Genomic DNA, 515820 nt, shown 5'->3' on the forward strand with positions numbered 1-515820 from the left:
CCAAAGGGGACCCGTCACCGTTGGCACCTGCAGAGGGCCCGGGACGGCCACCTCTGTCCGGTAGCGAGTCCAGCCAGTCACTCACGGCCACAGGAGAGTCAAAGAAGGCAGTCCGATCCTCATGTTCCACTCGGAGTTTGGCAGGGTAGAGCATAGAGTACTTTAGGCCCAGCTCCCGAAGACGACGTTTCACACCCTGGAATCCCATCCGCTGTTTCTGGACAAGTTGAGTAAAGTCCGGATAAAAGTTAATGGATGAGTTCTCATGTCGAACCGGGCCATGGACACGTGAGGCCTGCAGAATCGCATCCCGGTCTCTGTAGTAAAACAGTTTGGCCACGATAGGCCTCGGGGGGGCCCCCGGCCGTGGCCGCCCGCCCGGAACTCGATGAGCCCGCTCAACTGCAAAGAATTTACTCAAGCCCGCAGGGGTCAGCTGTTGGAGGATGAGTTCCTCGACCAGGAGGTCAACCGGGCGGTCGTCGGAGGACTCCGGTACGCCGATGACACGGATGTTGTTGCGTCGGGCCCGTCCCTCGAAGTCTTCCAGCCGCCGGGCCATCTGATCATTGACCACCTTGATGTCACCAAGCGCGGCCTGCAGGCCCGACACATCCGCACCAAGGGTGGAGGTCCGCGCATCGAGAGTTTGAACCCTCTCGTTTGTTTTGGAGAGATCCGCCCGTATTAAGGTGACATCAATCGCCACCGTATCGATCTTGCGGGCCAGGGCCTCGTCTTGCGTGGCGATGGTCTCCCTGATGCCATCAATGGCGCCCATGATATCCTGTAGGGAAAGTTCCGAAGAGACGGATGTGCCCCCACCGGCGGCGTCTGAGGGGGGACCGGCCGTTCCAGGGGAGCCTCTGCCCTGTGTGTAGCGGTCCATGTTGTTGGTCTGGACCGATCCCCCACGGAGGGAGGCCTTAGTCTTACGCCCCTCGGGGCCCCCCTTGCCCCCCATGTGGTCACAGACTCCGAGGGGGACCGCCGATCAAAAGTAGCTGAGGTACAGGCCCTGGAAACCAGCGCCTCACCCGAGGCAACAATATGGCGGTGCGGGGGGACCCAAGGCGATAGGCACTCTAGAGGCAGGCGGAGACAAAGCCTTGTGCAGAGGTCGAGGAAACACCCCGCCACCTCAAGCGCTCCACCGGCCAGCCCCCCGAGGTCTGAAAGTGAAACCGAAAGTAGTCGAGCGGCCCCTGGCACCGAGCCGCAGCCGCTGTTGTTCAATTGCGACACGGCTCCACGATTCACCTTCGCCCCGGGCACCTCCGTCGGGTGGGTCCCAAAAGGTCAAACAACGATAACTCAGGATTCCCAGGTCCGATTAAAGTTCTGAAAAGAGATACGTGCTCAGCCGGTCGTCATCTCCCAGATTCCATAAACCACGTCAGGATATTGTCAGGATAAATTCCGAGGAGCAGCGAGGGTCCGGGGAGCCCTGTGCTCACGCGACCATCTTGGATGCGCGCTAGGCTCCTCCTCCCGGTCCTAGGATGCTTGATTCCGGTCCAGGGAAGACATGGCTTGGCAATTCGGGCTGGACTGTTCCCATGAGGCACAGGGTCAAGACTGATTTGCATATGGCCATGTCTAAACTGGGGTGGCGTAGTGGGCAAAAGAACGATGGATTTAACCCAGATCTCTTGACTGGGGGAGAATGTCTGCATTGTCAGCATTCCGTCCATCATTTGTTTGTTGTAACGCTTTTCGCCCTAAGTGGGATGGGTATTCCCAGACGTGGGACCCGTGCTCACTACGCCACTGGAGTCAAGCTATCCTGGCTGATGACGGCTGATAGCCAGAAACCGGTCCTAGGATGCTTGATTCCGGTCCAGGGAAGACATGGCTTGGCAGTTCGGGCTGGACTGTTCCCATGAGGCACAGGGTCAAGACTGATTTGCATATGGCCATGTCTAAACTGGGGTGGCATAGTGGGCAAAAGAACGATGGATTTAACCCAGATCTCTTGACTGGGGGAGAATGTCTGCACTGTCAGCATTCCGTCCATCATTTGTTTGTTGTAACACATTAATTAGGAGGCACATCTATCCATAAAATACACAATCCTAGACGCCAAATGAAACATCATTGGATGACTAGAATTGTTAGATTAATGTTTCATGAAAAAGAGGCCTCCATGCTCTTAAATCTGCCTCTATGCATAAGATTTTATACAAGTTAAAAACTCAATGTCCCACAATGCACCATGCATCCTGTAACCTGATAGGACAGATACACATCTCTGAAACAGAAGACACCGTGGGATACATTATACCATCTCAATGCTTAGATTAATAACATAAGCAACCCTCATACTAAGAGGAGATGAGAGAGAAATTAATGAGGACTCTCTCAGAACTATTCTTTCTCAGTTCTGATCACGCACTACGCTCAATATTGAGTTAGAAGGAGAGCTGTGCCCGGAGCATAGCGAAGGGGCAAAGATACCAGAATAAACGCAATACAGTATGTGAGTAGTCTGTAGATTTAAGATGAAAAATTAAGATATTTTACAAACGTGGCATGTAAAAAAAACACGGGTTAGACCCGATCAAGTGATATCACATCACACAAGGAGGAACACCTCTGTCAGGTGAGTTTATAACCTGATCAGAGACAAATTCAACATGCAGGGAGACAGTGAAGAGCAGGCACGTACCCTTCACGAAGTAAGGTTATTTCTTGTTCATGCAATTCCTAAAACAGCATGGAAGCGCTCTGATAGTACACGCAGTCTAAAATCGTGATGAACAAACTTGCAAAAACGACCTCAAATATGTAAGTTTTCATTTCCTAGTATTTGACTACAGGGATGGTCTACCCCTGAAATTCCCTATGATGTCGGTAAAATAACTAGACATGTAGGTAGTAGATGTGTTATAGATATGTGTTGGTGTTTGTTGGTGTGCACCTAGGTCTTTTTGTCTGTTTATCTTGTTATGTGCAAAAGGAACACTGATCCAGCTCTTTATTAAGCATGAAAATAATTCAGACGTAGATGATCACATGAGATGGGGTGCATGCAAATACAATATCACCCTGTTTTTGATGCAACCATTTTCTCTTTTCAGCTATATCCATATAAGGAAAAGGTCCTTCGAGTATGGTCTGTATGATATCGTGCATGCTTTCTACAAAATTAACTCCATAAGCAAAAGGCTGTTATTTGATATCATGCAGGGTAACATAAGGTCCTGAAGAAAGCCAAATGACCCTTTGGGGCAATACAATGACTGAAGCATGTTGACATAAATCGACACCTGGGAACATTATATCCGAAGAACGTCGCAATATTTTTTAACCTAGCCCTTAATTCTATATTATTAAAGACTCACGAATAGGATTTAGAGGTTATTTTAAATTGCTTACACCCCCTGCCTTCACTTATATCTACCACTCTAAGAACTCCGCTTACAAATGCGTTGAGTCCACCCATACACACTCAGTGTTTGGGTGAGGGTCCAATAATGAAGCATGCCACAGGTGGTACCTGTGGTTGAGGACCCTAAAAATATGTATACATAAATATATTTATATATATAGACACAGAAAGTATATGTCCTAAGTACATATTTTGTGTGGTGTCTGTGTGAGTGTGCTGACGTGATGAAGCCTCATGTCAGGGTAGGTCGCAAGACTTGCACGTCTTGGACCGTTGAGCAATGGAAGTCACAACCTAGTTGTTGTCATCTTTTTTCTTTCTTTGACATGAGATGTGGGGAATCTTCTGTTTTGACCCATCACAGCACTTCTCTGAATTCTATGGTATACCTTTGTGTATCTGTGTGGGTATTGGAGAATTTTAAATACACAAAAGGAGGGGAAACCAAAAGTATATATGATGCATGTGTGCAGTGTATCTGAGATTGGTTAGACAAGAAACCCAGGCAAATTGGTGCTTACCTCACATTTTCAGTATTGTATGGTTGTTAGTTACTTTTTGTAACAATATTACTGATACCCAGTCACACAACAGCTAGAGCATGGATTCCACCGGCTTCCTATGAATAAGGGGTTCCCCATCATCTCAGGTCTCTGCATTCAAGGAACTGACGAAAAAAAACGAACGTTTAAGCATGCATCACCTTAACACAGAACTCCCATCACAGGACTCCAACACAATGCCTTTCATCACAACTACAGTCATACGCAGCATCCCCAGACAATCACTTCACTTTCTAAAGTACACAGAATAACTAACTCTCACACCTTTTCCATCTTCCACAAGCAATACAAACATCTCCAAAGAATAACGCACTGCACGAAACACTCACAAGTGCAGCCCAGTACTCCAACATGCCACACACTCAGTCACATTAACTTGCCAACCCAACGTAAACAAGTGCCAGGCCAAAGAAGGTACTCAATCTGCACCCCGTAAATTATATGCCAGCTGCAAAATGCACCACAAAAAATTGGGAAGTCCAATGAAAACACAGTGATAACAGCCTCTGGTAGTAGCATAGTGAAAAAGTATTGGCACAGAACAATAATCAAACAATAGAGCTGCCCAGGGAGGCCCCCTTCGAGTTTCGTTACGCCAGTGGTGCCAGCCAAGCCATTCTTATAGCTTTAGGGGCCTTGAATAGTATGAATTGTCACACTTATAGGAGTGTGATGGTTAGTAGTTGTGTTGGTACGGTCTTTGGCAGTGCTGGCAAGGGAAATGGATGGTCCTCCTGACGACGGCCTGGCTCCTATTGTTTAACAAATGTACTACTGCCAGACCCTCTTCTTCTGGTGCGGACTCATTCCAGAGACAAAAACCCCATTTACGTGCTGCTGCACATTTTTGCAAGCCTTCTGTCCATCGCCTTGACCACAGCAATAGCAAGAAACAAGGGGACGCGCGTCTGCTGAACTTTCTACTGCTTGGGCTGACACCTCACCTTTCACTGAGATCCCGCTGCCGTGAGGGGAACGGCATTTTGGTGTGAAGGCTCCCAGCTCCCGCCGTGAGGAAAACGGCTCCTGGGGGCGAAGGGACTCCATCCCCCATAACTCCAGGCATGGCGCCTTCCAACAGCGTCATCAGAGGGCGCCGGAGGGCCTCTTAAGCAGCACTACCCAACGCAGCGCGGGACGCGCGTCTGCTGAACTTTCTACCGCTTGGGCTGACACCTCACCTTTCACTGAGATCCCGCTGCCGTGAGGGGAACAGCATTTTGGTGTGAAGGCTCCCAGCTCCCGCCGTGAGGAAAACGGCACCTGGGGGCGAAGGGACTCCATCCCCCATAACTCCCGGCATGGCGCCTTCCAACAGCGTCATCAGAGGGCGCCGGAGGGCCTCTTAAGCAGCACTACCCAACGCAGCGCGGGACGCGCGTCTGCTGAACTTTCTACCGCTTGGGCTGACACCTCACCTTTCACTGAGATCCCGCTGCCGTGAGGGGAACGACATTTTGCTGTGAAGGCTCCCAGCTCCCGCCGTGAGGAAAACGGCTCCTGGGGGCGAAGGGACTCCATCCCCCATAACTCCCGGCGTGCAGCCCAGTACTCCAACATGCCACACACCCAGTCACATTAACTTGCCAACCCAACGTAAACAAGTGCCAGGCCAAAGAAGGTACTCAATCTGCACCCCGTAAATTATATGCCAGCTGCAAAATGCACCACGAAAAATTGGGAAGTCCAATGAAAACACAGTGATAACAGCCTCTGGTAGTAGCATAGTGAAAAAGTATTGGCACAGAACAATAATCAAACAATAGAGCTGCCCAGCAAGCCAACCATTGACACCAGATCACATCAGCGGGTAAAGAAGTACTCACTTACAACACACTGCCATTCAGACAAATCACTAACCGACTATTACATACACACTGAATAAAACACACCACAAACTAATCAAAAATGTACTCTGCCTGCTGTACCACAAACCAGTCAAATCTTCCCATTTATACAAAATTATGTCTCTGTTGCTATCCCCCACCACATTCAGGTGAACCTTGTGGCTATCACCCATAATAGCACAGAGAACTATACATCCCCACATTACCACTACATGGGGTACTCCCTTTTGCAACTTCCCACAACATAGTACTTCTCTTTTTCCACATCACACCCATGGAATACTCTGCCATGCAACTTCTTACAACATGAGTTCTACACTTCCCCAACTTCACATACCAAGGGGCCCCAAAACCACTAGCAAAAGGATACTGCTCTTTCCCCAGTTCACACCAACACATACACAAGTGTACTACACTCATCTCTCGCAACGGGTTACTACTCTTACCCACAGCCGCAACACATGGACATGCGCAACCAGAAGATAGCTACATGATAACTACACTCCTTTCACCAAACTGCTAACTAGACTTCATATGGAGACAAAAGTAAGTGCTTACACAGTACTGGCAAAACAATCTACAGTAACACAACATAATATAATTTAGCTTTCCCAACCTGCCTTGCCAGACTAAGCATTCAGGACACTACAACCATTAACACAGACCACAATTCCCAAACAACAGAAGTCAACTAACACAGAAATATACTAATCCAACACATGCATTACCAATAAAATGCCTTTGGTATATGTCAATATGTAAGAATCACCAATCAAATTGTTCCCAAACCCAATGGCCCTTAAAGTTAGTGGGAAAAATACACATTTCTTAATAGAAGCCCACAGAATAATACAAACACGATGAATATGAATACTAAATAACCCTGCTGATTAATTCACTGAATATCATATTTTAACATTGCAATTGGATGCCTTCAAATGTATCCACTTCTTATTACTTCAGGACACAGTATATCATCGAACAGCACAGTCTAATCCCATCATCCTTGGAGATAGTGTAACTTCTCTTTCTAAATTAACTAGGATGCCATAGGTAGTGTTTCTGCAATATCTTCAGATCTGTCTCCATCAAAAGTCAGCTTACTACTCTCTTTCTTGATGTCAAAGCCTACATAGCCAGCCTCTCCACTCTGACACCCAGGTTGGAATCCAATAAGTTGGTGAGACTCACTCACATGCAAGTTACGCTGCTTTGACCACAACTACCAGGCCAGTGCTTAATTTGAGTCCGTGGTTTCCAGTATTCCACGCAGACACCGGCGCTTGAGACAGTCTGCCACATGGTGGCGTTGTCTGCCAAATTTGGGTATTAGCATAACCACTGATATTTATTCATTTGATATACATGAACAATCACTAATACGAGCCAGCCAGGGGCGTAACACAGGCACGGGGGGGGGGCTGAGCTCCAGGGGGCCCCCTCAGCACAGCACTCTGGCTCCTGATTGAGCCCGGAGGGGGCCACTGCACGTGCCTTGCAGGGAGGCCCCCTTCGAGTTTCGTTACGCCAGTGGCGCCAGCCAAGCCATTCTTATAGCTTTAGGGGCCTTGAATAGTATGAATTGTCACACTTATAGGAGTGTGATGGTTAGTAGTTGTGTTGGTACTGTCTTTGGCAGTGCTGGCAGGGGAAATGGATGGTCCTCCTGACGAGGGCCTGGCTCCTATTGTTTTACAAATGTACTACTGCCAGTCCCTCTTCTTCTGGCGCGGACTCATTCCAGAGACAAAAACCCCATTTACGTGCTGCTGCACATTTTTGCAAGCCTTCTGTCCATCGCCTTGACCACAGCAATAGCAAGAAACAAGTCATCTACTCTGGTCGCCTTCCGCAGGGTCCCATAATACATGCATACATGCTGAATGCCTTTACTCAGCCCTCTTAGAGTCTGTGTGCTGTTCTCCTCAGGCTCGGTTAGGCCTCCTGCACTTACTAAGGTTCTTCACACAGCAAATATTCCTCTAGAGATCCAGGTAGAGCTTGTGCTTCTCAAGAAAGCAGTGACTGGGCTTGTGAGTGACGTACGAGTATGACACTTGAATTCAAATGCACCTATGTACAACCACTGCAGTACACTAACACCAACTGGGCACATAGGGCACTCTAAAGGACTAACCTGTGCCATACTCACCTTACTTTTGAAATCACACTCCACACTCACCAATGCTTCTCATTATGTGGCTGTCACTGTTGAGTGTATAACTGCTTGAAGCTCCATGTATCACTTTAGAGAGTTATGTTTACTGTAAAGTAGACTTCCCAGTCTAAAAACACTTTCTCCACAGTTCTTTCTCTATAACACTGTCTCCATAACATTGCCCTTAAGCTTAGGACCATATACATCTCAGTTTATAACTCCCCCCAGCTGGCTCCTTGACCTTTCCATCCAATGCCCGCCCTCCTCAGAGGGCTCCTCCTACCCAGTGGTTTGAGCTGTAACCATGTGCTGGTGCATTTGAGAGAGGGGGACCCAAATTAGTCCTCAATGGTCATAGGGCCACTTCCCTTCTCACGACAGCCACAAATGATGCCAAACTGTCACCAGAATCTTGCTGCATCTTCACTCTGGTCCTTAACAACTCATCGCCAGATTGTTGTAGTTAGAGGTCAGGGACCTCATACAAGAGTCTGGAGCGACTCATGTAGAAGGTAAGTTCTTTATTTCATGTTAGGCCGTTAGGGTACATCAACTGCAGGTGGGTAGTGTCAGTGGCGGGCGGGTATTTGAGAGGTGAAGCAGCACACAAGGAAGAGAGCTAGATAGCACATACAATCTCATGGAGTGCTGAATGAAAAAAAAAACAGTTTGCTAAAAGTGAGTAGTGGAAGGATACAAGTCAGGCAATCAAAAGGGTTGTAAAGACACTAAGCTTTAGGAGAGGGACAAACACGAGAAAAGGAAGCCAAGACATTGAAAAAGAAGCAAACAAATTAGATTGACAATAAATTCAACCAATGGTAAGCAATGGGCTGGCTGTAAACCTACTGCAAGGTCACTATAGGTCTTTCGCAACTAAACAGCTTCCACTGCTGGAGAGAATTAACATAAAAATGCCTCCATTGACTTTAATGGGGTCACCCGCTTTTCAAACCTGTAAACCCTCTTAAAGGTATTTAATCCCCATTCCCCTCAAGGAGGGGGGGCCACCCTCTTCAATGCCTGACTTTACCCAGATTTGTGAGTCAAGAGGTTGATAAGTAAGAGAAAAAGGTCCTAATTGGGCACTTCATTTGTCCTTAACATTACAACTGACTTATTTCTCAACAATACGTGCAAGAACCTTTGCTATAATACAAGTCAGTGATGAAGACCATATTATATTTAACACATCAACTTCATGATCCATGTGTCCCTATTTCCTTAGAATATTTCATTTACCCAGATGTTTCTATATTTTAGTTTTTCATACAACATGAGACTTGTATAGCACACACTGCAAACTGGGGTAGCTCTAGGTGTCTGAGTTCATGGTGTGAATAGATCTTCATGATGGGTTAATACTAAGAGCTTTGCATTAGAGGCTAAAAGTAGTGTGAGTTTCTCAAGGTGTTTGTCACAGTGTCTTAAAGGTGTACATGTGCCTCCAATTGGACCTCTATGAACAGCCTTCACTGCAAGTTCACATACATGCCATTTGTAATTACGATTCTGTGGGGAGATGTGTGAAGGGAATGCACAGCTGTCAAAATATAGACAACTTCAAAGGAAAAGAAAATGCAGAGATAGAGTGTGTCCGTGTGTATGCTTGTTTGTATGTGTGAGTGAGTGAAAGAGAGAAAGTGAGAGGGGATTCACTTTAAAAAGTATTTGCAGGATGAGACAGTGAAAAGGCATCAAAAGAGAGAAAGGAGAAAAAGTAAGAAGAATATGAAGGCACTTCAGAAAGAGGTGTGTGGAGAAAAAGGTCATAAACGACTAATTCAGAGAGAGAGAAGGAGAGTTTGCAGGCAAAGGTGATCCGAAGGGAATAATTGAAGTTCTTACTCATTTATTTGATAGTGAATAAAAACAAGCACTGGCAAAGTCAATCGGTTTCACTTTTGAGACCTACTGGCTCTGCCCGTGCATTTGGCAATGCTGTACAGCATAGGTAAAAAAGCAATGTTTGTGGATGCTCTCCAGCATGGCCAAAGGAAAAACAAGCATTGGCAATGCTAATAGATTTTGCTTTAAAGGATTGTTGTATAGTGACAAGGGCAAAACCAGTCCTGCATTGCGTGTGTTACGATTTAGGGCGGAGATGGCATGGGAGCTCGGGCTCGATGGTTCCTATTGGAGCAGGGTAACAACTGATTTGCATATAGCCGAGTCCAAACTGAGGTGGCATGGTGTCCAAAATAATGATGGACTGGGATGCGGCCTGAGTAATTTCCAGTGGCTGAAATAAAATTCAAGAATTGCATCCATCATTTTTTTATACTTAAGTATTGTCGCCCTAAGTGGGACAGGTATGCCCAGATGTGAGACCCATGCATTCTGTGTCACTGGAACCAACCTATAACCAGTTGATGAGCCCATAACAAAGGCAAACCAGTACAAGTTTGCTTGTGTTCCGTTTCAGGGAAGATCTGGCTTGGAAATTCGGTCCGGATTGTTACTATTGGAGCAGAGCCAAGACTGACTTGCATATAGCTGGGTTCAAACTGAAGTGGTATGGTGGGCAAAATAACAGTGGACTGGAATGCAGCCCGAGTAATTTCCAGTGGCTGAGATTAATTCAAGCATTCTATCTATACGTTTGTACACTTTAGTATGTCACCCTAAATGGCACGGGTATGCCCAGACGTGGGTTCCGTGCACACTGTGTCACCAGAACCAAGCTATATCCACCTGATGAGCCCATAACAAGGGCGAAATTGGTCCTCAATTGCTTGTGTTCCATTTCAGGGATGACCTGGCTTGGCAGGTTGGGCTGGACTATTCCTATTGATGCAGGGTCAAGACAGATTTGTATATTGCCGGGTCCAAACTGAAGTTGCATGGTGTGCAAAATAACGATGGCCTGGAATGCAGCCGCAAGTAATTTAAAGTTGCTGAGATTAATTCAAGCATTGCACCCGTCACTTTTGTATACTTTAGTATGTCGGCCTAAGTGGGACGGGTATGCCCAGACGTAGGTCCTGTTCAAACTGCATCACTGGAACCAAGCTATATCCGACTGATAAGCCCATAACAAAGGCAAAACCAGTCTGGATTGCTTGTGTTCTCATTCATGGAAAATCTAGCTTAGCAGTTATGGCTGGATTGTTCCTTTTGGAGCAGGGTCAAGACTGATTTGCATATAGCTCGGTCCAAACAGAGGAGGCATGTTGTGCAAAATAACTATGGACTGAGATGTGTCCTGAACAATTTCCAGGGGCTGAGATTTATTCAAACATTCCATATATCACTTTTGTATACTTTAGTATGTTGCCCTAAGTAGGACAGGTATGCCTAGACGTGGGTCCTGTGCACACTGTGTCACTGGATGCATGCTATATCTGGCTGATGAGCCCATAACAAGTGCGAAACCAGTCCTGGACTACTTGTGCGCCGGTTCAGGTAGGATATGGTTTGGCAGTTCGGGCTGGACTGTTCCTACTGGCGCAGGGTCAAGACTGATTTGCTTATAGCTTGGTCCAAACTAAGGTGGCATGTTGTGCAAAATAACTATGGACCGGGATGCGGCCCAAGTAATTTCCATTGACTGCGATTAATTCTAGCATTCCATCCATACTTTTGTACACTTAGTATGTTGCCCTAAGTGGGACGGGTATGCCCAGACTTGGACCCCATGCACACTGTGTCACTGGAACCAAGCTATATCCAGCTGATGAGACCATAACTAGGGTGAAATTGGCCCTCGATTACTTGTGTTCCATATCAGAGAGGATCTGGCTTAGCAGGTCGGGCTAGACTGTTCCTATTGAAGAAAGGGTCAAGACTGATTTGCATATAGTTGTGTCCAAACTGAGGAGGTATTGTGTGCAAAATAACGACGGACTGGGATGCGGCTTGAGCAATTTCCAAGGGTTGAGATTAATTCTAGCATTCCATCCATCACTTTTGTATACTTTAGTATAGTAAAGTGAAGCATTGCAAGTAAATAGCTTGGAAACAGATATGTATTTGTGTGGAAGCAAAGAACTTTGGAATAATATTGGTGTAGGTTAAAAGATCAGGTGACAGTTGAACTATCACGCTTGACCTAAATATCTATGTAGGTGAATGACTGCCCTCCTCCCCTCTGTGCTGCTGCCAGTGAGAAACAACATAAATGATCTGGAAATCTGTGACACTCAATAGCATTTCAATGACATGTATCCATGCCCCTGAAAGTTCAAACGTAGGCAGCTGGATAAATAACAAAATAATCACAGTAGTGAGGAGGTCAAGCACTTTTTTTGTGGAAGCACACAACATCTCCCCAATCACAACATGTACTCCAGGCTTCCAACATGGGGGCAGAGCCAAAGCCCCTCTCTAGTGTTGCTCACATAATTGTCTGGCGTCTTTTGCCCTGTCAATTCAGACCATAAAAAGGAGCAATGACTTGGCCACCTCTTGTAGCAGGGCTATTATGAAGGCATGCGCATGCATGATGATATATGCTTAGCGGATATGAAATGACAGGGGCAATTTTTTTGTTCATTAATCCAAAAATAAGCATAAATATTACATTGCAGTAATGCAAAAGCACTTTTTTAAGTCTGAGGGGCCAACATCACTTTGCTGCTTGGCCCTTTTAAAAAAGTAAAATATATCTATATTTTTAAAAGAACTGGGTAGGGGGAAATGGAAGAGTGGGTCAGGGAAATAAAAAAAAATAATGCCAGGTTGGGGAAGGAGGAGAAAGCCAGGTAAAGACCACCACTGGAGGCTGGGGATTGGAAGAAGAAGCACACGAGGGAGAGCACAACACTGGGATGGGGAAGAAGCGCACGAGAGAGAGCAAACAGCACACCAAGGAGAGAGCAACAAGGAGCATTCTGTGTTACCCTTTTTCAGAACCCTATTTAGAGGGCCAGAGGGCAGGCAGGGGTTACAGGGCCCAACCGTGGTAGTTGAGACCTGTTATTCCTGATGTCCTGGGGCACGATCTACTATGGATCCTGCTCAACTGGGCGAAGACCACTTTGGCACTTGCCTCTCAGTGGTAGCTGTGGTCAAGCAGCCAATGCTCCATCGGGGGAGATGTAGATTCAGGTTAGTGAACACGACTCATAACTCAAAGTGCAAACAGTACAAACAATAAATAAATATCGAGTAAAATACTTACTTTTTAAAAGAAAAAGTAATCTTTTATTTCTAACTCCACACATGCAAAGTAATACCACATTCACAAGCAATAACACACTCCCCTTGAGGTCGGGGCTGTAGTAGTTGTCATCAAATAAATCCCTGTCCCACCCTCTTTTGTTTAACATATGCAAGGTTATTCCCCATTCAACACTGGCTGCACCCAGGGAATGCTCACTATTAGTCCGTACCCAAAAGTTTTCCTTCGACTTTTCAGAATTTTAGTCAAAAGTGTCTTTGGTGCTGCAGAACCATTAGCAGCGAGTTCCCTGGTGCCCAAATGGGAGTCTTGTGCAGTGCAGCGAGTGCCGTCAACACGCACCTGCAAGTCTTGCTCAATTCAGAGAAGTCTTGCTGCTTGCGGCCACGTGGCAGTACTGGCCGGTGCAAGCTCGTTCTCTCCTGAGTGGCACTGCTGGAGGTCTCTCAGTTGTCAGACCAGCTCCCAGCTCACAAAGATGCCATATATGGACTTTTACTCTATGCGGGGGGAGGAATCCTTTCACCTGCTCCCAAATGGCCGCAGCAAGGGTGTGACGTCATCCACAGCATCTCAGGCAATCATCAGTGGCGAGTCAGGGACAGTTCCCTCACAGCGCGGGTCCAACTCACCAATCGTATGCTAAGTCTATCCTTTTGGCGGTAGTCGCAGTCCTTTGGCAATGTTGGTACCAGCAGCCGCTTCTGGCATGCATGGTTGCCACAGTGTGTGGTAATATGGGCACAGGCTCTTCCAGCACAATTGGCTCGGCCCAGACAATCACAAATCTTGGCACTCCTCAGAGTAGTAAGTTTACCATCGGCCCCCTCTGGCCTATGGAGTCACCACAGCACAGCAGTACGGGCTTAGAAAGACCCACACAGCCCTCAACACTTGGCTTAGTCTACAACGGCCCTTTTCTTGCATATAGGGGTCACTGAAAACAATCCTGCATACTGCCTGACTGGTGCACTGCCGAATCCTCGCCCATCACACAGGGAGTCCTCCCAGCAGGGCTCCCCACTGGACCTTGCTCCCTCCAATGCTTTCCTCTTCAACACTGGTGTTGGCAAGCAGACAGGTGTTGGTGCTACAGGGCAGGTGATCTTGATTTCCTAGGGTGATGTCTGCTCACTCAGCAGGGAGACTAGCAGGCCTTTGACCCAGTCCTGGTCACAGGCAGAGGTCTTATAGAGCTTTCCCCATTTGTCACACAGCCTGGCTGGATGCTTAGCATATGAGAAATTTTTGGGGACTCAACCTATCTTCTTAACGTCCTCTTCCATTCACCAAATGTGATTTAGGGTCTGAATCGTTGAAGTTTTATGTTGGGGGGTTCTGCTTCTATTGAAGTGGACAATTCTCCTTTTCTTCTCTCCTCATGAAAGATGTCTGTCACAGCAGGCAAGACTCCAAAGCTGATTGTCCCACAACATAATTTATGGGAGTGACCAGAGATCACACCTGTATGTCAGGCACAGTGAGATGTGCATCAAAAGGTTAATCCCAATCCCCCAGCCCTACTCTTTATGATTTTCTTATTAGCCCAACTCCCTTCCTGAAATGTGTTCAGGCCCCTTCCTTGTGATCAATCACTGAACAAAAACACAGTCTTTTGAAGTGTAAAGGGAGTCTCTACCTTTTCCCTCCAATGTGTGTCCCACCCAGCCCACAGGAATGCAGCAATAAATAAATCTGTCTGGGGGAATCCTCTCCTCCTAATGTCTTCACTGGGAAGGCCTGGGTTACCCAAAATGGAATCCTGCGTCTTCCATTTGAAGAATCACTGCAGGAACACTTACTCAGTGCACGTTCACAGCACAATTTCAGTCCTGCACTTTTAGTTCTATGCATTGTAGCCTTACCTGTACACATACATTCAGTACATACATTCAGACTGCGTACTCTTTTATGCACTGAAGCTTGTCTATCTTTAATCAGGGTGTGTTATTTACAAACACACACAGTCAGCGCACACACTCACCATGTGCGCAGTGTAAAACACTTCACCCTTTAAGTATTGTACTTCACAAAGGTACACTTACACAAGGACCACTGAAATTATGCGGCAGGAGAGGGCCAATTTATGCGGCAGGGTTGAGTAAATTATGCAGCAAGAAAAGGCAAATTATGCGCCATAATGCAGCATAATTTGTAGCAGTATTACTTCACTATTTCAATATTTTTAAACTTGGTAACACTGTCTGGGCATTGGTTTCACTTCATTAGTACCAGTTTAACACCCATATATAGCAAATAGCAACAGAAAGTTGACCAGTCCAGCTTTGCAAAGGGCCTTCCACTGAGCAGCGGCAACATGTGTTGCTGTTCTTTTTGTAATTTTTTAACTGTTTGAGCTAGAAACAATTTTTTTTAAATCTGAATATTATGTGGCTGATAATGGATCATGTGGCAAATGTGGCAAATCCATTATTATGCGAAAATCGCCACAGCCGCATAATTCTAGTGGCCCTGACTTACAGACAGCACATGCTCTCATTGTGCTCCCAGTTCACAGCGCAAAATCTTCTATGTCATGTATTCCTCACAGGCATACATACACCCAGAACATGCACAAACCACACATGCACTGCACAGTAGTGCTCTATCCCTGTACTGTACCCTTCCCAGGCACACATACAATCAGGGCAGATTTACTACTCCTGCGCTGTGCAACACTCTACATCTACCTGATGTAGACCAAGGGTGAGTTGAGCACACAGCAGGGGAACTTTTAAAAGGTAAGTGAGCCTGTAGGCATCACTCCATTGACACAGAATAAAAATGTCCTTTTCACTACTACTGATCATAGCACTGTATGCTGCCACCACCGCGCTCGTGCTGCGTAACTCCTGTTGAAGGCGGTAGCTTTCCACCACTATGAGGGTAGCACTTTGGGCACCCCTTTCAGTCCCACAAGACCACAAACCGCAAGACACGCCCATGCCATGGTGAACACGGAAGATCCGTTTATGCCTTTGACAAAAACATCGGCATTAGGGATCCGCTCATTTGTATAGTTGGGCACTCACGGCAGGGGTACATGTCTTTACCATGTAGAGGACTTTTAGTCTCAAAACCCTTGTTTGGCCATGCCTCTTTTAGAACGCCTCATTCTTTTCCTCCAATTTAAAGCACTGGATAGGGTTATCTATGGAGTTTTGGTTTCCTGTTATTGAAATACCTTGCACTATTATTGGTAATACCACTACTACTGCTAGTGCTACTACTACTACTAATAATAATAATAATAATAATAATAATAATAATAATAAATATTATAATAATTGCACTAAACCAGATTTCTATTATAATGAATCGTAGAGCAACTTTACATTTTTTAAATTTAAAATCTGTTTTTAGAAATAATCGGGCTATTCACAAAGGTAACTTACACTTATGAATAATTTACACGTGTAGTTTACTCTTACACTTTAAAATAACTTTACTACTTTTGGCTATACAGAAAATCTGAGTGTAAAATGACTCACAAGTGTAGACTTTACATGTATACACCCCTTGAGACAGGGGGTGAAGTCAAATGTATGAGGGTAAGTTACTATTACCAAAAAGAACCAGTAGTAAGGCCAGCACCACACATAGACAACCACTGAACTGCAACACCCTCCCTTAGAAAATATTAGAGGTAGGGGCTTAAAATAAAACCCCATATGAAATACTGTTAAATTAAAATAAATTATTTATGGTTTAAATCTTTTTATTGAAGTAAATGCCAAGCAATGTATATTAGCAGATAAGCAGTGCAACCAAGTGGGCTCTGGTGCAGGTGGATGGCATATAAAAATTACAAAATAAACGCTTCAGAGAAATGAGAGCAAAAATACAGCCCCCCACCCTAACCCAGAAGTAGAGCGAAAGGAAAAAGAAGGGAATAAGATAGCGCTCTCCCCCGCTCCATACTGCCCCCCCCCCCCAGCCCATCCCTTCCCATCTATGAGTATGCAGGAAACTAGCCTGAGTGACTAATCCGTGAGAGTATTCAACTGTGCCAATGGCAGTAGGCGTAAGTAACTCGGGCATGTTAATTCCCTAAAGTCCTGTGCCAGGAGAGCTAGGAAAGGTTGCCATAATTCTCTAAAGCCTGAGCCTTTGCCAGCCATAGTGAGTGAGATCTATTCCATGCTTAAAATATGCCACAGGCGGTAAAACCACCCGCTGATGTGTTGGGATACGCGTAGATTTCCAATGTGCGAGAATGTTTTGCGTAGGTGAGCCCAGCGCAAGCGCTATTTGTTTCCCCCTCATGGATTTCAGAGGAGAAGTGAGCGGGTCAGGAACCCCCAGAAGCACATACTCCGGAAGCCGAGGCAGTTCTGTGTCTAAATATTTGCCAATGTCGTCCAGGACCTGAGTCCAATAGGATGTCAAGTGTTCAAATTCCCATAGTAGATGGACAAGTGTACCCACCTTCCCACACCCTCGCCAGCAGTCCGGGCTATATGCGCTGTCAAAGTGGTGCATGCGCTCAGGGGTGTAATACCAATAATACACTAGTTTAGTAAAAGTTTCAGTAAGACCTATGTGAGTCGCAGTGTGTCACGCCCTATAGCAGATCCCCTCCCATTCCTTGCTAGTGAGATTGTGACCCAGGTCCCTTTCCCATCTGGCCTGCCCTGCATGGAAGGCATGAGTGTAGCGGGATAGAAGCATTCCATACAGATCTGAAATTAACTTCTTGTCTGAGGAACGGGTGATCAGCCATCTCTCATATTGGGTAAGAAGTCTATGGGCCTGTGATTTATTGTCCGGGTGGGAGGCCCAGTGTCGCAGCTGTAGGTAATGCAAGCGCTCTGATTCACGGAGACCATAATCAGTACGTAGCTGTGCGAAAGGCACGACCCCGTCAGCGTCGTAGAGAGTACCGAGCGCGCGGCAACCAGTTGTTCTCCAGTGAGGGAAGGAGGTCTCACCCATCCCAGGCCCAAAGTCAGAGTTACCAAAAAGAGGAGTGAGCGGGGAAGGAAAAATCATCAGCCCATGTCGTCTGTTCGTCTGATCCCAGATCAACATTGTAGCGTGGGTCACTTGAGAGGCATAGAGGTTGGGGGGGGACGCTGGGCCTTCCGAAGGAAAGAGATCTTCATCAAAGAAGTGCCCGCTATCGCGCGAGCTTGGAAAAGCCAGTGCTTCTCCGACTCGGCCCGGCTCCACTCAACTAGGTGTCGTAGCTGTGCAGCTTTGTAGTAAAGCGCAAGATCAGGGATCCCTACACCCCCTTCATCTGGAAGGAGGAAACTGACCAGCCGCTTCATCCTCGGTTTGCGACTATGCCAAATGAACTGGGAGAGTTTTGACTGCACCCGGTGGAGCCAACCGGTGGGAGGTTGTAGAGGAAGCGTTTGAAAAAAGATAGAGGAGTTTGGGAAGGATCGTTATCTTCACTGCGGCAATACGACCCAGACAAGAGATAGGATAGTGTTTCCATCGCCGCAGGTCCGCACAAATGTGGGAGTTTAAGATGCTGTAGTTAACTGTCCTCATAGTCTGTAGTGTGGGGGCTAGCTGGATTCCCAAATAAGGGACCGTGTCAGAGGACCACTGCACGGAATGACGCACCTGTAGTTCCGCCAGCAACCGAGGTGGTAAGGAGAGGTTAAGAGCCGTGGATTTGGTGATATTGACTTTGAACCCAGACGCCCTCCCGAAGGAGTCCAGCTCCTCTAGAAAGGTGCCCAGGGCTATGGCAGGGTCCGCCAGGGTGACTAAGACGTCATCTGCGTATAAGCTGATGGTGTGAGTATCACTGCCAAAAGCGAATATCCGAGATTTGCGGGTGCTCATGAACTCTTTGCGCCAGGGGCTCCATGTATAAGGCAAAGAGCTGGGGCGACAGATGGCACCCTTGTCAAGTGCCTCTGTGGATGCAAAAGGGAGTCGATGCATATCCATTCACCCGTACTGCGGCCGCAGGACCACGATAGCAGTTGAGGATATGGGTCCTCATCTTTTCCCCTAGGCCAAAACGGATCAACACTTGCTCCAAATAAGGCCTGTGCACACGATCGAACCCCTTTTCGGCATCAACGGTTAGGAGCATGTAGTCTCCCGGAATGCGAGAAGCTTTTTCGATGAGATGGAGCACTCGCTTCGTGTTATCACTGGTCTGTCGTCGGGGTATAAATCCCACCTGGACAGGGTCGATTAACCCAGGCATATAGGGAGCCAGGCGAGCCGCAAGAATACTAGTATAGAGCTTCAGGTCAAGGTTTAAAAGAGAGCTAGGCCTATATGCCGTGCAGTGCTTCTTATCCTTGCCGGGCTTGTGAATGACCACTATAGCCGCCTCAAGCATGGAGGAAGGGATCGCCCCCGAAGAAGCAAGGGAATTAAAGAGGCGAGTGAGGAGAGGGGTAAGCATGTGGTAAAACTGCTATAAGAACGCGGCCGTGGAGCCATCTGGACCAGGAGATTTAGCCAATTTTAAGCGCGAGATGGCCGAGACCACTTCTTCCGGACGGATCTCCCTCTCTACATGGTTGACTTGCGCTTGGGATAAGCTGGGAAGAGTAACCTGGTCCAAGTACGCAACTATGTCCGACGACTCTAGACGTTGTGCATCGTACAGTTGTGCATTAAAGTCACGGAACATCTCTGCTATATCAGAGTCTTCCGTGTGTGCGGCCTGCATGATCTGTGATCTCCTGAACCACATCACGCAGCCGGGTTTCTCTCAGCATGTGCGCAAGTGACCGACCGCATTTGTCACCGCCGGTATAAAAGGAGTGGGGCAGATATAGTGCAGCGTATTTCAGCTTTATCACGATCTATGGCAGCCAACTGTAACCTAACTGTCTTCAATTAACGCCAGATGTGCGGCGCTCCAGTTTGTTGGTGTATCTGTTCTAGCTTGCGTACTCTCTGGGTGAGGTCTTCCCTCTTTTGTTTACGTTCCGCGTTATCAGCAGAGGAGAGAGCTATAATCGCTTGTCGAACTACAGCCTTTAAGGCTTCCCCTCTAGTGGAGATAGACGTGTCAACGTTGTCGTTATAGGACAGATAGTCAGTCATCGAGCACATGTTGAATCTGGGCGACGGAGTCTGCGCGGAGTAAGAGGGTATCTCGGAAGCGCCAACGTCGAGTAGGGAGCCGGACGGGGGGGGGAAGTTAGGGTGATCACTACAGGAGCATGGTCCGATAAGGCAGCAACTAAAATGTCGGTGGAGGTTGTTATGTCCTTGACCGTCTTGGTGCCTATGAAGTAGTCCAACCTAGCATAAGTCTTGTGAGCGCTAGAGTAATAAGAGCATTCCCTGGAGTGTGGGTGGAGGTCGCTCCATAAATCCATCAAGCCTAGGTCTCCCAATCTGGCAAGTCCAGCAAGGGAAAGGGTGCCCACTTGGCTAAAGCGTTGCACTGACCTATCTAGCTCATTATTGAAAACGAGGTTGTGGTCCCCCTCCGCAGGAGTAGCCTGAGTCTGTGTCTCTGCTGCCTCCATCGCGGTTGTGTGTCGCTAGGCCCTCAGTCTTGTGTGTCACTACTGTCGTCCTCTTCCGGTATGTCAATCCCCAGTACCCTGCTGGCCTCTGTTAAAGAGCAAAGTTGGTAAAGCTTGCCGTCGTAGCGAAATACAAGACAAAATGGGTAGCCCCAGGAGTACGCAATGTTGCATTGGCATAAGTCAGCAGTGATGGGGCGAAATGTCTTACGTTTTTGAAGTGTGAGGGCAGCAAGATATTGGTAGAAAACAGGAGTCTGATCCCGAAACATGATAGGATGCTGTGTCCTAGCCTTCTGAAGAATATCCTCCTTGGTGCGGATGTTGTGAACACAGACCAGGATATCTGCCGGCAGAGCATTGTCGGCCCGAGGGGACCTACACGATGTGCCCTGTCAATCCTGAGTTCGGAGTCAAGGGGATTTCCCAGGATGTGATTGAACAGTTCACACACGAAAGTAAAGATATCACCAGCTTCTGCGTTGGTCCTCACTTCCTGGATCCGTACATTATGGCGTCTAGAGCGGTTCTGCAAGTCCTCCAAGTGGGTCCGAAGGTCCACCTGCTGGTCGTGTATGCGGAGTAGTTCCTGCTGTAAGAAGGAGACCTCATTGTCTCGCATGTCACTTTTGTCCTCCAAAGCTACTACACGCTCCTCAACACTATCGAGGTCTTTTCGGACGTCTTTAAGCTCCGCGGTGAGGTCTTGTTTCACTGCGTGTAGATCATCACGGAGGGCCGAAAATAGGGACTCTAGAAAGGCCTGCGTGACTGGTTCCTCACATGGAGGGACTTGCTCTTTTTTCCCCGTGTGGTAGACATAGTTCTGCCCAGACAGTGTGGAGGCATAGAAAATGACGGAAGCCGAATGCCACCGCGCTGCCCCTCACTAGCGCCTGGGAAAGGTGTTGAGTTTTCTTTGAAGTGTCTACTTGGAGGAGCAGCACCAATCAAGAAAAGGACGCTGGGCAGGTAGATTTGGCAAAGCTACAAAATCGAGGCCGCGGCTCTGCCTCCGACTATAGGCCCCGCTGTCTCTGGGGCGCAGCGCGTCGTCACCCTCTCCTCTCCTCAGCTCCTGGGAGCGTCCCAGGAAGGACGGGGGCCGTTAACTCTCCGCAGGCAGCCCCGCACAGGATCTCGGCCCGATGGAAGCTTTAGACAGCTTGGAGGGAGAGACGAGAGGACACGTCTCACCTCGCCGCCATCTTGGTCACGCCCCCAAAATATATTTAAAATAGTTAAGAATAATTAAAGGATAAAGTACCCCTGCCATATATTATAAGAATATTGCAATTCGCCGAGTAGTTACATAACCATATAGAGGAACGAGGCAGCATTCCTTTGAAATGAAATGAAATGAAAAGAACATTTGTAAAGCGCGGTAGCTACCCTGAGGCATCCTAGTGCTGCAGACAAACGCGGGCAGGGAGGCTGATTAGGGTCTATACAGGTTTGTTAAAGAGCAGAGTTTTTAGAAGTTTACGGAAGAGTAGTAGGTTGGGCTCTGCCAGCAGGTGGAGGGGGAGAGAGTTCCATGATTTAGCAGAGTTATAGGCAAAGGAGCGGCCACCACACCTAGCTCTTTTGATCTTAGGGACTAGGGCGAGGAAGGAAGATGCTGATCAAAGCTGTCTATTAGGTTGGTAGGGGGTGATCAGCGATTGGGTGATGGCCGGGCCCGTCTTCCAGAAGGCCCTATGAACAATGCACAGGGCCTTGAATTGAATTCTTTCCCTGACCGGGAGCCAGTGCAGGCTCTTTAATCCTAGATTAATTGAGTGCCGACGGGGAATCTGAAGGAGTGTGCGGGCTGCACAAATTTGAATAATCTGGAGTTTGCAGGTGGTGGATTGAGGGGCCCCTAGATAGAGGGCGTTCCCATAGTCCAGGCGTGATAGAATGAGGCCCTGGACCATGATTTGTCTTGCCTGAAATGGGAGCAGGGGAAGGATTTTCCGTAGTAGCCTGAGTAAGCCATAGCAGGTGGCTGAGAGCTTGGCTGCTTGATGGTTAAAATTGAGGGAGTTATCCAGCCAAATGCCCAAGCTTTTAATTGCGTTTTTTGGAGCTTGGGCGGAGCCGAGGCAAATGGGCCAAAGTGAATTCGTATTGAACGAGGGAGTGTTTACTAAGAGCATGAGCTCGGTTTTATCCCCGTTCAATTTTAGACAGGAAAGTGTCATCCAGTTGGCCACCTCCTCCAAACAGCTACTCAGGTTGTTTGGGCAGATGTTCGGCTGGTTGAGGGCCACCACTAGCTGAGTGTCATCGGCATAGGTGATGATTTTTATGCCGAAGGGACGGACAATCTCAGCTAGGGGGCTCATATATACGTTGAATAGTGTGGGGCTCAGGGAGGAGCCCTGAGGTACACCACAACTGAGCGGCATAATGGGGGAGGCAATATCGCCCTCGAAGACCTGGAAGGAGCGATCTGCTAACAAAAGATCTAAACCAGGTGATGGCGTTTCCTGACACTCCTAGGTTGATAAGTCAGTGTATCAGTATGTCATGGTTTACAGTGTCAAATGCGGCACTTAAGTCGAGGAGGATAATTGCCGTGGTGCCTCCTTGGCCAAAGATCTTCCTGGCCTCCTCGGTTACTGTGAGGAGGGCGGTTTCGGTTCCATGCAGGGGACGGAATCCAGTCTGGGAGAGATCAAGTAGATGATTACTCTCCAGGAACTCTACCATCACCGAGTTGACATATTTCTCCAGGATCTTACTCAGCCATAGTAGCAGGGAGATTGGCCGGTAATTGCTGGGATTGTCTTGGTCGGACTTTTTTAGGAGAGCCTTGACCTTAGCACGCTTCCGGTGGGGGGGGGGGGGGACGGGGACAATGCAGGAGGAGATGGAAGCATTGAGCAGGTCGAGGGTGGTAGGAAGAATGTTTCCTGTGACTGGCAGAAGGGCACGTGGGGGTGCCGGGTCGAGGGGGTAGCCAGATTTCACCTGGTGCATATGGATTCTAATGTGGTGTGATTGAGAGGGGGGAGGGTATCCAGGGTGGCTGAGGGTCGAGGCCCTGCACTTATAAGATTAACAAGGATTGGATCAAGCTGGGTGGGGGAAAAAGAAGTGTATATTGTTTGTATTTTCTGGAGAAAGAAATCTGCCAGATTGTTACAACAGGTTTGGCGGTTTCTGGGGAAGTTTGAGGAGAGTTTTGGCAATTCAATAGATTTCTTTGGGGGAGAAAGCAGCTGCCTTAATTTATTCTTCATAAGAGGCTGATTTAGAGGCTTTAATTTCGTCTTTATAGGTTTTTATTGCCTCCCTGTATGCGATTTTGCTGGTAGGGGAATATTCAAGCCGCCATTTTCTCTCTAGCTTTTTACAGTATCGTTTAAGTTCCCGTAATTTGGGGGAATACCGGAGGGAAGGTGTGGTGCTGCGCTTTGTTTGAGAGCATTTCATGGGAAGCAATGAGTCTAAGGAGTTATGGATCCAGCTATTATATTGCTCATTAGCTAAGATGGGATTGGGGTTACTGGGTGGTCTTGAGGCTCCAAGGGCCGGCATCCAGCGTTCCAGGGGAAGTTTAGACCAGTTCCGTTCCCTACGAATGATCGTATTAGTGGGAAAGTGGGGAACTGGGGAACGGGGGAACCCAGGAGAGAGGGATCAAAAAGTGATCCGACCAAGGGAGCGGGGAGGGAGTTCCCGTTGTAAGATCTGCACAGTTCCTAAAGACGGGGTCAAGTAAGTGGCCTTTGGTGTGAGTGGGTTTGAACAATAATTGTTTGAGTTGTAGTGCAGATAGACTCATGGTCATTTCTTTGGCGGTGTGGTCGGAGGTATAATCCAGGTGAATATTAAGATCCCCTAATAATGAAAAGTTAGATGGCATAGATGCCAGATCCGCTATGATAGGGGGAAGGGCATCAAGAAATTGTCCAAGGGCCCCGGGTGGGCGATAGATGAGTAGCCCAGAGAAGGTACTTGTGGGGAGAAATCAATGGCGAAGGAAAGACTTTCACAATCTGTACCGAGTTGGGAAAACTACGACATTTATAACAGTCCTTAAGAATAAGGTTATACGGTTTTATAAGGTTATGGAACTCTGAGGTGACTTGCAGTATCCTTATGATGTACGCAAGGGGGTACTTTATCCCATATAATACATGGTCACACCATTACCTTATTATTATTTATTTAGCAATTTATAGAGCGCCTGGTGACCCGGAGGCATCCCCGCGCTATGAAATCAGTGGAGATCTGAGGGGAGGGGGAGGGATACTATTTGGGAAAAAGGAAAGTTTTCAATCTTTCCCAAACCACTTAAAACAATGGTGAGTGGCTCTTTAATATCAAACAGTGAGCATGTTTGCAAACATGAAGAATAAAAATAAAACTTCTAGTGCAAAATTAAACACATCAAAACCCTGCTAGATATTTGATGCAAACAGATATCAGAAACAGTTCAATACAAGTCCGTTTTAAAAAAAAAAAGGCTGTAAGGAATGCAAAAAATAAACATATTCGCTCTGCTTGTCATTTTAAGCTATTCAAATAGAGCAGAAGTTAGATAAGCAACATTCTGTTTTCATTGCCTTAAACAGCTACTTCAATTATGCTCCATGACCTGACCCGCCTTTCAACTTGGCTGCTGGCTCTGGCAGCAGGCATTGTGATGTCAGAACTCAACTTTAATAACATATATTAGTCAAGTTCTGATTTCTTTTCTTTATAATCGTTGACTAGGTGCGTCACAAATTGCTGATTATAAAGAAATTAGAGACTGCCATTTATACAGAGATTACAGAATCCCATGTATTATAAATAAATAAATTATTCAATTATAAAATATGTTAACAATCATTTCGAATTAAAAAATATCGTAAGTGTTTTATTAAAATATAATAAAATTACTTTTAATTAATTCTATACATCAATTTTAATATTGACTAAATATTAATAAAAGAATTTACATTTTTATGTTAGGTTTGAACCTATATTTTAAGTTCAGAAAAATATTTTGTATCTAATTTAATATATAAAAGTTATTTAAAGATTTTACTTAAAATAATAGTGCAAAAAATATTTTTACTAACTTTTTCCAATTTTAATAAACTTTTTTACTTTCCCCTATTGTTACAACACAGAAATCTCCGCCCCTACTGGGGCTCTCCCTATCGTGAAGTATACAGTAAAGTAAAAAAATAGGGCCATTTTTATGAGAGGTTTGCATCACATTTGCACCACGCAAAGTGGTACATGCGTGACTCAAGCCTCTAAGTAAGATTTATGCAATGACACAAAGCCACCTTTAATAGCTTTGACTGCCTTCATAACTCTTTAGTGATTAAATGAAGCACAAATCACTGCTTCGCCTTACTCTGCACACGGGAGGCGTTGTGGTGGGTGTTCCAACGCAAATCCCATGGGTTCTGATGCACTCCCAGATTTACCAAACCTGGGAATGAACCACAAAGATACGTCTCCCCAGGTGAGGCATAACAAGAAGTAATAACTTTATTTCTCCTCTTCTTTCCCCTTTCTAGGTGTGCTGCATTCTGTAGCACACATAGATAGAGTAAAATGCCTCTATCAATTGTTTTTGTGCAGGAAAGTGCCCATTCCTGCACAAAAACAATCCCGTCTACAACACAGCCCCCCCTTCACCATGGTTCAACGGTGCCTGTGTTGGCACTCGGCTGCCGAAATAAAGCCAGTGCAGGGGGAAAGGACAGAACAACGCTGTATCACAGCGCATTTCTGCCCTTTCCCAGGAACACAGAGCAGCGCAGCAAGATGACTTGCTGCCCTGCCCTGTTACCACTATTTCCATAAATATGCCCCTTAGTTTAACTCGAACATGCATTTAGAAGAACCTGAGATTGTGATCTAGAAAACAAATTAGTTTATTCCAATTGCATTTGGGTAGAAGTTTCAGGCAGGAGAAGGCTAAAATAACATCAATATTAACATAAAAAAACAGCAGCATCCTGTATAATTCGGGAGTGTTGCCATTTATGGCCCACCAAATGTCTAGTGTGATACCTAATTGTCAGGCTTAGGCAACCAATAACCTGTAGGTCAGAATATTGCTGCAGGAACAACATGGAACTCACCAGTCTCCTTCACTGACAGTGCCAAACACACTGAAGACCGTGCTCTGTACTGATGGGGAAAGTGGTCGGAAAGAAGGATTGGGATATGAGAGAAGGCCCACAAGGGGCATTGTCAGGTTGTAGTCACATGGGTCACTGTTTCAAATAAAGACTCTCTAGGGTGTTCTGCAGTCTCTCACAAATGACACCTCTATTACATTTAACAGAGCACAGGACTGCTAATGCTCTTTGCTCTTACATCAATTGCAATAGCCTACAGGCTTTAATTGGATTGCATATGAATAGTAGCATTTTACAGAAAAGCCTTTTCTCCTGGTACTACCCTGGCAGACAGCTAAGGTCCACCAATACCAGGTTGATGTTGGTACCAAGGATTTGAACCTCGAGCTGGGGAGGTCGAAGCATAGGCCATGGCACGGCTAAACTATAGAACAAGCTCTTGGCAAATATGAGAGCTGCCAAATCTCTTGCCTCTTTTAGAAAAGACCTGAAAACCTTGTTATTTTTAAATTAATTTATTTCCCCTCCTTTTCTACAAGGCTTACATTCAGGTTCAGCGCCAAGACACCTCCGGGTATTTGTGCGCTTTCAAAGTTATATTAACATAACATAACAAGCTTAAAAAATACATAAGAATCACCCTAGCGAGTGGTGCATTATAATAAACCCTCAACACATCAATTGCACAGTACCTTTATTATGTAAAGGCCAGAGAAAAGCCACGAGGTGGTCCTGGCTTGATGTCCTACACAGCTGTTAAAGATCCGTAACTCAAGGAACCAAACTGTAACAAACGATTTGTAAATAATTCTATGAAGGTCCAAGACATTTGTCTCATCACAACTCAAAAAGCGAGGCAGTGTTTGACTATATAGATACAAAGGTCAGTTCAAGAATCCAACAGTAGTTTCTTAATCCAAACAAATAAATCTAACTCTCTCAATCTAATCACTAATCTGCGGCCTCTGTAATAGAGTTGGAAGCAGTCGAAGAGTTCCAAGCATGCAAGGCAATTCTTTGAAGAGTTTCAAGGATGCTAGGAGATTCTATGAAGTGATACTGCAGGAGAAGCGAGAAGGAGAAAACTGAGAAGATGCAGTTTGCATCTGACTTAAAGAGTTTATCAGATGGAGAGCAAGAAACACAGGTGAAGAGCAGACCCCCACAGAAGAGCACAGATGGGGACCACAGCCCAAGCAGAGGCTTCCTCTCATTAACAGAGGAAAGCCAAGCACCTGAACATGTCCTTGGTTTGGCACATGGTCGTGGTTTATGGGGTGCCTGCACATGGACAGGATAGACTTGGCTGCTGCTTGAGGAGAGGATCATATCTGGACTGCAGACATGTGGCAGCCCCAAACCTGGGCAGCATGAATCCTATAGTGCCAGCGTAGATGACATCCTGAGTGGCAATGCTCTGAGCATGTGGTGTAATGGGTGGCCAATAATGTCAAGGACCAGACGTGGGTGGCAGTTGTGAGTTCTATATTGAGAACATTTTGTTGTCATTCATCCACTGATTAACCAACAAGGAGTATTACCAGAGTGTGAATTGGGTATGACTGGGGCTTACTAAGGGGACCGGTCAACTTCCTAAACCAAAATATGAAGCTGGACCACAAATTTTCATAGCAAAGTGGTTCAAAGTTATGTGACACTTTCAGGTACTTTTGGTTTCTAAGCAAACAGTACCAGGCATGCTTGCCATTTTGAGCTCGTACTTAATGTTAATTAGGAAACTGCAAGCCACCTCTGACTTAAATAGTCTCTTAGTTAAAAATCCAGAAAAAGCTTAAAGTATCACAAGTGACATAGAACAACATGGCAGCCATACATTAATATGGCTTTCACACAAGTGGCTATTATTAAATGCAACCAGCAAGTACCAGGTTAAAAACCAGCAAAAACATCCAAGTCACAAATAAAGTATTTTTGTATTTCTGGTGGAAAATACATCCACCCTGAGAATATAACCTTTTTTAGGCACAGATATTTGACAAAACTCAAGGACTGTGAGATAAGGTCAATGTATGTTGTCTGACAATAGTGGTTCTGGGGGGGTCCTGCTTGAAGCATGTTTTCATTCAAAACAGTTGAAGAGGAAGTGCCCAAGTGGCTTCACTTTAAGTCCATGCGATGCATCTGAGAGATGGCTTGGCACAGACTGTAGGATTGGTAAGAAATCCTTTCACCACCCACCACTAAGAAAAGGTTTACCCAGCTTAAATGCTCGTCTCCCATCACATCTGAATTTCTTGGCTTAAAAACTGCAATCTACCATACATACTGTGCACAAACCTCCTCCCCTTCCTCACGTTGACAACTGCATGAAATATACACAACCCACATCACTAAACTCCAGAAAACACATCCCAGCACGTCGCCTGGAGTGCTGAACAAAGCCTCACAAATAGCACCTATAAAAAATGTTGGGGAACATAGTTATGAACATTATATATTCAAAGGATAGACTCCATAGGAAAAGGCAATATAACTACTGAAATACATAGGAAAAAGCATGACATGATCCCATAGTCAACAAGTCAATAGATTCAAAGATGGTGGTAGACAGTATAATCTTACAAATGTTTTAATGCCACTCGTAGGTTAATATCTACTCAGCCCACCAGCCAAATGTATCAGGTGAGCTGTTTTCCCTTGAAGAAACAAGACCCACACACATCAATCATAAAAAACCAACATCACATAATTTACCATATCACAATATCCTATAGCAGTAGAGAAAGAGGATGATGTACAAAATTTCTGAATTCATATTTCAAGGTCATTTGCCCATCTGTCATCAGACCATGCCCAGATGCAGAGATGTTGGAGAGAGTTTGATAACAGCTGTAGGGCTTTTTCTTTGTTCAGTAGGCTGTAATTCTATTTTCGATTAATTGTTTCCATTGTCTACCAGCTTAACTGTAGGTTTCAGACTTTCTAGAAGGGTAGAAATGCTGAGCGTGATCTTGTTGGGACAAGAATGTTCCTGGCATTATATACAGGTGGCTGCACCTTCCTTTAGTGACCCAAATAAATATGATTCTGGTATTCAGATTTTTACTGGCTCCGTTATCACAATTGTTTAGTGTGTGCACTGAGACTTAGGACTGTCTGTGGCAATGGCAATTTCCAGGCACTGCTCTGTGACCTGGAGGGGAGCACCAAGCATGCTGTCTTTTAATGACACAGGACTACTGTCCGTGTGTTGGGCTGTTGGCATGAAGTGGTAGTGGCCGCTTATTGATTTTTGTGAATTGTCTTAACAAAACCTTCTTCTGTGTCAGAAAGAAGTGTGGCCTTCTAGCCTTACTTGATTATAGTTCCACTATAGTGTAGCCCCTGCACCCTTTGGGTGACCTCCAGTGCGTGTCTAGTGCATGTTTACATGGGGTATGTGTGCATATACATGACAGTAAGACAGTGTACAATGTGGATATGTTTTCTAGGACCAGTAGAGTTCATTCTGCATGGCCTCTGGTTTAGCATGGCACAGGATGGCGGACAGATACAGCTTCCACCAGACTGTGGAAGCTTTTTCTTGCATTCCTGAAGTCCTAGAATGAAAACCCAGACACTGAAGTGAGGGAGGATGAAGCCAGGTTAACCTCAAACTTTCTATGAGTATTTTCAGCAAGGGACTCCTGATTAGTTTCATGAACATAGCCATTTGTTAAAAAATGGGGGAGAGGGGATGTCAGCAGATTCTGTTGTTAAAAGTGAGGGCAGGTTCTGCCAATAAGTCTGTCTCCAATTGCTGCTTCAGGAAGGTTGTAGATAGCCAGGTGTAGAGTATTCACCCTTCAGCGTGTCCACATTTTGGATGTTCTTGCTTGGAACCACCATCATCACTGCCAGCTGTGAGGGTCATCACCTTGCACAAAAGCTGTGTCTGCACCACAGGCAGAAAATTAGATTTGAAAGGGGACCACCAAAAACCTGTTCCAGGACCTTATCACTAAGCCACATCCCCTATCTGGGAAATTAGCATAAAAGTGGGGTCCAAACCACCCCACTTTGTTTCATTTCTATGTTCTTATTGAATTAGGAAGGGAGCGCTCCACAGAGTACTTGAAGAGCTGCTGTGAGAGCAAGACTAGTGTCTGCATGAAAGCCAGTCTCCCAGTTGTGGGGGGGCATTACCTGAATTCTGAAACTGCTGCAGAAGCTTTGGCTTTACCTAGCACATAGAAGCCTGCCTGCCTACTCAGAGAAAGAAGGAGAGTACTGGGCCCTAGAGGAGCATAGACTGTCCAGGAGGGAAGTCTGCCGGGATGAGGAGGTCACAGCAGATATCAACGCCCATTACCTGCTAAGGGCACGCAGCCTAGAGGCCACTCCTGAGCAGTCCCGCCTGTCAAGCCGACACTTCAAGTGGTGTGCTAGACACCAAGAGAGTGAAAGACATGAAGAGGAAAACAGGACTGCTGCCACAGACAGAGACATCACCGAAGGCATCAACCAGTATAGGATAACATGCATACCAACCAGAGCCCGCCAGGCCGAGTCATTTACCATGTAAGTAACAGTGAGGCACAGCCTCCAGAGCCTAAGATACTATATACCAGAGGAAAGCCAAATCACAATTTGGATTTATCCTTATCAATAAGACTTTTACGGACTAAAGAACTATATGAACTGATCCAACAGTTGCTCAGGAGCAACCACTTGGTGAACCTTGCACGTGGGCTTGATTTTGCCTAAACCCCACTTACAGAAAGCACCACCCTAGAGACGGCGAAGAGTGTAGAAGGCACTGAGGGGAGTGTGCAGCATTTCATTATATGCCAGTGGGTGAGATCATTTAACTTTAAGGCTGAAAAGTATCCATCTAATTGTGTAGTATTTCATACTACTGTTATATTAAAAGTACTTTTGTTTCCAAATAGGCAAGCACTAGGCTAGACAGTAATTTATTTGGACTGTTGGTGATCATTGAGTTCTGAGTCTCTGCCTCCCACACTTACTACTTAAGAAGCTTTTAACTGCTGGTCCTCGCTCCCATGAGAGTCAAATTGAGAAAGGGTGTACTTGGCCTCGGTTTACAGAGCCATAGTAGGACGGATACAAGGACACCAGATATAAATTATCTTAACCAACATAGGGTGGATAGTAGAGCTATCCACCCTAAGCCCGCACCCTATGTGGGCTGAGAGATCTGAATTCCTGGTACATCACATGTCACAGTAACAAGGTTGTTCTTCATACTAGGTTACTTTCCATGGTCTGGTGCTATGACACATTACGTTGTATTTTTTGCAACATGATGCATATCACCTAACATCAATTGTTGTGCAGGTTCCTTTCCCACAGAGACAGGTATATGCAAGTTTCTTTCAATTTAAACACTAGCTGCTGGAACTGTTCTAATCACCATCTTCCTTAAATGGTTTAAGAAACTGTTTTCTTAAATCCAGGAACAAAGGGTAGAGAAATAACATATGCCCTCCATTTCGACGCTCTATTTTATCTATTTTTCTCTCCCACCCACTCATCCTTCCATTGCTGCCCCTACTCCCATAAACCTCAGCCTCTATTGAGAATGCCTACATATGAGTGGAAACATATTTTCCACAATGTATGACTTTACAGAAAGCCAACAGCCAAGGAGAAGGATGTGGCCTAACTGCTAGAGCGGTCGACCTCGAAGTGGGGGAACCAGGTTGAAGTCTCGCTGGGATGCTCAACATCCTGTGATTCTGGGCAAATCACTTAGTCTCGCCATGCCTAGCAAAACAAGCATTTGCAATGCAATAGGTCTCGCATTTACGCCAGTTTGAGCTATTGATATTACAAATAACAATGCCTTTTATTTTTGTTTTTAAAACTAATAAAAGGCATTGTCATGTACAATGCCAATAGCTTAAACTCGCGTAAATGCGAGACCTATTGCATTGTAAATGCTTGGTTTTTTTTTTGGTAGGCCCGGGGAGATTAAGTGATTTGCCAAGAATCACAGGATGTGGACGCGACCCCGAGGCTCGAACCTTGGTTTCCAGCTCTAGCCGTCAGACCACATCCTCTCTCAAGCTTTCTTCTTTTGACTCACACCCGACATCTTCTTTGCTCTGTACAAGTTTTTGCAAAGGTGATTATGAAAAAAGGGACAAAAATCCAGTCATGCTGGCACAAATTCACTGCTTTCCCAAGTTACACCCAATTTGCAGCGATAAACAGATGTACGCATTAGAAAGTATTATCATCAAGGAAATGTAACTAAACAAACAATGTTTTTGTTGATTTGCATGTGCAAAGCAATCTTGAGCATACAATGCATTTGCCAACTTTGCAAGGTGCAGAACAGAGCATAAGGGCTGACTCTGAGAGGGAACCATGGCAACATGGGCATTACCTGCAGATATAGCACCATTGAAAACCACGCCCTTTGGTGCTGGAGCCAATAACATGTGGGCTAAACCCGTGTCCAGCAAAAACATTCTTAAGGCCGTAGCAGATGGGATGCAGAGAAGCATTTCAATGGATCGCCCAAGCTCACATGAGCCGCTGGCGTTGTTTTACCTGTGTCTGTGTACTGGCCTCTAGCAGCCCATGTCACACTTCTTTTCCTGCTGGAGGGACCTGCTTCAGCGCTTCCAATTTGTGCTATTAAACGCAGGAAGAAACAAAGCGTCTGTAAATATTATACAAACTTTTGATGATTTTGCAAAATATGTGCTAGAGGTTAATGGTGGAACCAGAATATCCCAGGCTTGACCAAATGACCAAACCTCGGAGGTCCAAGTTAATCCATTTAACCTCTATCTGCCTCAGATCAACACCTTCAAAAATGGAGTAGCTATCCACCCTATTTTTTTTAGTACCAAACAGAAACTGGTCACTTACACCTCAATTTTTTTTCAATGTACATTTTCATTTGCAAAACTGTATTTTTCAATTTTTGGTGCAGGATAGTGTGTCTGTGCAAAGAATATTTTCAGAACGACCATTGTATCCAAGTCCATCGCATGGCGATATATGAAAATTTTGACGTTACACCCCTCACTGAAAGTCTGCCACAGTCACTAGCAAGACCTTGCTGTGCTCTAGTTTATACACTGACTTGAACTGATGCGGCATGCCCCGTACCCGCCATGTTGTCAAATGAATATACTAAATTCAGCATTTACCTAAAGACAGTTCGGTACTTGGTGCAAAGATTTACAGAGGAGCTACAGAGCATGCAACATTCGGCAGACACATTGCCAACCTGCCTGCTCTTTCTGCCTATGAATAGTTGACTGTTTGTCATGCAACACAACACACCCAAACTAGGCCTAAACCTAACGCGGGATAGACGAGGCCATAAAGATGTTTTAAGGCATGGGCAAAGTGGACAGTTGGCCAAGACCCCCACCATCCAAGAGACCCATGGGCAAGGGAACGTGTTCTTTACCTTATTTCTGTCCTTTTATCAATCTCAGCCTTTAAAGTAGAATTCAATGTTGTTCGGCCTCATGGGGCTTGAATTAGCAGAAAATGCGTGATAAAATTAAAAGTTGGTCTGAACAAGGACCCCCCCCCCCAAATTTCCCCGGGTCCCCAAAATCCATAAGATAACACTGGATGCGATTTACCATCAGCGCAGGAGCAGGAGCTGAAATCCCAACAGAGCCGACTAAGCCTTTTATCTTCGAGGGCGATAAAATGCGTGCACTGGGGTGAGCAATGCAAGGTCATCAATTTTAAGTATGAAGAATCAGTCGGGTTTTCGGGCATGATATGTGAAGAAAAAAAACCAAATCAACTCCATGTTGGCGCAGGAAAAGTATGCGTCCGCCCCACCCAGACAGGCTGCCTGGGCCATAAACAATAGACAACAGCTCGCTGGATAGGCTAGGCCCTGCCCTACACAATAGACAGAGCACAGCTGGCGCTGTAGGCGTGAGGGAAGAATAGGGCAGGCCTGCCATGCTTATGCAGTGCGTGCATTTTACATATACTTTGGAAAGGTCAGACCTTCCGGAGAGGGAGTGGGGACATGGCTGTCCCATGCTACTCCCTGAACCTCTCCTGCAACCAAGACTCGCCGAATGCAAAAAATAGAAAAAAAACATGGTTTTGTGCATTTCTCAGACAGGGCAAACAGAACAAGCAGCATGTGCTGCCCGCCCCTCGCGCACACCTGCTCCTGCCACAGCCTTGCGCATGCGCCGCTGCCATGTTTACGCCAGGCAGAGATGCGTGACAAAAAAAAAGTGCGATCTGGCGGACGAAAACTGTAGTTAGTGGTCACTGCTTCCGGACTACACAGAAGTCAGTTTGTCATCAACAGCCATTAAAAAGCCAGCTAACAGGAGCTTTGCCAACATTCACCAAATGGCAAGCGGCAGGAGAAACTACCGGCTGCTTGTCAACACATACAGATTACTTGATCCCTCGTAGAGGCAGCGCATGCGCTGCCTATGCAAGTCCTAAAATGAATGTGTCCATCTGTAAGGCAACTGGTGGTGTTCATTTAAAGCACTCTGATACTTTCGGGTCTAGTTCGCGCTATTTAAAACTGCCCCTCAAGAAAAGTGCTTCCACAGCTGGAGAGGCCCATGTACAGGCTAGCAGCAATGTTGAGTGTGCAAAATGTGATTGTTTCAGTCATATTTTAACCAACAGCCTGCTAAACAACCCAGGTTCAAAAATGCACACATCATGATGGTGAGGATTACCTGACAAGCATCAGCTGTCACTATTCAAAGGAGAACATGGAAGGGCCAATAAGGTTGTGATGGTACAGGAAACAAATGACCCTGAACAGGAATAGCAAAATGTGAGAGAGGTAATCAGAGAGTCAACCACTTCTGGCGTTCCTATCAGTACTCACACTCATAGCGGTAGCACGGTGGAGTGGAGTCCAAAAACAGGACCAAATCCACTTTGCTGCCATGGTTATCCCAGAATCTGACTCAATGGATGCAAAAGATCATGATGCCCTTGGCCCATACATGGTGATCAGGAGCCCCCTATGAACAAGGAAAGGAATATCTACTCTTCTACGGACTACTCAAAGGTGGCAGGTTTTAGGGCCAGCTCCAAGTACTGACAACTCCTCAGATTCATTGCGGATTGATGCAAACCCTGACCACAACACTGTCAGAGGCATCAGATGATCTAGTAGGGGTGGAGCAACACATCCCAAAACCTCCTTACTGGGCTGCTTCCTTGATGCTCCCATCTGACAAGTTTATCAGAGGCTGACAGTAACAACATCTAATTCTGGGTACTGACTGGGTGTGGCAGCTTTAGAGACAGGACAAGCAGCCTAAGCCATAGTCTTGAGGCTTGGAATTAATAGCTGAGTGACCAGATGCCAAAAAAGGTGTTGCTGCGACCACCATCACAAAAAATAAACACTGAGCATAATAAAGTTGGAGTCCACTCACTGGCATCCGGTAAAATTTGAAACGAGTTGGGTATAAATGCTGTGTGGAACTGAACCAAGCACACAACGCTTGTGAGCCAAAAATCTTCCAATGTTGGTGTAGGAGCTTCAGTTTACATATTGCATAGACATTGGCAAAACAGCTATAGGTTTTACAGGAAATAATAAGTCTCTCATAAAATAGTCCAGTACTACATGACTTGCAAAGCAGGCACAATCATCTACAGTGATTTGTGTGTGTGGGGGGGGGGGTGAGGAGGGGGAAGGTGGGCTCTGTACAAATATGATTCTTTTCAAAGACTAGCAGACGCTCACTGATGTGATATATACAGTGGTCGAAGTGGGGAAAAAATAGTAGGTGAACTTTGGGCAGAGAATCAGAGGGCAGGAATAACCAGAGTTTTGCGTCAGTGGGCGGAGTCACAGGGGTGGCCCTGAAAGAGCAAAACATACACCAATTTTGAGTATTTGTTTGGCATTTCTCTGACCAGTTACAGCTTACTGCGTCTTTTAATTCAACCAATGGATACAAATGCTTATTTAAGGTTTAATTTGAGTTATTGACATTAAAATACATTCAGAAAGTGGGATAGGTTCCCGATCACAGAATGTCCCAAATACGCTTAAAAGTGGAATCACAAGCCATTTGTCTCTGAGCCATGGAGTTTCCATCATCATCACTTCTTCCTTTTTCCACAAGAGCAGTTCAAACATGAATGGCAAAATATCCTAATTTGCAAAAGTTTTCCACATAATTATGGCTCTGCCATATTAGCCACATAATACATCATCTGCTGCATAATCTGACGATTTTAACTAATAAATTGTTTGCAGCTCAAACGGATCAAAAGTTACTAAAAAATGTGACTTGTATTGCTGCGAAGTGGATGGCCCTTTGCAAAGGTTGAATGGTCACCTTTCTCACTGCTGCATTTCTATATTAAACTGGTACTAGTAAGGCCAAATCTTTGCAGAGACTGTTAGTATGAGTAAAAATGTCAAAATAATAAAGTATCATAAAATATACCGCAATACTCTGCAGCCTTTTTTATACGGCATAATTTAGTCAACACTGAGGCATAACTTTGTCCCCCATTGCTGCATAATTCCGATGGCCTCAAAGCAGGTAGAACATGTAAAAGTGCGTGTGCATGAAGCAGAGAGACCTTGAATTTTGCAAACTTAGCTTGGCGTATGTGCAAGTCCTGCATTGCAGATCCCTGGTGAGTGACACTACTACTGCTGAAACAAGGCCAATGGAGGTACCAAAGGGTGAGGCGGACCGGCCTCAATGGTCCTGTGACCTCAGTGACAGAGTCACTGCTGCTCTGGGGTGTGCTACTTCGTAGGCCTTCCCCCAAGACTGGAGGTGAACTTCAGTATGGATTGTGGTAGACAGGCTTTCAAGGTTAACCCACACTTGCCACCACTAGGGACTAGGACTCACCTGCTGGTGCTAAGACTCCAGGGCTTCTTAGGCCTAGCAAAGCCTTTTCAGGTCTAGCATGGGAATGTGATGTCTCAGGAGAGTGGTCTGATGGACTGGTCATGAAGGCTGAACCTGGTTCCCCAGTTCCAAATTCGGCAGCTCTGGCCATAGTGCAACATCCTCTCCCCCTCTGAACAACATACTGCCCCACTGAGAGAAACTCACACTGCCTTTAGCTCAGCTACAACCCAGTCATGCCTGTTATAAAAACCTGGATGTGACTGAATTCAAATTATGCACTAGACAAGAGTAATATGCTGCCTGAAAAAAAAAGTAGCAACATCCTGAAAGAAGTAAATACTTATGGGCAATTTAAAATTAGGTAAAGTATGTGAAATGTAAGCAGGAGAACAAACAACATGGTTACCTTAAAGCTTTTACTTTCATTCAGAAATCAGTGAGTGCTTTAGCCTGAAAAGTTAAGGGCATGGCTACAGGGCCCAGAGGCAGGGCTTTAAGTGGGCTGGGTCTCACCAGTGCTCAGCACCGGCAGTTTTTTAAAAGAGGCCGTGAAACGGGTCTCTATCGGGCTCCGTTTTATGCCCTGGCACAGGCGGTACGTATTTTTTTTGGCTGCAGTGACAGATGGCACATCGATGTGCACGTGCTAGCACTGCTCACTTCTCAATGGTAAAGAAGTTACGGCATCATGTCAGGTGAGCGTTCTAGGGGAACGGAAATACTTTAAAGAGAGTCACTTTCTCTCTGGATTTCCCTTCTCTTTTTGAAACGCAGGAGCAGCAATATTGTCGTGGTGTCACCAGGGCTTTAAGTGGAAGCATTTTCAATATTATATGCTAACCATATTTGCTGCCTATTTATCTTATGCAACTAATATCCATTGACAAAGCCAATAGTCCTGACTTGTTGTAGGTATGATGTTACTTGCTGTATCATATATCTGGATGCATTGACAGAAACAGCAAAATACAAGTCGGGCGGCACACAATACTAAGCACAGATTTTTAGCTTGCATGTTTATAAGCCACGCCCCTTTTAATTACATAGGCCACGCCCCTTTGAGAGACCTCCCCCCGGTTTTTTCATCCCACTTAAAGCCCTGCCCAGGAGGGACTCGTTTCAATGTCCATTCCTTATATCCTTACAAAATGTGAGCAATATGGTTTAAAACGACCACTTCTGTGAACACAGAGGCGCGGTACACATTTTGTTTTCCAATCTACCCATCAACCAGGCATTGCTGTACCTCCAAGAATGGTGCACTTCCCCACCTGGGGAAAACAATGTTGTTCTGGCCACTTTGTGAGAACTCTGTCTTGCTTTATTTAGTTATTTTTCATAGATTAAACCTTTTATTTCTTTTCGTCCCGAGGCTGCACTTCATAATAGAAGGACATTTCAAGTAAAAGTGTTTTTCTGTTTTTGGATCCATTTCACAGGGGAACAAATAGACGAAAGTAGAGGAAGAAGAGGGTAAGAAGAGTTTCTAGAAGTCATGGTTTTTAGCAAGTGAGGAGGAGCAAGACAGAAATAGAGGGAATAGTAGGAAGAAAGAGAGCAGGGGCAGATGCCAGCAGCAGAGCAGGAGAAGTGGACACTGTGCTTGTCTTCTCTGGTCAAGAAGCAAAAGACAGAGTCCCTTTCCTTCTCTGCGACCCCCCCCCCACCAGGTCTTCGTACGTCCACGAGCGCCGAGCCTGCTGTCCTGGGATGCATTCTTAAAAATAGAAAGTAGGGGAATGGATTCCACTAAACTAAGGGGGCACGCCGTGCCCTGCCGATCCCGCCCACTTCGACCACTGGATATATATCTTTTCTAGATTGGAATGATTTTTTCGTATTATTCCTGATCAAGAGTTTCACAGTTCTTGGTACTTCTTCATACCTGAGCTGTATATAAAAGCAACAGAAATAGAGAAAATACTCCCTGTGGTCTTCACAAATCTCCAGGTCTTCCATCTTTAACATGTCAGGTCCTGCAGGGCAGGAAGATTCCCACATTGTTTCTTGTGAAGGGGATCCCTCTCCTGAAGTCAGAGGGAAGCTGCTTATGCGCACGCCACCAGGGTTTCCTGCATCGCTTCATTGATGCCCTTGTTCCATCTCTTTATGTACCTGCCTGGTGAGCTCTGTCCTACCCCTGGGGACCTGTTGCAGGAGCTGCTGCTCTGCCTGCAGTCAGAACAATAGAATTTATTTTGAGGTAGTCACAAAAACGATTTTTATCTGAGCAGGCATTAGCCACCAAGCATCTGACTGTCCAACATTGTTCTAGAGACCTGGAACAAGAGCATGGAGGTAACCTGTGTCAAGAACCCAAGGGTCAGAGCTAATTTCTGATAGTCTTTGTGCTCAGTCACCAGTAATGCTAATGCCTCTCATAAAAGAGGCCAGAATCACCATCACTACTAGTCTCTTCGGTCACCATTAGCATCATTAGCTGCACCATAAGGGCCGTTATGTCCTACTAGCCAGTCACTATCAGAGCCATTGTGCCCTGCAAAGATACTCCCAAATACCATCAGGACCATGTGCTTAGGACCAGTAGTTCCAGTCTATAACTAGGGCTATTTTAGATCAAAGGAGCATAATGCCATTATAGGGGATGTCATTACAATAACTTTGAACATGGCCCATCCCTATCTGCAATACAAGACACAGGACTACTGGTGTCAGGGTTATTCAATGAAATTGTCAACAAACTGAATTTGAACAATTAAGTCTCAAGCAGTAGAACTTGTTTAACCTCAAAAGAGACCATGTTATGTAAGACTTAAGATAAGAGAAACACGTGTGTAATTACATGTAGAACTGTGCGCTGTGAAGGGAAAAACTAATATTTTCCTGACATGTATAAATAACGGTATTGACAGTTAATTAAACCCATTCCAGTTAATCTGTACGATAAAAAATAACTAGAACAAAGTGGTACAATCTTAAGATTCATTCACTCTACTTTAACTGTAGATAGCAGTCAATATCATTTCGCAAAGCAGTTTAACTGAGGGAAAATAAAAAAATATTTATTTGGTCAGCAACAATGGCTGGGAACAAGTAATGTTGATTTAAAGAAAAGAAAAAAGAAGAGAGACCATCACTCCCAAGTACAATATTCAAAAATACGTTGTGGACACATAGACAGTAACAAAGTGCATTGTGTTCCAAGTGAAAGTGAAACACCTTTTTTCAGTTCAAATACCTTTATTGTTATTTAAAAAAGATAATACGTTCATCATACATTGCAACAGGGCCGGCTTTAGCGCTGGTGGTGCCCTGTGCGACAATGTTTGTTGGCGCCCCCCCAATGACCACCTCCACCACGGATTCTCTCACTACCACCCTTTAACAGTGACCAAGTCTCCATAACCGCTCTCTCTCAGATGCATTGAACTAGTTATATAGCTCCCCTCATATCATTGTAGGGTGTCACTTTGCATCACACACACACATTACACAGAGACAATCAATCATACGTGTGTTAATCAGTGTATAGGAAATGTTACATAAGCCAAAGGACTAAAAGTGTAGGAGTCACGTCATCCATACTGGTAGGCAGTATAGTTCAAGAGTGCTTGGTGTGGAGAAGCACAAACTTAGAGTCCAAAAAGAAACAGCATAGTTGGGAGTTTTCTTTAATAATAAGAATCGATTTCTAGCCAAATGAACCCTTTTGCAGTATTAATCAATGTTCTAATAATGAATACTTTGCAGTGTATATGCAGTTATATGATGAAAGTTAATAGCTCACTGTTCTATATTAGGACTTTAAGTTATAAATTGCAAGTAACAAAAGGATGTCTCTTTTAAAAGCAGTAACCTCCAGATCTGCTCACATTATATGCACTCTGTAATCTACTTGGTACACGTTCTTTGCAGGAGGCATAATAACCCTCTGCACTAACTTCACATAAGTCAACACCTCAGCTATACAAAACGCTAATCTCTCTCAAGGAAGATAATTAATCACAGGAGTTATCTTGACATTTTTGTGAGGCTTGATAATTGCCGGAGGAAAGGAACGCTGCAGCAGTTGCTTCAAAAACATAATAAACTTGCAAACACGGCGCCCCCAGGAAGCCAGCACCCGGTGCGGTGGCACCGGTCGCACCACCCTAAAGCCGGCCCTACATTGCAATACAACATAGCATTATGAAATAAACGTTAAATTACGCTCAAAGAGATACAGAAATAAAAACAGATTTCATATCAAGAATTAATGAACTGTAAAAAGTGAAACACCTTAAGCCAAAAGATCAACAACCAAGTACACCTAATGAAAACAAAGTGTTTTCTGTAGAAACCAAACAACCATAATTATGGGACTTTTTGGATACAATATTCCAAAGCCTGCTCCTGCGTTAGGTTTATTAGGTTTGTTTGTATGCGCTGTGTCAACCACCTTCCGACCCTGTATTAGATGCAGGGTCTCATCAGGACAAGCCAACAAAGGGGCCTCATTTGCATGTAGCTGTGTCTACTAATCAATGAAAATCCCCAGTGAGAAAAGGACCGTAAGTGACACCAAATATCTTGAAAATAAACAGGGTGAAGGGCTTCGAGGCTGAGCTTCTAGACTATCCCCTGCTATACTTCCGGGATTGGAAAATGTATTCCTATGTTCAGGCCACCACAAGTGCAGATATTACATTTTAGTTACCCATGATGGAGGTATGGCATGATAAACCTGGATGTGAGTAGACTCAAATCTCCAATTTGTTAAAATGCTATGCAATTTCTTCTTAAACATAAGGTAATAATCAAGATGGGAGATAATGTTTAAGTTCTTCAAAATGTTCTTAAAGCCATCGTATGTAACGTGTTTTTAGGTCTCGCCTAGCGAAAGCAGCGCATGCGCTGCTCTCGCTATTGCAAGTACCTTTTGGAATTGATTCTGGCAAGGCCTTGCATGCACGCGTCTGCATGGACAAACATGGCTGCTCTTGCCATTTGTCCATAGCAAACAGCATGCGTGTGTCCGTAGTCCATAGGGACTGTGGGCAGCCTGACGCCATTTTGCATTTTGGTGTCCTAGCAACGAAAATGCTGTTTCCTGTACGGCGTGGAAGGTATCCTAGCAACGAAAATGGTTGTTATTTATTTATTCTTAACCGGCACGTTTCTTAAAAATGCCGCTTACACTGAGTTTGTATTTATTTTGTTGAAACGCGCGCTGTGTAACTTGGTGCGCATTTTTGTTGTTAAAAAGGTTGCTTTCAGTACGCAGCTTGCCGGGGTTTGATGACTTTGAAAGTATGCAGCTTGCCGGGGTTTGATGACTTTGAAAGTACGCAGCTTGCCAGGGTTTGAAGAGTTTGGAAGTACACAGCTTGCCGCATTTTGGTGTTATAGCAATGGAAACGCTGTTTCCTGTACGGAGCTTGTCGTAGTTTGATGACTTTGTATTTATTTTGTTGAAACGCGCGCCGTGTAACTTGGCATTGGCATACTACTCACTCTCTACTACTCTCTACTACTCACTCTCTACTCTCTACTTTCTACTACTGTCTCTCTGCTATTCACTGTCTACTACTCTCTACTATATACTCACTCTCTACTACTCTACTCTCTACTACTCACTCTCTATTACTCTCTACTACTCACTCTCTACTACTCACTCTCTACTCTACTACTCTCTACTACTCACTCTCTACTACTCACTCTCTACTACTCTCTACTCACTACTACTCACTCTCTACTACTCGCTACTACTCACTCTCTACTGCTCACTCTACTACTCACTCTATACTACTCACTCTCTATTACTCTCTTCTACTCACTCTCTACTACTCTCTACTACTCACTCACTACTACTCACTCTCTACTACTCACTGTCTACTACTCTCTACTACTCTCTACTCGCTACTCACTCTCTACTACTCACACTCTACTACTCTCTACTACTCACTCTCTACTACTCTCTACTCACTCTCTACTACTCACTCTACTACTCACTCTCTACTACTTTCTGCTCTCTACTACTTTCTACTATCTACTCACTCTCTACTAATCTTCTCTCTACTCCCTACTACTCACTCTCTACTACTCTCTACTACTCACTCTCTACTACTCATTCTACTATTCTCTAATACTCACTTTCTACATTCTACTCACTCTCTACTACTCACTCTCTACTACTTGCTACTACTCACTCTAATGCTCCCTCTACTACTTTCTACTACTCACTCTCTACTACTCTCTACTGTTGCAGGGATTCTGCTCATGCACAGAACTATGCGCAGGAAACCAGGACCTCAGTGAATTGCGGTGTACCAAAAACTCACCTCAGTACCCAGAACCCCTATCCGACTAGCATCTGTGTCTCATTCGCTCTCCGTATCATCTCGAAGCTACCAATGATTAGACAACCCAGAACATGCGACTTAGAGTACTCTCAGGAATGGTGGGAATCAGAAATACCTGTTTGTTATTATTCTCATATCAGTCCACAACAAGAGTAATCAGAGACACAGTAAAGTTTAAAATGTTTATTTTATAAACTACGTGTCCTAAGATGCAGTACTTTGGCTAACATAAGCAGACAACTGATTAAGAATAAAACCATCAGCATTGTTACAATACCATATAAAAGGAAGGGAGAAATCATGTTACAAATGATAGTGGACTACAACCACCCTCCCTTCACTAGTAAGCTAGTATTAGTAAACTAATAGAAGGTCTCTAGGTTTGAATGGGGAACCCCATACCGTAAATATCATCTTAGGTGAATCACATCACAGGATCAGCTATGCTCTGTGTCTGGAAAAAGTCTTCTCCAAAGTGCGTATCTCATGCATGCAAACTGCAATATTAAAGGCGCTCGAATTTCAGATATTTGCAGCTGTGTGCGTGTTATGGCTAGAACGTGGGCCGATCAACCTGAATTCAAAAGCATACATTGTTTGTTGGCCCTGACTGTGTCTGCACACAATGTTCAGACCAAGGTCGCGGTGCACATCTAGGGATGTGAACAACAGACCGTTCCCATGTGAAGAAAAGGCAAGCAAGCAGTTTTCATATAATAACATCTATCTGCAGTGTCGTGTGCAAAAGCAGCAAAAGTGGCAAGATGGCGTTTTAACTTCTAAGACGCTTATGCTAACATAGCAATGTGTGTACCTGGACCTCCGTCTCCACTACACCCCCCCCTTGATCGGACCACAAACAAATAGGGATACAATTTAGGAACGCAGAGTTCAAGTTCGACAGTGACAGAACCAAGTGCATGTATTGTAAATCCATATAAATGGTAGTGAAAGTTCGAAAAATCAGCGTAAAAATGAAAAAAATAAAAAACATGTGACGTAATATCTCGCAAAGGCTCAGCACAGCCTAAATAGCGAGTCAAAAAAAAGAAAGAGAAAAAAAAAAACTCACGAAGTGTAGTTTAAATAACGGAAGTGGGTCGACTTCCAAGTTAATCCATCAACGTGTAAGCACAATAAGTAGCGACAGCCTCCAAGAGAAAGTCATTATAAAGTTCGGTAAAAGTGTCCACCATCCAGTCTAACAAAGTAAATGAACATACATGTTCCTCGATAACTGGAGCCTCTAGCACAATCAGAGGGCAACTTGCGTGTTACTCAATGTAACTTCTCGCCAAGAAGTCATACGCTGCCGTATAGATGTCCCAATTCCCTAGGACTCCATGTGCCGCTCCACAGGCCATAATCCTGATACCAGAACAGTCCAACTCATGAGCCTGATCAATAGCTCTCAATCTGGAGGCCGCTTCAATTTGCGATAATTTCCAAACTACGTTATAAATAGCATATACCCATCTTTTGGACTTGCCACCCACAGGACCCTTAAGAAAATCATTCAAATCTATTTTGTCATGCAATTTTGATAAATGAAGTTTAACAGATGCCAAGGTGGAATGTTGCAGCCAGTTCTGACATAACTTCCCTACAGAATAGGTAGTAACCGAATGGGAAGATTCAAAGTGTGGGTCCACTCTAACCTGTGTATATCCAGGGTATAGACCCAGAAAACGATGTTGACAGGAATCCAAGCTCTTCTGCCATATCAACCATCCTTCACGATTTAAATTGCAAATGTTGAAGGATGTGTTAGTAATATATGACTGCAACGCCTCAAGGGACAGATCTGTGTGATTATCCCATCTTGGGTAAGCACCCAGATCAGGAATAGAGGGGGAATTAATCTTTTTAGAAGTAGCCAATCCAAAGCAGGTAGTTTGAAAAATGGTAGAATTCAAAAATAACAATCCATGTTGCAGGGATTCTGCTCATGCACAGAACTATGCGCAGGAAACCAGGACCTCAGTGAATTGTACGCCATACAGAACGCAGGAGATTCCTATTTCGGCTTGGCAGCATCGTATTTGGTTTAATGGCACCCTCCCCCACACGGTTACACCAGTTCGTTTGGGCCCTTTGTCCATTCCAGGGGCCACTTGCACGGTACTGGCCGGATTTACACCTCAACCTCGTTATTTGAATGCTACCATGGATGAGTTACGTGTCCTCCATACAGCCTTGATTACAGTACATCGGGCTTTAGTGCAAAACATTTCACACAATGTGCAGGTAGGGGCTCCTGTTCTTGCGGGGCAACCAGCTGGCCCGGTCGGGATTGTCATTAGTCCCGTCATGGTTAATTCGGTAATGGGCTAGCGCCCCCAGAATAAGGACGATTTGCCTTATTGATTGGCTTGCTGAGAAATTTGACCAGCTGGAGGCAGTATTTCCGCACTCTACTCCTGTGGAGAAACACAGGATACTCACCATTAGTTTGCAGAAAGACTTAGTCCCAGAAGTGGCCGATTGTGATAACTGGGGTAAAGTTTTTGCAGCAGTCTACTCGAAGTGCTTCGGCACCCCATCTATTGCCGTGCTTCCCTCCGTCATCAAACGTGTGCAAGATCAACACGGTCCGGAGGCAGCGGTCGAGTTGGGAATGAGACTTGTCGGTGTTTTGGACGTAGTTGCCTCTCTCATCCTTGGTAACCTCAAGGGAGATGCGGTACACTTTCAAGTGGCGAATGGTTTAGCCCTCGTAGACGACGTTGATAAACCCCGAGAGTTGCCTAAAATTATTGCGGAGGCTTATAGAACTATAGGCCGCAGTAGTTTGGGGATTAAGCCTAATATTATCATTGCAGATGTGCAACAGCGAACTAAGGCAGGTTCGTCTGTCAAAGACGATCATCCAGCTTTTCCTAAACAAAATTGCCGGAGTAAGAAACAAGGAAAGCAGCAACAGAAACAGGGATCTCGCCCTGCGTCACCGGTACAGGCGAATAGTGAACGCACATATGATTTGCGCGATCGCACTAGAATAAGGTCACCTGATAGATTTCAGGTTACTGAACAACGTTCTCCTCGTTCTTCACAGGACACATCGGCCTCGCAGTCCGGTGGCGGAGAACGTGGCAAGGGTCGGGGTGCCCAACAAGGACGTGAGCAACCCCGTCAGCCTGACGGTAAAGGCAAGCAGGACGAGTTTGCAAGTCAACGTCCCCCGTTTCAAAGGAAGAAGGTTGCTGAACGGGGGGCGGAGCTTGGCTGCCTGAGCCCGATGCTCCGGCTCGCAGCACGTAAATCCGTCACTTATCCTGCCCTTTGCTGCCTGACACCGATGCTACCGCGGAACTCCAGGCGCCGGAAAGGCGGCACTACCCTGACAGCTTGTCCCGGACCCGTGAAGTGAAGCCTTGGCAGAGAAACCCTGACGGGAAAGTCGCGTTGTGCTGGGCCTCGGGACCACGGCTGTTGCGTGGGCGGCGGCCGGCAGGCATCGGTCTGCGTGCGGCCTGTGGCAGTGGGAGGAGCCGGACCGCGGAGCCGACCTCGCGACTCAGGCTTGTGACGCTGACCCTGGGAGTGCGATGAGCGAGGTGAGAGGTGGCAATTCTTCTCCCTCGGTGATGGCAGCCTGAAAAGACAAGTAGCGGCCAGCGCCCTAGGGGATTCTTTGGAACGGCGCCCAGGGGGCTGATGCAGGCGGTGGTGCCGAGGCGGGGACTGCAGCGGTGAGCGCTGGGGGCGCAATCACGAGGAGTAGGCGCCTGAGGAGACCCGAGGCGACCCTGAGGCAAGCACACCGTGCCCAGCTGGTATTGCAGTACCGATGGCCTGGGCAGATAGCAGCATGGCCCCAAAGAGAGTGTGATAGCGGAGGCTGTTGGCACGACTGTTGCGGGCGGTGGAGCGGCCGCGCCGAGGCACTTGGCTGGACGGAGGCGGCTCTGGAGGGCTGAGGTGGACGAAGCTGGCTGGCAGCGGAGAGGGAGTCGCTACTGGGGTTCGTGCGGAGGCGGATCGGATGCCCCACAGGTCGAGGGAATTGGCATTGGCCCCGGCAGTAGGAGAGAGCCTGAGGCACGGTGCGCGCGCCTGCGCGCGCAGGCCTGCGGAGCTTGCACTGGACTCGCCCTACAGTTAGAAAATTGGTGTGGCGATTGAGGAGCTGCGAAGGACGCCTGAGCTAGGGGCCGCCCGCGGCGACCTGGGATAGCTGCAAATTGTGCAGTGAGGCGCGCATACCTTCACTGGCGCGCTTGGGGGCGCCACTTGACTAACACTGGGCGGCAGGACGGTGTACAGCACTCAGGCATCCAACAACATGGGCAAGACGGATAAGTCGCAGCCAAAATTGTCGTTCGAGCAAAAGCGTGCTAAGTCGCAGACGCCGTCGGGTGAAGATGCGGGCGGAGCCGCGGCCCCGCTGACGGAGGGCCAGGATTTACGGGGTCTGCTGCTGTCCATGGAGAGGGGTCTGCAGTCTGGCATTACTTCCCTTGGCGCTAAGATCGACGCGCTCTCCTACAGAATGGATCGCATGAGGGAGCGGCTCGACAAACACGCGGAGAGGCTTGACCAGACAGAACAACGCCTGGTGGAGGTCAAGGAGGCGCAGTCTCGCTGGACTCGGATCACAAGCAGCTGGGGTGACTCGTGCAGGTGCTGCAGGATAAGACCGAAGACCTTGAGGCGCGTGCGCGGCGCTGCAACCTGCGCATCACGGGCCTTCCGGAGTCGACTGCGACGGGACGGATGGAGTGTTTTGTTGAGACGATGTTGATTGCGCTTCTTGGACGGGAGGGGTTCTCGGAAGTCTTTGTGGTGGAGAGGGCGCACAGATCGCTTGGGACGAGGCCCCCTCCAGGCGTGCCGCCGAGACCAATTATAGCGAAACTCTTGAACTATCGCGACAGAGATGCCGCCCTGAGACTGGCGCGAGAGAAACAGACACTGGTGTACGAAGGGTCGAACATCTCCCTCTATCCGGACTTTACTGAAAAAGTGCAGGAGGCGCGGCGACAGTTCGTCCCTGCTAAAAAGCAGCCCCTGGACCTGGGGCTGGACTATGCGATGTTGTACCCGGTCAAGCTCCGAGTTAACCGTCAAGGGAAGTCGCACATTTTCACGGACCCAAAGGCACTGTACGGAGCGTTGAAGGACTGGCAGAAGGAGCGCCGGGGCAGTCCGGAGAAGCGACAGCGGAGCGAGGAGACGGAGAGTACGCTGGAGCAGCAGGACTGACCCGGATTAACTGGCAAGCATTGTTTTTCACTTCTTGGCCCTATGACATGACTGTAGAGTGAGCCCAAAGAGGGGTTACGTGGGGTGCGGGGAATGATTTGTGGAGTCGAGAGGACAGTCTGAGGTGCAACAGTGACGTGGTCTGCATGATTTCCCCAGGTCTCTACTTGATCAGTAACCAAATGTGATGCAATGCTTTTGCGGCCCCTGCCATGTGCGAACTATTTGCTGCGCTGGCGGTCTGAAAGAAGGGAGCGACAGCGGTAGGCGCTGGAGTGCGATGCAGGCGATGTCGACAGGAGAGTGACGAGTGTAGTTGGTTGGGATGGCAGGGCTGTGATGGGTTTGCTGCGGGGGGAAGCCGGGCGGGCGGTTATAGCAATAGTTTCCACAGATTACGGATTGAGCGATCTCCGCCTGCGAGTGCAATCCACCCGTCGCTTGGGGGTTCAGTTGTTTTGGGTTGGGAGCTGGGGGGGGGGGTAAGCTCCTGATGGGGCGCGGCACGGCCAAGTTGGGGGGTCTGCTGTGGGAGGTGGGGGGGGAAGGGGTTGTTTTTTGTGGTTATTTTGTTCAAGGGGTCTAACTGTCCACTTGCTTTGCATGGGTCTCGTCCAAGTAACTGTAGCTCACGACTTACATATGTTGACAACAATTGCCACTGCTGGGATGGATATGGCTAGCAATACCACAAATCATAGGGGGCACACCTCCCTGAGAGTGATGACCTGGAATGTTAGTGGTCTCAACGACCACCGAAAGATGCGAAAGGTGTTGCACTACCTAACTCGGCATAATGTTGATATTGCTTTCCTTCAAGAGACGCACCTTCCCTGCGGTAGTCAGATGTTGCGTGTGAGGGGTTTGGTGGGCAATGCGCATGCTGCCGGCTTCACCACGCACGCCAGAGGGGTGATAACTTGGTTTAACCCTAAGCTGGGTGGCAAGGCACAACTACTCCATGCGGATGGTGGGGGCCGGTTTGCACTGTCACGATTTCAAGGGAAGGGACTGGATTTAATACTGGTTAACGTGTACGGCCCTAACTACGATTGTCCTGAGTTCTACTCGGAGCTTGCAAAAAGAGTCAAGAATCATGGCTCTGCCTCCATGATGTGGGGAGGGGATTTTAACATGGTGATGAATCCAGGTCTGGACAGATCCGGTGGCCCGCTCCACCCGCAGTCTGCTGCGGCAAAGACGATCAGTAGGGAGATGCTTTGTATAGGCCTTACAGATGTGTGGAAGACTCTCAACCCTGCAGATGGGGGATTCACGCACTACTCTTCCTACCATAACCTACACACTCGGATAGACTATTGGCTGGTGTCCACACGACTAATGGCGCAGGTTCGCGCGTGCCAGGTGCTACCGCGCACCCTATCGGATCACTCTCCCCTATTGTTCACGCTGGCCACGCCTAGTACGACCATGCCACCTTTTGGGTGGCGGGTCCCCCAGTATTCCCTTCTAGATCCCGTGTTTAAATATGAGCTGGCTGAGGAGATCACCTCGTTCTTTGAAATTAATATAGGTTCGGTGGATAGCTTTCAAACGGTGTGGGAAACATTTAAAGTCTATATCAGAGGGGTGGCAATCGCTAAGCACTCTGGGGTGCTGCGTTCTATACGGCAGCGGTTAACATTGTTGGAGGGCAGGTTGCAGGAAGTGGAGACTGCACAGCAGTTGGATTCAACGGATGCTATTGCAGAACAGCTGAAGGCGCTGCTTGCAGAATACCATGAAGCGGCCGACTCGGAATTGCTGCATTTGGGGAAGTATGCCACTGCCAGAGTTTATGGGGAAGGGGACAGGCCTAGTTCAGTGCTTGCTAATATATTAAGAGCACGTAGATGCAAGGCAACGGTCACCAAAGTTCGATCGGCGGAAGGGGTGTTGTTGACTGTCGAGGCGGACATCGCCGCACGCTTTCAGTCATATTATGCTAACCTGTATGCATCTAAACAGGCTAATATGGACGATAATATACAGGACTATTTGGATCATATCCAGATGCCCTTCCTCCCAAATGAGCACAGGGAATTTCTGGCTCTACCTATTGAGCGGGATGAAATCCTTGAGGCATTAGCCGGTATGAAGGCAAATAGTGCCCCTGGTGCGGACGGCCTTACGGTGGCCTTTTACCGCTCCTTTATTGATTTATTGCTACCGCATCTCTCTGCGCTGTTTGACGACCTATGCGTTACTGGCCATATGCCCCCCTCCATGAGGGAGGCGATACTTGTGGCTATCCCCAAACCTGGCAAGGACTTGGAGGAGTGCAGTTCGTATCGGCCGCTATCTTTGCTGAACGTAGACACTAAGCTATTTGCGAAGGTGTTGGCCATGCGACTTGCGTTACTCACTCCGGAGCTGGTTGCGCCGGAGCAGGCAGGATTTTTGCCTGGCAGGAACCTCACGTACAATCTGAGGACGGTGTTCGGCGTGCTGCAGCACATTAGACAAGATTCGAGGGCCCTTGCAGTTTTTCTCGATATGGAGAAAGCCTTTGATTCGGTTGAATGGCCCTTTATGCGACAAGTCCTGACCAAGATGGGATTGGGGCCGGTCTTTCTGCAAATGATTGGGGTGCTTTATACGGGCCTTACTGCAAGGATTAAACTGGGGGATCTGATCACGGACGCTATTCCGATTTCTAGGGGGACGCGTCAGGGCGGCCCCCTCTCCCCCATACTATACGCGTTGGTAGCGGAGCCGCTGGCGCGGGCCCTGCGTGAGTATCATAGCTTTAGAGGCGTTAGCTTTCCGTCGTATCGTATAGTTGTTTCCACGTATGCAGACGACACCTTGCTCTATGTTAGGGAGCCGGAGGGTAACTTAGCGCCAGTGCTGCGTGAGGTTGTGCAGGTCGGGGCGCTGTCTGGGTTGAAGGTCAACTGGAACAAATCCATTGCGTTTCCGTTGACGTCGTCCACTACCCCGTTTGAAATGGAGTATCCACTGCAGTGGTCAGACGATTCGGTCAGATACCTTGGGATACAGCTGCACCGTGATTCTGATGTAGTTTTTACTGAGAACTACGGGAGGGCCATTAACAAATTGGAGGAAGACGTGGAGACATGGATCGGCCTGCCCCTGTCACTCATGGGCCGGATATCCATCGCTAAAATGGTAGTGCTGCCTCGATTTTTATTTTTGTTCTCCAATATCCCAATGGTTCTGCCGCGCACCTTCTTTGCCAGGTTGAATAGGTCTCTGTTACGGTTGGCTTGGGCAGGGAAGCAAGCCCGAGTGCGCTGGAGCGTCATGACACTGCCATACCATATGGGGGGCCTTGGAGCGCCTGATATGGAGCTATATTATAGGATCGCACAGGGGGCACAGGCGCACGCCTGGATACACGGTGAAGACACGATTCCATACCTAAAACTCGAAAGGTTGTTTGCAGCGCCACTCCCGTTGCCCGTGGTCCTGTTTGAGCCGGCCAGTCGCAGGACTGGAATCTTAGATTCGTTAAATGCCACCCGGCGTGCTTGGCACTGGTTACTTGAGCAGACTGCGGCAGCATTGTTATATTCTCCGGCCATGCCCATTGAGTGGACGATTTGGCTGCCCCCTTGCGGAGACGGAAGCGTTGTGAGGTTCCTGCGGGGATTGGGCATACACTTGATGGGTGACTTATTTAAGGATGGTGTCGCCAAAACGTGGGACGACGTGGCGTCAACATCGGAGAATTACACCCCGCTACAGAGATTTCAATTCCATAGGGTCAGAGGCGTGTGGCGACAGCACTTGGGCGAGGATATGGCCGAACCGCTGAGGTTCGGGAATTATCGTATTTACTCAAGCACAAAAGCCCTCGCGGGTTGATGTCCAAGCTATACTGCATAGCTATGTCACAGAGATCCCAAAAATATACTAAAGCTCGTTTGGCCTGGCAAAGGGACCTGGACACAGTGATAGACGATGTCATGTGGGTTTATTGCTGTACTGGTATACGGCGGATATCACTGCATGGCAAGCATAGACTTATACATTTCAAATTCATTCATAGAGCATATTATGCGCCAGAAAGGCTGCATAGATATGGCTTGCGTGAGGGGTCAACCTGTGAGCGGTGCGCACACCCGGTGGCAGACTTTATGCCCCTGGCATGGTACTGCCCCGGCGTGGGCACGTTCTGGGAGGCAATATTTCGCCAGGTCGGAGAGTTAGCTAATTTGGAACTAAGTCTGGATCCAGCGGTGGCGCTATTGGGACACTCGAGGGGGCTCCCTAAGGCGGCGCGTAGACTGGTAGACATGGGCATGCTGATTGCCAAGCGCAGGGTAGCCATGTGTTGGATGCGGGGCCCTTTGCCCACTCTGGCGCAGTGGAAGCGTGACGTGCTCTACTGCTGTACGCAGTCGGAGACGTATAGCGAATTGCTCCCCCGTGAAGCAGGCCAAAGAACTTTTGGGGACTGTATGCTGAATACCTCAAGAGGGGTGGGGCGGGGGAGACGTCCAGGGCTGGGGATGAGGAAGCATCGTCCCTGGGTGCGGAGGATACTGGGGCGAACTGAGTCAGGTCCTACTGCGGCTGGCGGGGCTCCGACCATTGTCGCAGTCGGGGGGGCGCGTGTACCAAGCTACACTTCGAGAACTAGTAGACACGTAGGCCGTCTGGCACGTCCAACTAGGCGCGTGCGGGTTAGCCACGGGGGGCATGTTAGGGAGCGCAACAAGCACAGGCATTGTCCATGTATGGGAGGCCCTGGGAGCGACTGATGGGACTTTTCGACGGGAGTGGGTGGGGGGGAGGGGGGGATTTGTGGTTAAGTTTTTTGTGGGATTTAAGTCTTTAAAAAGTAAATAAATAATAAATAAAACTGTGCTGTCCCCAAATGGAATCAGGCTATGTTGGAATGACGAGATGGGCTATACATCTAAATAGAGTTGCTAACTTATCGCATGTGAAGACAGTGATGCCCGACCCCCGGGATGTGGGATAAGCTGTAATATGGAATGTACATAAGAATAGATACCGCCGGCCTCCGGGTTGTAGGCGAGCGACGATGTATGCCTGTGCTACTGTTCATCACGATATAAATAAATAAATAAATAAAATTTAAAAAAAATTAAAAAAGAAGGTTGCTGAACTAACAGCGAGGTATGCCACAGATAGTGAGAACGCAGCTTCGGAACCTGAAATGGGCACTAACGCTGCTGGACAGCGCAGCGGTGGTTACAGTAGTGCGGCAAGCACTGCGTCCATATCTGGAGGCGACAGCAACTGACACGTTCATTACTGTAGAAACTGCGGATACTAGAGTGGCTCCCCCTGACACACTATATGACATCGTCCTTTTAATTGAGGCTGACATACAACGTACAATACAAGGGATTTTTGGGGATATTCTGACCTCTACATATGACATTCTATTGGCAGAGGCGGACTGGCCCACAGCTTTCGTTTTGGCTGCTCCTAGAGGGGAGGAGGCAATCCTCCCATCTTTCGTGCACACTGTGTCAAAGGATCATGCTCAGACATTTGCTGAAGAGTGGGCCCAGGTGCTTGCTCCAGCTTTGTACCGTACTCAGGTTGGGTGGGATAGGTTGTCGCCAAGCCATGAGATTCCTTTACGGTCTCTGCCCCAGCCGCAACCCCAATATCCCATGCGCCGCGAGGCTAGATTTCACGTCGCAGAAATCCTTGAACAATTGGAATATCAAGGTGTTATTGAAACCTGTGTGTCACCGATGAATAATCCTCTATTTACTGTTACTAAATCTGATGGGTCGTACCGCCTAGTTTTGGATTACCGGCATTTAAACTCTCATTGTTGGACTTGTGCTGTACAGAATACCCACAGTTCTGCCCTTGTTGATAGTCTCGTGCAAAAAAGGTTTAAGACCACACTTGACATATCTAATGGCTTTTTCAGCCATAATCTGTCCTCTATTAGTAGTCAGTGGACAGCCTTTACTTCAGGCGGCAAACAAAAACAGTTTAAGAGATTAGCCATGGGCTATAAAAACAGCCCTGGCGACTTTGCAGCACGTGTAGTCTCTCTGTTAGAGAGCATTGACCCTGATGCGTACTCATATGTTGATGATATCTATCTCACAGATGACGAATTATGGCCGCATCTGTGTCGCGCTGACCGCATCATTGTTATGTTTGCGGACTTCGGTTATAAATTCAACTTTGCGAAGTCTCACATTGCAGACTATACAGTGTTGTTTTTGGGCTACGAGCTCAATAATGAATGTCGAGGATTAGCACCTCACTTCCTGGAGAAGTGTGCATGTTTGCGTGCTCCGACAACGCTGAAGAAACTACAATCTCTGCTGGGTTTTCTACATTTCGGGCGTACTTACATTCCCGATTATGTCCAGCGTATCAAGCCTCTATATGCCTGGGTACAACCTAATTTTTCCAAATCGAGCTGGCCGCCAGAGCACTCAGCTATCTTGCAATCTTTGCAGGCTGACCTTCTTGCTTCGAAATACTTACTGATACGTGATAACCACACTAACCTGGTAATAAGAATTGTGCCTGGCACAGTAGGTTTCACGTACTTGACGTTCAATGAGGGCGATACAGTCCCCATTACTTAGAAATCACACCTGTACACTGCGGCTGAAATGCGCTTTTCCACGGTCGAAAAAGTTTTGACTGCGTTGCAGATGGCGATTCTTAAAGAGAGAGCGCTGTCACAAGGGAAATGCATGTTGGTTGTCCCACCGTATCCTGCTTTTGAGGCAGTGACGAAAGCCAGTGTACCCAATTCTAAAGCTTTGCATCCCCGTTGGATACAATGGGCCACTTCCTTGACATCACCGGATGTCACATACATCTTTGATGCCTCATTGCAGCCTCAGGAGTACTTGCAGTATGAATTCGTTCATCCAGCTCGTCTGTCTTTGCGCCCACTTGAGGATTACCATTGTGTCATATACACAGACGGTTCTGCGCAACCGGCTACGGAATCAAAGCATGCTTATTCAACGGCCTGCGCAATTGTGGCTGGTACTTTCGTGAATGGTGAATTAAAGTCTAATGTCGTGCGTACGCAGTCATTGGGTGATTGTACCGCGCAGTTGGCGGAGCTACGTGCTCTTGTGCTGGAGTTTGCTGATCCACGGGTTACAACTCTTATAGTGAGTGACTCGTTTTACTATGTTCAGTCTTTTAATGACAATTTATTCTTTTGGTCTCAAAATGAATATCGTGATTCCAAGGGTAGCACAATTAAGCATAAAATGCTTTGGGTTTGAGTGGCAGAACTTAAACAGAATCTGCCTCTCGTGAATGTGTTTCACACTCTTGGGCACCAGCGAGTTGGTGTCCACGCTGTCGGGAACAGCTTAGCTGACGAAGCAGCGAAAACTGCAGTGGCAACATATCTAGTAGCAGCAGTTACAAGATCCAAAAGTAAGATTGATGATGACATCTTGGCAGCTATTGCTGCAACAGAAAAGGGAAGTAATTACCCTAGAGGTTTCCCTTCTCGGTATTCTTATCATTTAAGTCCTGATAAAGATCCCTATGTGAGAATTAACTAAGTTGGTGACAGGTTGATTCCCAACGCGGACTGCAGACTTTCCTAGATAACAGCGGCTCACGAAGGTATGGCCTCTGCCCATGCCAGCATTTCAGCGACTGTTACTCTTTTACAACAACGTTACTGGTGGCGCGGATTGTATAAACAAACTCGTGCTTATGTTCTTAATTGTGACATTTGCCAGCAGATTAAACCTTCGACTGCTACGCGCCCACCACAAACGCAGTTGTACATATCTAATAAACCACTTGGGTGTGTTTATTTAGATCCCTGTGGTCCTTTCTCCTCTGATACTGCGTATAAGTACATCTTAGTTACAGTAGATTTGTGCACACGTTTTCTTTGGGTATGGCCACAAAGGAGTGCTGATGCTCGAACTGTCATCAGGGAATTGCGTGTCTTTGTGGGAATCTTTGCATGTGGAACCCTTCATTCTGACCAAGGTCCTGCGTTCGCCTCTAAGGCTTACAAAGAAGCCATGAGATCTTTGGGAGTCCAAGTCAAATTTTCGTCTCCATAATTCGCTAGGACCTGCGTGGGAGTATAGGAGTGAAATGTACTATCGTCCCCATCCACCCTGTGGCGTAGCTAGGGGGGGGGCGGTGGGGGCGGTCTGCCCCAGGCGGCACTATTTTGGGGGCGGGCAAAGGCATTCAGATAAGGCTCGGCTTGCTTTCGTGGACGTTCGGGGACGGGGAGAGAAGGAATAGGACTCGGGCAATGTCCTCTTCTTTTTTGTGCTGGCAGCTGTCCCCCCATCTTCCTATTATCCCTCTCTTTCTATCTTGCTCCTCACTCACTGAAAACCGTAACTTGAAGAAACGGGTCACAGCCACTCTTTCCTTCTTTCATTTAGTTGCTTCCCTGTGAAATGGATCCAAAAAAGAAAAACACTCTTGCGGGAAATGCCCTTTTTCTGACATTTTTCTATTCCAAAGTGCAGCGGGATGGAGAGAAATAGGTGGTTTTAAATATGAAAAATAAATACATAACTAAATAAAGCAAGACAGAGTGGTTGCAAAGTGGCCAGATTGGTTTTATTCACATCCAAACACATCAGCCTCCCTTTACAGACTTTGCAGTGAAGCGCTACTTTTGTTTTCTTGTATTTCTTTGAACAGCATTGTTGTCCCCAGGTGGGGAAGTGCACCATTCCTGGATGTACTGCAATACCTGGTTGATGGATGGATTGGAAAACAAAATGTGTACCATGGACAAAATGTGTACCATGGCTCTGTTTATGGAAGTGGTCTTTTTAAACCATACTGCTTACGTTTATTAAGGATATAAGCAATGGACATCGAAACGGATATGACACTATGGCCAGAGCTGTCAAATTTGGAACTGGGGAACCGGGTTCAGCCTTCATGACCAGTCCACCAAACCACTCTACTGAGGGAACATATTCCCATGCTAGACCTTAGAAGGCCCCACTAGACCTTAGAAGGCTTGATGTCTTAGCACAAGCAGGTGTAGCCTAGTGGTGTCAATTGTGAGTTAACCTTGAAGGCCTGTCCACCACAATCCATACTGAAGTTCATCTTCAGTCTTGCGGGCAGGCCTACGAAGCAGCACACCCTAGAGCAACAGTGATCCAGTTACTGTGACTCTGTCACTGAGGTCACATGAACCTTGAGCAGGTTAGGGCGGTGCGAACGGTGTGACCACACTGGATACCTATTTCGGGTGGGTGCGTAGGGTTTGCAAGTATATTATGGTTTAAAAAAAACTTGCTGCCTCCTTCCTGGCCTCCAGCGATTTTCAGAAACAATAAAAATGTCATGATAACTTTAGTGATTAATGTTCTTCCTAGAGAGAGATCCGAGCTTTCTCTAGTGGAAGGGTTGACTTCTGGAAAGGTAGCACAGAGGGTTAATGTGCCTGCTGCAAAGAACATGTACCATGCAGATCACAAAGTGCACTGCTTTAATGGGGGACCATGATGAATGGTCATTTAATGTCAGCTGCAGATGATGGATCCATGAACAGTGTCATGTATGTGCATGTTTGCATTGTGCTGAGGGGATTACCAGGTAATTGTTCACGCAGCTCTCTGATGGATGTCACATATGCTTTTTCTGAGTCCCCAGATAGATCATGCAGTCTGTGTGTTCTCTTTTGTACTGCCAGTCACTGCCAGTCACCGGTGTATTCAACTGTGTAGCCTTGGACCGTGTCATGTATGTGCATGTAACTTGCATGATTGAGGTAACTATTAGCAGCGATACTACGTGTCTCTCGGTCCTCTTTCAAGTGCTTGCCGTCCTTTTTCCCCAGCAACCCCCCCCCGCCCCTCCCCCAGGGGCCGCAATCTGAGGGATAGCCCCGCCCCGGGCGTCAAAAGCTCTAGCTACGCCTCTGCATTCACCGCCGGCATAGTTACCCAAGAGTAAAACAACTCGTAGGGATATGACGCATCGGCACTCACCACAAAAATAACAGCCATCCCATCGTCCGGCACCCCGAACTGCGTCAAATGACACCAGAGAGGTGCGCAGCTATGCGCCGCAATAGCGACTGCAGCCATAAGGACACAGAAAAGAAAAACAATCTATTATAACAGTAGCACAACGGTTCAAAATAGAGAAAACCTTTTTAATTGACAAGCTTGATTGAACCTATAGAGTAACTATCAGGTAGGTCAAAACCGTCACTCCCGTTATACGGAAACAAGAGTGAGGGCATTGTGGACTAATATAAGCACTACTAAGGCGTCTCAAATCATAAGACCAAACGTTAGGTGCGCCATGTTGCAGGGATTCTGCTCATGCACAGAACTATGCCCAGGAAACCAGGACCTCAGTAAATTGCGGTGTACCAAAAACTCACCTCAGTACCCAGAACCCCTATCCGACTAGCATCAGTGTCTCATTCGCTCTCCGAATCATCTCGAAGCTACCAATGATTAGACAACCCAGAACATGCGACTTAGAGTACTCTCAGGAATGGTGGGAATCAGAAATATGTTCGTTATTATTCTCATATCAGTCCACAACAAGAGTAATCAGGGACACAGTAACGTTTAAAATGATTATTTTATAAACTACGTGTCCTAAGATGCAGTACTTTGGCTAACATGAGCAGACAAATGATTAAGAATAAAACCATCAGCATTGTTACAATACCATATAAAATGAAGGGAGAAATCATGTTACAAATGATAGTGGAATACAACCACCCTCCGTTCACTAGTAAGCTAGTATTAGTAAACTAATAGAAGGTCTCTAGGTTTAAATGGGGAACCCCATACCGTAAATATCAGCTTAGGTGAATCACATCACATGATCAGCTTTGCTCTGTGTCTGGAAAAAGTCTTCTCCAAAGTGCGTATCTCATGCATGCAAACTGCAATATTAAAGGGGCTCGAATTTCAGATATTTGCAGCTGTGTGCGTGTTATGGCTAGAGCGTGGGCCGATCAACCTGAATTCAAAAGCATACATTGTTTGTTGGCCCTGACTGTGTCTGCACACAATGTTCAGACCAAGGTCGCGGCGCACATCTAGGGATGTGAACAACAGACCGTTCCCATGTGAAGAAAAGGCAAGCAAGCAGTTTTCATATAATAACATCTATCTGGAGTGTCGTGTGCAAAAGCAGCAAAAGTGGCAAGATGGCGTTTTAACTTCTAAGATGCTTATGCTAACATAGCAATGTGTGTACCTGGACCTCCGTCTCCAGTACACTACTCTCTACTCACTCTCTACTACTCACTCTCTACTACACTCTACTCACTCTCGACTACTCAGGCTCTACTACTCTCTACTACTCACTCTCTACTACTCACTCTCTACTACTCTCTACTCACTCTTTACTACTCACCCTCTACTCACTTTCTACTACTCAATCTCTACTACTCACTTTCTACTACTCACTCTCTACTACTCTCTACTCTCTACTTGCTCTCTACTACTTTCTACTACTCACTCTCTACTACTCGCTCTCTACTACTCGCTCTGCTACTCTGTACTACTCTGTACTACTCTCTACTACTCACTCTCTACTACTCACTCTACTACTCTCTACCATTCTACTTTCTACTCTCTACTACTCACTCTCTAATACTCTCTACTACTCACTCTATACTACTCTCTACTACTCACTGTCTACTACTCACTCACTACTACTCTCTACTACTCTCTACTCTCTACTCACTCTCTACTATTCTCTACTCACTCTCTACTACTCTACTCTCTACTACTCACTCTCTACTACTCACTCTCTACTATTCACTCTCTACTACTCTCTACTACTCACTCTCTACTACTCACTCTCCTACTCTCTACTACTCACACTCTGCTACTCACTCTCACTCTCTACTACTCACTCTCTGCTACTCAGTCTCTACCTCTCTCTCTCTCTACTACTCTCTACTCTCTACCTCTACCTCTCTACCTCTACCACTCTACCTCTACCTCTCTAACTCTCTACCTTTCTACCTCTCTCTACCTCTACATCTTTCTACCTATCTGTGCAATGCACAACATGCCTATGCGGCCGGTGCTGCTTACAGCACTGCCCGCCGCAATGTTAAAGTCCAGAATGCGCCCGCCAGTGTGGCGGGCGCATCCTAATTTGCCTTGCAGGACCGCCGTACCTCTGGCGGTCGGTCCCGTTTTCCGTTACGGTGGCGGGCGGACAAAGTTCGCCCGCCATCGTAATGGGACCCTAAGTGTTCTTCTTGCCACTGTGCTTCTGTTGGCTTATACTCTGAAAGAAATTAGTTGTGTGTTTTAGGAATTGCAACCGTTGTCGCACAAGCCATTGCAGCAGCTGTGCCATCTGCGTTCTGCATCTTTTAAAATTCGGGACATCATAGCTGCGCTACATGTCTCCAGTTTCGCGAGTCTCGTTGGGCACCCACTTGGTAAGCTATCACCTGAGTACGTGGACCGCATATGCTACGACACCACACTGTGTGACCTTACGTGGGTGCCATCTTGGATTGGGTTCATCTGCAAGAAGAATCGGAGCACAATCTATGTGTTTATTGAGGAGTGCTCATGGGAGAGGGGTCATATTTGTAAAAGTCTAGTTCCACTGTCGCAAAGGAACATTACTTTCATGAACAGTTAGGATATAGCGTTTTGGTCCATTATAATTACTTGGGTCACAGTGAACTACAGGTGAGAACGTTCTGAATCTGCAGTGCTGTTGATATTTTTGCAACACTCTATTCTTCAATATGCATCTGCCTACATTTAAATGAAGAAGGGCAGACAGTGAACTGGGCCTAAGGGTGAAGAGTGGACACTTACGATTCCATTATAAGTACACAGAATTTTAGTATCAGGCCACCGGATGTTTTCTGACCTTCTTGTGCAGAACCTTTGTCAAAATGGGTGGAATGGGAAAAATACTTTGTGAATTACATTGCTGCTGAGGACGAAGCCGGAAAGATATCGGAAGATCCGATGAAGTGGATCTTACTGCACTCATTGGGTACCCAAGGGTTAAAAGTGTACAATCATATGTCTAAGGCACCAGTTGTGGGTGATATTAATGTATTTGATCCTGCATTTCTGGATCTTGATGCCTATTTTGCACCTAAGGTGTGCATTGGCATTGCAAGAGACAATTTTTTTCAACGTAAGCAAAGCAAGGGGTAACAGTGGATAAGTATGTAGCAGATTTAAAGAAATTGACCATTGATTGTAAGTTTGGCACATTACCAGATTACCTAAATAGAGATCAAGTAGTCATGCATGCCACCAAACCTGCTATACAGGAACATTTATAGGTGAATAGTAATTTGGCCTTAGAGAAAGTGTTAGCAATTGTTCTTAAGGCTGAAATTCCTGGGAGATGGTTGTCACCTTAAAGGGTTCAGAGAGAGAAGGGAAATCTGTGAATACAATTTGTTATACTAGCACTGTTGATCGAACCAATAACCCCATTAAATCTAAAGTGAAGTTGAGGGGCAAGGAAAAGAGCAAATGCCATTGGTGTGATAGGAAGGAGCATTGGCCTACAGCAAGAACTGTCCAGCTCTTAAGCAGAAGTGCAGGAATTGAGACACAGTCGGACAATATGCAAGTGTGGGTAGGAAAAAGAAAAGTCAGGTCGAATGTATTTGTGAAGAAACTAAACATTCATAGGAAGTTAAGTCTGAGGATGAAATATTACGATCTACCAGTGTCATGAGCGTCCACAATAAATTAATTTTGAATGTAAATGACATATCCTGTAATGGTAAACCAGAGTGCTGGATGACAGTTGGAGGGGTTTCTCTCAAACTGCTCGCTGATTCTGGTTCACCGTACACTATAGTAAATGAAAATGCGTGGAAAAAGAAGTTTGTAAACAAAATTGATTATCAATTAATGGAGCCAGATTTACAACCTGAGGGGTACAGTGGGGAAAAAATGTACATCCTGGGTTTTAGATGGTGATGTTTAAATGCAACAATAGGTTAACATGAGGTAAATTATACGTAGTGAAAAAAGGGCTGTCTGTACCTAGTTGATTTGATCAAAGAAATCTGCATATTGACCTAAACCCTGATAGCAAGGAGCAAGTTTTAATTATTGATCAAGAGGTGACTGCAGGGAATTCTATGTTTTTATAGTTGCTGAAAGTTTTGGCAAAACATTGAGTAATTTTTTGGTTTTGAGCATAAAATTATTTGATGATATTTGCCCAAAAGTATACAAAGTAAGGAACATTTGTATAGAAAGTTGGCAAAATTGATTGCCACTGATGTAATTGAACCTACAGGGGCATCTGAATGGATTTCCCTAGTTGTGGTGGTGAAACGAGGAAAGTAGGATCTACTTCTATGGTTACCCCCACTTTTTGCCTGGTGTTAAGCTTTATTATGACTAGTCTGACTGAGATCCTGCTAATCAGGAACCCAGTCTATCTGCTTTCTCCCTAGATTGTTGTGTTGAGTACTTAGGTACACTCCAGATTGGATACTGGGGTACCCTTATCAGTCCCTTGTATATAGTACTAAGGTACCCAGGGCATAGGTACCTCAGAGGTCTCCTATGGGCTGGAGCATGCATTATGCCACCCATGGGAGACCATGCAAAATGGAACTACAGTCCTGCTATTGCAGCCTTTGTAAGTTGGTGCATGCACCACTCACTGAATATATAGGTTTACTATATCTAAGGGTCACTGCACTTAAAACCTAAAAGTCACCCCTATTTCAGGCCTTTGCAATCCTAAAGGCAGGGTGCTTGGTTCTAAGTGAGAGGGTGCTCCTGCATGAGCAGGACACCCCTGCAACCTATGGAGTCCATTCTACCAGGTTGTCTGTGAAGCAGCCATATAATATATAGGGAGGCTGCACGTAATTACGCGATGACCATCTCGAAAATGGCTCCAACGAATCCTATCATGTTTGGTATCAAACATGTTGGAATCATTTATTTATTTATTTAATGTGATTTTATATAGCGTGCACATTACCCGAAAGTGTTCCCGGTACCAATCTTCCAGACCCGGACAGCACAAAATGGTTGCTGCTGACCAGAGACATATTTCTGCCCTCCTGCTACTGAGCCAAGCTTGAGCAGAGGAAGGTAGAACAATAGGCATTCTTTCACAGGGAGGTGTGGCCACCTCCCAGACAGGATTTAGTGTATTGGGACCGGCTGGGCGCGCTAACCAGCGCCAGAAAGTCTGCATGAGGGGCACACTTGGTGTCCCATGCATAGTCCACTTAAAACCAGTTCTGGCCGCTCTGGCAAGTAAAGTGGACAAAGGACATGGGAGTAACCTCCCCCCTGTCCAGATCCTCCCCTGTGAGGGTCCCCTGAATCTTCCTAACCCTTTCCCTAGGGTACTTAACGGCTTACCTGGGTGTAGGTCCCTAGATTCATCATGGGATAAGATTCGGATCAGACACCACTGCACTTCTACCGTCTGGGCACTCTGGACTTCGCTGGACTTCATTTGGGCCTGACTTCGTCTCCCTTCCAGTCTGCTGCATTGTCTGTGCTTGTGCATCATACAGGAACCTTCCAAGGCCTGTAAAGCATCAAAGACACCGGAAGTAATCTCCTTGGAGTGATGGGTCACTCCCCTGCATTTGCAGCCACTGCAACTAAGTCGACCGGTCTGCAGATCCTGAGATCCTCCAGGCTCCGTGGACTATGTAACACAGGTGGTGGTTTTCCACAGCACCCGAGGCCTGCTCTACCCTCTCACCAAGTTTGAGGCCAGTATCCCTTGTGGGGGTTGAAATAACCGAACCCCTGTGTAGCGCGTCCAACTTGCAGTTGCAAAGGCTTGTTGGCTTCTTTGCAAGAAGATCTTTGGGCTCCAAGTAGCCTCAACCTCGAGCACCTCAAGTAACCAGAGTCTTCAGCCACGCCGCATCGCGTGCATCGTGGCCTGCATCTTTTGGTGAGCTGCTTGAGCTCCTCTCGCGAGTCCAGCGCCTCTGGTCTGTGGGTCCACTTGTGGGTCCACTTGTTTGTTTTGGGCTCACCTGATTGCTAGGGGCCTGCCCTGACTCCCCTACCTTTGGTGAGTCCCTGGACCTTGCTGGGCCCGACGTTGCTCCTTTTTTGATTCCTGCGTGGCTTGCCTTTGCCGAGGCTTGTTGGTGCTCCCGTGGGACACCGACCCCTCAACACTCGACATCCTTCGTGGGACAGCCCGTGCATGGCTTCTGGTATTCTCCAGTGTCGCCTGGTCCTCACAGTTGCAGAGTCAAGGTCATCGTCATTCTCCCTGAAGCACCCGACATCGGAGGGCATTCGTCTCCCAAGTCTCCTTGTCACTCCTGAATGGCATAGACTCTGTCCCCTCTGCTTTCAGGTACTCCTCTTCAAGAATCCACATTTGGATTCCCACAGACATTTCTCCTCTTCCAGCAGCAGCACTTTCCTGCAGTCCTCCATTGGGTTTGACTGCGGTTTCCGACACCAATTCACACAAATCCACCAGGATTCCCTGCTGTAAGTAACATGGGCACTAGAGTATCCACGGGTGGGGTGGCTTTCCAACCTTCTGTCTTAGACGAGGTTTCTTCAGAGTCCACTGGGAGGGGTCCTTAAGCTTTAAAAATCCAACCGCGACTTGCACATAGAGTTGTATAGAGCAGGTGGTTGTGTTTCCACACTGCACACGCTTTCCGTGGGGTCCCTATCTACTCACCTTGGGTGGTTCCTTGGGGTCCCAGCACTTCTACGTCCTCTCAACATTGTCTTGACTCAAGTTGTGGTCCTTATACCACTTTCTTAGAATATTGTTTGGTCCCCCCTGTGTATTTTGTGCTATTTGCTGTTTCTTTGCTAAAGAATGGTTTGCATTGGGTTGATCTCCGTGTTGTAGATATTGGAACGTAGTAGAGAGTATTATATATTAAATACATATTTTTATAAATACTGGGTGTGGTTCTTTTTCACTTAATCTATACTATAAGATTGCATTTTGGTAAAGAAAGCTGCTTTACACTTCTTCTGGACTAAGCCTGAAGGCTGCTCTCCACAGCTACTACTTGGAGAGCTTTCTAAGGTTATTTAAGACATCTTAAGTCACCATAAGGGTTGTCTGGACTAGTGCAAGGTGCCCACTTACATTAGTGGACATCATATACCAGGCCAGCACCTCACAACGAGGTAATGGGAACATTTTATTTGTGTGGATTTACGTAATTTAAATAATATTATTGTTTTTTTCGTTTGATCTATTTATTAAAGATTTCCTTGTTTGTAAACAGGAATATAACACGATACAGCATCATATAAAATACCGTTCAGAGTCAATAGGTAGATATCAAGTCCAGATAATATATCAGCAGTATGACGGCATGGTTTCAAAGTGAGCGTATATATACTCAATAATAACTTTTTTGTACATCCTAACAATTATGATATCTGCTCCCTCCGCCAAAAGTACTGTACAATCACATTATGGTGTAGCATGACTTCTATTATGCAACATACAACAAATTATATAATTATGTTTCTTATGGCTTCACTCCGCCATATCACATGAATCTGTTTATGGAGTCAAACATATTTATGAGAACACCAAACGTGGGAAAACTATCGGGAAAGGGGGTAGGAAGGATAGCGAGAGCCACAAAGAGGGAGGAAGGTAAACACAGATCTCTAATGTCACAACAGTATCCAGTCGAGCACCCTAAGGGTGGAACGATAGACCACTAAAAGAGGCGACCACCCAGCAAAGGGGACAGGGGTCTCAGTCCACACAGCAATTTGCAACTCAGGACATGGGTCTACCCCAGTCGAACACATTAGTCAGCATGAATGGGAACATCCAGTGAATCATCCGGCACCAGCAATTCCTGTCACGCACACAGCATAGCATTCCATTCAGCAGAGATGGGGAATTTACGTAAAACCAACATATCCTCTCGTACCAGGGAAACTGCTTCAGCCTTCACCCAGTTCAGCATGGAGAGAAGCCAAGCTTTTCTTGGTGGGGGTTCCTCCGACTTCAATCGATTGGCCACAATAAAGCCCAGGTCCAGAAAACGGGTGGCTGCTGTGTGTTTTTTGTCCCTAGGAAACACACAAATGATGCTCATCTCCCTATCCATGCAGATGGCTAATGCCCCTAGCACCTTCTCCCAATAAGTCTGTAGAGCAAGGCAGAACCAGAGTATATGTAACATATCTGCATTCGCCAGCTTGCAGCACGGGCATCAAGCATCCTGCCTATGAACATACCGATTGATTTTGTCTGGAGAAAGATAAGCCCTGTGGACAATATAAAATTGGATTAACCTAAAACAGGCATTTCTGGGGACCAGCTTGGGGCTTCCGAGTACCATGGACCATTCCTTCTCCGGGTAGGGCCTCCTCCGATCACCTCCCACTTAACTCGCAATGGCGTTAAGTCTACTAGGGTATGTTCCCTAATCGATTCCGTGAACCACTTCGCCAAGTGACAGCCTGTGCCCAGAATGTGCATGTATTGCACTAAGAGATGCGTCGGGGGTTCTTGCATTATGTCTCCCCACCAGCGTCTCATTGAGGCCGACAAGGAGGCATGGTTCATAAATTGGCCTGGGACCGCCATCCTCGTTCATGATATCGAGGAACGGCTGCAATGCTCCCTCTTTGTACAAGTCTCCTAAGGTGGATATATCAGCATCCGCCCAGAAAGTAAAGTACATACTCTGAATGCATCCTCCCACGGTCGGCAAACCTAAAATAGGCACACCAGGCATGCATGGTATGACGTGATTGGTAAGACGAAGGGCCCTACAGAAACATTACCGCGCTATCCATACCAGCAAAGGAAGAGGTTCATTCGATTTTTTACCAGGATGGAATAGGTAAAGGATCGTGTCTAGAGAGAACGGGGGTCATGCTCTGCCGAGTCCGATAAGTGTAGTTCCTCCACCCATTTCGCCACCCATAGGATTTGGGACGCCAAGAAATAGTGCTCCAGGTTGGGCATAGCCAGCCCCCTCTTCGAGCGAGGGAGGTATAATTTCATCAGTGCCAACCGGCATCGCGAATTATTCCAGATGAAATTCCAAACAGTCCTCGCCAGAGAGCGGAAGAAGGACACGGGTAGGTAGAGCAGTAAATTAGCAAAATAATAAAGAAGGCGTGGCAGCATGATCATTTTGATTACCTCCGCCCTACCTATAACCGAAAGATTAACCGTCCTCCAAAATTCAATCTGAGACTTAAGTGCTGTAACCGCCTATGTGATATTACCATCCATAAGATCTTGAGTGTTATGGTAGATGCGGATACCCAGGTATCTGAACGCCACCAGTTTCCATTGCACTACCATCCCGTCCACTCTCCAACCCGGATCATCCATACTAGGGTTAAAGGGTAGAGACAAGATTTGCCCCAGTGCACCCCTAGCCCAGTCAGGGTGGCAAAACATTTCAACGTGGTGGGGATGATTTTTGGAATCGCCAGAACATCCTGCACGTTCAACAAAATGTCGTCTGTCGGAGGGAGGAGGGTAGTGACGGAGGTAGATGGTGTTGGACGATTCATTCTGACATGCTTGTTATGTTTCTGTGTTGAAAATGCAAATAAAAATATATTTTTTTTAAATTAAAAAAAAAAAAATATGTCGTCTGCGTAAAGTGAAATAGCATGTATGCCATCCCCGAGACATATCCCCCAGTCCAGCGCCGAGATGCGTACTGCCATCGCTAAAGGTTCAATCACCAGGACGAAGATCAAGGAGGAGGGAGGACCCCTGACGAGTCAGTCCCTCGTTCTATCAAGAAAGGTTCAGAAAAAGAGGCCCCAACCGCAACCGAACCGTGGGAGCCCCGTACATCAGCCTTATAAGGCTTAGAATGTAAGGCCCAAAACCGGATCGATAAAGCACAGCGACCATGAAGGACCACTCGACCGTGTTGAAGGCCTTCTCCAGGTCCAGCACAACACAACCGGCCGTTGGCTAGACCGATGAAGCACAGTGCATTACCCTGAACAGTCTCTGTATATTAAGCGATGTACTGCGAGCGGCAAAAACCCATTCTGGTCTTGGTGAACCAGTTGGGGGATTAGCGGCATCAGTCTATTTGCCAGGACCCCAGCCAAAATCTTGTAGTCTCCATTTAGGAGCGCCAAGGGAAGTGGGGTCCCTACCTGGTTTGGGGAGCGTGATCAACATTGCGTCCGTCTTCGAGGCAAGGAGGGCCAGAGAATCAAGCGCCTCCATTTATACCTTGAGCAACTGAGGGCAGAGGGGGTCTGCCTATGCTTTAGAAAATTTGTGAGGAAGGCCGACGGGGCGGGGATCCTTTCCAGAAGGCAAAGCCCTCATAGTACCCCGAACTTCATCAAGTGTAAGCGGGGCATCTAATTCCGTCCGTTCCTCTAGCGACGGGACTGGGAACGGGAGTCCCTCTAAGAACTGCTGAATCGCCTCCTCCGAGGCCTGTGGACCTGCCTTATACAGCTGTTTGAAATGTGCAGACAGCTCATCATTTATTTCTAGATGTGTGAACCGAAGCTCTCCACCCGAAGAACAAAGAGCCATAATTAGCCCACCCAGCCAGGCAAGGAGAGGCCCGAGTGATCTGCTTTAGCGTGCACTGATGCGGAGTGCACTGCAAAATGAAGGCAACGCTGTTATTCAAGGAGCTCCGCATTTTTCTTTTGCACCTCCACCAGGTTGGGTAATCCCCCAGCATCCCCCACTGCCCTAGATCCCAGCAGCAGCATGCGTCTTTCCACCTCATGCAGGTCCGAAAGCTACCTGTTGTCACAACCTACAGCCCATCCCCGAAACACTTCCTTCTCAGGGTGACCTTCATAGCCACCCACTCCACTTGCGCAGCGGAGGCAGTCCCCGTATTAAGTGGAAAGTATTCCCCTATCGCCTCACCAATCGTCTCCCGGAACATCGAGTCTTCCAACATGGCCGGTGGTAGCCGCCATGTAGGGACTCCCAGAATCCCACCCTCCCAGGCCACCACAAAACAGTGAGGATTGTGGTCGGCCCCCAATACTCTGATTTCGAAACATATGGCAGGAGGCAGGGGGACCCAAAGAACCTATCAAGCCTGACGTGAAGGTTATGAGGTGCTAAAAAAAAGGAATATACCTTCTCCCCCGGGTGATGATGTCTCCACACGTCAACCAAACCCCAGCCCTGTGCCCATCTATTCCGCACTGCCGAATTAGTCGTGGCGACCATGGTCTTGAGAGGAGGAATGGATCTGTTGGCCCCCACATCTAAGATGCTGCTAAAATCCCTGCCCAACAAGCAAGGAATCTCACACCACTTTCCCAAAGCAAGAGACAACTGGTTGGAACTGGCCCTGGTCCATATTCGGTGTATTTACACTTCCCAGAAGTACAAGAAGTCCATCCAATTTACCCTTCACCAACACATATCAGCCCTCCTTATCCGTAAGAACCTCATCAAAAGCAAAGGGTGTCCCAGGGCATACCCAGATAAGGGTCCCTCTAGCAAACAAGGAATAATCCGTGGCATATATTTTACCTCTCCACCTATGCTGCAATTGGGTAGTCTCTAGTGCATTTAAGTGTGTCTCCTGCAGCAGCGCTATGTGCACATTGTGGCGCTTTAAATAGGAATACACTGTATATCTAAGGGAAGGCATGCAGACACCCTGAACATTCCAAGTAAGTATCACGTGACCCATGGCAGAACTAAGGGAAGTGCACAGCAGTGAACAGTAGTTCCCCTGTCCCGGAATCCAATGTGTGGCAGTCTGATATACTCAGCAATAGTTTCATTATCGCCCCTCCCGACTCCCGCAGCAAAAAGGAAATAGGAAATATCAACTAGGGAAGAAAAAAACAATATAAGGACAATCCCCAGAACATCGGGGAGTCGTCCAAACACAAAAGATAGCAATCTAGCCGCCGGTCCTACTCGCGCGAAAGGTTGGGGAAATCAGGGGGTTGTGCAACCATGCAGGGTACACTCTCAAGGTCCCCATAAAGACAGCTGACAATGCATTGCCATAGAGCAAATCCCATATTCAAGCACAGCAACACCCCCAGAACACACCAGGCAAATCCCACCCTGATTCATGATAACACACAGACCCCAGGAAAATAAGAAAGTCCCCACAGTAAAGCAAACAACAGCACCCAGTGAGGTAATCTCAGTATAGTCAGTGTGGCGGGGTAGGAGTGATAGGTCGGAGGCCAGGTCTCGGTAGATAAGGTTTTCTTTTTTTAAACACATGCTTATGGCGACTTGACAGTCTCTCTGCGGCAAACTTAGCCGGATCCGTGATGCCGGGTGGTTCGTCGCGCTGTCTTCGGGCCCGGTTTTCTGCTTAGGGTCAGGTCAGGCTTCTCCGTGCGTCAGCCATCGATAGGGCATGTAGGAATGAAGAAAACACAGGGTCAGGACGGCGACCGATGGCTAGTATACAGTCCAGGGACCGGGGAGTGAAAGGATCACCACGCTCCTGTGCACTTTTAGTAGCCCACACAACACACACAAAAATAAAGAAGGAGTCGTAGGAGGGAGGGTAGTGAAAAGTGACCAGTGCGCGGGTGAGGATCCAAAATCAGGTCATGAGACGGTATGGGGTTTCAGGGTTTGTTCCGCTTTACGCAGTCGGGCGTCCCCGCCTCCCAACCCACCCCGAGACTTTCTCTCATACCTGTAGAAGCCACGCTCCTCCAGGAGCGTGGCTCGGCAATGCGTGGGGACGTTGGCCTCCTGGCTCAGCCTGGGTGTCCGCTGGTACCGACCCTCCGGCTCGTCTCCGTCCTCCATCTTCTCCTGTTCTCTCCGTCACTGCAACCGCTATCACTCTCCCGTCTTCCGTCTCTCCTCCGGTGTCGATGCACACCAGCTTCCGGGTTTCCTGGGCCTTTAGCAGCTGATTCCCGCTGACGTCAGCTGGGGGCAGGGCTTCTTCGTACTGTAAGTCCCAGTTAAAGGCACCGGCCTCTTCTTCTTGAACTGTCACAAGCGGTGTCTTTTCCCAGTTCCACTCATCCTGCTGAGAAGGGAAAAGAGGGAATGTTGGGGGTATAGCGGTCCACCAGTCCCTGTCGGGGTTACTTTGTGGGGCCGGTGAGTCCACCCGGTCACAGTCAGTTTCATACAATACCAATCTCCGTTTGGCATGTAACGTCCGGCATTCTCATGGATGCTTTATCAGATGAGTCCACGAGCGAGTGAGAAGCCCCCCTCTCCCGATCAGTGATAGGAAGTGTCTACTATGTCCTCTGGCGTCGCTGCTTCTGCGATCTGCTCTGCGATGCGGACCACATCCTGCCGCTCCTTACGGATCTGGGCCGGGCACTGCCGCCGACCCCGGGAACTGCCGTCTGGACCACCGTGTCAGCGTTTCTCTGCCACCAACTTCCCCAATCCATGTCGTAGTAGTGCCCGCAGGCCTCGGGCCAGAATACAGACCCAATGTCTCCAGCCAGTCCCAAACATCCTGAGGCATGTGAAAGAATCTGGACTTCTCATCCGAAATGACACTGAGCCTGGCCGGGAACATCAACGAGTAGGAAAGATTGAGCTGCCAGAGCTGATGCTTCACCAGTAAGAAAGACCCCCGCTGACGCTGAACCTTCATATTATAGTCCGAAAAGAACAACACCTTGGCATTTTCATAGTGGATATCGTCCAATTCCCGGAGGATCGCATCTCGATCTCTAAAATGCAGGAGCTTGAAGATGAGTGGACACGCTCTATCACCAGGGGCCGGCTTCCTGCCTGGAATGTGATGTGCCCGTTCTATGGTGAAGAATGGGGAGAATACATCAGTAGGCAAGATGGTTTTAAGCCAGGTTTCCAGGCAGTTGACCGCATCCTGGCCCTCTGCACCTTCCGGCATCCCAATCAATCGGACATTGTTCCGCCATGAGCGGCCCTCTACATCTTCAATGAGGTCCTCAAGATACCGAATCCAGACTTTGTGGGCGTTCTGTTGTTTATCTTGGAACTCCGTGGCTGGTTTCAGTTCAGCAATCTTCTGCTCTACGGCAATTACCCGGTCTTTCATATTCCGATGGTCCGCATGTAGCAAGTTGAGGTCCAGGACCACCTGTTCAGTTTAACTTCCATGGATGCACTAGAGCGCTCTATGGCCTGTAATATGGCAACTAGGCGATCGTCGGGAGCCGTCCGCTCCCCCACCGATTGTGGTGGGTCTGCGTTGCTGGCCCCTGCCGCTTGTAAGGAGGCCCTTGACCCGGCTCCTCTAGTATGCCCCATTGTCTCGTGCACACTCCGACACGTCCGCTGTATCAGCAAAGTTTCTCACTGGGTCACTTCGCATAGTCACCCGGCCCAACACCTGTCCGCACCTTTGCAAGTCGTAAGTGACTGCCACTCGCCGGTTCCCTGCCACTCGTCCCCTCAATCGGTGCCAGGGGGTTCTTCTGCAGTCGCTCTGCTATCACCAGGGCACTAGGGTCCCACACCGCTCTACCGTGTAGCAGTATATCATCACTGTTCCTTTGCACCAAGTATTCTTGGCCAAATGCGACACACACGTGCTCCCACTGTTATCACTCTTCCTCACAGTGCCACCGCTCCTGAACGTGGCTGTCAGCACAATTATCTGAAATGTGACCTGCTTATGCCCCTCAACAAGCACCTGCTGTGCGGGTACAGGCCGCTGACTCCACTAGGCAATTAGCATGGGGTCCCTCCGTCTCATAATATCAGTGCAGGCCTACCTGACATTCTCACCACTACCTCCACCTCCGGTCAGCCGCTGGGATCATCTTGCCATCTCTATGGGGCTCTCACGGGGGATTTCCTTCTCTAATGCAGCATCCGACTGCCTGCACGATAAACATCGTTTAGGACGAAAACTTTTCCCTGCAGGGAATTACAACGCGGTCGTTACAAGGACCGCGTTGTAACCACGCATATCATTACTCCGCGAGTCGGAACAATGACTTGCGGAGGGGGCAGAAGGTGTTAGATTTAAAATCCAACACCTTCCCTACTGTTGCACATACTGGAGTTGGAATAGTAAATTATACTATTTCAACATCCAGCACCCCCCTCCGCAAGTCGTTGTTACGACTTGCAGGGTAATGGTATGAGTGGTTATAACGCGGTCGTTGTAACGACCGCGTTGTAATTCCCTGTGGGGAAAAAGCATGTGTTAAAAAGCAGTATATTCACCTGCATTCATCCTCACATCTCCGTCAGCGACAATCGGGAAGCAACGCGCCTCCTAGCAACAAGGCCGCAGCCTAAGTGCGCACTTCTATTTGGTCACATCCAAGACGGGCTTCTCACTTGCCTTCTTGTCCCTGGAACCAACTCGTTAATATGCCGTCCCCGTTTCGCCCTCCTGTGGGAGTGTGGCGTGGTTACGTTTCTCAGTCCGGAGGGCAAGGCTCCGGTCCAGCAGCTTATCCAGCCGAATGTGGCCACGCCCCTTCCGTCGCTTCCCAATGTTCCACTGAATACCAGAGAGGCCCCGGGTCCCTACGGCCAGTCCATCAGGGGCACCGTGTACCTCGGCGCCGTCACTTCTCCGCAGCTCCTTTCCATGGGGGCACATTGCATATTGCTGCCCAGATCCGGAAAAGCGAGGCCCAGTCAACAGCGCCCCGTCCGGCCACTCATGGCCGAGATGCTTTCGCTGTACACCAGCGCCGCGCAATGTCGCGACAGCCCGACCTTCGGACTCCGCGACATCTTCCACTGGCTCCCAGGGGTGTCCCTAGGGCGTTACTCACTCTTCCGTCACTCCAGATATTGGCAGTGCAGGAGAATTGTTGCGGATTGAGAGGACATACGACGGAGCACCTTTAAAACGCATCTGCCATGCTGCCCCTGCTGGCCACGCACCCTTAAATATTATTATTGTTATTGAGAGATCTCTTTTGCCAAAAATCAATGCGATTGTAACATGCTTGAAGGGATTGAATTGGTTCTCAACCAGAGACTTGTCATCCGTTTATCAGCAGCTTTTATTAGCGTCTGAATCCAGAAAACTGATGGCATTAATTACACATACTCCTGCTGAGTAAAAGTACCACATCATAGAGAAGGGGGGCTTATCTTGTGTTTGAGCTTTTGTCCATTTTAGAGCTTTTGTAGGGGGAAGCCACTTACTATTCTGTTTGATCACAAACCACTGGTTAATTGTTTAACCACTGAAGGTACAGTTAATGCGTCTGCAAGAAATGCCAGGTTATCAATGAGAATGCAAGATTTTATTTACAATATTGTGTATGTACCTGGGAAAGATAACATGGTTGCTGATTTCTTGTCCAGAATGCCTATGCAATTAGAGGAATGTGAAGATGATCTGTGGAATGACTATCAGATTGCTTTGGTACATGATGGTTATCCATATGCTGTTAAAAAAACGGAGTGTGAGATAGAATACAGGAAGAATGTTGTTTTGCTAAATGTCTCGAAGTTCATCTATGACAATTGGCCAAAGAAATGGTTGATGGATGTAACAGTTAGGCCTTTTTGGGAGGTCAGAACAGAATTGACTTTGGAAAATGGCACGATGTGGCGAGGTAACAGGATTATTCCTCCCAGTGGGTTACAAGAAATGATTGTGAAATTATGTCATGAAGGCAATTTTGGCATTTTTGGAACAAAATCAGTGGTCAAGAAATTGTTTTGGTGGCCACGTGTATATTTAGCTGTGGAGAGGCATGAGAGATTGTATGTGTTGTTCCAGGGCTGATAAGTCTCTCCGCACATTCCTTGGAATATGTTGCTGTGGACATTATGAGGCCTGCGGGCACATTGGAGACATACATTATTGCCCTTATGGGTTTCTTTTCAAGGTAGCCCCCTGTGGAAGTAGTTGAGAAGCCACTGATTCAGATTTGTGTTTTTTATATCAGGTTTATGTATATGAAGGAATTAGGCCTTTAGAGTAGGGCTGAAACATGTTGGATCAGGGGCATAACACAGGCCCCCGTATCCCATGCAGTGCGGGGGGCCCCCAAGCTCCAGGGGGCCCCCTCAGCACTGCACTTCAGTCGGGGAGCTCCTGATAAGAGCCCAGAGAAGGCCCCTCCACATACCTTGCAAGAGAGCCCCCTCAATTATCGTTACACCACTGAGGGTCATAGGACCAGTGTATCCTAATCACCCTTGCTATTTTTAGTTTTAATATCCCGACAACTCAGCGAATAAAGGGATACCCTGGAACACTCGAGGGATTTTTCATCTATAGTTACTCTTCTTCTAAGAGCTCCCTGGAAGATAGTTGAGCCCACTCTGACCTTTAGGAGTCAGGTGAAACAGATGATGAAGCATGACACTAGTAGAGTATGTGAGGGTTATTTAAAGAAAAGGAAGTCTTTCCTTTCCTGTGCCCAGTGATTTGGCGTCTAGCTAGGGAGAGCACTCCCCATCACGCTACATTTTTGTGACTTGAGGTGAGATACTTGTGAGTTCTGTGGGAGAACATATTACCCCTCTCTTTCCTGAAAGGTGAAAGGACCTCTCCACCCTCCGTGTCTGGGTAATGGTTCATCACCCCTCCCAGCTCCTGGTTTGTAACAGTATTTTGATAAGAAACAAACTACCTAGCCTGTACATATTAGAGTTGGTGATTGACTTTGTATAAATAAGCCTGGGAAGGGAACCAAATCAGAATCCAATTTAATGAACCAGAAGTGATGGGAGAGGTATTGCATAATGCTGTTTGTCTAAGTAATGGCAGGGTGTGGAACCTTAAATGTGCTGCTGTGGGGTCCAGTGATGTATGGAGAATGCTCCTTGGGGTTTGCAGGATGGTGTTTTTGGTTTGTTGTTTAATGATGTAGTGGAACCCTGGCTGTGTGGGGCAGAGGCAGGTTATGAAGTGGAAGAATCAATTCCTGAGATTGTTTCTGAGGGTGTTATCTCAGAATTGAGTGGTTCTGTCCCTAAAACCAGTGGGACTTCTGTTGAGTCCAGTGCTGTTTGTGGACGTTCTGATATTGAATCGGGTATGATGTTGGATGATGGGGTGAAGGATCTAGTGGTGGATGAGTCTAAAGACAACACAAATAAATTGACTAGTGGTAAGAGGGGCAGGAAACCTCTAAAGGGGTTTGAAGACTACGTATATGGTAAAGGTATATAGGCCATGTTCTTTTTATATCTAATGAATATGTATTCTGTGTATATTAAGTTTTATTTTGTTAAATGTGTTACTCATTGTTATGGAGTTGTTAATTGGTATATAAGAAGGGAGATGTGCTGTGTGCTTAGAGAGTCTGAAGGACTTGTCTTTGTCATTCTATTCTGGTACCTCCAGTGAGGCTGTTTACATTCTGGGTGATGGGCAGAAGGTGTTTGGCTGAGGAGCTAGAAAGATCTAAGGGCTGTATCTGCTGTGACCCGTAATCTCCAGACAATAAAGTGCTGCATCTTTTCTGTGAGCATTGTGGATTACTACAATATAGTCAGGATTTTCTAAGTTATTTATATAAGAGAAATGCATGCAGGAATATCAGATGTAGCTTTCTATAGCAGTAATTGCAATAATAACCATGTATATAGCACTTTTTAATAAGTTGTATCTTTAGGCAAAAGAAACTTTTTTAGGAACCTAAAATAACAAAAGATTGAGAAAAACTGATAAGGTTCTAAACTCATGCCTTCCAGTTTGCATATAGATCCTTTTTTTTTTATAAATGTTTTATTGAGCAGAGCATTAGGTTCATGAAATACATAGTATACTTAAAATCATTATTAAAACCAGTTTATACAAAAACCGAAACGACAGCTTCTCAATACATAATGAAAAAAAGCTATAGCTGTTGCAGCTAGTCATATACTCATTCACAAATTAGCAATGTGCAAATTTATCTTGTAAAAAGCAGCAGTAATTAAGAAAGTTACTAATGCATCTAGAGTGCAATACCAATAAAGTGCTAGTGCCTTCTTATCACATAAAGCCATCAAACTACAACATCTTATTAAAAAAAGATTATGGCAGTAACGGCTAATAACATCGTTGACCAATAATACAGAATACAGAATACATCATTCTATAAAGTACGACAACCAAAAAAGTGCTGGTGCTTCTAAAGTGCCATGAAAAAAGTGCTAGTGCCTAATAATGAGAGCTGCTGCATCAATTTACCAACAGGAGTGTTAAGATCCCTCTTTGGACTTTTCTAATTCATTAAAAAACCCGTCTAGCATAGGCTTTTTTCGAATTTTCGGGTCCTTTTCAATTTATTGAACCATTTCAAATGAAGGGGAGCTTCACTAGATTTCTAATTTTGCAGAATTAGTGAACGAGCTACCGTACAAGAAATAAATACAAAGGCTTTTTCGGCCTCGGATAGCATCGTTCCATCTCTGCAAAGTCTGCAAAGTCCAAACAAAGCAGCTTCGGCCTCGAGCAAAACACTCTTTCCGATTGCTTGCTCGATTTCAGAAAAAACTGCCTCCCAAAAAGGCCTCAGCCCTGGACATACATAAAAAGTATGGTGCCATCCACCTTCCCCATCTATCTGGCAGCGAAAGCACTTGTTCTCTACTCCCGGGAATCTTTTTTTTAAGGCGGCCGGAGTTAAATAAGAAAGCCATCGTGATAGGAAGGCCATCCTTTTGAAATTTGCGGCATGCAGTGATTTACTTCCTAGATAACAGATGGCCTCCCACTCCTTTAAAGCCAGCCTACATCCTGTCTCCTGAGCTATTTTATCCAAGTGGCTCTCTATCACGGGAACTTGACCCTTTTTATGTAGCAGCCTATACCAGTTTCCCACACCTTTAACAGTAGCCCCGTAAAGGGCTACCACAAGTTGGTTAGGGGCATCCAAAATGCCACTGGTATTTTTTAACAGATGAACAACTCGTAAATATTCAAAGAAGGCCGGTTTCCGGTGGCTCTCCGCCCTTGCCATTACTTCTTGCCAGGAAATCAGCCTATTTTGAATTATAAAATGTCTTAGCTCGGATAATCTGCAGCCTTCCCAGATGTTAATATGCCTTAATTGCAGCTGGAGACCGAGACTAGTACATTCTCTCAGTTTTAGATACTGGAGACCCGAAGAGCCCGTCTTTTTAAAAAAGGACTGAAGTCTAAAAAAATTATCTTTTAAAGTCTTGTATCGTGTTTTTTGGGGGAGTTTGGAAGTTTTTAAAAACACTTGAGTTTGTGAACCAATTTCTTGCGTAATTTTATCTATAAAAAAGCTGTCTCTGGTACATTTGGTACATCCCATCAAGCCGGATGCTAAGTCTAAAAAAGCGGCCTCATAGTATGTTCTCAAATGCGGCAACGCTAAACCCCCTTGTACTATAGGTAATTGCACCACAGTCAATTTGACCGTTGGAACTTTCTTGCCCCAAACAAATTCTCTAAGTAGGGTTTCAATTTCCCTAAAATAGGACTGATTTATCTTGATCGGGACATTAGTAAACAGAAAAATAAGCAACGGAAGTATGGACATTTTGATCAAGGAAACTGTACCCTCTATTGATTGAGGGAGTAATATCCATTGTTCCAAAAGCTTCTTAATCTTGTCCTTCATTCTTAAATAGTTCAATTCAAATAGCTGTTGGTACTGGCTAGATACAAATATCCCGAGATATCTTATAGACTTAGTTGCTTGTATCTTCAAGCAAGATGGAAAAGAATTCAAATCTGCGTTAAGGGCATTTATTTTATACCCGCCTATTTGTTCAAAATTCAAAAATTCCCTTAAAACTGTTTCAAGATTCTCTTTATCGGGAGTCAGTTATAAAATAATGTCATCTGCAAAAAGTTTCAACTTGGCCATGCCAGGGATCGGTGGTTGAATAGCAGCATTATTTCGTATTTTAATTACCAAAGGCTCTATAAAAAAGGTAAAAAGCAATGGTGAAAGCGGGCAGCCCTGCCTGGTTCCGCGGTTTATTTTTATGGTTCCTGCACGGCTTGAATTTATTACTACCAGAGCCGTGGCCCCCTGGTAGATATTACGTAGCATATTAACTACCTGGGCAGGAAAACCAAACCGGCCAAGGGTAACAAACAGGGTTCTCCAGTTCACGAGGTCGAAAGCTTTCTCCGCATCGACTATTACGATACTTGCCGGAATAAAATTTATGATAAAATAATCCAAGGCATGTATTAAAAAACTGGGTATTGGCCGTCATTGATCTACCTGCTATGAAGCCAGTCTGATCTCTATGGATTGTCTCTTGGGGGCGGCAAGTAAAAAACGCTCTGCCCATACTTTCATCAGAATTTTATAGTCTGAATTCAAAAGACTGATGGGCCTATATGAATTCACGTCTACTGGGTTTTTATCTTTTTTAACAAAGGAAACAATTATCGCTTCTTTAAAATATGCTGGAACAACACCACCCTTTTTAACAAAGTTAAATAAATGTTTTAGGGGGTAATGAATTCTTTTAAAAAGGCTTTATAAAACTCGATAGGGAAGCCATCCTACCCACAAGCTTTTGCCCCAGCTGTTTTTTTTTTTTATATACAACGTTTTATTGAGTTTAAAGGAGCACTCCTGTAGCAGTACACAGCTGGTTCGCCTACAACCTCAGGGGCCGGCAGCTACCACATTCAATTAACAAAGGGCGAAGGCCCAACCGATCAAGAATATATGCCACGACCCAGGTATAGCTGCAATTACAGGTCTACCATGCTCAAGGTCCCTCGGCCCCAAATCTCCCCACCCAGTGACATCCCCAGGGTATACCAGCGGAGACGGACAATCGCAGGGTTGCCGTAGGCCAGCAGCAGGCTCAAAGAATGGCTACATCCCCCGTTGTAGGACCGGCTTGTTGCAGGATATCGGGAGTGGAAACCCCTTTGTGCCTCCTATGCCTGACGTATAGTTACTGTAGTTGCGCCGCCACCCCCGCCCCCTGAAGAGAAGCAACGTCCAAACAAGCCATCCCCGGGCGGGAGTCCCACCCTTCCCACCTCTCTTCCAGCCGCTCATGGTCACACATCCAGCATGCAGCGGCGGGGGGCCTAGGGTGATGGGAGCACAGTGTCTTTCACCAGGGGCCTATCCGGTAAGGGGTGGCTTAACCGCTATTAGGCGAGTCACGCCTGTAAGAAGCCGTCCATAAGGCATTTCAGATGTGACAGCGATAGAGAGGTGCGCGAGGCCCCCGGGGCCATCCATGAGACCAAGAGTGCCCACAATACAGTCAACTAACCGGGGGAAAACTGAGACAAAATGGGGAAATAGGGAGGATACCGGGGGGGGGCGTCCCAGGCGTGGGGAAAGCCAAAAGCGTCCGCTACATTACCACTAAACGGTGGGTACCGCGGCGTCCTGGCGCAGCAGAGACGGAGTCTCCTCGCCAGTGGGCTGAGGAGCAGTGGCCGGCTCTCCCTGCCCACCACCCGACAACCCCCAATGACCTCCCGGATCCGCCAGGCATACAACATCGTCAAAGAACCTCAGGGCCCGTAGCCGTGGCGGCTGCATTCGGGCATGTTCCAACCGCCCCAGATGGTCCACCATGGGCGTCCAGAGTTTCCTAAATTGAGTATCTCGGAACTGGAGATGGGCCGTGAGCAGCTCCATCGCCACCACATGCCACAAGCGAGTAAACCATACGTTTATGGAGGGCGTCTCCGCCTTCTTCCAATATAGTGCCACCGTCTGCTTGGCGGCGCATAGCATGTGGAGGCTAAGGTGCCGGTCATGCCCCGTCATGGCTCTCGCAGTCTCTGGCCGGAGGCCCAGGACCGCAACCAGCGGATCTGCAGGCAGGGGGTACCCCAAGACCCGTTTGATATGGCTGAGGATCTCTTTCCAGAAAGTAGCTATAAGGGGGCAGGTCCACCAGATGTGAATAAAATCTCCCGGCGCCTGAGCACAGCGCCAGCAAAGGGAAGACGTCTTAGGGAACATCTTCTGAAGCCGAACCGGGGTGTAATACCATTGAGTCATCACCTTATAGGCTGACTCCTGCTGCGGAGTGCTGCGCAGAATTTTAGGGATGTCTCTCCACAGCCTCGCCCATTGAGAAGGGGTGACACCCGAGCCAGAGACGGACTGCCACTTCGATTGGTATAAATGCGGAGCTGGTCGCTGCGCGCGTTGCAATACCCTGTAAATACATGAGATCAGTCCCTTGTATGTGCCGAATGTGCGCGCTAGCTGTTGGAACGGTGTGAAAGGACATACGGCTGCCTGTGCCAGGGAGGAGCCCTGGATCCAGTGGCGAAGCTGGATGTATTGAAATTTGTCATTCTCCGAGATCCCAAATTCATGCTTGCATTGCGCAAAGGATTTAAAACTACCCCCCGTGAAGAGGTTCCCTATCGTTCTGCAGCCAGTCTCCGTCCAATTGGCAAAAAAGGGTGGACGACAGGCTGGTGGAAACTGCTGATTGTGCGCGATGGGGGTGTGGGGGGATGGAAAAGAAGTGAGTCCCCTACGAACCGCCACCTTGTCCCAGATCTCCAGGACTGTTCTGGTGGGGACAGCCATATATGCGCTGCGATGTCGCGCCCCTCGAGGCAGCCAGGCATGATCCCACAGAGGGCGGCAGGTGACAGCCCGATCCATGTGGAACCACACTTTTTCACTCTCCCACGCCCCCCATTCCAAGACAAATCGGAAATGGGACGCCCAATAGTAATCAAGTAGATTCGGGCACGCTGGGCCACCCCTGTCCCGGGGGAGCATCAAGATTGTGTTGGAAAAGCGCGGTTTCTTCCCACCCCAGATGAACGCCACTAGCTCCCGTTGGAGCCCCTGGATCTGGTGTTCCGAATCGGTGTCGGCAGCGTTTGGAAGAGGTACAGGATCTTTGGCAAGATAGACATTTTCACCGTGTTGAGTCTGCCGAGCCAAGAGAGTGGCAAGGCTCTCCACGCGCGCAGGTCCGTCTGAACTGCGTCCAGGTGGCCAGGCCAATTGGCCTGCCCACCTGGACGCAGGCCAATTGGCCTGCGTCCAGGTGGCCAGGTCCGGAGTCAGGTTGAGGCCGAGGTAGCGCACCGAGTGGGTCGCCCACTGATAGGGGGTGGAGGTCCGAAGCGCCAGCAGATCCCCATCCGGGATCGTGATATTGAGGGCCCATGATTTCGCATGGTTGATTTTGAGCCCGGACGCCTGTTCAAAGTCCTGGAGCAGCAAGTGGATCGCCGGCAGGGAGCGCAGCGGGTCCGATAGGGTAAGAAGGAGGTGGTCCGCGAAGAGGGCGTTCTTATCCTCCTCCCCCCGGAGGGAGATACCCCGTACGTCGGGGGACCGGCGTACCATGATGGCGAGGGGCTCCACCACAAGAGCGAACAGTAGGGGGGACAGGGGGCAGCCCTGTCGGGTACCTCTACAGATGGAGAAGGCCTGCGTGAGCTGACCGTTTACGCGCACCCGAGCTACCGGCGAAAGATAGGGAGCCATAATGCGCGCCACCATCTTCGGGCCCAGACCCACCCTCTGGAGCACCGCGCGGAGGAACAGCCAGTCCACCCGGTCGAACGCTTTCTTGGCGTCAAGCGAGAGCAGGCACGCCGGTATCCCCCAATGTTTGGCTTTCCCGATGATGTGCGCTATTCGGCGTACGTTATCCGCCCCTTGACGGTGCTGGATGAAACCCACCTGGTCCGGCTCGACAAGATTGGGCATGTGGATACTAAGCCGTTTAGCCAAGAGTTTAGTATACAACTTAAGATCTGTGTTTAGCAACGCGATGGGCCGATAAGAGGAGCAAAGGGTATGATCCTTCCCGGGTTTCGGGATGAGAGCTATTTCTGCCATTGCCATATCAGTCGACGGGCCAGTCAACTCGTCGAACGAGTTAAAGAGACGCAGAAGATATGGTTGCAGTTGTGGCCAGAAGGTGCGGTAAAAGGAGACCGGCAGCCCATCTGGACCAGGCGCCTTCCCCAGCGGAAGATCACGCAGAGCGCCCGCTATTTCCTCCGAAGTGATGGGAACCTCAAGAAGTCCCGACTGGCGCTCACTTAATGGTTCCCAGGCACAGGCCTCCATGGTAGAGGCTATCAATTCCGGCGCGGGGGGGTCAGCGGCATAGAGAGTTGCGTAGAAGTCGTGGAACAACTGGAGCTTAGTCGACTCCGAGGTGGCCCAGGATCCGTCCGCCCGTTGCAGCTTCGCGATGTGGGCCTTGGCCGCCCATGTGCGCAGGCGTCGTGCAAGCACGGCACCCACCTTGTCGCCCCCTGTATAGTACCGCTGCTTAAGCGCCAGTAAGGCCCGCTCCGCCTTGTTCGTTCTGTGGGCTCGAAGCTGGCCTCGAAGGATAGCCAACCTGCGTTTGTGTGCCATCAATGGACATTCGTGGTCCATTCTCTCGATCAATTTGACCTCCCGGTCGAGTTTGTGCTCGTAGAGGCGAGCCTCCCGTGCTCTCGCGGCCGCGATAGCAGTGAGGGTACCCCGGATAGTAGCCTTGAAGGCGTCCCACAAGAGGGGGAGGGGGGTCCCCGGGAGATCATTTGACGCAAAGTAGGCTAAAATAGCTGCCTGTATTTCCTCCTTGTCCACCGGGTCAGCTGTTGTTTTAATGGCTGCCGAGATCTCGGCGGTTTCCACTTCCGAGCCCAGTTCTCTGATCCGATTATCTGACATTTTGGGAACATTCATATTTATGAAATACTCCTGGGTCGTCTCCTCCTCCACTAAATATTCAGTAGAGTAAAGCTGGCAAAAGTGGTCAACAAAAATCTGGGGAATATCGCCGCCATTAACTATTTCTTGACCAGTCCGGGGGTCTAAGACTTTAGATATTATAGCTGATTCTTGTTTTTTTCTTATAGAATTTGCCAATTAACTGGCTTTTTTCATAGACCCTTTGTTGAAATATTTGTGAGTTACAAACCTCTTCTAAAATGAAAAAATCCCTCAACGCTGTTCTTACCTGCTCATATTGATTTGGGAGAAGCTGAAGTTGAAGAGCGTATTCCTGATCCACCTCAGCTTGCAATTTAGCTATCTTAGCCCTCCGGGTATTGGACTGGGTGTCCGTAAAGGCTATTATCTGCCCACAGGCTGCTACCTTAAACCCCCCCACACTGAGAAGGGGGCTGCCGTATTTTCATTGATCTGAAAATATTCCAAGAGCCACTCTCTAAACCTTTTTACCCAGTCCTCATCTTGCAAAAGGAGACGATTCAGCTGCCACCTGGGCCGCTTCCTACTTCCTCCCCGAGCATCATTTCTACCCCAACATAAGCATGATCTGAAAAAGGGTTACATCCAATGCCATCCTCTTGAATCTGGGGGGATCTGGAGGTAAGAAAGAAATCAATTCGAGACGCTGTCCGAAAACGGTGCGAATAGCAGGTATAGAATTCCTTGTCTGGATTGATTTCCTGCCACGGATCCAACAGTTGGTATTCTTGTCTAATGGCTCCCACTAACTTTTTTGTATTAGGTTTTAGTTGTTTTTTGTTTTTGTTCGAAGTGTCTCTCCTTATGTCCTGTATAAAGTTAAAATCCCCTCCAAATATCACCTGCCCGGGTGATCCTATCAATAAATCATTGATTTGGACCAGGGGTACAATATCATCCGAAACAGGGCCATAGTAATTTATAAAAGTCAACATTTCCCCCTGTAACCTAGTTACCACCCAAATCCATGTCCCATGTGTATCCCTATGCACTTGTAAAAATTCCCAGGGAAGTTTACTCGAGAAATAGATTGCTACTCCTCTCAACGCAAGGCCTGAAGACGCAAAAAAAACTTTTGAAAAAACCTTGGGTATAAATAGTTTAGGAGAATTAGATTTCAAATGTGTCTCCTGAAAAAACAGTACTTGGGGATTTAGTGATGTTAGCCATCTAATAAGAGCGCCATACTTTTTTTCATTTAGCATTCCGTTTGCATTGACTGATAGAATCTTACATTTACTGGTTTCTATGATTGACTCTAACTTGTGTGTTTTCTGTACCTTCTGCTCGTACTCTTTTTTCTGCTGTAAACCCTACCTCATGCCCTCCCTTCCCACCCCCAAAAAAAAAAAGACCCACCCCTCGAAATGTGGAGGAACCCCTACCAACCACGCTGACTACATTTCGCCCCTCCCATCTAACCTCATGGGTGTCATGAGATTACACCCTAAGTGACCCCGCTGACCCCGAGACCCCCAGCAATACCTTAAAACCAATCCAAAGGCTAGCTAGCCCAACTTATACTAAAGGAGAGGAAGCCCTTTTCGTTGCCATATGGTAAATCTAAATGTATAACAATATTTAAGCGCTAGACCCTAACGAAATCTCTTTTAATAATGCCTGGGCTTCTTCTAAATCAGAAAACATAAAAAAACTTCCATTTAACTAAAACTCTCAATTTCGACTGCTGAGCAATTGAGGCTTCAGCACCGTGGGCTTTAAACAGATGGCGAATATTAACAAATTATTTTCTTCTACGAGCAGCAGCGGCAGTCATGTCAGAAAATATACGACACTTAGTAGTCTCATTTACAAAAAACTGCCTCAGCTGGATCGCTCTTGTCAAGGTTCTCTCCTTGATACGAAAGTCTGCGAAATTCAACTAGATTGTTCTTGGTATCGTGGAATTGGGAAAAGGGTGTGCTGGGACTCGATGAGCTCTTGTAATGGTGAGGTCGCCCTCAAACTCAGGAAGAACATTCTGTTTAATAAATGAGTTGACCCATTGGAGGGGTTGGGAGCCTTCGATACCTTCGGGAACCCCAACAACCCGGAGGTTAGACCTCTCAGAATGGTTTTCAAGCTCCTCCAATTTGTTCTCCAGGTAGATTTTCCTTTTCGCCGCCTCTTTTGCCTCTCCCATAACCATATTCATTTGGTCTTCCAACACAGAAATTCTGGCTTCCGCCTCCTTAAGTCTGATGGGAAAACCTGTCATCGCTTCTTCGATTTTCACCAGTCTCTGATGCAAAGCGGCGATTTCCAATTGCTGCGTTTTTTTCATTTCACGGACCTCTTCCAAGATTAGATTCAGCATGTCTCTAATATCTAGCTGATAGACACCCATAGTCTCCATATTTTGGCTGGAATTACTTTGCAGATCATCAGTACCAATACTCGTACTTCCCGCCTAAGGATCTACCTGAGTCAATGCAGATTCTGGCAATACTTGCCCTTGGGATGCCAGTTGAACTTTTGAGATTGCAACTGGAGTTTCAGTTGTGGTGACATCAAGTTCAGAGAAGTATCAATCATGGTCCTTCTGTCCTTATCTGTTGCATCTTGAGCCTGGGATCGATTTAGCCTGGACATAGTCTTTTCCACTGAGCTAAAGGATGTTAGAGGAGTTGGGGGCACCAGCAAGTCTTGTGCTTGGGCTTGGGTTTGATCTTGCTGTGGCAACTGGACTCCCAAATGATCAGTTTTATAATTTTGTTGAATTACTCCCTGGTCTTTAGGAGCCAGTTCTGCTAGTACTACTGGAGAGACTGATCCCGGCCCCAGCGATAAGGCTTTAGATGCTCTTGAAGCTGAACTTGGGGTTAAGGAGGAGGGTTGTGGAGGTTGTGGGGTGTTTTTCTTTATAAACAATGGAAATTCCTTCACCTCTTTTAAACCTTTCTTCAGGCCATCTAGTGCTGGGCTGCCCTGTTGAGACCTGGTCGATACAGCAGCAACTTCTATCACCTCCGGTGTGACGTTCGCCTGGTCAACTACTAATTCCCCCCGCTCCTCACGTTGTGGAAAGACGGTGGTGGGGGGCATCTCCTCCTCCGAGCTCTCGAGGGTGCTATCAAGACCAGGGGAGCTAGAGTTATTTTCCTTATCCTTATTGGCCCTGAGTGCGGCTTTTTTTGCCAGAGCTAGGCGTGTTTTTGCCTTGAGGCGGGCAGCAGCATCTGCTTTGTTAGATTTACTAGCAGCATTCACATCCTTCTGAGGTTTACCCATTTTTATCCCCTTCTTGTTCTCTGTATCTCAATACGTCTTCTTTTTATTGATTTTATCTTCCCCCTCTTTTTTTTTCCTTTTGCGCCTTTCCGTGTTTTCTTTCAACGCAATCCAGCTCTATTGTTTCACTTAGCTTTACTTAGGCCTCACTTAATCCCGGATTTGCCCTCAAAATCTTCCGTACCTGGATTATTTCACTTTTTCACCTTTCAGTTTCCGATTCACGTGGGCCGCACTGCCGCAGTCTTTTTCCAACTCGTCACTGCACTCCGGCCGCCTCCCATGGGCCGAGCCACCAGCACAGCAATGAACGCTGGAGAAAACAAGCCTCGTTCAATGCCCCCACAGAGTCGTGACACAGGGCCGGCCGCGCCGGACCAGCTGGGTATGCAAAATCCACTCCACCGTTCCGAGACTGTCGTCTCGAATCGAACAGGTGTTTCCCGTTCAGTTCCTCAAGCGCAGTGGTCGACGTGGGCGGGATCGGCAGGGCACGGCGTGCCCCTACTTCTTTAATTTTAAGGATTCCGTTCCCCTACTTTTTTATTCTGAAAATGCGTCCCAGGACGCAAGAATTCGCCACCACCTATAAATAAAGCTTGGCGTTCCTGGCGTTCGTGACGGGCGGACGGCAGAGAAGTAACAGGACTCTGTCTTTTCCTTCTTGCCCATAGAAGAAAAAGACTGTCCACTTCTGCTCTGCCGCTTCAGCTGCCCCCCCCCCTTTCCTTCTTCCCTCTCTTTCTGTCTAGCAGTTCTTCTCTTACTGAAAACCATGACTTCAAGACGGGGTTCTCACTCTCTTTCCTCTCCTTTCTTTTATTTGCTCCCCTATGAAATGGATCCAAAAAAGAAAAACACTTTTGCTGGAAATGTCGTATTTTTCCGACATTTTAATTCCAAAGTGTAGCATCAGTAATAAAAGGTTAAAAATATGAAAAATAACTAAATAAAGTAAGATAGAGTGGGAGCAAAGTGGCCAGATTGATTTTCTTCACCACCAAACATATTAGCGCCACTTTTACAGTGTGCCAGTGAAGCGCTATTTTTGTTTTCTTGTCTTTGTTTTCCCTGGGCTTGCAACTAGTGCACCAAACCGGGAGGTTCTACAATGTGTGGATTGGAAAACAAAATGTGTACTGCGGCTCTGCGTCCATGGATGTGGTCTTTTTACCATGCTGCTTATGTTTTGTAAGGATATAAGCAATGGACATTGAAATGGGTCCATTCAGGGCCCTTTAACTTTTCAGGCAAAAGCACTCACTGATTTCTAAATAGTGAGTGTAAAAGCGTTAAGGTAACCATGTTGTTCCTGCTTACATTTCACATGGTTTGCTAAATTTTGCATTCCCTATGAGTGTTTGCTTTTTCCATGATGTTGTTACTTTTTTTTGTAGGCCGCATATTGCTCTCGTCTAGTACGTAATTTAAATTGAGCCACATCCAGGTGTTTATAGCCGGCAACAATTGGGTTGTAGTTCAAGGCAGTGTGAGTTTTCCTCAGTGGGGCAGTATGGTGTTCAGTGGGGGAGAGGATGTGGCACTATGGCCAGAGCTGCTGAATTTGGAACTGGGGAACCAGGTTCACCTTAATAACCAGTCCACCAGACCACTCTCCTGAGAGAGCACAATCCCATGCTAGACCTTAGAAGAATTCGCAAGACCTTAGAAGCCCTGGTGTCTTAGCACCAGCAGGTGGACCCTAGCATGACAAGTGTAGGTTAACCTTCAAGGCTTGTCCACCACAATCCATACTGAGTTCACCTCCAGTATTGCGGACAGGCCTATGCAGCAGCACACTTTAGAGCAACAGTGACTCTGTCACTGAGGTCACAGGACCCTTGAGAAGGGCCAGCTCTAGGGCGGTGCAACCGGTGTGACCGCACCGGGTGCTGACTTTGGGTGGAGGCATTATGTTTGCTAGTATATTATGGTTTTTAAAGCACTTGCTGCCTCCTTCTTGGCCTCCAGCATTTTTCGGCAACAATAAAAATGTCATGATGACTTTGGTGATTAATGTTCTTCCTAGAATTTTGTTTAGCGGAAGTTTTGACTCATGGAAAGGTAGCTCAGAGGGTCAATGTGCCTGCTGCAAAGAACATGTACAATGCAGATCACAAAGTGCACATAATGTAAATAGGTCAGTGGGCTACTGCTTTTGTCAGAGAGATCCTTTTGTTACTTGCAGTTTATACGTTAAAATCCTAACATAGAACAGTGAGCTATTAACTGTCAGCTAAGAGCTGCATACAAACTGCAAGGTATAAATTAGAGCGTTATGTTCCCCCCCCCCCAGTCTTTGATTATCCTAATGTTGCAAAAAGTGTTCTTTTGGAAAGAAATCAATTCTGATTATTAAAGAGAACCCCCCCAACCATGGTATTACATTTTGAATTCTGAGTTTGTTTCTCCAGACCAATCACTATTAAACTATACGGCCTACTAGTATGGTTGTCATGTGACTCCTACACCTTGTAGTCCTTAGAATTATGTAACATTTTCTATCCAGTGATTTGCACACATATTGATTGTCTCTGTGTAATATGTGTGATGCAACGTACTCTGACACCCTACAATGGTATGAGTGGTGCTGTAAATCAAATTAAATGCATCTGAGAGAGAATGTGGTTATGGAGACTTGAGGGGCACTGTTAAATGGTGGTAGTGAGGGAATCCATGGCAGAGGTAGTCATTGGGGGGCACTAACTAACATTAATGCACAGGGCACCACCAGTGCTAAGGCCGACCCTGCCCTTGAGGCCAGTCTGCCTCACCCGTAGGTACCTCCATTGGCCTTGTTTCAGCACTAGTATCTGCAACTCACCAGGGATTGGCAAGGCAGAATTTGCACGCACACCAAACTATGTTTGCAAACTTCAGTCTCTGCTTCATTCACAAGCACTTTTAACATGTGCTGCCTGCTGTGGGGCCACTGGAATCAATTATGCAGCATAGGAGGACAAAATTATGCTGCAGTGTTGACTAAATTATGATTTAAAAAAAGACAGCATCGTAATGCAGTATATTTTCATATATTTTATTATTTTGACATTTGTACACATGCTAACAGTCCCTGGAAAGATTTTGCCTTATTAGTACCAGTGGAATGTACAAATGCAGCAGTGAGAAAGATGATCAGTCAACTTTTGCAAGGTGCCCTCCACTTCGCGTCAACACAAGTTACTTTTTTCATTAACTTTTGCTACGCTTGAGCTACAAACAATTTATTAGTTTAAATGGTCAGATCATGCAGCAGAACTTGCATTATGAGGAAAATACGGCAGAGCCATAATTATATAGGGAACATTTGCAAACTAGGATATTTAGCCATACATGTTTGAACTGCTGTTGTGGAAAAAGGGAGAAGTGCTGAAGGCAGAAACTACATGGCTCAGAGACAAATGGCTTGTGCTTCCACATTTTACCTTATTTGGGACATTCAGTGATTAGATGCATATCCCATTTTGTGAATGTATTTTAATGTCAATACCTCATTATAACCTTAAATATTCATGTGTATCCATTGGTTGATTTAACTGGGCAGTGAAATGCCAAACAAATACTAAAAATTGGGATGTTTGTGCATTCTGGCCACGCCTCTGGCTTGGCCCAGTGATCCAATCCTTGGGTTTTTGCCGCCCTCTGATTCTCCGCCCACAGTTCCCCTACTTTTTTTCCCCACTTCGACCACTGCTCAAGCGGTAGCGTCCAGTCCCCGGATCGACGGCACTCCTCACAGCTTCTCGAAAATCGCCAACATCACTAAGACGCTAGCACACCAAATCCACCACCCAGGTATGTGGCGCTATTACTGAGGGTGGGGCCGCGGGTCACCTGTGGCTACACGGAAGCGTGGTTCTACGTAGTCATCCCCCGAACTCAATGCAATTAGGCAACTGTTGAAAAGAGAGCTCCGCATATAGATCCTTGATGCCAGTTCATAACTCACTAAACGTACTAAGCTATATCACAAGGAATATAACTTTTGGTCCGCAGGCAACAAATTGATCTCTGCAACAAAAGCATTAACCTACTCAGCTATCTAAATAAAATACAAATCTATGTTGCACATGATACTTTCCAGCAAGCGTGTAAGCCTATTATCGTATTTTTTTAAATTATACCTGTGATAAGACCAGTGCTTTAAATGGGCCGGTATTCACTTGTACTGAGCTCTTCCGAATTTTTGGGCTGTCAGTACCGGCACTTCTCTGTAGACCGGGAGAGTACCGGTACCCTGATCGAGGGCAGGCTCAGGTTAGGCATCTCCTCCAGCTCAGGGCAGGGCTTCCGAGCAGCTTGCAGGTAAATGAGCTGTGAAGTAGCCGCCCTTTTGCAGAGCTGCTGCTGAAGATTAGCAGAGCCCATTTCAGTGTTCCCAAACTGCAGAGGTTTGAGTGGGGTCTTGTCACACTGTGATTAACAGGGCAGGGTCTCTACACAGACCCTGCTCTGTCAATCTGGTGTGCAGCGATAAAAGTGCTTTAGTGCCCCTGCGCCCACCCCTCCCTCAGGTGTGTGAAATGAGTTGGGGCCTCCAGTCACTAATCCAGTCCCATTTCTGGTATGGCACTGGCCGTAGTTAAGTGAGTGGCAGCGCATGACAGTCCCCCCCACCTTCTGCAAAGTCGTTTTTTTTTTCTTTACATGTTTTTGTTCAGCACAGGAGCTGATTCCCTGTGTGTGCCCCTCCAACACTAATCACTGCATTTACATAACAGCGACTGCCATGGGTAATGGGTTCATGGTGTGAAGTTAGCCCTGCCCTTAGGGTAATGAATAGCAGGGAACCTGCAGCACTCCAGGAATGGGCTCTCAGGACAACTAGTGATGTATTTGGTTTGGGGAAAGACAAGGTGAACATAGAAGGAAGTGGCACGGAGGAATGCAAAGAAGTGAGGTGACAGGCGTTGCCACGTTTTCATATAAAAATAGCAGATATTTTTTGAGTTCTGAAATCATGGCTTAGAAATGGTATTTTATCAAACATTTGTGTAAAGTCAAAACTCATAATATATAATGAAATATAGCAGAGCAAAGTAGTGGCCAGGTAGCAAACTTGGGGGATGAGTACAGCATGGAGGGGAGAACTGGAGGCAAATAGGAAAAAAAACGTGAGAAAATATGAGACTTGTGGAAAGAGTAAGGCAGAAGTGGGAGTAAGAGACAGAAATAGCGAGAGAAGGTTGGAGGCTGGGTATTAATGAAAGGCAAGTGGAGCAGACATGTGGATGTAAAAACACGGAACCAGCAAGAGACAGGAAGAGCCTGGTCGTAGGGAAAAGGGCAGTGGCAGTGCTGGACTGTTCCCATGAGGCACAGGGTCAGACTGATTTGCATATGGCCATGTCTGAACTGGGGTGGTGGAGTGAGCTAAAGAATGATGATGGATTAAACCCAGATCAGTTTACTGGGGGTGAGTGTTTGATTTGCTCAAACGCTCCGTCCATCGTCCCCTTTGGTATCGCAGTGCTTTAAATGGGCCAGCAATCACAGGTACTGACTACCGGCACTTCTTATTTTTATCACTATAAGTACTGCACTTCTCTACTGTGAGGAGAGTACCGGTACTCATGAAAGGTAGGCGGATTGGATGCAAGTGCTGGTGAGCACTAGGCTGAAAGCGTTGGAACCTATCTGACAGCCTAGTGAAGGCCCACTGTATTCCTGAGCTGCGGCTGAACTATTCAGGGTGGGCTTTTTTGCATGATGTCCCTTGTTCCCCACCACATTGTGTTTGACAGTGGAGGCCCCATTTAGGCCCTGTGCTGTTAATCACATTCACACAATTATGTGGATTTGTGCAAACCGGTATGGAGGCAGCAGGCTGATAGCAGCTATTAAAAAAGCCATGGGAGGTAAGGAGTTAAAATGGCTTTAATCCCACCTGAGACTTTGTGTGAGTGTTTGCATATGGCTGTGTGCCTGCTTGTGTGTGCCTGTGATGGAGCTTAGATTTCACCTATAAAATGTATGCATTATTATATGACAAAAAGCTACAGACATGAGTTTTATAATGGCACGCAGATTGTGGAAAAGCAGATTGAAAACATAGGGCTTCAGTTTGGAGGTGCTTTTATGTGAAAACATGCTTAATTAGTTGAACAGCCATGCTTATATGTGATTAATCCATATGTAATCTCACTATAGAATGCACATTAATTTAGAAAATGTATTTGTACTTTTAAAATGGCATCATGTATTTTTGCAAGAGTAGAAATGTGCTGAATTGTGTTTCAAAGTGTAGAAAACCACGTGATTTTAGTTTGCTTTAGTGGACTAAACTGAAACAGTTTGGAATGTGCTACTTTTTCCCTAGCAACTTTCAATAAACGGGCTCTGATAAAAAAACAACCTTCCTACCGCTTCCTCCGACCTTCAAAATGTTGCATATTTTTGTAGCCTGTTTATACGTGGAGAGAAGAACACACTTTTTTTTCATAAATCACAAGACTGAAATTTGAACAGGAACAAGCCCGATTAATGACGTATCCAGTCAGCCCATGGGGAGATGACATGTCTTGAAGTTCTGATTGGACCAGCTATTAGGACTGAGCACGTGAACTTTTACTTGAAATATGGCTTACAAGTGGGAGGAGTGCTCCTTTTTGCCTTGCTTTTTGCCTCTCTCCAGGCCCAGTTTCTGTGCTGGTGTCAGGATGTCAGCAGACCAAAAAAGAATATGTACAGCCCACTAACCTCTGCGTAGCAGCCAGCAGGGACGATGTCGTGAAGAATAGAATTCCTTCGCCCCCGAAGACCTTCACCCCAAAGTGTAATGATTTTACAGCTCTGAGGGAACGCGCCCGGGGGACAAGGAACAGCACCTTGGTCTTTAGGGTCTCAGGGCAGGGGGTCTGGTCGGGGAGGCACTGCAACTGCCTGAAAGAACAAGAGGAGACTCACCATTAGTGGAAGGGGAAGGTACCTTTTCTTCTCTATTTCCCTCTTGACAGTCACGTACCTGAACAGGAGAACCCTTCCGCGCACCTGTTTCCCAGACACTGTCTCGAGGCACCTGTGTATGTCGTCTCTGTTTAAGTCACAGGGACCGGCAATAGTTCGCCCCAACTTCCCCAAATGTTTAGGAAGCCGGCTGAAGGTGCTGAACTCGGGAAGATAAACAATAGGGCAGAGCAGTGTAACTCTGCGGGGAGGTGCTCTGAACTCGGGGATAATATCCGGGTCTGGGGAGGTCTGCGGAAGACTCGGGATTCCCAATTGTACTCACGTCTCCACAGGAACAGTAGGGATTTCCGGGAATGAAGGAAATCGGAGGCTCCGGGGGAAAACGGGAGCCCTCCGCTCTTTTGAAGTCCTCACGGAAGAACGGGAGCAGAAACGAGACTGGAAAATCGGAGGTCCCAGTTGGATCCCTCCCCTCTTTTGAAGTCCTCTCGGGATGTCGGGAACAGAACAAGACTGGAAAATCGGAGGTCCCAGTTGGAATCCCTCCGCTCTTTTGAAGTCCTCACGGGATTACGGGAACAGGTATCTGATGTTCGCTTCCTTACTCCGTCCTATGCGGGAAAGAAAGCGTCCGCTTGAAGCCAGGGTCCGGAACGGATTGTCAAGCGCCGTTCCTAGGTCCCGGAAGTGTTTTTATGTGTTTCCGACGCCGCAGAGTCCTGCCCCCTCGGAGACGGCTCTGCCTCTGGGAATTGTAGTCTTTTCGTCTTTGTGGCGACGGAACGGGAGGAATCGACCTTCGCATCTTCGTCTTCCGCTTAGTGAGTACAGGAGCATGACAGAACCCCCTCTTAAGGAACGTCGTCTCGGCGGTCGTCCTGGTTTACCTGGATGGGCTTCGTGGAACTTCTCAACGAGATCAGGGCAATTGAGGTTCTGTACCGGTTCCCAGGTTCTATCCTCCACCCCATACCCTTTCCAGTCTACCAAGTACTGAATCCTACCCCTTATTAGTCTTGAGTCCAGGATTTCCTTCACCTCGTATTCCTCTTGACCTTCGATTGCAATCGGGGGGGTCGTTCTGGCAATCGAATGTGAGTAGAGCATGGTTGGAGCAAGGATACGTGAAATACTGGGTGTATTCTCCATGACGGGGGTAAGGATAGTTTCATGGCTACAGGGTTGATTACTTCCACTATGGTATAGGGACCTATGTACTTTGGTTTGAATTTGTTGGCCCCTTTTAAATGTAAGTTCTTTGTAGCCAGCCAAACCCTGTCCCCCACCTGATATTCGGGTTCTTTTGTTCTTTTGCGATCGGCAAATCTCTTTTGAGCTTCCTGTGCCGTCTTCAGGTGTTGTTTCGCTTCTTGTAACACGGTGCGCAGATGTGTGTGATGTTCTTGGATGCTAGGGACTGGTGTTTGGATCGGCCAATCGAAGGAGAGCATGTTGGGGTGGTATCCGTACAAACAGAAGAACGGAGAACATCCCAATGTAGAATGCTCTGAGTTATTGTACGCAAACTCGGCCGTCCAGAGAAGGGTCGTCCAGCTGGTTGCACTCTGAAGGGAAAAACAACGAAGGTATTGTTCCACTGTCTGATTGAGGCGTTCGGTTTTTCCATCAGATTGAGGATGGAAACTGGTAGAGAGCCTGGCATCGATATCCAGGACTTTGCATAGCTCTCTCCAAAACCTAGAGGTGAATTGGGATCCTCTGTCTGTAATTAGAACGTTGGGTATCCCATGAAGTCGCACGACATGCTGAAGGAAAACAAAGGCCAATTCAGAGGAAGTAGGGAGCCCTTTCAAGGGTATGAAGTGCCCCATTTTTGTTAAATGGTCCACCACCACCAGCACTACCGTGTATCCATTGCAGGGGGGCATTTCCACGATAAAATCCATTGAGACTGTGTGCCATGGCCTGGGAGGGATCGGTAAAGGGTGTAGAAGTCCCACTGGTTTCAGGTGTGTCGCTTTTCCTTGGGCACATATTGAACACCCACTAACGTATTCTTTGGTATCTTTCTTTACCGTCGGCCACCAGAAGGAGCGTTCTATATTGGCAACGGTTTTTGAGGTTCCCATGTGTCCTCCTAACGCTGTCTCGTGGGCCCAGGCCATGACCTGTTTCTGTAGATCGGTCGTGGGTACGTATAGTACGTGCGAGTGGTACCATAAATCGTCAGTTATGACTCTGTGTTCGGGTTCTTCCTGAATCCAACCCCGTGCATCCATGGCTGCCAGGGCCGTTTTAACTTCCTCGAGAAAGTTCTGGGAGGTTAGTACTGCTAGGGAGGAGTCCGCTATGGTACCTTCCGCTAGGATCAAGGGTGGTTCCTGCGTTTCCAGGTCCCCCTGTCTCTCAAGGTCTTCAAAACGAGAGAGCGCATCTGCTTTCCCGTTTTGGGAGCCAGGTCTATACTTGATAACAAAATCATAATCAGCAAAAAATAAGGTCCAGCGAAGCTGGCGGGGTGTAAGAGCTCTCGCTGTCTTCAGAAACAACAGATTTCGATGATCAGTGTATATCTCGATGGTATGCTGGGCCCCCAAAAGATAATGGCGCCATTCTTCACAAGCCCGTTTGATGGCGAGTAATTCTTTATCGGATATAGAATAATTTAGTTCACTGGCTGTCAGTCTTTTGGAGAAATAGGCCACTGGGTGTAACTGTCCTGTTTGAGGGTGTCGCTGGGATAACACCCCTCCTAGGGCGTACTGGGACGCGTCTGTTTCTACCACAAATGGGAGAGAAGAATCAGGATGTCGCAGGATGGGGGCCTGAGTAAATCTGGCCTTCAAGTCCCGAAATGATTTTTCGGCCTCCACTCCCCACACAAATGGGGCATGTTTTCTGAGCAGTTGTGTTATGGGTTGGATCACCTTGGAGAAATCTTTAATAAAACGCCTGTAATAATTCGCGAACCCCAGGAAACTTTGGACTGCTTTGACATGCTGAGGAGTTTTCCAGCGGGTGATCGCCTCAACCTTAGTGTCATTCATCTGAAAACCCTCCGCATTAATCACATAGCCGAGGAAGGCGACTTCAGGGACATGGAACAAACATTTTTCCAGCTTGGCGTATAGGGAATGTTGTTTAAGTCTTTCCAAGACGGCTGTTACATGTTTTATGTGTTCAGCTAAACAGGGAGAGTAGATGAGGATGTCATCTATGTACACCACGCAACAGACCTCCAGAAGACCTCTCAACACCTCGTCCATGAAATATTGAAATGCTGCTGGGGCGTTACAGAGTCCAAACGGCATCACTCGGTACTCAAACAGCCCGAATTTCGTTCTGAAGGCGGTCTTCCACTCGTCTCCACTCTTGACCCTGACGAGATGGTATGCCCCCCTCAAGTCTAATTTAGTGAACACGCGGGCCCCTTTCAGTTGGTCCAAGAGAACAGGAATCAGAGGGAGAGGGTATCGGTTTTTTATTGTGACTCGATTTAACGCGCGGTAGTCAATGCAAGTCCGCAATTCGGCACAATCCTTCTTAGGAATGAAGAAAAGAGGGGACGAGGCTGGTGAGGAAGAGTGTGAGATGAATCCAGAAGCCAGGTTTTCTTCTAAATACTTCTTTAGGTAGAGCGTTTCTGGCTCAGTCAAGGCGTAAACACGACTGCACGGAATGTCGGCTCCGGGGATCAAGTCAATCCTGCAATCGTGGGTCCGGTGCGGAGGCAGTTGTGTGGCCTTCTGTTTGTTGAAGAGAGACTGATATTGCTGATAGGCCTCGGGTAGCCTGCTGGTTTTTTCTGGGGGTGATGGGCTACAAGCGAGGGCCACCAATACTGCGAGGGACGTGGTGTTGGTCTCTGGTTCCGTATTCTCTTCGGTGCAATGTACCCTGCAATATTGGGAATTTAGAGAGACCGTGCGATCGGCCCAGCTAATCTTGGGGTCGTGCAGCGTAAGCCACGGTATACCTAGTATGAGCCGAAACTGGGGGGCATCAATGAGATCAAAAGAAATGCGTTCATAATGTTCCTTCCCGAGTTTCATCAGTAGGCGAGGTGTATGGCTTATGACAGGTCCGGATGTCAATTCGGAACCATCCACCGCTCTCACGTTATCAGGGATCTTCTTACGTTCACTTGGTACTCCAAGGTTTTTTGCATAGGTTTGGTCCATGTAGTTTCCTGTTGCCCCGGAGTCAATTAAGGCCTCTACTTTCACGGGTTTTGACCCTATAATCCACAGGGAAACTCCTACATACAGATGTGCTACTGCAGGTTGGAGGGTGTTTGCTATGAGGGATGAGATCGGTAACTGTAAAGAACCCGACCCAGAGATCTCTGGCTGGTTCGGGTTTGCTAGTTTTCCGATGGCGCTGGGATGTCCAGGGAAGCAACGGACCTTGGGGAGCTGCTTCGTTCGGGTAGTTGAGCTCGTGCGCGGCATTCACGGATAAAGTGTCCTCCTTTGCCGCAATACAAACAGAGCTTCAACTTTCTCCGTTTGTCTCTCTCTTCGGTCGTTAAGGGACCTCTGATTCCCCCTATTTGCATCGGTTCGGGTCCGTCGGTTCCTTTGGGGCGTTCTTCCAAGGTGTTTCTAGGGCGTGGAACGAAGGGACGCATCTCCCCGCGACTCCGATCCCCTTTTCTCTCCAGTAGTCGGTGATCTAATTGGACTGTTAGATCTATTAGTTCTTCGCACGTAGACGGCAATTGAACCACCTGTGCCAAAACGTCTTTTAATTCTCCTCTTAACCCCTGGTAAAAAAGGGAGATTCGTTTCTCTGGTGGCCAATCGTTTCAACCACTAACCTGTTAAACGAGGTAATGTATGTCAAGAGGTCCTGTGTTCCCTGTCTCAGGGTAAGGAGTTCGCGGTCCAGGGACATCATATGGGATTTTCTGTCGAATAGTTTCCTGAGCTCCACACAAAAATCCCCAAAATGATGTAAGACTGGGTCGTTTCTTTCCATTAGGGGTATCGTCCAACTTGCCGCGTTTCCTCCCATGTAGGACATCATGAAGGCGGTTTTGGCCGAGTCCTCTTGAAAGACTGTCGGTTTGCATAAGAAGTGCAGTCGGCACTGATTGAGGAATGTTTCGAACTTTTTTGGTTCTCCATAGAAGCGTTCTGGTGGCGCTAAGGGTATACTGAGCGTTTGGATCACATGGATTGCTGGAGCATTTTCGGAGGTTGATGGGGGACTAGGGGAGGCTGCGAAGCCACCCCCTCGGGAATCACCTACGGAAGGGGATCGGTTCGACTGAGAAGGGGGTGGTAAGGTTGCCTCCCTGATGTAGGAACTTGGACCCCTACGGGATAATCCAGCGACTTCCCTACGTAAGGAATTCACTTCCTTACGTACTTCTTGATTTTCCAACCGTGAAGTTTGCACCTCTTGTTGGAGAGCGGTTAGAGTATCCAACAACGAGGACATCACGACATTGGCGTCCATCGTCCGGGCTGGGCGTCTTTCTTGGGCTTGACAATCTGTCAGGATGTCAGCAGACCAAAAAAGAATATGTACAGCCCACTAACCTCTGCGTAGCAGCCAGCAGGGACGATGTCGTGAAGAATAGAATTCCTTCGCCCCCGAAGACCTTCACCCCAAAGTGTAATGATTTTACAGCTCTGAGGGAACGCGCCCGGGGGACAAGGAACAGCACCTTGGTCTTTAGGGTCTCAGGGCAGGGGGTCTGGTCGGTGAGGCACTGCAACTGCCTGAAAGAACAAGAGGAGACTCACCATTAGTGGAAGGGGAAGGTACCTTTTCTTCTCTATTTCCCTCTTGACAGTCACGTACCTGAACAGGAGAACCCTTCCGCGCACCTGTTTCCCAGACACTGTCTCGAGGCACCTGTGTATGTCGTCTCTGTTTAAGTCACAGGGACCGGCAATAGTTCGCCCCAACTTCCCCAAATGTTTAGGAAGCCGGCTGAAGGTGCTGAACTCGGGAAGATAAACAATAGGGCAGAGCAGTGTAACTCTGCGGGGAGGTGCTCTGAACTCGGGGATAATATCCGGGTCTGGGGAGGTCTGCGGAAGACTCGGGATTCCCAATTGTACTCACGTCTCCACAGGAACAGTAGGGATTTCCGGGAATGAAGGAAATCGGAGGCTCCGGGGGAAAACGGGAGCCCTCCGCTCTTTTGAAGTCCTCACGGAAGAACGGGAGCAGAAACGAGACTGGAAAATCGGAGGTCCCAGTTGGATCCCTCCGCTCTTTTGAAGTCCTCTCGGGATGTCGGGAACAGAACAAGACTGGAAAATCGGAGGTCCCAGTTGGAATCCCTCCGCTCTTTTGAAGTCCTCACGGGATTACGGGAACAGGTATCTGATGTTCGCTTCCTTACTCCGTCCTATGCGGGAAAGAAAGCGTCCGCTTGAAGCCAGGGTCCGGAACGGATTGTCAAGCGCCGTTCCTAGGTCCCGGAAGTGTTTTTATGTGTTTCCGACGCCGCAGAGTCCTGCCCCCTCGGAGACGGCTCTGCCTCTGGGAATTGTAGTCTTTTCGTCTTTGTGGCGACGGAACGGGAGGAATCGACCTTCGCATCTTCGTCTTCCGCTTAGTGAGTACAGGAGCATGACAGCTGGACACTGAGGTTCTGTAATTCTCGAGACTGACTCCATTTTATATTGTGCCACCATTTTGTGTTGCCCTCACGTAGGCCTGTGAAGGTAGCCTGGCGAACAAAGTGGCCTGGCCTTCTTAGTCCATGTATACATTAACTAGGTTTCTTTCTGACTCTGGAATGAACTGTAAGAAACTGACCTCTTCACCTGAAACTGACCTTGCAAAGCCAATTTTCCTGATCGATCTTTGTCTGAGATTGCAAATCAATGTTCAGGACATCGTTAACTTTTAGCTTCCTTGCACATGCCTCATCTTGTTCATCATCTGTTACTGTTTCTTTTTTATGTTTCTTCATTACATGGGTTATGCTTTCAATTATAGGTTTGTCCGGCTTTTGGAGATTGAATTTGGGACATTCCTAATGATTAACTTTTGGGTTGGGATACTGTACATGTAATCATGCAGTGCCATCTAAATCAGATTAACCTTTGTGAACTATGTAATTATAATGTTTTGCCCATATCCTGCTAAAACCCCAAAGGCTACTCACCTGCTGACCCTCCAGATTTTCCATTTGTTTAGGAATGTCATTGGTACAACTCCCTTACATGCCTGGGGCAGGATAAAGAGTATATAAGACGTGAAGTAAGACCATTCTATGGACTACCTCATTCAGTTGCTACGGCTTCTGTGTGACGTAGTCACACTCATTTGAGTTTAATAAAAATGTTCTTTTATATTTCAGCTTCTGTGCCAAATTCTTTATTATTGGTTTGAATGGACTAAGTATCAGTGAGACCCCTGAGAAGGAAATTTTAATTTTTCAACACAGAGACAGGGAGGGGCTGCATTCTGTGGGGCAGGCGCGCAACACCCATTGGGCTCACCGGGCTTCAGCCCCCCCCCGTCGTGTGTGACAGCCCGGCCGAGACAGCCTCGCGGGCTGGCGTCCGTCTAATTGCAGCCGCACCAGAGTACTTCACGGGTCTTTAAAAGACCATTTACTCGTTAATGAGGCTTTTGTTGTGTCTTCACCCCTTCTTACAGCCATTCTGCCTATGGCTGGAAGTCTTAGCCCCCCCCCCGAAATATTTATCAGCCCCCCCCGAAATTTGGCTCTAGTTGCCTGCCTGCTGTGGGGGCTATGGTGCAGCTTGAGACAGAGACACAGACTAGCACAGCGAAGCAGAGGCAGAGGGAAAGAGCTGAAAGGAACAGAACAGATTTAGATTTTAGGTGCTAAACTGCATTTATTTCTCTTTATGGGATATTTTAGCCATTATTAATTATTGATTAACCTTGTAAAACTTACTCTTTTTCTTAGAAACTCTTTAAGAGTTTTGACTGACAATTTGCGCCACATTTCCCTTCCTATATGTGATGCTTATATGCAGACTGTAATATGTTCTGTATTAATGCTATTTTTCCTATTTTTCAATTCTGTAACCTGATTGATATTTGACTAATGAATAAAGAGTCAGAGAACCTTAACTTTTGACTTAAATAAAACCCTTTAAAATAACTCACCACTCTCATTATTGCCTCTAATATTGTTTGCATTTAATTTTTATATATATGTAAAGTCTTCTGTTTGGTGAAACACGGTCATCAAAAGATACATCATTTTTCACCCTTTTCAGCGGTAAACCATAGGTGATGTGGTTTTGAATAGGGAAATTACCAGGTAATTACCGCTGGATCACCTGTTCTTCTGTGAGAGAAAGAGGGAGAGAATCAGGACACACTCAGGAGATTTTTTAAGGGGACTGTGTGGAATGTTTTTGTGTACATGTGTGCTTGTTTCTTTCTGTGTGTGTGCACGCTTGAGAATTTATAGTATTGTGCCAAACAACAACAAATAACAGGATGGCATTAAGAAGCAGCAAATATTACAAAACAAGGAAATGTGAACATATCATTGTTTGGCTTTCATTTTGTGAAATGAGTTAATCTGTTTTGTTGACAAACACATTTCTCATGTGTTTTGATATGTGCTGCAACTGGTACAGAAGTCATTATGTATGATCATATCTTCCTGTAGCCCCGCCCCCTTGCCACACCTCTAGCTCATTTTAATGAGTACCTGCACTTATTTGTTCCCATTTAAAGCACTGGATAAGACTGCACACTGATCTAAACAGCAAGTGAATTAACCACTAGAGTTATCTTACCTCTATTTAACTCAAAACTTGCTGTGAGCACAAAGATCTCTGCAGCAAGTTCCTTACCCTTATTATATATTTTAAAATGCAGCCTGTTTGTGACCAAGTAAGCCAGAACAGATGTGTTATCATATTTGTCCTTGATGTCAATTTCTTTGGGGAGCAGATCTTAAAAACATAGATGTACAAGTGGACTGTGAGAATCCTCTCTTTTTTTGTAGTCCAAATTACATTAGATTGCAATTGTAAATTTTATTTATATCGCATTAAACAATGTCTATTTTTAAGGGATGGGGATATTAAGTGGTTTGCATAGTATAACAGGATGTTCAACCGACGCCGAGACCAGTTTCCCCAGTTCCAAAGTCCGCAGCTCTGTCCGTCAGGCTAAAACTCTTGCCTTTCCTACTGACACACGTAATGCCCAATGTATAGGATCCCGGTGTATTTTTTAAAATATATTTCAAAGCAACGGTGAAAGATACAATGCGAATCAATATTCGGGCTCGAATTTCAGTGCACCTGCTTCTGTCATCGCTAGCCAGAGAAGGCAGAAGCGCACTGCAGAACAACTATACTTCAATTTTCACAGCCATTGTGACATCTGTACAGTGAGCATCTTCCGTTACCTGAGCAACCGCCATCGTTAACGCCTCATTCTATCCCGGTTCACCTAATGGCCGGTCCCTGCATAGCCTATAACCAATAGTCGCCAATAGCATGCCTGCCTTAGATACCTGCACCTTTGCTTCGAGCTAATAATCTGTGAATTCATTGGTCTTCAGCGATTTACGCGCCAATCACGCCCCGGTCCCTCCGATGAAGCGCTAGATGCTGTTTGTTTGTCTTCTGGGTCTATTCGCCCCTCCGGCAATTTTAGACCAATGGGATTCAAGGAGTCACCCGGAGCTGCTTCCGGGAGGAGGAATCTATACCTGTACGTTTTGAAATAGAGGAAGGACTGATGCCTGTGCATTGAAAGAGTTTTTGCCAGTGTGCTAATCCTGTTATCAGCCCGGGAGAGGCGGGGAAAGATCTCCGTATAATGAAGCAGGTACAGGTGAGGAAATGTAGCATCTGCCTAGTTGGAAAGGGTCTGTCTAACCCAAGGGTGTCTCATGATCTCTCTGTCTTAAACGCAGACTCCAGTGGATGACACCGAAGACGTGTCGCTTGACTTCGGTAATGAAGAAGAGCTGGCTCTAAGGAAAGCGCGGATTAGGTATTTATTGTCGCGACACGCCTCTCCCAGTCTTGTTAAATCCAGTGGCGTAGCTTGGCCAGTGTGATCTGGGGAGTGGGAGCTTCAGCTTTCCCAACAATCGGGCTGGGACATCTTAATAAAACACATTATATGAAAAGCAGGACATTGGGGGGCGCTTAAGAGTCAGTGGGAAAAGGGGGGGGGGGGGGTGCGGATTGTTAGGGGTACTTTAAACGCAATATTTTTCTAACTAATCAATCACATTTTAAGGCCATTAAAATATATTTGAGTGTGTGTGTTTTTGTTTGTTCGGGCCCTTAAAAAGCCCAGGTGAAATCCGACAGATACTTTACATTATCCGACGGAAAGCACCCGTACCCAACTATTTACTACAGAATACATTTTTTGAGGAGGATGTAAACCCCCCATCCCCCTCTGCCACCCCCCCCCCTTCGCACCTGGTTACATCTTTATACGTACACCACCTTCTCATCCTCTTGACATTGATTGATCACCCCCTGATCATACTTAAATCACCAACTGAAGGAGCATGGAATAACAAGCGATCTGCCACATGCAATTAGCCGATCGGGGACTCCGTCACTGTAGGTCCTGTCCTGACTAGCTACGTACTATGACTGCTTCTTGCCACCTCACGTTGACAATCCGAAATGGGATGATAGTAATAAAGTCCACACCAGCAGATCTCCCCCCCCCCCCCCACCACCCTCCAGCCTTTGCCTGTTCAGGACCATAAACTTTAAACAAAATATCTCAGATTGAACAACCTAGTGGAATAACTGGCCAAGTGGACTGTGACCAGGGACACTGGAAGTATGCAGCAGAGGAGGTCCAAAAGCGGCTGAGTTGACTAAATTGCGCGTCAACAAAAGCAAATTATGCTACATAATGCACCAAATTTTGTAAAAGTATTGCTTTGTAATTTTTACACTTGCTAACTCTGTCCCGGCATAGGTTCCACCTCATTTGTGCCGGTTAAACATCCAAATATATCAATAAGCAACAGAAAGGTGACCAGTATATTTTTGCCATGGGCCTTCCAATGGCCTGTTTACTTACCAGTAATATTCATTACACTGAGTCCCAGTGTGTTATTGTGGTATTTACATTTGTAGATTCTCTGGACTGGATATTAATGAGATTCGCTGTTTATGTAATATTTCTGTTCTGTATAATGTCTTCGCCTATTTCTTTCATGCATTCACCCTTCACATATAAACCCCAAATTCTGCCCATGTGTTCCTTTGGTAGCCAAGATTCAAATTCATTTACCTCCTGGCAGTTCTCGCTTCGCTGTTTTTGGTGTGGGCTCCGTAATAAAGATGTTGTTGAAAATGTGAGGTTTTTATTACTACACCTAGTCTTCCTCGTCACAGTCCTAAGTTTCTCATCCCTCCTCCCACCATCTTGGTTTTGCACAGGGACTGCACTTCAAGTGTGCTAAACAGGAAATGTGAGTGCATTGAGGTGTCTTTATTTCCGGTGTAAGGGATGGGACTAGGGTTAGGCAACATATGGATGTTACTTTTTTTGCATTCTGTTTATCATTTACTAGGCTAGGAGAAAAAAAACTGTAGCCAGGGAAGGGCTCTCACTTGTATGATTAGGACGAGGGAGACTAGTACCCCAAGTATTGAAGATTAGCTGTAAGTAAGAGGGCCATGAATGGAGGCTAACCTGTAATGCAGCTTTAGTGTGTTGAGAACTGTTAAAACCATCAAGCAATTGTGTTGCGTTAATTCCTTAACATTACAGGCAAACAAACCGGGACAGGAAATCCCTTAAACTTGGTTAATGTTATTTAAATTTGAGTGTTACTGAAATAATGAGTTTTGTATTTATCTGTTAACATACGCTTCTGTTGCAACTTTTATGTGTTTTGTTTTCTCAGGCACCCGTTGGCTACCTTTTTCCACCTGTTTTTCCGAGTCAGCGCTATTGTTACATACTTGTGCTGTGACTGGTTCAGCAAAAGCTTTGTTGCCTGTTTTGTCACCATTCTTCTTCTTCTGTCCCTTGACTTTTGGTCTGTCAAGGTAAGACTATGTTCTTAGAAGTTAGTTAAGTTTGTTCTTGAACTACTTAAGCTTTCATTTCATAAAAGTCTTAAGTTTATTTTACAAATTGTTTACAAAAATGCAGTACTACAAATTTTTAGAGGTCACTTTCACAGCAGTGCTAGCGGGCGGTTTTGCAAAATACATTTTACTAAGTAGAGCAATATCATAAAGGGCCGAAGGAATTATTCTCAATGCTGATGGGTTTGTTTCTACCTAGAATGGTACTTATCGAGTGCTTAATACAGCCAACACCTAAATTATGTCAAACATCCTAATTACTTTTAACCACTGCACTATTTGTCTGAGTTGTTTAATGTAGACAGACTTGCATGCCAACAAGGAGTGCTACATCTTGGTACCTCTTGTTCTAAGAAATGTTGCCTATAGGTAGGATTTATTTAGTAAAATAAATGCAGTGCCCCATAGTTTTTTGTGTGAGCCAGCCACCGGCTTTGCTAAATAGGCTACATAGTTTTGACTTCTTCATCTTCATCATCTCCATCTCCATCTCCTTCTTCTCCATCTTCTTCTCCTTCTCCATCTTCTTCTCCTTCTCCATCTTCTTCTCCATCTCCATCTTCTTCTCCATCTCCATCTTCTTCTCCATCTCCATCTTCATCTTCATCTTCTCCATCTTCATCTCCTTCTCCTCCATCTTCATCTCCTTCTTCTCCATCTTCATCTCCTTCTTCTCCATCTTCTTCTTCTCCATCTTCTTCTTCTCCATCTTCTTCTTTTTCTCCATCTTCTTCTTTTTCTCCATCTTCTTCTTTTTCTCCATCTTCTTCTTTTTCTCCATCTTCTTCTTCTTCTCCATCTTCTTCATCTCCATCTCCATCTTCTTCTTCTTCTCCATCTTCTTCTTCTCCATCTTACACTTCCTACCTCTTTATCTAAATCCTGCAACTTCTTTTCGTCTGTGCTTTCTCGCCCTGCCACTCTTTTCCCTTCTTTCTCTTCCTCCTTTCTTCTCACTTTTCTGCCTTTCTCTCTCTTGTTCTGCGTCTAAGCCTGATGATGAAAAATAATCTCCAGAACCCCAAAATAAGTGCTGTGCCCACCACGTGCAATGGTTGCACAAATTGGGAGTCGTTCTGTTGTTACCGTACCACTAGACTGTCTAAATAGACTAGTGGTCCTTCTCGACAGACTTAAAATAGAAATAATAAAAAGGTGCTGATCATAATCATTGAGTGAAAAGTTAGGTATCATCCCAATTTAGTATTTTTCCAATGATCTTTAGAAAACAGATTTGCCGCCTAAACATCGAATTATCTAGGTTTCCTTTCCAGAATAAAAAGCAACACAAATGTACTACAATATTTTGAATTTAGTTTCCAAGACGTCTTCGTAACACATGTACACCAATGCCCTGCTCACCCAAGTTAAAATGGATACCAAGTGCCTAATTGCCGTGCTTAAGGAAGCAGAAAGATAAACATTGAACAAATGTGACAAAGGAGGAACCTGCAAACCTGAGATACATAGTCATGGATTATCTGCTGGTGGATTAAGAAGGCATGAGGTGGAATCGAAGCCTGTGATGCGTTGATATTTGGCACATTAACATGTAACAGCACCAGGTTGCGGGCTTCTCAGCAACATTTTGATCCTCTGTATTTATTCTTTTACAAATTGAGCACTGCATAACACTTTCTTTAGGTCTGACTATAGACGGATGTAGCCTTGTATCAGAATTCTTGTAATCATTAAAAAAAGCAGAATAGAAAGAAGTACTTTGGATCCGCCCCTATGTTGATTTTACTGTTTACGGCAGATCACCATTTGATTGAATGGCAGGCAGTTAATTTGCCTAGATAGTAGTGCTTTCTTTCCAGTGCATGGATGGTGAAGTGCTCATACACTGCAATGGAGATGGCAAGCTCCATTCAGCCAATGCTTTGAAGTGTCACATACATCTTAGGTCAAGACAAGGTACAGCATACATAGTGTCGACAATCATTGGGAAGAAACAAAGCGTTGCACAAGTAGGTCCTGGTCACAGTGAGTCACTAGCCATGGCAGTTCACCATGCACTAAGGACCAACTACGCACTTGTCAAGTTATCTAAAAGTCTTATATCCACTGTGACTGTAAAATATGATGTAAACACTTTTCAAAGAAGCCCACACTCGTGGATTCATGTACAGATGTATATTTTTTTATAATGAGAGCCACGGAGCAGCACCCTGGCATTTACAATCCGCCTCCTACTGCCACCTACAGAGCCCCCTCCATATTCTACATACAGAAGATGTAAAATGGAATAACGCTAATCTCCGAATAGATTTTCCTTTTGTGGACACCAACCATTAAGGTGATGGCAGTTTGCATGAATTAACACGTTAAAGCCAGAACGTGGCTAAAATGTGGATTCTTCTTAGTTAATTAAACTACTTCCCATCCACCAATCAAAACAATGGAAAAGCTAAATAAACCCTGTGTTTTGTTTACTCCCCTCCCCCGCTTTTGCTGAACTGGTTCCGTGTGTGGAATGGAATATCTGATGTTTGTCGATTGTACTAGTCATTCAAGCTTCCATTCTGCGAGCGATTTCTATTCTAAAAGTAAAAACAGCCCAACATTCTATTCTCAGTGGGAAAGGGAGATGACCTAAAAATCTTGTTAAAACATATGGCTGTTATTTAGCCTGAAAATATTTCGAACCATGTATTATTCAATGTGCGCAACTTCTGAAATGTCTTTATAAAATGCAGCTGCAGCCGTCCTAGTGCATATCTAGTTTGTTCAGTCTCTTTCTCCCAAGGAAGACAAACATTAAAAACTACCTCCTAGCTCTTATGTTTTATCACAATGAAAGACAAGGACATTTCCTCCTCACAGCTTGGTATTTGAATCGAATGTTGTAGTTTTATTAAAGTATTTTTGGAAGTGTGGCTGTGTGGGTCCTACATGGGTGCGGAGTATCAGATGACTTTGTGCTGTGATCAGTTGGTTGAGATTATCAATAAAAACCTAAACAAACTCTCATAAAATGTTAACCGATCTCTCACACTTACCCTGCTACATTTCAAATAGCAAATTAACCAAGAAGGAAGCCATAAAACTACCAACATACAATTTATTACAATGCTTTTGACGCCCTTCTAAATAGTTGTTGATTCGCTGTTCTTATTTTTATTAGAAGTGACTTGGAACATAAAGAGATCAGTTTTTATTAGTTGGGATCAGAAAAGGGTACTGCGTTTACCCGAGGTTATCTCTAGCTTGGATGTGCACAGATCATGCCCTGAGAGTGTACAGATAGGGTGTCTGGCCATTAAGTAACTACTGTACTTGAAATGTCTATATTAATGCCTCTACAAGCCACCTAGAGGTTGGTATCTCTGGGGTGCATTGCTTCCAGTAACAGCTTTGTGTTTTCTGGCAAAGAACATGCTTTCGTATCCCAAGGCCTTTGACTGCAACGTGACTAAAGTAATCTTTTTGGGTGAGCAGTCAAAAAAAAAAAAAAAAAAAGTCAAAGCATTCCTTAAAACTAGTTCTCAATCGTTTCTAGGCAGAATATTCTCACGTGCCACCCATACCATGCCCCTAGTTCCAGTCCCATAGCATACCGCCATTGTTCCTCTCATTCCCTCTGTAGTGCTGACTTTTTTTTGGAGTTTATTCAGAGGGTGCTTTCCTGGTGGCTCAGATCCAGGTATGTAGTCTCACAGACTGGCTATGCGTATCTTGACACCCAGACATGTCAGTGTTGCACATCCATCATATCTACCGATGGGCCGGCACTGTGATCTGTTAAATACGGTATGTTTATTAGAGATATCGAATGAAGCAGAAACTTTATTGTTCGATTTTAATTAAAATCTTTACAATAAAAAACACTCTTAAGAATGTTATAAAAGGAGAATCGGTAATACTTTGATGGTGCAAATGTATATAAAGCCAGAGGTCCCAGATTTGAGTTTTCCTAATGGCATGCATTTTCTGTAAACAGTATGTGCCAAGAGGCATGGAATAACTGTTAGAGATATCTTGGAAAATAAAATCTCAATTTTCATGATCAGAAAAGTTTGGTATCCACTGTTGTTGCACTATAATCAACATATTTGGATTGACCCCTTAAATTGCTGGAACCGTCTGCTCCTCTTTGGAGCTAGGAAACTTGCGCCTTCACATTGGGTGAACTAAAAGGCTCAAGGATCACCGTTATCAAGACCTAGTTGATAGCATCCTACCTTAGGCACCCTGCAGGAGAAACATCTCGGAACATTTAATTATAAGTGTAAAACGATAGAAGATAAACAGGGAAAATCGCTCCCCACCTGCTATACGTAAGGAATTTGGTTGCATAAGCAATATTTTATCACCTTTTGTGGGCTCCTCTATAAGTACCTGAACAGTGCCTGTAGCCGCACCTCCGAATGAAAATTCAAAATGAGTCTCTTAGGTGCCATTATATCTTATGATGCATGTGATCTTGACCAGAGGTACTATTGCCCCCAGAATGCTTCAAACATCTTCTTGTCTTTGGGTTGTGTCAAAGGTAATTTCTTTGTTTCCAGCTTTTTGAACGTTTTCAGAGTTTTTTACGCTCTTACAGAAAAGATGTGGCAGAAGCCTCATAGAGGTCATTTCCTCTGCCTTGAGCTAATTTCATATATAATTTCAGTCATGGCAGACCACGCAGAGTTAAACAGGAAGAGCTTTCACACAAACAGGCAATCTCCCCATGGGATGCAGGTAGAAGGCCTGATCTACACAACTATAGATTGTTTGCCACCAATCATGGCATTGCTTGGCAGTAGGAATGGTAATCCCCCATAATAAAAGTTCCACCACTTTGGGTGCACCTCTGCTGCCCAACAGACTCTGGAACTCTTTTGGTCAACAGGAAGAAATGTGAAACACATGACAGGACTCGGAACATCATTCTACTGCCAAGCAGACCAAATTCTTTGATCAGAATAATGTATCGAAGAGCAGTATGGCACCAAGCAGGCCCTCTTAAATGCTGTGCTCGGGCTGTTCACAAAACTTTTGGCACTACTGTGGACCCCATGGCTTACTACTTTTGTGGCAAGATTTGCAAAGGAGTCCATACCCCCAAAGTCGGTTCAGGAATTTGGATAAGGGTAGTTGCTATTTCAAATATAATTTTCGGAGAGAGACCCGAGGGGCCGATGGAACTTTTATTAAGTCCTAATATATTTGTGTTAGAAAACTAGCAGAAGTACAGGTTTTTATTCCAGACTGAATGCTGAATGGAAACTTTTGTTTAATAACATGATTCATGCCCCACAACTCAGAGTAGATTGCACCTAAAACATGTAGATGGAGGTTCGAGATTTGCTTTCTACAGTCCCTCGATTACAGCTTGCTCCCAAGGAACTGTGCAACTTTTCTTTTCCATTTTCTGCTGTTTGCTGCTGGCGAGAAAGGGGAAGCAAGAGAAGAAGAGTTTAGCAATCAATAAGTAGTATCGCATACTCGCTGGATAATGGAATGAGGAGCAGGATGGCATTTGGCGACCACAACCATGCTGGATGTTTTCAATCTGAAAAGTATGTCCCGTACGTGGGGAAACTCTAAAGGAGGCTTTTTCGAAGCTGAGCTAAGATACACCCACCGGTGCAGACCACAGATTCTTGAAGCCTAGAAGGACTACATGTTTTAACATACCCCACAGAAGGAATGCCTGCAGGGAGAAGCCTTGTTTTAAGGAGGGGCATCCAGATATCTATCATCATGAAAGACTACCTCCAACCACTCGGCCTTGAAAACTAGCCCAAAACCCCCACCAGCCATGAAAATTATCCCCAAACCCACCCCAGCCCACAAAACGACCCTGACCCCCGACCCGCCCACAAAACTACTCCTGAACCCCCGCCCACAAAACTACGCGACCCAGCCCACAAAACTATCCTGACCCCCCCCCCCCCCAGCCCACAAAATAACCCCAGCCCCCCCAAAAAACCTGCACAGCCCCACTTACCTTCCCGTGGATCTCTTCCTGCAAGGTCTTCTAGCTTCTGTCGCCAGCAGCTAGATTTCGCATTGCCTTAAACATGCATATGCGTGGTTAAGGCAACGTGGTTTAGCTTGCTGAGTCGGAACACTTGTGATTAAGACCACGCTGTTCTGACTGTTTCTCATTTTCAAGCATTGGAACCATCCTTCCATATTTTGTCAGATAAGTGTAATTTTATGCAAGTAAGCAATCTTAGTGCTATGCAAGAAAATAAAGAAGGTAAATTCACTGTGCCACTGGATTCAAGCTATCCTGGCTGTTGAGGAATGAAACCCTGTAACCATTCCTAGGATGCTTGTTTCCGGTCCAGGGAGGACCTGGCTTGGCAGTTCGGGCAGGACTGTTCCCATGAAGCGCAGGGTCAAGACTGATTTGCATATGGCCAGGTCTAAACTGGAGTGGCATGGTGAGCAAAAGAATGATGGATTTAACCCAGATCTCTTGACTGGGGGTGAATGTTTTGATTTGTTCTGCTTTCCGTCCATGAATTGTGTGTGTCTTGATGCCCCAACAGGGGGCATGGACTGAAATTAAAGTGATTTAGCACAGATAAGATGAGAACATTTGGAAGACTACCAGTGGCACAAAAACAGACACATGCAACATTTGCTTACTAAGGTTCTACCTTTCTGATCTGGAAGGATACCTGCAGCAAGGCCATAGGAAAGTAACCACACTAATCACTCAGAGAAAATCCCCAATTCCTGTAGAAAAACCTCAGAATTGCCACAATAATGCCAACATGCCTTACTAGACTGCTTATGGTTCCAGGATCCTATGTATTTACACATGCATTGAAAGGATTGAAGGACACACCCAAGACACATTAAACACCCCCAAGACACATTAAACACCCCCAAACGACCCCAAGGGAACCTATTACTGATGCACCTTCCAGCCTTCAAAATATACTGGGTTTTTAGTCGTGATTATAAACATACTTTTGCACACATGCAGGCATAAACCAACATCCATCCAAACACATATATCTACTCGGAGACATAAATACACACATTCACATTGGGAAACATTCAACAAGGTACTTGCACACATGGGCAAGAAACACCGATCCAGTCAGATAACACACAGCTCACAAGTGGATAAATGGGTTCAAGTGTATGTGTCTGTGAATGGACCGCTCGGTGGGTATGGGCGGAAACATAGATGATCATGGTTGTGCCCATGGATTGTATATCCTGTATGTACATACAAGAGTTAGTGTACAGGTGAATGAATGGGAATTAGTGGATGGATGGAAGGGTGTTGGTTGGTTGATTGACAGATTAATGCATAGGTTGGTTCAATTGATATACAGCATGTGTTTGTGGATAGATTAATGCATGGATGTGAGGCTGGATGGATAGAATAAAAGGTTGTGTAGAGACTGATACATGAATGAATGGGGTGGGTGGACGGAGTGATGTGTGATTGTATGGATGGACTGATTCATGGTTGCATTTGTGCAAGTTAGATTGACATATGAAAGTGCATATGGAAGAATTAATAAGTGTGGCTGTATGGGCGGATGAATGGTTGTTGAAGGATGGATGCTGTTAGACTGATGAGGGCTTGAGAGTGGACGAAAGAGTTAGTGAGTGATTGGATAAACAGATGCATGGCCACTCTGAGCCTCAGAAGTCCCATACTCCAAGCTCCCCATCGGTCAATGTCTTTTATAGCATGACTACTCGCACGTAAGGGTCTCGAGGCGATGTACCATCTGTCCTGTCCGCAGATCTATGAGCTCAAGAATTAAATACTGCACTAAAAACTATCTGAATGTCAGATATGCAGTCAAGGGTTAGCATACGGCCTGGCAGCGAAGTCAGCACAGTGTTCCAGCTGGGATTTTCTCTTTTAGACCATCACCTTTTCACTGCTGATAATCTCCCATATTGGAGGCTCAAGGTCTATACCTTTGTTTAGTCATGTGGCCCTCTTAGAGCAGGCCATGCTGCATTTTCGGCAGCTGACGACGCTAATCTGTTGGCAAAATCTGATGGACTCTTAGGACCACCTGGTGGTGCTGCCAACTTTTATGATGGGGCTCTAGCATGGGCTTCTGTTGCTGTGACTGGGCCCGACTGAGCAACTGATGTCTACTGACCACTTCTTGCACAGCAGCAAGAGTAAGGCTGTTTAAGAGTGTGAGTGATCCCAGGCAGTTCAAGTGCATCTGGGGGTTTCTATCATACACACCCAGAATCAATACTTAGCACTTTTAAGATAGTGAGAGAAATACATTCGGATGAAAGTAACAGGGAAGCTCTTGGCGTAAATGAAGAACATTAGAATGGAAAAACACAAATAGTAGGGAGTGTTTGCAAGCGGCGATGATGAGGAATTGGGTGAAATAGGTGAGACGTGCCGGGAAGCAATAGGAAAGCCCTTCATCCACCTATCCCCACGCCTCTGACCTGCTGTCCACCTTGATGTAAGAAGCATGAAGGCATGCTGAGTCTGGGTCATAAGTGAGGGATTAAAGACTTGGTCGAAAAAGAAAGACTGCACCATACTTAACTTGTGAATATAGGAGCTATCGTCTATAAAATAAAACCAAATCCACGACTGTTGTGAGAAAACCTAATTTATTGAAGAGCAACAGCAATAACCCAATATCTTTGAAGCAAAATCCTGCATATCATGGTTTTCGTATCCCTCAATCAATGAGCAATTACTTGAAAAATAAGATTGCAGCCACCCTTAACACCAAGAGCTCCTCAAGACTTGGAAGGGTTTTGCTAGCCGTACCTCAGACCAGAGAATTCACAATGGTCCTTCATGCACATTTCATGTGTACCTAGCCTTTTTATGCATAAGGAGGCATCATAATTGGGACGGCTGAGTCACATTCATTGAGCCAAACAACAAAGTGATCGACAAAATGCTTGAAGTAATCTTGGCTACCACAGATCACTTGGGCCACTTCTCTGTCCATCATTTTTTGCCCACTGTGCCACTCTAGACAGAGAACAGCTATATGGGAATCAGTCTTGACCCTAAACCAACTGAAACAGCCCAGTCGCAAAGCTTGTTTGTTGCAAAAACCACATGCCAGTCACCAGCTAAAGAAGATTAGATGATAGCCGCGCCCCCCTCCCGCCAACACTGTCCTGAAGTTAATCATTCCTGACATCACTAATTGAAAGAGAATTATGCATTATGTCTATCCTTTCTCAAGTCATTACACAATGCAGGTCTGTGGACACTGGCCAATAATACCACAGCCTTCTTATGAACCTTTCCTCTAAATTATTACCAAGTCAAACTGGGGGAGCTTTTTCAGGAGTCCCAGGAAAATCAGGTTACTGGGCTCAGATTGTGTCAATCGGAGCAATTTACCACTCGTTTCCCGGGGATTCATCCTACTATTGTGTTGAACACTAAATACACCCCTTTACAACTTGACTATCAGGGTAGCGAAGTTGAGCAGGCTTACTTAGGGAAATGTTGTAGGGTTAGGAGGCTCAGAACATATAAAGTCAACAACGTAATGTCCAACTCTCGCTTGTTCTTTGAAAAAGAAGTATTTTACTCATAAGGCACACAACATAGTATTGTACATAATATCTCAGAAGCAGCAAATTGTCCTTGGTGGGCATAATACCTTTTCAAAGAATATTGAGGAAACCACATCCTAGCGTACTCTTTTTACAATATTGAATGATCAGTCACGGGGGGCCACCGTTGCAGGGGTTTCGTATCTGCAGTGTTTCTGGGTAATGCTGACCATGTTGAGGACTGGTGCATTCTAATATGCGTTTGGTATTGGTGGAGATCAACGCTCTCTACCCTGGATTGTCCTGTTTTTGCACTGTGCCTTCTGTTGCAGGACAGCGCGTCTTCATTTGGTTTGCACCACATGTTCCACCTAGTGCAAGACCTTTGCTCTGGCCCTGTTGTCTGGTGAACAGGCAATATCCATGGTGTTTGTGCTAGGTAGGCGGAGGAAGGGTCAGCACCACTCAAGGAAGATATATCAGAGTCACTGTGCTCGGGGCATAGGTTCCTCCTTGGGCCCAAATATAAAAGCATCATTGAGTCCTTGCTCTTAGAGTAAACCCCTCAGTGAATTTTGTTCTTCTCTGACACTCTTGGTTCTCTTATTTGTTTGTGAAACTGTTAATAGCAGTCCTATCTTTCTTAGTGCTCCCTGGCTTTTTGAAGCTCAGTTCTGCAAAGGAACTCACTGTACATGAATTAATCTGTACCTCGGTTAACGGGTAAACAGCTCCGCTCACATTGTGGGGGTCAGTCTAGGATCCCTTAGCCTCAACCATGCACAGCAGTGAAGTTCCTTCCCTGATGGGTGTCTTTGGCTCGTCCAGCCTTTGCTCCTTCACAGCCCTCTCCTTGTGTACAGTGTCTTCCTTGTGCAGGTGCACCTCCTCTGAGCAGTCTGTCATCTCTCTCCCCACACCAGTGTACTGTTAGCCTCTTGTGACAGTTTTAGTCAAAGAAGACCAAGAGAGTTGGTGGTAAATACTGCATTCCTGGACCCAGACACTTTCATGGTCTTCGCTAAGGTGGAAATCCCAGGTGCTGAATGAGAAATCGTGGCAGTTTGTCCCATCTTTATACTACAATTTTAGATGGTAGTTGTGTATTCCAACAATCAGCACTGAGGTTGGTTGTGAGGAGTTCTGCTCTTTGCGCGTATTCACTCTGAAAAGATATTTGCCGCAAGGCACTAACAGGAAAGTGGGGTACAGCTAGCGGTATCCAGCAGGAGGAACCCAAAACAAGGGTACAGAAACCAGAGGGTATGGCCCACGTATCTACCTGTAAATCTGGTTTATCGAGGGAGGGAGTAATCTTTCCAGTGACTAGTGTGCCAGGAAAGGACAGGTAAAAACTTCCAAGCTCTAAAAGGGCCTCTTATCCTTTACACTGACTCTTCATAAACCAGCACTGGAATGACCTGGAGGTGCCCTGCGATTCACAAATACTGCCTGGGCCTTCCCTAACCCTCTACGGTACCACTCTTATACAAAATTGATTCCACCATGGCTATGGTGACCTGTATGAGGCACAATCCACACAGTTCCTCTGCACAGGCAAACATGTGACATCCATGCCCTACATTGATGGGCGGAGGACCCGGTTGTAGTGGACTGGCAGACAGATTTATAATTTTGGGAAAAGCCAGTAGACAAACCTCCATGGCAATGACAGTTGAAAAGGTCCTTCTTGCCAATATAAATGGTATTGCAGCTGGAAATGGACCACAGAGCCCTCATCGGATCTCAATCTGTGTCACAGGAATGCCTCCCATGAACATGCATCACTGTAGTGTGTTCTGAGGTGGGAGTAGTGTACATCTTGCTATGATGAACTTGAGGCATAGGCACACACTCACTAGTGTCATGTATGGGAGCTTTCTCCATCCCAACCCAAACTTTCTCACTTATCAATGAGTAATATTAGAAAATAATATCATTGATATTACAGGCCATAGGCTTCATATGGCCTATTTTACTTTACAGTAATATTTTTTTATTATCTATGGACTCCTATATTACATGTAATAATACATGTCGTCGAATATGTTTCAGGCTCATACTAAGATGCACATACTGCTATCCAGAAAAGTACATTGAACCTGTTAAACATAGAAAAGCTGCTTTAGATGAATGTCACGTAACTCAAACAATTCATTACAAAAAACAAATCACAGCTCAGGAGAGACATAGTAACATACTTTCATATTATCAATCTCTGCTATTTTAAGGTGCAAGCATACTTTGTCGGGTGATGTAAAAGAATAGACCCTTACCTAAATGTCTTACAATATTTTTATATTACAGGATACTTGTTAATTCATGCCCCCAATCTTTAAATCGGGGAGTTCAGCTACCACACCACAGGGGGAGTAATAGTAAGCCAAGCCCTAATCATTGCAAAAAAATAACACACTTGATTCTGGCTTATTATTATCTGCTCAAGGATAATACAGCTCTTCAATCGGAGCCAGTTGTACCTCAGTGTGCTCCCAACAAACATTAAATTATGAACTAACAAACACATGAACCATGTCACTTTTACATCGAGGATGTTAAGCATCTCAATCATTGAAAAATGGTTCAGGATCTTTGGATTGCATTATATATTGCAAATCGTTCTATATGGTAATTTTAAAAAGCGGCCCTAACCTTCTTATGCATGTATCACAATAATTGAATAGTAGACTGTAAGGTTTTTGAATATCTGTATGAGAGATGTGTATACCATTCATCAATGATTCTCTCCAAATTGTGACGGATGGCAAATGTTAAATTGCATCCAGGCAAAACCTCAAGAGTCAGAAAATCTATACTAGAAGATCAATATAAAGAAATAGTAATATTGTTAGTAGGGAGCTGCTTAATAAGTGACAAAAGCCCTCAGTTATGACCTTAGTGATTGCTAAATTGGATATCCCAGTTGTAAATATGTGTGAATCCAGGAACCTTGCTTAACATTTTTTTTCCTACCAAAGTAGATCTAATAATTCCACATATATTGGAGGACAGCCTAGTGATGCATGTTATTAAAGTGTTGTACTCTCCAGATGGGTTATAATTAATTTATTATTTTAGTACTTTGAAAATCTAACCTCAAATGTTCTTGCTATAGTTCTAAAACCACCCTTGACATAGTTGTGGTGTTTTCTGCATATAGAGGTTCCTCATGCCTCTAAGTGCTAGACAAGTGTACGCTAAGGGCTTCATTTTGATGTCGGTTTGGAGGCTTTCCGGATGACCTCTTCGGTTTCACTTTCGACCCCCGTATTACAATGACGGAGGTTGGGAGTGAAACCGGCCAGTCATTCTGGCTGTCTGCAGTCGCAATCGGCACATAATCCCTTAAGGACGGTGTTTCCGCTGCCAGGATTAAGATGTCTGTTTCCCACAGGCTTTTCATGTCGGACTTTCTGACATGAAAAGCCTGTTGAAAAGCGACTTTGGGGGCCCCTACCAGGGCCTCCCTTCTTCCTGAGGCCTCCGGTTGGGGGCCGAGGGGGCACCTATGGTGCCCCCTGTAAATCCCTGCATCGTGTGGCAGGCACTGTGAGGTGCCTGTCATACCGTGCAGGGAGTTACACAAACTCCCCATTTCTCTATGGGAGCCTAGCTCCCATAAAGTGGGAGTTTGCGCCGCACCATGTGCGATCGCATTGTAATTTGGTGGTCTGAACCGCCGATCTACGGTTGGTCGATTCCAACACCAAAACAGTGTTGACATCGTAATAAGGCCCTAAGTCTCAAATCATACCTTCAGGCGACACGAAAGTTAACCATTTTTCCACACATTATGCATCTTTCCAGCATAAGAATTAGTCTGACAAATTGTCATCTCAATTGGAGTTTGAAAATATTTTATATAGGCTTCTATCAAACGTCCTATAAATACACTAACATTGATGTCATTTACTCCACTGAAATTCTGACTGAAACACTTTTCTCTTTAGAACATCACTGGAAGACTCCTGGTCGGTTTACGCTGGTGGAACCAGATTGACGAGGATGGAAAAAGCCATTGGGTATTTGAAGCTAAAAAGGTACTTGTAATGAGCTGTTTAATGGCGTTTGTGTACTTGGAGGCCACCAAACATTCTGTTCCAACATTACCAACTTTACAGCTACTGGGTTTAATTTTGAGCATTTCATGCAGGGGTCCTGATTTGTTAATCAAAACTTGTGTAATTGTGCTTTCCCTGTACCTCAGTAGGGAGAAATTGTCTGTTAGTGCACATTTCAGAGTTACAAAAACAATATTTTTGCATGAGGGGTTCCCTCGGCCCCCCCCCACACACATTTTAATTTTTTTTAATGTTATTGAGTTTAGGCCTGAGAAAAGCAGCAACACCCGAGTAGTACACCATCATTAGGATAATTAATTTCCAGGAATCAATATCTCTTACAATCTTAGGCAAATTGACCCAACCACTTCCCCCAAACCCGCCCATGTTTGTGCAGGCAGCCCCTGGCCTTGTAGACCACATGCTCTTGTTGTGCACGCCAATCCACACCTCGCCTCTATCTCAATATGGTTGGGGGAGTAGGGAACATCCATTGAGCAGCAGTGTCTCGTTTCGCAACTAGGAGGGCCGTACCCAGAAATGACCTTTCAGCCCTTGCTCCCCCAGAGGGTTTCACTTTTGATCGGAGCAAAGAGATTACGAGCAAATGGTATACGGACAACTAGATAACGTTCGGTAGATGTTAAAACATTACAAGCGTTAAGGTAAGTTTCTAGCATGAACATTTTGTATTTAAATACATTAATAATAAACACAATTTTCCATTTAAAGTATCTGATTTTATACTTCATTAAAACCACCCACAAACGCTATATCTGCATACAGTTGCTACATAAAGGTGAGTGGGACATGATGGGGGGTTACTATTAATTTAGTTTGAGAGGGAGAGCAGCAGAATGATTTTGTGCTCCCCAAAGAAGGAAACCAGGCTTTAAAGCACTTAATTTGGTATACCTTGTACATAGCCATCCATGCAGAGAGTAGCATTGCTATTGGAGGTTTTTACAATCATCCTGCTAGGGATTTTGGAGCTTCATGTTGTGAGCCAGAAAGAAGTGTTCAAAGTGTTCTGCAGTTGCTGGGGGAAAATGGACCCGGCTTGCAGATTTTCAAAACACACAAAAGGCATTGTCCTTTACAATACCAATATCTCAAAAGTCTCGCAAATGCAAGACCTATTGCATTGCAAATACTTGTTTGTTAAAGGAGGCAGAGTAGCAATTTGACTGGTTCAGGATGAATAGTGGAGGTGCAGGCAATCTGCAGTATTTAGAGGGATAGGGTTATTCAGGTAATGTTGAGTTAGACAGGTGATAGCATGAGAGAGTTCTGAAGAAGGTTGAGGAAGAAACGGTGTTAAAGAAAGGATGGGAAGTGGGAGAGGATGGCACGAGGAAGAGAGAAAATGTGAGCATACTCTATATCTTTTGTCACAGTCATTGCGGCAATGAGTAGGAGTCAGAGAAGTGGGTAGGAACTCATTACTGATTTTCTTGAGATTTGTAGTTAGAATTGAGGTAATGACTGAGGAGTACGGGCCCTGCACTGTCTCATACTTATTTATACATGAACCTTACAATGCCTTTTGTGTCACAACTCAGCACTGAAATAAAGAACAGTTGCTTATGTACTGTAAAACTACGGCATGATGGTGGGCAGGGAGGCATTGAGGAGGCAGAGGGCAGCAGCGGACAAGAAAGAGCAGCCAAACTGGCCTCTGCCTGTGTTTTTCAGTCGAACTAAAATACTTTCCACCTGTAAAGCACTTGCAAACCACTGCTGCACTGCATTTGTCAAGATGTGCTGAGCTCCGAATCAGGTCCACATTTAAACATGTATCATAAATTGTACAGAAATGTACACCTTCTAACCCAACCTGTTTTTTTTTTTGTCCGCTATAGGTACAGATAGCAAGACTTTAGGCTGTTTCATCTGCCTTAAGACATACATCTATGCAAAAAGCTTAGTCTTTTATCTGTCTCTTGCTTCTGTGATGTCCTTTTATTTGTTTCTCACCTTCAAATCTTTTTTTGTTCAAGCAATGACTTTTGCGACTTAACTGTGACGTTACATGTTGAGCATTAACGGTTGTCATTTGCTTGGCTGCTAAATTATTTCAGTTTGGGTTCTTAAGCATCTTGTTTCCATTTGCAGCTAAAGTCCTGGATGAGAGGCTTTTCAGAGTTATCCTATAAGAGTCTAAATGTAGCTGTTAAAGACTGGCTAATTGTGTCAGTCTGTGTGCTCTTCATTAGAAGTGATTTAATAGGTGAACCAGAAAAAAGGACTCCATTATTGTCCACTGTATGACTATAAAATTCTCATACCCAAGTGCATCAAAGGACAGTGAATAAATAAGGTACTTGAGAAGACAAAGCCAGCTGTCTTTCGAAACTTTCACTCTGCGGTGGAGGCCCAACTTAGTGACACATTTTTTTAAACTGATATTTCAGGGCCTCTGATGTCGAATCCATCCTCCTTTTCACGGCTTTCTGACAGCCATCTAGTGGAAAAACGTGTTATGAATGTAATTTGCAACTTAATTATTGCAGCTTAAATCAAAATACAAAATTGACAATACGGTTTTGACTTTATCCTCATTACAAAATAGTAATATCTTGTGGTATTGTTTCAAATAGCCTCCCCAAAGTTTTGTGCCCCATACAAGATATTGTGTCAATATTTAGATGTGTAACATTTTCACAGACTAGCTACTTGCAAGTGTATGTGTGAATCTTTCTTCATTAGCACAACTGTAATTGGTGACAATTTTAACAGATAAGCAGGTACTTTAGTTCCTGTGATTCCTGTATATCCGATTTTATGACTGTACTGTGTATTAAGTACAACACATTTGCTTTCCAGGCATCCTCGACTGTTTCATCTTCGACGGAGACTGAAGCTCGCATCTTTTGGTTGTCTCTGATCATTTGTCCGATGATCTGGACGGTCTTTCTATTCAGTACCCTCTTCTCTTTAAAACTAAAGTGGCTGGTAAGGCATCAAGTGAAAGAAAAGATTGAGTTTAATAACCAGTCTAATTTTTTTATTTATTTAAATATCATTCAAAATTAACTGTTGGCCCTGATATTTGACTATTATTGTATGTGTAGTTTAAGCTTTTAGTCTAATTTTATGGAATATTATCTCAAAGGGTGAAAGTAAATAAACCACTCATTCCCTTCCCTTCTCTTTTTTTCATATGGCATATTCAGGACATTATCCTTGTTTAACATAAATACAACAAGCATTTGCAATGCAATAGGTCTCGCATTTATAAGAGTTTGAGCTATTGGCATTGTAAAATTACAATGCGTTTTATTTATGTTTTGGTTTTAAAACAAATAAAAGGCATTGCCATTTACAATGTCAGTAGCATAAACTCGCATAAAAGCAGTGTGCGGCGTGCAGCAGTGTGCGGCGTGCAGCAGTGTGCGGCGTGCAGCAGTGTGCGGCGTGCAGCAGTGTTTCGTGTAGCAGTGTGATTCGTTGCAAGCGGGTGCTTCGGCTCTCTCTGTAAAGTCCACCATACACAGGCATCTACGGGCCAAGAGGCAGTGGCAGTGCTTAGATTCGTACTATAACGGGGGCGCCAAAGTGGCACTGAATGCTCAAAGTGCCCGGCTACTAATATGGCTCTCCCATCCCCTCTCCCTAGCGCCTGCAGAATTTTGCTGCCCTGTACCAGCACGCAGCGTTGCCTTCCAGTGCAAAAAACTTTGCTTAGACAACTTCTAAAACTTTTCCAACTTTGCATGTGTGCTGTACAGTGGAGCACACATGCAAAGTGAGAATGGAAAGAAGAAATGAAAACATTTCTGTTTAACACGTTTTTCCAAAGGAGTAATATTTGTACACACATCTTTGTCTCACATTTTTGGTAAATAGTGTTTTGCCTAAAAAAGGATGGGTGAGTGCATAGGCACGCCCATATAATGCCCACTTGATGCTATCTTGGTCCCTTTTCCAGAAAGTAAATAATAAAAAAAAAACAATCTGTGCTGGTTGCCTCACTTTTATGATACAAACCCAGCGCAAAATGGAGGTAAATCACCCCCTAAGCCATTCTGACAGGCTGGAGTCAAGAAATGAAAACATGCAAAACACTGGTGTACCCTAAGATGGGGTCGGATCAAAAGACCACTTCATAATAGTACTGGCTCTAGAAATCATTTGGGAGACTCGATTTCAAACATACAGCGTTTCAAATCTTCTTTGAAATAACTGCAATGAAAAGTGTTTTCTCCCTCTCAGTGGGATGGACAGTCTATCGAGGCGGCGCGAGACAGACTGTAGATCCAGGCGAAGCAGGAAGCCAGGACAGAGACAAGCAGGGAGAGCAGAATTAACGTAACCCAGGACGCCCTTCGTATGTGACACAGCACACAGGAAGGAAGACGCGCACGTTTGTTCTGCTCATAAAATGGATCATGAGCTCAACCGGGAAAAAACCTACTTTATGAAAAATGTATCAGTGCGAAAATGAGAGGACTCGGGGAGCCTACAAATGCTGCTGGAGACTAACAATGTCTACTGTAGGGCAACAGTTAAATGCAGATTAACGTAGGTTCTGGGCCGCATTACAGTACAGATGCGGCGCAGGCCACAGTGTGCAGGGTCTGTATTGCGCTCAGAGTGGCTCAGGCGCAGTGTGCGTTGCGCCCAGTATATGTGACAGTACAGATGCGGCGCAGGCCAGAGTGTGCAGGGTCTGTATTGCGCTCAGAGTGGCTCAGGCGCAGTGTGCGTTGCGCCCAGTATAGGTGACAGTACAGATGCGGCGCAGGCCACTGTGACTCAAGTAAGTGTTGCGCTTAATGAAGTATAGATTGGCTGCGTAAATATTGTCAGTAGTGTGCATTAGGCTCTGTGTCCCTACTGCCAGTTTTAAACTATGAAGTGCGTCCTTTGTGAGCACGGGTCGTGCAGGAGTAACAGCCACTTTCCGTGCAGTAGTGTTCCTGTTCTCGGAAGTAATGACAGCAGATGTAAACAATAGTGCATACATCATGCAGCAGCTGTGTGTGATTTGGGGCTTATCGTGTTCAGTTTGAACGCTGCACACCGCCCATAGTTAGGATGCAGGGACGGCTGCGGAAGAGCAGTAGGTGTGAGTAAGATAAAGAGGTCCGAGGTCGAGGCACATGTCAACAGCGCCCCCTAGCAGGTGTCCGAAGGTCGCAGGCCTGGCATTCTGGCAGCACCACCCTGCAATCTGCTACTTGCAAACTGCCGTTCCTGGTGTCAATGGAGACCGGCTGAACACCTCACACGAGGCACGGTACAGCGCGGAAGCAACGATGGAAGTAGACCCGGGGTGGAGGGGGGACTATGGCCAGGATAAAAGGTCGTGCTCCACTGTGTGGACCCGCGTGCCTTCATCCAAAGCGCTGGGGCTCAATGTCCGTGTTGATCCAGTCAAGATGGAGCCACACACGAACACACAGAAAAACGCCACAGAGTCTCGCAGGACATGAAATTGTTGGTTAATACTTTTGATGTGTTATTAATACGTGCAGAATCGGAACCAACATGGATTCCATCGTGTCCCCGACAAACCTTCTTGGAAAACAAGCGCGCACTGAAGCTGACGAAGAGGGAGTGGGAGGGGGGAGTGGGGGCGGGCACGCAGGCTGCCAAATGGTGCGCTGAAAGTGATCGCGATCGCGATCACATCACGGCGAAAGTGAAAGCAAACGAGGGGTTTCAGGCCTCCAAATGGTGCGCGCGCCCGGACGGCTCACATGCACTGTACTTGGAGGCCTGAAAAGCCACTGTTTGCACTTCCAAAACTCGCTTACTATAAGTCTCGCCAGAGCAGCGCTAAAGCGCTGTCTCAGGCGAGACCTAAAAAGCCACAAGTACATACAGAACTGATAACAGAAATAATTTATCTCAACAGACAAATCAGCGGTGTTTCTGTCAAACTATTATGGTGTCTTGCCGAGCAATAGTTGTTTGAAGAAAAGGCTGGTGTATCCGTGGGAAAAGACAAATTGTATAATGGGTATTCGGTATACCACGTATGAACCTGAAATTCAGCCATTCTTTTTTTGTAGTACGTTAAAAAAAAAAAAAAAGTGTCCTGCCCTTAAATGTTTTTTTATTTATTTTAACATACTGTGTAAGGTATAACAAGAACTCCAGCTGAGTTGGATATGAGCAGTTGGTACCGAAGTGCAGAGAAATTCCCGGGCATCTGCAAACTCTAACGCGGACAACACTTTGGGAGTGGAAAAATTAAGAAAAAGGCAACAGATGTGGGAGGTCAAACAATAAGTAATAACTTGGATCTTAAGAACTACCACCTTCTGTGAAACATATCTTGATATTATTCACTAACGAATAAAAGGTGAAGTACAGGAAAGACGTGTTCATACGACCACCAATTGATTCATTATTAAGGGAAATGGAAAGAGACAAATTCATTAAATACCTAAAAGAAAAGAGAACCAGAAAGAGACTATCTACTATGTGCCTTATTCGTGCTGAGACTGGAAAACAGAAGCCACAAGGCAGCTGCTGTTGGCTTTCAAACTGTGAATGAACATTTGTCTCTTCACACACTGAATTTGTCTAGTGTGGTTTGGAGAAAGTGCAATCCTAAACCAACCTTGTCCCTTGAAAGAAGGGAAAACATGCGTTGGATGCCTGATTCTGGTGAAATTAGATCCATTCCATAATGAACAACATTTAAGATTCCGATGTGCTGGGTCAAAAATTTACTAAATTTTACATTTATTACAAAAAAAGAATGCTTACCGGTATGCATTAGGACACATTCTTGACAGAAGGTTTATTTATGAATGCAGTATTCATTTTGGAGCCTAAGATGGCAATCCGACATAATAATACTTAAGATATGTAGCAGCTAAATGTTATGAATGCACAGCAGCCCACTATCAACACGAGTAGACGTACAGCATGCATATATTGATGAAGCTTGCACCATACAATTCTTGAATAGTGACGGTACCAATCTAATCTTGATGAACTTTATTGCTGCAATTGTATTGTTTGCCAAGAGGCTTGATATGGACTTTCTGCTAAGAGTATTTTTTCTTTAACATCCAATTCAAGTGTTGCTTCTAATGTGGGCTCGGGGAAGTGATTTCTAAGTGCATCTTTTTACCTCATTTCTTGTATTTTATCTAGGCCCTTGTTATAGCCGGAATTTCTCTTCAAACTGCCAACCTATATGGATACATCCACTGTAAAGTAGGAGGGCAAAAACATATAGGCAAAATGGCATCCAGGTTTTTGTCACAGCAGCTGTTTCAGAGGGTAAGTGTTTGCAAAATGGATATAGATGTCAACTGTTCCCAAATGTTAAGTAGAGCTACTATAAATGTATTTTCTCAAAATGTTGTAGTCGGAATACCGATTTGATTTAGTAGAGATACTTGAAAAAGTACTATAAAATGGTATTTGTTTGCTGCATGATGCCACAAAACCTGAAACGTCTCAAGACAGTGTTAGTGCGAGCCTGTGTTCTATTTCCTTCCATTCAATGATGCCAAGGTTACAGTTATAACTAATCATAGTGGTATACTGATGTTGCCTACAGTTGAACTGAAAGTGTCAATATAGAAGTAAGTATTTAAACAGGATTGGGGAGAGAAAGGAATTTGGAGTGGGAAGACAAATGGAACTTTATATATTTTATACTTACTTTGATGTGGGGGGGAACGGCAGGAAATTAGATTGGACATTTGGGGGCGGGGGAAGGGGGTAAAAGGAATAAGAATTTACCTCAGCAACTCTTGCATTAATGACCATTCAGACCACATTTTCTTTTTACTAGTAAAATGTCCATCACCAGAATTGAGAGGATCGAAAATACTTAACAAAAATATCTCCGGACCCAGAGAGAATGAATGGTCTTTCTATACACCAAGGTCCTGCTCTCCCTAAGCCCCCTTTTAATGATTTGATTCTGGTTCCTTGTATTGGGCCACATGTTACATTCATCATACTGATGGATACTTCTAACCACAGACTCCTCCCGTTGTGACTTTTCCCCAGGCATCAGACGGGATCCAGAAACTTTAAGGCAGTTCTCCTGCACACCAGTAGGTGGCGTTGTGTGATTCTACACCGATGTTGTACCATTCCAGTCCAATTAGTTCCTTTTCTTTTGCGCCTTCAGACCCAGATCCAGGCTTGTCTTTGGTCTTCAAGACCACAAAGTTCGGCAGAATTTACCAGTGTGCAAGACAGTTACCTTTTAAGGTGACATGGTTCAAACTGTGTAGGGACTGTGACAAACAGATGTTTCTTTGGTATCACGGATTGGAGCACACTAGGTCCTGTGATGCTGCACCCAGTGGAACCTGAAGGCCATAATAAACAGTGAGGGCAAACTTTAATGCACCAGGCACAATAAGACTCAATTTCACAAGTCACATTTGAAAGAAAGGTCCAATTCCCACTCCAGAAGTCTTTCTTGTGGCATATCTTTGTCGTGGTGGAAGTCTTCCAGTAAGTCCAAGAAAAAACATAAGTCTATGCGGCACTCCAGAGTGTGTGTGAGGGTGTCAGCATGTCTCTTGGTCTCGCTCCGGATCTCCTTCTGAGATGATTCAGAGTCTAATACTAGTACATACTGAATTTCTCGGCCTGTCTGTGACGTCACAGCAAGTAGAGGCATTTAGAGAGGCCATGTTGTGCACTTTTCAGCACCCTGTAGCACGTCTTTATCCACCAAGTAGCAGCAGCAGCCTCCAGTAGGACTTTTGCCAGCAGATCCATTCTCTGCTCTACCTGTGCCCCTTTAACTTCTTTCGGGTTGAGCCCCAGCTTTGGTGCTGACTTCAGTTCTGGCACAATCTGCACTGTTCCATTTCGTATCGATGTAGATGCTGTAGAATTTACGGCCCATTGTGCTATCTGACTCTGTGACAAACCCACCACAACCAAGGCTGCACCCGGACCTGACTGGAAAATAGGCAATCCCTCCCATTCTGAAATTTTACCCTTACCAGGCAGTAGGGCCCGAACTTTACACAATCTTTTTGGCAGTGACTCAGATAATTCTGAAGAAGGGGCTGGTTATATCCCATAATATGATGAGGATAACTGGTATGAATAATTCCAAAATGCCAGTGGTCTGGATACTTCTCCAGATACTGTCTTTGTGTCACCCCAGGTCCTGCTACTGAGGAAAGCGCCTTCTTCACAGTCAATATACTAGGGGCACCAGATGTTTTAGACCTACAGCTACCTACCAAACAGGTGAACACTGATGTTTTGACTGACTTACTTCAACCTGGCCAGGCCCCTATTAAAGCTCAATTGCTGTTTAATGACTGCCATACAGACACCCCTCATGGGCACTGGGGCGAAACCATTTCCAGGCCTATCTGTTCACAAGCAGGTTGCTCTTCGCCATCGATCTGCACCAGATGAGCTGGACTTTGTCACACAATATCTGACGTCAGAGAGTTTAGTGGTACAGGTGTCCATTTGCAAAGTAAAACCCATTTCCTTCCCACCACTTCACCTCATGAGTTGAAATGGAGAGAGACTTTTGTCAAGCGGATTTTCTCCCTCCACGAGCCTTGCTCTGTGGTCAGTAAATCCCATCGGTTTTCTTTACCTTTACTCCCATGTTCTTTGAGACATGGTGGCACAAGTTTTACTGGCTGTTCCAAACGATCTTAAGCGTCCCTAACCCAAACTATCCAGGATGATCGTGTTCTAGGTAAATTCATAATAGGTTTCGACTTTGGCACAGCTGACTGCTTGGACCATGCAGGGGGCACGAGAATGGCACTTCGATGTCACGCTTGGAAGAGAACTATGGACTTCTCTGGGGATGTCCAAGCATTGGAGGCCAAAATGCAAGTAATCCCACCCCTTCCTTCTTTCGTTCTTCCTTAAAAGCAATTGGTATGGGGTACCTCGGGGCTCCTCCTCGAGTCCAACATTATTTTATGTCTACCTCAGGACATTTACCCTCCTGTTAAGATCCCATAGCATAAAGTTTAACTACCCAGATGACACTCAACTGATTCTCACAATGGATCATACGTTCTAATCTATGGCCTCATTCCACAGCTGCATTAATGACATCTCTTTGTGCAAACTCCCTGAAATTTTAAGCCAACAAAATTAACGATATAGGCTGTTTTTACAGGAAAGCCTATGCACATACTGCCAACGGATTTCTGGCCTCCTGAGGGTAGCTCTGTTTTGGTTGTGGCTTTTGTTTAGAATTTTGGATTGTATATGCACAGTGATATCTTACTTACAAGTTACTTCAACTGACTCTCCTTTAGTTGCTTTCATTAATGTGGATATCTGGTTAAAATCTTACATCGGCTACGCTCTCTAATGGGGCAGAGTGTCACCTTGATTAGACTTGACAATAGTAATGCACTGTTTTTGGGGGCTGCTATGTAACTTATTAAACCTCTTAACCATATTCAGTCAGCCGCAGAAATGTTAGCTTGCTCTCCTTCAAGCAGTTCTTCTACCACATCTGCTCTGGACTCTTCATTTTCTTCCCACGCCAAAGCAAATCCAATTTTAATCTCTGTATGGTTCACAGATCTTTCCACCAAGTCAGACCAGACATACTTCAGGACAACTGCAAAATTACTTCCCTCAAACAGTGCTGAGCTCCGCTAAAGCCAACCTCTTGAAGGTTCCCAAGTTTTACAAAGTTCGAGCAGGCGGCTGAAGTTTCTCATTTCAAGAGTCTCAACGGGGATATAGCTTGCCTCCCACTCTTCGAGACATTCTGTAACTCTAAGCTTTCAGGAAAGCTCTCAAAACGTGTCTCTACACTACTTAGTCCCCCTGCATTTTTTCCTTACTCTTTTTTTCCAGTCAGGATAGTCTGCCTCGAGATGCAGTTTTGGGTAACAGTTTGCCCTCTATATAATAATATCCCTGATGGACACGCTGTTTGACAGCTCTCACCCCTTTGACAGCTCTCACCTCTTTGACAAAAAAAAAAATCAGACTCTCCCCTGGAAAGGCTTTAATAGTAGAGCTCAGAAAAAACAAGGACCTCCTGAACAATGGATAGTTCAATTCCTAGGACAGGGACTTGAATAGTAATGACAAACTCCTAGGCAATATCAATAAAGTAAACAAATTACACAATATCTACGACAATAAGCAGACCAAGGAAGACGGAAAAACTATGTTCAAATTTTAATAATTTCTTCTCATATTATTTAAACAAATTATATTTATACAAAACATCTAAAAAATGAAACAATATTAACACATTACATTTAATCTATGTATAAATAAAAAGTGGTAATATCTTTATTAACTCGACGTGCGTTTCGGCGTATACAACGCCTTCTTCAGGAAAGCCACACAATTGTCTAAAAAAGAAAAAACATACTCAGATTTCATCAGTGGTTGTCCATATCTTGTTATGTATTCTCATGAATAACATCTATTTAAACAATACATACTTTTTTTTTTTTTTTTTAATGATCATAAAAAGCACAATATGTATCAATAGCAACAATCTATATACATAATCTGACGGTCTTCCTAGGTATCACACATTACGATTTTATATTTATTTACGGTGCTATATCTGAGTGCTCAAAAATGAAGTTTAATGAAAGAGGTCTATTAAATAGTAAAGGCCTGTAACATTATATAATCCAGTAACAATAAGATAGAAAATAAGTAGCCAATCACTCACAGATCCCGTTTCAAGGTGATGAGTTCCTAGTGATTAAAACTTGCAACTCCATAGTTGGTGGATGTCTTTAATTCTAATAAATGGCTGAAAAGAAAGTATGTATCACCATTATTATAGACCTGTATGATAGGGTCTAATCCGTTATGAACATGGTAGCTGCTGTTTGTATAAGCTATTTATATGATTTCATTTTGGAAAAGAAATCTAACGAGATTTATGCTCGTAAGATATGCAATTAAAACTAATAAATCAACGTTAATAATTCAATAAGATCACAAAGAAATAAGAACTGTACTCTATTCAGTAACAGTGCTAATGCCAACCTCTTGAAGGTTCCCAAGTTTTACAAAGTTCGAGCAGGCAGCTGAAATTTCTCATTTCAAGAGTCTCAATGGGGATATAGCTTGCCTCCCACTCTTCAAGACCTTCTGTAACTCTAAGCTTTCAGGAAAGCTCTCAAAACGTGTCTCTACACTACTTAGTCCCCCTGCATTTTTTCCTTACTCTTTTTTCCAGTCAGGATAGTCTGCCTCGAGATGCATTTTTGGGCAACAGTTTGCCCTCTATATAATAATATACCTGATGGACACGCTGTTTGACAGCTCTCACCTCTTTGACAAAAAAAAAATCAGACTCTCCCCTGGAAATTTTTTAAGAGTAGAGCTACAGCACATTCATTTGGTCTTTCTGCTTCTACCAGACAATTTCTCCATCTCCGTGGCCATGGTTGGGGTTTTTAGTTTTGCCAGTGCCACACCCCTCTACCAGACCAACAGAATTTTAATCCCTTTCTTGACCGAGGCTGCAGTTCTCAGATACATAGCCCAGGACAGCAGAGACAACATGCAGCTTATTTTCACACCCCTCCATCTGCAGCTGCAAAAGTGCTTTGGTGTGTCTTTGTCGGCAGCATGATTCGATATTTCCTCGAGGGGTGACAGGCGATTACTTCAGATAAGTGGGTCCTTTCAATTGTCCATTGGGGCTATGCCCTCCCATTTCTTTTGAGCCCTCTGTAACTTCATCACTATCAGGCAGGCTGACTGGGTACCATTTATCATTGTGCAGCGTGAAATACAGGCCCTTTTGGATTAAGGGGCCCGAGAGAGTTCCAGCCTCAGGAATAGAAATTGGGTGCTATTCCTGCTACCTCCTTTTTTCGAAGGGCAGAAGCCTTCATTCTGATGAAGATCTTCACCCTCGCAATGCATTTCTGCGGAAGGACAATTTCATGTTGTCCACACTTGCCCAGGTCCTATCTGGCCTAGATCCCAGAGACTGAAAGGTGATGTTGAATCGTCAGGATGCTTATTTCCAGATGTCGTATCTCAGGCCCACAGATACCACCTGTGGGGTCACAGTCTGCCAGAAGCATTTTCAGTTCCCAGTACTCCCTTTTGCCCTTACCTGTGCCCCTCGGGTGTTCATGAAAGTGAAGGCGGTGGTCACAACATACTTTTGGAGGTCAGGGGTACCAATCTTTCCCCTACCATGTTGACTGGCGGTTGAAGGTGGGCTCGCCTCAAGCTGTCGTCAACCACCTCCATCCAACAGTGAAGCTAACCTTGTTGGAGTTTACTGTAAACATGCCAAAGCCACACCTGACTCTTTCAGACGCTCCAGTTTATTGGCACCATTCTGGCTATCGTATGGCTGCATTTCCCCCTACCCCACCACCACTAGAGTGGAGAGCCATGAACATTCAATTTCCCATCCAGATATTTCAGCCTCAGTCCTGGATATCATGGTGGATGATTCTGAGACCACCAGACTTGTTCTCCTCCTGCATCCTGCTGGCCAAACATACCAGGTTGCAGACGCAGGCTTTGCAGTAGGACCTCAAGTTCCAGTAGACACCTTATGAGGGGTGTTAGACCTGTCAGCCCTTTGGGTGGTCCCTCCTCATCATTATTTCTTTTGTCCCACTTCTGCCTCAAACCCTATTATAATTTTTCCTTTTTGGGAACCACCAGACTTTTTAGTGTTGATGCAGGGTCAGGTAGCCATTTTCCCTACCCCTGGAACTTCTGTCTGAGGGTCTGAGACACAAAATGGTGGCCACCCATTGTCACCTGTGACATCACCAGAACCTCCTGGAACATTCTAGAACCCTGTGACAGTGGGAGGCAGTTTAGAAGGTTGGGAGGCCATCTCAGAGTGGCAGTTGGCAACTGACTGGAGAAGAGAGGACAGAGATAGAAGGAGGTCGGAGTAAGGCAGCAGAGGTGGAAACCAGTGCTTGGAGTGGGGTCCAGAAACCCACCCTTGATGCTAGTCTCTACTGACCAAGCCCAGCCTAAAGCCCTGTGTGGGACCAAGACCAGAAGAACCATCTTAAGGATCTGAACATTTGGAACAGGCCTTAAAGAAGAAGAACAGCAAGCTCCTGACCTGTTCAGTGGTGTCCTCCTGACGTCGAGAAGCGTGGAGACCTGGGGCCTGAGGTAGAGAAGCGGCGCTGACAGAAAGCAGACGTCGTACCCGGAGCAGTCAGAGGTCGAGTGAGGGCGCCGACGGAGGTCGTGGAGAGTCACCGGAGGTCGAGTCGGGAGTCAGCCGAGGTCGAGTGAGGGCGCCGACGGAGGTCATGGAGAGGCGCCAGAGGTCGAGTCGGGAGTCACCTGAGGTCGAGGTGAGGCGTCGACGGGGGAGTGAAGTCCGCCCACCGGAGTCGCCGGAAACTGAGGTGAAGCGCGTCGGAGGTCGGGAGTGGAGATCGCACTCCGGAGACACCCGGAAGCGGGGAGACCGTGACCCTGCAACGCCGGAAGGCGACATCGAGTCGAGACCGCCCAGCGACATCGAGTCGAGACCGCCCAGCGACATCGAGTCGAGACCGCCCAGCGACATCGAGTCGAGACCGCCCAGCGACATCGAACCGGAGCCGCCTCACGCCGTCGACACGGTGCCGAGCGGAGCGATCATCGTGAAAAGGGCAGTAAGTGGTAGAGGGGGCATCTGAGGCCCCGTGGAGCCCTAAAGACCATTCTAGGGGCTAGTGGGGTGTTAGAACCAGCCTGGGAGTGTCAGGGGTGAACTGAGACTGGTGCAGTGACATCTGTGAAGGGCTGTGTAGTTTGGAGGGCCAGATTTTTAGATTACCCTTGTTCTGCCTTAGCTTCAGTCCCACCCTTGACCAATCTAGGTGGGACACCCCCATGCCATCCAAATGACCACAAGCTGTGTATGGGCAAAGTGACCTCAAGAAAGTGATCTGATCTGTAATTGTCATTGATTGCTTTACCTTATTTATTGAAGGTGCTTTATTTATTGTCTTCCACTAATTTATTCTTGCACTGTATTTATTGTCTGACTGTATTTATTTGCCATCCGTATTTATTGTATCTCTATTTATTCTTTGCTTATTTATGACCTGAACCTATTTATTGAAATCCCGAAGTAGTATTATTTATTTGACCTGCTCTTTTGAAGAAAAATCCTATTGTTTTGTATTTATGATGTGAAGCCTGCAACTAAGAGATAATAAGATAAAGACATATATATTTTCATCTGGTCTTCCATCATTTTTACGGTGTAGTGTCGTTTTTGGAACGGATGAACGCATGGTTATTGTGAGGGTGTGACGTATGCTTAACACGGTGCCTGACCCCCAACCGCTCGAGCCAAGCTACCACTGTGCTGGGAACCTGGTGACTGCTAACCCGGTTTCCCGATTTCCAACATAAAATTGGTGTTCAGTGGTGGGATAGAGCTGTGCTTGCGTCTACTCGACAATAACTTTGGGTAGTCCATAGGCATACACCGGGAGTTTTCTCCAAGCGGACTTCCTAATTTTGAGTTTTGTTTTTTCCAAATTTACTTCTGGTGGTGGGAGGAGGTATTACAAAAGGTACCCCCCTGCATAGCTTCTGCAAGCAACTGTCTTCTATCCTGAGTGGGCAAAATGGAGTTTGTGCTGGAGGATGTGGAAACTTACACTGTGGCCCAACTCAGAGAGTTTTGTCAGCGAGAGGGGGTGTTTTGTCCCCAAGGTGCAAAGAAGGGTGAGCTCCAGACCAGCTTGAGGGCTTGGGGGGAGGCACGACGAGAAAGTAAGGGTGAGAAGGAGGACAGGGATGGAGAGCCTGTCAGCGAGGGGGCTGGTTTGTACCAACCTGAGGTGGGGAACCTAGTAGCGGGGCCCAGAACACTTTCAAGGAAGGGCAGCAGTGTCTCTAGTGGCGGCTTATCAGAAGCAGACTTAACTGACCGGAGGGAGAAAAGACGGCTCACATGGGAGTTGGCGAAGCTGGAGAAAGAAAAGGAGGAACGGAGGATGGCTCACGAGTTGAGGCTCCGGGAGATAGATCTCCAGATCCTACGGGTCGGGGCACACACTGTTCCTAATGGTGGCAGCAAAGAGAGAGAAATCACCAGGGAACCCAAACCCTATCTGCCAAAAGACATAGTAGCCAGCTATAGTGCGGGAGATGATATCGCCAAGTGGCTAGCGGCCTATGAGGTCTCTTTAAGAGCCCTTGGGGTTCCAGAGAAGTATTGGGGAGGGGGATTGTATAAATACATGCCTCCAGCTGGCAGGGATACATTATTGGCCCTAGAGCAGGATGAGCAGACCCACTACCCCACCATGAAAGTGGCGCTCGTGAGGAAGTTTGGACTAACACCCGAGAAGTACAGACAGAAGTTCCGGGGTAGTCACAAACTGGGCACACAGAATTGGGTGGATTTCCTGGACTATGCAAAGAAGGCATTAGAGGGTTGGATACAGGGCAGCGAGGTGAGGGACTACGAGGGGTTGTTTGATTTGATGTTGAAGGAACACCTGCTCGAAAAATGTTTCCCTGACCTGCGTCAACACCTGGTGGATAGCAAGCTGACCAATCCCCGGAAGCTTGCTGAGGAGGCGGACATTTGGGCTAGTACCCGGGTGTCCACAAGGGGGACTGGAGGGGACTCTCAAAAGACCGGACAGGGCGCCCCCCAGAAGAAAGAGGGAGGGGAAAAGAAAACTGAGTTCTCTAAAGGCCCCCAAAATAGTTTCCAAGGGAAGGGAACGGGATTCACCCCTAGGGCTAACCCACCCAGAAACCCTAATCCTGGCCAGAGTCAGCAGCCAAGGGTTGTCCATTGCTTCGAGTGCGGTGGTGTCGGACACTATAAGGGAGATGTGAAGTGCCCGAAAAGATCACCCCCTCCCATCGGAGGAAAGGCCCCCGGAGTAGCTAGTGTAGTGCTCGGGGAGGAGATGCCTTTAGATAAGGGAAGGGAGTGGGCGGGTGTCACTTTAGTGTCCCTGGGAGAACGGGAGATGGTTCCTAAGATCCAGGTGCCCGCAAATACCACAAAGTATGGGCAGTGGGTCACCATCAACGGCCAAAGAGGGGAAGCTCTGAGAGACACAGGAGCCAGTATGACTATGGTACGTAGCCAACTGGTGTCTCCAGAGCAGGTGATTCCCCATGTACTCCACCCTGCCGCGATGGCTGACGGCAGAATGGGCCACTATCCGATGGCCGAGGTTCCATTTGAATGGGAAGGGGTTGCAGGGTCGCTTCGAGTTGCCGTAAGCCCTGCCGTGCCAGTCGATTGTCTGCTGGGGAATGACATGGAGCATAATGCTTGGAAGGAGGTGGAATACCGGACTCATACTGAGATGCTGGGTACACCTGACTGGGCCTGTGTCAGCACAGGGTCTGCGACTACCCGGAGGGGGAGTTCGTTCAGGCGGGAGCCTGGAACAAAGGCACCGCCGGTTGCCAACCAAGGGAAGAACCGAGGGCAGGAGGAGCCTGCCTCGGCATCCGCGCCCCGTGTGACGGATAGGCCACCGGAGGTGGTGGACCAGGAGTCCGCGGAGGGGAATGTTACCGAACTGGAGAACCTACCCATCCCGGCCGAGTGGCACGTGGAGGGAGGGCCGACCAGGGAGGAATTCTGCAAGGGCCAGAAGGAGTGTCCTACCCTTGAGGGACTGAGACGACAGGCCGAAGCCCAGGCAGCAGGGAACGTTGAGGGGAACTACCACATTTACTGGGAGGATGGCCTCCTCTACAGTGAACCCAAGGCACCCATGCACGGATCGTCACGGACCTTGGTTGTCCCTCAACGTTATCGAGCCTTTCTCCTGGAATTGGCTCATGAGATCCCCTTGGCAGGACACCTGGGGCAAGACAAGACCTTTGCCCGGCTTGTCCCACACTTTTATTGGCCTCAAATGAAAGTGTCATCCGACACCTACTGCCGGACGTGCGTGTCTTGTCAAGCCAGTGGGAAAACAGGGGTGAAGCTGAAAGCTCCCCTTGAACCACTTCCTGTCGTTAGCACCCCCTTTGAAAGGGTGGGCATCGACATTGTGGGTCCGTTAGATCCGCCTACTACAGCTGGTCACAGGTTTATCCTGGTTCTGGTGGATCATGCCACACGGTACCCAGAGGCTATACCTCTGAGGACCATTACTGCACCTGTTGTGGCTAGGGCCCTGATGGGAATCTTTACCCGAGTGGGTTTTCCCAAGGAAGTTGTGTCTGACAGGGGGACCAACTTCATGTCAGCATACATGCGGGCCATGTGGAAGGAGTGTGGAGTGACGTACCGGTTCACCACTCCTTACCACCCCCAGACCAATGGTCTGGTGAAGAGGTTCAATAAAACCTTGAAAGGCATGATCAGAAGTCTGCCTGAAAGCCTGCGGAGGAAATGGGACGTCCTCCTACCCTGTCTATTGTTTTCTTACAGGGAAGTGCCACAGAAGGGAGTGGGCTTCAGCCCCTTCGAGCTTTTGTATGGGCACCCTGTGCGTGGACCTCTCAGCCTGGTGAGAGACGGATGGGAAAGAACTCCCAGAAAGCTTCCCCAGGACGTGGTGAGCTACATGCTGGCCTTCCGGAGCCAAATGGCTAAGTTGTGGAAGCAAGCTTCCGACAACTTGGAAGCCAGCCAAGCAGTGATGAAGGCGTGGTATGACAACAATGCTCACCCGGTGGAATTGGAGCCTGGCCAGAAGGTGTGGGTGATCGAACCAGGAGAGCTTAGCGCCCTCCAGGATCGCTGGTCAGGACCCTTTGAGGTGTTGGAGAAGAAGGGTAAGGCTACCTACTTGGTGGATCTGAAGACCCCTCGCCAGCCCCTACGGGTGCTGCATGCCAACCGCCTCCAACCCCACCATGAGAGGCCCGAAGTCATCTTGCTGATGGTGACTGACGGAGCAGAGGACGTGGAAAGCGAGCCTCTCCCCGACCTATTTGCGTCTCAAGAGAAGGATGGGTTGGTGGAGGGAGTGATTCTCTCCCCGTCCCTAACTCCTGAACAGCAGGAGGACTGCCGCCAGGTCCTGGGGCAGTACTCTTCGTTGTTCTCCCTTGTTCCGGGTAGGACTCACCTGTGCGTCCATGATGTGGACACAGGAAACAGCCCACCTGTGAAGTCAAAGATCTACCGGATGACAGACAAGGTGAAGACCAGCATTCACAGTGAAGTCACTAAGATGCTGGAGCTAGGAGTGATTGAACCTTCCAGCAGCCCCTGGTCCAGTCCGGTGGTATTAGTACCAAAAGCTGTACCACCGGGTGCCCAACCGGAACTGAGGTTCTGTGTGGACTACCGGGGACTGAACTCAGTAACCAAGACTGATGCTCATCCGATTCCGAGGGCGGATGAATTAATTGACCGGATGGGAGCTGCCCAATATCTGAGTACCTTTGACCTTACTTCCGGGTACTGGCAGATCTCTCTGACTGATGGAGCTAAGGAAAGGTCAGCCTTCTCCACGCCCAAGGGCCACTACCAGTTCTGCGTGATGCCCTTTGGGCTCAAGAACGCACCTGCCACGTTTCAGCATCTGGTGAACCAGATCCTCACTGGAATGGAGAGTTTCTCTGCTGCTTATCTGGACGAAATTGCCGTCTTCAGTAACAGCTGGGAGGATCACTTGCGTCACCTGCAAACTGTTCTCCAGGCCCTGAAGCAAGCTGGTTTAACGATCAAGGCCAGTAAATGCCAGATCGGGCAGGGGTCGGTAGTGTACCTTGGACACTTGGTGGGTAGGGGAGCGGTGCAACCCCTCCAGGCGAAAATCGAGGCTATCATGGCCTGGGAACCCCCCAAGACTCAGACTGAGGTCCGAGCTTTTCTGGGCCTCACCGGATATTACCGCCGCTTCGTGAAGGGGTATGGTACCATTGTGGCCCCCCCTCACGGAGCTTACGTCCAAGAAGCAACCTCGACGGGTAGTCTGGACGGAGGCTTGTCAGCAGGCCTTTGTGAAATTGAAGCAAGCCATGTGCGAGGCCCCGGTCTTAAGGGCCCCAGACTTTTCCAAGGAGTTCATTGTCCAGACGGATGCATCGGAACATGGCATTGGGGCAGTGTTATCGCAACTCAATGAAGAGGGTCTGGATCAACCCGTGGTCTTCCTATCCCGGAGACTACTTCCCAGGGAACAGAAGTGGAGTGCAATAGAGCGTGAAGCCTTTGCAGTGGTATGGGCTCTGAAGAAGTTGCGGCCATACCTGTTTGGCTCGCACTTCCTAGTTCAGACCGACCACAGACCCCTTCGGTGGCTGATGCAGATGAAGGGGGAGAATCCCAAGTTGCTAAGGTGGTCTATCTCCCTACAGGGAATGGACTTTCAGGTGGAACATCGGCCTGGAGTGGACCACGCCAATGCAGACGGTCTCTCAAGGTATTTCCGCCTTAGTGATGAGAACTCCCAAGGGGTTGGGTAGCTCTCCCCACTTTCAGCTGGGGGGGACGCGTGTTAGACCTGTCAGCCCTTTGGGTGGTCCCTCCTCATCATTATTTCTTTTGTCCCACTTCTGCCTCAAACCCTATTATAATTTTTCCTTTTTGGGAACCACCAGACTTTTTAGTGTTGATGCAGGGTCAGGGAGCCATTTTCCCTACCCCTGGAACTTCTGTCTGAGGGCCTGAGACACAAAATGGTGGCCACCCATTGTCACCTGTGACATCACCAGAACCTCCTGGAACATTCTAGAACCCTGTGACAGTGGGAGGCAGTTTAGAATGTTGGGAGGCCATCTCAGAGTGGCAGTTGGCAACTGACTGGAGAAGAGAGAGGACAGAGATAGAAGGAGGTCGGAGTAAGGCAGCAGAGGTGGAAACCAGTGCTTGGAGTGGGGTCCAGAAACCCACCCTTGATGCTAGTCTCTACTGACCAAGCCCAGCCTAAAGCCCTGTGTGGGACCAAGACCAGAAGAACCATCTTAAGGATCTGAACATTTGGAACAGGCCTTAAAGAAGAACAGCAAGCTCCTGACCTGTTCAGTGGTGTCCTCCTGAAGTCCTGACGTCGAGAAGCCTGGAGACCTGGGGCCTGAGGTAGAGAAGCGGCGCTGACAGATAGCAGACGTCGTACCCGGAGCCGTCAGAGGTCGAGTGAGGGCGCCGACGGAGGTCGTGGAGAGTCACCGGAGGTCGAGTCGGGAGTCACCCGAGGTCGAGTGAGGGCGCCGACGGAGGTCGTGGAGAGGCGCCGGAGGTCGAGTCGGGAGTCACCTGAGGTCGAGGTGAGGCGTCGACGGGGGAGTGAATTCCGCCCACCGGAGTCGCCGGAAACTGAGGTGAAGCGTGTCGGAGGTCGGGAGTGGAGATCTCACTCCGGAGACACCCGGAAGCGGGGAGACCGTTACCCTGCAACGCCGGAAGGCGACATCGAGTCGAGACCGCCCAGCGACATCGAGTCGAGGCCGCCCAGCGACATCGAACCGGAGCCGCCTCACGGCGTCGACACGGCGCCGAGCGGAGCCGATCATCGTGAAAAGGGCAGAAAGTGGTAGAGGGGGCATCTGAGGCACCGTGGAGCCCTAAAGACCATTCTAGGGGCTAGTGGGGTGTTAGAACCAGCCTGGGAGTGTCAGGGGTGAACTGAGACTGGTGCAGTGACATCTGTGAAGGGCTGTGTAGTTTGGAGGGCCAGATTTTTAGATTACCCTTGTTCTGCCTTAGCTTCAGTCCCAGCCTTGACCAATCTAGGTGGGACACCCCCATGCCATCCAAATGACCACAAGCTGTGTATGGGCAAAGTGACCTCAAGAAAGTGATCTGATCTGTAATTGTCATTGATTGCTTTACCTTATTTATCGAAGGTGCTTTATTTATTGTCTTCCACTAATTTATTCTTGCACTGTATTTATTGTCTGACTGTATGTATTTGCAATCCGTATTTATTGTATCTCTATTTATTCCTTGCTTATTTATGACCTGAACCTATTTATTGAAATCCCGAAGTAGTATTATTTATTTGACCTGCTCTTTTGAAGAAAAATCCTATTGTTTTGTATTTATGATGTGAAGCCTGCAACTAAGAGAAAATAAGATAAAGACATATATATTTTCATCTGGTCTTCCATCATTTTTACGGTGTAGTGTCGTTTTTGAAACGGATGAACGCATGGTTATTGTGAGGGTGTGACGTACGCTTAACACGGTGCCTGACCCCCAACCGCTCGAGCCAAGCTACCACTGTGCTGGGAACCTGGTGACTGCTAACCCGGTTGCCCGATTTCCAACAAGGGGAATCTGTCAGATTGCATCCAGGTTGCAGAGGAGACTGCAAGAAACCTACAGTGGCATCTACTGGACCTCACTTGGGTCAGTGGCACCCCCCCGTTCTTACCTCACCTAGAGCTGGCAGTGATCATGGATGCATCACTATTGGGTTAGGGAGGCTATCTGGAGAGTTGAAGATCAGAGTCCTCTGATATCCGTCAGAGACTGAACTCTGCCTCAAAATGTTGTAATTGAGAGCTATTTGCTTTCCGTGGAAGCCTTCCTGTCCACTGGGTCACGTGTCAGGAGGTTTTGCTCTTCCGGAAGTGGATGGACTGCCAAGGAATTTCTCTGGTGGTATACCACCTGGCGGAATCACTATAGACCAGGGTGGACTAACTCGGCCCGGCGCTTAGTAGATTATAAATGACCTAGAGTTGGCACACAGCGTTTTCCTGCAGTGATGAGAACTAATTACCACAGTTGAGAATGCGCATTTCGAAGAGTTTTGCGTATTGGAGTTTCCAAGGCAGCACTCTCTCAGATGCCTTCAAAGTAGAGCGGAGTGATGTGAGTGGCACTGGATTGGGCCAGGAGAGTCTGGTAACCAGATCTGGGCACGAGCGAGCATCTGTACCCCCGATCAAGCTGCCGCTTCGGGAGGATATTCTGTTGCAACATCATGGCTGGGGTTTGCACGCTGGACTGCACCATTGGAGATTAAGCTGTGGCAGTTGACCTCCTTTAACCTTCCTCCTGAGGTTGCTGATACCATTTTGGCAGTGAGGCATCCCTCCACTAAATTGTTGTACGCCAGTCATTGGGATAAATTTGTGCAGCTCCCAACACTTTGACCAACTACATGTCAAGTTGCCCAAAGTTTTGATGTTTGTTTTGTCCTTGGCCCAGCAAGGACATACCTTTGGCCCCTTTAAGGGCGATTTCTAGGGACTTTTGGCTTTTTAGCAGTTGCCTAATCAGCTTTCTTTATTTGTCACCTGATTACATTTCTGAGAGTTTTTCAAAACTTGTTTCCACCTAAACCCTTTGTGATACCACAGTGGGACTCCAACTTAGTTCTCACTTTTTTTTTGTGCCCCCCTCTTGAGCTACTGCACAGATGTCCATTGAAAATTTTAACGCTGAAGATGGTCTTGGTCATCACCATAACATCGCTAGATAAGTGAGCAAGCTGCGGGATCTTTCTATCGACACACCTCATACAATGTTCTTTCCGGATAAGTTAGTGTTGCGTCCCTGAGCTCAATGTTCCCTCTAATTTTTTTGTTTGGCGAGCGGCAATGCAATGTGTTGTTGCACACTATTCTGAGTTGTGTGCGAACTTACCATGAGCTATTATGCCAGCGAGCCTGCTACCTCTTGGGTGATCAGGTGAAAAAACAGTTTACATTTCTTTACGCAAACTAAATGGTAAATTATATTTTTTAATGTTAATTTTCAAACTGTACTGTATAAAGGCAAATAGGGAGTGGTGATATTTCAGAGAGGGTGTGGTGCAGCTCATGCAATAATCCAATCTTGCCAGTCCAACAGAAGATTCAAGGAGGAGCTTTGGTCAATTTTAGCACGCTCCATTCCTAATTCACTACAGCTTGTCCCCAGACCAGGCTTTTGTCTGCCGACACCCGCAGAGTGCAGGTTCGGCATCTCATGCTCTCCTCTGAATAACCCTCTACACAGTCTACCAACCGAGTACTGTGGGCAGCACCTCCAGGTTCCAAACTCAACCCGAGATGTTATGCTTAATATGCAAAACAATTTTTGATTATTTATTTATATATATATATATACATATATATATACATACACAGACCCCCCCCCCCCCCCCCCCCACGTGATTCTGGGCAAATCACATAGGGGCCGATTACAGTGACGACGGCGGTCCCACTGTCATTGGAACCATGTAATCCGCCCGCCATATTACCATAGCAGGAGGATTGTCGGTGGTCAGAAAGACTGACCGCCACATATTCGACGGGCTCCTTGACCGTGCCGGTGCATTGACGGGTTATCCAATCCCTACAATAGTGGCGGTGCCGGACGGGCACCACCGTAGGGATTATGATGTCCCTTTCCGTCCGCCTTATCATGGCGGGTAACCCGCAATGAAAAGGCGGACGTAAAGGGACTTTGGGGGCCCATAGCAGGCCCCTTTCCCCCTTATCCTAAGCTGTGGGTTGATGGGAGCACCTATGGTACCCCCTACATATCCCCTGCCCCATGTGGCAGGTACCGCAGTAATGCAAAAGATAGGCATTGTGACCAACACGGTGGCGGTCGCATTGTAATGCCTCAGTCGGGACAGCTGACCGCCTGTATGGCGGTCCTGTTTAAGATAGGGTGGCGGGCGGACGAAAGTCTGCCCACCATCCTAATCGGCCCCGTAATCTCCGCATGCCTATTAACAATGAATGGTGACCTTGTGTAATGTAAGTGGTGCACAGGTAAATCGCTCCAATACCTTCGTGTTTCTTCCTGCTATATAAAAACTGCTGTAACGTGCACAAGGGGATAAAGGGAAATCAATTAGGTACCCATTTACTGCTTGATTTGTACAAAGGGACATCAGCAAAACAGAATTAATCGTGGCTTCCCCGCTTAAACTGTGTGATCTTGGGCAAATATTTTATTTTAGCATAACTCTTTAGAAAGCACTTCAAATATGTGAGTTCAAATGAGTTGTACAAACACCTATGTTTGATTTAATAGACTACAGTATTGCTTTATAATAACTTGGGGACACATACAGGGTTTACATGAAAATGTTTTGCCTCTTTGTTCACTCATGGTTCATGTTTAAAGTACGTGTCAATGCAGTGCTATAATGTGATGTATTAATGTCAAAGTTTCCACATGTTAAGGAAATAAACTTTTTGAGTTTTGTAAAGATGTTATCCATATGTACGTGATGTTTGGTGTAGAGTTTACCTGTTAAATATTTTCAGGTCTTGGCTCTTGCACGGGCTCTCCCCGTTAATTTGTTATCTTACCGACCTGTACAAACCTTTGGGTTTTAATGACACATCTCATTTAAATAACAAATAAAAAAAAGATGTAAATGGAAATCTCACTTTAGCGTGCAGTGAAATGGAAAGAAACTGGCAATTTTTGACAGAACTCTGTGCATACAACAAGGAATCTTCTGGCTGCCTTTTCCACAAATAGCATTAATCTAAATGTTTTGTACAGGTGGGAAGCTTATAAATTAACGGGGAGAGCCCGTGCCTGAGCTAATCCCTGAACATATTTAAAAGCATCCATTTGCATCTGTGAATGGGTGATGTCTATCGTGTTTGGCGGCGTTTATCTGTGTTCTGATCTGTTGGCAATAAAAGTTAAATGCTGCTAAACACGATGGAGATTACCCCATACACAGATGCAAATGATTGCTCGTCAGGTTAAATTAGCCAGTTTGTTTTCGTTTCTCCTCTGCCGGATTTCTCCACTGAGACCTTAAAGGTCTCTCCTTTCAAATGTGCGCTACAGTGTGCCCCCTGTGCGGAGATTGATTGCTGTGTGCGCAGCCGCACAGGCGCGCACCTTGGAGGGAACAATGCCTGAGCTTCAATTCTACTAAAAGTGGTCACTTCAAATCATTCTAGGCAGGCTATTACCCATCCAGCATTCTTTGCTTCACCTCATCCCTCTTAGGAGAAAGAGACACTCCATTGAAAGGAGTCTAAAAGGGCACTAAGCGTTTATATTGACCATACCAATAAACAGCGGGTGGACGATCAGCTGTTAGTAAGGTTTGCCGAAGCAAAGAAGGGCACAGCAGTGCAGCAACAGACAATCTCTCAATTGTTCTCGGCATAAAGATCTGCTATGTACTGGCTAAAAGATGTCCCCAGAAGACTTGCGTATAGCAAACAGCAATGTCTCAACAGGTATTAATAGAGTAGAATTTTACTTTTGAAAAAGCATGCATATAAAAATTGCAAAAAGGAAGGAGTCCTCTGTATATATTGACATTCATGTTTGTCTTTTTCCTGCGCAGTTTTACCGGTGTATATAGTATTTCACTTGCGCTGTTCACTTTATTCTTCACAAGTACTAATGTGCACAAGTCTGTAGAGATTACATGTACATTTAATGTAACTGAGTGCCGCCATTTTGTCCTTTTTTATTTATGCTATTCCTACTTATAAACAGACTAGTTCTTGCATTTAACTGCTATAACTACTTTTGTCTCCGTCTCCTTCCTTTTTGCAACTTTTATGTGTATGCTTTATTGAAACTAAAATTGCCCTTTATTAATACCTGTTAAGACATTGTTGTTTGCGATCTACCCAGGTCTCAACTGGGTTTATGGGTCCCTTGGAGTTTGTTTCTAAATACCCAGAAGACTTGCAAGCACTGTCCTCTGTCATACCGAGCACGCAGTGTCCTATGTGAAGCGTGTGCGCATAGCACATCCCCCCCGTTAGCATTCACGCCGCCGCTTTTAGAATGCGAGTGGTGTGAAAAACTGTCATTTCCTGGTTGCGGGATACTGTGGTAACACTGGAAGAGGAGAACACAAGGGAGCGGCGGGTAAGTGTACTTCTTATGGCAGCCTGTGCACGCATTCAGCAGAAAGTGGCTCCTGCACTTGCTGTATTTCTTTCCTTAATAGAGCGCGACTGCGGGCTGATTGTGGGCCTTTGTGAAAATATTTGTTCATTGCAGCACATGACGGTGCTGCAATTAACAGAAATACTTTCACAAAGGCCCACAATTAGTCCGCGACTGCGCTCTATTAAGGAAAGAAATACACCAAGTCCAAAAGCACGACGTGTAAAGCACACGTCGTGCTTTTGGACTTACTGCATTTCTTATAGGTAACACTTAGGTGCCGATCCGGGAAAAAAAAAATTACGTACGACTCGTATCCGTATATTTTCACATACGAATCGTAAAAGTACCTTACAAACAGCGAAGTACGATTCGTACGTGAAAAATACGTACGAATAGCGTCGGGAAAAGGGTACGAGAGGGAGCCGGAAAATTTCATGTCCGAATAGCGTTTGGAAAAGTGTACGATAGGGAGCCGGAAATGTTTACGTGTAAATCGTAAAACACAAGTCCGAGCGCGCAAGTACGATCCGTACCGCCCGTCCGAATACCCAACCGCATGTAAAAGGCCCCGTACAGAGCGAACGCTGCAGCACACATGTACACGGGTAAACCTGTGCCCAGAGACGAGTCATACAGCCCCCCTCACCCCGCATATGTCAGCACCGTACCCCCCCTCTGCACCGTACCCCAGCCCCACACCTGCACGCACTGTACCCCAACACCATAGCCCAGCCCCGCACCCACCGTACCCCAACACCGTAGCACAGCCCCGCACCTGTACGCACCGTACCCCAACACCGTAGCACAGCCCCGCACCCGTACGCACCGTACACCAACACTGTAGCACAGACCCGTACGCACCGTACCCCAACACTGTAGCACAGCCCCGCACCTGTACTCACCGGACCCCAACACCGTAGCACAGCCACGCACCCGTACGCACCGTACCCCAACACCGTAGCACAGCCCCGCACTCGTGCACCTGTACGCACCATACCCCAACACCGTAGCACATCCCCGCACCTGTACGCACCGTACCCCAACACCGTAGCACAGCACCCACACCCAGCATCGCGTATGTACGGACCTTACCTACGCGAAAAATACTCGTACAGAACCAGGACACTGTAAAACAGCACAAGGAGGGTCAATTAGACTCGCACAACACCACAAAACACGTCTACATGACAAAATACATCTCTGGGACTGACCTGGCATATCTAAACAGGCAAACAGAGGCCCTAAACCACAACCACCTCTTATAACACACCCACCACAAATTGAAACTCAGCCACACCCACAAAAGGACCAATAAAAAGGGTCCACACACACAACCCATGAGCCTCTGCAACAGACCCACTGATGACAGACCCCACAGACAAACAACTGCACCTTACTTACACCTCAACTACACCTTAACTCACACACCTTCACACAACCTCCTTCACAAACACCCCCTCTTCACATTCACACACACACCGTCACATTCACACCCACACACCCACAACCATCCACAACCATCCACACCCACCCACACCATGCCCACAGACAAGAATCCAAAGTTCACAACGGCGGAGTTGGAGCTCCTTGTCAACGAAGTCATCAGAGTCGAGCCACAGCTGTTTGGAACATTGGTCAGACAGACCAGCATAGCCCAAAAAACAAGCCTGTAGCAGAGGATCATCGATAAGGTGAATGCAGTTGCGCCCATCCGAAGGACCAAGCATGAATGCCAACCCAGGTGGTACGATCTGCGCAGGGCAGTCAAGAGGAAAATGAACGAGGAATACGCCCAGAGTAACATCACTGGAGGTGGGCTGCCCCACAGACCCGTACATTACCATCCCTGGGAGGAGAAGGTGATGGCCACGCTTCCGCCGGTGGGAGTACACGGAGTCGAAGGAGTCGCAGAGCCTGGTGAGTACACAAACAACTCACGTAACATGGGGGGGGGAATGGCATCCACACCACAAAGACACCAAATGCACGCAACTTACCCCAAGCCCTCACCACACACAACCACACTAAAAAACCACGCACATGCCACTAACGTCTCCATGCCCCATTCACAAATAAAGGCAATGCCATGTCCCAGGCCACACCAACCACAAACCCAAGACTGGATGTCCGGGATGCTGGGAGGGTGGGGCTCACACAACACATTGTGCAACTCAGAAGCAGACGCCAATGCCCACAGCCCATATGGCCTAGGTACATACCCATGCACCATGCCCAGGGACTGGCAAAGTACTGACAAGGTAGCTGACACTTGGCCCTGCTGTAGGCAGCACAAGGCCCTCCTGTGACCATTCTACACTCAAACAACAACTCCACAAGCTCACATACCTAGCACAGGAACTCACACACACTGTCATGTCAGCATGCACCATGAGGGGACAGACGCATCACCTGGGAGACCCAATGACAAATCACACTACACCCAACAGCAGGCCCGGTCACCCCCCCCCCCCCTCACACAAGCACACACCCCCGGGGCAGGCAACGGATTTACCCACTCTCACAAAGGGCATGTGACACAACAAGACCAATCCATAGCCAAATGAGCATCCGAGCCAAAAATCTACTGGTCAAACACTCAGGAGCACATACCAATCTGTCCCCCGCAACATACCCATCCCCAGGTGTACATTGAGAGGAATGCTAGGCACATCCAACCACCTGGAGGAACTGTGACTACTTGAATATGTATGAAACATGGATGTGGCATGAAACGGCATTAACATTGTCTCTCTCTCACACACAGGGCAACGTCATTGCCCTTCCCCCAACAATGGGGGGGGAACCATCCCAGGCTCAGCGTGAAGACGATCCCACCGGCAGCGACGACTCCCACCACTCTGTGGATGACCCCGACCAACCTGGCCCCTCTGGTGCCCAAGCCCCTGCAGCACCTGCGTCAGGTACATCTGTGCCAACCACCACCCCCATTCCTGCCACATCCCAGGAGACACCCAGGAGCCCTGCTCGCACTGAACAACACAGCCAGTCTGACCAGGAGGGACAAGGTTCTCCGGGCACCCAGGAGGAGGCAGACGACCAAGCTAATGCCATCCCTCAGGGGTCCCGTAGACCTGATGTGCCCACAACGGCAGGCCAGGCTCGTGTGGGCAGGGGTGGTGGGAGTGGAGGCCGGCGGAGGCGAGAACCTGACCAGCCAGCTGAGGGAACCGGTATGGCACACATACGCCACATCCTGGACACATACCGGCGTGACACCAGGGGCATCAGCCAGGTAGTGTCGAGCCACACAGACATCAAGGGGACCCTCGATGAGATAAAGAACCTGCAGGCCGAGCAACATGCCGGTCAACAACCACACCAAGGCCGGATGGAGGCAAGACTGGCTGAGCTCCTGGCGGTGCAAACGGACATGAGCCGTTCACTCCGTCGGATCGCCGACAACTTGGGCAACCCTCCCTGTGCCACCAGGCGAAGACCACCACCAGCCACAGGGAGGGAGGTGGAGGAGGATTCGTCCGACGGAGCATCACAGACATCGTCAAGGCCTGCATCTGAGGGTCCCACGAGGAAGGTGGGTCGTCCACGGAAAAGACCGTGAGAGTCAGCGGACCATCCACATCTCCCAGGTCACCTGGACCTCTGGCGCAACAGCAGCACCTCACCCAATGACATTCTCTGCCACATGGACTTGCTGGTCACAGTCTGACCAATGATGACCAACACTGTGGTCTGGACTCTGACTCCAACTGACAAGGATGCCATCTCTCCCTGTGAACTTTGGATTCTATGCACCTGTTGGAGCACCTTAGTACATCTACCAAAAGACTTACCCCACTAAAAATAAATCTTTTTTTCTTGTCATGAGATGTTCCTGTCATTTGGCATTAGTCCACAACATATGTGTGTGTAAATGTCTAACTATGCCTGAGTGTTGAACTAACTCCACCCATCCATACCCTGGGATCTGAGTCTGGTACAGGACACACATGGGTCACAAGTTATCATTCAATGCAGACATGGAGCACAATACTGCCTGTGATGGCCTCAAGCTGCTGAGGGGGTGCTAGGGAAACTGTGCGGACACACCTATTTGGAAGAGTAACATTAAGGCGTAGAGGTCATGCCTCATTTGGAGATTCCCGGGGAGGGAGTCCCAGGTATGTGTCCCCAGGTGGGAGAAGTATGTCCTGCATGCTGGAGTACTCTGGATCTGAAGAATGGTGGCCAGGTCAAGGTTGGATGCACGGAGATGGCACTACGGGGTCTTGGATGACAGTGGTACAAGGTTGGTTTTGGGTCAGGGTTGTGGCCTGCCTCCTGAGTGTGGGTGGGGAGTCTGAAGGTCATCCTGCAGCACACAGTGATCCATTGCAGCTGTCTCTGCTGGACGGTGATGTGGCTGGGCCGCGGGATGTTGCAGCTGCGGTGTGCAGATGCAGCCTGGATGTGGACAAGTGTCCCTGGAGTTTGGATGTGGCTGCTCCGTAGAGGGCAGGGCAGTATTTGACACAGATGTTGTCGTGGACCTGGGGGATGGTCCGTCTTTCCTTGGAGTGGATCTATCTGGGGGATCATGTGCATAATGCAGAGGGTGTTGCAGTGTGAGGTACAGATGCTGGTGATTACCATGGCAAATGTGAGCAAACCATCCATGATGCACAACATCTTGTGTGCGTGGACACTGGCTGCCTGTGCGGGGCTTCTTCGGGTGGGACACAAGCAGTTGACCCAGCTGTAAGGGGACAATCCTCAGATGTTGACCTCAGTCCTGTACAAGTCCAACCTCAGGTGGCTGCTGTTTGGCCATTCATCTATGGATCCCATGCAATCTTGAATTTTGGAACTGGAAATGTCTGCGTCCTTGGTGAGGAGCGCCTGGCTGTCAATGGCATACGAGTTGATGATGAGGTTGTGTGTGCATGTGATGGTGGAGAGGGGGGTCCTGGACACATTGTAGATTGACACGTTGATAGATGATACCTGTGCCATGTGCCTCATGACGACCGCATACTACATGCAGAAGCCTTGAGTCCCACTCCCATGGCCTTGCCGGGGTACAGAGCCGGTGGGGAGTAGGAGGGACATGACCTGGTGGGTGTGACAGGGCCTGGAAGGCGTTGCAGCGCTGTGTAGGCAGTCGGAGTTGCACACTCATCATGCAAAGGTGTTGTGTGTGCGCTCAGTGCATGCCTGAGAGCAGGCGGGAGATGTGTGGATGGACCTTGCTTGGAGGGTGGCTGCAACATCAGACTGTAGTGTGATGTGGGTCATGCAAGGACCTGAGTGTCGTGCAATGTGCACGTTGCATGTGCAGACGGTCCAGCCTTTGGTACCGCGTGGCCGCAACTGTGGCACAGACAAGCTGATGACAGCCAAATGAATGTGTTGAGGAAGGGAGGAGCATCTTTGATGTGTGTGTTGCCAAATCTGGAAACTACGTGTGCCCTTGCTGCAGTGGCTGCAACAGCAGGCGGCATGTCCTGGGAACTATGCCACAATATCCACACAAAGACTAGGATGTCAGAAAGGACTACTGCAACAGGTGTATGTCAAGGAAGGAGTTACCGGTTTACAATGGCACACCCAGAGACAAAGGATGCACAATCACCAAAGATGACTGACACTGGATCATGAAACTGAAGGCCGAGCTGCGCACAGGAAACACACCCCAGAAGGTGTTGACGGCCCGTTGGGGGGACCAACATGCCAAAACACATACACAGCCATGGACATTATGCACAATAGAGAATCAAATACATGAATAACAGCATGCAGGTTGCTAATCTACACATAGACTCATATGCACAATCCTTGACAACCATGCCATAGATGCAGCATGCACAGTGGCAAGAGACCTGCATTGACAGAGATGAGGCACCTTGGAGGCTGAGGAACACCTTTATTACTCAGGCTCACACCTATGCAAAATCATCAACATTAACAGACTCTCAGGTCTATTGGATTAACATGTGAGACCTACACTGGACACCCCCTTTGCACCACAGATGCTGTAAATCCATTGGAGTGGCACACAAGTGAAGGGGGTGAGCCAAACATCCCCTGCTGCACACGGAGAGGCTGCAATTCCCCATTGAGCCTCTTATGGGTATGTCCCGCAATATGTCCACCCGTAGCCTCCTGTATGTTTCCGTGGGAAGTTGTACACACATTGATGCCTTCATCAAAATCCACAATCCCATTACAGATGACTGTCACGAAGTGTGACTATCAATTCATGTGAGTCATGCTACATGTCGTGCTCCATGTTGAGTCCACATGTATGCATAGTAACAAAACCTGCACAGGAGCAGTGCCCACACATTCCAAACTACCACACCCAAAATGCCTTGATTCATTCCTTACCCAAAGGAGACTTTTCACCATGTCCGTGCATGTAAAGCTGATTCAGCACACGTTGCAATACTCCTAAGGAATAGCAGGAGCACAACGATGCCACGAGAAGACAGCATGCGCAACCACCTGGGGATGAGAGACACACAAGAAGTCAGGAAAAACATAGTCATCCGCATGCATGGTCATGTACTCTACATGACTAAGGTTGACACCATTCTATTTGTCAAATGAGTGTGTCAGCTGAAATGTGTGGAATGACATCAGCACTCGAGTGACACATCAGCACACACCTCAAAGTCACTCCGCATACAGTCAGCTGGACACACACATTGCAACACATGCCACACAAGGCTCCAAGCGTGCACACTCAGACACAGGGACTCACCATTATGAGAAGAAGTTGCGTATAAGCTGACTCCGGATGTCGTCCTCCTCCTCCTCACTAGCCACGTGACCAAGGCCGTCTTCCTCCACGGGTGGATGTTCCTGCTCATCGGGATCAAGGATAAGTGGCACAGCTTTCTCCACTGCCATGTTGTGCAGCATGCAGCACACGAGGAAGATTTTGCAGACCTTCACTGGTGCATATGGGAGGGACCCGCCTGTTTTGTGGAAGCAACGGAAGCGGCTCTTCAGGAAGCCAAACGTCCTCTCAATCACTCGCCTGGTCTGCCCATGGGCGTTGTTGTAACGGTGATCTGCAGCTGTTCTGGGGTTGCAGAGAGGCGTCACCAGCCATGGTATGTTGGGATAGCCAGAGTCCCCTACATGGAAACATCATGTAAAGAAGTGGGTCAGGAGATGCCATCACATACTAAGACACCGCTAAATACTGGACAAACAGAGTCCACCCACCAGCAAGACATGCTCGTTCGTTGTGCAGCTGCAGCATCATTTCTGGCACCCTGCTATGCCTCATGATGTAGGCATTGTGTGGTGACCCTGGAAAACTTGCACAGACATGGGAAATCAGCATGTTAGCAAGACACACCACAAGGGCATTAATGGAGTGATAATGTTTTCTGTTGCGATAGGCTACCTCCTGTGCCTGTGGTGCTACCAAAGCCACATGTGTCCCATCAATGGACCCAATTACATGGGGCATCCCTCCCAGGGCATAGAACTCTCCCTTGATACCTGTCAACTGCTCAGGAGTTGGAAAATGGATGAATTCATCCAGGTGCTCCAACATGGCTTCTAAAACATCATGCAGGACACGGCTGAACATGGTCTGGGACATGCCACCCACATCAGCTACGGTGAACTGAAACGTACCGGTGGCAAAGAAATGTAGGGCTGCCATCACCTTCATCTTGGGGGTCAGCGCAGTCGGATAACTGTGTCGCGGTTGGAGGTGTGGTGCCAGCCTGTTTGTCAGGTCCTCAATTAACTGTTGGGGGAATCTGTAGCGGCGTATGCAGTCACGTTCCCTCATGGCACCCAAGTCTGGCATTGGTCGGGGAGTGGCGGTCCCCTGCAGAAATTTGGAAGGAATAACGAAGATTGAGTACATTACTACACCAATGTCAATGCACTGAGCACATGTTCAACAGCTAATACACATGATACATACAACTGTGCAATACAACCTGCACACGTAGGCCAGCAAGGTGATACTCCTACCAAGAGCCAGCTACCAACGTGGGTTTGCAAGGTCTACATGACATGCCATGAAAGTAGCTGTGGGCCAGTGTGAGTGAATAGCCAGACAAATTATAAGAGTGACATACATCCACATATGTGCATTTGAAGGATGTCATCTCATACAGACAGCTGCCGGCAAGCTAGACGCACAGGTCACATGTCATGGAAAAAAGGACTGACCACACACCTTGCCATGAAGGGGTACATGTCAAAAATGATCACACAGACATTGAGACTACGCAGATTTGTCCTAAGCTTGCAAGTCCCTGTTCGATGCATACAGACACACGTTACGTGTTATTCCACATGTGTCCTGGTGTGCGTAATAGTGTGACCTGGGCATCTACACACAGACACATGTTGGATGCAGCTACAGCAGATGCCGTTGACAGAACACAACAGCAAGATCATGGGAACACATGACACACACATGACATAGTCACATCGTGGCACGCTGGTAGTGAGATGTCAATCAATCAATCAATCATTGTCAGGTGTCATAATCCGTGTACCTGGCATCAGGGGACAGTTGTGGGTGTTGGTGACTGTGCCATGCCAGTGATGCAGTGCTTGACAAGTTAGAACTACATGCACACATGTAAAAGGTGTGAAGGGGAAGTGCGCCACATTGTGCCCCATCACACATCATGTGTACACAGGTCATCACACAACTATTGGGTTAAAACATGAGGAGACATCTGCCACATCACTGCCTGACACACCTTGGCCCTACACATGAAGGACTGCACTGACAATGACTTGATGTCCATCCTTGTGCGAGTCAGACACCTCCATTCCTTTCCTGTGCGCCTCCTATCACCAGTGTAAGCTGTGAAACGCACCTTACACACGCTCTGAGGGCGTGTGTACGGTCGTATAACTATATGGGGTTTGGGTAGGAGTACGCGTGTGTGTGCGGACTGTACACACGTACGTGTAGACACTGATCCTATCCCTATGGGAGTGTAGTTGTAGGAGTACGCCATAAAGATACGGGCCGTACCCGTGTCTGTATGGCCCGTAGCACTATAGTAGGGTTGCTGTACGCATACGCCATAGTACTACGGGCCGTACCCGCGTGTGTATGGCCCGTAGCACTATGACGTACTCCTACAGCAACACTACCATAGTGCTACGGGCCGGACAAACGCGGGTACGGCCCGTAGCACTATGGTAGGGTTGCCGTAGGCGTACGCCATAGTACTACGGGCCGTACTCAAGCGGGTACGGGCCATATCACTAGAGTAGTGGTGACCTAGGGGTACGTGTGAAACGCACCATAACTGTGTGGGGATTTGAAATTTACAATGGGGACACATAAGGGACAAGTATTAGGGCCTACATGCATGCTGGCTGTCATGGATACCCAGTTTAAAGATCAAATTTTTCCATCATGTGGCCTGGAAAAAGCAGTTGGCCACATTATACATTGTTGCAAAGTGGATGTTGACTTGACATGATGCTGCAAATTTGAAAACCTGCTCATGCTGTCACTGGTGTATGTTTAAAGGGATTGGAGGAAACGTAGGATGCAAATGAGTCTGACCAATCACTCTGTACTTCTGTTAATGAAATAGCCCAGCAAGGCAGATATAAGTCAGCCAGAACCCATGAGAGGGCACTTGCCTGCACAACCTTTGATTCGACTACACTGCTGCTGCTTGTGATTCCTCTGGCACCATGTCGCTGACTGTGGAGAGGGCCCAGCCATTCACACAGGAAGAGAATGAGGCGTTGCTGGACGTCATCCTCCCACAGTTCCCCAGCCTGTATGGTAGACCAGGGGTGCAGGTGAGTGCTGACTCCGCTACCTTTGACTGTGCCCCTTCTTTTTGTGACTGGCACTTCTGGCATTGTTTCCAGGTGTGACGGACATGAAATGTTGTATAGAGTGGTTCATGTGTGCACCCCTCACTTGCATTGTGCTTACTGTGACTATCACTGCATCCTGCATGGCACATTCAGCATAGCTAATACTCTTGGCCCTCCTTGTTCTATAGTCCTGAGGTGATTCAGTGTTCCCCCGTGTGACAGGTGACTGTACCCACAGATGTGTGTGAGTTGAGTGGAGCTGTGGTGAGTGTCCAAATGAACTGGACATTGATGTGTGTGAATGTTCCTTGTCATGTGGGTGAGGGTCTATGTGGAGTGTTGCACCACAGCTGCATGGAGGAGGCAACAGCTCTACCCATCTGATGTGAGAAGTGATCCGTGCTGTGTGTCTGACTTGCTGGGCTAACCCCACGCCTGTGACACCCCCCAGGCAAGTGGCACATGTGCAGAGTGAGGTTTGTATCGGCTGTTGCCACTGGCAGGTGAATGATCTGTGCCTGTGTGTGTCTGTAGTCTGCTGATGTTGGGTCAGTGGCCTGGGGCATGTGACTGCTTGGAGGTGCTGGCCATCAGCTTCGTGTTGCTTGTGATGTACAGTGTGTGCCATGATCAGGGAGTGTGTCGCACCCCTCATGCCACCTGTGTACTTCCAATGCCATGTAGTGCATTGGGCCTTACACAGAGGCCAAAGTCCCTATGACCAAGGTGCGGTTATTTTGCTGCATACTATGCCCTGTTCAACAAATCAAAGATGTTCTAATGTGTGTCTCAGTGACATGGAGCAGGTGTAGTGATCTATTCTCACTTTGGCATCCTCACAGGTGAGGGGGAAGATATGGACGCGGGCCGTCAGGGCCGTGATCTCTGTGGAAGGTCGCAGTCGGCGCCTGGCACTGGTGAGGAAACGCTGGCAGGACATCCGGTGCTGGACCAGGAGGCGCCTGACCCACCAAATGAAGTGTGTCCTGGCGGTGGTCTTCCCTGACATGGATAGGCGGCTACAGGCGAAGCAGCAGCAGCAAGGGGGTAGGTACATGTGTGTTTGTTGTGTGTCACCAGCTTTGGGAAGTGCTCAGTCGCATGGATACACTGCCAGGGTTAATATGTGCATTGCATTTTCTGTTCCCCCAAAGTCATCCGCTACTGTTCTTCCTCCTTTCCCCTCCTTGACATGTGTTCCCTGGTCTGTGTGTAATCACTATTGCACATGGTCATCTAGGCTGGCAGTTAATCCAAGTGCACATTGCTGTCTGCATCATGTGGGGGTGGGCTCGGAGACATGTGTTGTTACCTTGCCTGTGCCCTGTCCTGTTCAGTCATTTGGGGGTCCATATCAGTTGGCACTGGTGCTGAGTCTCAACATAGGAGTGTGAGTTTTCAAATGAACAGACTTGCAGCATGCATGACCGATGTTGTGGCCTCAGACATGATGTGCATGAGTGGGAGATATGCATAGTGCCGGGACGGTAGCTCATGTTACAGTCAGATAATTCCAGGACCATGGAGCAGTGTGCCCACTACAGTACCCTAAGACACCCTTGCCTCGGTATCATGTGTGTCATCCAACACTGTGCCCATTCTCGATGTGTTCAGCATAGTTTTGCCTCTGTGGCATTGTTCCCTGGCCTCATTTGTATTTATCTGAAGTGTGCTACATGTGCCCATTGTACAGGCTGACCCCATTTTGCTTGTGCATCCTCACACTGGCCAGTGCCTGTGTGTCTATGTACAACAATCTGTTGAGGTTTTTTGTCACAAATATGTGTTGACAGCCTCACGAGGTGATGTGGAGTACATTTAGGATTTCCTGATTCACTTTTTAGTAAACCCAGATTTAGAGGTGTAACTTCTTGAACTGTCTCAATCACATTGTCTCAGGTATGGGGTGTTTGTGCGGGCAAGGACTACATGTCCATACCTTATGTCTCCTTGCCAGGTCTGACCAGTGTGTGATGATTGTCTGGACAGGCACTCAACATGCAGTGACCCAGGCATGTTGTGCAGGGTGTCATGTTTGTGCTTTGCAGCATGTGTCACAAGTTAAAAAACATGTTTCCTGCTCATCCATTATTGGCACGGGTGTGTGCTCCAGATGCTATGTGGTTTGGTCTGTGTGTGCTGACATCTGTGTGGACATTCTTCGTTCACATCAGGGTGTCTCCTCAGTGCAGGTGCTCCTTATTCCAACACAATTTCAGGGCCATTTGCTAATGCATTGTCCTGTGTCTGGACATGTGTGCCAATCCACATGACAGGTAGTGTGTCAGATGTGTTGCCAACTGTGATTATGGTACGGATGGCCATGTGACAGGTGGCATGTTTTAAGTTGTTATTCAAATAGTCATGTGCCCTGGCACTCACTACACTTGTCAACATGTCCCAATAGTTTATATGCTTCACTTTGATTTTTGTGAAGGACAATGATGTGCCTGCATGACAGATGTCTCCCAAGGGAGTGCACAAGTACCACTTTTACACTTTTGTGGAACACGCTGGCACAATTAGAACATGGGCACATTTCTGTCCAAATTTTGTTTAGGAATTATACATATCCATGTTCCCACAGTGTGTTAGCATTTGCGTTAGTCCTTGGTTGTTGCTGATGCCAACTTACCGGTGTCAAGTCATCCCGACCACCGTGGTGCCATGTATATGTACTTCCTGATACCACATTTCTTCTTACCATTGGCTTCTTGGCATTAGGCGGGCAGCTCATACAATGACTGTGTAAATGTAGTTTTGAGTGCACCTCCTTGTGTGACTTCTGATATTCATGCACATGTGTTCTGTTCCACAAGTGGGACATTCACACATTCCAAATATGTCAATTGTGTAAAGTTTTGTGCTTCCCAATGGATCAGATAGTATTACTCTTTCTTTTCTACAGTACTCACAGGTCTATGAGTGTGGGGACCCCTTCAGCATTGGCGTCTGTTATTTGGCATTAGGTGCACCAATACTATTTCGTTCACAGTGACCATGAGGTGGCATGCCGTCATGGTCTGCCTGTGCTCCACTGTTCACAGACACTAGCTTCTCTGTATAATTGGATCTCCAGTTATTTGCTGTGGTGTCCTGATTTTCATTATTTCAGGGGGCATGTTGGGTGAACCAACTGGGGAGTGCAGGGCTTATATATGTGCTGGGTATTCTAGATGTTCCTCATGATGTGCACTGTGACCTATTTAGTTTGGACTCGTGTGTCAGATGTACACAGGTGACTGATTATTTCCTGTCTCTTCACCTTGCCCACAGCATCATCGGGGGACACCGAGGGAAACACCTGCACGGACGTGGAGGAGGGATCCAGCACCAGTGCCACCACTCCTGGCGAGTCGGCAGCATCAAGTGGCACGGAGAGCGAGGGGAGTGCGGTGGAGGACCTGGGTAGTACCACCACCGACTACGACGCAGACTGGTCTGAGGCTGAACTCCCTGAGGGGGCGGAGGCTGCTCCAACAGCTGGCAGCAGCACTACAACTGTCACCGCCCCCTCCATTCCCATCACCGCCCTCCCAGTTGCACCGGTCCCTTCTGTCCGTGTAGGGCAACAACGTGTCTCCTTCATGCCAGGCACCGCAACCCCTGCCCCTGTCTCCCCTGCTGCCCTCACTGCCGAGTCTGTGGACATTCAGCGGCAGTTGCAGGTTGGGCAGACATCAATCCTGACTGTCCTCCATGGCCACACCAGACTGCTGACACAGATGGTGTCGTACATGGAGGGCATGTCATCAGCGATGTCTGACCAACAGATGTTGCTGAGGTCCATGGACTCGTCACTGACGGCAGCAGTGAGTGTCCTGCAGCGCTTGCTCCCCCCACCTACCCCTGCGCCATCCACAATTCCCACTCCCATTCCTGTCCCAAGCACACACACACCTTCCCAGGCAGGCACCACACCACACCCCACCAGACACAGGCAGAACACCAACAGGGAAGGGCAAGCGCACACCTCCAGTCACGCACACTCGGGGGGGGGGGGGGGGGGGGGAAAGAAGAAGGCACACCCACTGGGTCTAGGGCACACAGGCAGACACGCAGCCACAGTGGGAGTCCACATGCCTCACTCCCAAGTCCCGCCAATGTCACTCCCCTCGGCTCCCCTGCCCCACAGTCTGAGAAGGAGACCTACTTGGCTGTGCTGGGCCTCAGCCCCACTGTTTCACCTGCGCGCAAACGGGCAAGGCTCTCCACGGGTAGGGGAGTTGAGTCCCCCCCCCTCTGTCCACCACCTCCCCCAGTAGCGCTGCAACCCATCCCTCCGACCCCCCCCCCCCCCTCCTTGGGGCCTGTGGTTCCTTCGGGTGTGGGGGACACGCTGGAAGACCTTGCGGGCGTGTGCAGCGCAATACTGACCTCCAGCTTTGGCGCTGCCCCACCCCCTGTGGAGTCGTCCGTCCCTGCACCCCCAACACCTGCCCTACCCCCTCCTGTCCCTGCGGTGCCTGGTCCTTCCCCACATGATGCCCCCACCCCAGTCGATCAACCAGAGGTATCAAATGTGCAGGCAAGCTAGGGGAGACGCGTGGCCATGTGAAATGTGTGTATTGTGCTGCATCCGCCAGGGGTGGGTATGCATGTGTCATTTGTCATTGCACCCACATGTGGTGTGTCATGCAGTGGGGGAATGACAGCCATCCTCATGGGAGTGGGACACTACTGTCAGTGATGTGTTGATATGGCACTATTAACATAGTCGCACATTAGGGATGCGTTCATGGACCCATGGAGTTGTGGTCATCTGAGGATGATGCACCCACCCCTCATATGTCTGGGCACTGCTGGGAGGCCTCTGCACCCACCCCTCATATGTCTGGGCACTGCTGGGAGTGATATGCACCCACCCCTCATATGTCTGGGCACTGCTGGGAGGCCTCTGCACCCACCCCTCATATGTCTGGGCACTGCTGGGAAGGGAGGCCTCTGCACCCACCCCTCATATGTCTGGGCACTGCTGGGAGTCCTCTGCACCCACCCCTCATATGTCTGGGCACTACTGGGAGTCCTCTGCACCCACCCCTCATATGTCTGGGCACTGCTGGGAGTGATATGCACCCACCCCTCATATGTCTGGACACTGCTGGGAGGCCTCTGCACCCACCCCTCATATGTCTGGGCACTGCTGGGAGTGATATGCACCCACCCCTCATATGTCTGGGCACTGCCGGGAGTCCTCTGCACCCACCCCTCATATGTCTGGGCACTGCCGGGAGTGATATGCACCCACCCCTCATATGTCTGGGCACTGCTGGGAGTGATATGCACCCACCCCTCATATGTCTGGGCACTGCTGGGAGTCCTCTGCACCCACCCCTCATATGTCTGGGAATTGCTGGGAGGTCTCTGCACACACCCCTCATATGTCTGGGCACTGCTGGGAGTGATATGCACCCACCCCTCATATGTCTGGGCACTGCTGGGAGGCCTCTGCACCCACCCCTCATATGTCTAGGCACTGCTGGGAGTCCTGGGCACCCACCCCTCATATGTCTGGGCACTGCTGGGAGTGATATGCACCCACCCCTCATATGTCTGGGCACTGCTGGGAGGCCTCTGCATCCACCCCTCATATGTCTGGGCACTGCTGGGAGTCCTGGGCACCCACCCCTCATATGTCTGGGCACTGCTGGGAGTGATATGCACCCACCCCTCATATGTCTGGGCACTGCTGGGAGTGATATGCACCCACCCCTCATATGTCTGGGCACTGCTGGGAGGCCTCTGCACCCTCCCCCATGTCTCTGTCCACTGCTGGGAGTCTTGGGCACCCTCCCCCCATGTCTCTGTCCACTGCTGGGAGTCCTCTGCAGCCAGCCACCCACCCTCCCACCCGCCCCCTTGGTGCAGTACACTGCTGTCCTGTGCATACACACACACCATTATACTGCTTATATGCTGCACCAGGCCCTATGCCATAATTCGTGGCATGTGTACTCCTTGTGTCCATTCTGTACTGGTGCCGTAGGGGTACGGGTGGGACGGACCCTAACCCCGCATTCATGGGGTGTACGGGCCGTACCCACGCTCTGAGGGCATGGGTACGGCGCATACCCCTCCATCACCACTCCAATGGTGGTACGGGCCGTACCCACGCTCTGAGGGCGTGGGTACGGTGCGTACCCCTCCAATGGTGGTACGGGCCATACCCACGCTGTGGGGGCGTGGGTACGGCCCGTACCACCATTGTGGTGATGGAGGTGTACGCGCCGTACCCACGCTCTGAGGGCGTGGGTACGGCGCGTACCCCTCCATCACCACAACAATGGCGATACAGGCCGTACCCACGCCCCCACAGCGTGGGTACGGCTTGTACACCTCCATCACCACAACAATGATGGTACGGGCCGTACCCACGCCCCCACAGCGTGGGTACGGCTACGGGCCGTACCCATGCTGTGGGGGCATGGGTACGGCCCGTACCACCATTGTTGTGGTGATGGAGGTGTACACGCCATACCCACGCTCTGAGGGCGTGGGTACGGCGCGTACCCCTCCATCACCACTCCAATGGTGGTACGGGCTGTATCTACGCCCCCACAGCGTGGGTACGGTCCATACCACCATTGTCGTGGTGAGGGGTACGCGTCCACGTCCACTTCCGTTGTGACGGTAGGTAGGGAGTGGTGGACACGCCCCCGAAGTGACCAGAGCCAGGAGGTCATGTATGTACAGGACATATTTACAATTTAACTTGGGTGGGGGTTAGGTCCCCTGTCTCCCCCCCCCCCCCCCCCCCCCTTTGCCCCTGGGTGTTGTTCTGACCTTCTGCGGCGTCTGTGTCGGTTTCTGTGCACCAGGTCATTGGCTAGGAGGGCCGGGATGACACGTAGGATGGGGTCCATGGCTTTCCGTCGCGTACCGGTGCTCCTTGTTCGCTTCGTCTATTTCCCGGCAGTTTTTGGCTGCCGTAAAAAATGTTCCGTGCGGAGTGACGTAGGCACGAATCGTACTTGCTGGTCCGTAAAACGCTGCCTGACTCCGTCTGGACGTCACGTACGCGATGTCCCGGATCGGAATTGTGGGTATTTTTTCGCCGCACGTACTTTTGTACGAATCGTACAGAAATGGTATTTCTGTACGATTCGTACTTGCGGCTTTGTAAGGTGGATTTCCCGGGTACGAGTTGTACGGGGAATACGCTCCGTACGACCATTCGTACCCGGGTTTTCCAGGATCGGAATCTGCACCCAAATGTAAGAAATCTCTGCTTAGTGTGCCACCTGGCTGGTATTTTGGTGATTCTTTCTGTCTCTGCATCCCTATATATAATTAACAAGTAACATACCACCTGCATCAAGTCTAAAAGCACGACTTGTACTTTACACGTCATGCTTTTGGACTTGCTGCATATATTTTCTTAATAGAGCACGGCCGCGGGGCTGATTATGGACCTTTGTGAAAGTATTCCTGTTAATCGCAACACTGTCATGCGCTGCAATGAACATAAATATTTTCGCAAACGTCCACAATCAGCCCCGCATTCGCGCTCCATTAAGAAAGGAAGTCTTAAAGCATGTTAGGACTTGATGTATTTCTTTTAATTAACATGTAAGTTATAAATCTCGGCTGGTATTTTGCTGCTTATTTCTGTCTCTGCATCCAGAAATATAGTACAAGTAACACTACACCTACAGCGAGCCAGGACTATTGGCTTTATCAATGTTTTAGTTGCATAAGATAAATAAGCAACAACAATGGCATCTTTGTATAAAATAGTTAAAATGCTTCAGTTCTGAAATTATGAGACCGAGGAAGAACTCTAACGAGTCCCTTTAAAGATGCATCAAAGGCAGTGAAGGGTGGTACTGCTGCCAAGTGTAGATTTTTTTTTTCCTCACTCTGAGGGTGAGGGCAATCATAGAGAGCCCGAAAGGGACCGGTCTCAGCACCTGCTTTTTAGAACTGCCGTTGCTGAGCACCGGCAGTACCCGGCCCACTTAAAGCCCTGCCTAAAATGTTGGTTGTACTGGAAATTATCTGTTGTACGGGCCTATAAAGGCATGGAAGGGAGGGTCTGAATCATGAACCCAGCTGGTAATTTCCTTCCTAGAACATGCTATTCCGAGTTGTCGCAGCTAGAATGGGCAAAAATATGCAGATTTTCCAGGTGCATTCCTGTAAGTTTTTCCAGATTCCAGCTACCCAGAGCTCACTGTTAGCAAGAGGGATCTATGTGTGGAAACACTGATGGTGACACCAGGGATGCTGCTCTACCTTACGCGTGATCAAAGTCTTCATGTGCAAGAGACAGTATCTTTATTGCACAGAGTTATATGTAAAGCCATCTCTCCAAATTTAAAGTAGAGTTTAGGAGCTTATTCAGATTTCTTTTTTCTCCAGAAAGCTTCAGATCCGATTCAGTTCCTTTTAGATTGAGTAATTGTGGCCAGTAGTTTCCTTTTGTATATTTGCATTTTCACTGTTCAGAACATGAATACTGTGTCTGCCATATTGAAGGATGATGCTTATGTCGTGGGAAAACATTTTTGAAAAATGACATTTGGGGGCCGATTCCGATCCTGGAAAAACACTGTACAAATCGTGGTATGGAGCGTTTTCCCCATACAACTCGTACTTGTAAGGATTACCCTACAACCTAGGAAGTACGATCCGTACAAACAGACGCTCTCCATACAAATTGTAAAAAAGACCATACAACTCGTATATACAAGCGATTCCGATTCGGATTGCCCTGTACGCGACGTTCACATGTATTCCCGGCAGCAGTTTACAACCCGTCAAGTACGATTCGTACAAACGGCACTCCAAACGGCTCTTTTTTTACAGGAGCCAAAAAGTGCCGGGAAAACATTGTACGCCCCAAAAACAGTACGAGACGGACCTCCCATGTACGCGTCATACACCCCATGAATACAGGGGTACGGTGCGTATGTACGGTGCGTACCGATGACACGGAAAGTGGGGTATGGTGCGTATATATGCGCTGAAGGGGTTCTGGTCGTGTACGCACCGTACAAGCCCCATACCCCAAAATCGCTTGTGTATGCACTGTACCCCAAAAGTGCGTATGTACGGTGCGGACCCCAAAATCGCGTATGTACGGTGCGTACATGCGCGATGTTGTGGTACGCTCCATACACACGCCTCGCATGTGGGGGGACCCCTGTACGCCTCATACCCCTATACGACCCATACCCCGGTACGAGTCGAACCCCCAGAACGAGTCATACCATGGTACGAGGTGTATAGGGGTTCGCTTCATAGCCCAGTACGAGTCGTGCCCCGTATACAGGCCATTTTCCATACAAATCGCATGCTGACAACCCGGTACGAATCGTACTTGACGGGTTGTACAGCCTTTTTACAAATTGTATGGTCTTTTTTACAAGTCCGTGTCGTACAGCTTTTCCCGATATGATTTGTAAGGATCGGGCCGATCTGTATGTATTTTTCCCGTACGAATCGTACTACACGGGTTGGAAGGGACTTGTACGATTTGTATGGAAAAAAATCCGGATCCGATTTGTATGTAAAATAAAAGTCCAGGATCAGAATCGGCCCCTTAGTGTCAGTGCAATTCGCTAAGTGTAATCCAAGCATAACATTTTTTACTGTAGCCCCGGGTTTCAAGATCTATATCACAAACAGTTTTATTTCTTCTTGTAATGTTTGTGATCTCATCTTGTTGTTAATTTGAATTCTTAGCCCATTTAAATTTACTCTGGTACTTTTCTCTAAATATACAAAAAAAAAAAAATTCACATGTGCAATTGAATGATAAGCACAGCATATTAATATTGTGTACAGAATGTTTTGGTGGTAAGACAAAATTCCTGTGGTGATTTTTATTAAGCTGGCTTCACTATTTTCATTTAGGTAAACTTTACAATTTCCTCACTTGCAATAGGAGCGCGGCTGTGAGGCAGATTGTGTGCGTTTGTGAGAGTATTCATGTTAATTGCAGCGCATGACTGGCACTGTGATTAAAATGTATACTTTCAAAAAGGCACACAATCTGCCCCGCAGCCGTGCTCCTATTAGCAAAAGGAATGCAGCGAGTCCAGAACCACAGCAGGGGCCCTGGGCGAAATGAATTTTGGGGGCCCTGTTCGGAACAGCTTTGATTTTATCATCCAGTTTCAGCTCTTTCATGCCCTCTTTTGTCAAATTCGAAATGTGTGTACTTCTGATATACATCATATTTTTTTTGCACGCCACTTGCTGCATCATGTCCATGTGGGATCTTTAGAAGGTTTGTGTGCGGTGCAGTCCTCCTTTTGAATTTCCTAGTTCACCCAACTCGATTACCTGCGCAGTTTGACTACCGGGGAAAAGCTGCATCACAGAAGGTGTAATACACAATGCAGATTTATAGACCACTTTAGCATAATGGATGCTACTAATGCAGCACAGGGGCGCATGCCGCTTTGGCTTAAACTGGAATCCCAGGTAACTATTTGGTCGCTTTTCCTCTGGAACAGCCACATACATTGTTGGTGTCTCTCAGATCCTTTGCTAGATCTTGTCTTCAATTACAGGTTTGCAGTCTGTAAGGTATTTGATTTGAATGGTCAAGCATGGGTACCCACAAAGACCAGGTAATTCTGATTACGATCCTGGTTGGATGTGAGAGTTGCTGGGTAAATAGATTCACAATCTGCACCCCTTTATTTATTTTTGGTAGCAGGTTGGTGAGCCCGTACTACGGATACAACTGCACAGGCAGACGTGAGCACAGGCAGAACAAACAGGTAATTGTTTGGTAGAGTTAAACTGTGGTGCATTACAAGATGCATTGTAGTATAACAACATATCTAACCCAAGTTTTCTTCTGTTGCAGATTTTGCAGACAGTACCACACCCATACTTGAAGGGGCATACTTTATCACAAGCACAATAGGTAATTGTTTTAGTAGAGTTCCCTTTTGGGTTACATGGTATATTGCTATATCGCAATGTGAGTAACTATCTTTACTTCTATTGCAGGCTGTACGGACAGTGCTACATATAAGTTTGGAAGGGAAAGGCAGAGATCAGAAAAATCCAGGTAATTGCACTCTATGTTTTGCTGGCAATGCCTCACTACTGTGGGACAGATCATATAAATGATCATAGGCACCAACTTTAGCCTTGTTCCTTTTATTTTGCAGGCTAAAACCGGTTAGCACAAATATGTTCAATAGCAAAGCTGTAACTTCTGCAGAGTGCGGTGCTTCACCACAAAGGAAAATGTGTTGTATTCAAGGAAGAGGAGATGGAAGAAATTGTGGAGGATCAGACGCAGAAATCCCGTAGCAAGGTCTGCGTGCAACTCTGGGAACTATTTCAATACAGTCCAGAGGTGGGTTTGATTTGCAAAGCATGTCCCGAAGCCAAGATTGTTGGGCACTTTTCTACAGGAAAGAAATTGGATGATGGCTGTAAACTGGATTACATGAAACACTATATAATTAGCAAAGTTCACGAGTCTGCTTGAAGTGCTGCTGCCAGGTTTGGTCATTTTTATGTGGGCAATGCTGACAGAAACTGGCACTGACAAACCAAACAGAATGGAATTAGATGAATGACAAAGATCCCTGCTTGAGGAGATAAAGATTTATCAACAACGTGTTGCTGGCAGTCAGGATGAATACTTCAATGTTGTTGGTCCAAGACACCCATGACCACTTAGCTTTGTATTTGAAGATACCAGACAGTTAGAGGAGCAAGAACTATGCCTTTGAGTTCCTTATGGCCATCAATAGTGTGATACACTGCGAAGCTATGGCAGAACTTCGCAACGCTCTGTATCACACATTGATAATGGATGGGAGCACAGATGCTCATCCTGTACTTCAAGTTCTGACCTGTAACATTAACAGAGCACAACACACTGTTTGGGGGCATAGTAAAGCTGAGTAGTTGTAATGCTGAGGCGATCACTACTGCTGTGAAAGAATTCTACGCTGCCAAGGAACTGGACCTTATGAAAATGGTCATGTTGACATCCGATGGTGCGTCTGTGATGCTGGGCAAGAATAATGGTGTTGCTAGTCGCCTTAAACAATCTTTTCCTCATCTAGTTGAGCAGCATTGTGTGTCTCATCGGGCAGAATTGGGAGTTGATGATGCCTGGAAGAGGGTTCAGATGATTAAAGAGATGAAGACATTATTGAGGACTGTCTATACTGTGCTCTCCAGATCTCCTGCAAGGATGTCCAAGCTTGATGAAATCGTGTTGATCACTGAATGTTAAATGGTCTCCTTTCGACCATTTAACCATACGGCTTTCAGGGCATTTTGCAGTTGATGCACTCATTCGAAATTACAAGGCTGTTTAAGTACTTTGAGCATGAGAACGTTGAGGAGAATGAGCCAGTTGCTAAATATTGTTACAAAAAGCTATCTGACTTAAACTACCATATTTCCCTTGCACTACTTAATGACATTCTGGGTGAATTTGCATCTTTGTGCAAACTATTCCAAAAAAGATATTTGACTACTGTTGAAGCTGTATAGTATGCACGAGCATAGATTGGCGATATTAAGTAACAGTACTTGGGGGGGACACTGTCTTTTGTAGCAGCACAGTCAGTAAGAGATCTGATGGTCTTGTACAAGGAAGGACAAGAGTTTAACAGTGGGCCTACTGTTTTCTTTTGTTTCCCTTCTTTGTGAGCCGATGCAAAAAAGATTCTGTGAAGACTAACTGAAAGAATGGGCAAGTTTTGAATTCTTGGCAATAGCAACAGATTCACATTTTGATTATGGGACAAAGAACGTACAAAGACTTGTTGAAAAGTATAAAAATGTCTTGGTCCTGGGTGATTATAAAACACTGGAAGATGTTGTTCGACAATACAGAGAATATACATGTGTGGTGACAGAACATGTAAAGGGTGAGTTTATTTACCACCTTCAAATACTGGTGAATTTCACTGTATACAATGCTGCTCAGTATAGTGTGGTGTCTCAGCTTTTTGATGTTTGTGCAAAGGTTTCAAGCATCTACTGCAGATTGTGGACAAGGATTCGGCCTCATGAATACTATAAGTAAATTGAGAAATACATTAGAGGAGAAGCATTTGGATATGCTGATGACAAAAGCCTACCTCCTGAATAGGAAAGCTGACCTTATCAACACTGGAAAAATGGCAAGAATTGACGTGAGAAGCAACCATGTCACCTATGTAATGAACTGCCCTCTCCCACTGTCCATGTTTGCCTGGATGTCACACATTTCACACACGGGATAGCCCGATATGACTCAGTAGCTTGCACATCAAATTGTGAATATGTTATGTAATTGTGTAACTTATTGTGTATATGTGATCTTGTATAGGCTCCCAACATTTCCCCGCCCTATGAACAGTGCTCCAGTTGGGAATCTTTAGTAAAATTTGATGTTACCACGTTGGAGTCTTTTGTGTTTTTCTAAATCCAAAGTGTACTTGGATGTGTAACCAATTCACAGTCCTTGATCGTGCAAGACTTTTTGGTCTGAGCCAGTTCACCGACCACCACCTTGGGAGGTACTGTATCTATTAACAAGGTGAGGAATCTGTTAGAATTATCCATCATAATGCACAAGTTACTTACTTTTTCTGTATGGAATCATTCTGGTGTACACTCTTATCGAACCACAAATTTCTCACTGACCCTCTCACCTCTTTGTGCTGTGAACTAGACTTTTTTTTTCTTTCTTCATTTAAAGCATTTCCAATCCAGAGATCTGCTAACTGGTCATGCCATCTGCTGACCGGCTCTGCATCTGAGGGGCAGACAGCCTGAGCAAACAACCGTTTCAAAAGCACATGGATGGTGCTTATATGCTATTCTGCTCATCACTATCCGAGTGGAAAAGAAGTTAGTGCGATACCGTACAACACCACCTACCGGCCTACAGGTGTTTTGCTCTAAAAATTGTTACCGAAAGGTAAGTAACTTGTTCATTTAGGCCACAGAGCAGGGAATATATGTAGGTAGTACTGCATTGAAAAAGGGGCCAGCTTAAGTAAACCTGCACAGGATCCTGCACAAACTTGTATCTGGAATCCCAACCCAGTGCTCATATTGTCAGTTCAAGACAATTGGTGACCAAACTCATGGATAAATCTAAGTATCACATTATGTCACAGCCCAATAAGAACCCCTCTCTACACCTTACACCACAGGAAAAACTCTTCTGGGTTTAATTTCTCACAGAATGATTCCCTTAACTGGGCAGGTTGCCACAGAGCCAGCACACCAGTGGCCGCAATGCCTTCCAGGATAGATTTCCCCCCCTGCAGAGCTCTTTTCTAGGAGTTAGAACTCTTCTAAAGCAGTGACTATAGTAATCGCAGAGGCTGCAGGGTTCTATATTTGTTCTAGTCCCCAACATTGCTGGGGGCCATAGCTATTCATACATGAGTTGATGCGTGTGTGTTAGATCGCATGCTGCTTTATCAGGATGAGCCTTTCCTCAGTTGTTGGTCCACACTCTTTGGGGTTGTGTTGCCAACCTCATTTAGGAGTTTGGCAAATTATACCTGCAGGGGTAAAAAGCTCTGCCACTGCATGTGGGTACAGATAAAAATCTGGTTGTTTACAGATATTGTCCCTCCAGCCTTGCCAGATTGCTGCATGGACAATCTACTAGCTGGGCTGGTACGTTGAAGCTCTGAGCTGGCCCCTCACTGCGCAAACGCTAGTTCAGTGCATCTAGCCTCGTCCATGATGGCCAACAAGCACCATCTTGTAATGTCCTCTGCAGAGTGCTTCTGGTCTTCTTCTGTTGCCATATAGGAATCCTTCAACTGATTGGAACATTTATGATGCACTGCATGAGCTTTCCTTATCTGTGTGACGGCCTCAATGCCACGTGCTTCTGCCTTTTTCCTAACTGGTGAAGCTGATACTTGAATGGCTGAAACACACTTCCTTCTCATCGCTTATCCAACTCTGTGTGCCCCCCCCCCCCAACACACAAATCTACTTTTAAGTGGCTATTCTTGTGCTATTTGCCCCCCCCCCATAAATATGTATGTAGAAAAACATTAACGTCTGCTTAAATGGCACTGCTCCTTTCAGAAACAGATAAACACTCCTTATGGAGAGGAATGCAAGCATGCTATTCTCTAATAGATTCACTTTGCTTTGATATTTTTTGTGCACGCTATTCAGGGAAATCTGAACAATGGGCACTGAAAGTAAAAAATAAATAAATATATATATATACACACACCCATCAATTTTGCATGTTTTAGTTTGATTCATCCATTCCTCCTTTTTATTCCGGTAGAGTTAGTTTCCCAAAAATTTTATAGAAGTTGTTTGCCACCTGTGCCAGCAAAATGTTTGAAAGTCCGTTTACACATGTTTTATGAGACTCGGACATACCAATTAAAGTTGAACTGGCTCCTAATGTGACATCAGTGTGATGGGCTGGAGAGAGACACAAGTGATTCTGCATCTCCCACAGCAAAAAAAGAAAAAAAAAAAAGGTCCTTGCACCGGAGGATCCTTCTCAGCGCTCCCTGGTGTCAGCCAATGGCCGACTGATCCACTGGGGAGGATGTGTATGAGTAGGCCATTGGCCAACTCACGCACTTAAGGGGTAATTGGCATTCTTAGCAGAAGCATGTTGGTAGTTTCAAGGGGCAAGTTCTTTTGGGCTTGGTGGTTGGGGGATGATTGTCCCTGTCACCATTAAATAACCAGTCTCTTATAAAAAGCCCCAGCCTGAGACTCTCCTGGTTCTCCTCATGTTGATGTCTATCGCACCCCATTATTGTGATAGGAAAAGGACAACACCAGGTCAGATTATTTTTAAGTGTAACTTTAAAGTTTTTATTTACAGAATATTACCTCACATCCAGACTGGTACAGTTTAACAAGTTACTAGAGACTCTATCTAGATGCAGATTCCTTCCATTAGAATTATCCCAATCATTGGACTGGATCCGTAAATCTTTCATGAGCAGTACCCCTGCGTGCTGGTAGGTGTATCATTTGGTTCTGCGTAGCATCATCCATGCCGGAAGTGATGTGTGCGGAGCCTATATAGGCACCACTCCAGCATGCAGAAGTCAGTTTCGTTTTGCGACTTTACATGTCAGGAATGCAGAGCCACGAAGAACACTGAACACTTGTTTGTGAAACTAGGGCTCTGAAAATGGGAACAACCCTGTACCTAAAAATCAGTTCACAGGGAGGATGGGTAGGTTGGTAAGGAATCTACAGCTAGAAACTCTACCAGAAGGTAAGTGACTTGTTCATCTGATAAGACACCTAGCCTCAAATTCCTTACCTTAAAATAGATACCCAAGCAATACATCCCGGAGGTGGGTCTGCGACCCAGATTTAAACAACAGTCCTGCAGGACCAACTAGGCAAAGTGCCCATCCTGACGGACTGTCCAGGCAGTAGTGCTTGGTGAACATGTGCAACAAAGCCCATGTTGCAGCCTGACAGATGTTTAGGTTTGGAACTCTTTCTACTAAAGCAGTAGTTGCAGCCTTTACTCTGGTGGTACGAGCAGGCCAGGGATTGCTTCTTGACCAATGCATAGCAGATCTTACTGCAGAGTACAATCCATCTGGAGATAGTTTGTTTCTGCACGGCCTTCCTTTTCTTTCTTCACTGTAGAATGACAACGCTCTTTTTGGGACAAGCCTGTGGAGTCTTTTCTGTTCCTTAGAGGGATGAGGCGGAATGTAAAAGGTAGGCACTGTGATGGACTGACCTATGTGCAATGGGGTAGGTTGGGGTGACTACCAGTAGGAAGAATGTTCAAGTCTGAAGGACCTGTTTAGGTAAAAAGAAATGTACGGAGGCTGAGATGACGGTGCCTGCGTTTCACAGACCCTCTGGTCTGATGTAATTGCTAGGCCTGGGCGGTAAATTCCGTTCTGCTCGCGGAATTTGGGTAATTTCGCGTTCCGTGGAAAACATGAAATTGCTCAAAATTCTGCATTCCGCGGCTTCGCGGAATTTTTTGCCTGTTCGCGTTTTCAAAATGCAGGTTCGCGAGTTATTTCCCCCCCCCCGAGCACGCAAACAGCGATCGCGCACAGGAAAAAGGCATCGCGAACAAACAATTCCGTGTTTGTGGAATTTCTGCATGTTCATGGAGATTTTTTACCGTTTCGTGGAGCTTTGCGTAGCGGGACTACGCAATTTCTGCCCACCCCTAGTAATTGCCACCTGAAAGGCCGTCTTGATGGTGAGGAGAATAATAGGGCAGTTATAAAGCGGCTCAAGTGGAGTGCACATTAGAAAACTAAGACAATGAGGTCCCCCCCCCCCCCCCCTCCCTTCTGCGTCAGGAGATCTTCCCAAAGGGGCAGCCTTATCAAAGGGGACTGATGGACATTCTCAACAGCTTGGATACTAGACTCTCAGGGCCCAGTCCGGAGCCACAAGAATGACTTGGGCCTGGTCGTTCCTGACCTTGAGAATTCAGAGCAGGAGTGGTATTGGCAGAAAGGCAGCTGGAGCTCCACTTGAGACAAAAAGCATCACCAAGTGAGAGCCTCCTTGCAAACTCCAGCGCACAGAACTGCTGGCATTGTGTGCTGCCAATGGTGGCGAACCGACCTAACCAAGGCTCTCCCCACTGCTGAAAGAGACCTTGCACCACCTCCAGTGGAGACGCCACTTGTGTACCACTAGGTACCTTCTGGTGAGTTCATCCGGTCTGGCGTTCAGAAAGCCGGCCCGGTGTTGAACCACCAGGGAAATGCCCTGACGTTCCAGCCATTTCCAGAGATGCAAGGCCTCTTCCCGCCCACAGTACCACATGGCGGTGGTGTTGTCCATTAACACCTGCCCTAGCCTTCCCTTGATGGAGTATAAAAAGGCTTTCAATGTCAACTGGATTGCTCAGAGATCCAACAGGCTGATGTGGAGTCCGGATTCTGCCGGACATCAGAGTCCTCTGATCTCCACCTATCACAGATGGCCGCTGCAGCTCAGCAGTGACGCATCTTTTACTGCTGTCAGATCTGGCTGGGGAAGGGAGAAAGGTCTGTCAGTAACCCAGTCGCAGTGAAGGGAGAAAGGTCTCTCTGTAACCCAGTCGCTGTGAACGTAGAAAGGTCTGTTCGTAACCCAGTCGTGGTTTGTCAGCCACCACTACAGTTCTTCTGCAGTGCCCTCCGAGATCTGGACGATGTCAGATAGATTTGCCTGATGCTCCGCCCACTGGAACTTCAGGTCCCACTGCAGCACCCACATTTGCCATTGGGCATGCATCACAAGCAGGAGGCCGTGTGGCCCAGCAGCCTTCGAGTGAGTCTCACCGAAATCCATGATAAGAGGCTGAAACATCAGTATCATAGCCCGAATATCTTAGACTTGCTGCTCGGGACAATAGGCCTGAAATTGCACTGTGTCCAGAAGGGCTCCGATGAAAGGGAGTGTCTGAGAAGGAATCGGGTGTGACTTTGGCACGTTGACAAGTGAACACCAGTGAGGGCAGGAGGTCTGCCGCATTCTGGAGATGGGAGATGAAAGCCTGGGGCAAGCCCACCTTCAACAGCCCTTTCTTGGGATAGGGGAAATCTGTAACCTCTGATCTCCGCAGATGAGCTGCAACTACCGCCATCGACTTGCTGAACACCAGAGGGGCGCTGGTAAGGCCAAAAGGGAGCATGGCAAATTAAAAGTTCTTGTGGCCAACTGATGAACCGCAGGTATTATCTTTGGACAGGAATGTGGAAGTATGCGTTCTGCAGGTCCAATGCTACCACCTAGTCTACCTAGTCCATGGAAGACAGGACTTAAGCGAGCGTGAGCATTTTGAATTTCTCCTTTTTCAGGACGAAATTCAGAGGGTGCAAATCTACTATAGGACAAAGGACTCAGTCTACTTTGGGCCCCAGAAAGTAGCCGGAAAACAACTACAACCTACTTCTGATGCCAGCACCACCTCAATGGCTCTCTTGGCCAACAGACTGCACTTCCTGGCGGAGTAACAAAATGTGGCGGTCTCAGTCAGCCAGTTGCAAGTAGGTGGCATGGGTGGAGGGGTAATCACAATGGGGAGGGAATAGCCCCTTTGGACATTCTGAAGAACCCAGCGCCCAGATGTTCTCATTCTCCAGTGGTGCAGGTGATGGTGAATCCTGCCTCGTACTGGGTGCCCATGATGGTTGGAGGGCAAATTAAAGAGGCTTGGAGGCTGCGGCGGCAAACTGACCCATGAGGCCTGTGGGTGCCACGTCCTTTGCCATGCAGGCTGAAGTCTGATGGCTGTGGTGGTTTGGAAGTTGGAGACACGGCTGGAAGCTCCTTCCATGGTCACGAAAGGAGCAGACAGTGGTTGGCAAGGGGCCATGGAAAGGTCCAAGGACCGAGCCATAGCCCTGCAGTCCTTGAAGCGTTGTGTCCACCTTGTCTCTGAAGAGATGGGAGCCAGAGGTCATGTCCATGAGTGAGAGCTGGACATCCCCGTAAAAGCCAGTCGTGGCACCGTAACGCCATCAACGATGAAACGGCTCTGCCTAGCGAGTAAGTCGTATCCAGCCCACTTTGCTGGGTCTCTCCCTTCAGCAATAGTTTGAGAAAGTATGGCTCGGGCCTCCTCTGAGAACATAGGAAGCACCTGCGCAACAGTCCAACAGCGAGTGAGAGAACTGGTCCAAAAGGCACGTGGTGCTCACTAACCACATTATCAGGCTGGTGGAAGAGAATATTTTTTTCCACAAGGAATCCAGCCTCTTGGTTTCCCTGTCCGTGGGAGCGTTAGAGAATGTCCCAGGATTTAATTTGGAAGTGGATGCTTGGACCACTAGGCTGGGGTGTGTTGTAAGGTATCTCGGGTCACAGGAGCTCCTGTGCAGGGCTTGGACCAGGTCCCCAGTAGGACATACGGGAGGGCTTTGTTAACCACGAGAATCAGTTCTTATGTAGTGACTCCCACCTGAAGCACCTCAGCCTAGACATTAGCATTGACAGCCACAGTGGGTAGCTGAAGATCTAGGACCTCAGCCGCCCTCCTCACCACCATAGCAAATAAGGCTCTCTCCTCCATAGCCACGGTAAGAGGAGAAACAAACCCAGTATCGGGGGGGGGGGGGGGTATCCAGTCCACTGGCATCTGCCAGACCTCACACCAGGTGTCCTCTGTGACATCTAGGGGCTGGCATTCATCAGGGTCCACGAGGCCTCTCCCAATCATCCTCAAATCCTAGCCCAAAGGAATAGGGCACAGGCTCCAGTTTCGGTGGTCTGCCCCCACACGGCACCAGAGCTGGAGAATGCTTATCCAGATCTATATAGGAGTCGAGGATGAATATAGGGGCAGTGCCAGAGATGTTGGCAGTGGAGCCACTGCATGGAAAGGCAGGGGTGACTCGTCCGGTGCCACTCTGGATCCATCCAAGGGGCCTGACTGGTGTAGGGGGCAAACCTGCTGGCGGAAGACCAGTAGGGGCTCCTCCCAAGAACGCAGGTCCCAAAAGGTGCTTCAGTGAGGACGCGTCTCCCAAATGAGGTGCATGGCCTCATAGAATTCACTAAGTTGAGCAGGGTCGCTCTGGCTTCTGGAAACTTGGGGAGGCATGGAGAAGACCCAGGTGTAGGGCTCAACTACGGAGCCAGGCCACCAATGCTCCCTCATCAGGTGACTTCGACAGATGGGGCAAAGTTGAAGACCTCTTCAACTTCACACTCCTCTTCTGTTTGTGGGACTTACCAGAGCATCTGGACAACTTTTATGATGATTACTTGAAGTGGCTCCGCGACTGGGCTCAAGACCGTCACTGCTTCGCACATCAAGCAGCTTGAGGGGTTGCTCTCTCAAGGCCTTGGGGTGCATGGCACGTCAATCACAGCAGGTCTTGGCAACATGGTTACGCTCTAGCACCAGAGACACGGTGTTGGTCCGTAACTGATGTTTGCTGGTGACAGGTGCCACAGGGTTTGAAACCAGCCATCCTTGTGGCTATTCCTGCCACACCAGGAGACAGTTTAAAAAAAGGAGTCGACAAAAGTAAAAAAACAAAAAAAAAAAGCAAAAAAGTCTGGATGTACCTCTTCTCAGTCTGCCAAAAAAATAAAAACTGACAGCACACTGGGGTGCTGCCTATATAGGCACCTCACAGGTCACTTCCGGTGCAGACAATGCCACCCAACGACATGCGGGGTACTGCTCACGAAATATCCAGATCAGTCTGACGCATGGGGATAATTCTAAGGTAAGGAATCTGCAGCTAGAAATCTATCAGATTAGTCTCCAAAAGTATTTTTTCTCTGTAGTCCTTTAGAGTTAGGGGTCCTTCAGCTTTTGAATATGTGGTCCTTGGTATGGGTGACATTGGTACACTGGGAATTCAGATTCAGAAGGCCATTCCCCCTGTGTAGACTGGCACATCAACATCCTCCCTGTCTGTCCTGCAGCTTCACCTAGTACCAGGGTACCCCTAGCGAGTCTTTCTCCCCAGGTGGTCCCACATGCCTGTGTAGAGAGGTGTGCAAACAAAATATTGAATAAAAACATTTGTGGACAAAATACTGTCAAGATTATCTAAGACAAAAATATTTTGAAGGTAAGTTTCTACAGGCAAGCAAAGTTTTACTATATATAACTCCACATATATGTACCATGAATATATATATATCTTCTAAGTACAAATGTGGAGTTTAGAATAGTAAATCTATCCTTACCTCTTTGCACTTACCTTCTCAATATTTTGGTCCTCAATATTTTTGACAGGATATTCGGTTCACATGATATGTGTGTTTCTGATATTCTGTCAGTAATCCGAGAGTCAAGAGCACATCAGCATCCTTCCTGAAGTTCTAAGGACATTGTGAAAAAAGTACGGACTGGTTACATGATGTGCCCAGGGTGAACCCTGTAAGTATGGTCTTCATACCTCTTCCTGTTCTGTGTCTGTGGTAGGGCAAAAGGCTTTTTTTTGCCTCCCTCCACCCACATATCCTGGTAGCTTGGAGCTGGCTCAGGACGTTGCAAAATATTATTTATTTCTAGGTACCCTCTGTAAACTTGTGACAATGTTGATCTTACCCATAGCGTTTCCTTAATGGAATATGCTACTTACCAGTATGCATCTGTTCTTGGCATGTAGAGCTGCAGATCTACACACTTGTGCATAGATCGCCATCTGGTGTTGGGCCCGGATGTTTGCAGTTGTTTTTCCTCTTGGAAAGTCTTTGGAAGTCACAAGGTCGGTGACGACTCCTTTGGATCGTATTGCGCATGGGCTTCGGCTCCATCCTCAGATTGTTTTTCGCCAGCAGGGAAAGATGGAGCGTAGTGATAACAGGAAAGATGCCCATGTGTGTTGTATCTAAATAAGATAAACTGGAACAGATAAAGGTAGCCGGGGAGGCGGGTGGGCGTGTGTAGATCTGCAGCTCTACATGCCAATAACCGATGCATACTGGTAAGTAGCATATTCCGTTCGAGGCATATGAGCTGCAGATTACACACTTGTGCATAGATTATATAGCAGTACCCACCCTTAGCGGCGACCACCCGTATCTGTTGCAGTGGTTTGAAATAATGTTTTGAGTACAGCCTGGCTCACATTAGCTTGTTGCTTAGTTTGCACATCTACACAATAGTGTTTAGTGAAAGTGTGTGGTGTTGACCATGTAGCTGCTCTGCAGACATCATCTAATGGGATGTTCCCTAAAAAAGCCATTGAAGCCCCTATTTTGCGTGTAGAGTGGGCTTTAGGGGGAACGGATAGCGTTCGTTTTGCTTTGTGGTAGCAAATCTGAATGCATTTGACAATCCACCTAGCTATTCCCGACTTGGAGATGGGGTTGCCCTTGTGTGGTGGAGAGAAAGAGACAAACAGCTGTTTGGTCTTGCGGAAAGGTTGTGTTCTCTGTATGTAGCAGAGTAAGGCTCTTTTGACATCTAGTGTGTGAAGAGCTCTTTCTGCAACGGTTTGTGGTTGCGAGAAGAAAGCTGGTAGTTCTACCACTTGGTTTATGTGAAAGGGAGAAATTACTTTAGGGAGGAATTTTGGGTTGGTATGGAGAACAACCTTGTTATGGTGCATTTGCAGAAAAGGTTCTTGAATGGTAAGTGCTTGTATCTCACTGACCCTTCTGAGGGCAGTGATGGCTACAAGAAAAGCGGTTTTCCATGTTAAGAATTGGAGTTCACATTTGTGCAGAGGTTCGAAGGGAGGCCCCATTAGTCTGGTGAGAACAATGTTTAGGTTCCACACAGGTGAGGGTGGCAGTCTGGGTGGAATTATCCTTTTAAGGCCTTCCATGAAGGCTTTAATGGCAGGTACTCTAAAAAGTGATAGATGTTGCCTGTTTTGCAGATAAGCTGCTATGGCTGTAAGGTGCAGTCTAATAGGCGTATAGGCTAGATTTGCAGGTGTAGTAAATAGCCTATGATGTGTTGAATGGACACATCTAGGGGATTGATGGTATTGTTGTGACAGTAGAAAACAAAACGTTTCCACTTGGCGGCGTAGCACGCTCTAGTGGTGGGTTGCCTAGCTTCTTTGATGACGTTCAAACAGTCAGAGGGAAGATTGAGGTAACCGAATTCTAGGATTTCAGGAGCCAGATCGCTAGGTTGAGCTGAGCTGGGTCCGGGTGTCTGATCTCTCCATGGTTCTGGGTTAAGAGGTGTGGAGAGAGGTGTGACTTTGGGTGTGGTACTACAGATAATTCCAGCAGTGTGGTGTACCATGGTTGTCTGGCACAAGTTGGAGCTACTAGTATGAGAGTGAGGGAGTGTTGTAGTTTGCGCACCACTAATGGAATGAGTGGGAGAGGAGAAAAAGCGTACGCAAATTTGCCTGACCAGTTCATCCATATCTCATTGCCTTTGGACAATGGGTGTGGATATCTGGCAGCAAAGCTTGGGCATTTGACGTTTTCGTGGGTGGCGAAGAGGTCTATCTGTGGATGCCCCCACAGTTGAAAGTACGGGTGAAGAACTTGTGGATGTAGTTCCCACTCGTGGATCTGTTGTGTCTGTCTGCTGAGTAGATTGGCCATAGTGGTTTGCACTCCTGGGACATGTTGGGCCAAGAGAAAGATTTTCTGGGGTATGGCCCATCTCCATATACTCTGTGCTAGCTGTGAGAGCTGTGGAGAGTGTGTGCTGCCTTGTTTTTGTATGTAGTACATGGCTGTCATGTCTGTGCGGACTAGGACTGCCTTGCCTGAAATCTGTGCTTGGAAGGTTTTCAAGGCTAAGACTATCGCTAGTAACTCCAAATGGTTGATGTGGAGTAACTTTTGTTGAGGTGTCCATCTGCCCTGCATGGTGTGATGTAACGGGTAAGCTCCCCAGCCGGAGAGCGATGCGTCCGTTGTCAGTATTATCTGAGGAACCGGGTCCAGGAACGGTCGCCCCTTGGAAAGGTCTTTGGTGGTCCACCACTGCAGAGAGCGATGGGTACGACTGTCTACCAACACCAGATCTGTTAATTGATCTTGGGCCTGGTTCCATTGGCGCGCTAAGCACTCTTGGAGAGGACGCTTCTGGAGTCTTGCGTGAGGTACTATGAATATGCAAGAGGCCATCATCCCGATTAGTTGCATAAACACTCGAGCTGGCAGGGAGTGTTGTGCTGTAAATTTTGCGCGTAGAGCCTGAATGCTTGTGATCCTGGCCGGACTGGGGTAGGCTAGCGCTTTTGAGGTGTCTATGGTGGCACCGAGGTATTGTTTTACGTGGGACGGTTGCAGATGGGACTTTGCGTGGTTTACCGTGAAGCCCAGGTGGTGAAGTAGCTGGATAGTAGCATGCGTGTGTTGTACACACTGGTTGTATGAGCTGGCTTTTATTAGCCAGTCGTCTAGGTATGGGAAGACATGGATGTGTTGTCTCCTGAGGTGTGCTGACACGACTGCTAGGCACTTGGTGAATACCCGTGGTGCTGTTGTGACTCTGAATGGGAGTACTTTGAATTGGTAGTGTTGGTTGTCCACTACGAATCGGAGAAACTTCCTGTGAGCGTGGTGTACAGGAATGTGGAAGTAAGCGTCTTTTAGGTCTAAAGTGGTCAGGAAGTCGTTTTGGGAGAGCAGGGGAAGTACCTGCTGAAGTGTTACCATGTGAAAATGGTCTGAGTGTATGTATGTGTTTAGGGGCCGGAGGTCTAGGATGGGCCGTAGAGTCTCGTCCCTTTTTGGTATGAGAAAATAGAGGGTGTAAACCCCCAGATTTCGTTGGTTGGTAGGAACGTGTTCTATCGCCCCTTTTTGTAGAAGGGAGATTACCTCCTGCTTTAGTAATGCTAGATGTTCCTGTGACATTGGGCGTTGTCTGGGTGGAATGTTTGCGGGGTAGACATTAGCTCTAGGCGGTAGCCTGACCAAATTATTTGTGTCACCCATTTGTCTGAGGTGATGGTAGCCCAGACATGAAGGACATTTTGGAGTCTGCCCCCGACCGGAGTGGGATGGTCTGGGGGGAATGGAGGGAAGTCATTGGGTAGGTGTGGAGGCAGAGCGGGCACTGTTTATTTTGCCTCTGCCTTTATTATTGTTGCCGCTGTAGCCGCCTCTTTGGTAACCCCTTGTGAAGGTGGATTGGGTAGGAGCTTTGTATGACGTGGAAGCGGTATCAGAGGAGTAGCCTCTGGATGTGCTCCGAAAGGAGGAACGGCGAAAGGAACGCCTGGGAGGGTGTGATTGTAAGGCTCCCATAGATTTCGCCGTGTTGTCTTTTTTTCATTTTTTCTAGCGCCTCATCCACTTTTGGGCCGAACAGATGTTCCTGGTCAAAGGGATGGTTCAGGATGGAAGCTTGCACTTCTGGTTTAAATCCTGAGCTCCTGAGCCAGGCATGGCGACGGAGGAGGACGCTAGTATTGATGGCCCTGGAGGCGGTGTCCGCTGCATCTAGGGCACAACGGATGGAGGTATTAGTGATGGTTTTGCCCTCCTGAATTAACTCGTTTGCCCTGTTTTTGTATTTGTCAGGGAGGTGTTGCATTATGGCTTCTAGCTCGTCATAATGGGCCCTGTCATATCTAGCCAGTAACGCTTGTGTATTGGCGATACGCCATATGTTGGCAGCTTGTGATGCAGTGTGCTTGCCGGATGCGTCCAAGAGTTTTGACTCTTTGTCAGGTGGTGGTTCTTCGCCTGACGCCTGGGAGTTGGCCCTCTTCCGTGCTGTGGACACTACCAGGGAATCTAACGGTGCTAGCCCTCTGATGTAGGAGGGATCTGTAGGGGCGGCTTTGTATTTTTTGTCAATGCGCGGGTTAATGACCCTGGCTCTGACTGGGTCTTTAAAGACCTCTGGCGCATGTTTTACAACTCATTTGATTATGGAGCTGGCCCTATGCGTGGTGTCGAAAGTATCTAGGAGGAAATCCTCCTCCATGGGGTCGGTATGGAGATCTACCCCGTGATAGTGTGCAGCCCTTTGGAGTAAATGGTTGAACCCCAATGAGTCTTCCGGTGGGGATTGTCTTGATGGATAGAGCTCATCTTGTGGGACGTTAGGGATGTTATAGTCGTCCCATGGGTCTGGGGTGCCTGTGGGAGTGGGGTCCCCTGTAGGTAAATCATGGGGCACGTCCCCCATGTCATCATATGTGTCATCATGATCATCATCATCATCCGGAGGGGGTGTTGGGGAATGATGATGAGGAGGGGGTGGAGAAGGAGAAGGTGGAGGGGGTTGACGAGGTGGGGAAGGCATTCTGAAAGGTGAGGTAGCAGAGTCCTTCCTCTTTGGAGGTGGAGCTGGGGCAGGTTTTTCCAGCTGTCTCTTTTTGATGCTGAGCATCAAATGTCCGGTTTTGGGATCCTTGGTCAATGTCTTTTGTAAGGGATCCGGTGTAAAGAGTTCTTCTGAAGGTGGTTTATCCATCGGCGCCGAAGACGTCGGGCCGTTGGTTTTCTGCTTTAGTGTCCTGTTTGGAAGCATGCGGCTTGGAAAGGGCTTTTTGTTTGGTTGGTGCCGAGATAGGTTTCGGCTTCGAGATCTCGGTGCCGGTGGCCTTGTGTGCTTTTGTCGGTTCCGGGGATGGAGTCGGTACCGAAGAGGTGGAACTGGGTTTCGGCACCGAGTGTTTCGGTATGGGGCTCGGTGCCGAAGAGGAGGCCATTTTCTTTTTTGGTGTCGGTGCGGAGGAGTGTTTGTCGGCACAGACGGTAGGCTGGCTCGAGCCCGAGCCGCTGGAAGGCTTAATCGGCTTCTTTACCGTTCCCGAAGGTGCGGTGTGGGAAGCAGTGTCTTTGGTCTTACCTAGGCCCGGAGGCGAAGGCGTGACCGAAGACTTTTTCGGTGCCGGTGGGGGGGGGGGGGGGAAATTGGTACTCACGACCCTCTGTGCCGGAGTCATGTCCTCGGCTTCGGAGGCGCTGACGAGGCCCTCGTCGGTGTGGTGTTCTTCTGGAGCATCGACGCCCTCTCCGAAGATGTCATCTGGAATTGCAGTCGACGAGTGCGCCATGGTCCTTCTTGCTCTTCGGTCTCGAATAGTTTTCTTGGACGGAAGGACTTGCACGCCGGACAGTCTTGAGCCTTGTGTTCAGGGGAGAGGCAGCGATTACATACTTCGTGGAGATCGGTGTTGGGGAATTTGGACCCACATCGAGGGCACTTCTTGAAGGGAGTCCTTTCCATGAGCCAGGACCGGAGCTTGGGTAGGCCCGAAGGCCGGCGTCGACGACTGGAATCGAAGGTCTTGATCGATGAGAGCTGCGTCGAGTGTGGAGATCGCAAGCGAAACAATACCGCAAATTGGGGTGAGGATTGCGCGTCGATTGAACTGGAAACCTGTTCGGAACCGGAGCGCGAAGATCACATCCGACCCCGATGGCGGAAAAAACAATCTGAGGATGGAGCCGAAGCCCATGCGCAATACGATCCAAAGGAGGAGTCACCGACCTCGTGACTTCCAAAGACTTTCCAAGAGGAAAAACATCTGCAAACATCCGGGCCCAACACCAGATGGTGATCTATGCACAAGTGTGTAATCTGCAGCCCATATGCCTCGAACATGGTATTATTCATCTTAAACCTTGAGTGTTTCTTCTGAATGTTAGTCTAGAGTCAAGAAGTTGATGCTGTAATGGGCCTGGCATCGCAAATTCAGCAGCTGCAGCAAGATAAAGCACGTAGTGTAGCACCTAGTTATTTGAAAGCTAATGCTGAACCAGGGCAAGGCTGTTTAGAATATAAACAATGGCCTATGGAATGAGCACGATGATTTTCTGGATTTCAGTCCCACACCTGCCGGTAACGAAGTTTCATGCCAGTCACCTTGTGATCACATGACAATCTTCTCCAATTTGTTGCAGATATCTGCTGAAGGTTTCAGATTACCTTTTACCTCTCATGAACAACAAGGATATGGTCACCTTGGTATGAGGAACTGTGAAACCTTCCATGCTCTTTCTCTTGGGCCAAACTCCTCTGGCTTTCCTAGTCCCCCAGATAGAGGGCAGAGGAAACTATTTAACTGAAGGAGATGGGCAAGCGACTTGCCTTCATAAGTTTTCCAGCGATAAGCCTTAGGCAAGAAATAAAAGTGATACACTGTATCTAAGGATGGATGTAAGAAAGTGGATTATTATGGGATGTGGTTGGGCGACCTCACCCTGTAAAAAGGTCACAATCTCTATCAGGTCCAATCTGAAAGAAACACGTTAGTTAGATTCCTCACCTTAGAATATCCCCAGGCGTCAGACTGGATCCAGAAGATTTTTTCGTCAGCAATACCCCTTGCGCGTCGCTAGGCGTCGTCTGCGGCTCCGCGTCCGTCATCGGCGTCGTGCGCCGGGATGACGTCGTCTGAGTACTTAGACGCCGCCCTCGCGCGCTGACGTCAGTTCTTCTTTTTTCCGCGCCAGTAAGCGCAGATCCGGGAGAGCTACCCCTTTTAGTCTTTTTTTACTAAGTTTTTTGATCCCTTTTTGATCTTGTCTCGACTCCGGTGCCGGTAGGATGCTTGGTTTCAAAGCCTGTACTGACTGTAACCGCTTGATGTCGGTTACGGATCATCACCGCCGGTGCCTTTACTGTTTGGGCCTCGACCACGACGCGGAGTCGTGTTCGGACTGCAAGGCCCTGACCTCGAAGGCTAGACGGGAGCGGTCCCGTAAGCTCCTCGAGATTCGCCACTCGGCTCCACGCCCCTCTCGATCCCGGTCCAGGAGAAGGTCCAAGGATCGGTCGCGGAGCCGCAGCCGACGTCATCATTGCTCGTCTGGCTCCAAGTCTTCGGGTAAGTCGAAGCACTCCAAGAAGTCCAAGAGGCGACACCGCTCTTCGGACTCCCCTCGCCGGTCGCGCGACTCGGCCGAGGGTCCGGGTGGTTCCACCCCCGCGGCTCCAGCAGAGTCGCAGGCGCCGCGCCAGTCCCCATACCCGCCGGTCCCTGGGACTAACGCGACGCCGGCGGAAGTCAGTGCCTTCCTCTCTGCCATGAGGAGCCTGGCTCCGCCGTCGACGCCCGCTGGCGCACCTTCGGGCCCCGCAGACCCGACTGGGCAACCTTGCATGCCGGCGGCTCCGACCCCGGCACCGTCGCCGCAGGTTCCCGAGGGACTTACCCCCGAGTCCCCGTCGACGCCGGTCGACCTCGTCACGCCTCCTCCGCCGGCGTCGACACCGGTTCCACCCCCGACGTCTGCTCCGCTCGGCGTCGAGCCCCAGTTCAGCCCCGCTCCGGATCCGGCGGCGTCGATGGACGCCGCGTACGGCGCCGTTAGAGACACATTATGTCTACCGTCCGGCTCCGATCCTTCCTCCTGTTTACCAGGAATCGGATGACGGGGGCGAATGGGAGGGGTCCGAGGATCCTATGGCCGATCAGGCTCAGCTGTCACAGGACTGGGCAGATCAACTGGGGTAGGCCAGTGGTCTGGATACCTCACCAGACACTGGATTCATCTCTCCTCCGACTGTGTCTTCGGAGGAGGGTGCTGCTTTCTCTGTGGTGCTGCGCAAGGCGGCCGCAGCCCTTGGGCTCGAGCTGCCTGCCGTGGCTGTGAGGACTAACGTCCTCACCGAGGTGCTTCAGTCTGCAGCAAGCTCCACTGAGCCTCTGCTGCAATTCAATGAGGCCCTCATTGACGTTCTGCAGGGCACCTGGTCCAAGCCCTCCACAGTTTCTCCTGTGGACAGGAACGTTGCCAGGCGCCACCGCCCTGCTCCGGGCGACCCCAGTTTTCTATCCCAACACCCCACCCCGAGAGCCTGGTTATCCAGGCTTCTACCTCCCAATCCTCCTTCCTGACCGCCCCGCCGGACCGGGATTCCAAGAGACTGGAACAGTTTGCCAAAAAGCTGTTCTCCTTCCTTAGTTTGGGTCTGCGGTCTTTAAACACCGCTTGTCTTTTGGACCGTTATTCCCACTCTCTGTGGGATACGGTGGAGGACGTGCTGCCCCTGTGCTCGGAGGAGGCCCGAACACGACTTACCCAGGCTCTGGGTGATGGGAGGGATGCAGCACGACATGCAATCCGATGTGGGCTTGACACAACGGACTCGCTGGGTAGGGCGATTTCTACCACGGTGGCGCTTAGACGTCACGCCTGGCTGCGGTCCACGTCTTTTTCGGGGGATGTCCAGAGCACTCTCATGGACATGCCCTTTGATGGCACTCGCGTTTTTGGTGAGAAAGCGGACAGTGCGCTGAATCGCTTTAAGGACTCCCGGGCTACGGCCAAGTCCTTGGGCCTCTCTGCCCCGCGATCGCAAACTTCCGCTTTTCGCCCCTTTCGTGGCCAAGGAAGGGGCGCATCCTCACGTCCGCCTAGCCACCAGCCGCAGACCCAACCTGCGCACGGTCGCGGACGTGGTTTCCGCCAAGGTGGTTCTGGAGGCCGACGCGGTCAGCCCACATCCACCCCGGCAGCATCCGCCTCCAAGTCCGAGCTTTCCGGCCCATTCCTCGCCAGTGGGCGGCAGAGTTCGCCATCACCTGCTCCACTGGCGTACCATCACTTCGGACAGGTGGGTGCTACAAATCGTCCGAAGGGGCTACACTCTCCCCTTCGAGACGACCCCTCCAGCCATGCCACCGCAGCACCACCGTATCTCGGAGGATCATTTGAATCTTCTGCGAGAGGAAGTTTCGGCCCTCTTGGCCAAAGAGGCCGTCGAGCGCGTTCCGAGCCCAGAAGTAGGTCGTGGTTGTTATTCCCACTACTTTCTGGTCCCCAAGAAGGGCAAAGGGGGCCTACGCCCTATCTTGGACCTCAGGAACGTCCATGCCTTCCTCCGGAAGGAACGGTTCAAGATGTTGACTTTGGCTCAGGTTCTAGCTGCCCTCGACCCTGGAGACTGGATGGTAGCGTTGGACTTGCAGGACGCATATTTCCACATCCCCGGCCTGCCGGCCCACCGGCGTTACCTGCGGTTCACGGTGGGCCAGGAGCATTTTCAATTCACCGTGCTCCCCTTCGGCCTCACCAGTGCCCCTTGGGTGTTCACGAAAGTGATGGCGGTGGTCGCAGCTCATCTGCGCAGATTAGGGGTTCCAGTCTTCCCCTATCTCGACGACTGGTTGTTGAAGGCGGGCTCGCCCCAGGCAGTCGTCTCCCACCTCCAGACTACGGCGGATCTCCTGCATTTGCTGGGGTTTTCCATCAACGTGCCGAAGTCACACCTGAGTCCCTCTCAGAAGCGCCTCTTCATCGGAGCGGTTCTCGATTCGGCGCAGTTCCGGGTCTATCCGCCGGAACAGCGGGTCCGGGATATTCAGGCCCTGATTCCCATCTTTCGGCCTCTATCCTGGGTTTCGGTCAGGCTTGTGTTGCGACTTCTGGGGCTGATGGCCTCCTGCATCCTACTAGTGCATCACGCCAGGCGGCGCATGCGGGCTCTGCAGTGGGACCTGAAATTTCAGTGGGCCCAGCATCACGGAAACTTGTCCGATCATGTCTTGATCTCGGAGGGCACTGCACAGCAGTTGCAGTGGTGGCTCACGGACCGCTCTCCCTTCCCCAACCGGAGCATGTCGTAGTGACAGATGCGTCCCTCCTGGGATGGGGTGGCCATATGGGGGAGGCGGAGATCAGAGGTCTCTGGTCTCCGGCGGAGTCTCGTCTCCACATCAACCTGTTGGAGTTGAGAGCGATCCAACTTGCACTGAAAGCCTTCCTTCTTTCTGTCAGGGGAAGTGTCGTGCAGGTGTTCACGGACAACACCACCGCCATGTGGTATTGCAACAAACAGGGCGGGGTGGGTTCGTTGACCCTTAGTCAGGAGGCTCTGCGCCTCTGGACATGGCTGGAACACCAGGGCATCACCCTAGTGGTTCAACACCTGGCGGGCTCTCTGAACGCCAGAGCAGACGAACTCAGCCGCCGGTGCATGATGGATCACGAATGGTGTCTGAACTCCGAAGTGGCACAAGGTCTCTTTCAGCAGTGGGGAGAGCCTTGGTTAGATCTATTCGCCACCGAAGAGAACGCGCAATGTCAGCAGTTCTGCGCGTTGGAATTTCCAAGGCGGCACTCGCTCGGCGACGCTTTTCGTCACGAGTGGAGTTGGGGTCTGTTGTACGCCTTTCCGCCTATACCACTTCTGCCCAGAGTGCTGAAGAAGATCAGGCGCGACCGGGCCCAAGTCATCTTGGTGGCTCCGGACTGGGCACGAAGGTACTGGTATCCCGAGCTACTCAGTATGTTGACCGATCCCCCGATACGTCTGCCCCTTCGGGAGGATCTTCTGTCGCAGCAGCAGGGGACGGTCCTCCACCCGAACCTGTCCAGCCTCCACCTCCATGCGTGGAGATTGAGCGGCGGCAGTTGATGCCATTTGACTTGCCTCCTGAAGTCTGTGATATCATTCTGGCAGCCAGGCGTCCCTCCACAAAGACGGTATACGCCTGCCGGTGGAACAAATTTGTGGCATGGATCCCCTTTCCGCCCCTCTTTCTGAGGTTCTCCTCTTTCTTCTTTCCTTGGCCCAGCAGGGCTCTGCCTTGGGCACCTTGAAAGGTTATCTTGCTGCCATCTCTGCCTTCTTAAGGCTTCCTGATCAGCCTTCTCTTTTCAAGTCCCCGGTAGTTACACGCTTTCAAAAAGGCATTACTCACACGTTCCCTCCTGTCCCTTTTGTAATGCCTCAGTGGGACTTGAATCTTGTTCTCACATTTCTAATGTGCGCTCCCTTTGAGCCTCTTCATAATTGTCCTCTTCGTCTGCTGACGCTTAAGACTGCTTTTCTGGTAGCCATCACCTCGGCTAGACAGGTGAGTGAGCTCCAGGCTTTATTATCAAAGCCTCCTTTTCTATCTGTTCATCCGGACAAGGTTGTCCTTCGGCCTCGTCCCTCCTTTCTTCCGAAAGTGGTGACCCCCTTTCATCTTGGGCAATCTGTCACCTTGCCCACCTTCTTTCCGCCTCCGCATCCTTCCAAAGAGGAAGAGAGGCTCCACCGTCTGGACCCAAAACGTGCGCTCTCCTTTTATCTGGACCGCACAAAGCAGTTCCGGGTGGACGACCGACTCTTCATTGGATACGTGGGTGCTAAGAAGGGGAAAGCTGTGCACAAACGGACCATCTCTCGGTGGGTCGTTTTGTGCATCAAAATTTGTTATTCCTAGGCAAAAAAGGACCCTCCTGTTGGGCTGCGCGTCCATTCTACTCAGGCCACAGCGGCTACTACTGCTTTGGGACGGGGTGTCCCTTTGCAGGACATCTGTCAGGCGGCTACGTGGGCTTCGCTCCACACGTTTGCCAGGCATTATTGCCTTGACAGCCAAGTCCGGAGGGATGGCTTCTTTGGCCGTTCTGTCCTCCAGGACTTTCTGGTGTGATCTTGGTTCGTAGACCCACCACCGGGGTTGGTATTGCTTGGGTATCTATTCTAAGTTGAGGAATCTAACTAACGTGTTTCTTTCAGATGAACAAGTTACTTACCTTCGGTAACGATGTATCTGTAAGAAACATTAGTTAGTTAGATTCCTCACCGACCCACCCATCCTCCCCGTTCTGCGAACTGACATCTAGTGTTAAGGTTATCCTTTTCAGGCCCCTAGATTTTATTTTTGGCACCAGTGTCGGTCTCTTGCATGGCTCTGCGTTCCTGGCGCGGAAAGCTATGTACAAGAACTGACGTCAGCGCGCGAGGGCGGCGTCTAAGTACTCCGACGACGTCATCCCAGCGCACGACGCCGACGACGGACGCGGAGCCGCAGACAACGCCTAGCGACGCGCAAGGGGTATTGCTGACGAAAAAATCTTCCGGATCCAGTCTGACGCCTGGGGATATTCTAAGGTGAGGAATCTAACTAACTAATGTTTCTTACAGATACATCGTTACCGAAGGTAAGTAACTTGTTCTTTAGGTCTCTAACAAATCCTTTAGCTCTGTTTGGGTAGCTTTGGCACAGAGAAGTCCAGCATTGTCAAAGAAATGGGTATAACGTAATTAGAAGTACCAAAACAATACGCAAGTAAGAAACAGCGCAATAAAAATCCAACACGTTTCTAAAAACAGTGTATTTTTATTATCTTGGAGTAGATGCTAAATGAAAAAAAATTATCAGAGGAAACTGGAGCTGTGATTTTCTAAAGGTTAGTACCAATTCTCTCTTTGAATGTCCCAACGGGTTGGGAGCCAGTCACAGGGACTACTTAGGTTCTGGGAGACAAATACCTGTTGGGTTTAGCAGTCTTAGAGTCTTCACAGCAGATTTCATCGGGATCACGTTACAGCCAAGAAGTTGTCCTGATGCGGAGGTTGCAGGATGTTGAGAAGATGCCTTGGTTACTGGAGTTGTGGAAGAGATGATGTGAGTCACCCGGGGGTCCCCAAACCTCAGGGTCATCTCTGGCCTTAGGACTCTTATCTCCTACAATTACCCTGTGAAGTCCAGTTTAGGTCTAGTTGCCACTAGTCTCCAGTTACAGCTGTCGTTCACAGGTTAAGTCTCTATCTTGCAGGGGCAACCAGGGTCTACTTAGATGATGCCATGGGTCCCACAGACTAGGGAATACCTTGGGCAGGTTGGGACTGTCGCTCAGGAGGCCCTTCGGCGTGTAGTGGCAGGCAGATGATCCTGTGCTCACAAGTGCAGGATTCCTTCGGCTTTTGTATCCCTGATGCTGAAATGGGGGCTAGCAACCTCCCCCTTGGAATAACTTTTTGTGGCATATCACAAGTAGATCCTTTGTTCCGAAAGTGGCCACTGCAGGGACAGTCCTTTTGACAAGTCCATCAGGTGCAGCCGAGTCTGTGGTGCAGCCTCTCTTTGCTAAATCTGGGGAGCAGCAGGACACTCTTCTGTCAGGCTCGAGTCCAAGGCCTGATCTTTTTCCAGCTCGCGGCATAACCATGGATACTAATGAAGAACATTCCCATTGAGTTTTCTGTTGCAAGCCGTTTTTAAGCTGTAAAATAATGAACGTGATGTGTGTAGAAGTTTGTTTGGTATGTAATGACTGTATGTGAGGTTAGTACAAATGTGATAATGGTATGGGGACAAATTTAAGATTATATTGTATGTATTTATTGCCCTATTATGTTACATTTGTATACTCAATAGAACTATATCAATGTTGCATTACTTATGATTTGTATTGTACATATGGACACAGGAAAAAAAAAGTATGGTGTTTTATTACCATTAAAAAAATGAAATTGAAAAAAAGATGATTGAAAAAAATGACAAGAGAAAATAATAAACAAAACCTCTAGCGATGTATTTTTGCAGATTCTCTTTGATATTTAAAAACAAACGGATAGCCCAACAGAGCTTAATATAGCCAGAGTATAGTTAGTGTTGGTCGAGTAGGAGGTGTATGCACATATATACCAGGCCTGAGTGAGATCCTTTGTGGGACACATGACATCACCCTGCCACTGAAAATTAAAAATGATGGGGCTGCCCCAGGGCATTTGAAGGTTATGTGTTGCAGATGGCGACGGACCCGGAGGGTAGGGAATGAGTAGTTGGAAGCATCTCACATGTGGACATAGCATGCCCCAGGCTTGTGATGGGGATTTTTGGGGGCTTGATCAACTCCAACTCTATGCCAAGTACTGAGAAGGGCAAAAAGAACAATTGATATACAGAATGCAGAATAATGTCATACATTCACCTCAGTACAGAGATCGGTGCCTAAATACATCGTGTTTTTGCTCCCCATGCTATTCCAGTTTGAACCCAGCCATATGCAAATCAGGCTTGACCCAGTACTGATAATGGACAAGATCAGTGAGACTAGATCTAGATGCTTACAGTACCACGCTATCTTGCATAAGTGCTGCCTAAACCCAGGGATGGCCTAGGAACGGCCTCCACAGCACACAATTGAGGAGGTGTTGGTCAGGATGGCCCAGGGTGTGACTCCTAGCAAGGAGCCCGTGCAGGGGGAGGCCGAACCCCTATCAAATCTAGACATTAAAAACCTGATTCTGGAGGGCAACAAGGCCATTACTGACAAAGTGGCAATTACAGATGAGCTACAAATAGATGAAGAGCAAGTGAAAGACTTGTGCGACAGGGCTGATGGAACAGACGGGCTCATACCAGACAACTGACAGATCAGGAGAGACGCTTAAAGATGCAGGGGGCCAAATTGGCAGACCTGGAAGACCGGTTACAACGCAATAATGTGCGAATATCAGGGTTGGCGAAAGGGGCAGAGACTGCTGTCCTACTGCAGTTGGAGGGTGAGTGCAAGTGGACAGGGGCCACAGAACTGTGCGGAAGACCAAAGTCTGGCGCACCACCAAGAATGCTTATTGCTAGGATGCTGAGATATAAGGACACAATGGGACTACTGACGTCAGCAAGGCAATGAGGAATATAATGGTAACACGATTTCCTTCTACCCGGACTATGGCGGGGCAACCCAAAAGAAATGCAAGACGTTCAGGGAGGTAAGAAAGCAGCTTAGAGATCGAGGACTGGCTTATGGTCATGGACTAATGTCTCCAGCGCATCTGCGAGTGCATTTGCAATGGAAGAGACACATCTACGATAATGCAGAGAACGCTATAAGTTTGTTGAGAGTAACTGAGCGGCCAAAATGAGAAGGATGCACTTATATGGACACAGGTTTAGAGTCTAATGGGAGGGGTACACTGAATGTGTGCGAAAACCGAGGGGGGTGGTGGTGGTGAATATCAGATGATTGAGCATTATTCTTAAATCAGATCTGGTATGAGAGTTATCTAGGTACACAAAAGTTTCTCCATTATGTGAGTGGATACTAATGGCGTAGTTCCCGGGTCGTCCCCTAAGTGGGGGCTGCAGGGGGAGCACACTATGTGGGAGAAGTTTGATTTTAATTTAGAGGGGGTTGGTTTGACACCATATGTGTTGATTTTGGAGGCCAGGTTGGGGTGGGCCACAAGGGTGAGGGGGAGAGGCAGCGGTACCGTTTTTGGTTTCAAGGGGAGGAGCTTGCACTATCGGAAATTATGCACTTCGACAGAACGGACAGGTCATAGAACCAAAGCAGCGCGCACCTTACACACATGGAGGGTGTAGTGTTATCGTGGAACGTTGAGGGGATACAGAATCCTATCAAGCAACAGAGAATATGGTCATATGTAAGAAAGCAAAAGACATGTATAGTAAGTCTGCAGGAAATGCATCTTTTACTGTAGGAACATGAGAAGATATGGGCCAAATTGGGGGAGGTATACTGTGGTATGCCAGTTTTACTTCCTAAACGCACGGGTGTTATTATGGGTGTATACCAGTGTAGACTGAATAAAAAGCTGCTGATGGCCGCTATATAGGTGTTCTGAGGGAAATATGTGGTAAACCCACGGTTCTGCTGAACACCTATGCACCGAACATAGATACCACAGATTCTTTCAAAGGGGTGATGAGCCTATTCACACCATATGTGCACTATGACATTATATGGATGGGAGACTGTAATTGTGTGTTAGATAGAAACCTGGATAGCTCAAGGCCCACTGCTAGGCAGATCTTCTAGGGAACTGCTGGAGGGCATGGACACCTTAAATTTACTGGAACTATGGAGGGTTACTCCTTTTATTCCCTACCGCATGGGATTTTTTTTCTGGAATAGATCACATGCTTGTACACCCAGAGCTGGTTGCAGACTTCAGGATGGTCCGGTATTTGGCCTGCACCTTGTCGGAACATGCTCCACTAGCGGCGGAACTACAGGGATAGGCTTATGTAGCACCAATACCACAGTGGTGCTTCCAAACCCGGGCACTGCATAATCAACGGTTTAGGGAGTGTAGGAAATTGGGTTTTTGTTGCAGCCCCCCCCCCATACTTTATTTGCCCCCTTTTTAGCTACTGGATGCTGGTTTTTCAACTGACAGTGCACTGAGTCCTGCTAACCAGAATGGGTTTGGGTTGCTGGCAGATGCCTCCTCGACTATGGTGGTCTAGCAGGTGCTATCTGTAAGGCCTGGGTGGGGTTCCCACAGGAACCAGAAAGGCAAATCTTGAACCAGGCACTACCGGACAAGGGGGAAGAGGGCAAACTCATTACACAGTTATACTCGCTGTTGATCCTGCGTACGGCTGCCCGCATGCATTGTTGAAGCTACACTGGGAGAGATGTGGGTGAGGAATTTGAGGAGTTCGAATGGGTATCCATCTTGGACACCTGTAGAAAGGTAACGTGTAATGCGCAATTTAAATTGATCCATTATAAGTGTGTCCATTGAGACTATATAATGCCGCGATGGATGCACAGTATTGACCCCTCCAAGCCGTAACAATGTACCAAGTACATGGTAGCAGTGGGGACTTGTATACATATGTGGTGGTCATGCCAAGGAATGGAGGATTTTTGGAGGGAGGTGTTCGAAGCACGGGGTCAATTCATCAGAATGGCATTGCAGCCAACCATCTGGCACTATTTACTGGGCCTGGTGACCTGCACCAAAGAAACTAAACCTTCAAAGTAAGTCCTGGAAGTGGGATTAGCGGCGGCAAAGAAATGTATAGCATTTAAGTGGATGACTAACTGGCTGCCCACCTGGAAACAATGGCTGATGGAATTTGTAAGATGGGTAAGGGCTGAGTGTGGAGTACGACACAGGTTGGTATATAGTGGGACAGGCTACGGGGGTAGAATGGAATCGGGTGTGATAGAGGTTCATTTACAGCATGAGATGTAGGAATTTGCAGCAGAGCAGGACCTGGCAACTGCAGAAGGGTAACCAAATTAAGTGATGGGGTGCAAAGTACTTACTTGCAGATTTTAAGTGTCCCACATACCGTTCTGATACGGCTTACAAATTGATGGTGAAATGTAATTGCTGAAGCATACTCCTCTACTGTTGGGGGGAGGAGGGGGGAGGGGGAAGTTGTAATGTTGCATTACTACTGAAATCACAAAGAAAAAAAAGAAAGACTAAAGTATTATGGACATTTTGCTGAAAGTTTTTAAAGGACCAACAATCGGCAGCAAACACTTCAGTTAGAGTAAATGAGGCTACCTACTTAGTCTTACGCTGAACGCTGCCATTACTTAAGAGATCCTCCCCGTTTTGCCTATAGATTACATGATAAACTATAACACAGCCTACGAATCGCTTGCTACACCCTCACAAGCTTGGGGCCATGCTTCCGGAGAAGTGGCAATTTACATCAAGAACAACTTGACAATCCAGGTATCCCTAGTATGCAAGGGAAATGGTGATTACATACTCCTCAAAACAAGGCTCCAATATTCCGATACATTAAGCCAGGAGCAGCGGAAAATGATCTTAGTCTGTAGCTACCTTCACCCATTTAAGGCCAAAACTTTAAACAGAATGCTGCCAATAATCAGCGATTTACATGCTGAACACCCGGACGATCTACGGCTAATCATGGGTGATTTCAAGACTTAAACTCCTCCGTGGTAGCTTTGGATGACTCAACCTGGTCTATTCCAGAAATAAGCTGCCAGTACCAACGAAAGGACAACCATGGACTCTCAATAGTCAGCCTATTGTAACCAACTGGGGCTCAGAGTCTTAAATGGAAGATCATCCTCAGACTCACCAGCAGCTTATACTCACTTCTCCCACTCCAAACTGGCAACTGTAGACTATATTTGGCTCTCGATTGCGCATTTTCATGCAGCACAAGATTTTGCTGTAATTCCCTCATTGGCAAGTGACCATGCCATCATCTCCTGAAATATTCTATGATCGCAATGCCATTGCCCAAAAATCAAATTGATCGGCGAGGAGGCCAATCTGGAAAATATGGTGGTCGACTCAACATAAAGAAAAAATGGAAGGAGAAGTAGAATTAATCCTGTCCAGAGCAACTGAGGGAAATGGTAATCTAATCCCGACAATATCTTGGGAACAACTTCGGGAGAGTTTAGGGATAAACTCATAGGGACGAAGAGAAATTTGTGCCCATCACACTTAAAAGATGACCGTCTCAAAAAACAAACAGTTAATATCGACTATTAAACATAAATTAAACTATACCATGCAAAATATAACCAATGAATTAGCCCAGGAAAAGGTGGCAGCAATTCGTCAGAGCCACAGGAAAGCAAGATTCTCTCTTCGAAGAATGGCTGAAGAACTTAACTGGATCAAAGCTCATGAAATAATAAAGTCTCATCAGAAGAGATTCTGGAAGTGGATGAATAATTGCTTCAAATCAAATCTGCAACCCACTGTCACAAATACCTCAGCCCAAGCGTGGGAAAATCACATATACGCTCTCTATGTGGACTCGCACAGTGATGACAGCACAAGTGACAAATCGGCTACCTCCACCAACATACCACCTCGCTTTAAGCCACCGCACTTACCAAGCGATCAGAAGGAAATAACAGCAGATATGGTCATGCACATTATAAACAAAATGTGCCCAGGTGGGGCACCAGGCCCAAACGGCATACCTCCAATGGTATATAAGGGAACAGTCTCTAAATGGGCAACCATTATGGCACCACTATTCACGGAGTATAGATCAGGAAGGCACATTCCCGAGTCATGGACGGGTTCTCTTTTAGTCCCAATATACTAAAAAGGGACGCAATTGAACCCAGAAAACTATCGCATGATCGCCCTCTTAGATGTCGATGGGAAATGCTACGCTAACCTGCTCCTAAAAGAACTGACAGCTTGGGCTGAAGCACAAAATCTGATCCCGTTTACGCTAACTGGCTTCCAAAAGAGCTCTAGCTTCGAAGATAACGATCTGTGCGTCCTACTTAATAGAAACAACTCTGGATAAGAAAGGGAAGGCACTCTATCTAGCTTATATCGATTTTCAAACAGCCTTCGATAGTGTGGACCGTTCAAGATTGTGGACGAAACTAAAAAACTGGGGCATTAACAACTCACTATTAAATGCGCTAGTGGCTCTATACTCTGAAACCTGGGTCAAAATCAGAGTGTCCGCCAACTGGTCAACAACCAAAAAGATACAAACTAACAAGGGCCTAAAGCAAGGTTGTATACTGACCCCAATGGTTTTTAATCTGTATTTAGCCGACCTTCCTGATTTCCAGGCACAGATTCTGCTAGATCAAACTCCAATTCTAGCCTCCGAAAAATCCATAGAACCCTACAGCTCATTCCACTATTATCAGTTTTAATCCTTTTAAATGTAAATGGCTAAAAAAAAAAAAAAATGGACGCTTTTGCACTTTATTCTGTATCTCAATATTTGCGATTGCAATGATTATAATTAATTGTGCAATACAATTCTATTCTAACATTTTATGATCAAGATGGAACGAATAGTTGCTTGGTTCTATAAACCCAATGTGTATGTCTTCTGGGCATAATAAACGTAACATTTCATTTTTGCTGCTTTAGTGCACTTCAATCATTGACTTTTCAAAAAATGCTTGAGAGACATTTTTTTTACAAAAAATATAATTCGTACCCTGAAGCAGCTCTTTTATAACGTTAGGCAGTCTAGATTTTTGTAGCTGACTCTGCCTACTTTGGTCACAAATTGAATATTACATTTTTATGGTCTGTGCTTACTAGGCTAATCAAAGATTTGTTTCTTTATGTATGTCACTAAAACGATTATTAACTTTCATTAAGTACCTTCTTATAGTCCAGTTGAGTCATTTACCTTTTTTTCTTACCTGTACTGTTGGAAAAATGTTAACTGTTATACTGATTGCTTATCTTACTATCCTGTAGCCTTCTAGGTAATGGAAAGAACGGTATTCCCAGGAAATGTGCTGTAATTCAAGCAATCAGAGGGGTGGGGGGTCTTGAGAAAACACCATACACCTCCACAGTAAATAATGAATTTTGGATTTGAAAGATGCATTTTAGTATGCTCACAACAAGCAATTGAAATCTGCTGCAAATTAGCACGTTTAACAGTATAAATCGTTGTTGACGTAATGAACAGAAACCAACCCTTGTTGTTAAATAAATTATGTTTTTTACTTCACAGACCCTGTAGACCACAGAGAAAACCAATACCAAAAGAAGACCACCAATGCTGTCCGGACTACTTCAAATTATTTATTTCTCAGTCCCAACGAAGCATGGATGTTCAACACACAGCAATTTGTCTCCAAAGTAAAACTCCATAGCAAGAATATTGTTTAACAGCTATAAAACGGCATGGTTCTTGGACATGGCAGTGCCTTATGTTTATGTTGTTTACATTTATGTTCTTTGCGTTTTGGAAATCAACATTCCATATACTTGGTTTTTAATTATTTATTGCCTAGATTTTTTTAAATAAAAATTATTTATTATGAACAGTTAATGTGAGTGCTTATTTAAACACTAAGTGAGCTTAAGGCTAACAGTACCACAGATTTGAGAAGTCAGTTTGAAATAATTTTAATAACTGTATAGAAAAAAGAATCCTTTATATCAACAGCTATTCTTAAAGATAAAATTATACATCTTCCAAGTACCCCTTTATGTTCTCATGTAACACTTCCTTGATACTTTGGATCAATCAAAACAGCAGCACCATGATTTTTTGAAAATCTGCATAGATAAGAAATTGAACAACTGTAAACAATTAGGTTCCCTATTTTTCGTTAGGGATGTTAAAAGACATTAACATAGGAAATGTTTTATTTGGCTATCGACTTAGGTTATCTGAGGAGTTTTGGCAATGGTTTGCCACTCCAGTCTTTCTGGCTTAAGGTTCCCATTTTACACCATAAGCCATTTGCATCAAGTTAATAGGTGGAAAGTCTTACACGCAAAGATTCACAAGTCTGCGCGGCATTCTTGTACTATGATACTGTTCAAATTATTCCGCATTGCAAGACTTTAAAAATGGAAGCAATGACTGGTTACTGTTTCTGGTGATTCTCCCGAAGTAGCATGTCACAATGTTCTTGAATTCCTGTGAAGTGAAAAGCATTATAATTAGACAAAATATCGATCTAACCAAAACACATTATTGGTTCAAGATGTAACCTGGTCTTGTGCTTTTACCACCTTTTTCTTTTCTCCTTTACAAAACATACTGCGTCTTGTAGTGTTTAAACTGCCAATACAAGAAAGAAGCATCTACTAGTTACATTTGGCGTGGTCACTGATGTACTTGAACTGCTAATATTGTTAAAATATTTCCAAAAGCTAATTACTTTGGGTGGGCCCGTCATATACCATAGGTACATAATACTGTTGCAGGCATCTTGTCAGTTTGTTTTCTGCGGCTGTGGCCAGGTTGAAGGTGTCAAATGTTGACCACAATCAGATGCAGCAAACAGCCATTGTTTCACAATCTGAAGTCTAATCTTTTGGTACTAGCAAGATTGAGTGCTTAAGGAATATGCTACTTACCAGTATGCACCTGTTCTTGGCATGTAGAGCTGCAGAGCCACACACTAAGGATAAGATCGCCATCTGGTGTTGGGCTCGGATGATTGCAGGTTGTTGTTGTCTTCGGAAGAAGTCTTTGGTCACGAGATAGGTGACTCCTCCTCTGGACAACAGTGCGCATGGGCATCCACTCCATCCTCAGATTGTTTTTCGCCAGGATGGGAAATGATGGAGTGTATAAGAAGTAAAGAGAAAGGATGTCCATGTGTAGTGTCTAATTAAGACAATGCTGGAACAGATACAGGTCCCGGGGAGGCAGGTGGGCGTGTGTGGCTCTGCAGCTCTACATGCCAAGAACAGATGCATACTGGTAAGTAGCATATTCCGTTCGAGGCATATGAGCTGCAGATCATACACTAAGGATAGATTATATAGCAGTGTCTCCCCTAGCGGTGGTCACCTGTATCAGTTGCAGCAGTTTGGAATAGAGTTTTTAGGACAGCCTGGCCTACTGAAGCTTGTTGTTTGGATTGCACATCGACACAGTAGTGCTTAGTGAAGGTGTGTGTAGTAGACCATGTGGCTGCTTTGCAAATGTGTTCTAAAGGGATGTTTCCCAAGAATGCCATAGAAGCCCCTATTTTACGCGTGGAGTGCGCCCTAGGGGGAACTGTAAGAGTACGTTTAGCTTTCTGGTAACATATTTGTATGCATTCAACTATCCACCTGGCTATACCCGATTTGGAAATGGGGTTGCCCTTATGTGGTGGTGTGAAAGCAACAAACAGTTGCTTGGTTTTTCGAAAAGTTTTGGTCCTGTCGATGTAATAAAGCAAGGCTCTTTTAACATCTAAGGTATGAAGGGCCCTCTCGGCTACTGAGTCTGGATTAGGGAAGAAAACTGGCAGTTCAACTGACTGGTTTAGATGGAAAGGGGAGATAACTTTAGGGAGGAATTTCGGGTTTGTCCGAAGAACCACTTTGTTACGATGTAGTTGTAGAAAGGGTTCTTCAAGAGATAAGGCTTGTATTTCACTTACTCTTCGCAGAGATGTGATAGCGATAAGGAAAGCCACCTTCCATGTTAGGAACTGCAGTTCGCATTTGTGCATTGGTTCGAATGGGGGACCCATGAGCCTTGTTAGAACAATATTAAGGTTCCACACTGGTGAGGGTGGTAATCTTGGAGGAATAATTCTTTAAGACCTTCCATAAATGCTTTAATGGCTGGTATTTTAAAGAGGGACAGGTGTTGCCTATTTTGCAAGTAGGCGGCTAATGCTGCTAGGTGTAGACGTATAGAAGAATACGCTAAATTGCATCTTTGCAAGTGGAGCAAGTAGCAAATTATGTTTTGGATGGACGCATCCAATGGACGTATGTCATTGTTTGTGCAGTAAATGGCAAATCTTTTCCATTTGGCTGCATAACACGCCCTAGTAGTAGGTCTTCTGGCTTCTTTAATGATATTCATACAGTCTGGAGGGAGGTTGAGGTATCCGAACTCTAAGACCTCAGGAGCCAGATCGCCAAGTTCAGAGTTTGTGGATCTGGGTGTCTGATTTCTCCATGGTTCTGGGTTAATAGGGCCGGGGAGAGACGCAATTTTTGATGTGGAGATAGTTCCAGAAGTGTGGGGAACCAGGGTTGGCGTGCCCAAGTGGGAGCTACTAGGATGAGCGTCAGCGACTGTTTTTTTAGTTTGCGTACTACAAATGGAATGGGCGGGAGAGGCGGAAAAGCGTACGCAAATCTGCCGGACCAGTTCATCCATATCGCATTGCCCTTTGATTGCGGGTGTGGAAACCTGGCGGCGAAGGTTGGGCATTTTGCGTTTTCTTGTGTGGCGAACAGGTCTATGTCTGGTTTTCCCCACTTTTGGAAGAATGGGAGTAGGACTTTGGGGTGTAGTTCCCATTCGTGTATTTGCTGTGTGTGTCGACTTAGGAGGTCGGCCACCTGGTTCTGAACCCCTGGGAGGTGTTCTGCTAACAGGTAGATGTTCTGGGGAATTGCCCATCTCCAGATTTGTTGTGCAAGTTGGGACAGTTGTAGAGAATGTGTCCCCCCTTGCTTCTGTATGTAATACATTGTGGTCATGTTGTCCGTGCGGATGAGGACAGTTTTGTTTTTTAGGTGTACTTGGAAGGACTTCAGTGCTAGAAATACTGCTAGAAGCTCTAGGTGATTGATGTGGAGCTGTTGCTGTTGAGTGGTCCACCTGCCCTGAGTGGTGTGTTGAAGGAGGTCGGCTCCCCATCCCGTAAGCGATGCGTCGGTCGTCAGCACAATCTGTGGAAGAGGCTCTAAGAACGGCCGCCCTTTGGACAGGTTGATGGTGTTCCACCACTTCAGTGAACGAAGTGAGCGGCTGTCCACCCACACCAAATCGGTAAGTTGTCCGTGGGACTGGTTCCACTGTTGTGCTAGACATTCCTGTAGGGGACGCATTTGAAGGCGTGCATGGGGTACTATGGAGATGCATGATGCCATCATGCCTAAGAGTTGCATAAACACTCTTGCTGGTAGAGGGTGTTGTGTTTGGAATTTTTTGATGAGATTTTGTATGTTGGCTAGCCTGGCTGTGCTGGGGAAAGCTATGGCCTTGGATGTATCTATGGTGGCTCCTATGTACTGGTGTACGTGGGAGGGTTGGAGTTGAGATTTGGGATAGTTGATTGTAAATCCTAGGTTGTGTAGGGTTTGAATAGTGCGGTGAGTGTGGAGAACGCATTGTTTGAGAGTATTGGCTTTTATGAGCCAATCGTCCAGATAGGGGAAGACATGGATCTGTAGTCTTCTGAGATGCGCTGCCACTACTGCTAGGCATTTTGTGAATACCCTGGGTGCGGTTGTGACTCCGAATGGGAGAACCGTAAACTGATAGTGCTGACCGTCTACCACGAATCGTACGTACTTCCTGTGTGCAGGATGCATAGGGATGTGAAAATATGCGTCCTTTAGGTCCAATGTGGCAAGGAAGTCACCTTGTTGGAGTAATGGAAGGACCTGCTGGAGAGTGATCATGTGGAAGTGGTCTGATTGTATATACTGGTTTAGTAGTCGGAGGTCCAGTATGGGTCTTAAGGTTTTGTCCTTCTTGGGGATGAGGAAGTACAGAGAATATACTCCTGTGCCCTGATGTTGGAGTGGAACTGGTTCTATTGCGTGTTTTTGAAGCAAAGACTGAATTTCCTGTTTGAGGAGTGTGAGGTGGTGAGACGACATGGGACGATGTTTGGGTGGTATGTTTGGGGGGGGTTTATAAGTTCGAGGCAGTAGCCAAACTGGATAATTTGTCTTACCCACCAGTCTGTCGTGATGGAATTCCAGATAGGTAGGAACTGTTGAAGTCTTCCCCCGACCGGAGTGGAATGGTCTGGGGGGAGTGGTGGTAAGTCACTGTTTAGTGGCTGTAGAGGTGCGGGTGTTGTTTTTGCCCCGCCCTCGGCCTTTGATATTGTTTCCCCTGTAACCTCCTCTAAAATATCCTCTGTTAGGGGATGTTTGACCTGACGTTTTGAATGTGGAAGTGGTGTCTGTTCCCACATTTTTGAAGGCCCCTCTATAAAAGGAGCAACGAAAGGAGCCTCTAGTTTGAGTAGACTGTAATGCTCCCATTGATTTGGCAGTCTCATTATCTTTCTTCATTTTCTCTAATGCAGTGTCTACTGCGGGTCCGAATAGTTGCTCCTGATTAAAGGGTTGAGCAAGAATTGTGGTTTGAACTTCCGGCTTAAAGCCGGAAATGCAGAGCCATGCGTGTCGTCTAAGTAGCACGCTTGTATTTACCGTTCTAGAGGCGGTGTCCGCTGCGTCTAATGCGCATTTTATGGAGGCATTTGATATTAGTTTACCTTCTTGGATAAGGTCATTTGCCTGTGATTTGTATTGATCAGGCAGGTGTTGCAAGAGGTCCTCCAGTTGGTCGTAATGAGCCCTATCATAGCGAGCCAATAGGGCTTGTGTATTGGCAATACGCCAGTGGTTTGCAGCTTGTGCGGCAACTCTTTTGCCGGAAGCTTCTAAGAGTTTAGACTCTTTGTCTGGGGGCGGTGTGTCTCCGGTTGTTTGGGAGTTCGTCCGCTTTCTGGCATTTGACAGGACCAAAGAGTCTAAGGGGAGCTGCGCTTTGATGTACGCAGGATCCTGTGGTGCCGGTCTGTATTTTTTTTCTATCCGGGGGTTGAGAACCCTGGCCCTAACAGGGTCTTTAAAAACCTCAGTTGCATGCTTTATCACTCCCTTAATCATGGGTAGTATGTGAACGCTTTTTTGCGACTGCTCGAAGGTGTCGAGGAGAAAATCTTCCTTTTGTGTGTCTGTGTGCATGGTGACGCCATGGAACAGTGCAGCCCTGTTTATAAGCTGACCAAACCCCAGATGGTCATCAGGCGGTGATGGTTTTGAGGGGTATGGAGTGGGATCAGGCATGTCAGGCAAAGGGTAAGACCAGTCGTCTATGGGTGCTGTGTCCGGGAGTGTAAAGGGATCATTAGGATCAGCGGGATCATTCGGGAAATCCGGGTCTCCCCCTCCCCCTAAATCATCATCATCCTGTGGAGATGGTGTGCGAAAAGGAGATGGTATAGGAGAAGGCGGTGGGGGGGATGGGATAGGAGGTAAGACAGGAGAGGAAGGACGAATGGGTGAGGTGGCACAGTCCTTCTTCTTTGGAGGAGCTGGAGGAGGTGGTGTGTCCAGTTTCCTTTTTTTATAAGGTACTGCTGTGACATGTCCTGTATTAGGGTTGATGTAAATCCTTTTTTGCTTTGGATCTGGTCGAAAAAGTTCCTCGGTGTCCGAAGGTGGCTTTGGCGCCGACTTTTTCGGTTCCGATCTTGTTTTTGGATCGGCAGGTTCTTTGTGGACCTTTCTTGGCACGGAGGATGTTTTAGGTGCCGAAGAATGTTTCGGGTCCCACTGTCTTTTCGGTGCGGAGGAATCTTTCGGTGCCGAAGCACCTTTCGGCGCCGACGAACCTTTCGGTGCCGGTGGGGACCTCGGTGCCGAAGAACGTTTCGGTGCCGGTGGAGAAGTCGGTGCCGAGTGACGTTTCGGTGCCGATGGAGATTTCGGCCTCGGAGCCTGCTTCGGTGCCGAAGGTGTTGTAGGCACAATAATATGAGGTTTGCTCGATCCCGAGCCACCTGCAGGCTTAGATGTCTTCGGAGCCGGGCCCGGGGGCGGGGCTTCTGAAGATGATTTTGGATCACGACTGGGCCCAGCTGGCAGAGTCTTGACCAATGGTGGGTTTTGGGTAGGGGAGTTGGTACTCACGGACTGCCCCGGATCAGAATAGTCAGCCTCGGACACGATCTGGAGGTCTTCTGAATCGTCGTCCGGGACATCCTGTGCAAAGATGTCTACGGGTTCCGGTACCGGTTTTGCCATGATATGGCGTCGAGCTCTTCGGTCCCGTATCGTCTTCTTCGACCGGAATGCGGCACGGGCTGGACAGCTCGATTCGTTGTGGTCTGGTGAGAGGCACAAATTACAGACCTCATGGTGATCACTGTGGGGGAACTTTGCTCCGCATTGGGGGCATTTTTTAAAGGGTGTCCTTTCCATCAGCCGCGTTCGGAGTCGGTCCGATGGGATTTCGACGTCGAGTTATACGTTTTTAGAGTTGCTGTGATTGCTATAAAGTTTTCTGCTGGAGCGGAAAAAAGGTCATCCGAACCCAATGGCGGAAAAAAACAATCTGAGGATGGAGTGGATGCCCATGCGCACTGTTGTCCAGAGGAGGAGTCACCTATCTCATGACCAAAGACTTCTTCCGAAGACAACAACAACCTGCAATCATCCGAGCCCAACACCAGATGGCGATCTTATCCTTAGTGTGTGATCTGCAGCTTATATGCCTCGAACAGGGGCTTTTCTAGCCTACATGGAGCAAAGTGCAGTTTGAGCAAAAGCAGATGGGTCTCATCTTAGAGAAAGCAACCTTGGACTGTGCGTTACCTGTCTTCATTGGTGCAGGATGTAGCATATAGGCCATGTCTTTTACAAATCAAAATACAAATACTTCAGACTTTCATAATGTAACAGAGGTCCTATCAAATGTTCCCAGAAATCCAGGAGTCGTGAGTTTTTATGATTGATCAAGACACCATTTAAAGTGGCCGGAACTTGGAATCAAAAAGGCAAAACAGACAACCCACCAAAATAGGATCAATGTTAATTGTTCAAAATCATCTTTGAACTAATTAACCCAAAACATCCTAAAAAAAGACCCTTGTGCCATGAAACCGTATTGAAAAAACTGACTATTGGTCTTAAATGTAAAAATAATTAGTGGACCCAAGCTAAAAACCTTGAACAGTTTCCTCGACGACCAGCAGCTGCCTCCAATAAGACCCCTCACAGTAGTCTGCTTTTTTGTTAATTCTGGATCTCCACTGCTGAAAACGACAAACACAATGAAATCGTACAACTGGCTGGTAGAGTCACTCCATAATCATACTTTATGGAATCGCTAATGACGCCCAAGAACAATTACAAAGAGTTCTTGGCTTCAACTGGAAAGGGCTCAGCCTCCAAACTCTTAAAGATGCAATTATCCCTCCTAAAAATACCGTGCTGGGTCACAGTGGGTTTCAGAGACTGTATCAATCGCTGGGACTGAAAGCCTCTGAAACCCACTGTAACCCAGTACAATCCTAAAGATGTAACCAGGCACTTTCATGGGTACACGGAACATAACCTACTTGGCAACATGGCTCTGGCTTAAATACAAGAGCCTCCATCTCCGTTGACAGTAACCACCTAAAGCATTGACAACGCTAAATCTTGCTCTTGCCCAGGACAGGCTAGACATTAACATTTTGCTCAAAAAGCTGATAATACACTAGATTTTCAGGCAATGTTATGCCAATTAGCCACACTTCCATTAACAGAAACACATTGTGTGCTGCCAAACCCTCAAAGACAACTGTGCCATTTGGGGTACACCAGATACTCTGCATCTCACCCTTACCCTTTCAACATAAGACCTGTAGATGAGTTACTCAAGCAACACCCCATGCAATTCAGTGTGTACACATCGCTTTACGATCCACCTCAAACTAAAGTGTCTGGGAAACAATGTACATATTGGATCCACGGTGTAATGAACAAAGGTTACTTCAAGTTTATGATTCAAGGGGGTAGGTACTGATACCGCTCCGCCGACCTCACACTCTCCACCGTCCCTCGCATCCGAAGAACAACCACCGCCGGGAGATCCTTCTCCCACCTCGCCGCCAAGACCTGGAACACCCTCCCACTGAGCCTACGACAGACCCAAGACCTGCTTACCTTCAGGAGGCTACTCAAGACCTGGCTGTTTGACCAGTAGCGCCCCCTCCCCCCAGCGCCTTGAGACCCTCGCGGGTATGTAGTGCGCTCTACAAATGATTGATTGAATGAAAACCGTGGTGCCACCCAACTAGCCTGCAAATAATGGGGCGAAATAGCCCCCTCTCTGAGGTTTATCTTTTTCTCCGCCAATGAAATCAACCCTTGCATGGATCTTAGCCACACTTCCATTAACAGAAACACATTGTGTGCTGCCAAACCCTCAAAGATAACTGTGCCATTTGGGGTACACCAGATACTCTGCATCTCACCCTTACTTTTCAACATAAGACCTGTAGATGAGTTACTCAAGCAACACCCAATGCAATTCAGTGTGTACACATAGCTTTACGATCCACCTCAAACTAAAGTGTCTGGGAAACAATGTACATATTGGATCCACTGTGTAATGAACAAAGGTTACTTCAAGTTTATGATTCAAGGGGGTAGGTACTGATACCGCTCTGCCGACCTCGCACTCGCCACCGTCCCTCGCATCCGAAGAACAACCACCGGCAGGAGATCCTTCTCCCACCTCGCCGCCAAGACCTGGAACACCCTCCCACTGAGCCTATGACAGACCCAAGACCTGCTGACCTTCAGGAGGCTACTCAAGACCTGGCTGTTTGACCAGTAGCGCCCCCTCCCCCCAGCGCCTTGAGACCCTCGCGGGTATGTAGGCGCTCTACAAATGATTGATTGATTGAATGAAAAACGTGGTGCCACCCAACTAGCCTGCAAATAATGGGGCGACAATAGCCCCCTCCCTGAGGTTTATCTTTTACTCCAATGAAATCAACCCTTGGATGGATCTTACCAGGTCTCTGATCTTGGCATGCTTGGACTACCCAAGCATAATGCAGCCACATCTCTGCGAAAAACTCATTGGAGGACTACAAATCCAGACAGCCATGCTTTACCTCAATATGAAGAAAAAAGAACATGCACGGCACACTTTAGATCACTCCATGGGCGCAAAAAAGACTTCAGAATAGATCATACTGTAAAGTATACTGTAAAGTAAATCCAGGGGCTCCAAAAAGACTTCAGAATCATATGTAACTTACTTTGCACAGTGAATAAGGCATCCAGTCGTAAAGGTTCAGACTTCATACAAAAAGTGACATTCTGCACCTCCACTCCCTAAAGGCATCACCAACAATTGTAGGTCTTTTAGCTTTATAACCTTTCAATTAAAGTTCAAGTGGAAATAATGTTCCCTGCCTAAAATAAAAAGAGGTTCAGTGCTGGGATCGCCTGAAGGAAAATCCTTCAAGCAATCTCTTAATCATATTGACTGTCTTGTCCCTCTCTCCAAACGTTACTACATATGAGCAATACCCCTTGTGTTACATACGTAGTCCACTAATATCTGTACCCCACCTTTAAAATCCACACACACACCCACATATATTATATATTATGATCCTGTCCTGTAGCGACAGTGAGACTCCATGTTTAGTGCTACACAAAACAAAAAATAATTAGGCCTGTATCTTTGACTGGCTCCAACTATGGGTTCCAGGGTCTCTCCTTGGTGACTGTGCCACACCAAATGCTGGCTGAGATAGTGGTGCCTCAAAGATTCCAGCCCAACATAATATATTTGATCTATTAAGGCCTCTGAGCTTGGAACTGCTGATAAACAAGAGCTTTAACATCCTAGGAACACACACACATTCATTTAACCTCTTCAGTGCCCCGCCCTTTCCACGCCCTGTGCCGGGCGTTGAATTAGCGGGCGGGGTTCATGACCAGATAGTCTCGTCATGGGCACAGCGCAACCGCGCTCCATGACGAGACTATCTCGTCATGGGCACTGAAGGGGTTAAAGGAAAAGAATTGAGCCATGTACCCACCCTTGCTAAGCGAGTTGATCTAGTCAATAACCTTCCTAAAATGCTTCCCAGACTAAGTTTCCACTGGTAGTCAACCTCAAGCTGTCACTTAAGGTCAAGTCACTACCTACAATCCCTACAAAATCTACCAGCAGGCATAGCTGCCTCACATCATTGTCCCTTCAAGGAAAAAACTCATAATTCACTGTCATTATCGCCATTTCAGAGCGAGGCCTGACTGATCTTCGTGTGCACACAGAGACTTGCAACTTCTCCTTGTGCCATAAAATTTCCAAATACACATCTATTCCTCCTAGATTTGGTTTTGTACCTGAAACCAGCAGAGCCTCCAAAAAGAGGCCTTGTAGCTCTGCTTGATAACCCCAATGCCTCTGGATTGAAAAGATCTATAAATATTCTGCATTTTTTGGTTTTAAGTCAGTCATTCTAAAATTCTTTATTGAGTCCAGCAGAAAGTGTATCGAGAGCTATTGGCATTGTTAATAAGCTAATGAAACCAAAAACTATTTGGTTGGTCTCTGGGGGATTGTAAAACCTGGGTTTGTACCCAAAACCCTTTACCATGCAAAAGAAGACAGATGTTTACACCACATGTGGATTACATAGTTTCCACATTCTTGATGAACAGTATTTCCTGATGGTTTTCCTGTCCTTGAAAAAACCTCTTTGTCGAGACAGACTGATGACAACTTTCAAATTCCTATTTCAGGAAGCCACTGATAGTACTCCACATTGTCAAAAGACTACATCAGAATTGTTTTATTCTTGTTTCACAATTTCAGTACGTTATTCCATATAAAATTATTATGACTTAACAGACTACGGCTAAGCACATATGATTCTCATATTAGTTATCTATCTCAAGAAAGTGACTTCTTTGTAGAATCTCCATCTTTCTACAATTTCTACACTCGCAGCTCTAGACTCTCGAACATGTCCGAGGGCAGTATAGTAGTCATGCAGGCTGCTAGGAAGGATAAATTACTTACCTGTAATCCTAGTTCTCTTCCAGGGGTATCCTCATCCAAGTCATAAGCACTGAATATTACCGCCCATACACGGGGACCCCGGAGTACATAAAAAAAGAATACAAATATAGCTCTATATAGATATATACATATATATAATATTTTTCCATAAGCCAATGCAGCCTTCAAGAAAGGCGAGGCTAACCAATGCTTCTTTAATCTGCTTTTGTCTCTTAAAGCTGTAGAAATGCACATATATGAAAGAAAGAACACAGAAGACAAAGAGGAAAGAGACACTTGAGCTCTCTTTAATGAACTGTAGAAAAACAGCAATGTAACATTGCAGGCATTGTTAGCCTAAAGGCTGCATTGGGACCATAACAGCATAGAAAATGAAAGCAGATGAAAAGAACAAAACTGGCACCGTGCCTTTAAGGCAGCCATGACCCCCAGCTTCCCATCATGCTTCAGGGGTGACAGGTCAGTTGTTCTTAGCAGAGACCCGAAGGTCAGCGTACAAAGAAACAAACTAAAGACTAGTCATTTGACTGGGGAGGTGGGTGGATTGCTTATTACATTGACGAGGATACCCCTGGGAAAGAGCTAGGATTAAAGGTAAGTAACGTATCCTTTCTTCCAGGGGATCCTAGTCAATAGTCATAAGCACTGAATCGAAAAGCAAGACCATCCTCTACCCCTGCGGGCAAATGATTTAGAATCGAGATCTGCTGGACACAGCATTGGAATACATTTCTCAAAGAGGCTTGGCCTACTTGAGTGTCTGCTCTCATATCTGAATCGAGACAATAGTGCCTTGTGAATATATGTACCGACTTCCAAGTGGCTGCTTTGCAGATCTCAGAAATTGGTACATTGTGTAGTAAAGCCACAGTAGCTGCCTTCCCCCTTGTGAAATGAGCCTTGGGAGTAGATACAAGGAGCTTGTTTGACAACTGGTAAGCCAGCTTGATACAGGACACTATCCATCTGTAGATGGAGCGTTTAGAGGCTGAGAAACCTGTTCTGATGGAACCACAATTTACAAATAAGCGAACAGACTTTCTAAAAGCCTTAGACTTGTCTAGATAGAACTTAAAGACTCTTTTTTAGATCTATAGAGTGGAGAGACCTTTCAGCGGGTGTGGTGGGGCTGGGAAAGAAAGTGGGTAGTGAAATGGATTGATTAATGTGAAAGTCGGGTGGGTGCTCATCACTAAACTGTTGTTGAGGAAGACTGTGTATGGTTCTTTAGAGGAGAGAGCCTGAATCTCGCTCACCCTATGAGCAGAAGTGATTGCCACCAAGGCAGCCTTCCATTTGAGCTGTTGCAGGGCCACTTTGTGAACCGGTTCATAGGGGGGACCCATGAGTTTGGAGAGAATCAAATTGAGTTCCCAGGGAGGAGGAGAGTGGATCGGGGGCAAAACTTTCTGTATCCCTTGTAAAAAATCCTCAACCACCTGAAGATGGAAGAAAGATGGTTGGAAAAGAGACTTTCTGTATGCCGAAATGGCCGCAAGATGCACGTTTATGGAAGCAAACTGCAAACCTGATTTGGCGAAGTGTAGGAGATATGGTAGGATTACCGCCTTTTGCCCTTGAGTCGGTTGGAAACCCTTTTGCACTCACCCCATATAGAATCTCTTCCATTTAAATGCATAAGTCCGCCTCATGGAAGGCTTTCTTGATTCCTTTAAAATATTCATGCAATCCTGGGGAAGTCCTAGATGGCCATACTGAAGGACCTCAGAAGCCATGCAGCCAAGTTCAGGGTGGGAAGGTTGGGATGATGGATTCTCCCATTCAGTTTGGAAAGGAGATCCGGCCTGCACAGCAGCCTCCTGTGTGGATGTTCCAAGAGGTGCAGAAGGTCCGGGTACCACTACTGCAGTGGCCAGTCGGGTGTGATCAGATCATCCTCGCTCTGGAGTGGTAGAGTTTGATTATGACCCTCGGGATGAGAGGAAGAAGCGGAAAAACTTACAAAAAGTCCCTGACCAATCAATCAAAAGGGCATTTCCTTTTCTCCCTGGTCAGAAGTATCTTCACATGAAGTCTTGGCATTTTTTTATTGGTGTTGTCCACGAAGTGATAGATTGTTGGATAACCCCATTACCGGAAGATGTCTGCCAACACCTTGTCGTGCAGAACCCAGTCTTGCGGATCTTCAAAGTGACGTCTTTAGGGAATCTGCTTGAACGTTTTGATCTCCTGGCAGATGGACTACTGTAATTGACAATTGTCTGGCCAGAAGCCAATGCCAGATCGCTTGAGCCTACAAGGATAGAGGGCGAGACCGGGTCCCTCCCTGCTTGTTTAGATAGTACATTGTGGTTGTGTTGTACATCTGGATTAAAATGGAGTTGGCTGGATGGAGGGGTAGAAGGCATTGAGGGCTAGATGCACGACTCATAGCTCCAGCATATTGGTGAGATATGCCTGCTCTTTGGTCGACCATAGACCTTGAGTTTGAAGAGGACCCATGTGGGCTCTCCACCCTGGAGGGAAGCATCCATGATCAGTGATTGCGTTAGAGGGGTCTGATGGAAAGGAACTCCCACCAAGAGATTTTTCAGACAAGTCCACCCTGGGATGGAGGATTTCGCCACCAGAGAAAGGAGGATCTTGTCCCATCGAGCCGTTCGCTGATCCCATTTGTCCTTCAGATCCTGTTGCAAAGGTAGCATCCTCAGTCTGGCATTGGGAACTAGGAAGATGCAAGATGCCATCGAACCTAGGAGTGAGGCAACTTGCCAGACCCATGCCAGGTATGGAGAAATGAACAGTACCTGGTGGCGTAGCGCAGCTGCTACTACTGCCATGCATTTTGTAAACACTTGAGGGGCCGATTTCAATTAGAAAGGGAGAACTTTGTACTGGTAGCGTTTGGTCCCTACCATGAAGCGCAGAAATTTCCAGTGGCATAAGGTGACTGGTGCATGGAAATAAGCATCCTGAAGATCTATCGAGCACATCCAGTCTTCTTGCTGGAGGTGAGGATATATTTGATGGAGAGCCAGCATGCAAACATTTTCTTTTCGGATGGACTTGTTTTAGACTGCGAAGGTCTAGTATTGGTCTGAACTCTGCTTTGTGACATTTCTTTCAGTCCAGAAAGTTATCTTGTATAAACTCCTTTCCCTTGTTGAGAGGGGGGAACTTCCTCTATGGCAGATTATTGTAAGAGAGTGGCTACCTCTTGCTGAAGAAGTTGCATCTGGTGGCACGTGGTTTTTAGTGGAGGAATCACCTGAGGTGGGTAGCAAAACCTCAGAGAGTACCCATTCTGAAACGTACTTAGTACCCATTGATCTCTTGTGATGCTGCACCACTCTTGTATGTGATAGTGATACTCTCCCCCTCCCCCCCCCCCCCCCCCCACAACCACTACTGGAGTGGGTAACTGCGACGGGGGAAGTGGTAGCTCATTGTTTTGTTGGAGTCTTCGCGAAGGCAGAAGACTGGCGTGGGGTGCCTCTACCACGGGAGGCACTATACCCTTGGTAGTGTGGTCTGGTCTGATGTTGTTGCCTCTGAGACCATTGAGGGGTTTGAACCCTCTGATAAAATGGTCTACGGTCGTATGGCCTGTATCTGTGGTTGAACTCCTTTCTCTTTAAAAGGCCTACCGCCTTTAGAGTATCAGGTTCTGTCTTCATCCTGGCCATTTCATCATCCGTGTGTGTGCCAAAGAGAGAGCTTCTGAGAAAAGGGTAGGTTAAGAATATGCTGTCGGGTTTCCGGCTTCAGTGCAGTGAGCCGTAGCCAGGATGATAGTCTAGCACATATGCCATGCGCATAAGAATGGGCAGCCAGAGATGCCCCATCTGCTGCAGCACTGATCATCAGGTTCACTACCAAACCCCCTTCCTGGAGAACTTCCTCGAAGTCTTGGCAATCCTCTTTGGGCAACTTGTCTTTAAAGCGTTCCAAATAATCCCACAGGGCCCCATCATAGCAACACAACAGAGCTGAAGCGCTGGAAACATTAAAATATGAAGCTGCAGTGCCCCACAGTCCTGGGCTCTGCTCTCTTTGTTCGGAGGCACAGTTGAAAAGGAAGCCACTGCATGAGTCTTTTTTGCAGCTGCAATGATTACAGAATCTTTCCTCAGGAACAGACGGTCTTGCACTTCTTCAAGATCCTCGCTGGGGCTGTCTTGAGAGATGCTGGAGTGAGGAAGGTGTCTATGACTGGTTGTAGAAGTCCAGATACCAAAGGTAGTAATGGTCTTGCTGCTGACCTTTGGTGCAAAGACTCGAAAATGACAGACGATGATGTTTGAGGAATGGGCATATCAATGTATCAATGTTCGGGTTATGCTCTCCTCCAGCCAGCACCTTGTGAAAAGATTCTTGAAGGAGGACTGTCTATTAATCTGGGAAAATAGTCCCTTTTTGAAGAATGTGTGAAGAATGAGGACCATGGAGGTGATCTATGTCTTTTGCGTTGGCTACGTGCAGGAGACTGCCTACGTGGTGATTGAGTTGCTGCCTGGTCATGTCGTCGACCTCTGAGAGAAGCAGTAGGAGAAAGGTCCACAGTCTGCACCAAGAGAGCCAGAGGTGATTGTGCAGAGGACTAGAGTAGTCCAAAGGTTGTTGCACTTGCACTGTGGAAAATTTCTGCCAGTGATGCACTGGTAAGAGCCATCTGGCAGACCGGTGCACAGAAGGTGCTCTGTCCTCCTCTCTCTTGCTGTGCAGGAAGATCCGCCGTTTGCGGTGTCCCTTTCGGTGTCTGCCGCTCACAGGACTGCTCGACGTTGATAAAGGCACCTGAGGCGATCTCAACTGACCATCCCTTCGACGCTGAATGGTTAGACTGTGAACGCCTTTCTTATAGTGATCAGTGTGTTAACGTCGAGAGATTTAAATGCCTCGACATCGCACACCTGAGACATCTTGAGTTCGAAGCAAGTGCTGGGAAGACACTGATGTCGTTTGAATTCTAAACGTCGGGAGAGGTGTCGCCAACGGGAGACTGGAGTCTTGACGCAAGATGAGTCTTAGTCTTCGACATGGAGCGAGGGCCTGTCTACGCAGACTTTAGCCTCGACATTGTACAGGAAGACGACGACGGAGAGTGCCTTCTGGATCTTGAATGTCGTCGAAAGGACGTCAATGTAGCCCGAGGCATCGATGCTGACCGTCGCCGGGTTGACGGTACCGGAGGACTTCGTCTCAACGTTGAACGCCTTAGAGATGGCGCCAATGGAGACAGACTCCTCGAAGTTGACAGTCAGCGATTTGACGACAACGGAGGGGGCTGATCTGACGCCGGTGTATGCCGTCGATGGACAGACATTGGCGTACCTGCTGCTTTTTCCTTCGTAGTCTTTCACGACGAGCGGTGTTCCAATACCTTAAACGGCTGCCGCGTCAACAGGGAAACTCGCAAAGTCGTTTTCTTCTCAGTTGGAGGCATTTTTGACACCGAAGGAGAACAGATAGGGATCTTACTTCTTGAAGTCGATCTGGTTCTCCTCTTCTTATGCCTGAATGGAGATCTTCCTCTGGAAGAAGTAGATTTCTACTTTTCAGAGAGGCCATAAAGACGAATCCTTTTTCTCTCCTTGAGAGTACGCCTAAAAAGATTTTTGCAGTGTTGGCAGGTCTCACGACAATGTGTCTCAGGGAGACAGAGAATGCACACAGTGTGTGAATCTGTTTTAGCCTTCTTTAGGCCACGGGAGGGGCAAAAATAAAAAAGCGAAGGCATAATTTGACAGTAAAAGGACAAAAATTCTGTCTGAAAAAGGTAGTTTCGAACAGATGAGACGTTGAATGAGAGGACACTATTTTTTTAGGAACCTTTCTGACAAAAAGGCCAAAAACACACTGAAAACGCCAGGATCCTGACTGAAGGATACGGAAAGAAAAATTGACCCAACTGTCACTCCTGAGGCATGATGGGAAGCTGGGCATCATGGCTGCCTTAAAGGCATGGTGCTTGTTTTGTTCTTTTCATTTGCTTTAATTTTCTATTCTGTTACAGTCCCAATGCAGCCTATGGGCTAACAATGCCTGCTATGTTACATTGCTGTTTTTCTACAGTTCATTAAAGAGAGCTCAAGTGTCTCTTTCCTCTTTGTCTTCTGTATTTTTTCTGTCATATATGTGCATTCTAAAGCTTTGAGAGACAAAAGCAGATTAAATAAGAATTGGTTAGCCTTGCCTTCTTGAAGGCTGCATTGGCTTAAGGAAAACATTTTTTTTTTTTAATATACTCCGGGGTCCCGCGCATGGGCCGGAATATTCAGTGCTCATGACTATTGATAAGGATCCCCAGGAAGACAATTACAGCAAATTGTTACCTCTAACAAAGGTAGCCTTTTCACCAAGACAGTGACTATTCCAAGATAATTTATGCAGACTGATTGAGCTGAATTCTGCACAATCAGTTCTCTGTGGCGCATCCCCTTCTGGTGACTTCAGCAGGGTGATTCACCTCACAATAACTGCAAGTGTTCTCTTTGGCATGAGGAATTTCACCCTCCCCAACCTGTTCGCCTGCAACCTTGACAGTTACCATTTCATCCACCATAGGGTATGTCTAATCCTACCCGTGAGGCTGCAGGTTCATAAGAATAGCTCGGTACTGCATGCCGAGAGACCATTCTGGGTCACAGTTGCATATTAAACTAGCTTCCTTCTTACGGTTAAGTGTTAAGTTGAGTATTCAACCAGAGAGGAATTCACCAGTGGTGAGGATTTCATGGTGAATTTATTTTCTGCATACTATGCACAGATTATTTGGTGCTAGGTAGGACCTAAATAAACATTCCTGGGAAAATATTGATGTTGCCCCATGATGCCTATGTGGGTACCTGGTGTGTCATACAGATTTTTACGCACAAAGTCAAATTGTAATCTTGCAATTGAAATGTTGGTTAAACTCGATTTAATCCACAGCATCAACTAACATTAAACAATTTTTTGTAATAATTAAGAAAATACTACTTCAGCATGCAGAGTAAGGGATGTTTAATTGTTGTCTGGAGTAATATGCCATATGCTGTAATAGAAAGTGCAGTATTTAAGAACCATCTCTTCATTCTCAGACATTTCTCAGACTAGCATCGATCAGGAAATCAATTTCCCGACCTTTTCCCTTAGACCTGTAGAGCAGAAGAGGCTAAGGTGATAGTGTCTTTAAAAGTGACTCACAGGATTTGTTTCTTTGTTTAAACATGTTTTCTTTTTCAAATATTTTTTATTGGTTTACAAGTTTAAACACTGCAGATACTATCCAATATAGTCACATCAGTAATAGTGATAAGTACACTATTAGTAACTTTTCTCATTGTGCATGGATCTAACAAAACACAAGTTACCAGTTTACACAAAGAAAAAGAAAACAATTACAATAATAAAAACTTTACAGGTGCGATGGCGCACTTGTCCATAGAGAAACATTATCCACTTATAAAGATCTATATAAAAGCATAGATGAATGGCAAAAGGACCCTACCCTAAGGGTTTGTTCTTAGGGTTGGTACAAATCTATATACCAGTTTGTGAAAGGTTATGACAATGTGACAGCTCATTCACTTTAAGCAGATGACAGTTTTTTCCATTGGTGGAATGTCCATAGAGGACTTCATGGAGGCACGTTATCAAGTTTATTGTTCCTGGAGCGGACTAATACCAATTTGTCCCATTGTCGGGCTACAGGATACTTCCTCTCATGCCATTTTTCTTCCCTGCATTGTCCTGTACTTTTAATACAAGTGTATCACAGCGCTGCACCATAAGACCAGTAAGGATAAATTACTTACCTGTAATCCTAGTTCTCTTCCAGGGGTAACCTCATCACAGTCATAAGCACATGAATATTGATGTGAACTTGATGCAAAAATTTAACGTGGATTATTCTCAGATTACTATTCGATGTCAAGCGACCCGTCAGTGAGCAAATCTGCTCCAACTCCCTTTCAGTGATCTGAGGAGTAATCATTTTATTCCAGCGCTCTAAGCTCCTATCTGATCCATGAACTGTTTCCCCCTGCACCGCCTTGTATAACTAAAGTGATCAGCTTCTTCCTGGTAGGAGCTACTATCAATAATTGTAGCGCCTTAAGTGTGGCCGGCTCATCCGGAAAAGTAGTGTAATGATACCTTATGGCACGCCTCAGTCTATAACAGGTGTACAAGAATAGTGGGGAGGGATTTTGGATATAATTTAGATCGTCACCTGTGATGTATTTTCCCCCAGGGTAAAGATCACACATGTGTGATGCCGACTTCTTTTAGAGCGGTGCTAGGACCACCCTCCTGCACTACAGATAATGCCGCGTGTCCAGCGAGAGGCAGTGCTGGCGCATACAGCGGGACTTTGTGTGTCCGTCTACCAGGCTGCGACAGAGGTATCAATTGTGTTGACCTCAGTCCTAGGCGTTTGCCTGGGTGAGTGTGTGATCATGCTCCTCAACAATACAGGATGGGCATCTCCATCTTCTACAGCCACATGCGGGACAAAGTCGTGTGACTTAAACCAATAGTATGCATACTGGGCCTGCGCGGATAAGTAGTATACATAGAAGTCTGGAGCAGCGAACCCTCCTTTTTCATAAGTTAGCGTTAACGTGAGCCAGCTAATTCTAGGCTGCTTATTTCCCCAGACAAGCCTCAACAACTGGGTTTGTACTGTTTTAAAAAAATGTTTTGTCAATGGGATTGGGATGTTGGAAAAGAAATACAGAAACTTAGGAAGTATGACCATTTTTATTACCGCTATTCGATCAGCAAGCGACAACGGCAGTCGGGACCATCAGTCCACTTGCTGTACTAGGGTGTTATATGCCTTACCATAGTACTGCTTAATCACCACCTCAGGATCCCGGTGTACCCATACCCCTAGGTATTTGACCGGGTCGACAGACCATACCAGTGGGTATTCTACCTGGGGTGGGGCCGTGGCAAGTGTCAGAGGAATGATGACAGATTTCCCCCAGTTTATTTGAAGCCCTGAGAATAAACCAAACTTAATATATTCCCGTATAATCTGGGATAAATTAAGCTGGGGATCGCGGACAAAGAGGACCATATCGTCCGCATACATAGAGATCTCAACCAGCCTATGATTAAAATTGAGGGCAGCGGCCCTATGCCCTTGCCGAATCTTGCACGCTAAAGGTTCCAGAACAAGGGCGAAGAGAAGGGGGGACAGCCTTGTCTGGTACCACGTTCTATATTGAAAGGCTCCGAAGTGAGACCACCCACCCAAATTCTCGCCGAGGTGTCAGTATAGAGGACCTTTATCCAGCGTGTCAAAATATAAGGGAATCACATTCTATGTAAGATGTGCATCATATAACTCCACTCTAAAGAGTCAAATGCTTTTGCAGTATCCAACATAGCTGCAACAGCCGACAAGTCAGGGTTGAAAACATGGAACATGGCAAATATAGTGCGCAGGTTGTGGGAAGTGGAGCACTCTGGAATGAACCCCGATTGATCCGGCAGCACTAGAAGTGGCATTAAGGGTTGTATCTTGGTGGCCAGAATCTTTGCTAAAATGTTTGCGTCCAAGTTGATCAGTGACAGTGGACGATAGGAGTCACAGCGCGTGGGAGATTTATCTTTCTTAAGGAGGGTAATTATTAGGGCCTGATGCAAGGAGGGAGGGAGAGTCCCTGACTCATGAGCTTCTGCATACATCTCTAGTAAGTGTGGTATAAGGAGATCCGCATAAGCCTTATAAAATTCCGCCGTCAGGCCATCAGGCCCAGGCGCTTTACTATTAGGGAGAGACAGAATAGCTTCTCTAACGTCGGCTTCATCAATGGGTTGACTCGGGTACTCTCTGTGGGCGTCAGAGCCATGTACAGGCTGTGTCTTCTAGATATTAATTCATTGCTGCATCCTCCATCCCGCCGCGCGTGGTATATACAGCTGAATAAAATTGTTGAAATTGCTCCACTATGGCATGTGGGGTGTAGTGTGTCGTGCCATTAGAGTCAATGATGTGGTCAATTTGGGGGGTTGTCGGTCCTGGAGCGCAGTTTTTCAGCCAGGTTCCTTCCCGGCCTGCCCCCCTCCCCATAGGCCCGGGCCACATGACGCTTAGAGAGATATTTCACTTCTGTGTCTGCTAAAGCCCTATATTCTTTTAGCTGCTCATGGATTTGCGCCAATACGTCCGTGGCTGGAGCTCGCAAGTATTGCTTCTCGAGCGCCTCCAGCTCTCGCTCTATCCTGGACAATCGGCCACAAATATCTTTAAGGATCCCCGCTGAGGTACCTATGCATACCCCCCGTATTGTCACCTTAAGAGCTTCCCATAGGGTCGCCTGACTTTCCACTGAGCCTACATTTAATTCAAAATATTGTTCAATTGCTGTCTTAATAGTCTCATGGTAGATCGGGTCAAGCAGCGCTTCTGCCCTAAATCTCCACGTGAATGGATGGTGAGGATTAGTGGGAATGGAAATACCAAGTACAACAGGGTTATGGTCAGATAATGTGCGCGGGAGCGTGTAAACTTCCTCTGCCCACCCATTGGCCTCACCATTCAGCAGCCAGTAGTCTAACCGGGACCAACTGTTGAACGCAAGAGTGATGTGTGTGCCCTCTAGTACCCCCTCATTACGCAGCCGCCAAGCGTCTATCAGTCCCATTTCCGACATAGCGTCCCTTATACACTGTGCAACCTTGAGTGTGCGTGCACCCGATGGGTTAGATTTGTCCACTTGTGGATTGAGTTGAGTATTTAGATCCCCTCCCCAGATGATCGCAGACTCGGGCCAGGTGCGCAAAGCATTAAACATACGTTAAAAAGGCAACGTGTCATCCACTACAGGACCATACATATTTACCACTGTCACTAACGCAGTCCCCAACTTGCCCTGCACCATGGCCCAACGGCCCTCTGTGTCTACACAGGTGTGTATAGGCTGGAATGGCACTCCTCTTTTAATAAGGATAAGAACCCCCCTTGAATAAGTAGAATATGATGAGGCCAAACGGTAGGTCGCCCATCGACCCGCCACCTTACCCTCCGTTTGTTTGCTCAAATGGGTCTCCTGCAGGAGGGCAATCTGCACAGCATGTCTATCCAACTGTGGCAGCACTTGCCTAATCTTCTTAGATGTACTGAAACCACGGACATTCCAGGTTATGCATTTATACTGTTCCCCTCTCATTTATAGAAATAAGCAAACCAACTGATATAGTATTTACAAAAAGCCTGCACATATAGCTGAATAGATCATAGGTATTATTACAGTTCCAATCATAGTACCTCGAACATAGAAACAAAAAACTCCCAGTCCCACCCGCCCACTTCAGCAACCCCAATTTGCCAAAGACATACCCCTCATAACATAACCATCCCAACAAAACCCACACAATGCGACATGTCAAGTGGGGATCACCCATTGGGGGACGTAGCAGCGAGGTCCACTCCCAGATCTAGTAGGAGGGGGCCGCTGATGATCCGTTATGCTCTGCTACCCATAGCAATTCTACTAGCCACGTGATATCTGGGCGTGCTGCAGGACACCGGGTTCAATATGCCATAACTACGGCTATACTCTATGAGGCATAACCCTGCAGCGAGAAAGAAAGGTAAAACAAGAATAGAGAGCACAGCAAGCCTTTGATCTTCCAAGCAGAGAGCATCACACCATCTAACAGTGATATGTGACCTATCATGGGTATGATACTGGGCCAGAGATCTGGAAATACCCCATCACGTATAAACTGTGTGAGAGCTACGTAAACTGATTATAGTAACTGAAACGACCAGAACTACTCTAAGCGACATCATAATAGACGTAAATGCAGATATGTTAGATACATCTACAGAGCTCAGGCATCTCTTACTACTCAGTCATCAATGTCCGATGTGTGAGCTGGAGAGCTCCGCTGCCGGCGCAGGGGTCTGGCATGCTCCATTGCCTGTTTAGGATTTGTGAAGATCTTAGCGTCATCCTTCTCACCGATTCTCAGTCGCGCCGGATAAAGCATAGAATATGGGACACGCTCTTGCATGAGCAGTTTCTTCACGGTCTGAAATTCCTTCTGGGCCGCCTGCACTGCGGTTGTAAAGTCTGGGTAGAATGATAACACACTGCCCAGATGATTTATTGTCCCCTTTTGATGCGCGACACGCAGCACTGTATCTCGGTCTCTGAAATTTAGCAGCCTGCCGATGATTGGTCTCGGGGGGGGAGCCAGGTGGAGGGCGCGCCGCCAGGGATCTATGAGCTCGCTCCACAGCAAACATGGCCGAGAAGTGTTCAGTGCCACAGCTGTCCTGTAGTAGCTGCTCAACGTAGTCCTCCAAGCGCCCCACATTGGTGGATTCCGGAAGGCCTAAAATGCGCACGTTGTTGCGCCGAGACCACGCTTCCATGTCCTCATTTTTCGCCTGTATAATCGCTAGGAGTTTCGTGATGTCAGACGCTTTCGCAGCAACCTGTTGTAGTCCATCTTCATTATCGAAGATACGCTGTTCGGCTTCACCAATTCGCGCTGCGTGTTTATCCAGTTTTGTAGAAAAATAATCCATCCTGCCGTTAAGGGCTTCAATTTTGCCTTCTATGGCCTGTAGACTGGCCTGAACAACAGTCAGCGATTTTTCAAGTGGCGTGGAGGTCTGGGACGATGCGTCTAGCTCGGAGTGCGAGGCCGCGTTTTGCGATGACTTGCCGCCTTTGTGCAGTTCGAACGTGAGCCGTGGCTTAGTTTTTTCCGGCTTGCCCATGACCGTCACCTCAACTGGGGGCACCACTTTGATGTAATAGAGCGCCGAGAGCGGCGTGCCGAAACGTACGCAACCTGAGCGCAATCCAGAAGATTGTCGTTTTTCCGTGTAGGGATCAGGCCACGTCATGCTCCCGCTATGCGCCGCAATGTCTCGCTCCTCAGGGGAGCGGCGTTGTCCGTGTGCAGCAATAAGGTAGAAATTGTGTTTGTGGCGGGGGGGGGGGCCCTGAGGTTACAGCGACTGGGGAAGAGCCTACCTTGTTGGGCACAGCACCCGCAATACCGAAGATCAAAAGTACTCTACGCCAATGTCAATCCCAGTGGTGATTAGACCTACAGTCTCTTGTGCAAGTGTTCCAGTTCCTATAATGGCCGGGGGGGGTGCAATCAAGTGGCCATGCTGAGTGAGGCACTTCAATAACTCACAGTTTATATGCATTGCGTACTACAGCCCCAATATGACGCAACATGCACCACTACGCATTTACCGCCTGCAATTGGTAGTCTATGGGTCCAGAGGGCTCGTGGTGACTCCTCCACTGTATGGCACACCTGAACTGGGGCACCCGCGCACTCTGGGCACAGCCCCGTAAAATCCAGAGGGTGCCGCCCAGGGGCCACCGCCGCTATTGTCCTCCCCCGAGGATGGGCTCCGTGAATAATATGCTGATCCGGCCTATTTACGGCCTACCTCCAAGGTCGAATCCGGCCACTCACGTGATGCGGTATCCCAGCTGCGCTGCGCGGCCTCCTCTTGCGCTCACTGTACCAGCCAGAGCGGGCTCTCCCACCTCGGCAAGAACATACCTCGGTCCGTCGCCGCAGAGCAGTGCCCCGCACGCTGTTCTCCAGGCTCTCTCCGACGCTCCAGACGATCCGTAGGGTGCAGCGAGGGCACACGGGAATCGCCTCCCCCGGTCTCACGCAGCCGCCATCACCACAGGACAGGAGTGTGTCGCCAGCATCTCAGCACTTCGTGGGCGGCTACATCGACGGCGAGAGCAGCAACAGAACGCCCTTAGTGTCCGCAGCGCTCCCACACGGGGTATTTCTGCAGTTGGCTCGGTAGAGGCAGGATTAGCAAAGGATTTTAGTTGGCGGCCGGCAGAGCAACACTACTGTGCAGCCGTCTTACTGAACGCCAGGCAATGCCCCCCTGCCTTACTGATGGTTGATGTGCTTGAAGGATGATGTTGCATTTGTTTCTCATTGATAACAGTCTCTCCTCCGAAGGAAACACTTTTCCGAGGTCAGAGTCCAGGGTGGTGCCCAGATAGTGGAGCGATTGAGTGTGCAGATGAACTGCTTTTTCCACGTTCACATGAAGGCCTAGGCGTTGAAGGAGATCCAGGCAGATGTAAAGGTGCTCTTGCACCATGTGAGGAGATGATCCCTTCAACAGCCAGTCGTCCAGGTATGGATACACGAACAGGCCTTGGCGATGTAATGCTGCCGCCATTACTGTCATACATTTCGTGAATACCCTTGGAGCAGATTTTAGGCCGAAGGGTAAGACCTTGAACTGGTAATGCTTCGTGCCTACCATGAACCGCAGGAACTTGCGATGCCATGGTGTAATTGGAATGTGAAAGTACGCATCTTGGAGATACACTGAACACATACAATCTCCTTTCCTCAGATGTGGAAATATTTGATGGAGCGCCGACATTCAAAACTTCTCCTTTCTGATGAACCTGTTCAGAGAACGTAGATCAAGAATCGGTCTGAACTTATTTGGTTGGTCTTTTTTCGGAACAAGGAAGTATCTGGAGTAAACTCCCTTTCCTCTCTGTGCAGGAGGGTCCTCTTCTATGGCTAGTTTCTTGAGAAGGGTCGACACTTCCTGACGCAGCAGTTCTAGGTGTAAATGACGCGACTTTACCGGAGGAATGTCTTTTGGGGGCACGCAAAAACGTAGTGCGTACCCATTGCTCAGTATATTCAGCACCCACTGGTCTTTGGTGATGTTGCGCCACTCTTGTATGCAATTTGAAATACTTCCTCCCACTGGAGTGTGCAACGGTGCTAGAGGAAGCAGAAAATCATTGCTTCCCTTGAGTTTTTGCTGCAGAAGAGCACTGTTGTTGATGTCCTCCTCTTCCTCTCGAGGAACGACGGCCTTGAAACTGGGACTTGTTTGGTTTGTTTTGCGACCATTGAGGGGTTTGAACCCTCTGTTGGTAATTTTTACGATTGTAGGGCCTGTAGCGTTGTTTGAACTCCTTTTCTTCTCCAGGCCCACAGCCTTTAATGTGTCCAACTCGGCCTTCATTCTGGCCATTTCATCGGTGTGTGATCCAAACAGTGAGTTTACGGAAAACGGAAGATCCAAAATGTGTTGCTGTGCTTCCGGTTTCAACGCGGTCAGGCGCAACCAGGAAGCTCTCCGTGCACATATACCATGTGCATACGAGTGAGCAGCCAAAGACGCCCCATCCGCTGCTGTGCTGATTACTTGGTTGGCCACCAGCGCCCCTTCTTGGAGAAGTTCTGTTGATCCTCCTGCGGGAGTTTGTCTTTAAAACGCTCGAGCGAATCCCATAAGGACCTATCATAACGGCCCAGCAGGGCAGCAGCACTAGACACCTTAAGAGAAGACGCTGCAGAACCACAGGCCTTTCTACCCCAAGAATCCTGGGCTCTACTTTCTTTATGTGGAGGAGCAGAGGAGGAAAAAGCCACTGCATGTGTCTTCTTTCCTGCTGTGATGATGACAGAATCCGGTGGTAGATCCGATTTCAGAAAAAGAGGATCTGATGCAGCAGGCTTATATTTTTTCAGGATCCGAGCCGGAGCCGCTTTAGCCGATGATGGAGTGAGGAAGATATCCATTACTGGCTCAATGATACCAGGAGCCAGAGGAAGCAAAGGCCTAGCCGCAGATCTCTGATGGAGAGTTTCGAAAATGATGGAAGTGGTGGTCTGATGCGCTGACATGGCTATGCCTAGCTTTTGTGCTCCTCTAGCGAGAACATCGTGAAAGGTATTAACATCATCGATGGGTGACACTCTAGAAGGTGGGCTATCCGTAAGGGTAGGTGAGTAGTCCCTTTTGGATGAGCGTGTCGAAGACTAGGACCAAGATGGCGTTCTTCGTCTCTTGTGATGACCCTGAGTCGATCTGCGCTCAGGAGGTCTGCCTGTGTTCTCTGGTCCCAGTAGTGGGGGACCTGTCCACTTCCTGCACTAGACGTTGTAACGGGGATTGTGCAGTGGACTGGAATAGTCTGTAGGCCGCTGGGCATTACCAGAGGGTTCTTTCTGCCAATGATGGAGAGGTTTTAGCCATCTGAGCGAAAGGTGAATTGAAGGAGAGCGCTGTCTCCTTGGAGAGACTCTTGGAGGTGTTCTTGGAGGCTCAGGTGAATGAGCAGAAGAGCTGCGTGACGTCACAATCGTCTGAGGTGAGCTCCTAATAGAATGAGAGGACTCTCTGCAACTTCTGGAGCGTGATCGGCGACTCGATGAACGATGTGACGTTGTAACGCCCTGAACGTCTCAGGATCGTTTAACAGGCACGATAATGAGGACGCAACCACTTGTGAAGGGTTAGTTATTTAATGAAGGCAAAAATAATACAAAGAATAAACAAAAGTTATAGTCACTGGAATCCTCCAGGCTAAGTACGTTACCAGCCCACAGCACGGATGGTCCTAACCGTCCTCTGCATATACGCCGATCCCGGCGTATGCCAACAGAGGGCAGAAATGAAATGGCCGACAATGCCAATCGGTAGGCTGTGAGGGGCACGAAGAGTGTTGGGGAGAATTGAGGAGTCAGGGAAACACCCAGCCGGGGTCTCTACCTGAAGGGAGCAGCCGCTCAACCTCTTCCTCAGACTGCACCGGGACGCGGAGTCACCTCCTGGTGATGCGTCACCGATACCCCAATCAAAAGCAAGAAGACTGAACCGAGAGCAGCCGCTCGATCGATCCTGTGGACTTCCGAGTCTGTAACGCGGCAAACACCTCCTGGTGTGCGTTACAGCTGGCAGTCCCTGTATCTCTGGTCGGGCTGGGAGTTACGACTCCAACCAGCAAAAGCGCCACTGCGCTTTGACTCAGCCGAGTCAAAAAGCGAAGCTCAATGGTTGACCGGTAGAGCTTCCGGGTCCTTCACAGGTGACGATGGGGCAAGACACGGCCCAGGGAGTAACGACTCGACCTACCTCCGTTCTTGCCTTACTGGAGCACCACTCCGGAACACTGCTCTTCACGAAGCAGGTACGTCGGTGTAAACACAATTTCCGACAGCGTTGTACCTCCCGGTTCCTCCCTTTATAGGGCGTGTTTTCCTTGAGTTATGTAACAGCTCTCCTGTTTCCATAAGGGCGTGTATTCCTTGAGTTATGTAACAGCTCTCCTGTTTACATAAGGGCGTGTATTCCTTGAGTTATGTAACAGCTCTCCTGTTTACATAAGGGCGTGTTTTCCTTGAGTTATGTAACAGCTCTCCTGTTTACATAAGGGCGTGTTTTCCTTGAGTTATGTAACAGCTCTCCTGTTTACATAACCTCTCAACCGCTAAGCATCCTGGGAGATTGAGTCCGTTTTCGCTGGTTACCGTTTTCCTCCCCTCGCATGACAGGAATACTTGACAGACGTCGATGGAGAGTGCCTCGGCGTTGACCGGCTATGCGTCACCATCACTAGCGAATCGCTAGAGCGTGATCTTCTCCTCGACGTCAACCTCTCCGTGTGCTTCGACGTTGTATGATGTGACGTCAAACACCTGGAGCCAACAGACTTCGCCTTCGACGTTGAGTGTGCAGGAGACCCCAACGAAGTACGGATCGACGGAGAAATCCTTCTCAACGTCGTGTCTTGATGCCTTTCAGGTCTCTCTCTCGACGCTGATCATCTACTGGAAGCCAGCGGATTTGAAATCGGGGCACTTCTCGCCGTTGATGGAGACCGCCGTCTCGACGTCGAACGACGCCTGGTGTATTTCACTCTGGGTCTCGATGACGAGTCTTTCTTAGTCGTCGGTGAAGATCGAGCCCTCGACGTTGAACGCCGCTTGGACGACCATGGAGGCGATGAGTGCCTTGCCTCTGGTGACAAGGCGCGTCTCGACGTTGACCGCCGTCTAGTTGACGGCAACGGAGACGCCTGCTTCGATGCCTATCATGTCTCGATGTTGAACGCCAACTTGACGGCGACGACAGAGATCTATCTCTCAACGTTGGGCGAGCCCGCACCAACGGAGAGCAACTCCTCGACGCCGATCGTCGCCGGGTTGACGACAACGGAGGATCCGTCATACCTGTAGTCTTCGTCGACAACCGGTGTTCTCTCAACGGCGAGCCCGCCGTCGATGGTCTTCTCGTCTACGTTTTCGTTGCTGATGAAGGTATTTGTGGCACCAAGGCCGATGCCGATGGAGAGCAGACTGGAACCTTACTTCTAGATGGAGTGGTGGCTCTCTCTTTCCTCTTCATCAGAGACCTGCCTCTTGAAGGTGCTTTCCCCTTCTCAGCCAGCCCATAGAGGCAAATCCTCTCCCTGTCCTTCAGAGTTCTTTCGGACAGCGACTGGCAATGCTGACAGGTCTTGGGAGCATGATCAGAAGGAAGGCAGAGAATACAGACAGGATGAGAGTCTGTTTTAGCCTTCTTGCCACAGAAAGGGCAAGAGTCAAAAAGAGAGGGCATTTTTGACTGGATAATAATGCTCAACTCTCTCAAAAATAGTAGCGAAGTACTTCAACAACAAAAAGACGTCGAAGTAAAATGTTTTTGTGAAAAAAAGAGAAGTAATTTCTGACAGAAATCAGAAAAAACCAAGAGCTGAAGTTACCAGGGTCCTGACAGAAGGAGCCGGAAAGAACAACTGACCTGTCACCTCTGAGGCATGATTAGAAGCTAGGGGTCATGGCTGCCTTAAAGGTACGGTGCAGGTTTATTCTGTGTGTTTCTGTGGGTTAGCTTTTCTGCTTTCTACACTGATGTTTCTGCAATGCAGCCTATGTGCTGGCAATGTTTTTTCATTCCTCTTTGCAGGATTATGATTTCTGCTGTGTATTAAAGCAGTTTTCAAATGTTTCTTTCTCCCTGCTTTATTAAAATTGTATTTATATGCAAGGGAAATTTTTACAACATTGCTCAGAGTTGTGCGGTATATGGAACGCTGCATTGTGTGTTTATTGTATATATATCTATCTCTCTCAAAGCTCCAAGGTTCCCACCTGTGAAGACGCACTCTAACATCCACTGCAGCAACCTTCTTGAGGTAAAAGCCGGATAGGCGAGCGGATCCAGTTTACAGCATGCCTGTCGATTCACGCCGGACGCGTTTCGTGCTCATTGCACTCTTCAGAGGCGCGGCAGTCATTTTGGCATAGAGGCCACACCTCCCATTTTGAAATATGAGCCCTCCAATGGGCGACTCGAATGAGTCTGCTTTGGTTTGTGGGTCTAGTGGTGAGTGCCTCAGTTATGTGCCGCTGTCTGAGACATTGGAGGGCTCATATTTCAAAGTGGGAGGTGTGGCCTCTATGCCAAAATGACTGTCGCGCCTCTGAAGAGTGCAATGAGCACGAAACGCATCAGGCGTGAATCGACAGGCATGCTGTAAACTGGATCCGCTCGCCGATCCGGATTTCACCTCATGAAGGTTGCTGCAGTGGATGTCAGAATGCGTATCTACAGGTGGGAACCTTGGAGCTTTGATGTACACGCGGCCTCCCAGCCGCGGGAGATGCACCACCCGAAAATTTGGGGCCACGGAGCTCTGTATCACAGAGTCTCAATGTGGACGCATCCATGGAGGATTGACAATCCGGATGTGCAAGTGGAGTCCCATTGGTGGGCTTGAAATGTCTCAGACAGCGGCACATAACTGAGGCACACACCACTAGACCCACAAACCAACGCAGACTCATTCGAGTCGCCCATTGGAGGGCTCATATTTCAAAGTGTGAGGTGTGGCCTTGTCGCCTAGGGCTGTACTCCCCCCCGAGTATAATAAGTATACCACCAGACGATTTAGCTGTTGTGAGGCTTTATTTAGAGTTCGTGGACAATGTCTTGGTTTCTTTCTCTCCTCCTCGTCCTGCGGGGCAATAGCGACGATGTCCTCTCCGAGTCCGGGGTCTTTGTCGGGTGGAAGGCCTCCGAGGGACATGCAAGGAAGGGAATACCAAATATTAGTGGACTGTTCCTGTCCGATCAAGTATTGAGGGGGGAAGGGCAGTAAGGGGTCACCGGGGGTCCGTCACCAACAACACACGTGGGACAAGAGGACTCTGTGAGTGAGTGGGAGGTCTGCCTGATGCAGAGAAAACCAAAAACGAGACCTCCAGAAATACCCGTGACCTCCCCACAAAGAAAAAAACAAGCTATCTCCCTCCCGTGTGGATAGTAAGCCCAGGACCCGGCCCGTACCTTTCCTAGCCACGCTCCTCCAGGCGCGTGGCGGGGCGAGACGCCGTGAATTTGGCCTCCTGGCTCTGCAGCTCTCTCGTCTCCTCTCACTCCGACCTCCGAATCACGTCCTCCGCTCTCCTCGTTGCTCTCCGTCTCCTTCGCTCCGCACTCTCTGTCTCCGACCTCTCCTCCTCGGGCTTTCGCGCCGTCGTTCGTCCCGACTTCCGTCTTACGGGGTTCGAGGGTCTCCGATTGGTCCGCCGTCGTTGACGTCACAGGAGGCGTCCCTCTTGTCGCGGCGAGCCAGTCCGCGTTAAAGGGACCGCCGGCACCCTGTATAGAAGGTGGAAAGGGCCCGTCAGCGAGGGGGTTCTCGTAACCCGGGTCTTCTCCTGAGACTCGGCGACAGGCCTCTATGCCAAAATGACTGTCGCGCCTCTGAAGAGTGCAATGAGCACGAAACGCGTCAGGCGTGAATCGACAGGCATGCTGTAAACTGGATCCGCTCGCCGATACGGCTTTTACCTCATGAAGGTTGCTGCAGTGGATGTCAGAGTGTGTTTCCACAGGTGGGAACCTTGGAGCTTTGAGATATATATGTTCCAACTTTGCTCAGCAAATTGAGGCCACTTCAGGTAAAAGAACATCTTTTATTCCAAAGAAACAGGCAGCTTCCGATCCCGTTTTGGAAACCCTCTGTCTGACGCGTTTCAGAGTCTCTAACTCTTTCCTCAGAGGCCATCAGAGCATTCAGTAATTTCATTTGTAACAACACAAAGATTTACTTTCCATGGGCCTCCGGTGTGCCTCATTATTCATTAACATTTCCAAAGCACGCTGGTCCTTGTAGTTGATTTCAGCATAATATCGCCCTCCAGTGGGCCCGTTTGCTCCGATATTATTCAGGGTTTAATTTCTAGCCCTCCATTGAGCCCTTGAATCAGACTGTCTGTTTAAATTGGGTACCTGCTGTGCCATTCGCAGAGAGAGGTTTCCCCCTGCGTGGTTCCTCCTGTTATTTCAGACGGTGCGATCCCTCTGTGGCCTGGTTATTTATATATATATATATATATATATATATATATATATATATATATATATATATATATATATAGAGCTACATATATGGTTTCCACATATATGTTTTATATGTTGCCGGAGTCCCACGCATGGGCGGGAATATTCATGTGCTTATGACTATTGATGAGGATCCCCTGGAAGAGAACAGGGTCTTTCATGATAAAGTTATGCCTCTTCTCGCCTAGAGCAAGGCCTGGTCTAGGAATTTCAATACAGCCTTATGTGTTTTTGAGCACTTAAATAATCCTAATACCCATCCCCCAATGCTAAAAATATCCAAATGGGTTGTACCATTTTAGAGCCCTACATTGACTCCTGCCAAAATGTTTAATTTCAGGACACTCCCATATCATATCTATGAATCTATGAGCTTGCGTATCATGACATTTTGGACAGAGGTTCATTGGTACATCTCACTGATCTTACACGAGGTTAAGTAGGCCCTCTGTACAAAATTCAAGTGTACATATTTAAATGTGGTGCTTCAGGACACTTTTGTGTGGTACGGTAGGGCTTGTTGCCATTCTCTCTCATTAAAGTCCCTCGATCAGTTTTCCACTTGACTTTAAGGGCCCTCAGGAATGCGCCAGTGTATTTTCGTGATGACCTATAGAGCCAACTGATTAGTTTCTAGCTGTTACCCATAGTGTGGAGGGTTTGTATCAGTGCATTATTTTGAGGTTCACCGATTTGATCCCCCAGTGTCTATCCATGGCCTTATTCAGTTTCCTGTGTGCCAAGAATTACACTCTACGGAGGTTGTATTCCTCCACCAGCATCTCGAATCTAGCCTATCTGAATATTTCTCCTATTGCTGTGATTTTTGCTTCTCAATGGAGTAGATCTCTAGCGATCAAACATTGTGTTAGTGTGGGAATAAAAATGGCATCAACGATGAACAAGGTATTATGTTCTGGGAGATGCATATACTTCTCCTCCAGCAACCCTGGCCATAAGTACTAGGCGGGTAGTCTGCTGGGAGCTTGTGGGTGTAAGATGAAGATTTAGTTCTGTAACTGTCCTGAATTTAGGGCAGTGCCATGTGGGTTTGTCACTAGCCGCCCCTCTAGCAATCGGGTAGCCCATTGTAATTGGGCTGCCAAGGAGAAGAGCTCAAAGTCTGAGGCCCCCTGCTCTTCTCTTTCTATTAGGAATTTTTCTTTTGCCAGGAACCAAAATTTCTGTCAAGCTCCATAAGCTATCTCCTAGGAGTATGTTCAAATCCTGACAAAATGTTTTAGGTATTACCATATGGAGATTGGCTAAGTAGTAAAGATGGTGTGGTATCATTACTATTTTCTTCAATGCTATTCTTCCTATAACTGTCAGGCAATATTTTCTAAAATGCTCCTTAAGAGCTCAGGGCTATTACAGCTTTTTTGAAGTACCTGTCTATTATATTGGTTTCTGAATGATAACTCTTAAGCTCAGATAGCAGAAGGTGATCTGTTCCCATTTTATGTCCTTTCTGCCCAGAGCCACCACCTGAGGTGGCAGGTCAGGTAACCAACAAGATTTTGTCCAATTAACAGCCAACAGAGGTGCTTCTTTAAACCCCTTTGGTGCTTGGACCAGAGGGACAAAATCCACTCTGACATTTGTGATGAGTAAAAAAAAATATGTCTACCTAAAGTGACAAAGTACGAATAGTATTTGCTAATGGGATACCCCATTTTTGCCCCTCTCTCTTGAATGTAGCTGCGAATGTATCCAGAACCAAAGAGAAAGAGGGCACAATGGTTTGCCCATTTGCCTGTCTTTCACCTCCTGGTACAATGATGAAATGTGATGCCCAGTTCAAACCCTAGCTGTACGTCTCGCATAAAGCAATCTGATCCATTGTATCATTTTAGCCCCCAATGAAAAAAACTTTCTAGGACTTTACACATATACTGCCGGTTGAATGTATCAAAGAGTTTTTCTAACTCAGGGGCAAAACTAGCAGAAAATGGCCATTGTTGAGGAGCAGACTCCAACACCTCAAATAATCTTCAAAGGTTTTAGCAATTGCAGCGCCCTGGAATGAATCCATTCTGGTCAACTTTGGTAGCCCTGGGAGCAATACCTTAGCAAGTATCTTACTCCGGATCTTAAAGTCTGTATTTAGTATAGATAAGGGCCTGTACGATGCGTTATGGCAGGTAGATGTCTAGCCTCAAACACTTCTGCGTAGAACAAGAACAAATTTCGACTAGTTGGGCCACATATGTTGTATAAATTTTAACAAAGTTCCACCTGCCCAGTTCAGCCTCTCCATTCAGAAATGTGCTCGGGGATCACCTGAGGCAGGTTTACCTCTTGTAGAAAATGTTTTTCAGCTCAATGTTGCCCCTCATGTTTGTGTATATCTGTCAAGTGTACTCATGGAAGGCCATATTAATGTCCCTCGTTAATAAAGTGTTGAGGTTATCTGTTATGGGAGAACTAAACAGTTAAGGCTTAATTAGCCTTCAGTAATTTGCCCATCCTGTCACCCTTAGCATGTGTGTTGGCCAAATAAGTGTAACATTCCATACAGCTCAGTATCTCCAGCAAAGATGCATGCTTTTTTTTGGCTTGCCTTAATAGTTCAACATGCTTCAGGATGCTAAATGTTTTGGTACTAGGTTTAATAAGCATCTTATAATGTCTGTATTTCCCGTTCTATCATTTAACAAGCATCTACTGTCACATGGAGTGACCCCCCAATTACCACACTGAACGCTGCACATTCCACTAACGATGAGGAAACAGTTCCATTATTTTTAGGTCTCGCCTGAGCCAGCGCATGCTGTGCTCTGGCGAGACATTTAGTAAGTGGGCTTTTAAAAGTCCGACCACATGCTTTTGGTGGCCTCAAGCTTGCGGTTACGCGCACGAGCACGCGCACAGCCGCCATCTGGCTTACCTCGCGGCACCCTTACAGCGCGCCTTGCTCCGCCGCTCCGCCACCACAGAGCGCGTCCCCAGATTGAACTGTTCTGCTTGTGCAGACTGGCCAGGGTGCTTGCCCCGTATCTTTTAATTCCCTCTCGTGTCTATGAACTATGAGTCTGGCAGCCTAGTACAGCGTGCGTTAGTTGCCCTTAACAGGTCTTTCCACTTTATTAGATTTTACAGCCTGGTGCCTGTAATCCTCATTCCTTGCCATCACACTGGACCTGAGCAGATCTGCCATGGTGTTTTGTATGCCTGGGACGTGTTGTGCCAGGAGAAAGATTTTTTGTGGAATCGCCCATCTCCATATGCTCTGTGCTAAGCGGGAGAGCTGTGGAGAGTGTGTCCCCCCCTGTTTTTGAATATAATACATTGCAGTCATATTTTCTGTGCGAATTAGGACTGCCTTGGCTGAAATTTGTTTCTGAAACGATTTCAGGGCTAGAAAGATCGCCAACAACTCCAGATGATTGATGTGGAGTAACCTCTGTTGTGGCGTCCATACACCTTGCACTGTGAGGTGTAATAGGTGCGCTCCCCAGCCGGAGAGCGATGCGTCCATTGTGAGAATCACCTGAGGAACCGGGTCCAGGAACGGTCGCCCTTTGGAAAGGTTTGTGGTGTTCCACCACTGCAGAGAGCGATGGGTGCGACCGTCCACCAACAAGGTGTGCGGTGTTGACCATGTGGCTGCTTTGCAGATGTCATCTAAGGGTATGTTCCCTAGAAACGCCATAGAAGCCCCTATCTTTCTTGTAGAGTGGGCTTTAGGTGGAACAGATAATGTTCTTTTTGCTTTTTGATAGCAAATTTGTATGCACTTTACAATCCACCTAGCTATCCCTGATTTAGAGATGGGGTTGCCCTTATTCGGTGGAGAGAAGGAGACAAACAACTGTTTAGTCTTTCTGAAAGGTTGCGTTCTTTGTATGTAGTACAGTAAAGCCTTTTTAACATCAAGTGTATGTAGAGCCCTTTCCGCAACAGATTGAGGTTGCGAGAAAAAAAACGGTAATTCCACCGATTGATTAAGATGGAAAGGGGAAATGACCTTGGGCAAAAATTTGGGATTTGTGCGAAGTATCACCTTGCTGTGATGTATCTGTAAAAAGGGTTCTTGTATAGTGAACGCTTGTATCTCACTAACCCTTCTAAGGGAAGTGATAGCTACGAGGAAGGCTGTTTTCCAAGTGAGGAACTGTAGCTCACATTTATGCATTGGTTCGAAAGGCGGGCCCATTAGCCTTGTAAGAACTACGTTTAGATTCCATACAGGGGAAGGTGGTGCCCTGGGTGGAATTACTCTTTTAAGGCCTTCCATAAAGGCTTTAATAGCAGGCACTCTGAACAGTGATAAATGCTGTCTGTTTTGCAGGTAAGCAGCAATTGCTGCTAGGTGTAGACATATGGATGAATATGCCAGGTTACACCTGTGAAGATGGAGCAGATAGCATATGATGTGCTGTATGGATGCATCTAAGGGGTCGATTGTATTGTTACGGCAGTAAACAACAAATCTCTTCCACTTTGCGGCATAGCATGCTCGAGTGGTAGGACGTCTGGCTTCCCTGATAATGTTTATGCAATCAGGGGGAAGGTTAAGGTATCCAAATTCTAAGATTTCAGGAGCCAGATCGCAAGGTTGAGCTGAGCTGGGTCCAGGTGCCTGATTTCTCCATGGTTCTGGGTTAGGAGGCATGGGGACAGGTGCAGCTTTTGGTGTGGTACCACTGAGAGCTGTAGTAGTGTGGTGTACCACGGCTGCCTGGCCCATGTTGGAGCTACCAGAATGAGTCTGAGGGAGTGCTGTTGTAGCTTCCTTACCACTAATGGAATTAGTGGGAGAGGTGGAAAGGCGTATGCAAATTTGCCTGACCAGTTCATCCATATCGCATTGCCTTTGGAGAATGGGTGTGGGTATCTGGCGGCGAAGCTTGGGCATTTTTTGTTTTCGTGGGTGGCGAAGAGGTCTATCCGAGGATGCCCCCACTTGTGGAAGAATGGGTGAAGAACTTGTGGATGCAGTTCCCATTCGTGCATTTGCTGCGTTTGTCTGCTGAGCAGATCTGCCATGGTGTTTTGTATGCCTGGGACGTGTTGTGCCAGGAGAAAGATTTTTTGTGGAATCGCCCATCTCCATATGCTCTGTGCTAAGCGGGAGAGCTGTGGAGAGTGTGTCCCCCCCTGTTTTTGAATATAATACATTGCAGTCATATTTTCTGTGCGAATTAGGACTGCCTTGGCTGAAATTTGTTTCTGAAACGATTTCAGGGCTAGAAAGATCGCCAACAACTCCAGATGATTGATGTGGAGTAACCTCTGTTGTGGCGTCCATACACCTTGCACTGTGAGGTGTAATAGGTGCGCTCCCCAGCCGGAGAGCGATGCGTCCGTTGTGAGAATCACCTGAGGAACCGGGTCCAGGAACGGTCGCCCTTTGGAAAGGTTTGTGGTGTTCCACCACTGCAGAGAGCGATGGGTGCGACCGTCCACCAACACCAGATCCGTCAGCTGTCCCTGGGCCTGGTTCCACTGGCGTGCTAGGCACTCTTGGAGTGGACGCATGTGAAGTCTTGCATGAGGCACTATGAAAATGCAAGACGCCATCATCCCTATTAGTTTCATGAACACTCTTGCTGGGAGAGAGTGCTGAAGAAGGAACTTTTGGCGCAGGGCTTGCATGCTTGCGATCCTGGCTGAGTTGGGATAGGCTATAGCTTTTGAGGTGTCTATAGTGGCACCGAGGTATTGCTTTGTGTGAGAGGGTATCAAGTGGGACTTTTGGTGATTCACCGTAAAGCCTAGCTGGTGGAGTAGTTGTATGGTAGTGTTTGTATTTTGTACACACTGGTGGTAGGACGTGGCTTTTATGAGCCAGTCGTCCAGGTAGGGGAAGATGTGAATGTTTTGTCTTCGGAGGTATGCTGCCACTACTGCCAGGCATTTGGTAAACACCCGTGGTGCGGTTGTGACCCCGAAGGGGAGAACCTTGAACTGATAATGTTGGTTGTCCACCACAAATCGGAGGTACTTTCTGTGAGCCGGGTGTATTGGGATATGAAAGTATGCGTCTTTCAAATCCAGTGTAGTGAGAAAGTCGCCCTGACGGAGGAGTGGGAGAACTTGCTGAAGAGTTACCATATGAAAATGGTCTGAATGGATGTATGCATTTAGAGGCCGGAGGTCTAGAATGGGCCATAGGGTCTCGTCTTTCTTCGGTATGAGAAAGTACAGAGAGTAGACCCCTAGATTTTGCTGATCGACGGGTACCTGCTCTATCGCGTGTTTTTGCAGGAGGGAGAGTACCTCTTGTTTCAGAAGTGTGGTATGTTCTTGTGACATCGCACGGTGTCTGGGTGGAATATTTGGGGGGGTAGAAGTTAGTTCGAGACAGTACCCTGACCGAATAATTTGGGTTACCCATTTGTCTGATGTTATGGCTTCCCAGGTGTGAAGGAAGTCCTGTAGTCTGCCCCCGACCGGAGTGGAATGGTCTGGGGGGAGCGGGGGAAAGTCATTGTGTGGGCGGTGTGGTAGAACGGGCGGTGTGGTAGAACGGGCGGTGTTGGTTTTGCCCCTGCCTTTATTATTGTTCCCTCGATATCCACCTCTTTGGTAGCCCTTTGAGAAGGTATTTTGAGGAGGGGACTTGTAGGAAGTGGAGGCGTTATCGGAAGAGTAACCTCTGCCAGAGCCTCGAAAGGAGGAACGGCGAAAGGAGCGTCTAGGGGTTTGTGATTGCAGGGCTCCCATAGACTTCGCCGTATCTGTATCCTTCTTCATTTTTTCCAGGGCTTCGTCTACTTTTGAGCCAAATAAGTGCTGTTGGTCAAAAGGGTGGTTTAATATAGATGCTTGGACCTCTGGTTTAAAGCCTGAAATTCTGAGCCAGGCGTGACGGCGAAGCAGGACACTGGTGTTTATAGCCCTGGACGCCGTGTCTGCTGCGTCAAGTGCACATTTGATAGAGGTGTTGGTAATAATCTTCCCCTCTTGTATTAGCTAATGAGCCTTATTCTTATATTTGTCCGGGAGATGCTGCATGAGAGCCTCCAGCTCATCATAGTGCACTCTATCGTACCTTGCCAGCAGCGCCTGTGTGTTGGCGATGCGCCACATATTGGCAGCTTGCGAGGCAGTGCGTTTGCCTGACGCATCTAAAAGCTTGGACTCCTTATCAGGTGGTGGAGCCTCACCAGATGACTGAGAGTTGGAGCGCTTCCTAGCTGTGGAGACCACTAGTGAGTCTAGGGGCGCAGGTCCTTTAATATAGACAGGATCCGTGGGGGCTGCCTTGTACTTCTTTTCTATTCTGGGGTTTAAGACCCTAGCTCTAACGGGGTCTTTGAAAACCTCTGTGGCATGCTTGGTCACCCCTTTAAGCATGGGTAATATAGCGGTGGATTTATCTGCTATGTCAAATGTGTCAAGTAGGAAGTCTTCCTCAACTGGATCACTGTGTAATTCCACCCCATGGTAATGTGCCGCCAGTTGTAAGAGGTGGTGGAACCCCAGGGAGTCCTCTGGTGGAGACGGCCTGGATGGATAGAGATCATCCTGAGGCACATCTGGGACATCGGGATTGTGATAATCCTCCCATGGGTCAGGTGTTCCCGGAGGAGTGGGGTCCTGCGGGGCATCTGTGGGATCATAGAATGGATCTCCGTGGTCATCAGGGTCTGGAGACGGGGTTGGAGACCGATGAGGCAAGGGTGGAGAAGGTGGGGGAGGAGATGGAGGAGGTGGAGGAGGTGGAGGAGGTGGAGGAGGAGGAGGTGGAGGTGGTGGGGAGGGTACTCTGAACGGGGATGTGGCAGAGTCCTTCCGTTTTAGTGGTGGAGGAGGAGTTGGTTTGTCCAAAAGTCTTTGCTTGACAGACAAAATTAAATGTCCAGTCCTTGGATCCTTTGATAAAGTCTTTTGAAGAGGATCCGGTGCGAAAAGCTCCTCCGGCACCGATTCGTCCATCGGTGCCGACGTTTTCGGAACCGAAGGCTTCGTCGGTTTATCCGCGCCATGCTTTCTCTGGATGTCCGATTTTTTGGTCGGCGCCGAGGCATGCTTCGACACGGAAGCGTCGGTGCCGAGGGATTTGTGTTTGGTCGGCACCGAGAGGCCAGGTTTCGACACCGATGGCTTCGGAACGGAACTTGTTTTCTTCGGCGCCGAAGAATGTTTGTCGGTGCCGCTAGGAGGCTGGCTCGAGCTCGAGCCGCCAGGAGACTTGTGATGCTTTGTCACCGGGCCCGAAGGTGGGGTGATGGAAGCAGTATGCTTGGCTTTCCCTAGGCCAGGAGGCGAAGGGGTAAACGGAGTCTCTTTCGGTATGGGCGCGGGAGGGGGTAGAGTGCTCACGACCCTCTGCGCCGGTGTGATCTCCTCCACGTCGGAGTCGTCGGCCTCGGAAGCGCTGACGATATCTTCCTCCTGCTCGGTGTGCTGCTGTCCCGAAGCTCCGGTGTCTTCTCCGAAGATGTCAGGTGGAGCCGAGGTCGATGAGTGCGCCATGGTGCGTCGAGCTCGTCGATCCCGAATAGTCTTTTTCGATCGAAAAGACTTGCAGGCGGGGCAGTCTCGAGCCTCATGTTCGGGAGAGAGGCAGAGGTTGCACACCTGATGGAGGTCGGTGTGGGGAAATTTAGACCCACATTTCGGGCAGTTCTTGAAAGGAGTCCTTTCCATCGGCCGAGACCGGAATAGAGATAGGCCCGAAGGCCGCCGCCGATGTCTGGAATCGAGGAATTGGCGAAGAGAGAGATGAAGAAGTCGATTCCGTCTAAAAAATCTCGATGGACGAGGATTTTTCGTCGAAGGTCGAACTGGAAAGGTTCGAAGCCGGAGCACGAAGTATTACATCCGAGCCCGATGGCGGAAATAAACAATCTGAGGATGGAGCCGAAGCCCATGCGCAGTACGGACCGAAGGAGGAGTCACCGAACTCGTGACTTCCAAAGACTGTCCAAGAAGAAAAACAAACTGCAAACATCCGGGCCCAACACCAGATGGCGATCTATGCAAAAGTGTATAATCTGCAGCTCATATGCCTCGAACATATGTCCACCTAAAGTGACAAAGTACGAATAGTATTTGCTAATGGGATACCCCATTTTTGCCCCTCTCTCTTGAATGTAGCTGCGAATGTATCCACAACCAAAAAGAAAGAGGGCACAATGGTTTGCCCATTTGCCTGTCTTTCACCTCCTGGTACAATGATGAAATGTGATGCCCAGTTCGAACCCTAGCTGTACGTCTCGCATAAAGCAATCTGATCCATTGTATAATTTTAGCCCCCAATGAAAAAAACTTTCTAAGACTTTAAACATATACTGCCGGTTGAATGTATCAAAGAGTTTTTCTAACTCAGGGGCAAAACTAGCAGAAAATGGCCATTGTTGAGGAGCAGACTCCAACACCTCAAATAATCTTCAAAGGTTTTAGCAATTGCAGCGCCCTGGAATGAATCCATTCTGGTCAACTTTGGTAGCCCTGGGAGCAATACCTTAGCAAGTATCTTACTCCGGATCTTATAGTCTGTATTTAGTATAGATAAGGGCCTGTACGATGCGTTATGGCAGGTAGATGTCTAGCCTCAAACACTTCTGCGTAGAACAAGAACAAATTTCGACTAGTTGGGCCACATATGTTGTATAAATTTTAACAAAGTTCCACCTGCTCAGTTCAGCCTCTCCATTCAGAAATGTGCTCAGGGATCACCTGAGGCAGGTTTACCTCTTGTAGAAAATGTTTTTCAGCTCAATGTTGCCCCTCATGTTTGTGTAAATCTGTCAAGTGTACTCCTGGAAGGCCATATTAATGTCCCTCGTTAATAAAGTGTTGAGGTTATCTGTTATGGGAGAACTAAACAGTTAAGGCTTAATTAGCCTACAGTAATTTGCCCATCCTGTCACCCTTAGCATGTGTGTTGGCCAAATAAGTGCAACATTCCATACAGCTCAGTATCTCCAGCAAAGATGCATGCTTTTTTTTGGCTTGCCTTAATAGTTCAACATGCTTCAGGATGCTAAATGTTTTGGTACTAGGTTTAATAAGCATCTTATAATGTCTGTTTTTCTCGTTCTATCATTTAACAAGCATCTACTGTCACATGGATTAAGTGACCCCCCAATTACCACACTGAACGCTGCACATTCCACTAACGATGAGGAAACAGTTCCATTATTTTTAAGTCTCGCCTGAGCCAGCGCATGCGGTGCTCTGGCGAGACATTTAGTAAGTGGGCTTTTAAAAGTCCGACCACACGCTTTTGGTGGCCTCAAGCTTGCGGTTACGCACGCGAGCACGCGCACAGCCGCCATCTGGCTTACCTCGCGGCACCCTTACAGCGCGCCTTGCTCCGCCCCTCCGCCACCACAGAGCGCGCCCCCAGGTTGAACTGTTCTGCTCGTGCAGACTGGCCAGGGTGCTTGCCCCGTATCTTTTAATTCCCTCTCGTGTCTATGAACTATGAGTCTGGCAGCCTAGTACAGCGTGCGTTAGTTGCCCTTAACAGGTCCTTCCACTTTATTAGATTTTACAGCCTGGTGCCTGTAATCCTCATTCCTTGCCATCACACTGGACCTGACAGTGTTTTGTAATCATGAACCTCTACCCATGACTGACCATTCACACCGGGCTTGTCTGTTGTATGAACAGTCCGTTTAATTGCTTTTTGCTCGTCACATTGTATCACCAGCTTGCAAGTGTGTCATCTTCCAATGACAGCGCCCCCAGACGGCATCTGTCAGCCTGACTTATTAAGCCATGACCCCTTACATTTTCAGTCCGTTCACACTATATGTGAGCGGCCAGTAGTCTATGCATGATTTCTGCTATGTATCTTTCTTAGTACTATACCTGTCCAGCATATGCATACCAGCATGAACACTCCCAGTGGCCGTGCTTCAGAGTGAATCTGACAACACAGCCACTCACAGCAATTGTGCCTATGTGAAAGATCGAATATGCTACTTACCAGTATGCATCTGTTCTTGGCATGTAGGGCTGCTGACATTCATATCTGTGCATAGATCGCCGCCTAGTGTTGGGTCCGGATGATTGCATATTGTTGTCCTGGAAGAGTCTTCGAAGTATCACGAGAAAGGTGGCTCCTCCCCTGGACTACAGTGCGCATGGGCATCCCCTCCATCCTTAGATTGTTTTTCGCCATTGTGGCATAAATGGAGTGTAATATAGTGAATGATGACCATGCTAACTAGTAATTACTGAATGCTACAGCTGCTACAGGCGCCGGGGAGGAGGGTGGGCGATATGAATGTCAGCAGCCCTACATGCCAAGAACAGATGCATACTGGTAAGTAGCATATTCGGTTCGAGGCATGTGGGCTGCTGAATTCATATCTGTGCATAGATTATATAGCAGTCCCTCCATTTAGCGGCGGCTGTCCGTGCCAGCTGCAGCAGTCTGAAAAAGAGTTTTGAGAACAGCCTGTGCTACAGCTGCCTGCTGTCTTAAGTGTATATCTACACAGTAGTGTTTTGTAAATGTATGTATAGTGGACCATGTGGCTGCTCTACATATCTCCTGTAAAGGAATATTCCCTAGGAAAGTCATGGAGGCCCCTAACTTTCGTGTGGAGTGGGCTCTTGGAGGAATCGTTAGTGTGCGCTTAGCTTTTTCATAGCAAATCTGTATACACTTAACGATCCACCTAGCTATTCCTGCTTCGGAAATGGGGTTGCCTTTGTGCTGTGGAGAAAAGGCAACAAACAGTTATTTGTCTTCCTGAAAGTCTGTGTTCTGTTAATATAGTACATGAGAGCTCTCTTGACATCAAGTGTGTGGAGCATTCTCTCTGCTACATTCTCATGATTAGGATAAAACACCGGTAGTTCTATTGATTGGTTCATATGGAACTGCGATATCACCTTGGGCATGAATGTAGGGTTGGTGCGTAGTACGACCCTGTTTGCATGAACCTGTATAAATGGCTCTTGAATGGTTAGTGCCTGGAGTTCACTAACTCTTCTTAGTGAAGTAATGGCTACTAGGAAAGCTACTTTCCAGGTTAGAAATTGAATCTCACAGGAGTGTAGAGGTTTAAAAGGTGGTCCCATGAATCTGGTGAGGACCACATTTAGGTTCCAGACTGGTGAAGGTGGGTGTGTAGGAGGAATCACTCGTTTGAGTCCCTCCAAGAAGGCTTTGATGGCAGGCACTCTGAACAGTGAGAGGTGCTGCCTGTTCTGAAGGTAAGCTGCCAGTGCGGTTAAATGTATACGGATGGAATTGTATGCTAGATTGCATCTGTATAAGTGTAATAGATAACAGATAATGTTCTGAGTTGATGCATCCAGCGGATTGATGTCATTATTTTTACAATCATCACTTCCACTTTAATGGAAGCCATTACTCACTTAGCACTTAGAAAGTCCAGACTTCTAGTGCTAGGTGATCTCAATGCTCATTTTGAAGATCCACTAGACAATGCTGCCTCTGAGATTCAAACGGAGCTTCTTTCGGTTCAACTTGAAATGAAAAACAAGGAACCGTCTCATCAATTAGGTCACCTATTGGATCCTATCTTTGGGAACTGGCAGGGAGTTCACACCTTAGAGTCTATACCCATACCTTGGTCGGATCACTACATTATCCCGATCACGATTCAACTGGACAGAACTGAGCATTTCCAACACCAATCTCTGCGGTATAAACGCAGAAAATGGAAGAGCTTTTCTATAGAATCTTTTATTAAAATTACTCAGGAGGAGGGCCCTCCTAAAGGGGAAGACTGTGAAGCAGCTAACAATAATCTAAATAATATCGTAATCAAGGCCCTCGATATCACTGCCCCCAGTCGTATCATGACTAATGCCAGGAGACTAAAAAAAGCTGCTCCCTGGTTTAGCCAAGAACTGCAGACCTGAAAACAACCTGCAAAAAACTTGAGAGAGCTTGGCGCCAGAATTTCTGCGCAGAAACTAAAATAAAGTATAAAAACTCTCAAAGAGTGTACTACAAATCTGTACGTTTGGCTAAGGCAGAGCACTATCATTCCCGTATCATGGAAGCAGGCAATTCCTCGAAGGAATTATTTCAGATTTACAAAGAAATATCTGTAGTAGATACTAACTCCTCCATTCAAAATGATTCTGTGGAATCATGTAATGAAGTTGCACAGTACTTCTCAGGTAAAATCATCAAAATATATACAAGCTTCGCCAATTATGTAGAGTCGGCTTCTGACTTCACAGAAAATGACAGTCTTATTAAGACTCTAAAGTGCCTCAAATCTTTTGAAGTTCCCTCGTACGAAGTCCTGTCTAAACTGTGTAACAAAATCAAATCGGGCTCTCCCCGAGACCCGGCGCCTCCGAAAATTTTAGCTGAAGCCTTCCCTGCTCTAGAACCTCAATATAGACATCTACTTCAGATCTCATTCTCCACAGCTTGCCTGCCGGCGGACTGGAAACAGGCAGTTGTACTACCAATCAAGAAAAAGCCGAATGTCAGCCAAGACATTATGGACAACCTTCGGCCAATTTCCCTGCTACCTTACTTAGCTAAGCTAGCCGAGAAAATTGCCAACATCCAACTCATGGAACATCTTGAAGAACACGATGTTTTCCATAAATCCCAGTCGGGTTTCAGATCCAACTTCTCAACGGAAACGGCTCTCCTCAGGGCCACTGAAACCCTACGCAAGGGAGCAGACGAGGGCAAGACCATGGCCCTCATCATGCTCGACCTCAGTGCCGCGTTTGACACTGTAGCACACTCCATCTTGCTACAGTGTCTAAACAAAGCTGGAGTAACCAACAGGGCATTGGGATGGCTGAAAGCCTTTCTGATCGATAGAAGCTTCCAAGTCCAAAGAGGGACTTCCCTCTCAGACAGTGTGCGGCTTGAACAGGGGGTGCCTCAGGGCTCGGCCCTGAGTCCCACCCTGTTTAATCTATACATGGCCCCCCTGGCAGAGGTGGTGCAATCGTTCGGCGTGGAGCTTGTCTCTTACGCCGACGATACGCAACTTCTAATATCTTTGACGCAAGCCCTATCCACGGAAGCCGCTAACTTTAACAACTGTATGAGCAGGCTGGCATCTTGGATGACAGAGCACTGTTTAAAACTGAACGGAACCAAAACAGAGGTCATCATCATTGGAGGTAATGAGACCAATTGGACTAAAGAATGGTGGCCCACCTGTTTGGGTCCTTTGCCCCCTCCCAGCCGGGAGGCGAAGAATTTAGGAGTCTGGGTTGACAATAAGCTATCTTTTGATAGCCATATAAAGAGAACTGTAGGCAAGTGCTTCGGAGTGATGAAGACTCTCAACCGTACCCTTGACTTGCTGCCTCTCAACTCCAGACGGACTATGACGCAGGCACTAATAACTTCCCGGATTGATTACGGGAATGTTTTACTCTTAGGCACTTCAGAGAAAAATATAAAGAAATTACAGGTCATACAAAATTCGTCAGCACGCCTAGTATTAAGACTGCCCCGCAGAGCCCCTTCACGACCCTCTCTGGCAACTCTCCATTGGCTGCCTGTCAAGAAGAGGATCATTTTTAAAGCTCTGCTATGGTGTCACAAGATCCTCCATAACAAGGCACCTGCCTATATGTCGGATCTGGCTTCGCCATATGAACCCAACAGAACCCTTAGATCCAAAGGTACAGGTCTGCTCAGAATTGCCCGTCCTAAAAAGGCCAGAATGGGAGGCAGATCCTTCCGCACAGTAGCAGCGAAGCACTGGAACCTCCTGCCCATGGACATCAGGTTAGAGGTGAATGAGACCTCTTTTAGGAAGAAATTGAAAACTTGCCTCTTTAATCCGTGATAGGTTCTCTTTTTCCACATAATTCACTCTCTCCACAGCGCGGGGACACGCCGGGAGGCGTCACCAGGCGCTTTACAAGCTCCTTTAAACTAAACTTAAACTAAACTAAACAATAAATGACAAATCTTTTCCACTTAGCCGCATAGCATGCTCTGGTCGTGGGTCTCCTTGCCTCCATGATGATATTCATACATTCTGGAGGCAAGTTTAGGTAGCCAAATTCTAAGATCTCAGGAGCCAGATCGCCAGGTTTAGCTGCTGCGGATCTGGGTGCTGAATCTCGCCATGGCTCTGCGTTAGAAGCCTGGGTGTTAGCCGCAGTCTTTGATGCGGTACCACGGAGAGGTCTAGAAACGTGGTGTACCATGGCTGGCGTGCCCACGTTGGAGCAACCAGGATGAGCGTCATCGAGTGTTGCGTCAGTTTGCGTGCCACTAGCGGTATTAATGGTGCTGGGGGAAAAGCGTACGCAAATCTGCCTGACCAGTTCATCCATATCGCATTGCCCTGCGACTGTGGATGTGGGAACCTGGCGGCAAAGCTTTGGCATTTTGCGTTTTCCCTTGTGGCGAATAGGTTTATCTCTGGATGACCCCACTGCTGGAAGTACGGTTGGAGTACTGATGGATGTATCTCCCATTCGTGCATCTGGTGACTGTGTCTGCTGAGCAGATCCGCCATTTGGTTGTCCTTGCCCGGGAGGTGTTCCGCCATGAGGAAGATGTTTCTCTGAATGGCCCACTTCCACATGCTCTGAGCCAGATGAGACAACTGTGGAGAGTGTGTTCCTCCCTGCTTCTGTATGTAGTACATGGCAGTCATGTTGTCCGTCCGGATCAACACGACTTTGTTGCACAAGTGTACTTTGAATGCCTTCATTGCTAGGAAGATTGCCATCAGTTCCAGTAGGTTGATGTGCATCCCCTTCTGCTGTGTTGTCCATAGTCCCTGCACTGTGTAATTGAGTACATGAGCTCCCCATCCCTGGAGAGACGCGTCCGCCGTCAGTATTATTTGTGGTACAGGCTCTTGGAACGGTCGGCCCTTGGCAAGGTTTTGTGGATTCCACCAATGCAGAGAGTTGTATGCCCGACCGCTGACCAACACTAGGTCTTTCAACTGTCCTTGAGCCTGATTCCACTGACGTGCTAAGCACTCCTGAAGCGGGCGCATATGTAATCTTGCGTGCGGGACTATGAAGATGTAGGAAGCCATCATGCCTATCAACTGCATAAACACTCGTGCCGGTAGTGAGTGTTGAGGTCTGAATTTTTTATTAGCAACTGCATGCTGTTGATCCTCATGGAATTTGGCTGTGCCTTGGTTGCCAGAGTGTCTATGGTCGTGCCTAGGTACTGCTGTACGTGGGCGGGTTGAAGGTGGGACTTTGGATAATTTAGTGAGAATCCCAGGCTATGAAGAAGGTGAATGGTGTGGGATATGTGGTTGGCACACTGCTGGGCTGACTTTGCCTGGATAAGCCAGTCGTCCAGATAAGGATAGACATGTATGTGCAGTCTCCTTAAGTGTGCCGCCACTGTTGCCAGTCACTTGGTGAACACCCTTGGTGCCGTTGTTACTCAGAAAGGGAGGACTTTGAACTAGTAATGTTGATCTTGAATAGTGAACCTGAGATACTTTCTGTGTGATGGGTGTATGGGTATATGGAAATACGCATCTTTGAGATCTAGTGTTGCGAGAAAGTCTCCCTGACTGAGGAACGGCAGCACCTGTTGCAGGGTGAGCATGTGAAAATGCTCTGATAGAATCAGGTCTTAAATCCTCTGAGAGACCCGTCCTTTTTGGGGATCAGAAAATACAGTGAGTACACCCCTGATCCTTGGTCTTGTACAGGCACAAGTTCTATGGCTCCTTTGTGGAGCATACTGAGCACTTCCTGGTGCAATAAGTGCAAGTGCTCTGCGGACATAGGACGGTGTCGTGGTGGTATGTTTGGTGGAGTGGATGTTAGCTCCAGACAATAACCGTACTGGACAATTTCTCTCACCCACCTGTCGGTAGTGATGGATTTCCAGACCGGCAGGAACCGTTGGAGTCTCCCCCGACAGGTGTTATGTGGTCGGGGGGCAGTGACAAGGCGTCACTGTTTGTTGGTGGCGGAGGACCTGGAGCTGTTGTTTCCTCGGCCTCTGCCCTTGACGTTGTTTCCACGGTATCCACCTCTGTTATTCTTATTATAGGTGGTCTGTGTACCTTGTTTAGTGTAATGCGACTGTTGGGAGTTCTGGCCTCTAGATGGTCCTCTGTTGGTAGAGCGACGAAAGGACCCACTCCTAAACTGCTGTGATTGCAGAGCGCCCATAGAATTTGCAGTCTCTATATCTTTTTTGATTTTTTCTAGGGTGGTGTCAACTTCGGGGCCAAAGAGGGAGTGAGGGTTGACAGGTTGATTGAGTATAGTTGTCTGTATCTCTGGTTTGAATCCTGAGATTCTCAACCAAGCATGCCTTCTTAACATGACGCTGGTGTTAATAGCCCTAGCTGCAGTGTCAGCTGCGTCAAGAGAGCACTTAATGGAAGCGTTGCTTATGAGCTTCCCTTCTGTAATTAGTGACTCTGCTCCTTCCTTATACTTATCTGGGAGGTGCTGTAGCAGTGTCTCCAGGGTATCATAATGCGCCCTGTCATACCTAGCCAGAAGTGCCTGAGTGTTGGCAATTCTCCATATGTTAGCTGCCTGTGCAGCAACTCTCTTTCCTGATGTTTCCAAGACCTTAGACTCCTTGTCAGGGGGAGGAGCATCACCCGTTGTCTGTGAGTTGGCACTCTTCCGAGCATTGGAAACCACCAACGAGTCCAAAGGCAGCTGGCCTCTTATGTAGGTAGGGTCCACCGGAGCTGGCCTATATTTTTTCTCAATCCTAGGGTTTAGTACTCTCGCCCTTGTGGTCTCCTTAAAAATGTCATTAGCCTGTTTTAGGACACCCTTCAGCATGGGCAGAGTCTTAACAGATCTTTCTGAGGTAGAGAAGGTATCCATCAGAAAGTCCTCCTCGATAGGATCAGTGTGGAGCTGTACATCATGGTTCTCAGCTGCTCTCTCAATTAATGCATTGAAGGCAGCAGTATCCTCAGTTGGAGATGTCTTCACCGCATATGCTTGTGTGTCTGGAGCAGTATGTGGGTCCCCTGTACCAGTATTGTCCACCCAAGGTTGGTTTTGGTCTTCAGGGTCAGTGGTCAATGGATAAGTGCCCTCATCATCACCAGCATCCCCTGCATCCACATCAGACTGTGTGGGTGAGAATGACTGAGGCTCCTGGCTATAACATTGAATATGTTCCACAAGAACTGGTGATGTGGTTCTCCTTTTCTTTAATGGAATTTTGTATGGCTCCATAAATTTCTCAGGCACTATCTTTCTTTTATGTATTGAAAGTTGACCAGTCCCTGCATAGATAAACTGCCTCGGCTCCTCATCTTCTTGAGGTACTTCAACAGCTGTTTGTCCCATTGATACCCCTTTTGGCGCTTCGACAGTTTTCTTCGTGTCGATACCTTTCTTCGGTTCGGGACCCTTCTTTGCGTCGAACATCTTCGGTCGTACCGCCGGTGGTAATACGAACTTGATGTGCGTCGACGCGGTCTGAACCGTGCTGCCCGTTCTCGGCTGCGGGGCTGTTTTCGTGCTGAGCAGCGAAGCCCTGTCTTGGATGCGTAATAACGACTCCGACACCATCTTCTTTAAGAAGGGAGATGGTGTTGTCGACTCGACATGGTCCTTTGAGACCTTCTTTGTAGTGGCATGGAGCCCCGTACCAGACGTCGGTTTCTCGACACGAGGACTGGGAGGGGTCGGCTCTTGAGGGTCGCCCTCTTTTTCTGTATCGACGATCCTCAGCGCCGATTGTATCGGGTCGACCACCTTGACCTTGGTCTTAGGTGCTGTCTTTTGTGTCTTCAGCTCCGACGGCTTCGAGGCCTTGTTGCCGATTAGAGACATTTTCTCTTTCGGTTTCGATTTCGGTGCCTTCAGTTTCGATTTATCTTGATCGAATGATGGCGCTTTCGATACCGATGGCTCTTTAGGACAGTTCGAAGCCGGGCCTTTAGGCGGGGCTGTGGAACGAGAGGAAAGATCTTGGGTAAGGCCGTGTGGCAATCCCTCGACCTGAGCCTTATCGAGTGCCTCTTCGGGCCCTGTACCGACATTTGGGCCTAGCTCATCTTCCGAGCCATCTTCCTCGGCCCCAAGGGCCTCTTCGTCGTCTCCTACCTTGTCGATGACATCATCTTCCTCTTCATCTACTAGACGCTCGTCTTCGGCATCATAGTCGGATTCACGCTCCGAAGCCGGATCCGATATTCCCTCCTCAACTTTAAGGTCCACGACCTCTTCATCTTCGGTCCCGAAGATGTTGTCCGGGTTTGGCGCCGCTTTCTGCGCCTCGAGCCGAGCTGCTCGACGAATGCAAAGAGTTTTCTTCGATCGGAACCTGGAACACGCCATACAGGTGGCTTCGTCGTGTGTTGGAGAGAGGCACTTGTTGCACACTGGGTGCACGTCGAAGCGAGCATACTTAGCGTTGCAAAGAGGGCAACGCTTAAAGGGGTTATTCGATTTCTTTGGACTATTTGATTCCATCGTCGATCTCGATCGGGCCTCTGGTGTCGAAGGGCAAACGGCTAACTTTGATGCTCTTCTTGAGAACTAACTCGACAAAAGTACTTGCCGCCGAACTAAAACAATACCGACGAGTTTAAAGGCCTTTTGGCCTAATAAAAATGAAGTTTTTCCTAAATACTCAAAGATCTAAGATTAGGACATCCGAACCCAATGGCGGAAAAAAACAATCTAAGGATGGAGGGGATGCCCATGCGCACTGTAGTCCAGGGGAGGAGCCACCTATCTCGTGATACTTCGAAGACTCTTCCAGGACAACAATATGCAATCATCCGGACCCAACACTAGGCGGCGATCTATGCACAGATATGAATTCAGCAGCCCACATACCTCGAACACAGAGGTGAGTGCTTCTAAAGCATAGCCCCTCACAATGACTGTTCCAGCGCGCTTGGCTAGTCGTGCATGTCAGCATAATCTCTACCAATGAATGTGCCTTTGCCCCAGATCTGGCAGCCTAAGCATGACCCCCCCCGCACCTCCATGCGTGTGCTGCAAACACGACCTGATTGGTTGGTGCTGGAAAGCCTGGATCCCCATACAAGTCCTTCCATGTTGATCTGTACTCTTTTCAACACGTTGCCTATAAACTATAGCAGACCCCCCCTATCTATTCCCTGGCCTGGACCAGACACCATGGGTTTCTATCACATACCTTTTTGTCTTGCTTTCTCCTTCACCTTGCCTGATTCCGTGGTGCCTTAAAATGGACCTTCGCACACCTGTCCCATCATGCTGCACCTGCTAGCCTTGCGCCTGTAAGCATCAACCAGTTTCTGCTTTCCTCATCTCTTTGCATTTACAGTCAAGGGCTTAGAGACGTGAGTCTTCTCCCTGTTTGACCATTCACCCTTTCTTCTGCGATCCTGGTTTATAGCCATCCAGTGGCCCTGGCTGCTTGACCCTCCCAAAGACGACGTCCCCTCCTCTGTGAATGCAGAAAAAACGCAGGCCGTGTTTTGCCTCAGACATCCATTAGACCGGGTTAATTTCACCACAGACTTTGACAGGTAATAATGTCTATCATTTGAAGACAGAATTATGCATCCATAGTCTAATGAAACAGGCACTTAGACCGCCCTTCACGATTCATGAATTCTGTGCCAATGTATGGACCTTTGTTTCCAGTCCGAGGTAGTAAGGTGTGCTCTTTATTAATATCTGTGCCGCTTGCACGTCCTATTTTTTTTAAATCTGTGTTTCTCTTTAAAAACAAAAATACATCAAACTCCCGATTACCTGGCCTCATCCCGTGGTGTGTGCTTCTGCACACCCCTGCATTTATTTTTACACACCCCTCCCCGTGGCCAGGGATCAGACCATCACTGCTGCATCATTCTTTTCTTCAGGGGACCTCTCGGCCACCACCTCCCTGCCTATTGTACTGTTAACAGTCATCATCCACTGCGCCTCGGTGCAGACATGAAGGAGCGGAGGACTCCATCATCACCAGCTCACACATCATTTCTTGAGCCGCCCCGCCCCGCCCCCTCCACATGAACCCATTCATCACCTGCGCCCATATCGCTCTGTGTCAAAATCTTTGGTGCTGCAGAGCTTTGAAAAGTGCAGCTTTTCTGCAACCTGTTGAGCTTCACCGATTTTGGGTGATAACAGGCGCTTCACCTCTCCCGCAGACCGGCCTTGAGTTTGGGCTCATATTTCAAAGTGGGAGGTGTGGCCTCTATGCCAAAATGACTGTCGAGCCTCTGAAGAGTGCAATGAGCACGAAACGCGTCAGGCGTGAATCGACAGGCATGCTGTAAACTGGATCCGCTCGCCGATCCGGCTTTCACCTCATGAAGGTTGCTGCAGTGGATGTCAGAATGCGTATCTACAGGTGGGAACCTTGGAGCTATGATGTACACGCGGCCTCCCAGCCGCGGGAGATGCACCACCCGAAAATTTGGAGCCACGGAGCTCTGTATCACGGAGTCTCAATGTGGAGGCATCCATGGAGGATTGACAAGCCGGATGTGCAAGTGGAGTCCCATTGGTGGGCTTGAAATGTCTCAGACAGCGGCACATAACTGAGGCACACACCACTAGACCCACAAACCAACGCAGACTCATTCGAGTCGCCCATTGGAGGGCTCATATTTCAAAGTGTGAGGTGTGGCCTCTATGCCAAAATGACTGTCGCGCCTCTGAAGAGTGCAATGAGCTCGCCGATCCGGCTTTTACCTCATGAAGGTTGCTGCAGTGGATGTCAGAGTGCGTTTCCACAGGTGGGAACCTTGGAGCTTTGAGATATATATATATATATATACATACATATATATATATATATATATATACATACATATATATATATGTTCCAACTCTGCTCAGCAAATTGAGGCCACACACCACTTCAGGTAAAAGAACATCTTTTATTCCAAAGAAACAGGCAGCTTCCGATCCCGTTTTGGAAACCCTCTGCCTGACGCGTTTCAGAGTCTCTAACTCTTTCCTCAGAGGCCATCAGAGCATTCACTAAGTTCATTTGTAACAACACAAAGATTTACTTTCCATGGGCCTCCGGTGTGCCTCATTATTCATTAACATTTCCAAAGCACGCTGGTCTTTGTAGTTGATTTTAGCATAATATCGCCCTCCAGTGGGCCCGTTTGCTCCGATATTATTCAGGGTTTAATTTCTAGCCCTCCATTGAGCCCCTGAATCAGACTGTCTGTTTAAATTAGGTACCTGCTGTGCCATTCGCAGAGAGAGGTTTCCCCCTGCGTGGTTCCTCCTGTTATTTCAGACGGTTCGATCCCTCTGTGGCCTGAATATATGGATATATATATATATATATATATAGAGCTACATATATGGTTTCCACATATATGTTTTATATGTTGCCGGAGTCTCACGCATGGGCGGGAATATTCATATGCTTATGACTATTGATGAGGATCCACTGGAAGAGAAGGAATATGCTACTTACCAGTATGCATCTGTTCTTGGCATGTAGAGCTGCAGATCTATACACTGTGCATAGATCGCCATCTGGTGTTGGGCCCGGATGTTTGCAGTTTGTTCTTCCTCTTGGAAAGTCTTTGGAAGTCACGAGTTCGGTGACTCCTCCTCTGGTTGGTATTGCGCATGGGCTTCGGCTCCATCCTCAGATTGTTTTTCGCCAGCAGGGAAAGATGGAGCGTAGTGATAACAGTAAAGAAACCCATGTGTATTGTATCTAAATAGGATAAGTCTGGAACGGATACAGATAGCCGGGGAGGCGGGTGGGCGTGTATAGATCTGCAGCTCTACATGCCAAGAACAGATGCATACTGGTAAGTAGCTTATTCCGTTCGAGGCATATGAGCTGCAGATTATACACTGTGCATAGATTACATAGCAGTACGCAACCCTAGCGGCGACCACCGGTATCCGTTGCAGTTGTTTGAAACAGTGTTTTTAGTACAGCTTGGCCCACACTAGCTTGTTGCTTGGTTTGCACATCTACACAGTAATGTTTTGTGAAGGTGTGCGGTGTTGACCATGTGGCTGCCTTGCAGATGTCATCTAGTGGTATGTTCCCTAGGAAAGCCATAGAAGCCCCTATCTTCCACTGTCTGATGAGTAGCCTCTACCCGTGCCCCGAAAGGAAGAGCGGCGAAAGGAGCGTCTGGGAGTCTGTGTTTGTAGGGCTCCCATAGATTTCGCCGTGTCTGTATCCTTCTTCATTTTTTCCAGGGCTTCATCTACTTTAGGGCCAAATAGATGATCTTGGTCGAACGGGTGATTTAGTATAGAGGCTTGAACCTCTGGTTTAAACCCTGAAACCCTGAGCCAGGCATGGCGACGGAAAAGGACACTGGTGTTTATGGCCCTGGAGGCCGTATCTGCCGCATCTAGGGCACATCGTATTGAGGTATTGGTTATTGTTTTCCCCTCCTGAATAAGTTCATTAGCCCTAGTCTTGTACTTTTCAGGGAGATGGTGCATGATGGATTCTAGCTCATCATAGTGCGCCCTGTCGTACCGGGCCAAGAGTGCTTGCGTATTGGCAATACGCCATATATTGGCCGCTTGTGACGCAGTGCGCTTCCCTGACGCATCTAGGAGCTTGCACTCTTTGTCGGGCGGGGGCGCTTCGCCTGACGCCTGAGAATTTGAGCACTTCCTGGCTGTAGATACCACTAGGGAATCCAATGGTGCAGGGCCCTTAATGTAAGAAGGGTCTGTAGGGGCGGGTTTGTACTTCTTTTCTATTCGAGGGTTGAGGACCCTGGCCCTGACTGGGTCTTTGAAAACCTCAGGGGCATGTTTAATTACGCCCTTTAACATAGGCAGAATGGCAGTGGACCTATGTGTATCATCGAAGGTGTCTAGGAGGAAGTCCTCCTCCACTGGGTCGGTGTGTAGCTCCACCCCGTGGTAGTGTTCTGCCCGTTGTAACAAGTGGTGAAAACCCAAGGAATCTTCAGGAGGGGATGGCCTAGATGGGTAAAGGTCATCCTGTGGGACATCTGGGATGTCCGGATTGTTATAATCATCCCATGGGTCTGGGGATCCAGTAGGAGTGGGATCTTGTGGCACATCTGCTGGATCATAGTAAGGGTCCCCCAAATCGTCTGGGACAGGGGACAAGGTGGGGGAACGATGAGGGGGTGGAGGTGGAGAGGGTGGAGGTGGTAAAGGGGGTGGGGAGGGCACCCTGAAAGGAGAGGTAGCAATGTCCTTTCTCTTTGGAGGTGGAGGTTGAGCTGGCTTGTCCAAGTGTCTCTTTTTCGAAGACAATGTCAAGTGTCCAGTCTTTGGATCTTTGGTGAGAGTTTTTTGCAAAGGATCCGGTGTGAAAAGCTCCTGTGACACTGGATGTTCGGCCGGCGCCGAAGGTTTCGGTGCAGACGGATTTTTAGGTTTATCGAAGCCGTGCTTCCTTGGAACCTCCGTTTTCTTGGTCGGTGCCGAAGAAGTTCTCTGCACGGGAGTGTCGGTGCCGAGGGTCTTGTGATGTTTTGTCGGCAACTGAGTGGCAGGTTTCGACCCCGAAGGCTTCGGTGTCGGATTCGGTGTGGAGGTGGAGGCCGATTTTTCTTCGGTGCCGAAGGGTGTTTCTCGGCACCGGTGGTCGGCTGGCTCGAGCCCGAGCTGCCGGAAGGCTTACTAGGCTTCTTTACCGGGCCCGAAGGTGAGGTGTGAGAAGCAGTGTCCTTGGTCTTGCCTAGGCCCGGAGGCGAAGGTGTGACCGAAGCCTTTTTCGGTATCGGCGTGGGAGGGGGAATTGTACTCACGACATGCTGCGCCAGAGTGATGTCCTCCACATCTGAGTCGTCGGCCTCGGAAGCGCTGACGAGGTCGTCGTCCTCCTGTTCGATGTCCTGCTGTCCTGGAGCTTCGACGTCGTCCCCGAAGATGTCAACTGGAGCGGAGATCGAGGAGTGCGCCATGTTGCGTCTAGCCCGTTGATCTCGAATGGTCTTTTTTGAGCGAAAAGACTTGCAGGCGGGACAGTCTCGGGCCTCGTGTTCTGGGGAGAGGCAGAGGTTGCACAACTCATGGAGATCGGTGTGGGGAAACTTGGACCCACATCGAGGGCACTTCTTGAAGGAAGTTCTTTCCATCAGCCGAGACCGGAGCCGGAATAGGCCCGAAGGCCGCCGTCGACCACCGGAATCGAAGAAGTGCCGAAAAGAAGATGAATAAGATGATTTACGTCTGTGAAGAAACTCGATGAGCGAGGATTTGTGCGTCGATCGGTGAACTGGGAAGTTCGGAACCGGAGCGCGAAGTTTTACATCCGAGCCCGATGGCGGAAAAAAACAATCTGAGGATGGAGCCGAAGCCCATGCGCAATACCAACCAGAGGAGGAGTCACCGAACTCGTGACTTCCAAAGACTTTCCAAGAGGAAAAACAAATCGCAAACATCCGGGCCCAACACCAGATGGCGATCTATGCACAGTGTATAATCTGCAGCTCATATGCCTCGAACCAGGGTCTTTCATGATAAAGTTATGCCTCTTCTCGCCTAGAGCAAGGCCTGGTCTAGGAATTTCAATACAGCCTTATGTGTTTTTGAGCGTTAAATAATCCTAATACGCATCCCCCAATGCTAAAAATATCCAAATGGGTTGTACCATTTTAGAGCCCTACATTGACTCCTGCCAAAATGTTTAATTTCAGGACACTCCCATATCATATCTATGAGCTTGCGTATCATGACATTTTGGACAGAGGTTCATTGGTACATCTCACTGATCTTACACGAGGTTAAGTAGGCCCTCTGTACAAAATTCAAGTGTACATATTTAAATGTGGTGCTTCAGGACACTTTTGTGTGGTGCGGTAGGGCTTGTTGCCATTCTCTCTCATTAAAGTCCCTCGATCAGTTTTCCACTTGACTTTAAGGGCCCTCAGGAATGCGCCAGTGTATTTTCGTGATGACCTATAGAGCCAACTGATTAGTTTCTAGCTGTTACCCATAGTGTGGAGTGCATTATTTTGAGGTTCACCGATTTGATCCCCCAGTGTCTATCCATGGCCTTATTCAGTTTCCTGTGTGCCAAGAATTACACTCTACGGAGGTTGTATTCCTCCACCAGCATCTCGAATCTAGCCTATCTGAATATTTCTCCTATTGCTGTGATTTTTGCTTCTCAATGGAGTAGATCTCTAGCGATCAAACATTGTGTTAGTGTGGGGATGAAAATGGCATCAACAATGAACAAGGTATTATGTTCTGGGAGATGCATATACTTCTCCTCCAGCAACCCTGGCCATAAGTACTAGGCGGGTAGTCTGCTGGGAGCTTGTGGGTGTAAGATGAAGATTTAGTTCTGTAACTGTCCTGAATTTAGGGAAGTGCCATGTGGGTTTGTCACTAGCCGCCCCTCTAGCAATCAGGTAGCCCATTGTAATTGGGCTGCCAAGGAGAAGAGCTCAAAGTCTGAGGCCCCCTGCTCTTCTCTTTCTATTAGGAATTTTTCTTTTGCCAGGAACCAACATTTCTGTCAAGCTCCATAAGCTATCTCCTAGGAGTATGTTCAAATCCTGACAAAATGTTTTAGGTATTACCATATGGAGATTGGCAAAGTAGTAAAGATGGTGTGGTATCATCACTATTTTCTTCAATGCTATTCTTCCTATAACTGTCAGGCAATATTTTCTAAAATGCTCCTTAAGAGCTCAGGGCTATTACAGCTTTTTTGAAGTACCTGTCTATTATATTGGTTTCTGAATGATAACTCTTAAGCTCAGATAGCCGAAGGTGATCTGTTCCCATTTTATGTCCTTTCTGCCCAGAGCCACCACCTGAGGTGGCAGGTCAGGTAACTAGCAAGATTTTGTCCAATTAACAGCCAACAGAGGTGCTTCTTTAAACCCCTTTGGTGCTTGGACCAGAAAGAAAAAATCCACTCTGACATTTGTGATGAGTAAAAAAAAATATGTCTACCTAAAGTGACAAAGTATGAATAGTATTTGCTAATGGGATACCCCATTTTTGCCCCTCTCTCTTGAATGTAGCTGCGAATGTATCCACAACCAAAGAGAAAGAGGGCACAATGGTTTGCCCATTTGCCTGTCTTTCACCTCCTGGTACAATGATGAAATGTGATGCCCAGTTCGAACCCTAGCTGTACGTCTCGCATAAAGCAATCTGATCCATTGTATCATTTTAGCCCCCAATGAAAAAAACTTTCTAGGACTTTACACATATACTGCCGGTTGAATGTATCAAAGAGTTTTTCTAACTCAGGGGCAAAACTAGCAGAAAATGGCCATTGTTGAGAAGCAGACTCCAACACCTCAAATAATCTTCAAAGGTTTTAGCAATTGCAGCGCCCTGGAATGAATCCATTCTGGTCAACTTTGGTAGCCCTGGGAGCAATACCTTAGCAAGTATCTTACTCCGGATCTTATAGTCTGTATTTAGTATAGATAAGGGCCTGTACGATGCGTTATGGCACGTAGATGTCTAGCCTCAAACACTTCTGCGTAGAACAAGAACAAATTTCGACTAGTTGGGCCACATACGTTGTATAAATTTTAACAAAGCTCCACCTGCTCAGTTCAGCCTCTCCATTCAGAAATGTGCTCAGGGATCACCTGAGGCAGGTTTACTTCTTGTAGAAAATGTTTTTCAGCTCAATGTTGCCCCTCATGTTTGTGTAAATCTGTCAAGTGTACTCATGGAAGGCCATATTAATGTCCCTCGTTAATAAAGTGTTGAGGTTATCTGTTATGGAAGAACTAAACAGTTAAGGCTTAATTAGCCTTCAGTAGTTTGCCCATCCTGTCACCCTTAGCATGTGTGTTGGCCAAATAAGTGTAACATTCCATACAGCTCAGTATCTCCAGCAAAGATGCATGCTTTTTTTTGGCTTGCCTTAATAGTTCAACATGCTTCAGGATGCTAAATGTTTTGGTACTAGGTTTAATAAGCATCTTATAATGTCTGTTTTTCTCGTTCTATCATTTAACAAGCATCTACTGTCACATGGATTAAGTGACCCCCCCAATTACCACACTGAACGCTGCACATTCCACTAACGATGAGGAAACAGTTCCATTATTTTTAGGTCTCGCCTGAGCCAGCGCATGCTGTGCTCTGGCGAGACATTTAGTAAGTGGGCTTTTAAAAGTCCGACCACACGCTTTTGGTGGCCTCAAGCTTGCGGATACGCGCGTGAGCACGCGCACAGCCGCCATCTGGCTTACCTCGCGGCACCCTTACAGCGCGCCTTGCTCCGCCCCTCCGCCACCACAGAGCGCGTCCCCAGGTTGAACTGTTCTGTTCGTGCAGACTGGCCAGGGTGCTTGCCCCGTATCTTTTAATTCCCTCTCGTGTCTATGAACTATGAGTCTGGCAGCCTAGTACAGCGTGCGTTAGTTGCCCTTAACAGGTCCTTCCACTTTATTAGATTTTACAGCCTGGTGCCTGTAATCCTCATTCCTTGCCATCACACTGGACCTGACAGTGTTTTGTAATCATGACCTCTACCCATGACTGACCATTCACACCGGGCTTGTCTGTTGCACGAACAGTCAGTTTGATTGCTTTTTTGCTCGTCACATTGTATCACCAGCTTGCAAGTGTGTCATCTTCCAATGACAGCGCCCCCAGACGGCATCTGTCAGCCTGACTTATTAAGCCATGACCCCTTACATTTTCAGTCCGTTCACACTATATGTGAGCGGCCAGTAGTCTATGCATGATTTCTGCTATGTATCTTTCTTAGCACTATACCTGTCCAGCATATGCATACCAGCATGAACACTCACAGTGGCCGTGCTTCAGAGTGAATCTAACAACACAGCCACTCACAGCAATTGTGCCTTTGTGAAAGATACAGAGGTCAGTGCTTCTAAAGCATAGCCCCTCACAATGACTGTTCCAGCGCGCTTGGCTAGTCGTGCATGTCAGCATAATCTCTACCAATGAATGTGCCTTTGCCCCAGATCTGGCAGCCTAAGCATGGCCCCCCCCCGCACCTCCATGCGTGTGCTGCAAACACAACCTGATTGGTTGGTGCTGGAAAGCCTGGATCCCCATACAAGTCCTTCCATGTTGATCTGTACTCTTTTCAACACGTTGCCTATAAACTATAGCAGACCCCCCCTATCTATTCCCTGGCCTGGACCAGACACCATGGGTTTCTATCGCATACCTTTTTGTCTTGCTTTCTCCTTCACCTTGCCTGATTCCATGGTGCCTTAAAATGGACCTTCGCACACCTGTCCCATCATGCTGCACCTGCTAGCCTTGCGCCTGTAAGCATCAACCAGTTTCTGCTTTCCTCATCTCTTTGCATTTACAGTCAAGGGCTTAGAGACGTGAGTCTTCTCCCTGTTTGACCATTCACCCTTTCTTCTGCGATCCTGGTTTATAGCCATCTAGTGGCCCTGGCTGCTTGACCCTCCCAAAGACGACATCCCCTCCTCTGTGAATGCAGAAAAAACGCAGGCCGTGTTTTGCCTCAGACATCCATTAGACCGGGTTAATTTCACCACAGACTTTGACAGGTAGTAATGTCTATCATCTGGAGACAGAATTATGCATCCATAGTCTAATGAAACAGGCACTTAGACCGCCCTTCACGATTCATGAATTCTGTGCCAATGTATGGACCTTTGTTTCCAGTCCGAGGTAGTAAGGTGTGCTCTTTATTAATATCTGTGCCGCTTGCACGTCCTATTTTATTTTTATCTGTGTTTCTCTTTAAAAACAAAAATACATCAAACTCCCGATTACCTGGCCTCATCCCGTGGTGTGTGCTTCTGCACACCCCTGCATTTATTTTTACACACCCCTCCCCGTGGCCAGAGATCAGACCATCACTGCTGCATCATTCTTTTCTTCAGGGGTCCTCTCAGCCACCACCTCCCTGCCTATTGTACTGTTAACAGTCAGCATCCACTGCGCCTCGGTGCAGACATGAAGGAGCGGAGGACTACATCATCACCAGCTCACACATCATTTCTTGAGCCGCCCCGCCCCCTCCACATGAACCCATTCATCACCTGCGCCCATATCGCTCTGTGTCGAAATCTTTGGTGCTGCAGAGCTTTGAAAAGTGCAGCTTTTTCTGCAACATGTTCGCATTGAGCTTCACCGATTTTGGGTGATAAGAGGCGCTTCACCTCTCCCGCAGACAGGCCTTGAGTTTGCGTTTTTAATTATTGATTTTGATAATAGAGGTAACCACTACGACCAGAATGCTAATAGAAACATTTGGTCAAGTTTCACAGGGAGTGTGCCCTCAACCCGTTTTTCTGTTTTCTGATGATGTTTATCGACTGTGTGGCAACTTTTTACCAGTTGTTTTAACTGTATTCCTGGTAAAACAGAATACCCTTTGTACGATTTCGCTTTTTTTCAACAAAAGCTGTTTGAAAACATGTACCCTATGAATCTATTGTTTTTTTCTTCTAAAACATGGCCTTCTGCAGTCAAGTAGTTGCAGTGTCATTATGCAGACGCTACTGACTTTTTAGGACTTTTCTATTTGAGGACGTTTATTTGTTGAAACAGAAAGATCAACCCACGTGAAAATACTGTCTGTACATTCAGCTTTTGTGAATATTAGGGGATATTTTTTTTTAATGCTTGGATGGGTGTACCTGAATGGGTGTAGTCTAGTCCTACAAACTGTACCTTGGCCATGATCCTAAGCTAACTGCCTTCTGGTTTAATTGGATTCTAATAATGTACAGCCCACTTAATGTTTTTCTCATGCTTGAAAGCATGTGATCTTAAACTGAGCTTGTGATGCTGTTTGAACTAAGTCACTGTTGTTGGTGAGATGTTGCCACGCACTGCAGCCTGGGTTTTATGTAGTCCTGTTGAAAGAGAATGCAGAAAGAGTTTAGTGAAATCTCTCTCATTTGTTTGTGCTTTTTGAGTGTATACGTCCACTATTTTTAGATTCAGACGTAAAGCAGTGCACTGCCTTGGCTTTTGAGCATGGAGACTGACTGTAGTAGGTGGTCGGGCCACTTGCAATATAATATCTTCCATATTTTGGAAAGCTCAGTACTTGTTAAAGTCCAGTCAACTTGCTGCCTGTCACCTGTTGTCTTTTCATAAGCCCTGAGAGAGATTTGTTTTTAATCACAAAATCACTGTTGGTGTTTGTTTTCTGAGATGTGTGCTATGTTACTTGTCTGTATGAGTTGCCAGGCACATGTTTTAATCGCTTGCCATTTATGGTGCAGCCTGAACTTGTCAATGAATGTTGCACTTCATTTGGCCCTTGATAGTAGGGATGTAATTCTCCAGCCCCCCATTTCACTTCCACTGTACAAGAGCTTCACACAGAACTGCTGAATTGTGAATGCTAATGGGATGTTCAGCCAAAGCTCCTGACACTAGCTTTTCACATATCTTAGGGTTGACACAGGGGACAGCTCTTGTCCATCCCTAGGCTTTCCTTTAAGAAATTATCACATGAATTATTTTAGTTGGCTTTAGCACTGCTTTATAGGCCCTGCTTCAATACCTGCCGATGCCGAGGCCCAAAGGTACCACAGCATCACTCAGTACCACCACAGCATTACTATGTGCTACCACAGCATCACTTAGCGCCACCACATCAGCACTCAGCGCCACCATATCAGCACTCAGCGCCACCACATCAGCACTCAGCGCCACCACATCAGCACTCAGCGCCACCACATCAGCACTCAGCGCCACCACATCAGCACTCAGCGCCACCACATCAGCACTCAGCGCCACCACATCAGCACTCAGCGCCACCACATCAGCACTCAGCGCCACCACATCAGCACTCAGCACCACCACAACATCACTCAACACCACCACAGCATCACTCTGCACCACCATAGCTTCACTCTGCGACACCACATCATCACTCAGGGACAACACTGCATCACTCAGCACCACCACAGAATCACTCAGCGTCAGCACAGAATCACTCAGCGTCAGCACAGCATCACTCAGCACCACCACATCATCACTCTGCACCACCACAGCATCAGTCAGCACCACCACAATATCAGTCAGCACCACCACATCATCAGTCAGCACCACCACATCATCAGTCAGCACCACCACATCATCAGTCAGGGCCACCACAGCATCACTCAGGGCCACCACAGCATCACTCAGGAACACCACAGCATCACTATGCGCTACCACAGCATCACTCTGCAGCGCCACATCATCAATCAGCATCACCACAGCATCAGTCAGTGCCACCACAGCATCAGTCAGCGTCACCACAGCATCACTCAGGGCCACCACAGCATCACTCAGGGCCACCACAGCATCACTCAGGGCCACCACAGCATCACTCAGGGCCACCACAGCATCACTCAGGGCCACCACAGCATCACACAGGGCCACCATAGCATCACTCAGGGCCACCACAGCATCACTCAACGCCACCGCTGCATAACTCAGGGCCAGCACAGCATCACTCAACGACACCACAGCATAACTCAGTGCTTCTTACACTTTTTAATTACAACTTTTCAGCATGCTGCACAGCAGACACACTTCTCTACAGCACAGGTTAGAAACATTGGTAAAGTCAATAGCTCTACCTAAACACTTGTAAGGCCCCCCAATGCATAGCCAATAGGTCTCGCCTTTGGGACATTATAAGTGTTTAGTTATCCAGCACAATATCCTTCATTAAACAACATCAAGTGTTGCATGGCTAGTCACTTATAAGGTCCCAAAAGTGAGACCTATTGGCTATGCCAATGCTTGTTGTTTCAAGTATTTCACTATGGCTTTGCTCAGTGTATACATGAATGTGGGATCCTAGGGCACCGTGTTCTGTAGCTTCCATGTAGATAAGGACAATAGTATGTTGTGGCAGTGGATTTCGACGTCTAAAGAATTATGATTGGACATGTTTTTCCCACACAAGCCATTTGGTTCAATGGGTTTTCCAAAGGGATACCACATAGAATTCACTGTAACTTCGTAGGGCAATCATGTGGAACCAAGTAAAATAATTATTTCCTTACTCCCATATTTCTATCTCCCCAGGATTTCCATTAGCACCCAACGTGTCACAACCACTGCCCAAAAAACGTTCGCAATTTGAACCACTATCAATGGTGAAAGGGGCTGATGTGAGCAATCAAGTATATTGTTGAATACTCAAATTGAAATTACCACCCTTAAGGGGGGTGGGGGGGGCGGACTAAGGCGGATAGTTTCTGCAAAAGGGTAGCTAGTAAAAACAGCTAGTCAGTATAAGGGTGTAGATGCTGCCTGTCAGAACAGAGATACCATCCAATTATGTAGATACACGAGAGAGGGGCCCAAGAAGGTTTAAAGACCAGCGAGGGTGATCTCTCCAGAATAATCACTAAACACAAAAAAGTCCTCGGGTCTGGAAAGGGAATAAAAACAGGGACGGAGGCTGACTACACAGGAGGCATCCCTTTAAATTACTGTTTCCCTCACCCACCAAAGGTGGCATGCTTCATCACTGGGAATCCTACACGCACCATGAACCTAGTCATGGTGCGGGCTACAACCCCCTCGCTGTGAGGGAAGAACTCAAGGATGTTTTATTTGTCAGAGGGGGTAATGCTAAGACCCAATGTGAGCTAGCTCGGTGTAGTGAAGGATGCAGTGCTAATAGTGAGGTGGATTTAAACTTGCTACAGTGTTTACCGCATTGTTTATTCTGACTGCCCTGTGCTAGGATTAAAACAGCAAAAGAAACAAGGTGTACGATGAGAACCATTAGACCGAATCGTACTGATTTAGATCGACATGTTTCAGCCTATGACCAAAAAGTGTACCGGCTTTCTTCAGGATCTAGTGTCGGCTACTGCTATGCAAGTGTTATCTAAAAAAAACTGAACAAAAGTGTTGATAACCATAACTAAGATGGTGGTAAGTTAAGTAAGATACTAGACCAGTGATCCAGGGTTAACCAGATAGTTGGATGCACCGATGGTGCATGCAAAAGTCAGGTTCAGTACCCCAACTGTCCTTAGCAATAATGCTTAAGGTGCAAGCGCATCTTCAACCACTCCGTAGGCTGGAACATGGCTACTCGCTGCCAGGGGGACAGGATAGTTTGTTCACAGTTTTTTTTGCCTGTACTTCACACTGATGAGCTCAGTATATGGAATGTTTTTCTTTGAGTTCTGTACCCTGCCTGTCCCGGTCACACTAGATCCACCTGGTGAAGTATGTGTGTAGCTAAGAAACAAATGAAAGAACTGGCTGGGTATATCAGGTGCACTATAACCCTTAGTTCAGAAAGTATTAAATTAGGTTGGTCAGTAAGAAAATGAGTCCATCTGGTGTTTCAGGAGGAGAAGAAGCCAGCCGTCCCTCTCAATAAGGACAGAGTCTAAAACTTATGAGACAATTTTCTCCAGGCACACAGGAATGCAGGCTGAGTTTGCGGTTTCAGTAGTCCTTTATTACAATATCATTGTTATTGCCCATATGCCAACACGTGTTTCGTCTACAACTGTTTGGGTCACAGCAGACTTTTTCAGGGCAATGTATTAGATCTGTCAAAGTCAATAAGCATTGAATCCAGTTGCGGATTAACAGTATTAAAATATACGATCTTAGGTCCAGTATCTAATATCTTAAATCATGGTACGGGATATTTTACCTCCTGCAAGTGAGTCGACAATCAGAGGTGGTCCGCAGGGTACGTAGACAAAACACGTGTTGGCATACGGGCAGTAACAAAGATATTGGAATAAAGGACTACTGAAACCGCGACCTCAGCCTGCATTTGTGTGTGCCTGGAGAAAATTGTCTAATATGTGTGTAGCTAAGTCAGCACTGATCTCTTTATAAGCAGGATGAGGTTAAGTAGTAATTAATGTGTGAAATTCTGGATTATAGCCCTGTACAATTAGAGTAAGTCTTCTACAATTTCTGAAATTACTATGGGGAGATTTACAGTTTCAATGGTACCAGTATACAATGACATTTCTCCATCGGAGGTCACAATGTCACTGTCTTCAGCTGAAGTTGTTTTATCAGGACCTTGCAGGGATGCAGCTTGTGCTATTGCTGTTCTCCTATGCTTGTGATGAGGGACAGCTGCGAGGTGTAAGATGCTGCTGGCAAGTCAGAGGAGTCCTCTTTTTGTCACGCCATGGAGCCTGCGGTTGTTCATGGAGGGTCTTCCTCTGTGGTGCCACACTGTGATACCCAGTCCCATGCTTTCTATTGTTTGGAGAAAAAGAATGACCATTGACCGGCCATTATTTTAGGTTTTGCAAAGAACAGGAGTGTGTTTTCAAGCACAAGTCTCCCACTTTGCGTTTCACTTCCATGAAGAGCTCATCGATGATGTATTGCCAGCATGTAGTCTCGAAAAAATCCTTACTTTGCTTCCTTCCATTTTGTAGTGCCCTTTTTGGCTACCGGCTTCTAGAATTATGTCTCTATTAGGATTGTTTTGTATTTTTGCCACTATTGGCATCGGAGGAAAGCCTGGGTACAACCATCTCACTGGACTCTAAAGGCCCTTTCAACAGTGAAGAGGGATGATAGGCCTTGTGTGACTACTTCTGCTTAACAGCCACTCTTATACAAACAGCACTGTACTGCAGCTCTCAACATCTTCAGGTATGCCAATGATTAGGACATTGCTGCAGCGAGTTTCCCCCTTCAAAGTTTTCTGCCATAATGACCAGGAATATGGACGGTATGTTAGCTCTTGGACTTGTTTCTTTAGTTTTAATGTCTAGGGATGGTGCTCCTGAAGAGTTGTCTCATTATGTTGTACTCTCTCTGCAAGGCTGTGCTGGTCTTCCCTTAGCAGCCACAGGTCTATAGATACCCAGGCCACCTAAATCGCCAGTGCATTGCTTGTCTCTGCTATAGCTGCTAGGATTGTATCGAGCTTATCTGGTGTTGAGGTTTCAGGTCTCGTCTGGGCCTCTGGGCCTGTCTGGGAGGGTGGTTACACCAATGCCAGCCCCATCCATCTTCGTCTCTTCACCTTGCAGGAGTTTCCTGCGGACATACACATTGGGGTTCCACATGGTTGCCTTTTGAGTGGGGGTTTTGGTAATCAGAGAAAGCTCAAGGGCACTACACCGCCACTGCATTTACCTTGACAAATCTGGTGTTATTCAGAGTAATCTTGCAGAAAGCCTGTTGAAACGTTAGGGGCCAATGAGTCATGCAGCCTTGTTTCAGTTAGAAACCATACATCAGGTTTAAAGGAATGAATAATATTGAGTACACCGAGTTGATGTGTTGATAAAGATCGAACATTAATTAAATATCAATTTAGAAGGATCCTGCATGTGTGGAGGAGGTCCAAAGTTATGTTATGTTATGTTAATTGGGATTTGTTGAGCGCCGGCAGGTCTCTAAGCGCTAAAGACCTTAGAAAAGAAGCCAGTTGATGAGGAAATGGAGAAGCAGAGAGGATTACATAGACAGTGAGAAAATGAAACCTGGTAGCAAGATTGAGGAAATCGGGCAGATGATGCATGCTTACCTTTAGTATTGGCACACAGCTCGCTAGAGGTATAGATGATAGGGGTGGCTGTCTGAGAGGTGTAGGGAACAAGTTCCCTGGCTCTGGGTGCCCCAGATGGGATTTGCTTGGCATGCTGAAGCACCCACTGTGTGGATTCCCAGGCAAATGAGCCACCATCAGGGTAAGGAGCGGGTGGTTTGGTTGTGTGAGGTGCGCTAGATCACAAATGATACAGGTGCAAGGGATGGTTTAGGGGGACCAACTTATGTAACTGGAGCCCAGCCACTTCCGTTATAGCCTCTAAGCTCCCATAGCAGCTATCAGTAATGGGGAAAGACAATTGGTAGGAAAAAAAGTAATTTCTGGAGAAAAAAAACTGTACTTTGACAATATATTTGGTATTTCAGGAGAACTTATTGTAAGAATAAGTAACGTGTCAATTTTCATGCAGGCAAATATTTACAGGTTCAAAGAATTGTTGAGCACAACCAATATTCATTGACGCCAGGTCTTCCAAAGGTCCACTAACAAGGATGTTGCTTTCTCCTTTTAAAAATGTGGACACATGGCTTATTAATCTTACATCAGCTGATTTAGTAGACAAGAACAAACAGCCTCACCTGTTTCATAATTAACATAACTCATGGGTTGACCTTAAATTGTCCCATATAAAAGCAGACCCAACTTGTTTGTTAATTAACATTACTAAGACATTTGCTTTAAATTGTCTAATCACCAAGTGAAGTGGTTCCACCTGCTGACTTTTTTTTTACATTACTAAGGAGTTTGCTTTAAAGTCTCATCAACAAGCAGCCCCACTTAATAATCTTTACTCGACTAAGTGGTTCACTTTTTAAATTGTCGAACTGCCAAGCAACCCCACCTGTTTAATATTTTACATTACTTAGGGGTTTGCTTTAAAGTTTCTAATCTATAAGAAGCCCCACTTGGTTAATAATTTAGACTACAACGGAGTAGTGTTAAATTGTCCAGGGTGCCATATTATTTGTAACACATTTTGCACTCACTCTGGATTATATTCCTGTACGCTGTGGTTGAAGGAGAATCGGGGACTTCAGACAAAAACGATGTTCCGTTGTCACAACTTTTTCCTTTATCAAACATATCAAAAGGTTGTAATTAAAAACAAAGTACAGATTTCAGTGGCAAATATATGAATTTAATATAACTAGTGTTGTATTTTTAGAAACGGCTTGCATCATTGGTAATTATACAATCACAACATATTTAGATAAAATCCCATGATATGGAATGTAGCGTGCGAAAGAAACAAAGGCAACAAGACACAGTACATCAAGTTTTTTACTACCATCTGCTTTGGTTCAATCATCATAAATGACAAAAACTGTGTACTGTGTTTATAACATGTTATTTCCCATGATTTAAACATTTTACAATAATATAATTGAGAGAATTGCATCTGAAAACTATGTCATTAGGCAGACTCACCAGGAGCATGACAAAACAAAATAGCACCAAAATCACAGGTCAAGTACCTTCAGAAAGTTACACAACCAATGTGTTCCGCACTACCCTGGTACCAGAGGTGTGATTCTGAAGTAGGGCAAAACTGTCAATGCTTTACTGTGTCTAATGACAGTTAAGAATAAAGCCGCATGTATGGTGACTCTTAGTCCTAGTCCGTATACTCTTTCTCATTATCAACAGGTATTTCCGGTGGCTGCCAGCAATTCGAGGATGGGAGCTGGCGGACCACACAAGCTCACCTATCTACATACACACTTACTCACATCCATACATTCACACATACACCCACCATTCACAAGCACATACATAAACCCATTCAACAGCATGCGCACACAAAAATTCATACACATACATTCATTACAGATGCAAGCACACACCAAACATTAAAAAAACACAACTTCCCAACTGCAGCGGTGATCCCAGGAGGGAAGCTTCTGAGATTCCTGGAGGGTTGGAACTGCTGGCTCCTCTCATTTGCTGACCCTGAGTCAGCAAAAGAGAGGAGGTAGCAGTACCTTTCTGGGCACAGAGTGGGATGGGGTCAGTGAGAATTGCAAAGCCCAACCAACCCTGTGACGAGGCATCACTGATTGACAGTCGGGCCTTAATACTGAAGCACCCAGGTCTGAGTCTATCAGTGACGCTCCCCCTGTTCACGATGAGTACCTCACAGCGTTTTGCAGGGTTGAGGAGGTCATGCCCACAGGGCTGTGACATCTTCTGCCCAGAAAAGTTTAGCTCCCGCAGATATGCGCCTACCCATTTAGGGCATGTATAACGCCCGGCTACCTTACCTAAACATAAAGAGTGTCTGTCACGCTAACCTTTGCTCAGCCTGATTAACAACCTTTGTGTTTGCAAGATGATGGGGGGAGGTGGGGCCCTTAAGGACAGGCCGCTGCTGGGTATTTATGTCATATGAGGAAGGCTAATGTGCCACATATGACGCAACATGCATTCATGGCACCAATACACAAAGCTCTGAGTTAACAATATTCAAAGCAGTTTTGTTACCACTAGGTGGGAAATGATAATCACACTGTGGATGAGACCTAGGTGTGTCATTTTTTGGTTGTTTTGTCCTACAGATTTAATGACCAAATACAATTGTTTTCGTTCAGAAAACTGGTGTTATAGTAAATTGATTTGAGAAAATACAGCGCCCAAAATACTAGACACTGATCCCAAGAGCTTTTTGAGTGGTCCTCAAAAATCCCTCTTGGTGTCTCTTACTGTGTAAAAATGTTTACTGAGTTGCACTTAACTAACACTGAACAACTGAAAATGACGTCAGTAAAATTAGCGCTAGCAATCTGTAAATGCGCCATTGTCAGTGAGTATACCTGTTGTTACCCCTAACCCCCATCCAACCAAAACAGCACATTTACAAGTAACATTGGGGCAGTTAGGGGCAAGTCTTGTATTTCATAACAGATATAAGAAGTTATTTTTAAATTTGATTTACGTCTGGTCAGAATAGGAATTTAAGGTTATCAAGACCTTTATGTACCTGTCATTCAAATGAATGCTAAGTATTGCCAAGGGTAGCAACCCAATACATAAATCCTTTGTGGACAAAAGCCAGTTTCTCCTCAATATTCATCAAAAGGACCTCCCAGTTTAGAGGGAAAATGGCTGCCTTTCCATGAAGTGAACATGTTAGTCTCTCCATGATAAAACCTGGCACAGCCATGCCAGATTATTTGGGTGTCCTTTTATTTACAGTGTCAACAGTGAATTGCTCTACTGTAAGCACGTGTGTAAAGATACATATGTCAGCACTATAGATACCAACCAGAATGGGACCCCACCCACCCTCTCAATGGAAGGGAACATGTCTTGGATCTCCATTGATCAGTTAGCTCAATACCTCCCAAATTGTGCTCAATACTTTTTCTAATATAGGTGGAGTTTGAACAAGCGCGCCAACATGTAGCGCATCCGCTCTCTTAGGACCCTCTAAGAGATCAGAGACTGTTAAGTACATGCTATGAAGTTTGGTCAGGTATGGGGACTAGTCTATCATACATGCCTGTTTTGCATACAGATGGATTTTTTCAGCAAATCCCAATTATTTAATCCGTTCAGTTGATGGTATCAACAACATTGCTTTCCCATCTATCCGCACAGCTCCTGCTTTTTCGGTTCCTCCACACCCTATACAGCTGAATTATATGACTTTTGTATTTTGTGTAAGTCGCAATTATGCTTTCAAAGGGGTCGAGGTCTTTTGCAGTCACTGCCTTGTTAGTTGGATGCCCTGCCCAAGCCCAACAGTCATAGTTGAAAACTGTTGTATCTACTCTTCAATAACAAGGTAAGTCTCTGTGGGGTCTTGAGGCAAATGCCTGTATCTTAGGTGCGCAGATTTATTCTGAGCAGCACTGGGACCATTCTTTAAGATTCTAATTTTTGCAGCGTGATTTCCTTCTCCCACACAGCCCTCCCCGCATAGCTTGTAGTGCTTTTAAGTATGAGTCTGGGGCATTAATCAATACTCATTGGCGTAATGCAAACACTCACAGCTTCGATTCTGCTATGGTAACACAATCCCCCTCCATTTGTTGAGTGTTTACTTAATTCTCTTCATAGAGGTGCATTAAGCTGAATGTAGAGTTTATAGTACTATATCTAACATTAGTACATGCCCACTGAAAGAGGGCTATCCCGGATTTGCCAAATTTATTTTAAATCCAGGCACCTTTTCTTTTTATATTCTTTGAGTTTTGTACATATGATAGATTAAACAGGTTCGACTATTGTGAATATATTTGGTAAACAAGGCTATTGCATGCTGTTCCCCTATGAAATAAATGCTTCTGATGTCTTTATTGGATTTTATTTTGTGTCCTAATAACATCAATTAGAGCAAACAGTAATGTTTACGAGAGACACCTGTGTTGGTGGCCATCTATAGGAAGACGAATGTCGTTTGCAGTCCGTTCTAGATTTTGGGACTTCTAAGTTAGATAAAATATTTTTTGTTTGCATTAACTCTTAACATGGTCAGTCTTGGCCAATATGTCCAGGTCATGCGAGCAAATGGTTTCTCTGCATCCTGTGAAAGTAAAACTGCACATTTCTTAATGTTTGTTTTGAGGGAGTTACTCAACATTTATTGAAATTATGTTGTCTCCCTTTGAAGGGACATGATTGGTCGGGCACCCAACAGCAAGTAGAGAAGAGTCTTTAGTCTTTCAGCCAAAATATACAAGTATATATTCAAAAGAAAATGATCTGTGTGATGGGTGTGTAAGAGTAACAATTGGAATAATTATTCCATGTTTAGGCATTATGGTTAGGCCTGACTCTTCAAACCGTTTATAGCATTTCACGGTTGGTCTGTCTAGGCCTGGGGCCTTGCTTATTTAAATGTTATAAGGCTAATATTACTCTTACTTTTCAAATTGGTCTGTTTATATTTCCCTTCATGTTGGGGGTCTATTTTTAGAAGGGAGATGATCTTAATTCTCTGTTGTGTTCTCCATCATCCTTCTACTTGTCACGTAGGTCCTGGTAAACACTGTGCAACTTCTTTCACCTTGCTGTTTTTCCACACGGGCGGTCACCTTTCTGTGCTCATTTCTGATAAATTAAAGCTTTGGCTGCCTTTCTTTAGTGTAACTGTTTTTCTGTTTTACCAATCTCCTGCCAAAGCACTGCTTCATATTACACAAGTCCTTCACCACTCTGTCTGTATTTAAAATATTCAACGGACTCTTCAATTCAATTATGCTATATGTGGCCCAGGTTCTTTCCCTTTTGTACTTTTCTACTGCTTCTTTAAGTTGCTTTCCTAGATTACCCAGACCCACCCAAAACTGTATCCAATATCTACGCTCCAAGATGATGCAATCATTTCTAATTATTGCCTGTAAAGCATCCTTAGTGTGTTGTGGCTGATTCTCCATTAACCGTCAGTTGAAAGTAAGCCTACATATTTTCTTTTACTTCCTCTGCAAGTATCCTTTACCTAATCAGGATATTAATGATTCACTTTTCTAAACCACAGCAGGCAAGATTAGTCATCATTGGGCCATAATCTAATACAGTTATGAATCCCAAATCAGTTTTAAAGTATTACCCCTGTAGATCTCAAATATCCACATGCTATCTATTCTGTACAAATTACATGTGGAAATAAGTGCAAACTTCCTCACTGATGTTTTTTTAGTGATCCCACATTGGTAGAACTTCAGTCTCCTGAACCCTTCTTCATCCTCAATCCCAGATACAGTGGTCAGTCACCCTAGCCCTTGGGCTCTTCTGCCTCCCTCCCAACCTAGATTAACTGGGATGAGAAAATCTTTGCAGCCCAGAAGCTGTATAATGCAGGCTAGAACCCTAGATGTAACCTACTACCCACAGTACTGTAGGTGGACATCATAACTGTCTCTATCCTACTTCCAAAATATATATTGGCACCGCTACCCTTTCAGACGTCTTTCTGGCTCTTCTCTATCCTAAACCACCAGGACTTGTCTGCTCATGCTGCCAGCATCCTAATGTGGCGCTCTCAATTTCTTTATCCAAAGCCTCCCTACTGATCAGCCATACTCCGGGTTCTAGGTGATATCTGATGCCAATAGAGCCAGACTTAGCCACTGAGTTATAATTTTTGTCAGCGCAATTCATTAGCTTGGAGTGATGACCAAATCTATATTATTTTTACATTATTGTTATCCAGGCTCCTCGTGTAGTACACAATTAACTTCTACTGACCTAAAAGAACTGGAACTTCTTCCGTCTCCTGCTTACTTCACATTCTAATTTTAACAAAAACGACAGATGAACCATCTTCCAAAACACAACTTTGTTTTCATACAAGCACAAGATGAAAGTTTGATAATTCTTGTTCCTACTTTTGCAATGATGAAGAGATGGCGAAAGGAAGACTGCAACGGCCAAATTCTTCAGATTGTACTTAAGAAAGGATCAAGAAACCCATAACATATGTGTGTCAGTGTGTGTATATAAACGTGTATCTGTATAATGGTGTAGTGTTTCTTTAACAATACTACATGACATGATATCCATGACAGCATATCATGATTGCATCAGTTTACCAAGTCAAGTCAAATTAACTTTATTTGGCACACAGCCATAAAAGTTTCAACAATCAAGCAATACAAATTTAAAATACACATTTTTTCTTAAAAAATATTAATTAGAAATATTAATAAGATAAAAGTTCCTTTATAAGCTAAAACCATACTTTATGCATAGATGTAATAATGGATGTAAAATTTGAACCAATTTGAGATAAAAACAAGGAATACAGATCATTTCAACTCCTTTATTGCACTTCATAGTGTTTCCTAATGCCCGTTGCTTTTCTAATAAAATTTAAAACAGCGGTGCAAATAACAGGATTGGTAAGTGACTGCAGATATCTGTACCCCTCAATATGTGTACATGGGCGAATACTCAATAGTAGGGGTAACAAAAATCTACTCCGTGGCTAATTATAAAGTGCACAAAAAAGCGTAAAGTGCAAGGTGCTCTGAGAAGTTCTATTGTCGCATGGGCAGGCAATAAGGTTGTCCGTCCACCCAAATTGTTTGGGGAACGTTACCAAAAAGTGCAGAGTGCGAAGGCGAAATCTTGTTTAAAAAAAACGCATCCGGCTATTCGTTGTAAAGGATAGGTAATATTGCTGTTTGGGCATGAAAGGGCAACTAGGGCTGGGTGTTTCCAATTGTAAATGACGCAAATTTGCCCAGACCCTATACTCCTCTTTAATTATTCCCTTTGCCTTTAACGGGATACCCGACGGAGTGTCAAAGTACTCACCCAACCTAATCTCGGATAACCTATCCCTCACAAACCGAAGCCAGGGGATCTTCACAGACTTATCCAAATTAATACAGTCTTTGATGATCTCCCTGGAAAACTGTAACTCTTCTGAGACACAGATTTTGGCCCACAAGAGAAAAGGGGCAGCAGCGATACGATCTTCTATGTATTCCATCCCCACTTCTCGATGAGAAAATGAGGTGGCAGGGGCTGCTAGGAATCATCAACAAGCATTTTATCAACTTATTCTCCACTAATTGTAGCGGGCGACTTCTTTGATAGCCCCATACACCCGCCCCATACGATGTGACTGACAAGCATTTTGCATTGAATAGGGTACCCAGATCAGGCACTGGCTTGTGGCCTAGCTTACAGGCGAACCTAAAGAGCCCCTCAACTACTCTACTTGTCTGCTGTGCCCTAGCCATAACCAGGGAATCCCATTTCAAGTCCTTGCTAAACATGTTCTCCAAGTATGCAAACTGATCCACCCTTTCAATGGACTTACCCCTGACATTAAAATTTCTGGTTTTAACCTTTTTTGGGCAGCATACCATCATGTAAGACTTTGAGAAATCAACCCTCAAGTCTAGCGCCGCCATAAAATTAGTAAAGGAATCCAGGGAGGTTTGGATGCTATTGGCTGTCAAGGCCATGAGTACAGTATCGTCTGCATACGAGAGCAGCGGAACTGGCTGACCATTAATGCGGGGAACATCGATTTTCTTGCCTAGTAAAATTTTTTCCAGACCATTTGTGTAAATAAAAAACAGAAAAGGAGCTAAAATGCACCCCTGCCGAACTCCTTAGGTTGAGGCAATGGGCTTTGTCCTTTCCCCGTGTGATCCAAATCTTATGGAAACAGATGTATTAGTGTGTAACCTTTTTAGGAGCAGGATTAGTGCACTCTCAAACCCCATTTCTGTCATTAGTGCCCCCAGTTTCCCCTTGTCCACAGTATCAAATGCACAGGACAAGTCCATGAAGGCAAGGAGTATAGAACCACTCTTTGCCCTCATGTACTTGCCCATGATCAAAGACAAATTTAGGCACTGCTCTGTTGTTCCCAATCCCCTCCGGAAGCCATACTGTGTCTTTGAAATGATCCCACTACTAGATGCCCATGACTCTATTCGGGCAAGGATTACCCTACCCAATACTTTGGTGGTAGAGTCAATAAGGGAAATGGGCCTATAGCAGGCAGGGTCATTTCTATTCCCTTTCTTAAACCCGTGTTTAAGAAAGGGTTTGTGTGAGGACTATAGCCCCTTTCCAGGATGCTGGAATTGTACCAATTAAAAACGTGTGTTAGAAGGGGTGCCAAAAGATTTATGTTTAACTTAAAAAGATCTAGTGGAACTCCATCTGGGCCTAGAGCTTTACTGCAAATTCCCTTTACAATTGCCTCCTCCACCTCTGACACCGTAAGTGAAGCCTAAGCTCAACTGCCTGCGCCATATCGGCCGGGGACTCCTCAGTAGACATTGGCAGCCCCCCACCATTTGGGTTAAAGATAGGTGCAAAATGTAGTTCCCAAGTATCTCCCAGGATTAGTGACTCCATTTTACCCACTTACTCAGTGAATTGAGTTTGGTTGATGATTGCCCAGAAGCGTTTGCTATCTCTAAGAGCACTAGCTCTCTCCAGGTCATCCCAAGCTTTTCGCCTCAGCTCCTCTTTTCTTTTACGGATGGTGGTTTTATATAGGCGTTGTGCGTATTTTATTTGTTCTCTGTTACGGGGGTGAATCTGGAGGGCGGTTTTTAAGATCTTAAGGGCTCTGGAACATTCCGTATTAAACCAGCAGCTCTCACGATGCTGCTAGGGCCTAGCTGGGCATGTTAATCTGTTTGCTACGTCAGTGCAGTGCTGTTCAAAGTTTTGCATGATCGTAGATGAGGAAGAATCCTGCTATAAACAATCCATGATCAGGTCGAAATTAGATTTAACTATTTCCTCCTCAAAAAGTATTGGATTTATTTTTCCCCAATTTAATCGAACACATTTATTGCGATTATAATCAGTCGAGCTACTATTCCCCCCCCTGTAGTTCTAGCTATTACTTTAAGTGAAGCAATTCGTGGGTTGTTATGTCCGCATGAAAATCGCACACCAGAGAGGAGCACTCCCTGGAAATAAACAAAGTCGATAGAACTTTCCCTACCCCCACCAACAATGGTAGGGAACTTGACTGAGAAACTGTTAGTCAGGCTGTCCAAGTTATTCTCAATAATTATAGTATTCAGTGCCTCTCCCTGCAGGGTATGAATAAAATGCGCCAAAGGTTGATCATCTGTGTACAAGAGGCCACAAACTATTGTATTCACAGGCTGTACAGTTAAAATACCCCACCCATAAAGGTTGCCACTTCCCAGAAACGTTAGTGATTTCCATTTGCAAAGCTTCTATAACATGGCAGTTCTTTGGGTCGAAAATATTATAGTACCCGTTCACAAGAAGGACTCTCACCTGGAGCATGTTAACAATCATAATCAATTGAAACCATTGACAGGATCCTACACAAAAAACTGTTATGGAACAAAATCTGACTGAGATTAAGGTTACCAACCCTCCCTTTGCCCTCCCAGACGACGATGCTATGGCAGGCACATCAAAGGCCTGATAGCCATCCATCTCTATACTTTCTTTGGCCCATGTCTCCTGTAAACAGATTACATCGAAACCCCTGATGTATTCCAGCCAAACCTCACCTGTTAGTTTCGAGCAAATACCAGCTATATTCCAGGAGATTACTTTAACTGGGGGTATAGGGTGGGCCAAATCAGTGTCCGGTGGTATAACTCGTGACACCAGCGGACTGGGCACAGGTGTTTCAGGTAACCCATCCCTTAGACACCTATTTACAAGGCTTGTATTTGCATCCACCATAAAGAATGTCGGGTTAAGCGTGCTCTCCTTTTCCGAGGGACCAGCGGAAGTTATAATATGGTCTTTGTGATGTTTTATGTTGCCCTATACCTCATTGGTCTCACCTCTCCCTACATCCCCGTGTAGGTGGCTTTTTATGTCATTATCTATATACCCACCAGATTGTATATTTAGTCAATCAATCTTGGTTAGGTCAGAGCGTGCCTCAAACCTATTAGGGTGAAAGGAAGAGGGGCACGTAGGGGCATCAATGATGTGTCTAGGCTGATTTGGCTGTATGCTGGGGGGTAAAATCTGGCTGGGGGTAAAAGAAACCCAAGGGTCGTTCCTTTTATCTGTTTGGTGGGTGAGTCTTTCAACTGATTTAGTGCATCATAGACACACTTTGCGTCGCTAAAGTTAAGCATCAGTTTATCATTTTAGAAGTTATGGGGACAATGCCCATGATGTTAATGTAATTTACAGAACTCATGAATTGTGTAGCAAAGCTTTAAAAAGTTTTGAGCCAATTTATTCCATTCTGTGCTCCAACACCGATGAAAACAATTAATGTCAATTTCACCATTGAGCCAGAAAATTGTGAAAGCTCCTAAAATACTGAGCCGAGTGAACGAGCGGCGAGGCTGTGGCTGCACAGCTGCGGTCCATGGTGCTAAAGCAGAGTTACAGAGTGCGGGACTGGATTCCGGTTTCTTCCATGGCCTGCTCCCAGCTGTCCTCGGCTGCCCTCGCTGCCACCTACCATATCTGGGCGGTTCATGACCGCCCCCACTGCCGCCTAGCCGTGCCTGTTTATCGAAGGTCCTCAGTTGTGTCGGGAGGACTGGAGGCCAGGGGAGAGACAGACAAGTCTCAGGGCCAACGTGAGAGGACTGCTGGAGTCACGCTGGAGGAGAACCTGTGGAGGTAACCCTTTGTTTACCCACTGCCTCCGCGTTCGGCTCTTTTGACTTCTGTTCCCTGTTCTCCAGTTTACTAACTGCACCCTGCAGCCTATTCCTTGTTTTTTTTTTTTGGGCCTGGGAAACCTGGCGGTGGCCCCAGGACGCTGCAGGGAATACTACTATAATCACAAGCACCAGTGGGGGGTTGAATTTAGTTGTGCAGCTGGCAGGCAAGGGTTGTCTGTTTCACGGAAGCGGCTCAACTAGGACTGGGTGCGGCTTGTGTGATCAGGCGAGTCCCCCCCAATCCTTGTTTGGGACTATACTAGGTGAGTACCAGGGACATTGGGCTCAACACAAATACATACATACTGATGCCAAGAGAGTGGTGTAGAGCCGTGGGAGCCTTGAGCCATGGAAACACCATCCAGTGGTTCGTCCCAAAAAGATATCCATCTGTGAAGCAGTGAGGCAGAAAATCATGGAGGAGTGCCCTATTGTGACTGCCGCGATTCCACAACGGGCTTCTGAGCCCCAACCTCACCTTCAGCTCCTGCATTAAGTATCAGGCACCCTCCCGACGCATTTTCTCCTGCTGCTTTCTCCTGCAGCGTGGGATTCCACAACAGGCTTCCTAGCCCCAACATCACCTTCAGCACCTGCATCAGGCACTGAGGGGGCATTTACGGGCTGTCCGAGGCCCTTGGCATCTTGACTCCCGCTGGGGTGGGACACGATCTTCCGGAAGGCCTTGCGGCGGCGTGGGATGTGACGACACCCTCCCGGCGCCTTTTCCTCGGCTGCTCTCTCCCGCAGCGCCCGGGCCATGGGCGTGCCCGTCCGCGCCCATCAGAGCCAGGAAGAGGCATGGCTGGGCCACCCCCCTAACCTTTGTGCCTTGAGGATTTTCTGTTGAAAAGGACAACTTTGTGCGCTGTCTCGCAAAGCCCTTCATTGAAGGACAGGTGAAAGACAATGGGTAAGAGAAAGCAAACTTTGTCTGGGTCAGGTGGAGGGGCTGCTGTAACGACTCTTGACACATTTCTGGTCAGGGCGGCAAATGTCTTGTCGAATGAAATCGCCTTGATGGAAAAGAGACTTTCATTGGATTTAATTAGTCTTCCACAGAGCCCTGCATCCCTTAGCAGTACCTTGCCAACAGACGAACAAAGCGAGATTGCGCCTATTCTGTCAGTAGCTACTGATTCATCATGGGGACTGGGGTGGTAACCAAGTGGATGGTACTTTTATGTGGGAACCCCCAGTGAAAAAGAAAAGAGGCGGGGGGAAAAAAGCCACACAGGCCCCAAAAAAGCAGGTGGAACAAGTCGTCCTGAGTCAGACTTTGATTAAACTTTCCCCCCAAAAATCAAAGACATGCTACAGTCACATCTAGCCCCTATTATCTCACGGCTGGAAAAGATGGAAGCCTTGCAGTCAAATGAGCGTCACTCCTGCCTGTTAACTAGTAGCCAGGGGAGAGAGCTTGTGGGGATAAAGGAAGTGCAGGACACACTCAGCAGGGTAGATTAGGACCTGCAGTTCCCTCAACCAGCAATGGTCCGCTAGTCAGTAGTGGCCTGCAATTGCACACAGGGGGAATTTACAGTCAGACCCAGAGCATACCAAGCAACCCTTTGTTGTACAGGCCCACAAGGGAGTCTGAGATCCTCAAAAATTAACAGGGATGAGGGGGATGGTATAGGTGTAGCCTCGCAAAGACCATTAGCCGCAAACCTAACAGACCTCCGGGCAATCCAGGGGACTGATTTACAGGGTTTGAAATCCTCTAACCTCCCTCTACAATTAGAAGAGAGAACTGATTTTTAAGTTTACCCCCCGAGTCAGCACCTTTAGTGGCTGTTTTGGCGATGTGCCACCAGTTAAGCGGGGCTCTAAAGAGAAAACAACAGATCTGGTACATTAAGTGACCCATTGGTTGGACATATCATTGGTAAATGGGTGTCTTATAACCCAACATGTCATCATGGCCAGAAGAGTGGGATGGGTAGGGCAAGTCCTAAAAAAAGATCGGTGGGGTGATTGTACCGTAGTTAATTTGACACACCCGTCGCACACAAGAGCTATTATCTATAGTCAGCTCAGGCAAGGTTCAAATACAGGAACTCAGGTCATCCTGCTCTACTTTTTTTAATCCCGACGGGGTCCACTACCAAAGATACTGGGGTAATGCTTCTAGTCTGACTCAGGGAAAGTTGTTACAAGGCCCAAAAATGTGCCCTAATATGAATAAGACCATTTCCCTTGTAAATAGATTTGCCCCACTGAGGGACCTAGATAGTACTGACTGACTATTAGCCCCAAGTGATGTTAAGGCTAACACAGGGTGCCCTCTGTCATCTAGCGTGTCAAATGAGACTCGGCCAAATCCTGTTCCTGCAGAGATAGTTTCCTCTATTTGTAAATTCATGACCTGGAACATAGCAGGTATGAGGGCGAAAAAGGATGATGGGCAGTGGTTAGAAATAATAAAAGCTGACCATATTGTCTCACTGCAAGAAACCTGGAATACGTCAGATTCTTTTGTTTTGGATGGCTTTGCGTCTTTTTCTAAGGCTGCATCTCCTTCCGCGACAGGACGAGCAAAGGGAGGTCAGCTTATTTTAATATCGCTTAAATTGTCCTGTACTATTAGGAGCTTGTTTAGCCCATCCCCACATCTGCTAGCAGTTGAACTAGCTTTCCCCAAGAATCCCACTGTGGTGGTCATTAATTTTTGTAACTCCTTCTGCAGGAATGACGATAGTGAGCACATAGCTGCACTTGAAAAATATTCTAGAGCACGTTGAACAGGATAGACGTACCCATTGTGAACTTATTATAATGGGGGACTTTAATGTACATTGTTGCTCTTCTAACTGTATACTGGGCAGGGGGGCACTGGATAGTTTGGCTCCCTTGGTTAATTTTGTACATTGGCCAAAGTGTTGTACTAGAGAGTCTATTTAAAGCCAATAATTTAAATTGTTTAGAACACAGGAACAAATCAGAGCTGGTACCTTCCTTTTCAGGGAGGGGGTGCTGTACATCTATAGATTATATTGTGGAATCTGCTTCTTTGCTTCTAAATATAATGAAAGTGAGCTCATCGTGGACCGGTTCCGGTGACCATAACTAAATTAGGGACTGATGGTATTCTGGGGAGATGAGCCAAAGATCCTCGCAAATAGTGAATTTTACCCAACGGATCAGGCTCGTAAAGTTAGGTGGGGGAAGATCATCCCGGAGGATTTTTTTAAACCAGTTGTATTCAGAGGGAAAAGAAAACATCAACAAGTGCCTTGATACTCACACTGAGCCCGATGCGGTAATAGAAGCATTTGATAAGGTGTCAAAGCAGATTGCAAAAAATCTTACTGGGCAAGGAAGATCAGGAGCCATCAAGGGGGAAACATGGTTTAATGCAGATTGCTCTAAAACCCATAAAGTGCTTATAGTTGCATTAAAAAATAAACAAAGGGATCAAGAATTGTTCAAAGCTTGTAGGAAAGCGTATAATTTGGCTTTAAAATCAAGGAAAGATAACTTACAGGAACAGGCTTAGGAGGATCTAAATCAGGTCAGTGTCCTGTTAAATAGCTCAACGTTTTGGAAGATTGTGAATAGCCCCTTTTTAAAGAATAGCAATCTGTTGAGAATAAAGTGTTATTCCCGCCGACAGATGGTTCAGCCATTTTGAGCAGATTTACACTGAGTAGGTTTTAGTATAAACTGACACACCCTGGGAACCCAGCACTAAGTGGCTCTCGTTATGTTTTAGGGTCGACGAAGTCCAGAAAGCAATTGTGGCCGACTCAGCCCCGGGGCCCGATGGGGTACCTGCGGATCTTTATAAGTCGAACCCTGGGACATGGGCAAAGATCCTAACGAGGGTTTTCAATGCTGTTACAAGGGCTGGCCCACCTTACTCTTGGTCCACAGCGATGATTTTACCTATTCACAAAAAGGGTGCCAGGGACGATCCTGCATGCTACCGTCCGATCTCGCTATTAGACTCGGCAGCCAAAATTATGGGAAAGGTAATTGTAGACCGCCTAAGCGATTGGTTAGAAGCAAGCAACGTGTAGTCGGACTTGCAATTTGGTTTTAGAAAAGGCATGGGAACTGTGGACCAATGCATGAATTTACTGATGATCAGCAAATACACTCTTGCCAAAAAAGTTCATATGTTTATGGCATTCATGGACTTAACGTCCGCTTTTGATAGAGTAAACAGGTCCAAACTATGGCCTTTACTGTTAAAAATAAGCATGGATGCTGACTTGGTGGCTTTCCTGCATTGGTCTCGACTTAATTAACTGCCATTGCTAGATATAATGGAAATGGCTCCCTAACAAAATCATGGAAGGTCAAGAGGGGAGTGAGGCAGGGATGTATTTTGGCTCCGGTTTTATTCACATTCGATATTAATAACCTGGGGGCTGTACTATCCAACACCAGCAAGGATACTCCTAGAATAGGCCCTAAATTAATCCCTGCCCTCTTATATGCTGATGATGCAGTTTTACGTGCCAGGACACCAATAGGGCTGAAACGTCTTGTAAATACTTTTATTGATTTTATGGTTGCACTTGACCTTTCTATCAATTTTTCAAAATCCCATATAATGTCATCTGGTAATATAAAGCGTGAGAAGCAATCACTTCTATGTAATGGCGTGTATTTGACTAATGTTGAAACCTTTACATACTTGGGTGCTCTATTTAACGAAAAGGGGTCTTGAGTGGCCCAGCGAACACTCAGAAAAATACCCTAGCAAGAGCAGCAGGAGCAACATTGGATTTTGTCAGGAAACTAGGGAGCACACCCCTAATACCATTATTGAAGGTTTACAATGAAAATTTGCGTCCCTATGACAACGTATGGTAAGTGAGGTCTGCGGCTACAAGGAGGTTAATGATTTGCAAGGGGCCGAAAATAAATATCTACAGAAACTTCTAGCTGTCCCTCCGAGTACCACTACCTTTATGGTGCACAAAGAATTAAAAAAGAACAAATGATGGACAGAATGCAGAACAACGTCATACATTCACCCCAGTACAGAGATCTGGGCCTAAATCCATCATTTGTTTTGTTCACCATCCATTCCAGTTTGGACCCCGCCATATGCAAATCAGTTTTGACCTTGCGCCCAATGGGAACAGTCCAGCCCGAACTGCCAGGCTAAGTCCTCCCTGGACTGAAAACAAGCATCCTAGGGCTGGTTTCGGGCTTTCAGCCCACATATGCCAGGATAGCTTGACTCCAGTGGCATGGTGAGCCCGGGACTCACATCTGGGCATACCTGTCCCACTGGGAGTGACATGCAAAAAGAACAAATCATGGACAGAATGCAGAACAATGTCATACATTCACCCCAGTACAGAGATCTAGGCCTAAATCCATCGTTCTTTTGCTCACCATGCCATTCCAGTTTGGACCCAGACATATGCAAATCAATCTTGACGCTCTGCCCAGTCGGAACAGTCCAGCCCGAACTGTCATGCCAGGTCCTCCCTGGACTGGAAACAAGCATCCTAGGACCGGTTTCGGGCTTTCAGCCCTCATCAGGGCGGGACCCACGTCTGGGCATAGGAAGTGAGCTAAAGAATGATGATGGCTTCAACCCAGATCTGTGACTGGAGGTGAGTGTCTGAAAACTTTCAGCGCTCCGTCCATTATCTCCTTGTTTTTGCTTTGTTCGCCCTAAGTTGGCAGGGTATGCCCAGATGAGGGTCCCTTACTCACTTTGACACTGGATTCAAGCTAGCCTGGCTGATGAAGGGTGTTACCCAGAAACCGGTCCCAGGATGCTTGTTTCCAGTTCAGAGACGACCTGGCTTGGCAGTTTGGCTTGACTGCTACCATGAGGCACAGGGTCAAGACTGATTTGCATATAGCTAGGTCTGAACTGAGGTGGCGAAGTGAGCTAAAGAATGATGATGGATTCAACCCAGATGTGTGACTGGGGGTGAGTGTCTGAAAAGTTTCAGCGCTCCGTCCATCATCTCTGTGTTTTTGCTTTGTTCGCCCTAAGTTGGCAGGGTATGCCCAGACAACGGTCCCTTGCTCACTTTGCCACTGGATTCAAGCTAGCCTGGCTGATGAAGGGTGCTACTCAGAAACTGGTCCCAAGATGCTTGTTTCGGGTTCAGAGACGACCTGGCTTAGCAGTTCGGGCTTGACTGTTCCCATGAAGCACAGGGTCAAGACTGATTTGCATATAGCTGGGTCTGAACTGAGGTGGCGAAGTGAGCTAAAGAACGATGATGGATACAACCCAGATCTGTGACTGGGGGGTGAGTGTCTGAAAAGTTTCAGCGCTCCGTCCATCATCATCTTGTTTTTGTACAAAGACTTAAGGCAGGGTTACATCTCAGATTGCATAGCAGTGGCCCCAATAACATGGTGGCTACAAATATGGTCTAGACCCATACCCTTCCTAAATTAAATTATTTCAGAAGACTGCATAAAGTTAGACAGGGCTGCAGACATTCCCTGGTTAGGCAATGTCTCACAACAGCTCACGGAATTAGGGCACCCTGAGTTTTTTTTAATCAACCTAGACAGCTGCACCTTGAAGAGGTGAAAGACATTAAAAGTCAATTTTTACCCAGGAGAAGGATGGAAAGGGAAAATAGTGAACTTATCAAACCCACGATTAGACATGATATGATAATAAGCCCTGGGATTTTAGAACAACCCTTTTGTTTTTTTATTAATAATTTGCATCATAGCTTTCTTTTAATCAGATTTATGTTTAATTGTACTCATTGGTGTCTCTCGGTTCCTAAGGGTTTCTCTAAGTTAGGGACCCTAAAGCCTTGTTCCTGTGATTTTTCGGACCAAGATTTGCTGCACTTTATGTTCTTCTGTGGTTTTTATAGTGATTTTAGGCTCTAAATATATCTTACCTCTTTTAAAAAAAAATTATTTTGCACAAGTATGACCTGCGCTGATATATCTGCAAATACTGTCATCATCCTTGATATGTTATGGGGTTGCGAGTTGTTTTAGCAGGGGCTGTACGCAGAAGAAAAACCTTTGATCAGCCATAGAAATGTGTTGGGATTTGCAGTCCTGAAGGAAGAAATGCTTGTATGATTATCTTTTTTAAATTAGTATTGATTGTGTATAATATTCATTTTTATCAAGGTATTTGCTGATACTATAGGTTTTATCACGGTACACTAAATATATACTTAAGGGCTAAGTAACTGTTTTAAAATAACTATATGTAAAGTAGCTCTGCTCTTTTTATCATTTTTTATTTGTCCTGTATTTCTGGGTTACTCTTTGTGTAAATGTACTTTTATGGCCATAATGCAGCCAAATAAAGTTTTATTGATGGGGATGATAATACTGGGCCTGCCAATAACATTACAGACTTAATGTGCAGTCTTCAAAGAAGACAGCATTTTTCAAATACCTGCTCTATTAAAGTGCCTTGTATGCAGAGAGCATTTCCTTTTTTCATCTCATAGCCAAATATAAAACAATCAAGGGTTTTATCCCACTTGAGTAGAGGGATCACGTTGAGATGGACATGAGATTGGACAGAGACAAGTTCAAAATCACGCCACCTCAGCTAGAAGTGCCAAAGAAAAAGCTGAGCCAAGGTCCACTTGACAGATTAAAGTAACACAGAAGCATTACGTTAATAAAAACTAAAGAAACAAAATAAAAACTTAAAATAAATGTCTATTCCCGAACACAAAGGGCTGAACAAAACTAGGATCAAAATTGAAATGGCTTTCATACTTCTTGAGCCAATCACTCTTAGCAAGTGCTAAATAAAGCATACCTATCCGAGGATCCAGAGGCACTTTACCCAGAAGGGGAACTTTTAAATCTTGACACATCTTCTCTGCACCACCTGTTGTTGGAGGAAAAATCTGAGATTCATTCTGCAACAAAGAAAAAGAAAAATATGCTTCAGTTTAAGAGACAGATTGTTAGAGGCAACAGATTGTCCTATGGTCTAGTGAAGTCAATTTACTTACAGTCACAATATGTACAATCAAGAAGAGGAATTTTTTCCAAACTATCTTAAAACTCACAGATACGGAAGGTTATCATCCTAGGCTGCACCGTTACAAACTACATCTCATCAACATTGAATCATCTGTACATGGTATGCTGTATTAAAAAGTATGTGGGTACTGATCATACACTCTGCTTCATTCAGTTTATTATTGAAGTGGCACACCATCTACACTAGGAACCATCCAACCTGTAAATCATCATCGACTGGTATCAGCTGATGTAGCCCTTATGAAAAGACATGATGCAATAGCAAAGTGAGATTGATCAAGAAAAGTGGTTTGGAAACACTAGGTTGGACGATGTTTGAAAAACTAAAGACACCATCCATGCACACATATGCACTCTGTGGGGCATCAAAAAAGTTGCCTGCTTCTCAAAATACTTTCTCAAAGTATTCTAAATTCCACAATGTTTTGAAGAGAACAAGACAGCCTTTGTATATGTTAATGGGAAGGAATATGCAGTTTTCAAAGTTGAGGCAACTTGCTTCACTATGATGACTAAGATGGAAAAGAACCATCCTGTGGAACTCTTCCAGATTGTAGACCAGTGGTTCCCAAACTTTTGACTCCTGAGGACCCCCATTGACTCACCACTGGAAGCCGGGGACCCCCAGCAATTTGCATGATTTAAATTTCAAACATTAAAGGAGTAATTAAAAAAAAATAAACACACGTGCACACAAAAGAAATACTCAAATTACTAAGGATTTTAGTATTTAATATTGCAAGATTTTGCAAAAAACTGAACATTTTAAAGAGAAGGTTGGAGCTGCATCTCCATGATTAACTTTTAAATGGTTAGTTTTATTTCGCAGTACAAGCCTCCTGCTAGGGCCAGAGTGGAAACCCAAAGCAGCCCTGGCAAATGATTTAAGACCAGTCCCCATACAGTGCACACCAAGTACAGTGAGTTAGCCTGACCACTACAAAGGGGGCTTTTGGAGGCTCTCCCCCCCCCCCCCCCCTCCAAGAAAATGTAGGATACAATGGTGCATTCTGCAACACATTTATCATTATATATTGAATTCTATTAGGTTACAAAGAATAGTAAATGAGGACCTTACTATGCACCTGGATACAACAATCTTTGTAGGGGTTCTTCAATGATTCCCTTATTATCACCATTCAACAGTGCCTCTCATTTCTCCATAGCTCATCTGTCACATGCATTTCATTTGTTTTATAGCATCTCTCATACCATTGTAGGATGTCAGAGCACTTTACATCACATAGATATAGAAACAATAAATCATACTTGTAAATCAGTGTAGAGAAAATGTTATATAAGGCAAAGGGTACAAGGTGTAGGATTCACATGTCTTTCATACTGGTAGGCATTTTTAAAAGAGTGCTTGGTCTGGAAGGAAATCAAGTTACTTACCTGTAATTGTAGTTCTCCAGTATTGGAGCTTTCATAGATTCACATGCCTGAATCATTGCCCGTCGTCGAGACGGGAGTCTCCGGTACATGAAAAAGCAATGCTAGTAGTATAGCCAACTGAAAAAAGGCCTAGGTTTATTTTCCTTTGCAACCCATAACTTTTGTTATGTAAAAAAGGACTAAACTTGCCTCTGAACCAATCAGAGTCTCTCACCCTCTAGAACACTCCTGAGAGAACCTTCAGCCCCTCAGATTTTCGTGCACTTGTGCAATAACACTCTTTGTGCTAAATCCGAGGTGAGCCTCTCAGATGAGGAGGGTGGGTTGCATGTGAATCTATGAAAGCTTCAATACTCAAGAACTACAGTTACAGGTAAGTAACTTGTTTTCTTACTCCAGTATTGGAGCTTTCATAGATTCACATGCCTGAATCAGAATAGCGAGCAGTAAATAAATGCACATTTTTTGTTACCCAGAACCTGAAACAAGGAAACATATATAGGGTGATAAAAACGGTATTTTTAAACCAAAACACACATTTCAAAAATACTTTGCAAAATTGCATCAAATACAATAAACAACAATAAAATGTGCAAATGTAGATAATAAAGGAAGTAGGGATGGTAAGGAAGGCTCACCGTTACTGGATAAGGTTCCTCAGCACCGCTTCTCCCACAGCCACATCTCTTCCTGTGGCTGCATCCAAGCAGTAATGCCTGGTGAAGGTGTGCGTACTCGTCCAGGTCGCCGCCCTGCAGATATCCTGGATCGGTACTCCCGCAAATAAAGCAGTAGAGGTGGAGACTGCTCTTGTCGAAAGTGCACGGACTTGTGCATTCAGAGGTCGCCCAGCTGCCTGATGACAATACTCTATTGCACTGGAAATCCATCTGGCAATTCCCCTTTTTGACAAAGGGAAACCCTTTCTGGGTGCACTGAAGACAACAAAAAGTTGCGAAGACTTTCGGAAAGGCTTAGTTTTCTGCAAATAGAACTTTGAACAACGCTGGACATCCAGCGAGTGGAGAGCTCTTTCCGCCGCTGTTGTTGGTTGAGGAAAAAATTGTTTAAGAATTAATGGTTCGTTCAAATGAAAGTCAGTTGGAACTTTTGGATTGAATCTTGACTTAGTCCTGAGTATTATTCTGTCCTCTCTGAATTGTAAGAAAGGCTCCTGGACCGTGAGAGCCTGAATTTCCCCCACTCTCCTGGATGAAGTGAGCGCAATGAGAAGCGCAACTTTCCACAATAGAAATTTCAGCTCTGCCCTGTGAATAGCCTCAAAGGGCTGTTTCATTAACTGGGAAAGAACAATGTTCAATTGCCAGAGAGGTGGTGGAGGTCTTATTGGAGGGAAAACTCGGAACAATCCTTTCATAAATTGTTTGATGACTCTAGCAGACCACAGAGATGGACCAGAGGCAGTTCTTCTGAAGCGTGAAATTGCAGCTAGGTGTACCTTTATAGATGCATGAGCCAAACCTGACTTAGCCAAATGCAAGATGTATGGAATAATCTCGTGAGCTTCCGAATGCAGCGGATGAATGTTAGACCTTTTGCACCATAAACAGAATCTCTTCCACTTCATCCGGTATGTTTTGTTTGTACTATCCGCTCTGGCTCTAGATATAATCTCCCTGCACTCCGTTGGGATGTTCAGATGTTGAAATTCACAGTATTCAGGAGCCAGGCTGCTAAATGCAGAGATTTCGGATCCGGATGAAGAACTTCCCCCTGGAACATCGTCAGAAGAGACGGTATCGGCTGCAGGCAAATCGGGCGCTCCTCTGACAGTAGAAGAAGCTCCGCGAACCAATGTTGTCTGGGCCACCACAGAGCTATCAGGATTATCCTGCATGGTTCTTTCTTGATCTTCATAAGAACCTGCGGCAGGAGGGGAATTGGAGGAAAGGCGTAGGCAAAGATGCCTGACCATGCCATCAAAAACGCATTCCCCCAAGATCCCCGTTGGGGAAGCCAGCTTGCGAAGAACCTGCATTTTCTGTTCTCCCTTGTCGCAAAAAGATCTACTGTCGGAGTTCCCCATTTCTGGAAGATGTTCAAAATCTCGTTGTCGATCTCCCATTCGTGACAGACAGACATCAGTCTGCTGAGAGTATCCGCTTTGGTGTTCTGGTCCCCTGGAAGATGTTCCGCTGTAATGGATACTTCGTGTCGTAGAGCCCATTCCTATATCAACTGGGCTTCTCAAGATAGGGTGATAGGGAGAGAGATCTTGTTCCTCCCTGCTTGTTTAAATAGTGCATTGCTGTTGTGTTGTCTGTTCTTAGCAACACAGCTGCACCTTGAATCCTTGGCAGGAATGCCAACAATGCTAAGCGGACGGCTCTGAGCTCCAAGAGGTTGATATGCAATTGCTGTTCGCTCAATTTCCAGCGACCGCTGACCTGCAGATGCTGAAGGAATGCACCCCAGCCTTCCAAGGACGTATCTGTCGTCAACACTAATGGAGCTGGTTGAGTCAGGAAAGAAAGACCCTGCGAGATGTTGCGTTTCCGGGTCCACCATGTTGCCGCGTGAACCATGATCAGCGTTACGCCGAAGGATCCTGTCGCTTGATGCCATTGAAGATCTAGCTGCTCTTGTAACGGTAGCATCCTTAGCCTGCAGAAAGGTACGAGGGGGAATGCAAAGATTTGTACTTGCGTACTGAAAGAGACTTTCTTTTTATAACAGCCTGGGATAGAGATATTATTCCCCACTGTCTCTCCTTGGAGGGGAACGCTCTGTTTACCTCTGTATCCAGAATTGCTCCCAAGAAGGTGATATTTCTTGACAGGTGAAGAGTTGACTTCTCCTCGTTCAGAGTCAGACCTAATCTGGCAAACAGTTCCACGCAAGCTCTTGTTGACGACCGGGCTGCCGCTGCCGATGGAGCCTTGACTAGCCAGTCGTCGAGGTAATGAAATACTTGGTGTTTCTGTCTCCTTAGAACCGCTGCCACTGGAGCCAGGCATTTTGTAAAAATCCTCGGGCTGATTTCAGATCAAAAGGAAGTACCTTGAATTGGTAATGATCTTCGGCCACCACGAAACGAAGGTACTGCCTGTGTGAAGGATATATTGGGATATGAAAATACGCATCTCGTAAGTCCAGTTTGGTCATATGATCTCCTGGGTTTAATAGCAGCAGAATATCTTGGAGGGAGATCATTCTGAAGGATTGATCCTTGAGGTAAGTATTTAGGGATTTGAGATCCAAAATGGGGCGCCATTGAAGAACGTTTTTCTTGATCAGAAAAAACGGGAATAAAATCCCCTTCACTCTGGGAATTCGGTACCGGTTCTATTGCTCCCTTTCGGAGCATTGTCCGAATTTCTTGACGCATCTGATGCAAATACTTGACCTCTTGATATCTTGGTGGAGTACAGGGGGGGGGGGGGGGGATTTCCAGAAACTCTAGAGTATGACCGAATTGTATTATGTTGAGGACCCATTGGTCCGTCGTTATTTGCTGCCAATCTTGAAGATGATAGGAAATTCTTCCACCCAAGGGAACATGCGACATATGAGGAATAGGTGTCACCAGAGTTAGAAAGCTGTCATTGTCTCCAGGTGGTGTCTTTCCCTTGACGACCTCCTCGACCTCTAGGAGTAGATTTTGTGAAACCTCCTGTTTGTCTCTGTGAATATTGTTGACGATATGGCTGAGATGATGTGGAGTAGGAAGTATACTGGCCTTGTTGGTACCCCCCTCTATAGGAGGTTTGGCCCCTACCTCTTGAGCCACGAAAAGGAACTTTTCTATATTGCAATGTTCCCAGAGATTTAGCTGTTTCCGTATCTTTCTTGATACTCTGTAAGGCCTCATCAATATGCTTCCCAAACAGATCGACTCCATTGAAAGGAAGGTCCAAGATCTTATTCTGGACTTCAGGCCTAAAAGATGTTGCTCTCAACCATCCTTGTCTGCGCAAAACAGCCGCTCCTCCCAAAGATCTGAAGGCCGTGGTCGCAATGTCCATTGCGCAATGTATGACTTCAGCCGAAGTCCTTTAACCTTCTTGGAGGATTTTCCTGGCTTCCTGTCTGTCACCCTCAGGTATGCTGTCTATGTAAGGCGATAGGTTGCACCACATTTGCCTATCATACCTGCCCAGAATGGCCAGGGCATTCGCGGCCTTGACCAGGAGGGCAGATATGGACGAAAACCTCTTCCCCGCATTATCCAAGCGCCTACCCTCTCTGTCCGGCGGCGTTGAAATTGGAGCAGACGGATTCCTCGTTTTTTGTTGCGCCGCTTGAGTTATAACGGAGTCCGGCTTGGGGTGGCCTAGTAAACAAGCCGGAGCATCCGAGGGCGCTTTATATTTTTTGTCCAGTCTAGCAAGTACTGGAGTAATCGTTGCCGGCGTCTCCATAACCTTGAGACCTTCTTCCCATAGATTACTCACAATCGGAAGAGATCGAACTGTCTTGCGAAACGGCTCTTTGAAATCATATAAGAAGCATTCTGTTTTGTCCGACGACATATTGAGCGCAAATCTCTGTGCGGCCCTCTCCATACGATTATGGAACCCCTGATGTCCTCCGGAGGAGAATCCACAGGCCTCGGTGAAGGAGATGAAGGGGACAGAATCAGATAATCATCCCCTTCTTTACTATGGTCTGTTATCTCCCTCTCTTCCTGGGCCTCATCGTCAGATGTGTCTAGAGCCGGTTGTGGCAATGGTGATATAGGCACAGGAACCGGTACCTCTTGTCTTCGCACAGGTGTACATGGAACAGAGTGCGATGTAGTCACTGGAATCCTTTGGGAAGAATGAGGTAAAGGATGCCTCCTTTTATAGTCATCCAACATGAACTGCAAATCAGTCAGTTGTGAAGATGGAACACTCACCATCTCCTCCTGATAGCGTTGCTAGGGGCGGTCTTGATAACCCCCATAATCATCCTCCCAGTCATCTTCCTGACATTTAACGTGTAACTGAGAGGGGCTACTTGCATAACCAAAGGGACCCTCATTACCTTCCTCCTGCGAGTCTTCCTCCTCCAACAAGTGGGATGGAACCAGAGGTGTTACCTTACTAGGAGAGGTAATGTCCGGGGTAATCTTCCTTTTCCTGGCAAAATCCCGTTTTTCTGGGGTTTTTTCTCTCGTCGACGAGCCCGTCGACGAGATTGCCATCGAAATCGCCGACGACACCGTCGTCGCCGATGCCGCCGTCAACGCTGCCGTCATCGTCGCCGTTGTCGTCGACGATCCCGTTGTCACTGTCGTTGACGATCCCGTTGACGACGCAGTTGTGGTCGTCGTCACTGTCGCCGACGCTCTCGTCATCGAATTGCCGTCGACGATGGCATCGTCGACGAGGGTATAGGTTTAATAGTGACCTTTATCTCACTTTTCTTCGTCGACGACACTACTTTCTTCGTCGACGATCCCGTCGACGATGTCGATTTTTCTAATTTCTCTTAAGGCAATGTAGAGGCTGGTTTTTTAAGCGAATGTTTAATTTTAAGGGGTGATTTTGAAGGCTCTGAACTAGTCTTTTTTGAATGTTTTACCCCTGAAGCATGACCCTTGCTCTCCTTTTCCTTAATTTGAGGAGATTTTGAGGGACTGCGCTCTGAAGACCCAGATGTGATCTTTTTAAGAGCCTTCTCAGGTTTTTCCCCTGAGGTATGAGCCTGAGGAGATCTACCTCTTTTCTGAGACCTCCTTGAAGCAGTTGACGCCTCATCGCTGTCACTAGACATGACGTCCTTCCTGGTCTTAAGTTTTTGGAGCCAAATTAACAGTCTACTGTCACGATCCCTCAGAGTTTTATTAGAAAAGGTACGACATACCTTACACTCCTTTGCCTGATGGTGTGGGTAAAGGCAGTATATACAATCTTTATGAGGGTCGTCAGTATATAACCTCTTCTTAGAACAGGTGGCACAGGCTCTGAACAAACCCTTCTTCTCCTTGTCAGCCATTCTCCAGAAGATGATGAAGAAAAATCAGTTGAAAAACTCTTCAATCTAGAACCAACTGTAGAATTTGAGCAGAGCTTAAAGGAGACTTCCTAGCACAACGTGCGGTAGAAAATCTGAGGGGCAGAAGGTTCTCTCAGGAGTGTTCTAGAGGGTGAGAGACTCTGGTTGGTTCAGAGGCAAGTTTAGTCCTTTTTTTGATAATGGAGGTTATGGGTTGCAAAGGAAAATGGGCCTAGGCCTTTTTTCAGTTGGCTATACTACTAGCAATGCTTTTTATGTACCGGAGACTCCCGTCTCGACGACGGGGAATGATTCAGGCATGTGAATCTTTGAAAGCTCCAATACTGGAGTAAAAGCACAAACTCAGGATTCAGAACATAATACAGTGGTTAGCATTGACTAACTATAAAAATGTATTTCCACCCAATTAAACCCCTTTAGCAGCATCAGGATAATGAAAGACTGGGAAAAAACATAAGTTACTAACTTGTACCATGCAGTGTGTAAGCAGCTCCTTGATGACTGTTTATAGGTCACTGTGCTAGATTATGATCGTCTCTTATGAGCTGCAGAGTAACAAATGAATCTGTGACAAAAGCAGTAACCCATTGACATATGCGCATAAAATACTGTTTTTAGGTCTCGCCTGACCCAGCGCATGCGCAGGTCTGGCGAGACTTATTGAGAGGGCTCTAAAAAGTGCTACAAGGCCAGCCTAGAGCTACAGTGCATGTGCGCGGGCGTGCGCGCCGCGCTTGACCACGATTACTTTCACTTTCGACCAAGATTACTTTCACTTTCGCGGCCGCAGGGCCGCTTTGATGTTTAATCGTGATCACTTTTACTTTCGCGGCCACAAAGCCGGCCGCTAGGTAAAGCCAATAGGTTTCGCTTTTGGGACCTTATAAGTATTTAGTTATGCAACTGTTGCATGGCTAAACACTTATAAGGTCCCAAAGGCGAGACCTATTGGCTATGCCAATGCTTGTTTTTAAATGCATGGCACACTTTCTTTGCAGCAGGCATATTAACCCTCTGTGCTACATTAGATAAGTCAAACCTGCCGCTGGACAAAACTCATCGCTCTCCAGCAGGTACATTAATCACTGGTGTTATCTTGACACTTTTATTGTTGCTCGAAAACTGCTTAGTCTACAAGGAACTTTGCAGTGCTTTTAAAACTGCTGCCTGCGGAACCCCTTGGAATGTGTCACGGACCCCAGTTTGGGAAACACTGTTGTAGACAATCTAGTGTATCCAAACTGAACATTCAAGATAGCTTGGCTTGTTGAGTAGCAGAGGAGTACATTTTACTGGGTCCTTTTCAGATAACCCACATTAGTGATGCTACTTGTTTTGCAACTGAACCAATGGTCTTCCTTGACCCACAGGCAAGTTTATTCCAGTTAAATACCAGCATATGTGCCTTACACCCTGTTCACAGATTCTTTGGTAGACCATTGGTTGAAGGATTCCATGACTGGTCAAGTTACCAAATGATGAGGTTTTCTATTGTTATTTTAAATATATTGTACCATATTCAACAAGCATTTCTAGGATATTCAGTTGGTAGGGTCTTGTTGAAGGATCTTCAGCTTGCTGTAGAACTATTAGAAGGGAGTTTCTTTGACCTCCTCCTGTTTGGTTTTAAACGTTTTCATGGGCAGACTGCACTGGTCAATAAGGAATGTAAACTAACTTCTGGTAAAGGACAAGGGTCTGCAATACCACACTAGACATGTTGGGTATTAGCTGTTTCTGTCTTGGAAATCAGGACACAGCAGGTTATAACTGGACCATATATGTCACTTGAGAACTGGATCCTTTAACTTCCAGCAGGGATCCATAGTTTTGCACCTTTTGTTCTATGTAAATAGGTTGGGATACAATGCAGCACAGAAGAGGTGATGGGGGAATGCCTGCAGTAAGTGTAAGAAAGTACCCCCTTTTTGACATGGTCAACCCCACTTTTTGTCTGCCATTTGATGCAATTTTGACTGAAGTGCACTGGGTTCCTACTAACCAGATTCCCAGTGCCAGTACGTTTTCCCTAAAAACAAGGTAACTGTTTATTTGTACCCCTGTTGGCAAGACCTTTAGTACCTCTGTAAGTCCCTAGTAAATGGTATCCCGGGTACCTAAGGCAAGGGTACTAAAGAGAGTCCCTAAAGGTACAGCATGCATTGTGCCACCCTAAGGGACCCACCACCAAACTCATGCAGACTGTCATTGCAGGCTCCATGAATTAGTGCAAGCAAGTGTAAAACATGACATGCCACAAGCCCTGTGTGCCATGCCCACAGACACTGCATGCAATATATGTAAGTGCACTATATTACATATGAGTACATATCTGAAGGAGCAGATATGCCCCTGTGTGGTCTAGCTCAATTACTAGATAGTACAAGTGAATAGGGAAGCCATCTTAAGTGTATGTACTGGGTACTGGTCATTACGAGTCCCCTAGCTACAGGATGGCTTTACTGAAGCCTATGGTGTTTGGTATCTAACACTTTGCCTTAATAAATCCATACTGATGCCAGTAGTGGATTTATTAAGACAAACACCCAGAGAACCCCTTAAAGGTGCCCCCTGAAACACCTACCACTATCTAGTGTGCTGGCTGAATGGTATAGTCCGGCCTGCCACCACAGACATGTTTCTGACCCACTGCAGGTGAGAGCCCATGTTCTCGGAGGCCAGAAACAATGCCTGCTCTGGAGGAAGGTGTTTACACCACCTCCAGCAGGATGGCTAGTGATGTAGCATATCAATGTCAGGGACTTCAAAGCCACTGCTGCCTCTTATATGCCACCCCCTGAGGCCCATTTGGTAAGAGGACAGGTGGAAAATTAGCTATGCAAGTGCATGTTGCCCCACCAGGCTAGTCACATCCTTAAGGTGGACTGCCTGAGGTGTTCCACAGAAGGGAACAACAGGATTATGCCCACTCCACACAGGAAGTGGCCATATAGGGTGTGCAGTGACCCGAAGGGTAAGTACCTAATTGGCTACTTGCCTTCCCTCACCTTAACGCCCCCAAAATTCAGTATTTAGGTGGCCCCTTGACACCAGGAACTCTGATTCGATTGACTCTAAAAAAAGAAGGGCAAAGAAAAGCAGAAAAACACGAGAACAGAGGACTAGCTCTGGACTTAGGCGCCAAACCCTGCCTGCCTGCTCCAACAATAGCCCAGACCAGACTCATCCTGCAGATGTGCATCTTCCAAAAGCCTTGGAAGGCTGGCAGCACTTCGTCAGCCAGCATCTCCCTTGAAGTGGAGGAGCTACTTCCATGCAGCCTGTAAGTACCGACCACAACATGCAGTACAGCAGCTACCCAGGAAGAAGACGCCATGCTCCAGGAGGTCAGATCTGTCTTCCCACCAAGTTTGGAGATGCCAGGACTCCCAGGAGCTTCCTACACCAATACTCAAGGTACAGGAGCCTGTTGTAAGCACCAAGGCTTGTTTGTGTTCAGAACAAACACCACCACCGCCAAAACCAACCTGCATGCCGAGGGACTTCCCTTGAGGCCAGCTCCACGCCAGAAGTAGTCTTGCTGCATTTCTTCTTCCTCTTCTACAGGTGCACTGAGAGCCATGGGAACCTCAAATTTGACGACCCACCGTACAAAACACCTATTCACCCAAGCACCCCCCCCCCCCGACCAGCCCCGCCCAAGTCCATTGAAACCGACGGTGTCTCTGTGGACCTGAGACCTCAAAGAGTGGAGCGCCCCTTTGAGTTTTGCCGGACTGGTCCCCCCTTGCAGTCTCTTTCTTACAGGTACTTTTCCGATTGACTACAGTGTGTGGCGTCCGAGCCTACCACAGTTGAAAGCACCTCTGCACCCGGACACCCCGGGCAGGTAAAACTGAACTCTTGGTGTTTTCTTGGACCTTGGCTCCTACTCACCGTAAGTCCAGAATAACACTCCTGTAAGTCGTGTGCAAGTGACCCTATGCAGTGAATGTTTCTCCCATAGGATAACATTATCGCGTTCGAGGATCAAGCCTCAAATCTGACAGCTGTCATTTTCTACTGTAAAATGAGATAACGTCTAAAGTACTTACCCCATTACAAAGTTCTTAGTGTCAAAAATTATATAAAAACACGTTATAATTCTAAATTGGCCTTGAGTTTCTTCTTGAGTTTGACTCATTTATTGACAGTGTGTACAACAAATGCTTAACACTACCCTCTGACAAGCCTAAACCAATCACCCAAACTACCACAAAAGAGACCATTTGGGATTACTAATTTAAGCCCAGTAAGCCAATAAGGGTTGTCTGGACTTTCTACATAGTGTATCTCATTTTGGTACACTGCATAAAATGCCAGCTTCTTAAAAATAATTCTAACCACTGGTGATCACTAGGGGTAGCATTCCAACCCACTGTTCTTTTGCCCACCATGGCACCTCAGTTTGGACTTAGCCACATAAAAAACAGTCTTGACCACTGTTCCCACTAAGCTGCGCGCGCAGGCGCGCGCGCACGATGGTCAGCTGGAGCGCGCAGTGTCCTGGATTAAGCGCGCATAGACATCCCTACGAGACTGTTCGCGCCGCCGCGTTTTAAAACGCGAGCGCCGCGAAATCCAGACGGGAGACAGAGACATTATGCTCAAAGTGCTTCAGCTTCAGCCCCTCCTCACCCCCCACCGTCGTGTGTGTGCCCCCGGGCTGAGACAGCTTCCCAGGCACCCAACAGCCGCACCCGAGTACTTCACAGGACTTTAGTGTCGGTTGTGTTGGTCCAATTAGCTCAATTAAAATGAACCAGTATACACTGATAGGTAAAAGCAAAGACCCGGAATGGATACCTGGAGTCCAGGAATTGAAAAGTGGCGTCTCGACATTGACCCATCTGGTCGCCCCAATGTCAGAATCAGTAGCCCCTTACATTCAGTACCCCACTTTGACCGGAAAGCGTGCGCGTTTTCCGTGCGATTTGTTATGCTGACGAAAGCGAGACAGACTCGGAATGGCGATCTCGAAGAGCGGTGCCCGGCCCCCTCACCACCTGTCTGCCTCCATCGCGGAAGCCGCTAATCACGCATCTTGTCTGCAGTGTCAGATGTGCTTTCATCGTCCCGCTTAACAGCCCGGCCGTGCGTGCAAGGCAGGTAATTATCCGCCCTAATGGCCGCCTCTTCCCCAGGGTGGCCCAGGTGAGGCAGGCGCTCGGGCTTGGCTGCCCACGGGCGCGCGGGGCGCAGAGGTGGCGCGAAAACACTCGGCCTACTTACTCCATTGCATGCCGAGGCTCAGTGTTTACTCCGAATTAATCACTCTGCTAAACCGTGGCAATTGCCGCCTTGTCAAGTTGTGTCATGTCAGACAGTGAAATCATCCGCGAGGCTGTTTTTATTTTGTTTTGTTTTCTAACATTCATGAGCGTTGTTAATTTATTACTGGTTCTTTTCGTCCTCTGCTTGAACTGGGACTCTTGTGTTTTTTTAACACGGGATGCCTGCTGTCCGCGTGAATGGAGAATCAGAAACACGGACCCGCACTGCAAAAATAGCAAGGAAGGGCCTGCTGTAGCTGTGAATTCATTTCAGAGTTTCTGCATATTTTTCACTGATAAAGGAATTCATAACAGATAAACAAGAAGGAGCGCTGGGCGAGCAGGCCTAACTCTGCTAAGCAATGACAGGCAGGAGTCTCTGTGGAGCAGACAGTTCTGCATTCTCGTGGTTTCTAACCTGCACATGGTAATGTAACAGGGCTGACGCAAGGGAAAAACACAAGGAGGGGGGAGGAATTTGCTCTTCCTGGTCACTTAATTTGTGTACCGTGAGCTGGAGATGGCATTCCTGCGCGCCTTTTAGCCATTTCCCACGTGTGATATCTGGCCGGGCCCTGCAAGAGTGCACAGGAAGCATGAAGTGCCAGCGCTGCAGAAGAAATTGAAACTTCTCAACCAGCACCCTACTCTTTCGATCAGTATACTCCAGTCATATTAATTTGTAGGTTGCTGCCCTGAGGCAAAGTTTAGCTGTCCTTCTTTCTCATTTTTACCCCGATTTGGTTTAGCCCCTTGTGCTTAATTGGACTTTGCCATTGTTAATGAAATCTAGAATTGTGGTAAGCATTGGTGTTTTCAAAGTGGAAAAAGAACAAAATCAACGTGATTTTTCATATTGCAATATTTTTTTCACTGTGCATCTAGAGTTCTGTGAAATGCTCATTTGAATGTCTGTGGGAGAGTTTGGGCATCTCAACCCACCACTGTATGGATGGCTGGGTATCACAGATTCGATGTAGGTGCATTGAACTTGAATAGACACTGGTCACCCTGCCACAGCTTACACTAGGCCAGTGGTAAGGAGCACAAAAGAAGTGTCTTGATGCGAAACAGGTGTCTTCTGTGCTTGAAGCAATACAGAAGCAGGGATAAAGGTAATTTCTTGTGTTGGTTTGCAATCAATGATTTGTGACCACAGTGGTTTTCACAAATCATTGATACCGGTCATTGCAGATCACAAGTAAGGGGTGATGATGTGAACGTTGCCAATCAGAAATCAGTTTGTGACTTGTACTGCCTTGTCAGTGTTGTGAATTTTGTTTTGCACATGCAAAGTCAGAGATTTGGACATTGTAGGCTTTAAAAGTACGCAAACACTATGTAAGATTCCATGAATCAATGAACATTATTTCATTTTCTGAAAAAAAATATTTCGGTCAATTTATTAAACATTTTTGTTGCAAATGATACTCTTGCAAATGGGAAAAGTGAAAAAAAAGTTTTGAAAATCTTGGAGACTGTGGGTGTGGTTCAGCAACAGAGCAGAGCTACACGGCGGTTCTCAGCAGTCCTCAGAGGTCTTTCAGCGGGCTAAGCTCTCCCTCTGATCTTCTTGGCCTCCTTCTTATGCCCGGTTCCCACTCATATCAAAGCCGGAGAGCATCATTAAGTGGAGAGGACAGAGGCATGCACTGCGGTTTTTACAGGGGCTGTGAAGCCATGAAGTTCTCCTCCTAAGACTCCCTCCCTCGCCTGCTGTTGCTTGGTTTATCTTGGGAGAGCGGCGTGCAGTGGGTGAAGACACAGAGGTATGGAGGTCTACATCTGTGGGAAGCTGGGGAGTGCTCAGGGTTGGAGCACGGTGTTCAACCCTGAATCGCTTGAGGCTGAATTACTGAAGCGTTCTGCCATGAAATGTCCTGAGATGCTTGTCGCCCAGTCTTGAACCAAATTGAAATTGAAGTTCAGAACTCAAGAATCCTGAAAAGGGGCTGCGGTAGGGTGGATGCTAGTGTAGCCATATTGAGTTGAGCGCAACCTCGTTGAGACGGCCCCACAAGGTTAGTGAGCTCAGTGCTTGCTCCCCCATGACATACCAAACATACCAAAAACATTTAAGCTTCCTGTTATTATTAAGATTGCAATACAGGCTTGACTTATCAAGGGAACCAAGGCGTCTACAGGAAAAATTAAATCCGGTAAGATCGGGCAACAGGCTGCGCAGAAAAGATTGAATCAAAAAAAGATCGCATGGAAACCCCAGACAGACATTGTGCCAGATAACACGACTAAAGCAAGTGAAGGCCATAGCATTCCATTGAGGTCGCCAATACAGACATTTGGGAAAATGAACCATTGCTGTAAAGTATGTTTTTAAAAGACTCAGCAGCAGTCATTTGTTCAACGACAGAAAATATTGCAGAACTGCCAATCCACTCATTCCTCAAAAGTCAGATTCACTATTGAATCCAGATCAACGGTCCAGCATAAGTCCATCTATGAATTTAAAAGTAACAGCACCTGGAAACAGTGAAATGTCAGTGGATAAAGTTATCATGATACAGGCCCAGGTGCACGTACCAAGCTATTCTTATTCAATGCCAAGACCTCACCCAAACAAGCACTATACGCATACAAACAACTCCATCATTGACTCTGTAGAGGAAGCGGAGAACTCCTGGCTGCGCTCAATTTTACTAGCAAACCATATAGATCTAGTACAGGCAATGGAAAGTTAAGACCATCAATCTGGTTGATGATCCAATAGGAAATGAGCAATCTGCTACTTAAATCTCAGATTCATCTGAGCAATTAACCCAAGAAGCGCTAATTAATGAACACAAGTCTGCATTTAGCGACCGAGTAACATTAACTCTGCCACAGCCAGAGGACATCAATGGAAATACATTTGATGGCCCTTCGTTGAACACAATTAGGAAAATAAAGACCCCCACATACTTTTATCTTTACTAATAAGAATGTATTTCTACCCAAACCAACCATTTTTACCATCGTTAGTATAGTGAAAGATAAGGAAAAAACTTAACTCTTTCACCCATACCATGCAGTTTGCAAGCAGCTCTTTGACACTTCGTAGGTTGCTGTCCTATATCATAATTGTAACTTATGAACTGCAAGTAACAAAAGGTTCTCTACAACAAAAGCAGTAACCTACCGAGCTATCCACATAAAATACAGTTCTGTTATGTGTATGGTACACATGTTTGTAACAGGCATATTAACCCTCTGTACTACTTTATGATGAGTCAAAACTGCAACCAGACAGAAATCTCTCTCCAGCAGAAATATTAATCACGGGAAACCTCCTTTACCTCGCAGTCTCAACAACAACCAGCCTTTGCAAAGCATTCACTTGCCCAGCTGCGACTTTACCACAAGTTACTTTAACCCAGAAATTGTTACGATGACTTGCTGTAGGGGACTCGTTTTTGGACTGGTGACAAACTATCTCTGACGGGATATCCAGACATTACTCCGTAGCTTGCACGTCTAATTGTAAAAATGGTATGTAATTGTGTATATATGTGATCTTGTATAGGCTCCCAACATTCCCCACCCTATGAACAGATCTTGAGCTGAGGATCTTCAGTAAAATCTTATTATGATACCACCATTGGAGTCCTCTGCTTTTGTAAACCCAAAGTGTACTGCCCTGTGTAACCAATTCATGTCATTGCGTGTATATCTAAATTGAAAACTTTCCCTAAGACACTTCATGTGGCGCTACATGTGTGAAAATGCACTCTCTTTTCACTTTTTTAAGCAAAAGATTGGATGATATTTGGCGCTGCACCCACATACGCAGTCTGGTTCCCGGCGCACATAGCCTTAGTTGCAGCGCACAGAGACCTTATACTGCCGCACACAGAGGAAAAAAATTAGAGGGAACATTGGTCTTGACCCTGCTCCAATACGAAAAATCCAGTCAGGTCAGGTCTTCCTTGAACTGGAACACAAAAACCAAAGACAGGTTTTGAAACTTATATTGTCAATCCTATATATATCACAATGTAAGGCCTCCTTTACTGCTACCATTTAACAAATGAGGCTACTGGAAATGTTTTTCAACCCCAAACTTGAATGTGTATGCAAATTAATTGGACAACTGCGCACTGCAGTCACAACACAGCAAATGCTGGAAGGCTGTCATTTAGGCTATTACAATATTCCAGCCTAGACATTACACAAGCAGAGGTGACTGAGGTATTAAGAAACTTTTAGAAGGAAGAGGCGGTATCCATTATTAAGATACAAAGCAAAACAACTTGTGCCACAACCACTGCATTTAGCCTGGAATTCAACATAAGATTTTGATAAATAATAATGATCCTTGATTTCAATTAGGTTCCATATGTAGGGACAGCTGCCAGACTCCCTGGTCACAGTTTGCCTTCCCATAGCTTACTATACAATTCATATAATCCAAATTTGAATTTTGTTGACATGTATGCTAAAAATATTACAGTATCAAAGTACAGCCTACTAGAATTCTATGGGTATACATAATAAGACCTCTCTGATCTTCATTTTGTCCAGACAATTCGTAAATTTAACCCTATGTGATAAAACACACAATATCACTGTCAATATACAAAAAAAAAACATACAAAATTCTGCAGCCCTGTGTGAAACAGTAAGTGCACCCTGCAAATTAGACCCTCACGGGTGAGTAGCGCGCTTGACAATTGTGTGATTGATTAAAATTATTAATGTGTGTAGCCGTCTTTAACAGCAATAAGTTAAAGAAAATATTTCCAATTAATTTTTACCAGTCTCTCACATTGACTGTGAAGAACGGTGTCCTATTCCTCCTTACAAAACTAATTAAGCTCATGAATGCTTGCTGGGCATCCGCTTATGTGTAGCTCTTGCCACAGCATCTCAGTAGGACGAGGCATGGACTTTCACTTGGCCTTTCTAAAATAGGGATTGCTTTATTTTTCATCTATTCAGTCATTGATTTACTGGTGTGTTTTGGATCACTGCACTGTTGCATGATCAACTTACGGCTCAGCTACACGTGTTGAAAGAGAAAGTCTCACATTTTCATCGAGCAAAGCTTTCCTGTGGCTGCAAAGCTGACCAAAGGATCATCTTTCCCCTACTTTGCTCCATAGCTGGATTTAGGTTCTCATTGTGATATACTGTGATTTATTTAGGCAAATATGCCATTGTGCATTACAGCCAATACATTCCATAATGGGTTCATTTGACCAGAGGCACTATTCAAGAGGTCTTGTGGTTTGTTCAGATGCTCTTTTGCAAACCCAAGCCACGCTGCAATGTTCTATTTGGAGAGAAGGGTTTTTTTCACAGCTACCTTTAAACAAAAGTCATACTTGTTACATACTTTCGTAATGGCAGAATAATAAGCTCTAATGTTCACCAAATTGCAGATGCCTGTGATCCCTGCATAAAATGTTTAGGCTCTTGATGGCCTCATGGCGCATCATGTGATCTGCTCAGCGGGTGAATTTGCTGGGATGCCTACTACTGAATATAATGTCAATCGTCTTGAACTCTCGCAATTTGTAAATCTTTCTTACTGTGGAATGATGCACTTCATACCATTTGGAAACAGCTTTATAATCCTTGCTAGATCGATGAGCAGCAAGAATTTGTTCTCGGAGACCACCACAGATATTTATGACCTAGCCATGGACGTGATGTGTTCTCAGAAACCTGAATGCTCCAGACCAAACTGACAAAGGTTCTGATTTCAAATGCAGGTGGTAGCAATCCTGATGATCACGTTATGATGCACACTTGTTTAATAGAGCAAGATTCTGAATATTTTCTTAATTGGAATGGAAGCCATAAGGGCACATTGACTTTTTTAAAAGACATCTCAGCGTTGTTTTAAAAAAAAAAAATAAGTAACAACAAAGTAAAACTTGTGGGTTATGTGTCAAGTGGGGCTATATATATGTGCTTTTAGGATCAGGAGAGACCTGGACAGATGAACATCAGACATACACTAATATGTAAACCCACACAATCTTAAAACTGAGTACTTTCATTTTTGCATGTAGGAAGCTGGCTCTGTATATACTATCCCAAAGTAAGGTATAGTGTGCACAGAGTCCAGTGGAACTCCAAAGGTAGGCAGAAGTAAAAATAGATAATACCATACTCTCTATTTGCGGTAGTGTGGGCTAGCAGTAAGGCTTTATCAGATGGCAGTGTTAAGCATTTATTGTACACACTCAGCCAACAAATAATGTCACACACTCAAAGACTGAACTCAGACCAATTTGTTTGTAAAAAAATATATATTTTTATTTTATTTTCTAGAACCATGCTAGGTCTGGTACAGGTAAGTGAAATAATACTTTGCAGGTATAATGCAGTTGAATACAATTGAAATGCAGTTGGATGCAATTTGGTTTGTTTACAGGTACGTCAACAGTCAAAATTACTTTTCAGTTACTTTGGAGATTACTTTGTACGTTACTTATCAGATTACTTTTAAGTTACTTTATCTACTCAGTGCGATATGCCTAGATATCACACTAGGACATTTCATAGAGAAATGTTAAGTAAATCAGTTTTGGCACATTTGCAGTTTCTTTAGATTTTCATACAAACCTTCTCCACACACAAGATTTTTCACAGAAAAGTAGTCAATGCAATCCTAATGGGAGAAGGAATATGCTACTTACCAGTATGCATCTGTTCTTGGCATGTAGAGCGGCAGATCTACACACTTTTGCATAGATCGCCATCTGGTATTGGGCCCGGATGTTTGCAGTTTGTTTTTCCTCTTGGAAAGTTTTTGGAAGTCACGAGGTCGGTGACTCCTCCTTTGGATGGTATTGCGCATGGGCTTCGGCTCCATCCTCAGATTGTTTTTTGCCAGCAGGGAAAGATGGAGCGTAGTAATAACAGTGAAGAAACCCATGTGTGTATCTAAATAAGATAAACTGGAACAGATACAGGTAGCCGGGGAGGCGGGTGGGTGTGTGTAGATCTGCAGCTCTACATGCTAAGAACAGATGCATACTGGTAAGTAGCATATTCCGTTCGAGGCATATGAGCTGCAGATTACAAACTTTTGCATAGACTATATAGCAGTTCCCAACCTTAGCGGCGACCACCGGTATCGGTTGCAGTGGTTTGAAATAATGTTTTGAGTACAGCCTGGCCCACACTAGCTTGTTGCTTAGTTTGCACATCTACACAATAGTGTTTAGTGAAAGTGTGCGGTGTTGACCATGTAGCTGCTTTGCAGATATCATCTAATGGGATGTTCCCTAAAAATGCCATGGAAGCCCCTATCTTTCGTGTAGAATGGGCTTTAGGGGGAACGGATAGCGTTCGTTTTGCTATGTGGTAGCAAATCTGAATGCATTTTACAATCCACCTAGCTATCCCTGATTTTGAGATGGGGTTGCCCTTGTGTGGTGGAGAGAAAGAGACAAACAGTTGTTTGGTCTTGCGGAAAGGTTGTGTTCTCTCGATGTGGTAGAGTAAGGCTCGTTTGACATCTAGTGTGTGCAGAGCCCTTTCTGCAACGGTCTGTGGTTGCGAGAAAAATACTGGTAGTTCTACAGATTGGTTTAGGTCAGCGTTTCCCAAACTGTGGGCCGCGGACCCCCAGGGGTCCGTGACACATTCCCAGGGGGTCCGCGGGCTGGAGTGCCTTTGAGTCAACTATTTTTAAATATTAAGCATACACGCACTGTGAATGACAGCGCTGGGGCGGCGGGACCAAAAAAAATCGGGCCAATCACCATTTCAGCTTAGGCCGGGGAAGCTGAAGGGTGATTGGCTTATTATTTTATAGCCGTGCACGCTCACGCACGCTTGCACGGCAGTGCGTCTTCCCTCGCGTCTGCAGCCAGCCCAGGAGCATTTTGCCGCCCAATGCCCTGTCTCCGCTTTCGGCTCTCTAAATACCAGCATTCCGGCACCTCGGACCACTACTAGAGCACGTGAGTGTTTATTTCGTAATTTTTTCAAAAATTTTACATTTACAGCTGTTGGGCAAGGCCAGGGGAATTAGGACGCCGTGATTATTTAGGCCGGGTGTACCAGTCGCGCAACACCTATTGGAATCACGTTGTGGGTGTCGGCCCTCAGCCCGGGATGAGACTTCACCCGAGCACTTCACAGGTATTTAAAAGCCCATTTGCACGTTAATGAAGCCTTACTGTTGTTTCACCCCTTCTAAGAGCCCCGCAGCTCCAGGGCCGGCTTTAGGGCGGTGCGACCTGGGTCCGTGTTTGAAAGTTTATTATGATTTTGAAGCACCTGCTGCAGCGTTTCTTTCCGCCGCAATTACCAGGCCTCACATAAATGTCAAGATAACTCCTGTGATTAATTATCTTCCTGGAGAGAGATCAGCATTTTGTATAGTTGAGGTTTTGACTTCTGTGAAGTTAGTGCAGAGGGTTAATATGCCTGCTGCAAAGAACGTGTGCCAAGTAGATTACTGAGTGGGTATGATAAACAGATCAAATATTACTGATTTCAAAAGAGACATCCTTTTGTTACTTGCAATTTATAACTTAAATTCCTAATATAGAATAGTGAGCTATTAACTTTCATCCTGCACTGCATACACACTGCAAAGTATACAATATTAAAACATTGATTAATGTTGCAAAAAGGGTTAATTTGGCTAGAAATCGATTCTTATTATTAAAGAAAACTCCCAACTATGCTGTTTCTTTTTCGACTCTGAGTTTGTGCTTCTCCACACCAAGCACTCTTAAACTATACTGCCTACCAGTATGGATGACATGTGACTCCTACACTTTCAGTCCTTTGGCTTATGTAATATTTCCTATACATTGATTTATACACGTATGATTGATTGTCTCTGTGTAATTTGTGTGTGATGCAAAGTGCTCGGACACCCGGGCCTACACTGGTAATAATTCAATGCATCTGAGAGTGTGTGGTTATGGAGACTTGGTCACTGTTAAAGGGTGCTAGTGAGAGAATCCGGGGTGGAGGTGGTCATTGGGGTGTCGCACAGGGCGCCACCAGCACTAAAGCCGGCCCTGTGCAGCTCCACTCTGCCGTTTGCTTAAACTAGATTCAGCCCCCCCCCGAAATTTTTTCTTAGCCCCCTGCCCCCCCACGAAATTTGGCTTTAGTTGCGCCTCCGGTACTTACTAAATACATTACAATTTGGTTGGAATTGTCCCACCTCTGGGTAAGCCCTGTTTGCGCAGTGATTGGGTGGTATTCACTGCGTATGTAATTACCAGGTATGTTAAATATTGCACCCTTCTTAAAATTTAGGATGGTCAAACCTGCCGTAAACTTACAGGGGAAAAGTGTGCTATTTATAGTACCAAAGTACCACAGTCTGCATGTTAGTCTCCAAAAACTCAAAACAGATGCTATTTATCGTGCCCCATTTTTCTTGCTTGATTTAAATTTCATCTCAGATTGAGGATAGTAACAAATAAGGTTTTATTCCGGACAAATTTGGAAAAAAGGCCTCTCAGGCGTTCCTGCAGGTCAAGCTGCTGGCGGATTCTGCCCTCTCTCATTAGATCTGTTTGAGAGGGTTCTGTTTCTAGCTTCTGATCACTCAGTCTGGGCTTGGTGACCATTTCCGTATGCCTGGTAACTTGTACCTATTTGCGCTTTATGACTTGTCTGCTTGCTCCTCAGTCAGTATCTGTGCAATGTGTACAGACTGCTATTGTGCTGCTGCTCTCAAAGTCTGTTTACTTTAATGTTGGCATATTCATGCACTCCTTTTGTAGAATGTTAGAGTGATATTATCATGATCTGAATATTTGAAACACAGTAAATCTGCAGGCGCAGGGCAGCTCAGTGTTTTAGTGTTACAAGTGAAATGACTAACTGCTAGCACGAAAATGTAATATGCATTTGGTTAAAACGCTATTCTGGCTGGAAAAGTAAAACGCGACAGAAAAAACTTGGCAATTAATATGGTCTGATAAATGAATTGTTTCTTATGTTTTGAAGCAGTTAACTTAGCCTGTCTTGTTGCTCAAATTGGTGTATTTTCTGGTATTTATGTTTCCCTCATCTTCATTGCTTTATTTTGCTGGTGAGCAAGCGTCATTCTTAGTCACTGAAATGTCCCTCATAATGACACTGTATTTATGAATATATCTCACACCGCAATCTGAAACCTTAGCAGCTATGATTTAGCAGCAGCCTTTCTATAATTCTTCTCGTGTGTGACGAGTGATCAGCTTGTGTGCTAGTAGCAGTGACATTATGGTTTATTCCCGCCGTCAGGGTTGGTTTCATGAAAAGTGTGGCTTGTGAGCAAGTGTCACTCATAGTCACTGAAATGTCACTCATAATTACACTGTATTTATGACAATATCTCACACCGCAATCTGAAACCTTGGCAGCTATGATTTAGCAGCAGCCTTTCTATAATTCTTCTCGTGTGTGACGAGTGATCAGCTTGTGTGATAGTAGCAGTGACATTATGGTTTATTCCCGCCGTCAGGGTTGGTTTCATGAAAAGTGTGGCTGCAAGTGTAGTCCACTCCAAATTATTGCATTGATTTTAAAATGGTTTATTTTAAAATGGTTTCTTCATGGCACATTATGCAATCAAAGCGTGTAAATAATTTTTGCATATTTTCCAAGATAAAATAATAAAAGCTTTAGTAATGCAAGTATTTGTTTGGTGTGTACTTGTTTGTGTATTTTTTGCGAATTATTGTTTTAATTTTTTTAAATTTAAACTGTAAAAATTGCTTGGGGGTCCCCGGACTCCAGTAGTGATTCAGTGGGGGTCCTCAGGAGTCAAGAGTTTGGGAACCACTAGTTTAGGTGATAAGGGGAAATGACTTTAGGTAGGAATTTTGGGTTGGTACGGAGAACAACCTTGTTATGGTGCAGCTGAAGAAAAGGTTCTTGTATGGTAAGTGCTTGTATCTCACTGACCCTTCTGAGGGAAGTGATGGCTACAAGGAAAGCTGTTTTCCATGTTAGGAATTGTAGTTCGCATTTGTGTAAAGGTTCGAATGGAGGCCCCATTAGTCTTGTGAGAACAATATTTAAGTTCCACACAGGTGAGGGTGGTACTCTGGGGGGAATTATTCTTTTTAGGCCTTCCATGAAGGCTTTAATGGCAGGTACTCTAAAGAGTGAAAGATGTTGCCTGTTTTGTAAGTAAGCTGCAATTGCTGCGAGGTGTAGTCGAATGGACGTATAGGCTAGATTACACCTTTGTAGGTGGAGTAAGTAGCCTATGATGTGTTGAATGGACACGTCCAGGGGATTGATGGTGTTGTTATGGCAATAAACAACAAAACGTTTCCACTTGGCAGCGTAACACGCTCTAGTGGTAGGTCGTCTAGCTTCTCTAATGACGTTCATCTCCATATGCTCTGTGCTAATTGAGAGAGCTGTGGAGAGTGTGTGCCGCCTTGTTTTTGTATACAATACATGGCCGTCATGTTGTCTGTGCGAATGAGGACTGCCTTGCCTGAAATCTGTATTTGAAAAGATTTTAGGGCTAGAAATATTGCTAGTAACTCCAGATGGTTGATATGGAGTAACTTTTGTTGAGGCGTCCATGTGCCCTGCACGGTGAGATGTAATAGGTGAGCTCCCCAGCCGGAGAGCGATGCGTCCGTTGTTAGTATTATCTGGGGAACCGGGTCCAGGAACACCAACACCAGATCTGTCAGTTGACCGTGGGCCTGGTTCCACTGGTGCGCTAAGCACTCTTGAAGGGGACGCATCTGGAGTCTTGCGTGGGGCACTATGAAAATGCAAGAGGCTATCATCCCTATTAGTTGCATGAACACTCGTGCTGGAAGGGAGTGTTGAAGTATGATTTTTTGTCGCAAAGCCTGAATGCTTGCAATCCTGGCCGGATTGGGGTAGGCTATCGCTTTTGAGGTGTCTATGGTGGCACCGAGGTATTGTTTTATGTGGGATGGTTGTAGCTGTGACTTTTGGTGGTTCACCGTGAAGCCTAGTTGGTGCAGTAGTTCGATTGTGGTGGAGGTGTGTTGTACACACTGATTGTATGAAGTGGCTTTTATCAGCCAATCGTCTAGGTATGGGAAGACGTGAATGTGCTGTCTTCTCAAGTGTGCCGCCACTACTGCCAGGCACTTGGTGAATACCCGTGGTGCTGTTGTGACTCCGAACGGGAGCACTTTGAATTGGTAGTGTTGTCCGTCCACTACAAATCTGAGGTACTTTCTGTGAGCCTGGTGCACTGGAATGTGGAAGTATGCGTCTTTCAAGTCCAGAGTGGTGAGGAAGTCGTTTTGGGAGAGGAGCGGAAGTACCTGCTGAAGCGTTACCATATGAAAATGGTCTGAGTGTATGTACGTGTTTAGGGGCCGGAGATCTAGAATAGGTCGTAGAGTCTCGTCCCTTTTTGGTATGAGAAAATATAGGGAGTAGACCCCCATATTTTGTTCATTGACAGGAACGTGTTCTATTGCCTGTTTTTGTAGGAGGGAGATCACCTCCTGCTTTAGTAATTTTGAATGTTCTTGTGACATTGGGCGTTGCCTGGGTGGAATGTTTGGGGGGGTAGATGTTAGTTCTAGGCAGTAGCCTGACCGAATTATTTGGGTCACCCATTTGTCTGAGGTGATGGTCTCCCAGACATGAAGGAAATTTTGGAGTCTGCCCCCTGACCGGAGTGGAATGGTCTGGGGGGAGCGGGGGGAAGTCATTGGGTAGGAGGTGTGGCAGAACGGGGTTGTTTGTTTTGCCTCTGCCCTTGTTGTTGTTACCCCTGTAGTCGCCTCTTTGGTAACCTTTTGTAAAAGTGGTCTGAGTAGGGGATTTGTATGATGTGGACGCTGTGTCTGCGGAGTAGCCTCTGGATGTACTCCGAAAGGAGGAGCGGCGAAAGGAGCGCCTGGGCGGGTGAGACTGTAAGGCCCCCATGGATTTTGCGGTATCCGTGTCTTTTTTCATTTTTTTCTAAGGCCTCATCCACCTTTGGCCCAAATAGATGTTCCTGGTCAAAGGGATGGTTAAGGATGGAGGCTTGTACTTCTGGTTTAAAACCAGATACTCTTAACCAAGCATGGTGACGGAGAAGGACGCTGGTGTTGATGGCCCTGAAGGCTGTGTCTGTTGCATCTAGGGCACAACGTATGGAGGTATTCGTGATTGTTTTACCCTCTTGAATTAACTCGTTGGCCCTAGCTTTATATTTTTCAGGGAGATGGTGCATTATGCTTTCCAATTCGTCATAATGAGCCCTGTCATATCTGGCCAGCAGTGCCTCAGTGTTTGCTATACGCCATATGTTGGCCGCCTGGGATGCTGTGCGTTTGCCTGATGCATCTAGTAGTTTTGATTCCTTGTCAGGTGGTGGTGCATCACCTGACGCTTGTGAATTTGCCCTTTTACGTGCCGTAGATACTACTAAAGAATCTAGTGGCGCTGGTCCTCTGATGTAAGAGGGATCTGAGGGAGCAGGTTTGCATTTTTTTTCAATACGTGGGTTAATGACCCTGGCTCTAACTGGGTCCTTAAAAATTTCTGCCGCATGCTTTACCACCCCTTTGAGCATGGGCAGTATGGAGGTGGACCTATGTGAGGTATCAAATGTGTCTAGGAGGAAATCTTCCTCCACGGGGTCGGTATGCAAATCCACCCCGTGATAATGTGCCGCCCTTTGCAGAAGATGGTTGAACCCGAATGAATCTTCTGGTGGAGATGGTCTAGAAGGGTAAAGATCGTCTTGTGGAACGTTGGGGATATCTGGAATATTGTAATCGTCCCATGGATCTGGGGATCCTGTAGGGGTGGGGTCCTGTGGCACATCCCCTGTATCATGATATGGGTCCCCCTGATCATCATTGTCTGGAGACGGGGTAGGAGAAAGATGAGGTGGGGGTGGAGAGGGCGGAGGGGGTGGGGAAGGTGGAGAAGGTGGAGGGGGAGGGGAAGGTATTCTGAATGGAGAGGTAGCAGAGTCCTTCCTCTTTGAAGGTGGAGGCGGAGCAGGCTTCTCAAAATGTCTCTTTTTGGTAGAGAGTGTCAAATGTCCAGTTTTTGGATCCTTGGTGAGAGTTTTTTTCAAGGGATCCGGTGTAAATAGCTCTGGTGAGGTAATTTGGTCCATTGGCGCCGAAGGCGTCGGGCTGATGTCTTTTTAGGTTTTTCTGTGCCGGTTTGTTGCTTAGTACCTGGCTTGGGACCCTCCGGTCTCTTGGTCGGCGCCGAGATGGGCTTCGGCTTGGAAGTGTCGGTGCCGGTGGCCTTGTGTGGTCTGGTCGGTACCGAAGATGGCGTTGGTACCGAAGAGCTGGGTTTCGACCCCGAGGGCTTCGGTGTGGAGCTCGGTGTCGAGGTGGAGGCAGGCTTCTTTTTCGGTGCCGAAGTGTGTTTCTCGGAACCGCTGGTAGGCTGGCTTGCGCCCGAGCCGCCTGAAGGCTTACTTGGCTTCTTCACCGGGCCCGAAGGTGGGGTGTGTGAAGCAATGTCTCTGGTCTTGCCTAGGCGCCGTAGTGATGTCTTCCACATCTGACTCGTCGGCCTCGGAAGCGCTGACAAGGTCCTCTTCGGTGCGATGATGTTCCGGATCGTCGATGTCGTCTCCGAAGATGTCGACTGGAATGGACTTCGAGGAGCGTGCCATGTTCCTTCTGGCTCTTCGGTCCCGAATAGTCTTTTTGGATCGGAAAGACTTACAGGCCGGACAGTCTCGAGCCTCGTGTTTAGGGGAAAGGCAGAGGTTGCATACCTCATGAAGATCGGTGTGGGGAAATTTGGACCCACATCGAGGGCACTTTTTAAATGGAGTTCTTTCCATGAGCCGGGACCGGAGCCTGGGTAGGCCCGAAGGCCGCCGTCGACGACTGGAACCGAAGGTTTGTGTCGATGAGAAGGCGCGTTGATTGAAGAGATCGCGATCGAAATAATACAGGGAATTGGGGGTGAGGATTGCGCGTGGATCGTCGAACTGGAAGCTGTTCGGAACCGGAGCGCGAAGATTACATCATTGCCCGATGGCGGAAAAAAACAATCTGAGGATGGAGCCGAAGCCCATGCGCAATACCATCCAAAGGAGGAGTCACCGACCTCGTGACTTCCAAGACTTTCCAAGAGGAAAAACAAACTGCAAACATCCGGGCCCAACACCAGATGGCGATCTATGCAAAAGTGTGTAATCTTCAGCTCATATGCCTCGAACAGGAAAATCCTACTTACCCAGTATGCATCTGTTCTTGGCATGTAGAGCTGTAGAGTCATATGCTGTGCATAGATCGCCATCTAGTGTTTGGTCCTGATGTTTACACTTTCAAGACACGAGGTAGGTGACTCCTTTAGGTGATAGTGCGCATGGGCATCAACACCATCTTCAGATTGTTTTCCGGCAGAGGGTGAGAATGGAGTAGTAGTAAAGAATAGAGATGGACATGCGTGTGTATGTATAGTAAAGAGAGAACCACAGCAGCTACAGGTACCCGGGGAGGTGGGTGGGCACATGTGACTCTACAGCTCTACATGACAAGAACAGATGCATACTGGGTAAGAAGCATTTTACGTTCGAGGCACGTGAGCTGTAGATCACATGCTGTGCATAGACTATACAGCAGTATCCTCCGAAAGCGGTGGCTATCCTGTAGCCGTTGGAGTTGTCTGAAACAGTGTTTTAAGTACTGCTTGGCCCACATTAGCTTGTGGTCTTGCTAACACATCTACACAATAGTGCTTGGAGGATGTGTGCGGTGTAGACCATGTTGCAGCTTTGCAAATGTCATTTATAGGGATGTTTCCTAAGAAAGCCATAGTGGCCCCTAGTTTGCAAGTGGAATGTGCTCTAGGGGGTACAGTTAAAGTCCTCTTCGCTTTTGCGTAAGAAATTTGAATACATTTAACAATCCACCTTGCAATACCTGATTTAGAGATAGGATTGCCCTTGTCAGGTGCTGCAAAAGCAACAAAGAGTTGTTTGGTCTTACAAAATGATTTTGTTCTTTCAATGTAATACAAGAGTGCTGTTCGGACATCCAAGGTTTGTAGAGCCCGTTCTGCAACAGAATCAGGTTGAGGGAAGAATACAGGTAATTCTACCGATTGATTTATGTGAAATGCAGAAACTACCTTAGGTAAAAATTTGGGATTGGTACGAAGAACCACTTTATCATTGTGTAGTTGGAAAAAAGGTTCTTCTATGATTAGTGCCTGTAGTTTAACCACTCTCCTCAATGACGTGATTGCAATGAGGAAAGCTGTTTTCCAATAAAGAAACTGTGGTTCACATTTATGCATGGGTTCAAAGGGCGGGCCCATTAACCTTGTGAGGACTATGTTAAGATTCCACACTGGGGAAGGTGGGAGTCTTGGTGGTATGAGTCGTTTTAGTCCTTCCATAAAAGCTTTAATTAGAGGCACTCTAAAGAGAGATAAATGTCCATTCTGAAGATACGCAGCAAGATGCAGTCTGATGGAGGTATAAGCCAATGCGGACTGCTGCATGTGTAACAGATAACAGATAATGTTTTGTATGGAAGCATCAAGAGGGGTGATATGATTGTTATTGCAATAAATAACAAAGTGTTTCCATTTCGCTGTTTAACAGGTTCTTGTGGTAGGCCTTCTGGCCTCTTTAATGATGTTCATACAGTATGGTTGAAGATTCAGATAACCAAACAGGAGCCAGATTGCGAGGTTCAGTGGTTTGGGATCTCAGTCTTTTATTTCTCCATGGATCTGTGTGAGGAGACTGGAGATTATATGCAATTTCTGATGCGGGACCACAGAGAGCTCCAACAGGGTTGGCAACCAAGGTTGACGTGCCCATATAGGAGCTACTAGTATTAAGGGGAGAGATGTTTGTCTTAGCTTCCAAACCACTAATGGAATGAGTGGGAGAGGTGGAAAAGCGTAGGCAAATATACCTGACCAGTTCATCCATAGTGCATTGCCCATGGATAACGGGTGTGGGTACCTGGAGGCGAAGCTTTGGCGTTTTGCGTTATGGTGTGTTGCAAACAGATCCATCTGAGGGACTTCCCAAGCTTGGAAGTATGGGAGGAGAACTTGAGGGTGAAATTCCCATTTGTGTATTTGGTGCCTCTGCCTGCTGAGGAGGTCCACAATCTGGTTGTTCACTCCTGGGAGGTATTCTGCTAGGCGATAGATTTCGTGGTGACTAGCCCACCTCCAGATGTCTTGGGCTAAGTGGGACAGTTGGAGAGAGTGTGTCGTTCCCCCCCCCCCCCCGGTTTGTGTATGTAATACATAGCTGTCAGGTTGTCGGTACGAACCAAGCGAGTTTTGCCAGCTAGGTGGGTCTGAAAAGCCTTGAGAGCAAGAAATATTGCCATCAGCTCTAAATGGTTGATGTGGAGCAACTTTTGCTGTTGGCTCCACAGGCCTTGTACTGTGTGTTGCTAAAGATGAGCTCCCCAGCCAGTTAGGAAAGCGTGCGCTGTTAGTACTATCTGTGGAACCGGGTCCATAAAGGGCCGTCCTTTTGTGAAGTTTTGTGTGTTCCACCACTGCAGAGAGTGATGAGTACGGCCACTTATCAACACTAGATCGGTTAATAGACCGTGTGACTGGTTCCACTTACTGGCTAAGCATTCCCGAAGCGGACACATGTGCTGCCTGGCATGGGGAACGATCATGATGCAAGATGCCATCATCCCCAGCAGTTGCATATAAACCCAAGTTGGAAGTGATTGATTGGGTTGAAACTGGAGAGTTGCAAATTCTGGCTGCGTTGGGAAACGCCAGAGCTTTTTGAGTATTTAAAGTGGCTCCTAGATAGTTCTGAGCATTGGCCGGCTGAAGATGTGATTTTAGCTCACTGACTGTGAGCCCTAGTTGACGCAATAACTGAATGGTTATGGTAATGGAAGTATGCTTGAGACATTTTTGGTACGTTTTGCGCACCGAGGGAAACCGAAGGAACGGAGTCGAACCGGAAAGCAGCGACTAACACCGAAAGGAGGAGTCACCTACCTCGTGACTGGAAAGGCTTCTTCGAAGAAAAACATAGTGTAAACATCCGGACCAAACACTAGATGGCGTTCTATGCACAGCATGTGAAATACAGCTCACATGCCTTGAACACAGTGTTATCGGTTTGCAGGTAAGTACTTAGTTTTGGGAGTTGGTTTTCGGGGTTAGAAGCAGGGTTACCCCAGGGTCAAGGATGCACTCTCAAAGCACCCTAAGCTGTACTAGGCCGGCCAGGTGCAGAGTGCTGAGGCCCAATTGGGTGTTAAAGACAAACAGTGTGACTGACCATGGATAGGCACCTCAGTTTCAAAGTCAATTTATGACTCCTTGGTCTGTGCACAGCGCGTCCGGAGCTCGCCACACGTGTGCTCCACTGTAAGAACAGATATCAAACTTTTTGAGGACAAGGACGGTGCACCAAGAAACAAAATTCAAAGAGCTTCCAATTTTGCCAAAATTAAGTCCTTTATTCTTTTTCAATCTTTAAAAAGCCTCAGCCAACGCGTTTCGTTGCAATGGAACTTCGTCAGGGCTTGATAATCTCTTGTGGTTCCAGGACCAAGGTCAAAAAAATGATGTGGTATTCCAAGCGTTTTCAGTTCTCGTTCTCATCAGTATCCTTTTATTCATAGGAGACGAGAGAACGGTTCTCCAAGTTCAGATCACGTGCTAATGACCCAGAATCCTTGCTCACGTACCTCTTGTGCAATCTTTATATAGGAAAGACTGGCAACCTTATTCCTCCTGGATCAGAGGAGGTCCTAGTCGCTCATAGTCTTGGCACACGTACCTCTATATTCAAGAAAACACTTGGAAAAGTAGTATATCTCGAGTTAAACCTCAGGTAATCCAAATACTAAAATAAGTGGGCCCGTAGTCCTTTTTATTCAAATGGCATATATAACCCACTGTCAGAAATAGAAATGACGACAACCGAAATAACCACCGTTTACATTCGTTCTTCGCGTTCGCGGAGGCTTTGGGGATTTGATCGACACCGAGGCAATCGAGAGAATTCTCCAGGAAGATGTCCTCTGACTGCATTGTATGATAAATCCCACAATGGCATCAGTGGGGGTTTATTATGCTGAGAAGTTTGCTACCAAACTTCAGAGAATTTAGTAAAACCAATATGGTGCTGTGAAGTTCGTTATTACAAACTACCAGACCATATTCTCTTTATGGCTTTACTGCACTTACAATGTCTAAGAATGGACTTAGACACTGTGGGGTGCAGTGCTAATGCAACTGTACCCTCACCAGTGGTATAGTGCACCCAGCTAGAGGGGTGTCTTACCTATTGCATAGGCAGTGGGTTGTAGGCATGGCACACAGGAATGTGGCACACAGGAACGCTTCAACTCTGCATCTTGCATTGATTATTTTTCAGTCTCACATACTTGGGGAAGAGCTAGATCAGGGATACTCTAGAACCCATTTTCTGACCACTCTGATCCTTTTTTAGACCTCAAAAGGAGTAGCTTTCCGAACAAGAGACCACGGTGATCACTAGACAAACCTCTATTAACGCTAAAGGGATGAATCACAGCCATGCGCGTGGCATTGGAAGAGTTCTTACAGAGAAACGTAAATACAGCTTCTAGTTTTTAGGTCGAGTCTTGCAGCATGCACGCACAGTCTACATGACCTGCTGTATTCACAAAAAAGGACTCAGATCCCGTCTGCTGCTTACCATTGGTTCACTCCAGCATCGATTTTCTTTGCTGCTTCCTAATTGGTTCACACACCCCACACATCATTTCCGTTTCTAGCTGAGGAGCACTGCTCAAGTGCACATTAATTCTACTTGATTAGTGCCCCTCCGGTGATGCAAGTACTATTTCTTCTATCAATACGTTGTTTCTTTTTTCTGCACCCGCCTGATGGGTGCTGCGCTTTAACTGGAATGAGCATTTCCCTCAATTGTTGATTTCATTAGAGCGGCATTCTGAATGAGCACCGAGTACCTCCTTCAAGTGCGTGTGCGTTTATTGGGGGTAGTATCTCCACAGCAGTTGCTCCATGGATATCGGCTTAATCTTCTGTCTTATTAAGTTGTAAACAGCATTCTGCGGCATTCAGAAGGAGCACAGAGCACTTCCTTCAAGGTTTTTTTTTTGGGGCAGTATGGCCGCAGCAGTCACTTCATGGACATGGCTTTATCATAGCTTTATCATAGCTGATTACGTTTTGGACGTGCTTTCTGACCGCAGTGTCCATGAAGTGGGTTACCTCAAGTGCGTGTTTTTTGATGGAGGAGGATTGTGGCACCTGCTACACGGACACAGCGCTTTTTCGCCTTCCTGGCTTATTAATTAATTTTTAAAAGCACCTTTTATGGTTGCGGCTGTTAGAGCAACATTCTCATTATTTGAATTATATTATTGTGGATGCTTTAAGAGGCCGGACAGTGTAGTTTTTTTTATTTGTTATTTCTGTCTTCATTACATTACACAATACTCTTTTCTGTTGTGATAGCGCATTGCAAATGTATGCTACACAGAAATAAATGCCTTCATCAGCACGACACACTCTTAACGGATGCAGCGCTTTATCGGTCATCATTTTGGCCACTTTAGGAGTCCGTGCACCTTTGAAAAATATTTTCAACATGATTCCACACCAAGAATCTCTATGGCCCTTATTTGACAGATTTCAAATTTAGTGCATGTTCTGTCCTACTTGTGCCCATACTTTCTTTCCCTTTGCCTCTATACTGCGCAATGTAAGGTTACGCATATGATTTTAGTCTTAAATGGAGGCCTTGCGACATATTTTTCAGGGGTGTATACTGCAACGACAGCAGCAAGTGATCTTGCTCTTTTTCGCATATGCAATCCACAATTCAATACATCAGAATATTACCTGATGCTCTTTACTTGTGTGGTAGCACACTGGAAATGTACGCAAGGTATTTAGCTACACAGAAACAAAATCCCATGGGCTGGTATACAAGTTTAATTTAGTTCAGCATAGCCTGCTTTCTTTTGAACCTGAATCATGTTGTTTGCCCATGACGCGTTATTTGTAGATTCACACAGGTAGGTACTATGTTTTGAGAAATTCAGTCAAAATCACATAGTTGGGTTCTTTTGAACTAAGTTGCAGTGTGTTTATTTCTTTAAAAAAAAGTTAACAAATACCTCTTCAAATGTTGCTCACACTAACTTTACCATTTTAAAATTATTTAACTTTAATTTTATTGTCTAGAAAGGGATAATGCCAAAAAGAAACTGCAGATGTTCTTTATTTCAACTACGGCAGACTTTGATTCTTGGGAACCAGAGTCTTGTCTCGGTTGGTGGTTACACATCTTGTGTTTTGGGGTAATTTACTGTATGGCTTTGTAACAAACCCCCCCAAAAAACTGCTACTAAATGAGATAATCTTTACTGCCATGCTAATCTTTTGGGTCGTCTATTCAAGGTGGCTCTTTTCAAAAGAAAGCCAGCACAATCTCTACTTTACTAGCTCATCCATTCTGGCGCTGGTTTCAGACAAAGAAGGTGAAAGGGTCATGTTTAGGGTGACTTAATTAGCGCAGCACCTGCTTTACGGATGCTGCACTTTATCTCTCTTCTTTTCGGCCACTTTGACAGTCCATGCGCCTTTAATAATTAAGTCCAACATGAGTCCACAATACTGTCAAGGGTCTCAATGGCTCTTTGTGGAGTTTCAATCTTGTGCATATGCCACTCTTGCCTCTGCCCGCAGTTCTTTTCCCTCGGCCTGTACATATAACAAAGTTGGGTTACCGAAATGGTCTTATTATTACATTCTCTATTTCACAGCTGTACATAAGTTGTTTTCTGCTGCATTTTATTACAGAGCTTGGACTCCATGGATTTCACAGTTCTTCCCATTAACCTCTGCAACTACGGTAATGGTTTTCTCATAAGATCACCATAATTTCACAATTAACAATAAGGAGTACTGACTTTTAATATTCCGTTTACAGTTTTTGGCCCTTATTACCTGATGTTGTTGCTGGCGTGATAACGTGTTGAAAATCGCACGGTTTAAGCTACACGGAAACAAAATCTCTTGTTCAGTGGGGCACCCGATTTAAGGACACTGATTGATTTATCGCTCATCATTTCGGGCGATTTTGAGTCCAGGCGCCTTTAAAAAGTATTTTCAACGTGAGTCCATAACACTCTCAAACCTCTTTACGGCACTTCTAATACAGATTACTAATTGTGTGCATGTGTCTGTTCAACTTGTACTCATAATTATATTCCCGCGGTCTCTATAACACACAATGTTGGAGTACGTATATAGTATTTATATTAAATGCTGTAATTCACAACCTCCCACAGGCCGTTTCATTCTGCTATATATTAAAAAAGTAGGCCCACATAAAGTTACGTTTTCCCAATCACCTCCGCAAACCACTCGACTCAAAACACGTGTAAAATTGTCATTTAGAACGCCAATAGCTCTAACTCCCGCAAATGCAAGACCTATTGCATTGCAAATGCTTGTTCTGTTTAGGAAGCATATAGAGCCTTCATTCGGGGGAGGGGACAATTTCCTATACAGCCTAAACTAATAAAACGAGACTGGATGAAATTGCTACCTTTCAACAAGAGCTGGAGCTACCTCATAGGGAAGACCTTAGGTTGCACACTGCAGAATCAAACGCCTATCTGGCATCGGCAAGCCAGAGACTTAAATACTTTACTTCCAGGGATTTGGTCAATCAGAGGTCTTGTTTTCAGCTGTTCTACGAAGAGAGCGGGGATGCAGAGTGTCTTTTAGCATCGTTGGATAAAAAAAAAAAAAACACAACCATGGAGCCATCAAAGCAATCTTTGATCTTAAGCAGAATTTTATTGTAACGGACATTGAGCAGATTGACAGGGTATTTTTGGATCATTACACAGATCTCTATGTTTCTTCCAGTAGCCCATTGCCTAGTAAATCAAAGTTTTTTTGCCCCCTTTAAAACTTCCCTCTTTAAATAGCGAACTTCAACACAGGGTGAGGGCTCCCACTACGAAGTACTGAGTTCAAAGACACTATTAAGCTTCTGCCTAATGCCAAAGCGTGTGGCAATGATGGCCTACTGTCCAAATTATATAAAATGTTCGCAGCAGGTGAATTTCTTAGTCATACTTTTTAATGAAATCCTGCCTGGATGCGAAATCCCTAAGAAGTTCACAGAGGCAGTTATCACAAGCGTTCTCAAAACGGACAGCCAGCCAGAACAACTGGGTTCGTATTGCCCTATCAGCCTCTTAAATTTCGACTATAAACTCTTCACCAAAATCATGACGCTAAGGCCAGCCCCATAATTAACACCATAATTCTTAGCAAATCATAAAAATAGAAAAAATCTTCATATTTGGCTTATAATGCTGATTGAACTTTAACAAGTGAGGACATATGAGTGAAACCCTTAAAAGCCCATTTTCACAGGACAATTACCCATATTTTATATTCAACAACAAAACCATGATTAAAATCCATTCTAAAGGGGACGGTGAAATAGACCTCCCCTGATGCATTGCCGCATTACACATGACCATAGTAATCAATGATAAATAATCATCAATAAGGTTACATTGAATAGAATGTAAAAATACATAGTTCGCAATTTCATATCATGAAGAATGAAGGTAGCACCATATTATGTTCAGTGGACACTAGCTCTTCCAAATGTAATAATTCATCAATACAGTTGATTTACACTAGGATGTCAGAATATATATATTTTTGTACAGACACAAACTTTGACTACACGCAAACTAGGGTAGACATATACCAGTTTACACGCAGGTTAAAACAACGCAAATATTTCAACAGCCTTAGAAATACAGACGAAGGCGAAAAAGAGGCAATGACCACTGCAGCATTGGGCACTTTGAGTGTTGCCGACATGACCCTACTAAGAGACATGACAGAATTGGATTGTGAAGAAGAGACTAGCCAAATAACCACAATGGAAGCAGCAATCAGATCCGATTTCAACATTCTTGAAACAATTCGGACACCTTTTAAACCTAAATCTGTTTTCACACCACTCATGCCTAAAGATGGAATCGATATTTTTTCGGACAGGGTCATCAAAGAGCTCAAAGAATTGGCCATAAAAATTAGCAATGAATTCACCAGATCCAAACACAACCTAAGGATTGAATATTCCAACGTTATGCAAAGAATCAAAGAACAAACAGATATTGTGGTACGCTGGTCTGACAAAGGGGGAAATGTGGTCCTCTGGCCCCTAGAAATGTACAACAGGGAGGCGATGGCTCAGTTGCAAGACAGACATTGCTACAATCGGATCAGTGCTACAAATATTATAAGTGTGAAGGAAACATTTCATAAATCTCTTTATGATTGGAGAAGGGGCTGGACTCATTTCGAAGCAAGAACTTGAGTTTCTGAAAAACGACTACCCAATAACGCTACAACTATACTTGATCCCAAAGATACACAAAGACGCCTTGTGCCCACCTGATAGACCAATCATAACCGCAATTGGGGGCCTATTTGAGAATACCAGCAGATTTATTTACTTTTTCCTTCAGCCATTTGTCCAAAAACTACTGGCTTACATCAGAGACACTGGCGATTTTCTATCCAAAATCTATGATTGCACTTGGAATGATGACTATGTTTTCATGACATTAGATGTCCAGAGTCTATACACTAGCATTAGACACAGAGATGGCCTGAATGCACTAAGTCACTACTTGGGCACTAGAGACATAGGGCTGCACCAACATACACTCACAGTACTACAAATGGCGGAGTGGTGCCTGGAGAATAATATCTTCATTTTCGACAGGCTTTTCTACAGACACAAGGTACTGCCATGGGTACTTGCTTCGCCCCCAGCTATGCTAATTTGCATATGGGCTGGTGGGAAGAGCAAGTACTCATGAAGACACACCATACACCTATGTCTGAAAATGTCAAATTATATACCAGCTACATAGAGGACATTTTCATCTTGAGGCAAGGCACGGAACAGAGTACAAAAGATTTTGCAACAGAGGATTAATAACAACTCTCTCAACCTGAGATTCACATGTACCACCAGCAAGGAGTCTATCATATTCCTAGATCTAGAACTGTACATAGAGAACGACAAACTACAATCTAGAACCTTTAGAAAACCTACATCTGGCAACGCTATCCTCCATGCCAACAATTTTCATCCAACTAAACTCATAGAAAGCATTCCCTATGCGGAATGCCTGAGGATGAAACGCAACTGTAGCACACATGATAGTCTTAAAAATTCCACTGAGGGTCTCTTTACGAGACTTAAGAATAGAGGCTACAAGACTAAAACACTGACAACAGCAGAACAGAAATGTGATAAAATCAAAAGAGAGCATCTGATTTTCAAAAAGAAGAAACAACACACACAGAATGGGATAGACAACACTCCTAGACTAATCACAGGATATAACTTGTACCATACCAACTTAAGAAAGATACTATACAGACACTGGCCCTTAGTGCGTAGTGACCCAACGATAGGCCCCACGTGCACTAAGTTTCCCCAACTAACTTTCAGGAGAGCTAAAAGTATGCGCCAACAACTAGTCTGCAACGCACCTGTACAGAACAAAGGAGGCAATTGGCTCAAACCTCAGAGAGGTTTCCAGAAGTGTTCAAAATGTAAGGCCTGCAAACACGGTGTTAACACTAGAACAGTCCATCTTCCCCTCAGAAAAACCCCTTTAGAAATCTGGGGATGTTACTCAGGTAAGACAGATTTCGCAGTATATGTTCTTCGTTGCACTTGCGACAAAATGTACGTGGGTAGTACCATACACCCCGTACATGTCCGGATATTACAGCACTTAAGAGCCATCAGCAATGATGACCCAGCGTATCTGGTAGCAAGACATCTAAACACACATCATGGGGGCAAAGCAGAGGAACTTTCCTACATTGTGATCAACCGTATTGCTAAAAACATAAGGGGGGGGGGGGGGGGGGGACAGACAATTGTTAGTCAGGAGACTAGAATCCAGGTATATCATCCTTTTAGACTGTAAAATTCCAAATGGGATAAACGCTGACGAGGCACTGAATGTACACCTTTAACTTAACCTAGCCTCTTAATGACACCAATACATATGCTGCTGTTCCTGCATCTTAACCCTGTCCGCAGCATTAGGTTCTCTTTTTCTTATTATTATATATTTATTTTCGTTTGGCACAAAAGTTATAATTTTCACTGTTAAATACATATTTTTTATCATCCGATATATATATTTTTTGACCAGCGTTACCACAATGTAACTGGAGTATATACATAGTTAACGTAGGCTACGTAACTAATGTCACACATGACAGGAGACAGTCAGATACCAACATTGCCCACTACGGCTTTACACCACGCCAGCCACCATCTAAGTTCCCATGCCTGAATCAAGTTACCAGACGTGACATAATGAGATTGTGTTACACCTACATAACACTTTCTAAGTTATCAATAACATTTCATGCACGTTTTACTCACCTAACTGAAACATCACACACTTGTGTCGATTTTCCCACTTTTACCTAGGCAGTATTATTAGGTGTACTATATATATGTACCATGACGATTGTGGAATTCACGGCAGCAGCAACTCTTCTACGTCTCCGTAATCCGCCTCTGACACGTATTATGTCGCCACCACGCTATGTTTGACATTTTTACACTTGTAGTTTGTAATTCAGTGGCTTTACTCTAAATATACTCCTGTACATCTGTAAATAGCACATAATTTAATTAATTAATTTGTTGTGATTTTAACAACAGTTAATCACACGTATATTTTGGTGTTAGGTGTTTTTTACAGAGTATATTAACACGTTTTGATTTTTTACTTCTTCTATGTCCTTTGAAGAATTTCGGTTGCTGTGACAACCATTGTATTTTGTGCCACGAACAAGTAGATAAAAGCAGTACATTGCAGAGATACCAGATGTAGTGAGCAAGGCAGAGTCAACTGCCGAAACGCGTGTAGGCGATTTTATGGAATCAATATTTCTCTTTGACAGAACGTCCCACGGTGTCAGTGCCGTACTTGGAATGATATATATATATATTCACTGAAAAAACCATAGGTTTCACACATGTTATAGTTAGCGGAAATTTTACTGATAAAAAACCAATGAAATTCCCCCGTTATAGTTAGTGCAGGCAACTATAACTCACGCGACCGCAATCCTCTGCTGATGCTAATACTGTATTTAGACACTTATTTGCCCATGTCTTCTTCCATACATTTTTAGCTATACATATATTACAAATATTTTTTTTCTCATAAAGACACATATGTCATCAGCAGAAGATTGCGGTCGCGTGAGTTATAGTTGCCTGCACTAACTATAACGGGGGAATTTCATTGGTTTTTTATCAGTAAAATTTCCGCTAACTATAACATGTGTGAAACCTATGGTTTTTTCAGTGAATTTGCAAGGTTTTTTAAATGCTAATTCCTAACTATAACGTGTGTGAAACCTATGGTTTTTTCAGTGAATTTGTATGGTTTTTTAAATGCTAAGTTACTTTACGCCATTCGTGGGGTGCGCGCCCATTTAACGCAGTTCGTTTCGTGCGCGCACAGTGAGCACCCACTTTACGCAGTTAGTGCCGTGCACGCACGGTGGGCACGCGGTGCGCTACGCGCACCGCGTGCCCACGTTACGCTAGATGTGCCATGTACGCACGATGCGCTTCCCGCACCGTGCGCACATGGAGGACATATGATGCACTTCGTTTTGAAAGGTAATATTTTAATTTTTCGTATATTTTATAAGCCATGCACAAATGGTGCCCTTCGGGCACCATTTGCACACGGGGTGGAGAGAGTGTGGATAATTTTTTTTTTTATTATTTTTTAAAAAAATATTTTAGTTTATCTCAGATCTAAAGAGCCATGCACAATTGGTGCGCTGCGGGCACCAATTGCACACGGGGTGGAGAGAGTATGGATTATTTTTTTTTTAATTAAATTTTTTACCGTACGCGTTCGGTAAGCGTAATCGGCGAAATTGCCGAAAAAATAAAAATTCTGTTTTTGGCCTTGGGGGATCTTTGGGGACTCCCTCAACATGGCTATGTGTGTGGGAGCTGTCTAAACAGCCCCTTTACATGTTTTTGGGCTTTATATTTTAAAAATCACTCTCAGTGCGAGAGAGAAAATGGCGGCCGCCGCTTCCTGGGTTCGGCCGATTCGAATGTTTACTAAGATCTAAGAGCCAATCAGAATCGCGCTCGCGCACGCCACCGTACGCGTACGGTAAGCGTACCGTAAGCGCACCGTAAGCTGGCTCAGATATATATATTGATTTAAAGGCTATTTTCTCAGAATCTACTGAACAGATTTACACCAAACCTACAAAAGGCACTTCCTTGACCTGAGGACTACCTCTCTGCCACATTTCTAGTAATTCTGTTCAGCCGTTCGGGCTGTAGCCCTGTCTAAAGGTCCTATGGAAAAATGCATGGGAAAAACGCGTTTTGGGACCCCCCTTTTATCTCAGCCCCCGCTTGACGAATCCCCCCCGAGACTTTCAGGGTAGGAGCGGAGCGTAGCGCCCCACCTATTTTGAAAGATTCGCGAGGATTCGTCGACCGGCGCCAAAGTTATTCAAAATAGAATGTTGCGGATTTCCTATGGAAACGTGGTCCTAACTATAACTACCTACTGGCGACCGCCAGTAGGTAATATATATATATATATATAAACACGCACTAAGGTGGCAAGCCTTTAATTCAGGGTTCAAGCAGGTTCAGTTTGTAGTTTCAATCAAACAGCCAGAAAGCGATTCGCCTGACGCGTTTCGAAAGTCTATCTTTCTTCTTCAGAGGCAGTCGCTGTAATGAATGCGTGCTCCGGTCTCCATTCTTAAATGCCAAAATCACGCCCCCACTGCCTCTGAAGAAGAAAGATAGACTTTCGAAACGCGTCAGGCGAATCGCTTTCTGGCTGTTTGATTGAAACTACAAACTGAACCTGCTTGAACCCTGAATTAAAGGCTTGCCACCTTAGTGCGTGTTCGAGTGCTGCTCACCTGGTGGGACTGGCAATGGAGCATTGATATTTGGCGGCGACCCAGCCGTTGAGCTTGCACCACCCCGTGAAGAGAGGGGGCCACACGGCAGAGCATTTTTCAAGCCTTGAAGTGGGAGCACGCGCTTGGGATTGTAAGCAGGCGCTGTTTGTGGTGGCTCATTTATGTGCTGAAAATATTTAACAGAAATTAGTGCACCATCTGAGGTTTTATTTACCGGGACTTCATTATCCATAATGCCGAGGGTCATTAGACCGGCCCATCTGGGGGCGTGATTTTGGCATTTAAGAATGGAGACCGGAGCACGCATTCATTACAGCGACTGCCTCTGAAGAAGCAAGATAGACTTTCGAAACGCGTCAGGCGAATCGCTTTCTGGCTGTTTGATTGAAACTACAAACTGAACCTGCTTGAACCCTGAATTAAAGGCTTGCCACCTTAGTGCGTGTTCGAGTGCTGCTCACCTGGTGGGACTGGCAATGGAGCATTGATATATATATATATATATATATAGGCACGCAGTATTCCTCAGTTTTGCGCAAACAAGAATACACAAACTCCTCTTCGTCGGTGAACACTCTTTATTTCAAAAAGCATAAGAGTCTCCCTTCTGTCATGACGCGTTTCGCCACCGGAGTGGCTTGATCACATGGGACAAACTTTGCGTATGACGCTATTTAAAAAGGCAAACACTCCTGTCACATGATGGAGAGGAAATAGAAGACATACTATCATTTTGCATTTTCAACTTCCTGCGAAAAAACAGACTCTTAATACATGCACGTAATATGCTTGTAAACATAATCAAATGTAGATATGGCCCGATCTACCGAGTTAAACACTATATACAAAGTCTAAATACATATTGTTGTAGTGAACTCGGAACACAAAAAAATATATATAAATTTTTTATCATCTGTGTTAGAGTGGGGTCATATGCAATACATAAGCAATTCAAGACAGATCTAGTGTGAAATATAAATCATACACAATAGAAAAATAATAATTATACGTGCAGAGATAGTCAGCAATGTACCTTGACATTACTCAACAAATGTAATCTGGATAAAATCCAAAACGCAGGAATATCATATGTTTAATTAATTTAGTCATAACAATCCTCTCCGGATGTACTCTAATGTTTCCTATCGATATGAGTAATAATTGATTTTTAATGTGATTTTTTTAAAAATATTATGTATATTTTTTTGTCAATAATTTATTAATTTAATATGTATATACATTTTACGTAAAGTGCGATAGTGCCTAAAGGTGCAATGAATAAGGTGCTAAAGTGCCAAAGTGCAATTTAAGACATTGTGCAAATCCGCAATAAATGTATCAAATATAAAACTATTTGTAAAACTCATACATTAGGTAATACATACCGATAGGATCTCAATATTACCTAAACTTAGGATATTGGAATAATGTAGTGAAGTGGGTGTATTTTTTTCTTAGTTACTTTCTTAAAGTGAAGCAGCATATTATATATCAGATCTTGATTGATAATCAAAAAGTATAGGATTGTTAATAGTTCGTAATATGCACCACCAGACCCGAAACCACCTAAGCATATGGTTTAAGGCAAAGAGATAGAAACCTATGAGTTAACAAGGAGTAAATATAAAAGTACAGCAAGATAATATTTCTGCTATCATTATCACTAGACTTTTATAAGAAGTTGTGCATATCTTCCGTTGTGTTGAACCCGAAAGGTGTTTTAGTGTCGAGCTCAATGATTACTCGGGTCTCCAATTGTCTGAGCATGCGCTCTCTATTACCCCCTTGTTTTAATTTCGGGATTGCATCAATTACATAGTAAGAGAGGCAGGTCAGGTCATTGTCATGAACAGCTCTAAAGTGACAGGCCACAGGATAGGTGGGATCATTATTCACGATGGCCCTGAGGTGCTGTAAAATGCGTGCATGAGCTTGTAATTTGGTGCTACCTACGTATCTGAGACCGCAGGTGCAAGTTAAGACATACACTGCAAAATCCGTGCGGCAGGTGTAATGCCCCCTGATTTGTATTGGAGTGGGACTGAAAGGAGTGTTATACTGCAAAGTATTCACTCCAAACTTGCATGCCCTGCACGACGTGCATTTGAAGAAACCTTTTCTTTGCAACCAATTTGTTTTGGTAGTGGTTTCAGCATTTTTAGACACCAACTGGTTTCTCATCGAAACTGCCCGTCTAAAAGTAATGGTGGGAGTGGATGGCAATCTAGGGGTCAACACTGCGTCTGTTTTCAGTATTGGCCAATTACGATTAACTATCCTCCTGAGCTGGTTATGCTGTTTGTTATATGTAATGATGAGACGGGGTGTATTACTCTCTTGAGAACTATTGGTCACAGGTGTAATAACATTTATCTTGGGGGATAGAAGGTCCTCTCGGGATTTCAGAGCCACCTTCACCTGGGCTTGTTTGAGGATGTTGTTTCTATATCCCCTTTCTCTGAATCTGGACAATGCCTGTTCAGAGCATTTAACAAATTCCTCATCAGTGCTGCAGATACGTTTCAGCCTAAGAAGCTCCCCATAGGTGATGCTTCTGATCAGATGGCCGGGGTGAGAGCTAGTTGCATGTAGGGTGGCGTTCCCTGCTGTAGGCTTTCTAAAAAGTGTAGATGCAAGACGACCCTCCTGGATGTAAATCATAGTGTCTAGAAAGGGAACCTCAGAGGCGCTGATTGATGCAGTGAATTTAAGATTGCATGTGTTGTTGTTAAGTTCATTAATAAACAATAAAGCACTCTCACGATCACCTTTCCAAATAAAAAAAACATCGTCTATATATCTAAGCCAATGCATCACTTGTTTATCCGCCACTCTAGCCAAAGTGCCATGGAGGGTCTGCTCCTCCCACCAGCCCACATGTAAGCATGCGTAGCTGGGAGAGAAGCAAGCCCCCATGGCTACACCCCTTGTCTGACGGTATACTGCATTTTCAAACATGAAGAAATTGTTAAAAAGACACCATTTGACCATCTCTAGAAGCATAATGTTGTGGTTATACAGGCCAAGGGGTCTATTGTCCAAATAATGCTTAATAGCTGACAAACCAGCATGATGGTCAATGCTGGTGTACAAAGACTCAATGTCCATGACCACTAATAACAAATCATCTTCCCATTTGATGTTTTGAATTTTGTTTATATATTACCTACTGGCGGTCGCCAGTAGGTAGTTATAGTTAGGACCCTGTTTCCATAGGAAAACCGCAACATTCTATTTTGAATAACTTTGGCGCCGGTCGACGAATCCTCGCGAAATTTTCAAAACTAATGGGGCGCTACGCTCTGCTCCTACCCTGAAAGTCTCGGGGGATTCGTCAAGCGGGGGCTGAGATAAAAGGGGGGTCCCAAAACGCGTTTTTCCCATGCATTTTTCCATAGGACCTTTAGACACAGCTACAGCCCGAACGGCTGAACAGAGTTCCTTGAAATTTGGCAGAGAGGTAGTCTACAGGTCAAGGAAGTGCCTTTTGTAGGTTTGGTATAAATCTGTTCAGTAGATTCTGAGAAAATAGCCTTTAAATCAATATATATATCTGAGCCAGCTTACGGTGCGCTTACGGTGCGCTTACCGTACGCGTACGGTGACGTGCGCGAGCGCGATTCTGATTGGCTGTTAGATCTTAGTAAACATTCGAATCGGTCGAAACCAGGAAGCGGCGGCCGCCATTTTCTCTCTCGCACTCTTAAGGGGTGATGAAAAACAAAGGCCAAAAACATGTAATGGGACTGTTTAGACAGCTCCTTACCACCTAGCCTTGATTAATGGGTCCCCACAGTTCCCCCATGGGCAAAAACCCATTTTATTTTTTTTACGAAAAATCGCCGTTTACGCGTACGGTAAAAAAAAAAAAACAAAAAAAAAAAAAATCCATCCACACTCTCCCCACCCCATGTGCAAATGGTGCCCGAAGGTCACCATTTGTGCATGGCATATCACCTTGTTGAAAATGAAAAAGCTTACCTTTCACAGCGAAGCACATAATATGTCCTCCATGTGCGCACGGTGCGCGAAGCGCATCGTGCGTACATGGCCCATCCAGCGTAACGTGGGCACGCGGTGCGCGTAGCGCACCACGTGCCCACCCTGCGTGCACGGCACTAACTGCGTAAAGTGGGCGCGCGGTGCGCGAAGCGCACCGCGTGCTCACTGTGCGCGCACGGTGCGAACTGCGTTAAGTGGGCGCGCACGCCACGAATGGCGTAAAGTAACTTAGCATTTAAAAAACAGTACAAATTCACTGAAAAAACCATAGGTTTCACACACGTTAAAGTTAGGAATTAGCATTTAAAAAACCTTGCAAATTCACTGAAAAAACCATAGGTTTCACACGTTATAGTTAGCTGGACATTTTACTGATAAAAAACCAATGAAATTCCCCCGTTATAGTTAATGCAGGCAACTATAACTCACGCAACCGCAATCCTCTGCTGATGACATATGTGTCTTTATGAAAAAAAAATATTTGCAATATATGTATAGCTAAAATTTAATGGAAGAAGACATGGGCAAATAAGTGTCTAAATACAGTATTAGCATCAGCAGAGGATTGCGGTTGCGTGAGTTATAGTTGCCTGCATTAACTATAACGGGGGAATTTCATTGGTTTTTTATCAGTAAAATGTCCAGCTAACTATAACATGTGTGAAACCTATGGTTTTTTCAGTGAATATATATATATATATATATATACACACACACACACACACACACACACACACACATATATATATATATATATGTGCATATACACATATATATGCATATACACACACACACACACACACATATATATATATATAGATATATATATAGATATATATACACATACATGCGGCAAGATGTTTGATTCAGCAAACAAGCAGGAACGGACCACCACGCAGTAAGGTTTCTGACGCGTTTCAACCGGGTTTCCCCGGTCTTGATGACATGTCGAGACCAATCGTGATTTAAATACAGTTTGCACTAGGAATAAACTCCGCCCAATTCATTCATAGGGCGAAACAACAGACTCACTGGTTCATAGTAGTGATAAACGAAACCTATATTCAAATGCAATATTCATCATGAAAACTTTTCCCAACAGGGTAATCATTTATATAATGAAATAATTTCTAAATGCATATAGGTAATAAAGGGCAAGTGCCCAATTACTGCTAACAAATATATTTGTTAACCATCTAAGATTTCAAGAACCTATATGTCTGTTATTATATTAAAGTGCATAGTGCAAAATCTTGCATCATAAACTTGAAATAAAAGTGCGTGATAAACCACTAGTGATAAGACAGCAAGTCTACTATTAAAACCATAGGAAACTCACTACTTACTAATACATAGAATGGATAAAATAGATGCTAAGAATTTCAATGTCATCAGTATAAAGTGCTAATGCAAAAGCAAGTCCATTTTCCAGAAGACTTAATACCACTATACATTGGACAGAAAGTGCTAGTGCATATGAACTACTTGTGCAAAAATGAGCATAGATAGTGCAAATCCCAATTATTCAATAAATATGTGCAAACAAATGTGCAAAAATATGCTGAGCTTGACCCCATAAGAATCAATGACAAATCTACATATAGGCAATACATGTCCTTAATTACAAAAATGAACCATGTAATGGTTATATATACTATTATCTGCAAATGACCAACAAATGTCGGATCCCACTACCCCACAGACACCGAATAAAAACCAGGTACCTAGTAAAAAGAGTTAAAATTAGGACGGACGGACAGACACACACACACGCACGGACAGACACACACACGCACGGACAGACACAGACAGACACAGACAGACACAGACAGACAGACAGACAGACAGACAGACACACACACACACACACACACACACACACACACACACACACATATATATATAAATATCCCTGTTGCGTGGATAGTAGCTCAGAGTAATCATTTTAAAGGAAACTGTACAGGTCTTCCCCAGTGTTCAGGCCGTTCGGCATGAACACGTGTCTAACTGTAGAATGTACTGACTCTCTAATTGACACAATTTTTTCTCTCGGTTTCCTCCCCATATTGATCTCGGAACTGCGTCAATTACAAAGTAATTAAGGTCTTTTAAGTTGTTCTGATGCACTAATTTGAAATGACGTGCAACCGGATACGTAGAATCTGAATTGACAATTGCACGTAGGTGCTACAGGATATGGTTAAAAACCTGAAGCTTGGTACTTCCTATGTACTGTAGAGGACACGTACATTCCAGTACATAAATAGCATGGTCTGTCTTACATGTAAAGAGTCCTTTGATTTTAAATGGGGTAGGGGAGAAAAAATAAAAAAAATTCCTGTTTATTTACCCCAAATTTACATGCCCTACAGGAACTACACTTGGAAAAACCTGTTCTGTTAGATAGCCAGTGTCCAGTTTCAATTACATCCGGACTAGTTTTTACAAGGGCATCCCTCATAGAGGGTGCCCTTCTGAAAGTAATGTCAGGCAATACATCTAACTCCGGGGCAAGTGTGATGTCTGACTTTAAAATAGACCAGTTCTTATTTATAATCTTTGTTACCTGCTTTTCTTGACAACTAAAAGTAGTTATGAGCCTGATCACTGATTTTTTGGTTTCCAATTTATTTATGGTCTCTGATACTGTACATTCCTCATCATGTGACCTCAATGATTCATCATCTATGTTATGTATTTTAGAAAGAGCAGTCTGTAAATCGCTCGATCTGTAACCTCGTGCCTCAAACCGCTGCACTGAGTCATTCAAACAAATAGCTCGGTCACTATTGTTGCTGCAAATTCTTTTAATTCTTAAAAACTCCCCAGAGGGGATGCTTTTAATAAGGTGTTTGGGGTGGGTGCTGCTAGCATGCAGCGTTGAATTCCCAGCTGTGGCTTTTCTATGTAATTTGGTGTGTATGGTGTTCTCTTTAATATATATCTCAACATCCAAAAATTCAACTTTTTCATTGCTGATGGTAGCAGTGAATTCGAGGTTCAGATTGTTGTTATTAATTTCTTTTAACAAAACTTTGAGCTGACTCTTTGGATCCATGCCAAATTACACAGACGTCATCTATATAACGCCACCATTTGATAACGTTTTTCGCAAGTGTGTCACCATGTGTTTGCCCGAGGACATACTTCTCCCACCAGCCAACGTGCAAACACGCGTAGCTGGGGGAGAAACATGCCCCCATAGCCACACCCCGCAATTGTTGGTGCACTTCCTTATTAAACAGGAAGAAGTTGGGGCGTGGCTTAGCAGGCCATCATGGCGGACATGAGCTAGCCAGCTCCGTCCAGCCCGATAATAATCCTACTTCAATCATGATCCCCTCGGACCCTTGTGCAGTCCTGGAGGGGGCATCTCGGCACTATTTACCTGCTGCAGCAGTCCAACGAGCAGTAGAGGCGCCTGGAGCAGCTGGGGGCGGAGCTTGTGTGTCCACGAGGAGCAGCCTGGAAGCGGACGGCGGAGCCGGGGCGTGGAGTTTGGCATGCCATGGGAGCTGTGAGCACTACGTGGGCCTTCTGCCCGAGCTTGCGGGCGCTGCGCACTGCCCTGTGCGGCCAGCGACCGAGGCGGTATTCGCGGGGCGTATCGGCCCCCAGGGACTCAGCGGTACCACTGGTGAGGAGTCCGGAGGAGGGGATGTACCGGCCTGCGGAGCCGGGCTGGTGAGGAACGAGGCACCGGGCGGAGGCCCGCGACAGAGAGCCCTGAGTACGGAAGTACCCACCACAAGTGAATCTGGCTGCCGCAGTGGTTGGTGGCGTCAGCGGCCGGGTGCCCCCCCCCCCACGGCCCCCCCAGGCCTGCGCTTACACCTGGGGATCGGCGGCCGACTCGAGCCGCGTTGGGGGATTCCTGAGGGGATTAACGTTCTGCCTCCACGCCTTTGTTCGCCCTTCTTGGTTTCCCCCCTCCTCCCGGGTTTAATACTGGCAGCAGCTGGAGGGGCTGTGGTCCGCCTGTTATCGCGGAGATAGGCCTGGCCCCGTCTGCGGACTTGACGGACCCCTGCGGTGTGCTCGCGGCTGGCCCGGAGTGGCGGCGCAGCTGCCGAGAGAGGAGACCCGGGGCCCCTTGAAGATCACTGCGTACTTGGTCCACAGCGGGCACCCTGGGTGCGAGTGGGCCCGAGGAGTGGTCACTGGCCGGCCTGAGTTGGTGGAGGTCCCTCTCCTCGACCCTAGAGGCGGGGCCGCGGCGGGGGGGGGGGGGGAAGAGTGAGAGGCCAACTCCTTATCCGCCTCTCCACCTCAGGAGGGCTGTCATCGGCGGTCGGACGGGCCGTGGGGGGCTCTGGGGACGGCGTTAACGGCTGGGCCATGCAGCTTGGGTGTCTTGGAGCGACGGAGGGAAGGGGGTGCCCCCCCCGCATCGCCTGGCAGTGAGATCGTGCTAGCAATCGGCTTGCCCTCACTTATACTGTTTGTGGGGGGGCCCTGCCTGTCAAGGCCTATAGTGGATTGCGGGCCCTGAACCGGGGGTGCCTTACTGTAAGGGACGGCTGGGGTCCCTGAACGGCCTGCCATGTGCCTACGCTGAGGGGGATCCCGCGCCAGCAACTGGTCCAGCTTGGTCCGAATCTGCGAGGTGCCCGTTGAAGGTAGCCATGACGAGGGACAAGGGCGGCAGCAGATCGACAAAACATGGGCCTATAGATAAGCTCACCAGCCCGGGAGCAGCGGCTGGTGCCACGGGGAGTCACCAGGAGGCCATGCCGGACAATGCTGCTCTGATGGCAGCAATCACCCAATCCAGAGACATGCTAGATGCCAAAATTGGTGCTGTGGGCTTGAACGTTCTGTTGCTACGACAGGATCTGCGGAATGCAGTGTTCCGCATCACTGAGGCGGAGACCCGCATTTCAGGGGTGGAAGATGATGTCAGGGTCCTGAAACAGATGGTGGCAAGCATGGAAAACGTCCAGAAGGGCCTGGAGCTCCGGGTTGAGGATGCTGAGGGGCGGGCCCGGCGCAACAACCTGCGCTTTGTTGGATTTCCGGAGGGCTGCGAGAATGGTAATATGGAACGTTTCCTCACACAATGGCTGGAAAGCTGTCTCCCTCCTGACGCCATGTTCCGGTGCTTAGTTGTGGAGCGGGCCCACAGAGCGCTCATTCAGAAACCACCCGTGGGGGCTCGCCCACGGCCGGTGATTGCGAGACTCTTGAATTATCTTGACCGCGATGCCATACTGAAGCAGGCCCGAGCCAAAGAACCTTTGCTCTATGACAATCACCGTATCCTGGTATTCCCGGACTATACGCGTCTAGTGCAGCAGCAACGCCAATCGTTCATGGCAGCGTAAGCCAGATTGAGAGACCTCAAGCTCCCGTATGCCCTATTGTTCCAGGCTCGCCTGCGAGTGGAGAACCAGTCCCGCACCCACTTCTTTGACACCCCGGAGGTGTTCAAATGGACAGATGAAACTGTACGGGTGCACACGCCGCCTGGGCTGGAATCGGACTCATCATTGAGTGAGGTGCCGTCGAAAAGTTCCCGAGGACCGCGCCGGAGGGGGAACAGAAGATCTCAATCCCAGAGTCGCTCTCTGTCCTGCGGAGCCTCCTCCCGGGGAGACCCTGCTTCCAGGCATTGAACACTGGATCCTTAACTTCTGTCGACAAGATGGTGTTGGGGTGTTTTTCTATTTGGACTGTGTGAATGCTTGACTTACCTGGATGGAGGGGGTCTTTATGTGGGCTGAATCCCCACCTGTCTGGTACCTGTGGGGGACGGGCCCAGAAGAAATGGGCTGTAAGTTGGGGATCCATTGGCAGGGGTGGTCCTTGTCCCCCCGTTGGGGGCTAGGCGCCAATCCTGCTGCGACAGGTACTTCAGCGTTCTTGAGGTATGGGGTGGGGGGTTTGTTTTGAGGTATGAGTTGCGCCTCCACACTGGGTCCACCACGATACACACACACACCGCCGGGGCCCCTCATCCACGTTATGGCAATGCCTGTTGCCCAATGGCTAGTCGGTCTGTAGGTGGTCAGGTGTCCCCGGGTACTGTTCGCATCGTCAGTTGGAATGTATGCGGGGTCTTGGCCAAAATTAAACGGGGGGCTGTACTTCATCAGGCAAAGAGGGCCAGAGCTGATATCCTCTTCTGATGGGTTCCAAGATCCTGTGCCTGCAACGCTATGGCTTTCAGCAGGTGTTCCACGCTGGGTTCACGCAGGGCTCCAGGGGAGTAGCGATTCTAATACACCGCAGGGTCCCATACGTACATGCGCATACTTATTTATCCGGGGCACGAACGGGGAGGAACCCATAGTGTTGGGTTGTGTGTATGCCCCCCCCCCCACAGTGGTCTTTGGTGGAGCGGTTGCTTACTTTATGGGCTGACATGCCGGATGTGGCCTCTGTGGTGGGTGGAGATTGGAATGATGTGATGGACGTGGGCAAAGACAGGAGCAGGGTTGGTGGGGGCCTAGGTGGCAGTCAGCCCACGAAATTGCACTCTTTGGTGACAAGCCTCGACTGGGTTGACACATGGCGCATACATGGGGACAGGAGGGAGTTTACATACCTCTCGGCAGTTCACAAGTCATTCTCTAGGATTGACTATGTATTTGTCCCCCTGGCGATGGTTACCAAGGTGGTGTCAACTGAGATTCTACCCTGGGGGCTTTCGAATCACTCTCCGGTATCCGTTGAGCTGCAGATGGGCAGGGGGCGGCAACCCTTCCACTGGCGCCTCTCGGTGTGGAATTTGCAGAATGACGAATACGGGAAACACATGAGGGAGGCGATCGCCAATTATCTTGTCATCAACGAGGGGTCGGTTTCCAGTGCTGTGACACTGTGGGAGGCACTGAAGCCTACTCTACGTGGGGTGGACATAGCCTGGTGTGTGGCGGCACGTAAAAAGTGCCGGGATGCGTTGGTTCGGGCTGAAGCGGAAGTGGAAGCGCTCGAGCGTCGGAGCCGGGAGGCAGGCGAGGAGCCGGCGGTGCGACAATTGCTCCTGGCGCAGCAGTCCTATGCCTCTCTCCTGATGGATGAGGCCCGGCAGGATTGCAGGATATGTCAGTGGGGTGACAAGTCAGGTAAGATGCTACATCGGCTCTGCCAGGGCAATCTGCATCCCCAGGCCCTTCTGGGTGTGCTGGATGAGGGTGGGGCGCTGATGACTGACCCTTTGGCCATAGCGGAGAGCTTCGCCACATATTATGCGGACCTTTACGCCCCTCGGGAGTGCCTGCCAGAGGTTACGGTTGACAAATTCATAGCGGATCTCCTGCCCAAAGCGGTGTCGGATGAGACGCGTCAACAACTGGAGCTCCCCCTGTCAGACGAGGAGTTGGGCAAGGCCCTGGGAAAGATCAATTCAGGGAAGGCGCCTGGACCAAACGGGTTCCCAAGCGAGTTTTTTCAATGGTACAACTTACAGCTAGCCCCTTATTATTGGGCGGCATTGGAAGAAGCCAGGGAGGCGGGACGGCTCCCCCCAGACTGGAGGCATGCGGAGGTGGTGGTGTTCCATAAGCCTGGTCAGCCCCCGGAGCAACACACCTCCTACTGTCCCATTTCTCTCCTCAATGTGGAGGCCAAAGTTTTGGCCAAAGCACTGGCTAACCGCCTTTTGGCTCATATTTCGGCACTGGTACACCCGGACCAGGCCGGATTTATGCCCCAGAGGGCGACAAGACACAACATAAGGCAGGCACACGTGGCGTTGGCGGCTGTCCGACAGACTGGGGAGTCGGCTGCACTCCTGCTGGCGGACATGGACAGGGCATTCGATTCAGAGTTGGGTCTACCTGTTCGCCCTGCTACATAGACTCAATTTTGGCCCACGCTTTTTGTCGTACATGATGCTCCTCTATACCGATTTGACGGCATCGGTACGGGTGGCAGGAGCAGTTTTGTCCAGCTTCCCTATCAGACGATGCACCAGACAGGGGTGCCCCCGTCGCCATATTTATTCGCCCTAGCCATGGAGCCATTGGCGGCCTGGGTGCGCATTGACGCACAGATTAGGGGTTTTGAGTGGGCCCCGGGTTTGTCCGACAGGATCACATTATATGCAGATGATGTCCTTTTTATTCCTTACGGCGTTGGATAGATCGGGGCCACGACTTCTGTGGATCATGCAAATATTCGGGGAAACAGCCGGGCTATACATGAACTCCCGTAAATCCACCCTGTGGGTTCTAGGAGCTCAGGTGAGAGTAGGCACGTGGGCGTCTGCGATTCAGGTGGGGATGGGGGGCCTCAAGTACCTGGGGGTATTCCTGTCGGATGTGCCGGCCATCTCGTGGGAGCGAAACTTAGCACCAGTTTGGGAGCGTGTTCATGCGGACATAAAGACCTGGTCACGCATGCCCTTGACAATATATCGGCAATTTTTAAGATGGTTGTGCTCCCTCGCTTGCTATACCAGCTACAGAATCACCCGTACCCGATTATATCTAGGTGGTTCCGGCTGGTGAATTCTGTGCTGGGGCAGTTCCTGTGGGGTGGGGAACGGTACGTGTAGCGATGCGCACGTGCTTTCTCTCCACCTACTGTGGAGGACTCGCGACCTTGGATATACCAGGCCTCGCACCTATTGGTTCTTAATGAGTGGTGGTATGGGAATGGGGGGACCCGGCTTATGCATTGGAGCGACGCCTCATGGGGCCCTCACACTTTACACACTATTCTCTATTCAGCGCTGCTGCGGGGGGCGCTGCCACCGGTGACGCAGGTAGTATTTCAAATCTGGCGGCAGTCACTGAGACGAATGGGGTGGTGTAATACACTGACCCGAGAAATTCCTCTGTGGCATAATGGGCGCCTGCCTGAGCTGGCGGCCCTGCAGGGCTTTCAGGATGGGAGGCTATAGGCATGGGACCCTCAAGTCCTTCCGGGATTTGCAGGAGGAATTTTGCATGCCCCGGTCCCAGTACTTTCGGTACCTCCAACTCCGCCATGCACTCTCCCCCAGTCTGGAGGGCTTTGAATCTATCCCAGAATTTAGCCTGTTGGAGGCGAAGGTCTTCATGGGGGATCTGGAGACCAAGAAGATCTCCTGAATCTATCAGCCCCTAGTCACTTACTGCTCTCCTACGCTTCAGAAGCTTTGGGGGGTGTGGGAAGAGGATGTGGGTACGCTGGAGGAGGAAGACTGGAGGAAGGCCCTAGCCGCCCCCCGGGGAGCGGCCATAGCGATGCGTCTCCGCCTCATTCAATTTAAATACCTACACTGGGTCTACTTTACTCGGCTTCGACTGTGGCGGGCAGGATTGATTGCCTCCCCGGAATGTCTTCGGTGTGGTCGGGAGAAGGGCACATTTTTGTCCATCACTTGATCGATTCTGGAGGGGGGTATTTTCCTGTCTGTCGGAGGTTTTGGGGTGGGCACTCCCACGTACATCACAGTTCGCCCTGCTTCGTGTTATGGAGGGGATTGGGGGCAATGTATAAAAAAGGCATCTTATGCAACTGGGCCTTACATTGGCGAAACGCGACATAGCAAAGATGTGGAAGGATGCACGGGCCCCCTCGGTGGCCGCCTGGAAAAATGGCCTCGACTTTCGCATGGGGCTGGAACAGCCAATCTTTGTTGCCAGGGGATGTCCATGTAAGCACTATAAACTATGGAAGCGTGGGCGGATTATAGGGGTTTGTGGCTGGAGCCTCCTATTGCTGCAGACGATCTCCCAGTGGAGTGAGGGCGGGGCCCGGTCGGTTTGATCTGGCACAGGGGGGAGTAGGGGAGTAGCTTGGGGTGTGGGTGTACTAATGTGATTTTGTTTTTTTTTTCTTTCCGTTAGTTTTCTTCTTCTAGTCCTATATTGCCTGCTTATGGATTGGTCTCCGTGGACTTTGCGCAACTCAGGGGGAAAGGTGTGCGGAGGGGGGGGGGGAGTTGGGGGTGGTTTAATATCCTAATGGTCATACTATGTAAGGAGTTTTGGTTGTTCGTTTGATAAGGTCAGTTGCTTTCTTGCTTATGTACAATCTGATACTGCAGCTGCCTCTGGGGTACAGGGCCCTGCAACATATGTGTAATTTGACAATAACATCTGTTTAAAAAAAAAACCGGAAGAAGTTGTTCGACAAACACATTTCAATCATTTTTAACAACATTTTGTTGTGCTGATTATAACTCGCACTCCTATTTGAAAGAAACTGACATATAGCATTTAACCCATCATGATGATTAATACTCGTATATAATGAGCATATATCCATGACTATGAAATAGCAATCATTGTTCCAAATAACGTCTTTTAGCTTACTCAGAAAGTGACCAGTGTCTTTCATATAGGTCTGTAGGCTCTCTAAGTATTCATGAAGAAAGAAATCCACATATTTAGACATGGATTCTAGTAACCCACATTGTGCTGAGATTATAGGTCGACCAGGCACAGGAATTACTTGTTTGTGCACCTTGGGAATACAATACAACGTAGGGGTTATAGGATGATCTGTCTTTAAAAAGTTGTATTCATCTTTGCTGATTGAGCCTTCTCTCTTCCAGTGTGCCAACTCCTTAAACACATGATCCTTCACCAATTTCAATTCATGGAATGAAGCTTTTCTGTAGCATATGGGATCGCTCAAATGCCTCATAGCTTCCTTCAAATAAGCATCACGGGGCCATAACACTATATTGCCTCCCTTATCAGCTTTATTCACTATTATATTGTTGTTGTCACCAATCTTTCGCATAAGTTTAGAGTACTGTTGTTCAGCATAACTTCTGTGTTTGGTCTTTTGAGCAATAGTTCTATTAAGCACCTTAAGATCTTCAATGACACATTCCCCAAAGATGTCGATGGCATCTTTTGGCATCATGGGGATAAACGTAGATGGTGGGCGAAAAGGACACTGTGCTACACTCGCACTGGCAATGCCCATTTGTTGGAGCCCATCCTGAGTGCTGGGAGTAAATTTGTCACTGTGTCCTGCCAAAGTGTACATAGTTTTTAACGTGGGAACATCAGAAGCCTGAAATTGACTGCTCGGTTGGTTCTCGGCAATAAACGTGGTAGCAGTGTCCGTTGCTTTGTTTAATTTGTAGAATTTAATTAATTTTAACTTTCTTATAAACTTGAACACATCAATGTGTGCTTGCACATATTTAAAACCATTCTTTGGACAAAATGAAAGTCCCAAAGCCAAATGTTGAGTTTCAGCGGCATTGAGATCAATATTGGTCAAATTAATTACTGTGTTGGTAGTAGTATTGGTATTAATATTGGGGTTTAATTGTCTGAGCGTTGGTTCCCCCTCCCTCTTTTTCCTCTCTTGAAGCCGCCTCCACTTGTGCCTCTGTTTGTGGTGCTCGTTCCGACACACACACACACACACACACACCCCTCCCCCCCACCTTGGCATGGATGGCACTGTGCTAATCCTATGGTGGAAAAACAGACGGTTGAGGTAAGCAGATTCAGAGTGTTGCTGGTGTTGAAGGGGGCTCTCTACAGGAGATGCTCTCCACCTAAACTTTGGAAATACCCGAGTTTTCTGCTTCTCTTTTGCATAATATATGTAATACTCTAAGCCTGAAAGGGTATAATATTATTAAAAATATATATACACACACACAAACATACACTCACAGATTCTGCTATTTACCCTAAACATAGGCAGATTATAGTACACATCTGACACAGTCTATGCTCAAACTAAGTTAGACTACACATCTGTGGCTGAAATGAGCAGCATAAGGAGCTATCCAAATCTGATTCCCCTCATTTAAGTGTAGACAATACAACCCTTCAAACCCTATGCATTACTTCAGATAAGCCGCTAAAGGCTGGTAGGGGACTTGAGAAACCAATTTTAGAAGGAACTTTACTTTAGAAAGGATCATATTAAAGGTTGAGGAAACATCCTCTAATGTGGTTAATGGGCTGTTTTTAAGCTCCACCACTATCTTACAATAAATCTTCAAAAGCTTGAAAAGAAAGACATTTTCTTACCTTACACTTCGGACAGACAAAACCACTCATATTTTCTACTACACCAATAATAGGTAACTTCACTTTACGGCAGAAGTTAATTTCTTTCCGGACATCCTGGAGCGATACTTCCTGTCAAGGTAATGTAACATTGTTAAAGATAGAGAAAGATTGATCGAAATTAAAATTTCCAAAATATACGTTTGCTAGTATGAAACTCAAAACCTGAATTGTCACCCCAAAGGTTCAAAACATGGATTTTACAAGAATAAATGAAAAATCTGTGCCACAACTCTCCTATCTACAATTTGTTGCAGTTCATTTTTCTACTACTATAAAAATTATGATTGAGTTTTCAAGACAAACTCTTATCAATACAAAGCAGAACAGTCATTAAAAAACGTTTTATCCAACAGTATTTCATAAAGGGCCAAACTACCATGAAACAGAGGATCAAGACTTGAAAATTTGACGTAAGAACACAATAATTTGTTTCTCCTCATAAACACTGGATAACAATATGGGTTGGAGAAGGAACGCGTTACTTACCTGTAACTGCGGTTATCCAGTATTGGTATCTTTCATAGATTCACATGCCTGAATCATTCCCTGTCGTCGGGATGGGAGTCCCCGGTAAATAACAAAGAAATGTCTTAGTAGACATATAGAGTAATAGGCCCCAAAAAGGCCTTATCTTAGTAACATATCCACGTCCTTATGTGAAAAAGGACCAAAGTTTGGCAAGTAGCCAATTAGCTAGCACCACCCTCTAGAACCTTCCTGGAAGGAGCTCTAGTCCCTCAGATTTTCGTAAGCACAGTGCTAAATAGTTGTATCACTGAGAGATCCAGGCGAGCTCTTCCAGGGGAGGTGGGTGGGTTGCATGTGAATCTATGAAAGATACCAATACTGGATAACCGCAGTTACAGGTAAGTAACGCGTTCCTTATCCAGTATTAGGGTATCTTTCATAGATTCACATGCCTGAATCAGAATAGTAAGCAATAATAAGCACATTTCGAAAGGCGCAGTATATATACAGTCACTAAATAACAACATATGCATGTGAAACAATGACACAGCCAATGTATACATCACAGTGCGAAATGTGCATAAAGAGGCAAGGATGGTGGGATGAAAGGAAGGGCTCACCTCTAATGAAATAGATAACGGAGTACCGCTTGACCCACTGCAGCGTCCTTCATGATCTCCGTATCCAGGCAGTAATGCTTAGAGAATGTATGCGGCGTCTTCCATGTGGCCGCTCTACAAATGTCCGCAATGGGCACTCCTGCAAACAGTGCCATGGAAGTAGACATTGCCCTTGTGGAATGGGCACGAACTGTTGATCGCAGTGGACGCCCTGCTTGCTGGTGACAGAAGGCGATGGCTGAAGAGATCCAGCGAGAGATACTTTGTTTGGTAAGTGGTAGCCCCTTTCTAGGCCTACTGTATGCTACGAAGAGTTGATTAGACTTACGAAATGTTTTCGTTCTATCAATGTAAAACTTCAGGCAGCGCTTAAGGTCCAATGAATGTAGAGTTTTCTCCGCTACTGCTTGTGGATTTGGGAAGAATGAACGTAGCACGATAGGTTAGTTAAGATGGAACTGTGATGGAACTTTAGGAATGAACTTCGGATTTGTTCGAAGAATGACCCTATCCTGTTTGAACTGAAGGACAGGGTCTTGGATTGAGAACGCCTGGAGTTCCCCCACTCGCCTTGCCGAGGTAAGGGCCAGAAGGAGTGCAGTCTTCCAGGATATATACTTAAGATCTGCTCTGTGTATGGGCTCAAACGGGTGTTTCATCAGTTGAGCCAGAACCGTGTTGAGATGCCAAGCCAGTGGTACAGGTCTTACTGGAGGGAATATTCTAAACAGTCCTTTAAGGAATTGCTTGATAAGCCTATGAGACCACAAAGATGGACCTGTAGAGGATCTCCTGAAGCTCGATATTGCTGCTAGGTGGACTTTAATGGAGGCATGAGCAAGACCAGATTTTGCCAGATGTAAGAGGTGCGGCAAGATTTGTTCCGGAGTGGAAGAGAGAGGGTGTACTTTGTTTGCTTTGCACCAGATACAAAACCTCTTCCATTTAAATGAATACGTTCTGTTGGTACTATCTGCTCGTGCTCGAGCTAGAACTTGTCTGCAATCAGGAGGTATGTCTAAACCCTGAAACTCTCTGAACTCAGGAGCCATGCTGATAACTTTAGAGATGCCGGATCCGGATGCTGAACTTGCTGATTGTTGAGCGTTAGAAGAGATGGAAACGGCTTCAACTTGATTGGCGGTTCCAGGGAGAGGAGGTGAAGCTCCGTGAACCAGGGTTGGCGTGGCCAAGCTGGAGCTATCAATATGAGTGTGCAGGGTTCCACTTTCAACTTCCGGAGCACCCTGGGCATCAGGGGAAATGGCGGAAAGGCGTATGCAAAGACTTTGCACCACGCAATCGAAAATGCATTCCCCAGAGACCATTGTTGGGGATGCCAGCATGCAAAGTGTTGGCATTTGGCGTTCTGCTGGGTGGCGAAGAGGTCCAGAAGAGGGGTGCCCCATCGAGCAAATATGTTGCTGAGGACCAGTTGATCCAGCTCCCACTCATGGCATGTCGCTTGTCTTCTGCTCAGAGAATCTGCCAACACGTTGTGGGCGCCTGGAACATACTCTGCTCGGAGAGAGATGTTGTGACTGAGCAGCCAGTCCCAAATTTTTTCGAACGAGTGCCCCCCTGTTTGTTCAAATAGTGCATTGTCGTGGTATTGTCGGTTCGGACAAGCACTAGAGAGTTTTTGATTCGTGGAAGGAAAGCCACCAGAGCTAGATATACTGCGCGCAGCTCTAGAAGTTTTATATGAAGTGCCTTCTCGGAAGGGGACCACTTTCCGCTTATCTGCAGTTCTTGAAGGAAAGCCCCCCAGCCCTCTAATGAGGCATCCGTGGTGATGATATGCGGAGCAGCAGGAAGCAAGAAAGGCAAGCCTTGAGAAAGGTTCTGGGGGCAAATCCACCACCATAGAGCGTTTTTGATCGCAGGGGTCACCTGGACGACGTCGAAGGACCCTGTACACTGGACCCATTGATCCGACAGTTCTTCTTGAAGAGGTCGCATGTGAAGACGACAATGCGGAACTAACAGGATGCAAGAAGACATCATCCAGAGTAGGGATTTGAGGAGACGCACCAACAGCGTCTTCCTGGACATTATACGGAGCGCCAACGACTGAAGTTTGTCTTTGCGTCACTGTGATAGAAATGCCTTCCTCTGTATGGTGTCGAGTGTAGCGCCCAGAAAATTCATGCGCTGAGACGGCTGAAGGACGGACTTGTCCCGACTGAGAGTCAGCCCTAGACAATGGAAAAGCCTCAGACAGGCGCTGGAGGACCTGGCCACGCCTTCTAGAGATGGTGACTTGACGAGCCAGTCGTCCAGATATGGGAAGACTTGATGGTGATGTTGGCGTAGATATGCAGCCACTGGAGCTAGACATTTGGTAAAAATGCGAGGCGCCGATTTGAGTCCAAACGGCAGAACCCGAAACTGGTAATGCCTGCCCGCCACCATGAATCGTAGATATTTTTTGTGGTTGCGGTGTATTGGTATATGAAAATAGGCGTCTTGCAGGTCTAACGATACCATGTAGTCGTCCGCATTGAGAAGATGTAAAACCTCCTGAATGCTGACCATACGAAACGACTGCTTTTTCAGAAACTTGATTCCTCAAGTCCAATATCGGTCTCCATTTTTTCTCCTTCTTTCGGATGAGGAAGAAACGGGAGTAAAACTCCTTTCCCCTTTGACTTGTGGGAACTCTCTCTATAGCTCCCTTTTGGAGCATAAGCGCCACTTCCCAGAGTAAAGCACGCACATTTTTGTGAAGCATTGGGCGGGGAGGGGTTTAAGGCGGGATCTGGATGAATTCTAGAGAATGGCCGAATTGAACTAATTGTAGAACCCAACGGTCCGTAGTTATTTTTTGCCAATTTGTAAGAAAGTGGGAAATGTTTCCTCCAATCTTGGAGGGTAGAGAGGAGTTGCAGACCGGCGGTAGTTGAAAGTCATTGCCGTCGAGCGGCGTCTTTTTGTCTCCCTCCCTTGCCACGAAAGGAAGATTTAGTGTAGGAGGATTGTTGACGGTGTTGGAATTGCGAACGGTATTGCTGGGAGGAAGGGAAGGAAGACCGGTGTTGGAAATCTCTTCTAGTCGATGTTTGACCCCTCCCTCTTGAGCCTCGAAAGGAAGGGTTCCGGAATTGTAAGGTACCCAAAGCTCTGGCGGTATCGGTATCTTTCTTAATACCCTGTAATGCCTCATCAATATGTGAGCCGAAGAGAAGTTGGCCATCAAATGGCATGTCCAGTACTTTGGTTTGGACTTCTGGTCTGAAGGAGGTTGCCTTTAACCAAGCTTGGCGCCGCAGCACAGCTGCGCCCGCTAGCTGGCGAAATCCGGTTGAAGCAATATCCATTGCGCAAGCTATAATTTCAGAAGCAGATCTTTCCCCCTCTAGCAAGATCTTCTTTGCCTCTTCTTTTGACTCCTCAGGTAAGTTTGCCAAGTATGGCGCAATGTCTGCCCACATCTGCCGATTGTAACATCCCAATAGTGCTAGGCCGTTGGAAGCACGCACTGTCAAAGCAGACATTGAGGAAAAACGCTTGCCGATGTTATTCAGCCACCTACCCTCCTTATCTGGTGGAACCGTCAACAAAGCAGATGGGTTTTTGGACCTCCTCTGAGCGGCCTGGGTAATGACGGAGTCCGGTTTTGAATGGCCTGTGAGACAAGCTGGAGCAGTGGCTGGCGCTTTATATTTCTTATCCAGCCGAGGTAAAACTGGAGGGACCGAGGAAGGATTCTGCATAATCTTTATGCCTTGTTCCCAAATGTAGTCTATCATAGGGATTGCGCGAACAGACTTTTTAAAGGGTTCCTTAAAATCGTAGAGGAAACAATCCTGTTGGTGCGAGGGCATAGGTATCTGAAAGCGCTGGGCCACTCTCTCTACGATATTATGAAAGCCGCCAATGTCCTCCGGCGGCGAGTCGGCTGAGGTAGGAGCAGGAGAAACTGGACAGGGAAGAATGTAGTCATCCCATTCGTCCTGATGAGATTGGACATCCTGAAGCTCTCCTTCTTCAGGCTCCTCTTCGTCGTCGTCATCTGTAGTGAGACGAGGTGGTGATGTGACCGTCTCGGACTGCAAAACCAATGGAGGCGGTCGTGGCCTTGGTGTTGGAGGCACAACCTGGCATCGGGGAGGGAGCAGGCATCGGAATGCGTTGCTTATAGTCAGATATAAGGAATTGGAGATCCGTGACCAGAGACGCAGGCAGACAAACCATAGATGGTGGAGGCTGCGTATATTCCTGAGGAGAAACCTCCTGATGGTCCTGTTCAATATCCTCATAGTCAGAGATATCCTGATATTTTACATGTAGTTGCGAAGGACTTGTCGCAGCAGGGAACATACTGCCGTCATCCGAGTCTTCCACCTCAAAAAGTTGAGCCGGAGGCAAGGTTGGGACCCTACTAGGTGAAGTCAGGGCCGGTTCCAGTGCACGTTTGGTGATCTTGAGGTGCACATAAGTACTTTGTACATCAGAGTCCATATCCGTCGACGGGCCCGTCGACGGTAGGGTCGTAGACGGTGTAGTGTGGATAGGCATTATTGACATTTGAGACGTCGTTGACGAGGTCATCGTCGACGGTGTAGTCAGCGATGATGATGATCGCTTCGTCGACGATGTCGTCGTCGACGAAGGCTTCGTCGACGGTGTCCTCGTCGACGATGATGTCAAAGAGGGAGCTTTCATCGATGGTGTCGTCGATGATGCTGTCGTCAGCGATCGCAGCGTCGACGGCAGCTTAGCTGACGACGAAGACTTTTTAATTTTTAGCGTCGACGAGATAGATTTACCAGCCATCGACGATGGAGTGGTCGTCGTCGATGTAGTCAAGGCCTGGGATGCGACAGAAGTAGATATTGTCGCTGTCGACGAGGTAACCTGGAATGCCGTTGATGAAGATCTCCTCGTCGATGAGGCCACCGTCGACGAAGTCGTCGTCGGCGACGGGGTGGAAACAGGCTTCTTAAAAGGCATGTGGAACATCCTGAGGAGAAGCAGTCCCTGGCAGAGGCTTGGCCAGGCCCTCTGAAGACTTTTTGTGCGTCCTCTTTTGAGGTGGCTGCGACGAAGGGCCCGGAGATGCCACCCTTGGTCTCTTTTGTGAGGAGTGAGAGGAGATGGCAGAACCCTCACTTTCCTCAGAGGACACAACAGTATCCTTGTCCTTAAGTCTTTGCAGCCAAATTAAAAGGCGCCCTTCGTGGTCTTTAAGGGTCTTAGAGGAAAAGGTACGACATACCTTGCAATCCTTCGAAGTGTGGCTAGGATAAAGACAGTCCTTATGTTGGTCGTCCACGTGAAGCCTCTTTTTCCCACAGGAAGCACAGGACCTGAACAGGCCCTTCTTCGGGGTATCAGCCATGACGAAGCCAAGTAATCCTCACAGTGAATGCAAACTTGAAGCAAGAAACACTGGAAATCTAGAAGAAATGAGCAGAGCTCAGTGGAGACTCCCTTAGCACGACGTGCGGTAGAAAATCTGAGGGACTAGAGCTCCTTCCAGGAAGGTTCTAGAGGGTGGTGCTAGCTGATTGGCTACTTGCCAAACTTTGGTCCTTTTTTTTTTTTTTTTTTTGAAAACCTTTATTTTAAAATCAGGACACAGCTATTCAGCCGACAACCCGGAGGTTCGGCAGCATCGATAATTAGAAACAGTGATGCGTCCCCAGTACAGTGCAAAGAGAAGTGCAAAGGTTCAATTTTAAGTAAACAAAAAACTCACAACAAACCCCAGCAAGGCAAGAACACTAAAAGCCCATGGTGAAAACCCCCAGGGGAGGCCGGACCCCACTCGTCTACCAGTTACAATATAGTGTAAGGTGGAAGAAGGGGGACAGCAGAGGCCAAAATAGTTCATAAACCATACTGTGCTGGAAAGAAGGTCAGGGGGAAAGCTGTTCCTCGGGAGGTTCCAGATCAGGGGCAAGACATATTCCCCCCCTGTATTGATTCCACCGCCCCCAGATGGCATGCCACTTCCGGGGGCGGCCTCTAGAGCAATAGACCGTCTTCTCCCTAAACATACTCCAGTCCATGTTTTCTTTCCACGCAGTCAGTGTGGGGGGCCCCGAGGAGCCCCACAATCGCGCGATATCCCTCTTAGCGACCATGTTACCCAGAGTCACCCATTGGGTCTGCGCCTCATCAAGGTCAGTGGGCCCCCAGACATTCAGGAGACAACACCGCGCCTACGGCTGCACAGCAATGCCCGTCACCTCCCCCATAACTGCATGGACTCTCCTCCAGAATTCCACAATGACACCACATTCCCAAATGATGTGCAGGAAAGTACCCACCATACCACACCCCCTCCTGCACAGGCCGTCCTCCGAGAATCCCATGTGGACCAGCCGTGGCCCCGTCACATACACTCGGTGCAGTATTTTAAGCTGCACCAGCCTCAGACGCGACGGGATCGCAACCTCCTTAGGAGAAGAAACAGCAGACTGCCAGTCCTCATCGTCCAACTCGAGGCCATCCCTAGTCCACTGGTCCCTCAGCCCCAGAAGCATGTCCGCCCGGACGTTTATCAGTTTCTTATATATGAGCGAGATCGTGCTCTCGGGCATATGGCCATCAAGGACCCGGTCCTCCAAAGGAGAGGACTCAGGCACCTTCTCACCCTCTACGAGGACTGATCGGAGGGCGTGACGCATCTGAATATACCTGAAATACTCGGAGGGCCCCAGCTCATACTCAGTCTGCAACTCCTCAAAGGACTTCACCTTCCCCTTATGCAGTACATCTCCCACCCTGGAGATGCCGATCAGGTCCCACTTATCAAAGCCTTTCGTATGCCAAAGCCTTCCCAATCTCTCCGATTCAAACAGCGGGAGAGCGAGGGTGAGCCTATCCTTCCAGCCCAGCGAGTCTGTTGCCATCTTCCACACCCGCACTGCCACACCGGTGGGCCCCGTGAGGGACGAATCTAGGGACCGCGAGTACAACTCCCTGTAATAGTTACCACCACGCAGCAACCACCTGTCCATGGCATACCCAGGGCTGAGGGCAGGGCCATAAAACCCATGATTGATCGCGCTCAGCTGTGTGGCCCAATAGTACCGTCGGATGTCTGGGAGCGCAATGCCCCCGTCGTACCATGGAAGCGTCAATTTTGCAATAGCTATTCGCGGCCGCCCATCCCACAGCAACGTCCTTTGGAGGCCTTCGACCTCCCGAAAATATTTGGCCGGCACCCAGTCCAGAGTATTCTGTAAGGCGTAGAGGAAGCGGGGAAGAGACATCATTTTGAACAGGGCTGCACGCCCAACGAGGGAGAGCGGCAGCCTCCGCCAACCTTCAACATCGCGCCTCAGGCGTGCCAGGGGGGGGGGAGCAGATTCTTCTCATAGCGCACAGCAGAGTCCATGGAGATAAAGATCCCCAAATACACGAAACCCTGCTGGGCGACCTGTATCGAACATGTTCTAGGGATCGGTGGGACCTCGCCACTAAGAACATACAAGTACGATTTGCCCCAGTTGATAACGAGACCCGAGTTCCTACCAAAAGATGTGAGTACGTCACAGACCACTATAAGTGACTTCTTAGGTGAGGCAAGATACAGCAGGATATCATCGGCATAGAGCGAAATACGGTCCTTGTGTTCAGGCGACCACCGAAGGCCCCGTATATCCGGGTGCCAACGTATCCACGCAGCCAGCGGCTCAAGGGCGAGGGCGAACAGCAACGGCGACAGGGGGCAACCCTGCCGAGTACCCCTCCCAAGCTGAAACGGAGTCGACGCCCGACCATTCACCACAACACTCGCTAGTGGCCCCTCGTACAGCAACCTCACCCAGCTCACAAAACCGCGGCCAAAGCCGAACTTGGCCAGCACGGCCCACAAGTATGCCCACTCCACCGTGTCAAAGGCCATCGTGGCATCAAGCGACGCCACAATAGCTGGTTCACGCAGCGTGCCCGCCCTGGCGATTACGCCATGAAGACGCCTAAGATTTAACGCTGTGTTTCGGTGCGGGATGAAGCCGGATTGATCCGGGTGGACCAAGTCGCCAAGTACCCTAATCAAACGGGTCGCCAGGAGTTTAGCCAGAATTTTCGGCTCCGCGTTAAGAAGTGAAATAGGCCGATATGAGGCGCACTTATCGCGGGGCTTACCCTCTTTGTGTATGACCACAATCGTCGCCAGTCGCTGATCCAACGGGAGGGTCCCACCCCCCCGCGCCTCCAAAAACATGGCGCGCAGGTGAGGGGCGACCCTATCCGGGAACAGCTTGTACAGGTCGATCGGCAAGCCGTTCGGTCCCGAGGCCTTACCCGAGTTTAACGCACGGATAGCCCCCGCCACCTCGTCGACCGTTATGTCACCATCTAAATCGTCCCTATCTATATCGGAGAGGCAGGGCAACTCGATATCACGGAGGAGGTTACACGAGTCCTCGGGCGGCCTATCCGACGCAGAGGCATACACCCTACAGAAATAATCCGAGAAACACTGTACGATCCCCTCAGGTTCCACAATCGCCTCTCCCCTCTCTCCCGTCAACTCTGGAACAACTCTATTGACCCGTTCTTTTTTGTCCAGCCACGCCAGGAGTTTCCCTGCCTTATCACCAACATCATACAGACGGCCCTGCTGTTCCCTACTGAGGGTCTTAGCGGCGTTCGTCACCAGGTCTTTTGCTCAGTTTGCTTCAAGCAAAGCTCATGCAGTGAGGACTCTGTAACCTCCCCCTCCATCGCTCCCTCCAGAGCCGCGATCTCCTCCTCCACCTGCAGAACCTCGCCATCTCTCCGCCGCTTGGCAGCCACTACTAGGGAGAGGGCTTCCCCTCGAAGCACGGTCTTAAAAGCTTCCCACAGCGACACTGCCGAGTCCACGGTTCCCTTATTGTCCTTGAAAAAATTATCTACTTTCTTTACCAGTGCGCTGCGCATCTTGGGGTCTCGGAAATACCATGGGTTGATAGGGGCCACCCTTCCTCCTCCCTCCCGACCTAGATCCAGCCGGATCCACACCGGCGAGTGGTCAGATATACCACGCGCCATGTGCCTCGCCTCGGATACCAACGAGGCATGCGCGGCCAGAGTGAGTAGGTAATCAATCCTGGAAAGGATACCATGTGCCCCGGAGTGGAACGTGTATTGGCTCTGTGTGGGGTGCCGGAGCCTCCAGCAGTCTATCAGGCCAAGCGTGTCTAGGAAGTCTGGAAGCCATTTCTGAGCCCCCCCTGTGTCTCTGGGCGGGTATCTATCCAGCTGGCCGGAGCCAACAGCGTTGAAATCCCCTCCCACCACAAGCATTCCCCCCGGGAGATACAGCAAGGCCCTACCCAGATCTGCAAACGTGGAGGCCTGCAGGGCCGGCGGGACATAAACCGAAACTAAAACCAAAGTCCTTCCTTCCCACCGCCCCGCCACCGCCACAAACCTCCCCCTATCATCAACAATGGTGGAGTCCACCTCAAATGGCAACGAAGCTCTAACTAGGATGCCCACACCCCTGGACCCAGAAGAGAATCCCGAATGTGCAATGAATTTATAACCCTTCCTATTCAGGGCATAGCACGTATTACCTATAAGATGCGTCTCCTGCAACAGGGCAACATCCGGCATTGACCGTTTCAAGAATTGCAAAACAATCCCCCGCTTAATGCGATCCCCCAAACCATTAACATTCCAGCTTATAACACTTAAGCCCCTACCCCCCATCCTCAAACGGAAAGAGGCCCACCCCACACCCGAAGAGCCACCATGGAACAGCCCTGGAAATAATCATCATGCCTTGCAGAAATAAACCCCCCAACAACAAACCCAAAATCCCTGAAACTCCCCCCACCCTGCACCCCTGCTGCAGCTTACAAAGCCCCCCCAACTTGCAGTGTGCCTGTCGCCCTACAAAACCAAAAATCTACAAAAAGTACCACAAGGGAGGAAAAGAGCACCCCTCGTCCTCCCGCAACCCTCCACAGTTACTGCACTCTATTCAAGTCTTCAAATATAGCCAAATCAAGTCAGACCGGCTCCGAGATATCAGCCCTGTCCATCCCGGCCACTGTCTTTGCCTCGGCTACGTCGTCCCCCGTCCGTCGCCGGGGCAAAGCGTCCAGCCATTCGTCGGCCATAACAGGAGAGTCAAAAAAGAATGTCCGATCTTCGTGCACCACACGCAGTCTGGCAGGGAAGAGCATAGCATACTTCAGCTCTCTTTCCCGGAGCCGCCGCTTCACCCCCAGGAAGCCCTGTCTCTGCCTCTGCACCTGCTGGGTGAAGTCCGGATAGAAGTTCACCGACGCGTTCTGGAAGGGAACCGGGCCCGTCACCCTCGATGCTTGCAGGATAGCGTCCCGATCTCGAAAGTGAAAGAGCCGGGCGACGATCGGCCTCGGCGGGGCACCCGCCTTGGGCCTCCCGCCCGGCACTCTATGGGCCCTTTCCACCGCAAAGAACTTTCCAAGACCCTTAGGCTGCAGATGATTAAGCACCAAGTCCTCAACAAGCAGGTCAACCGAAGCCTCATCCGAGGACTCCGGGACCCCGACAACGCGCACGTTGTTGCGCCTGGCCCGGCTCTCAAAGTCCTCCAGCCGGCGGGCGGCGAGATCACTCTCGGTCCTCAGCTTACGAACCTCGGTCTGCAGTTCCGTAACATCATCAGTGAGGCCCGTGGTCTTAAGGTCCAAGTTCTTAACCCGTTCATTCGTTTTGCCCAAGTCCGCACGGATCAGGTTGACATCCACCAAGATGGCATCCACCTTATGCGCCAGGGCCTCAAACTGTCTCCCAATCGAAGTCTGCATCCCTTCGAGCGCGTCCATGACATCCTGTAGGGAGAGCTCCGGGGCCAAAGGCGAGTCCTCCTTCTGGGCATCCGGCGCCTGGCTCGACCCACTCGGTGATCCCTTCTGCAGAGCATAGCGGTCCATGCTGTTGACTTGGGTATAAGCTCCCCGCCTGGTAGACTTAGCCTTCAGCCGATCCCCTTCTGCTTTGCCCGACATGGTTGATTCCAAGCAGGTCGGTTCAGTTAAGACGGGTCCCTCTCAAGGAAAGGAATCAGGAGCGATCAGTTCTGCCGTGGGCCGCCAGAGTAGCCTGCAGAGCGTCCATGGGGTAATAAAGCCACCCAGAGCTCTCCAGTGGCAGGGCTGACAAAGGGAGCAAAAGCGAAAGTGAAAGAGCGGGGACCTCCGTCCGACAGTTCACACCTCGCCTGGCCGTTGTTGTTCAACTAGGAGTCGGGCATCCTGCCAACTCTAGCCCCTGGCATCCCCCGGAGATAGGCCGCAATCTTCCGCCAGGCTTAAGTCCGGCTCCCGGTGGGCGATCCGACCGCGGGTAGCATCAATCGCCTCCCTGACAAGTCATCTACACGATGCCATGCATACCGACAGTATTAGAGACAGGATAGTCGACGGAGGGCGCGAGGGTCTCGGGAGCTCTGAGCTCACGCGGCCATCTTGGTCGAGCGCTAGGCTCCTCCCCCCCTCCTCTTTGGTCCTTTTTTACATAAGGACGTGGATATGTTACTAAGATGAGGCCTTTTTGGGGCCCATTACTCTATATGTCTACTAAGACATTGCTTTGTTATTTATCGGGGACTCCCATCCCGACGACGGGGAATGATTCAGGCATGTGAATCTATGAAAGATACCCTAATACTGGATAAGAGGACTACATATTACTATCATCAATCACCTGCCTAACATAATCAATACAAGTAGCAAGTGGACTTCACTATATGCCCAAATAATGCTCCAGATCAAGGACTAAAGACACCAGTTCCTTACCTTAAGAGATAGGGAATCCAGTTACATTTAAACAGGTGCAATTCAAATCAGCATTTCACATGAGGAAAGTTACATACTTGACACTGTCACAACATCTAATTTTACTTTAATCTATACTGTACCTGTGGAGTAGTGATTATCACAGCCCCATCTATATGGGCGGCGCTCAGATACTGTACTACAGAAAGGTGCTCATCGGAGGTTCCAGGCGGTGTATCTACAATAAGATAGTCAAGGTCTCCCCAGTCCACATCTCGCAAAAATTGTTTGATCATACCTAAAATATAAAATTAAATCAACTACAGTGTTTTTCCAAACTTACATTTTCGGTAAAGCAATGAAAGATGAATACAAACTGATAACAAGGAATATGAATACAGTAACAGTCTATTAACAAAACTACCAATTAAGAAATTGCTCTGCCTCCACTCTCTATCTGCTCTCCACAATTAATATTTTTTAATTTGCTACTGCACTGGCTGCCATCACAATCAGTTGAATTCACATAGAAAGTAGTAAATCTACACTTTCTCATTTACACCTCCGTGTGAGTGTTATTTGTTGCTTTCTAGAGTTCACAAACTTTCCCAGGGACAAGCATGGCACAGCTTTCCATGCTCAACACTGTTGTCTTGTAACATTCCCCGCAGGACACTATTTCCACTGTGCACAATTCTCATACCCTAGAACAAATGGGAACAGAACAGTTTTCTCCGCCTGGAAAATATAATTGTGGAGAAATTCCTTCCTTTACACTCCCACCAAATATGTGAGTAATCCATTCCCTTCCCATCCTGCACAGGGATTTATGCCAGCCATTGACCAGAATAAAAAGCCAACCCTCTGCAGGATGGAAGGGGGAACGGAAAATGTTTGCGAAGCTGACAAATGCCTATGTTTTTGTAGGTTCACAACTCTCAGTGCTCCTCCCTTGGTGGAAGTTCATTTTCAAATGCACGCTGGGATCGGAGGTCTCATTTTGCCAATTGACGCCCTCTAGTGGGTTATCGAGGCGCGAAGGCGATTTGTGAGAAATTATTTTGGAGGGCTGTCTGGTCCTGATAAGGAGCACCATTCCCAGTGGAAACGCGTATATGGGAAGGCTGAAGAACTTGAACTATTCTTCTCTGTCAGCACGGCACCCCGCGAGTATGGAAGTGAGCACAAACTATTTCCCAACCTACTATAGGTGTAAAATATAGCTAACCAGGAATGAACATTGAACGTATGGGAGGGGTGCGGTCGAGTGACCTTATCTAAGCGCGAAGGTGATTTGTGAGAAAAAAAAAAATATATATATATATATATATATATATATATATATATATATATATATATATATATATATATATATATATATATATATATATATATATATATATATATATATATATATATATATATATATATATATATATATTTTATTATTATCCTCTGTTCAGTTCATATCCCACTCAACTATTGTTCCTTAAAGCACCAGTTCTACATTGGCTAAGAAAGAGCCCTCTTCTGCCTGTGCCAATAAAAATTTACATTGCTATTTAAGGAAAACGGCTTTACGAGAATCTGGATTTAAGGTGTCAATACACAGCTGGGATTCTACCAAGACAAGGTACTGAAAATTAGCACAATGTTTGTGACTGATTACTTTTTGTTAGTCTTGCATGTGGTGCCTTCTAGAATCAGTCTGGAAGGTAAGGTGAAAGCTTCAAAGAGTGAATTATATATACTGGTGTGGCGCAGATACATATGTATATATGACAGCATGCATTATATAGCATCATTGATTTATTTAGTGGTGCAGGAAAAACTGCCTTTAAAGTTTTCAAAGTTGGCAGAAAAATCAAAAAGAACACACCATTTTTCTTCGGTCCCCTCCAAATAACAGCATCATCTGGACTGCTCAACAGGAAACCAACAGACATCACACCTAAATTATCTTCAACATACTATAAAGAGAAGAAAGAAATGTATAAACTCAGGAAGAAACAAGCACTGAAGGCATGTACTACAGTTTGTCAAACCCACATTTAACATAAGAGTACCTAAGTTACAAAAGTGATCTCACAATAAAGTCACAGTGTACAAGCTATCCCCTCTACTTGTGCAGACACTGTACATTCATACACTCTGCCCCCTTTACCTTTCTCCTTCCCTCCACTAAATATCCTTATATGCTTCGTTACATGCTATACAAGATCCAATCTAACTAATAAGGGCACAAGGAAAGACAACCCCATCTAATTTACTTTGTATGTGCCTTCTTTAAAGTTGTAGACTCCAGATTTATCCATGCTTTCTACTAGTCTTGCTTTCCTGCCTGTGTAGCTAATAAAGGAATAGACTAGAGACACTCTTGAAGTGTTATAATCTCGGTTTATTTAAAATGGGTTAAGGAGGAAGGCAAAGATTGATTCATGAATGACCTTGGTGTTCATTGTCTAAAATGGACATCCTTAAAGGTAGGATGAAGCTTTCAGGATTTGATTAAATATAAACCTTTATGGCCCTGCGCTGAAAAAGACAACAAGGGAACATAGAACCCCCTTACACTTATAACCTAGGAGGTTTCAAATGAACAGGTTTTTTTTCATTAGGTTATGGTAAAACTGGGTTTATGTCAACCACTGAGAAAATGCTGTCACATACGTTTAATTCATAACATAAGAAGAAATCATTTCAGAAAAAAGAATTTATTTCGCATCAGGCTGTAGTGCAAAATGTGGGCATTTTCCTAAGTAGTGTTTGTTGAAAGGGTGTTTTTAGGGACGTTATATGGGGAGTCTAAAACAAGTACAACTCCAACTAGCCATCGACGTATACTACCTTCACCCCAAACACCCTGTGAAAAGCATAACCATTACTGCAGTGTAGCAAATCGCGATAGCGAGTATCGTGTGGATACTTGCTAATCCTCGTTGTGGGCTCCATCCAGGGCTGGAGGAGTTCCGTTCCCCAAACATTTCCTTTCATTTAGGCTGTTCTCAACTCACTAGTCCTGAGGAAGACCCGCTATGATGTCGATCTATTAACACACACACACAGGGTCGAAACATCAGCAGCAACTTTATTGTTCCATGTTCTTTGTCAACCATTCTAAAGAAGGCTAATAATGAGATAGGGTGTTTGTTGAACTAATTGACATGAAGAGAACAGGCATTTCTTTAACTGGTTCATGTATATAATTTTTTGTTTGTATTGAGTTGTGCGAAGCACTTTTGCACTTTGTGTCACCTTATCACTAAGTCACATTGTTTATTATTTCTGGGTTCATGACAGCCGCAGATGAAGATATCTGTTTGTATTATTTGGGTATATGACTTTGAATATACTTAATAATTATGGTTATTGTTGTGTGTTGTCCATTTCAATAATTGTACAGTGGGGTTGTTGAATAATAGTCAATATAAACCCACACTCCTTCTGCTCATTGCACACCATACATTGATCTTCAAATATTGTTGTGAAATGTTGACACCATTTGTTCATGCAAAGAAATTGCGATACCCAACAGAACGCATTTTAGTCTTTGACATTATATACCCAGGTTCTGAGGGGCACAGGCCAACCCCATTATTTTTGATGATATACCAAAATTATGATTACATTATTCTGAATAAAAGTATGCCATCTATTTTTATCAGGGTGAGTGTTGTCAATCCTGGAGTTAAACACTGCAGACACGCCACTTGTAAAATCTCACTGACAAACCATGCATGCAAAATGCCTACACATGAATATGTGTGATCCCATTTTGAAAGAGTGACGTGGGATAGCTGGGTGTGGTTGCACATGTGAGCAAGTTAATATACCACTCTTAAAACAACTGTGTATGAAAATGGGTTTTTAGTTAGGGGGATAAAAGTCCCTTTTAAGTAACAAGTCCCAAATCCTGTTAGGTCCAAGTTGAATAAATAAACCTAGGCTTAACCTCTGTTAGCTAGAACACAGAGCAAACAGCTTAACATAAGGAAAAGTGTGTAAAGTATTAAGTACCAAAACAATTAAAAAGTCAAAACATCACTAAAAAAATCCCAAAGCAAATTTCAAAAGTAGAGACAAATCTAATAAGAAAAAAACCACCTACCAAAATCCAGAAAGACGAATCACCGATGTCAATTTTGAAAGTTTTAGAGCAAAAAGTGCCAGGAGAAAATAAAGCGCCAATAAAATAGCACTGTTCGCGGTTGACTGAGGCACAATTTGAGACTGACCACAATGGACCGATGGTCAGTGATCCAAGCGGGTTGCCTCGGTCTAAGTTTTTACCTTTGAACGTAACCATTTTTATGGAAGATGAAATCCTTCAGCAGTGCATGGTTGAAAACTGTATTCGGCATTGGTCTCTAAAAGGCGGAAAGCCACTTGGACAAAGTCCCTGTGAAACTGTTGGCTTCCGCAGGAAATTTCAAAATTCACTGTCACAAAGTCCTCTTGTCAGTCAGATAATCTTCACATCTTAGCCCACTCAAGTTAACTACCTTCGGACTTAGCCTCTTTTTTGCAGCTCAAAATCCTTTAACAGTACAGGCCTATGAGCTGTACCTGATGAAGTCCTCTTGAAACTGGGCACCTTTGCCATGTTGTTCCCTTGATGCCATGCAGGTCTTGAAGTCCAAAAATGTTTTAAGTCACATCATTTCAGACTTTCTGGAGCAGTTACCTTGGTCACTTTCTAAGGCTCCCAGGAATTCAGGGACAGGACTCACTCAAGTAGAAGCCACTAGCAGAGTCCAGTACATGACTAGTTGCTACTGGTCAGCTGGTCACTCCAGGAAAAAGGACTCTTGAAGCTTCTTGTTTCCCTGTAGCCACACAGGAGGTCAGCCACAAGACTGCTGGACTTTACGTAATAGTCCTAGCTACAAGTGCATCAGAGGGCTCTATGCTAAATCGTAGGCTATTTGTTTTTAATTGTTATTAGGACTGCAACTGAGGCTGATAGATTGTGTTTATTGTTTGCTCGCTCATGTTTCCCTCGCATTGCTGACACATTACCAAAGCGGCTTACCGGCACTCACTTTGCCTTCTTCATACCTCGCTGTTCGTTGCTTGGCATTCCAGTTCCGGGCTCGGCAGGTTGCCGGTCCCGGCAGAGGGACGTGGCTCCTCCCCCCTCCCCTCATTTCCGCTTCCTGGGGGGCTGATTTAAAAACTCCATCGGTGCCCGGCCGTGCTGCATCAGAGGGCTCTATGCTAAACCGTAGGCTGCTATTTGTTTTTAATTGTTATTAGGACTGCAACTGAGGCTGATAGAAAGATTGTTTTTATTGTTTGCTCGCTCATGTTTCCCTCGCATTGCTGACACATTACCAAAGAGGCTTACCGGCACTCACTTTGCCTATTTCATACCTCGCTGTTCGTTGCTTGGCATTCCAGTTCCTGGCTCGGCAGGTTGCCGGTCCCGGCAGAGGGACGTGGCTCCTCCCGCCTCCCCTCATTTCCGCTTCCTGGGGGCTGATTTAAAAACACCATAGGTGCCGGGGCGCGCCGGTGGCGTGCCAAAGGCAAACCCGTCTGTGCCCGTCCGCGCCAGTCTGTTGCCGGACACGCTGCCAGTTTGGCCAGAACTGGGTATGCTTACTCCAGTCTGAGCTGCTTGCAATCGGGAGGCGTGTAACGAAGTGCTCACAACCTCGGCTGGACAGCTTGGAGGGTCCTTTTGGGTGTTTATGCTGTGGCTGCTCTTCTTTAATCCCGGCCAAACCCAGCAACCCCTCCCCCCGCTCCTCTGTGATGGTCTTCTCGCTCAACTGTCGCTCACTTGTCAAGCATTTTGCTGACGTTTACTACCTCTTGGAAGACAGGTCTCCTGATGTTTTATTCCTTACTGAGACTTGGCTCTCAGAGGATATGGTGACGGAGCAAGTACTTGCTCTTCCGGAAGGTTATACGATCTACACTCTTAATAGACCTACGAGAGGAGGGGGCATTGCGGTCATCCTTAAAACTAAGTTCCCATGCACTTTTATTAAACAGACTGTTGCCGATTGTGAATGTGCTTCTTTTAAAATAACTTTTAATTTTAATTACACGATGTCAGGACTATTGATTTACCGTCCCCCGGGTCCGTCCACAGAGTTCCGAACTGCCCTGCCGAGATAGTCAGCACTTTAGCGGTCAATGCCTCTAATTTTTCTGTTATAGGCGATCTCAACTTACATTTAGAAAATGCTTCAGATCCTACTGTGCTATCTTTCTTGGCTGACCTCGTGGCATGTCAGCTCGTGCAACGGGTTCCTGGCCCTACACATCTGGCTGGGCACCTACTCGATCCTGTCTTTACTAACATACCTTCCCTTGAGGTCCTCGTTCCGGTTCCCATGGATTGATCCGACCACTATTTAGTTACCATGGTGATTTATGACATTTTGCCACCACGCAATTTAGTCAGCACCTCGTGTTTTAAGCGCCCTTGGCACAAACTGAGTTGGGAACATCTCCAAAGTCATCTTGCGGCTACCTCCCCGGTCATTTCAGCTGACCCTAACGAGGCCTATTTAACTTTTTCCGATTGGATTACTCGGCGGCTGGATGTTTTTATTCCTGTTAGGTTGTCTAGGAATCGGCTTAATAAACCTAACCCTTGGTAGAACGCAAAATTAGCTGACTTATGTAAGATCTGTAAGAAGTTGGAGAGAGCCTGGCGACGGGACTTTGACCCTTCTTCCAAGGCTCTCTATCGCGCTGCTATCAAGCGTTACCATAGAGCCCTCCATGTTGAGCGTGCCGCATTCTATGCCGTTACAAAAATGGGGTAACCCAAGGAAAAAGGACCTGGGTGGATTAATGATACCAAAAACAGTGGTCCTTAACCAATGATTAATAAATCTGAGACATATATTTCGCTTAGTCAATTATTTAGCTAATCCTGAGCCTAAACGGAATTTTCTTTAAGAACAAAGGCTCGCAATATTCAATAAATAATTCAATCCAACAGAGGACAACATCCAAAACACTGTGAGCTGGTATACATACGTTTATTTTTGGCAATTTTTGCAATATTCATAGGACAGAACGAGGTTGCTCCAAGGAGAGACGTGCATCAAAGGAAAGTGATTGAAAAGTGCGTGAATAGGACAAGGAATGAAAGATGCATAGTAGTAAGAGTATTTAATCAATTTCAGGCAGTGTGGATCGGTTGTAATTCACCGTCCAGAATCCAAGTAACCTGGTCACATTCATTGGATACAAAATTAGTATAATTCAAAAAATGACCCCATTGATGGTCTTTTGCACGAGAGACTGTAAATGTGTCCCAGGTAGTAAAGGGTGGGCGTCGACGTTTCGACCCGTCTTGATGGCCTTGGGGGATTTTAAGCCTTGGCCTTGCGGGTCTTCATCAGGACCAATAGGGGGCAACCTGACTGGAAGGTGATCTTAACTGAAACACCTGAAACATTAAAACATGGGGGTGTGAGGAGGTTGTCCTGATTAAAAACATTTAAAAGCACGGTATGCTGTAATTATTCACATACCTAGTGGATTAAATTCACTGGGAGAATTCCCGGATTCAATAAATGGAGGGCTTAATATGACAGGTCAGACAATTCGTGTCTAATTGAAAGAATAATAAAGTAAAGTAGATTCAAAATGTGGACAAAGTCATTAATCAAAACATTTAATCAAAAAACATCGTGAGGATTGTTGGTCGCTCTGATAGCCCACATCCAGCTAAGTGGAACTAATAAGGCTGTGACTATCTGGCAGGCCGTTAGTGAGCAATAGAAAAACAAAAGGCATCTTACCGCATCAAGAAATCAATTGAGACTGATAGCGATGTATCCGTTGTCTATTCAGGGATAGCCGATGCGTAGAATTCAATCAAGGCTAAAAATCAAGGAAGGGGCATGGTCACTTAAAGCTCCGCCTGAGTAGGTGGATGATCTACAGTGTGTAGATATGGGCAGTAGAAGAGCTTACCATGCTAACACAATTAATGTGCAGGAAAAACCGGAGCGTCCGTCTCCGTTCAAGCCCCAGCGCAGTGTGAGCTCGTCCGCGGCTCCGTGCGGTTACCAAGGTAACCGTATGTGAGTTTATGACGATAGACCCGGAAATAGTAGAAGGACTATTATAATTGTTCGAGTTCCGATAAAATCAAAATCAAAGCCCAATGCTACAGTGGGGGGTTCAATCGCTGTCTGGGGTGTAGGGAACGTGCGGTCCTCCTCATCCACTAAATAACGGAGCGTCAGTCTCCGTGCTCGATCTAAGAAAAAAGCAAGAACCCAACTATTTTCCCGTGTGGTTGCTGTTGGCAACCGTAAACATGTCTATAAGCAGTGTAGAAAGACTAGTATACACTGAGGGGGTCCCATTAATACATGGAATATGGGGAAAAAATCAAATTGAACCCATGACGAAGCCAATCAACATATTTTAAAAATTATTAGAAAAATTATAAGGAACATTTGAGATACTTCAATAACTTACAGACACTACATAGAACAATAATTTCAATTCACAGATCATGTATCCACAAATATTGACAATACAAAAAACAATATTATAAATTCACAGAACATGTGTCCACACGTATTGACAAATTATAAAACACAATTATACAGTAATGTAATTCTACAGTAAACGGGTGTCCAGATGAAAGTTACCCTCTACTCTAATTCAATACATGGTGCTGATTAAAGATCCCTTTAACCGCAGATTGAGTTATTGTGAGTGTCGGGGCTAACGGGGAAGAGATACACTCTATCTTTGGTTCATAATGGAAACTTGTTTGTTGGTTTCTTCAAGTTCGTTCAAACCCCTGGTGACAGTGTCCAAAGAATGAATCCATCTATACTCCCACTTATTCAGTATATCAGTGAAGTCACCACCTCTTGGGTTAGGTTTTACTTTTTCCAAAACCCACCATCTCAGGCTGTCTGCTGTATGTTCAAAATTGGTGAAATGCTCTACCAACGGGGCACCAGGTGTCTTGCATCGGATACGGCTGCAATGTTGCAGTATCCGACACTTAACCTTCTGGATGGTTTGACCCACGTATAGAAAGATACATGGACAGGTGATAACATAAATCACTCCAGATGTGTTACAGTTGCTGTGTTCCCTTAGTGTGTAGGTGTGGTTGTTATGTGTGAACTCTTTGATGGTTCTGGTTAGAGCGCATGCTTTGCATGAGCCACATTGGTAGTGTCCCATGACCGGGGTACCCCATAGGGTAGTCTGTCCTACCGTCTGACTGGTAGGTAGTAGGGATTTGATCAGGTAATCTCTAATATTTTTACCTTTTCTGAAAGCGTGAAGTGGAGTGGGCATGTTACCTAATTCGTCAGCCACTAGATGCCAATGCTGGTTAATGGCCTTCTTGATGGCATTACTTTTGGTGTTGAACGTGGTCACACATACCAACCGTTCCTCGTGGGTCTTATCTTTAATTTTGGGGGTTAGCAAGAGTTCCCTGTGGTTATACCATGCACGTTTCCGCGCTTTTTTCAGAAGCCTGATTGGGTAGCCACGGTCTATCAATCTGGACAATAAACCTGCCGATTCTTCCAGGAAATTCTCTTTTTTTGAACAATTTCGCCGGATCCGTAAAAACTGTCCAAAAGGTAAGTTATCACGTAAGTTGCGGGGATGGTGGCTTGAGTAACGTAGTAGTGTATTTCTTTCGCTACTTTTCCTAAATAGTGTCGTGTATAGTTTACCTGATTCTGAGTCTGATTTGATTGTGATGTCAAGGAAATCAATTTTTTCTCTACTGTAGTTCATCGTGAATTGTATGTCAGTTGAACATGTGTTCAACCAAAGATGGAATTTTTTGAGATCCTCTTCCTCACCTCGCCAAACAAATATAATGTCGTCGATGTATCGACGCCATAGTTCTATACACTCACTATATTGGTTTACCTGGTTGAGGACATATTGATGTTCAAACTCACTCATCTAAATGATGGCCAGATTTGGGGCAAAGCTGGCCCCCATCGCCACGCCTTTAGTCTGTACGAAAAATTGACCCAAGAAGGTGAAATAATTTTGGGTCATGGCAATTTTAAGTAATGACACAATGAATTCTGTGGGAACCAAATGTGGTGCAGGTCTGGCATTCAGTACTAATTCAATGCATTGGAGGGCTGCCAATTGTGGGATGTTAGTATAAAGGGCAGTTATGTCCATAGTGACTAATAGGTGAGTGTCCGGGTCATATGGATATTCATCCAAGAGTTGTATAGTTTGCATGGTATCCCTTAAGTAGGTGGGAGTCTGTTCCGCGATGGGTTTTAGAAATACATCAATGTATTTACATAGAGGTTCTAGGACTGAACCACAGCCAGACACGATTGGTCTCCCTGGGGGATTTTGCATCCGTTTATGTATTTTAGGGAGGGTATAGATAGTGGGTAGTCTGGGATGTTTATTATTCAAGTAGTCATGTTCTAGTTTGTTAATATAACCATTCTCCAGAGCAATACCAGTAAGATTCCTTATAGTCTTACTTATATCCTGGGTGGGGTCTCTACGTAATTTCAGATAGTTCCCATCTACAGCCAACTGGGAATCAATCTCTCTTTTGTAGTCCTCGGTGTTCTGTATAACAATGGCACCGCCCTTATCCGCGGGTTTAATCACGATATGGGGATTGTTTTTTAATGTGTCCAGGGCTGCGCGTTCTTGTTTACTTATGTTATATTGGACATACTGTCTGTTAGTTAGTATATTGTCCACATCCCTCATAACCACCTGTTCGAACGCCAGAAGTTTATGTGGCATAAGAGACGTAGGGGGATTGAATTTAGATGGTGGTCGTAGTCCACTAGCAGAGAAAGTGGGGTTGCTAGGGGATTTCAAGAAATGATATTTTAGACGCAACTTGCGAAAGAATTGATGCAATTCAATCTTTAAGTTAAAATTGTTAGGCATGTTGGTCGGGACAAATGACAAACCCTTTTCCAGGATCCCTTGTTCATTAGGTGCCAAGGTATAATTTGACAGGTTGATAACAGGGTTGTCCGGTTTGTAGATTACCATCTGTAATGTTGCCTGCGTGTTTGGATCTCCCCATGTGTTTCCTGTTGGAAGTGTGCCTGTCTCCTTGTCTGGCCTCTCCCTTGATTCCATGTCTGTGCTCTGTTCCCCCTGGGTCTCCCCCAGGGGCGACCACGTCCTCGCTGGCCCCACCATGGTTCCTCTGGTAAAAAAGAGGAAGGGGGCTGTTGGTTTGACTGGTTCGAACCCCCAGTGGGAGTGGCTACACTAGGTCCTGGACGTTCAGAATCGCTCCCTGAGCTGCTGCCAAAAGAGGAGCCTGAGAAAGTAGTATACCTTCTAAACCCACTCCTACCTCTACTGGAAAAGGTACCCTGTTGTTCCCTTATATAGTAACCTTCCTGTAAATATGGGTAAGTGATCTTCTTGTCATAGAATTTAATATCTCTAGTCACTTTATCTAGTTTTGTTGCCTGTGTGTATGTATCAAAGTCCTGAATGGTGCGTTCTAATCTCTCTAATGCCTCTTTGGCATTAACTAGAGCCCTATCTTCAATAATTTCTTTTTTTAGATCAGTGATTTCCTTAATCAGGCGTTGTACCTCTTCTACTGCTGTTTCTATACCAAGCACCATCCAGTGCCTTGAGCAGTTGTTAGACACAAAACTAAAATTCTTTTTAAACTTAGGATTATCAAGAAAGATAGCCGGTTCGTTTCTTACTTGTAATCCCTCCGGGATAACATTAGATTGGAGATATTTAGCCAAAGTATGTCCATGTAATCTTGTCCTAATCAATTTCTTCTCAAGTCGTTCTAGCTTAGACACTTTTTCGTTAAGGGTTAAATCTATACTCGTAGTGGTACCACCTAAGAAGGTGTTACCTCCTTGTAGTTGCAATAGTTTCTCAATGTAGTCCTCGCTATATGACAGTGTTTCCCTCTCTGACATAGTAGAACTACTTGTATAGAAATGTTGTCTGTATAATGTCAACAATGTGAGCAAAACAATAAAAAACACAAAAGTTTGAACAATTCAAAAGCACACAAACATTGAACAATTAAACAATTAAACCCTCGCAGGACTTGCCTGCACAAAGGTGGCCATTACAAAAATGGGGTAACCCAAGGAAAAAGGACCTAGGTGGATTAATGATACCAAAAACAGTGGTCCTTAACCAATGATTAATAAATCTGAGACATATATTTCGCTTAGTCAATTATTTAGCTAATCCTGAGCCTAAACGGAATTTTCTTTAAGAACAAAGGCTCGCAATATTCAATAAATAATTCAATCCAACAGAGGACAACATCCAAAACACTGTGAGCTGGTATACATACGTTTATTTTTGGCAATTTTTGCAATATTCATAGGACAGAACGAGGTTGCTCCAAGGAGAGACGTGCATCAAAGGAAAGTGATTGAAAAGTGTGTGAATAGGACAAGGAATGAAAGATACATAGTAGTAAGAGTATTTAATCAATTTCAGGCAGTGTGGATCGGTTGTAATTCACCGTCCAGAATCCAAGTAACCTGGTCACATTCATTGGATACAAAATTAGTATAATTCAAAAAATGACCCCATTGATGGTCTTGCACGAGAGACTGTAAATGTGTCCCAGGTAGTAAAGGGTGGGCGTCGACGTTTCGACCCGTCTTGATGGCCTTGGGGGATTTTAAGCCTTGGCCTTGCGGGTCTTCATCAGGACCAAATAGGGGGCAACCTGACTGGAAGGTGATCTTAACTGAAACACCTGAAACATTAAAACATGGGGGTGTGAGGAGGTTGTCCTGATTAAAAACATTTAAAAGCACGGTATGCTGTAATTATTCACATACCTAGTGGATTAAATTCACTGGGAGAATTCCCGGATTCAATAAATGGAGGGCTTGCTATGACAGGTCAGACAATTCGTGTCTAATTGAAAGAATAATAAAGTAAAGTAGATTCAAAATGTGGACAAAGTCATTATTCAAAACATTTAATCAAAAAACATCGTGAGAATTGTTGGTCGCTCTGATAGCCCACATCCAGCTAAGTGGAACTAATAAGGCTGTGACTATCTGGCAGGCCGTTAGTGAGCAATAGAAAAACAAAAGGCATCTTACCGTATCAAGAAATCAATTGAGACTGATAGCGATGTATCCGTTGTCTATTCAGGGATAGCCGATGCGTAGAATTCAATCAAGGCTAAAAATCAAGGAAGGGGCATGGTCACTTAAAGCTCCGCCTGAGTAGGTGGATGATCTACAGTGTGTAGATATGGGCAGTAGAAGAGCTTACCATGCGAACACAATTAATGTGCAGGAAAAACCGGAGCGTCCGTCTCCGTTCAAGCCCCAGCGCAGTGTGAGCTCGTCCGCGGCTCCGTGCGGTTACCAAGGTAACCGTATGTGAGTTTATGACGATAGACCCGGAAATAGTAGAAGGACTATTATAATTGTTCGAGTTCCGATAAAATTAAAATCAAAGCCCAATGCTACAGTGGGGGGTTCAATCGCTGTCTGGGGTGTAGGGAACGTGCGGTCCTCCTCATCCACTAAATAACGGAGCGTCAGTCTCCGTGCTCGATCTAAGAAAAAAGCAAGAACCCAACTATTTTCCCGTGTGGTTGCTGTTGGCAACCGTATACATGTCTATAAGCAGTGTAGAAAGACTAGTATACACTGAGGGGGTCCCATTAATACATGGAATATGGGGAAAAAATCAAATTGAACCCATGACGAAGCCAATCAACATATTTTAAAAATTATTAGAAAAATTATAAGGAACATTTGAGATACTTCAATAACTTACAGACACTACATAGAACAACAATTTCAATTCACAGATCATGTATCCACAAATATTGACAATACAAAAAACAATATTATAAATTCACAGAACATGTGTCCACACGTACTGACAAATTATAAAAGACAATTATACAGTAATGTAATTCTACTGTAAACGGGTGTCCAGATGAAAGTTACCCTCTACTCTAATTCAACACATGGTGCTGATTAAAGATCCCTTTAACCGCAGATTGAGTTATTGTGAGTGTCGGGGCTAACGGGGAAGAGATACACTCTATCTTTGGTTCATAATGGAAACTTGTTTGTTGGTTTCTTCAAGTTCGTTCAAACCCCTGGTGACAGTGTCCAAAGAATGAATCCATCTATACTCCCGCTTATTCAGTATATCAGTGAAGTCACCACCTCTTGGGTTAGGTTCGCATGGTAAGCTCTTCTACTGCCCATATCTACACACTGTAGATCATCCACCTACTCAGGCGGAGCTTTAAGTGACCATGCCCCTTCCTTGATTTTTAGCCTTGATTGAATTCTACGCATCGGCTATCCCTGAATAGACAACGGATACATCGCTATCAGTCTCAATTGATTTCTTGATGCGGTAAGATGCCTTTTGTTTTTCTATTGCTCACTAACGGCCTGCCAGATAGTCACAGCCTTATTAGTTCCACTTAGCTGGATGTGGGCTATCAGAGCGACCAACAATCCTCACGATATTTTTTGATTAAATGTTTTGATTAATGACTTTGTCCACATTTTGAATCTACTTTACTTTATTATTCTTTCAATTAGACACGAATTGTCTGACCTGTCATAGCAAGCCCTCCATTTATTGAATCCGGGAATTCTCCCAGTGAATTTAATCCACTAGGTATGTGAATAATTACAGCATACCGTACTTTTAAATGTTTTTAATCAGGACAACCTCCTCACACCCCCATGTTTTAATGTTTCAGGTGTTTCAGTTAAGATCACCTTCCAGTCAGGTTGCCCCCTATTTGGTCCTGATGAAGACCCGCAAGGCCAAGGCTTAAAATCCCCCAAGGCCATCAAGACGGGTCGAAAAGTCGACGCCCACCCTTTACAACCTGGGACACATTTACAGTCTCTTGTGCAAGACCATCAATGGGGTCATTTTTTGAATTATACTAATTTTGTATCCAATGAATGTGACCAGGTTACTTGGATTCTGGACGGTGAATTACAACCGATCCACACTGCCTGAAATTGATTAAATACTCTTACTACTATGTATCTTTCATTCCTTGTCCTATTCACGCACTTTTCAATCACTTTCCTTTGATGCACGTCTCTCCTTGGAGCAACCTCGTTCTGTCCTATGAATATTGCAAAAATTGCCAAAAATAAACGTATGTATACCAGCATTCTATGCCGAGCAGTTCAGGGGTAGCTCTAACCCGACCAAGACTATCTTTTCTCTAGTGACGGAGCTTAAAACTCAGAAGGACGCGGAAAGCTCAGGGATTACTTCCGATTCGCAGTGTGAAGAACTGGCCAACTTCTTTGTTAAGAAGGTTGAGGATGTTCCGAGAAAAGGTGGTGTATGTGGCGCGGGGTAAGCCTGGGGCATGGGTGAAGATATGGGGCCCCTGGAACGCCTACCGCGGGGATATCTGCGAGCCGCCGTTGTTGCCTCCCGCTTCACCAGCTCCATCCCCCTAGTTTACTCCCTCCCTCAGTTCCGAGCACAGTATTCTCCCAGTCCCGGACCTGTTTCCCTTCCCCTCTTGGGGGTTTTCAGTGGATGGTTTGGGGTCCCCCATTTGAGGAGCACGTGCTGCCACTTTCGATCGTGGGTTGCCTTGTGGGTGTGTGTTTATTTATGTTGTTGTGTTGTATAAAATGAAACCGTATTGTGGGCTCAGAGCCATATGGCCCGCGTTGTGGATACCTCCTGCCTTAGTGTCCATGTAAAGCTAAGTGCCTCATTGTATGTATGTCATTTGTTATCGTCACTTTAGCGGCCGGCCGGAAGGTTGTAGGCCCATACCTGTATATATTTGAGATTGCAATAAACGGTTTCAAAAAAAAAAAAAAAAAAAAAAAAAAAAGAAGGTTGAGGATATTTATAAAAGCTTTCCTATGGTCTCTACAGGCCCTCCTAAGACCTCTTGCAAACCCATTGATGGGGTCCTTGAAGCTTTTCCCTCCATAACACAAGAGCTTTTATTGACACTCTGCTCCACGGTAAAGTCAGGCTCTCCTGCTGGCCCTTTGAAGCCTGACCAATTAAAAAAAATATTATCTACTATTATCCACCCTTTGGAAATGGTGATCAATGGGTCTCCGAGCGTGGCGGTTGTGCCCAGGGCCTGGAAACAGGCCAGGGTCCTTCCGCTGCTCAAGAAACATTCCTTAGACCCCCATAAACCTGAAAGTTTTCATCCCATTTCCCTGTTACCTTGGGTTGCGAAAATTACTGAGGCCTATATTAACTCCCTTATTACGGATTTCTTTACTGTACATCGGAGATTTGATCCTTCTCAAAATGGCTTCCGGCCCGGCCACAGTACTGAGTCAGCAATTCTGGCCGTGACTGAACATCTGTGGACAGCCTTCGACGCGGGGCAGACGTCGGCACCGATCCTTCTGGATCTCAGTGCCGCGTTTGACACTGTGTCCCACGTTATCCTGCTTTGGCAGAGGTTGCCAGGAGCAGAGGGTTGACCATGGTCTCTTATGCCGACGACACTCAGTTGGTGGTGGTTCTCTCGAGTGACCACGAGCAGGACGCCAGGAAATTTCACGGTGACCTCTCGGCGATCGCCGAGTGGATGACCGCCAACTGTCTTCAACTGAATACCAAAAAGTCAGAGGTGTTGTTGGTGGGAGGGAACCATGGCTGCTGGAGTGAACTGTGGTGGCCTGGGAGTCTAGGTACGGCACCTGCCCCTAAGCCTGTAGTGAAGAACCTGGGGGTTTGGATGGACAACTCACTTAATTTTCAGATCCAGACGAAAAAGGTGGCTGGTACTTGTTTTGGTCTGTTGCGCGGGCTCAAATCTATTCTGGCCTTCTTTGATGCTACGATCAGGCAGATCATTATTCAGGCCCTGATTTTATCAAGGCTTGATTATGTTTGCTCGCCGTATTTGGGAGCAAATAAATCCGTAATTCAGAGGCTACAGAGAGTCCAGAATGCGGCCGCAAGATCTCTCCTGGGCTTGCTCAGAACTTGTCCAGTGACTAGTGCTATCCGTCGCCTTCACTGGCTACCTGTAGCCAGGCGTATTGAGTTTTAAGGCACTGTGCATTGCCTTTAAAATTCTGAAACTGGCATCCCCCCCAAATTCTGTCTGATCTTCTTCTACCTTATACTCCCACACGATCACTTCGATCTATGGGACAATGTTTGGTAGTGATCCCCTGGGTGAGGAAAGTCCGTGCAGGTGGGTGCTCCTTCCGGAACAGAGCTGCCATTTTGTGGAACTCTCTGCCGGCCCAAATTCGAGGGCTTACTAATTATTTCCATTTTAGGAAAGCGATCAAGACATTCTTGTTCCCTTCCTCGTAGGCCTTTAGCGTTCTGTGCGAACTGCTCTTCTGTTGCTTAGCGCCGGGACGCCTCTTAGCTGAGGCAGCCGTCGCACTTTATAAAACCTTTTAAAATAACATAACAAGTGTGTGAGAAGTTGGCCTGGTATATGATGTTCACTAGTTAAAGTGACCACCTTGTACCATGCCAAGCAACCCTTATGGTGTGGTTGTAAGTCAACCTTTTCGGACTAGCTGCCCTAGTGGTAGCGTAGGCTAAGCAGTCTTTGAGGCTAAACTCGTTAAAGCGTGTTAAGCAGGCTGTTTTACCAAATGTAACCCCCCTTTATACCAATGAAAGGACACCACACAGATATATATTGAAAATATATATGTATTTATTTCTCAAAGTATCCCCTAGACCAGTGGTTCCCAAACTTTTGACTCCCGAGGACCCCCATTGAGTCATCACTCTAAGCCGGGGACCCCCAAGCAATTTGTAGGATTTAAATTTCAAACATTAAAACAGTAATTAAAAAACAACAAACACACGTGTGCACACAAAACAAATACTCAAATTACTAAGGATTTATGGGGCATATATCCAAGTCCCTATCGCCATGGGAACGTCACTTTTTGCGATCTTCCTGTGGCAATAGGGGCATTGCCTTATTTACAAGGCAGCGTTAAGCCACTTATTGTGGCTTAACGCTGCCTTGTAAATAAGGCACCCTTTCACGCAATGCTTAGCGTGAAAAAGGTGGGCAGTGGAAGTTGCAGTGGGCGTTTCACTCCAACACCCATTGATTTTGACGCTACCCTCTATTTACAAGGTCCGCCTAAATAGGAGACAGCACCAAAATTAAGACCATGAAAAACCTGATTTTAACCTGGCGAAATGAGGAGAAATGCCTTATTTCACCTTGTTTTTGCTTTTTCCAACGGAATGAGCAAAACACCTTTGATTGTTTATGTTCAGGAAGGTGACCCTTCCTGCACATAAACAATCTTTAATAAAAATGACGTTTTGTAACTTCCATGTGTGCTGCATTAGGCAGCACACATAGAAGTGACAAAAAGGCATTACAAAATTGTTCATGTGCAGGAATTGGGAACATAGCAGCATCAGGATAATGATAGACTGGGAATAAACATATGTTACTAACTTTTACCTTGCAGTTTGCAAGCAGCTCTTTGACAGTTTATAGGACACTGTGCTAGATTACGATTGTCCCTTATGACCGTGACAAAATAATCTGTGACAAAATCAGTAACCCACTGACCTATGCACATTAAATACTGTTTTATAAAATGCATAGTACACATTCTTTGCAGTAGGCATATTAACCCTCTGTGTAATTAGATAAGTGAAAGCTGCCACTGGACAAAACTCTCATCTCTCTCCAGCAGGTACATTAATCACTGGCATTTTCTTGACACTTTTATAGTTGCTCGAAAACTGCTAATTTTACAAGGAACTTTGCAGTGCTTTTAAAACTGCTGCCTGCGGACCCCCTGGGAGTGTGCCATGGACCCCTGGGGGTCCTCGGACCCCAGTTTGGGAAACACTGCCCTAGACTCTTTATGAGCACGGGAGCACAAATCGTTAAACAAGACAATGTGATAATATACAGAAGTTGCACGTTATATGGATGGGCCCTGGTGGCCACTCAAACCATATACTAAAATAGTGGTATAAGTACCACGAACAAGAAAGTGAAAAGGCTTAGGGCCTCTAGAATCGCTGGGCCTACAAGGAGCTAACTTCAGTTAGTGACCAGGAGGTCCACGGGTCGCGTGTGCAGTGAGGAAAGTTACACGCGGGCTCCCATAGGTTCTCAATGGGTGCGTAAAAGTTACAAAGTTACTGCAGAAAGGGTCTTCTGGGTGGACTACGATCTCAAGATTCAAAACACAGACACTAGAGATGATTCTCTACACTTGGGCACCGGAGTGCCAGCTTTACCTCACCCACAGGAAGCGGGTGCATAGGTCTCGAAGTGCGTCGGGTTTCTTCTATCGATACAATGGAGCCTGATGACAAAGATGCTGCAGGCGGTCGGTCCAGAAGAGATGCAGTGGATCCAAGGGTGGATCGGAGTTGTAGAAGACCTGAAAGCAGAGGGGACAGTGTTCACAGTCACTAGCCAGTGACCGGCGTGGCACCAGGTAGGTACCAGGCGATGTCGGGTGCAAACAGGCAAAGAGGTGTAGCTTGTCTCCGCAGCCACGTGGTCCCTGAAGGTCGACGACGTCCAGGAGTCGGTTCACGAGCTGTCCCACGCAGGCTCTCGCTGTCGGCGGTGTTGGCGACTCAAAAGAGGCAAACAAGCCTTGGCAAAGGCAAGAGTCGTGGAAAGAGATGAAAGCTGATTGTTCTGACCAGCAAGGTCAGAGGGGCTGCTCTTTTGGAGAGCAGCTGGGGCCAGTCTGGAGCAACCAGACCAGCGTCGTTAGTTTCAAGTTTCGTCGCCAAAATGGCCACTAGCCAACGGGCCAGGGACCGGGCAGGCGCGTCGAGATGCAAAGTGCAGAGGGGCCCCACGCAGATCGTGGAGATGCTGGAGGGCTCACCTTTGGTGCAGATGCTGCTCGGTGGTTGGGCTTCTCAGGACCCAAAGCACAACTCGGAGGGAGCCTCTGTCGTTGCGCTTGCAGCTTGTCGTCGGTCTTCCAAGATGGCTGGCTCCACGTGTCTCGGTGCCTCCACGGGTTCCTTCTTTTCAGGGACTGTGGATCGGGCGGTGAGAGGTCTGGAGGTCCAGGTCTTGTCGGGCTCTGTGCTCGGGCTCCGGCAGGAGGCGGCGGCAAAGCTGACGTTGAATAGCTGGTTGGTGCTTGCGTTAGCAAGATGGTCACTCCCTGACCATAGGGGAGATTTCCTTCAGTCCTCTGTGCAGCAGAGCGTCGAAGTTCCCGTCTTCTTCTTGTTGTTAAGTTGATTCCAGGATGTCTGAAGTCTTAGGACACAGCTCCTACCTTTAAGCGAATTCTAGGGGCCAGACTACCTGCTAGGTCCCTCCCTAAGGGTGGGACCAGGAAAGGGGGTGGTTACACCCCCAATCCTTTGTCCAGCTCACCCCAGGTCCGGGGCTGGTGTGCCCCAGGACCGGTTTGAACTGGCATATGCACCGAGGCTCCTTGTGAGCCTCAGGCATGTCTGGTTTCTTTCAAGCCCTACCTGACCAATACACAAAATCCTGTCTGGGGTGGTGCTCGCACCTCCCCTGGCAGGAAACCCTTTGTCCACGTCTCCCAAGCTGGAAGGACTCCCAGCAGCAGGAGGGCAGACTTGTGTCTGTGGTGGCAGCATCCATTTTGTGGAGCTGAGGCTATGTCTGATTTTACCCGGGTTTCAGGTACTGTACATGTCGTGTCCCTCTAGAAGGGTGGAATGCTAACACCGTCGCCAGAATTGGCGAGGGGTTAGTATTCCAATTCGTATGACACCTTACTCGACATGTTTTGATAAAGCCAAACCAAAGATAGCATTTAACCGCGAGGTTCATAATGCACTTAAGAGTATATGGTATGACGATATCTGGAAACGGTAGAAGGAAGTTGTTCCGACCACTGCAGACAGGCTCAGCTCATGCCAGAGCACCATCTCACATGGAACCAAGCACTCTGCCTTCAGGATTGTTAAGGCCTGCCATAGGAGTGACTTATAGGTTAACATGTGTCCCATTTAAGGTTAGGTATAGGTATACTACACCTAAGTAAGAGGTGGTTACACCAAATTACCCCAGCTGAGTGATCAGCCAGTTGTGTCAAATTTGTTAGGCCAAGCCTGGGGTGGCATAATACATGCTTCAGCCCCTGGCAGGCCTTAGATACACCAATGCCCGGGGTACCTAGTGTACACTGGTACAGGGGCTCACAGGGTGATCCGCTTCCAATTGGTTATGCACCTAGGGTGCATAGTGTCAATTTAGTTAGAGAGAACAGCAGGCTGGGGGTCTGATTAGCAGGCCCACAGCCTCAATATGTCAAAAACCAGTGAAGCAAAAAGCAAAAATTTGGGGTGACCATAGGATAGCAGACCCTACTCTCCTACACAGTGGGAGAAGGTCTAGACCTTCAGGTCGCCACACAAGTCACAGACAGCAGGTCCACTCTGAAACTAGGGCGAAACCGGACCTAGGTTGCTTGTGGTCCGGTTCACAAATTACCTGACCTAGCAGTTCAGGCTGGACTATTCCCGCTGGAGCACGGTTAAGATGGACTTCCATATGACTGGATCTAAACTGAGGTGGCATGGTGTGCAAAATAACGATGGACTGGGATACGGCTCCAAGTAATTCAAGTGGCTAAGATTAATTCAAGCATTTCGTCCTTCACTTTTATGTATACTTTACCAAGATCACTGTCTCAAAGCTTCCAAACAAAGGAGGCAAGACCCTACTCCCCCTCGCTTGTTCACATACCGCATTACTAAAGTATTGTCTGTCAATATCTAGACAGACTGACCTTGGAAGGAGGGGAGGAAGACCTTGAATCTCCCGCCAGTTCTAACAGGTTGTTATGAAAATCCTGCTCTTCTGGAGACCAGAAGCCTCTGATCTCCAGATCCTGCAGATGAGCTCCCCCCCCTAAGGAGAAGGCATTTGTCACTACCGTTCATAGTCACATACGGGGAGCAGCAAAGGACATCCTACAAGTGAGGTTGGCCTTGTTCCCCCACCAAACCACTTCTGACGCAGCGCTGGAGAAAATCATGATAGAGTGCAACAAGTCTCCCTCGTATTGTAGGCACTGCCTGCAGAGGCAACTATGCAGATCCCTCATTTAATAGTGTGCATGCATGACAAGCAGAATGCAGGAAGCCGGCAGACCAAGAAATCTTAGGACCATCAGGACTGGAACTTGTGCACCTTGTAGACAGGATGAGACCATTCGCCTGTATGTCTGCAATTCTTTGAGGTGGAGGAAAGATGCAGAGAAGGATGGTATCCAGAACTGACCCTATAAACTGGAGTTGTTGGGAGGGCTAGGTGAGACTTGGGCTTGTTGATCAAAAAACTCAGGTTGAACAGAAGCAAGAATGTTCACTGTAGATGGCAAATGACCATCTCTTGCAACCTAGCTTCGATGAGCCAGTCGTCCAGTTAGAGGAAGACTGGGATTCCAAACCTTCTCAAATGGGCCGCCAACCCTGCAATTACCTTAGTGAAGACTCGAAGCACCGATGCTAAACCAAATGGGAGTACAAAAAACTGGTAGTTTGTAGAATCCACTACACAGCACAAATACCTCCAACACAACCGCAGGATGGGGATATGGAAGTACACATCCTGCTGGTCGAGAGACACCACCAAGTCTCCAGCATCCAACCCCAGTAACATGTTCCTTTCAGAAGAAGAAATTCACCTCCCTGAGGTCCAAGATCGGACACAGACCACCATCCATCTTGGCCACAACGAAGTAGCTGAAGCAGCATTCTTGACCGTTTTCCTGCACCGACATTAACTCAAAGGCTCCTTTTTGTAAGACTGCTGCCACCTGCTGCTGCAGGATGATTCAGTGGTTCAGTGTGGGAGAAGAGAATTGAGGTAGGAAGTGGGGTGAAGACTGAAGGAAGGGAATAGTGAATCCTCTTTCTACTATTTGGAGCACCCACTGATCCACAGTAATGGCCTTCCAGGCCAACAGAAAGGAGAACACTCATCCTCCCACAGGCCTTTGTGGGACTGTGGAAGAGTACAAGAACTGCTTTTCTGGGGGAGCTGGAGGGGAGGATGAAAAGGAGGAGAAAGCTTGCTGAAGGCATCCACACCTTTTCCCTGGCCCTACTGTGAGAAAGTGCCATCTTTCTTGCATGGTATGGCCCCACTTTTTGCTGAATTGCTGAATGAACTTTGACTGAGTGTGCCCTGGACTCCTGCCAATCAGGTGCCCAGGGCCTATGTTCCTTCCCTAAAACCTAAAATCCCAAATTGGCAAACCCTGGCCACATGTCAGCCCCTGGTAAATGGTATCCTAGGTACCCAGGGCCTTGTGACCAGGGAAGGCCTAGGCCCAGTACCCTAACACAACCACACTGCCCTTGCAGGCTGAGTGTCTGGGTACAAGGCAAAACCAAGTCGACCTGGCACACATCCCTGTGTGCCATGGCCACAACCTACACTGCCCTGGCATACATCAGCCACCCCTCTAGCTGGGTGCCCTATGCCAGTGGTGTGGGCACAGGAGCATGAGCCCTGTGCCCCTACAGTACCCAGGTCCATTCCTGGGCACTGTAAGTGCAGTGCTGCCATTTAAGAGTATATGGTGCTGAGAGCTCGTCAAACACGAACTCCACAGCACCATAATGGCAACACTGAAGACTGAGAAGTTTGGTATCAAACTTCTCAGCACATTAAACCCGCAGTGATGCCAGTGTGGGATTTAATGTACAAAGCACTACAGAGGGTATCTTAGAGATGCCCCCTGAAACCTAACCTACAATCCACGTCTGGTCTGGAAGACTGCCACACAGCAGACATTTGCTGGACCCCTGGGTGGAGAGCCCCCGCTCTCCTGGGCCTGCAACAATGCACATCCTGGGCGAGGTGCTAGGTCTCCTCCCCCAGGATGGGCAGCGGGAAGCTTCAAAGGCATGCCGCCTTTGTGAGCTTCTCCAGGCCACTTGCTGTACCCAGTAAACTGGCCCCCACCGGTTCTGACCCCCCCACTCTGGCGGGAAGACTGGCCGGAAACCCCAAGTAAGGACAAGGGATGTGCCAGCCTGCCAACCCCACCCCTCAGGTGGGGGAGGTGAGGTGAAGCACATCTCCGGGCGCTCGCCATCTTGAAGATGGGAAGCCCTGCCCAATCAGTACTAGGCTACTGCCCCCCTCCCAAAGGAGAGTGGCAGGATAGGGGGTGTACTCACCCCCCTTTACCTACCTGTAACACCCCTAAATCTAGTATTTAGGGGCATCCTGAACCTTCCTTTTAGAGATTCCAGATTATGAAAAAGCAAAGAAGAGCAAGAAGAAAGAAGACCTGCCGTGCAGCTGCTAAGAAGAGGAAGACACCAACTGTTTTGGCCCCAGCCCTACCAGCCTGTCGATCCTCGAACCTGCTCCTGCTAAATCCCGGCACCTCTTGTGGCCAGCAACCTCACAAACCCCGGAGGACCTGGCTACCTAGTGACTCTGAGCATCTGGGACTCCCATGAGCAGTGGCTCTGCTCAAAGCAAGTTTCTAACCCCTGGCGCCAGCCCGGAACCGCGAACCCTACACATTCTGCACCCGCCAAGCCTGGCCTGTGCCAGAGTGGACAAAGACCCCGAGGACGTCCCCCCGGCGACTGTGACCCCGAATCCGGCACCCAAGGACTCACCTCGACGCTCCTGACGACGCCTGCAGCCTCAGAACCAAGGACCCCCCCAACCGCAATCAACAGAGGGTAAGATTTCCCAACACCAAAAGGCACCCCTGCATCCGGCGCCCTGCGGCCCCCTGTGCCGACTCCTAGGTACCTACCTATCCTCCAACTACCCAACTTACCTCTCGAAGTGGTGGTGGCACCTGAAGAATCTTCGTCCCCGAGCTTGCGGCCTTTGTTCATCCTGGAGCTTTCCGACTGAAATCCATTGAACACCCAAAGTCTCAAAAGCACCCTGCACCCAGCCGCCCGAGTGGCCCTGGCAGTGTAACCTCTACTCCTACCTACTTCCCCATTTGCCCTGAGCAAGTGACCAGGAGCCCAGCTCCCACAGCCGCGTGGCCTGCTAGTCAGCAGCCACCAACCAAGGCCCCCCTGCCTCCCGTAGGATAACATTGGGCCTAACTCACTCTGCACCCGGCCGCCCCAGTGCCGCTGAGGGTGTAACAACTGTACCAACCTGACCCTGGGAGACCCCGGAGTCTGTGCCCAGAACCTTAACTCTGCCAGTCGAGAACTTACCCAAAAGCCGATAACCCAATATTCTTCCATAGGGTAACATTGACTGGTTTCTTCTGAAATTTCTTCTAAGTGTGGAGTTTCTAAAACTTAAAATATTCACCTAAACTCACCCGAGTAACGAAAACGGAAATACTCACCTGCTATTAGGAGAGATCCCAGTGCTGGATCTTGGTGCCCAGCACTGACCCTGAAAAGTACTCACAACCATACTTACCACTAACACAATTTTCTTCCATAGGAAATCATTGACTGTTTTTCTGTGAAATTTCTTCTAAGTGTCGATTTTTGCAAACTACAAATATTCTTTAAAAATCGTACAAACTGTGAAAACGTAATTACTTACCTGTTTTAGATAGAGGTCCCAGTACTGAGCCTAGGAGCCAAGCCCTGGATTACAAAAGTAACGAGAACATACTTTACCTGTAACTTGAATTTTCTCCTATAGGGAATAATTGACTGTTTTTCTATGAAATTTCTTCTAAGTGTCAACTTTTAAAATAGCAAAATATTGCCTAAAAATCACAACAGTAAATAAAACGAATGTACTCACTTGTTTCCAAGACCTTTCACAGGACTGAATCTAGGATCCAGTCCTGGAATTAGAAAAGTAATCCTGAATGTAATCTATTGCAAATAACTTAAAATTCACATTGAGCTCAATGTATTATTGTGTTTGAAATTGTGTTGCCTATTGCAACAACCTGTAACTATTGCCTACAAAAGTCAATTGCATATTGCAAAAGTATTTAACTAAAGCCTCTCATTCTGAGAAAGTATATTTTGATACTTATTGTTGGTTCTAAAATAAAACAACCATATATTTTTTATACAAACCATTGGCCTAGAGTTCAGTTCTTGAGTGTGTGAGACCATTTGCTGACTGAATGTGTACAACAAATGCTTTACACTCCTCTGATACTGCCTTACTGCTCGACCAAGCTACCACTTTAGAGAGTAAGGTTATATCTAACTTTAACCTCTGGGGACTGTGGACTCTGTACACACTGTACCTATTTGTGAACAGTATATACAGAGCCACTTTCTCATACCTACCCCAGTACTGGCGGACAAGCAGGCTCTGAGGTTGTTGCATCTGTAGTTGGTAGGGTTGTCACTGACAAAAAGAGAACCCCCTGGATAATCCTCAAAAGAGATTAAACTGTCAGTAATCACTTTGGGGTAGAGGCTGCTGGAGATTTAGAGATCTGGTTGTTGCTTTGAAATCATCCAAGAGCTGCGTCGGTTTTGTCTCCAGATAGTTTGGCGCCATCAAATGGTAGGTTCTTGAGGTTGGGCTGCATATCACTGTAGAATCCTGATTTCCTGGGCCAGGTATGATGGTGGGCAGAGACTGCAGTGCCCATTGCTCTGGTCACAGAGTCTGCAGTGTCCAGACAGACAGACAGACAGACACACACACACCTGATGATCGAAGAATCTTGTTATCCAGTATTGGGTTAGCTTTCATAGATTCACATGCCTGAATCATTCCCCGTTGCCGAGGCGGGAGTCCCATAGTAAATACAAAAGTAGTGCCAAGAGTAAATAATAGTAGTAGGCTAAAAGAAAAAGCCTAGGGCCTAAGTCTTAGTAGCCTATCTACATCATTATAGTAAAAAGAACCAAAGATTGGTCCCAGCCAATCAACTGCTAGCACCCTCTAGAACCTTCCCAGCAGAGGCAGTTCTCCTCAGATTTTCCTAGCACAAGTGAGAAGTAAGTATCCCAGATATAGAGAACTGACTAGCCGGGGAGGGGGGTGGGTGCATGTGAATCTATGAAAGATACCAATACTGGATAACTGTAGTTACAGGTAAGTAACTTGTTTTCTTATCCAGTATTGGGGTATCTTTCAAAGATTCACATGCCTGAATCCGAGTAGCAAGCAGTATAACCATATACTGTCGTTTGCGGATGGTGGGAGATACTGGTTCATAAACTCCCAAATAGCATCCTCCGTGTTTGAAAAAACATCTTTCTCTCTCTCTTTTTTTTTTTTTTAAAAAGAGTAGTCTTAAAGGAAGCAAAGCTATATCCAAGTATTAGCTATTATATATATATATATATATATATATATATATATATATATACACACACACACAAATATTTAAAATCTTGCAGACATATAAATCTGTACATTTCGATGAATATTAAAGAATGGAATAAGACATAAAAGGGCAAAAGTACCCGAGTCTGATCTTAATGAAAGAGATGGCATAGAACAGCCTGTCAAACCGCTGCATCTTCTTGATGCGAAAATTGAAGACAGTAATGCTTCGTGAACGTGTGAACATTTTTACATGTCGCAGCACAACATATATTTTCCGGAGTTACTCCAGCAAACAAAGCTGTCGACATCGATACTGTTCTTGTTGAATGAGCTTTGACTTTCCTCTGCAAAGGTTTGTTAACCTTGTCATGGCAGAAATGAATAGCAAATGCCAGCCATCTGGCTATTGTTCCCTTTGTTACAGCATTTCCAAGAGTTGCTTGACCATACGCCACGAACAGCCAGTTGGATCGTCTGATATCCTTAGTTTTCTGTAGGTAGAATTTAAAACAACAGTGTGTAACATCCAGTGAGTGTAATGCTCTTTCAGCTGGAGTGGATGGATCCGGAAAGAATGTTTTTAATCTTACCGGTTTGTTCAAGTGAAATTTTGATGGTACCTTAGGAATGAACCTGGGTTTTGTTTGAAGGGTTACGTAGTCCCGAGCAAAATGTAAAAAGGGTTCCTTTATAGTGAAAGCTTGGATTTCACTAACCCTTCTTGCCGAGGTAAAAGCCAGTAAATGGGCAACCTTCCAAGTGAGGAATTTGAGATCAGCTTTATGGATAGGCTCAAATGGACGCTTCATTAACTGCACTAGCACAGTGTTGAGTTCCCACTCTGGAGGGGAGCTCGCACTGGAGGGAAGGCTCGGAAAAGTCCTTTCATAAATTGTTTGATAAGTGAAGGAGAGCAGAAAAAAGGGAATTTTGAGCAATTCCTGAATCTAGAAAGTGCAGCAAGATGTACTTTGACCGGTGAAAAAGTAAGCCCAGACTTGGCTAGAGAAAGCAGATAATGGAGAACTTTTTCTGCAGGATCTTGAATTGAGTGAATATTATTTGCCTCACACCAACAGCAAAATCGCTTCCGTTTGAGGCAATAAGTTTTGATTGTGCTTTGGGCACGAGATTTGGCCAATATTTCACGACAGTCTTGTGAAATGTTGAGGTCCTTGAACTCTAAGAAATGAGGAGCCATGCATGCAAGTGCAGTGACTGTGGGTCCGGATGAACCACTTGGCCTCCGTCCCTTGACAACATCGTAGGCGTCGGCAGTAGGCAAATGGGCTTGTCTTGAGACAATAGTAGAAGTACCTGGAACCAATATTGTCTTGGCCAACGGGGTGCAATCAGAATTAGACGGCAACATTCCAGCTTCATCTTGCGGAGCACCTTCGGAATCAATGGTATTGGGGGAAAAGCGTACGCACCAATCCCTGATCCCTGTTGAGGGAACCTGCTGGCATAATATTGACATTCTTTGTTCTCTCTCGTTGCGCATAGATCCAGTGCTGGTTAGCCCCAAGCTTGGAACACTGTGTTTCCCTGTTCCTTTTCCAGCTTCCACTCTTAACAGTCCGACTGAGACGTGCTCAGCGTGTCCGCTAGGGTATTGAGGAGACCCCTGACGTGTTTGGCTCTCAGGGCATCTTGTGGAAAGTGACCTATTCCCACAATTCCTGGGCTTCTTGCGAGAGCATAGCTGATTTTCTTCCTCCTTGTTTGTTGATATAATACATGCTGATGGTATTGTCGGTCCGGACTAGCACAGAGGAACCCTTAATCCTCGGGAGGAATGCTTGGAGAGACAGAAAAACGGCGCGGAGCTCAGCCTGTTGATCTGCTGTTGTTTTTGTCTTTGAGACCAAATCCTGCAGATAACCTCCCCATCCTTCCATGGAGGTATCGGTCGTTAAAATGAAATCTGGAGTGGTCTGTAGGAACGTGAGTCCCTGGGTTAGATTCTCTGTCTGCGACCACCAATGTAGACAATTTATAATGCGCGGCGTGACCTTGATGGTATCGTCAAACGAACCCATGGCTTGTTGCCATTGAAGTTGCAGTTCCTCCTGAAGAGGTCTCATTTTGAGCCGTACCAAGGGTATGAGATGTATCGCTGAAGAGCACATCCTCAGGAGCGAAGCAAACATTCGGACTGAAACTGGCCTTCTTTTTAAAATGAACCTTGCCAATTTTTGAAGACGCAGCTGGCGGCCGAGTGACAAAAATGCGTTGCACTGGACCGTGTGTTAACTTGCTCCGAGAAAAAACATGACTTGGAGAGGACGTAACTGATTGCCTGTCGTTGAGAATCAGCCTCAGAGGAGAGAAGAGATGGATACATTCTGCTGTGGCAATCTTGGTTTCATGTTCTAAAGGACCTTTGAGCAGCCAATCGTCTAGATAAGGGAATACTTGTATTCCTCGAGATCTCAATGCTGCTGCCACTGGTGCCAAGCACTTCGTGAAGGTTCTTGGTTCCAATTTCAGCCCAAACAGGAGCACTTTGAACTGATAATGGGCGCCAGCCACTTGAAAGCGAAGATATTTGTGATGTTTGGGGTGGATAGGTATGTGGAAATACGCATCTTCCATATCCAGAGAAGCCATAAAATCTCCTTTGTTTAAACAACTCAAAATCTCGTGAAGACAAGGAGGAGGGGGACCCCTGGGCAGAGTAGTAGGTGGCTGTTTGATGAATTCCAGGGTGTGGCTGTTGGTTACTAGGTCTAGAACCCATTGGTCTGATGTAATTTCCTGCCACTTGTGAACAAAAGCGGATAACTTCTGGCCCACGGGTAAGGAGGGTAAAATGGTTGGCGCCCTGTGGAGATCACTGCTTCCTGTTAGCGTCTCGGCCTTGATACTGTGATCTCTTTCGACCACCCTGACGGGCGAAACTAGCCGTAGACTATTGACGGTATGATGTCTGGCTGTAAGGCTGTACTGGGATTGATACTGCCTATTCTGTTGGTTTTGGTATCCTCCTCTTGATGAAAAACCACGTCCTCTCGCTCCTCTGAAAGATCTGCGCCCGTATTAAAGGGTGCCTAATGATCTTGCAGTATCCGTTTTAGTTTTTATAGCTAAGAGGGCCTCATCAATATGTTTACCAAACCAAAAACTCTCCATCATAGGCCATGTCTAGAATCTTTGTTTGCCCCTCAGGTTTGAAAGTAGTGGCTTTAAGCCATCCCTTGCGTCTAAGCACTGCAGCCTCTGCTAGCTGACGGAAGTTGGTGTTCACTATGTCCAAGGCGCAATCTATAGTTTCCGATGCGGCACGTTTTCCTTCCAACAGAATCTTTCTTGCTTCTTGCCTTCGGTCCTCAGGAATGAGGTCAATGAGACTCGCCATGTCTGACCACATTTGACGGTCATAACAGCCGATTATGGCTAGAGGATTGGCAGCTCTAATAGAGGCCGCTGCCATGGTAGAGAATCTTTTGCCTATAAGGTCCAGACGACGTCCTTCCTTGTCAGGCGGTGTGGTGATAGGCGTTGCTGGATTTTTAGATCGCTGTTGGGCGACCTGTAAAATTACTGAAGCTGGCCGAGGGTGACCCATCAGACAGTATGGGCTTTTAGCAGGTACACAGTATTTCTTTTCTATGCGCGGAAGCACTGCTGGAATAGATGTAGTCTATTATAGGTACCACTCTCGAGATCTTCCTGGACTCTTCCTTGAAATCATGAAGGAAACATTCTGCCTGTTCGACTAACTGGCAGTAGAAGTCTAGCTCTTGCCCGCTGCATTAAATTATGTACAGGATGCAGTCATAGATGAGGCCATCGTAGACGATCTCATCGTAGACTTTGCTGTCGTAGACATGGGTATGTAGGCGAGGTTATTGCAGACGAGGCCGTCGTCATAGATGACCGTCCTGAACAACCATCATAGATGAGGCTGTCGTAGACGACCGTCATAGACAATGCCATCATAGATGAGGCAATCATAGGTGAGGCCATCCGTAGATGAGGCAATCATAGATGAAGCAGTCCTATGATGGCCATTCATGAATGAGGCCATTCGTGGATGAGGCCATTCGTAGATGAGGCCATTCGTAGATGAGGCCATTCGTATTTGAGGCCATTCGTAGATGAGGCCATCCATACATGATGAGGCTGTCGTCGACGACCGTCATAGACAATACCATCATAGATGAGGCAATCATAGGCGAGACCATCCGTAGATGAGGCAATCGTATGATGAAGTTTTCTTCGAGATGAGGCTGTCCTGGGCAATCTCATTGTAGAGGAGGCCATTCGTGGGTGAGACCATCATAGATGAGGCCGTCGTCGACGACCGACGTAGATGAGGCCGTCGTCGACGACCGTCGTAGATGAGGCCGTCGTAGACGACCGTCGTAGATGAGGCCGTCGTAGATGAGGCCGTCGTAGATGAGGCCGTCGTAGATGAGGCCGTCGTCGACGACCGTCGTAGAGGAGGCCGTCGTCGACGACCGTCATAGATGAGGCCGTCGTCGAGGACCGTCGTAGATGAGGCCGTCGTCGAGGACCGTCGTAGATGAGGCCGTCATCGACGACCGTCGTAGATGAGGCCGTCGTCGACAACCATCGTAGATGAGGCCATCGTAGACAACCATCATAGGAGGCCATCGTAGATGAGGTCAATATTGGTGAGGCAGTAATAGTAGACATGGAGTTTTGTAATAGACTCCTTAATGTCAGGTTAAACGTATTTCCCTGATGTAGTGTCAGGGATGAAAAGGGAGTTGTAGGATCAGCCTCTGAGGAAGTTTCTCCCAATTGCCTCTCTCTGTGAGAAGTGCCTTATCAAGACTCTAGGTAAGTCTTTATGGCTTTTATGCGCGCTCTCTGGAGGCTCCTGGCGCGACCTCTCCCTTTGAACTCTCCTATGAGGTGAAGGAATCCTCGTTGTTCTCATCAGAAGTGACAGATTAAAGTCTCTGTAGTCCCAAAAATAGCCTCATCTCTCAGAACGTGAGTTATTGAGGAAAAGGTTAGACATATTTCGTAGTCTATTACCTTGTTTTCTGCCACTCTGCCATATTACTGCCTTAATAGGGTCAGAGAAATGAAGTATGATCTTGGATAATCCAAAAAGTAGTAATAGCTGAAGAAACTGAGCAGAGCTCAGGGAGACTCCCTTCACACACGACGTGCGGTGAAAATCTGAGGAGAACTGCCTCTGCTGGGAAGGTTCTAGAGGGTGCTAGCAGCTGATTGGCTGGGACCAATCTTTGGTTCTTTTTACTATAATGATGTAGATAGGTTACTAAGACTTAGGCCTTAGGGTTTTTCTTTTAGCCTACTACTATTATTTACTCTTGGCACTACTTTTGTATTTACCGTGAGACTCCCGCCTCGGCGACGGGGAATGATTCAGGCATGTGAATCTATGAAAGATACCCCAATACAGGATACCAAGATTCTTCGATCATCAGGCGCACTGGGGAAGAGTGAAACAAGAGGAATGTCGGGTCTTCTGGAGTGAGGGGATACTGTTTGATGTAGGAAAGTGCCCTTTTTTGCATGATTGCCCCCCACTTTTGGCCTGATATAGATGTTCTTTGGATAAGTGTGCCCTGGGTTCCTGCCAACCGGGTACCCAGGGTCTATGTTCTTTCCCGAAATCTGTACTGTTGTACAACCAATTTGGCAACACTCTGGCCACATGTAAGTCACTTGTAAAAGGTTCCATAGGTACCAAGGGCACTGTGACCAGGGAAGGGCTCAAAGGGGTTAAGTACATATTGTGCCACCCTTAGAGGCCCTGAACCCTGACACACACACGCACTGCCATTACAGGTTGCGTATTTTGGTGCAGAACAAAAGTGAAGAGTCACATGGCACACGTCTGTGTGCGCGCCATGCCTTCAACCCACTCCCTATGGCATAGGTCAGCCACACCTCTAGCATGGTGCACTATGCCACTGGTCAGGGTACAGGTGCATGAGCCCTGTACCCCTACAGTGTCTAAGTCCCTTCTTAGACATTTTAAGTACAGCAAAGCCATAAAGAGTATATGGTCTGGGAGTTTGTCATTAAGAACTCCACAGCACCATAATAGCTTTACTGAAAACTTGGAAGTTTGATATCAAACTTCTCAGTGCATTAAACCCCACACTGAAGTCAGTATTGGATTTAAGGAACAATGCACTCAAGAGGGCATCTTATAGATGCCCCCTGAAAAACGACCTGACTCTAGAGTCTTGGCTGACTGGCTGCTCCCCAGCAACCAGCCCCAGACATATTCTGGACCTCTGGCTCGAGAGCCTCCCGCTCTCGTGTCCTGAAGCAAAGCACATCCTGGGAAGTGGTGCCAAGGCTCCTCCCCCAGGATGGGCAGGGTCCAAGAAGGGGAAGCGTCAAAGGCTTGCTGCTTCTGCGAGCTACCCCAGCCATTTGCTGCTCCCAGCAACTGGCCCCCACCAGTTCTGACCCACACTTTGGACTGGAGGATTGGCAGGAAAACCAAGATAGGAGGAGAGGTGTGCCCACCTTTGCCAACCCCATCCTTCAAGTGGGGGAGGTGAGGTGAAGCACAACTCTCAGTCCTCGCCATCTTGAAGATGAGGGCACCTAGCCAACCAGTGTGAGGCTTATGCCCCCCCTCCCACTGGAGGGTGGCTTAATAGGGGTGTACCCACCCCAATGAAGGGGTCAATTGGTTCCAAACCTTTACCTACCTGAAATGCCCCTAATTTTAGTATATAGGGACGACCATGAACCTTGCATACTCAGAAACAAGAAGAAGGACCGAGGAGCCCTGCCGAAGGAAGAAGAGGAGGAACCCACTGACTTGGCCCCAGCCCTACCTGCCTGTTCCGACCTCGTCCTGCTCCAGTGGAGTCCCGCAATGTCCTGCAGCCAGCAGCCCCCCAGAATCCAAATGACCTGCCCTGCCTTCCCCAAACAGACTTTGTCTCCTGTGAGACCACATTTGCTAACCAACAGACTCTGGCCAAATCCGCAAGTCTGCACCTCGATGCCCACGGCCTGAGTTTGAGTGGCCGAACACCACGAGGAGGTCTCCCCGGCGTTCCTGACCGGGGATCTAACTCGGCTTGGGCTGAGGTAGAACTAAAAACCCATGCAGCAATGCTGGACATCCATGAGATTGTGTGTGTCAAGACTAGAGCACAGAGAGACGAAAACAGGGTGAAAAAGAATTCTTGGAGCCTGAAACAATGGCCCAACCTTCCAAGAGGAAAGGTAAAAAGACTGGGGGACCAGCTTCTGCACAGCAAAAGATTCAGGACCCCTCTCCTCAGGGAGAGAACTTGTCAGCCCCAGAGGGAACTGAGCCCATGGAACTTGACCCTCACCAGGTTGAGCTCTTAGGCCCAGGTGGAGCCACTACGGAACAGCTGTGCTTTGGATAGCAGACCTGTCCAACTCTTAAAGGCCTGAGGCAGCAAACTGCTGCACAGGAAAAGGGAGATGCTAGTAGTAACCACTGAACCTACTGACAGGAGGGACTCCTGTATACTGAGGCCAGTGACCCCAAACTCTTGAGCCACTAGGAGGGTGATAGTGCCTCAGATGTACAGATAGTTTTTACTCACTTTGGCTCATGGCATCCCCTAGCTGGGCATCTTGGCTAAACCAAGACTTGGGAGAGGCTAGTTAGCCTCTTTTACTGGCCTCAGATGTCCCAGAAAGTAAAGGAGTAAGTCATCTCCTGTGTCACCTGTCAAGCCAGTGGCACAACAGGTGGACACCCAAAGGCCCCCTTAAGTCTACTACCAGTGTTTGGGGTTCCCTTTGAAAGAGTGGGTGTGGGCATAGTGGGTCCACTTGAACCTCCCACAGCTTCAGGAAACAAATTCATACTGATGGTAGTGGATCATGCCACCAGGTATCCTGAAGCAATTCCTCTTAGGACTACTACAGCTCCTGCAGTAGCCAAGGACCTCACTGGTGTCTTCACCAGGGTAAGGCTTCTTAAGGAGGTGGCGTCAGACAGAGGGTCAAACTTCATGTCTGCATACTTCAAACACATGTGGAATAAGAGTGTGGTGCAGTTCAAGTTTACTACACCCTATCATCCACAAACCAATGGTCTTGTCGACATGTTTAAGACATTGAAAGACATGATCATGGCGCTCCCTAAAAAACTCAAGAGGAGATGGGATGACCTCTTGCCATGCTTGCTTTTTGCCTACAGGGAGGTGCCTCAGACGGGAGTAGGGTTTTACCCCTTTGAACTTCTATTTGGCCATCCTGTTAGGGGACCACTCTGTCTCGTTAAAGAGGGTTAAGAGAAGCCTCGCCAAGAACACAAACTATATATTGTGGACTATGTACTAGGCCTAAGGTCCAGAATGGCAGCGTACATGGAAAAAGCTTCCAAGAATCATGAGGCCAGCCAGGAGCTCCAGACGCACTGGGATGACCAAAAAGCTGCACTATGGAATTCCAACCAGGGAAAAAGGTAAGGGGTTTGGAGCCTGTGGCACCAAGGGGCCCTCCAGGACAAATGGAGTGGTCCTTACCCAATCTTAGAAATGAAAAGTGAGGTCCCCTACTTGGTGGACTAGGGCACAAACAGGACCCCCAAAAGGGTGATCCATGTGAACCGCCTAAAGCTTTTCGATGACAGGGCTGACATAACCATGTTGATGGTTACTGATAAAGATCAGGAGACAGAGTAAACCTCTCCCTGACCTCCTCTTTTTACAGTCCCAAAGATGGGTCAGAGGATGGAGTTGTCTATTCAGACACCCTTACTGCCCAACAGCAGGCTGACTGTAAGCAAGTCTTACGGCAGTATGCTATGCGCTTCTCCTGGAGGCCTGGTCAGACACACAGGTGTACCCATGATGTGGACACTGGGCACAATGTACCTGACAAAAACAAAATCTATCGACAGTCTGATCAAGTTAAGGAGAGAATCTAAGTCGAAGCCAGCAATATGCTGGAGTTAAATGGTTATTGAACCCTCTGAGAGCCCCTGGCCCAGCCCAGAGGTCTTAGTCCCCAAACCTCATCCAAAGGGTGGAAAGAGAAAAATGAGGTCCTGTTTGGGCTACAGAGGTCTCAACTCTGTCACCAAGACAGATGGTCACTGTTAGATTTGGCACCATTGGCGTCAGTCTCCCTTCCACTTTTTGCTGTTGCCTCATCTGTTTTTGCTGGTCTAGATGCTTTGGGCACTTTGCCACTGCTTTTCAGTGCCAAAGTGCGAGTGCTCCCTGTTGTAAATTGTTGTATGGATTGGTGATTCCATGAATGGTTATTTGATTTACTTGTCAGACCATAGTACAGTGCACCATGTGTGCCCAGGGCCTGTAAATCAAATGCTGCTGGTGGGCTTGCAGCACTGATTGTGCCACCCACAGAAGCAGCTTGTAAAATGTGGCTCAGGCCTGCCGTTGCAGAGCCTGTGTGCAGTCTGGGACTGCCATGTCGACTTGGCAAGTGCACACACTTGCCAGTCCCTAAACCTTCCCTTTTCTGCATGTTAGTCACCCCTAAGGTAGCCCCAAGGTACCCCTGTGGGCAGGGTGCATTGTATGTGAAAGGTAGGACATGCCCTGATGTGTGTGGCATGTCCTGAAATACTGCCAATATCGTTTTTCACCATTGCAAGACTATCGGTTCCCGTAGACCAGAATGGGCAGTTTGATTTTAACATCTTATAAACATAACTGACCCAGGGAACAAGATAGGAAAATACAATTTAGTATGCCTGCACTCAGAATGTTAAAGTGCATTTTTTAATGTGGGTGATTTTAACATTCTGTGTTTGAAAATACCACTTTTAGAAAGTAGTTTTTTTCTTGCCTAACCATCCAGTATGCCTCTGCTAGGTTTGTGTATTGCATGTCTGGCTTGTGAGTGACAGGAGCTGGGAGAGGGCTGTGGCTCCAGCAGTTTGATGAGTCAGGGCTGGGCTGAATGGGACCTGACTTGAATTTAGAGTAGCGAGGGGATTGCCTTTCACCTGCCTGGGCCAGGTCTGCTTTCAACAGTGCTGTCTCCACCTCCTGCCAGGAAGCTACACCAGTGAGGACAGAACTGGTTTTGGATGGGTACAGACACTCTCTGCCTTCAGAGACAAAGGATTTGTGTGTATAAAAAGGGGACCCAGACCTTTAGATCACTTCTGGGAAATCAAGAGGAAACCTTTGTCAAGGAGAAGCGCCGGATAAGTTGAGGAGGAATACTGCCCCTGTGCTGTTTGCCGTCTGAGTTTGGCCTGCAGTGGCTGCTTGCTGCCAAGGAAAGGAGAAGAAGGACTTTGCTGTTTGCTTTGTCACCTACTTGAAGGAAAAGAGCTCCAAGGGTTTGAAACTGAGCTTGCCTCATGTCTGAAGTCTCAGGGACACAAAGACTTCACCACCAGCTCCCCTGAATTTTCTTGCTGGGAATTCTAACCTGCAAAGAGGTGCCTGCTGCTGTTTAGGACCTCTAGAGACTGTTTGTCGCTGGGAGCTGCAAGATCGACACCAGAAGAAGAAGTGTGTCGCATCCGCACCGATTCCCGAAGCATCACCGAGCCACGGGGAAGAAGCATGCATCATCCGCTCTTGGTTCTGACGCCTCACCGAGCAACCAGGAAGAAGCGCGCCGCATCCACACCGGGTCCCGACACATCGCTGAGAAGACCGTCGCAGCACCTGCCGTGCTACTGCAAAAGATCACGCATCGTATCGACAGACGCATCGCACCAAACCGCCATTTCGTCACATCGCACTGGATCGTCGCCTTGCATCTAGGCGCCATCTTGTCGCATCGTAACCATAACAGAGTAAGAAACCAACCCATCCCCTCCTCTATGGTAAGGAACGGACGCATCACATCCCCTGCGCTGCAGTAAGGAACAGACGCATCACCTCCCCCGAAGCAAGGAACTGACGCATCACCTTCCCTACAACACTTTTGTTTATTTTGCGTGCCGCATCTGAGGTACTTTGTTGGAAAAGTGTTGCACTTTTGCATTGAATTGAACTATTTCTACCATTTGAAAGTCTGATTTTTAATACTGTATTGTGGATTTTGGCGTTTGGTCTTGTTTAGATAAAGATTACCTATTTTTCCAAAATGGTGTGGTGTCCATTAGTAGTGTTTTCACTGTGTTACTGTATGTGTTCACAAATGCTTTACACACTGCCTCTGAGATAAGCCTGTCTGCTCGTGCCAAGCTACCAAGGGGGTGAGCAAGGGTTATTTTAGGAGTGTATCCCCCTTTTCCTGACTAGAAGCAAGGCTCTCCATTTGGACAAAGGTGCACACCATTGCCAACTAGAGACCCCCATTTCCAGCAGTCACCCCATACCAAGAGCTGATTGATAAACTGGGTGCAGCCAAATTTCTTAGTACCTTTGACTTATCTGCAGGGTTCTGGCAGATTGGCATGGCCCCAGGAGCCAAAGAGAAAACAGCATTCTCCATACCTGATGGGCATCATCAGTTTACTGTTATGCCCTTTGGTTTAAAGAATGCCCCGGCCACCTTCCAAAGGTTGGTGAACCAAGTCCCTGGTGGATTGGAGCCTTTAGTGCAGCATATCTTGATGATAGTGTTGTCTTTAGCTCCACCTGGTAGGATCACCTGATCCACCTGGGGAAGGTTTTAAAAGCCCTGCAAACTGCAGGCCCAGCTATCAAGGCATCCAAATGCTGGATAGGACAGGGCACAGTTGTATACTTGGGCCACCTTGTTGGTGGAGGCCAAGTACAAACCCAACAACTCAGGATCCAGACTATCCTGGACTGAGAGGCTCCAACTACCCAGACCCATGTCAGGGCATTACTTGGCTTGACTAGGTACTACAGGAGGTTTGTGAACGGTTATTGGTCCATTGTGACACCCCTCACAGAACTCACCTCCAAGAAGATGCCCAAAAATCTAAACTGGACCGTTAGCTGTCAAAATGCTTTTGACAACCTGAAGGAGGAAATGTGCTCAGCACCAATTCTCAAAGTTCCAGGCTACACCAAGCAGTTCATTGGGCAGACCGATTCCTCTGAGGTAGGGATAGGAGCGGTCTTATCCCTGACCAATGATGATGGCCAAGACCAGCCAGTTGCTTTTATAAGCAGGAGGTTATTCCTCAGGGAGCAGCGTTGGAGTACCATTGAGAGGAAAGCCTTTGCTGCGGGTTGGTCGCTGAAAAAGTTAAGACCATAATTGTTAGGTACTCACTTCACAGTTCAAACTGACCACAGACCTCTCAAATGGCTAATGTAAACGAAAGGTGAAAATCCTAACCTTTTGAGGTGGTCCATCTCCTTACAGGGAAAGGACTGTACAGTGGAACACAGACCTGGGACTGACCATGGAAATGCAGATGGACTTTCCAGGTTCTTTCACGTAGACAATGAAGACTCTCCAGGGAAAGGATAGTTTCATCTAATTTCATTTGGGAGGGAGGGGGGGGGGAGGGGTGGGTGGGTGTACTTTTTGCATGGCTGCCCCCCATTTTTTGCCTGATGTTGATGCACTTTGACTAAGTGTGCCCTGGGTTCCAGCCAACAAGGTACCCAGGGCCTATGTTCTTTCCCTTAATCTGTACTGTTGCACACCCAAATTGGCAACTCTCTTGTAAAAGGTATCATGGGCACCGTGACCAGGGAAGGCCTCAAAGAACTGCACCACATATTGTGCCACCCTTAGAGGCCCTGTACCCTGACACACACATGCGCACACACATACACACACGCACACACTGCCATTGCAGGCTGCGTGTTTTGGTGCAGAACAAAGTGATGAGTCGACATGGCACACATCCCTGTGCGCCATGCCTACCACCCACTGCTTATGGCATAGGTCTGACACCCCTCTAGCTGGGTGCACTATGCCACTGGTGAGGGTACAGGTGCATGAGCCCTGTACCTCTACAGTGTCTAAGTCCATTCTTAGACATTGTAAGTGCAGAAAAGCCATAGAGAGTATATGGTCTGGGAGTTTGTCATTACAATCTCCACAGCACCATAATGGTTTTACTGAAAACTGGGAAGTTTGATATCAAACTTCTCAGCACATTAAACTCACACTGATGCTAGTGTGGTACTTAATGAAAAAGGCACTCAAGAGGGCATCTTAGAGATGGCCCCTGAAAAACAACCTGACTCTAGTGTCTTGGCTGACTGGCTGTCCGCCAGTGTGCTGTTCGCCAGCTGTCACCCCCAGACATGTTTCTGGGCCCCTGGGCCGAGAGCCTCCCGCTCTCGGGGTCCTGAAGCAAAGCACATCCTGGGCAGAGGCGCCAATCCTCCTCCCCCAGGATGGGCAGGATCCACGAAGGGAGAGAATCGGCAGGAAAACCAAGATAGGAGGAGAGGTGTGCCCACCTTTTCCAACCCCACCCTTCAGGTGGGGAAGGCCAGGTGAAGCACAACCCTCAGTCCTCACCATCTTGAAGATGGGGGGGAACCAGCCAACCAAAGTGAGGCTTATGCCCCCCTCCCACTGGAGGTTGGCATAATAGGGGGTGTACCCACCCCAAGAAAAAGACCCATTGGTCCCAACCCAACCTTTACCTACCTGAAACGCCCATAAAAACCCGAGCCTGCTGTGTTTGTTCAAACCAGAGAATCCTCATTGAAAGTCACAGGGCACCCGATGCAAAAACAGCACCCTGCACCCAGCCGCCCCAGTGCCGCTGTGGGTGCACATTGGGTGCTATCTTGAACCCCCCTTTGTCCTGTGCGTAACCTCAGAGCTTTGCTCCCTCAACCTTGTGGCCTGCTCATAAGCAGTCACCAACTGGAAGCCTCCTATCCCCCATTGGATAACATTAGGCCACAGCACTCAGCACCCAGCCGCCCTAGTGCCGCTGAGGGTGCTTTGAGAGTGCATACTTGAGCTAGGGGGAACTCTCAAACTCAAGTACTTACCTGTAACCCGATAACTCCATTTTCTCCCATAGGATTGCATTGACTGCTTTTCTGTAAAAAAGTTCTGAGTGTGGAGTTGGAAATTCTATGAAAATTCCTACAAGTGTGTTTTGATAACAAATTGCATTAATTACCTTTACCCAGGAAATGTCCCAGTGTGGTATCTAGGTATACCACACCGACTAAGAAAAGTAATCTCAAATGTAACTTAAAAAGTAATTTCAAAAGTAACTGAAAAGTCATTTTAAATCTGCTTATGAACAAGTGACTTACCTGTAACCAATCCAACTGCATTCAAACTGTATTCAAATGCATTATTCTTGCAAAGTACTATTACACTTACCTGTACCAGGTCTAGCTTGGTCCTAGAAATAAAACGCAACTAAATAATGTTTTTACACAAAACAAATTGGTCAGAGTTCAGTCTTTAGAGTGTGTGAAATCATTTCTTGCCCGAGTGTGTACAATACATGCTTAGCACTACCCTGTGATAAAGCCTTACTGCTTGCCCACACTACCACAAACAGAGAGTAAAGTATTATTTACTTTTACCTCTGCATACCTTTGGGGTTCCACTGGACTCTGTGCACACTAAACCTTACTTTGGTATAGTATATACAGAGCCTGGTTCCTACATTTGGCGACCAGCCTATTGACTGCCGGAGCAGAAGGTGGTTTATCTTGGGCTGCCAAGACAGGTTCCACCAAGCCTTTATCGAAGGGGAGTAAGGGCTCCAGTGTTGGGTGCCGAAGAGAGCTGCACCTCCGTGAGGACATTGGTCTTTACGTCCATAGACGGCAATTGTAAGTTCAGCGATTCTGCTGCTTTCTGACCACTGAGTGAAAAGATACAATCTCCGGTGTTCGTGGTCCCACAGGAAAATCCATCTCCATTTTTATACCTCATAGGGAGTTTGCTCCCCATCATTCTTGCAGGCATAGAGATTCAGAGGATCAGAGTCAGAACCAAAAAGTTAGTGAATTCATTGCCTGCACTCCTCTTTCTCAACCAACCTCTATGCCTCTCTTCTGGATATTTTGAGAGAAGGGTGTTAAGTAGGTGGAGGGTGCCCGTTCTCGGACGGACGGGGCTGGGTCCCACGCTTCTCGCCTACACGCGCCTGTTATATACTAACCTCACATCTCGGGTTCGTCTTGGTCGCTACATCTCCCCGGAATTTGAAATACGTCGAGGCACACGCCAAGGATGCCCCCTCTCACCTTTATTATTTGCGCTCGCGGTGGAACCCTTGGCTATCCGACTTCGTCGGGACGGGCAAGACTGGGGCATTCCACTAGCGGACGCAACGCACTGCGTGTCCATGTACGCCGACGACCTCCTCATATACATACGTGACGTGACAGCGGATCTCACCACACTAGAGACCGCCCTGGCGGAATTCACAGAGGCCTCGGGCCTGAAAGTGAATTGGGACAAATCGATGGTGTACCCCCTCCACCCAGACGTATCTCCCCAGGATGTACGGATCGGTGGCCAGAAACTACACTGGGCGGCAGAGGGTCCCCGATACCTCGGAATCAGGTTATACCACTCCCCAGCCGACCTCTACGAGGGCAACCACCGCAGGGTACTCGCAGGGATACGATCCTCCATCGGGTTTTGGCGGAACCTCCCATTGGCCCCGATAGGCCGGGTCGCCTTGGCTAAGATGATCCTGGTCCCGCGGCTCTTATACCATTTCACCAACCTCCCAGTAATCCCGCCCCACTCCTTCTTCAAGGACTTAGACACGCTCCTCAGATCTCTCATATGGGGTAAGGGACGGCATAGGATCGCGCTAGCTAAACTGCAATTACCCACGACACAAGGGGGGCTCGGCGCACCATCATTCGAAGCCTACTTCCTGGCATCACAGCTCCAGTGGCTCTCCTACTGGACTGCGGACAGATGCACACTCGAAACATGTACTGCCGCAGGTAACATACCCATACTGGAGTTACGCTGCCTACTCATACCGGGGTCTCGCCCCACACGGACTTACCCCCTACAAGTAGACATAGCCCGGAAGTGCGTACAACGTATACACCGCATGGCGCCAGATTGCCCTCCGTACACACCATTGCTACCGCTGGTCGGCTGGCTCAGACAGGGAGGGTTCTTTACCTCCGCCATGCTGCGGGAATGGACGGCAAGGGACATCACCGAAGCGGAAGTACTGTTCGACGACGGACAGCTGCGGTCGTACCGGCAACTCATGGACGAGTGTGACCTACCCCCCGGCCAATTCTTGCGTCATCGCTAACTCCTCAGCCACTACCGGCCATACGCCGACCTCACCCTGGGGGAACCCCCACACACCTGGTTCTCCACGCCATATTACGAATGGGGCCGGGGCGCCACCACACTACATGGTTATACAAGTCGATCAGGGAACTGACACCCCCGCTCCTAGGACCCCTACGGACCCTCTGGGAGGAGGAAATTGGTCGACCTTTCCACGATAGCGAATGGGAAAGAGCAATAGAATTCCCCAAAAAAGTCTCCAGTAATGCCCGGTTCAAGAACATACAGTACCATATCCTACACAGGGCCTACCTAACACCAGCACGCCTCCAACGCTTTTAACCCGACACGATCTTCCTCTGCCCTCGTTGCCCAGCGGGGGACGCTGACTTTTATCACATGTTCTGGACGTGTCCGGGCATTCAGACCTATTGGTCATCTATCCACTCAACACTCCAGGAGCTTACCGGGTTGACCCACCTGACCACCTGGGAGGGCTGTGCATTGGGCATACTGGGACGGAGGAAACGACACAAAATACCAATGCGCTTTGTATCCCTGGCCCACTTGCTGGCCAAGCGCTGTATAGCCATGCACTGGCGTGATCCATCGGGCCCCCCGCTGGCGGCATGGGCAGGAGCGGTTCTTAAATGGGCAGCTGCTGAGGAAGAGGTAATCCGTGCGGAAGAAGCCAAAGGTATCCGCAAAATCCCTATTTCCCTAGAATGGGCGCTCCTATTGTACCAATTCAGACAATCCCAGACCCCGGAAGCCACAGCCACCGCCATCCAGACCCCCAACACGGTACAGCCTTCTGCTATACAGGCTCCTGAGACAGTGGATCTTCCACCACAACTCCCTGTGCCATCACCGAACCAGTCGGGTCCGTCTTCGTCACTCTATCACACTCAACGGCCCCCCACATCACTCCACACACCCGCCTCCCCCTGAGCGAGCAGCAACTGCACTGTCGAGTAGGCAATAATGGACCCATCGCGTACGCCCACTCAAACCCTACACACCCCATGGCACACCCCAGTTCAGTTCTCCCCCAGTTCCCCTCTATGGCAATGCTCTGCTACAACACAGACCACATCCTCACTGAACAAGATATTGATGTACTCCCTATGTTGACGGAGGTCTACTCTAATACCTATGTACCACAACTCTCTCTGCGACACACGCTGTATGTACGTTTAAACCTCAAAATGCCAATAAAAAGAATTAAAAAAAAAAAATAAAAAAAAGTAGGTGGAGGAGGCAGCAGCAACGAATGAGTGCAGCTCTGGTGGAATGGAGGTGGCGGCATCAGTGGCGTTGGTGATGTCGCTGGCCACAGCGTTGATGGTAGAACTGTGCTTCTTGGTGCCAAAAAGTGCCATGGGCATGAACATGGGAAGGACTAACAGTGCTCCTAGTCGCAGGGGTACACCAGATCGGTTCAAGACCCTAGCAAAGATGGCCTGCATTGCATTGAAGAACGCTGCTAGGTCGGTACTGGTGCTGGGACCTCCGGAAAGTAGGTTGTAACCTCAGATAATCTAGGATTGACAGAGCCAGCGCCAACGGCTCCAAAGGCTCCAGTAGGGTCGGCTTGAGGGTCGTGTCCAGCTGTGCAACTGGCACAGAGCCGGCAAGAGCAGGATCGGAAGGTTCCACTACGACTAACTCTGGCTCTAAGGATGAAGTCCAATCCACGAACCTACAGCACCAGCTAACGGAAGAGGAGCAGGACTCCATTTCCCAGACTCCCCGGCGCCACCGTAATCCTTGCTGCGTGCGGAGGCGCATAAATCACAGCGGCGGCTCCAGATGCGCAGGAATCACGCGGGCCAAGGGCAGGCCCGTCCGCACCCGTCAGAGCCTGGAGGAGGCTGGGCTGGGCCACCTCTCTTGGTTCTGAGATCTGTTGGTAGGAGTCGGACGTGAACTTGCAGACAACCAGGGCTGGAATTAAAGGAAGGTACTGACAGAGGAGCCCAGTGGACGTGGACAACTATTTCAAGCCATGAACAAGGGAAGGTAGGAGATATCTTTGTATATTGTTCAAAAAGAAGCAAGTGGTTTGTCAGCCTGGCCAGCTGTTGTAACTTAGCCCTTCTTAGCACTGCTAGCTGGCAACCCGGTAGGTAATATTTATCCCTGTTTGAGAACCATGGGGAACCGCAAAGGCCCGACGTCAGTACCCTCAGGTCCTCCAGCCACGACGATGGATGCATTCTTTTTACGGGCAGCGGGGATCATAGACAAGGAAATTGAGATGGTGTCTCGCCAGCTCTCTCGCTCGCACGTACTCCGCCCTGTCCCCAGCCCACTAGGTGCAGAGGGAGGTAGTGCATTGCATCCTGCCCAGGATACCCAGCTTGAACATGGTCCCTCGTTTAGCCAAGCAAGATCATTGTCCTTGAGGACTGAGGGAGATCATGGCCTAGAGGTAGCCACAACTGGTAACATCAGTCTTGTGTCTACTGGCCCAACTACACCAACCAAGGGCTCCCGGTACAAGGTCAAGCCAGGGGGTCTAAAAGCAGGGGCAGGTACGGGAGTAAAAAATAAAAAGGACCTGCAACAGGGGCAAAAGCCAAACACCTGAGAGCAGAGGGATCAGGACATTGTATCAGCAAACCACTTCACAAAGATCTGCCAATCCAAACCAGCTGGGAGTTTGGATCCTCATGGGGGGTCCTTCTGGTCCCTGCTCAGATAGGACCACAATCGGTGAGCAGGGTCCAAGTGGGTACAGGCCTTTACTTACTTCTGTGCATATTAGTGCCAACCTTACTACACGGTCTAAGAGGTCCTAACGGGTGGAGCAGGGGCATCAAAGTCACAGTGCCCCACAGCCTGTCCCGGGCCAGCCAAACCTCAACGAGGAGAAGCAGTAAGAGGTGGGGGTGCACATCCAGAGCCCCATGTATCAGATCCCACAGGGGAGAGACCGAGGCAGAGGCTCTCAACGTTACACCTTCCACTGGAATCCTCTCCATATGTATTAGTACTTGGTAATGTTCCGGCGCTCCCCCTGGATGCTGTCGAGGAATTTGAGCAACTCAAGAACAAGGTTCTGCACTGGTCGGATCGCAACATGCCTCTTTGACTAAGGTTGGAGAAACATATCATTATGGTGCAAAGATTTTCTTGGGTGGGGAGGTCAACAAAAAACCTGGCAGGAGACTGAGCAATTGTCAACTTCAACAGACCCCACCTAGTAGAGAGAATTTTACACTCGGTGTTACAGAATAACTTGGGTGGTGTTGCTTCGATTATTATGGCCTTCCCCAACAGGGTGGGCACCTGGAGACCTCCAGTTTATCTCGGATGTCCAGAGCAGGATCGCCAGATGGTAACCCAAGACATACCCCTTTTTAATTCCTTTGCACCACTGGAATCGTTGGACGCCTGTTATTGTCTCACTAATAAAGATGCCTTGGAGATAGCATTCTCCCACTGAGGGAATATAGGGCCTCCCTCTTTAGGGCCCGGTGACGGTAACGTTTATAAATGTATCTCATGAAACACTGTCTGACTAGTAAACAAGATAATAACCCCGGATGGATTACTTTTATAAAAGGATTCAATGTCATTTGCCTTCAAGAGACGTGGACTACTACTAACAGTTTTTTTCCTCGAGGGATTTAAGACCTTTTTTGTACCAGCCACTCCTTCAAGGGCGGGAAAACAAAAAGGCGGTCTACTAATTTACATCTCCCTGGACATACCATGCCACTTGAAGGAATTACCAACTGATGGTGAATGTTTGCAGGCTATATCCTTCTCCCAGAGGCCGGCAAATTTGTTGTTGCTGAAATTTTATAACGCTAACCCAGCGCATCGAAATGTCTGTAATATCGGTAGGATGGGCTCTTTTCTAAGGAATATGGACCAATAAGGCTTCCCTAAATGGCTACCTCATGATTGCAGGAGATTTTAATATTCATCTATGCGGGGACCCAAATGCAGGCACTATAACCAGCATAGGATGGCGGGCCTGCATGTTGAACGCACCCTACAGGGCGACAGTCTTCACGCCCTAGTCGATGAGTTGGATCTAATCAGGTCTATGAACATGGTGGCCCATGGTAGGAACCACTCACACCCGACATTCACTGGAAGGGGGAGCTCAACGTTTATAGATTTTATCTTTGTTTCTAGCCCCTTCTTTCAATTTCTTTTAGATTTCTCTGTCGAAGACAGCATTTACAGCGATCACAACCTGCTGTGTATCTCGACCATTTGGCCTAAGCATGGGAAATCCCAAAGAAGAGTTCCCAGGGGAACACTATGGGCAACAGATCAGGGCAGAAGGCTAAGGTGGACTCAGATAACCCCGGACTCCTTCTATGAGTCCCTTTTGGCTAAGTGCAAGAGGGAAATCGATATCTGTACAACTGGACGCGAGGAGGCAGGGGCTGCACTGGAGGCATTCTCAGCCATTTCACGTACAATTGGACACTTACTTAAGGCACCACCCACATCCTCGAAGGGTCGAGTAACGAGCTGGTTTGACCATGGTTGATCCCGTGTGGCCAGGAATCTGAGGGGGGCATTAGGCGCCATCCCAAGGTACCCTGCAGTGGTAAAAGAGTGCAGAGGGATATACAAAGAAGAATTAGCAAGGCGTAAGGCCAAGCTAAAGGAGGAGGTTTGGAGTAAGCTCAGCGAGGCCTGTATCCTGAAAAATAGAAACCAGTTCTGGAGCATTGTCAACTGTCCATTCTGTCGGATGAAAAGTCTGAGGCTCTAGAAGCACAAGGGTTGGCTATTTCCAGGAAAGGTTCAGCAGCCCAGCAGACGCATGTCAAGCTGGTGGTGGAGGGATGTTGTCACTTGTTATCACAGCAGATGAAGTCAGCAAGGGTATATAGCAGGGTTGTCTGGGAATAAAGCGCCAGGACCCGATAGTATCCCTTCGGACCTTTACCTATCTAACCCACAGTTATGGGTGCCAATCCTTACCACCGTTATAAATGCTGCAATTAGAGGACCTGCCTAGCACTTGGTCTCTATCCACCATCGTCCCGGTCGTCAAAAAGGAAATAGGGACAGCACCCTTTGTTACAGGCCCATATTCCTACTGGATAAATCTATTAAAGTATTGGGACGTGTCCTGCTGGACAGGCTGTCCACATGGGCAGACGATAACATCTTAACTGACATACAATACTGTTCTCGTCCAGGTAGGTCCACAATCGACCAATGTCTGAACCTGTATATGATCGTCAACAAATATACCATTGCTCGATCGAGTACTATATATCTCGCCTTCATGGACTTGTCCTCCACCTTTGAATGTGTTAACAGAAACAAACTATGGGAGAGCTTATTGATCATGGGTGTGGACAAAGAGATCGCCCTTTTGCTCCGTCAGCTCCATAGGGACACTAAAGCGGTGGTACGGTTCACAATAGACGGTCAGGTCACCCATCAATTCCCAATTCAGAGAGGGGTGCGACAGGGCTGTATATTGGCCCCTTTCTTTTTTAATCTATATATTAACGACCTCGAGATGGTACTAGTCGACACTCAGGTAGACTCCCCCCAGGTGGGACGGCGTGGTCTGCTGGTACAACTGTATGCCAACAACGCTATCCTTATGGCCAGGACAGCGAGGGGTCTGCAAACCCTACTTAACTTCTTTGTTAAGTTCATGGAGGACTGGGAACTGTTAGTCAACAACTCTAAATCATATGTGATGGAGGTAGGGTCAAATACAAGTAAGTCCTTCAATTTTAAGGCAGGGTCTACATCGGTCCCTAAGACCAGTGCCATCTCTTACCTGGGGGTCATACTGGATGCTAAAAAAAATTTTTACAAAAAAGAAAGGGGAAATTCAAAGGTCTAATGTGGTAATTTTTAACTTTGCTTTGCGGTTGGGTAAAAAAACAGTAGGTGCAATTTTGGAGATTTATAGAGCCAAGTGTCTAGCTCAGGTAAGTTATGGTACCGAAATTTGGGGCTATACCTCAGCTGATGAGTTACAAAGAATTGAAAACAGGTTCCTGAGATGACTCCTATGTGTACCCCAGGGAACCCCTACTTTTTCTGTACACGAAGAATTAGTAATGTCCTACCTGTTGTAGTTTCGCCCATTATCTTATTTGCTCAAAGTGTGGGGGAACAAGGGGACTGCCTTACATAAAGACATTATAAGGGATTGCATTGCCCTGGATTATGCCCACCATATCCCTTGGTTAAAATATATCCAGGAAGGGTTTAGGACTCTTGGAAGGGCGGACCTCTTTAGTGTCCCGGATTCAAAAATCAGGAAGGATTTAATTTGGGCTAAGGAATATTTTTGTAGACTTTAGATTAAAAAGGGAGGAGTGTGAGTAAATGAAACCCAGCGTATGCAAATACATTATCCTGAAAACCGTACAATCTACAGAACCGCATCTCCTTGGGCTTTCTAACTCATACAACTGTTTTTTAATGCCAAGGTTCCGTTTCGACTTATTTTATTTCCTCCTTACCCACCCTCGAGGGAGTGTCAAAGGTGATACCTTGCCACCATGTGGTTGTGACAAGTCCCCTCAGGACATGATCCATTTTTTAAATGTTTTGCAGTTATTATGAGGTACAGAGGAAGGCCTACATAATCCCAATTTGAAAAACAGCAAATTTTAATCAAGTGCGTCCTGCCTTTACATTTTGAGCCATGCTCCCAGGGTCTACGTTATGGTATGTCCTTAGTTTTTTTAAAGGTCGCAGTTAAACTTAGATCTAGCTGTGCCTAGCACCACGCATTGAGTAGGCCTGATGAATTATTATATTTATTTAAAAAATGTGTCCGATATTTATACATGTTACTTAACGACTGCTTATATCAACTGGCTGGCAGCTTTTTGTATTGTTGTATTCTTGACCTTTATGGTTTTTAGCAGAAAAACTGAATAAAGTTTATTATTGATTGATTGATTGAAGATTCTGTGGAAGTCCAGTGTTGTCTAGGTGAATTACCTCATCCACACTTCTTGTACTTCCTAAGCTTCTACTTTGCTCCAGAAGAGCGAGAGGAGGAAGATCTGGACATTGGTCTCGACCGATGATGACTTTGCCTGTCATCACCGGCCATGAAGAGTTTGGGTTTGCCTTAGAGTGCATACTCTGACAGTAGTCGCAGGAGTGGAAATCGTGGTCAGAACCTAAACACCACAAGCAGATAGTGTGGTGTGTGTCAATGATGGACATTCGCCCCTCGTATTCCCTACACATTTAAAGCCAGAACACTTAAGGGTTGACATAGTACACCACCAACAAAAAATATTATGAGGAAGACTCTCAGAATAGGGAGCTCCAGATCTGTGTCGAAAGCGTGGAAGAAAGGGAACTGGCCTGGAGTGCGCTTTATGGTTTCGGTGACATCATAAAACCAGTGCCCCCTGCAGGTAATGTGAGAGCTTTGAAGTTTCTGGATCCAGTCGGACGTCTGAGATTATTCTACAGGTTTGGAATCTGAGGGTAGAATTATCTATCATAGCTGCAAAGTATTGGTTTGTTATGCAATTGAACAATAGGTAGCATGATGTTGGCTAAGGATAAACTTTACATGTGAAACCAAATGTAGCCAACTTGAAAAGGAAAAAAACATGCTTTTCCACCATTATGCTACAAAGATCTTCACGTTCGAGTTAAATATTCTGAGACAATGTTCAACAATTAATTTGCATGAGCGCTCCACAAAAATTTCTGGAGCCTTCTCTGGGACTGTGCAAGGGGATAGAGGGGATACAGGATGTTTTCAATCAGATCATCCACTACTAGCAAACAATATTGCATTACATAGTTTAAGACACCCCTGCATATGGGTAAAGTTGCACTTGGTACTGAACACACATGGATCTCTTTTAATATCACCATTAATACTTCACTTAACTATGTTAATGTTTTGTGGATCTGTGTATCTCACAGTGTTCTCTTTTCTTTCTTATGAGTGTTTACCTCATTAAAAAAAAAAAAAGATTTAGGCGTATTATTATACCTATATGTTTTATTGGATATTTATATATACATTGTCTAGCCTATTATGGGGGCTGCATTTGCTTGGAAAAAATGATATATGTTTATACATATACCGAGCTGTTTATATGTATGTTTTTTACATATATAATTTTATTATTTACGGGGTCCCGCGCATGGGCGGGAATATTCAGTGCTTATGACTATTGATGAGGATCCCCTGGAAGAGAACTACCTGTTACGTTTTGCTGAGTCATCATTTAATGGGTAATATTGACTCTTGCAAATTTCCATGAATGGTTTGCGGTCACCCTCTGTTGGAAAACCACTCCCACACTAGAAGGGGTGGTGGTGGTCTTCCGGACACACTGTGGTAGCTTGGCTCGAGTGGTCAGGAATCAGGCTCCGTGCTAAGCATACAACATACCCAAACAATAACCATGCGTGCATCCGTTCCAAAAACGACTCTACACCGTAAAAATTATGAAAATAACTTTCTTTATCTTCTTTTTCTCTTAGTTGCTGATTGGAGAAAATAAATAACAATCACAATATACAAACTTTTTAGAAAGTGCAGGACAAATAAATACTGGCTTAATGATTCAATGAATAGGGGTGATCATAAATACTGAAGGCATAAATAAAAGTGCAATACAGACAGGCAATTAAATATTCTGAGGCAATAAATACTGTAACCAATAAATATTGTGCATCAATAAATACTGTGGACCAATAAATACAGTGGAACAATAAATAGGTTAAATACCATAAATACAGTGCCCCTAATAAATACTTAAAAGCTGACAGTGACACTCATGGATTCAGATCACTTTTGAATTCCTAAGGGCTGATTTGGCCCAGGCACAGCTTGTGGGGATGTGGAAGGCTTGGGGGTGTCTACTCCCTGGCTTGGTCAAGGCTGAGGCCTAAACTGAGGTAGATAAAGGGGGAAAATACCAGAGACCTGGCTCTCTCTCTCCACACAACTTCTCTAGATTAGTCCCAGTTCACCCCTGGCACAGTCAGGTTGGTTCCAGCACCTCCCTAGCCCCTTAAAGCAGTCTCTCAGGTCTCCACAGGGCCTTAGGCGCCCTCTACTCCACTTACTGCCCTTTTTCTGATGCTCCGACGCCGCTGGAGTCGTATCGATGCCGTGAGGCGGTTCCGGTTCGATGTCGGCGGCCTCGGCACAATGTCAGTTCTTTGACGATGCCGGCAGGCGGATCCGGTCTCGATGTCAGCGGCCTCGGTTCGATCTCGACCTCCGATTCGATGGCGTCGGGCAGTCTTACTCGATGTCGACTTCGGGCGGCTCCGGTCCGATGGCGACCTCGGCTTCGATGACGTCGGCCGGCCTTGCCTCGATGTCGACTTCCGGCGGCTCCGGAGTGCGATCCTCACTCCCGACCTCCGGTGCTCCTCACAGGTTTCCGGCGACTCCGGAGTGCGACCTCCACTCCCGACCTCCGGCACGATTCTCACAGGTTCCGGCGACTCCGGAGTGCGATCCTCACTCCCGACCTCCGTTACCCTTCACCTCGGTCTCCGACGACTCCGGAGGGCGGACTTCACTCCTCCGATGACGCCGCTCACTCGACCTCGGGTGACTTCCTCCTCGACCTCTGGTATTCCTCACGACCTCTGACGGCGCCCTCTCTCGACCTCTGGCGGCTCCGGGTACGACGTCTGCTTTTCCAGTCAGCGCCGCTTCTCCACCTCGGGCTCCAGGTCTTAGGCTACTCGACGTCGGACTTCAGGGAAACCAGCTTCCAGGTCAGGATCTTGCTGTTCTCTTGTTTCTAAGGCCTGTTCCTGCTGTCCAGGTCCTCAGGATGGTTTTTCTGACTTCTTCCCACACAGGGCTCTAGGCTGGGCTCCGTCAGTAGGGACTAGTATCAAGGGTGGGTTTATGGACCCCACTCCAGGCACAAGTTTCCACCCCTGCTGCTTCACTCCTTCCTCCTTCAAGTTTGTGCTGCTCACTCTTCACCAGTCAGGTGCCAACTGCCAGCTCCAACTGCCAACTCTCTGTCTTAGCTTCCCAACATTCTAAACCGCCTCCAACGGTCACAGGGTTCTGGAATGTTCTGGAAGGTGCTAGTAGGTTCCAGTGGATGCTGGTGATGTCACAGGTGGCCACCATTTTGTGCATCAGGCCCTCAGACAGAAGTTTCAGGGGTAGGTAAAATGGCTCCCTGAATCTGCAGCAACACTAAAAAGTCTGGTGGTTCCCAAAAAGGAAAAATTCAAACAGGGTTTGAGGCAAAAGTGGGACAAAATAAATAATGATGAGGAGGGACCACCCAAAGGGCTGACAGGTCTAACACGCGTCCCCCCCAGCTGAAAGTGGGGAGAGCTACCCAACCCCTTGGGAGTTCTCATCACTAAGGCGGAAATACCTTGAGAGACCGTCTGCATTGGCGTGGTCCACTCCAGGCCGATGTTCCACCTGAAAGTCCATCCCCTGTAGGGAAATAGACCACCTCAACAACTTGGGATTCTCCCCCTTCATTTGCATCAGCCAACGAAGGGGTCTGTGGTCGGTCTGAACTAGGAAGTGCGAGCCAAACAGGTATGGCCGCAACTTCTTCAGAGCCCATACCACTGCAAAGGCTTCACGCTCTATTGCACTCCACTTCTGTTCCCTGGGAAGTAGTCTCCGGGATAGGAAGACCACGGGTTGATCCAGACCCTCTTCGTTGAGCTGCGATAACACTGCCCCAATACCATGTTCTGATGCATCTGTCTGGACAATGAACTCCTTGGAAAAGTCTGGGGCCCTTAAGACCGGGGCCTCGCACATGGCTTTCTTCAATCTCTCAAAGGCTTGCTGACAAGCCTCCGTCCAGACTACCCGTCGAGGTTGTTTCTTGGACGTGAGCTCCGTGAGGGGGGCTACGATGGTACCGTACCCCTTCACGAAGCGGCGGTAGTATCCCGTGAGGCCCAAAAATGCTCGGACCTCAGTCTGTGTCTTGGGGGGTTCCCAGGCCATGATGGCCTCGATCTTCGCCTGGAGGGGTTGCACCGCTCCCCTACCCACCAAGTGTCCAAGGTACACTACCGACCCCTGCCCGATCTGGCACTTGCTGGCCTTGATCGTCAATCCAGCTTGTCTCAGGGCCTGGAGAACAGCTTGCAGGTGACGCAAGTGATCCTCCCAGCTGTTACTGAAGACGGCTATGTCATCCAGATAAGCAGCAGAGAAACTCTCCATTCCGGTGAGGATCTGGTTTACCAGGCGCTGAAACGTGGCAGGTGCGTTCTTGAGCCCAAAGGGCATCACACAGAACTGGTAGTGGCCATTGGGCGTGGAGAAGGCTGACCTTTCCCTTGCCCCATCAGTCAAAGAGATCTGCCAGTACCCAGAAGTAAGGTCAAAGGTACTTAGATATTGGGCAGCTCCCAGCCGGTCAATCAATTCATCCGCCCTAGGGATCGGATGAGCATCAGTTTTGGTCACTGAATTCAGTCCCCGATAGTCCACACAGAACCTCAGTTCTGGTTGGGCACCCGGTGGTGCAGCTTTTGGTACTAACACCACCGGACTGGACCAGGGGCTGCTAGAAGGCTCGATCACTCCTAGCTCCAGCATCTTAGTGACTTCACTATGAATGCTGGCCTTCACCTTGTCTGACATCCGGTAGATCTTGGACTTCACAGGTGGGCTGTCTCCTGTGTCCACGTCATGGACGCACAGGTGAGTCCTACCCGGGACAAGGGAGAACAACGAGGAGTACTGCCCCAGGACCTGGCGACAGTCCTCCTGCTGTTCAGGAGTTAGAGATGGGGAGAGAATCACTCCCTCCACCGACCCATCCTTCTCTTGAGACGCAAACAGATCAGGGAGAGGCTCGCTTTCCACGTCCTCTCCTCCGTCAGTCACCATCATCAAGATGACTTTGGGCCTCTCGTGGTGGGGTTTGAGGCGGTTGGCATGCAGCACCCGCAGGGGCTGACGAGGGGTCTTCAGGTCCACCAAGTAGGTAGCCTTACCCTTCTTCTCCAACACCTCAAAGGGTCCTGACCAGCGATCCTGGAGGGCACTAAGCTCTCCGGGTTCGATCACCCACACCTTCTGGCCAGGCTCCAACTCCACCGGGTGAGCATTGTGGTCATACCACGCCTTCATCACTGCTTGGCTGGCTTCCAAGTTGTCAGAAGCTTGCTTCCACAACTTAGCCATTTGGCTCCGGAAGGCCAGCATGTAGCTCACCACATCCTGGGGAAGCTTTCTGGGAGTTCTTTCCCATCCGTCTCTCACCAGGTTGAGAGGTCCACGTACAGGGTGCCCATACAGAAGCTCGAAGGGGCTGAAGCCCACTCCCTTCTGTGGCACTTCCCTGTAGGAAAAAAGTAAACAGGGTAGGAGGACGTCCCATTTCCTCCGCAGGCTTTCAGGCAGACTTCTGATCATGCCCTTCAAGGTTTTGTTAAACCTTTCCACCAGACCATTGGTCTGGGGGTGGTAAGGAGTGGTGAACCGGTATGTCACTCCACACTCCTTCCACATCGCCCGCATATACGCTGACATGAAGTTGGTCCCCCTGTCGGACACAACTTCCTTGGGAAAACCCACTCGGGTAAAGATTCCCATCAGGGCCCTTGCCACCACAGGTGCTGTTATGGTCCTCAGAGGTATTGCCTCTGGGTACCGTGTGGCATGATCCACCAGAACCAGGATAAACCGGTGACCAGCTGTAGTTGGCGGATCTAATGGACCCACAATGTCGATGCCCACCCTTTCAAAGGGGGTGCTAACGACAGGAAGTGGTTCCAGGGGAGCTTTCAGCTTCACTCCTGTTTTCCCACTGGCTTGGCAAGACACACATGTCCGGCAGTAGGTATCGGACGACACTTTCATCTGAGGCCAATAAAAGTGTGGGACAAGACGGGCGAAGGTCTTGTCTTGCCCCAAGTGTCCTGCCAATGGTATCTCGTGAGCCAACTCCAGAAGGAAGGCTCGATAACGTTGAGGAACTACCAAGGCTCGTGACGATCCGTGTAGGGGTGCCTTGGGTTCACTGTAGAGGAGGCCATCCTCCCAGTAAACACTGTAGTTCCCTTCAACGTTCCCTGCTGCCTGGGCTTCGGCCTGTCGCCTCAGCCCCTCAAGGGTAGGGCACTCCCTCTGGCCCTGGCAGAATTCCTCCCTGGACGGGCCTCCCTCCACGTGCCACTCGGCCGGGATGGGTAGGTCCTCCAGGTTGGTAACGTCCCCCACCGCAGACTCCTGGTCCACCACCTCCGGTGGCCTATCCGTCCTACGGGGTGGGGACGCCGAGGCAGGCTCCTCCTGTCCTCGGTTCTTCCCTTGACTGGCAGCTGGCTGGGCCTTTGTTCCAGGCTCCAGCCGAAATGAACTCCCTCTTCGGGTAGTCGCGGACCTTGTGCTAACACAGGCCCAGTCAGGTGTACCCAGCATTTCGGTGTGAGTCCGGTATTCCACCTCCTTCCAAGCGTTGTGCTCCATGTCATTCCCCAGCAGACAATCGACTGGCACGGCAGGGCTTACGGCAACTCGAAGTGAACCTGCAACCCCCCCCCATTCAAAGGGAACCTCGGCCACTGGATAGTGGCCTGTTCTGCCGTCAGCCATCGCGGCTGGGTGGAGTACATCGGGAATTACCTGCTCTGGAGACACCAGTTGGCTACGCACCATAGTCATACTGGCTCCTGTGTCTCTCAGAGCCTCCCCTCTTTGGCCGTTGATGGTGACCCACTGCCCATACTTTGCGGTATTTGCGGGCACCTGGATCTTAGGAACCATCTCCCGTTCTCCCAGGGACACTAAAGTGACACCCGCCCACTCCCTTCCCTTAGTTAAGGGCATCTCCTCCCCGAGCACTACACTAGCTACTCCGGGGGTCTTTCCTCCAGTGGGAGGGGGTGGTCGTTTCAAGCACTTCGGATCTCCTTTATAGTGTCCAACGCCACCGCACTCATAGCAATGGACAACCCTTGGCTGCTGACTCTGGCCAGGATTAGGGTTTCTGGGTGGGTTGGCCCTAGGGGTGAATCCTGTTCCCTTCCCTTGGAAGTTATTTTGGGGGCCTTTGGAGAACTCCTTTTTCTTTTCCCCTCCCTCTTTCTTCTGGGGGGCGCCCTGTCCGGCCTTTTGAGTATCCCCTCCAGTCCCCCTTGTGGACACCCGGGTACTAGCCCAAATGTCCGCCTCCTCAGCAAGCTTCCGGGGACTGGTCAGCTTGCTATCCACCAGGTGTTGCCGCAGTTCAGGGAAACATTTCTCGAGCAGGTGTTCCTTCAGTACCAGGTCAAACAACCCCTCGTAGTTCCTCACTTCACTGCCCTGAATCCAACCTTCCAGTGCCTTCTTTGCATAGTCCAGGAAGTCCACCCAATTCTGCGTGCCCAGTTTGTGACTACCCCTGAACTTCTGTCTGTACTTTTCAGGTGTTAGTCCAAACTTTCTGATGAGCGCCAGTTTCATGGTGGGGTAGTGGGTCTGCTCATCTTCCTCGAGGGCCAATAAAGCATCCCTACCAGCTGGAGGCATGTAATTGTACAATCCCCCTCCCCAGTACTTCTCTGGAACCCCATGGGCCCTCAACGAGACCTCATAGGCCGCTAGCCACTTGGCGATGTCGTCGCCCACTCCATAGCTAGCTACTATGTCCTTTGGCAGGTATGGTTTAGGTTCCCTGGTGATCTCTTGGGTTTGGCTGCTACCATTAGGAACAGGTTGTGCCCCGATTCTCAAGATCTGAAGATCTATTTCTTTCAGTCGTAATTCATGGGCCATCCTCTGCTCCTCCTTTTCCTTTTCCAGCCTTGCTAAGTCCCATGTGAGCTGTCTTTTCTCCCTCCGGTCTGTTAGCTCCACTTCAGACAAGCCACCGCTAGAGGCACTGCTGCCCTTCCTAGAAATGGTTCTGGGCCCTGCTGACAGGTTCCCCACCTCAGGTTGGTACATCTCAGCCCCCTCGGGGTCAGGCTCTCCATCCCTGTCTTCCTCCTCAGCCTTGCTTTCTCGGCGTGCCTCCCCCCAAGCCCTTAAGCTGGTTTGGAGTGCACCCTTCTTTGCTCCTGGGGGACAGTACACCCCCTCCCGCTGGCAAAACTCCCTGAGTTGGGCCACAGTGTACGTTTCTAGATTTTCTAGTACAAACTCCATCTTGCCCACTCAGGTTAGAGGACAGGTTTTTGTGCAGTAACTATGCAGGGGGGTACCTTTAATAATACCTCCTCCCACCACCAGAGTAAATTTGGAAAAAACAAAAACCCACAATTAGGAAGGCCGCTCTTGAGAAAACTCCCGGTGTAGGCCTATGGACTACCCACAGTTATTGTTGAGTATGCGTAGGCACAGCTCTATCCCACCGCTGAACACCAATTTATGTTGGAAAACCACTCCCACACTAGAAGGGGTGGTGGTGGTCTTCCGGACACACTGTGGTAGCTTGGCTCGAGTGGTCAGGAATCAGGCTCCGTGCTAAGCATACAACATACCCAAACAATAACCATGCGTGCATCCGTTCCAAAAACGACTCTACACCGTAAAAATTATGAAAATAACTTTCTTTATCTTCTTTTTCTCTTAGTTGCTGATTGGAGAAAATAAATAACAATCACAATATACAAACTTTTTAGAAAGTGCAGGACAAATAAATACTGGCTTAATGATTCAATGAATAGGGGTGATCATAAATACTGAAGGCATAAATAAAAGTGCAATACAGACAGGCAATTAAATATTCTGAGGCAATAAATACTGTAACCAATAAATATTGTGCATCAATAAATACTGTGGACCAATAAATACAGTGGAACAATAAATAGGTTAAATACCATAAATACAGTGCCCCTAATAAATACTTAAAAGCTGACAGTGACACTCATGAATTCAGATCACTTTTGAATTCCTAAGGGCTGATTTGGCCCAGGCACAGCTTGTGGGGATGTGGAAGGCTTGGGGGTGTCTACTCCCTGGCTTGGTCAAGGCTGAGGCCTAAACTGAGGTAGATAAAGGGGGAAAATACCAGAGACCTGGCTCTCTCTCTCCACACAACTTCTCTAGATTAGTCCCAGTTCACCCCTGGCACAGTCAGGTTGGTTCCAGCACCTCCCTAGCCCCTTAGAGCAGTCTCTCAGGTCTCCACAGGGCCTTAGGCGCCCTCTACTCCACTTACTGCCCTTTTTCTGATGCTCCGACGCCGCTGGAGTCGTATCGATGCCGTGAGGCGGTTCCGGTTCGATGTCGGCGGCCTTGGCACAATGTCAGTTCTTTGACGACGCCGGCAGGCGGATCCGGTCTCGATGTCAGCGGCCTCGGTTCGATCTCGACCTCCGATTCGATGGCGTCGGGCAGTCTTACTCGATGTCGACTTCGGGCGGCTCCGGTCCGATGGCGACCTCGGCTTCGATGACGTCGGCCGGCCTTGCCTCGATGTCGACTTCCGGCGGCTCCGGAGTGCGATCCTCACTCCCGACCTCCGGTGCTCCTCACAGGTTTCCGGCGACTCCGGAGTGCGACCTCCACTCCCGACCTCCGGCACGATTCTCACAGGTTCCGGCGACTCCGGAGTGCGATCCTCACTCCCGACCTCCGTTACCCTTCACCTCGGTCTCCGACGACTCCGGAGGGCGGACTTCACTCCTCCGATGACACCGCTCACTCGACCTCGGGTGACTTCCTCCTCGACCTCTGGTATTCCTCACGACCTCTGACGGCGCCCTCTCTCGACCTCTGGCGGCTCCGGGTACGACGTCTGCTTTTCCAGTCAGCGCCGCTTCTCCACCTCGGGCTCCAGGTCTTAGGCTACTCGACGTCGGACTTCAGGGAAACCAGCTTCCAGGTCAGGATCTTGCTGTTCTCTTGTTTCTAAGGCCTGTTCCTGCTGTCCAGGTCCTCAGGATGGTTTTTCTGACTTCTTCCCACACAGGGCTCTAGGCTGGGCTCCGTCAGTAGGGACTAGTATCAAGGGTGGGTTTATGGACCCCACTCCAGGCACAAGTTTCCACCCCTGCTGCTTCACTCCTTCCTCCTTCAAGTTTGTGCTGCTCACTCTTCACCAGTCAGGTGCCAACTGCCAGCTCCAACTGCCAACTCTCTGTCTTAGCTTCCCAACATTCTAAACCGCCTCCAACGGTCACAGGGTTCTGGAATGTTCTGGAAGGTGCTAGTAGGTTCCAGTGGATGCTGGTGATGTCACAGGTGGCCACCATTTTGTGCTTCAGGCCCTCAGACAGAAGTTTCAGGGGTAGGTAAAATGGCTCCCTGAATCTGCAGCAACACTAAAAAGTCTGGTGGTTCCCAAAAAGGAAAAATTCAAACAGGGTTTGAGGCAAAAGTGGGACAAAATAAATAATGATGAGGAGGGACCACCCAAAGGGCTGACAGGTCTAACACCCTCTTTCTATTCCTCGTATGTCCATTTCTCCAATAATCTACAACATTTCTGATACATTATTTTAGGCTTGTAGCACAGATATGCATTGTTAACCAAAGTAAAGCACAACATACCACGGGAGACCATCCAGATCCACTCTGATGAACCTATTAAACAAAGCAAGAAAAACATTTTCATCAGACAATACAAGTTTCCTACTTAACTTATCAAAATGTAAAATATATATTTATGAAGGAGTCATTGGGAGAGCAGCCTTTTGCTACTAAAAAAGACTCAATGTGAATAGTCTATTGGCTAAACAGTAGCAGTTGTCAAAAGCCTTCACATTGCTCTTTAAATGAGTGAGTCAATCAACAGAGACCTAGCTCCTCTATTTGCGTGAATGCTTACAAGCTTTGGGTACAATTGACAACAACCTCTGTTACCATGGAAGTATTGCACTACATTTCAATTTGTATTTAATCATAGAGTTGAGGAAAGTGTTTTCTCTTGTAATTAGAACCAAGCGTCGAAGATGTACTGTTTGGCAAGGAACCCTTGGTTATAAACCCAAACCTTTGAGGATTAATCATGCAAAGGTTAATAGGTTTGTCTGTTCCTCAAGGTAATGGTGCAAACAGTAAGCAAGAACTGGATATGTAAATGCCACCAGTCTACCCCCAGGGAGCATAACTCTCCAATAACTGAAAGTGAGGTTCTAAGCTAGCAGAAAGGGTAGTGCCTGGTGCCAAGCAAAAAGGGTAAAAGTATTTTTATATACGCTCGTTACTACCACAAACTTTATTTTTAGACCAAACTATGGCTAAGTTACTCACCCATGTTTTCAGGCTTTTAACAGAGAAAAAAAAGCCCCTGAAGCCAGTAACCTATTAAAACCCAATCACTTTCCTGTTTATGATGCCAGTGGGAGAAGCAAAACTCCTACAGGCTTTGAAATGTATGGGATGCCTGCGATATCTGTGCAAAATTCTTTTAAAAACACACTTGAAACTGTCAGTAAATGTTTACAAGCAGACAAATTTGAAACTGCACAGGGAATCCCACCAACATGCCTCTTCCATTTTAAAAGCACCCCATAGAATGGGCCAGCATTTTTCTCCCACTAGCATTTTAGAAAGTGAATAGAATTTGTGATCCTTTTAAGCAGAATTCAGTATAGACTTAGGTCACTTACCACCATCCTGTCTGCATTACTGGCTAAATAAATCAATAAAATGTGGTGGACAGCTTTTTCAAAAATAGGACACATTTATTGTTATCCAAGGAGGGATGTGCTGTTTTCAGATTGAATAACTTAGGATACACAAATCTTGAGATACTAGACGAGAGGAAGAGGGGAATGGACCTGTATATCAAAGAGGAAAAGACCACGTGTATAGCTTGCGGCACTCCAAAAAAGTTCAAGAAAATATGGAGTCCATGGAAAAATTACTATGGACTTACGGTAGAGGACTCACAGATAGTCACCCCAGCCACTGGTGCGGGGGTGGGAGGGATGGGACTGAGATACAGGGTATTCGAGAAGTATACAATATTGGTTTAAGTAGCACTATTTCACATGCCAATGCCTCTGAAGGAATATGTTAATATGACTTTGCTTAAAGAGCTTGAAAGTATACGCTCTACCTGTGCTGAAATAATAAAAAATGCAAATAAAGATATTTTCAACAAAAAAACAAACCTCGGGATACTAAACTTGAAAATACAATTTCATTGCAAGCAACAATTGCGGAAAGGAACCAAGTAAATAACTGTTGGAGGTAAAAGAAACTAATAATTAATAATTGTTACTGGTATTCATCAATAAAGCAAAATGGAGTGAAAGGGAAAGTTAAAGGAAGGGAGACAAGGTCACTGGGTTATTGTTATTCGTAAATAAAGCAAAACGGAGTGAAAGGGAAAGTTAACTCCTTCCGTGCTCATGACGGAACCACGCCGTCATGAGCCACGGTTGCCGTGGGCTCATGACGGAGTGGTTCCGTCATGCTGCGGCCGTTGGCGGCCGCGCCGCCCACGCGGCGCTAATTCCCCGCCTGTGCGGGCGATTAGCGCTGTGGGCGGAGTCATGACGGAACCACTCCGTCATGAGCACAGCCCAACCGTGGCTCATGACGGAGTGGCTCCGTCATGAGCACCGCGCCACCGCGCTGCCCCCCCCCCCGCACCCCCCAGCGCTGCGGCGGAATTTCCGCCGCAGCGAAGGGGTTAAAGGAAAGGAGACAAGGTCACGGGGTGGAGTATCTTCTCACAAAAATAAAATTTCATTACCAACCACGGATTCACTGAGAACAAGCATTGGCATAGCCAATAGGTCTCGCCTTTGGGACCTTATAAGTGTTTAGCTATGCAACAGTTGCATAACTAAATACTTATAAGGTCCCAAAAGCGAGACCTATTGGCTATGCAAAGCGGCCCTGCGGCCGCGAAAGTGATCGTGATTGAGATCACGAACAAACATCAAAGCGTCCGTGCGGCCGGGAAAGTGAAAGTAATCGCGGTAAAGCGCGGCGCGCCCGCCCGCCCGCGCACATGCACTGTAGCTCTAGGCTGGCCTGGTAGCACTTTTTGGAGCCCTCTCAATAAGTCTCGCCAGACCAGCGCATGCGCTGGGTCAGGCGAGACCTAAAAATCATTAGATGTGTATATTGTTTTTTGATAAACAGATTTTATTGAATTTTGTGCAGAGGAAAATTGGAACATAGAACAAACAATGAGCACGGTTGAGATAGTTACAAAGCAATTGCATAGTCTGTTTGCATTCAGTTGAAGTAGTAAGGTAATACAAAACAACAGCAACATCAGCACTCCTGGTTTCAGTCACAACCACAATCTTATTGGCCCAACCATTGCCCCCATACTAGACCATGCTTAAGTTGGCACCCCCTGGCCTCATATACCGGTTTCTCTTGCTTCTAGTGGAAGGAGAAAAGGACTTCTAACATGTGGCGATGTCACGTGTGGCGACCATAAGGGCCTTTCCAAGAAGGCTTGATCAGCCCTTGTGCCTCTAGAGCCCTCGAGGACCCATAACAGAACCATTAAAAGGGTGAGGAGGACCTCCCATTCAAGCACCTCAGTTAGCTACTACTGCAGCCCAGAGGTTTTGAAACATGGGGCATGACCAAAAATCGCCAGGGGGCCCCTAAAGCGGGGCAGACAGGCTCAGAGGAGTCCCAATCATTGGATCCGAGCTGGGGAGAGATGGGCAGTGTAGAGGTAATACATTTGAATCAACCGCAGTCTGGAGGATATTGTGATAACCCTTGGCGCCATTAGTACATCGCGCCTGTCATCATCTTTGAGGGTCCCATCCAACCCTCCCATCGGATTCTGAGATGGTCTAGAGTGCCTGGGGTATTAACAATCAAAGTACGATAGATTTGGGAAATTCCTACTTTGCCCAAATCGCTCATCAGAAGCTTGGCCTCCAATGGGCAAAACTCGGGAAGAGAGTCAGTGTGTGGGACGCGAGAGTGAAGGGCGAGTCTCAATTGGAGATACTTACAGAACTGTGTATGGGCCAGCACGTAGGTGACTCTAAGTTCTTGAAATGATCGCATTTGTGTCCCCAACCAGATGTTCCAGAGTTGAGAAATCGCAATAAGATCACCCAAAGCCCTGTAGTGCTGCAACCTCCCTCAACCAAGTTGCCTGCCAAAGGATTGTTTGTTGGGGGAGTTTGGTGTTTCAATGAGTGTGTTGCAAGGTACCTCACCAACGAGATGGAGGTAGGCATAGGGCAGCCATAGAGCATTGAGAGAATCTGAGGGAATCCCAGAAGGAACAGATCCAATTGGTAGGCAGGGTCCGATCATCCCTCATTAAACCAGTCGTGGATGACTAGGAGATGTGAAGCTAAATAACAGAGGTAGAGATTGGCTATTCTGAGACCACCGTCGAAAGGGCCACGCTGGCAGTTTGCATATGCCAGATGGGCCCTCGAGCTGTGCCAGAGGAAGGAGGCCCATACACTACCCTAGGCTACAAAACCATGTTTGTTATATAAGGAGCAACAAGGTTTGAAAGATAGAGAGAGCAAGGGAGTATAAACATTTTAAATATATTAGCCAAAGCATTAGCCACGGGACTCCAGGCACACCTCCCAACCTTAATCCACCCAGACCAGTCGGGGTTCATGCCTAATTGTAATATAGCGCTCAACCTGCGAAAATTACATAGTGTAATGGCACGCAAAGACACGTAGAGGAAGACGCGATGATTTTATCACTGGATGCAAGTATGGCGTTCGACTTGGTGGAATGGCCCTTCCTCTTCGCAGTGCTACGACACCTGGGTTTTGGTCCAAAATTCTGTGCATGGGTGGAACTCCTATATACGAAACCTCTGGCTCAGGTGGTGGTAAACGGTCGCATTTCAATGGGCTTCCCATTGGGGAGAGGGACGAGACAGGGCTGCCCCCTGTCTCCGTTGCTCTTTGCACTGGTGCTAGAACCCCTGGCGGCATGGATCCGACAGGTCATCCGGGGACTGCGATGGGCGCTGGGGTGGGAAGACCGCATCTCGCTCTATGTGGATGACATACTCCTCTATCTGGCCTCCCCTGCATGATCCATAAATAGCCTTCTGGATATTAGCGCGGCATATGGCTGTGTCTCAGGATACATGATAAATTGGGCAAAATCCCTTATTTATGTATTACACGGACCTGCGCCAAAACTTCAACGACACTGTACTATACAATTTGACCTCTAAGGATTTAAATATCTTGGTGTATATATATATATATATATATATATATATATATATATATATATATATATATATATATATATATATATATATATATATATCACACATAATCGTACAGGCTTCATCGCAGAAAATCTCACAAGGCCACTGACACGGCTCCAAAATTATGTCAAACATTGGCACTCCCTGCCATTAACACTGCCCGGTAGAGCAGCTCTTTTTAAAATGATGGCACTTCCTCAGTTTCTATATGCCCTTCAAAATACGCCGTCCCCAGTAGCGCCCGAATATTTTACATAGATCAATGCGGAAGTAACCAAGCTATTATGGGATGGCAAAGCGAGTCAGATAGCAATACATAAGTTCATGCGGGGTGGTACGACGGGGGGGAATTGCTCTTCCTAATGTTAAGCAATACTCCTGGGCGGCGTAACTTATGGTCATAAACCAGTAGCTTCATGTACCACAGGAGGAGCCTGCACTCCGCATGGACAGACATCAACTATAAAAAGAGGGAATTATGGGGACATAATACAATAAAAAACGACGACCTACACTTACAGGCACGACAGCGCATACGATTAAAATTTGATTTGAAGCAAGCGAGCACTGGGATGGGAGGGTGTAATCACACAGGCCACACCTATACGGGACACCAGATGACTATGCAAACTGAGTAAGTCGAAGGGATTTCGACACTGGGATCTAATAGGCATTACAAAAGTAGGTGACATCTGGAAGAAGGGAGAAGCCATCCCATTTGAAAAGCTGCAGGAAACATATGGATTAGCACAGACAGAGTTTTTTAGATACCTGCAGGTCAAACATGCGCTCCAGAAAGCCCTGCAACAGGGCACGCAACTATCAGAAGCCTCACCTCTGGAGGACAGACTCCTCACAGACCATCGGCACAAGAAAGCCATTTCCCTAATATACCGTAAAATAGTAAACAATCAGCCAGACCCCATGATAGTTCTTAAGGAAGGGTGGGAGACAGAGCTAGGGCCACTAGACGAGGCAGGTTGGCAGGAAGCATTGGCATCTCCCAGGGAAGTAGCGATCCCCTCATGGCTACGACTGCTACTATTGAAAGTGCTGCATAGAACATACTACACACGTACACTCCTTCATAAGCTGGGGACCACTGAAACGCTGCTTTGTTTGAGACAGTGCGCCTCCCTGGTACGTTCCTGCACACCATTTGGGAATGCCCCAACATTAGGTCCTATTGGGAAGCAGTCATGACCACAATATCACAAGTCAAGAGGGTGGAAATCCTCCTGGAACCAAAACGCTGCCTCATTAACATACGGGAGCCAACAGACCTTAACCACGCTGGCCAGGACTGGGTAACACTGGGGATGAAACTAGCAAAGCAAAACGTAACTCGTAATTGGGGTTCAACACAGACTCCTAAACAGCGAAATTGGTGCCAAGACATGAACAATGCAATGATACCCGAAACAGCAGTATATGTCCATTGAGGATGCCCCCAAAAATGGGCCCAAATATGGGGGAAATGGAACACCTTCCATGGCACTATATGTGAACCCCCCCTCCCCCCCCAAAGAGGACGCGTACTATTGGATGTTAGTGACTGACGAAGATTAAAATGGGAAAAATGCATATTATGTACCAACCCCATCTGACTGTATAATTTAACAAATAGCACAAGAATGTATAAGAAGATTTAAAATGTATACCTGTGTAGAACGACTATAACTACTGTGAATACTAGCTGCTATTATGCAATAATGTACCGATTGCAATTTGTTGTAAAATAAAAACGAATTTATAAAAAAAACATTTTAAATAGGCTATGAGACCCATTACGTTCAGAGGGAGGGATTGCCATTTAGAAAGTTCAGCTTTAGCCTTTCGTGCCAGGGGCTCTATGTTAAGGGACCAGGTGAGTTCAGGGTGTAATGCAACCCAGATGGCCAAGTATTTAAAACCAAGATTACAGATGAGTATGCTGTGTTGTCAATCGAAGCAGTCTGGGGAAGGGGACAGGGGCACTAATACGGACATAGAGGGGTTCACCCCGATACCTCCTTAAAACAATGTAAGAGGTGGAGACGAGGGCCAGTCCCCTTGGGGTTCTCCAAGTATAGCAGGACATCGTTTGTGTATAAGGCTATGCGATCCTCATGGCAGTCACTCCACTTCCATCCGCAGACCTGTGCATCAATACGGATGAGTTGCACAAGTGGTTCGATAACAAGCGCGAAGAGGAGCGGGGACAGAGGACAACCCTGTCTGGTCCCTCGACCAATGTGGAAAGCATGGCCGAGGACTTCATTAATCTAGACCCTCGCCGTAGGGCTGGAATAAAGGGCCTTGACCATTCCACTTAAGCGAGGTCCAATCCTGGCCCGTGCCAGCACCAGCTGAAAGTAGTCCCAGTCCACAGTGTCAAATGTGTTTCTAAATCAATGAAAAGCAAGGCTAGGTCTAGATGCAATGGGTGATGGTGGGCTAGGGCCACGTGCAGCTGCCGAAGGCAGTGTCTTGTGCTACGGGTCGGCATGAAGCCACATTGATCAGGATGTATCAATGTGCGTAGAACATGTTTGAGTTGGGTGGTTAAGAGGGTCGCAAAGATCTCAACTTCTCCGTTGATGAGGGATATAGGACGATTATCAGTACATGATGGAGGCTGTGTTTTGGGGATCACCACGAGCATGGCAGTGTCTATCTCTTCAGGAAAAGCACCCACCTCTCCAACCTCCTCGTAAGGGGCTAGAAGTTGCATGGTCAGAATATTATGAAACACCTTGTAGTATTTTGTGGGAAAACCATCGGGACCGCCATCAATGCTGCCCCAACCTCCTCGGCCAAAAAGGACTGGTTTACTACTCAGGTCTCGATCAGAGAGAGGCAGGTGAGGGAGACATCCTCAAGGACCTGAGCAGCGCAGGCCACGTTTTCCCAGAAGTGGGCAGTGTATAAGTGATGGTAATAGTGGGCAAACACCTTTGTAATCTCAGGGAGTGTGTGGAGGGAGATACTCCGTTCGTCGACTAACTCCGGCACTATCCTCTGTTTACTTGATGGTGGGAGGCTCGCCAATATAGCAGTTTCCCATTCTTGTCTTCCCACCCATAGACTCTGGCCGTCGTTGCACTCCAAAGATGTTTTGCCGCTTCTAGTGATTGGAGGCAAATTTATTCACGGAGAAGATTCAGTTGTTGTGAGGCATCGCCACCGGGTTCCGAGACTGCTCTCCAGCTGGAGGGCACGCGTCTCCAATTGAGTAATGTGAAGGGCGAAGGCGTGTTACTGTTTGCGGATACACCCCATGGCAAACCCCCATATAGTGTCCTTACGGACAACCCAGAGGGTGCCAACAATTCCGACCAAGCCCTTGTTATTGTGGAAGTACGCTTGCAGTTCTTTATTCAAGGCTTGGACGCAGATGCGGTCCTGGAGATACCAGGCATTAAGACACCAAATGGGTCGTGGACCATCTCTGGTGTAATCAAGATGGAGGAGGAGAGAAGCATGATCGGCTACTCTCGAGAGAGAATCTGGGCATGAGAAATGGCACAACAATCGAAGGCGGGCATAAAGACAAGGTATATTCGTGAATGGGGGTGATGTGCAGCCGATGTGTAAGTATATTGTCCACGCCTCAGGTTCCACATCCTCCACGTGTCACGGAGACCAAAGGCACTGGCCCAGTTTGAGAGAGGACAGGCTCCTGGGCGCCTGGACGTTGAGGGAGGTCCCGTGGCATCATCCTCAGGACAGGGACCGCATTGAAGTCCCCACCAATCACTGCCAGCCCCTTCGGAATCTAGGACAATCTTGGACAGGTCGCAGAAAAAGGTGCCCAGGGCCGTTGACAGAGCGTACACACTTACCAGATTGATAGTCTGGCCTTCGAACATCCCAGTAAAGGCAAGAAAGTGGCCCTGTGGGTCGCAGACTTCACAGAGTCAGAGAGGGAGAAGGAACAGCAGAGCAGAATGGCCACGCCGCGGGATCCATGAGTATAGACCAGATGAAAGACCCCATCATATCCCTTATGTGCCAGGAAGGGGCATTGGTTACCTATAAGGTGGATTTCTTGGAGCAGGAGCACTGTGGGGAGGTGTCGGTGGGTAAAGGTAAGGACCACGATACGCTTCACCTGGTCCAAGAGGCCATTAACGTTCCGCGACAAGATAGGTCTGTGAGGTCGCTGGGAGGGTAGGCTTATCTTTTCCCATGTCGGTGGTGCAGGGGGCCCTACACAGCACTTCTCACGGTGGGGACACAGACCTTTTGCCACAGTCCTGATGCAGCACGAGCAGACGCTTTCGTGATGATGGAGGGTATCCTCTGCCACTTGGAGAAAGGGCCAGAGGTGGCTAGGCAAGGGCCTGCTGGGCGTTGTGCAGAACACCATGCCAAGAGTCTCCTCCACAGCAGAGCAGAATTGAAGCAAAGAAGGCCTCGGCAGGCGCAGCGGGAGGCGCAGGCTCAAGTGTAGGCTTTCTAGTCAGTATGGAGCCCTGCAGAGCAGAGTAGGTCCGTCTGAGGCTGCCGGCAACCGACCAATGGGCCCTCACCTCACGCATCAGGCGACCTGTGTCAGAGGGGATGGCAGCCCCCCCCCCCCCCCGCATTGCGAGGCAGTCAGGGGGGCCCAAACAATGCCCCCAGGGGCATCGCCTCCGTTCTGCGCAGTCATCTCCGCTCCGGAAGGCCCAAGCCAAGAAGCAGCCTCTCTACCTAGTCCACATGGCCTGATAGCGCTGAGGGCAGCAAGTCGGCACCGTAGGGCGTTCTTGCATCTCAGATCGCCTCCGCAGCTGAACCTCATAGTTTAAAGCAGGGGGACCGTTTATGGACTTTTGATGGCAGGTACGTTGTTGGATAACTGCAGGATTATACAGGGTCCATGTGGAGCTCCGCTAATGAGCACCCGCCATGTTGGCTTCGCAAGTTACGCTACCCAGATGCATTTTTAAGGAAGAATGAAAACGAGTCAGATATTAATCACACTGAGATGAATCACCGCAGAATAATATGTAGGCGATTTAAGTGCCCGAAAATAACACAAGGAACCAACTTAATGTATCATTTGGTGCACTGATATCAAATCTTGTTCTTGATACACATACTGCTGTCCATCATTAAAAAGACAAATGTCAAATTAAAAATTAAAAGTCCAGAAATACAGTCTCATCACTAGTCCAAATCACATACCTTACCCATTTAAAAATGTTCATGACACTCAGATCTATTTGATTGTAGGAACAAAATGCTTCTTTACCTGTTCTCCTTCAAGGCCCATCATTTTTGGAATTGATGGCCCGCAAATATCAACGTCTAGGAGTGCGACCTAAAATAGATAATTGCAGAATTAGAAACTTATTTTTTTTTAAATTATGATGCATAATGTTATATTTGTACACCTCGTAGAACCTTTCGTATCAGTAAACAAAATGTTGCAGTGAAAACATTTGACACCATACTAAGAATCAATCCAGTGCCTCAGTGAAAAGAATCGATTCTACAAAAGATGGTTCACAGTAAATGTAAGGGCTAACCACAAATGGCTGTCATTACCCTGTTCTTAGCAGGTGTTGTTCTATATGTGCCAATGATACAGTCTTAAACTCTCTACAAGTTATACTTGGAGACTAATATCCTACCTTTCCATTCCAATCGTTAAAAAGATCCTTAACTATGCCCCTCAACTGTACTGCCCACGCCCCAAAACAAATACAGCATTCTTCATGGCATCACGGTTTCAGTTGAAAGGCAAAACTCCTCACTGCTTACACTACAATATATTTTTAAAAAAATCAAAAAGTTCATCGCTCTCTCCTTAACTGCAAGACTTGCCAATATCAATTTAACCAATTCAAGTGGAATAATTACATAATTCAAGAGAACAAATACGTCCATTAACGTGGTGGATAATAACGTGTAACCGCTGGCACTAGATAGTGTGTCATGGTGAGCAAATTATATGACTTAAAAAAAATGTGAAACGTCTTTGTAAATCAAGTGTGCGAATATTAAGGCACTGATACAGTAGTTCTGATCTAGTGGTAAATGGTAGATTATATAAAATGTCAACAGTACTGGAAAATAGAATATAACTTGTAGTGCAATGGTAAGCAAATGGGTCCAGAATCAGGTGCGCAATTCACCCAAATCTAATTGTGGAAAAGCTGATGCTGAAAAATATAAAAATCAATGTGACAAAGATGGCCACAGTTAGGCAGCACCCGAGCTAGGCTCTGAGACGCAATTGTAAATTGCTCTTCACTCCACAGGAGGCGGTGCCTGGATGACAAGTGACAGGGTGGGAGGCGCAGCACAAGAGAACAGTCCTTAGGGAGCGAAGACACTAATGTGTCTGCTGTAACTGGGAAAATGAGTTACACACCCTTGACTTCACCACAGGCTGAGAGTTGCAGTCAGATGGAATGAAGGGCCGTACCTCAAACAGCGAAAAAGAGCTAAGTGTACCCTCTCAATGGCCATGTTTAACTACAGTTCTCAATCCTAGCCATACTGCAGCACCCACAAAATTCAACAGCACTGTAAAATGTGTCTCACCAGACAAGGCCAGACCAAAACATACAAGACGAAAGTGAGGAACCTCCCTGTGCATCCAGGTCTCACCCAGAAAAGACCTCATCATTGCATCCAATGTGAAGCAAATGCTGCTTTGAAAGTGACAATGTCACTCGCTTCAACAAAGAAATCGTGATATTAGTCTCAACTAGAAGGTAAAATGCCGAAAGTGTATAACAGGTGGAAACTGGACACAAGAAAATACCAATACAATTGAACAGTCATGTACAACTGAGAACAGGCTCAAGAGTGAACAATGGACAACAAGCATTGACTTACTGTTAGTACGCAAAGTTGAAAAAATCTTATTTTTAAGAGGAAAATACCAACCCAAAGACACCCAAAGAAACGAATCCAAATTGTTAAAAGTGGTCTGGTTCCACAAAGTGTGGTTCTTGAAACATTGTTAATCCCAATTTGACCCAATTTATATATACTACTATTCTCCCTGCTTTATACTGTTGTTGAGACCCCCCACATTTCATGTCAGTGGTGTGATCAATCTGACTTACATATTCTTCTTTTATGGATGGTGAACAGCATATATGCCTCTACTATGTGTCCTCACCAGCTCTCTTCTTGAACATCTTGCTTTTTGGGATGTTCCTAAACCAACACCTCAGAACACTTATATAGTTCCCAATGCCACGTCTTACCCATTTCCTCAACCCCTAAACCTTCCTCAACCGTCCAGATTTAGGGACTACATCAGTTGACAACTTCTTCCCCCCACAGGGGTTAAGCTATTTTATACTGCATGTGTTTCTTCCTCTGTGGTAAGCTTTGTAAGCATGTGAATGCCTCTCGACACAGAAGGCCATTAACGGTTGACTCTTGAAGTTGAAGCGCTCTCTTCCATATGAAACTCAGAGGTCCCACGTTTCAGCATGCGTGTTCCTAAATATCTGTATTCATTTGTTTGAATAATTGCAGGCATTGCACTGTTACACCGCCTATTCTCTAAGGACCCCTCAAAAGTGGGAGTGTTCCCCTCAAGCTCTACATCAAATGAAGGTAGTCAATTGTATCATCTATACATAAATCTCTTTCCCCTATCTTAAGGTGCTAACTTGCCCTACTCCTCCTTGTGTAATCTTAAATAGCCTGCATCTTTATCTCCTTTGATACTGCTGCAATCTTTACCATGCATTTTTGCCTGCTTCTGGCATCCAGTTTGAGCCTGACACAATATGGGTCTTGCAAACATTGCTGTAGGGGCAAGCATCAGTTGCATGCGCTTTAAGCTGAGGAGTGGCTACAGTCTGTATCCTACTAGTCTCTTGCAGCGGCAACTTTCCCCAAAGAACATTACATTTAGGTGTTGCAAAGTAAGCGCATTTCCTGAAAGCAATCAGAAACAAATCATGTTATCCTTTCATCAGTATTAAGAGGAATCCCATTGGATGCCTCATTATCCAGTTAGGTACCAGATCAACTTCTTGTTTAAGGCTGCAGTCCATTCTTTAATACATGTGTCACCTCTACGTCCATGACATATGTGCACTGCCCTCCCCTCCAGGTCTCCTGATGAAGTGATGTGTCAATATGGTGTCAACGATTAGGTATTTTTCAAATGGTATGTAGTGCTTCTTGTTTTGTTGCAACTGGCTACGAGGAGGGCATGGAAACACTTTGGATTGCAACAGGCATGAGTCCAAGAGGGACATGTACGGGTCTTTCGGGGTTGGAGAAGCAACAATATCAAGGCCTACTGACTAATGTCTGTTCAACAGTTATTCTTCCCAGGCTCTGTGTCAGGCAGATGTCTATCACAGACCACCATGTTTGTTCCAGACAGCTCACCTCATGCGCTTCTCCAATCAAAGTCTGCATTCATATGGGATTTCAGGAGTGAATATCTTTACGTTCGATAATACAGGTTCATTATTCATACATTCCAGGGTCTCTGTTTGGTTCATTGTTCCCTTCTCGATTCCAACGTAAGACTGGGGTTAGCTCTCCTGACATTTCCTTGCGGTCATGTGGAGCTTCTAGTGGGAGCAGTATATATATTTTTTTAATTACTCTGCTGTCGCTTCCAAATCCGTAAAATAAATTTGACCTGCTATACAGTATGATGTGTAATTTTGCAGGTTGCATGATTCATACTTCACACTACCATCTCAAAGAATGACCTTGACATACCCAAATCGATTCCTGGCATATTAATCATCCCACAGATTAATGTCTCTAAATTTATAGCATACAAATCTAGCAGTGAAGGGGTAAGAAATCCTTCTTGGGAGCGGGCATGGAGCTGAAGGACAGTGGGGTGGAAGGGACATGTGATGTCTCTCCACAGAGAAGACATCTGAAAGATTGGCCCCTGGAGGTAAAGACAGTACTAGATTTTCAATAAATACCTTCATGATCCCTACTCAAATTTATCAGGGATTCCAAAAACTGCACATTATTTCTTCATGGTCTCTTTTCTGGTCCGGTAGCATCATATTACCACTTCTTAATTCTACTGTGAGAGATTTCATTGTCTTGAAGTGCTCTGATGATGTCCTATTTGTTCCTACACTGTTTCCAGAATCATTTATCCTGCCTCATTCTGGAACTCATCTACAACTTTTACTAATTTCCACAAAAGTTGGCAAGTACATTTCTAGCTACCCTAACAATAATTGGGGAGGTTTGGTGAGGAGTGGTCAAGAAAGTCTACAGTTGGAGGCATACATCATAGGTTTGCTTTTATAATGGAAGTTGAATTTCAATCATGACTTAGGAGTTGCTAATGTCGACACTAATACAGGTAAATGGACAGGTTGAGAACCCAGTAGCTGTCTGAGGAAACATCAACAGAAAGCTTTGAAACTGAAGGTATGAAAAAGGACCTTCCTTTCCCTCTTACAAGAGAAACATACCTATGCAAATGAAACAGTTTGGAAATGTGCACCTTGTGTCTTCAGGAACACTGCAGTACTGCTTCATGAAATGTATACACTAGTGTCCGGCGTTAGCAACTGATGCACTTTGAGATTGAAGTTAATGAGCCTGCAACATTTTTTAAATAATTGACCAGAACTTTCAACAAGACATAGAAGTAAAGCAGTGTTTTTATAAATGTTGTCAGAAATCATAATTGACATGCCCAGATAAAAGCAGGGACTAAGTCCTCAATTATAGAAGAACAGTAATATGGAGATATCAAACCTCAACGTACAGTGGTATTATAACAAAATGCCAATGTTATTTGACACAGAAATACATTTTATTTGAAATGTTTATGTTACTTTATAACCAAGGTTCAAATTTAGCATAGAATTTGACTTATCACCCATATAGCACATCTTCTAAATTGTGACTGAGTAGTAATCAAAAGTAAAACCAGGGAATAGGGTTGAAAGAAAGTTATGGAAATGTTACACAAACGTTTTCCATTTCTGAGTAAGCAAACAATGCACAAAAATGTCCTAACCTGTTTGGTTTCATCCTCAGCCAAGCCATGGGCTAAGTGGGCACTGAAAGTGCTCTTGCCAACTCCACCTTTTCCTGATAAAATCAGAATCTTGTGTTTGACAGACATCATTTTCTCCTTTATTTTCTCGATAGCTGCAAAAGAAGCAATAATCATTTACCCAATAGTGCCTTGGTTAACATCGCTCACCAAAAGGAATATGCTACTTACCAGTATGCATCTGTTCTTGGCATGTAGAGCTGCAGATCTACACACTTTTGCATAGATCGCCATCTGGTGTTGGGCCCGGATGTTTGCAGTTTGTTTTTCCTCTTGGAAAGTCTTTGGAAGTCACGAGGTCGGTGACTCCTCCCTTGGATGGTATTGCGCATGGGCTTCGGCTCCATCCTCAGATTGTTTTTCGCCAACAGGGAAAGATGGAGCGTAGTAATAACAGTGAAGAAACCCATGTGTGTTGTATCTAAATAAGATAGACTGGAACAGATACACGTAGCCGGGGAGGTGGGTGGGCGTGTGTAGATCTGCAGCTCTACATGCCAAGAACAGATGCATACTGGTAAGTAGCATATTCCGTTCGAGGCATATGAGCTGCAGATTACACACTTTTGCATAGACTATACAGCAGTTCCCTACCTTAGCGGCGACCACCAGTATCTGTTGCAGTGGTTTGAAATAGTGTTTTTAGTACAGCCTGGCCAACACTAGCGTGTTGCTTGGTTTGCACATCTACACAGTAATGTTTAGTGAAAGTGTGCGGTGTTGACCATGTAGCTGCTTTGCAGATATCATCTAATGAGATGTTCCCTAGAAAAGCCATAGAAGCCCCTATCTTTCGTGTAGAGTGGGCTTTAGGGGGAACAGATAGCGTTCGTTTTGCTTTGTGGTAGCAAATCTGAATGCATTTTACAATCCACCTAGCTATCCCTGATTTTGAGATGGGGTTGCCTTTGTGTGGTGGAGAGAAAGAGACAAATAGTTGTTTGGTCTTTCTGAAAGGTTGTGTTCTCTGGATATAGTAAAGTAAGGCCCATTTAACATCTAGCGTGTGTAGAGCCCTTTCTGCAACAGTTTGAGATTGTGAGAAAAATACCTACCGATTGGTTTAGATGAAAGGGGGAAATGACTTTGGGTAGGAATGTTGGGTTGGTACGGAGAACAACCTTGTTCTGGTGCATTTGGAGAAAAGGTTCTTGTATAGTAAGTGCTTGTATCTCACTGACCCTTCTAAGGGAAGTGATGGCTACAAGAAAAGCTGTTTTCCATGTGAGAAATTGCAGTTCGCATTTATGCAAAGGTTCGAAGGGCGGTCCCATTAGCCTTGTGAGAACTATATTTAAGTTCCACACAGGTGAGGGTGGTACTCTGGGGGGGAATTATTCGTTTGAGGCCTTCCATGAAGGCTTTAATGGCAGGCACTCTGAAAAGTGATAGGTGCTGTCTGTTCTGTAGGTAAGCGGCAATTGCTGCGAGGTGTAGCCAAATGGATGTATATGCTAGGTTACACCTTTGTAGATGGAGCAAGTAGCATATGATGTGCTGTATAGATGCGTCTAGAGGATTGATTGTGTTGTTATGGCAATAAACAACAAATCTTTTCCACTTGGCAGCGTAGCAGGCTCTAGTGGTAGGGCGTCTAGCTTCTCTGATGACGTTCATACAGTCATGGGGAAGGTTATGGTATCCGAATTCTAGGATCTCAGGAGCCAGACCGCAAGGTTGAGCTGAGCTGGGTCCGGCTGTCTGATCTCTCCATGGTTCTGGGTTAGGAGGCATGGTGAGAGGTGTAGCTTTTGCTGTGGTACTACCGAGAGTTCCAGCAGCGTGGTGTACCACGTTTGTCTGGCCCACGTTGGAGCTACTAGGATCAGTGTGAGGGAATGCTATTGTAGCTTTCGCACCACTAATGGAATTAGTGGGAGAGGTGGAAAGGCGTACGCAAATTTGCCTGACCAGTTCATCCATATCGCATTGCCTTTGGACAATGGGTGTGGGTATCTGGCGGCGAGGCTTGGACATTTTTTGTTTTCGTGGGTGGCGAAGAGGTCTATCTGTGGATGCCCCCACATCTGAAAGAACGGGTGAAGAACCTGTGGGTGAAGTTCCCACTCGTGGATCTGTTATGTCTGTCTGCTGAGCAGATCTGCCATGGTGTTTTGGACTCCTGGGACATGTTGGTCTAGGAGAAAGATTTTGTGTGGAATTGCCCATCTCCATATGCTCTGTGCTAGTTGAGAGAGCTGTGGAGAGTGTGTGCCGCCTTGTTTTTGAATGTAGTACATGGCCGTCATGTTGTCTGTGCGAATGAGGACTGCCTTGCGTAAAATCTGCGTTTGAAAGGATTTTAGGGCTAGAAAGATTGCCTGTAACTCCAGATGGTTGATATGGAGTAACTTTTGTTGAGGCGTCCATGTGCCCTGCACTGTGAGGTGTAATAGATGAGCTCCCCAGCAGGAGAGCGATGCGTCTGTTGTTAGTATTATTTGTGGAACCGGGTCCAGGAACGGTCGACCTCTGGAAAGATTTGTGGTGTTCCACCACTGCAGAGAGCGATGGGTGCGACCGTCTACCAACACCAGATCTGTCAGTTGCCCCTGGGCCTGGTTCCATTGGCGCGCTAAGCACTCTTGGAGTGGACGCATCTGGAGTCTTGTGTGAGGCACTATGAAAATGCAAGAGGCCATCATCCCTATCAGTTGCATAAACACTCTTGCTGGAAGAGAGTGTTGAGGTATGAATCTTTGACGCAAAGCCTGAATGCTTGCAATCCTGGCAGGATTGGGGTAGGCTATGGCTTTTGAGGAGTCTATGGTGGCACCGAGGTATTGCTTTATGTTGGATGGTGTTAGCTGGGACTTTTGGTGGTTCACCGTGAAGCCTAGCTGGTGAAGTAGTTGGATTGTAGTGGCGGTGTGGTGTACACATTGGTTGTAGGACGTGGCTTTTATCAGCCAGTCGTCCAAATATGGGAAGACGTGAATGTGCTGTCTTCTGAGGTGTGCGCCACTACAGCTAGGCACTTGGTGAATACCCTTGGTGCTGTTGTGACCCCGAATGGGAGCACCTTGAACTGTGTTGCCCGTCCACTACAAATCTGAGGGACTTTCTGTGAGCATGGTGTACCGGAAAGTGAAAGTATGCGTCTTTCAAGTCCAGTGTGGTGAGAAAGTCGTTCTGGGAGAGGAGCGGAAGTACCTGCTGAAGTGTTACCATGTGAAAATGGTCCGAATGTATGTATGTGTTTAGAGGCCGGTGATCTAGAATAGGTCGTACAGTCTCGTCTCTTTTTGGTATCAGAAAATATAGGGAGTAGACCCCTAAATTTTGCTGATTGGCAGGAACTTGTTCTATTGCCTGTTTTTTTAGGAGGGTGATTACCTCCTGTTTTAGTAATGTGGAATGTTCTTGTGACATTGGGCGTTGCCTGGGTGGAATGTTTGGGGGGGGGGGGGGGTAGATGTCAATTCTAGGCAGTACCCTGAGCGAATAATTTGGGTCACCCATTTGTCTAAGGTGATGGTCTCCCAGACCTGAAGGAAATTTTGTAGCCTGCCCCCGACCGGAGTGGGATGGTCTGGAGGGAGCGGGGGGAAGTCATTGGGTAGGCGGTGTGGCAGAGCGGGCGGTATTTGTTTTGCCTCTGCCTTTTTTGTTATTGCCTCTATAGCCGCCTCTTTGATAACCCCTTGTGAAGGTGGACTGAGCAGGGGATTTGTAGGAAGTGGACGCGCTATCTGAGGAGTAGCCTCTAGCCGTACCCCGAAAGGAAGAGCGGCGAAAGGAGCACCTAGGAGGGTGTGACTGCAGGGCTCCCATAGATTTCGCCGTATCCGTGTCCTTCTTCATTTTCTCGAGGGCCTCATCTACCTTTGGGCCGAATAGGTGTTCTTGGTCAAAGGGATGATTTAGGATGGAGGCCTGTACCTCCGGTTTGAAGCCTGATACTCTCAGCCAAGCATGGCGACGGAGGAGGACGCTAGTGTTAATGGCCCTGGAGGCTGTGTCTGCTGCGTCTAAGGCACAGCGTATGGAGGTGTTAGTTATAGTCTTACCCTCGTTTTATCACCCCCTTGAGCATAGGTAGTATGGAGGTAGACCTATGTGCGGTATCAAAGGCGTCGAGGAGGAAATCCTCCTCTACTGGGTCAGTGTGTAGCTCTACCCCGTGATAATGTGCCGCCCTCTGAAGTAGGTGGTGGAAACCTAATGAGTCTTCCGGTGGAGATGGCCTGGAAGGGTAAAGGTCATCTTGTGGGACGTCTGGATTATTGTAGTTGTCCCATGGGTCTGGGGATCCTGTAGGGGTGGGGTCTTGGGGCACATCCCCTGGATCGTAATATGGGTCCCCCTGATCATCATCGTCTGGAGACGGGGTCGGGGAGCGATGAGGTGGGGGTGGAGAAGGCGGAGGGGGCGGAGGTGGAGAGGGTGGAGGAGGTGGGGAAGGCATTCTGAAAGGGGAGGTAGCAGAGTCCTTCCTCTTTGGAGGTGGAGGTGGAGGCGGAGCCGGTTTGTCCAAATGTCTCTTTTTAGAAGAGAGTGCCAAATGTCCAGTTTTTGGATCCTTGGTAAGAGTCTTTTGCAAGGGATCCGGTGTAAACAGTTCCTGTGACAATGTTTGTTCCGTCGGCGCGAAGGTTTCAGGGCCGATGACTTTTTAGGCTTGTCCGTGCCGTGCTTAGCACTGGGCTTGGGAACCTCCGACTTCTTGGTCGGCGCAGAGGTGGGCTTTGGCGTAGAAGTGTCCGTGCCGAGGGCCTTATGGGGTTTGGTCGGTACCGAAAGGCTGGGTTTCGACACCGAGGACTTTGGTGCGGAGCCCGGTGTCGAGGTAGAGGCCGGTCTCTTTTTCGGTGCCGAAGTGTGTTTCTCGGCACCGCTGGAGGGCTGGCTCGAGCCCGAGCCGCCGGAAGGCTTATTTGGCTTCTGCACCGGGCCCGAAGGTGGGGTGTTTGAAGCAGTGTCTCTGGTCTTGCCTAGGCCCGGAGGCAAAGGCGTGACCGAAGCCTTTTTGGTTGTCGGCGCGGGTGCCGGAGGGGGTATAGTACTCAAGACCCTCTGCGGCGGGGTGATGTCCTCCACATCTGAGTCGTCGGCTTTGGAAGCACTGACGAGGTCCTCTTCGGTGTGCTGCTGTCCCGGATCTTCGTCGTCGTCCCCGAAGATGTCGACTGGAACGGAGGTCGAGGAGTGCGCCATGTTTCGTCTGGCCCTTCGATCTCGAATAGTCTTTTTCGATCTGAAAGACTTGCAGGCCGGACAGTCTCGAGCCTCGTGTTCAGGAGAGAGGCAGAGGTTGCACACCTCATGAAGATCGGTGTGGGGGAATTTGGACCCACATCGAGGGCACTTCTTCAAAGGAGTTCTTTCCATCAGCCGGGAACGGAGCTTGGGTAGGCCCGAAGGCCGCCGTCGAAGACTGGAATCGAAGATGTGTCGAAGAGAAGGTAATTGAGGAGATCTGGATCTGAACAATACCGTGATGAGCGAGGATTCCGCTTCGATCGTCGAACTGGAAATGTTCGGAACTGGAGCACGAAGTATTACATCCGAGCCCGATGGCGGAAAAAAACAATCTGAGGATGGAGCCAAAGCCCATTTCGCAATACCATCCAAGGGAGGAGTCACCGACCTCGTGACTTCCAAAGACTTTCCAAGAGGAAAAACAAACTGCAAACATCTGGGCCCAACACCAGATGGCGATCTATGCAAAAGTGTGTAATCTGCAGCTCATATGCCTCGAACATAGGGTTACCTGCTAAGGGCAGGATTAAAGGGCTGAACTTTACCTTCTGCACGTATTCCAAACTAAAGCATTAGACTCTTGTATTTTCTAAGTCATTATAGAAATAACACAAACACATCAAGTTAAAAATCGAAACATAAAATCAGAATAATACACTTCAGGCCATGCCCCTCGTGTAGGTCACTGGAGACGTTCTTGTAGCTTTGCCTAGGACAAGAAATTATCCTGTGCTCATGTTGGTTCGCAAAGACTCTCAGCTTGAAGCCTTATGGATGCAGGGCAGGGAGTCAGGTAACATGTTTCACACTAATCAGATGCAATTTCTGGCCTCAGAATCATAGGAGATGGAAAATATTCATGCTGTTTAACCTTTAATCTACTGATTCAGGGAACATTTTAGAGGCTGTTAAATGCTATCCACCCAAGGTAGGATGCTCAAGGGTGCTGGTACTTCAATAAACATATGGCACTGTATGGCTACGCTGAACCAAGGTTGGTTTGCAGATAAACACACAGCAAACCCGGTATTTGACACTGTCATCATTCGAGATCTGCAGACCGAGATTATATTAAGTCTGTTTTGGTTCGCACAGTCCACGAGATATGGACAACGTTCCCAGACAAGCCCGAGGATACGCAGACCTCAACATTATTATTTGACCCAGGCTCTTCTAGAGGACTGAGTCCCAGCATATATAAGGCTTTGAAGGAGGACCATAGAGTTGAGGTGTCAAAATCCAAGATAGATGGGCAGCTGTCCTGCCATCGCCACTCACGGAAGGTGAGTGGAGACGGGCATTTGCACAGGTCCGGGACATAGCCACTAACCCACAATTTAAGATCATGCAGTTTTTTTTCTTGTATGGCACGTATCCAACGCTCCAGAGGCTATCAAACCTTGATAGTCAAATACCCGCGACAGGCAAGGGCCCAAAACCTATTGAGGCGACATCAAAATTACCTATCACAAAACAACCTGGTTTTGCAAGAGGGGTCCCATGAGTTTTTGGCCCTGGGCTCTGCGGCCACCTAGGGAAACCTAACAATCCCACACATTTCTGAAAACTAGACCCCGGTGGAGTCCAGCAAGGTATGGCTTGCTTGGGTCCCCCAACATTTCCCTACCCAGGATCCCCTGCAAACCTCAAATTTTGTTGAAAAAAAATCTATTTTTGTTATCACATTTCTGTGTGGAAAAGTTGTAAGATCACTGGACTGACACAAATTTCCTACCACCCATTGTCCCCCAGGTCTCCAAATAAAAATGGTACCTCACTTGTGTGGGTAGGCATTGTGACTGCAACAGGAAATGGCCCAAATCGTACTGTGCAGACTTCAAAATTACCTATAACAAAACTACCTGGTTGGGGGGGGGGGGGGCACCTGGGGTTTTGGCCCCGGGCTCGCCACCATCTAGGGAAACCTACCAAACCCACACATTTCTGAAAACTAGACACCCTTGGGAGTCCAATGAGGTATGGCTTGCGTGGGTCCCCCAACATTTTCCTACCCAGAATGCCCTGCAAACCTCAAATTTAGCTGAAAAACCCCACATTTTCCACATATTTTTGGGTAGAATCACCGTGCCGGCACAAATGTACACCGTCCCCTCAGTCTACCGAGTAAAATGATATCTCCCTTGTGTGGGTGGGGCAAGGGCCTGTAACTGGGAAGAGCCCAAAACATAGGGAATAAGGGTATAGCACTGAGAATTCAAAGCGCTACATTTAAAAAAAAAAATAAGTCTTTAGCCAATTCTGCATTGGACACCCACACAAGTGAGGTATCATTTTACTTGGGACACTAAGGAGAACGCTGTGGGGTAGGACATTTGTGCCGCCACGGTGATTCCACAAAGAAATATGTGGAAAATGTGTTTTTTCAGCAAAATTTGAGGTTTGCAGGGGATTATGGGTAGGGAAACGTTGGGGTAACCATGCAAGCCATACCTCCGTAGACTCCCCTGGGTCTCTAGTTTTCAGAAATGTGTGGGTTTGGTAGGTTTCCCTAGATGTCGGCGAGCCCGGGGCCAAATCCCCAGGTGCCCCCTCCCAAAAACCAGGTAGTTTTGTTAGAAGTAATTTTGAAGCCTCCACAGTACGGATTGGGCCATTTCCTGTTGCAGCCACTATGCCTACCCACACAAGTGAGGTACCATTTATATCGGTAGACCTGGGGGAACACTGGGTGGTAGGAAATTTGTGTCAGCCCGGTGATCCTACAACTTTGCCACACAGAAATGTGAGAGAAAAAAAAAAATTCTGCGAAATTTTAGGTTTAGAGGGGATTCTGGGTAGGGAAATGTTGGGGGACCCACGCAAGCTATACCTTGCTGGATTCCCCCGGGTGTCTAGTTTTCAGAAATGTGTGGGTTTGGTAGGTTTCCCTAGGTGTCCGCCAAGCCCGGGGCCTAAAACTCATGGGACCCCCTTGAAAAACCAGGTTGTTTTGTGATGGGTAATTTTGAAGTTGCCACAATAGGTTTTGGGCCCTTGCCTGTCACAGGTACTTGAGCCACCCACGCGAGCGAGGTACCATTTTTATTGGGAGACCTGGGGGAATGCTGTGTAGAAGGAAATTTGTGGATCCACACAGAAATTTGAGAAAAAAGTGATTTTTTCAGCTAAATTTGAGGTTTGCAGGGGATTCTCGGTAGGGAAATGTTGGGGTACCCACGCAAGCCATACCTAACTGGACTCCCCAGGGTGTCTAGTTTTCAGAAATGTGTGGGTTTGGTAGGTTACCCTAGATGTCGCCGAGCCCAGGGTAGAAAACTCATGGAACCCCCCTTGCGAAACCAGGTTGTTTTGTGATAGGTAATTCTGAAGTCGTCTCAATAGGTTTTGTGCCCTTGTCTGTCGCGGGTACATGACCCACCGACACAAGTGAGGTACCATTTTTCTCAGAAGACTTTGGGGAATGCGGGCTGGGTGGAATTTTGTGGATCCACACAGATTCCAGAACTTTCCACCACAGTCTCAATAGGTTTTGTGCCCTTGTCTGTCGCGGGTACATGACCCACCGACACAAGTGAGGTACCATTTTTCTCAGAAGACTTTGGGGAATGCGGGCTGGGTGGAATTTTGTGGATCCACACAGATTCCAGAACTTTCCACCACAGAAATGTGAGGAAAATCTGGGTTTTTTAACAAATTTTGAGGTGTGCAAGGGATTCTGGGTAACAGAACCTGGTGAGAGCCAGACAAGTCACCCCATCCTGGAATACCCTGGGTGTATAGTTTTCAAAAATGTACAAGTTTGCTAAGTTTCCCTAGGTGCCGGCAGAGCTAGGGTTCAAAATCTACAGCTAGGCACTTTGCAAAAAAAGGGTCAGTTTTCACTGAGAAAATGTGGTATGTCCACGTTGCGTTTTGGGCCGTTTCCTGTCGCGGGCACAAGGCCTACCCACACAAGTGAGGTACCATTTTTCTCAGAAGACTTTGGGCAATGCGGGCTATGTGGAATTTTGTGGATCCATGCAGATTCCAGAACTTTCCATCACAGAAATGTGAGGAAAATGTGTTTTTTTAACAATAAGTTTGAGGTTTGCAAAGGATTCTGGGTAACAGAACCTGGTGAGAGGCACACAAGTCACCCCATCCTGGTTTCCCCTGGGTGTCTAGTTTAAACATTTTTACAGGCTTGCTAGTTTGCCTATGTGCTGGCTGCGCTAGGGCCCAAAATCCACAGGTAGGCACATTGCTAAAAATAAGTCTGTGCCTTGTGGGCTTTCTGCCGCCCTGGGGTGAATATTTTACCCCGATATGGCTCCAAGGGGTCAGAAAGACTATGGTTATTTTTTGGGGGGTGGGGCAGTGGGCCACTTCCCCCTGGGGGGGGGGGTATTGTCATGTCTATTTTGGGCAGCCCCCACCCCTACATGAATACAAAAAATAAATCCCTGGTTTCTAGCAGGCTTTCTGCCCCCCCCCGGGGGGCAGTTCAGGGGCCACTTCCCCCATCTGCCCCCGTGGGGGGGCAGAAAGACTGTAATTTTGGCAGGGGGGGCATTGGCATGCCTGTTTTGGGCAGCCTCCACCCTAAGTAAAATTGCCCAAAAAATCCCTTCTGTAGTAAATAACAACAGATCCATATGAGGTGGATACGACCAATCCGCTTAAACCTTGGAGATTAAGCACCAGAGTTTGTCATTTAGGTAGTATCGGATTGTTGTAATAATGAAACTAAACAGTATTGTGGAAGTTATGACCATAGGAATTGATGAATTGTGTCCTGTATATTAGATTGTATTTTTATATATGGTGCAAGCTTCTAACTGGAAGTTTGATTGTTTTATTGTTCTTTTTCTTCTCAAATTCATGCTTATTCATAATGTCAATTCATTAATTTTATTCTCTTGTAGCATAATCTTAAAGTTGGGAAATGACGGTCCTTTTTGTATACTTTGATGGTTTAGAAAAACAACTGAATAAAGTTAATTACTCTACTCTACGCTTACTCTAATTACATAATATCTTTCTAATACTGGCACCATCTTATAAGGTGCAAGTAAATACTTTTGAACACATATCTGTGCATTGTACGTTATGCTTCGGATTGTGTGAAAAAATACTGCATATTTGATAACATTTTCAATTCCTGAGTTTGTGTCATCAACATGTTCAATGTAACGACCGGTCTGAAAAACAAGAGTTCAATCGAAGTGCCAACAATATTATAGCCCCAATAATCATCCCTTCAACATATTGAACCATGGCAGTCAATCCATTATTCGACTTGCAATGTGTGCTAATCACTAGCTGAAAAACACAGTAATAATGTCCAAGTGGGTTATTAATACAATTTGTACTGAACAACAGTAAGTAGCAGGGAAAAAAAACAATCCTATTATTAAAATTATATTAAACTGATAGCACCCAAGTGGGCTCATTCTAATCTAGAACCTAAGCATGCAAATGTCCTCAAACCACAGTAGGCAATATATCTAGTCTGACACCTATACAAAATCTTTTAAACCCATCGCATGATTTCACCTATATCTAAGCACTACCTTAAATAAGACTAGTGCTACATATGCCATAATATACAAAACTGAAAAAAGAAATAAACACTCCCACCACTATAGTGTCATGTTAAAACGGATTAAATGTGCAATATTAAAAACCATGACGCGAATGTCTACAAGTCATAGAAACATCAACCATAGTTAATCTGTCACAAAAACAACTCTCTAGAGTTGAAGAGACTGTATTAAATTTGGGTTTACATTTTTTCCCAAATAAATCAACAGATTATACAAAACTTAAACTAGAAGCGATAGAGTTTTGCAGAAAGATTAGATTAAAGGCCTTTTTCGCCAGTAATGAACCAATGGTATACAAAGAAGTGACTGGCTTTAGAAATAAATCTAAATTTATTCCCACTCAAAACATCCCCAAACAAACCTGTGCATTTGAACAAACGGTACTATCCTCTATTAACCCCTTCCATGCCCATGACGGAACGGTTCCGTCATGAGCATCGGTTGCGCTGTGCTCATGACGGAACCGTTCCGTCATGGCCCCGCCCGCGCTCGAACCCTTCAGCACCGCGGGGGAATTCCCGCCGCGCTGAAGGGGTTAATAAACTAGAAAAGACAAAGAGGTATGTCCATAGAAATATAAGTCCGAAGCAACAAGCAGCGATACAAAATCTCAGATCAGACTCTTCGGTGGTCATTAAACAGGCCGATAAGGGTGGGGCAGTAGTTATCTGGCCTTGTGAAATGTATCTTAATGAAGGGAGAGGCCAGGTCAACAATCAAACCTGGTACCGACGGGTCAAAGAAGACCTAGTCCAGTCCATACAAGATACAATCTCTAAAATTCTACAACTAGGCGTCGAAGGAGGGTTCTTGGGACCTAAAGAACATGACTTCTTAACTAAAGAGTTCCCAAGAACCTCAATATTGTACTTCGTGCCAAAAATCCACAAAAACCTAGAGGAGCCCCCGGGGAGGCCAATAGTTTAGGGCTGCGAATTCATCTTAGAGCCAATTTTTAAATATGTAGATTTCTTTTTAAAGCCATTCCTTGAAGAGGTACAGTCATATCTGCAAGACACTACAGATTTCATCACAAACATAGAGGGTACACCATTTGATGAACAAGCACAAATGATGGTGACGTTTGACGTCACATCACTTTACACACAGATACCCCAAGACAGACCCCCCAGGATATTGTGGCATAGATTAGCAAATTTAGCAGCACAAATATGGAAATTTAGCGGCATTTTTGTGGCGCTTTATTTTACTCATAATCATTCATTTTCAGGCTGAAATCAATGGAAACTGTTTTAGCAGAGTATTCCACTTTGCACTAGGCATGTTTAAAGTGTCTGCAGCTCTACGGAAGCACAGCTCCATGTCCTAACCTCGTGGGAGGGTGCTGTATTTCTCCCTGGGATGTTCTAGTTCCCATGAATACACCTCTGTTGGAGCACCTCTGCCTCCCGGATCCGTGAGGCATGACACCTCTTTCTCAGGCACCCTAGGGCGCAGGATTGTAGTGGCAGATCCAAATAAGTGAGACAGACTGCATAGGGAGGTCACCTCCTGCTTACTCACTGTTCGGACATGAGTAATCAGATATGGTAGAAAAAGGTGAGGAGTGAAACCATCTACTATTTGATTAATTGTGTCTAGAGTTTCATGGATCTCCAGTTGTATAAGATTAAATACATAACCTTGAATTATAGGGGTGATCAGATCCTCTCTTATGTTTCGAAAGCTTGTTTCAGTTCCTCCTTGAAGGTGGAGACGTAATCATTAGCTCCTCAAGATTCCATTTGGATGCATGCAGGAGGAGTTTTGTGATGGGAGTACAAAATCTAAGGATTCTGCCAAGCATGGGTTGTTTCCCAAGAGTCAGACTCACCCAATACCTCCCTCTATAACATTTCACCCAATCTCTCGCTCAGTAACATCTTACCCAATACCCCCTCAGTAATATCTTATCTATACCCCCCTCAGTAACACCTCACCCAATACCTCCCTCTGTAATATCTTACCCAGTACCCCTAAATAACATCTTACCCCGTACCTCCCTCAGAAACATCTTACCCAGTACCTATCTCAGTTGCATCGACACAATAACCCCCTCAGTGACATCTTATCAAGTACCTCTTTCTGTAACACCTCACCCAATACCCCCCTCAGTCATATCTTACTTATACCTCAGTTATTAGCACCTTGCTCAATACCTCCAACAGAAACACTTTACCCAATACCTCCGTCAATAACACCTTACCCAGTACTCCCCTCAGTAGCATCTTACCCAGTAATTTTTACTGGCTAGCTGTAGCTGCCTGTCTGTTGTGTCCCCCCCGCCCCCCCCCCCTCAACCTGCGTGCCTGAACCTGTTTCAGTACACCTTTAGGCCCCCCCCCACCCCCCCGTGGCTCTCCGGAACAGGAAGGATTGTCAATCTATTCTGATGCATAGCGGGACGGTTTTATGCTCTTGAGTAGAAGTCCTATGTTGTTCTGATGTGTCAAGTATTTGAATCGAGTAACCATAAATACTTGTACGGAAATACGTGTGCGTTCCTAGCATAGCCACTTGATGAGACGTGTAGTACTCAAACCCCAGACCATTTCCAGTGCCCCCACTTCTCTGGCAAGATTCCATGAACACATTATCTAGGCCTCTCTTAACGTGAAAATCATACATTATATTTTGTATATGAAGTGCAGATTAAGATATTTTAAGCAAAACGAAACATGGAGACAGAGCACCACCAGTTAACACAGCGCTACAGTAAAATGTGACAGGGAGGTGAGCATACTTTTCTTAACGTCATGGCCAGGCGTCCAACAGCATTTGTAATCAATCCCCTTCTCGTCAAAGTCCTTACAGGATAAAAGTGAGCCACATCCAGAGATTGTACGTCAGAATTTTGGGGTCACAAATATCAACCCATGAAAATATAAACTCCTGAATATCAAATACCACCTTAATATCAAGGCATGTATAGATGTATTCTTTTTAAATCCACATCTATGTAAATATATATAGGTAAATATAGAAGTATATTTACTATTTTTAACTTCACAGTTACATATCATCATAGGTTTAGAGTTAAGAATGGTAAATGTATACTTACTTATACATACCTGCAGATTATTATTATTATTATTTTTATTTATATGGCGCACAAATCATCCCCGAGGGGATCTCTAGGCGCCAGATATAGTGCAGTTGATATGCAGGAGTCAACATTTTTGTAGGTAGATGTGAAAAACATGACATTCTGGTAGTACACCAGTGCAGTAAGGGTTACCTCTTGTTCTGGTACAGCACGGAGAGCACTGGTTTCCAACTTCCTGTTCTCGTTAAGGGAGACTGGCAGCCACAACATCATTCAGTCCCAGTTTTGCTTCCAACATTCCATCTGTTATATTGTCTTTCTGGGTTTATTTTTTGTACATTAGATATGATGAATACGGTTTCTTTTCACATTTGATTTTACATCTAGAATGTTCTATGTCCTTCCCTGGACACAAGTGCTCTAAAGTGGTCAGCAGGTGACGTGCCAGCCCCAAAGCACCATGATATTTAATTCCGTAATTGTATATTTTACTTCGTTGATTAATTTTAAGCTAAGTCATAATTGTGGACATCATAAAATGGCCACAAGAGGTCCTCGTTTCCCAAAAGTTGGGAATTGAGAGGTGAAAATATCTGTTGTTTTCACAGCCTCAACAAAAAAAACAACTACATATTTAGTTACATATTTTACTGCCCATGAAGACAAGCATTTGCAATGCAATAGGTCTCGCACTTTAGAAACTTTGTCCTATTGGTATAGTAAATGTAAATGACAATTATTGCAGCTTTTTTTAAACACAAATAAAAGGCATTGTCATTTACAATGCCAATAGCTCAAAATCTCGCAATTGCGAGACCTATTACATTGTAAATGCTTGTTAAAGTATGGACACAGTGAGGGTGTGCTTGCAGACGTGGTGCCTGGGCTATCAACGCTTCATTATAAATCAGAATTTAGTAACCTCATATGCCATATTTTAGCCTTATGCTGTAATGTTGCACCCCCACTAGATGATGCTCTCACTTTACCCACTGAAAGTGCTGGCCATGCTTGCTTTAGAAGTCAGGCAAATTTTCATTTTAGCAGTGAGACCTTTACTGCTCTTTACATACTTTTGTCATGATGTAGGAAGCACTACAAATATTCAATAGACAAGCGTCCGAGTTTATAAATAATTTATCTTAACAGTGGTTTAAACATGTTAAATTATGAAACGTTGATCAGATAGTGACGAAAGAACACGGTATTTATAAAATTCTTTTGCCAAGGATATTACTGGTTTGTTGTTCTGAGAGTAACACGTGTTAAAATCACCAAAGCCAACACTACTCATGTTATCAGCCTTGATAGAATGAAAGTCTGAGCCTTCCATAGCAGTATTGCACACGTGACCTCTAGCTTCTATGCAGATCTTTATAGAGGAGAGATGAACACCCTGCGCCGTCTTGTGAAATAGAAAAACCAAGAGATAAGCAGCAGTTCCAGTTTATAAATATAAAAGTGCGGTATTTGTTCAGGACGGGTCTCAGCAGTGCCGGCCTGTTGACCTTCCAGCAGCTGGAGAGTAAGAGGAGAGTGCATGTGCGCCGGGCGCGCGCACTATTTGGCAGCCTGCGTGTACATTTAGCGGGCGCTTTGATGTTCTCAGTGAGCCGCGCTGCCACTGCGAACATCAAAGCGCCCGCGAAAGTGATCACCATTTGCCAGCCTGCGTGCCTCTCTCCCCTACCCCCTCCCTTATCCCACTTTAGGTTAGGCATGATACTTGTGAGCTTTGAGTATACAGCATGAATTTCTGCCATGCCCTTTCTATCCCTGACCTCATATGCTGAGACTGCCAAAGCAAGACAACAGAAGCAGAGTTACAGGTAATAAAGTTGCATAAAGGACGAATACTTCAGCTCCCTGCATAGACACTCATTAATTCCACTTAGGGGGTTGTATCGAGCTGCAGCCCGTGCCCGTCTCTTTCCGCATGCCAGGGAGTGCTGGCAGGTTTTTGCGCGGTCCATTCTCTGCACTGAGGAGCGCGTGTTTATACTGCAGCCTCTGACACCCGATGGCAGTTCATTACCCCGACTCTGCACCCCTGCATGGCAGGAGCACTGTGGTGAAGCAGTGGCGCTCTCTGCCCCCGTCTCCAACCAACCACAGAGCCGCACGCAAGGACAAGAGCGCGCCCATGGGCAGAACACAATTTAATTAGTGGATCGGGCTGAGCTTTAGCGCAGGCAGAAATACACCCAGCGAGGTCAGCTTTATTCTCACATGGGAGCGGCAGGCTATGCAGCGGCTAGACTGCTGGCCTCTTCCTGCGAGGCGCTGTGTCCTAAACCCGGTCAGGCCGTGGAACAAATGAATAGGGAAGTTTCCTTAACAATAATCGTAAAGGTAGCCCGGCTGGCTATGTCTAAGCTGCGGTGAGTCTGCATATCTTGCAGGTTCCAGGTCAGAAGGTGTGCAAAGTCTACTACCGCTTTCATCCTTCCTAGGTTGATAAAATGATTAAAATCAATTTCCATAAAAATAAACCTATTCATAAGCGAATTCAATAGGTCTCGTTTTTTGGGACCTTATAAGTATTTAGTTATGCAGCAGCACAATATCCTTGGTGCAACAATATCAACCGTTGCATGGCTAAACACTTATAAGGTCTCCAAGGCGAGACCTATTGGCTATGCCAATGCTTGTTATTTGTTGTGGGCCTCAGATTCGAGACAGGGTAGACGGCTCATTAGCGTGGCTTCTGGGAATCATTTAAGTTGTTAATTCCAGTTGTTGTGAATTTCTTTCTAATCAGTTTTCTGCACATAGTGGTTCAGTGGTAGGGGCGGAGACAGCTACAGGAAATTCACTACGGGCTTTTGGGAGCTAAAGCTGTTTTCTCAGACATGTAGGACCCTTGCGGTTGTTTTGTGGAGACTTACTAAGACTTGTGGGACTTGTAGTATTCAGTGTGACCTGCAGGCGGTACATAGCGTGATGCACTCTCAGTTCAATCGGAAGGCATCTGAAAGTAATGTTCTAAAAAGCATAACTTTCCACGCTTGTGCCCAAAAAGCGTCTTATCGCTTTCAGTACAGCTGGAAACAATTTGTCGGAATTGAAAATGCTTAGAGAAGTTCTCCTCTCTGCCTTCAGAAGCATACATTTTTTTCATTACCATTCCTCGAGGGACAAGGCCTTTGTATATAACGAAGTACCGCGTGGATATATTAAATGCCTGTACTTATTTTGTGCCTAACTGATTTGCACAGACTGACGTAAATTGGGATTTTATAGTCCTTGTTATACGTCTCATGTTATTTGAAGTATGTTTCTTTGTGTAGGGAGGCAATGTGCTCTGCTGCGAAAGTGCGCTAAGATTTAAAAAAGGGCAAACAGGAGTGGATAGGCTTTCAAACCAGCACATGTGGAGGGAAAATGTGAATGCATGCATTAACCCGTTATGTGGTTAATGGCTAGGGCTAATGGGGTCATGAAAAATACTCTTCTGTCGCATTTCCCCACCCCCCTCCTCCGGGTGGCTAATTAAACGCAGATTTAATCATGACATCCAGAGGGACTCCTGCTTCCTGTCTCCGAGCAGGTCGGGGGTGAAAGTTCTCCACCATTTTAGCTTGATTGAGGTGTGACAGATCATTAGCTTGTGAGGACTGAGACAAGGCTGTCTGCATTCGGAATCTAATTTTCTCATTTTGTATGTTACCACTGACCTCAAGTTAAGTCTCAGATGGCCTGATTCAAAATCATGTACAGGATTCACGTCTAATATATATATTGAATTCTCATTTTAGCGGATTCACAAGCATAGAGATGTATGATATTATAGATTTTCGTGTCCGTTTTTGTGTCCAACAGTTACTTCTCAGGCATGAATGAATGTAACAAAATGTGCATTTGAACATTTAAACATTTTTACAAGTGGAGAAACACCTTTCTCCACAGCTCCAGTAAACACACGAGTGTTTAGAGCACATAACTGCCCTTTCATAAAAAAAATAAAACTAAGGATATCAGTAGTGCGAAGGCCGGATTCTTGGGACATGGCAGATAAACTAATTATCGGACAAGCAAGCAGGAAGTGGGATAAGGGAGGGGGTGGCAAATGGCGTGTACATTTCGCGGGCGCTTTGATGTTCGCAGTGGCCGCGCGGCTCACTGAGAACATCAAAGCGCCCGCGAAATGTACACGCAGGCTGCCAAATGGTGCGCACGCCCGGCGCACATGCACTGTGTGAAAGTTATTGCGTTCACGATCACATCAAAGCGGCCGTGCGGCCCGCGAAAGTGAAAGCAAACGGTGTGCAGGCTGCCAAATGGTGCGCGCGCCCGGTGCACATGCACTGTATTTGGAGGCCTGAAAGCACTCGTTTGCACTTCCAGATCCCCCATTTACAAAAGCTCTCGCGAGAGCAGCGCTAAAGCGCTGTCTCAGGCGAGACCTAAAAAACGTGTGGGTAGACCAATTTGCAAATTGCAGTTTCGTAACTAAAATCTATGTGCTGTTAAAAATATGGATACCTCTCACGACCTAAAAAACATTACGCACGTACCACAGTCACGAAAGGACATCCCAGTTTTCAGTAGAACGGATGATAGAAAACGGAATCTTTTTTCAAATGTGCAAGATATTGGAACAGCAAACTCAGAACTGAGGATCAGAACCTTAATATGGAGCGTGCTTCAGTGCTTTCAGTAGATATAAATTACCTCTTGAGCTTGTTTGGTAGTCAACCCGAGCGCAATAAGTACACACTTCTGCATTTTCCAAATTTCGCGGGCAGTTTTGTAAAAATCGCTGCATTTTTACAAAACTGCCGATTTCGCGATTTTTTTTGCAAATCGCGAAATCCTGGAGGGTCTGCCAAGACGAGGCGTTAGAAGTGATGGAACTATATCTAGAGAGCAGGGAGTGACCCCATAGGGTCCCAACAACATTCATCTTACAACTAGCAGAGGTAGCTCTCAAAAATAATTACTTTAGATTTGAAGACCAATTCTTTGTACAAGTCAAAGGTACCGCTATGGGATGTCCTTATGCCCCAGAAATGGCAGTACTCTATATGGTCCAATATGAAAAAAGATTTATCGAAAACAACAATCTCTTCAGAGGCAAAATAATACAGTGGCTACGATACATCGACGATATCTGGCTCCTGTGGCAGGGGAGCCAGATAGAGCTGAAGTCGTTCCATGAATGGCTTAATGCCCGACATGAAGACATCACGTTTTCTGTGCAGTCCAGTAAAACTAAAATTACTTTCCTAGATGTTGAGATCACTCTAGTAGCGAATCAATTGATAACTTCTCTCTATAGAAAAGAGACAGACAAAAATATAATCTTTCACCAAAAAAGCGCTCACCCCAGAAGCCTTAAAGAAAACCTCCCGTATGGGCAGCTATTAAAAATCAGGAGAAACTGTACTGAGATTAGGGACTTTGAAGAACACGCAACCACCTTTTGCAAATAAATGACCAAAAGGGGCTACCCAAAAAAGCTACTAAAGCACTCAACTAAAAAAGATCTTGACAGACTAGTATGCGTGACAACATTTGGTCCTGATACAAATAAATTTAGGCAAATTATACTAAAAAACTGGCACCTCCTTGAGAATCTTGAATGTCTTTTTCCAAAACCATTATTTGCTATGAAAAAGAACCAGAGCATAGGACAACAAATCGTGCGTACAGACACTTCTCTGCCTAAGCCAAAAAGTGACCCATTATCACAATGGAATTTAAAACCAATTGAAGGCCATCACAAGTGTGGCAATTGTGTGGCCTGCAATAGCACCATAGAAGGTACAGAATTTAATCACAACAGTATCAAATGGAAACATTCTGACTTTACTAATTGTAAAACCAAGAACGTAGTCTATGCCATAATATGCCCCTGCAAGAAAATCTATATAGGGAAGACAAATCAACAGGTAAATACCCGAATCACACAACACAGATCGAGACTAAAAAAAGAAGGTGGCCACTGCCCCAATGGTTGAGCATTTTAATGAAAAATCCTATGGCGAGAATGAATTTAAATGGACAATTCTAGCAGCTATTAATGCAGCTAAACGTCCAATTGACATTGAAAGTGTGTTGCTTCAAAAAGAGGCATATTTAATCCTAAAGTTCAATAGTGCCATGACAGGATTGAACAGTATGACAGAGTTGACTAAAACCTAAAACTTCGGATTCCACGAAGCATCACAGTGGTCAATCGAATGAACTCTGTCTGATTGGTAAATACAAGTGAAGCAACAACCCCCAGAAATCCTGAAGAAACCATAATAGGCGAAGCCTTTGCCCAAAATGTCTACCGCTAATAATGGTATCCAGGAAGACGACATGAAATGCAGCTAAACCACAAGTGAAATTGAGGTAAGCGTAAGGCGATAAACAACACAACTGAGAGATCGCTAAGGAAGCAATAGCCAGAATAGATAATCGGATTTTCACACTGTATTACAGAAAGCGCGAGCGAGAGAACTCGAACGGGAGGACTAGAAGCAGCGAACACCATGAACATTGCCAAAAGAGGTATGCACGCGATTCTTTGTAACTGCTAACAGAGATACATTGTTGCAAGGGAATATATAGTAAATAGAGTTTATTCCCCCGCAGAAAACAAGCGCCGGTACAAAATAATCCAGTGGCACGAGCGGTCCAAGAAGAGATCGCCCCACAGACAGATCCTTACAAATGCTAAAATCTTACAGTGGGCAGACCCGTGTAACACAAATTTCATTATAAAAGACCAAAACATGTATATATGTTTTTCAGGGCGCAATACATATAAATGGCCGTATGATCCAGTAAAGAACCAGAAGGAAGTACAAAAGGCAGGAAACAATAAACGAAAGTCCCTACTTAGATGAGACATCCCACATGAATATTACTGACAGGCCTCTCTGTCCTTTAACAGAAAGTCCCAAAAACAAGAGACAACTCGTGGTGCAGCCATTTAAAACTTGATGGGAAGACAAACAATACTTCTCAGGTACAATTGTCAATAAAATGAGAAAATGCTAGCAAAATCAAATAAGAAAAGGAAGTAGCCCCAAAAATTAAAATAAAAACTTTTCTTTTATGTCACACATCCTTTACAGAAAATTAAAAAGCCCTGACGAGAATCCTGGTACTCAACGCCTAAGATTCGAAACGTGTCGGCACATCAACAAAGCACAGAGGAATGACGAACTAAATTCTAGCCTGAGAATTAAGGACTAATTTCTCTTCCAAAAAATAAATTACATACGTTTTTCCCTGTGCAAATACGGATACCTGATATAGACACTAAAAGGAAGTCTAGGATCACTAATTTGTCCACCATAATTGGTGGAAAAAGATACATGTATTGGATGTCTTTATGTTTCGTATTTTTTTCACTCTTTGTGTATAAAAGTGTACTGTGATGTATTATGTATAGTATGTTTTACCATTTATGTGGAATCAGAATGTTTTGTAAAATGTTTATATATAGAATGTAGATATGATCGGACAATTGTCTTTTTCATGTTGAAACAAATTAATGAAAAACAAAAAGTAGAAAAGTAAAAGATATAAATAAAATACCGGTACAAACAAAAAAAGAATCTGTTTGGCCATAAAGCGGAATTGTTAATGCTTTTAAAAAAACGTGAGGTACAGGCTTACCCCCCTACTTCCATATAGTAATACGGCCCTGCCTAGTCCTCGTCCCTTGGCCCTAACTCCCTTTTTTCAAAACTAAGCAGAATGGGGCACCGTAAAACTGTAACAAATATGCGGTCTACTACACATATGCACGGTGGCAGGGTATATCTTGCTGCACCAACTACCAGTGTTTGTTCTAAGTAAATCACAGTGAATTCAATAATACTCCAAGCAGTTGCTAAACAATCAATGCCCACCTCCCAAAACCAGCCACCCATTATAGTTTCAAATACAACACAGGAATACAAAAGATGAGAGAGGCATTGTTGTAAAAGCATAAATTCGTAGGGTTTTAATCCCACAGAGGATGGAGAACAGTGATGACAGAAAAGGTAAGTCTTTCACTCAGTGGTATTGTAGATCCTTTTATTCATTATTTAGTACACAACAGCTAACGCTGTTAAAATCTGGTTCGCGATGTCAACATAATCGGCGCCACCTCGTCCCCTCTCAGGCCCGTACGCTCACTTAAGCAGTAGCCATTTTGAAAGCGCTATGGCCCCTCTGCCCCTCGCCAATGCGTCCCTCAGGCGCTGCAAACATCCCCCACGCGCCGGCCACCCCCCGCTCTCTCATACATGGGCCATAAACCCTCTCCTTCTGCGCGACCCTGCCATGGAACCACATCCCGTGCCTGACCAACACCTCCTTTCATCCCATACATGGCCATACATCCTTTTGATAACCCCCTTCCTCTGCGCCCGATTGTCCGAACCGATCCCAGGCCATCACCTAGCCCTGCGGATGCAGTTTATTGCCCCTACTGTAAGGGAAACACCTCACATCAAAGGGATTACAGTAGATCAAGGCCCCCACCCCCTGAGACCCGACCAGTCGCACGCACCCCCGGGAATTGGCGGAATGTCCAGCTGTGTGATAGCCATCTCCTACTGTGGGTGGGGTGGGGACTTCCACTGTAGATATGTGTGGGAACGAGCTTGAAGTGGGGATTCCAAGGATGTCTTTCCGTACATCAAAGTCTCAACAAGAATGTGTCACGGGTAATAATGCAATAAACCTGTGTATAAGAGGCCAGGCCTCAGAGATGTGGTTAGAGCACCTCGAGACGATACCTTGCTGTCCGATCTGATGTGTTCTGCTCCGACGGAATAAAACTTTGTTTCCTGCCTTCCAGTCTCCGGCGCCTGCCTCTTTTGTTGGTTAATCATCGAATGGTATAAGAGGCGATTACCGCCGGGCAATACTTGAAGGGTTATCGACTGAAACTGCCGCTACCATTTAACAATTGGCGTCCCAAACGTGGGGCCCATCAGCGACACGTGGATCCAACGGGAGAGGTCCCGACGACAGAGTGAATGACTGCAACGATCGGGAAGAGCTCCTGCCCGATAGACCCTCGTCTGGCAGCCGATCATCCGAACTTCACTGGTTCCGAGCAGACCTCTCTCGAGTGATCTACGGTCCTGACTGGGAACCATCAGGAGTGCCGCGGCAAATACGGAGAGTAGAGGACGATCGGGCGCTGGAGGCGGAAGACGAGAAACTGTCCATGCGGTCCGGGTAAGGTCGTGTAACACGACAAACTGCGAAACGATTGATTGATTGATTGAAAATACTAGTATTCCTTATTTGATTGTTCTTTTTGAGATATTCGCTGCCTACAAACGGGGAAGAGTAGAAATACTCTCTCTCCCTTTGCAGATAGTGAAGGGTAGGTAACGCGGACTTTTGTTCCCCTTTGTCGTGCCTATTTTTCTCCCCACTGATTGATTGTCCGAACATTGATTGTTTTTGACGAATAGTGCTTTTTGAGATATTCTCTGTTTGAAAATAACGTAGAATAGAAATATTCTGTCTAGTCTTTGCAGATAGTGAAGGATAGGTAACGCGGACTTTTGTCCCCAGTTGTAACCCGTCGTGCCTATCTCTTTCTCACCATTTGATTGTTTGATTGTCCGAACACTGGTTGTTCGATATTGGTTCTTTGGAGGTATTCTCTGCTTACAAATAACGTGGAATAGAGATATTCTGTCTAGTCTTTGCAAGCAGTGAAAAGATAGGTAGTGCAGACTTTTGTCCCCGTTGTAACCAGTCATGCCTATCTTCTCCCCACTGATTGGTAGTTGGTTCTGCCCGGACCGCTTATTAGAGATGAACCATCCGGCTCCACTGGAAGGCACCCCTAATAAGGACATGTTTACTAAATATGGACTAGTCGCTGTAGCTTATAGCAAACTATGGCATAAATATACAAAGAAGGACTCCGAAAGTCAGTGGCCACTGATGGGATCCTTTTGACCCTGCAAAAATAAGAAACACTAGGAAATAGCCCTTCGCGAAAAATATGAAACTAGGGGAAGGAGCCAAGCTCACGGTCGAGATGGCCACGAGGTAGCTCGGCTCCGTTGCTCTCGCTGCCTAAGCGTGTCTGCCCTACCACCCACCCCGCCCAATAAAACGACAAAACCCTACACAAATGGAAGTCTGCTGATACCCACCATCGGCGTCGCCGAACTGGGCTAGATCGCGCACAAATGGGCTATGTCTTTTTCTGGTTATGCAGTAACATCTTTGTGCTCGTTGCCAGATTACAAATATGTACAACATTCCAACAAAGTAGTATGATTAAAACGCTTTAAAAACTTGTAGGTATATGCAACACTCCAACAGGGTAAACACGTTAAAACACTCTTTTTAAACAACTATTTACTTGGCAGCCTGCTAACATCAATTCCAATGCATTCACCGCCTGCTTGACGATGTTCCTGCCCCTCCTTCATTAAAATAGCAACATTGGGCTGCTTTGGTCTGTCTTTTAGTTGGATTTGGGCTATAAAAAAAGCCTACAAAATCCATCGGCCTGTGAGGCGGCATCAGTGGCGGACTGTTGTGCGAATAGGCCGGAGGCAACACGGCGCGCCGAGATCCGGACGGCACCGAGGTGGTGTCCAGCAAGTTGTTGCACTGGTCTGGCCATCCTACAATGCTGCGCCGAAAGACGGCGTGGGGTGCCCTGGGGGGAGGCGACGCGAACGGGCCTCCCCCGCCTCCCCAGGTGGAGGCTCCTCAGTTGCAGTAGGGCACCCCTTAGCGTTTCACTCGCCGACCAGCTGAGAGAGCGCCCCTTAGCGTTTCACTCGCCGGCCAGCTGCAGCAGGACAGCCATTAACGTTTCACCTGCCGGACGACCACCCAGGCGGAGGTTCCTTTCTGCACCAAGTTTCCATTAGCGTTCCACCCAAGAAGTGGGCCCCCGCAGTTGGTTGGTCGGGGGACCCACTCCGGTGGCTGTGGTGGAGAACTGCTGCTGCCACAGGACTCTCAAAATGGCGGCCGGCTCTTCGGATTCGGGCCTGGTCCACTAAGATGGCTCTGGGCTACCTTGGAACTCAGAAGCTTGCCTGCTCGGGCATGGGCCCCACCCTTGAAGACGTCCTCTCAGTTTTGCAGATTCTACGGGAGTCGTTGGCCCTCGACTCCTGCGGACTTCCGGTGGGGGCAACCGCCACTATTGCTCGATCATTCCACATTAACTTGTCTTTGCCCCGGGCGGCGGCCACCTTGTCCCCATTTGGTGCCATGAGAGAGACTGATTCAGGGCGTCGGCAGAGAGACACGCCTGCTGTCCCGCGCTCCGAAAGGACCACGGCGTTGCTGCGAGATGGTGGTGCCCTCATGCTGACGCCAGTTTCTGTTTGAATTACCAGGAGACACTGTAGACTACCAACTCGAATCAGTTCCGGTGGAACCTCAGCATGACCCGGTAGGAAAAAAAACCCTTTGCTTTTCCCACCTTCGAGTCACGGTTCATGCTGTCTGTTCTTTCTGTTGGCGTTAATGAACATTTTTTGAACTGCCGAAAAGGGATTCTGGTCCGGCCGCTAGTTAGTGGAAACATTTAGACTGTACCCTGGACCCACCCGACCTCGCCCCAAAATGGCGCCGATGTAGGAGGGACCTACAACTCCTTATGGCGTTCCGGTTACTTGGCATTGATGTTAAGGGATATGTATACGGTCTTTTTGCACATGGCGGGCGGGGGATGGGGAGGGTACTGACTGGGCATGCGAGCAACTTTATTGATGCTGGTCTTCTCATTATTGATTATTTTTATTTTTTCGCGTTAAGGTAGTGTTGCTCATGATACTCGACGCCTCTTGCACCGTGGCCGGCCTATACGGTTGTAGGCCCGTATTTGTATACTGACATTTTCACAATAAAGGGTTTTCGAAGGAATTATGGAATCAGCGTCATAACAATCGACTAGGTTGGTAAGGTTTTGAATAATGGCTGTCATTCCCAAACAATAGAAGACAGATAATGCAGACCCTTTGCCTGAATTTTGGATTGATGAAAATTTGTATCCATCACACCTGTCTTCTTCCAGAGTTGTTCGAAAATGGTTGACTGTAGCTTAAGGTATCTGCCGAATGTAAGGTATGGTATTTTGTCCCATAATATAAGACTAATTGAGAAACAAATGCACGAAGAGGGAACTCGAATTTAGGGACAAATAAAATGAAGCATTTTTGGTATAGTAGAAAAGAAGGATATAGTACACACACAAAAAAAAAAAAAAATGCGAAAAGGATAGTCAATATCTGTGGTACTATACGTTCCTGCAGCTAGTCTGGTACGTGGTAAGTAGAACTTTTTCGTGTTTATGCGCGCTGATGTGCTTTGAATGCTGCCCCCCCCCCCCTTTTCTCTTCTTCTCTGTAGGTTACATCGGAGTTCCGACTGAAGAATGGAGTGGACATGGACCGCACCGTGCTCCATGTAGGGAAAGACATAGACAAGCGCTGTGAGATGGTGCGTGGAGTGCAGACCATCACTGGGAAACGTGAAAAACTGTATGGTATGACTGTGCGTACGTGCCCTGATTGTACGGTATGAATGTGTATGTATTGCATATGCCTGGGTCGCTGGAGAGAACGTCTTTGTATGACTGAAATGCTTGTCTATCGATCAAGGGGATGGGAAAATAAGCCCGATTATGGTAACTCCTCGTTTGAAGAAACGACTCTCCCTCTCCCGGAAGCTAGTAAATTGGAGGGTGACTTACACCAGAAACTTGAAGGGTCATTTCAGTACGACGAACCCGACTCCAACTGATAACCCAAATGTACCACCAGTGAGTCGATTCGTGTGCTGACTAAATAAGAGAAGTTAAGAATACCCCAGGTCGGGGTTCATCCAAAACCCCCCCCCAAAATGAATTACGGAAAATACTGAAAATACGCAGCACGCATAGAAAAAGGAAAGGTCCCCTTACCCAAAATAGCTCTGTGTCTGTGCTTGAAGTATGTACTGTTACACCCTATCCGGTATTTGTGTGTACGTGAACGTTGAATTTATGTTTTCCCCCAGCTTGTGTTTTTGTACGTAAAACTGACCCGTGCTGTGTGTACACCAAGTAGCCTATTATCGTACACGTTTGTCTCTCCCTCTCTCTCTCGTTTTATGTCGTACGTGTACCAAATAGCCTACTTGATGCGTCTCTCTCTCTCTCTCTCTCTCTCTCTCTCTCTCTCTCTCTCCCTCTCTCTCCCTCTCTCTCTCTCCCTCTCTCCCTCCCTCCCTCCCTACCTCCCTCCCTCCCTCCCTCTCCCCCTCCCTCTCCCCCTCTCCCTCCCTCTCTCTCTCCCTCTCTCCCTCTCTCCCTCCCTCCCTCCCTCCCCCTCCCCCTCTCCCTCTCCCTCTCCCTCTCCCTCCCCTCCCCTCCCCAGCAAGAAAAATGTTTAGCTTGTGTTCTTCCCCGAAACAGATATTTGTGAGCCCATGACAGTAGCACCTCGCACTTTTTCATAAACTTAGCAGTCCCTGGAGAAAAATATGAATCAACAGGGCTTGTGTTAGAAAGACGAGTCTCTACCGGAGAAGCCGGTTCGAATTTTGATAAGACCAGGAAGTTGATAGATGTCAGACTTCTTGCCACGTTTATAAGGTACAGGAATCAACACCTAGCAGACCTGATGATGGAAATTTGCAGGAACACTCGCAAACCTGCACCACAGCAATGATTAATGAGTTAGTAGCATACACCGACATAAGAGTTAATAGACACCCACCATAGAGTGACCGATAAACGTTTCCCCGACTACTTGGGGTTGGGAGAGAGAATGAAGTGTGTAAACGTCTTCCCTACCAGTTCTCTAAGATTTTGTTTCTTGTACTCGTTCAAAGATAACATGCGGTCATCGGAGGAGAGGGGTCGGACGTGACGCACAGCCTGGCTGCGGATCATGGAACATCTATGGCCTCGACCAAGGGGGAGCCACGGAGCAAAAAGATGCGGGACGAGGCACCATTCTCAGCATGGAAAGCGATAGAAAGAAGGGCTATCCCGAAGCCCCCCTGCTCACTGATCAGCTCGTGCCTGAAGTCCCAGCCCGTCGAGCCCGATTGATGGGCTCAGTGCTAAAAGATTCTGCTCTCCTTGGTCCGCTTTTTGATCCGATCCCACTCCACCCCCTCTTCCCTCGGCCTCCCAAAGCACGCCCCTATCCCCCCCCCCTTTTTTTCATATGGGATTTTGAACATGACTTGACAAAAGAAGAACGAAATGCGGGTACCCCGTCTCAAGGTACCTATGATAAGATCAGTTAGGGAACAGGACAAAACAGGACTGTGATCCGAGAGCAAAGAATGGTCACACCCTGCAACGTGAAAACCTGGATTTGAGCTGGACCTTAGCTCAACCGCCGGTGCTCAACAGTGCCAACGAAAGAAGAAGAAAAATGAGAGCTTACCAGTGATGGCTCGCTGAAATAAGATACTGGAAAGAAGAACTCCCTTTTGGACATTGCCCCCCCCCCCCTCTGACTGTAACTCATGTTGAGTTGAATTCCTCTCCCAACCACTTTCGTATTGACTATCTTCCAATCGAGTTTTCAAGATATTACATCGGTCACTGTACTAATGACTAATAATAATAATAATAATCTTTATTCGGTTTTTGACATTGTAAAACCATAAAAGATGTCATAACATATACATATTCATAGTAAAATTTGATTAAAAATGTGATTAAATATACAGTTAATATACTGTACACTGATAGTTAAGAAACATTAACTTTGTATAATGACAATTGTATAACATCAGCCGTGCACATGACTATGCTGTCTAGTTTGATCCACACGAAGTCTAGGCCTTAAGTAATGTACGTAATATTCCTTGTTTTGCCAGAACATTTTTTTATGGTAACATGTTTGTGTTCAAGCGAGCTTCCCTCCTCCTATCTCCGGGTCTGACATATGACGCAGCTGATGTAATTTTTTATGCGCTACCTCCTCGCCTATCACATCAACTACATGTAATTATGTACAATTGTGTCAGATTATTCCTGTCTGTCCTAAGACTCTGTACTTTGAAAACAGGAACGCATGAAAGCATTTATGATGTCGTGGCTAAGAATTTAACGAAGGTGGATGTCGGCTAGACAAGCTGGCTAGATATGTTGAAAAGGGAGGACTGTTAAAATCTGGTTCGCGATGTCAACATAATCGGCGCCACCTCGTCCCCTCTCAGGCCCGTACGCTCACTTAAGCAGTAGCCATTTTGAAAGCGCCATGGCCCCTCTGCCCCTCGCCGATCGCCAGCGCGTCCCTAAGGCGCTGCAAACATCCCCGCGCGCCAGCCACCCCCCGCTCTCTCATACATGGGCCATACACCCTCTCCTTCTGCGCGACCCTGCCATGGAACCACATCCCGCGCCTGACCAACACCTCCTTTCATCCCATACATGGTCATACATCCTTTTGATAACCCCCTTCCTCTGCGCCCGATTGTCCGAACCGATCCCAGGCCATCACCTAGCCCTGCGGATGCAGTTTATTGCCCCTACTGTAAGGGAAACACCTCACATCAAAGGGATTACAGTAGATCAAGGCCCCCACCCCCTGAGACCCGACCAGTCGCACGCACCCCCGGGAATTGGCGGAATGTCCAGCTGTGTGATAGCCATCTCCTACTGTGGGTGGGGTGGGGACTTCCACTGTAGATATGTGTGGGAACAAGCTTGAAGTGGGGATTCCAAGGATGTCTTTCCGTACATCAAAGTCTCAACAAGAATGTGTCACGTGTAATAAAGCAATAAACCTGTGTATAAGAGGCCAGGCCTCAGAGATGTGGTTAGAGCACCTCGAGACGATACCTTGCTGTCCGATCTGATGTGTTCTGCTCCGACGGAATAAAACTTTGTTTCCTGCCTTCCAGTCTCCGGCGCCTGCCTCTTTTGTTGGTTAATCATCGAATGGTATAAGAGGCGATTACCGGCGGGCAATACTTGAAGGGTTATCGACTGAAACTGCCGCTACCATTTAACAACGCGTTTCACCTTTGCGGGCTTCTTCAGGGCAAGTAAGTGGTCCACACAGTCGAGAAAGGGATTTCCAATGGGTAATAGCCCAAATCGTGCAGCACTTTCTTAATTGTATTTTCAATCGCAGATTCTGAAGAAGTAATTTCAATGTGTCAAGATCCGTAATGACTGTCCCATTCAAGAACCAGGGTGTGTAGAGTGTTGCGCGCTCAGTCGCCGGCGTAAACTTCCTTTTCTTGTTGAGAGGTAATGATCCAAAGTCTGAATCTGTTGATGAAATAACACTTGCCTCTGCTCTGAAACTTGTCAAGGCAGTGTTTCTTCCTTGGTAAAATCCTATTATTTCAGTGACCAGTCGTCTGTATATTTTTTTTAAACATTAGCCAAAGTCTGGCATAAGACAATTGGTGTTATCCCATTACAACTTGCAAAACGTGACAAGCAGCTCACGTTGTAACACAGATCGTCTGCTAATTGGCCCACAAAAGGCATTATAACAGGCACGTATAACAGCGATGCTATGGGACAGGTCAAGCCCTATACAAGCGCATTAGACTGCAGTCCTGGTATCGTAGGTGTTCTTTTTCTGCTGGGGCACCATATTTGAGATAAGCACTATTTCACGTCTTGTCTAAATATTTTTTATTTCTGCTTAGAGTGTTAAGCAGAAGCACATCAATGAATCTGATGCAGAAGAGGCATTCTGTATCAAATGGTGGGAAATGTATCAGTTTTGGTAAAATGTATTACCACCTCTCAGGATGGTTTAAGAACCTCACATGACTGTGTATAATTTTTGCTCATTTTTAAAATGCAAAGACAGCAGTGCTCAATCATTCACCAAAAACTCCTTGCTCCTCTTCTCAGGGCAATTGAAAGGCACATCTGTGATGCTAATTTTTCTTTCTTGCGGTTGCTCAGAAGGACCTAGGAAATAAGGGAAACTAAATATGCAATGAACATTAGACAGAGTGATCAAGCAAAATATATGTTGACAGAACTAGGAGAGGGCATTCGGCACTAATGGCATGATGGGAAGGTTTACGTTGGTAGACAAGTAGAGGAGGACACTGAGACAATGCAAGCACTGGTATCTAGGCACTGCCAGCAGGATGAAGAGTGCGTCCTAAAAGCACCAAGAGGTTGAGAAGAGTGTTTTGTGCACTCATAGAATGTTAGTAGCCGGTAGCTTAGATTGGTTCTGCAAGTCCCTTTGGTATTTCTTATGATTGCAGTCTCCTAAGCTGGTTACTGCACAGCGTCGTACATTCAGAGATTTTTTTTATATGTTTATGGTCCTGAGCAGGCACTGAGTGCAGGGAGAGTTGATCATGGAGATCTGCAGGGATAGACTTTGTTACAGTCATCCCTTATATGAATATTATTGGGAGATGTCAGTTGTAGTATGTAGGTAACTGGGATTTAAAGTGTTGGAATACATTGGATTCCTCTTGGGGTCAGCGGTATGTGAAACATCATCAGTTATTCCATGCCTGTATAAATTACGAAAGGTGGTTTGTTGTTGTTGACTGATATAGCACTGAGTGACAGGCATGACCTTTACCTGTTCGATCTTATGAGAGTGTAAGTATAAGCAAATTATTACGCAGCCTGCTTGAACAACATTTGGTTGCTGAGTGTTATAGTATTAATGAGACCCAGGAAGGAAGGTATGTATTTTGAAGCTTCCTTGGGCCTAGAAAGTTGTTAGTGTCTTTGCAAACATGGTTAGAGTGTGTTGGTCAGGCTGTTTCATATCTGTGGACTGGAGGTTTATACTTGAAGGAGCCATTACTGTTGAGGATTATGTGAAGCAAACTTTATCTTGGAAACAGTCATAACCAAGTTTCAGACCTTAGCAGCTTCTACTGAGAAAACAGTGCCTACAAATGATTTCCTATAGTAAAGCAGTATCATGACCCGTGATGCAAGTGCTGGAGACCACAACACTCACAAGATGATAAAGGACCGACAGTACTACAAAGATCACTAGTGAAAAAGAATTTAGCTTTTAATGAGTTTGTGTCAAGGTTAAAACCCTCTTGGGTATTTTCAACAGAAACCTGGGCTTCGGACTCTTCCGGCCCGGACCTTATAGACGCCATCCCCGAAGGCTATGCTCTTGGAAGACTAGATCGTGTGGGGCTCAGAGGGGGTGGGCTGGGGATTTTACATCAAGTCTCCCATTCCTGCCGTACCACTCCACTTTCTGCTCCTTCAGATCCTTTTCAGGCCTTACATTTTGTGATTACTTCTGCTCTTTCTCTCCCCTTCGCAGGTATTTTGATTTATAGACCCCCCGGACCCAGAACTGCCTTTAGTCAGAAACTGCTTAATATCTCAGAACCTTATTTTGGTTGTGAACACATGACGATCGTTGGGGACTTCAATTTTCATTTGGAAAATTTCGATTCCAAGGATTCCCTCTCCCTTCTGGATTCTATGTCCGCGTGTGGCTTTAAGCAATTGATCAAATGGCCCACTCATCGGGCGGGTCACATCCTGGATGGGGTCTTTTCGAACGACCCTAGGGTTTCGACGGGTCAACCCATTCCTTTGGTCTGGTCCGACCATCTGGCCGTTCCTTTGGAGTTTCAGGGTCCCCCTGCCATCTCTAGGTCCTTCAGCCACAGCAGAAGAGAACCTAAACGAAATCTTAGGGCGATTTCAAATGAGACCCTGGCGCCGCTGATTCCCAATAGTAAGCTTGCTAATCTTGGAGATGTCAACTTGGCGGCCTTTGAATTTGACTACTTTTTGAGTGGGGCAGTTGACACTTTGGCCCCCGTCACATTACGCTACTCGGCCAGAAATAGTCCATCGGCCCCCTGGTTTACTGAACCCCTGAGACGTTTGAGGCAGGACTGTAGGAAACAGGAGAGGCTGTGGAGGGCGAGCTGGGACTTTACAGAAAGGGAAAAACATAAACTTTCTCTTAAAAGGTATAAAGCGGAGGTAATCAAACAAAAGCAGGATTACTTCGCTAAACTAACTACCTCTCTTACGTCCCCCAGAGACCTATTTCGAATTGTTGACTCCCTGTGTTCCTTGCAAACTCCCAATCCTACTGTCAGTTCTCAAGATCTCTGTGATAGGATTGCCCAGTTCTTTCACGCCAAAATTGCTGATATTTATTCCGCTCTGGAACTGCAAAGGGCCTCTTTGCCCCCCCCCCTTCACTCCTGCTATCTCGGGGGCTGAAAGTGAGAATTGGACTGTTAAGGCTAGTCTGTCTAGCTTTCCTCCGTTTGACATAACCCAACTGGATATGTTGCTCAGTAATACCAGATCGGGCTCACCTTTGGACCCCGCCTCTCAAAGTTTTTAAGGATTGTAGGATGCTTTACTGCCCCCTCTTCTTAATATTATGAATAGGGCAATATATGAGGGTGTTTACCCGGCCGTGTGGAAGAGGGCGGTGGTCAAGCCTCTTTTAAAAAAGCCCTCCCTTGATCCTGAAACTCTGAAGAACTTTCGTCCCATCTCGTTGCTTCCAGCACCTGCCAAAATGCTCGAAACCCATCTTAATGAACATCTGATGGCTTTTTTAGATGCGCATGAGCTACTCGATCCGGCTCAACATGGCTTTCGGAGGTCCCATAGTACAGAGTCAGCTCTCACAGTTGTGTTAAATAATATCCGCATGGAGGTGGACCAGGGCCATACTACTTTTCTGGTCCTATTAGACCTTACAGCAGCCTTCGACACCCTATCCCCTGTGACTTTGACAGCCCGTCTGAGGGAGATTGGGGTGGAAGGATCGGCCTTGAGCGTTTTGGCTTCTTTTCTGGATCAGAGAGAACAGAGGGCCAAATTGGGCGAATTTCTATCTCCATCCCTGCCCGTCCAATGTGGGGTCCCACAGGGCTCGGCTCTTAGTCCGACCCTCTTTAATATCTATGTGGCCCCACTTGCCAAACTAATAAGATCTTACGGGATGGAGGTAGTCTCCTATGCAGACGATACCCAGATCCTGGTGTCCCTCTCACACCCGGACGATTCCTCTGCTCTCAGCTTTAGAAACTGCATGGAGGCAGTCTCTAAATGGATGATTTGTAATTCCATAAAGCTGAATGGTGAAAAAACGGAGGTTCTTGTCTTTGGTGGTGGGAGTGACCTTTGGTCGGATGAGTGGTGGCCTCCCTCTTTGGGATTGTGTCCTACCCCCATTCACTCAGCTCGTAATCTGGGTGTCCTGATTGATCCTTCGCTCTCCATGAACCTACAGGTAAATAGAACAGTGTCGACCTGTTGGGGCCTCATTAAAATCCTAAGAAAAATAAAACATTATCTTGCTCCTTCTGCACGCAAACAAGTTGTGATAGCCTTGGTGTCCTCACGTCTTGACTATTGCAATGCTCTTTACTCTGGTCTAGACAAGGGTCTGGTGCAGCAACTACAAACTGTTCAGAATGCGGCTGCCAAATTTGTGACGGACGCCTTGAGGCTCTCTTCGGCTACTGCTGCTAGAAAGAGCCTACATTGGCTCCCTATTTCGGCTAGGATCACTTTTAAGATCCTTAGTCTAACATATGGGGCCATATTGGGCCAAGGAGCGAGAGGGATCAGGGATCTCTTAGTTCCCTATGTCCCCTCTAGAAATCTTCACTCCTCTGAAAAGAAATTGCTACTGGTGCCTCGTTTCAGGAGAACTAGGTGGGGAGGAAGGTATTTTTCCTATTTAGCGCCCAAGCTTTGGAATGCTCTTCCCATGGAAATTAGAGCTCAACCATCAGTCCCCCTGTTCAGGAAAGCTTTAAAGACCTGGCTATTTGTTATGGCATATCCGTGAGCTGGCCTCTGTGTTTCTGATTATATTGGTAGGCGCCTTGATGCCTTCGGGCTTAGTTTGCGCAATATAAATTGCTTTTCATTCATTCATTCAGGATGAAGACTTGTGTCACTAAAAGGATTAGAAGAATTACCAGGCACTGAAAAGGGAGGAGGAGGAAACCACTGATAGGACCAGGAGGGGTCGCTGCACATAGAATTGTTGGAATCTGGTGCTTCAAAGCTGGTGAGTAAAGTCCTCAGCTGTAGCAGGATAAGGACATGCTTTAGAGAAAAGACAAAATACAGGACAGAGGGAAATAATAATGGATCTACTTACACCACACTGCAGTATATTGATGTTATATGCACTGGGACCCTATTGGTTCTAGGCAGACACAGAACAGGAACGACATATGCGGGGAGGTGTTAGGGTGTGGTTAATGTTGAGTATAAGATAATGCACACTGAGTTAGTGTATGCTGAAGAACAAAGAAGTGTTTGACTGCAGCTCCCATGTGGCGTATTTCATTTGTATGCACCATGGCTGAGGAAGACCCTACATATGGCGACAAGTAGGGGATATGGGCCCCAAAGAAAACAAGGCTCCTCTCCCCGATAGATTGCAACAGTACTACTGTGAGAAGTTAGCCTGGTATACGATGTTCACTAGTTAAAGTGACCACCTTGTACCATGCCAAGCAACCCTTATGGTGTGGTTGTAAGTCAACCTTTTCGGACTAGCTGCCCTAGTGGTAGCGTAGGCTAAGCAGTCTTTGAGGCTAAACTCGTTAAAGCGTGTTAAGCAGGCTGTTTTACCAAATGTAACCCCCCTTTATACCAATGAAAGGACACCACACAGATATATATTCAAAATATATATGTATTTATTTCTCAAAGTATCCCCTAGACTCTTTATGAGCACAGGAGCACAAATCGTTAAACAAGACAATGTTATAATATACAGAAGTTGCACTTTATATGGATGGGCCCTGGTGGCCACTCAAACCATATACTAAAATAGTGGTATAAGTACCACGAACAGGAAAGGGAAAAGGCCTAGGGCCTCTAGAATCGCTGGGCCTACAAGGAGCTAACTTCAGTTAGTGACCAGGAGGTCCACGGGTCGCGTGTGCAGTGAGGAAAGTTACACGCGTGCTCCCATAGGTTTTCAATGGGTGCGTAAAAGTTTAAAAGTTACTGCAGAAAGGGTCTTCTGGGTGGACTACAATCTTTAGGTTCAAAACACAGACACTAGAGATGTTTCTCTACACTTGGGCACCGGAGTGCCAGCTTTACCTCACCCACAGGAAGCGGGTGCATAGATCTCGAAGTGCGTCGGGTTTCTTCTATCGATTCAATGGAGCCTGGTGACAAAGATGCTGCAGGCGGTCGGTCCAGAAGAGATGCGGTGGATCCAAGAGTGGATCGGAGTTGTAGAAGACCTGAAAGCAGAGGGGACAGTGTTCACAGTCACTAGCCAGTGACCGGCGTGGCACCAGGTAGGTACCAGGCGATGTCGGGTGCAAACAGGTGATGAGGTGTAGCTTGTCTCCGCAGCCACGTGGTCCCTGAAGGTCGACGACGTCCAGGAGTCGAGTCACGAGCTGTCCCACGCAGCCTCTCGCTATCGGCGGTGTCGGCGACTCGAAAGAAGCAAACAAGCCTTGGCAAAGGCAGAAGTCATGAAGAAAGCTGATTATTCTGACCAGCAAGGTCAGAGGGGCTGCTCTTTTGGAGAGCAGCTGGGGCTAGTCTGGAGCAACCGGACCAGCGTCGTTGATTTCAAAATAGGTCGCCAAAATGGCCACTAGCCAACGGGCCAGGGACCGGGCAGGCGCGTCGAGACGCAAAGTGCAGAGGGGCCCCACGCAGATCGTGGAGATGCTGGAGGGCTCACCTTTGGTGCAGATGCTGCTCGGTGGTTGGGCTTCTCAGGACCCAAAGCACAACTTGGAGGGAGCCTCTGTCGTTGCGCTTGCAGCTTGTCGTCGGTCTTCCAAGATGGCTGGCTCCACGTGTCTCTGTGCCTCCACGGGTTCCTTCTTTGCAGGGACTGTGGATCGGGCTGTGAGAGGTCTGGAGGTCCAGGTCTTGTCGGGCTCTGGGCTCAGGCTCCTGCGGGAGGCGGCGGCAAAGCAGACGTTGAATAGCTGGTTGGTGCTTGCGTTAGCAAGATGGTCACTCCCTGACCATAGGGGAGATTTCCTTCAGTCCTCTGTGCAGCAGAGCGTCGAAGTTCCCGTCTTCTTCTTTGTAGTAAGTTGATTCCAGGATGTCTGAAGTCTTAGGACACAGCTCCTACCTTTAAGCGGATTCTAGGGGCCGGACTACCTGCAAGGTCCCTCCCTAAGGGTGGGACCAGGAAGGGGAGTGGTTACACCCCCAATCCTTTGTCCAGCTCGCCCCAGGTCCGGGGCTGGTGTGCCCCAGGACCGGTTTGAACTGGCATATGCACCGAGGCTCCTTGTGAGCCTCAGGCATGTCTGATTCCTTTCAAGCCCTACCTGACCAATACACAAAATCCTGTCTGGGGTGGTGCTCGCACCTCCCCTGGCAGGAAACCCTTTGTCCACGTCTCCCAAGCTGGAAGGACTCCCAGCAGCAGGAGGGCAGACTTGTGTCTGTGGTGGCAGCATCCATTTTGTGGAGCTGAGGCTATGTCTGATTTTACCCGGGTTTCAGGTACTGTACATGTCGTGTCCCTCTAGAAGGGTGGAATGCTAACCCCGTCGCCAGAATTGGCGAGGGGTTAGTATTCCAATTCGTATGACACCTTACTCGACATGTTTTGATAAAGCCAAACCAAAGATAGCATTTAACCGCGAGGTTCATAATGCACTTAAGAGTATATGGTATGACGATATCTGGAAACGGTAGAAGGAAGTTGTTCCGACCACTGCAGACAGGCTCAGCTCATGCCAGAGCACAATCTAACATGGAACCAAGCACTCTGCCTTCAGGATTGTCAAGGCCTGCCATAGGAGTGACTTATAGGTTAACATGTGTCCCATTTAAGGTTAGGTATAGGTATACTACACCTAAGTAAGAGTTGGTTACACCAACTTACCTCAGCTCAGTGATCAGCCAGTTGTGTCAAATTTGTTAGGCCAGGCCAGGGGTGGCATAATACATGCTTCAGCCCCTGGTAGGCCTTAGATACACCAATGCCCTGGGTACCTAGTGTACACTGGTACAGGGGCTCACAGGGTGATCCACTTCCAATTGGTTATGCACCTAGGGTGCATAGTGTCAATTTAGTAGAGAGAACAGCAGGCTGGGGGTCTGATTAGCAGGCCCACAGCCTCAATATGTCAAAAACCAGTGAAGCAAAAAGCAAAAATTTGGGGTGACCATAGGATAGCAGACCCTACTCTCCTACAACTACAAACTGCTTGTGTGTGCCATGTGTACCGCAAATCGATGCAAAGCAGTCTGCAACTAGTACATGCAGAGTCAAAGCCCTTCTCCACCCCAGGATAGCAGACCATACTCTCCTACACAACCCCCCCCCCCAAACGCAGGGACATTAAACTAGCCTTGACCAGTCTCGTCTTCATGTCCTAAGTGGAAGTACCTGGAGAGACCATCTGCATTTCCATGGTCTGTACCTGGCCGGTGCTCCACTGTAAAGTCCATCCCCTGTAGGGAAATGGACCACCTAAGCAGTTTGGGGTTTTCACCCTTCATCTGATTTAGCCACAGGAGGGGCTTATGGTCGGTCTGAATCTTGAAGTGAGTGCCAAACAAGTATGGCCTCAGCTTCTTCAGGGCCCACACCACAGCAAAGGCCTCCCTCTCAATAGCTGACCAATTCTTCTCTCTGGGGGTCAACCTTCTGCTAATAAAAGCAATGGGTTGGTCTTGACCATCTACATTAAGTTGTGACAGCACAGCTCCCACACCCAACTCAGAAGCATCTGTTTGGACAATAAACTCTTTGGAGTAGTCAGGACTTTTCAGGATAGGTGCAGAGCACATGGCCTTCTTCAGGTCATCAAATGCCTTTTGACAGCTTACTGTCCACTGAACCTTTTTGGGCATCTTCTTGGATGTCAGATAATTAAGAGGAGTCACAATGGACCCATAGTTCTTAACAAACTTCCTGTAGTACCCAGTCAAGCCCAAGAAAGCTCGAACTTGAGTCTGGGTGGTTGGAGGGGACCAGTCCTTGATGGATTGTATCTTACTCTCCAGTGGTTGAACTTGGCCTCCACCTACAAGGTGGCCCAAATACACAACCTTACTCTGCCCTATCTGGCACTTAGTAGCCTTGATAGTGAGGCCTGCCTTTTGCAGAGCCTCAAGTACCTTCTTCAGGTGGATCAGGTGATCCTCCCAGGTGGAGCTAAAGACAGCAATGTCATCAAGATATGCTGCACAAAAGTCATCCAACCCAGTAAGGACTTGATTCACCAACCTTTGGAAGGTGGCAGGTGCATTCTTCAGACCAAAGGGCATCACCAAAAATTGATAATGCCCACCTGGGGTTGAGAATGCTGTTTTGGCCTTGGACTCCTCAGCTAACCTGATTTGCCAATAGCCAGCTGTCAAATCAAATGTGCTCAAAAACTTAGCAGAAGCCAGTTTATCTATGAGCTCATCTGCCCTTGGAATAGGATGTGCATCTGTCCTAGTGACAGCATTGAGTCCTCTGTAATCCACACAGAACCTCATCTCTCTCTTGCCATCTTTGGTGTGAGGTTTGGGGACCAGAACCACTGGGCTAGCCCAGGGGCTCTCTGAGGGTTCAATGACACCCAATTCCAGTATTTTGTGTACCTCAGCCTTTATACAGTCCCTGACGTGGTCAGGTTGTCTGTAAAGTTTGTTCTTCACAGGCAGACTGTCACCAGTGACCACCACATGGGTACACCAGTCAGTTTGACTAGGTATCAATGAGAACATATGTTGAGATGAGTGTAGAACCTGTCTACATTCAATCTGCTGATGCTCGGTGAGGTTGCCTCCAAGGGTCACTCCTTCAACTGAACCATCTTCAGGGTTCTGAGACAACAGGTCTGGGATAGGGTCACTCTCTTCCCTCATCTGTAGCCATGAGCAAGCCCATGTCTGCCCATGTCTGCCCTGTCAACATATGCTTTTAACCTGTTAACATGGAGTACCCTGTGGGGACTCCCGGGAGTTCCTAGGTCCACCAAGTAGGTAACCTCTCCCTTCTTTTCCAGGATTGTATGGGGTCCAGACCATTTGTCTTGGAGTGCTGCTGGGGCCACTGGCTCCAACACCCATACCTTCTGTCCTGGCTGAAACTCAACCAAGACAGCCTTTTGGTCATGCCAAGCTTTCTGTAAGGCCTGGCTAGCCTCAAGGTTTTTGGATGCCTTCTTTATATACTCAGCCATCCTGGAGCGGAGACCAAGTACATAGTCCACTATGTCTTGTTTAAGCTTTTTGAGAGGTAACTCCCATCCTTCCTTCACTAAACACAGTGGGCCTCTTACAGGGTGCCCAAATAACAATTCAAAGGGGCTGTAGCCAACTCCTTTTTGTGGGACCTCTCTGTAAGCAAACAGAAGGCAGGGTAGAAGGATGTCCCATCTTCGCCTGAGCTTTTCAGGTAATCATTTGATCATACCATTTAGGGTCTTGTTGAATCTCTCAACAAGCCCATTGCATTGTGGGTGATAAGGAGTGGTGAACTTGTAGTTGACACCACATTCCTTCCACATAGCTGTCAAGTATCCTGACATGAAGTTGGTACCTCTGTCAGAAACCACCTCCTTAGGAAACCGCACTCTGGAGAATACTCCTAGCAGGGCCCTGGCCACAACAGGAGCTGTAGTGGTCCTAAGGGGAATTGCCTCTGGATACCTGGTGGCATGATCCACTACCACCAGTATAAATCTGTGCCCAGATGCAGTGGGAGGATCCATGGGACCCACTATATCTATTCCCACTCTTTCAAAGGGGACCCCCACCACAGGTAGTGGTATTAGGGGGGCCTTTGTTGTGCCACCTGATTTGCCACTGGCTTGGCAGGTCACACAGGAGCGACAAAACTCCTTGGTATCTTCATTCATGTGAGGCCAGGGAAAGTGAGGGACAAGCCTGTCCCAAGTCTTGTTCTGGCCTAAGTGTCCTGCTAGGGGAATATCATGGGCCAAGGTAAGAAGGAAGCCCCTATATTGCAGAGGTATAACCAACCTCCTGGTTGCACCAGGTTTTGGGTCTCTAGCCTCTGAATAAAGGAGCCCATCATCCCAATACACTTTATGGGTACCTTGAGCATTCCCAGCAGCCTCAGCAGCAGCCAGCTGTCTGAGGGGTTCAAGAGATGGACAGGTTAACTGAGCCTGCCCCAAGTCAGCCCTGGAAGGTCCCCCTGTCCCCAGAAACTCAACCTGATCAGGTTCAAGCTCTTCAGGGACAGTTCCTTCAGGGTCCTCTAGATCATCTTCCTGGGAAGGCTGATCATCACTTGGAGGCAGGGGGGAAGGCACAGCCTTAACCCTCCTGTTCTTCTTCTTGGTAGGTGCTTGGTCCATTGTTCCAGGATCCAAGACCTGTGGTTCAGTAAGGCACTTTTTGGCCTGTGACCTGATCATAGCAAGGACATGTGGCGATATACCTAACATCTCTGCATGTGTCCTGTACTCCACTTCTGACCATAGAGAACTCTCTAGGTCCTTGCCCAACAAACATTCTACTGGGAGGTCTGCACTAACCACAACCCTTTTGAGGCCAGTTACCCCTCCCCATGAGAAGTTAACAACTGCCACACTATGTGAAGTAGTGGCATTGCTGGCATTGGTCACCAGGTAATTCTCACCTGGTATGTACTGTCCAGGGTCCACAAAGCCTGGTGTCACCATAGTGACACTGGCACATGTGTCCCTGTAGGCTTGAGCCACTTTTTCATTTATTAAAGGAGTCTGTCTGTACTTGCCCAGGTTACTGGGGCTCACAGTCAGGGACAAATCCATGTCCCCATCACAGATCAAGACTGCCTGTGTAAGAGTTCTGTCCGAGTCAGAATCTCCTTCAGTTCCCATAGTGATTCCCACTACACCCTTTGTCTGGGGACCAACACTGCTAACAGTAGTACTGGGAGAAGGTTCCTTAGGGGCAACAGTGTTGGGGGCTCCACCCTTCTTACAATCACTAGTCCAGTGAGTTTTATTCTTGCAAGATTTGCACCAGGGTTTCTTTGGACCTTCTTTCTTCTTCCCTTTAGGCTGAGACCCACCCTCGTTAGTACTAGTTTGGGGCCCTGTTGAAGACTTCTGGTCTTTAGATTTCTGATCTCCACCCTTTTGGTCTATTTTCTTCTGATCACCCCCTTGGCCCTGGTTCTGGTTCTTTTGCTTAACCCTGGTTCTGACCCATTTGTCTGCCTTCTTTCCCAATTCTTGGGGAGAGGTCAGATCTGAGTCAACCAAGTGTTGATACAGTTGCTGGTTCTGACAGTTATTTAAAATCTGTTCTCTCATCATCAAATTGTACAATCCTGTATAATCAGATACCTTACTTCCCAGCAACCAACCCTCCAAAGCCTTAGTGGCACATTCAATGTATTCAGACCAGTCCTGAGTCTGTGTCTTCTGGGTGTCTCTGAACATTAACCTGTACTGTTCAGTGGTTAAGCCTAACCCATCAACTAGGACACTCTTCAGGGCTCTGTAGTTTCTGACATCCTCCTCCCTAACAGTGGGGAGTCTATCTCTGCCTCTTCCTTCAAAGGAGAGCCATAAGATTGCTGCCCACTGGTCTTCAGGAACCTGCTGCACTTTGCAGGCTCTCTCAAGAGCAGTCATCCACTTGTGGATATCATCCCCACTTTTGTAGGGGGGCACAACCTTGGACAGGTTCCTATTGTCAAAGACCCTATCTTTGTCCTTAGGGACAATGCTGCCACCAGTGGGTATAGACCCACTCTCTCTAGGTTTCTCTCTCAGTTTCTCTTCCATCAGAGCTACTTCTAGCTCCTGTCTCCTGATTCTCAGCTGAGCTTCCTGCATTCTGGCCTCATGTTCCCTCCTCTGAGGGGTGGTCATCCTTCTTCTGGAGTGACCTTGAGAGCCTCTAGAGGCATGAGAAGCATTGGATTCACCTGAGTGATTCCTTTGCCTCCCAAGCCCCTGGTTAAGTCCACTAGGGAGATCCAATGGGGTGACCCCATTGTCAGTCCCCAGTAGCCTTAGGTTTGCCGGGCCACGTATAACACTTAGCACTGGGCTAGTTCTCCCTTCATCCCCACTAACATCTGTATCCCTATCACTTTCATCCTCGGTAGTATGATTCTCATCTAAGGGGTGACTATTGGAAAGGGGTACCTCAGTAGCATCTTCAGAAGGGGGGCCTCCTGTTCCAGTCCCTAAGGGGCCTAACTGGGAGGCTTTCTTGAGAGCTTTCTGATCTTCATCAGCTTGTAAAAGCTCTCTGAGTTCAGCAGAAGTAGGGTTCTTGGGCTGTTTAAGGCCCCTGATATTTGCCAACTGCCTGAGCTCATTTTGGTTTAGGGTAGCAAAGATGGATGGTGCTCTCTGGGGGTCACTCAACAGAGATGGGTACATTGGACCCCTCTGCCCCAGCCATTGCTCTTAAGTGTGGGTGGATGTGTTGCAATCTACCTACACTTGGGTTTTCCTACTAAACCTATCTAGTAGTTGTAGTCAGGGTGTGCTACTCCCTTTGCTCTACAACAACTAAGTTCAGTAGAATTAAGTATATCTAATCTTGTTTTATATGTACCTACAGGTACCTATGTGATCTTTCAATTAGTAACCAAGAGATTACAATGGTATAACACAGCAAGCTCAAATCCAACCGCTGCTCACCAATGTGAGAAGTTGGCCTGGTATATGATGTTCACTAGTTAAAGTGACCACCTTGTACCATGCCAAGCAACCCTTATGGTGTGGTTGTAAGTCAACCTTTTCGGACTAGCTGCCCTAGTGGTAGCGTAGGCTAAGCAGTCTTTGAGGCTAAACTCGTTAAAGCGTGTTAAGAAGGCTGTTTTAACAAATGTAACCCCCCTTTATACCAATGAAAGGACACCACACAGATATATATTCAAAATATATATGTATTTATTTCTCAAAGTATCCCCTAGACTCTTTATGAGCACAGGAGCACAAATCGTTAAACAAGACAACGTTATAATATACAGAAGTTGCACTTTATATGGATGGGCCCTGGTGGCCACTCAAACCATATACTAAAATAGTGGTATAAGTACCACGAACAGGAAAGGGAAAAGGCCTAGGGCCTCTAGAATCGCTGGGCCTACAAGGAGCTAACTTCAGTTAGTGACCAGGAGGTCCACGGGGTCGCGTGTGCAGTGAGGAAAGTTACACGCGTGCTCCCATAGGTTTTCAATGGGTGCGTAAAAGTTTAAAAGTTACTGCAGAAAGGGTCTTCTGGGTGGACTACGATCTTTAGATTCAAAACACAGACACTAGAGATGTTTCTCTACACTTGGGCACCGGAGTGCCAGCTTTACCTCACCCACAGGAAGCGGGTGCATAGGTCTCGAAGTGCGTCGGGTTTCTTCTATCGATTCAATGAAACCTGGTGACAAAGATGCTGCAGGCGGTCGGTCCAGAAGAGATGTAGTGGATCCAAGAGTGGATCGGAGTTGTAGAAGACCTGAAAGCAGAGGGGACAGTGTTCACAGTCACTAGCCAGTGACCGGCATGGCACCAGGTATGTACCAGGCGATGTCGGGTGCAAACAGGTGATGAGGTGTAGCTTGTCTCCGCAGCCACGTGGTCCCTGAAGGTCGACGACGTCCAGGAGTCGATTCACGAGCTGTCCCACGCAGGCTCTCGCTGTCGGCGGTGTCAGCGACTCGAAAGAAGCAAACAAGCCTTGGCAAAGGCAGAAGTCGTGAAGAATGAAGAAAGCTGATTATTCTGACCAGCAAGGTCAGAGGGACTGCTCTTTTGGAGAGCAGCTGGGGCTAGTCTGGAGCAACCGGACCAGCGTCGTTGATTTCAAAATAGGTCGCCAAAATGGCCACTAGCCAACGGGCCAGGGACCGGGCAGGCGCGTCGAGACGCAAAGTGCAGAGGGGCCCCACGCAGATCGTGGAGATGCTGGAGGGCTCACCTTTGGTGCAGATGCTGCTCGGTGGTTGGGCTTCTCAGGACCCAAAGCACAACTTGGAGGGAGCCTCTGTCGTTGCGCTTGCAGCTTGTCGTCGGTCTTCCAAGATGGCTGGCTCCGCGTGTCTCGGTGCCTCCACGGGTTCCTTCTTTGCAGGGACTGTGGATCGGGCTGTGAGAGGTCTGGAGGTCCAGGTCTTGTCGGGCTCTAGGCTCGGGCTCCGGCTGGAGGCGGCGGCAAAGCAGACGTTGAATAGCTGGTTGGTGCTTGCGTTAGCAAGATGGTCACTCCCTGACCATAGGGGAGATTTCCTTCAGTCCTCTGTGCAGCAGAGCGTCGAAGTTCCCGTCTTCTTCTTTGTAGTAAGTTGATTCCAGGATGTCTGAAGTCTTAGGACACAGCTCCTACCTTTAAGCGGATTCTAGGGGCCGGACTACCTGCAAGGTCCCTCCCTAAGGGTGTGACCAGGAAGGGGGGTGGTTACACCCCCAATCCTTTGTCCAGCTCGCCCCAGGTCCGGGGCTGGTGTGCCCCAGGACCGGTTTGAACTGGCATATGCACCGAGGCTCCTTGTGAGCCTCAGGCATGTCTGATTCCTTTCAAGCCCTACCTGACCAATACACAAAATCCTGTCTGGGGTGGTGCTCGCACCTCCCCTGGCAGGAAACCCTTTGTCCACGTCTCCCAAGCTGGAAGGACTCCCAGCAGCAGGAGGGCAGACTTGTGTCTGTGGTGGCAGCATCCATTTTGTGGAGCTGAGGCTATGTCTGATTTTACCCGGGTTTCAGGTACTGTACATGTCGTGTCCCTCTAGAAGGGTGGAATGCTAACCCCGTCACCAGAACTGGCGAGGGGTTAGTATTCCAATTCGTATGACACCTTACTCGAAATGTTTTGATAAAGCCAAACCAAAGATAGCATTTAACCGCGAGGTTCATAATGCACTTAAGAGTATATGGTATGACGATATCTGGAAACGGTAGAAGGAAGTTGTTCCGACCACTGCAGACAGGCTCAGCTCATGCCAGAGCACCATCTCACATGGAACCAAGCACTCTGCCTTCAGGATTATCGAGGCCAGCCATAGGAGTGACTTATAGGTCAACATGTGTCCCATTTAAGGTTAGGTATAGGTATACTACACCTAAGTAAGAGGTGGTTACACCAACTTACCCCAGCTGAGTGATCAGCCAGTTGTGTCAAATTTGTTAGGCCAGGCCAGGGGTGGCATAATACATGCTTCAGCCCCTGGTAGGCCTTAGATACACCAATGCCCTGGGTACCTAGTGTACACTGGTACAGGGGCTCACAGGGTGATCCACTTTCAATTGGTTATGCACCTAGGGTGCATAGTGTCAATTTAGTAGAGAGAACAGCAGGCTGGGGGTCTGATTAGCAGGCCCACAGCCTCAATATGTCAAAAACCAGTGAAGCAAAAAGCAAAAATTTGGGGTGACCATAGGATAGCAGACCCTACTCTCCTACAACTACAAACTGCTTGTGTGTGCCATGTGTACCGCAAATCGATGCAAAGCAGTCTGCAACTAGTACATGCAGAGTCAAAGCCCTTCTCCACCCCATACTCTGCCAAAGAAAGAAGTGAAGGCCCTGCAGAAGAACACATTAACAAATGATCACTTAAACCGCAGGTGACGCAGTCGGCGGAAACGCTGTGCTACGCCCCAAATACAACCGATTATTCAAACAAAGCAGAAGGCTACCGGATGCAACAGTCGGGTACGTGAAACTGAGAATTTACACACCGTTAAAGACAAGTGAAGCATTCTACAAATTCAGATCGGGCATGGCGAGCCAAGCTCAAGCACAAAGGTTGTGTCTGCAGAAGTTGCAGAGGCAGTCAGGTACAGCAAAAGATATCCAAACAGCACATGCTCTCAATGTGAGAAAAAGAGAGTGAGAAATACAATGCAGCTGTGTTCCTGAAGCTAGCACCGCCTTTCGACACTTTTAAGAGGCAGAACATTGGTGCCAGGAGGGATGCGTGGATCAAACCATTCAATGATTTCATAGATTCACTAGAAGAATAAGATGAAAATAAAATCATTAAATACTTGAAAAACCTTGCAGGGGAAGAAGTGCTAAAGACGATTTCACCGACTGATGCAAAAGAAGATAAAGGAAGCATTGGAGGCCAAGTTTAACTCAATATCAAATGTATATTCAACCAGGCACAACAACAGGGTGGTGAAACAGTTGACAAGTTTGTTGAAAGACTTGATACACCATTAAGCATTGCAAATTCTGTGATTCTGACAAAGCCATGAGCCTCAGTCATTGATGGCTGCCTTTCAGATTCGTTTAGAAGGCGCATGTTGAGAGAAACACACAGCTTGGAGAAAATGCTTGTGGCTGCGAGAGCAGAAGAAAGACCGACAAGCTGCTGAAATGGAAGCAGGAACAGCCTTTCTCGTCAAAAGTGCGCCAGGTATGCCCAGACGTGGGTCCTGGGCTCACTGTGAAACTGGAATCAAGCTACCCTGGCTAAAGAGGGGTGAAACCCCGAAACCGGTCCTAGGATGCTTTTTTCCGGTCCAGGGAGGTCCTGGCATGGCAGTTCGGGCTGGACTGTTCCCATGAGGCACAGGGTCAACACTGATTTGCATATGGCCAGGTCTAAACTGGGGTGGCATGGTGAGCAAAAGAAAGATGGATTTAACCCAGATCTCTTGACTGGGGGTGAATGTTTTGATTCGTTCTGCATTCCGTCCATCAATTGTGTGTCTGTTGCAGAGGCAGTCAGGTACAGCAAAAGATATCCAAACAGCACATGCTTTCAATGTCAGAAAAAGAGTCAGAAATACAGTGCAGCTGTGTTCCTGAAGCTAGCACCGCCTTTCGACACTTTTAAGAGGCAGAACATTGGTGCCAGGACGGATGCGTGGATCAAACCATTCAATGATTTCATAGATTCACTAGAAGAATAAGATGAAAATAAAATCATTAAATACTTGAAAAACCTTGCAGGGGAAGAAGTGCTAAAGACGATTTCACCGACTGATGCAAAAGAAGATAAAGGAAGCATTGGAGGCCAAGTTTAACTCAATATCAAATGTATATTCAACCAGGCACAACAACAGGGTGGTGAAACAGCTGACAAGTTTGTTGAAAGACTTGATACACCATTAAGCATTCCAAATTCTGTGACTCTGACAAAGCCATGAGCCTCAGTCATTGATGGCTGCCTTTCAGATTTGTTTAGAAGGCGCATGTTGAGAGAAACACACAGCTTGGAGAAAATGCTTGTGGCTGCGAGAGCAGAGGAAAGACCGACAAGCTGCTGAAATGGAAGCAGGAACAGCCCAAAATCAATCGGCCTTGGCTGTGAAAAGCAAGCACAAGCAAGATGCACATAAGTTGACTTCTTCAAAGAAATCCAAAGTTATGTTTCTGATGTGCATTTTTTACCATAAGGTAAATGTCCAGCCATAGGACAAGCCTGCAAAGGTTGTGGGAAAGAAAACCATTTCATTACTGTGTGCCGATCTAAAGAAAAATAAAGTGTGTTACGACAATAAGAAAAGGTGGATGAGAGAACGTTCCAGAAGCGTTCTCGCCATGCCCCTAAAACCAAAAAGCAACATCAGCTATGACAAATAGAAACCAGGCAAGATCAACTGTCGTCAAGCTCATCGTATAAAGGCTCTTCAAAGTTACTTTTGTGCATCAGCGAAGAAGATGGGTGTACGCTGATGATATCTACAAAAGAATGGCATGCACATGTGGGCAGCGACGGCCTGTATAGGGCGTGTTACCGGGGCGGTGACGTGGGGCAGAGGAGGGGCTGGGTGGGGGCTTGCAAAATGCGGCATACGGCCGATTGCAGGTAAGTTACGGGGGAAAAAACGAATTTTGTTGCGCGCGCTGCATCGCATTTGGCGATGCTGCGTGCGCAACGAAATTCGTTTTTTTCCCGTAACTTACCTGTAATCAGCCGTATGCCGCATTTTGCATCCCCCCCCCACCCTGCCCCTCCTCTGCCCCATTCACCGCCCCGGTAACACGCCCTATACGGGCCGTCGCTGCATGTGGGGTTAGTTGCCTGTACAGTAAATCACAGCTCAAAGACAGCTTATCAAATAATGCAACAAATGTCATTTGGACACTGTCAAAAAAATCACATTGAAAGTAAACACAATAACTTTCATCGTAGACAGCGGCACAGCCTATCCCCTATGCTTCGCCTCACTCCGTCCGGCACCAAGGTGTATACCGGAGGCATTGCAAAGCTAAGGGTCATTCACAGCGACACAAAAAGACATTGGTGCAAGCCACCATTCTTGTTCTACAAGGAACTTCATCGAGTGCCTGTCTGCTCAGTTTTTACACTGCTGCTGACATGATACTGAGATCACTCAACAACAACCTTTGTGCTCGGTCTGAGATCACAAGCCGGTTCCGTTGTTCTTCCATGGCCTGGGAAAACTCAAGAAAATGAAAGTACAGCTTCATATCAATTAAGAAATTCGCCCTGTTGCTCAGCGACACCGTAGAATTGCTTTTCATCAACAAGAAGCTGTAGAGGGAGAGTTAGAGGCACTCTTAAAACATGATATCATCGAACACTCCACAGGCCACACACCATGGGTTTCGCCCATAGTAGTAGTGCCAAAAAAGGACAGTAGCAGAGCAGTTCACCAGGCTAACTAAGCCATTGAGAGGAAGAGATACCGTGGTACATACATTGCAGACATGATCATCCAACTGAACGAAGCAAAAGTGTTTTCCCGTCTGGACCTCAATAAAGGAAACCATCCACTCAAGCTGGACGAAACCTGAAGATACATTACTACCTTTTCAACTCATGTTGGTTTGTTCAGATACAAGAGACTGACTTTTGGCGTATCCTCAGCAGCGGAGATATTGCAGGACGTCATTTGATGAGTAATCCAGCCTGTTACTCGTGCTTTCAATTACAGTGGTGACATACTGGCTTTGAAGAGAACACAAGAAGAACACGACAAAGCCCTTAAGGAAGCGGTCCGGCTACTTGCTGATGCAAGTGTCTAACTGAACGCTGCGAGATGTGAGTTTCTCAAAACCAAACTCACGTTTTTAGGCACATATTCTCTGATGTAGGAATGACTCCAGACGCAGACAAGGTGCATTTACTATAATCCACTTGCTCCCAATCACCCCCGTACCCCTGCCCTAAAAGATGTACCCCTGCCCTAAAAGATGTTACCATGCTGCAATCCTTTCTAGGCATGGCCAGCTATTGCTCGAGATACATTAACAACTTTGCTACAGTGAGTGACCCATTGAGACTTGACAAAGTGAAATGTACTGTTTCAGTGGTCTCCAAAATGCGACCAGAGTTTCAAAGAAATTAAACATACAAGTGAGAATGCAACTGAAATGGCCTACTTTGACCCTCATTTACATACCGAACTAACAGATGATGTAAGCCTGGTAGGGTTAGGGGCAATCCTTGCTCAACACAATGATCACCTGAATGCTCAGAGACACAGTGTGGCCTATGCCAGTCAAAACCCGTCTGAAACAGAATGTGCCTACTCACAGGCCTGGCTGTGGTGTGGGCCTGCAAACATTTTCATGTTTGCCTCTATGTAAAACGATTCACTATCATTACAGATCACCAGGCATTGCTTACATTTTTGGAAACCCGAAGGCTAAGACACCTCTTTGCATCAAGAGATGTGGGTTAAGACTGCAAGAGTATGACTATGAGATAGCGCACAAACCAGGGAAGGATCAAAACCCAGCAGATTACTTTTTACGAGTGCCGCTTTATCGTCACAGTTCAACATCAAAGACAGCTGAGGCCTAACTCACCTCTATTGTGAGATCCAGTGGAATCATGGAGGAGAAATACCTGGTCCCCGGCCGATGATGCTGAATTCCAAAAGTTAAAAAATGTACAGGATTAGTTAGCAGTCACCCAAGAAGGTGGAATACTGCGAGGCTCAAGAATCGTCATACCTGGAAGCCGAAGACAGAGGGTCATTGAGCTGGCCCATGAAGGATACCGTGGTATCATAGCCACCAAGAGAGACTTAAGACATTGAGTGTGGTTCCCTCGGGTAGATGAACGAGTTGAGAAGGAACTGAAGGTATGCCATATTATGAATTGTTTGTCCCACAAGGTGACGCAGCACCCAGTGAGAATGTCTGGCATTCCAGCCCATGCTTGTGAGAGGGTTGCAGTTGACTTTTTTGTGCCTTTAGGAAATGGACATCATCTCATGGTAGTCATTGACAAGTATTCATGTTTTCCTTTGGTGGACGACCTATCGTTGACAACCACATAGAACAACTTGGTAACATTTTAGCTCAGTGGGGCATCCCGAGATCCTCAAATCTGATAACAGCCCACCCTTTAACGGCGAAGAGTTCAAAGAATTTCATGTACCACTCAATAACAAACATCAAAAGAATACACCCCTCTGGCCCCAGGCCAATGGTGTAGTTGAAGGATTCATGGGCACCCTCAAGAGTCTCATTCAACGAGCATCCATGGAGGGGAATCGATCTAAACCAAGCGCTGTGCCAGTTCCTCTCACTCCACAACTGGTGAGAATCCAGTCCCCTTGCTATTTGGGAGAGCCATCAGAACAAAATTACCTCAATGGACTACAGATCGATCAGTGAATGATAGCAAGGTTCAAGACACCGAAGCAAGTACGTCGAAAATGGAAAGTGCATGCCAATCAATGTTGTCATACCCAGGAGAAAGACTTTGCCACAGGAAACAGGTTGCGGTGTGCAAGGAGAATATGGTGACAGCACTCATCCTGGACGATCCCTCGCTTGGGAAACATCGCATTTTAATCACGTACTGCACTTGTCGAGTCCTGAAAACATGCATGAGGCGACCCCGCTAGCAGGTCCGGCTCAAGCGCCTGAGTCCATGTTGCCACTGCCCGATGAGGGTGGACCTCGATCATCTTGGATCACCCGATCTGGCAAACAAGTGCGAGCGCCTCGTTGACTAATCGAGGAAATGTAATTTTAGTGATGTCTGACAGGGGAAGATGTAGCATATTGATGTTATACGTACTGGGACCCTAGTGTATCTGGCCGGACTCTGAACAGAAACTATGTACGTCATATGCGGGGAGGTGTTAGGGTGTGGTTACTGTTGAATATGAGATATTACACAGTGTATGAGAGTATGCTGAAGAATAAAGAAGTGTTTGACTGCAGCTCCCATGTGGCGTTCTTCATTCACATGATCCAGGGCTGGGGAAGACGACGCCACACACACACAACAATAACTCAATTTATTCAAGAAAATAAGACGTATAGAACATTTTAATTAAGGGCTGCATCCATACACCAATGCCCCAACTGTCAAAAGGGAATGCTCGCGCAGGAGCATTCTAACAATCAGTAATATAACAACCATAATTGAAGACAAGAAAGAGGGGCATGGGAGGGAAGAGGAAATAGATCAGGGCTCCGGTAGGAGTCCGTAGAACTAAGAACGGGAGGCATGCCAGGAGGACGAGGGTCTGCAGGATCCCCATGAAAAAATTCAGGTATAACTAACTGTGACATTAAAAGCGAAGGGATTTGTAATAACCACTAAAATAACATGGAGTGTGTGTACGACGGAGCTGTGTGCATTAGCTGAACAGGGCTTTTTTCACAACTGTCATGGTATGAAGCCAGTGTGTTCACGCAAGGTGACCCGGGTATTTCATCTGCACATAAGGATTAATCATACGCTCGCCTCATACCTGGATCTGGTGCCGCAGACCCTGCCCCCGATGCACATAGCGATTGGTTGGGACATCCCTGGCAGGCTGATCCTTTACCGGCATCGCTGCTGTTGCTGCCCGGACAATCTATGTGAAAATAAGAGATGGGAAAGTGTAGTTTAGGACTGGATCGGAAAGCAGCACCGCGGTGGCAGCTGTCAAACACTTTAAATGACAAAAGTCACCCACCCCCAGGCGCGTTTTCTGGAACATCAGCCATCAGTACGAGAAACAGTAACACCAGTAGAGACAAACGACGGACTACTCCATTATAGCAGCGTGGAAAGAAAAAAACACGGAACTAGGAAGGCCAGGCGTCCATGAAAACAAAAGACAGACCCACTGAGTGACGCAAACAAGCATTTGCAATGCAACAGGTCTCGCATTTACGTGAGTTTGAGCTGTTGGCATTGTAAATGACAATGCCTTTTATTTATGTTTTGGTTTTGGAACATAAATAAAACACATTGTCATTTATAATGCCAATAGCTTAAACTCGAGTAAATGCGAGACCTATTGCATTGCAAATGCTTGTTTACAGTGTGTATATAAAGCGCTCAGATACTTTCGGGTCAAGCTAGCGCTATATAAAACTGCACTCAATATGTACAGCTGTGTCAAAAACTAACGCTCGCTGCGGGAGTCAGAGGGCTCAGCCAAGCGCGAAAAGCACTGAGGACACGGGAGGGTGGAGGGGCAGAGGGAGGGAGCCTGGCAGAGAGGGCGAGCAGACTGGGAGTGGGAGAGAGATGACAGTGTCCATAGGGGACGGACGAAAGTCATTAAGGATTTAGGTGAGGTCTGGAGACAAGAGAGGCCTGGAGAGAGAGAGAGTGGGGAGAGAACATGCTGGCAGGGGGAAGAGGCGGATATAAAGGCACTAGTAAGGAAGGGGAGGCGTCGGCGGGGGAAGCAGATGCTCAGAGAGGCATACAGGGCATAGTAGAGGCAGCGGTCACAGCAAGAGGTACAAGAGGCCCGAAAAGGAAGGTGACGTAACGGCCAGGACTGCCGACTGTGGCGCTGGGGAACCAGATTCGAGTCTGGGCGTCCTCTGCTCAACATCCTGTGATTCCAAGCAAATTACTTAATCTCCCCCTTTCTACCAAAGAATGAATGTGTCCTTGTGTAACATAACTGATGATCATGTGCAAAAACAAGAAAAGAAAGGAGGCGGAAACATCATCAGGCGGTAGAACGGAAATGCTGAATCAGAAGAAAAGTTGGAAGCAGTGTACCGAGAAAGGAAACAACCAGGTGTAGTGGATAACAAGGAAATATGGATTGATTATGCAGAGGGAAGAGTAGGTTACTGGGTGCAGTGAAGGAGAGTAGGTAACGGGGTGCAGTGAAGGATCGAGGAAATGTTGGGGTGTAGAGAAACGTATGGGTACCATTTTAAAAGGCACGTACAGTGTATGAAGACTGAGGTGGTGAACTTGCATGTAAAAGGAGGACACACAATGTGCAGCGGAAGGGTGGGTGGAGTGTGTATGGAAAAAAGACGCCAGGATCAGGGGGCAGGGTGGGGTGCAGAGGGAGGGTCCACTCATTGTGCAGCTGTGGCAGAGTGAGACTGAGAGTTGTGCTGCGCAGGGAGTGAAGAGGAGTGGGTGTGAAGAGCGCACGATGGGGGGCAGTGCAAATGGAGGGGCGGTGTTTCAGGGAGGTAGGGGCACAATGGGCCAGTCACGCAGGCTGCCAAATGCTGCGCGCGCCTGTGTGAAAGTGATCACGATCGCGATCACACATCAAAGCGGCCGTACGGCCGCGAAAGTGAAAGCAAACAAGTGCTTTCAGGCCTCCAAATGGTGCGCGCACCCGGCCGACGCACATGCACTGTATTTGGAGGCCTGAAAAGCCACTGTTTGCACTGCCAAAACTCGCTTACTATAAGTCTCGCCAGAGCAGCGCTAAAGCGCTGTCTCAGGCGAGACCTAACAAAAATAACCTCCCCAAATATAGGAAAACACGCACATAATTTAAATAGACTACCCCAACCCCCCCCCCGCCCTCCCCCCCAGCACTGCAAACCTGGAAATGTCACCCATGAGCAAACTAGAAACTTGTCAAATATGATAAGATCTGAACTGCAGGGGGCAGTGGGATTTGTTTTTCCTCTTCAATGTGTAAGATTCCATTCATAGTATCTTAAAGAATAAAACAAGAACTTATATTTTTGCCGACTAATGACAAATAATAATGTAATCACGTCAGAGATTATTTAATAACTATTAGTGACGTTTTGATCTATTTATAGCATCAGAGTGAGGATAAACGCCTCGGTAGCATACATGACAACATTTTCCAACAAGAAAGTTGGGGATTTAAAAATATGTTTCCTCCATTGAGCAGCACCAATTTGACGCGAGAGGCAGCTTTAAATAAAGCCAATTTTGGTGGTCTCCCGCTTGAATCAGGTCAATCAATCAATACATGTATAGAGCGCACTACATACCCGCGAGGGTCTCAAGGCGCAGGGGGGGGGGGGGGGGGGGGGGGGGTAGGTGCTGCTTTTGCTCGAAAAGCCAGGTCAGAAGGCAGAAGGTTCCTGAAGGCCAGTAGGTCCTGAGTCTGTCGCAGGTGGATGAGGAGGGTGTTCCAAGTCTTGGCGGCGAGGTGGGAGAACGACCTGCCCCCGGTGGTTGTTCTTCGGATGCGGGTGATGGCGGCGAGGGCGAGGTTGGCAGAGCGGAGCTGGCGGTTCGGGGTTTAGAAGGTGAGACATCTGTTGATGTATGTTGGTCCGGTGTTGTGGAGTGCCTTGTGAGCGTGGGTGAGGAGCTTGAAGGTGATCCTCTTGTTGACGGAGAGCCAGTGCAGATCACTCAGGTGGGGACTGATGTGGCTGTGGCGGGGTGTGCCGAGGATGAGGTGAGCAGAGGCGTTCTGTATCCGTTGTAGTCGTTTCAGGAGATTGGTCGATGCTCCTGCGTAGAGGGCGTAGCCGTTGTCCAGTCTGATGCTGACGAGGGCCTGGGTGACCGTCCTTCAGGGATCCATCTGTAGATCTTGCGGAGCATGCAGAGGGTGTTGAAGCAGGAGGATGAGACGGCGTTGACCTGCTTGGACAAGGAGATCGATGCGTCAAGGATGAAACCCAGGTTGCGTGCGTGGTCGGTGAGTGTTGGTGCAGTTCCTAGTGTTGTCGGCCACCAGGAGTCATCCCAGGCAGAGGGGGTGGAGCCGAGAATGAGGACCTCCGCCTTGTCCGAGTTTAGTTTCAGTCGGCTGTTTTTCATCCATTCGGCAAAGGTTTTCATTCCTTTGTGGAGGTTGGTTCAGGGGGTGGTGGGGTCCTTGGCGAGGGAGAGGATCAGCTGGGTGTCGACGGCATAGGAGATGATGTTGAGGTCGTGTGAGCGGACAATGTTGGCGAGCGGTGCCATGTAGACGTTGAAGAGGGTCGGGCTGAGGGATGATCCTTGGGGTACGCCGCAGATGATCTCGGAGGCTTGGGATCGGAATGGCGGGAGGCGGACACTCTGGGTTCTGCCAGAGAGGAAGGAGGTGGTCCATTCCAGGGCCTTGTCACAGATCCCTGCGTCGTGGAGGCGTGTGCGTAGGGTGTGGTGCCAGACGATGTTGAAGGGGGCTGAGAGGTCCAGGAGGATGAGGGCTGCGGTTTCTCCGCTGTCCAGGATAGTTCTGATGTCGTCGGTGGCAGCGATGGGAGCAGTTTTGGTGCTGTTTTTTTTGTGGAATCCGGACTGGGATGGGTCCAGGATGTTGTTGTCCTCGAGGTAGTGGGTAAGTTACTAGTTGACGATCTTCTCGATGACCTTTGCCGGGAACGGGAGCAGGGAGATGGGCCGGAAGTTCTTGAGGTCTCTTGGGTCCGCCTTGTTTTTTTTTAGTAGGGTGTTGATCCTGGCATGCTTCCAGCTCTCCGGGAAGGTTGCGGTCTCGAAGGAGATGTTTATGATCTTGCAGAGATGGGGTGCGATGTTGGAGCTGGCCTTGTTGAAGATGTGCTGCAGGCATGGGTCTGACGGAGAGCCGGAGTGGATGGTGTTCATGGTTTTGATGGTGTCGTCGTCGTTCACGTGGGTCCAGGTGAGCAGGGTGTTGGTGCGGATGGTGATTCTGAGGTGTTGGAGGCTGTCTGGGGGGTCTGGTTGTCGAAGCTGTCGTGGATCTCGGTGATCTTTCGATGGAAGAAGGTGGCTAGGGAGTCGCACACGTCTTGTGATGGCGGGATGTCGTTGGTGTTTGAGCTGGGGTTGGAGAGTTCCTTCACGATGTTGAAGAGCTCTTTGCTGTCGTGTGCGTTGTGGTAGAGGCGGTCCTTGAAGGAGGTCCTTGTGGCGGTTCGGATGAGGTGATGGTGTCTGCGGATGGTGCTCTTGTGGGCTGCATAGCTGTATGGAGTCTGGTCGTGGCGCCACTTGTTTTCAAGCTTTCGGCAGGTCTGCTTGGAGGCCTGGAGTTCGGCAGTGAACCAGTTGGCCTTTCTGTTGGAGTGTCTGTTGGAGGGTTTGTTGATCGGGGCGAGCGTGTTGGCGCAGTCGTAGATCCATTGTCTGAAGTTGCGGGCGGCAATGTCGGTGGGGTCCGTTGGCAGGATTCGGGCGAGGGTGGTGATTAGCTGGTGATTGGTGACTTTGCTCCAGCTGCGGCAGGGGGTCTGGTGAGTGTGGTGGTGCCTGGTGGGATTCTGAAAGGTGAAGTGGATGCAGCAGTGGTCGATGCAGTGGAGTTCGGTGGTGTGGCTGACGGTGATGTGGTTGCTTGCGGAGAAGATGGGGTCCAGCGTGTGTCCGGCGGAGTGGGTGGGCATCGTGAGGAGCTGTCTGAGTCCGAGGTTGGCGATCAGGGTGGAAGAGTTGCTGTCGTTGTTGTTCTCGAGATGGAAGTTGAGGTCTCCGAGGAGGATGTAGTCTGTGGAGGCGAGGGCGTGCGTGCTGATGAGGTCAGCGATGGAGTCGCTGAACTGAGGCCGGGGGGTCTGTAGAGGAGTGTTCCTCTGAGGGTGGTGTTGGCGTTGATGTGGATCTGGAAGTGCAGGTGTTCGGCGGTGCTGAGAGTACCGTCGGTGCTGGTCGAGATCCTGAGGGTGTTCTTGTGAATGATGGCGATTCCTCCTCCAGCTCCGTTGGTACGATCTCTGCGGGTGATCTTGTAGCCGTCCGGGATGGCTATGGCGATGTCGGGGGCCGAGGAGGCGTTCAACCAGGTCTCTGTTAGGAAGGCGACGTCCGGGGAGGATGTGTCGAACAGGTCCCAGAGTTCGACGACGTGTTTGCGTACAGAGCGGGTGTTAAGTAGTATGCATCTGAGGTGGTTGCGTCCTGACTCGGTGGGTTGTCTAGCGGCTTGGAGGCTGGTGTAGCTGCAGCTCCGGCAGGAGAAGGGTCCTTGGGTGCGCTCAGGGGCGGCCAGGAAGCAGGTGTGGGATCGTCCAGAGTTGAGTGCGTGGAGGGTGCTGGCGTCGGTCGTCGTGGCGGTCGCGGGGACTAGGGAGTCTAGCGCTGGACGCGGTCTGGGCATGGACAGGCTTGCCTTTGGTGCGCCAGCGGGGCGGTCGCACAGCAGCCGCCATAATAAGGGGAGTTGGGAGGGAGGAGCAGCTGGGAGGCGAGAGCGGGACAAATGGGCGAGCAGGGTGGCAGGGCCGCAGGGGACGCAGCGGCGGGAAAACGGGCGAAGAAGCAGGGGCACAGAAGGCAAAAGGGCACAAGAGGTAAAAGGCAAAGGGGCACAAAAGGCAAAGGCAAAAAGGGGCACAGAGGAAAAAAAGGGGCACAGAGGGCAAAAACAGTACAACAACAATTTAGCAAAAACGGTACAACAACAATTTAGCAGTAAAAACACAACCGAGGCAGAGGGGCCTCGAACTTACGGCAGCGGAGGTGGCAGCGAGCACAGGGACATGGGCACAAAGGTGGTGCTGTGCGGCGTGGGGGAGCGACCTGCCTGTGAAACAGCTTAAAACAAAGCCATTTTTGGCTTTACAATTCGGTGGTCTCCTGCTTGAATCAGGTCTGGTCTGTATGTGTGTGTGTGTGTGAAAGGAGGGGTTTCCTCTCGGAACCAGCAGCTATTACTGAGCCAGTTCCAGGATCGGGCACATCCCGGTGAAATACCCTGAAATTGTCCTAGTGTAATGCCGACACATTTTTTAGCTCCTGCACTTTGTCTGCTTTCGATACGGAGAAACAACCTCCAATGTGTTAGGTAGGTTTCTTATTTTCACTTTCAGCTGGTCCATCATAAAGAACTTGAACTTAGTTAGAGGGCCATCACCACACCCTTTATTCAAGTCCTATCCTGGCTGGAGCAGTCTGCAGCCTAACACCTTGATGTCAATGCCACGGACAGCCTTTTGCCATAACACAAGTGCTTAGGACCCAAACTATGATTTGGAGGCAATTTTTGACTTTGCTGCACTCTCACATGTAAAAGATATGCATGCACTGTAAGAATGAGTGAAGAGTGCAGATATTTTTGGCCGGTACCCGAAAAGAAAAAGGACTGCCATATGATCACTTTAAATCAGTGGTAATAGAATTGTGAAGTTAAAATTGCTAGCAATAGTACCAAGCATTGGAAATGCAATAGGTCTCGCCTTTGTTTAAGTTAAAGCTATTTCCTTTGCTAATGGTATTGTATTTTAGCTACGTCTTATTGAGTGTTTGTATGTGATATGTTGTGCCTTTATGTTGGTTGAATTGTAATTGATATGTGTGTAGTAGTTTAATACATAGCGTTAGAAGGAGAAGAGCAGTGTTTAAGATTTGGGACGGAGAGTATAGCATGAGGGTAATGACGTATAGTGAAGAGGAGAGTAGCATGAGGCAGAAGAAAAGGGAGTGAGAATAGTAGTATGAGGGAGAAGGAAGAAAGCGTGGGTGCTTTAATCCACTGAGTGATTAGACATGCCTTGCGCCACTGCTACACCACCCTAGTGGGCTCCAGAGGCACCTATCATGGTTGGGTCTATAATCTCTGCTCCTGTGGGCTGTTCCTCTCCTGGTGCACAACACCTGATGGAAAATGACATATCCCGTTTCCTTTTCTGCAGTTTTTGCTTCGTTCCATAATCTGTGTGGCTTACATTGTGGGCCACAGACCACTCCAAAGTTGGTGGGTGAGTTTTGTGAGTGCATCGGTACATGTATTTCTATGCCCACGCATACGTATAGCAGCATGCTTGCTGTGGCCTGGTTTGACGTGGTTTGTGGCTTTCATCCACGGAGGCCACCATTCACTCACGCACTCTCCATACATTCGCACACTAGTGTCTAATGCTTAAACATCCTGTCTCTCACTCACTGGCTTCTAATACACTCCCCAGGAGTGCCAGAATCACGCTCCTCACTGATGACGTCAAACAGTCAACTGATATAATCCTCGGAGAGACAGGCAGTCTCCACCCAAGTACACACACACAATACAATGTTATCAATCCACAAATGCTCTTCGATGCCTCAGCCGGATCATAAAGCACTATGTAACTGCCACTAGAATGCACTGCAGCAGTGCGCCACTAAAACACAAATCACAGACTGTCATAGGAAGCAGGCATGCAGTAATAAACAAAAGAAGCAGCACGGCAAGAAGAAACAAGTATACATTATACAGAATCTCATGTGGGGTTTCTAATAATGCGGTGCATGAAGGCGCCTCTGCGTGTGTCAGTAGTGGATAGAAATTCAATACGGTGCCACAGATGAAGGGATAACCCTAAACCCCCCAGGCAGACCGAAGTCTTATACAGAGAAACAGCAAAAATCTGTGCACACGTAAAAAAGTAAGCAGTAACAATTACTGTAAGTGATGAATAAAGCACACAATAACAATTTCAATAAAACAGTGATCCGATGACGTGTTTTCTTTCTGTGTAGATTTATTCGAAGACCATGTGCCCAGCCAACACGTGTTTCGTCAGGAATTTAACCCCACGACTTCTTCAGGGCTACAAATAGTACAATGGCATGGTATTAGCAACGTAAAACACAACGTAAGAAAAACTAGAGGCGATACTAAACAGCCAAGGTGTAACAGAAGTAAGTGCGAGCTAGAAAACAGAGACAGTGAAGTGCAAGGTGCGGTATTATACAATTCAGGGAGGTACACAGCGTGTGGACATCATGTTGTTGCTTAATGTTACCTCAACACGATGTACTAAAGAAATGAATGGTTGAAATTAGACATCACAGTTCTGAGGAATGTTGATGACTAAAGGGTGACATGTAGAGGGGAGACAGTAAGCCAATTACCAAAAGTCAAAAATTACGGGAAACACCCTCTGAAGTTAAAGATAGAGGAAAGTCCAATAGTGTGGCGAAATCGTAAAGTACAGCGAGAGGTGTCTTACCTCAAGGGCAGAAAGGCCGGAATGGTAAATCTAGAAGGAGAAAGGGAATGGGAAGATATGAGTGCATGCGTTGCACATGACTAAGGACAAAACGTGGTGTGCGGGAGAAATAATAAGCTGCTCACCACTATGCCGGTTGTAATTCCGTCCCGGCTGGTAAAAGGAAGTTCAGTCCCAGGATGGGTGTTGAGTAAGTATCGGTAAGTACCACAATCAAATCACTCTATAGAAGAGAAAAGGGGTACTGTAAGCTGTTGAGTCAGGTGGTATGCGTGGTAAGAGGGTTAGTACTCATGAACACAGTGGAGCGGCAAAGACGGCGAGTGGACCGAAGTGAGAATTAAGGGTGGAGAATATACAAAGTGAGTATATTGGCATGGCACTGTGATAAAAATCAAGCAAGTAATATGTAGCAGCGTCTCAAAGCCAGCGTGTCGGGACAATCAAAAATTACCGCGTGTGTCTAGAAGGCCTCGACCACTAAGGAGTGTGAACCCCAAGTTAAAAAGGTCGAACCTCCTGAAATACCATGACATGGGTTAAACGCGGTGAAGTGATAGGTTGTGTGTTTGAGTCGACTTCAGGCCTTAGTGAAAACTATACAACATAGCGGGAGAGCCAAGGACCGGCTCGAAAAAGAAACGGTGAGTCGGCGCGTGTAAAGGGAAAACCAAAATAGATAAAAAGAAAAATCGAGATGAGGTGCATATGAAATGTGATGAGTTCATGCGTGGCAATGGATAGCATATAAAATAGAAAAGCCGGGTGCCATGGTTAGCCGATGCAGAACCAGTGAGGGCACACGACGCCCTGTTAAAAACGTAATCGCAAAGTAAATCGTAAGGGAAACAAGTCAGCCAGAGCTTACCTTCAAAGAGTATCGGGTGGGCCTTGCGAGTACGCCAGACAGAAGAGGAGTGTAGCAACCACAGGAAGTGTGTGCATGACTTCCGTATAAATGAAGAAGACGGAATAAAAAACTAGAGCGCTAAATCTATCATGACTGAAAACCGGAAGCGGAAATGGGCATACGCTCTGCTTACGGTAAACTCCAGAGCTGAATATTACGAAACAGTAATAAACTACGATGTAGAGAGGTGTTAACAATAAAATATAAGTTCCGGCTGCAAATAAAGTACAAAACTAAGCTACCGAGAACACGGTCACACAAGTGAGTTGTAAAGGATAAGAGTGTACAATATGTCAATTCAAAAATTATGCGCAGACAATGTAAGTGCATAAAGATCGGGTATAGTGATAGGATGCAACAGACGCACGGCAATGGATACAGTCGATAGGTGAGGAGTGGACATCTGGCGTCACGGAAAACGATGAGTAGTATATGAGAGGTAGAGGGAAAGTTAAAAGTAAAAGGATAAAGGAGAGTGGAGGGTTAACATAGAGGTGCGCTGATACTATTAGGGAGGTAAGCAGAATGCAACACGACTCTAACGTAGCCTGCAGTATATAGGAGTACAAGTAATAATGCATGGCACCAATGAAACACCAATAATTCAATCATCGTTAATGTAAAAAAAAAGGCAAACTAAGTATCAAATGATGGACTTGTTAATAGGCAAATAAGTTGATGGTTATACCATAGAACATGTTGAGTTAAGAGAGGAATGCACATATTGTGTGTTCGTTATCAGTAGGCATTTGTACAGTCATGAGGTATTGCTGGAAACATGAGGACACAAACGTCCAGCTTTTAAGGCATAATCATACAAGCATGAGATTATAGCATCAATTACCCTAAAAGAATTGTAGCTCATGGTCGGTATTGAGTCCTTTCTCTACCGCATAAAGACGCATGATCCAAGATCCTTCTGCACGGTGTAGAGACAATTCTGTCGCCACCCCTCTGATGCAACGGTATGACCTCTATCCCAAATAAATTGAATTGTTTATACTGGCCTAGAGCAACACAGTTGATTGCATGGATTGCCATGGGATATCTGTTGTCACCCTGTTTGATTGCTCTTGCATGTTCACCAATCCGGTCTTTGAGCATTCGGATGGTGCTGCCAACATATTGTCTATGGCATTTGCATTCAACAATATAAATTACAAAGCGTGTTAGACAGTTAATGTTCTGCCTGATTTGATACTCCCTCCCATCAGGGCCACTGAATTTGGATTTGTTGTGAGCGGCCCACCTGCAAACACCGCAGCTCCCACATTTATGGAAGCCTAATGTCTGTATGGTAAGCCAATTGGTATCGGTCTGGGCTTTGGGGATCGTGGGGCTCAAAATGCTTCTTAAGGTGGTGCCCCTTCTGTAGGTAACAAGCGGTCTGCGAGTGGGGAATGCATCCAGGGATTTATCAGCTCTAAGTGTGTCCCAATGTTTGTACATACTCTTGGTCATGATGTCAGTTCTCTTATTGTGATGCGTGATTAATCTCACAGGTTGTGCTTGCAAGTCTCTGGGCTCTCTATTCTTGAGTGTCTCTGTGCGTGGTACCAGTAGGATACGTCTCTCTGCTTTGTCCAGGCTGGTTGGTTGATACCCTCTATTCTGAAACCTCTCTTTCATGGTGTGTAAGCATTTGTGAAATTCAATGTCCTCACTGCAATTTCTTCTTGCTCTCGTGAATTCACCAAATGGGATGGCATTGATTTGATGTCTTGGATGTGCACTAGCAGCATGCAAGATCGAATTACAGACTGTGGGTTTGCGATGTAACTTGCTTTGTATTGTGTCATTCTGAATGTACAACTCGACATCCAGGAAGATCAGGTGTGTTTTGCTATGTTAGTGTGTAAATTGGACTACCAGTGTGTTAGTGTTAAGGTAGAGGTAAAATTCAAGCAGTGTTTCTTCTGGTCCAGACCAAAGTAAAAGACAATCGCCTATGTATCGACCCCAATACACTATGTGTTGGTTGAATCTACTGCCAGTATCACTCCATATGCATTTGGCTTCAAAGTACCCCATGAAAAGGTTGTCGAAAGAGGGTGAAAATTGTGAGCCCATAGCCACTCCGCGAATCTGTTTATACCAGTGTCCCTCGAAGATGAAGCAATTATTGCTGAGGATCAGTTCAGTCATTGTTAGTAGCATTCTTGTGTGTTGCCATTGTGTGGCTGGTTTCTTGCTAAAGAACCATTCCAATGCCTGCATCCCAATGTGTGGGTCAATATTTGTGTACAAGGAAACCACGTCAAGTGAGGCTAAAATAATGTCATCTTGCCAGGGTAAATCAGTCAGAAGGCTTAAAATGTGTTTCGTGTCTTTGATATATGCCGGGAGGTTCTGTACAATAGGTTGAAGAAACATGTCTACATATTCTGCAATTCTCCTTCTAGATTTACCATTCCGGCCTTTCTGCCCTTGAGGTAAGACACCTCTCACTGTACTTTACGATTTCGCCACACTATTGGACTTTCCTCTATCTTTAACTTCAGAGGGTGTTGCCCCTAATTTATGACTTTTGGTAATTGGCTTACTGTCTCCCCTCTACATGTCACCCAATATTCCTCAGAACTGTCATGTCTAATTTCAACCATTCATTTGTTTAGTACATCGTGTTGAGGAAACATTAAGCAACAACATGATGTCCACACGCTGTGTACCTCCCTGAATTTTATGATACCGCACCTTACACTTCACTGTCTCTGTTTTCTAGCTCGTACTTACTTCTGTTACACCTTCGCTGTTTAGTATCGCCTCTAGTTTTTCTTACGTTGTGTTTTACGTTGCTAATACCATGCCATTGTACTATTTGTAGCCCTGAAGAAGTCGTTGGGTTTAATCCCTGACGAAACACGTGTTGGCTGGGCACATGGTCTTCGAATAAATCTACACAGAAAGAAAACACGTCATCGGATCACTGTTTTATTGAAATTGTTATTGTGTGCTTTATTCATCACTTACAGTAATTGTTACTGCTTACTTTTTTACGTGTGCACAGATTTTTGCTGTTTCTCTGTATAAGACTTCGGTCTGCCTGGGGGGTTTAGGGTTATCCCTTCATCTGTGGCACCGTATTGAATTTCTATCCACTACTGACGTTTACACGCAGAGGCGCCTTCATGCACCGCATTATTAGAAACCCCACATGAGATTCTGTATAATGTATACTTGTTTCTTCTTGCCGTGCTGCTTCTTTTGTTTATTACTGCATGCCTGCTACCTATGACAGTCTGTGATTTGTGTTTTAGTGGCGAACTGCTGCAGTGCATTCTAGTGGCAGTTACATAGTGCTTTATGATCCGGCTGAGGCATCGAAGAGCATTTGTGGATAGATAACATTGTATTGTGTGTGTGTACTTGGGTGGAGACTGCCTGTCTCTCCGAGGATTATATCAGTTGACTGTTTGACGTCATCAGTGAGGAGCGTGTTTCTGGCACTCCTGGGGAGTGCATTAGAAGCCAGTGAGTGAGAGACAGGATGTTTAAGCATCAGACACTAGTGTGCGAATGTATGGAGAGTGCGTGAGTGAATGGTGGCCTCCATGGATGAAAGCCACAAACCACGTCAAACCAGGCCACAGCAAGCATGCTGCTATACGTATGCGTGGGCATAGAAATACACGTACCGATGCACCGATTGTGTGCTTTATTCATCACTTACAGTAATTGTTACTGCTTACTCTTTTACGTGTGCACAAGTATACATTATATTTGCAATTTTACTGAAATTAAAAGGGCTTGGCTAATGCCAGACCAAAAAGGCGGGACTTGGAGATGTGGCGGAGTCAACACACAACTTTGTGCAGTTGAGTGGGGTCAAATTAAAAAAGTGATATCAGGAAACTGGTTTTAGGGGATTAGACAGCAAGGAGGGGCGGCTTTACAGGAAAAGTAGTGAGAAGTGGGAATAAGGCAAAAGCTGGTAGTGTGGATATGAGATGAACTGAGGCACGGGACACGGCTTTTAAGTGGCAGTCCCCACAAAAGCGCCTCGCTGTTAATGGCCGGCAGGGATGTGAGTTTTTGGCAGTGCTTATTTTAATATGCATGCCTATGAAAAACAGACACCGATGTTGGAGGATGTGTTGATGGAAATAAAAAAGTAGGTACAGTTTACCTTTGAATGGCGGTGTGCTCTCGGACAAATTCCGTCATCGCGTTTGGTTTTGTTTACTTTTCATGTTAGCAAGCCAAGCTTAGGTGCCTGCAGTGAGACCAGAGGCTTTAGCACCATATGGCTTTGTGTTCCAGTCACAATAGCAAGGAGTGCAAAAGTATTGGCAGTGAGATCAGCAGCTCTACAGTTGTGCATGGTTTCTGTCCCCTGGGTGCGTCTTGCGGAGTTGTTGTGGATTCATACCCTGAATGAGGGCACGCAGCGGACCCCACGGCTGATGAGAGCCTCATCGCCCCAGGAGGCTTGCACTCTGGTGGTTACAATTACAAATCATTTGCGATTACGTTTGGCACAAAGTGGCGAAAATTGACGTGCTAAGACCACCGAAATGGAACACACACCGAAGTAGGGGACTGGATAGGGCTACTAGAGTTGACATAAACGGAAAAAAGCCCAAGAACAGATTAAGTGGCCCTAGGCTAGAGGCTCTACTATAATTAGTATGAATACGGAAGTATCTTAACACGTATAAAGCTGTCCCCATCTACATACTAGTACGCTAACAAATGTGCGATGACTCGCAAACATTAAGATGCAAAACAGTACACGAGCAACTAAGGTGGAAACGCTTACTGGAATATCTGGTAAAGTGCTTCGTTCATGCCAAACGTTGCAGGGACAACCAAAATTGATTAAAAAAAATACCATTAGAGTCTGCAGATAAAAAAAAATAGGAACCTGAAAAAGGTATCATGGTACCATGTAAAGTGAATGAACAACGCCTTCTGCTCACTAGCGTGAGGAAGAGAAGTTAGAGGGGAACTTTCCCGAACATGAACACATAAAACTTTTCGCGAGCAGTCCAGTCTGTGGCTGAACGCTGTGTCTGTTAAGAAAATATCAGACACGGCATTAAAGTGACGCGAAAGCAAGTCATGAGCTCGTGTGGCTGAACGCTGTATCTGTTAAGAAAATATCGGGCACGGCCTTACAGTGATGCAAAGGCAAGTCATGAGGTCATGTGGCTGAATGCTGTGCCTGTTAAGAAAATATCGGGCACAGCATTGCAGTGACGCGAAGGCAAATCATGAGCTCGGCTGACGTGGACTTGCCTTGAAAAACAGCTGTGCGGCGTCTGCTATAAACATTAGCAGCATGTGTGCTCTGCCTATTTATAGAGAAATAAGAAAGTTGGACTGCGTGCCCTACTGCATTGCGGGGCTATGTCGGAAACGCCACCTTCTTCCACTCCACTGTGCCGCGGCCTCGATGGTTCACCGCCGGACAATATGGCAGTCGCATGTTGAAGCAAGAAAAAAGTGCTTAGCGGCTAATTAACAGATACCGTGTCACGCCGCGAGTAAGAGATGCAGTCCAGGTGGGCGGGCCAAAAGAGGACAGGGTGGCAACCAGGAGGGACTACAAAGCCTCCGGTACAATCATCACACTCCATTCAGCATAATTAATGACGCCAAAAGACACACACCAATGAAAATTACGGGTGGAGCAGAAACACCACTTCTGAAACAGTATTGATTCAAAGAAACCCTCGCAAAGCGAGCAGCGCATGCATGCAGCAACACCAGGCGAGTCCTAAAAATATGGACCAGAGTGTGCCTCTCTACATGGGTGGCATTGAAACTAAATTGGGATATGTTAGAAATGGGGGTCTCTAGTTGGCAATGGTTTGCACCTTTGTCCAAGCAGGAATCCTTCTTCCTAGTCAGGATAAGAGGGATACACTTCTAAACCCCTGCTCTACCCCTAGGTAGCTTGGCAAGAGAAGACAGGCTTAGCTCAGAGGCAGTGTTTAAAGCATTTGTGCACACATACAGTAATACAGTGAAAACACTACAAATGGACACCACACCAGGTTAGAAATATAAGTAATCTTTATCTAAACCAACTAAGACAAAAGCGACAAAAATCCACAATACTGTAATTAAAATGTAATCCTCAGAAGGCAAAAACAGTTCTGTCCATAGCAAACTATAGATGCAACACTTTCAACAGAAAGTATCTTGGTTGCGTCACAATCATAAACAAAAACAGCCCGAGGGAAGGTGATGCATCGGTTCCTTACGCCCAGGGAAGGTGATGAGTCGGTTTCTTACTGTGCGGGGAGGTGATGGATCGGTTTCTTACTGCGGCCTGGCATTCTTGTAGATTTGGCACCCTGGTGCGATGCGTGGGGATAGGGGCTGCGTCGGGGTTCGCTGCGGCGGTTCTCCAACTGCGGTCCCACAATGCAGTTTCTTCAGGGCCTGTGTCAGAATCGGTGTGGTGATCTGGCACTTCGGTGCAAAGGATTTGGCGCAGGGTTGTGGAATTCCTATAGCCCGACATCTGGGACATATTGTTTTGAGTCAAGGGCAACAAGTTTTCATGTGTATTTTGTCATTGGGACAAGTACACATAACCCCCTATAGCACAAACCCTTTGGCTGACAATTTACAGTACCACATTATGGATCAGGGAAGAGCATTGTCTATAGTTAAGGTAATATTTATGTCCATGTGTTAATGCTGTTCAAACTTGTATTCATGGTTCATTAATGCAAAGCCTTTATTATTATGTTGAGCTCTCTAACTAAATGTTGTAAGCTCAGACTGCACAACTGGCAGTTTTTCCAGTATAAAAATGTGTACACAAGTTTTCAAAGTTTAGCAATATGAGACTATGTATAATGCTCCCAGAAGGCTCTCTGATTAGATGCAAATAGTTTCAGAAGGTTGAAAGCAAGATTAATTCTTTGCTATTGGAATACAATTTTCACAAAAAATGCAAGTAGGAAAAAAATTTACGCTAAACTACTGTAAAATGTTAGGCATCATTTCTCTGCAGCATCACTTATAAAATGTGTTGCTGTACGCTAGTATCTCCAAAAGATGTTCATAATGGAAAATCAGTGAAACCAGTTACAATAAGATTATGGGTAGCATAAAAATAAACAAGCATTGGCAAAGCCAGTAGGTCTGAAATTGATGGTCAGCCTTTTGGTTTTGTCAATGCGTGACTTGTTTTGGCATGGTTTTTGTAAAACATCATTGGTGTGAGAGCTGCAGGCCCTCACAATTATAACAAACATTGGCAAAAGCTAAAATAATTTTGGGTCTCAAAAAGCACACATTGCCACAGTAGTTCCTGGCACTGAACAAAACTACTTTGTGTGCCGATATGTTCCTTTTGAAAGAGCAGAAAAAATGCTGTTACAGTGAAGCCAGCCGATAGACAGAGAAAGAGAGAGAGAGAGCGAGAGAGAGAGAGAGAATTTTAACAAACACATAAGGTCATGGTTAACGGTAGACCTAATTAATGGCCCAATTATTAAAGAAAGTCTCAAAAAGGCACCCATGGTATATGTCCTTGCATTAAGTGCAGATATATGGCTTTCGTGAATTCACAAGAATATACAGACATAGGTCAAGAAATAGCACTCTTAGAAAATATTTGTGAACTGCATTTTAGAAGGAGCAAATATGCATGTGTAGATTTGCTTATGCGAAAATCTGAGTGCACAGACTCAAAAGGGCATTCCAACCCTGGGACTATTCCTTACCACCCCCTTCAGCCCTAGTATGTAGATCTGCAGAAACGTGGCAACATAAGAGAATTGCTAGTATTCAAACCCTGCTATGGTATGTGCCCTATGCAAAAACAACAATTGATGGACAGAATGCAGAACAATGTCATACATTCAACCCAGTACAGAGATCTGGGCCTAAATCCATCGTTTTTTTGCTCACCATGCCATTCCAGTTTGAACCCAGCCATATGCAAATCAGTCTTGACCCTGTGCCCCATGGGAACAGTCCAGCCCGAACTGCCAAGCCAGGTCCTCCCTGGACTGGAAACAAGCATCCTAGGACCGGTTTCGGGCTTTCAGCCCTCGTCAGCCAGGATAGCTTGATTCCAGTGGCATGGAGAGCAAGGGACTCACGTCTGAGCATACCCTTCCCACTCGGGGTGACAAATGCAAAAACAACAATTGATGGACAGAATGCAGAACAATGTCATACATTCACCCCAGTACAGAGATCTGGGCCTAAATCCATCGTTTTTTTGCTCACCATGCCATTCCAGTTTGAACCCAGCCATATGCAAATCAGTCTTGACCCTGTGCCCCATGGGAACAGTCCAGCCCGAACTGCCAAGCCACGTCCTCCCTGGACTGGAAACAAGCATCCTAGGACCGGTTTCGGGCTTTCAGCCCTCGTCAGCCAGGATAGCTTGACTCCAGTGGCGTAGTGAGCACGGGTCCCACGTCTGGGAATACCCATCCCACTTAGGGCGAAAAGCGTTACAACAAACAATTGATGGACGGAATGCTGACAATGCAGACATTCTCCCCCGGTCAAGAGATCTGGGTTAAATCCATTGTTCTTTTGCCCACTACACCACCCCAGTTTAGACATGGCCATATGCAAATCAGTCTTGACCCTGTGCCTCATGGGAACAGTCCAGCCCGAACTGCCAAGCCATGTCTTCACTGGACCGGAATCAAGCATCCTAGGACCGGTTTCTGGCTATCAGCCGTCATCAGCCAGGATAGCTTGACTCCAGTGGCGTAGTGAGCACGGGTCCCACGTCTGGGAATACCCATCCCACTTAGGGCGAAAAGAGTTACAACAAACAATTGATGGACGGAATGCTGACAATGCAGACATTCTCCCCCAGTCAAGAGATCTGGGTTAAATCCATTGTTCTTTTGCCCACTACACCACCCCAGTTTAGACATGGCCATATGCAAATCAGTCTTGACCCTGTGCCTCATGGGAACAGTCCAGCCCGAACTGCCAAGCCATGTCTTCACTGGACCGGAATCAAGCATCCTAGGACCGGTTTCTGGCTATCAGCCGTCATCAGCCAGGATAGCTTGACTCCAGTGGCGTAGTGAGCACGGGTCCCACGTCTGGGAATACCCATCCCACTTAGGGCGAAAAGCGTTACAACAAACAATTGATGGACGGAATGCTGACAATGCAGACATTCTCCCCCAGTCAAGAGATCTGGGTTAAATCCATTGTTCCCGTGCTCACTACGCCACTGGAGTCAAGCTATCCTGGCTGATGACGGCTGATAGCCAGAAACCGGTCCTAGGATGCTTGATTCCGGTCCAGTGAAGACATGGCTTGGCAGTTCGGGCTGGACTGTTCCCATGAGGCACAGGGTCAAGACTGATTTGCATATGGCCATGTCTAAACTGGGGTGGTGTAGTGGGCAAAAGAACAATGGATTTAACCCAGATCTCTTGACTGGGGGAGAATGTCTGCATTGTCAGCATTCCGTCCATCAATTGTTTGTTGTAACGCATTTCGCCCTAAGTGGGATGGGTATTCCCAGACGTGGGACCCGTGCTCACTACGCCACTGGAGTCAAGCTATCCTGGCTGATGACGGCTGATAGCCAGAAACCGGTCCTAGGATGCTTGATTCCGGTCCAGTGAAGACATGGCTTGGCAGTTCGGGCTGGACTGTTCCCATGAGGCACAGGGTCAAGACTGATTTGCATATGGCCATGTCTAAACTGGGGTGGTGTAGTGGGCAAAAGAACAATGGATTTAACCCAGATCTCTTGACTGGGGGAGAATGTCTGCATTGTCAGCATTCCGTCCATCAATTGTTTGTTGTAACGCTTTTCGCCCTAAGTGGGATGGGTATTCCCAGACGTGGGACCCGTGCTCACTACGCCACTGGAGTCAAGCTATCCTGGCTGATTACGGCTGATAGCCAGAAACCGGTCCTAGGATGCTTGATTCCGGTCCAGTGAAGACATGGCTTGGCAGTTCGGGCTGGACTGTTCCCATGAGGCACAGGGTCAAGACTGATTTGCATATGGCCATGTCTAAACTGGGGTGGTGTAGTGGGCAAAAGAACAATGGATTTAACCCAGATCTCTTGACTGGGGGAGAATGTCTGCATTGTCAGCATTCCGTCCATCAATTGTTTGTTGTAATGGTATGTGCCCTGGCATAATCAGAGAAGCTATATCAGAGCTCTTATATAATGAGATTGATGTGATAATTTGTTGCCGCAATACATGGCACAAAAGGGACCAGTGGAATTTGTTACAGGACAAGTAGATTTATGACGAAACCTGCCCCATGGACAAGTAGATATTTTATTAAATTCCACACCCCTGTCAGCGTGCGGTGATTTCTCCAGTCGCGGGCAGGCTCTGTGTCAGTTTCTTCAGCGGCACAGCAGCGATGCGCTGGAAACGGTTGAAGATGCATTGCACTTCTCTTAGTTGTTTCTCTTTTCCAGCTCCCAACAGCAGGAACAACCTCCAGATGCCCAATACAGCAACAGGCACCTCTTGGCAGGTCAGAAATTCCAGCAAGAAAGTTCAGGGGAGCTAGTGGTGACGTCTTTTTGTCCCTGAGACCAAAGAACAGGAGGCAAGCTCTATTTCAAGCCCTTGGAGATCTTCTTCAAGCAGGAGATACAGCACACAGCAAAGTCTCTGTCCTCTCCTTGGCAGAAACAGCCACTGCAGGCCGACCCCAGACAGCACACAGCAAAGGACCAGTACTTCTCCTTCAGCTTTCCCAGCTCTTCTCCTTGGCAGAGATTCCTCGAGTCCAGAAGTAATCTTAAGTTCTGGGGTCTGGGCCCCAATATTTATACTGCATTTCTCATTGTTCTCTTGTGGCAGACAGGCTCTGTGCTCAGTCCAAACCAGTTCTGTCCTCTCTGGTCCAGCTTCCTGGCAGGAGGTGGAGACAGCATTGTGTAAGGCAAACCAGGCTCTTTCAGGTGAAAGGAAATCTCCTTCCTCTCCTCTAAATTAATGAATGAAAGGTGAGTTTATATAGCGCAACTGTCAGGCTGGAGCCTCCTGGCGCTGCAGATAACCGAACATACTGATACAAAGCAATCTAAATAAGAGCAAGAGAGTAGGCATCAGAGAGACCAAATATCCAGGTCTTAAGGGCACGTTTAAATGGATCTTGCTGTTGTATAGCCCAGGTCTATTCAGCCCAGCCCTGACTCATCCAGGAAGGCAGGAAGGCAGGAAACACCTCAGCCCCCCCCAGTGGCTGTCTACAGTGAATGCAGATCCCCAGCCCCTGTCACTCCAAAGCCAGTCTTACCACAAACCAGCAGATGCACACAGGATGGCTAAGCAAGAAAATACCCACTTTCTAAAAGTGGTATTTTCCAACAAACAATATAAAAATCATCTTTACTAAAAGATGCATTTTTATGTTCTGAGTTCAGGCATACTAAACTCCATCCTCCTATCTTGTTCCAGCTGTGGAAATTTGCCGAAAAGTGGGCACACTGGTGCAGGGTCACCCTCTTGTCCACGGGTCCAAAGACCAACAAAATAGAGATCGGCACTGGAGTTGGAATAAAGAACAAGTTTATTAATCACTCAAGAATGGGACCACATCCACACAACACTCTCAAGTGCTGCAGGAGGTAGTACACTGAATTCACAAATCATCGTCCCTTTTATACCATTTTGTTGCAGTGTAAGCATGTGAACTGAAAAAGAAAGAACAGTTTTAGAAATAGCTATCAGCAAACAAGGGCAGATGAATAACCACTTGGTCAGCAAAGTGGGAGGGGGAGCAGGAATGCTTATGGCAGCAGTAAATGGCCAACAGTTAACATCTAAGACCAGGTACACTAGCAGCTAAAAGTCCCCAGCACGTACATTGCTTTAGCTGAGTCAGGAAGTCAACTAAAATAGAAAACACAAGCAGAGTGAAAAGATGAGCAGCAGAGGATGGAAGAATTACGAAGGAAACAAAATGGACACCACAGCAAAAATGACTGTCGCTTATGCTAACGTCAAATATTACACGTTTCCACAGATTACCCTTTTAGCATTAGCTAAGACATTTTCTTATGCTTTAAAAGGGGTATGATAAATATCATGTATATCAATTAGCATCATATCGCTGACTTCTCGGTCTATTGCTAAAGGGGCATTTACATTTTGGACATTCGTTTTAGATGGTAGTACAAGTGGAAATACAGAGGGAACAAAGCATTGGCCCGCATTGGATACATAAACAACAAGAGAAAAGAATTGCAATAATTATGAATAAGGCTGACAATATTTTAAAACCCCATACAGAAAATATGTTACAGAACCAGCCAGCCCAAGTCCATGTTCCTGAGTCTCGGTGTATCTCAGTAGCTATTTTATGCATTTTGGAAGTAGCATCACAAACAGAAGGGGCGTGGTCAGGTATGAACACGCAGCAGTTACAACCGATAATGCAACATGCTCCACCACGATCAGCTAGAATAACGTCTAGCACCATTCTATTTTGCAAAGTCACAACTCTCGTAATTTGGAGTTCTTCTGTAATATTTCCAAGAGCCATTGCTGTTTGATTAGTCACAGCCTCTACTACACGGGTTAAGCGTCTGATTTTCCTGCTATTTAAAGCTGCACCAACGAAGAAAAAGAGTCCCAAATTAAAGTCAACATATTGCTGTAATGCAGTGTCAGTTTGAACCACTTCAGCATTATTTATAGTTCTTTTGAATCGGTTCAAGGAAATGTGATTAAACAGTTTTTGATCTTTATGATAAGATGCAGGTGCCAAGAACACAGGAAGCAAGAAGGATACATAACATATTCTAGACCATCCGATTGGTAAATGATAGTAACCTTTACTTCCACAAATGAAGTAAGTGTTGTGTGAGGATAGAAAACTGCTATTGTTTGTTCCAGTAATGTTCAATACTGTTGTACAGTCACTTTTTCCCACTGGGATACTACCAAAACTGCTCACACAAAGATTTGCTCGGGCTCTAGTAACAGTGATAACAGAAGGACCGTTACCCTTGGCCGTTCGAGTGTTGGGGAAAACATAACATGTGGAGGAATTTCCTTTGATATACTCCTCCATTTCCCATACAGTTCCTTTGGCTTGTGGGTCCCCTTCCTCAACGGGGTAACAAACTTTAAGTTTTGCATTAAGTCCTCCTACATCAGCTAGAGTAATATTAGCAATTTCAGAGGCCCACAACAGTGCGAACAAGGCTCTACAGGAGCCATTGTGCGAGAATGGCAAGGGAATGAAAGGCGTTCCTTCCTTCTTCTGATGAGCTGGCATCATTCCACATACCCAGCAGTTGGTAGTGTTTGCAGCATTATGAGTATGATGCAACATTTGTATGAAAGTGTTATTGAGATATGACATTCGGTGCTTCTTTTCATGATAAGGAAGAGTGAAATAATAATGTTCAGTAGGGACAGGAGTAGTAGTAGTCAGTAAGTTTCGAGCCGGAGCTACTTCCTCCACAACCCACATTATCACAGCAATGATAACAGCAGTCGAAGTTAGTCCAGTAACAAACATGTTGTATTTGCTACAGATTTTTTTAGCATTCGATTTCTTCTCCTCAGGCATGTTCATCTCGTCGGTAAACAACAGAACAGATGGTGCCCAAAGGTCCTGGGCAGGCGTTGGTTTCTTCACTAACGTTGAGACAAGTAGTCACTAATAAGCTACCCCCCCCCCCCTTTATAGTCAGTCTTTAACCACCCAGGACAGTGGCTCAGTCTCTTTCTGCGATGAAATGTCTTTCTTCCTGGATCGAAGCAGATATCTAGATGTACCAGGGATCGTGTGGTCCAGGAAGACTTCCTGAGGTCTTTCAGGTGATGCAGCTCGTCCTTTCTCGGTGACCAGGATGTCGCGGTGATCTGTCAACGCAGCTGGGCTCACAAGGGCACGCGGAACCTTTGGACAATGGGTGGCGTGCACCCAATTTTTCCGGCTGGTCACTCGCACTGCAATTCTGGTAGCCAGGAGGACTTGTTCCGGTCCGCGCCAACGAGGTGCCAAGGAACTGGTCTGTTGAAACGACTTTGTCAAGACAAAGTCACCAGGCCGCAGATAGTGGCCCTCACCCTGCTGATAAATATAAGAAAAGCTGTCAGTTAAATGAGACAAATATTCACTTATCAACACATGGGGTACATCATGTATAGGGCGAGGCTTAGGGACCCCCACCCAAATATTCATGGGCCTACCAAAAACTATTTCATGCGGCGTAAGGCCAGATCGTATATGTGGTATTGATATGATAGAAAGTAGTGCTAGGGGCAGGGCATCAGGCCCTTTCAAAGACGTGGTGTGGAGCAGATTAATTAATAACCTGCTGGTGCAGGGATCACCACTTTGCCACAGGTTCTTATCAAGTAAGGAGGAATCAACAGTGGAGCGAAGTACAAACCATAGGTGATTTATTAAGCATTCAGAATGGGTCTCCATCCAACGAGCACCATGGAGTTACTCAAGGAAAGGAGCACACTTGAAAAATGGCTACATGGGTTTTTATAGGGAAGATCACAAACAAGGAACGCCCAGTGGTAAAGAGAACTTTGGAAAGAACACACAAATGAGCTAAGGCAAGAATCTGACAGCCTCTGTGTCTTGTGCACTTTCTACATTTTAAGGCTGAACAACAAAATGTGCTATTGTAGGAGAGTGGCATCGACTGCATAGTTGCCCCCAACTTTTTGCTGATGTTTTGACTGTTTTATGACTCTAGCCAGGCTGTGGCCCTGCTATCCAGGACCCCAGCCTATCTGCTTCCTCTGTTAAACGATGTGAGTACCCTAGGTACAAGCCAATTGGATACTGAGGATACCCTGGCAGTCCCTTGTAGATGGTACCCTAGGTACCCAGGGCATGGGTCCCTCAGTAGGCCTACCAGGGCTGCAGCACTTATTGTGCCACCCTGGGACAGCCATACAAACTGACACCATCAGACCACTACTGTAGTCTGGGTAAGGTGGTGCTAGCACCCCTTACAGGGATATAGGTACCCTATATCCCACCTCATTACAACACATATACTCTCATAGGTCACCCCTATAGCAGGCCTTGGTAATCCTACAAGGCAGAGTGCTGAGGTATGTGTGAGGGGGGACCCCTACCTGAGTAGGGCCCTTCTGCAACCTTCGTAAAATCATTGCTGGGTTGTTTGTAGTGTAGCCATACCATATACTCTTAACCGCATTATAAGTCTATCGCAATAGCGCGATAACTTGATAATGGCTGCACAGAACCATATCGTGTTTGGTGTCAAACATGTAGGAATCATACCCCCAGTCCAGCCATGGGCATGAGGGCACGATTCCCCCCTGCTAGAGGGGCGATATGGGAAAAGCGGCAGAATTTAGACACCAATTTAAAAGTGCACACGTAGTACAAAATGGCTACTACCCGCCACCCACACGACTCTGGCTGGCTGTTGCTGGGGAAAATCCCACCCTCGCCAGCTGGACAATAGGGCTCCTGTGGCAGGGAGGTGCTAGCACCTCCCCAGACAGGATATGTGGATTGGAACTGGGTGGGTGCACCTCAGGATGCCTTTCAGAGTTGCACGTAGGCTGCTACAGCGCCTACATTCTGCATACACCACTTGGAACCGGTTCAGGGGCATCCTGCCCCTCGCCCAGGCGGGAAACACACAAAGGGGAGAGGGTGTAGCCACCATTTCCCGCCTCACCTCTCATTGGTGGACACTACTCTGGACACTCCCCTAATCTTGGGGATAAAGGTGAATAACGTGGCCGCAGAGCCTCAGATTAATCTTGGACTTCACAGACTTGACCTTCGAGGAGCTGCTGCCCAGCTGACTGAAGAAATCTCCCTTGGGGTAAAGGAGTTACCCCCCTGCTTGGCAGGCACCTGAAACACTGCAAGTGACCCGGTCGGGACTTCGCTGCTCCTACGGACTTCGTCGACTCCCAGCAACCTTGAGGTGGGTTTCCTGAGCATCCCAGAGGCCAGTGAGTGTGCACAGCAAGGCTGAGCACCGTGGACCGCGTGGGTGCCGAGATCTCCAATACCCCAGGACACCGGCCACCTCTTGCATAGCACACGACCCTGACCAGTGGGAAAGTTGTGCTTTGGCCCATTATCGAGCCAACCACTTTGCAGCAATTGTGCCAACGATCAGCGCCCTAGCCTCCTCCGGTGGCCCGTGGGCTCCCTTTTACGCACGCCAAATTGCCACCTCCCGCGGTCCCTTCTCTCTCGACTTGTGGGCCCTAGCGGAGGTCAATCTCAACTTTCAAGAGTTCCCCTGGTTGCTCCAGGCCTGCTCTACAGTCTCTCCAAAGGAGACCTCTCACAGACCTCGTGGGTCTGCACCAGTAGCTGATTTGTTCATCTTGCGTGGGTTGCGGTTGCCAAGGCTTAGTGGATCCAATCCGGACACTAACACCGCAGCGACCCTCATCCGACGTGGGACAGTCGCCCTCCAGAAGGTGGCCTTCCTTGAAGCCTCCCGGAGCCCGTGGCTGCAGATCGAAGCTACACCTCTTTCCACTTGAAGCACCCGACATTGAAGGTCTCTTTCCTTTGAGCTCCCTGGTCACTGTGCCGTGACCCAGACTCTGTCCCCTCTGCTTTCAGGTTCTTCTCTACAAACTCTACAACTTCAATCTTCACGGCATCATCGACGCTTTTGGCTAGCAGCAGTTTTGTACATTTTCCCATTGAAAATCGGCCCGTGACCCGACATCGAAAACGACCTATGCACCCGGCTTCCCTGGGGCAGGTAACAGTGGTACCTCGGTACTCTCGTGGTAGTGGGCTCCTCAAAAGCTTAACTCTAAGTTTTTAACTTTGAACTCCTGCTAGAAGTGTCTTTAATCTGTTTAAATCAAACCGCGACATTCTCCATAGGATATAATAGGGATCCCGATAGCAGCTATTTCCACTGCACGCGCCTCCCGTGGGTCCCCTTCCTCATAACCTGGGGTGGATTCTTAAGGGGCCAGCGATCCTAAATGCCCTAGGCATTGTCTGTAGAATTGTCGTGGTTCTTATACCACTTTTTTAATATATGGTTTGGTCCCCCCCGGGGCCCTGTGATTCCAGAGCTATTTATTGTATCTATCAATGCTTGAGTGAAATGTAACTTTGCCTCTAGCCTCATAAAAAGACTTGTGGGATTCTGTTTAGAATAAATACATATATTTTATATATATACCTGTGTGGGCTACTCTTTCATTTGGTCATTCAAAAGGTTATCTATGGTAAAACAATAAGCTTAACACTCCTTCAAAACTTAGCCTGAAGGCTGCTCTCCACAGCTATCACTAGGATAGCTTTCTTTAAAGGTTGTCTTAAACCTATCATCAATAAGAGTCGAATTGAACTGGTGCAAGGTGTCCCCTATAACTAGGAGACAGCATATGCCAGGCCAACTTCTCACATTGGTGTGCAAGGGTTTGGATTTAAGCTTGCCATTGTTTTACCAGATAACAAATTGAATTTCTAAAGTGAAAGCCACTTGGTACCAAAGGTACATATAAATTCAAGCTTAGAATACAATAAGTTCTACTGAACTTAGGAGTTGTGTGTAGAGGGTGTAGCACACCTTGACTACAACTCAAGAAAGGGTTCAGTAGGCCACACCTAGTGTAGGTAGATACACCAGTACCACTACACTAGAAATGTCTTCAGGTTCAGGTGCCCATAAGGCTCTGGAAGGACCCCAGAGGGTCCCAGTCGACAAATATGATCATCTTTCCTTTGCTGATCTTAGGGAGATGTGCACCTCTAGGAAACTTAAGACAAACAAGGGTGCCAATACTCAACGTCTAAGGGAAATCCTGCTCATAGCAGACTTCAAGCAGACTTTAGTGTCTGAGGGGGTAGACGAGTTGGGTGGGCATCCCTCAGAAGAGGACACTCCCAGAGTGGACTCTGATGAGGACCAGGAAGAGGATAATAATCCTGACCTGGAAGAACCAGACCACTCACAACATGGAGGTGATGGCCCAAGAGGCACTCTCTCCATCCCTAAATGGAGAGTGGTGGATCCAAACAGAAGGAACAGATCCCCCTCAGAGGGGTCCAACCATTCTAGGAGATCCAAAAGGACCTCTGCCTCTCCTCAGAGGAGAGAATCCTCCCAAGAGAGGAAATGCAGATTGCTCCAGTTTGAGCAGGCAAAGCTTCAGCTCAGGAGAGAACAGTTAGCATTAGACAGGGAGTCCCTGGAGCTTCAGAAAGCTTCAAGAAAGTGGGGTCTAGAGACCCCTGGTGGCAGTAATGAAACCCCAAGAGTTAGAGAGAAAGTCCCTGACAATAGGAACTCCACAAGATTGTGCCCCCCTATCATACAGGGGATGATATCCACAAATGGATCACTGCTCTTGAGAGGGCCTGTAAAGTACAAAGGGTCCCAGTAGAGCAGTGGGCAGCAATCCTGTGGCTCTCCTTTGCAGACAAAGGTAGAGACAAGCTCCTCTCTGTAAGAGAAGAGGATGCAGATGATTACTATATCTTGAGAGATGCTTTAATAGATGGGTTTGGCTTAACCACTGATAAATACAGACTTAAGTTCAGGGACACCCAAAAAGCACAGAATCAAGATTGGGTAGATTTTGTTGATTGTGCTACCAAGGCTCTGGAAGGTTGGTTAACTGGCAGTAAAGTAAATGATTACCAAGGATTGTATAATCCCATAATGAGGGAGCAGATTCTTAACAATTGTCAGAACCAGCTCTTACATCAGCACCTGGTGGACTCAGATCTGACCTCTCCCCAAGAATTGGGAAAGAAGGCAGACAAATGGGTCAGAACCAGGATTAAGCAGAAGGTCCAGCCCTTGGGTGGTGCAACTAAAAAGGAAGATGCCAAGAACTCTGAGAAGGGTGGGGAAAAGGGAAAAGACCAGCAGTCTTCAACAGGCCCCCATAAATCTGCATCTGAAAATACCCAGTCCAACAAGGCTAAGCAGCCAAGGAAGCCATGGTGCAAATTCTGTAAACAGAAAACCCATTGGACTTCAGATTGTAACAAGGCCAAAGACTCCACAAGTACCACTCCACCTGCCCCTATGGCAGCTGCTCCCCCTAGTGCAACCATAGGTGGTGGTACACAGAACAAGGGCATAGTAGGGTTGACCCTGGGATCTGGAGAGGACTCTGGCCTAGTCATAACTCCTACTCAGGCTGTTCTAGTTTGTGATGGGGACTTGTCCCTGTTTGTGAGCCCCAGTGGTCTGGGCAAATACAAACAACAGCCTAAAATAAATGGAAGGGAGTCATTAGCTTACAGGGACACAGGAGCCAGTGTCACAATGGTGACTAAGGACCTTGTGGACCCTAACCAGATCATACTTGGGGAAACTTACCAAGTGACCAATGCAAGCAACGTTAGTACTAACCATGCTCTAGCAGTTGTGAACTTCTCCTGGGGAGGGGTAACTGGCCTCAAGAAAGTTGTAGTGAGTGCAGACCTACCAGTTGAATGTTTACTAGGGAATGATTTGGAGACCTCAGCATGGGCTGAGGTGGAGCTAAGTACCCATGCAGCAATGTTGGGTATACCAGCAGAAGTGTTTGCCCTGACAAGGTCAAAAGCAAAGCTGACAGGAACTGAACAGGCCTTGGATCCTGGAAAAATGGACCATGGACCTTCCAAGAGGAGGAGTAGCAGGGGTAAGGCAGAGCCTTCCCCCCAGGATCAGTCTGTAGAGACTCTTTTAGCAGAAGAGGATCTAGCTCCTGAAGAAGGAACTGCCCCAGATGAACTGGAACCTGATCAGGTTGAGTTCTTGGGGGCAGGGGGACCTTCTAGGGCAGACTTGAGCCTGGAGCAGCAGAGCTTCCCCACTCTTGAACCCCTCAGACAGCAACTTGCTGCTGAGGCTGCAGGGAATGCCAGTGGGACCCATAAGATTTATTGGGATGAAGGGCTCCTTTGCTCTGAGGGTCGAGACCCCAAGCCTGGTGCAGCCAGGAGGTTGGTCATACCTCAAAAGTTTAGGGCTTCCTGCTCACACTGGCCCATGATATTCCCTTAGCAGGACACCTGGGCCAAAACAAGACTTGGGACAGAATTGTCCCTCACTTTCATTGGCCCGAAATGAGCGAGGACTGTAAGAGCTTTTGCAGCTCTTGCATTACCTGTCAAGCCAGTGGCAAGGCAGGCAAGTCCACAAAGGCCCCCCTGATACCATTGCCTGTGGTGGGGGTGCCCTTTGGACGGGTGGGGATTGACATAGTTGGTCCCCTAGACCCACCAACAGCATCTGGGCACAGGTTCATTCTAGTGGTAGTGGATCATGCCACTAGATACCCAGAAGCTATTCCACTTAGGACCATCACAGCACCTGTGGTGGCAAAGGCCCTCCTGGGAGTCTTTTCCAGGGTGGGTTTTCCTAAGGAGGTATTTTCTGACAGAGGTACAAACTTTATGAGTAGCTACCTCAAGGCAATGTGGAAGGAGTGTGGGGTTAACTATAAGTTCACCACCCCTTACCATCCTCAATGCAATGGCCTTCTTGAGAGATTCAACAAGACCTTAAAGGGTATGATCAAAGGGCTCCCAGAAAGGCTTAGGCGAATATGGGATGTCCTTCTGCCCTGCCTTCTCTTTGCATACAGGGAGGTGCCACAAAAGGGGGTTGGTAATAGCGCCTTTGAACTTTTATTTGGCCATCCTGCTAGAGGGCCACTCTGTCTAGTGAAGGAGGGATGGGAGTTACCTCTCAAACCCCCTAAACAGGATGTAGTGGACTATGTACTTGGTCTCCGCTCCAGGATGGCCGCATATATGAAGAAGGCAACTAAAAACCTGGAGGCAAGTCAGGAATTACAGAAAGCCTGCAATGACCAAAAGGCTGTCTTGGTGGTGTACCAGCCAGGGCAGAAGGTATGGGTATTGGAGCCAGTGGCCCCAGCAGCTCTCCAAGATAAGTGGAGTGGACCTCATACCATTTTGGAGAAAAAGGGAGAGGTTACCTACTGGTAGACCTTGGCACTCCCAGAAGTCCCCACAGGGTACTTCATGTCAATAGGTTGAAAGCATATGTGGAGAGGGCTGACATGGGCTTGCTCATGGCAACAGATGAGGGACAGGAGGAAGAGAGTGACCCTCTCCCAGACCTGCTCTCTCAGAACCCTGACGGTGGGTCAGTTGATGGAGTAGCCTTGGCAGGCATCCTCACTGACCAGCAGCAAGCTGACTGTAGACAAGTTCTTCAGTCTTACAGACATATGTTTTCTCTGACTCCAAGTCAGACCCCCTGGTGCACTCTTGAAGTGGACACTGGGGACAGTCTGCCTGTCAAGAATAAAATCTACAGGCAACCTGACCATGTCAGGGACTGCATAAGGACAGAAGTCCAAAAGATGTTGGAATTAGGAGTGATTGAGCCCTCAGATAGCCCTTGGGCTAGCCCAGTAGTCCTTGTACCAAAACCTCACACCCAAGATGGTATGAGGTTCTGTGTTGACTACAGGGGACTCAATGCAGTCACTAAGACGGATGCTCACCCAATTCCCAGAGCAGATGAGCTCATGGATAGATTGGCCTCAGCCAAATATCTGAGCACATTTGATCTGACAGCTGGCTACTGGCAGATAAAGTTAGCTGAGTCTGCAAAAGCCCAAACTGGATTTTCTACCCCTGGTGGGCATTATCAATTTATTGTGATGCCCTTTGGTTTGAAAAATGCACCTGCCACTTTTCAAAGGTTGGTGTACCAAGTCCTCTCAGGCCTGGAAGACTTTAGTGCAGCATATCTAGATGATATTGCTGTCTTCAGCTCCACCTGGGAAGATCACCTGATCCACCT

At 46.9% G+C, this 515820-nt stretch overlaps 2 protein-coding genes across 7 annotated transcripts; one reads left to right on the top strand and one right to left on the bottom strand.

Annotated features, from left to right (window-relative positions):
• The first annotated feature begins 104211 nt into the window (after positions 1–104211).
• TVP23A (trans-golgi network vesicle protein 23 homolog A) lies at positions 104212–199158 on the top strand. Of its 5 annotated transcripts, XR_014969509.1 has the most exons (10): positions 104217–104330; positions 104413–104492; positions 106387–106531; positions 120001–120090; positions 122938–123066; positions 127228–127356; positions 167250–167316; positions 167406–167465; positions 167552–167612; positions 167716–167906. XR_014969509.1 is itself a non-coding variant. In XM_085628300.1 (7 exons), the coding sequence occupies exons 1-7, from the start codon at positions 104316–104318 to the stop codon at positions 198844–198846; spliced, it is 597 nt and encodes a 198-aa protein (XP_085484426.1). In that variant the 5' UTR covers positions 104212–104315; the 3' UTR covers positions 198847–199158. The 5 variants fall into 5 exon arrangements, 2 of the variants coding, with proteins under 2 accessions (XP_085484426.1, XP_085484427.1); XR_014969507.1 differs by lacking the exon at positions 167250–167316 and having other exon boundaries at positions 167716–169955; XR_014969508.1 differs by lacking the exon at positions 167250–167316 and having other exon boundaries at positions 104226–104324; positions 167716–169955.
• Positions 198889–485756, bottom strand: NUBP1 (NUBP iron-sulfur cluster assembly factor 1, cytosolic). Of its 2 annotated transcripts, XM_085628298.1 has the most exons (11): positions 485072–485756; positions 484862–484969; positions 432524–432657; positions 427784–427852; positions 417924–417956; positions 359084–359174; positions 357348–357502; positions 344361–344471; positions 286632–286734; positions 268778–268861; positions 198889–199755 (listed from the first exon to the last, which is right to left on the bottom strand). In XM_085628298.1, the coding sequence occupies exons 1-11, from the start codon at positions 485100–485102 to the stop codon at positions 199703–199705; spliced, it is 972 nt and encodes a 323-aa protein (XP_085484424.1). In that variant the 5' UTR covers positions 485103–485756; the 3' UTR covers positions 198889–199702. The 2 variants fall into 2 exon arrangements, with proteins under 2 accessions (XP_085484424.1, XP_085484425.1); XM_085628299.1 differs by lacking the exon at positions 417924–417956 and having other exon boundaries at positions 485072–485225.
• Between the last annotated feature and the right edge of the window lie 30064 nt (positions 485757–515820).

The sequence above is a fragment of the Triturus cristatus genome, chromosome 10 (assembly GCF_964204655.1).
Source record: "Triturus cristatus chromosome 10, aTriCri1.1, whole genome shotgun sequence".
NCBI classification, from domain to species: domain Eukaryota; kingdom Metazoa; phylum Chordata; class Amphibia; order Caudata; family Salamandridae; genus Triturus; species Triturus cristatus.

Coding starts and splice junctions, on each gene's coding strand:
- NUBP1 (XM_085628298.1), bottom strand. CDS start 485,102: ATGGCTGATGTTCCAGAAAACGCGCCTGGGG. Junction 286,735..344,360: donor TTGTCTGTCCGAAGTGTAAG/GTAAGAAAATGT, acceptor TCTTTGTTGCAG/AATGAATCTCAGATTTTTCC. Junction 268,862..286,631: donor GCCTCTGGATCCTCGGATAG/GTATGCTTTATT, acceptor TGTTTGATAAAG/GAAAAAGTTGTGACAACGGA.
- TVP23A (XM_085628300.1), top strand. Junction 104,493..106,386: donor CTAAGGAAAGCGCGGATTAG/GTATTTATTGTC, acceptor TTGTTTTCTCAG/GCACCCGTTGGCTACCTTTT. Junction 106,532..120,000: donor TTGACTTTTGGTCTGTCAAG/GTAAGACTATGT, acceptor TTTTCTCTTTAG/AACATCACTGGAAGACTCCT.